Raw genomic sequence first — 576,716 nt, forward strand, 5'->3', positions numbered from 1 at the left:
TTTCCCATGCCTTTGATAGTTCTTGACTCTCTCATTTAAAGTAGTCTTTCCTTCCATACTTTACCCTCATTTAGAACCACTTCTAGGATATCCTGACATCAATTATTTATGAATAAGTTGCATTTGCTCTCCCAAGAGTGTTTGAATTCTCTCTCTCCATCTGGAATGGAAAGTTGGTTGTTTTTGTTTGTTTGTTTTTTATCTCATTAGAGATATTTTGGACACAAGCACATAGGCAATTAATGGCTGTTAGAGTGGGAAACTTCCACTTACAGAGGATTGATCAAAATTTGCCTATTATCAACCATCTCTAGATTTTCCTACAGCTGTATCTAGATTTTATTATAAAGATGTTAGCCTGTAGTTATTGAATTGTTTCTCTTAGGAAACACACTAAATATTAGTAAAAATAAAAGTGTTATGATTCATTTCTTTACTGTCAAATAAACTCAATTTGTGTTTAAAACTTATTTTCCCACAACTGTAGAGCTTTCTGAACAACAGTTTTTTTAAAAAAACACTGATGTGTGCTTGGGAGGGCAGAACTTAAAACATGTAAGATGAATTAACATGCATAAAGATCTGGGGAAACACATAGTTGGGAACTGTAAAACAGGATTAGTGGGAGTAATAGCATCTGTCAAACATCAGGGAGAACAATAACCAGGATCAGCCCAAGGCTGATTACTACAAGGTGGAGGTCAGGCATACCTCCACTCTCCAGCCTTTTAACCAATTCTGACACCAGCAGTCCCTTCCACGGCACTCTCTACCTCTTGTTCACTAATCCATTGCAATGGCCACGCAGAACTCACAGAGCATACTTACAGTTAAGTGGTTTTTAAGGAAGTAACAGGGTAAAACTCAGGATCAGGATCAGGATCAGGATCAGGATCAGAGTCAGGATCAGGATCAGGATCAGGATCAGGATCAGGATCAGGAAGCATTCAGGCAAAATCTCCCTTCTTCAGTGCAGGACAGCTCTCTCAGCTCCTCTCAGCCATGCAAGTCTCTCTCTCTCAGGACAAGTTTCCTCTCTGCCCACTGAGGATAGTCTCCTCTTGGCCCCCTGAGAATAGGCTCCTCTCAGCCCCCTCAGTACAGGCTTCCCTTGGCCCTGCTGTTTCACCACGGGAACACAAACTCCAAATCTTACTTTTGCACTTTCTAAACTAACAATTTATTATTGATCCTGTAAAATAAAGATGTTTTTCTTGCAACAGTTTCCAAAATAAGATACTTCACAGTGCTCAGAGCTGACATACCATGGTGGTCCCACCTAAAGGAAGACACGTGAAATCAAACATAGATGTCCTTGAGTCAGTGGATCTAGAAAATTAGGATATGCTACATAAGCAGCTACGACTGTATTCTGATAACTGACTTGATCATTCACTAAATGACAGTCTCAGTACATTTTAAAAAATAACCAATGGCACAGTTAAAAATATATTAAACACTCCCCTCCCAATGTGATAATTCCTAATCTCTTCAAGAATTTGGTGCCAACTGATTTCATTGGTAGTATAAGAAATTTGGAGCCCTGGTGGTGCAGTGGTTAAGAACTTGGCTGCTAACCAAAAGATCGGCAGTCCAAATCCACCAGCAGCTCCTTGGAAATCCTGTGGGGCAGTTCTACTCTGTCCTTTAGGGTCGCTGTGAGTCGGAATCGACTCGATGGCGCCGGGAGTGTGGGGATATATATATATGTATATATATATATATATAACTATTTCCAGAGGATGTGTTGATGTAATTTTGTAATTTTTATGTAAGTTAAAATTAGAAAATCATCAGAAACTACCAAGTCTGTGTTTGCCATAGCAACTTATTGTCTTCTCTCAGCCCAGAAGATGCCTAAGAAATCTTGAACTCAGATATCTTTGACTCTCTTAGCCTAGTTTGTTCTCAGTCTTTTTAGGGTAACTGAGGCAATTTACTAGCTCATGCTCTACTAAAAATACACTTAGGCAAAGAGCTCTCTAAATGTTAAGAAAAAGAGAGAGATCATTTTCTTCCTATTGCATGTAATTGCACCTTAGAGTTTTCTTTTTCATAGTTTCCTCCTTACTTCAAAATATGAATGTGAGAATCACTAAAATACATTTAGGACCAAATAATTGGTATTGTTATGCTCAGCGAGTCTTAAGTTCATTTTATGTTTTCTGTCTCAGTTATTGATTTCCTGTCAAACTCAGTTATAGTCTTTTTGGTCTGTGTGGAAATAATATTATGAATAAAAGATAGCTAGTCTAAGTTGATTTTTAAGAGAATTTGACCACTCATTGTTTACAGGATCTGAATTTTTAGACTCAGTGAACCAATCATGCTAGATTCCACCAGTGGATATGCTTTGTCTGAAATCAGACAAAGCATTTGGAGAACCTTCTTTCAAACAATGGGCCAAGAGGCCTATTGATGCAGGCTAAAATTTTTTTTTCTGCATGATTTTACTCACTTAACAACATAACACAGTATTTTGCAATGTTCTTCAATGAATGGTGGCATGGAAAGAAGAGTAGACAAACCGTGTTACGGGGTGAGCTAAAGTTAGAGATCTATTAGCAGAAATTCCACTGGGTAGTGAACTCAGTTTCTTAAGGTTATTTTTGTGGTCATTCACCAGAAGATGTGGAGAATAATATGAAGAAAAAATAATTTAATAAATGAAAAAAAGGGGAAACATTTATATAGTCTTAAAGAGCAGAAAGCAGAGATGACGAAAGGAAGAGGCAAAGTGAAAGGAGAGAGTTGTGTTTTATTTTATACAGATAAAGGATTCAATCCAGATCAAATATCTCGGGTAAACATTTAACATTGGGTAAAAAAAAAAAAAAAAAATTTTTTTTTTTTTGTTTTTAGTTAGGTGCACTTACGCTAGTGCTCCAGCCTATGCCATTTGTCCTTATAAAGGTTCTCTCTGACTGTGGGGATGGTATTTATTTTCCTCTTACTATCAGCTACAAATTTCCTCTTTCTTGGTAATGATCATTTTTTATCAGTTACAAATTTCCTCTTTCTCAGTAATGATCATTTTTTTTATGTTATTGTTAAGTGTGACTATCTCCATGATTAAATGCCAATATTCTTCCTTTGAGTATTAAGTGTTTGCAGGTGGCTTGTTGGCTGTGGCCGTTTTGTTCAGTTATACTTCTTTATGGTAATTGCATTGATATTTAAAGAGCTAGTGCAGCTGTTTTGTTCACCAAAGACGTACAGTGCCTTCCTGGCCTAATAGACGGAGAAGAAGCCTTGATCTATAGTTGTGGATTTGTAAAAACACTCCAGGGTAATTCAAGTCCTTGCTTTATGATTTAGATTTTGCTCTTCAAATATGGATCTATCTACATTTTACATGGCTAATACTATTTTTCTTCAGGCCATTCACTGATACAGGAATGTATAGGCAATTTTGACATGGTCTCACATTTTATAAACATCCACAGACAGGGAAAGAATATGCTGGTAAACATGGGGATGTATTTCTCATGTCTTTGCTCCCTGTTCCAACTTTCCATGTATTTAATTGAAAGACTAAGGGACTCCAGAGTAGCAGTCAGGAAGCCAAAAGCCATCCCATATATTAGGTAAACATTAATTTTATTTTCGTTCTATCAATTCTCCCTCTAATTTAATATTCCGAGTTCAACCAACCCTTGGTACCAAAATGCATACAAACCAGGTCTTACTTGTATGATCAGTGACGTGGAAATCTTTTTATTCTATATTCACCAATTTAATTTTCTCAAACCTGTCTAGACACCCAGGCTCAGAGATTAGTAGAAAACATGTAGTGTCTTCAATATGCCATAAAAATTGCAAAATGATTTTTTTTAAGTGAGAGAATAAACGGGCACAGGAAAATCTCTAGATAAATCAAGGGCCGTGGGCATATAATTAACAGTTCTATTTGAAACTGTATCTAATGAATCGACTGATAAGAAACTTGAACGCCACAAAAAAAAATCAAAGGTTTTTTTTTTTTGTTTTGGTTTTGTGTTTTTTTCCCCCGAAGCCCTAGTGATGATCAAAACAACACGATAGCAATGTGTAAAGTAAAAAATGTTGGGTTAAGATTTAAATAAGTATAAAGATACAAAATATAGCACTATTTTACTCCTTCAAAACATGTCAGTTTTTGGACTACATACTGATTTTAATTCTAGAGAGGTTCAACAGCAAACTAGGAGGCAAATTAATGATGAAAGTTCAAAATGAAGGTTACCCAAAAAGTGCCACTGTGGGTTGAGTGAACAAATATAGCTAAGAGGATAGAAGCACACACTTTGGAAACAAAAGGTCTCAGTTTGAATTCCTACTCTGCTAGGTAGTGGCTCTGTGAACTTTGACAAATAAATCAACCACTGTGCTTTAGTTTCCTCGTCTTTCAATGGGAGTAACTTAGTAGTTATCTCTTAACAGTGTTATGAGAATCAAGTGAGTCATTATATGTAAACAATTCATAGCAGTTTATGTGTCATGTGATTGCTTATTTTTATTATTATTATTATTTTTAATAACTTTTATTAAGCTTCAAGTGAACGTTTACAAATCCAATCAGTCTGTCACATATAAGTTTACATACATCTCACTCCCTACTCCCACTTGCTCTCCCCCTCTTGAGTCAGCCCTTTCAGTCTCTCCTTCCTTGACAATTTTGCCGGCTTCCCTCTCTCTCTATCCTCCCATCCCCCCTCCAGACAAGAGTTGCCAACACAATCTCGAGTGTCCACCTTATATCATTAACTCACTCTTCATCAGCGTCTCTCTCCCACCCGCTAACCAGTCCCTTTCATTTCTGATGAGTTGTCTTCGGGGATGGTTCCTGTCCTGTGTCAACTGAAGGTCTGGGGAGCATGGCCGCCGGGATTCCTCCAGTCTCAGTCAGACCATTAAGTTTGGTCTTTTTATGAGAATTTGGGGTCTGTATCCCACTCATCTCCTGCTCCCTCAGGGGTCCTCTGCTGTGCTCCCTGTCAGGGCAGTCATCGATTGTGGCCGGGCACCAACTAGTTCTTCTGGTCACAGAATGATGTAGGTCTCTGGTTCATGTGGCCCTTTCTGTCTCTTGGGCTCTTAGTTGTCGTGTGGCCTTGGTGTTCTTCCTTTTCCTTTGCTCCAGGTGGGTTGAGACCAATTGCTGCATCTTAGATGGCCGCTTGTTAGCATTTAAGACCCCAGACGCCACATTTCAAAGTGGGATGCAGAATGATTTCATAATAGAATTATTTTGCCAATTGACTTAGAAGTCCCCGCAAACCATGTTCCCCAGACCCCCGCACTTGCTCCGCTGACCTTTGAAGCATTCATTTTATCCCGGAAACTTCTTTGCTTTTGGTCCAGTCCAATTGAGCTGACCTTCCATGTATTGAGTGTTGTCTTTCCCTTCACCTAAAGCAGTTCTTATCTACTGATTAATCAATAAAAAACCCTCTCCCACCCTCCCTCCCTCCCCCCCTCGTAACCACAAAAGTATGTGTTCTTCTCAGGTTTACTATTTCTCAAGATCTTATAATAGTGGTCTTATACAATATTTGTCCTTTTGCCTCTGACTAATTTCGCTCAGCATAATGCCTTCCAGGTTCCTCCATGTTATGAAATGTTTCACAGATTCATCACTGTTCTTTATCGATGCGTAGTATTCCATTGTGTGAATATACCACAATTTATTTACCCATTCATCCGTAGATGGACACCTTGGTTGCTTCCAACTTTTTGCTATTGTAAACAGAGCTGCAATAAACATGGGTGTGCATATATCTGTTTGTATGAAGGCTCTTGTATCTCTAGGGTATATTCCTAGGAGTGGGATTTCTGGGTTGTATGGTAGTTCTATTTCTAACTGTTTAAGATAACGCCAGATGGATTTCCAAAGTGGTTGTACCATTTTACATTCCCACCAGCAGTGTATAAGAGTTCCAATCTCTCCACAGCCTCTCCAACATTTATTATTTTGTGTTTTTTGGATTAATGCCAGCCTTGCTGGTGTGAGATGGAATCTCATCGTAGTTTTAATTTGCATTTCTCTAATGGCTAATGATCGAGAGCATTTTCTCATGTATCTGTTGGCTGCCTGAATATCTTCTTTAGTGAAATGTGTGTTCATATCCTTTGCCCACTTCTTGATTGGGTTGTTTGTCTTTTTGTGGTTGAGTTTTGACAGAATCATGTAGATTTTAGAGATCAGGTGCTGGTCGGAGATGTCATAGCTGAAAATTCTTTCCCAGTCTGTAGGTGGTCTTTTTACTCTTTTGGTGAAGTCTTTAGATGAGCATAGGTGTTTGATTTTTAGGAGCTCCCAGTTATCGGGTTTCTCTTCATCATTTTTGGTAATGTTTTGTATTCTGTTTATACCTTGTATTAGGGCTCCTAGGGTTGTCCCAATTTTTTCTTCCATGATCTTTATCGTTTTAGTCTTTATGTTTAGGTCTTTGATCCACTTGGAGTGAGTTTTTGTGCATGGTGTGAGGTATGGGTCCTGTTTCATTTTTTTGCAAATGGATATCCAGTTATGCCAGCACCATTTGTTAAAAAGGCTATCTTTTCCCCAGTTAATTGACACTGGTCCTTTGTCAAATATCAGCTGCTCATACGTGGACGGATCTATGTCTGGGTTCTCAATTCTGTTCCATTGGTCTATGTGTCTGTTGTTGTACCAATACCAGGCTGTTTTGACTACTGTGGCTGTATAGTAGGTTCTGAAGTCAGGTAAGGTGAGGCCTCCCACTTTCTTCTTCTTTTTCAGTAGTGCTTTGCTTATCCGGGGCTTCTTTCCCTTCCATATGAAATTGGTGATTTGTTTCTCTATCCCCTTAAAATATGACATTGGAATTTGCATCGGAAGTGCGTTAAATGTATAGATGGCTTTTGGTAGAATAGACATTTTTACTATGTTAAGTCTTCCTATCCATGAGCAGGGTATGTTTTTCCACTTAAGTATGTCCTTTTGAATTTCTTGTAGTAGAGCTTTGTAGTTTTCTTTGTATAGGTCTTTTACATCCTTGGTAAGATTTATTCCTAAGTATCTTATCTTCTTGGGGGCTACTGTGAATGGTATTGATTTGGTTATTTCCTCTTCGGTGTTCTTTTTGTTGATGTAGAGGAATCCAAGTGATTTTTGTATGTTTATTTTATAACCTGAGACTCTGCCAAACTCTTCTATTAGTTTCAGTAGTTTTCTGGAGGATTCCTTAGGGTTTTCTGTGTATATAATCATGTCATCTGCAAATAGTGATAACTTTACTTCTTCCTTGCCAATCCGGATACCTTTTATTTCTTTGTCTAGCCTAATTGCCCTGGCTAAGACTTCCAACATGATGTTGAATAAGAGAGGTGATAAAGGGCATCCTTGTCTGGTTCCCGTTCTCAAGGGAAATGCTTTCAGTTTCTCTCCATTTAGAGTGATATTGGCTGTTGGCTTTGCATAGATGCCCTTTATTATGTTGAGGAATTTTCCTTCAATTCCTATTTTGGTAAGAGTTTTTATCATGAATGGGTGTTGGACTTTGTCAAATGCCTTTTCTGCATCAATTGATAAGATCATGTGGTTTTTGTCTTTTGTTTTATTTATGTGATGGATTACATTAATGGTTTTTCTGATATTAAACCAGGCTTGCATACCTGGTATAAATCCCACTTGATCAGGGTGAATTATTTTTTTGATGTGTTGTTGGATTCTATTGGCTAGAATTTTGTTGAGGATTTTTGCATCAATGTTCATGAGGGATATAGGTGTATAATTTTCTTTTTTTGTAATGTCTTTACCTGGTTTTGGTATCAGGGAGATGGTGGCTTCATAGAATGAGTTAGGTAGTATTCCGTCATTTTCTATGCTTTGGAATACCTTTAGTAGTAGTGGTGTTAACTCTTCTCTGAAAGTTTGGTAGAACTCTGCAGTGAAGCCGTCCAGGCCAGGGCTTTTTTTTGTTGGGAGTTTTTGATTACCGTTTCAATCTCTTTTTTTTGTTATGGGTCTATTTAGTTGTTCTACTTCTGAATGTGTTAGTTTAGGTAGGTAGTGTTTTTCTAGGAATTCATCCATTTCTTCTAGGTTTTCAAATTTGTTAGAGTACAATTTTTCATAATAATCTGAAATGATTCTTTTAATTTCATTTGGTTCTGTTGTGATGTGGTCCTTCTCGTTTCTTATTTGGGTTATTTCAGAAATATCAATATTGGACCCACTCAAACCTGTCTATTTTGTGACAAGTTTCAAATTTCCTATTTGGAGACAAGTTTCTGATTTTCATATGAGAAATCCAGAAGATATAGTATGTAACCCAGCCATTTGATCTCAGGTGAAATAATCTGGCTGCATAACCCTAAAGAGGATTTTGTCTGAAAGTGTCCCTGGGAACCAGAGGTGTATGAGTGGGAAAGAAGATACAGACATTTACTCAGTTTTGTTTTGTTTTTTAAATCCAATGAGGACAGAACTTTATATAAAAGATGAACAGTACTCTAGATCTGGGGAGAACTGACTATGAGAAAAAGAGCTTGCCCTGACTCTGCATTCACCTTTGGTAAGTCACCATTTCTCAGTTTTTCTGCTGATTCTCTACTCCCACCGCTGAGTGTCCAACCTGCTAACAGCAAAGACAAGTGCTGAGAACCCAGCATGGCACCATTGTGAAGGAGTGGACAATGAGTGGCCAGTGAGCAACCAGGTTGATTACAATTCATCCCGTACATCATTGACAGAGCAGAGATGTCCTCACAAGAATAGGCACTTACTCTGGTTATGGATTAGTCTTTCCTGTTCAAAATGTCCCACCAATAGCATTATCTATGGTCTTACAAAATCCCGCATTCGTCATCATGGTATCCATACACACATTGCAAAAACCTATTTTGTAGCACAGGAAGTAAGGGTATTTTATCTTGCTAATTCACTGCTTCTTACCATGTACCACACCACACAGAAATAAGCCAATTAAACAGTGAAATAGTCCACTGAGGATGCGGTTATGGTGCCTTTGGGTGGCAACACATTGTGAGTGAGGGGATCTGCCCTAAAAGGCACAATATATGCCCTGAACCAATGCTATTTGTTTCATGGTCAGAATACACAATGACCAAAGAAATGGAAATGGAAGTAACCCCTCCAATTATTACAAGTGTTAATTCCCAAGAAAAGGAATACTTTCACCAGGACAACAACGGTTCTTTCAATAAAGTGAAAGCTGAAATTGCCACCTGTCTCATTTAGGATTTAGCATGCCAGCTAATAAAAAGACAAAAAGAATATTGAACGTACGATGGAATGCCAAAAGAATGAACAAATCTGTCTTGGAAGAAGTACAGCCAGAATGCTCCTTAGAAGCCAGGATGGTGAGACTTTGTCTCATGTACTTTGGAGATGTTATCAGGAGGGACAAGTCCCTGGAGCAGGATATCATGCTTGGTGTCATGGATTGAATTGTGTCCCTCAAAAATATGTGTATCAGTTTGGCGAGGCCATGATTCCCAGTATTGTGTGATTGTCCACCATTTTGTCATCTAATGTGATTTCCCTATGTGTTGTAAATTTTACCTCTATAATATTAATGAGGTGGGATAGGCAGCAGTTATGTTAACAAGGCAGGACTCAATCTACAAGATTGGATTGTGTCTTGAGTCAATCTCTTTTGAGATATAAAAGAGTGAAGTCAACAGAGAGACGGGGGAACTCATACCACCAAGAAAGTGGTGCTGGGAGCAGAGCGCGTCCTATGGACTCTGGATTCCTGCGCAGAAAAACTCCTACTTCAGGTGAAGATTGATGACAAGGACCTTCCTCCAGAGCCAACAGAGAAAGCCTTTCCCTGGAGCTGACACCCTGAATTTGGACTTCTAGCCTACTAGACTGTGGGAGAAAAAACTTCTGTTCGTTAGAGTCATCCACTTGTGGTATTTCTGTTACAGCAGCACTAGATGACTAAGACACTTGGTCAGTGAAAAAGAGGAAGACCCTAAACGAGATAGAATGACACAGCGGCTGCAACAGTGGTCTTAAAAACATAGCAATGATTGTGAGGATGGGCCAGCATTTCCTTCTGTTGTACCTAGGGTTGCTATGAGTCAGAACCAATTCAACGGCACCTAACAACAACAGCAATTATTTAATCAATCCTGATTACTAAGAGGAACTAGGTTTGCTACTATATAGTGGGGTCCAGGTGGATGTGTATTGAGTGTGGTATTCAAGTGATTCTCTGTAGGAGTTCTTTGTACTTCTGGATGTAGTGGTAAAAGTTGATGGAAGACATAGTAACCCAAAGCAGGCATGAACACTAAGAAGTCTGGCCCTTTAAGAATAAAGCATCCGTGTCACATCAGGTAAACCATTATGAATAAGCTGAGAGCAAATGAAATATTGATTGGATATTGCTGGTATATTTGGGAACTGAACGCTGGCAAGAAAAGAAAGATAGTCTAGCCCTTGGATCAAAGCTGTGGGTTATTAACCACCTGGTGTCCAGAAACATGCTAATCATTCGAAAACTCTTAATAGGCAGTATCTCTATGTTTAGTAGTGTACTAGGCAGTAGGCTACCAATGGTCATGAAGATGCAGATGGTACAGGGCTGGGCAATGTTTTGTTCTGTTATACATAAGGTCACTGCTGGTTGGAGCCAACTCAATGGCAACTAACAACAGCTGCACCAGGAAGCAGGAGACTCAGGCTCTGGAGTTTGACTTTCTAGGTACAAATCAACCTCTTCCCTCTTACTAGCTGTGATATTGGTATGCTTTTTAATCTATTTAAGCCTAAACTTTCTTACCTGGGAAATGGGGAAAATAAAAATGATGTGTCTAGACTGCATTGAATTGCATGCTGGCTTCTCCACTTACTAATTTGGACTAGTTATATAACCTCTCTGGACCTCAGTTTTATCACCTTTGAAATAGTATCAACCTAGTAATATGTTGTGGGAACACAATGAGCTAACATAGGAAAGAACTTGGAAAAATGTCTGTCACATGTCAACCACTCAATAAATACTAGTTATTTTTTTTATTATTGCTATTACATCATAGGAATTTTTTAATACTAAATGGGAAAATGTAAAATGTTCAATAAGTTATTATTATCATTAATATTATTATTCAAATTAGGGAACATCATATTTTAGCTGAAACAGCTTTTTCTACTGGGTTTTTAAGATATAGCTTGCAAGGCCAGGGACTTTGATACTTGGAGATGCATTTAAGTCTTATTATACATTACTTCTCACCCTCACAACAACCCCCAAAGGTATATATCATTATCCAAATTTTACAGATGAGAAAACTGATGTTAGAGGGACTAATTCTTTTGACCAAAATCTCACAATTAAGTATAAGTGGCAACATAGACAAAACAGTGTGAGATCTTGGAAAAAACATGCCAGGCCTCAGCTAAAGATAGGTCTGGGTTTGAATCTTAGTTCTGTTCCTTACTAACCATCCTTCCTGTATAAGCTGACCATCCATCAATGGACCTAAGTTTTCTCATTGGTTAAATATGATGTTGTCAATAAATATAAATTTATATGAAGTACCTAGCCTATGAATGATAGTCAATCAGAGTTAGGTATTCATTAGCAACACTGTAGTTCCCAGATATTAAACAAGGATATGGAGGTAGTCAGTTATATTGGTTATCCCCAGTGAATTCACACCCTTGGTAGTCTCCTCTCATTGAGTCAGGACTAGGTCTGTTTGCTGTCTCAACCAATAGAATGGCAGAACTGATGCACCTGGCAGCTTCTGCTTTTGTGCTCGTGGATGCCCTGAGCTGGAGTCCTGCTGGAGAGATGATATGGAGAAACTATGTGGAGAAGCCTTTTGGAGAGGTAGAGGCCCTGGGATGAGAAACAGAGAGACAGACCCAGCCATCGTGGTTTCCCAGCTGAGCCTGGCCCTCCAGATATCTCCAAGAAGCCGGATATGTGAGCAAAACATCTTGAACATTCCAAGCCACCATCTGACTGAAAATGCATTAGTGGTCTCAGGTGATACCTAAAAAATAACTGTCCAGCTGAGCCCCAGTCAAGCTACAAAACTGAGAAATATTAAAAAATGATTTTTTAAGCCATTGAGTTTTGAACTGGTTTATAATGCTGCTATAGATAACCAGTACAGATATTAAAATACTATATTAAATTTTGCCTGTAGTCTATCTGACCTCAGTGTTTTTTCTGCAACAAGGAACACATTTAAGAGCATGATAGTCTTATTCATAATACTGTCCTCACAAATAAATGATATGTTGCTGTTTTTAGGTGCCGTCTAGTCGGTTCCAACTCATAGCGACCCTATGTACAACAGAACAAAACACTGCCCTGTCCTGCACCATCCTCACAATCTTTGTTATGCTTGAGCCCATCGTTGCAGCCATTGTGTCCATCCATCTCATTGAGGGGAGCATGATGTCCTTCTCCAGGTGCTGATCCCTCCTGATAACATGTCCAAAATATGTGAGATGTAGTCTCGCCATCCTTGCTTCTAAGGAGCATTCTGGTTGTACTTCTTTTAAGACAGATTTGTTCCTTCTTTTGGCAGTCCATGGTATATTCAATATTCTTCACCAACACCACAATTCAAAGGCATCAATTCTTTTTCGGTCTCCCTTATCCATAGTTCAGCTTTCGCATGCATATGAGGTGATTGAAAATACCACAGCTTGGGTCAGGCGCACCTTAGTCTTCAAGGTGACATCTTTGCTTTTTAACACTTTAAAGAGGTCTTTTGCTGCAGATTTGCTCAATGTAATACGTCATTTGATTTCTTGACTGTGGCTTCCATGGGTGTTGGTTGTGGATTCAAGTAAAATGAAATCTTTGACAACTTTAAACTTTTCTCCATTTATCATGATGTTGCTTATTGGTCTGGTTGTAAGGATTTTTGTTTTCTTTATGTTGAGGTGCAATCCATACTGAAGGCTGTGGTCTTTGATCTTTATTAGTAAGTGCTCCAAGACCTCTTCACTTTCAGCAAGCAAGGCTGTGACATCTGCATAACACAGGTTGTTAATAAATCTTCCTCTAATCCTGATGCCTGGTTCTGTCTCATATAGTCCAGCTTCTCAGATTATTTGCTCAGCATACAGATTGAATAGGTATGGTGAAAGGATGCAACCCTGACGCATACCTCTCCTGACTTTAAACCACCCAATATCCCCTGTTCTGTTTGAATGACTGCCTCTTGATCTACGTACAGGTTCCTCATGAGCACATTTAGGTGTTCTTGAATTCCCATTCTTTGAAATGTTATCCATAATTTTCTATGATCCACACAGTCAAATACCTTTGCATAGTCAATAAAACACAGGCAAACATCTTTCTGGCATTCTCTGCTTTCATCCGGGATCCATCTGACAGCAGCAATGATATACCTGGTTCTGTGTCCTCTTCTGAATTCAGCTTGACTTTTTGGCAGTTCCCTGCTGCAGCTGCTTTTGGATAATCTTCAGAAAAATTTTACTTGCATGTGATATTAATAATATTGTTTGATAATTTTCACATTTGGTTGGATCACCTTTTTTGGGAATGGCATAAATATGAGTCTCTTCCAATTGGTTGGCCAGGTAGCTGTCTTCCAAATTTCTTGGCATAGATGATTGAGCACTTCCAATGCTGCATCCATTTTGTTGAAACATCTCAATTGGTATTCCATCAATTCCTGGAGCCTTTTTTTCACCAGTGCCTTCAGTGTAGCTTGGACTTCTTCCTTCAATACCATTGGTTCCTGATCATATGCTACCTCCTGAAATGATTGAAGGTTGACCATTCTTTTTGGTACAGTGACTCTTTATCTGTACCTTCCGTCTTCTTTTGATGCTTCCTGCATCATTTAATATTTTCCTTGTAGAATACTTCAGTATTGCAACTCAGGGCTTGAATTTTTTCTTCAGTTCTTCTATCTTGAGGAGTGTTGAATGTGTTCTTTCCTTTTGGTCTTTGCACATGTCATTATAATACTTTACTTTCTCTTCTCGAGCCACTCTTTGAAATCTTCTGTTCAGCTCTTTTGCTTCATTTCTTCCTTCTGCTTTAGCTACTCGACATTCAAGAGCAAGTTTCAGAGTCTCCTCTGACATCCATTTTGGTCTTTTCTTTCTTCCCTGTAAATTTTTAATGACCTCTTGCTTTCTTCAATGATATCTTAGTGGGTAGTAAATGATATGTTATGTTACAAGGATAAATGATATGTTATAATGATATGTTAGTGTGTAGTAGAGTTTATCCTTACCCAAAAGGAGGTTTGGACTTTGCCCTTGGCTCCTGGGGGGTAATCAAACCCTTGGAATTTCATACTTGATAGGAGTGTCTTAAACGGAATCAACTCGATGGCAGTGGGTAGGAGTGTCTTTGTTTACCTGGGGGCCTTGTGCCAGCCAGGATGGGATGCCACCCACTATGGGATTGAGTGTGGGGGGTTGGACCAAATCCATAATGTGAATTAGGGTGGCAGCTTTCATTCTCTGGTATCAGTGGACCTCTGAAGGTACTGGAGGCAGAGGTGAGCCACATGTGCCACCAACTAGTTTATTTGATCAAGCCCCAGTAAAGACTCTGGTTGATAATAAAACCAAAAACCTAACCCCCTGCCATCAAATCCATTCCAACTCATAGTGATCCCATATGGTTTCCAAGGCTGTAAATCTGTAAGGAAGCTGACTGACACATCTTTCTCCCGAGAAGCCACTGGTAGTTTCAGACCTTTCAGTTCATAGTTGATCGCTTTAATTACTGTGTTACCAATGTACTGTCATGCTTTGATATTGAGAAAGTAACTCTGTCCTGACTCCATGGGGAAAGGCACCTGGAATCTCTGTGTTTGGTAATTTCCTGAATTCTGCCCTATGTGCTACTTCCCTTGCCTGATGTTAATCTATATCCTTTCCCTGTAATAAACCAAAATCAAAGGTCCCTGGGTAGTGCAAATTGTTTGCACTCAGCTGGTACCTGAAAGGTTGTCAGTTCAAACTCACCCATAGGCACTGTGGAAGAAACTGGCCGGCGATTCGCTTCTGTAAAGATTATAGCCAATTTGACACTGTAATACACAGGGCCTCTCCAAAGGCACACTTCAATAACAAAACAACAAAACAAAAACAACAATAAGTCGTAACCATGAGTATAACCGCTTTCAATGAGTACTGTAATTTCTTCTTGAGAATTACCAAATCTGAGGGTGGTTTGGGGAACTCCATGAGCTTACAACTTTTGTTAGAAGCAAGTATGGTCTTGTGTGGACTATCCCTTAATTTCACATTTGGTATAAAAAATTAGGGTGGTCTTCTGGACCACACACTCTAACTTTCAAAGTTATCACCCCCAATTTTCCCATTATGCATCTATGATTCACAATTTATTTAAACCATGCTTGAATGTATTTATATTTTCCATCTGCATAACTTTTGAGGGTAAATGCTACATACGTTTACAACTTATCATGCCAATTGTTCTTCCTACAATTTATTCTAAAATAAATTATTATAAATCCAAGGAATGACTCTCTTTTGCCTTTTAAGCCAATATTCTCCAAAGGAAAAGGGAGAGAGAATGAAAAAAAAATTAGTAACACATCTTTAACATTTTAGTAGAATACTCCATGGTATGTATATCTGAATTTGGCTCAATTCTTATTGATGTCCTAGAATTCACATAAATCATGCCGTGATAAAAGGGGGTTTGCCTAGTCTTTCACATACTTCTCAATTTGATAATTTAGCATGCTGCCATTGGCAATTTGCAGCTAAATTTATTTTAAGATATAAGCATTTAATCATCTCCTAATCTTCTGCCATCATTCCCTATCTTCAGGTAATAAAACATCTCCTCACTTACATGCATCCATAGTCATATCCCATGGATGCAGGTTTTTATCCTGTGATGTCTTTTACTCTATTTTTAAGCCTCTATAAATATGTGGCTGGAGATTGGGAGGACCAGGTGAAATGAAAGAGGAAAACGTTAGTAAAGATGGGGATTCTAACAGCAGTTGAGTTTCCTGAGTCTAACTAGGAATAACCTCTTCTGAGAAGTTAGGATGTGACACAGTGCGGGGCAGTTAGAAATGAAAGCTGGAGCACCTCTAGTCCAGACCCACAGGTGAACCAGACAGAAGACGAAGGAAGAGGAAGGAAGTCTGGCAGTGGGCGCAAGTGTCAGGTTAAGGGAGAAGACAAGCAGTGTGTCAAAGACCAAGATGCCAGGTGTTCGGGTGTCTGCTGGGTAGATGGTCACTGATGAAGGCAGTCAGGAAACTAGTGGGAGCCAAAAGAGTAAATAAAGCAAGATGAAATAAAATTAACTAAGGCAGATCAAGCAAGAAGAGCTACAGCTCCTCCCCTAACCCCCCTGACTCTCACCCGCTCTCTTTTGTTAGTTCTGCCCCCCCCCGCCCCCGCACAATTCCTGCTCTCAATGGACTGGCTTTATAAAGGGAGGGAGGTGTGACTCAGCGTCACACACACCTAGCTCAGCTCTCCTTGCAAGAGAAAGATGCAGAGAATTGGAATGCCTTGTCAAATATGCATTTTCAAAGGCAATAGCGAGCGCACTGCGGGTGAACGAAGAGGTGTCATGGCCTCACTTGCTCTCCCTGCTCAGAGCAAGGAACAATCTTTTGTTCTCCCAGCACAAGGAGAAATGATGTTTTGCAGTGGAAAGAAATTTAAAAAATTCATACTTCACATTCCACTCGAGGTGGAAATCAAATCACAACAGAAAGGTATTGCACCATCAGCTAGAGGTGTGATCTAAAATCCTGTCTCAAGACTTGCACTTTTTAATAAGTGGGAAAAACAACATTTTCTCTAGCTGTTACAGTCCCAGTGACCCAAGGATAACAAATGTGGGAGGCGAGGACATGACTTGGTCTTTAGCACGTGGCTTGGCCGAAAGCCTAGAATCCTCCAAGGTCCTGCACATGTAAAGGAAGAGACTGTGCATATGTGTCAGGTGCTTGGTGCTTGGAGTAATTTAGATGGTTACCATGACAACTCCGAATTGAGAATATTTGGTAGTAGAGGTACAGAAACCATTAAACACTACAAGATGGGGTCATGTTGGTTGTATGGCCAGTGGACCTAAAGCAACTCGTTCATTCATTCCCATTGTGAAACCCTTTATCTGAGTCTTGCAATAAATGTCAAAAGCAAAGGGCATAATGGCAGTTATTACACAAATGACTTTGCAGGCAATCTTATCTCATTCTTCTCCCTGCTGCAGAAAAATATGTCCAGTCTGCTTTTGCACCAGTCAGCATAATTAAGAAAAACACATAACTTACTAGTGCAAAACCATTTGTCATAGTCTCTCCCTTCAAAAGTGTTTTGCCTACCACTTCGTCATTTCCTTCCTCTTAAGGACACCTTTGAGAGTCATGTTTCAGTGAAGTTAACTTGCATGACAAAAGGTAAAAAGAGTTTTTCACATGTTGCTCCAGCTGTGGAAGAGAGGAGACAAAGAGAGAGAAAGAGAGAAACAGTGTGAATGACATTAAGATGCCCAATGATTTTATCAAAAGCCTTTGTGTCCCATCTCCAGAAGTTAGAATCCATACACAAAATATACCTGATTGAAATGAATTCTGAATGCTATATATAGAAATGCAAATCATGAGTGAATCACTGCCATTTTCCTTCAAGAATGCTATTTCTATCCGGCTCCCAAATCTCTAAATGCCTTTCTATTATAAGTTGCACTTTGGATTTTAGGACTCACAAGCCATTTTTTGAAAATGGCATCATCTATCTATCTATCCATCATTTTTTTCAATAAAATGTTCCCCAAGTTGCTCTTGGTTAATGCCCAGGCTCTGCTGGCTGAAAGAGTAACTAGGTCATGCTGTTAGGTGGATGGATCCCACAGGACCTGCAGCAACCCCACCCCACCCTCCCTTCCTCGTGTACCAGCCTCTGTCCACTTCACTACAGAATGCTAGGGTATTCCCTGGTCTGAGACATAGGGGGTAACCTTACATTAGTGTCCTATGTTTATGTCAGAGAAGAAGCTTTGTTGTAGAGGTACTGAAGGAGGAGTAGCGATCAGAGTGATGTCCCAGATGGGATGTTGGGAATCTCTGGGAGGGAGACTGGCTGAGAGGGCAGAACTGAGGCTTAGAAGAGAAGACAGAGAACTGGAATAGAGGAGCTTTTATGGGAATCAGTAATCAGCTGGCTAGAGTGGTGAAGATATTCAGAAGAGTATTTAGACACAGAGATGGGAGCTGGCTGGGGACTCACATGCCCAGGCCAGAGGAGAGGCTAGTTCAGGGATCTGCAAGCTGAGTGCAGGGGACAGAAACCTTTTAAAGAAAGGCCAAAATCAGAAGGCTGCAACCAACACAGAAAGGACCTTTCTTCTCACGTGACTGGGAAGGCTGAAGAACCCCTCCGTTTTGGACTGATTGAGATTGTGAAGGTAGAACCACCATCCTCAAAGGACTGGGTCACTGGCAGGGTGCTGCCCCTTCAGATGAAAGAGCCTGGAAAAGACAGGGCATTCCCTTCAATTAGTTATTTGAGTACTACGAGACAGCTACAGTTGTGTAGCCATTCTGTCTTTTCTGCTATGAATTATACATTTTAATCAGCTCTCTGCAATGCACTTCAGTGCACATTACAGGGAGCGAGAGCCCATGACAACAAATTGATTATGAAAGTGCGAGGCCCCACTGTTGCTTGACTATTATCTGTATCGTGTGACGGCCCAGGTGAAGTGACAACACCCATCGTCCTCATTGACCAGGGCCTGATTCCACCTTTCTGATTCCCCATTGTTTGCTCATGATGCTACCTCCTCTTAGCCTTGAAATGTCAGAGTGAATTTAGATGTTCCCATCTTCAATAACTAACTGCATGTCATGGCTACATAAAACCTTTTATTCAGAACAACTGAGCTCTTCATGATCTGACATCAGCCTCCCTTCACTGTAATCACGATTGTCATTATCATCATTATCATCGTAGTCATCATTTGTTTAACCTTTATTATTAACTTACTATGAACCAGATTCCTTTACATAAAATATCTTTTTATTTATCATTAACAACCCCAACGTAGGTTATATTATTTTCCTCATTTTTTGAATACAGGCTTTGTTGTTATTGGGTGCCGTCGAGTGGATTCTGACTCATAGTGACCCTATATGACAGAATAGAATTGCCCCATATGCTTTTCTTGGCTGTAATATTTATAGAAGCAGATCTCCAGGTCTTTCTCCCACATAGCTTCTGGGTAGGTTTGAACCACCAGCCTTTCCATTAGCATCCAAGTGCTTAACCATTCGTACCACCACCAAATCCAAATCCAACCCACTGCTGTTGAGTAAATTCCAACTCGCAGCGACTGTATAAGACAGGGTAGAACTGCGCCATATGGTTTCCAAAGCTGTAAATCTTTTCGGAAGCTGACTGCCGCATCTCTCTCCCATGGAACAGCTGGTGGGTTCAAACTGCCAATCTTTTGGTTAGCGGCTGAGCGCTTAACCAATGCACCACCAAGGCTCCCTTTTGCATCACCAGGGCTTCTTTACTGATGTTAGATATCTTCCCTATAATCACATAGACTGTGCATAGTGGAGCTGGAATTCAAACCCAGGTCAGAATGCTTTGAAAGCTAGAAGTCTTATGGGAAATGCATTAACAGCGCAAGGGTGATCTTTGCAACACTTTTATAAACCTAGCCAGTTTTTAAAGCAAGAGCTACTAAGGAGGGTCATAAAAAAAATTGATCTTAAAAAAAAAAGACATGTTTAATTTTGAATGTTCTGATATAAAATAATTTTGCACAAATAAGACAGGAGACTGGAAAAAGGAAAAGGGACTTGTCAGGGACTGTGGTTCCAAAAAGTTATGCTGTAGTGTATGTGATTCTAGCTGAAATTTTAAGAATCCTAATGATCTCTGACCAGGAAAATCCACTTTTGAGAAAATAAGTTTATTTTGGACTCTATTGACCCTTAAGCCATCATGACCGATTCTCTTCATCAGTCAATAGGCAGACTCAGTGCTTTCGGTCCCTCCTCTTCTCACCCTTTTTTCTGAGAAATCCTTTCACTTGGCTTCTCACCCTTTTTCTGAGAAATCCTTTCACTTGGCTGATTCCAGGAAGACACACATGTTGCTGAGCCTCGTCTCCATAGCATATGAGGAGAAAACAGAACCTGGAGTACAATCAGTGCTGTCTTACTGTAAACTAGAATTATTTACTTAGGTAATTTTGGTTGCCATTGCTTAGAGGTGGAGCCTCAGTGTCCTTTGTTCTTACATTCTTGAGATTTGTTTGGATTTACAGTAAAAGCTTTTTTTTTTTTAATTCATAAAAACAACTTATTTCACCCAGGAGATCTTGGAGCTCAGAGCATGGGGAGCAATCTTCTTGGTTATTTAAACCTAGCTCCACTGATATGCTGAAAATTCAAGATCTGAGTCTTGCTTGGTTAAGAGTCTATCTGGTTCCTTTCTCTGCACTAGGAATACTGCCAAAATGTAGTGCAGAATGTCTAGAAGTCAAATTCTAATCCCAATTCCTAGTTCTGCATGATCTACATTTTCTACTAATGTCAATAAGTGTCACAGGCTAGAAACCAGGGATAATTCGTTATAATAAATCAGTGTATTTCTTGGCCATGTATAGAGTTGTGAACAGTATGGATTGGTGCTATGGGGACGGAGAGCCTGGTATTCAAGAGCTAAGGTCTTAAAACCTGGTCTAGATTACAGTATCTGCAACCTAGAACAATGAGCATCAGAGTTGAAGAAGCAGCTGTGATTCAGGCTCTCTTTTCAGTCACAGCTGAGCACAAACATAATAAAACCTGTTTCCAGGGAGTTGATTCTGACTAATAGTGACCCTATAGTGTCCCATGTACTAAATGTAGGAAAACACAAGTAGAGTATTCTGAAAAAAGAAAAAATGGAATATAGAAATAAAAACTGACCTTAGCCAGATTTATCCCAGGAGATGGTCGGCTTACCACTGTTCTACCACATTGTCCTGGTAGCCTGGGAGCCAACCAACCCTAGAAGAACTGGCCTGAAGCAATGCCTTCAATGTGAAGAGTAAAAAACATGCTTTACTGCAAACTCAGTCTTTCTTTGTTCAGGGTGTATTTTACCTTTTTTTTCTTCTTCTTCTTCTTTGACAAACACTTTTGAAGCAAATGGATAGCTTGTTTCGACAGGAAATGGGATCATTACTCTGCCAGCTGATGGCAATTTTCAAGGTCAGTTTCTCTCTGAGTGAAAAAATGTCAGACCCTGAAGGTCTCTATGTGCTAGCTTCGACGGACTCATAAGTTGTGAAGGAATCACAGCCTTGCAAAGCAGACATGCAAAGTATGAAAGTGCACAGCTACATCATTATAGCAGTAGAATCTGGGTATACTATGTGGTGTTCAATTTTGCTTTCCACATAAGTGGCAGAAATAAAATTATTCAGTAATCTTATTTTAAAAAATCAGCATAAAGGGAACAAAAATCCTTACAGCTGGACCAATAAGCAATATCATGATAAACGGAGAAAATATTAACATTGTCAAGAATTTCATTTTACTTGGACCCACAATCAACACCCATGGAAGGAACAGTCAAGAAATTAAACAACATATTGCATTGGGGAAATCTGCACCAAAAGACCCCTTTAAAATATTCAAAAGCAAAGGTATCACTTTGGGGACTGAGGTGCACCTGATCCAAGCCATGGCATTTTCACCTGCCTCATATGCATGTGAAAGCCGGACAGTGAATAAGGAAGACTGAAGAAGAAATGATGCATTTGAATTATAGCAATGGCAAAGAATATTGACTATACATACCATGGACTGCCAAGAGAATGAACAAATCTGTCTTGGAGGAATTACAGCCAGAATGCTCCTTAGAAGCGGGGATGATGAGGCTTCGTCTCACTTACTTTGGACATGTTATCAGAAGGAACCAATCCCTGGAGAAGTACATCATGCTTGGTAGAGTAGAGGGTCAGTGAAAAAGAGGAAGACCTTCAACAAGATGGATTGACGCAACAACAAACTTATTAAGATATTCACTTGCAAAACCTAGAAAGGTACCCATTCTGATTATCCAAACACCCCATACAGCTTTTCTCATACTTTCTAATACTAACAGATAAAATCTTCTTCACGTGCTTGGGGTACAAATAAAGTCACAATGATTTTAAGAATCTAGTCAGCATTTCTATGAGTTCCCATTTCAGCACTGCAACACTATCCACCCCTTATCCATAGACACATCACCAGGAATATCCCACTCGGTATATGGATGGGAGGCCATTTCTCCTTACAGGAATTTTTTATTCTGTGAAAATTACTTCATTTTTGATGTTGAAACCCAACTAGAAGTTGAGGAATTCTGCACCCACCACCAGAATCAGGTGTCAGGTGGCTCACAATCAAGCCTAGGGCTTACACCCATTCGGAAAAATCTGGGGAGACTGTTCACAAACCTCTATTACCCTGTGTGATGATTAAAGTTATGTGTCAACTTGGCTAGGCCATGATTCTCAGTATTATATAATTATTGTCCATTTTGTGATCTGATGTAAGCGGCGTTTCCTTGGGAGTGTGGCCTGCATCTAATATCTATGCATGTTTTGGCAAAACTTTCTTTCTCTATCCTGTGTCTGTCTCTTCATCATCTGACCTACTGACATGAACCAGCAGCCAGCCACCTGACTTGAAGATTTTGGGATTCACCAGCTCTGCAGACCCATGAGCCAGCAGCCTGCTATCTGACCTACTGACTTTGGGTTCATCAGCCCCTGCAACCACGTAAGTCAGCAGAAATCTCCAGTCTGACACCTGACCCACGGTTTTAGGACTTGCCAGCCTCCAAAACTGTTTGAGCCATTTCCTTGAAATCTCTCCTTTAGAGGACCCAGGCTAAGACATTTGGTACCAAGAGTGGCTCTAGAGGAACAAAATCATAAAGATGAGTTTTCTGAATTTGCTCTCAACACTGGCTAGTCTTAAAGGCACTGATGACTCTGTCTCCAGTAGTAAAGAGGGCACTGCTAATCCATGGCATGAAGTGGCAATTGAAATACACAAAATATCACCACCGCTGGATCAAATATTTGTTAGAGGCAAGTCTCTGGGCAATCACATATTTGATACTTTTCTACAATTTTGTCAGAATAAGAAGTATATGAATGTTGAATGGCTGGTCCTAGTTTTGGTAGACAAAAGAGTGAAAGAAAGGGATAAGCTCAAAGCTTTAGAGTCACAGCTCAAACACCACGTACAAAACCTGAAAGTTGCCATTTGTGCCCTGACAGGAAGCCTTATTTCTTGTAGTAATAGAGCTGATATTGCCGAAAACCAAACCCAGAGTCTTATTGTAAGAGAGGCTGAATTACAGCACCAATTTAATTCCCTACCTTAAATGGTGTCTGAAGTTAAAGTGAGGGCATTGATTGGGAAGAAACAGGATCCTGAAACTTGGTATGGGAACATTTGGGCAGAAAATAAGGAAGCTGGGGACACTGAGCCCCTAAATTCCATTGACTCAGTCCTGCCAACAGAAACAGCCAACTTACTCCCATCTGTAAAGATTACTCCATCTTTGTCTGCTAAACCACCCACCCAGCCCAGTGAAACCATTATCCCTTCCACCTCCATCTGGTGAAATTAACCCACCTGTGGCTGAACTGTCTTTGAGATATTGCCTGGGGTGGCACCTGGGGCATCACCTGAGACAGTTTGCCATACAAGACTTTGCTGAATGTTCCCAGGAGCCACCCTGCCACCCCTTTTTGCTTCTAAACCTATAACTAGACTTAAATCTGGGCGAGCCACAAGAGACGAAGTACAGAGTGTGACCCAGGAGGAGGTTGTATATGCTCTAAACCAGCATCCAATGTATGGTGCTGTTTCTTCCATAGCCAAGATTCACAGGTCCAGGAATCCAGGGATGGAAATGGGAGTGGTACCACTCACTATTACCCCCTAGTGACCCATTCACAGAATGTTTGCTTCCTGTCCTGCAACCTTATGCTCTGAAGGTCTGAAAGTCTTATCTAAAAGGAGGAATGCTCCTACCTGGAGACACAACTCTGATTCCACTGAAATGGAAATTAAGAATGCCACTCAACCACTTTGGGCTCCTCATGTCTCTAGATCAACAGGCAAAAAAGTGAGTTACCGTATTGGCTGGTGTGATTGATCCTGATTACCAAGGGGAAATAGGAGTGATATTACATAATGTAGGTAAAGAAGAGTATGTCTGAAATACAGCCGATCTCTTAGGGCATCTCTTAGTACTGCCATGCCTTGTGATTAAAATCAGTGGAAAACTATAGCAACTCAATTCTGACATGACTACTAATGAAGGTTTGGGTCACTCCACCAGGAAAAGAACCACTATCAGCTGAGGTACTTGCTGAGGGCAAAGGGAATATGGAATGCGTGGCAGAAGTAGTTCTAAATACCAGTTATGACCAAGTGACCTGTTGCAGTAACGATGACTGCAGTTGTTATAAGTATTCCTTCCTTGTTTTATCATATGTGTATGTGTGCATATATATATGTGTGTGTTTGTGTGTGTGTGTGTGTGTGTATATATATATATATATATATAATATTTTTGTTTTCTTCTCTCCCTTATCCCATTACTTATAAAACAGAAGATGTAAGTGGAGCTACTGCATTTTCAGTTGCACGCATGTTAGTTGAATCATGTTAGGCACAAGTACGACTTTATAAATTGTTTTTACTTAGAGATTGTGTATGGTTTGAGGAGATACGTATAGGTGCCAAGCTGACAACAGGTAGATTGTGATGTCAACTTGGTTAGGCCATGATTCTCAGTATTATGTGATTATGTTCCAATTTGTGATCTGATGTAAGGGGAGTTTCCTAGGGGGGAGTGCCTGCATCCAAAATATATGGATGTTCTGGCGAAGCTCTCTCTCTCTCTCTGGATCCTGCACCCAACCCGTCATCACCTAGCCTCTGGTTCTTGGGACATAAGCCAGCAGCCTACCACCTGACCTGCAGATTTGGGATTCACTAACTCCTGCAGCTCCGTGAGTCAGCAGCCTGCAATCTGACTTGCTGATTTTGGGTTTGTTAGCCCCTGCATGCATGTGAGTCAGGAGAAGCTTCCAGCTTGATGCCTGACTCATGGATTTGGGACTTGCTAGCTTCCACAACTGCGTGACCCAAGTTTGTGAAATAAATCCCTCTCTCTCTCTTTATATAACCATACTAAACCCATTGCCATCGAGTTGATTCCAAATCATAGCGATCCTATAGCACAGAGTAGAACTGCCCCATAGGTTTTCAAGGAGCACCTGGTGGATTTGAACTGCCAACTTTTTGATTAGCAGCTGTAGCTCTTAACCACTATGCAACCAGGGTTTATATATATATATATATACCAACCAAAACCAAACCCACTGCCGTCGAGTCAATTCTGACTCATAGTGACCCTATAGGACAGAGTAGAACTGCCCCGTAGGGTTTCCAAGGAGTGCCTGGCGGATTCGAACTGCCGACCCCTTGGGATATATATATACATATATATGGTTTGTTAGTTTTGCTCCTCTATAGAGAACCCAGCCTAAGACACCTTGCCAAGGTGACTACCCAAAAGAGAACCCACGGGACAAGTTTTGACTCTATGCTGCCCTACCTCACAATGTCACTGTTGAAAACTAGGTGATTTCACATTGTCACTTATCATTCCTGTTTACTGATATAGTAACACCTTTGCTAGACCAGTTGAAACATCTCAGGCTTTGTTTTTATTGCTTATGTTGTTCTTATTTGGGGAGTGAGAGGTGAGAAGAGTATGATGAGTTTGGAGATAAAATGATCTCTCTCTTCACTGTCACAATCAACTGTGTCTACAACATGTCACCACAGGTCAGGTCACCCAAGGTTATAATCCAATTGTTTTACTATTAACATACAGCCATTAACCCCAAAGACATCCCACTGCATTTGAGTTGTTTAGTCACAGGAAGTTTCAGGTTCAGCCTGTTTTGCTTGGAACCCTATGCATCCAGACACTGGCTGGTTGTTTCCTTAACCAATTTTCATTTCCTCATAGGCATCTTTCCTGACTTCCATTTCAGCATATGGGGCCATGTGGATGAAGGGTCCAGGTTCAACCCATCAAATTATCTCTTGAACAATCCTCCACTTTTTCAAGGAGCCAGAAAGAGAAAATTCAGCAGGAGACCCTGAGACCTTAGGAAGTTGCAGTGCTACAAGAAGGAGTCTGGTACCTGCATCACTATGCAGCAAACACTCTCATTAAACTACTTCATGAGGCAGAAGTAGATTTATATTATATTAAGCCACTGAGATCTGGAAGTTGACAGTTACTGCAGTTAATCTTCCTGTTCTAATACATCATGATAAATTAGGACCCAATGTAGGCCTTAGTTATTACTCCAGAGCCCTCCTACTACTCTCTAACCCAGTTCTTCTGTAAAAGGTTTTCTAAAAATGTGGGACCCCAAAATGGAAAGTAGTCATATCCTATATAAATTATTTCTCAGGAGAATCTTTGATACCTTTGGTAATTTGCCTGCTACATCTTTCCTGACAAACTGCCTCTTCCTTCAATGAGTATGGAGGCTGGAATTCATGCAATCTCTGTGGCTGTACACATCACCAATTACCTGGTGGATGTAAATAAAATTCTCTCTGGAGGATTTTACTCTAAAGTCTAAAAATTACTCCAGTTGAAGTTCCAAGGTATATAAGATCACAATAAAACGTAGATACACACACAGAGAGAAGCAAAGCACTAAGAATGAAAGTTGACAAAAACAATCAACTTCAGTACCAGACCCACAAAGACTGTAGGTATTAAAAGTATCAGCACATGTTTAATATGTTTAAAGAAATAAAGGGAGTATGAAAAATATGACTATGGGAAATTTTATTATTGTTCAGCAAATATTTATTTTCCACTTCTGTTCTCATAAGAGGCATATACTTTCCTGTCCCCATCTCACTGATGATAGACTTGGCCATGTGGTTTCCTCAGACCAATTGAAAATAGGTGGAAGTGACAGTTTGTCAGTTTTAAACCTAAGTCTTGAGATGCATTGTCTGCTTCTGCCCACACCTCTAAAAATTTGCATTTCTGCTATAATAAGTATATGCACTAGTTAGCCACAGCCCCTTCAGCCTTAGTCCCAGAATGGGACACATGGGAAGACCTGAATTTGACACACAGCCTAAAGCAGAGCTGACCCTGAATATCTTTGAGTGGGAAATAAATGTATTACTGTATACCCTGAGATTCTTTGGTTGTTTGTTATACCACAAAAGCTGATTAATACAATGTCTAAGAGAAAAGCATTGTCAACACAGATTGGAAGAAATAGAACTTCTAAAAATGAAAAATATTACAATTGAAATTATTAACTCAATAGATGGCTGACCAGATCCAACTGAAGAATTAGACAACTGGTAGAAAAAGTCTAAAGAAATTGCCATATGCCCTATAGAATGAAAAAAAAAAAGAGAAAATACAACAAAAAGTTTAGAATTGTGTAGTTACAATGAAAAGACCTAAAACATTTTATTATCATTTGAGAAAGGGAGAATAGAGAAAATGGAGGAGGGGCAATATTCAATGTAAGGACATACAAAATTTGACAGCAAAAGGATGAGAAAATATATCAGCAAATATTAACTAAAAGAAAATTATCATAGCTGTATTATTAGGAGTCAAAATAGATTTTCAGTCACCAAAAAGCATTAGGAAAGTAGAAGAACACTGTATACCGATAAAAATTTGAAGTCACCAGGAAGATAAAACAATTCAAAACTTACATGCAACAGATAACATAGCCTGAACATTTGTGAGAAAAAAAAATTAATGGAATGGTAAGGTTAAATAAGTGATCTTCTATCATAGTAGGAAATTTTTATATTCATATCTCAGTAAATGATAGATCAAACAAACAGAATAAAAAAAGCATCAACAGCACAGCAACAAAATTATAGAGAGCTTTTTTTTTAAGAATAAATGCAACAAAATACAGGCAAGCCTTCAATGAATTGTTCAGTGATATGTCCATACAGGATAAACTGTAGAAGAAAGCCAATGAAAAATAAATATACAATTCAGATAGTGTGTTCTTTTGGAGGGAAAAGACGACAATATATTTTGGGAGGAGCACTCAGGTGTTTTCAAAGGTACTGTGGTCCCCTGATTCTTAAGGTTAGTGGCGAGCACATGTAGATCTCCTCATAATACCAAACAAAATCAAACCCATTGCCATTGAGTCAATTCCAACTCATAGCTACAATACGGGACAGAGTACAACTGCCCCATAGGGTTTCCAAGGAGTGGCTGGTGGATTCGAACTGTGACATTTTGGTTAGCAGTCAAGTGCTTAACCACTGCCCCACCAGGGCTCCAGGTCTGCTGATTCCATAGAGTAAACTGTGTACTTTACAAGGGCACCACAACCAAGGTGACATCATTTACATCATAGATATTTATGTTTATTATGACAATTTCCTAGCATGTGGTAGTAAATTGTTTTCAAACAGGTATAACATGATGCATTTTCAAATCATCTTGAAGGAGGGTCCTTTTTCTAATTAAACAAAGACATTGTATTGGCTAGGATTTGTCTTGTTCATTACTCTTGAATGCTTTATATATGGTATATATGCTATTTTATGTGTATAATATGATGATGATAATGATTATGATGATGACATCAATAAAAGCAAATGTCTTTATGTGTTTCAACAGCTTAATTGTCCATGTTCCTGCTTCAGTACATAGAATGTGAGGCATTTTAGGCTGACCACCTTGAAAAATCAGTCAATCTGGGATAGCAGCTATTTAACCTATAAGGGGAAAGAGGATCATTCTATTTCTGAGAGCTAGACACCATTAAGGACAAGATAAAAGTGATTATGATTACACAAGCACAAATCGCTCCTTTAAGAGTGAATATCACCTGTCCTGGAGCCCTGGTGGCACAGTGGATGAGAGCTCAGCTGCTAACCAAAAGGTTGGCAGTTTGAATCCACCAGCTGCTCCTTGGAAACCCTATGGGGCAGTTGTACTCTGTCCTATAGGGTCACTGTGAGTCAGAATCAACTTGATGGCAACAGGCTTTTTTTTTTTTTTTTTGGTATCATCTATCCTTTAGATGGAGCCCTGGTGGCGCAGTGGTTATGAGCTCAGCTGCTAACTAAAAGGCCAGTAGTTTCAATCCACCAGCCACTCCTTGGAAACCCTATGGAGCAGTTCGACTCTCTCCTATAGGTTGCTATGGGTCGGAATGGGCTCAATGGCAGTGGTTTTTTTTTTTTTTTTTAATCCTTTAGATGGGAGTATTTTAGCTAGTTGTGATTTTAGAGTGTAGAGTTCAAAAATAATGTACAGAAAGGGCTTGTGGCACTCCTGGGTCCCAGTGTTTTGATGATAAAAAAAAGTATTTCTATTAAAATAAATAGAATATATGTATATGTGTGTTTCTATGTGTATGCGAATATGTGTGTGGGTATGTGTTGCCTCTGAGCTGGCTACTAGAATATGGCTGAAAATGTTTACTGGGTCCTCCTTTAAACAGCTTCAGCTGAGTCTTGTTAGAAACTGTAGAATCAGGGTCACAGTGTGAAAATAAATATTCTTCTGGAACAACCTCATGAAAAGGAGGAATTTCGATGACTCAATTTTTGCTTACACAGTATTATGGGTTGTGACTTTTCCCTAAAAGTGCAAGTTAGCCAAACCCTAATTAGGGTCTCTGTGAGTTGGAATCCACTCGACGGCACTGGGTTTGGTTTTTTGCTTTTATCACACTGGGGGCTTCTGAGGGCCTGGATTTTATTTTTTCTCTTACCAGTTCTCTGACCAAACCAGAAACATATCTTCCTCTACTTCAAAGCTGATTTTCTTAACTCAATAAAGGGACAAGCATGTTCTAAGACTGACTTGAAAATCTAGGAAATAAGTGCCAACCAGGTTTATTCTGGAAAAACCAAACCCACTGCTGTCAAGTCAATTCCGACTCACAGCGACCCTATAGGGCAGGGTAGAACTGTCTCATAGGGTTTCCAAGGCTGTAAATCTTTACAAAAGCAGCCTGCCACATCTTTCTCCCATGAAGCAGCTGGTGGGTTTGAACTGCAAAACTTTCCGTTAGACACCGAGCACTTTAACCACTGTGCCACCACAGCAAACTACCAGTTTGTCGTACTGTGGGGGCTTGCCTGTTGCTGTGATGCTGGAAGGTATGACACCGGTATTCAGATACCAGCAAAGTCACCCATGGAGGACAGGTTTCAGCTGAGCTTCCAGACTAAGACAGACTAGGAAGAAGGACCCGGCAGTCTACTTCTGAAAAGCATTAGCCAGCGAAAACCTTATGAATGGCAGCAGAAAATTGTCTCATATAGTGTTGGAAGATGAGCTCCCCAGGTTGGAAGACACCGAAAAGAAGACTGGGGAAGAACTGCCTCCTCAAAGTAGAGTCAACCTTAACAACGTGGATGGAGTAAAGCATTTGGGATCTTCATTTTCTGATGTGGCATGACACAAAATGAGAAAAAAAAAAGATGCAAACATCCATTAATAATCGGAACCTAAAATGTACTAAGTATGAATCTAGGAAAATTGGAAATGGTCAAAAATGAAATGGAACACATTAACATCGATTCAGGCATTAGTGAGCTGAAATGGACTGGTATTTGCCATTTTGAATCAGACAATCATATAGTCTACTATGCTGGGAATGACAACTTGAAGAGGAATGGTGTTGCATTCGTCATCAAAAAGAACACTTCAAGATCTATCCTGAAGTGCCACGCTGTCCGTGATAGGACAATATCCATAAGCCTACAAGGAAGACCAGTTAACACGACTATTATTCAAATTTACGGACCAACCACTAAGGCCAAAGATGAAGAAATAGAAGACTTCCATCAGCTGCTGTAGTCTGAAATTGATCGAACGTGCAATCAGTATGCATTGATAATTACTGGTGATTGGAAAACGAAAGTTGGAATCAAAGAAGGATCTGTAGTTGGAAAATATGACTTTGGTGATAGAAAAAATGCTAGAGATCAAATGATAGAATTTTGTAAGACCAGCGACTTCTTCATTGCAAATACCTTCTTTCACCAACATAAGCAGCGACTATACACATGGACCTCCCCAGATGGAACACACAGGAATCAAATTGACTACATCTGTGGAAAGAGACAATGGAAAAGCTTAATATCATCAGTCAGAAAAGGCCAGGGGCCGACTGTGGGACAGACCATCAATTGCTCATATGCAAGTTCAAGCTGAAACTGAAGAAAATCAGAGGAAGTCCAGGACAGCCAAAATATGACCTTGGGTATATCCCACCTGAATTCAGAGACCATCTGAAGGATAGATTTGACACATTGAACACTAGTGACTGAAGACCAGACAAGTTGTGGAATGACATCAAGGACATCATACACGAAGAAAGCAAGAGGTCATTGAAAAGACAGGAAAGAAAGAAAAGATAAAGATGGATGTCAGAGGAGACTCTGAAACTTGCTCATGAACTTCAAGCAGCTAAAGCAAAAGGAAAAAATGATGAAGTAAAAGAACTGAACAGAAGATTTCAAAGGGCTGCTTGAGAAGACAAAGTAAAGAATTATAATGACATGCGCAAAGAGCTGGAGATAGAAAACCACAAGGGAAGACCATACTCCGCGTTTCTCAAGCTGAAAGAACTGAAAAAAAATTCAAGGCTCGGGTTGCAATAGTGAAGGATTCTATGGGGAAAATATTAAACGACACGGGAAGCATCAAAAGAAGATGGGAGGAATACACAGAGTCATTATACCAAAAAGAATTAGTTGACGTTCAACCATTTGAAGAGGTAGCATTTGATCAGGAACCGATGGTACTGAAGGAAGAAGTCCAAGCTGCTCTGAAGGCATTGGTGAAAAACAAGGCTCCAGGAATTGGCGGGATATCAATTGAGATGTTTCAACAAACAGATGCAGTGCTGGAGGTGCTCACTCGTCTATGGCAAGAAATATGGAAGACAGCTTCCTGGCCAACTGACTGGAAGACATCCATATTTATGCTTATTCGCAAGAAAGGTGATCTAACCAAATGCGGAAATTATAGAACAATATCATTAATATCACACTCAAGTAAAATTTTGCTGAAGATCATTCAAAAACAGCTGCACCAGTATATCAACAGGGAACTGCCGGAAATTCAGGCCAGTTTCAGAAGAGGACGTGGAACCAGGGATATCATTGCTGATGTCAGATGGATCCTGGCTTAGAGCAGAGAATACCAGAAGGATGTTTACCTGTGTTTTATTGATTATGCAAAGGCATTCAACTGTGTGGATCATAACAAATTATGGATAACATTGGGAAGAATGGGAATTCCAAAACAATTGTGCTCATGAGGAACCTTTCCATAGATCAAGAGGCAGTTGTTCAGACAGAACAGGGGGATACTGATTGGTTTAAAGACAGGAAAGGTGTGCTTCAGGGTTATATCATTTCATCTTACCTATTCAATCTGTATGCTGAGCAAATAATCCGAGAAGCTGGACTATATGAAGAAGAACAGGGCATCAGGATTGGAGGAAGATTCATTAACAACCTGTGTTACACAGATGACACAGCCTTGCTTGCTGAAAGTGAAGAGGACTTGAAGCACTTACTAATGAAGACCAGAGACCACAGTCTTCGGTGTGGATTGCACCTTAACATAAAGAAAACAAAAATCCTCACAACTGGACCAATGAGCGACATCATGATAAATGGAGAAAAGATTGAAGTTTTCAAGGATTTCATTTTACTTGAATCCACAATCAATACCCATGGAAGCTGCAGTCAAGAAATCAAAAGATGCATTGCATTGTGTAAATCTGCAAAGGACCTCTTTAAAGTGTTGAAGAGCAAAGATGTCACCTTGAAGACTAAGGTGCGCCTGACCCAAGCCATGGTATTTTCAATCGCATCATATGCATGTGAAAGCTGGAAAATGAATAAGGAAGACCGAAAAAGAGCTGACGCCTTTGAATTGTGGTGTTGGCAAAGAATATTGAATATACCATGGACTGCCAAAAGAACGAACAAATCTGTATTGGAAGAAGTACAACCAGAATGCTCCTTAGAAGCAAGGATGGCGAGACTGCATCTTACATACTTTGAACATGTTGTCAGGAGGGATCAGTCCCTGGAGAAGGACATCATGCTTGGCAGAGAACAGGGTCAGCAGAAAAGAGGAAGCCCTCAACGAGGTGGATTGACACAGTGGCTGCAACAATGAGCTCAAGCATAACAATGATTGTAAGTATGGCACAGGACCAGGCAGTGTTTCGTTCTGTTGTTCATAGGGTCGCTATGAGTCAGAACCCGACTCAGTGGCACCTAACAACAACAAAAACAACTGGTTTATTCTACAGGTCTCTGATAACACCGTATACAATATCATGACTTAACTTCGCACTTGACATCACCATGTTTGCCTTACCACCATCATTCTCTCTTCTCAGTGTGCACAGAGGTTACCCTTGCAATGGCCTCTGAATTTGTATACTCACAGGCACAGAGGTGCAAAGAGAGAAGGACTTAACTCTTCAAGAAGGAAAGTTAATGAGGATTGTACAATAAAAACTAGTTTACTGCATGATCCTGAAATCAGCAGGACAGGCTATAATTTGTCCACACATGGGAAGGCCTTGGAGACCTAGATCCTTTGTAACTTAAAAAAAAAAATCTTCTTTAGCATCTATTTGGATATAGTGCAGTTTTAAACATAGACTACTATCTCTTCCTTTCATGTATTTTAAAGCAAATCTGCAGTGTCAGTTTACACCAACTTTCATTGATTTGTAAAAAAGAAAATTTGGAAATATTTCCTTCTCTTCCACTGATTAGAAGTGAGAACAACAGAAATTAAACAGGATGGGTGGGATGGGGAAAGGGTCTGAGAGAAAATAGTAGAAGTTAGGGCAAGAGCAGTAGCAAGGCGGCTCCAGATTGTGTGGGATCTGAAGCATATACAGTGTTGGGGTGCTCTTTTAAGGAAATGAATACAAAATTGCACAGGAAATTGAATACTTATCTAAAGTGAGAAAAGATGACAAATTTCTGTAGTCTTGGAAATTGTGGTCCCTCTGTCTGAGAAACTTTAGGCAATTTGCCATTAGTGCTTGCATGGACAGGCTGCGTGATTATAATCAGGCTTCCTCACCCCACCTAAGACAATCTGCAGCTTTCAGCAACTCCCAGCATCCCCAGGGGCCCACATAAGTGAGGAGCCCTGATACTGAAGCATCGTTCTCATCCTGATGAATCCACTCTGGCCAGCAGTGTGCCGGGATACATATTCATCCCCCAAGTGGTGGCCTAGAGGAGCATGTCTTGGGAAAGAAGTAACAGGGTATCATTCATACCCTTGCTCTAGGACTGAAACTCAAAATATCTGTATTGGGTCTGTGTTTGATTCTTGCTTGACATGGACATAAACTGTAGCCTCATTATGCCAGGTGATGAACCGTAGGATTTGTTACATCAATTTGCCTTGAAAATCCTTGCTATGGAAGTTTGATTATTGAAAATTCCAGGACTTGATGACCACGCAGCCTCATCCATAGTCTCACCCCTAGAATCATATACCTCAAGACCGCCTGTGACGAATTTCCACGTTCTTAAAAGCTCTGCGTTGGGGTGTGTGTGTGACTCTTATTTAGGACTCTAATTTTATTTGCTTAAGAATACCACAAATTATGCATTAGTGTTTTTACAACCTCAGTAATATGATATATTTAGTAATAACAGCAAACTGATATTGTGGTAACTGAATGTCAAGTCATTTCTTCACTTGTATCAACTCATTTGATACTCACAATGGCCCTATGAGGTAAATTCTATTATTATTCCCCACTTTGCATATGAGGAAGCTGAGGTACAAAGAGGTTAATTAACTTTCCCAAGATAACCAAGTTAATAAGGTGTGTGTTGGCTCTGGAGACTGCGGGCCTAAGCGCTACGTTCTCCTGCCTCACCAGACTGCAACTATTGCTGATAGATGTGTGGTATTTACTTAGGACTTGGGGCTCTTTAACTATAAATGGTTATTCTTTCACTCCAGTGGAAAAACAATTATTTCACATCTTATCATGGCAGTCGTAAGAGCATGTGACTGGAAGCATATTTGTTTTTCGGTCTTTTGCTCATCTGTTTTCAGGGAAAAAGCCAGCTTGTGTGCTAAGATGCACCTCTGTCTTCTTCAGTTTCATTTGCTTTCCCAAATAGAGCTGTGCTTAATGAGGTCAGGAACTGCGTCTTCTATTTCCTCTGAGTCTTCCAGAATCGTGACATGGTGCTAGGCTCATAGGAAGAAAATAACAAATATTGGTTTATTTGTCGATATTTTTCTATCAACTAGACACTGCTACCAGTTAGTTATCAGTCACTTGTATAACAATATTACAGGAAGACTTATTAATAACCTGTGATATGCAGATGACATAACCTTGCCTGCTGAAAGTGAAGAGGGCTTGAAGGACTTCTTGATGAAGATCAAAGACTACAGCCTCCAGTATGGATTACACCTCAGCATAAACAAAACAAAAATCCTCACAACTGGACCAATAAGCAAGATCATGATAAACTGAGAAAATATCGAAGTTGTCAGGGGTTTCATTTTGCTTGGATCCACAACCAACACCCACGGAAGCAGCAGTCGAGAAATCAAATGACCTATTGTGTTGGGCAAATCTGCTGCAAAAGGCCTCTTTAAAGTGTTTCAAAAGCAAAGATGTCACTTCAAGGACTAAGGTGCGCCTGACCCAAGCCATGATGTTTTCAATCGCTTCATACGCATGCGAAAGCTGGACAATGAATAAGGAAGACAGAAGAAGAATTGATGCCTTTGATTTATGGTGTTGGTGAAGAATATTGAATATATCATGAATTGCCAAAGAATGAACAAATCTGTCTTGGAACAAGTACATCCAGAACGATCCTTAGTAGTGAGGATGGTGAGGCTATTTCTCACATACTTTGGACATGTTATTAGGAGGGACCAATCCCTGGCGAAGGACACCATGTTTGGTAAAGTAGAGGGTCAGCAGAAAAGAGGAAACCCCTCAACAAGATGGACTGACACAGTAGCTGCAACAATGGGCTTAAACAACTTTGGTAAAGGGTGAGAGAGTACACAATACTGGGGAAGGCAGCACAACTTATCCAAGGCAAGGTCGTGGAAGCTCCACAGACACATCCAAACTCCCTGAGGGACCAAATTGCTGGGCTGAAGGCTGTGGGGACCATCGTCTCAGGGAACATCTAGCTCAATTGGCATAACGTATTTTATAAAGAAAATGTTCTACATTCTACTTTGGTGAGTAGCATCAGAGATCTTAAAAGCTTATGAGCAGCCATCTAGACACTCCACTGGTTTCACCCTGTCTGGAGCAAGGGAGAATGAAAAAACCAGAGACACAAGGGAAAGATTAGTCCAAAGGACTAATGAACCACAACTACCACAGCCTACACTAGACTGAGTCCAGCAGATGGTGCCCGGCTACCTCTATCGACTGCTCTGACTGGGATCACAATAGAGGGTCCTGGACAGGGCTGGAGAAAAATATAGAACAAAATTCTAACTCACAAAAAAAAAAAAGACCAGATTTGCTGGTCTGACAGAGACTGGGGAAACCCTGAGAATATGGCCCCCGGACACACTTTTAGCTCAGTAATGAAGTCACTCTTGAAGTTCACCCTTCAGCCAAAGATTAGACAGGCCCATAAAACAAAACAAGACTAAAGGGACACACCAGTCCAGGGCCAAGGACAAGAAAGCAAGAGGGGACAGGAAAACTGGTAATGGGGAACCCAAGATCCAGAAGGGGAGAGAGTTGACATATCATAGGGTTGGCAACCATTGTCACAAAACCGTATGTATATTAATTGTTCAGTGAGACGCTAGTTTGCTCTGTAAAGCTTTGTCTAAAGTACAATCAATCAATCTATAAATAAATAAATAAAACAATGGGCACAAGCATAATAATGATTTCGAGGGTGGCACGGGACCGGGCGGTGTTTCCTTCTGTTATACATAGGGTTGCTATGAGTCTGAACTGCATAAACAGCACCTAACAACAACGAAAGCTGTCATCGAGGGTCTCAAGGTATAATGGGAAGAAACATGTAAATAAATAATGTAGTGACATGTGACAGAGACATTGTTAGGATGCAATAAATGTGCAATGAGTAAATAAATGAGCTTCAGTGAGCATGGAGTGGGGCTCTACTCCCATTCCTGGTAAGTTATAGCTGACTCATGCACTACTATAACTGGAAAGAACTTTTGGGATTATTTCATCCAAGCCTTCATTTTATAGGTAAAAAAACTGGAGTAATGGGATGTTGAGCAGGATTTTCCCTGTTGCTCCAGACTTGGCTATGAGAAAAAAACAGCTGGTAACAAAAAGCCTTACGTATTCACTTATTTTCAAGAGGGCCTTTGTATGAACACCATCTTCATGGGTTCATACATCTTCATGAGACAGGGAGAAAGGAGCGTTATGCTTGACAACTTTTGGAAAACGCAGAGTGCCCAAAGAAAGGTTCCTCTCCTAAATCTCAATTTCCTAAATCCCAGTGGTGGTAGTGATGGGCTGGATTTAAGAAAATTACTCATAAATTTTGGCTGAGCATACAAGATGAGGAGATTGGGATCTCTCTTTCTACTTTCTCATCTCAATGTCTTGATAACACAGCCCAAAGGTGTAGTTGAAGAGTTTTAGGAATAGTTGGACAGGCGTTCTCTGGAAATTGGTGAAACAGTGAATAGAAATAATGATGACTGCTTCTGATTTAATGATTTCCAAAGGTGGGAGTCCCACTGCTATGGTCCAAGTCACTAAGACTTCAGAAGATCGTGGTGTAGCAGGACTGGGAAAAAATAGGGAGTCAACTCCATTCTGGTTTTCCTTAGTCCTTGGAGAAGAAGACAGCAGCAGTTCTCATGGCTCCAAGAAGAGCTCCAGGGCTGCCCAAGCCACTGCTGACCCAGCATGTGGACACTTAACCCAGAGCAGGGATTCAAGGGACACTGAATGTTGGCAGGGGGCAGGAATAGAGATACTGCATTCCTGCTCTGTAGGGTCCTCTGTGATGGAGCCAGCCAGGGTAAACGTGTTTCCCACCAGAGTACCACCCACGCCACTAGTAGAATCACCAAATCAGAGTGAGACATGGGGCTACAACAGGAAGCCGCTGCATACCAGCATCCCTGTGTGCCCCAACTCTCCTCCCTGCCCCCAAACTTTAAGAAGCGACTTGTGTAGGAGGGAGGTAGAGGAGTAATCACAAACCCAGACACTAGCAATATATTACTCATACATAAAGTGCTGCATTGCTGGGAGGAGGAATGAGAAGGAGAACAGACTACACTCTTACTCTTCCAGTCCTCTCCAGAGAGGAACCCAGCCTTAACTATAAGATCTTTGGAATAGTAAATGTGACAGTGTTTTAAACAGGACTTGAGAAAAATTTCTAAATACAAAAATAAAGGATTTGTCCAATATTATATTCAGGGACCAGAAAAGAGAGGATCTGACATTCCATGGTTGAAAGCAGTTAAAAAGAAAACCATTTCACATTTATGATTTAACCAGTTCCCAGGGTGGGGTGGTAGGGGGATGGGAGCATTCCATCCTGACAGGGGAAATGATTTTATCACTGACATTGTCTAAAATTACTGTGTGCATGGTGATATTTACAAGGAAACAGACTTTTAGGTGGCTTTCTTATTGTTTTTAATTTCTACAGAGACAATGACTTCTTACTGCTTACACTTGGGCAGACTCCTACCAAGCCTCACCCTTGTCATAAGGCTGCCAGCTGAGACAACCTCCCCCTAAAAAGAATTCACATGGGCTTAGTGATTTGCCCAAAGGAATAAAACTTTTCTCTTTCTCCTCAGGAGAGACAATCTATTAAAAAAAAATCTATTAGGGGTGGAGAATTCTGCAGACTTTTTATGATCACCGGACTTGATTTAACATCATTTCTACTTTAGTTGCTGCTGGTGTAGACAGACACAGTGGGTCAGTGGGGTCCTCTGGGAAGCAGACAGGGAGACAGCATTATTAGTACAAGAAGTTTATTGTGGGATGATGCCTGTGAAAGACAAAATTGGGAGGGAGCAAGATTGGGCAGAGAGAGGCTTAGTCCACCCAGTAAACCCATGGCCGTTGAGTCGATTCTGACTTATAGTATTTCCAAGGAGCACCTGGTAGATTCGATGTGCCAACATTTTTTGGTTAGCAGCCATAGCTCTCAACCACTAGGCCACCAGGATTTCCAGTTCACCCAGTATGTCTGAGGAAGTTTCAGCTAACCAAGTAGGGAGTTGCGGGGCTGACTACTGGTTGGAGGATCCCTGCAGTGGGTGGAAATGGGCAGACCTTAGTAGCCCACTCTGCACACTCATTGGCTGGGGCATATCCAGGAAGAGTTTGGCGTCTATAGGAAAGCTAAGGTAGATCCCAAAGACCATGCAGCTGGAGGCTGGCAGCTGGAGGCTGGCAGCTGGCCTCTCTCCTTGCAGCTGAACAGCAAGTTCTTTCTTGAAGGCCGTGCACGCAGCGCACAGCCTTGGCCCCAAACATGATCTCAAGTTGAATGTCTGTGTCCACAGCTTTTCATCTCACTTTGAAAATGCACCTAGTGTTTTGTGGTGCCTCACTAGATGCTCATCAAGCACGTTTGCACAGCTGGATCATGTGGATCTCCAAATGTTCACCTGCCAAGAAGAGCTGATTTAGTAAACATGGAGGTGAAATCATTGTCTGACTCCATGGAAATGTTTGTCTCATCTCAGCTTCCTTTTGATCAAATAGTGTGTGCGTTCCCTGACCATTAGGACTATCTTTTATTCATATTTTTATCTTGCCATTCCTTTCTCACCTCATACAAAAATACAAGACCTAGCATAGTTCATGCCGCCCAGTAGGATCTCAGTAAATGTTGCATTTAATAGAGTGACTGATTGCTCAATGGTGTACCTTCTCCCTCTAGCTTCATGTCAGTACCAACAGCCTTTCTGTCACTTGCTCTTGCTGGTTGTTCTGACTCTGGCTTAGAGATCAATTATTTTCCTCTATTCTTTCCTTTATGAAAGAAAGAATAAAATCCTCAGTGGTAAGGGGTAATACAAATAAAACATTACTGAGAAGAAGAAATGCTATGTTAAAAAAAAAATGGCCAAAGAACCATTTTCTGGGCCTGGCACTCCAGTGACATCTCCAACAAGGTCACCTTCTTTAAAGCACATCACAGTGATGGCTGGGATCCAGATGTGTTACAGATGGAGGGAGCAAAGCATCTACATGTCAACAAAAATACAGGAAAGAAGGAAAGAAAGAAGGGGGGGAGGGAGGGAGGGAGGGAGGGAGGGAGGGAGAGAGGAAGGGAGGAAGGAAGGAAGGAAGGAAGGAAGGAAGGAAGGAAGGAAGGAAGGAAGGAAGGAAGGAAGGAAGGAAGGAAGGAAGGAAGGAAGGAAGGAAGGAAGGAAGGAAGGAAGGAAGACTATAGAAAGTAATTGCTCGCGAAACTATGAGGTTTGGGAGGCTCCTCTGAGTAAATTTAATAACGACTTTCATTTTGTCATCAGACTGAGAATAATTTAATGATTGTGGAAAGCTTGCTTCCAAGATTAGAGCATCTGAATTCAACAGGGAGGTGAGCTGATAGATCTGCTCTCTAAGTTCTGGAAAGAGTGATGCTTGGGAAGGACATAGAATGTCAGGAACCCTTAGCAGCTGCCAAGGGGGAGGGCCTGTCCTTTGCAAGCTTTGGAAAAGGGAGCAAATGGCTCTCTGTCAGTCTGTGGCATCTCCCAGTGGTCTGGTTGCCCTCAGTGTAAATCTGTGAAGTCAGGAGGCTGACATTAAGCCTTTGGGTGGGTAAGTGAGTAAAAACCAGGTCTTTCAAATGCTGTGGCTTCATTTGCAAAGGCATTCACTGGCCTTTCTATGCTAAGAGAGGCTCCACTCACTTCTGACTTCCCTGCAGACACCTCTGCAGAGCTGCACTCAGGAAGCTAAAGACAAAGCCACCTGGGGCTTCCTAGAAGGCTCTTTGATACAACCGATTATGATGTTCTGCTGGATAATTACCTTGTTTCAAGTGCATGACTAGTGGAATTATTATTCATGATTAGGGGATGCCCAGAGAGCACAGAACATAAACAGAGTTCTGACTGGCTGTCAGCAATTGTCAGGCTCACACTAATATTGCTCAGGAAATGAAAAGGCTCTGACATTTCCCTCTAATTGTATTTAGCAATGCCCCCCCCCAAAAAAAAGTTCTTTTTTTTTTCCTAACAGCAGTGGGGTGCTGTGGGCACTGTGTGTCCTGCGGATTATGTCATCCAAAGTGCCATTCCTCATGGCATCCCTTGCAGAGTACAGGAAGAGGCCTGACAGATATTATCGCTGAATTGTAGGAGCCTTTGTCAACAGCGCCCCCTCCTCTCTTCTAACTCCCCCTCCCCTCTGGAATTCGCACCTGCTGCTGGTCCCTTTGGAGGCACACCGCATTGGAGGAAGGGAATTCTGTTGGCTTCCAGCTTGGCCTCTAAAGAGAAAGCTTTATAAGGCCAGTCAACTCGGTTTTTAGGAAATAGCTTCTCTTCTTGTAGTCATGGGGGAAAAAATAGTCTTAGCAACTTTCTCCCTGCAGGAACTGCTCCATCCTTTTTGTTTTCTTTACTACAGCTAATCAAAACACTGTCACGCTCACCAGCACAGAGTACTGCAAACTGCAGTCAGCTGTAGAAAGACCCTGGACAGAGTGCAGGGCCATTGGCAGAGGCAGCAGCTGACTGCTCCAGTGGAATAGCTTCTGGACTATAACAATCAAAAAGCCCAGGCTCCCTGTGCAAATGTCTGAAGAAATTAAACTGGTATGAAGGGAAGGCCTCCTCAAACACATTTCACGGTTTTCTTCTCCTTTTGAGTGCATGCTGTTGGATTTTCAAAAGAATGTGTGGCCTGCTGGATGCAGATGCTTAAGTGCTTGCTGATCTGGGAGCAGGGAAAGGAGGAAGCAGACAGTGAAATAGTGAGGATGTGTTACTAGGTGGAAACCCCAGGTTTTTTTTTTATCTTACTTTAGATGAAGGTTTACAGAAAAAACTAGTTTCTCATTAAACAGTTAGTACACATATGACATTGGTTAACAACCCCATGACATGTCAACCCTCTCTCTTCTCGACTTTGGGTTCCCTATTATCAGTTTTCCTGTCCCCTCCTGCCTTCTAGTTCTTGCCTCTGGGCTGGTATGGCCATTTAGTCTTGTTTTGTTCTATGGGCCTGTTAAATCTTTGGCTGAGGGTGAGCTTCAGGAGTGACTTCATTACAGAGCTAAAAGGGTGTCCAGGGCCATACTCTCGGGGTTTCTCCAGTCTCTATCTGACCAGTAAAACTGTCTCTCTCCCTTTTTTTTTTTTTGTGAGATAGAATTTTGTTCCACATTTTTCTCCAACTCTGTCCCGGATCCTCTATTGTGATCCCTACCAGAGCAGTCAGTGGTGGTAGCCTGGAAACATCTAGCTGTACTGGACTCAGTCTGGTGGAGGCCACGGTAAAAAAAAAAAAAAAAAGTGGCCAATTAGTCCTTTGGACTAATCTTTCCCTTGTATCTTTAGTTTTCTTCATTCTCCCTTGTTCCCAAAGGGGTGAGGCCAGTGGAGTATCTTAGATGGCTGCTCACAGGCTTTTAAGACCCCAGATGCTAGTCACCAAAGTAGAATTTAGAACATTTTCTTTATAAACTATGTTATGCCAATTGAGCTAGATGGTCCCCGAGACCATGGTCCCCACAGCCCTCAGCCCAGTAATTCAGTCCCTGAGAGAGTTTGGATGTGTCTATGGAGCTTCTATGGAGCTTACATGTGTCCATTTTTGGGATGGTCTCTAAATTCATTTGGGATATACTCATGGTTGTACTTTGGCTCTTGTGGACTTTTTTTTTTACTTTCTTCAGCTTCGACTTGATCTTGTATATGAGTAATTGATGATATGTTCTCTAGTTGGACCTTGGCCTTGTTCTGACTGATGGATGATATTGAGCTTCTTCATCATTTCTTTCCACAGATGTACTCGATTTGATTCCTGTGTATTCCATCTGGTAAGGTCCACATGTATACCTAACATTTATGTTGTTTAAAAAAGATATTTCCAATGACTAGGCCATTGGTCTTGCAAAATTCTATCATTCAATCTTCAGTGTCGTTTCTACTTTCAAGGCCATATTTTCCAACCACTGCTCCTTCTTCTTTGTTTCCAACTTTCACATTCCAATCACTAGCAATTATCAATGCATCTTGATTGCATGTTTGATCAATTTCAGACTCCAGAAGTTGGTAAAAATCTTCAATTCCTTCACCTTTGAAATTAGTGGTGGTGCAAGCCACCACTGACCTGTCAGGTTGTTGTATTATGGTGACTTACATGTTGCTGTGATTCTGGAAGCTATGTTACGGGCATTTCAAATAACAGCAGCATCACCCACGGTGGACAGGTTTCAGTGGTGCTTCCAGACTAAGACAGACTAGGAAGAAGGACATGGAGATCTACTTCTGAAAAAATTGGCCAATGAAAACCTTATGAACAGCAGTAGAACACTGTGTGATATAGTGTTGAATGATGAGCCCCTCAGGTTGGAAGGCACTCAAAATAAAACTGGGGAAGTCCTCCCTCTTCAAAGTAGAGTTCATCCATGACATGGATGGAGCAAAGCTTTCAGGACCTTCATTTGCTGATGTGGTCAAATTAAAATGAGAAGAATCCATTGCAAACACCCATTAGTAACTAGAACAGGGAATGTGCAAAGTATGAATGCTGAAAAAATTGGAAGTTGTCAAAAATGAAATGGAACATTTAAAGATCAGTATCTTAGGTATTAGTGAGCTGAAATGGACTGGTATTGGCCATTTTGAATCAGACAATCATATGGTCTACTATACTAAGGTCTTGATTATGTAGTGCTAGTTTTACAGAAATACTACAAGTGGGTGGCTTTAAGAAACAGAAGGTTATTTTCTCACAGTTTAGGAGGCTTGAAATCCAAATTCATAGTGCCAGCTCTAGGGGATGGTTCTCTCCCTCTGTCTGTTCTGGACGAAGGCCCTGTCCCTTCTGAGCTTCTGCTCCTGGGTGATCTTCATGTGCTTTGGTATCTTTCTTCCCCCATCTCTGCTTCTCTTGCTTACTTGTTTAATCTCTTTTCATATCTCAGAAAAGATTGAGTCAAGATATACCCTACACTAATCCTGCCTTATTAGCATAACAAATACATCCCATTCTCAAATGGTATTATAACCACAGACACAGAGGTTAGGATTCACAACATGTATTTGGGGGGGACATAATTCAATCCATAACAGCTTGGAATGACAAATTGAAGAGGAACGGTATCGCATGCACTGTCGAAAAAGAACATTTCAAGATCCATCCTGAAGTACAATGCTGTCAGTGATAGGATAATATCCACAGGCCTACAAGAAGACCAGTTAATATGACTATTATTCAAATTTATGCACCAACCACTAATGCCAAAGATAAGAAAATTGAAGATTTTTACCAACTTTTTCAGTCTGAAACTGATCAAACATGCCATCAGGATGCACTGATAATTACTGGTGATTAGAATGCCAAAGTTGGAAACAAAGGAGAAGGATCAGTAGATGGAAAATACTGTCTTGGTGATAGAAATGACGCCAGAGATTGCAGGACAGAATTTTGCAAGACCAAAGACTTATTCATTGGAAATACCATTTTTCAACAACACAATAGACTATTCAATTTAAGATATACAATATCTTATTAATACTTTTGATTACATGTTAAAATAATATTTTGGATGTATTGGGTTAAATTTATTATACTGTCAAGATTAATTTCATTTGTTTCGTTTTTAATGTGGCCACTAGAAAATTTCAATTTACGTATGTGGCTCATGTTATATTTCTATTGGACAATGCTGGTCTAAAGCCAGCATCTGGCTAAAAGTTCAAACACAATTGTTATTACTATGCCGTGAGGAACAGTCCTATCATTGATTCTTCCAATGAAAGACTGCCTTTTCTTGTCTTATGTTATTCCAGAAGGTAATATATGGGATGACATTGATATGCTTGCGGAACGATTCTAACCCTAGTTTGCCAAAACACAGTTTCTATGGAGAGATTTGAATCTGAATGCAAATTAACTGTAATGGTGGTAGAGAATGCAGGAAAACATTCTTTCTTGCTTCCCTACTGTTCACTGCATGCATCTTCTGCAATAAGAAGTGTCTCAGTAAGGATTCTCCACAGAAACAGAACTAGTATCTATCTAGCATCTATCTAGCTATCTGTCTGTCTATCTATTTATCTATCATCTATCCATCCATCTATCTATCTGTCTGTCTGTCTATCTATCTTCTATCTACCTAGACTTTGAAATTGCCAGCTCTCCACAATCGCATGAGCCAATTCCTTAAAAAAAATCATTCTCTCTCTCTCCATCTACCTACCTACCCACCCAGCAACCTGACCTGCCTCCCTAACCTAACTACCTATTTATCTACTTATATTAGATTGGTAGGCAGATGAGTTAGGCAGGTAGATTAGAAGGGCAGGTAGATTACATAGGTGGGTAGATTAGCTAGAGGGGAAGATTAGCTAGGTGGGTAGATTAGCTAGGCGTGTTGATTCAATAGGTGGGTACGCTATAGAGGCAGGTAGATTAGCTACACGGTTTGATTAGCAAGGCCGGTGGATTAGCTAGGCTGGTAGAATAGCTAGGCGGGTAGATTAGATTGGTGCATAGATTAGATAGGGTTAGATTAGCTAGGTGGTTTGATTAGAAAGGCAGTTTGATTAGCTAGGCAGGTAGACTAGATAGGTGGGTAGATTAGATTGGCAGGTAGATTAGGTAGGGGTAGATTAGCTAGGTAGATAGATTAGCTATGCGGGTTGATTAGATAGGCCGGTAGATTAGATATGGGCATATTACCTAGGCAGCTGTATTAGATAGGCAGGAAGAATAGAGAGGTGGGTAGATCAGACAGGCAGGTAGATTAGTTAGTCAGGTAGATTAGCTAGGCGGGTAGATTAGGTAGGTGGGTTGATTGGATAGGTGGGTAGATTAGATAGGTAGGTTCATTAGATAGGTGGGTAGATTGGATAGGTGGGAAGATTAGATAGGTGGCTATATTAGATAGGCAGGTAGATTAGACAGGGGAAAATTAGAGAGTCGGGTAGATTAGGTAGGTTGGTAGATTAGACAGGTGCGTAGACTACATAAGCGGGTGGATTAGCTAGGTTTGTGGATTAGTTAGGCGGGTAGATTAGCTAGGCAGGCAGATTAGATAAGCAGGTAGATTAGATGGAGGGTTGACATAGATAGGCGGGTAGATTGGATAGACGGGTAGATTCGATAGGTGGGTAGATTACATAGGCAGGTTGATGAGATATGCAGGTAGATTAGCTAGTCAGGAAAATTAGATAGGCGGGTTGACTAGATAGGCAGATAGATTAGCTAGTTGGGTTGATTAGCTAGTCGGGTTGATCAGCTAGTCGGGTTGATTAGCTAGTCAGGTAGATTAGTTAGGCAGGGATATTAGGTAGGAGGGTAGATTACATAGACAGGTAGATTAAATAGGGGTCTATTAGCTAGGTGGGCAGTTTAGCTAGGAGGGTTGATTAGATAGGTGGGTAGATTAGATAGGAGGGTAGATTAGATGGGGTAGATCAGTTAGGTGTGTTGATTAGATAGGTGGGTCGATTAGATAGGCGGGTAGATTATCTAGGTGGGTAGATTAGGTAGGCGGGTAGATTAGCTAGGCAGGTAGATTAGATTAGCAGCAAGATTAGATGGGGAAGATTAGCTAGGTAGATAGATCAGCTAGGTGGGTTGATTAGATAGGCAGGTTGATTAGCTAGGTGGGTATATTAGGCAGGTAGATAAGATAGGCAAGTTGATTAGATAGATGGGTAGATTAGATAGTCAGGTAGATTAGATAGGCAGGTAGATTAGATAGGTGGGTGGATTAGCTAGGCGGGTGGATTAGCTAGGCGTGTGGATTAGTTAGGTAGGTAGATTAGCTAAAGGGATAGTTTAGCTATGTGGGTTCATCAGCTAGGCCGGTAGTTTAGTTAGGTGGGTAGATTAGATAGAGGGGTAGATTAGATAGGCACTTAGATTAGATTAGATAGGGGTACATTAGCTAGGTGGATAGATTACATAGGCAAGTTGATTTGATAGGTAGGTAGATTAGATAGGCAGGTAGATTAGATGGGCTGAAAGAATAGATAAGAGGGTTGATTAGAGAGGTGGATAGATTACCTAGGCTAGTAGATTAGACAGGTGGGAAGATTAGATAGGCAGGTAGATTAGATACGCAGTTTGATTAGCTATGGGTAGATTAGCTAGGCGGATAGATTACGTAGGCAGGTTGATTCATTAGGCCGGTAGATTAGACAGGCAGGTAGATTAGCTTGGCAGATAGATTAGGTTGGCAGGTAGTTCGATAGGGGTAGATTACCTAGACAGGTAGATTAGCTAGGTGGTTTGATTAGCTAGACAGTTTCATTAGCTAAGCAGATAGATTAGCTAGGTGGGTAGGTTAGCTAGGTGGGTAAATTAGCTAGACTGATAGATTAGCTAGGCAGGTAGATTAGGTAGGCAGGTAGATTAGATAGATGGGTAGATTAGGTAGGTGGGTGGATTAACTAGGCGTGTGGATTAGTTAGGCGGGTAGATTAGCTAGGCAGGTACATTAGCTAGGCAGGTAGATTGGATAGGCAGCTAGATTAGATAGGCAGGTTGATTAGGTAGGCAGGTAGATTAGATAGGCAGGAATATTCGATGGGGGGTAGATTAGCTAGGAGGACAGATTAGATAGGTGGGTAGATTAGATAGGTGGGGAGATTAGCTAGGCAGGTGGATTTGCTAGGGGTTTGTTTAGATAATCAGGTAAATTAGCTAGGCTGGTAGATTACTTAGGCATGTTGATTAGACAGGAGGTAGATTAGACAGGCGTGTATATTAGCTAGGCGGGTAGATGTGCTAGGCTGGTAGATTAGCTAGGCATTTAGATTAGCTAGCCAGGTTGATTAGCTAGGTAGGTAGAGTAGTTAGGTGGGTAGATTAGATAGGCAGGTAAATTAGAAAGGCAGGTAGATTACATAGGTGTAGATTAGCTAGGCACGTAGATTAGCTAGGTGGGTAGATAGGATAGGCGGGTTGATTAGATAGGTGGGTAGATTAGCTAGGCGGGTTGATTAAATAGGCGGGTAGATTTGATAGGTGGGTAGATTACATAGGCAGGTAGATTAGATAGATGTGTTGATTAAATAGGTGGGTAAATTTGATAGGCAGGTAGATTCGATAGGTGAGCAGATTAGATAGGCAGGTTGATAGGCAGGTAGATTAGGTAGGTGGGTAGATTAGATAGGTGCGTAGATTAGATAAGCGCATGGATTAGCACGGCGTGTGGATTAGTTAGGCTGGTAGATTAGCTAGGCTGGTAGATTAGATAGGCAGGTAGCTTAGATAGGTGGGTTGATTAGATAGGTGGACTGACTAGATAGGTGGACTGACTAGATAGGTGGACTGACTAGATAGGTGGACTGACTAGATAGGTGGGTAGATCAGGTAGTCGGGTTGATTAGCTGGTCGAGTTGATCAGCTTGTCAGGTTGATTAGCTAGGCAGGTAGATTACTTAGGCGAGTATATTAGCTAGGAGGGTAGCTTACATAGACAGGTAGATTAAATAGGGGTCAATTAGCTAGGTGGGTAGTTTAGCTAGGGGGTAGATTAGCTAGGCGGGTTGATTGGATAGGAGGGTTGATTAGCTTGACGGGTAGATTAGCTAGGCAGATAGATTAGATAGGCCCGTAAATTAGATAGGCAGGTAGATTAGGTAGGCGGGTAGATTAGATAGGTCTGTAGATGAGACAGGCGGGTAGATTAGATTGGCGGGTAGATTAGAGAGGCAGGAAGATTGGCTAGGTGGTTTGATTAGCTAGATGGCTTGATTAGCTAGGCAGACAGATTAGCTAGGCTGGAAGATAAGCTAGGCGGGCAGATTCGCTAGGCAAGTAGTTTAGTTAGGCGGGTAGATTAGCTAGGCGGTAGATTAGCTAGGCAGATAGATTATCTAGGAGGGTAGATTAGATAGGCAGGTTGATTAAATAGGACCGTAAATTAGATAGGCGGGTAGATTAGGTAGGCAGGTAGATTAGCTAGGTGGGTAGATTAGCTAGGCAGATAGATAGGCAGATAGGTACACAGATAGATGTTAGGTAGAGGATAGACAGACAGATGGATGGATCGATGACACAAATAGATTAGATATGTAGACAGATAGATGGACAGATAGGCAGAGAGGCAAACAGACATACAGACAGATAAACAGATGATAGGCAGAAAGAGAGACACAGATTGATAAACAGATAGATGGAGAGAGAGAGATTTATTTTAAGGAATTGGCTCATGCAATTGCCAGGAGCTGGCAATTTCCAAATCTGTAGGTCAGGTGATGGGCTGAAAATTACTGCAATCTTATGTCCCAAAACCTATAGGACAGGCTACAGAACAAAAAAGTGTGAAGAGTGAGTTCTAGCAAAATGTCTATTTATAGTCTGGAGGCAGAATAGACCCTATGGAAAACTCCCTTTTTTCTCTTAGGGCCTTCAACTGATTTCTGATGCCCATCTACATTATGGAAGGTAATCTGATTGACTTTAGGCCCGCTGATTTAAACACATGCATGTAGACAGGTGTTTGACCAAACAACCGAACACCATAGCGTAGCCAAGTTCATTTATTTATTAATGAACATTTAGTTAGTTTTCACCTTTGGCTATTGCAAATAGTGCTGCTATGAACATTCATGTACATGTGTTTGTTTGAATACCCGTTTTCAATTATTAGGGACATATACATAGGAGGGGGATTTCTGGGTCATATGGCAAGTCTGTGGATAAATCATTGAGGAGCTACCAAACTGGTTTTCACAGTAGTGAACCATTTTGCATTCCCATGAGCAATACCTGAAGGTACAAACGCACTTTTTGTTTTCTCGGGGTTTTTTGCTTTTATTATTATCCTATTAGGTGTGAAGTGGTATCTCATTGTGATTTTGATCTACGTTCATCTGAAGAATAATGATGTTCAGCACCATTTAATGTGTTTATTGACCATTTGTGTATCTTCTTTGAAGAAATGTCTATTTGACTCCTTTGTCCATTTTATAATTCAGTTGTTTGTCTTTTATTATTGAAATCCAAGACTTTGTTTTCTATTCTGGACACAAGGCCCTTATCAGATATATGATTCAGAGATATTTTCTTACATTCTCTGGGTAGTCTTTATTCACTACCTTGGTAGTGTCTTCTGATGCACAAAATATTTTATAACAAATCCAAAGTCATAAAAGGTCTCTTCTAAGAGTTTTCTAGTTTTAGCTCTTGCATTTAGGAACTTGATCCATTCTGAGTTTACGATTAGTTTATGATTATGGGTATATTGGAAAAGTAGGTAGATTAGTTAGGCAGGTGATTAGTTAGGAGGGTAGATCAGATAGGTGGGTAGATTAGACAGGTTGGCAGATTAGATAGGCGCCAGATAGACAGATAGAGAGATAGACAGATTAGATAAGATACATACATACATAGATAGACAGGCAGACAAGCAGGGAGACATATACATAGATAAACAGATAGATGATAGGCAGGAAGGGAGACACAGAGACAGATAGAGAGACTGACAGATGGAGAGAGGAATTGGCTCTTAAGGAACTGGCTCTTGCGATTGCTGGGAGCTGGCAATTTCCAAATCTGTAGGTCAGGTGATGGGCTGAAAATTACTGCAATCTTATGTCCCAAAATCTATAGGACAGGCAAGAGGACAAAAAAGCATGAAGAGTGAGAGATTTCTAGCAAAATTTGTATTTATACTCTGGAGGCAGAATACACCCTATGGAAAAATCCCTTTTTTCTCTTAGGGCCTTCAACTGATTTGATGAGGCCCATCTACATTATGGAAGGTAACCTGATTTACTTAAGCCAGCTGATTTAAACACATGCATGTAGACTAGTGTTTGGCCAAACAACCAAACACCATAGCCTAGCCAAGTTCATTTATTTGTTGATGAACACTTAGTTAGTTTTCACCTTTGGCTATTTCGAATAGTGCTGCTATGAACATTCATGTACAAGTGTTGTTTGAATATCTGTTTTCAATTATTAGGGACATATACATAGGAGGGGGATTTATGAGTCATATAGTAAGTCTATGGATAAATTTTTGAGGAGCTGCCAAACTGGTTTTCACAGTAGTGATCCATTTTGCATTCCCATGAGCAATGTATGAGGATTCAAATGCACATTTTGTTTTCTGGGTTTTTTTTCCTTTTATTATTATCCTAGTAGGTGTGAAGTGTTTTCTCATTGCGATTGTGATCTACGTTCATCTAAAGACTAATGATGTTCAGCATCATACCATGTGTTTATTGGCCATTTGTATATCTTCTTTGAAGAAATGTATATTCGACTCCTTTGACCATTTTAAAGTTCAGTTGTTTATCTTTTGTTGTTGAAATCTAAGACATTGTTTTCTATTCTGGACACAAGGCCCTTATCTGATATATGATTCAGAGATTTTTTCTTACATTCTAAGGGTAGTCTTTATTCACTCCTTTGATAGTGTGTTTTGATGCACAAAATATTTTATATCAAATCCAATGTCATGAAAGGTCTGTTTTAAGAATTTTCTAGTTTTAGCTCTTGCATTTAGGACCTTCATCCTTTCTCAGTTTATGTTTAGTTTATGATTATGGGTAAATTAGGTAGGTTGATTAGATAGGCGAGTAGATTAGATAAGTGGGTAGATGAGATAGGCGGGCAAACTAGATAGGCGGGCCGATTAGATAGGCTGGTAGATTAGATAGAGTGTAGATTACATGGGAAGGTAGATTAGATAGGCAGGTAGATTTGATAAATGGTCAGATTAGATAGGCGGGTAAATTAGATTGGCGGGTAGGTTAGATAGGTGGGTAGATTAGATAGGTGGTTAAATTAGATTGGCGGGTAGATTAGATAGGCAGGTAAAATGGATAGGCCTGTAGATTAGATTGGCGGGTAGATTAGACGGGCAGGCTGATTAGACAGGTGGACAGATTAGATAGGCGGTCAGATTAGATAGGCTGGCAGATAGTCAGAGAGATAGGCAGATAGATATGCAGATGGATACATAGACAGATTGGATAAATAGTTTAGATACATACATACATAGACAGACAGATACATAGAGAGATAAGGAGACAGGCAGAAACACATAAAAACAGATAAAGAGATAGATGATAGGCAGGAAAGGAGACACAGAGACAGACAGACAGATAGATGGATGAAAACGGAGAGAGAGGTTTGTTTTAAGGAACTGGCTCATGCAATTGCCAGAAGCTGGCAATTTCAAAATCTGTAGGTCAGGTGATAGGCTGAAAATTACTGCAGTCTTATGTCCCAAAATCTATAGGACAGGCTACAGGACAAAAAAGTATGAATAGTGAGAGAATTCTAGCAAAATGTCTATTTATACTCTGGAGGCAGATACACCCTATGGAAAGCTCCCATTTTCTCTTTGGGCCCTCACCTACATTATGGAAGGCAACCTGATTTACTTAAGGCCAGCTGATTTAAGCACATGCATGTAGACTAGTGTTTGACTAAACAACCAAACACCGTAGCCTAGCCAAGTTCATTTATTTGTTGCTGAACGTTTAGTTAGTGTTCACCTTTGGCTATTGCGAATAGTGCTGCTGTGAACATTCATGTAGAAGCGTTTGTTTGAATACCAGTTTTCAATTATTGGGGACATATACATAGGAGTGTGATTTCTGGGTCATATGCAAAGTCTATGGATAAATTTTTGAGGAGGTGCCAAACTGGTTTTCACAGTAGTGAACCATTTTGCATTCCCATGAGCAATGTATGAGGGTTCAAATGCACTTTTTGTTGTCTGGGTTTTTTTTTTTTTGCTTTTATTATTATCCTAGTAGGTGTGAAGTGGTATTTCATTTTGACTTTGACCTACGTTCATCTAAAGACTAATGACGTTCAGCATCATTTCATGTGTTTATTGGCCATTTGTATACCTGCTTTGAGGAAATGTGTATTCGACTCCTTGGGCCATTTTATATTTCAGTTGTTTATCTTTTGTGATTGAATTCCAAGACTTGGTTTTGTATTCTGGACACAAGGCCCTTATCAGATATGTGATTCAGAGACATTTTCTTACATTCTCTGGGTAGTCTTTATTCACTACCTTGATAGTGTCTTTTGATGCACAAAATATTTTATATCAAATCCAAAGTCATGGAAAGTCTGTTCTAAGAGTGTTCTAGTTTTAACTCTTGAATTTAGGACCTTGATTCATTCTGAGTTTCGGATTAGTTTATGATTATGGGTATATTAGATAGGCGGGTAGATTAGATAGGCCGGCAGATTAGAGAGGGGGGTTGATTAGGTAGGTGGATAGATTAGATAGGCGTAGATTAGATATGCGGGGGCATTAGGTAGGTGGGCAGATTAGATAGGCCGGCAGATTAGATAGGCAGGCAGATTAGATAGGCGGGCAGATTACATAGGCAGATAGATAGATAGATAGCCAGGTAGATAGGCAGAAAGTAGACAGTTTAGATAGATTAGATACATAGACAGACAGATAAACAGTCAGACAGGCAGAGAAACAGACAGATAAACAGATAGGTGATAGGTAGGAAACAAGACACAGAGACAGATAGACAGAAAAATAGACAGACGGAGAGAGAGAGGTTCTTAAGAATTGGCTTATGCGATTGTCAGGAGTTGTCAATTTCAAAATTTATAGGTCAGGTGATGGGCTGAAAATTACTGCAATTTTATGCTCCAAAATCTATAGGACAGGCTACAAGACAAAAATGTGTGAAGAGTGAGAGATTTCTAGCACAATGTCTATTTATACTCTGGAGGCAGAATACACTCTATGGAAAACTCCCTTTTTTCTCCTAGGGCCTTCATCTGATTTGTTGAAGCCCATCTACATTATGGAAAGTAATCTGATTTACTTAAGGCCAGCTGATTTAAACACATGCATGTAGACTAGTGTTTGACCAAACAACCAAACACCATAGCCTAGCCAAGTTCATTTATTTGTTGATGAACATTTAGTTAGTTTCACCTTTGGCTATCGTGAACAGAGCTGTTATGAACATTCATGTACAAGTGTTCCTTTGAATACCCGTTTTCAATTATTAGGGGCATATACATAGGAGGGGGATTTCTGGGTTATATGGTATGTCTATGGATAAATTTTTGAGGAGCTGCCAAACTGGTTTGCACAGTAGTGAACCATTTTGCATTCCTATGGCCAATGCAGGAGGGTTCAAATGCACTTTTTGTTTTCTGGGGTTTTTTTTGCTTTTATTATTATTCTAGTAGGTGTGAAGCGGTATCTCATTGTGATTTTGATCTACATTCATCTAAAGACTAATGATGTTCAGCGTCATTTCACGTGTTTGTTGGCCATTTGTATATCTTCTCTGAAGAAATGTCCATTCGACTCCTTTGCCTATTTTAAAATTCGGTTGTTTATCTTTTGTTATTGAAATCCAAGACGTTGTTTTCTATTCTGGACACAAGGCCCTTATCAGATATATGATTCAGAGATATTTTCTTACATTCTCTGGGTAGTCTTTATTCACTCCCTTGATAGTGTCTTTTGATGCAGAAAATATTTTATATCAAATCCAGACGTGAAAGGTCTAAGAGTTTTCTAATTTTAGGTCTTTCGTTTAGGACCTTGAACCATTCTGAGTTCATGAAAAGTTTATGATTATGGGTAGATTAGATAGGCAAGCAGATTAGATAGGCGGGTAAAATAGATAGGCAGGTAGATTACACAGGTGGGTAGATTAGATAGTCTGGCAGATTAGATAGGGTGTAGATTCGGTAGGAAGGTAGATTAGATAGGCAGGCAGATTAGATAGGTGGGCAGATTAGATAAGTGGTCACCTTAGATAGGTGGGCAGATAGGCATATAAACAGGCAGATAGATACATAGACAGAATGGATAAATACATTAGATACATAGATACTTAGACAGACAGATACATAGAGAGATAGGCAGACAGGCAGAGAGACATACAGACAAACAGGTAAATGATAGGCGGGAAAAGAGACACAGAGACAGACAGACAAATAGACAGACAGATGGATAGACAGAGAGAGGTTTATTTTAAGAAATTGGCTCATGCGATTGCCTGGAGCTGGCAATTTCAAAATCTGTAGGTCAGCTGATGGGCTGAAAATTACTGCATTTTTTTTATGTCCCAAAATCTATACGATAGTCTACAGGACAAAAAAGTGTGAGGCGTGAGAGAGTTCTAGCAAATTGTCTATTTCTAGACTGAAGGCAGAATACACCGTATGGAAAACTCTCTTTTTTGTCCTAGGGTCTTCAACTGATTTGTTGAGTCCCCTCTACGTTATGGAAGGTAATCTGATTGGCTTAAGGCCAGCTGATTAAAACACATGCATGTAGACTAGTGTTTGACCAAGCAACCGAACAACATAGCCTAGCCAAGTTCATTTATTTGTTGATGAACATTTAGTAAGTTTTTACCTTTGGCTATTGTGAATAGTGCGCCTATGAACATTCATATACAACTGTTTGTTTGAATACCCGTTTTCAATTATTAGGGACATATACATAGGAGGGGGATTTCTGGGTCATATGGTAAGTCTATGGATAAGTTTTTGAGGAGCTACCAAACTGGTTTTCACAGTAGTGAGCCATTTTGCATTCCCATGACCAATGCATGAGGGTTCAAATGCACTTTTTATTTTCTGGGTTTTTTTTTTGCTTGTATTATTGTCCTAGTAGGTTTGAAGTGTCTTCTCATTGTGATTTTGATCTACGTTTATCTAAAAACTAATGATGTTCAGCATCATTTCATGTGTTTATTGGCCATTTGTATATCTTCTATGAAGAAATGTCCATTCGACTCCTTTGCCCAATTTATATGTCGGTTGTTTATCTTTTGTTATTGAAATCCAAGACTTTCTTTTTTATTCTGGACACCAGGCCCTTATCAGATATATGATTCAGCAAAATTTTCTTACATTGTATGGGCAGTCTTTATTCACTCCCTTGATAGTGTCTTTTGATGCACAAAATATTTTATATCAAATCCAACATCATGAAAGATCTGTTCTAAGAGTTTTCTAGTTTTAGCTCTTGCATTTAGGACCTCGATCCATTCTGAGTTTATGTTTAGTTTATGATTATGGGTAGCTTAGATAGGTATATTTGACAAGCGGGTAGATTAGATAGGCAGGTAGATAGGATAGACGGGGAGATTAGGTAAGCAGGTAGATTAGATAGGTGGGTAGGCTACACTGGTGGGTAGATTTTAATGGGTGGGTAGATTAGATAAGCGGGTAGGTTAGAGAAGTGGACAGATTAGATAGGCGGGCAGATTAAATAGGCAGTAGATTAGATAGATGGGTAGATTAGATACGCGTTTAGATTAGATATGCAGGTAAACTAGATAGGGGGCCGATTAGATAGGTGGGTTGATTAGATAGGCGGTCAGATTAGATAGGTGGGCAGATAGGCAGATAGATACATAGATCGGATAAATAGATTAGACACATAGATATATAGACAGACAGATACATAGACAGACAGACAGGCAGATAGGCAGAGAGAAACACAGGTAGATAAACATATAGATGATAGGCAGGAAAAGAGACTCAGAGACAGATAAATGGGGAGGGAGAGAGGTTTATTTTAAGGAATTGGCTCATGCGATTATCGGGAGCTGGCAATTTCCAAATCTGTAGGCCAGGTGATGGGGTGAAAATTACTGCAATCTTATGTTCCAAAATCTACAGGACTGGGTACAGTAACAAAAAGTGTGAAGAGAGAGAGAGATCTGGCAAAATGTCTATTTCTAATCTAGAGGCAGAATACACCCTATGGAAAACTCCCTTTTTTCTCCATGGGCCTTCCACTGATTTGTTGAGGCCCATCTACATTATGGAAGGCAATCTGATTTACTTAAGGCCAGCTGATATAAACACATGCATGTAGACTAGTGTTTGACAAAAAACCGAAAAACATAGCCTAGCCAAGTTCCTTTATTTATTAATGAACATTTAGTTAGTTTTCACCTTTGGCTATTGCGAATAGTGCTGCTATGAACATTCATGTACAAGTGTTTGTTTGAATAACCGTTTTCCGTTATTAGGGACATATACATAGGAGGGGGATTTCTGGGTCATATGGTAAGTCTATGGATAAATTTTTGAGGAGCTGTCAAACTCGTTTTCACAGCAGTGAACGATTTTGCATTCCCATGAACTATGTATGAGGGTTGAAAAGCACTTTTTGTTTTCTGGGCTTTTTTTGCTTTTAATATTATCATAGTAGGTGTGAAGTGGTATCTGACTTTGTTTTTGATCTACATTCATCTAAAGACTAATGAAGTTCAGCATCATTTCATGTGTTTATTGGCCATTTTTATACCTGCTTTGAGGAAATGTATATTCGACTCCTTGTCCCAGTTTATATTTCAGTTGTTTATCTTTTGTGATTGAATTCCAAGACTTTGTTCTATTCTGGAGACAAGGCCCTTACCAGATATACGATTCACAAATATTTTCTTAACGTTCTATCTGTACTCTTTTTTCACTTTCTTGATAGTGACTTTTTTTGCACAAAATATTTTATATCAAATCAAAAGTCATGGAAAGTCTGTTCTAAGAGTGTTCTTGTTTTAGCTCTTGCATTTAGGACCTTGATTCATTCTAAGTTTATGATTAGTTTCTGATTATGGGCAGATTAGATAGGCGGGCAGACTAGATAGGCTGGTAGATTAGATAGGAGGGCAAATTAGATAGGCGGGCAGATTAGATAGGTGGGTAGATTAGGTAGGCGGGTAGAATAGGTAGGCAGGTAAATTAGATAGGCTGGTAGAGTAGATAAGTGGGTAGATTAGATTGGCGGACGGATTGGATAGGCAGGAAGATTGGATAGGCATATAGATAGATAGGCAGAAAGATAGTTTAGAATAGATACATAGATTCATAGACAGATGCATAGACAGATAGAAAAGCAGGCAGACAGGCAGAGAGACAGACAGATAAACAGATGATAGGTCAGAAAAGAGACAGAAAGACACTCAGACAGATAGATGGAGAGAGAGAGAGAGGCTTATCTTAAGGAATTGGCTCATGCGATTGCCGGAAGCTGGCAATTTCAAAATTTGTAGGTCCGGTGTTGGGCTGAAAATTATTGCAATCTTATGTTCCAAAATCTATAGGACAGGGTGTAAGAAAAAGAAGTGTGAAGAGAGATATTTATAATCTAGTGATCTATTGAAATCTCTTTTTTCTCTTAGGCCCTTCAACTTATTTGTTGAGGCCCGTCTACATTATGGAAGGTAATCTGATTTGCTTAAGGCCAGGTGATTAAAACACATGCATGGAGACTACTGTTTGACCAAACAACTGAACACCTTAGCCTAGCCAAGTTCATTTATTTGTTGATGAGCATTTAGTTAGTTTCACCTTTGGCTATTGTGAATAGTGCTGCTGTGAACATTGAGGTACAATTGTTTGTTTGAATACCTGTTTTCAATTATCAGGGACATATGCATAGGAGGGGGATTTCTGGGTCATATAGTTTTTTTTTTTTATAGTAAGTCTATGGATAAATCTTTGAGGAGCTGACAAACTGGTTTTCACAGTAGTGAACCATTTTGCATTCCCATGAGCAATGCATGAGGGTTCAAATGCACTTTTTGTTTTCTAGGGATTTTTGCTTTTATTATTATCTTAGTAGGTGTGAAGTGGTATCTCATTGTGATTTTGATCTACATTTATCTAAAAACTAATGATGTTCAGCATCATTTCATGTGTTTATTGGCCATTTGTATATATGCTTTGAGAAAATGTGTATTCGACTCCTTTGCCCAATTTATATGTCGGTTGTTTATCTTTTGTGATTGAAATCCAAGACTTTGTTTTCTATTCTGGACACAAGGCCCTTATCATATACATGATTCACAAATATTTTCTTACATCCTATGGGCAATCTTTTTTCACTTCCTTGATAGTGTCTTTTGATACACAAAATATTTTATATCAAATCCAAAGTCATGGAAAGTCTGCTGTAAGAGTGTTCTAGATTTAGCTCTTACATTTAGGACCTTGATTCATTCTGAGTTTATTATTAGTTTCTGATTATGGGTAGATTAGATAGGCCAGTAGATTAGAAGGGAGGGTAGATTAGGTAGGCGGGTAGACTGTATAGGCTGGTAGATTAAATAGGAAGGTAAATTAGATAGGCTGGTGGATAAGATAGGCAGGCAGATTGGATAGGCGGGCAGATTAGATAGGTGGACAGATTAGGTATGCGGGCATATTAGATAGGCAGATAGAGAGATAGCCAGATAGACAGGCAGAAAGATAGTTTAAATAGATTAGATACATAGGGGGAGTTCTGGGTCATATGGTAAATCTATGGATAAATTTTTGAGGAGCTGCCAAACTGGTTTTGACAGTAGTAAACCATTTTTTTAAAAATAATTTTCATTGTGCTTTCAGTGAAAGTTTACAAATACACCTTGCTACACACTCCAAATTACTCTCCCCCTAAATGAGACAGCCTACTCTCTCCCTCCACTCTCTCTTTTCGTGTCCATTTCACCAGCTTCTAACCCTCTCCACCCTCTCATCTCCCCTCCAGGAAGGAGATCTCAACATAGTCTCAAGTGTCCACCTGATCCAAGAAGCTCACTCCTCACCAGCATCCCTCTCCAACCCATTGTTCAGTCCAATCCATGTCTGAAGAGTTGGCTTCGGGAATGGTTCCTGTCCTGGGCCAACAGAAGGTCTGGGGCCCGTGACCACCGGGGTCCTTCCAGTCTCAGTCAGATCATTAAGTCTGGTCTTATGAGAATTTGGGGTCTGCATCCCACTGTTCTCCTGCTCCCTCAGGGGTTCTCTGTTGTGTTCCCTGTCAGGGAAGTCATCAGTTGTAGCCGGGCACCATCTAGTTCTTCTGGTCTCAGGATGATGTAGTCGCTGGTTCATGTGGCCCTTTCTGTCTCTTGGGCTCGTAATCACCTCGTGTCCTTGGTGTTCTTCATTCTCCTTTGATCCAGGTGGGTTGAGACAAATTGATGCATCTTATATGGCTGCTTGCTGGCGTTTAAGACCCCAGACGCCACTCTTCAAAGTGGGATGCAGAATATTTTCTTAATAGATTTTATTATGCCAATTGACTTAGATGTCCCCTGAAACCATGGTCCCCAGACAGCTGCCCCTGCTACACTGGCCTTCGAAGCATTCAGTTTATTCAGGAAACTTCTTTGCTTTTGGTTTAGTCCAATAATGCTGACCTCCCCTGTACTGTGTGCTGTCTTTCCCTTCACCTAAAGTAGTTCTTATCTACTATCTAATTAGTGAACACCCCCTCCCACCCTCCCTCCCTCCCCCGTCTCGCAACCACAAAAGAATGTTTTCTTCTGAGTTTAAACTATTTCTCAAGTTCTTATGCTAGTGGTCTTATACAATATTTGTCCTTTTGCAACTGACTAATTTCACTCAGCGTAATGCTTTCCAGGTTCCTCCATGTTATGAAATGTTCCACAGATTCCTCACTGTTCTTTATCGATGCGTAGTATTCCATTGTGTGAATATACCATAATTTATTTATCCATTCATCCATCGATGGGCACCTTGGTTGCTTCCATCTTTTTGCTATTGTAAACAGTGCTGCAATAAACATGGGTGTGCATGTATCTGTTCATGTAAAGGCTCTTATTTCTCTAGGATATATTTCAAGGAGTGGGATTGCTGGATCATATGGTAGTTCTATTTCTAACTTTTGAAGGAAGCGCCAAATCGATTTCCAAGGTGGTTGTACCATTTGACGTTCCCACCAGCAGTGCAGAAGTGTTCCAATCTCTCCACAGCCTCTCCAACATTTATTATTTTGTGTTTTTTGGATTAATGCCAGCCTTGTTGGAGTGAGATGAAATCTCATTGTAGTTTTGATCTGCATTTCTCTAATGGCTAATGATCATGAACATTTCCTCATGTATCTGTTAGCTACCTGAATGTCTTCTTTAGTGAAGTGTCTATTCATATCTTTTGCCCATTTTTTAATTGGGTTATTTGTCTTTTTTGCAGCTGAGTTTTCGCAGTATCATGTAGATTTTAGAGATCAAGCACTGATCAGAAATGTCATAGCTAAAAACTTTTTCCCAGTCTGTAGGTAGCCTTTTTTACTCTTTTGGTGAAGTCTTTGGATGAGCATAGGTGTTTGATTTTTAGGAGCTCCCAGTTATCTAGTTTTTCTTCTACATACTTTATAATATTTTGTATAATGTTTATGCCATGTATTAGGGCTCCTAACATTGTCCCTATTTTTTCTTCCATGATCTTTATCATTTTAGATTTTATATTTAGGTCTTTGATCCATTTTGTGTTAGTTTTTGTGCATGGAGTGAGGTATGGGTCTTGTTTCATTTTTTTTGCAGATGGATATCCAGTTATGCCAGCACCATTTGTTAAAAAGACTGTCTTTTCCCCATTTAACTGTTTTGGGGCCTTTGTCAAATATCAACTGCTCATATGTGGATGGATTTATGTCTGGATTCTCAATTCTGTTCCATTGGTCCATGCATCTGTTGTTGTACCAGTACCAGGCTGTTTTGACTACTGCGGCAGTATAATAGGTTCTAAAAAGAGGTAAAGTAAGGTCTCCCACTTTGTTCTTCTTTTTTCAGTAAGGCCTTGTTTATCCGGGGCCTCTTTCCCTTCCATGTGAAATTGGTGATTTGTTTCTCCATCTCATTAAAGAATGTCCTTGGGATTTGGATCGGAATTACATTAAAAGTATAGATCACTTTTGGTAGAATAGACATTTTTTTAATGTTGAGTCTTCCTATCCACAGGCAAGGTATCTTCTTCTACTTACGTCTCTTTTGGTTTCTTGCAGAAGTGTACTGTAGTTTTCTTTGTATAAGTCTTTTACATCTCTGGTAAGATTTATTCCTAGGCATTTTATCTTCTTGGGGGCTACTGTAAATGGCATTGATTTGGTGATTTCCTCTTCGGTGTTCTTTTTGTTGGTGTAGAGGAATCCAACTGATTTTTGTATGTTTATGTTGTATCCCGATACTCTGCTGAACTCTTCTATTAGTTTCAGTAGTTTTCTGGAGGATTCCTTAGGGTTTTCTGTGTATAAGATCATGTCATCTGCAAATAGAGATACTTTGACTTCTTCCTTGCCAATCTGGATGCTCTTTATTTCTTTATCTAGCCCGATTGCTCTGGCTAGGACTTCCAGCACAATGTTGAATAAGAGTAGTGATAAAGGGTATCCTTCTCTGGTTCCCGATCTCAATGGGAATGTTTTCAGGCTCTCTCTATTTAGGGTGATGTTGGCTGTTGGCTTTGTATAAATGCCCTTTATTATGTTGAGAAATTTTCCTTCTATTCCTATTTTGCTGAGAGTTTTTATCATGAATGAGTGTTGAACTTTGTCAAATGCCTTTTCTGCATCAATTGATAAAATCATGTGATTCTTTTCTTTTTTTTATTTTTGTGGTGGCTTACATTCATTGTTTTTCTAATGTGGAACCATCCCTGCATACCTGGTATGAATCCCACTTGGTCATGGTGAATTATTTTTTTGATATGTTGTTGAATTCTATTGGCTAGAATTTTGTTGAGGATTTTTGCATCTACATTCATGAGGGATATAGGTCTATAATTTTCTTTTCTTGTGGTGTCTTTACCTGGTTTTGGTATCAGGGATATGGTCTCTTCATAGAATGAATTTGGTAGTATTCCATCCTTTTCTATGCTCTGAAATACCTTTAGTAGTAGTGGTGTTAACTCTTTTCTGAAAGTTTGGTAGAACTCTGCAGTGAAGCCATCCGGACCAGGGCTTTTTTTTTGGGGGGGGGGGAGTTTTTTGATTACCTTTTCAATCTCTTCTTTTGTTATGGGTCTATTTAGTTGTTCTACCTCTGTTTGTATTAGTTTAGGTAGGTAGTGTGTTTCTAGGAATTCATCCATCTCTTCTAGGTTTTCAAATTTGTTTGAGTATAGTTTTTCATAGTAATCTGATATGATTCTTTTAATTTCAGTTGGGTTTGTTGTAATATCACCCAAATCATTTCTTATTTGGGTTATTTGCTTCCTCTCCTGTTTTTCTTTTGTCAGTTTGGCCAATGGTTTATCAATTTTATTGAGTTTTTCAAAAAACCAGCTTTTGGTCTTCTTAATTCTTTCAATTGTTTTTCTGTTTTCTATTTCATTTTGTTCAGCTCTGATTTTTATTATTTCTTTTCTTGTGGTGTCTGTGGGTTTCTTTTGTTGCTCTCTTTCTAATTGTTCAAGTTGTAGGGATAGTTCTTTGATTTTGGGCCTTTCTTCTTTTTGGATTTGTGCATTTATTGATATAAATTGGCCTCTGAGCAGGGCTTTTGCTGTTTCCCAAAAGTTCTGATAGGAAGTGTTTTCATTCTCATTGGCTTCTATGAATTTCTTTATTCCATTCTTAATGTCTTCTTTAATCCAGTCTTTTTTGAGCAGGGTATTGTTCAGTTTCCAAGTGTTTGATTTCTTTTCCCTGGTTTTTCTGTTATCGATTTCCACTTTTATGGCCTTATGGTCAGAGAAGATGCTTTGTAATATTTCAATGTTTTGGATTCTGCTAAGGATTGCTTTATGACATAATATGTGGTCTATTCTAGAGAATGTTCCACGTGCACTAGAAAACAGAGCATAGTTGGTTGCTGTTGGATGGAGTGTTCTGTATATGTCTACGAGGTTAAGTCGGTTGATTGTGGTATTTAGATCTTCCGTTTCTTTATTGAGCTTCTTTCTGGATGTCCTGTCCACCGAAAGTGGTGTGTTGAACTCTCCTGCTATTATTGTGGAGCTCTCTATCTCACTTTTCAATGCTGATAGAGTTTGTTTTATGTATCTTGCAGCCCTGTCACTGGTTGCATAAATATTTAATATGCTTATATCTTCTTGGTGTATTGTCCCTTTAATCATCATATAGTGTCCTTTCTTATCCTTTCTGATGGACTTAACTTGAAAGTCTATTTTGTCAGAAATTAATATTGCCACTCCTGCTCTTTTTTGATTGTTGTTTGCTTGATATATTTTTTTCCATCCTTTGAGTTTTAGTTTGTGTCTCTAAGCCTAAGGTGTGTCTCTTGTAGGCAGCATATAGACGGACCTTGTTTTTTAATCCATTCTGCCTCTCTCTGTCTCTTCATTGGTGCATTTAGTCTATTTATATTCAGGGTAATTACGGATAGGTATGAATTTAGTGCTATGATTTTGATGTCTTCTTTTGTGTGTTGACAGCTTATTTTTCTCACTTGATTTTATGTGCTGAGTAGATTTTCTTTATATATTGTCATTTCCTCATATTTGTTGCTGTTGATTTTGATTCTGCTGAGTCTGTATTTTTCCCTTGTATTTCATTTTGTTGAGTAGGATAGTTTGTCTCCTTTGTGGTTACAGTATTATTTACCCTTATTTTTCTGAATTTATAACTAACTTTTATTTCTTTGTATTGCCGTATCTTCTTCTCCATATGGAAGGTGTATGATTACATTTCTTAGTCCCTCTTTATTATTTTAGTGTTGTCTTCCTTTTTATAATAACATCGCCGTTACCCCGTGTTGGGCTTTTTTTAATATACATAATCTTGTTTTGTGTTTTTGGATTTCCCTGTCTGGGTTGACTTCTGGTTGCTCTGCCCAGTGTTCTAGTCTTGGGTTGATACCTGATATTATTGATTTTCTAGCCAAATTACACCCTTTAGTATTTCTTGCAGTTTTGGTTTGGTTTTTACGAATTCCCTCAACTTGTGGTTATCTGGAAATGTCTTAATTTCACCTTCATATTTAAGAGACAGTTTTGATGGCTATATGATTCTTGGCGGGCAATTTTTTTCCTTCAATTTTTTAAATATGTCATCCCATTACCTTCTTGCCTGCATGGTTTCTGCCAAGTAGTCCGAGCTTATTCTTATTGGCTCTCCCTTGTACGTGACTTTTCTTTTACCCCTCGCTGCTCTTATAATTGTCTCCTTATATTTGGTTTTCACAAGCTTGATTATAATATGTCTTGGTGATTTCTTTTAAGATCTACCTTATGTGGAGCTCGATGAGCATCTTGGATAGATAACTTCTCATCTTCCACAATATCAGGGAAGTTTTCTGCCAACAAATCTTCAGCAATTTTCTCTGTATTTTCTGTAATCCCTGCCTGTTCTGGTATTCCAGTCACTCCTAGGTTATTTCTCTTGATAGAGTCCCACATAATTCTTAAGGTTTCTTTATTTTTTTTAATTCTTTTATCTGAGTTTTCTTCAAATATATTAGTGCCAAGTGATTTATGTTCAAGTTCAGAAATTCTAGCTTTTGCTTGCTCAATTCTTCTCCTCTGACTTTCTATTGAGTTATCTAGTTCTGTCATTTTTTTTTAATCTTCTGAATTTCTGATTGCTGTCTGGCTATGGATTTTTCCAGCTTATTAAACTTTTCTTTATGTTCCTGAATAATCTTTCTAATTTCTTCAGTTGCTTCATCTGTGTGTTCCTTGGCTTATTCTGCATATTGCCTCGTTTCCTTCCTGATGTCTGGAAGGGTTCTGTATATTAAACTTCTGTATTCTGCATCTGGTAATTCCAGGAATGCACTTTCATCTAAAAGATCCCTGGATTCTTTGTTTTGAGAGCCTGTTAAGGTGGTCATGGCCTGTTTTTTTATGTGACTTGATATTGACTGTTGTCTCCGAGCCATCTATAAGTGATTGTATTATTTTATGATTCCTTACTGTGTCGTAGTTGCTTGCTTTGTTTTGTTTTGATATACCCCTATGGGTTGCTTGAGTGAGCTACCTTGATTATTTTCACCTTTGGAGCTCTGGTGTCCTTTCCCCAGGTAGCTAGAGCTGTTATCAAGTATATCCGTCCAGGAGTCCATTCAGTTTTCTTGTATGAATTCAGCTCAGGTTTCCAGGTAGCTGATATCAAGTGTGTGGTACAGGCTCTGCCCTACAGTCTTAGAGGGGCAGGGGTGACTGGTGTATATACCAGTATCTGATTGCAGAAGGGGGTCATGCTCTGAACAAGGCCAGGGGCTGAGAAACAACCTCCAAGTGTCTCTGAGGAAAATGCATCTCTGTTCCCTAGATTGTGGTGGTGGGTGGGCTCTGCAGAGGGACCATGGGCACCCAAGGATTTTGTTGTAAGGACTGGGAGGTACCAGTTTTCCCTGGACCCCTGTCGCGAGTGGCTGGGTGACCCAAGTGGAGCCACCAGTCCTTAGGTCCCTGTTGTGGGTAGGTGAGGACCTTGTTTAATAGGCAAAGCAATGTCAAACGTCAAACACCCACCTCTCCACCGCACAGCTAAAATGGTTGGAGTTTGCCAACAAGGGCCTATTCTCCCAAAATAGGCCCACACAGGTCCATGCAGAAGGGAAAGGTTCTCAAGGTCCATGGATGGTTTATGCCTGTACAGGAGCCACTTCTGTCCTGAGCTCCCCTGGTTAATGGAGCTAGCAAATTATCTTTTCCTCCCAGTTGCAAAGTTTTCCCTTCCTCAAGGCCGAGAGGATGGCTCCAGGTGCTCGCCAGGGTCTATCTCAGGCCTAGGGATTCAGCTGCTGAAGCTGGGTTGGGGTTGGGGGTGTGCGGTAAAGTATACGCAATTACTTAGCTTTTTCCGAGAGCGCCCTTCTGCTCAAGTTCCGGAGGTGTGAGTGGGCTTTGTGGCTGGCTGCTTCTCCCTGAGGAAACTGCTGCTGAATGCTAGGTCCAGCCCGCCGCCGCCGTTGCCACCGCCGTGGCCACTCTGGGAATGGTGCCTGAGGGCTCCCCACGATTCAGATCCGGCAACTCCTCTCTGCTTCTGAACGGTCTCTTCCTTCCCCTGCCCCTCAGTTCATTGTGTAAGCTTGCCTTTGATGCTCAGGGGTCGCAGCTTGTCACAAATATACTCGTTTCACTTGTTTTTGGGGGTCTTTGTTGTAAAGAGGGCTCGAAGGAAGCATCTGTCTATTCCGCCATCTTGGCTCCGCCTCATATTAACCATTTTTCATGCCCATGAGCAATGCATGAGGGCTCAAATGTACTTTTTGTTTTCTGGGTTTTTTTTTGCTTTTATTATTATCCTAGTAAGAGTGAAGTGTTTTCTCATTTTCATTTTGACCTACATTCATCTAAAGACTAATGAATGTTCAGCATCATTTCATATGTTTATTTGGCATTTGTATATCTTCTTTGAAGAAGTGTCTATTGGACTCCTATGCGCATTTTATAATTCTGTTGTTTATCTTTTGTTATTGAAATCCAAGAACTTTGTTTTCTATTCTGGACACAAGGCCCTTATCAGACATAAGATTCAGAGATATTTTCTTACATTCTATGGGTAGTCTTTATTCACTACCTTGATAGTAACTTTTGATGCACAAAATATTTTATATCAAATCCAAAGTTGTGAAAGGTCTGTTCTAAGAGCTTTCTAGCTTTAGTTCTTGCATTTAGGACTTTGAACCATTCTGAATTTATGAATTTTATGATTCTGGGTAAGTTAGATAGGCCGGTAGATTAGATAGGTTGGTATATTAGATAGGCGGGTAGATTAGATAGGCAGGTAAATTAGATAGACGGGTAGATTAGATAGGCGGGCAGATTACATAGGTTGTAGATTAGATAGGAAGGTAGATTAGAGGGGCTGGCAGGTTAGATAGGTGGTCAGATTAGATAGGCAGGCAGATAGGCAGATAGATACACAGAAAGATTGGATAAATAGATACATAGATACATAGACAGATACATAGAGAGACAGGCAGACAGGCAGAGAGACATACAGACAGATAAACGGAAAGATGATGGGCAGGAAAAGGGACACAGAGACAGACAGAGAGAGATTTATTTTAAGGAATTGGATTATGCAATTGCCGGAATCTGGCCATTTCAAAATCTGTAGGTCAGGTGATGGGCTGAAAATTACAGCAGTCTTATGTCCCAAAATCTATAGGACAGGCTACAGGACAAAAAAGTGTGAAGCATGAGAGAGTTCTAGCAAAATGTCTCTTTCTAGTATGGAGGCAGAATACACCCTATGGAAAACTCCCTTTTTTCTCCTAGGGCCTTCAGTTGATTTGTTGAGGACCCTCTACATTAGGGAAGGTAATCTGATTTGCTTAAGGCCAGCTGATTAAAACACATGCATGTAGACTAGTCTTTGACCAAAAAACCAAAGAGTATAGCGTAGCCAAGTTCATTTATTTGTTGATGAACATTTAGTTAGTTTTCACCTTTGGCTATTACAAACAGTGCTGCTGTGAACATTCATGTACGAGTGTTTGTTTGAATACCTGTTTTCAATTATTAGGGACATATATTCATAGGAGGGGGATTTCTGGGTCATATGGTAAGTCTATGGATAAATTTTTGAGGAGTTGCCATACTGGTTTTCACAGTAGTGAACCATTTTGCATTCCCATGAACAACGCATGAGGGTTCAAATGCACTTTTTGTTTTCTGGGTTTTTTTTGCTTTTATTATTATTCTAGTAGGTGTGAAGTGTTTTCTCATTGTGATTTTGACCTACGTTTATCTAAAGACTAACGATGTTCACCATCATTTCATGTATTTATTGGCCATTGGTATATCTTTTTTGAAGAAATGCCCATTTGACTCCTTTGCCAAATTTATATTTCAGTTGTTTATCTTTCGTTATTGAAATCCAAGACTTTGTTTTCTATTCTGGACGCAAGGCCCTTATCAGGTATATGATTCAAAGATATTTTCTTACATTCTATGGGAAGTCTTTATTCACTCCCTTGATAGTGTCTTTTGATGCACAAAATATTTTATGTCAAATCCAAAGTCATGGAAAGTCTGTTCTAAGAGTGTTCTTCTTTTAGCTCTTGCATTCAGGACCTTGATTCATTCTGAGTTTATGATTAGTTTATGATTATTTGCAGATTAGATTAGGTGGGTAGATTAGATAGGTAGGTAGATTAGGTAGGCAGGTAGATTAGATTGGCGGGTAGATTAGATAGGCTGGTAGACTAAATAGGCGGGTAGTTTAGATAGTTGGGTAGATCAGATAGGTGGGCAGATTAAGTAGGCAGGCAGAATAGATTGGCGGGTAGATTAGGTAGGCTGGTAGATTAGATAGGCAGGCAGATTAGATTGGCGGGTAGATTAGATAGGCTGGTAGAATAGGTAGGTGGGTAGATTAAATAGGCTGGTAGATTAGGTAGGCGGGTGGATTAGATAGGCAGGTAGATTAGATAGGCGGGTAGATTAGATAGGCAGGTAGATTAGATTGGCAGGTAGATTAGATAGGCGGGTAGATTAGGTAGGTGGGTAGATTAGATAGGCGGGTAGATTAGGTAGGTGGGTAGATTAGATAGGAGGGCAGATTAGATAGGTATATAGAGAGACAGCCAGAGAGGCAGAAAGATAGACAGTTTAGGTAGATTAGAGACATAAATACATAGATGCATAGACAGGCAGATAAATAAAGAGGCAGACAGGCAGAAAGACAAACAGATATAAACAGATAGATGATAGGTTGGAAAAGAGATACAGAGACAAGTAGACAGACAGACAGAGAGGTAGATGGAGAGAGAGAGAGAGGTTTATCTTAAGGAATTGGCTCATGCGATTGCCGGGAGCTGGCAATTTCAAAATTTGTAGGTCCGGTGATGGGTTGAAAATTGCTGCAATCTTATGTTCCAAAATCTATAGGACAGGGCATAAGATAAAGAAGTGTGAAGTGTGAGAGATATTTATAATCTAGAGGCAGAATACACTCTATGGAAAACTCTCTTTTTTCTCTTAGGGCCTTCAACTGATTTGTTGAGGCCTTTTTATGGAAGGTAATCTGGTTTACTTAAGCCCAGCTGATTTAAACACATGCATGTAGACTAGTGTTTGACCAAACAACTGAACACCATAGCCTAGCCAAGTTCATTTATTTGTTGATGACCTTTGGCTATTGCGAATAGTGCTGCTGTGAACATTCATGTACAAGTGTTTGTTTGAATACCCGTTTTCAATTATTAGGGACATATTCATAGGAGGGGGATTTCTGGGTCATATGGTAAGTGTATGGATAAATTTTTGAGGAGGTGCCAAACTGGTTTTCACAGTAGTGAACCAGTTTGCATTCCCATGAGCAATACATAAGTGTTCAAATGCAGTTTTTGTTTTCTGGGTTTTTTTTTTTGCTTTTATTATTATCCCAGTAGGTGTGAAGTATTTTCTCATTGTGATTTTGACATATGTTTATCTAAAGACTAATGATGTTCAGTACCATTTCATGTGTTTATTGGCCATTTGTATATCTTCTTTGAAGAAATGTCCATTCGACTCCTTTGCCGAATTTATATTTTGGTTGTTTATCTTTCGTTATTGAAATCCAAGACTTTGTTTTCTATTCTGGACACAAGGCCCTTATCAGATATATGACTCAGAGATATTTTCTTACACTCTATGGGAAGTCTTTAGTCACTCCCTTGATAGTGTCTGTTGATGCACAATGTATTTGATATCAAATCCAAAATCATGAAAGGTCTCTTCTAAGAGTTTTCTAGTTTTAGCTTTTGTATTTAGGACCTTGATCCATTCTGAGGTTATGTTTAGTTTATGATTATGGGTAGCTTAGATAGGTAGATTTGGTAAGTGGGTAGGTAAGATAGGCTGGGCGATTAGATAGGCGGGTATGCTAGACTGGTGGGTAGATTTTAATAGGCGGGTAGATTAGATAGGTGGGTAGATTTGATAGGCGGGTAGATTTGATAGGCGGGTAGATTTGATAGGTGGGTAGATTAGTTAGGCGGGTAGATTAGATAGGCGGGCAGATTAGATAGGAGGGAAGATTAGATAGGCAGTCAGATAGGCAGATAGAGAGATATATAGACAGATTGGATAAATAGATTAGATACAAAGATAGACAGACAGATACATAGAGAGACAAAGAGCAGACAGGCAGAGAGATACACAGACAAACAGACAGATGATAGACAGAAAAAGAGACACAGAGACAGACAGACAGACAAATAGATGAAGAGAGAGAGAGGTTTATTTTAAGGAGCTCACTCATGCGATTGCCGGGAGCTGGCAATTTCCAAATCTGTATGTCAGGTGTGATAGGCTGAAAATTAATGCAATGTTATGTCCCAAAATCTATAGGACAGGCTATAGGACAAAAAAGTGTGAAGAGTGAGAGATTTCTAGCAAAATGCCTGTTTATAGCATGGCGGCAGTATATACCCTATAGAAACCTCACTTTTTCTCTTAGGGCCTTCAACTGATTTGTTGAGTCCCCTCTACATTATGTAAGGTAACCTGATTTACTTAAGGCCCGCTGATTTAAACACATGCATGTAGACCAGTGTTTGACCAAAAAACCGAACACCATAGCCTAGCCAAGTTCATTTACTTGTTGATGAACATTTAGTTAGTTTTCACCTTTGGCTATTGTGAATAGTGCTGCTATGAACATTCATGTACAAGTGTTTGTTTAATACCTGTTTTCAATTATTAGGGACATACACATAGGAGGGGGATTTCTGGGTTATATAGTAAGTCTATGGAAAAATTTTTGAGGAGCCATCAAACTGGTTTTCACAGTAGTGAACCATTTTGCATTCTCATGAGCAATTTATGAGGGTTGAAATGTACTTTTTGTTTTCTGGGGTTTTTTTTGCTTTTATTATTATCCTATTAGGTGTGAAGTGGTATCTCATTGTGATTTTAATCTACATTCATCTAAAGACTAATGATGTTCAGGATCATTTCATGTGCTTTTTGGCCATTTGTATGCCTGCTTTGAGGAAATGTGTATTCGACTCCTTGGCCCATTTTATATTTCAGTTGTTTATCTTTTGTGATTGAATTCCAAGACTTGGTTTTCTATTCTGGACGCAAGGCCCTTATCAGATATATGATTCACAAATATTTTCTTACATTCTGTGTGTAGTCTTTTTTCACTTTCTTGATAGTTTCTTTTGATGCCCAAAATACTTTATAGCAAATCCAAAGTCATGGAAAGTCTATTCTAAGAATGTTCTAGTTTTAGCACTTGTATTTAGTAGCTAGATTCATTCTAAGTTTATGATTGTGGGTAGATTAGGTAGGCGTACAGATTAGATAGGCAGATAGATAGACTGTTTAGATAGATTAGATACATAGACAGATAAACAGGCAGACAGGCAGAGAGACAGACAGATAAACAGATCAATGATAGGTAGAAAAGAGACACAGAGATAGATACACAGACAGACAGACAGATTGATAGATTGAGAGAGAGAGAGGTTTATCTTACGGAATTGGCTCGTGCGATTGCTGGGAGCTGGCAATTTCAAACTTTGTTCGTCAGGTGATGAGCTGAAGATTAATGCAATCTTATGTCCCAAAATCTACAGGACAGGGTATAAGACAAAAAAGTGTGAAGAGTGAGAGAGCTCCAGCAAAATGTCTATTTATAGTCTGAAGGCAGAGTACACCCTATGTATGGAAAACTCTCTTTTGTCTCTTAGGGCTCCCAACTGATTTATTGAGGCCCACTTGCATCATGGAAGGTAATCTGGTTTACTTAAGGCCAGCTGATTTAAACGCATGCATGTAGACTAGTGTTTGACCAAACAACCGAACACCATAGCCTAGCCAAGTTCACTTATTTGTTGATGAACATTTAGTTAGTTTTCACCTTTCGTTATTGCAAATAGTGCTGCTATGAACATTCATGTGCAAGTGTTTGTTTGAATACCTGTTTTCAATTATTAGGGACATATACATAGGAGTGGGGTTTTTGGGTTATATGGCAAGTCTATGGATAAATTTTTGAGGAGCTGCCAAACTGGTTTTTACAGTAGTGAACCAATATGCATTCCCATGAAGAATGCATTAGGGTTCAAATGTACTTTTTGTTTTCTGGTTTTTTTTTTTATTATTATTATCCCAGTAGGTGTGAAGTGGTATCTCATTTTGACTTTGCTGTACGTTCATCTAAAGACTAATGATGCTCAGCATCATTTCATGTGTTTATTGGCCATATGTATATCTTCTTTGAAGAAATGTCCATTCAACTCCTTTGCCCATTTTAAAATTCCGTTGTTTATCTTTTCTGATTGAAATCCAAGGCGTTGTTTTCTATTCTGGACACAAGGACCTTATCAGATATGAAAACCGAAAAACCAAACCCAATGCTGTCGAGTTGATTCCGACTCAAAGCGACCCTATAGGACAGAGTAGAACAGCCCCATAGTTTCCAAGGAGTGCCTGGTGAATTTGAACTGCCGACCCTTTGGTTCGCAGCCATAGCACTTAACCACTATGCCACCAGGGTTTCCTATCAGATATATGATTCACAAATATTTTCTTACATTCTATGGGTAGTCTATATTCACTACCTTGATAGTGTCTTTTGATGCACAAAATATTTTATATCAAGTCCCACATCATGAAAGTTCTGTTCTAAGAGTTTTCTAGTTTTAGCTCTCACATTTAGGACCTTGATCCATTCTGAGTATATGTTTAGTTTATGATTATGAGTAGCTTAGATAGGTAGGTTTGATAAGCGGGCATTTTAGATAGGCAGGTTGATTGGATAGGTAGGTAGGTTAGATAGGCGGGTAGATTAGACAGGTGGGGAGATCAGGTAGGTGGGTTGATTAGGTAGGCGGGTAGGCTAGATACGTGGGTAGATTTTAATAGGCGTGTATATTAGATAGGCGGGTAGATTAGATAGGTGGGTAGATTAGATAGGCAGGTAGGTTAGAAAGGCAGAGAGATTAGATAGGTGGGCAGATTTAATAGGCTGGTAGATTAGATAGGTAGATTAGATAGGCGTTTAGATTAGCTATGCGGGTAGACTAGATAGGCGGGCCGATTAGATAGGCAGGTTCATTAGATAGGTGCTCAGATTAGATAGGCGGGCAGATAGGCAGATAGATACATAGACAGATTGGATAAATAGATTAGATACATAGATGCATAGACAGATACATAGACAGACAGATACATAGGCAGGCAGACAGGCAGAGAGACACACAGACAGATAAAAAGATAGATGATAGGCAGGAAAAGAGACACAGAGACAGATAAACAGACTGATAGATAGATGGAGAGAGAGAGAGAGGATTATTTTAAGGAACTGGCTAATGCGATTGCCAGGAGCTGGCAATTTCCAAATCTGTAGCTCAGGTGTTGGGCTGAAAATTACTGCAACCTTATGTCCCAAAATCTATAGGACTGGGTACAGGAAAAAAAGTGTGAAGAGAGAGAGAAAGATCTGGCAAAATGTCTATTTCTAGTCTGGAGGCAGAATACACCCTATGGAAAACTCCCTTTTTTCTCTTTGGGCCTTCCACTGATTTATTGAGGCCCATGTAATTATGAAAGGTAATCTGATTTACTTAAGGCCAGCTGATATAAACACATGCATGTAGACTAGTCTTTAACAAAAAAACTGAAAACCATAGCTTAGCCAAGTTCATTTATTTGTTGATGAAGTTTTAGTTAGTTTTCACCTTTGGCTATTGCGAATAGTGCTGCTATGAACATTCATGTACAAGTGTTTGTTTGAATACCCGTTTTCAATTATTAGAGACATATACATAGGAGGGGGATTTCTGGTTCATATGGTAAGTCTATGGATAAATTTTTGAGGAGCTGTCAAACTAGTTTTCACAGTAGTGAACGATTTTGCATTCCCATGAACAATGTATGAGGGTTCAAATGCACTTTTTGTTTTCTGGTTTTTTTTTTGCTTTTATTAATATCCTGGTATGTGTGAAGTGTTTCCTCATAGTGATTTTGATCTTACGTTCATCTAAACACTAATGATGTTCAGCATCATTTCATGTGTTTATTGGCCATTTGCATACCTGCTTTGAGGAAATATGTATTCCACTCCTTGGCCCGTTTTATATTTTGGTTGTTTATCTTTTGTGATTGAATTCCAAGACATTCTTTTCTATTCTGGACACAAGGCCCTTATCAGTTAAATGATTCACAAATATTTTCTTACATTCTATGTGTAGTCTTTTTTCACTTTCTTGATAGTGCCTTTTGATGCAAAAATATTTTATATCAAATGCATAGTCATGGAAAATCTATTCTAAGAGAGTTCAAGTTTTTGCTCTTGCATTTAGGGCCTTGATTCATTCTGAGTTTATGATTAGTATATGATTATGGGTAGATTAGATAGGCGGGGAGATTAGATAGGCTGGGAGATTAGATAGGCAGGCAGATTAGATAGGTGGGCAGATTAGATAGGCGGGCAGATTAGGTAGGCGGACAGATTAGATAGACAGATATATAGACAGATAGACAGATAGATAGGCAGAAAGATAGACAGTTTAGATAGATTAGATACATAGATACATAGACAGATACATAGACAGACAGATAAACGGGCAGACAGGCAGAGAGACAAACAGACAGATAAAGAGATAGATGATAGGTAAGAAACGAGAAACAGAGATAGATAGACAGACAAACATATACAGATAGATGGAGAGAGAGAGAGGTTTATCTTAGGGAATTGGCTCATGCGATTGCCGGGAGCTGGCAATTTCAAAATTTGTAGGTCCAGTGATGGGCTGAAAATTACTGCCATCTTATGTTCCCAAATCTATAGGACAGGCTACAGACAAAGAAGTGTGAAGGGTGAGAGATTTCTAGCAAAATGCGTATATATACTCTGGAAGCAGAATGCACCCTATGGAAAACTCTTTTTTGTCCTAGGGTCTTCAAATGATTTGCTGAGGCCCATCTCCATCACGGAAGGTAATCTGATTTACTTAAGGCCAGCTGATTTAAACACATGCGTGTAGACTAGTGTTTGACCAAACAACCAAACACCATAGCCTAGCCAAGTTCATTTATTTGTTGATGAACGTTTGGGTAGTTTTCACCTTTGGCTATTGCGAATAGTGTTGCTATGAATATTAACGTACAGGTGTTTGTTTGAATACCCGTTTTCAATTATTAGGGACATATACATAGGAAGGGGATTTCTGGGTCATATGGTAATGGGCTTTTGGGTATGGTAAGTCCATGGATAAATTTTTGAGGAGCTGCCAAACTGGTTTTCACAGTAGTGAACCATTTTGCATTCCCATGAGCGATGCATGAGGGTTCAAATGCACTTTTTGTTTTCTGGGGTGTTTTTTTGCTTTTATTGTTATCCTAGTAGGTGTGAAGTGTTTTCTCATCGTGATTTTGATCTACATTCATCTAAAGACTAATAACGTTCAGCATCATTTCATGTGTTCATTGGCCATTTGTATATCTTCTTTGAAGAAGTGTCTATTGGACTCCTTTTCCCATTTTATAATTCGGTTGTTTATCTTTTGTTATTGAAATCCAAGACGTTGTTTTCTATTCTGGACACAAGGCCCTTATCAGATATATGATTCACAAATATTTTCTTACATTCTATGGGTAGTCGTTATTCACTACCTTGATAGTGTCTTTCAATGCACAAAATAATATCAAACCCAACATCATGAAAGGACTCTTCTAAGAATTTTCTAGTTATAGCTCTTGCATTTAGGACCTTGATCCATTCTGAGTTTATGTTTAATTTATGATTATGGGTAGCTTATATAGGTAGATTTGATAGGTGGGTAGATTAGATAGGCAGGTAAATTAGATAGACAGGTAGATTAGATAGGCAGATAGATTAGAAATGTGGGGAGATTAGGTATGCGGGTACATTAAATAAGCGGGTAGATTAGATAGGTGGGTAGATTTGATGGGCAGGTAGATTAGATAAGCAGGTAGATGAGATAGGCAGGCAGATTAGATAGGCAAAAAGATTAGATAGGCAAATAGATTAGATAGTCACTCAGATTAGACAGGCGGGCAGATAGGCAGATAGATACATAGACAGATTAGATAAATAGATTGGATACATAGATACATAGACAGACAGATACGTAGAGAGATAAGCAGACAGGCAGAGAGAAATACAGATAAACAGATAGATGATAGGCAGGAAAAGAGACACAGAGACAGATAGAGAGATGAATGAAAAGGGAGAGAGAGGTTTATTTTAAGGAATAGGCTCATGCGATCGCCAGGAGCTGGCAATTTCTAAATCTGTAGGTCAGGTGATGGGCTGAAAATTAATGCAATGTTATGCCCCAAAATCTGTAGGACAGGCTACAGGACAAAAAGGTGTGAAGAATGGGAGAGTTCTAGCAAAATGTCTATTATACACTGGAGGAAGAATATACCCTATGGAAAAGTCCCTTTTTTTTCCTAGGGCCTTCAACTTGTTTGTTGAGGCCCCTCTACATTATGGAAGGTAATGTGAATTACTTAAGGCCAGGTGATTCAAACACATGCATATAGACTAGTGTTTGACCAAACAACCAAACACCATAGCCCAGCCAAGTTCCTTTATTTGCTGATGAACATTTAGTTAGTTTTCACCTTTGCTATTGCGAATAGTGCTGCTGTGAACATTCATGTACAAGTGTTTGTTTGAATACCCGTTTTCCATTATTAGGAACATATACATAGGAGGGAGATTCCTGGGTCATATGGTAAGTCTATGGATAAATCTTTGAGGAGCTGCCAAACTGGTTTTCACAGCAGTGAACGATTTTGCATTCCCATGAGCAATGCATGAGGGTTCAAATGCACTTTTTGTTTTCTGGGGTTTTTTACTTATATTATTACCCTAGTAGGTGTGAAGTGTTTTTTCATTGTGATTTTGATCTACATTCATCTAAAGACTAATGATGTTCAGCATCATTTCATGTGTTTATTGGCCATTTGTGTATCTTCTTTGAAGAAATGCCTATTCGACTCCCTTGCCCATTTTATAATTTGGTTGTTTATCTTTTGTTATTGAAATCCAAGACGTTGTTTTCTATTCTGGACACGAGTCCCTTATCAGATATATGATTCACAAATATTTTCTTACATTCTATAGGTAGTCTTTTTTCACTTTCTTGATAGTGTCTTTTGATGCACAAAATATTTTATATCAAATCCAAAGTCATGGACAGTCTGTTCTAAGAGTGTTCTACTTTTAGCTCTTGCATTTAGGACCTTGATCCATTCTGAGTTTATGATTAGTTTATGATTATGGGTAGATTAGTTTATGATTATGGGTAGATTAGTTAGGCAGGTAGATTAGATAGGTGGGCATATTAGATAGGCAGATAGATAGATAGTCAGATAGGCAGAAAGACAGTTTAGATAGTTTAGATAGATAGATACATAGACAGACAGATAGATAAACAGGCAGACAGGCAGACAGACAGATAAACTGATAGATTATGGGTAGGAAAAGAGACACAGGTACAGATAGACAGACAGACAGATAGATAGGTGGAGAGAGAGAGAGGTTTATCTTAAGGAATTGGCGCGTGCGATTGCCGGTGGCTGGCAATTTCAAAATGTGTAGGTCAGGTGATGGGCTGATTATTACTGCAATCTTATGTTACAAAATCTATAGGGCAAGCTACGGGACAAAAAAGTGTGAAGAGTGAGAGAGTTCTAGCAAAATGTCTATTTATAGTCTGGAGGCAGAATACACCCTAAGGAAAAAAAGGAATACTCCCTTTTTTTTCTTAGGGCCTTCAACTGATTTGCTGAGGCCCATCTGCATTATGGAAGGTAACCTGATTTACTTAAGGCCCGCTGATTTAAGCACATGCATGTAGACTAGTGTTTGACCAAACAACCGAACACCGTAGCCTAGCCAAGTTCATATACTTGTTGATGAACATTTAGTTAGTTTTCTCCTTTGGCTATCGTGAATAGTGCGCCTATGAACATTCATGTACAAGTGTTTGTTTGAATACTCGTTTTCAATTATTAGGGACATATACATAGGAGGGGGATTTCTGGGTCATATGCTAAGTCTGGAAACCCTGGTGCCGTAGTGGTTAAGTGCTATGGCTGCTAACCAAAGGGTCAGCAGTTCGAATCCACCAGGCGCTCCTTGGAAATTCTATGGGGCAGTTCTACTCTGTCCTATAGAGTTGCTATGAGTCAGAATCGACTCGATGGCACTGGGTTTGGTTTTTTTTAGTTTATGGTAAGTCTATGGATAAATCTTTGAGGAACTGCCAAACTGGTTTTCACAGTAGTGAACCATTTTGCGTTCCCATGAGCAATATATGAGTGTTCAAAAGCACTTTTGCTTTCCTTTTTTTTTTTTTTTTGCTTTTATTATAATCCTGGCAGCTCAAATCCACCAGGCGCTCCTTGGAAACTCTATGGGGGCAGTTCTAATCTGTCCTATAGGGTTGCTATGAGTCGGAATCGACTCGACGGCAGCGGGTTTGGTTTTGGTGGGTTATTATCCTAATGGTTGTGAAGTGGTATCTCATTGTGATTTTGATTTACATTCATCTAAAGACTAATGATGTTCAGCATCATTTCATGTGTTTATTGGCCATTTGTATATCTTCTTTGAAGAGATGTCTATTGGACTCCTTTGCCCATTTTATAATTCGGTTGTTTATCTTTTGTTATTGAAATCCAAGACTTTCTTTGCTATTCTGGACACAAGGCCCTTATCAGATATATGATTCAGAGATATTTTCTAACATTCTATGGGTAGTCTTTTTTCACTTTCTTGATAGTGTCTTTTGGTGCACAGAATATTTTATATCAAATCCAAAATCATGAAAGGTCTGTTCTAAGAGTTTTCTAGTTTTAGCTCTTGCATTTAGGACCTCGATCCATTCTGAGTTTATGATTGTATGTTACGGGAGGCAGCAGTCCCACTTCATGCTTTTGCATGTGTACATCTTGGGTTCAAAAGAGAATAAGATAGGAAGTGAGGACAGTAAATATTAAAATAGTCTTTGAAGCCATTTTTCTATGACGAGAGATCAGAAACATGGGATGGTGGCTGGCAGGGATAAGAGGTAAAGAGGGATGTGTCTCTTAAAATTGAGAACTCTTATAACATGTTTATGCTGACAGAAATAATCTAATAAATAGGAACAATCTTATTATAGACAAGACAGAAGGAAGAGCTCCTGGAGAGCTGCACGTAGTTGAGTAACTGTGGAATTCAGTGAAAAAGTGGGTGGCTGGTCATAACTGCACTGAGAGCTTTTCTGATGTAGTGAAAGGTAAGGCAGAGCATATGGATCCACATAAAATCAGGCTCATCAATGTAATGGAAGGACCAGACGATTTGACTCTGATTTGCCTCTGTATTCTTAGTCAAATAAGAAAGAAGAAAATCAACTGAGAGTGAGGAAGGTAGGGAGTGCTGGATGCCACTATAAGTGGTCTGGTTTCAATTCACTGTAGGAAATTTTAGTATAGCAAATTAAAAAGGAAATCCATATACTATTAAAAGGTCATAACTCACTCACAGTATTTCTTATTTCTTTATCTCTCTATCCACCTATCTATATATCCAGCTACCAAACTGTCTCCTGTAAAGGCCTGGCATTCTTTAACCTCCTAAGCAGATATTAGTCTTTTCACTGTTAACAATGTTTCTCTATATTTCTGAAGCTAAACGACTTGCATAAAATAACAGAAAAGAGAAATTGTACTGAGCCTTGGGTTCTATTTCACAAACCCGGACCCTTATAATCTATTTTTAGTAGATTCAATTTCTGTTCTCTTCATGGAAATATTCTAGTGGCATAACCTGTTGCCAGTGCGTCAATTCTGACTCAGAGCAACCCAGAGCAACATATGACAGAGTAGGACTGCCCCATAGGGTTTCCAATCAGTGGCTGGTGGATTTGAACTGCCAACCTTTTAGTTAGCAGCTGTAGATCTTAACCACTGTGCCACCAGGGTATAAGGGAGATGTAAATTTCAGGTTATAGGTTTTTCTGAAGGGCAGGCAGCCAGACACCTCTGCATAACAAAAGGTGGAGTATTGTTTTTTACAATAAAATCAGCAGCTTCATTGACTGGATATAAATCTACCTGCTTTATGCTATAATCATAATTACAAATCTATGTGATTACAACCTGAGCTCGTTTGGGTGGAAAATTGGGCATTAGACATAATGGAAAGGCATATTTTATTAAAAACATGAAACCATACTCAGCTACCAACAGAATTTAATCAGCTTTCATGAAAATTATCTGGAGACCTGAACTTGCTTTATGTCAGGCAGTAACATACATCATTAAATGTCACTAAACTCTGAATTCTTGAAGACATTTTCCAATTCATAAAAATAAAATAAAATAAAAACAGTTGCCGTGAAGTCAACTCTGACTCATGGCAACCCCATGTGTGTCAGAGCAGGACTGCGCTCCATTGGGTTTTTTAGCAGCTGACTTTTTTGGAAGTAGATCACCAGGCCATTCTTCTGAGGTGCCTCTGGGTGGGTTCAAACCCCAACCTTTCGATCAGCAGTGAGCACATTAACCGTTTGCACCACCCAAGGACTACCAATTCATAAGTAAGAATCAAACCTGTTGTCGTCAAGTCAATTCCAACTCATAGCGACCCTTTAGGACACGGTAGAACTGCCCCATAGAGTTTCCAAGGAGCGCCCGGTGGATTTGAACTGCCACCCTTTTGGTTAGCAGCCGAACTCTTAACCGCTATGCCACCAGGGTTTCCAATTTTTAAATAGCAACATTCAATTTTAAAAACATCTTATTTTTCCTAATATTACTTATGTCCTTGACTGTCAAAGTACATGATAATGTTAACTAAAGTCAACATTATGAGATATGCCAATTTTCTCTTATAAAGAAGAAAAATGTCTTTTTTTCTAAATGCTTACTAAAACACTGTAATTTTATGTTGGATTTTTTTTATCAGCAATTACATAAATAAAAAATGTTGAATATTTTATCATAAATTACAGAAATCATAGGGACCTTGACAAGACTAATCTGGTGAAGTGTGAAGAAGTATCCTGATTGAACAGGTTCAAGAGGAAAAGAGAAATGAGAAATTGGAGCTCTCAACTCTTGTGGTTGTTATAAAGGAGCTTTGTTATAAAGCAGGTGGGGTGTCAGAATAGAGGGGTATTTTGAAGGAGATGAAGTGGGAATAAAAGTTTCTTTTTAAGGTTGGGGAAATTGTAGCATTTTACATGCAAATGAAAATGATTCAAAAGAGAGGAAAAATTGATCACGCTAGTGCTAAAGGAGAATTTTTGGAACCAACAGGGATGGTACCTAGTGGACAAGTAGAGAGATTGGCCTGCACAAAATTCTGACAGTTCATCCACAGTAGCAGGAGGGGAAAAAGACCATATGGTCACAGGTACGAGTATCTAGGTCGGCAAGATGGTGGAGACTTTTGAAAGTTCTCATTTGATTGCCTTTATTTTCTCAGTGAATTGGAACTCTAGATTTTTAGCTGAGATTGAGCATGTGGGAGGTTTTGTTAGCATGAGGAGAAAAAGGAAAGGTGTAAAATGGTCAGAATGAAAGAGCTCAGGAAATGTGCTATGATTGCAAGGTGTCACTAAGGACCTGTATGAAGTTAGTTGTCATGTATGTAAGGTAAGACCCTTCAGCATGATTGTATGTTTTTCTCCAGCCACATTCATCTGAACGGAGGCAGACATAGATGGGCTCTCCATTCACAAGAACATCAACCAAGGTGTGTGGGGGCAAGCAATGAGGATGAGAGTATCTGCAAGAGAGTTATTGTAACGACCATGGAATTGATTCTGTGAAGTGAGGATATAAGGAGGAAAGATGTTTGAAGAATTTCTAGAATTGGGTATTACAGGGTAGTAGTAAAAGAATGGAATAATTGAAATGGAGATTATGAAGGGATTGCAGTCATTGGGCATAACCGGGGCCAAGGGTATGAACATAGGAGGGAATAGCTGTGGTTGGATGCAGAGCAAGATGGCTGGGGATCAGCTATCTGGATATTGAAATCCCCAAGGATCATAACCAGAGTAGTGTTGTTGCTGGAGCTAAAACTCCTTCACGGAATGAGAGAGAATGATTTAAAGTTGGTAAGGGAAGCAGATTTTGTTTGATGGCCTAAGGTTTAAGCTGTGGAGTTTTAAGGGAGATAGAAAGTGTGGGAGAGAAAAAAATCACATGAAAGGACTATACGGGGGAAGCAGTGTCTTGGACGGGTTTCAGGTAGAGGAAGAGTTAACAGAGAACATTCAAAGAAATTGATATAGTGGATATAGGGGATTTACCCAATGACAGATCACAGCTTCTAGAGAATGTCCTGCTAGGGTTTTAGGATTTGGAAAGGAATGAGAGCTGTCAGAATAGTTGATGTACATTGCCATGGGGATAGGAGTCCAGAGAATGAGGAATGACCTGGAAGAACTGGTGTTCTTCTGGTGATAGAAATAACAGAGATAGATGTATAATGAGGTACCTCCTCATGGAATAAAATCTCACAACACCCTACCTTTTGAGATGAGACTTAGGGAATGGGAAAGAATGGAGAGCTTTGAAAATATACACTATATGTAAGGACTTACAAATGGTCTGAAAACAATCCACCAATTATTTAACACTAATTCTCTAAACATACATACATATACATACACTTGATATTTCCTGTCCTCACTTCTTATTCTCTTTTGAAGGCAAGATGTACACATGCAAACACATGAAGTGGGACTGCTGCTTCACATAAAATACAATCATAAACTCCGAATGGATCAAGATCCTAAATGAAGAGCTAAAATTAGAAAACTCTTAGAACAGACCTTTCATGACTTTGGATTTGATATAAAATATTCTGTGCATCAAAAGACACTATCAAGAAAGTGAAAAGGACTACCCATAGAATGTAAGAAAATATTTGTGAATCATATAACTGATAGGGGCTTTGTTTCCAGAATAGAAAACAAAGTCTTGGAGTTCAATAACAAAAGATAAACAACCGAATTATAAAATGGGCTAAGGAGTCAAATGGACATTTCTTCAAAGAAGATATACAAATGGCCAATAAACACATGAAGTGATGCTGAACATCATTAGTCTTTAGATGAATGCAAATCAAAATCACAATGAGATACCACTTCACAACTATTAGGATAATAACACACCAAAACCAAACCCGCTGCCGTCGAGTCGATTCCGACTCATAGCAACCCTATAGAACAGATTAGAACTGCCCCCATAGAGTTTCCAAGGAGCGCCTGGTGGATTTGAGCTGTCAGGATAATCATAAAAGCAAAAAAAAAAAAAAAAAAAACCCAGAAAGCAGAAGTGCTTTTGAACACTCGTGTATTGCTCACGGGAATGCAAAATGGTTCACTACTGTGAAAACCAGTTTGGCAGCTCCTCAAAGATTTATCCATAGACTTACTATATGACCCAGAAATCCCACTCCTATGTATATGTCCCTAATAATTGAAAACGGGTAATCAAACAAACACTTGTACATGAATGTTCATAGCAGCACTATTCACAATAGCCAAAGGTGAAAACTAACTAAGTGTTCATCAACAAATAAATGAACTTGGGTAGGCTACGGTGTTCAGTTGTTTGGTCAAACACTAGTCTACATGCATGTGTTTAAATCAGCTGGGCTTAAGTAAACCAGATTATCTTCCATAATGCAGATGGGCCTCAACAAATCAGTTGAAGGCCCTAAGAGAAAAAAGGGAGTTTTCCATAGGGTGTATTCTGCCTCCAGACTATAAATAGACATTTTGCTAGAAATCTTTCACTCTTAAACACTTTTTTGTCCTGTAGCCTGTCCTATACATTTTGGAATATAAGATTGCAGTAATTTTCTGCCCATCACCTGACCTACAGATTTGGAAATTGCCAGCTCCCGGCAATCACATGAGCCAATTCATTAAGATAAACCTCTCTCTCTCTCTCCATCTATCTATCCGTCTACCTGTCTGTCTGTCTGTCTATCTGTCTCTGTGTCTCTTTTCCTACCTATCATCTGTTTATCTGTCTGTTTGTCTCTCTGCCTGTTTATCTATCTGTCTATGTATCTACCTATCTAAACTGTCTATCATTCTGCCTACCTATCTGGCTATCTATCTATCTGGCTATCTACCTATCTATCTACCTGCCTATCTACCTGCCTATCTACCTACCTATGTATCTGCCTATCTAATATGCCCGCCTATCTAATCTACCCACCTATCTAATCTACCTACCTACCTAATCAACCTGCCTATCTAATCTACCTGCCTATCTAATTTACCCATAATCATAAACTGATGATAAACTCGGAATGAATAAAAGTCCTAAATGCAAGAGCTAAAAGTAGAACACTCTTACAACAGACTTTCCATGACTTTGGATTTGACATAAAATATTTTGTGCATCAAAAGACACTATCAAGAAAGTGAAAAAAGACTACCCATAGACTGTAAGAAAATATCTGTGAGTCAGATATCTGATAAGGGCCTTGTGTCCAGAATAGAAAAAAAGTCTTGCAATTCAATCACAAAAGATAAACAACCAAAATATAAAATGGGCCAAGGAGTTGAATACACATTTCCTCAAAGCAGGTATGCAAATGGCCAATAAACACGTGAAATGATGCTGAACGTCATTAGTCTTTAGATGAACGTAGATCAAAATCACAATGAGAAAACACTTCACACCTACTAGGGTAATAATAAAAGCAAAAAACCCCAGAAAACAAAAAGTGCATTTGAACCCTCATGCATTGCTCACGGGAATGCAAAATGGTTCACTACTGCGAAAACCAGTTTGGCAGCTCCTCAAAAATTTATCAATAGACTTACCATATGACCCAGGAATCCCCCTCGTAGGTTTATGTTCCTAATAATGAAAACGGGTATTGAAACAAACACTTGTACATGAATGTTCACAGCAGCACTATTCCCAATAGCAAAGGTGAAAACTAACTAAATGTTCATCAGCAAATAAATGAACTTGGCTGGGCTATGGTGTTCGGTTGTTTGGTCAAACACTAGTCTACACGCATGTGTTTAAATCAGCTGGCCTTAAGTAAATCAGGTTACCTTCCATAATGTAGAGGGGACTCAACAAATCAATTGAAGGTTCTAGGAGAAAAAAGGGAGTTTTTTTGTGTGTGTGTGTATTCTGCCTCCAGAATATAAATAGACATTTTGGTAGAACTCTCTCACGATTCACATTTTCTAGTCCTGTAGCCTGTCCTATAGATTTTGGAACATAAGATTGCAGTAATTTTCAGCCCATCACCTGACCTACAGCTTTTGAAACTCCCAGCTCCTGGCAATCACATGAGCCAATTCCTTAAAATCTCTTTCTCTCCATGTGTCTGTCTGTATGTCTATCTGTCTCTGTCTCTGTCTCTCTTCCTGCCTGGAATCTGTTTATTTGTCTGTATGTCTCTCTGCCTGTCTCTCTATCTCTCTATTTATCTCTGTATCTAATCTATCAATCTGTCTACCTACCTACCTACCTATCATCTATCTGCCTATCTATCCACCTATCTAATCCACCTGACTATAATCCACATGCCTATCTAATCCACCCAGGTATCTAGTCCACCTGCCTATCTAATCTACCTGCCTAACTAATCTCCCCACCTTACTAACCTACCTACCTATCTAATCTACCCATAATAATAAATGAATCATAAATTCAGAATTGATCAACGTCCTAAATGAAAGAGCTAAAACAAGAAAACTCTTAGAACAGATCTTTCATGACTTTTGATTTGATATAAAATATTTTGCCCATCAAAAGACACTATCAAGAAAGTGAAAATGACTACCCATAGAATGTAAGAAAATATTTGTGAATCGTATATCTGATAAGGGCCTTGTGTCCAGAATAGAAAACAAAGTCTTGGAATTCAATAACAAAAGATAAAGAACTGAATTATAAAATGGGCAAAGGAGTCGAATAGACATTTCTTTAGAGAAGATATACTAATGGCCAATAAACACATGACATGATGCTGAACGTCATTAGTCTTTAAATGAACGTAGATCAAAATCACAATGAGATACCACTTCACACATACTAGGATAATAATAAAAGCAAAAAAATTCCCAGAAAACAAAAAGTGCATTTGAACCCTCATACATTGCTCATGGGAATGCAAAACAGTTTACTACTGTGGAAACCAGTTTGGCAGCTCTTCAAAAATTTATCCATAGACTTACCATATGACCCAGAAATCCCCCTGCTATGTATAAAAATATGTATATGTCCCTAATAATTGAAAACGAGTATTCAAACAAACCCTTGTACATGAATGTTCATAGCAGCGCTATACACAATAGCCAGAGGTGAAAACTAAGTGTTCATCAACAAATAAATGAACTTGGCTAGGCTACGGTGTTTGGTTGTTTGGTCAAACACTAGTCTACATAATAAAAAATACATGTGTTTAAATCAGCTGGGCTTAAGTAAACCAGATTATCTTCCATAATGTAGATGAGCCTCAACCAATCTATTGAAGGCCCTAAGAGAAAAAAGGGAGTTTTCCATAGGGTGTATTCTGCCTCCAGACTATAAACAGACATTTTGCTAGAACTCTCTCACTCTTCACACTTATTGGTCCTGTAGTCTGTCCTATAGATTTTTTTTTAACTTTTATTGAGCTTCAAGTGAACGTTTACAAATCAAGTCAGACTGTCACATATAAGTTTATATACACCTTACTCCGTACTCCCACTTGCTCTCCCCCTAATGAGTCAGCCCTTCCAGTCTCTCCTTTCGTGACAATTTTGCCAGCTTCCAACTCTCTCTATCCTCCCATCCCCCCTCCAGACAGGAGATGCCAACACAGTCTTAAGTGTCCACCTGATATAATTAGCTCACTCCTCATCAGCATCTCTCTCCTACCCACTGTCCAGTCCCTTTCATGTCTGATGAGTTGTCTTCGGGAATGGTTCCTGTCCTGGGCCAACAGAAGGTTTGGGGACCATGACCGCCGGGATTCCTCTAGTCTCAGTCAGACCATTAAGTGTGGTCTTTTTGTGAGAATTTGGGGTCTGCATCCCACTGATCTCCTGCTCCCTCAGAGGTTCTCTGTTGTGCTCCCTGTCAGGGCACTCATCGATTGTGGCCGGGCACCAACTAGTTCTTCTGGTCTCAGGATGATGTAGGTCTCTGGTTCATGTGGCCCTTTCTGTCTCTTGGGTTCATAGTTATCGTGTGACCTTGGTGTTCTTCATTCTCCTTTGATCCAGGTGGGTTGAGACCAATTGATGCATATTAGATGGCTGCTGGTTAGCATTTAAGACCCCAGATGCCACACTTCAAAGTGGGATGCAGAATGTTTTCTTAATAGAATTATTTTGCCAATTGACTTAGAAGTCCCCTTAAACCATGGTCCCCAAACCCCTGCCCTTGCTCCGCTGACCTTTGAAGCATTCAGTTTATCCTGGAAACTTCTTTGCTTTTGGTCCAGTCCAGTTGAGCTGACCTTCCATGTATTGAGTATTGTCCTTCCCTTCACCTAAAGCAGTTCTTATCTACTAATTAATCAGTAAAAAACCCTCTCCCACCCTCCCTCCCTCCCCTTCTCGTAACCACAAAAGTATGTGTTCTTCTCAGTTTATGCTATTTCTCCAGATCTTATAATAGTGGTCTTATACAATATTTGTCCTTTTGCTTCTGACTGATTTCGCTCAGCATAATGCCTTCCAGGTTCCTCCATGTTATGAAATGTTTCACAGATTCGTCACTGTTCTTTATCGATGCGTAGTATTCCATTGTGTGAATATACCACAATTTATTTACCCATTCATCCGTTGATGGACACCTTGGTTGCTTCCAGCTTTTTGCTATTGTAAACAGAGCTGCAATAAACATGGGTGTGCGTATATTGTCCTATAGATTTTGCAACATAAGATTGCAGTAATTTTCAGCCCATCACCTGACCTACAGATTTGGAAATTTTCAGCTCTCGGCAATCGCATGCTCCAATTCCTTAAAATAAACCTTTCTCTCTCTCTCTCTCCATCTATCTGTGTGTCTATCTCTCTCTGTGTCTCTCTTCCTGCCTATCATCTGTTTATCTGTCTGTATGTCTCAGTTTCTCTCTGCCTGTCTATCTGTCCATCTATCTATGTATCTAATCTATCTATCCAATCTATTTGTCTGTCTATCGATCTATCAATCTATCGATTTATCAATCTATCAATCATCTATCTACCTATCTTCCTATCTGTCTACCTATGTGTCTATATAATCTCCCCACCAATCCAATCTCCCTGCCTATCTAATCTCCCCACCTATCTAATCTACCCACCTAGCTAATCAACCTGCCTAGCTAATCTACCTGCCTATCTAATCTACCTACCTAGCTAATCTACCCATCTATTTAAGCTACCTGCCTATCTAATCTACCCCATCTAATCTACCCGCCTAACTAATGTACCTGCCTATTGAATCTACCCGCCTACCTAATTACCTGCCTAGCTAATCTACCTGCCAACTATGTCTACCCCATCTAATCTATCCACCTCTCTAATCACTCCAACTATCTAATCTACCTGCCTAGCTAATCAACCTCCCTAGCCAATCCACCCACCTATCTGATATACCTCTATCTAATCTACCCACCCATTTAATCTACCCGCCTAGCTGATCTTCCTGCCTATCTAATCTACTCACATGTCCAATCTATCTGCCTATCTAATCAACCTGCCTATCTAATCAACCCGCCTAGCTAATCTACCTGCCTAGCTAATCTACCCCATTTTATCTACCCACCTGTCTAATCTACCCGCCTATCTATTCTACCCACCTATCTCATCTATCTGCCTAGCTAATCAATCCGCCTGTCTAATCGACCTGCCTAACTAATCTATCTACCAATGTAATCTACCTATCTACCTACCTACCTACGTATATAGGTAGATAGGAAGATAAATAGGTAGTTAGGTTGGGTAGGCAGGTTAGGTGGGTGGGTGGGCAGGTAGGTAGATGGAGAGAGAGACTCATATTTATTTTAAGGAATTTGCTTATGTGATTGTCGGGAGCTGGCAATTTCAAAGCCTAGAGAGAGAGAGAGAGAGATAGATAGATAGATGATAGATAATTTAGACAGACAGATAGACAGATAGATAGATACTAGTTCTGTTTCTGTGGAGAATCCTTACTGAGACGCTTCTTATTGCAGAAGATGCATGCAGTGAACAGTAGGGAAGCAAGAAAGAATGTTTTCCTGCGTTCTTTACCACCATTACAGTTAATTTGCGTTCAGATTCAAATCTCTCCATAGAAACTGTGTTTTGGCAAAGTAGGGTTGGAATCGTTCTACAAGCATATCAATGTCATCCCATATATTACCTTCTGGAATAACATAAGACAAGAAAAGGCAGTCTTTCATTGGAAGAATCAATGATAGAACTGTTCCTCACGGCATAGTATTAGCAATTGTGTTTGAATTTTAGCCAGATGCTGGCTGTAGACCAGCATTGTCCAGTAGAAATATAACATGAGCCACATACATAAATTGAAATTTTCTAGTGGACACATTAAAAAAGTAAAAAAAGAAACAGATGAAATTAATCTTGACAATATAATAAATTTAACTCAATACATCCAAAATATTATTTTAACATGTAATCAAAATTATTAATAAGATATTATATATCTTAAATTGAATAGTCTATTGTGTTCAAAAATGGTATTTCCAATGAATAAGTCATTGGTCTTGCAAAATTCTATCCTGCGATCTCTGGTGTCATTGCTATTACCAAGGCCGTATTTTCCATCTATTGATCCTTCTTCTTTGTTTCCAGCTTTGGCATTCGAATCACCAGTAATTATCAATGCATCCTGATTGCATGTTTGATCAATTTCAGACTGAAAAAGTTGGTAAAAATCTTCAATTTTCTTATCTTTGGCATTAGTGGTCGGTGCATAAATTTGAATAACAGTCATATTAACCGGTCTTCCTTGTAGGCCTGTGGATATTGTCCTATCACTGACAGCATTGTACTTCAGGATGGATCTTGAAATGTTCTTTTTCGACAGTGCATGCGATACTGTTCCTCTTCAATTTGTCATTCCAAGCTGTTATGGATTGAATTACGTCCCCCCCAAATATGTGTTGTGAATCCTAACCTCTATGTCTGTGGTTATAATACCATTTGAGAATGGGATGTATTTGTTATGCTAATAAGGCAGGATTAGTGTAGGGTATATCTTGACTCAATCTTTTCTGAGCTATAAAAAGAGATTAAACAAGTAAGCAAGAGAAGCAGAGATGGGGAAAGAAAGATAGCAAGGCACATGAAGATCACCCAGGAGCAGAAGATCAGAAGGGACAAGGACCTTCATCCAGAGCAGACAGAGGGAGAGAAACTTCCCCTAGAGCTGGAACTCTGAATTTGGATTTCTAGCCTCCTAAACTGTGAGAAAATAACCTTCTGTTTCTTAAAGCCACCCACTTGTAGTATTTCTGTAAAACCAGCACTACATAACTAAGACCTCAGCATAGTAGACCACACAATTGTCTGATTCAAAATGGCCAACACCAGTCCATTTCAGCTCCCTAATGCATAAGATGCTGATCTTACAATGTTCCATTTCATTTTTTACAACTTCCAATTTTTCAGCATTCATACTTTGTACATTCTATGTTCCAATTTTTTATGTTCCAATTACTCATGCGTGTTTACCACTGATTCTTCTCATTTTAATTTGACCGCATCAGCAAATGAAGGTCCTGAAAGCTTTACTCCAACCATGTCATGGATGAACTCTACTTTGAAGAGGGAGGACTTCCCCAGTTTTATTTTGAGTGCCTTCCAACCTGAGGGGCTACTCATTCAACACTATATCACACAGTGTTCTACTGCTGTTCATAAGGTTTTCATTGGCCAATTTTTTCAGAAGTAGATCTCCAGGTCCTTCTTCCTAGTCTGTCTTAGTCTGTAAGCGCCACTGAAACCTGTCCACTGTGGGTGACCCTGCTGGTATTTGAAATGCCCGTAACATAGCTTCCAGAATCACAGCAACATGTAAGTCACCAGAGTACAAGAACCTAACAGATAACCTAATTTCAAAGGTGAAGAAATTGAAGATTTTTACCAACTTCTTCAGTCTGAAATTGATCAAACATGCAATCAAGATGCATTGATAATTGCTGGTGATTGGAATGACATACATAAAATCTTGAATGAAAAGAATTGCCAGCCAAGAATCAGATATCCAGTAAAGTTGTCTTTTAAAAATGATGGCGAAATTAGGACATTAACAGACAAGCAGAAATTAAGGAACTCTGTAAAAACCAGACCAGCCTTAAAGAAATATTAAAAGGAGTCCTTTGTACAGAAAACAAAACCATCAGACAAGAACCAAATTAAAGACACACGACAGCATCACCCGGATACCAACTGAAATAAAGACTTCACAAAAGTAAAATAAAGCTGCAAAACTGATGAAAGGGAATGAGAAATGTTAAGCTGTACACAACAACAACTTCAAAACAAAAAGGGGGGGATAAATGTTGTAGGTATAGAACTTTCATATGAAGAGAAAGTCAAGGTGATATCAAGATATAATAGACTGTTTAAAAAACTTAGAAAGAAAAAAGTAAATTTCAGAATAATCACAGAGATAGTTAATAAATTTACTCACCAAAATAAAGACCAAAAAAAAAAAAACTCAGTAAACACAAAAACAAAAATGAAGGATACGAAAAGAAAGTTCATATACAAAAATAACTCAGTACAGAAAATTAAGCAGAACAAAGAAGTCATTAACTCTGCAAAAAAAAAAAAAAGGCATAACAAAATGGCAGTGCTGAATTCATACCAATAGATAATCACATTGAATGTAAATGGATTAAATGCACTAATCAAGAGACAGAGAGTGGCAGAATGGATAAAAAAATAAAACAAAACATGACCCATCAATATGTTAGTTACAAGAGAGACACATTGGATACAAAGACATAAATAGGTTAAAAATCAAAGGATGGAAAAAATATTTCAAACAAATAGTGACCAAAAGAGAGCAGGAGTGGCAATATTAATCTCTGATTAAATAGGCTTTAAGTCAAAATCAATTATAAGAGACAAAGAAGGGCATTATATAATGATTAAAGGATCAATTCACGAAGAAGACATAACAATAATAAATATTTATGCACCCAATGACAGATACTCCAAAATATATAAAACAAACTCTACCAGAATTTAAAAGAGAAATACACTGTTCTGCAAAAATAGTAGAAGACTTTAACACACTGCTTTCGATGATGGACAGAACAACTAGAAAGAAACTCAACAAAGATACAGAAGACCTAATAACACAATCAGCCAATTCAACCTCATGGACATATACAGAACACATCAGCACAGTACACATTCTTCTCCAAGGCACATGGATCATTCTCCAGAATAGAGCATATTTAAGGCCACAAAGCAAGCCTCAATAAATTAAAAGACATCAAAATAATACAAAGCATTTTATCTGACCATAACACTATAAAATCAGAAATCAATAACAGAAAGAACAAAGAAAAAATTAAATAAATAGAAACTGATTAACACCTTACTTAAAAACTATTGGTTAATAAAAGAAGTTAAAAATGAAATAAAAAAATTCTTAGAATCAAATACGAATGAAAACACAGCATACCAAAACCTTTGGGACACAGCAAAAGCAGAGCTCAGAGGAAAATTTATAGCAATCAATGCACACATTAAAAAAGAAGAAAGGTTCAAAATCAGTAACTTCACCCTCAACTTGGACAAATAGAAAAGGAACAGTAAAAGACCACAGTTACCAGAAGAAAGGAAATAATACAGATCAGAGCAGAAATAAATGACTTAGAAAACAGAAAAAAACAATAGAAAGAATCAATAAGATTAGCAGTTGGTCCCTTTAGAGGATTAATAAAATTGAGAACCCACTGGCCAAAATGACAAAGGAAAAAAATGAGAAGATGCCAACAACCAAAACAAGAAATAAAATGTGTGACATTACTAAAGAACGAACTGAGATAAAGAGGACCATAACAGAATATTATGAAAAATTGTACTCCAACAAATTAAAAAAGCTAGGAGAAATGGAAAACTTTCTACAAGCACATTACCTACCTAAACTTACACAAAAAGAGGTAGAAAATCTTATCCAACACATAACAAAGAAAGAAACTGAAGATGTCGCTCTCTCTCTCTCTCTCTCTCTCACACACACACACACACATACACACACACACACACAAAATACCTCCCAACAAATAAATGCCCCTGCTAAGATGGCTTCACTGGAGAATTCTACCACACATTCAGAGAAGAATTGACACCAATTCTACTCAAATTATTCCAAACATGGAAAAGGAAGGAATGTTCCCTAACTCATTCAATGAAGCCACCATAAACCTGATACTAAAGCCAGGCAAAGACACCACAAAAAAAGAAAATTATAGACCAATATCCCTCATGAATATAGACGTAAAAATTCTTAACAAAATTCTAGCCAACAGAATTCAATAGCATATCAAAAAAATAAGACATCGTGATCAAATGGGATTCATACCAGGCACGCAAGGATGGTTCAACAGTAGAAAATCAATCAACATAATTCACCACATAAATAAAGGAAAAAGAATTACATATCATCTCAATTGATGCAGAAAAGGCATTTGATAAAATCTAACACCATTTCCTGATAAAACCTCTCAGCAAAAAAGCAATAGAAGGGAAATTCCTCAACATAATTAAGGGCATATCAACTCGAGGGCACTGGGTGTTTTGGGTATGCAAAACAAACAACCAACATTATTCTCAACAAAGATTGAGAGCATTCCCGTTGAGAATGGGCGTGAAACAAGAATGTCCATTATCAACACGCTTACTCAATGTTGTACTGAAAGTCCTAGCCGGAACAATAAGGCAAGAAAGGGAAATAAGAGAAAACAGGACATCTGGCTTCTGAGTGGTGACCTTCTTATCTCCTGGGATGAGGGAGTGATGTTGAGAAGGGCAGGAAGATTTTTGTTCAGAAATGTGCCCAGTGCCACACTGTGGAAAAGGTAGGCAAGCACAACACTGGGTCAAATCTGCATGGTTTTTTTGAGTGGAAGACCGGTCAAACTCCTGGATTTTCTTACACAATGCCAACAAAAACAAAGGCATAGCTTGAGGAGAGGACACATTGATGGAGTGTTATGGATTGAATTGTGTCCCCCCAAAATGTGTGTCAACTTGGCTTGGCCATGATTCTCAGTATTGTGAGACTGTCTGCCATTTTGCCATCTGATGTGACTTTTTCTAGGTGTTGTAAACCCTACCTTTATGATGTTAATGAGTCAGGATTAGAGGCAGTTGCGTTAATGAGGCAGGACTCATTCTACAAGATTAGTTTGTATCTTGAGTCAATCTTTTTTGAGATATAAAAAAGAAATGAACAGAGAGATGGGAGGCCTCATTACTACCAAGAAAAAAGTGCCAGGAGAAGAGCATTCTTTGGACCCGGGATCCCTTCACTGAGAAGCTCCTAGAACAGGGGAAGATTGATGACAAGGACCTTCCCCCAGAGCCAATAGAGACAGAGAACCCAGAAGTAAATCCATCCACCTATGGGCAACTGTCATTCACTGGGTTTTTGGGTTTATGGGCAACTGATCTTTGACAAAGTGTCAAAGTCCATTCCATGGTGAAGAAACACTCTCTTTAACAAATGGTGCTGGCAAAACTGGATATCCATATGCAGAAAAATGAAAAAGAATTCATACCTCACTCCATGCACAAAAACTAACTCAAAATTGATCAAATACCTAAATGTTAAATCTAAGCATATAAAGCTTCTGGAAAATAACGTAGGGACAAAAGTAGGGGACCTAATCTTCAGCATAAATAGCCTATCAAGCACAGCTAAAAATGCACGAACAAAAGCAGATAAATTAGATAGCTGGGACTTTCTAAAAACTAAATACTTATGCTCTTCAAAAGACTTTACCAAGAGAGTAAAAAGAGAACCTACAGAATGGGAAAAAAAACTTTAGCAATGACATATCTGACAAGGGTCTAATCTCTAAAATATATAGAAAACGTCAACACTCGACAACAAAAAGAAAAATAATTCAATCAAAAATGGGCAAAGGCCATGAACAGACACTTCACAAAAGAGGATGTTTAGGTGGTCAACAAATACCTGAAAAGATGCTTGCTATCATTAGCCATTAAAAAGAGATGCAAATTAAAACTACAATGAGATACCATCTCACCACTGCAAAAATTACAATGATCAAAAAAACAGAAAACGACAAATGCTGATAAGGTTGTAGGGAGATTAGAACTTTTATACACCACTGGTGGGAGTGTAAAATGGTGCAACCACGATGGAAAATGGTATGGCGCTTCCCCAAAAAGCTACAAATAACTTGTTGCTGTTCTTTGGTGCTACTGAGTCAGTTCTGACTCATAGCGACCCTATGTACACCAGAGTGAAACACTGCCTGGTCCTGTGCCATCTTCACAATCTTGTTATATTTGATCCCATTTTTGCAGCCACTGTGTCAATCCATCTAGTCCAGGGTCTTCTTTACCAAGCATGATGTCCTTCTCCAGGGACTAGTCCCTCCTGACAATATGTCCAAAGTTCATGAGATGAAGTCTCACCATCCTCGCTTCCAAGGAGCACTCTGGCTGTACTTCTTCCAAGATAGACTTGTTTGTTCTCCTGGCAGTCCATGATATGCTCAATATTCTTCACCAATACCATAATTCAAAGGCATCAATTCTTCTTTGGTCTTTCTTATTCATTATGCTACTTTTGTATGCATATGAAGTGATTGAAAATATCATGGCTCCAGTCATGTTATATGAAATACTTTATGATCCAGCAGTCCCACTCCTAGGTATATATCCAAAAGTTACAAGAGCAGTGACACAAACACAGATATCCCTCACTTTTCCAAAAAAAATTTTTACACCAGTTCACTCTTATGAAAGACCTACATTAATTAGTACCTGTTTTTTACTAACTGAAAGAAATCCAAAGAGGATTTTTGCTTTTATGAAAAAGGCAAAAAGCAAAATTAGCATTCAGCATTTGCATTGTAACTAGCTGTTAAAGAGGCACTGCGCGCTTCAAGCAATGAGAGTGACGGAGCCAATCTCCTTCCCCTGGAACTACACTTAGGATCTCAGCAGCAAGCAACCAAAGCTTTGAACTGTGTCTGTGAGCCTCTGTGCTTTATCTCAATTTATTTGGTGCATCCATTAGCAAGATGTGTCCTAAGGTATCAGAAAATTCTAAGAGAGCTAGTAAGAGTTTTGTAAGTTATTTGGTACAATTTGGTAGGTTATTTTGGGGTCTAAGAATGGTCAAAAAATTTTCCCGTATAAATTAATGGCAATTGCTTCTTTGCTCCATGCCATTTCGGCTTATGAATGGTTTCATAGGAACACTCTACTTTCAGGTAGTGGGGGAAACCTGTAGACATATGCACACTTATGCACATTGCAGCATTATTCACAATAGCAAAAAGCTGGAAACAATTTAAGTGCCCAACAACAGATGAATGGATAAACAAATTGTATATACACACCACGGAATACTACACAACTATAAAAAATAACGAGGAGTCTGCAAAACATCTTGTGACAGGGATGAATCCGGAGGACACTGTACTGAGTCAAATAAATCAATCACAAAAGCACAAATATTGTATGGTCCCACTATTACAAAAAGTTAAGAATAGATAAACACATGGAAAGCAACATTCTTTTGATGGTTACCAGAAGGAGAAGGAAGGGGTAGACACTTGTTAATTCTGGTGATGAGAAAGGTAATACCAAATATGGATGTAGTTCATACAACTTGACCAAGGTAAATGAAGATGCTAAGTATACAAGAAAAAGGGACAATTTTGGTAAATGCTGTAACATATATGATTTTGCAATTACAGTAATAACAACCAAAATTATATATATAGTTACATGGGTAGATGTTGTTGTTGTTATTAGGTGTCGTCGAGTCAGTTCTGACTCATAGCAACCCTATGCACAACAGAACGAAACACTGCCCTGTCCTGCGCCATCCTTACAATCGTTGTTATGCTTGAGCTCATTGTTGCAGCCACTGTGTCAATCCACCTCATCGAGGGTCTTCTCCTCTTCCACTGACCCTGTACTCTGCCAAGCATGATGTCCTTCTTCAGGGACTGATCCCTCCTGACAACACGTACAAAGTATGTAAAACGCAGTCTCGCCACCCTTGCCTCTAAGGAGCATTCTGGCTGTACTTCTTCCAAGACAGATTTGTTCGTTCTTTTGGCAGTCCATGGTATATTCAATATTCTTCGCCAACGCCACAACTCAATGGTGTCAATTCTTCTTTGGTCTTCCTTATTCATTGTCCAGCTTTCACATGCATATAATGCGATCAAAAATACCACGGCTTGGGTCAGGTGCACCTTAGTCTTCAGGGTGACATCTTTGCTCTTCAACACTTTGAAGAGGTCCTTTGCAGCAGATTTGCCCAATGCAATGCATCTCTTGATTTCTTGACTGCTGCTTCCATGGCTGTTGATTGTGGATCCAAGTAAAATGAAATCCTTGACAACTTCAATCTTTTCTCTGTTTATCACGATGTTGCTTATTGGTCCAGTTGTGAGGATTTTTGTTTTCTTTATGTTGAGGTGCAATCCATACTGAAGGCTGTGGTCTTTGATCTTCATCAGTAAGTGCTTCGAGTCCACTTCACTTTCAGCAAGCAAGGTTGTGTCATCTGCATAACACAGGTTGTTAATGAGTCTCCCTCAAATCCTGATGCCCCGTTCTTCTTCATATAGTCCAGCTTCTCGTATTATTTGCTCAGCATACAGATTGAATAGGTATGGTGAAAGAGTACAACCCTGACACACACCTTTCCTGACTTTAAACCATGCAGTATCCCCTTGTTCTGTCCGAACAAGTGCCTCTTGATCTATGTAAAGGTTCCTCATGAGCACAATTAAGTGTTCTGGAATTCCCATTCTACATAGGTAGATACGTAGGCATATATGTGTATAGGAAGGGATATGTGAATAAATGCATATGCATGTATTGGTTTCTCTGTTGTTGTTGTTAGGTGCCGTCAAGTTGGTTCTGACCCATAGCGATATTATGTCCAACAGAATGTAACACCGCCCAGTCCTGCACCATCCTCACAATCTTTGTTATAATCGTTATGTTTGAGCCCACCGTTGCAGCCACTGTGTCAGTCCATCTCATTGAGGGTTTTCCTCTTTTTCGATGACCCTCTACAAGGTTTATCTGAGGGCATATGTATACACATATTTGTGTGTGCTGCATATATATCCATACATATGATAAAACACATAGGGGGAACAGTTACATAGCCTTCCTAGACACATCCAAACAACTTCCAGGATTTACTGGGTTAAAAGACTTAAGACCGTAGTCTTGTGAGACAACTTAGTCAATTGGCATAACACAGTTCATAAAGATAATGTTCTACATCCTAGTTTGGTGAGCAGTGTCTAGGGTCTTAAAAACTTTTGAGCAGCCATCTAAGATACAGCTATTGGTCTCTATCCTTCTGGAGCAAAAGAGAATGAAGGAAACCAAAAACTCAAAGAAGAAATTAATTCACATGAACCACAGCTTCTTTTAACCCGAGACCAGAAGAACTCAATGGTGCCTAGCTACCACTACTCACCATTCTGACCAGAGACACTATAGAAGGTCTTGGACAGAATGGGGGAAAAATGTAGGACAAAATTTAAAATCTTAAAAAAGGCCAGACTACTGGACCTATAAAGACTAGATGTACCCCTGAGACTATCACCCTAAAATGCTCATTGAATTTGTAACTGAAGCTATCTCTGGAGGTCACCTTTCCGCCAAATAATAGATTGGCTTATAACACCCGTAAGTAATGAGTTCCCTTAAACAATCAACTCTATGAGATCAAATGGTCAACATTTACCCACAAGCAAAAATGAGAAGGCAAGAAGAGGAAGCGAAGCTAGATCAATGGAAACAGGACAAATGGAATGAAAATAATGAGAATACTGACATATTGTGAAAATTGTAACTAATGCCACAGGACAATTTGTATAAAAATTGTTAAATGGGAACCTAATTGGCTGTGTAAACTCTCACTGGAAACATATGAATGTTCTTGGCAGCTTTATACATAATTGCCCAACACTGGGAACAAAGCAAATGCCCAATAAGAGGTGAAAGGACAAATACATGTGATATATTTATACAACGGCATGTAACTCAGCAATAAACAATAAACTACTGACATATGCAAATATATGGATGAATCTCACAGCCATAATATTGTGCTAAAGAAAGCCAGATGGAAAAAAGGAAAAAATTTGTATGATTCCATTCATATGAAGTTCATAAACAGCCAAAATTACTCCCTAATGGTAGAGTTTGAAATTGTGGTTACCTTTTGGGGAGTATTAGTTAGAAGAGGGCACAGGGAATTCTTCAGGAGTAGTGGATATGTTTTGTATCTTGATCTCATTAGTGGTTTCATATGTAAACATTCATTGAGTTGTACATTTATGATTTGTTTACCTACTAAAATATCTTTTCAAACATAGAAATAAGAAGACTATATATAAAGCTGTGGGAATTCCCTGTTGAAGTGACATTTTTGAGCTGGCTGATTTCAGAATGTCCAGCCTTGATCCCAGAGATTAAAAGCTTTTCTGAGACACCAGGTTATATTTCTGGGGGTTCTACGTGGGCAATACAGTTTTAATGCTGCGCTCAGGAGCAAGTGATGATGAAATGTAGGTTATGAAAGGCCACAGGGAAGTGGCAGCATCTCATAACCCACTATCTCTATTTTCTTTTTAATTTTTGGTGAAAATATACACAAAACATGCTCCCATTTAACAACATTAGTTATATTTTTCACATTGCCTTACAAATTAACAACTTAAAAACACTTCACAACTTACATGTATCGTAGCCACCAAAAATTACACAAATCCTTGAAAACAATTGTTTAACTCCTAGATGCACCCGTTCTTGGAGGATTGTGTTATAAATCTAGGAGAAGAGTTTTGCTTAATAAAATATTCATCATTATTTTCTGAGAGTTAAAAAAATAAATATCTTATAAATGTTTTACTTCATTTGTTAGAGATGTCTTCTTTTCAGATAGACTATCATTGTTTCAAAGAAAGGTAAATCATATGCAGACCTGGAGTAAAGGGACAGCCCACATTTCCAAACCATGCTCTGGGTGGGGTTATTTTTCACCTGGGCTGGACTATCCTACACCATTATGCAAGGCGGGAAGGTAGTCTAGATCTCAAGGAGGTTCAGGCCACCAAGGCATCTGCTGAGGTGTTGAGTTTTGCTTTTGCTATAGTTTTGCACAATAGCAATTGTCCCAGATACCAAATCACACAGGGAATTAATTCCTAGGGGAAAGCTGAAGTCACAGGTCTTGTCATTGGAAACCTCAGAATGCTTTTTCAGCACTGCCTTTCTGAGCTTTTGATGGAGAAAATCTTAGTTCCCTGAGGACGATTTTTACACCAAAGGACATCCTTGAATATCAATTTTCTCCTGGGGAGTGCTTGTCCCTCAAATGGTAACCGTGACACATCATTCAATGTGCCGCCTCTCCCGATTAAAGGATACCGTTACAACCAGCTGCCACAGTCAGCTTTGCAATGGCTGAAACGAGGTGGGCCATGGAAGACTTTCACATCAGTGGAAGCAGTAGAGTCAGGAAATGAATCAGATTCCTTTCAGACAAACCTTTTATGGATCAGCAGATTTATTCAGAGTTATTTAAAAGGCAGTTAACATTCCATTAGCAGCAAACTGTGATCTGTGTCAGCAGTAACACACTCTTCAGTCGTTTATGTCAGTGCAAGAAGTCACTGCAGAAGAGATGCAATTTTTTTTTTTAAGAGGGAGATAAATGCTGAGGCAAAACTAGGATTCTTTTTTTTTTTTTTTTTTTTTTACAGACTTATGGACAGTAACCTTGATTCTTAGCTTCACTTAATCAAAGAATTTGGCTGTTTTATTTTGGCCGGAAATTTTTTGATCAAGAAAGACGAAATGATTTTTTTTTAAGAACACAAACTTTTTTTTTTTACAAAGTTCATAACAATAATTTAAGTACCAATTCGTTGGTGCTACTCTACAAAGATAAGAGACACTGGTTGGGGTGTCTTGAGCCCCTGTGTGAGACATGGACAGGATCAGACATGAAGAGAGGCATGCCCACAAATGCTGGGCATCTTTGGGAGGCAGCATTCAGAGGCCCGTCACTGCACAGAGTGCTCTTCACCTTGACTGCGTTGGGCTTAGCCTCAGGCACTTACACTGTATAATTGCTCTTAGGTATTCACAGGTAGGAGGCAGACAGAAGAAAAATTTCAGAGGTGTCTGTGAATCATGCTCAAAGTTGACCTCCCATAATGTAGAGTAGAGAAGTTAATAGCACCCAGCCTCTTTTGACTTCTGAAAAAAAATGAACACCAAAGATACTGGAGGAAACCAAAAGTACTCATCCATGCTACTTTTTCTCTGAGTTAATTAAATAAATATGAAGACAGACTTCTTTATTCCTTCCTGCCACCAAGTACAACTAAATTCCCTGGAAAAAAAATGTATATATGTGTGTGTGTATCCACCACCTGTCAGTTTGTCATACTTTGGTGACTTGTATGTTGCTATGATGCTTGAAGCCATGCCACCAATATTTGAAATACCAGCAGGTTCACCCATGGTGGATAGGTTTCAGTGGCGTTTCCAGACTACAACAGACTACAAAGAAAGGCCTCTTGATCTACTTCTAAAAATCAGTCAGTGAAAACCCTGTGTATCACAAGTGAATATTTTCCAACTCTCTTGCTTTGGGCATGTCATCAGGAAAGGCCAGTTGCTGGAGGAGGATATCATGTTTGGTAGAGAGCCAGCGAGGATGAGAACAGCCCTTGATGAGAAGGATTGACAGAGTGGTTGCAGCAATGGACTTGAACATATTGATGATTGCAGAGAAGATTCAGGAGCAGGCAATGTTTTGTTCTGTTATATATAAGGTCACCATGAGTTGGAGTTGATGGCCATTAGCAATAAATATATATATTATATATATAACTCTGAAAGATGGAGAGAAGAAAACTGACTGGCTAAGGACCCCAGAACCCAAGGGACAACATGGTGGTGATGTTACAGGAGAATGGCCTCAGTTCTTGTCTTTGGTGTAGGAAAGAATGCAAACACTGAGACAAATAGTGCCAAGTGAGCAGAGGTTTATTAGCAAGCAGAAGGTTAGCAGTAAAAATATACTTGACTAGGAAGTGTCAAGCGGACTACTAAGGTAGAGAAAGAATCTGAGTGCCTGGAATAGTCCTTTTCTTAGAGTTTTATACCCTTTTTGTCTCTTTATCTGTCTCTATTAACATTTAAAAGCCAGGATGAGACCCCCCCCCATGAAGACTATTTCCTTGGCTTAAGGTTTAATTACCAAGGTAGAGATCTTATCAAGTTAGGGACTTTATCAAATCAAATAGATAAATAATAATTTATTATCAAAGACCCGGGTAAAGATAATTTCCTTGGCTTAAAGTTTAACTATGTAGGGACCATTTTATTGAGGAATGTCACCACTCCCTGCCTCTTCCTTTGTAGGGATTGTCTTATTGAGGAATGTCACCACCCCCTGCCTCTTCCACTTCCGGAGTGTAAGCTCTCCACCTCCCCCTTACAGTGAGTTCTCCAAGTTTGCTTTTTGCCTCATATACTACAGACTTGGAGAAGCAAAAACCAGTAACCAGGAAACATCAATGGGTGCAGACAAAATCAACCCCCCAAAAAGCCTGATTTCTTAGGAAAGGATCAACCTAGAAGACAGAACACTTTTAGACAATACTTGCTCTACTCTACTCTACACATGTGGAGAACCCATACACCACAGAAAAACCATAGCCACAGACTCAGCTTCACTAACAAAGACCTAGTGGAGAGCCTAGACTTTCATACTGGCCAGGCTGTAATGAGGCACTACACACCTTCCACTGGGGTGATGTCAGAGAAGGCCAAGTAGGAAGCTGAGGCTTTTATATTCATCCCTGCTGGATGGTAATAGGAAACCCTAGTAGAGCAGTGGTTAAGAGCTATGGCTGCTAACCAAAATGTCAGGAGTTCAAATCTACCAGATGCTCTTTGGAAACCCTATGGGACAGCTCTACTCTGTCTTACAGGGTCACTATGAGTTGGCATCAGTTCAATGGCAACGGGTTTGGTTTTGGTTTGGGTGGTAACAAGGCCATGCTCACACTCACAGTATTAGGAGAGGCCACGTGGAAGACCTGGACTTGCACTCACACCTAGCGGTAATAGGGCATCTCTGCCCCTCCCAACGGGTATAGTATCATAGGAGGGCTAGTGGAAAGTCAGGAGTTTCACCACTGCCCAGTAGTGATGAGCACAGCCAACTCTGGTGGAATTACTACAGGCCATATGGGGAGTAGTAACCAGGCACACCTATCCCTCCTAACCAGAAATGTGTCAGTAGAGGCGAAGAGGGGAGCCATAACTCCTTCCCATATCCAGCAGTAATGAGAACCCCCTTCTGAGTGTCAACAGAGGCCAAGTAGGGAACCTGGACCTTTATGCCCACCTGGCATTAACAAGATGATGACTACTTCCTTTCATAACATAATACCCAAAATATTCAGGTTTCAATTTTTAATGTTTTTCCTGCTGCATAATTGTCATTCCACAGCTTCCAAGTTTATCTCACTGAATAGTTGAGACCAGAATAGAATCTCTAGTCTCAATGCCAAATTCCTAGAATCTCACTGTTTTTAACCAGGTCAGTTCCCTGCCCTTTATCCAAATGACTGTGGGGTCGTGTGGGAGGATGAACATGGGTATTGAGGACTCTCACCTAGAGTCCAGAAATATTTACTTTTTGAGAGAGAAGATGAGCAATTTTAGCAAATTGGTAAGGAAAGAATTATAGGCATGAATGAAGTAGATAACTTTGGATGAATTCTTTCTGGGTGTGTCACAAATGCCACGGCTTGGATAGCCTATACATGAAGTGGAGATGGCTTCATATCTCTGTTACATAGATGTCAAAAGTATTAGGGGGTGGGAGTGGCTCATCAGCAGTTATTACTATTTCCCCCATTCTCCCTCAGCACTCTGTTCCAATACCTGACAACCCAGCCTGCTATGAATTTTTGCCTAAGGGCTTCCTTTCACCTTTGTGTGAGTTAGTGCTCAAGGAATGTAAACACCCCTGGGAAACAGCTCTTCAAGCATTGACAAATGGGAACTGGAGAATGAATATTGGCCCCAACTTGACCCTGGAAAAGGAGGGGGATAACTCTAAAGCATGCTCTACTCTGACTTCCAGAGATTCCCAGCAGAATTGGGCCCCAGGTGTCAATAGCACTAACCTCCTAATAACATGCCCTTTTTTTTGCTTCCTCCCCTCCCTTGTCTCACATTCTCACTCTCTACTGTTGCTTCCAAGGAGCTCTGGTGGTGCAGTGATTAAGCGCTCAGCTGCTAACTGAAAGGTTGGGGAGTTCTACCAGCTAACTGCTTCAAAGGAGAAAGATGTGGCAGTCTGTTTCTGTAAAGATTACAGCCTTGGAAAACCTGTAGGGCACTTGTACTCTGTCCTATAGAGTCACTATGAGTCAGAATCACTCCATGGCAACCAGTTTGGTTTAATGTTTCTTCCTGTGATCGCTCCCCAAAAAACTGCCTGCCCTCAAATTCCCATTTAAGGGTTTTCTTCTTTGGGAACACAATCTAAGATAGCACAAAGGACATAAATTACCAAAAGACCTTTCTTCAGGGATGGCATGGTGGAGGGAAACAGGAGAGGCCATAGTTGGCAAAGGTAAAAGAGATAAGCAGGAACCATGAGAAAGCTTCCTGTCTAAACTGGACCCAGCTGAGCCAGTGTCCACAAAGTGAGTACAGCTTGAGCACTGGAAGAAGATCTGATCTGTGCAGAGTAGGAGAGAGGCATAGTTGGAAAACAGGGATCAAAATCCTGAGCCAGGTCATGGTGTGAGATCAGTAAGAGGTAAGCTGAGTAAGATGCAGCTCCTTGGAATCTCAGTAGATGAGAATGCAAAGGGATCCTACTTTGCTAGCAGACTTGAAAAATAAGAGGTGTTTGAGCCGAGCTCATAGCAACTGGTTAATCCATACTGACTCAGGGAGGGTGAGGAGAGGGGAGGCAGAACTGCAGCTGCTCTTGGAAAGAATGCTTTTGCACAAACTGTCCTGTCCTTGAAAGATAAGCAGAACCATTTTCACAAAGTGCTTGCACAGGCTGGCTCCAGATGTCTATAGATTAATCAGTGTATGACTTGAGGTTACTGATACACGATTAATGGTTACTGTGTCCCTAAACTTCTGCTGTAGAAACAGCCCTTCTCATTTTTCTGTACTTCGGAGCCTTTAGCATTTTCCCTTTATGCTGCCTAACTGCAGTTGCTTTATTCCTCGGTAAAACTCTTTTCTTTCACTTCTAACAGAGTAAGAATTTTGTTCTTCCACACTACCCAGCTGAGGTTCAGGGGAGTGAATTAATCCATCCATATTGTCTTAATTCTCTTGAATAATTGCTAACCCCTCATGCATGAGGCTGCAGCCTTACTCACCAATAAGATCATTGGCTAATGTTTCACTGCAGATGAAGTTTCTTACAGGAGTAAGGAAATGTCTTCTTGAAGATACAATTCAATAATGGGGGCTTCCTTTTAAACCTCTATAAAACACGATATTTTAAGGCTTCAAAAGAGAGAGTATGTCAGACTTTTACTCTGGAACATGTTAATTTATGAGCAAAGATATAAAGATCCAACAATCTGATATTCAGTGAGAATTTGGTAACTCTGACAGTAAAAGACATAAATTACTTAACTAGCTCTGAAATTTAGAGGCCAAGGCTCTTCTCAGTGATAGCTGATGAGGAGGAATCAGTTCCAATATTCTAAACCGGTTGATTGAATTGCAGATTTTTACGTAATTCTTCAAATTCTAAACATCTATTGAAGCAAAATAAAAACAACTTTAGTAACTGAATGTAATCTGTGTTTTTAAATCTCTATAACTGGAAACTGCATAGCCATTTCCACTTGAAAGTTGTTGGTTTTCCTTTAACAACTAAATTGGTAAAACTGTAATGGAGAATGTAGGCAAAAGTTAACCCAGAGACACTAGTAAAAATGGCAAACTATGTTCCTTCTCTGATGTACCCATTCTGCTTGAACAGCATAGCCAAAAACCCAAAAAACCTGTTGCTGTGGCATTGATTAGGATTCATAGTGACCCTATAGGACAGAGTAGAACTGCCCCGTAGGGTTTCCAAGGCTGTAAATCTTTATGGAAGCAAACTGCCACATCTTTCTCCCATGGAGGAGCTGGTGAGTTTGAACTGCTGACCTTTTAGTTAGCACCTAATTGCTTAACCACTGTGAAACCAGGACTCCTTAAAAGCATAGCTGTGATGGATAAAATATTAAAAAAAAAAAAGTCAGAGACTTAGCTAGACAAGATAAACATGTCTATAGAACAGAGACAAAATAGAAAGCTGGGGGTGATTAGTGGGGCTGAAGTTCCCTATTCCAAAGCAGGCAGAGGGAGCTGCAAAATCACCTGTTATAGGGTAAGAAGGGCTAGAGGTCATCCATCTTAAATATGGAAATGGAGTCTCCCGCACTGCTTAAATCCAGGCACAAGATTCATAAAAGTAGGTGGAATAACAACATCAACAAAAAATTATGACAACTGCTGCTTGGGGCAATAACTTAGATGGAGCTGCCAGGTAAGGCAACCCCGAGGATATTGAACCAGACCGGGGCTACCTGAGGCTTAGTAACCATATCTGCGTATTTCTTCTCCTCCCTTCCAGGGAGGAGGCCCAAGCCTTCTTCCTAAGAGTTGCTCCTCAGCCAAGGGCCGGCCTCAGGACATTGATGTAAGAAGCTTCATGACTTTTTGTCAAGGAGAAAAGAGCCCAGAAAGTGAAAGAAAGACAATGCAAAGTAAAAAAATATGTCCTGCTTAATTAAGACTGTGATCCAAGATTCTAAAATGCATGAAGAAATCTAATGCTAAAAAAGACAGCCAACAAAGTAAACGACAGAACAAGAATTATCTAATCATGTTAATTTTATGTTATAGTTCGCTCATCGGGGACAGTACCCCTGACAGGTGTACCCAACCTCAGGAGCAGGGTGGGTCTAGATGTTTCTCTCTCTAACCAGTTTCATCTAAGTTTACACCACTGCCTCTTCTCTCTGCCCTATGCTTTTTTTTTAACATTTCTGTTGAGAGTAGCTATGAGTCAGAATCGACTCAATAGCAACAGGTTTGTTTTGGTTGACAGTTGGCTCAGTGCCCCTCTTCTTACTCAGTGTGTGATGCTTGGAATCACCTGGAGTGTTTGTTAAGCTGTAGATTCTTCCATTTAGCTCCAAATGTACTGAATCAGAAAGGGGAGAGAGAGGCCAATAAATCTGCATTTTTAGTAATCACCTCAGATCATTCTAATGCACATTAGAGTTTGAGAACCACTGCTTTGATAAGCTTCTCTAATCAGTGCCATGTATACATTTGTTTTTGATTGACAACAATTCACCAATGAGTCACACAATTTATCTCAAAATTAAACCCCTGTTCTAAGTTCCATATGAATCTATCCACCTGCTAACTGGCTGTTTCCATATAAATGTCCTATGGTCACCTAAGTTAGTGCATCCAAGTTTGCACCATCTTCTTCGCCCTTTATTCCAGTGGTCTCTGGGTTAAGAATGACAGTTACCTTAAGTTCCTCTGTTTCCACCTTTCCTCCCCTCCAGTTCTTCTCCAAGTCCTTAGTCCATCGCTCCTCTTCATCCCGCTGTAACTTCCTGAATACAAATCATTATTGTCTCCCATCAGCCCTCTCAGGTTGGCCTAACTAAGCAGTTGTCCTGGGGAAATTTTCAAATCCTTATGACTGGGCTGTACTAGTTAAATCAGAATGTTTGAAGGTGGGGTCTGGGCATTAATGTTTACAAAAATATTCCCAGATGCTTCTAAAGGTGGAAACCTGCTGGAAGTTATCTTTCTAAAATCCAATCTCCTAGGATCATTTCCCAACTTAAAGCCTTCCTTGCAGGGAAACTAGAGTGCTGGAAACAGAACAGCCAGAGCACAATTAATGAGAATGTTGACACGTTGTGAAAAACTTAACTACTAATGTCACTGAAAAACTTGTGTAGAAATTGTCATATTTCTAATTTACTGTGTAAAGTTTACTGTGTAAACCTAATTTACTGTGTAAACTTTCACTGAATATACAATATTATTAAAAAAAAAACAAAAAACACTTTCCTTTCTTCCCCATCGGCAAAAGGATAAAGTGTTCATTCTTACCAAAATACAGCCGACTTTTCCTCACTGTGACCCCTGCCTCCCTTTCCAGCCACATTTTCTGCCACTCCCCAGTGCATCCACTCTGAGGGCCAGCCACTGCTCACGGGTCCCTAGACATGCCACGTTCCGTCCCATTTCTGTGCTTTTGCACATCTCCTTCCACTCAGTCTCCTTCTACACCTGGAAGACATTTAATAACTTGGTCAAACGTAACCTCCTCCTTGGAGCTTTTTTTCATTCCTCAGCAAGCACCTTTACCTCTGTAACCTGCCCTCCGCACCCCGCCCCCAGAAGTTCTAAGTAAAACCCCTTGATGTCCTCTGATATTAAGAACCCTTAATATTGACGAATATTAGACTAAGAAATAGTCAAAAGCGTAACAATGTATCAGTTTCCTATCCCTGAATTCTTTCCCAACACCTTTGGCTTCTTGAAGTAAAATAAAACAAAGATTGGTCTCGCTTACAGAATCTTGGGAAGTTTTATTGATTTTCTGTACCTCCATAGACCAGGACTTCGAACTGGCTCGATCCTGGCCAATGAAGTGAAAACGGAATAGTCCTGAAATTTTACAATTCAGGTGCTCCGGAATGGTAACTGGAACGGGGAAAATTACAGGTCAAAGCCCTGGTATGGGAAACTTGGAAGAGACATAGTCCTTTCAGAAGCCTGATGCGTGAGATTGGATTATTGGCAGGACTAATCCTGGTGGCGTAGTGGTTAAGAGCTACGGCCTCTAACCAAAAGGTCGACAGTTCAAATCCACCAGGTGCTCCGGAAACCCTATGGCATAGTTCTGCTCTGTCCTATAGGGTCGCTATGAGTCGGAATGGACTTGACAGCAACAGGTTTATGGAGAGCAACACACGTTCAAAGTGGCTCGGTCGGCCCCCATCTCTGAGTGGGCCACCACTGTTTTTGACTCTGCTGGAAATCTGACAGGCAAGAGATTTGGTTGCTATGCAATGTGTATGCTGTCCTTGCTTTCTAAGAGAGAGATTAGGTTTCTTGCAGGGCTTCAACCGGTAATTTTTCCTTTCTGGTTATCTTTCAAATTCACTCAAATTTTTAAAAAAGTAGGTCTGTTCTGCCGTCACTTCCTTGGCCATGACTGAACTGGGAAGAACAAGTTTCCAAGCCCTGCCATAGACTATTATAAGAGCTAGTATCATAGCTGTTTCTACCCTATCTGTAAAGGTTGACATTCTGGACAATGCTTTTAAAATAAATTGAAAAGAAAAATTGCCACAGGAACATTTTAAACTCCTAACCTGATTTCAAACCTCTGCAGATATTAAACTACAACTGATGGAGGGAGAGGGTTTGGCTCTATGACATTTCCCCTTGAATTGGCAACATTTGTCCCTTATATTTTCTTGACAGCTTCATTTGACAGAAGTCTGTAAGCCCTGAGGGTCCAGGTATTTCTTGATACCCAGGTCCATGTGGGTCCATTTCTGGCAAATAAATATCAAAATTATAAATTAGAGAAAATATAAAGCCCAGATACTTAAAAAAAAAAAAAAAGATCGTGAGTTAGTACTACATGGTTCTGATAACGAACAGGACCTTGTGAGACCATCTGAAAATAAATATTAATTAGAATAACTTGTACATCACATCTCTGCTGGTGAAGAGAGAAATCCAGACTCATACACCAAGTCCAATAAAAGTTCCTATCATTTTGGAATTATGGTGTTAGTGTACATTTTCTCTCTCTTACTGTTGTTTCTGCTATTACTAGCAATTGTTTTGCTGCATTTGGGTGCCATGATGCACTTACAGGAATAGTTTCAAAAGAAAACGAAACAGAGAGATAATGCTACAACACTCAAGAGACAAGAGATACAAAAAATTCCGTGCCACTGTCTGAGTCGAAGTATACGTTGTTATAAGTTAAATTTTTTATTTGTAACTAGGGAAAGTTCACATTAAAATAATGATAGAAAGTACAGTACAGCACATACATAAGCCAGTAACACAGGCGATTATTATGACTATCAAGACATATGTGTTATGGGTTATGTATATATTGTACCATTTTATGCCTGGCAGTGCAAACCTTTGTATACAAGTGACATGAGATACACATGTTGCCTGCAGGGAAGCTGTTGGTGTTTGCTTCATCTGGTAACGTCCGTGATGTCCCGTTGTTCTGCGATCGGGATTTCTGAACTCTATTATACCTTATGGGATCACAGACATATATGCGACTGGACTTTGCCTGAATGGACATTATGCGGGGCATGACTATTCTTCTCGGTGTATATATAACCTAACCTAACCTAACCTAACCTAACCCATTGCCGTCAAGTTGATTCTGACTCACAGTTTCTCAACAGGACAGAGTAAAACTGCCTCATAGGGTTTCCAAGGAGCCGCTGGTGGGTTCAAACTGCCAGCAGTTTCGTTAACAGCCATAGCTCTTAACCACTGCGCCATCAGAGCTACTGGTGTATGCATAGAAGGGTTCATTTGTGTCAGATCAAAATGCAAAGACCACTGGGGATGAAAAATCAAGCAGAATTCATTGTTCTCAAGGCAAGGGAGAGCGAGGCAGGTCACTCAAAACAAGTTCAGACCACCTCATCAAATTAAAAGCAGAAGGACTAAAATTAAAACCCTCAAACCAAACCCATTGCCCTTGAGTCAATTCCAACTCATAGTGACCCTATAGGACAGAGTAGAACTGCACCATGGGGTTTCCAAGGAACAGCTGATGGATTCGAACTGCTGACCTTTTGGTTAGCAGACAAATGCTTAACCACTGTACCACCAGGACCCCAGAAGGACTAGGTATAGGGTTAAAAGAGAAAGATGTGCCCAAATTAAGATTCTGAAGTGCATGATGTAAATGGATAAGGAGAGAATTGCATCACAAAAGCCCAGAGCTCATACATTTAAATTATCAGAGGTAATCATTTTACACTTGCAGGGGCAAAACCCAAGCTCATGGACCAGGACTTTGTTTCAATTGGTTCAATACACCATACCCCTTGTGCCATGCCAGGGCACATAATGGTTGTCAAAAATAATTTTCAAATAAAGGAATGCCCACAGCTCATGCAGAATAACAAAATAGCCACAATTTTGCATGATCCCCAGAAGTCTTTGCTTCCATGAATGATTATTTCCATGCTCAGCACAGTGCAGTGATTTTCCGTGTCAATGCTCTACACTATAGCTTTCTCGCTAGGGAATTTTCTACTTTGCTATGGATCTTTTCGTAGTTTATAACTGATCTTTTGTCTTCAATTTATTTTCACACTTTGTTCTCTTTGGACCCTTGTATAAATCCAGTACAGAAAGGCCTTTTAAATGAAAATGATGTCAAATACTGAGACAGTGCCCCTGAGGGCACACCTTCTAGTCCACCAGATTAAGGCTAGAATTTCCCTTTTATTTATCTCCTTGTCTCAATTCCCGCTTGTTTCTGTTATAGTCAAGGATGTTAAAGCTTACTTACTTTTCTGTGCCATCTTCGTATACAGACTCAAACTAAATACCCACGAGGCTGAATATTTTGCCACTATTCATCCTTTTCTGTAGGCATTTTCTTTGTCAAAGAGCTGTTTAAGCAGCCCAACAAATACTTTTAGGATGCAGGTGATAAGTACAGGTATGATTTATACTCTTTGGCTTAATAAACAGTTCTGATAGACCAAGACTGGTTACCTAGGTCTCTAAATAATATCATCATCCCAGTGTATGAAAAAGAGTTAGGGTGCTCCCCTCTTGTTAAAGCGTCATCTCTCTCCTAAAGGAGCAACAGTGAAACCTGGGGCATGGTATCAGAAGGAGAAATAAAAATCAAAAGCCTCGTGGAATATCTAGGTGTCACTTGGAAGATGCTATGCAGAGGGCAGAATGGAGGTGCCCGGCAGCAATAAAGGCATCAGAGTCCGGACAAGAGGGGCTATTTGAATTCCATGCATGTGTCGGAATTAAATCGATGGTAACAGGTTTTGGTGGGTATCTGAGTGGCTGGAAGTTGGACGGAAGGGGCGATTCTGAGAAAATAGCCTGAGTCACTAAGGTAGACCTATGAACTCTTGTAGCCCAACTTGGAAAAAGCTGGGAAGGAAAAAGCATCCAAACTAGGTAGAATGTCATCCCAAGCCTACTTTAGTTGTGGTGTATTTAAGTTTAAATTTAAATAAATGTATTTAAATTTGGAGTAAGGTCCTGGCAATTGCTTTTATTGTTTCCCTCTGAAAGTATGGTAGGTAGAAAGAGCACTGAACTAGTAAGAGGGACCCAAGTCCTAGGCCTACCTCTGCTACTAGCTTGGGGATTTTGGTGAATATTCTAAGTTCATCAAATGAACCAAGTTCATCAAATAAATCTTCAAATACAAAGATACTTAATGAAAGCTACATATAAAGAACAGCACTTAGTAATGTGGCAGATGAAAGGATGATTAAATCCCTGTCTTCTAAAAGTGAAGGAGTCCTGGTGGCGCAGTGGTTAAAGCAGTGAGCTGCTAACTGCAAGGCTGGTGGTTGAAACCCACCAGCCACTCTACAGATATGGCAGTTTGCTTCCATAAACATTTACAGCCTAGGAAACCCTGTGGGGCAGTTCTACTCTGTCTGTCCTGTAGTGTTGCTATGAGTCAGAATTGACTTGATGGCAACCAGTCAGTTCTAAGAATTCAGAAATCTAGTAAGGGAAACATTTATTCCCCCATAATGATGAGGCTTAGTGTGCCAAGAACTATAATAGTATACAGGACGGAGTGAAAGAGCTCAGAAAAAAATAAGTTAATCCATACAGAGAACATCCCACTTCTAAAACATCTGACATGGAAAAAACATTAAATCTTTCTGCTGAGAGATTAATATGAGGAGAATTTTAAAAGACAGAAAATATTTTGCTGAAGCAGGTATGAGAGAAAAGTGTACTTTAGACAAACTGAACTCCACACCAAAGGGACACAGCAATAGTTTGTGTGACTTAAACTCAGGGTGTTGAGGCAGATGAGGGTGCAACGGAGTGGAAAAAAGATGGTGAATTAAAGGGGGATTGTTTAGCACTGGATTTCAAGCTGAAGAAGATGATCTATTTTTCAAGCAATGAGAAACCGTTGCAAGCTTGGTATTTTGATTGGAGAGTAAGATTCTATAGCAATCTAGAGACATTGTCTAAATAGGACATGTGCAATGGGCCTAGAAAGGAAGGGATGGTTAGCAGCGACTCTATCCATACAGGATGAATCAATAGGATTTGGCAAAAAAAAAAAAGGAAGAATTGGAAGAGAGAAACGGAAGGTTTTTGGACAATGTAGTAAGTCTGTGGCTTTTAAACCATCTGTGGAGGGCTGGGGTCCATCACGTCTCAAGGATCAAGTTGAATTGGAGGCTCATGAGGGGGTCTTTACACTTCACTCTGTATATTAGGTATCTGTGGGCAATTTTCTTTGATAGAAGCTTCTTATTTGATCTGATACTATAGCAACCAAACTTTGAATAAACAGAAGTGATAAGACATTGGGAAGCTGGGAAATAAAGGATAAGTCCTTAATTTTAATGATGTTTTCCACAGGAAAAAATACCATCATCAATAACAACAAATATTTATTTACCATCTGTTACACTGAATGTAGCTACAAAAGGAATAAAATGATTTTGAGTGCCTTAGGGTTTTTTTGGGGGGAAATTTGGACAAAGTACAACTAGACATTGGTTTGACCTTCCTGAAAGTGTTTTAAAAGATTATTATTATACCTCATATCACCACAATTTACTCTTCTTTTTTGGATGTGGAGTATGATTTTACTAATTTCAATTATTATAAACCAAAAAAACCAAACTTGTTGCCGTCAAGTCTATTCCATAGTTTCCAAGGAGTGGCTGGTGGATTTGAACTGCTAACCTTTTGGTCAGCAGCCAAACTCTTAACCACTGCACCACCTGGGCTCCATAAACCAAAGCAAACGAAACCAAACCCATTGCCATCGAGTCGATTCTGACTCATAGCAACCTTACAGGACAGTGTAGAATTGCCACATACAGTTTCCAAGGAGTGCCTGGTGGATTTGAACTGCTAACCTTTTGGTTAGTAGCCATAGCTCTTAACCATTTCGCCACCAGGGTTTCCAGGGCTCCATGGTGATTCATGATTGTTGTTTTTATTTTTATTAAATACTTCTTTTCATTTCTTGATTCAGTCTTTAGGTTCAGTGCAAACTCCTTTAGGATCTAGGGACAAAATGGAATGGAATGTGAGGATTATTCCAAATGAACTGAGATCCAGAACCCATCTTGTCCATTGGTTTTGTGGGAGGGAGGGCTGTTGACAGTGCTTTTGAATGGCATGATTCAAGAGTGTCTTAGGTTGGTTTCCTCCAACTCACACTGTCTTAGTCATCTAGTGCTGCTATAACAGAAATACCACAAACGGGTGGCTTTAACAAAGAGAAATTTATTCTCTCACAGTCTAGGAGGCTAGAAGTCCGAATTCAGGGTGCCAGCTCCAGGGGAAGGCTTTCTCTCTCTGTCAGCTCTAGGGGAAGGTCCTTATCAACAATCTTCCCCTGGTCTGGGAGCTTCTCGGCCCAGGGACCTCAGGTACAAAGGACACGCTCTGCTCCCGGCACTGCTTTCTTGGTGGTATCAGGTCCCCATGTCTCTCTGTTCACTATTCTCTTTTCTATCTCAAGAGATTGATTTAGGACACAACCTAATCTGTAGATTGAGCCCTGCCTCATTAACATAACTGCCTCTAATCCTGCCTCATTAATATCATAGAGGCAGGATTTACAATGCTTAGGAAAATCACATCAGATGACAAAATAGTGGATAATCACATAATAGTGGGAATCATGGACTAGCCAAGCTGACAGATATTTTGGGGTGACACAATTCAATCCATAACACACAGCATGAGACATGAAAAGGGAACGGGGAAATGAGACAGGGAAGGAAAAAAAAGCTCATCCGAGATGTGTTAATGAGAGGTTTATTACTGCAGGCAACTGGAGTTCAGATCTGCTGGAGATCTTGGGGAGAAGAGGGAGAAAACACTTCATAGTTGCCCCACCCAAGAGGCATGAATGAGGGGATATTATTAACCAGGGGTGTCACTAGGGTTGGTGTCACCCAGTGAGGTAACTCATGGTGTCACCGTCCCATGCTAATTACCACAATGTTGTAGCTAAAATACCAGAAAACTTGACAAATTTTAAAACCCCAACAGCAACAAAAACAACAGCACGTGCTTATAGTATGTGCAGATATTAGGTAAGAATCACAGCTCTGATATGAGTACATTAGAAGATTCGAAAAGCAAATTAGCTAGAGTTTTAGCCTTGTAGGTATACCGATACATGTAAGCTGGGCTTATGAAAATTTTTTTGTTGTTATAGCTAACTACAGGTATATTTTAATAAAAAATAATGAATTTCTGCTGAAATACTGCACAAAAATTTTAGATAGTCATTTTGGTATCAACCCCCTCTGACAGTGTTACCTTGTACAATCGGCACCCCCCCCACACCCTGCTAGTGACACCACTGTTATTAACCTATTCTTGTTCACTATTGATCTGTTATTGATCAAGAGCTGCTCCCAGGAGCATTAACTTCCTTGTACTTCTCTCCTGCCCCCGCCCCTCCAGGCCAAGCATGCACCTGTGGCCAGAGAAAGCCCTGAAGCAGAGAGTAGAAGGTGCCTACGACAGAAAGCCTGTGGTCCTTCTGGAAACAGCGGCTACCACAGGGAATGGGCAGGGCGCCTCCTTGAGTCCTCCTGTGACTCCAAGGCAGATTTGAGCAAAGTTATATCATTCTCTCCTGGGCCAGAGAATTTTATTCATTTTCAATTTTGTCTACTTGAGTTAACCCCCTTATTTTCTTTGAACAAATAATAGTTTGCACTGGCATGGCAAATAATCCCCCCTAAGAATGTATCATCCAGGGTAAAATTTGAAACATGACAATCTAGCATCACAATTTTGAGTGTTTTTGAAATACTGACAACGTGAAATAGCTAAGAGCATATCCCCTAGAGTCGCATCCACACTTTCCTCTGATAGAAAATCCAAATGCATTCCATTCCGGACCCTTTAAATTATTGGAGTGTCTGAATCGTGATTCTCAGCAGGCTTAATATAAAGAGGTTTAAGATTATTTAAATATCATGCATTACCGTAAGCATCAAAATCTAAAAGCAATTAGATCCCTAAGTACATTCACAGCAAAGGCGATTTTACTTTCTTCAGGAATTTGAGAGAGAAGTTTTATGAAGGCTTCATGAGGAATATGCTCAGGCACTGACCCACCCGCCCCCCACACTCACACACGCAGGACAGCAGAGGAAAGGACAGACAAATGATGTTGTCTCCGTCCTCAAAGCAACATCTTCAGGGAGCCACAGAGGGAGAAGGCCTTTTAGAGATTCACAGAATGTTAGCTCTTGCCCAGTCTAGGGAAGGCAAATCCAGAGCATGTGGGCCTCCACCTCCCTCTACTTTATAATCATTGTTGAAATTACTAATTCTTCCCACAGATGCATCCCCAGGATTCTGCTTCACACCATGTGAGGAAATAACCATCAATCGACCCACAGTGCTTCCTACAGGTCATTCTTGGCCCAGTACAAAAACCCATTGGCATCAAATCAGTTCTGACTCATGGAGACCCGATGTGTGTCAGAATAGAACTGTGTTTTCAATGGCTGTAGCCTTTTTGGAAGTAGATTACCAGGCCTTTCTTCTTCTGGCCTCTTTCTTCTAGGCCTCTGGGTGGAATAGAACCGCCAACCATTCAGTTAGTAGCCGAGCACTTAACTGTTTGTGCCATCTAAGGCCTAGTACAAGGGTTGCCAAACTTTTTCTGCAAAGAAAAATATTTTAGACTTTGGGGGCTATATGGTCACTGTCACAACTGCTTAACTTTCTGGTGTAGCATGAAAACGGCCATAGAAGACACATAAACGAATGACTGCAGTTGTGTTCAAATAAAGCTTTATTTATGGAAACTGAAATTTCAATTTTATATAATTGTCATGTGTCACTGAATATTATTTGTCTTTTGACTTTTTTCAACCATTTAAGTGTAAAAATCCTTCTTAGCTAGCAGGCCATATGAAGCAGGCGGCAGGCTAGATTTGTCCCCTGGGCCATAGCTTGCCAACCCCTGCCCCAGCACAGCTCCTTCATTTTGCACATGAGAAAACAGGGCACAGAAAGTGTAAGAGACCTGTGCCAGATCACACAAATGATTTGTGGCAGAGCTAGTTGTTATGTGTCAAAAACATCTGAAAGCTGGTCCGTATTGACAGCTGATTATTATTATATTTCCGCTCAGTGATAGGTCCTAAGGAACATGTTCTCCTTTACTTCAAGGACTCACTCCCAAGGATGAGACAAGTATCAAAATGAACTTTCTACTGGATCATTTCTACAGATGGAAATACAGGATTATATGGACCACATACACATATGTACATGGATCTTTATATCAATTGCTTATTTAAAAAAAAAACATTGCCATCGAGTCAATTCAGACTCATATCTACGCTACGTGACAGAGTAGATCTCCCCCATAGGGTTTCCAAGGGGCACCTGGTAGACTGGAACTGCTGACCTTTTTGTTAGCAGCTGAGCTCTTAACCACTGGGCCAGAAGGGCTCTGCTTATTAAATAGCTCATAATATTTCAAATAATAGATATAACAAAAGATGAAACCTTCAGTCTTGTGATAATTTTATCATTAATGTTTTAAAAACTCATAAGCAACATCACCATGAGAAACTGAATTTTAATTACAACACTGGTATTTGAAATAGTATTTTCATTGAAAGCGTTTTTCAGTTTCATTACAAATGTACTCCTGTACTTTAATATATATATATTTTTTAATATTTGTAGCCAGGTTTATTTTAAAACACACACATAACTCAGAAATGAGCTATAGCATATTCAGGTAATAGATTTAGTTAGAGTTAACCTTTTAAAAGACAGGCAATATAGAAGGCCTATTGTGATGGAGTTCTGGTGGCACAGTGGTTAAGAACTCAGCTGCTAATCAACAGGTCGGCAGTTCAAACCCACCAGCCACTCCTTGGAAACCTTATGGGATGGATCTACTCTGTCATATAGGGTCACTATGAGTTGGAATCTACTCGATGGCATTGGGTTTAGTTTTTTGGTTTTTTATTGTAATTAAACTATTATTCCTCAGAAATATTCCCAAAAGATAAAATAACAATCATGAAAATATTTTTATGTATACTTAAAACCAAGACAATTTTTGAAAAAAGGTACTCTTTTATTTATGCTTCAACATCAAAGGAGCACCCTTGATGGTAGAGGATACCCCTGTCCTTTTGAGTTTGGCATTTTCACGGATAAAATCACGCCTACGAATTGGCCTGCAGTCAAACTTTGTGTTAGAAGAATCGATTTTGGCCTGTGCATTCTTCGGTGGTGTCGTACTTTGAGGTAACCCATTGATATCATACATCCAGTACATATCTTCGGTCTGGAAACAAAGAGAGGAAGAGGTTTTATTCGATGTCTCCAGGGTCTGAGAGAAAAGTAGGAAAAAATTTACCCTAGTTAACATCTTCTCTTATCCATGGACGGTATGGGAAAGGTACAAAACTCAAAGTATGCGTATCCCAGTACGGGGCACTGAGTGACATAAAATTAATGTGGAAAAGAAATTAAGGAAAGCATTTGGCTTTATGAGCTAAGCATCCATCTCATAAGAGGAGAAGCAATCTCTTTGGTTTGCATGAAACTATTGCACAGTATGAAATATAGCTACTGAAAACAATACTCTGCATTTTTTTCTGTATATGTGCACAAGAAGGAAATGTTGAATTAGGCAGTCTAGTGTTTTCTGTATGTTTATGTTCATACTTAAATCTCATTGCTCTTGTGGAATTCCTGAAGCCACCCGTGTTGACCTAAATCGTTTTATCAAGATTTGTACCATGTGTGCTCAGAAAACTCATTCGGAATAAGTCCAGTCCAAGTGAATATTGCAGTGCACCATCTGTCAATGAATATTAAGTCTATGAATTTCTTGCACATCTGGCCTGGCCATATTTTAATCATGTCTGGCCTTTCTATCTGGGGTTTGTAGTAATTCTGAATTCTGGTTCAATGAATCAAAAGAGGACCAAGCCAAGAACCACACTGAACCTGGGTTAGATAACATTTTATTTTACATTATGATGTTCATTTTGAAAAAACAAAGCTACATTTTAGTGACTGTATTTCATTGTAAATTTTTCATCACAACTGACCCACTTCATGGGTACAAATGAGTGAGCTAAATAAAGGGACTTGCACCAACACCTAACACTTAGTGGGTACCACTAAGTGAGGTACATAGAGGGACCTGCACCAGCCTCCATAATTTAGTGGGTACAACTGGAAGAGCTACTTGAAGAGGCCTGCACCCACACCTGGCACCTAATGTGTAGAAATAAGTGAGCTACATGAAGGGACCTACATCCATGCCTGGCACCTATTGAGTACAGATGAGTAAGCTACAATAAAGGATCTTCGCCAAGCCTTGCACTTGGGGTACAACTGAGTAAACTACAAGAAGGGGCCTGTACCCATACCCGGTACCTAGTGTGTACAAGTAAGGGAGCTATGAGAAAGGGTTATACGCAGGCATGGAAATTATTGGGTACAAATGAGTGAACTACAGTAAGGCACCTGCACCCATGCCCAGCACATCGTTGGCATAAATGAGTGAGCTGTATGAAGGGACCCGTACCTATGCCTGGCTATAGTGGATACAGATGGGGAGCTACATGTAGGGACTTGGAAATTTTGTATCTTTGCCTGGCACTTATCTCCAAGGACCCTCTATAAAAAATGATCTACAAAGACACTATTTTTAAAGTCCTAATTTTTATTGCATGTATTTCAATTAATCTTCAAATAATTTTGCACTGTGATACAAAATTACATGTAATTTTTTTTTCCCTGAAACCCCAGAAGGCTTTTCTGCTGGTGCCAGGGAATTAATAAATCTTGGGAACACTCCTCAATTGAGGATTGAATGGCTACAGTTGGTGTATAAATATCCCAACTCCCTCAACCCCTCAGGTGGGATGATTTTTTTTTTGAAAATTTTCTTGTGTTTTACGTGAAGGTTTACACCTATTCAACGATTCATATACAAATTGTCCCATGACATTGATTACATCCCTGCAATGTGTCAGCACTCTCACCATTTCCACCTTGCCTGCCCATCCATCCAACTTCCCTGCCCCTCCTTGCCATCTTGTCTTTGCTTTTGGGTAAATGTTGACCTTTTGGTGTCATATAGTTGATTGTTTAAAGGAGCACATTCCTCATGGGTGTTATTGTTTATTTTATAGGCCAATCTATTATTTCGCTGAAAGGCGACCTCTGGAAGTGGCCTCAGTTTCAGGTTAAAAAGGTATAAGGGTATATGAGGGCATTAGTCTTGGGGGTTCCTCTAGTCTCTCTCAGTCTAGTAAGTCTGGTCTTTTTTTACGAATTTGAGTTTTGTGTTACATTTTTCTCATTCTAACCAGGACCTTCTACTGTGTCCCTGGTCAGAATGGTTGGTAGTGGTAGCCAGGCACTATCTAATTCTTCTGGTCTCAAAGTCAGGTGGAATGATTCTGAAGTATGTGTTCAATACCATTTCTCAGAAATTCCCCATGGGACTAAACTCCAGTCGTCTGCTCTGGCAGTTGCCTTGATAAAGCATCCTTTATTGCCAACTTTTCCTTCTCTGTCTCACGTCCCGGTTTCCCTACTGTGTTTCCTGAAATCACACAGCAAACAGGCTACCTGGACTTGAATCCTTACTTGAGGAATCACGAGTCAAGGCATATATTTACAGTGCCATTTCCCACAATTTCATGGTTATGATTAACTCTGTTAAAAGCAATACATTTATAGACATACACACTTAATGGGTCTAATCATAATGGGCATGTATGCATAAATACTACTTTTACAGAAGTATCAAAAGTTTTCTCTTGGGTAATCCTTATAGTTCTTATATTTTTATAAACTATTTAAGATTTATCATGTCCATCATAGAAAGTTGAACCTATTAACCACTGTCTCCGAGTATCACTATTTTTTGTACCAGTCTGAATGAGTTATATTTAGTCCCTTAAAGCTAGGGCTATTTGCCTGGTTTAATGGTGGGAAAAAAAAAAACAGTTTAGAATTATTCTAAAATTGGTTTAATTGAAAGGGAAATTATGGAGCTTGCTAACATGATTGTTAACATTTAATTAAACCATTTAAAAAAAAAAATCATCATTTTATTTCCAAGTAAAGCACAATTACCATCATATATATCTTTCTAGCTATTGCAAATATTAATTGACTTAATACTTAAAATGAACAATTTTTAAAATATGACAATAATGCAAACAATAATATTTATTTAGGTCATGGTTTATATTTTGTCAGCGTCTTCACATTTATCATGTGAAGTAGCATCGTGTTGTCATTGAGAGTAGGGCTTTGGAGTTAGACAGACAAAGTTTGAAACGTGATTTCAAGATCATTGGTTTTGATACATACGATAACTTGGAAAAAGCTCAAGGGCATTATACTTTGTGTAAAAAGCCAATTTCAAAAGGTTATGTAGTATGCAATTCCATTAATATAACATCCCAGAAATGACAAAACTATAGAGATGGAAAACAGATTAGTCATTGCCAGGGACAGGGGCAGGAGTAAGAGTTGGGTTAGACTATAAGGGGTAGCATGAAGGAGTTCCTCTGTGGTAATGGAACAGTTCTGTATCTAAACTATGGCTGTAGTTAAATGAATCTATACATGGATCCAGACTGCCTAGAACTAAACACACACACACACATGCATTTGTAAATTGTGAAAACAGAGTAAGATCTGTCGTTTGGTTAACAGTATTTTACCAATGTATATTTCCTTGCTTTGATATTTTACTATATCTATGTCAGATGTTATCATGCCTCCAAAAATGTCAACTGTACACTAGATAAAATAAGCATCATTTTAATTTATAAATCTATTTATAAACTTGTCATTTAATCCCCCTAGGGCCAAAGTATGTGGTCCTTTCTTAATAAGCAAATATAACAACAGGATCATTTTACATCAAGTATCAATTCAGGCAAAGGGGTATGTGCAGCAAGACCCCAAAGACTTTATACTTTCACTATCTGAGTTTTTTTTCCAGAAAGATGAAAAATATAATTGTCTCAAATAATACTCAAACTCATCTCTCTTTTCATTAAAACAACAACAACCATTTCTGTCCATGACACTGCCTAATTAGTGTCTGATTTTGAAGTCTAATAATCACTTTGTAACTAAGAGATGTGTGTTATAACACGATTACTCAACCTTTTTGCCTCTGCTACTGAAAACACACTGTTTATTAATAGATAACTTTTCACAAACAATTTGTAAGTTCTCTTTAGCTGAAAAGTTCTTAGTATACACACTATGTGTGAAATTTTATAGAGACATTTTGCTTACCAGGGATATTTTCAAAATTGTGCTTACCCTGTTAATAAAATGATCATTTTAACAAACTTTTATATTAATGATTCATTTTAAATTTTTTTAATTAAAAATATTTTTATCTACTATTTTATATTCTTCATTTTAGACTTCAACCTTTTTTTTTGGTATGCAAAGCTTTTTTTATTGTACTTTAGGTGAAGGTCTACGGAACAAACTATTTTCTCATTAAACAGTACACATGCTGTTTTATGACACTGGTTAACAACCCTATGACATGTCAACACTCTCCCTTCACAACCTTGGGTTCCCTATTGCCAGCTTTCCCGTCCCCTTCTGCCTTCTAGTCCTTCCCCTGGACTGGTGTGCCTGTTTAGTTTTGTTTTATGGGCCTGTTGAATCTTTGGCTGAAGGGTGAACCACAGGAGTGACTTCAGTACTGAGCTAAAAGGGTGTCCCGGGGCCATACTCTCAGGGTTTCTCCAATCTCTGTCAGGCCAGGAAGTCTGGTCTTTTTTGTGAGTTAGAATTTTGTTCTACATTTTTCTCCAGCTCTGTCCTGGACCCTCTATTGTAATCCCTGTCAGAGCAGTCAATGGTGGTAGCCGGGCACCATCTAGTTGTACTGGACTCAGTCTGGTGGAGGCTTTGGTAGATGTGGTCCTTCAGTCTTTTGGACTAATCTTTCCCTTGTATCTTTAGTTTTCTTCATTTTCCCTTGCTCCCGAAGGGGTGAGACTGACCAGTGGAGTATCTTAGATAGCTGCTCACAGGCTTAAGACCCCAGATGCTACTCACCAAAGTGGAGTGTAGAAGATTTTCTCTATAAAGTATGTTATACGAATTGAGCTAGATGTTCCCCGAGACCATTGTCCCCATGCCCTCAGCCCAGCAATTCGGTCCCTCACGGAGCTTGGATGTGTCTATGGAGCTTCTATGACCTTGCCTTGTACAAGCTGTGCTGGCTTCCCTGGTATAGGCTTCAACATTTTGATACCATAAGCCTTAATCAAAGACTCCACAAACTTTATCTCGTATCACATAAACTCAATAAAGTCTTTGAACAGGTTCATTATAGAAAATAATATATAAACATCGAAATCACTTTATGGTCATTATTTGTATCTTCCACATTTCCTTAATGTGGAAAAGAAGTAATTCCTTACTTTCTTCTGGTGTTGACAACCTTTTTGCTATATTTCATTTTTCAAAGCTCTTTGCTGGATAAAATAAAAAAGTTAAATAAGATGTAAAAATTGAAATAAGTTGACTTTTGAAAGGTAATACTGTTATTCTTTATTTGTGATGAATGGGTGATACCTTTACTCCCTAGTTCATTCAGTGCCTTTAGTAACATCAAATATCCTCAACTGCTGTCTTTCTTGAACTCACCTGTATTACTAATGTTGCTTTGTATTTCCTGCTGTACATCCGGGGTCTAAATATCACACTAATGAGGGCTCCAGCAGTGTCATACGGTGGAAGTTCTCCACATTCGGGTTTTACAGAAAACTCTGGATCACTGCCAGGTAGGAAGTATGCAGTGAACGGCTCAGTATTGCTGGAAAAAAGTGTAAAATTCAACCTATTAAAGCAAATCATTACGCCATTCTCTTTGCTGCATTAGGCCTACAGTTAAACATTAATGTGGCTGGGAGCCTGATACTTGTTATTCTATGGAATGCTTACAGAATGATAATGAGGAAATATTTTTTAAATTACTGAAAAGTATCCTTCTTTATAGCATGATAAAATGGAGTCCTAAAGACTTTTCAATCACATATTTATAGTGTACAATGAAAAAATGCCATGCCTATAAAAATTGGAAAAAACTCAATGTCCCACATGAAAATTCAGTCATTAGTAAATAAATTCGTATGTAAAACGACCAACCACAACAATATCATAAAGCCTTTTGTTTATACCATTCCATTTTGATAACGTGCTTACTCTCCATCAACCCATTGCCATTGAGTCAATTGGAAACCCTGGTGGCATAGCGGTTAAGAGGCTGCTAACCAAAAGGCTGGCAGTTCCAATCCACCAGGTGCTCTTGGAAACCCTATGGGGCAGTTGTACTCTGTTCTATAGGGTCGTTATGAATTGGAATTGACTCGATGGCAACGGGTTTTTCTCCATTAGTTTTCCAGGCTCAGTAATGATTCTTGGGCCTAAAGATGGGTAACTATGATCTGAAGTGAAATTGAGTGACATTTAGGACTCAAATGACCATCTTCATGCCAAGGTTGATTACATTTGAGATAAAGACTGTGAAAGAAGTTGAGGAACTTTCTGGCAGAATAAAGCAAGAGGAGAGATGCATATGACCGAGGTTTTAAGTGAGGAATTTAAAATTCAAACTGAAAGGGTGAGATATAGATAGAAGGTAAAGCACAGTGTGTGAGAACAAGTCCAACAGTGAAACACAGAGAAAGAGATGGGGGGATTCACACTGGAACTCAATGATCCATTCAGCAAAATTTTTTGAGTATTATAACAGAGGGTTAAAGAGCGCAGACTCTGAAGGCGGACTGCCTGGATTGGAATCCTAGCTCTACCTAGATGCATAAATTCAGGCAATTTAGTCAACCTTTCTGTATCTCATAATTTAAACAAAGTTACTAACTCCTGTAAAGCCATTAGATCAACACCTGATAGGTGCTCAATAAGCATTAACCAATGTTACTACAGTTATCATTATCATTGTTCTTTTAAAACATTTTATCACTACATTATTCAATAGATAAGACATGAATAATGTAGAGTGCTAATTCTCAATAAAGTCAAACTAGATAGAGCAGTGTTTTGAAATGATCAGTTTAAAGGCAGCTGACCATTAAAAAAAATGCCATAATACATTTTCAAAACATAAAAGCCAATATAAGTTACATAAAATATAAACAAATTGCTGCGGTTGAAGTTGGGGTGGGGAACCAACCAGGATATATTGTGTTGCTATACGTTTGTTCTTTAACTTGTAATGATCTAGTCAGTAAGAATTGAGCTTGTTGCCTGGGGTAGCCCAATGCCTCCAAGTATGTTGCTAGGATGTTTTCATACATCATCATGTAGGGGGTTCCCTGTCCCTGAATCGACCTCATTGTCTTTTATTTCCGAACAAAAAAAAACAAACCCAGTGCCGTCGAGTCGATTCTGACTCATAGCAACCCTACAGGACAGAGTAGAACTGCCCCATAGAGTTTCTAAGGAGTGTCTGGCAGATTCGAACTGCTGACCCTTTGGTTAGCGGCCATAGCACTTAACCTGTATGCTACCAGGGTTTCCATCCTTTCTAAAATCCCATAGAAAAATAAGCAAAATACCCAAGAAGCTTAAAGAAAAAAAAAATCTTAACTACAAAAATTTAAGAGTTGAAAATCCCATCGATCCAGAGCTTAATTATTAGTGACAGAAAATTATAGACATTGGTGCTATATCCAGATACCGATGGGGCTGATAGTTGGTGAATTTGTGTTGTTACAAGCACATCTCCACGCTCGATTCCTGACATAACAAGGCCCCTTTATGAATGTTTGAAAAATTCACATGTTAATTAGAAAGGTCTGTGTTATTTATAGCAGAAGTTTAATATTTGGTACCATTTTCAGAAGCAGCAGCTTTTAGAAAACTATGACCTCTGCATTTCTAATTTGGGGCACAGGAACCAACCTGGGGTCTTCTGGGACAAATGTTAATACCCAGCAGTGAGCAACACAATTTGGTCTTTTAAATATTTTGGCATATTTCTTTTAAACAAAACCGAAATATAACATTAAGGCTACCACTGGAAATGAAAAAAAAAGAAACATTGATAAGGGCCTTTATGCACGGATAGTGAAAATAAACGCAAAAACCAAACCCATTGCTGTCAAGTTGATTCCCACTCATAGCAACCCTATAGGACACAGTAGAACTGCCACATAGGGTTTCCAAGGACCGGCTGGTGGATTCGTACTGCCAACTTTTTGGTTAGTGGCCGAACTATTAACACTGCACTACCAGGGCTCCAGTAAAAATAATAACTATCATTTATTAAACTTCTGTCACACAGGATTTCAAACAAATCTCTTAAATGAGCTTGGGGAAGATGACAATCAGAAGTGGGAAGGTTCAGACCGGTTTGCAAGAGGGAGCAGGGCAGACAGGAGCCTGGGGCCCAGCAACTGCATTCCCAGGGGGATGAGGCAAAGGGATCCTCAAAGGAGGAAGAAGCTGCTCTCTTGATGTGAGTGAGAGGGGCTGACTTATCAGGTGATTTAGCCCAGGCCTGAAGCGGTGGCCAGCTGCCCTTGACACACAGCTGTAGCTACTGGATTTGAATGTGGGCATCACTACATGGGGGAAGTCACTACCTAAGAGAGACTCTCCTCTGTGATAACCCATATATGCCAGCTTCTCCAGGATCCACTGGAAGCCTAGGCCCCTGTCCCAGGAGGAGTAAGCCTGGGCAGAAGGTGGCAGTGGCCTTGAGGAAGGGGAAACATTAGCCATCAAAGGACTCTCCCTGAAAAACGGGCGTGTTATAAATATATATCTGGCCTGTGATCTTAAGTAGGGAGCCCTGGTGGTACAGTGGTTAAGCACTTGGCTGCTAACTGAAAGTTCGGTGGTTCAAACCCACCAGCCACTCTGTGGGGAAAAGACATGGCAATCTGCTTCCATAAAGATTTAAAAAACCAAAAAAAACCAAGCCCATTGCTGTCTGGTTGATTCTGACTCATAGCAACCTTATAGGACAGAGTAGGAAACCTTATGGGGTAGTTCTACTCTGTGGTATAGGGTCACTGTAAGTCAGAATCGACTCGATGGTGACAGATTTGGTTTGGTTTTTTTTTTTTGGTGGGGGGTGATCTTAAATTCATGTCCTGGACAAATCCCTGTCACACAGATGACAACCAGTCACAAGTTATTCTCATAGTTTTGCCACTAGGATATTCAGATTCTATTGCTTAATAATACACCATCTAGATTTTCCTTGTGAGAGATATTTTAAATGCCACCTCTTAAACTGACATCCCAATTACACACCCTTGCTTCCCGGTATTGGCAGAAGTGGCTTGTGTAGTCTCATGTATTCAAGAGAGGCACTGACAGTGCACTATCAGATTTGTAATTTCGCTGAGGTGTGGATTTGAATTATACAAACTGGGGGTAAAGTAACAAGTCACTGAGCCTCGCCTACCCCTTAGTATGCCCATCTAAATGTTTTTCTGTCTGTAATCCCATATATAATTCAAACACAGGGTTCCCTTTAGAAAACTACGTCAAAAACTTTAAGATGTCTCCTACTGCTGATGATAAAAAAAGATGATGGGAGAGGCTAAAAATTGAAGCAATTAGTAAAACTTATGGTTTTTTAGAAGGAAAAAAAAATGTTGGAAACTCTATCGGGCAGTTCTACTCTGTCCTGTGGGGTCGCTATGAGTCGGAATCAACTCGACAGCACTGGGTTTTGGGGTTTACATTAGAGAATGCAGCGTTAAAGCAGTAAGTTCAACCTGTGATTTTAGAATGTGAATGAGCCTACTATAGGTTATACAAGGAAACGAAAAAGATTGTGCTGAAATGACTTTAGTGGATTCTCTGGGCTGTGCAAAATACGTTCATCCAATAATATTTTTTTTTAAAAAAAGCTTTTTTTGAAAATTGAAGTCATCTTACTTGAGGTCCAGGACATATGTAACTTTCAAGAGAGATACAGTTCAAGAGATGGCCGGCAGGTCGTCATCACTTCTGTTTTATCAGAATCAATTAAGTTCATCTTTAACCTTGCTCAAGTTACAATGTTCTATATGGCTGGATATGGTATAGCAGCAAAATTTATTTCAATAGCTTTGTAAAAGATTTATCCTGTATTTATAGAATCATCGAGGGCTTTAAGAGGTTAATTTTAATTTATTTTATGTTGCAGAAATAGAGGAAATGATATGTTAGAGCTGTATTCAAACACTTGGAAATCCAAGGACTTAAGACATTCCATCTGGAACATCAAGAGCATATTCTAGTTCCAGCTCTTTCATTTATCCAGCAATTTTTTTCTGAGCTCCTATGTGTGTTACAAATTCTTAGATGCATGGTGCGGGGGATGAAAAAATATAAAACAAATGACTCCTGTATTCAAGTAGCTTATAATGTACTTTGAAAAAGGAGCCATATAGGTAAATACCTGTAAAAAACAATTAAAATTTAAAAAGACAGCATATATCATTAACTAGATAGTTTGTAGAAACTCACAGGGGAAAGGAGTCTATGAGGAGGCATGGTCAAATAAATGCTGGAAACTTATACACTAAAAGGGTCACTCTGGCCGTGCTGAGAATAGGCTGTGGGAAGAAAAGGTGGAAAGACGGAGACCAGAAGAGACGCTTAGCAGTAATTCCGACTAAAAAAGCATTGGTGGGTTAGGTCAAGGTGGCAGTAGTAGTAATGGTGAGAAATGGCTGGATTTTGTTTACATTTTGTAGATTTTATTGACAGGTTTGCTAAAGAGATCCGCTATGGAATACCACAGAAAAAGAAGAATCAAAGTTTGTTCCAAGCTTCTTGACCTGAGCAAATGCAAGAATGGAACTGCTGAGATTAGAAGACTTTTAAAAGGTGAGGAGTGAGCATTGACCTTTAGATAGAAAAATGCGGAGAGAGTTCAACAACCCAAGAGGTTATGGTCCTCAGTGAGTCATCTGAGTGGATACTGAAGTCATCAGGAATTATGTCAGGGGTGGTACAGGAGAGGCCAGCACTGAAACAGGTACTGAGGCAGAGTTACCAAAGTATCTTTAAGTGACAAATCAAGGAAGAATAAGGGCGCAAGATTCTGATCAAATGGGCATCAAGGCTGGAGTTAGGGGCAGTAAGGGAAGTGAATGATGTAGAGTGGTAATAGTGAGGAGGCACCTGCCCAACCACCAGGCCTACTGGGATGGCAGCAGGCTCAGGATCCCCGCCTAGGGCTCTAAATGTCTTTGGACTCAATCACTGAGTAAACCAAAACTCCCCCACATATTTTCATATACCACTTGGACCTAGTTCCCAAGCTCGTTTTCTTGCTAGTTATTGACTGCCTCACCTATGTAACCCTAACTTGTAAAGTTCTATATAAATCTACAGTATGCTTATTGTTATAGAGCCTCAAGAGTCCCATTTTAATGGGTGTTGGTGTGGCTTCCTGGAGGTCCTCCTTCATCACCTAGTGATTTGTGAGACTTCTATCTATCATCCATCCATTCATCCACCCATTCGTCCATCCACCCATCCACCCATCCACCCATCCACCCATCCATCCATCCATCCATCCATCATCTATCAGCTACCTACCTACCTACCTACCTACCATGCAGCCATGGGCCCCTTCGCTCAAATAACTTACAAAAAAGCACAGATGAAAATAGAGTTTCTCTGCCTCAGTCCTAAGGGTTTGTGTGTGTACTGGGTGGAGGGAGGTTGAGAGAGGATGAAACAGCTTGAAATGGTTTGAAAAAAAAAAACCTTAACCCAAAAGGATGAGACTCTGATAAGAGAAATTCAGAGCCCAATGTGTGATGACAGGCATTTACAGAAATGATCTCTTCCTGTACGTGACATTCCTTAAATTATATTGCCCCAATAGGATGCCTATTCTACCTACATATGAGAAAGTTAGTGGTGAAGATAATTCTCTAAACCAACAGGATAAGTAGCCTTATCAGGGCTATAACCTGTTGCTGTTGAGTTGATTCCAATTCATAGCAAACCTATAGGACAGGGTAGAATTGCCTCATAGGGTTTCCAAGGAGTGGCTGGTAGATTCGAACTACCAACCTTTTGGTTAGCAGCCGAATGCTTAACCACTGCACCACCAGGGCTCCTATCAGGGTTGTAAGTTATTGAAAATACAGGTGGGTAGCTCTACAGTGTTTAGCTGGGTAGGTCTGCAGAGCTTTTAACCTACCACAGTTCAGAATGGCCCGAGTCTGATGTTCACAGAACACTAAGCTCGGGTAAGGATGTGAGCGGAAGCGTCTCTGTTGGAATGGGGCCAGAGGGAAGGGAGGCAAGAGCTGAAGCACCCTACCTAAAAGGACACCTGCCCACTATGCACTGCCAAGTCTGCTAACTTACTTTATTCTCCATTATGACTGTGTAAACATGTGTGCTTGTACGTGTGTGTGTGCTCAGATAAACCAGAGATAATAATACATACTTTGTAATATCATTGCAAAGAAATAAGCTCAACAGTAGGTACGCAACAAAGATTTGCTATTATTGTTGTGTTGTTAATAGGTGGTGCAGACAAGAGAATAAGAGAAAGTATGGTGATCATGAATAATCTCTTAAGTGGGCTCATACTGCCCTAAATTGGACACAGCTTTAAATTCTACTAGAAATAAATTCTTTTCAGTCCTTTTTTACTTTTTTTGGATAATATCATTAAGAATAGTAAATGAGCTGTTTTGATACCCTGAACTGCATTATGTGTTTTATCCTAAATCTTCAGAACACTTCAGAGCCCTGAATCATCATGCCTAAAATTATCGCTTGACAGATTTTGGCCATTTTTCATAATAAATGCATATGAAAGTGAAATGTATTCCTTGCAATAGTCTTCCTCTGTCTTTCTCCCTCCTCCTTTCCTGGGAACACTGATGTTCTAGCAATTGTTCAATTTAGGAGACAGAGTTTTAGAGATCATTCAATTTAGGAAACAGAGACAATTTAGGAGACAGATACAGTTTCTCACATGGCTTGCTGTAAATTTTTTTTTCCTCCTCCTTCCCTCTCCTTCCATCCCCAGTAAAGAACAAAAACACATAGTCATCAGGGAGCAGGGGTCATTACTCATCAGAATTTACTCTTGATCCCTGCGTAAAAGGGAGCTGCACTGTTCATGGGGAAGCTGGTAAAATCCTGAATATGATTAGGACATCCTTTGTTCCCATAACATCCTGTTTCTTTCCCATAACCCCTGCCCCATTAGTTTTCAAAATCTCTGGAGTGATCTGAGATTTCTAATACCTACCAAGCTACAGGCTCCCCAGGGCTAGAAAATAAGATGGATATATATAGTAGCTTATTTACATTACTGAGTATTCTAAGATAAATTTAAAGAATGAGTTGATATGGGGTAGCAGATAGTTTCCAACTGGCCCAGAAAATTGACCAATGAGGAGAAAAAAAATCACCTGTTCTACAGCTTGTTATGTTAACCACCGTGATCTGAGCCTTGTCACTCAAAGACTGCCAGGTGGTGACAATATCCAACTGGTGACAGTATCCAGGAGGAATGTGGAGACAGTTTATTGACTTAGAAGCAGCTTAAAGTACTAAACTAAGCAGATTCCACTGTGACAGTTTTAAAAAATGTTTGCACATTCTTTGACACTTTTCCCATCAAAAGGAGGGAACCATGTTCCCTTTCTTAAATTCGGTCCAATCTAGTGACTCTTATAACCAACAAAATGCAGCAGCAGAAGCGACTTCTGTGTCTAGGTCAGAGAATTACATGCAGCTTCCACTTGGTTCTCTTGGGACACACACTCTGTGGGAAATCAGTCACCGTGTAAAAAATCCAATACCTGAGAAACCCATGAAAAGAACACAGGTAGGCATCACCATTGAAAGGTCCAGATAAGCGACCAGCCAACAACCAACATCAACTGCCAGTAATGAGAGTTAGCCATTTTGAACATCCAGCTCAGTCAAGCCTTCTGACGACTGTGGCCACAGCCAACATGTGATTGCAACCTTCATGAAAGACTGTCAATAATTAAAATTCACCAAAATGCATTCCACATTTGCATACCAAATGCAGTTAATGAGGATAATTCCATTTGTTGTTGAATCTTTCTTAAAATCTGCCAGTGTCAATACTGTAAGGGGTGCAAGAGCACATCTTCAGAGCCAAAGCTGAACAAAGTCAAAGCCTATACATTATAAAATATTCAATTGGCATTTCTGACTTACTTGGCAATTCTAAGTAATTCAGTCAGTGCAAGAGGGCCCTCAGAGTTCAGGACAGAAGAATCAAACTTCATTTCATATTTTGAATGCATTTGACATATACGGCTGCATGTCTTAGAATTTCTGATAAATGCATTTATCCCCTATGAAAATGTTTATTGGAAAGCTAATGAAGTAGGTCTATTTCATATTTCTTGTATGGCTTTCCTTGAACTTAATGCTTGCAGAAACACACCAGAATAAAAGATAAAAGCTGCTTCTAATTTTAAACAAAACACCTAACAGAATTTAGTAATATTAATTAAAAATGAACTTAGGATGATAGTGATTGTAACAAAACAGAATGATTGTTTCTTTTTTGCTTCTTCCACAAAAATGTATTGCTCTTCTTGCCTCTTTTTCTCTTTTTAAAAAATACCAGGGCATAAGGAAGCAGATCTTATTGCATCAGAGACCAAATCACGTATCATATATTTTCTGGTAGTACCCATAACAAATTTCCACAAAGACATTAAAAAATCAAATACCCAGTGAAAATACAAAATTAAACCGAATGGCAGTCTGAAGAAATTTTGTAATTATCTTATTTTTCTCCAAAGTCATAGTGAATGTAGAAATGTATGTTCCAAATAAACTTTGCAGTGGGTTGAGAAGAAATGAATGAATGTAGGGTAGTCAAAAAAAGCAGGAATTGAGCTCTGAATTTATTACTCTGAGAAGGCTGAGTGTGACACAGATTCAATCTTGTGCTTTTTATCATAGGAAATAGCAGTTTCAGCACATCTGTAAAATATTAACATGGCATTATTATGGCCAGAGCCGACACAAATTAAGGTATTTCCCAAGACACTGGAAGAATAAGTCATATTGACATCCGAATCATAATGGATATTCAGTAGTATGTAACATCACTCTGTTCTTCCTTACTCTTTCTGACACTAAATATGGGCCTGTGCTCTATGCCTCTACTTAACTGCGTGCATAGTTTCCAATTAACTTTAGAGATAAACTAAAAACCCATTGCCATCGAGTCGATTCTAACTCATAGCGACCCTATAGGACAGAATGGAACTGCCCCCATAGGGTTTCCAAGGAGTGGCTGGTGGATTTGAACTGCAGAACTTTTTGGTTAGCAGTCGTAGCTCTTAACCACTGCACCACCAGAGCTCCCAGAGATAAACTAAAGTAGGGAAGATATATATATATATATTTCAACTTAGACAAAAATAATGATGATGGTATTCTTCCAGAAAACTCGTACATTTCATTGTACATCCCTGAGAATTTTCCTTTGTGAGTGTCATCCAAAATTTTGAGACTTTTTTGTTGATTGTAATCTCTTATAACAGATAATTGAATTTAATTGTGTCTGTCAAAAGCAATCACAAGTGAGACAATGAAGGATGGAACTTGTGTTATTTTCAATTCAAATGATTTGGTTCACATGTTTTCATTAAATTAAATGTGGGATAATATTATAGCGTAATTAGCAAGAATACAATATAATAACTGAATCACTCTGAACTCTGTGGATGGTTTATTTTCTACAACGAAGAGAGAATAAAGATAATTCTAATTGTTAAAGGCCTATGCAAGTTATGATATCAGATCAATTTACCATATTTTAGGCAAAACATGTCTGATATCTATTTAGTTAATTTTCACCCACACCAGAAACTTGTGTTACAGAATATCTAAAACAGAATCCTAGTAGCAAAGACTCTGAACAAAACGCAAGTGTTACATAGGCTGAATACACATACAGAACTGGAAAAAGGAAAATTGATTTCCTGCCCCAGAGGCAAATTTATCAGAGTAATTTAAACAAGTATGAGATTACCATCTACTGCCTAACAAGTGAGTAGAAATCCGTTCTTGCACTCCTGATTGCAAAGGGAATATTTTAAACCTGACCAAACTAGAAAAGTTATGAAGGGATAACAATAAAGAACATTTAATAAATCAATGGAAGAAAGCACAGCTTTCATTCATGCTTATAACTATGTTTCTTTGGAGCTGATCATCATGGATTGAATTATGTCCCTCCAAAAAATATGAGTATCAATTGGGCTGGGCCATGATTTCTGGTATCCTGTGATTTTCCTATATGTTGTAAATCCTGCCTCTATGATGTTAATGAGGGAGGATGGGCGGCAGTTGTGTTAGTGAGACAGGACTCAACCTACTAGATGGGATTGTATCTTGAGGCAATCTCTTGAGATATAAAAGAAAGAAGTGAGCAGAGAGACAGGGGGACCTCATATCACCAAGAAAGAAGCACCGGGAGCAGAGAAGCTCCCATTGCAGGGGAAGGTTGACGAGAAAGACCTTCCTCCAGAGCCGACAGACAGACAAAGCCTTCCCCTGAAGCTGGCTCCCTAAATGTGGACTTTTAGTCTACCGTGAGGAAGTAAATTCCTCTTTGTTAAAGCCATCTACTTGTGGCATTTGTTACAGCAGCACTAGGTGACTAAGACACTGATTAAGCCATTTAAAAAGCCCTGTTGACTATAATAAACAATTTACTTTGAAACAACTCCACACACATACACACACACACACACAATGGTTTTCTATAGTAAATAAAAATACAAATTGCCACATCACATAAAACCAAATGACTGCTCTGACAACAATGAAAAAAAAAAAAAAGACTAGCTTTGAGATGGCTTATATACCACCAAACACATCATGGGATTTGGTTCCTTGGTTTGGAGGTTTAAGGTCATGGTTTCACGGGACATCCCAGTTAATAGGCCTAATAACATGTTTAGTGCTTCTGTTCTACCTCCTAGTTCTTTGTGTAGTACTTGGGATCTTAGAAGCTTGGAAGCATTCATCCAAGGCATAACAATTGACCTCTATTCACCTGGAGTAACAGAGGAAGAAGAATCAGAAATAGGAGGAGGTTATGGAATGTGTGACTAATTGCCTCCATGAACAACTCCCTCCTTTGGCCTTAGACCAGAAGAACTGGATGGTGCTTGGCTACTATTACTGAACATTTTGATCAACGATTTCATAGGAGAATCTTGATCAAAAAGGGGAAAATAAGGCATAGAATTTCAAATTCTCATAGTGCCAGACTTTCTGGAGCCATGGAGGGCAGATGGACCTCTGAAACTATTGCCCTAAGATAATCTTTAAACCTTAAATCAAAAATACCCCCTGAAGTCATCTTAAAAACAATAGTTTAGTTTAACTGGTAAAAAATGTCTTCCTTGAGCATTATGCTCTTTTAAGAACTATCTATCATCTATCTATCTGTCTGTCTGTCTATCTATCTGTCATCTGTCTGTCATCTGTTGTCTGTCTGTCTATCTATCTATCTATAACTATTTATATCTATATCTATCTTGGATCAAATTGGATCAACCTGAGAACAGGAACCTTAGGGGCACTGAGTTTATGTCATTGAGAGAAGAACAACTCAGAAAAGGAGGATGAGAATGGATGTGCAATTTGAAGAAGGTAATCAATGTCACTAAATTGTACACGTAAAACTGGTGAATTGGTGTGCTTTTGCTGTGTATATTCTCAGCAACAACAAAATAAATAAAATTTAGAAAAAATTGTTTTTAAAAAGATTTACAAGATATCAGAATATAAATAGTATTTATCAGAAACCTAAGAACTATACCAAGCTTCTATTTCATCCCTGAATGTACTTCAAACCAAACCACAAACCCATTGCTTTTGAGTTGATTCCAACTCATAGCGACCCTATAGGACAGAGTAGAACTGCCCTGAAGGGTTTCCAAGGAGATGCCGGTGGATTCGAATTGCTGACCTTTTGGTTACTACCTGAGTTCTTAATCACTGCACCACCAGGGCTCCAAGTGTACTTCAAGGCACATTTATAGTCATAATCACGAAAGACATCACTGTTCTGTTGGTTACTCATTACGGAAACCAAAGTACTTGGGGCTTTTCATTCTTTCAGAGCATACTTATTAAGGAAGTGTCATGGATTGAATTGTGTCCTCCAAAAATATCTGTCAAAATGGCTAGTCCATGATTCCCAGTATTGTGTGATTATCCACCATTTTGTCATCTGATATGATTTTCCTATGAGTTGTAAATCCTCTCTACGGTGTTGATGAGATGGGATTAATGGGAGTTATGTTAATGAGGCAGGACTCAATCTACAGGATTAGGTCATGTCTTGAGCCAATCTCTTTTGAGATATAAACAGAGAGGCAAACAGGAAAACGTGGGAACGTCATATCACCAACAAAGTAACACTGGGGGCAGAGTGTATCCTTCGAACCCAGGGTTCCTGCAATGAGAAGCTCCTAGACCAAGGGAAGATTGATGACAAGAACCTTCCTCCAGAGATGACAGAAATAGAAAGCCTTTCCTTGGAGCTGGTGCCCTGAATTTGGACTTCTAGCCTGTTAGACTGTGAAAGAATAAATTTCTGTTTCTTAAAGCCATCTACTTGTGGCATTTCTGTTATAGCAGCCCAAGATAACTACGACAGGAAGCATTCCTTACATGCCTGGAACTGTATCTGGTCTTGGAGATACAAGACGGTCACGGTCTCTGCCCTCCTTGAACTCAAGTTCAATGTCATCAGCAGCTATTACATGTCAAGGCGTATCATGATAAAACTTACAAAAGCTAAAATCAAAGAAAACATCTTGGAAAAGACTAGAGAGAGATGAAACATCAGCTATAGGGCATCAACTTTTCAAATGACAGCAAATTTCTCAGAAACCATGTGAGCCAGAAGGAAGTGGCATGGCATTCAACTCTGAATTCTGTATCAGGCTAAAATACACTACAATAATATAGAAGAAATAAAGATAATTTCGGATGAAGGAAAACTAAGAAAATTTGTCACCAGTACACCTAACCTTGAAGATTAACTAATGTTCTATGAACAAAAAGAATATGAGAACAGAGGGAGTCTAGGATCTCAGGAAAGAAGAAAAGCAATTAAATGAGTAAAAATAGGAGTATAATGAACTATATATCCTTCTCATGAGTTTTTTAAAATTATATTTGACAACTGAAGCAAAACTTAAAATGTTATTGGACATGGTGCTCAATGTATGTAATAGAAATAATACATTTAGATTTAAAAAGTGGGAGGGTAGACACATGAGACTATGTGGGCAGCTCCTGTATGGAGGCGAGATGAGGAGACAGAGAGGGACCAGAAGCTGGTTGAACGGACACAGGAAATACAGGGTGGAAAGGAGTGTGCTGTCACATGGTAGGGAGAGCAACCAGGGTCACATAACAATGTGTGTATAAGTTTTTGTATGAGAAACGGACTTGAGTTGTAAACTTTCACTTAAAGCACAAATAAAAAAAAAAAAGAAAAGGAAAAGTGGGGAGGGTAAAGGGAATGAAATGGAAGTGAGATTTCCATACTTCCCTTGAGGTAGCAATAGACAATGTGATGATGTCTTCTACCTGATAAGTGTTCCTCTGGCTTCTGACTGAATAAACTATAACAGGAACATCCTGATCCTCAAATTCATCACTAAATTCAGTCAACTCTCTGCTTCCCCCTCCAAAAAAAAAAAAAAAAAAAAAAACTCCAAGTGCTAACTTATTCCCTGGGCAACAGAACTAACCAACTAACTACCTGGCCTACATGTATTTGCTCTTGTTCTTATCTCATGTTTTATTATTTTATTGTGCTTTAGGTGAAAGTTTACAGTGCAAATTAGTTTCTCATTCAAAAATTTATATACAAATTGTTTTGTGACCTTGGTTGCCATCCCCGTAATGTGTCAGCACTCTCCCTTTCTATCCCAGTTCTCCGTGTCCACTCGTCTAGTTTTCCTGTCCCTTCTGCCTTCTCCTTTCTGATTTGGGCAGGTGTTGCCCATTTGGTCTCCTATACTTGATTGAACTAAGAAGCATGTTCCTCATGCATGTTGTTTGTTTTAAAGGCCTGTCTAATCTTTGGCTGACTTTGGTGGACTTCAGGGGTGGCTTTGGTTTTGAGTTAGCAGGGTGTCCAGGGGCCATAGTCTTGGGGGTTCCTCCAGTCTGTCAGACCAGTAAGTCTGGTCTTTTTTTGTGAATCTGAATTTTGTTCAACATGTTTCTCCTGCTCTGTCTGGAATCCTGTATTGTGATCCCTGTCAGAGTGGTTGTTGGTGGTAGCTGGGCACCATTTAGTTTTTCTGGGCTCAGGCTGGTGGAAGCTCTGGTTCATGTGGTCCATTAGTCCCGTGGACTAATATATCTCTTGTGTCTTTGGTTTTCTTCATTCTCCTTTGTTCTGAATGTGATGGGACCAATAGATCTATTTTAGATGACTGCTTGTAAGCTTTTAAGACCCTAGACACTACTCACCAAAGTAGGATGTAGAACCATTTTCTTTATGAACTATGTTATGCCAGTTGACCTAAATGTCCCCCCGGGCACCATAGTCCCCAGCCCTCAGTTCCAGAAGCTCAGTCTCTCAAAGTATTTGGATGTGTCTAGGAAGCTTCTATAGCTTTCCCTTGGTCAAGTTGTGCTGACTTCCCCTATATTGCGTATTGTTTTTCCCATCACCAAAGTTAACACTTGTCTTCTGTCCAGATAGTGATTTCCCCTCCAAACCCCTCCCACCCTGATAAAAATTCACAAGAAACTGTGAGTAGAATAGAACTCGCTCAATCTGAAAAACCTACAGCTAACATCTATTGAATGATGAATGACTGAATGCTTTCCTCCTAAGGTCAGAAGCAAGGCAAGGATATATGCTCATCACTTCTGTTCTACATGGTATAAAAGGTTCTAGCCAAGTGCACTGAAGCAAAAATGAATGAATGGATAATTAGATAAATGAATGAATGAAGAAAGATATCCAGATTAGAAAGGAGATAGTAAGACTATCTTTATTCTCAGATGACACAATCCTTAATGTAAAAATTTCCAATAAAAAACTACTGTAATAAAACGTTTAGTAATATAACAGGATTAATGACCTATATATAAAAGCCAATATTTCTATATACCAGCAATTAACAATCAAAATACGAAAATAAAAACAACTACAGTATTATAAAATTAAATGCTTTTTGGAAAAATTTTAACAAAAGAAGTATAACATTTGTACATTGCAAGAAACAATATATCACTGGAAAAAAATTAAAGATCTAAGTAAATGGAGAGATATTTTATGTTCATGAATTGGAAGACTCAATACTGTTAAGATGCCAATTCTTCCATATTAATCTATAAATTGGATATAATCCTTTTCAAAATCCTAGCAGTCTTTTTTGAATAAATTAGCAAGCTGATCCTCAAATTTATATGAGAATGTAAAAACACTAGAATAGTAAAAGTAGTTCTGAGAAAGAATACACAAGTGGGAAGGTTTACACTAATTTCAAAACTTATTATAAAGCTAAAAGAATCAGAAGTACGATTTGAGCATAAGGATAGACATATAGATCAATGGGAAAAAATTGACAGTATACAAATAAACCCTTAGATTTATGTTTTTTTTTTTTTTAACATGCCAAGACAATTCAATGGTGAAATGATAATCTTTTTAACAAATAATTCTGGGAAAATTGGATCTTCATAAATCAAAAAAATTAAGTTAGACTCTATCTCACACCAAATACAAAAAAAAAATAACTTAAAATGGAACATTAACTTAAGATGCAAGATCTAAAACTATAAAACCTCTCAAACAAAGCACAGGGAAAAAAACCCCTGTAACCTCAGGTTATGCAAAATGTTTTTAGATAACATTAAAAGTACAATCTTGAAGTTAAATTTCATCAGAATTAAAATATTTTGTGCTTCAAACAAGACTTAGGGACATGAAAACAGAAGCCAAAGGCTGGGAGAATATATTTGCAGTCATATATTCTACAACAAAATGAAGCAAACTATTGCTACATATAACAACATGTATGAACCTCACAATCATTACACTAAGTAAAAGAAGTCACATGCAATAAGTAACATATTGTGTGATTTTATTTGTATGAACTATCCAGAAAAGGCAAAGTTAAGGAGATAGTAGGAAAATCATTGTGTTTGCCTGAGACTGGGGGTAGGAGAGGGGACTGGCTGGAAAGAGGCTTAAGGGAAAATTTTGGGGTGATAAAAAAAATCCAAACCTGGATTGTGGTTATAATTGTAAACTCTATAAATTTTCTAAAAAATATTGAAATGTACACTTATAATGGGTGAATTTTATGGTACATATGTTATTTTATATATATATATTTTTATGTTATACCTCAATAAAGTTGTAAAAACATATTTTATATGTGAGAGTGGTTAAAGTATTATTGTCATGCTCCCTATGTTATCACAAGTACAAGTAGTCCCCGACTTCGGACATATTTAAGTTAGACAAACCACATTTAAGACCATCTGTTTTTTTTTCTGTACAACTTTTTATCATTAGTAATATGTTGCAGTACGTAATTTTCTGATGTTATTATTCTCAGATGTTCACTCGTGGATGTTCAATTTTATGATTTACTCTTCAAAACACTGCCAGATTTATAAAGATACTGATAATAAAAGGCAATAGTACTGAAAACTAAAAAAATGAGGTATTTGACTTATGTCAGAACGTACTTACAAGGGAGTTGTCAGGACTCCGTCGTAAGTCAGGGACTACCTGTATAACAAAGGCAACTATGGCTGAGCAGAAAAATAAGGCAGAAGGTGGAATAAATATAGGTTACCCAATCATCTCTAATATGTCATAATAGAATTTTCTATCTTAAATTTTCTTCCACAGTTCACCACAAATTACATTCACAAAACTGAGCCACATACTTTTGCTTAATATATTACCTTGTCTGACTTGTCAGCCTGAAGTCAACAACAGAATCTTTAAATAAGCCAACCCCTTCTATGTCAATGACATCGTCCACATCTGGCTCAGTAGCAAGCAACGTTAAGGGAAACTTCCAGATCCCATCTCTTGTGCACTCTATTTTCAGTATAATTTGAGACCTTGAATAGAAAAAGATCTTAAAAGATACTCATAGGAAAATAGGCAAGGCGAATATTAACAGTAAATCGACATTTAAGGTGGAAATTTAAGCAAACGTTGTTTCACCAAAACCAGTGGAATTTTCATTAAGACAAATTGTAGGTGACTGTTACATTTCAGAAATCATTTTTAGGTCATAGTTTATATTATCGTTCTCTCTTTTGTAGGGCATCTTATCTACTCTCTACTTATTTACTAATAACCAATAGCATTTGCAGAATAGACTTGCAAATTTCCTGTAACCAGCATGAAATATCATAGTATTTAAGAACCTAATGTAGATTTGGCAAATGGACCCAGTGTTAGGCTAACAGGTAACTTATTTAGGGATTTTCTGTTTGACAGGAAACACTATGAGAGAGTCTTTTCAACTCTCAGTTCACACAGAAAAAATTGTTTTCTGAACACCTGCTAAGTCCCATAAAATTGACTGAAATTGAAACTTTTAAAAAATGAAATTGCAATCAATAATGACCACGAACACCTCACAGAATGACTTATCATTGAGTGGAGGGTGAGTTAAGATAATTAGTAGAGACACCCTTTCAAAACCTTTGGCTGTGAAGAAGAAGAGAGAAATAAGAGAGTATCTACATTTGAGAAACAGTTATCTGTTTGCATGTTTATGGTGGACATGACTCAAATATGTAATAGTGTGGTTGTAATATCAGCAGGCGGGGCTAGACAAAGAGATCACAAGCCTTTCACAGAAAGAAAAATTCTAGGAGCTCATCTTCTCTCTAGGTAGGACTGCAAAATTAGTCAAGCATTTGAGGAGCAATGGACAGTGATTTACCAAATCTGAAAGCTACACATGCCAACCCAGCAATTTCACTATTTGTAATTTCCCCTAGAGATAGGGCGCCAAGATTTCAAGAAGTGGTGTATATAAGGGTATTCACTGCTGTATGGCTTATACTATCAAAAAATTGAGAACAAAATTTTTTAAATGTTCTTTCCATAGGGTGCTGGTAAAAATAAAATGTGTTTCATCCTGACAATGGAATACTATGCAGTATTCCCCTTACATCTTACTAGGGGATGAACAATGTCACGGTGTTGAGTGGTGGAAGGATAATCAAGGAAGTTGCAACGTAGAACATAATGTATGCACTTTCATAATTTGAACCGATCCATTATGACTGACATAGCATCTAAACGTAAAACATCCCAAATGTAAACCCTTAACCTATACTTTTCTCACACTCAGTCCTGTTTTAGTAAATTGATCTATATTCCTCTGTTTGTACTATTTCAAGAGCATCCTAACTGGTCTTCCAGATTCTACTCTTGTCATCTTCTATGGAGTTATAATTTTGAGTTATTGTTCTATGTCGGTTTTTCTTATTTAACACTGTCTCTTCCTATTAACAGTGTTAAATAAGACGGCGAGTCTCTTCCTATTAGCCATCCCAAATACATTTGGAATATATATCCTTTAACCAAAACATGATTTTTTTTTTGTTCCATTTACCCTGTCAGTCAGAAAGAGAAGAATTGAATACATGCTTAATTCAATTATCTAGGATAAGAATGGTTTGGGTATAATTATTTTCTTGTTCTTCCATTCATACTTTAGAGATATTGTTTTTATTTTGGTTTTTCTTATTTAATTCTGTCGTTTTCAGTCAACCCTCTCAAATATATATGAAACAAAGAACGGCAGAACTAAATGAATATGTACATGTATGTGCAAAATAGAATTGTCAATATATATCAGAACATCACACATCATTTACAGAAATCTATGAATCATGCACAAAAGTTGCCTTAAACAGTTTCCCAAATATTCACTAACAAGCTTTAAATGCACAAAAGTCTGAATGAGTAAAAAAAATTACATATTCACCAATATTATCCTCCCATGCCCTTTTTACTAAAAAATAAACATAGAAAATTATGAAAATCAAAGGAAAGACAAAAGGGGTAATGTCAATGTTTATAACTTACTTTCCTTTCATAGCTTGATTTTATAACTGCTTCCTGAAGATGACCCTGGTATATTTTAGTTATTGGTCTACAAATTCTTACACATTTTAAATATATGCATGGCTACGTCAAATACATAGTCAACTACAGAAATTATTAAAAGCACAATTAATACTTTTTTTAAATTTGTGTACAATTTATTGAATGAGAAACTAATTTGTTCTGTAAACTTTTCACTAAAACACAATAAAATATTATTAAAAAATACTGATAAGTAAAGCAACTTTTCAGAAAAAAAATACATGCCCTTCCCTATTCAAGGGAGATGGATTATTGTGGAGATTTCTAAGAACAGACAATGTGGAGCATTTGTTCAGATTATTAGGCAATCACTCAAGCATCTTTCTTAAATTCTTCCATGTATAATTTTTTTTTTTGCAGGTTAACTTTTTTTTTTTAATAATTTTTATTGTGCTTTAAGTGAAAGTTTACAAATCAAGTCAGTCTCTCACATAAAAACTTATATACACCTTGCTACATACTCCCAATTACTCTCCCCCTAATGAGACAGCCTGCTCCCTCCCTCCACTCTCTCTTTTCGTGTCCACTTCGCCAGCTTCTAATTGCTTTTTTATTGCTTACTATGTTTCAGGCTGTATTTTGTACTTTATGTATATTGTGGTTTTGATCGGTATGTCTGCATTAAGATACAAATAAAGCCCTATTTCAGATGATGTGGCCTATCATATTGTATTTGCAGGTGCTAAGTATCAGTTGCCCAAAAGTAAGTAAAAAAGACACTGGATGAGATTTCCCAGAGAACAGACATCCAAAGTCCACGATTCTCACAGATTCCAAGGTGGCCCACTTACATCTTACTAGGGAATGTACACTGTCATGGTGTTGAGTAGTGGAAGGATAATGAAAGAAGTTACGATGTAGAACATAATTTATTTGCTTTCATCATTTGAACTCGTTCTGAAAAGTAACATCAAGAATCATTATGTTGCTCATGTACAGCACCAAGTCAGCATTTTTTTTGGGTGAAAATTCTACCAATTAGACTGTTCTAATTCTTCAATATGATGCCCTAAAGATCTTAGGAAAGTCACTTAGATTTCTAACAATTTGGATTTTTTTTTTCTCATCAGAATATTTTTCACAGCTTGATAGCCAGAAATAATCTAGCCCAAAACATTTACCTCAACAGTATCAAAGAATTAATACAATCATAATATAGATTTTTTTTAATATAGATAGAAAAAAGAATCAAAGTTCATTAGTTTAAGAGTAATGATATTGTTTAAAGAAAAAGGGGAGGGAGAGTAGATTTACCTTAATGGTTTCTTTGGTGCAAATATCACATTGAAAACCATTGTTATCGTTTCAGCCTTGATATGATAACTTGTTTCGATCAAATATAAAGCCAAGCAGGATTCCAAGTTAGACTGCATAGCTTCAGACTCAAATTCAAGTTCATACTGGAATTCACGTACTCCTTCTAGGAAAATCAAATTTAAAAAACATTTCAATTTTATTAAATGTGTATAGATCGAAATTCAATTATATCAATACTAATTATGCACAGGTATTTCGAGGAAGGGGGAGGATGTTTTATTTAGTTTTGTGTTCCTAGTGCCTAGTGCATTACCAGGTACATAGTATTTTTGTTAATGGATAAATAAATAAATGAATCACACACACACACACACACACACACACACACACACACACAGAAGACAATTCCTACCACCCTGGCATCTTTAAAATTCCAATTTAGGACATAAGAAAAAGTCTACTGGAAATTGATAATCAATGTTTACTATGAAATATGAATAATATGACATATGGCCTATATAATAAATATATTAAAACCTAGACTTGTAATTTATAAAGAAATAGGTTTAAATTTTTAATTAGTATTAAGTGTAAACAATATTGAAACAGATAGCATTCCAATCTGTTTAAAAAACCCAACCCAGTGCTGTTGAGTTGATTCCGACTCATAGCGACCCTATAGGATAGAGTAGAACTGCCCCATAGAGTTTCCAAGGAGCGCCTGGTGGATTCGAACTGCCGACCCTTATGGTTAGCAGCCGTAGCACTTAACCACTACGCCACCAGGGTTTCCAATCTGTTAGGGCTGGATTTTCAAGTTCTGGTATATTTTGATAACAGAAAGTGCTCGTAATGTTTCAATCCTGGGGTATTATTACACATCATATTTTCTTATTCATTAGGTTACCAGAGTCACAGCAGAGTTTAGTCAGCTGCACAAGAAAAATATCTTAAACTCAGGACTGGCATGTAGAAGAGAGACACCAGAACCCAAAATCAAACCCATTGCTGTCGGCTCGTTTCCGACTGAGATACAGCATGTATTAAGCTTACTCTCCACTTAACATTTAAGGAGCCCTATTTTTTTTTTTTAACAATGAATTGAGAAGTATGTCGTAGATCCTAGAAGAGAGGTCCAAGAATTATGACTTGACCTGGCCCACAGCTAAGCTAATTTCCAAAGTCTGTCCCTAGTATATAAAGGTAAAGGAGATACTTGGATTCCATCCTTTTAATTCAGAACAGGTAGTACCTTTCGCTAAGCAATTCTAACAGAAATACCTTTCACCTTTTAGAAGTAGTTGGGTCTAATTACTGCTACTGAACTTTGAAAAAACAGCTTAGCTGTAACAAGCTCCAATCAGATTGAATAATTACTCACCAAACGTTATTAATGTAAAATGTAACAGACTGACACACACTCAATCTAATAGGTTCTAGGAAAACCACATTTAAGAATTTTAGGGTGTTGGATGGGAGAAGAAATTTCCATTGCATTCAAATAACTTCTTTTTTTTTAAGCAAATACTGTACACAGTTGATCTCCACATGTTTCGGCTTAATTACCAAAGCCTTTACGGGAAAGGCGGTGTCAGAACAAAGCTAGGGAATGAGAAGCTAATTACAGTTTCAGATGCATTGAATTCCCTCCCCCCCCTTTTTTTTTTAATCTGTAAGTGTGGTTGTCAAAATTCAAATCATAAGAATATCCACTGGTACAAAATAAAGATGTGAATATCAGCTAAGAGGCAGGGAGCCAGGCAGGGAGCAAGGCAGGTAGGAATCACTTTATATCTTTCCAACTACATATATATTGATATGAGTGCCTAAGGGAAAGGGCCAAAGTCAGGTTAGACAAAAATCATAATAAACTGACATTCTACATTGTGTTATAAAGCTATCTGTGAAATTCTCTGTGTTTTATTTGAAAAGTCACATGCCAAGTGAGAAATATGCCTTTTGCTATGTTCCTAAATTGGACAGAATCTATACAGTCCTTTTATGTACATTGGGTTGATAAGAGCTAAGTTCAGTGAGACCACTGTGAGTTAATTATCATGTGGTTGTTGAATAAAGCATTCTCTTATGATAAACATGGCTGACATCTTTAAGAGAATAAATACAGGTTGCTAAAAAAAGTATTGGAGTGAATATAAAAAAAATACCCGTTGCTGTCAAGTTGATTCCAACTCACAGCGACACTATAGGACAGAGTAGAACTGCCCCATAGAGTTTCCAAGGAGTGCCTGGTGGATTCGAACTGCCTATCTTTTGGTTAGCAGCCATAGCTCTTAACCACTATGCCACCGGGGTTTCCGAAGTAAACACAGTTTCTCGTAACACACACCGCAACTTCAAAGTTACAGGAGAACAGTTCTTGGGACCACTGTAACAAATCTTTCAACAATCTCTGTCCTTTTTCAGCAAACCCATAGAAGGACACTAGATTTCATGAAACCAATATTCAGGATACATATGTATTTAACTTCAACTGTGTTTTAACAGTTATGCAGATATGTACTAATTTCTTTTTTACATTAAAATATATCATGGTTAGCACGGGCTTGCCTTCTCAAAGCACCTGAGTCAATTCTCTCCCACTCTCTGAAGATTTTCACGAACCACCAACTAAGACCTATAAACTCCACTCTGGATAAACTTCCTCTTCTATGGCTAAATTCATGAACATGGGGCCCATAATTTTGTTTCCACAGACAAAATCTCAATGTCCTTTAAAAACATAACTTTTTCTTATCAGGTGTATTTATATTTTCATTGCTTTATTCATTCAGCAAATATCGAGGGCTTTCATTGAAATGAAACGTACCATTCTTGTTCCCATGGAGCTTACGGTCTAACGGCAAGAACTGACAATAAGCTCCAATCACACAGCTAATGTTAAAATTGTTACTGGGGTAACCTCTGCCATGGAGAAGTAAAGGAGGCTAAGAGAGCAGAGGAACAGAGCCCTGACTGCTGTGAGCCTCTGCAGAGGATTCCCCAAGGAGGGGAGCAACACACCAAAACTGAAGGCTAGTAAGAGTTAGCGGGATGCAAGAGGGAGAAAAATCCTTCAAACCATGGAGCAGCGGTGGAATTTGGCCATGGTGGGAAAAGCTGGGCCTCTTTGAGGAACAGCCTTTGTGACTGGAGTAGAGGAAGTGGGAGGAACTTGTCAAGAGATGAAACAGCAGGCAAGGTTGTCAAGGTGAGACCACGTGGGGCTCAGTAGGGCAAGGTAAGGATCTCGGACTTCTAAGAATAGGGGAGGCTGCTGAAGGTCATAAGTATGGAAGTAACCTCATCTTCTAATGTAAACAGGTAAATCGTATATTCATGGAGAGAAGGTAATGAAGTATCTGCAGTAATTCGGGCCAGGTGGTAGCTTGCACAAGGATGAGGGAAAGATAGAGATTTAGACAAAGAAATGTCCTGCTATGTGTAAAGTGGGAAGTGATGTATGAGCAGTCATGACTGGCAAATAGAATTACTGAGCTTATCACTTCAGTATTGTACTAATACCCCTAACAAATATACGAAATATTTAAATCAATTTAGAAAATTACAGTGTGACATAATAATCTAATCTAATGAAGCATTAATCATAATTCTTATTTGGGTGTAGCAGCAAAGTCATTATACTGAACAGAAGAGGTATGGTACTTCTTCCATCTGGAGATTGTCCCTGAATTGTTGCTACCTAACCTAATTCCTCTAAGACAGTGACAAAAAATCATCCAACAGAAACTATGTCAGCTGATGACTCATATTACTTGAAATAATTTCTCAAGACTATGATTGAATTTTGGAGCCCTGTTAGCACAGTGGTTAAGAGCTACAGCTGCTAACCAAAAGGTCAGCAGTTTGAATCCACTAGCCACTCCTTGGAAACCCTATGGTGCAGTTCTACTCTGCCCTACAGGGTTGCTATGAGTCAGAATCAACTTGAAGGCAACGGGTTTGGTTTTTGGTTATGATCGAATTTTCATCAATAAGGCAGAATATCAGTAATTTTAAAAAAGTACTTGATTAAATGTAAAAAATCATTAAAAACGCTTGCATTATAACAAATTTATTCACAAAACCAATTTTAAAAACATGTATAGTTATAGGATATAGTTATAGACATTTTAATCTGTAAGAAATACAATTTATAGCACACTCAACAAAATATCTCCATGATGGAGAAGTGAATATCAATGTATAAAGAACTTTGTTATTCATGTTCTTTCCCTAAATTTCTGTAGTTCTCTCTGCATTAATAATAGGCATACACATTTGTTTGATAGGAAAACATAATAAGCATAAAAGAAATGAATGGAGTCACTAAAGACATCTGGAATAGGATAAAGATTACAAGGTACTCAAAGAAAATAGAGGATGATGGATAAACCACCAGAAGCTATTTTCTTTGAACATATCATTAAGAATGTGCCATCTGCACACTCTTATTATTTTTATAAAATTGCATATCTTTTTGAAGTCTTACTTCATTTACATGTGTTCACTTTGATTTCATAAGGTTATTTAATAGGCCAAACAATTTGAATAACTTAAAATAACTTCATTTTCCTGATAAGACTGCAAGACCAGTAAGCAACTAAATGAAAATTGAGGGAGGAAAAGTGGTCACACATCTGATGCTCTGATTCTTATCTCCTACTTACCATGTTTACACAAACCCAAAAAATCCACCGCTTTTAAGTTGATTCCAACTCATGGCAACCACACGTGTTACAGAGTAAAACTGTATCATAGGGTTTTCTTGGCTGTAATCTTTTTGGAAGCAGACAGCGAGACCTTGCTTCCACGGTGTCACTGGGTGGGTTCAAACCACCAGCCTTTAGATTAGTAGTTGAGCACAAACCCTCTGTGCCACGTAGGGATCTTGTGTTTGCACGTTGTTGCTGTGTGCTGTTAAGTCCGTTCTGACTCATAGCAGCCCTATAGGAAGTGTAGAGCTGCCCCATAGGGCTTCCTAGGCTGTAATCTGTACAGGAACAGATCACCAGGTCTTTTCTCCCACAGAGCTGCTGGTGGGTTCAAACTGCCAACCTTTTGGTTAGCAGCTGGGCACTTAACTATTGTGCCATCAAGGCCTATTTGCCCACAAGGGAAAAGTATGGGAGAAAAAAAAAAAAGTCCCACTTTCAATCTTCCTCCTTTCTCCTGGCTTGCCATGGGAGGAAGAACAGCATGTCTGATTAATGGGTTGGGAATAAGAAATGGAACATGAGCAGATGAACAGGCCCTTTGTCTCTTTATTTCCCAGTATCTTGAATTCAGGATGCAAACTTTCATTTTCTCCCTCATGTGTAGGTTGTTTGTCCCTGCGGGGAGTCTACAGCTGGCCAGTTTGGGGTGAATACATTCAATTTGGGGGAAGGTATTAGTAGTCCCTTAATGGTGCAAACTGTTAACTGCTCAACTTCTAAGTAAAAGGTTAGTGGTTCGAATTCACTCAGAGATGCCTCGGAAGAAAGACCTGACAATCTACTTCCAAAAGATCACAGCCATTGAAAACCCCATAGAGCACAGTTCTACTCTGACACGCATGGGGTTGCCATGAGTCAAAATCAACTTAATGGCAACTGGTTTGGTTTTTCTAATTATTAGGCCCAATTGTGTCCATAGTTCCAAGCCACTTCCCAATTCATCTTTACAAATAGTAAAGCTGACATTTTGATCTCCATCTGCCTTATTTATGAATCTACCTCACTTCTGCATCTATTTTCCAGTCGGTTTTAAATTCAGATGAGGGAAGACAGGGATGTGATTAGTTATCACTCCTAAAACCCCATCAGAGTCCAAACCACAGATTGAAGTGCTTTAATTTCCAGCATAACGGATTTAAGTAAGAGACAACAGGAAGTATAAGATGGCGTGGACCACACTAGTTTTTTGGAAGTTACTTAATGTACCAAATAAACTATAATTAAATTACATACAAGGGGAGAAAATTTCTGTCTTCCCTTTGCATATATTAAAGGCTAAAATAGTATTCAGAGTTATTGTTAGACATGTCCCTTCATATATAATTAGATGGAAGGGAAGGACAAACTGACTTAGGTTGAGAGAGAGTGCAGGGGAGTTGTTTACATTCTTGGAATAAAGACAGGAGAAGAAACCAAGTTATTCCCAGGTGACCGGAAAAAGACTGAATAAGGGAGAAGTCAGCTGTCTTCACCAAATAGTCAGGTACCATAAAGACAGAGAAATAATACTAAAGTTGAGAGGGGACTGATCTAATCCACTTCTGTATAGCAGTGCATACTTCAGAAGAACAAAGAAGATTCACAAACTAAATGTCTTTAACCAAAAAGGAAAAAGAGAGATAAGCTTTTTGATATTGGTGGTATTGAGTAGTACAAAAAGTATTTTAGAGGCAATGATGGGTGCAGACAAGCCTGTAAACCTTACATATAGTTATTTTCAATTTTAAATACTATTTTTAATCATGGAAAATAAAATAAGAGCCATATCAAAAGGTTTATTTTTGAGCATTATTTGAGAGAAACTGCTTTCCTCATATGCCTTTCAAACTTCCCAAATGTAGTTGGCAGCTTCCACACAGACCCAGCTTACTACGGCGAAATTGATTTTTTCAGGTAGTAAGTTTTAATCAATTTCTATTATCAGACTTATTATTTCTTTAGTTTTTAGTTTTCAACCTGACAAGACTACAATTTAAAGTAGCGTGAACATATTGTAATGATTCCTATATACAAGCATTTCATTCCACCTTCTTTTACACTTAGTGCAATAGAAGCACCAACATTATGCCTTCAACAGGATGTATTTCAAATAGAAATCAAAGTTTGAACACTTAACCATTAAACTTAAGTATAGTAGGAAAAAAAAAAAAACTATGGAACTAGTTTTTTTTTTTTTATAGTAGGAAAATACATAAAACAGTCATTTCACATCAGAAGGAGATTGCCCACTCCCTGAGGTATGATTACCGTGTTTTTACGCAAATAACTGCGCCTTCTGCAATTGTGTCAACCACGCCCTTCCCCTATAGAAGTATTTTTGTAAACGCTACTATGCTAATTTCTTTACAGCAACGTGTAAAAAAAATTGGTGTGCTTGTGAAAATACCTGGGGGGGGGAGGGTGCAGATGGCAAACATAGAAGGCACGCATTATTTGCATAAAAATACGGTACCATATGTAGGCTGCTTATTAAAATTTTGTTCCATTTTCATCATAAAATACTTAAGAAATCTATTTTATCCCCGGAAACTGGTAGATAAATGTTATACATTTGAACTCTGAGGTTAATCTGGTCTAATATCTTTATTCCTGATCCATAAAACAAAAAGAATTCTTTTTCAATATTGGGTGTTGGTAGAAGAAAAGAAAGCCTACAGCACTTCATTTACTTAAGGATTACACTTTCTACATTTCTTTAGCACTACTACATGATCCACTAAAGCAAAATCTATATTCAGCTTATAATAATATTCTTGAGATAAATGGAAACGGTTTGCTTCAGTATAACTTCTTTATCAGATAGTTCTTTAAAAAGTAATTGAACAGGTTTGCTATGTGAAGTTATTTGATTATATTTCATATACTTAAACCCTCTATGATTAAGTTGGCATTCTGTGCAATTACAAAACTGAAATTCACTCAAACAGAAAAAACTAAATAGAAAGCTAATAAATTAACATAATTAAAAATGAAATGCCTCATTGCACAACCTAATAATACTATGATCTCTTCATCTCACATAGTTGATGCTATTAAAAACTGGCCAGTAAATAATAACATAATTATGTGAACTAAATTTTTTTTAATTCCTGAAAAAAAACATTACTGTCGAGTTGATTCCAACTTATAGCGACCCTATAGGGCAGAGTAGAACTGCCCCACAGGGTTCCCAAGGAGCACCTGGTGGGTTTGAACTGCCAACCTTTTGGTTAGCAGCCATAGCTCTTAATCACTACACCACCAGGGTTTCCTTTAAACCAAAAAACCAAATCCATTGCCCTCAAGTTGATTGCGACCCACAGCGACCCTATTTAGATCCTATGAAATACACAGGGTGCGTGTAACAGATAAACATTTCATAATTCTTTATCTGTGTTTAAGAAAAAAAGTTACCTTCCACATCTTGTAGTAAGAGTATGTGGGAGCAATTATTCTGATATTTTTGTACTTCATTCATTTCAGAGATATTTAATATTTCTGGATTCCCTTCTACGTGTACTCTTAGAATGCTTGTTTGCAATAACAGGAACCAGTTTGAATTATCTTTATTAGAAGACATTGAGGATTTCAACAAGTAAATGGAAGGGCTGATTGATCATGACTGAGTCAAGTCTATAAGTTGATGAGTGGGCAGAGAGTAGGCCTGCAAAGGGAAGAGAAAAGCAGGCATGCAGAGAAAACCTGAGATAAGACAGCCCCGGGCTTTGCATTTTGCAGCCTCAGCCCTCTTGACAACATGTCCAAAGTATGTTTCTTCACCTTTGGCCTTGGTGGTTGGTGGGTAAGTTTGAATAAGAGTCATATTAACTGGTCTTCCTTGTAGGTGTATGGATATTATCCTATCACTGACAGCATTGTACTTCAGGATAGATCTTGAAATGTTCTTTTTGATGAAGAATACAATGCCATTCCTCTTCAAGTTGTCATTCCCAACATAGTAGGCCATATGATTGTCCGATTTGAAATGGCCAATACCAGTCAATTTCAGCTCACTAATGCCTAGGATATCAATGTTTATGTGTTCCATTTCCTTTTTGATGATTTCCAATTTTCATACTTCATATATTCCATGTTCCAGTTATTAACGGATGTTTGCAGCTGTTTCTTCTCATTTTGAGTTGTGCCACATCAGCAAATGAAGGTCTTAAAGCTTGACTCTATCCACATCATTATGGATGACTCTACTTTGAGGAGGCAGTTTTTCCCCAGTCGTCTTTTGAGTGCCTTCTAACCTGAGGGGCTCATCTTCCGGCACTATATCAAACAATGTTCCGGTGCTATTCATAAGGTTTTCACTGGCTAATGCTTTTCAGAAGTAGACTGCTGAGTCCTTCCTAGTCTGTCTTAGTCTGGAAGCTCAGCTGAAACCTGTCTACCATGGGTGATCCTGATGGTATTTTAATACTGTTGGCATAGCTTCCAGCATCAGAGCAACACACAAGCCCCCACAGTACGACAAACTGACAGGCAAGTGGAGGACTTGCTGAATAGGGTTTCTTATTATAGGTCAAAATCCTATAATAATGTAATGATTACAAAACATAAAGCACTTAGAATAGTTCTTGGAAGGCAGTAAGTGCTCAATAAATAAATTGGCATGGATACCTATGAGGTTCTAATCTGGGGTTGGGACATGTAAGAAGGCATCAAGAGGGAGCAGTAATATTTTATGTCAGATAGGTGGCAGAGGAAAACTAGAGAAAGGGAGACAGTACTCAGTCCATGATCAAGGAGCCATGCAGAGGGCTGGCCAGTTAAATTTGGTTCCTAGTGTCAGTACAGAAACGCTGGTGGCGTAGTGGTTAAGTGCTACGGCTGCTAATCAAAGAGTCGGCAGTTCGAATCCACCAGGCACTCCTTGGAAAATCTATGGGGCAGTTTTACTCTGTCCTATAGAGTCGCTATGAGTCAGAATTGACTCAACGGCACTGGGTGGGTGTGGTGTGTGGGTAGTGTCAGTACATGCTGACCAGGAACTGACCAGGGCTCTATCCTAAAAAGTGGGACACCAGTCTGATGGTAGAAGAGGGATGAAGAGTATCACAGCAAGAGCCTCCTCACCATTGCTCTTCCAGGCTCAGAAAAAAAAATTTGATGGATAGTATTTTTGGATGGGGGTCCCTGGGTTCCTGGATGATCTTAAGGGTCACAAGTACTACACTCCCTGGACCAGCTATGAGCCCAGGCTTTCTAGTGAAAGAGAAATAAACTCGTCTATGTCACTATTATTTGGTCTCTGTTAAAACAGCTTAAGTAAATTCCTAACTGACATTGACAATGATTCTACTTAGTTTTCTGTTTAAGGTAGACAAGGAATTATGCACTTAATTTTGTGGTCAATTTACTGTTAAAACAGTACATAAATATAGATTCCTTCCTTGATTTTAATGAAATAATGCTATGGAATTTCACTTTTGATGTGGACTAGGAGTGTTCTACTTTAGTTCATCTAGAAGGCAGTTGAAAAATAAAGTTTGAATCATTGGGACTTTGCCAAAATCATCATGTTACCTTTGTGAGAAGTCTTGTTTAAGAACGCAAATGTCAGTAATATTTTGGGAGCCGAAGTTCACCGTCTAAAATTCAAATCAAGACAGTTCTGTCCTTCTGTACATAAGGGAGGTTTCAGAGAAAGTTCACTTTAGGGCAAGTTTCACCACAATTTTTGAATTCTAAACTTACAGCTATTTAAATCATATGTTGCTCAAATTACTGTTGGCATCTGTATGAAGAAGCAAAAAAGGAAGGAAAGAAGAAAGAAACAGAGAAAGACAGAAAAAGAAAGAAAGATAGAAAAAGAAAGGAAATACTGTTTGCTGAGATTATATAGATCTTAGAAGAGACACCATCTTAGATAAAATAGAACTGGAGGCTAGAGTTCCTGAGTGGTACAGATGATTCAGTGCTGGGCTACTGTCTTAGTCATCTGGTGCTGCTACAACAGAAATACCATAAGTGGATGGCTTTAACAAACAGAAGTTTATTCTCTCATAACTTTGTAGGCTAGAAGTCCAAATTCAGGGTGTCAGCTCCAGGGGAAGGCTTTCTCTCTCTGTCGGCTCTGGGGAAAGGTCCTTGTTATCAACCTTCCCCTGGTGGAGGAGCTTCTCAGTGCTATTCTCCTGGCTCTTGTTTCTTGGTGGTATAAGGTCCCCCATGTCTCTGCTCGCTTTTCTTTTTTATATTGCAAAAGAGATTGGCTCAAGACACAATCTAATCTTGTAGATCTCATCAACATAACTGCTACTAATCTATCTCATTAACATCATAGTGGTAGGATTTACAAAACATAGGAAAATCACGTCAGATGACAAAATGGTGGACAATCACACAATACTGGGAATCATAAGGCCTAGCCAAATTGATACACATATTTTTGGATGACACAATTCAATCCATGACATTCCACCCTTTGGCCCCCCCCCAAATTCTTGTCCTTGCCACATGTAAAACAATTCACCCCGTCATATCGTAGTAAAAGTCTTAAATCAACTCCAAGTCCAAAATCCAAAAATTCTTCCTCATCTGTGAAATCTGGAATACAAGTTATCTGCTTCGAAATTACAACGGCAGAACAGGCACAAGCTAGACATTTCTATTACAAGTGGGAGAAATTGGAGGGCAAGAAGGCATAATAGGCACGAAGCAAGTCAGCAGAACACATTATATTAGCCCTCAAGGCTTTGCAAATAATCCTCTGTTAGACCATTTACACAATGGCCCTGCCCTCCAGACTCTAAGTATTGGCCACACTGTCCAGATTCTGAAAGGAGGCCCCTGGGCACTGAGCTTCAGCTCCGCCTTCCAGGCCCACTGGAAAGGCAACTCTGCTTCCTTGGATTTAGGCACACCATTCTCCTAGTCCCTCTGAGTGGGAACTCCACCCTTAGAAACATCGGAGGAAACATCTTGGAAACGTCAGAGGTCGTGGCCATACCTTTGAGACTCAGGCAGCTCAGCTTCCTGTGTTCCTTGTCTCTTCAGCTTCGGATTCCTAGTTCCTTGGCCTCTCAGCCCTTTGGGCCTCTCAGCCTGCGTTACTGTACTGGGGCAAGTGCTCCAAAGCTCTGCAGCTCTCCTGAGAGTGTCTGGAGGCATCCCACTCTGCCCGTAAACTTTAGCCACAAGGCACTCAGCTCTCTCCCTCCTTGGGTTGGCTCCAGTGCTGTCTTGGGCTGGTTTCCTGGTTCTGCCGCTGCCAGTTCTCTGCCACTGCCTCTTGCTGTCTGCACCATCTCCAGTGTAATGGCTCTCCTATTTCCTTCAGAGTCCTCTATTCATTCACAGTTTCAGAATCACTTCCACATTTTAGATATCTGTTAGAGCAGCACCCCACTTCCAGTACCAAATTCTGTCTTAGCCCTAGTGTTGCTATAACAGAAATACCACAAGCGGATGGCTTTAACAAACAGAAGTTTATTCTCTCACAGTCTAGTAGGCTAGAAGTCCAATTTCAGGGCTCAGCTCCAGGGGAAGGCTTTCTTTCTGTCAGCTCTGGAGGAAGCTCCTTGTCATCAATCTTCCCTTGGTCGAGAAGCTTGTCAGCATAGGGAACCTGAGTCCAAAGGACACGCTATGCTCCTGGCTCTTGTTTCTTGGTGGCATGAGGTCCCCATGTCTCTCTGCTCCCTTCTCCCTTTTATATCTCAAAAGAGATTGGCTTAAGACACAATCTAATCTTGTAGATCTCATCAACGTAACTGCCACTAATCCATCCCATTAACATCATAGTGATAGGATTTAAAACACATAAGAAAATTGCATCAGATGACAAAATGGTAGACAATCACACAATACTTGAATTGTGGCCTAGCCAAATCAATACACATATTTTTGGAGGACACAATTCAATCCATGACAGCTACCAACCAAAAGACTGGCAGTTGAAACCCACTGAGAAGCACCTTGGAATTAAGGCCTGGGGAACTGCTTCAGTAAGTAGGAATCAAGGACAACAGAAGGAGGCAGAAGGGAGGAAGGGACTGGGAGTGAGAGAGAGAGAGCAAGAGATATCTTGCCTTGTTGTTATCTTAGTACTTAATTAACAATTTTATTTACATTATTATTAGTATTGCACAAAACAAGAAAGTACTGGTATTAAATATGACTTCTTAACAGACATAGAATACATCTGAATATAATGATTGACACAAACATAAATAATCCTAATACTACTGGGGTCATAGTATTTCATTATTAAAAGGTTTACCTAAAAGCATGACAGGTCTTAAATCAGTATACTGACATATATTCAAAATTCAGAGTTAATAAAGGTTAAATATTATCCCCAGGTACAAAACATATATGAATAATCAATGAATTGTTAAATATGTTGTTTCCATTTGATAGTGGCATATTATTTATTTCAAGTGATACAATACATATTTGGAGAATGTGATAAAATATTTTAAATTATTTTGATTTCAAAACTGAGATACCAAATTTATAGATGAAAAGGTGAAATTTGCATGCAAAGCATGCCATAAACTTCATTATACAAAATTTATTTGGGCATCATATCTGATTTATGTTAATTTTTTATTTCCTTCAATCAGAAATATTATTCACAGTTGTGTTCTAAAATTAAAGCTGTAAAAACATGGCTAATTCATAGTCCTTAAGGCAGAAAGGACTAAGAAGGAAATTAAAGTTGAGGGGAAGTAGAAATTACAGTTATTACATTCTGTTCTTTTAACACTGTTGACAGAATCATAACCTATGTCCTAAAGTCCATTAACTACAATTTTTGTCATTGAACAGTACTCAAATGATAAATTTTAAAATAATAAATGGGTATAGGTCTTTATGTAACTGCAACTCAAGGAAACTGAGTTTTATTTATTATTATTTAATACTCACGGCTGTGGTTCTCTTACCGTAGACATCATCATAATAATTATTATTTGGACTCCTTTTTGGTGACACTATAAATTCTGTCATTTCTGCAGTAGGATTTTGTCCAAAAAATTCACCATTCAGTGTGATTTCCACTGCCTCTTCTATCCGCTTCTTGGCTTGACATTTTATGACAACTACAGGAAAGAAATATTTTCAGTTAATTTGAATATTAGTTTATATGATCATACTTGAGATAGAAGAAAATGACAACATCTTGAAAAATAAAACTTGCTTAGTTACATTTCAACTTGTCATTGCATCTGGCATTAACATATACACAAGTGCCAAACAAGTGTGGTATCTACATACATTGACATTTTTGGAAGCAAAATATGAATATTAAAGAATATTTAAAAGTAGTATGACAAAAGACAAATCTGGAAGCTATATACTAGAATATTAAAGATTATATTAAGATTTAGAAATTTAATTCAGGAAATGACATAGTTATGTCAATAATTTAACTGGTAGGTATAGACACTTGAGTTTCTCAGCTTTTAGAATCTGTATGTTCATTGTGGTAATACAAAGCTCTGCTTATACAATAATACTGTAACTATTAGGATATGATAGCAAAGACATTAAAATAATTAAAAAAATAAGTTCTAACATTTAATTTGTAATAAATAACATTTTAAAAATGTTTCCTGTTAGATTAATTACTTATTTTTTCATATGTACCTTAAATGCAGAATTAAATTTTTAAGTAAAATATTTTACATTTTTATTTGTGAGTTGATTTTAAATATATAAACTGCACCTTTCTAACTGTTAAAATAAAATTATACTTTATTATTTAAAATTAAATTTAAAATTGAATTTAAAATATAACTTCATATTAATTTAATGTGCAGCATTAAATGTATAGATATAGGTATTTCTAGTATTTTCTTATATCAAGAGTCCAGGAAAAGTCAGTGATCTTGTGAGAAATCAAAATATTATTTTTATGTACCCAAAACTAAACCAAACCCATCACCATTCAGTAGATTCCAGCTCACAGCAACCCTACAGGACAGAGTAGAACTGCCCCATCAGATTTCCAAGGCTATAAATCTTTACAGAAGTAGACTCCCACATCTTTCTCCCGTGGAGTGTCTGGTGCGTTGAATCAGCCAAGCACTTTAACCACAGTGCCAACAGGGCTCCTAATTTATAAAGAAAGAATATTAATGTACACCCCCTAGTGGCATAGTGGTTAAGAACTTGGCTGCTAACCAAAAGGTTGGAAGTTCAGATCCACCAGCCACTCCTAAGAAACCCTACGGGGCAGTTCTACTCTGTTATATAGCATCACTATGAGTTGGAATCAACTTGACAGCAACGGGTTTTCTATTTTTACTTCTCACATATTGACTATCCCGTTATCAGACATTTCACATTTATGACAACAGTAAAAAATCTATCAGCTGCCTATATTGCACATTAACGGTGTAAGTCTGGCAGTAATGAATGCTGAGGTGTGAGGCAAGAGTAAACTGGCTGTGATGGTTAACGTTATGTGTCAACTTGGCTGGGCCATGATTCTCAGTGGTTGGCAGTTATGTAATGATGTAATCTGGCAGTTATGTAATAATACAGTCATCCTCCATTTTGCGATCTGATATGGTCATCCCCCATTTTTGCATAAAACCGATTTCATATAACAACCTGGTCTTTGGAACTTAACCATGTCAATAAGTGAGGAGTGTGTGTATTCCTTTGGCATTGGCTCTATGATATTCTGGAGCCATGTGTACTAGTGTCTGCATAAATAAGAATATGATATTTCCCAAATATATTAAATGTTATACTTTTATCGAATCAGATGCATATACAATATAAACTGAATGAAAAAAGGGAAGTCATAATACAGAAAAAGATTTTTAAATATATTATGCTATACTTTTATGGCATCAATAATAATATGTTTATTTACACTGCAAAACTGGTTGGTATCCTCAGACTTATGTGTTTTTGCAATACATATCACATTTATAGTATAAAATATTTAAAATTAATTAATTTTTTCATTCTAAATTTCATTCGTATTGAACACTCTGGAATTATAATAAGCATGTGAAATGTATAATATGGAAACAAAGTTATATGTAAGTTAAAAAGATTAAAATGGTTGGGAAAATGTGCAAGCTTTTCTGGTTATAATTAGCTTTAGTCTTAAAGCATTAAATTGGAAATTAGTGTGATGAAAGTTGCAATTAGTACCATGTCATTGTTCTTGTGCTTAGGAAATGAGTGCCTTGGCAATCCAAGTGTCACTCAATCACAATGGATTTACTCTCCATTGTATTTACACTGTGACAGGCAATGAGGTCCATTTCCAATTATCTGCCCCAGTGGACAGGCACAGATAAAAACGTACAAAGAGAAAAGGTGGCTCACAAAACACCAAAACATACCCTGAGTTTGAGAATAACCTGGGAAATAGATGCATAAAAATGGAAAAAAGAAAAAAAAAAACAGCAGTGATAGTTAAGAAGGAAGAACAATACGTCATTTCTGATGAGTGAAGTATGGAATGATGAATGGACTGCAGAGAATGTGAATGATATATATTTGTAAAGTTATACCGATTTGCTTCACAAGATTGTAGATTTAAAAAACTACTAACGTAAGTTTGAGACCCGTGGTAAAACGATTTACTACCTAGTACACAATCTATTTCAGAACACTGACATTACTACTGGGTTGTGCTTATCTAATATAACACAGGCTATTTACAGATTTTAAATTTAACTTAAAAATTGAGTAATTATCAAGAGAAGTGACTCAAAGGAAAACACCTATATGTTTCTAGAGCATGTTTAGTTTTCTGTGAAGAGAGATGTGCAAGAAATCTGTTTTTGTTTTCATAGTTTTTAGACTGAAAATTCTGCTTTAAAAGTTTTAATCTGGGAAAAACAAAACTGTATGTGCAGTAGATAAGTGCAACTTTACTGTTAGAATTTCAACAGAGCAATGTCTAGGCTTTATTATATCACTTTGATCAGATTACTGTGTATTATAAATTACAAACTGTTCAGCTCTATGAAGAGTATTCAATGAATCACCTTCCAAAAGGAAATAAAAGAAACATTCTGATGAGTTTCTGAAGCATTCTGAAGATAATTTAGTAAATTTGAAATATTTATACATATGTTGATTTTTTTTTTTAACTCAAGAGTAAAAACATTTCAATTAAAACAAATGATGTTTATTGTTAAAGGTACGGCTAGAAGGGTAAATTTTTATTCCAGCTAAAATTAAAAGTATATAAGGAAGTATGTAGTTGTGGCCTTTTTTATAACCAGTGTATCTGGGGAAATGATGCCATTTACAAGCAAAACTGACTAGTTTTTCTAAGTGTGGTGACATAATTTATGTCTGTGAAAGACTAACTCCTTTTTACTTGCAGAGATTGGTATTGAAGGGAGAAGGAAAATAAAAAATTTCAAGGCTTCTTCCAGTGCATCAATTTTACTCAAGGGTGACAGCCAAAATAGATACCCCTTTGCTCAGCAGAGAAATTCAGCTCAGGTTGCTAACTAAAAGTTCGGCCGTTCGAATCCACCAACTGCTTCTTGGAAATTCTATGGGGCAGGTCTACTCTGTCCTATAGAGTCGCCATGAGTTAAAATCAACTCAATGGCTTTTTTTTTTTTTAAGTAGAAGAACTACACCAGAATCAGGTAAGGGGCTAGGATTCTAAATTTCCTTGTATGGTTGTCTAAGAGGAATTGTGTTTCGTAGGTTGATCCTGGGAAGGAATGGGAACATCAAGGAATGAGGAAGAAGTGAGAAGAGTACTGAGGAAAGAGGACATCCACAAACCTGACAGAAACCTGGGGTCGGTGGAGAACAGGTGTCATTGAGAAAAATAAAGGCATTTTACAAGAGCAGGGATTTCACGTTGTGTGCCTGGTGGCAAAGTGAAACTCCCCAAAACTTCAGTACATTCTGACTGGTTTTAGAGAACATTGTAAAGGTTTTGTGTCTGAGACAACTGAGAACAGTGGGACCAGCACCCACATAGGATAATTCTTGGATGAGATTGAGAGCTGCACAGAAGTGGGCACATGATGATCAAAAGTGACCTGAGGATGAAAGTCCTTAGGAATGTTATAGATCTAGGGCAGGGTTCTGAGCACCTCACAGAATATGGGATAAAAAAAAAAAAACCAAACCCATTGCCATCGAGTTGGTTCTGACTCATAGTGACCCCACAGGACAGAGTAGAACTGCCCCATAGAGTTTCCCAGGAGCACCTGGCGGATTCAAACTGCCAACTTTTTGGTTAGCAGCCATAGCACTTAACCACTACGCCATCAGGGTTTCCTCTTCTGGACTTCAATTTTCTTATCTGTACAAAGAAGAGATGAGATTAGAGGTGCTCTAAGGTCCCTTAGAATCCTGATGTTCTCTGACTCTAAAATTTACATACCTGGAGGGCCGTCAGGAAGTGGTGCCTGTGGGAGTCCAAGGATAGGGTATATCCAGTGTATTGCTCTTACTTCTCCACAGTTTATTTTCATAATTCTAATGAGAAATTAAAAATGTTAAAAGTGCACCAAAAAACCAATAGAAATATGTTCAATATTAGCACATAAGTGCATATTCTTTATCAACCTAATAGTGTTTTACTAAAACTTGTAAATTTAAACTTTGGCACAGAAAACCAAAGTATGAAATAGAAAACATTTTCAGCAAATGTTGCTTTTATAAACATTTAAAGCAAACCCTGGGAATTTATCATAAACAAAAATGTAATACTACTTCTATGAAATGTAAGTTAAAGTGGAAGAACTTTTATCCTACTCTTAAAGGTTGGTATTGCTATTTATTGATGTAACAAATCTGTGATTGATCAGAGATATTACACTCTCCACCAGTTCTATTCTAAGCTGGATATACAATCCAGAAAACATAAAAAAATGCCATGAAAGTACAGGACTTCAAAAAGTGATGTGGAATTTACTTTTGGGGGATGAAAAAAAAAAAAAAAACCCGGTTGCTGTCGAGTTGATTCCAACTCATAGCAACACTATAGGTCAGGGTAGAACTGCCCCATAGGGTTTCCAAGGAGAGGCTGCTGGATTCAAACTGCCAACCTTTTGGCTAGCAGTGAAATGTTTAACCACTACATCACCAGGGTTCCTCAAGGGATGACAGTAAAAAGAAATCAGGCATTTGTCCAAATATTCCAGGTTTACCATATACCATCCAGAGGACAACAATCCTAAAAAAAAGAATCTGATCATTGCCGAAGACAAGCTTTTCTTGTTAAAAATGAAACACACAATGTTGCAGGCGAGACCAGCTTTGAGCATGCACCCTGTACAATCACATAAGATTCTCCATTTAGAAGGGCCCCAGGCTTTTTTAACGCACTACTATCACTGTCTTGAAGGAGCCCTGGTGGCAGCAGTGGTTAAGTGCTTGGCTGCTAACCAAAAGGCTAGCGATTCGAACCCACCAGGGAGAAAGATGCAACAGTCTTCGGCTCCACAGCAATGGGTTTATCACCAACTTGATTTTCTTAATAATTCTTGAACAGGAGGCCTCTCATTTTCTTTTTGTACTGGGACCTACACATTATGTAGCCAGTCCTGACTGCTAGAATGGTAAAAAGCATGGCAGAATGATACCACTGGGCCCACAGGAAAGGATAAAAAAAAATGTGGGGAAGTAATATGCACATCTGGAACACAAAAAGCATTTCCTTCTAGTTACATTTTCTAGACTATTATTTAATGAAATGTAAGAGCAGAGAAAACATTTAAATCTTGCAGCATGATTGGAGTTTGCTTAAATTTCAGCTAAGCAAAGAGGGTACAAGTAATTGACATTCTGGCAATGACACAGCATCCCCTAGTCATGTCACATCCACTTGGCACAGTGCCATCACTCATTGACTGCCAGCATCACGAGTCCTCTACAGGTAGTCCCCAACTTATGATGTATTCAAGTTATGATGAACCACACTTAGGACAATCTCTAGTTTTTTTTTTGTACATCTTATCGTTAGCAATATGTACTACATACAACATTGCAGCATGTAATTTGCTCATGTTATCATTCTCAGATGTTCACTTGCAGATGCTCAAAGATTGGCTTTATAAAGATGCGGATAATAAAAGGCAATAACAATGAAACCTAAAAAAAAGTGGAGGTATTTGACATATGTCAGAACAAAGTTATGACGGAGTGATGGGAAAGGATGAGGACTAAGTGTACTTCGTCCAGACAACCTGTTTCAGGATGTACTCTGGGTACTGGTTATTTATTGTCTTAGTCACTATTATCACAGTCTAAAAGGAGTCCCCTTGCCTATCTCTCACTCTGATTCATTCTTACAATTGATATCGTTCATCACTTTGAACTGCAAATCAGAAATGATATATACTATATCCACTTTTTTTTAATGAATATAGTTTCCTCCTCTGAGCAGAAACATTTCAACACTTCAAAGAATATAAAATCATGAACTTTAAATTATATATGCATAACATGTATAAGAAGCCCATTAGATCAGTGTCAGTTAAAATAAAATAATTTCCCTTCAACGCTCTTATTTAAATGTTACCTTTTCGTCCGTGTATCCAATTCATCAAAATTGTCAATAGGCCAATTTTGTCCGTTTGCCCTCAACATCTGAATAACAGCCATTGTTTTATATAATTTCATACTGTCAGGGATAAATGACACTGGGATTTCCATACTTCCTTTAGGTGGCAATGCAACTTCTGTAAAACACACAAAAAAATTTAATGTGGTAAATATTTGTAAAAGATAATTTTAGCAGCAGAAAGTAATCACTTAAAAAAATTCCTTTAGTGATTATCAATTCTTCAAAAATCACTTCAAAACCCAAATTACATTATGCTAAAATGTAAGTACACTTCATTATTTTACCTCAAGTGTCATCAACTACATTAAAAAACACATTTTAAAATGAGGCAAGAAGGTTCTCCTGAAGAGACTGAAAAATCTGAAACCAGATCAGTTGCCTTTGAGTTGATTCTGACTCATGGCGACTCCATGCATGCAGAAAGGCCGTGACCTTCTCGAGAGCAAATACCCAAACCTTTCTTCCAAGGGGAAACCCTGGTGGCGTAGTGGTTAAGTGCTATAGCTACTAACCGAAGGGTCGGCAGTTTGAATCCTCCAGGTGCTCCTTGGAAACTCTATGGGGCAGTTCTACTCTGTCCTATAGGGTCACTATGAATCAGAATTGACTCGATGGCACTGGGTTTGGGTTTTTTTTGTTGTTGTTTTCTTCCAATGTGACTCTGGGTGGATTCAAATCTCCAACCTTTAGGTTAGTAGTTGAGCACTGAACCATTTGCACCAGAAAGGGCTTAGGAAATGTTGAAAGGGATTCTTGGGTTTTACCATGGAGATAATGATTCATAAAACCCATGAGTCTTTTCAAGTCTTACACATTTTACAGAGGAGGGAAGTGCAAGATTTTTGACCCTGTTTTCCCAGACCATAACAGACCCAGGTCTCTGCTTGGAGCCCCACAATCTCTGCCAGTAAAAACTGTTCCTTTATTTAACTTTTGGGGATAATCAAAGCTTATTTGTGAAAGAAAGGGGCATCTGCTCCTTGTCGTGAAAACCTGAAGACAGAACAACTGATAGCATTTTCTTGTATTCTAACGGATTCAACTTTTTTCAGCCTTTACTTGGCGTAAGAATAACCTGAGAAAACTTGTTAGATGTGGAGCCTGCTTAGCCACAACTCCAGAGAGTGATTTTTTTCAGTCTAAGCTGGGCTTGTGAAGCTGCATGTTTAATACAAAGTGGCCTGGGACGGCCTCTCTGATAAGGTGACACTTAAGCAGAGCACCTAATGAAGTTTGAGAAGCTCAAAGACCTTCATGGGGGAATACTGAAATAGCAGATGGATATATGAATCAGGATTCAGAAGAGAGGCCAATGCCGGGACTATCTATCTATATGTAACTGTATGAAATTCCATCAGAAATGAGTGTTGATTGAAAAGAGAAAGGAGAAAAGGCTGAACCATGGGCCTCTGGAAACCCTGGTGGCATAATGGTTAAGTGCTACAGCTGCTAAACAAAGGGCCAGCAGTTCGAATCCGGCAGGTGCTCCTTGGAAACTCTATGGGGCAGTTCTACTCTGTCCTGTAGGGTTGCTATGAGTCGGAATCGACTCAATGGCACTGGGGTTTTTTTTTTTTTTTTGGTTTTGTGGGCCTCTAGAAAGTCAAAGAACAGGAATAAGGGTAGGAATACCCAACAGAGATTGAGAAGAGCTTGCTAGAGAAACAGTAGGAGAATCAAAGGAGAATTGAGTCCTAGAGACCAAAGGTTTCCAAAGCAGTGACAGATCAACTGTGTTAAACAGAGCTCATGGACTGAGCATGAAGCACTGAATATAGATTTAAAAACAACAACAACAACAAACAAAAAACAAACCCGTTGTCATCGAGTCAATTCCAACTCACAGCGACCCTATAGGATAGAGTAGAACTGCCCCATAGAGTTTCCAAGGTTCGCCTGGTTGATGTGGATTCAAATTGCTGACCTTTTTGGTAAGCAGCTGTAGCATTTAACCACTATGCCACCAGGGTTTCTGTAATGATATAAGTAGGTCTAAATTTCAGGTTACAGAGATTTTCTGAAGAGCTGGCATTAGGCATCTTTGCATACCAAGAGCTGTGGATTTGTGTTTTACAATAAAATCAGCAACTTCACTGAGCAGGCAGGAAATCCACCTGCTTTATGCTATAAATCATAATTATAAATCTCTAAGATTGCAATCTGAGCTCATTTGGGTGGAAAATTGGTCATTAGACAAAATAGAAAGGCTATTTTTATAAAAAATGTGAAACCCTGTTCAGCTGCCAACAGAATTTAATAAACTTTCAAGATAATCTGGAGACCTGAATGTACCTCATGTCAGGCAGCAACACACATCATGAAATGAGTTCTTGAAAATATTTTCCAATTCATAAATTGTTGTTGTTGTTAACAGCTGTCAAGTCAGAAATAGTAACATTGAATTTCAAAAACATCTTATTTTCCAAAAATTATTTTTCTTATTGTTTGTCAAACTATATTTTATATGTTAACTAAAATCAATATTATGACACATGGTTATTAACTCTCATAACCTACACAAACCCATTGCCTTGAGTTGCTTCTGACTCATAGCGACCCTATAGGGCCAAGTAGAACTGCCCCATAGGGTTTCCAAGGCTGTAAATTTTTACAGGAGCCAATTGCCACATCTTTCTCCTGTGGAGCAGTTGGTGGGTTTGAACTGCGGACTTTTTGGTTAGTAGCTGAGCACTTTAATCACTGTGCCACCAAGGATCCTTAATTCTCTCTCATAAAAGAAACTCAAATGTCTCTTTTCTAAATCCTAAGCTAGAAATCTGCTAATTTAACTCTGATTATTAGCAACCATATAGACATAAATGATACGTATTTTATCTTTTAAAAATTAAGGTATTACAAATGCCAAACGTATGTTTTTATCCTTTCTTATCATTATATAATTAATTACTCTAAATATCAAAATATTTGAGGTGATTATAGATTCACAAGCAAGTTCCTTGTACCCTTTACCCAGTTATTTTCAATGGTAACACACTGCAAAACTATAACACAATATCATAACCAAAATATTTACATTCATATAGTCAACATATAGAAAAGTTTTATCACAAGGATCCCTCCTGTTGACTTTTTATAGCCACGTCCACTAACCTCCCCAACACCTCTCCCTGAACTATTGCAATGACTTATCTGTTCGCCATTTCTACAATTTTGTCATTTCAAAAATGTTACCTAAATGGAATCACACAGTTTGTGACCTTTTGTGGCTTTTTTTTTTCCCCCCTCACAAAACCAATGTCCTAAGTGGAGTGTTTGCTAATATATCCAGGAATTGAGTGCTTGGTTGTAAGATAAATATCTTGCCATTTGCGTTTTCCCTCCTATCAGTGTTCTTCCTGATAGAAGTTGTGCTAAGTTATCACAGCATCATTTACATGTGATAAGATGAACAGCACTCAGTGATGGCCCCTTCTGGTCCTATCAAGGGGACAGGAGTCCCAGTATATGTCCAGTTGCTATAAGAAAGGAAATCCATTTGGGTCTGTTACGGACTGAATTGCATCCCCCCAAAATATGTGTTGTTTTTTATGCCTAGGGTCCCCGGAAACACCGGTGGCATAGTGGTTAAGAGCTACAGCTGCTAACTAAAAGGTCAGCAGTTTGAACTCACCAAGCACGCCTTGGAAACAGTATGGGGCAGTTCTACTCTGTCCTACAGGGTCACTATGAGTCAGAATCGACGCGAGGGCAGGTCGCTATGAGTCAGAATCGACTTGAGGGCAACCAGTTTAGTTTTTGAAAAAACTAAACCCATTGTTGTAATCCCATTTGGGAATGGGTTGTCTTTGCTATGTTAATGAGGCAGGATTAGCATAGTATGCGTCTTGAATCAATCTCTTGAGATATAAAAGGAATTAAATAAGTGAGCAGAGGAGAGATGGGGTAAGATAGATGGCAAGCCACATGGAGATCTCCAAGGAACCAGGAAGCAGAAGCTGAAGAGACCAGGGCCTTCCTCCAGAGCCGACAAAAAGAGAAAGTCTTCCCCTAGAGTCAGCGCTCTGAATTCAGACTTCTAACCTCCTAAACTGTGTGAAAATAAATTTCTGTTTGTTAAAGTCAAAAAAAAAAGAAAGGAAATCCATTATCGCTCCCAGAATTCACGAAAAATAAATCATAACAAAAGGTAACGTGTTATATAAATAAATAAAAGAAATATAAATACATACACAAATAATAAATGGTATTGAGTAGTTGTGCCTAGTGAAAATATGAAAATTCTGGAATGGATGTTTTCATAAAATGCATTCATCATTTCTCTTCTATGAGGTAACTGAAAAAATGTAAATCGAATCCCTTCTGCAAGATTAAATTTTGACTTGCCCACAGAGCTGGTGACAGTAGAGAGTTTAATTTGTGTGCTTATTTCCTACACATGACAACTTGTATTCATTTGATCTTATTTTAGACTTAAATATACACAGGGATATCAGCTAAAGGAAAAAAAGATAACAATTCCAGTTTAGGTGTAATTGGATTTTTGACATATTAGATAGAGCTCTGATTACATTTGACAGATGAATTTTTATTTTAAACTCTTCTTATACAACGTATTTGTTATTGCTGGAATTTTTTTCTTTAAGTTGTTAAAGGTTTCAAGCTACAGAAGACTTTAATTAACCTTACTGACAATGTAATAGCTGTGCTGGAATTGGAGTCTGATATTATTTTTAAAACAAAAACAAACCTAATGAGAGATTTCATATTTGTATAGCATAATACAGCAATTTTGTTTTTTAGAATGTACTACACAGGCCAAAAGGCATGGCATAGAATATCTCTTAGCTTATCAGAGTCTAACGATTAAAAAAAAAAAAGCTAAGTCTACAAAATTACCGTAAGTTTCTAAAAAATGACTCAGATGTGTTAAAGTTGTTACCACCGTTCTCTCTCCAAACTTTCTCATACAGCTTCTATCTCTCTGCTGAAATTATGTATCTGTAAGAATGACATGGAGGTGGCATCATCCCTCCACTAACTTCACCAGGGGGAAGGAAAATCAACAGCCCAAGGCTGATTCCTATGAGGTGGAGGTCAGACATGCCTCCTCTCTCCGCCATCTTTACCAATTCTGACACCAACCATCCCTCCCATGGCACTCCTCTGCTGGGTTTGATAATTCATTGCAATGGCCACACAGAACTCACAGATAATACTCAAGATTACGGGGTTTATTAAGGAAGTAACAGGTAACAACACTTCCTTAATCTTTTACGGGTCCATCTTTTCCATTCAAAGCTTAACCATATTAACCTGTTGCTGTTGAGTCGATTCCAACTCATAGCGACCCTATAGGACAGAGTAGAACTGCCCCATAGAGTTTCCAAGGAGCGCCTGGCGGATTTGAACTGCCGACCTTTAGGTTAGCAGCTGTAGCACTTAACCACTACACCACCAGGGTTTCCCTTAACCATATTAGTCATAGTTATTTTAAATTTCCTACCAGATAGTTCCAACAAATGTGTCTTGTCAGAATTTGGTTTTGATGATTGATTTTTTTTTTCTCTTGAGAGAGTTATTTTTTTCTCTTGCCTTTTGTACACCTCATAATTTGTTGTTTTTGTTATTGAGAATGATACATTTTGTTTAGTGTCAGGCTGGTTTGTCAATAAGTTTTTCTCAATGTCTGCTCCACTCTCATCGTTAGGTCTTCCCCTCCCACTGTACCTCACAGAGAGGCAGCCTGTTGCAACTCTTTCAGTTTTACTTGTTATTTGATGCTTGTTAACCTGGCAGTGGGATTAGTGATAGCAGTGTTCTCTGTTGTTCTGATTAACCCTTATTGTTATGCAGGTGCCATGTCCCCTGGTCTCTGGGATGTTGCCTTCTCATTTTTATTGTTCCTCCAGTAGCTCTAGTCCTGTGCTTTACCTGTACTCCTGTCCCTATGCAGCAATAGTTTTTTCTCTTTCCTTTCCCCAGCTGAAATGAGTTTTCAGTGCCCTAAAAAAAAAAAATTTTTTTTTAAGAACTACAATATTTGTTGTTCTTCCTTCCTTCCTTCCTTCCGTTGTTGTTGTTAGATGCCATCAAGTGGATTCGAAATCATGGCAATGCCAAGTGTGCAGACTGTGCAGAGGTTAAGGTATTTATTCCATAAGGAATATAAGGGAGAAGGGTTGTCATGGATTGAATTGTGTCCCCCCAAAATATCTGTCAACTTAGCTGGGCCGTGAGTCCCAGTACTGTGTGACTGTCCACCATTTTATGTGATTTTCTTATATGTTGTAAATCCTATCACTGTTTTGTAATAAGATGGATTAGTGGCAATTATATTGATGACGTCTACAAAATTAGGTAGTGTCTTAAGCCAATTTTTGAGATATAAAAGAGAGAAGCGAGCAGAGAGACATGGGAACCTCATACCACCAAGAAAGCAGCACTGGGAGAAGAGTGTGTCCTTTGAACCTAAGGTTCCTGCACCGAGATGCTCCCAGACCAAGTGGAGACTGCTGCATCACAAGCACCTTCCTCCAGAACCGACACAGAGAGAAGGCCTTCCCCTGGAACTGGTGCCCTGAATTTGGACTTCTAGCCTACCGGACTGTGAGAGAATAAACTCCTTGTTGAAGCCATCCACTTGTCGTATTTCTGTTATAGCAAGACTAGATAGCTAAGACAGGGGTCCAGGAAGAATTTCATGCCTCTTTTCAGAGACGCTGCTTTTCTTCTCCTCCAAATCTTCACAGCAAGTGATACTTTCTGAGGAGCTTCTCCAGTCTTTTCTGTAAGTGCCAGTGGAATTTATGTGGGAGCAACTTCTAAGAGGGCACCAAGAGGCTGCCACTCCCCCTACACCTTCAACCTTCAGGGACTTTCCACTGTCTTGCCACGTCACATTCAGTGTCACCATTCTCCAACCTCCCTAGCTGAGCTCTTCTTTAAAAGTATCCAATTGCATCTACCCAGTAAATTCGTGCTTACATGTAGTCTCTCTCTGCAGGCACCAGTCTTTGCTTAGATTTTGGGCCAGCTGGTATTCCTGCAACTTCAATTCTCTGATGATTTTTTAAAAAATCATGAACTTGCCATTTGTCCCTCTTTTTATTTTTCTTATGAGGATTGGAGCAATGTCTTTTCCCAGGATTCTCATCGTTGAAGAGAAACTGGAAGTTCTAAGTTTCATATTTTTAAAATAAGAAAACTTAAAGGTCCAGAGAGGGTGAATTTTTGTCTAAAGTTATATCAATTGGCAGAGGGTAAGTTTCACTATAACCATAAAAGCTAAACACTCTGTAAACCATTTACAGGATCATGAAATATGTTATTACAAAGAAACTTTCTCTGAAACACATTTCTCTTAAATGGTGTTTATGATAATGGTATTTTGTTTATGCAGTGACACCTAAAGATGTCATAATTCTTAATCTGCTTGTGGTTATTTCTATTCTGGAGATAAGTCTTTTATTTTTTTGAAGCCATATTAATCTTACATCTAGCAGTTTATATTTCTGGATGAAATGGGTTTTTACAGGCAAGAACTTATTTATATGTCCTTTAAAAATGCTGATATTTTATACTTTACTAAATATCCAGTGATTAATAACTGAGAAAACATGGCTGTTGCCTTTGAAGTTACTAAATTCTAAAATACATATCCTTGATTATTGATTATTGCTATTGCTTATTTCAACAATTCCAAAACTAGAACATTAGTATTAATAAAGGAAACAGCAGCAACAATAATAAATACAACATTATTATCAAATACATATGTATATCCCTCTACCATGTCTACGTTTTGCAATAAAGTTTTGATATCACATTTATCATCTTAATGGTGAATTAGAACACTGTCTCAGTGAGTCATCATTGGCATAGCTCGTATTACTTCCAAATATACTTTCTGGTTTTGAGGGTTATGCAGAAAACGATTTAAAAATGTAACAACATAAAAATAAAGAAAAAATTGTATCATTTTCTCTTGGAGAAAGATTTTGGCTTTGATTCACTGGCAGTAATATAGCTGAGTTGTAACTCTGGCATCCTTTCTTGAGAATTTAATCGTTTTATGAAAGTAAGTGTTTAAGTCAAGTAATATGTATAACTATTTTAATATTATAGGCAGGCAAATAAGTAAAACAGAAATTAAATGACTTATCAACAGGCACATGTAAAACTGTAAGAATTACAGCCTTAAGAGGGAATAAGGTAGTCACTGGTTGAATACTGTCTTTTCCCAAGGACCCTATGCTAATGATAGGCTACTTTCTTGACACAAACACGAATTTAATAATTTATATCCCTAGTTTTTCGTGTGTTACATCAGCAGAAGTGGAAGGGACTAACCATACTAACACATAAAGGCTCAATTAAAAAAAATAAGGTACTGGCTAGTTAAATAAATTAGTGGAACAATATATAGAGTGATCAGAAATAGACCCTGAAGTATGTGTATGACTATATTATAGTATTGACATATCAATTATTACATTAATTATATAACATTAATTATGTACTAGATATATATTAACATAAATCTTATTTATTTATAATATGGTGTTTATTAATTACAATAAATTACTTTATAATATAATATAATTTTAAATATCAATAACTATTGATATATTAACCATATAAAATATATGTTGTGTGTGTGTGTATCCCACTAATGTTTTCATTCAGTGGAAAAGGAAAGATGGACCTTTTTGCAAACCAGATTTCAAAGATACATACATTCCAGAAGAATTACATAATTTTTTTTAAACTATAAAAAATCTTAGAAGAAATTTTAGTAGTGAAAATTTTTAAAAGAGAAAACTTTTCTAAACAAGACGGATGACCCAAAGGTTATCAAATACAGAAACACTTTCCCATTTAACATTACAAATACAGTAAGGGAAGAATTCTATCAACAAACACAATAAACAAAAAACTGGAAGAAATATTTCTAATGACAATATTAGAAAATGTTTTTTAATGGATAATATGAAAATGTTTTACAAATGAATAAAATAAATAAAAACATCCTAATAGTAAAATGGGCAAATTATATGAAAATGCAGTTTACAAAAAAAAAATTCACGCAGCAACATTAGAAACTGCCAGTTCTATCTAGCTCAATAAGCATAACATAGTTTATAAAGAAAACATTGTATATCCTACTTTGGTGGGTAGTGTCTGGGGTCTTAAAAGCTTGTGGCCATCCATCTAAGATACACACCCCATCTGGAGCAAGGAAGAATGAAGAAAATCTAAGACATAAGCAGAAGATTGATCCATAGGACTAATGGACCACAGCCTCCACCAGACTGAGTCCAGCACAACTAGATAGTGCCTGGCTACCGCCACCAGCTGCTCTGACAGGAATCACAGAGCTGGAGAAAAAATGTAGAACAAAATTCTAACTCAAAATGAAAGACCAGAATTGCTGGGCTGACAGAAACTGGAGACACCCTGAGGGTATGGCCCCCAGACACCCTCTCAACTCAGTACTGAAGTCACTCCTAAGGTTCATTCTTCAGCCAAAGATTAGACGGGCCCATAAAACAAACAATAATAGGAGGCGGAGCCAAGATGGCGGAATAGACAGACGCTTCCGTTGAGCCCTCTGTACAACAAAGACCCGAGAAAACAACTGAAAGGAGTATGTTTGTGACAAGCTGGGAGCCCTGATCATCAAAGGCAAGCTTAGACAATGAACTGAGGGGCAAGGGGAGGAAGAGGCCGTTCCAAAGCGGAGAGGAGTTGCCGGACCTGAATTGCGGGGACCCCTCAGGCACCATTCCCGGAGCGGCAGCAGCAGCGACGGGGGCTGGTCCTAGCGTTTGGCCGCAGTTTCCGCAGGGAGAAGCAGACAGCCACACAGCCCACTTATACCTCCGGAACCTGAGCAGAAGGGCACTCTCGGCAAAAGCTAAGTACTTGCATATATTTTACCGCACCCCCGGCTAAATCCCTAGGCCTGAGATAGACCCTGGTGAGCACCTGGAGCCGTCCTCCCAGACTTGGGGAAGGAAAAAATTTGCAACTGCGGGAAAAGATAATTTGCTAGCTCCATTAACCAGGGGAGCTCAGGACAGAAGTGGCTCCTGTCCAGACATAAACCGTCCGTGGACCTTGAGCACTTTTCCCTTCTGCATGGACCTGTGTGGGCCTATTTTGGGAGAATAGGACCTTGTTGGCAAACTCCAACCATTTCAGCAGTGTGGTAGAGAGGTGGGTGTTTGACATTTGACATTGCTTTGCCTATTAAACAATGTCTTCACCTACCCACATCAGGGACCTAAGGACTGGTAGCTCCACTCTGGTCACCTTGCCACCCATGACAGGGGTCCAAAGATAACTGGTACCTCCTAGTCCTTACAATCAAAAACTTTGGGGGCCCATGGTCCCTCTGCACAACCCACCCACCAGCATGTTCTAGGGAACAGAGACATATTTTCCTCAGAGACACTTGGGGGTCGGTTCTCAGCCCCGTGCCTTGTTCAGAGCGTGACCCCCTGCTGCAATCTAAAACCGGTATATACACCAATCACCCCTGCCCCTCTAAGACTGTAGGACAGAGCCTGTACCACACACTTGATATCAGCTACCTGGAAACCTGAGCTGAATTCATACAAGAAAACTGAATGGACTCCTAGACTGATATACTTGATAACAGCTTTAGCCAGCTGGGGAAAGGACACCAGAGCTCCAAAGGCAAAAATAATCAAGCTAGTTCACTCAAGCAACCCACAGGGGTATATCAAAACAAAACAAAACAAGCAACTACGACACAGTCAGCAAGCATAAACTAATACAATAACTTATAGATGGCTCGGAGACAGCAGTCAATATCAAGTCAATAAAGAAACAGACCATGATCACCTTAACAGGCTCTCAAAACAAAGAATCCAGGGATCTTCTAGATGAAAGTGCATTCCTGGAATTACCAGATGCAGAGTACAAAAGTTTAATATACAGAACCCTTCAAGACATCAGGAAGGAAATGAGGCAATACGCAGAACAAGCCAAGGAATACAAAGATAAAGCAACTGAAGAAATTAGAAAGATTGTTCAGGAACATAATGAAAAGTTTAATAAGCTGGAAAAATCCATAGACAGACAGCAATCAGAAATTCAGAAGATTAACCATAAAATTACAGAATTAGATAAATCAATAGAAATTCAGAGGAGCAGAATTAAGTAGAAGCTAGAATCTCTGAACTCGAAGATAAATCACTTGGCACTAATATATTTGAAGAAAAATCAGATAAAAGAAATGAAAAAAAGAAGAAACCTTAAAAATCACGTGGGACTCTATCAAGAGAAATAACCTACAAGTGATTAGAGTACCAGAACAGGGAGGGATAACAGAAAATACAGAGAAAATTGTTGAGGATTTGTTGGCAGAAAACTTCCCTGATATTGTGAAAGATGAGAAGATATCTATCTATCCAAGATGCTCATCGAACTCCACAGAAGGTAGACCTTAAAAGAAAGTCACCAAGACATATTACAATCAAGCTTGCCAAAACCAAAGATAAAGAGACAATTATAAGAGCAGCAAGGGATAACAGAAAAGTCACCTACAAGGGAGAGCCAATAAGAATAAGCTCAGACTACTCGGCAGAAACGATGCAGGCAAGAAGGCAATGGGATGACATATTTTAAAAATTGAAGGAAAAAAATTGCCTGCCAAGAATCATATATCCAACAAAACTGTCTCTTAAATATGAAGGTGAAATTAAGACATTTCCAGATAAACACAAGTTGAGGGAATTTTAAACACCAAACCAAAACTACAAGAAAGTAAAGGGAGTTCTTTCGTGAGAAAATCAATAATATCAGGTTTCAACCCAAGACTAGAACACTGGGCAGAGCAACCAGAAGTCAACCCAGACAGGGAAATCCAAAAAAAACAAAGCAAGATTACAAAACAAAACAAAAAAAGGCCCAACACAGGGTAACGGCGATGTTACTACATAAAAGAAGACAACATTAAATAATAAAGAGGGACTAAGAAATGTAATCATACACCTTCCATATGGAGAGGAAGATACGGCGATACAAAGAAATAAAAGTTAGTTTTAAATTTAGAATAATAGGGGTAAATAATAAGGAAACCACAAAGGAGACAAACTATCCTACTCATCAAAATAAAATACAAGGGAAAAATACAGACTCAGCAGAAACAAAATTAACAACAACAAATATGAGGAAAGGCCAATATATAAAGACAATCTACTCAGCACATAAAATCAAGTGGGAAAAAGAAACTGTCAACAAACAAAAAAAGACATCAAATTGATAGAACTAAATTCATACCTATCCATAATTACCCTGAATGTAAATAGCCTAAATGCACCAATAAAGAGACAGAGAGTGGCAGCATGGATTAAAAAACAAGATCCATCTATATGCTGCCTAAAAGAGACACACCTTAGACTTAGAGACACAAACATACTAAAACTCAAAGGATGGAAAAAAATATATCAAGCAAAAAACAATAAAAAAAGAGCAGGAGTGGCAATATTAATTTCTGACAAAATAGACTTTCAAGTTAAATCCATCAGAAAGGATAAGGAAGGATACTATATAATGATTAAAGGGACACTACACCAAGAAGACATAACCATATTAAATATTTATGCACCCAATGACAGGGCTGCAAGATACATAAAACTACTCTATCAGCATTGAAGAGTGAGATAGACAGCTCCATATAATAGTAGGAGACGTCAACACATCACTTTCGGTGAAGGACAGAACATCCAGAAAGAAGCTCAATAAAGACACGGAAGATCTAAATGCGACAATCAACCAACATATACAGAACACTCCACCCAACAGCAACCAAGTATACTTTCTTTTCTAGTGCACATGGAACATTCTCTAGAATAGACCACATATTAGGGCATAAAGCAAGCCTTAGCAGAATCCAAAACACTGAACTATTACAAAGCATCTTCTCTGACCATAAGGCCATAAAAGTGGAAATCAATAACAGAAAAAAGCAGGGAAAGGAAATCAAACACTTGGAAACTGAACACTACCCTGCTCAAAAAAGACTGGATTATAGAAGACATTAAGGATGGAATAAAGAAATTCAGAGAATACAATGAGTATGAAAACACTTCCTATCAGAACCTTTCGGAAACAGCAAAAGCACTGCTCAGAGGTCAATTTATATCAATAAATACACACATCCAATAAGAAGAAAGGGCCAAAAATCAAAGAATTTTCCCTACAACCTGAACAAATACAAAGAGAGCAACAAAAGAAACCCTCAGGCACTAGAAGAAAACAAATAATAAAAATTAGAGCTGAACTAAATGAAATAGAAAACAGAAAAACAATTGAAAGAATTAAAAAGACCAAAGCTGATTTTTAGAAAAAATCAACAAAATTGATAAACCACTGGCCAAACTGAGAAAAGAAAAACATGAGAGGAAGCAAATAACCCGAATAAGAAATGAGAGGGGCGATATTACAACAGGCCCAGCTGAAATGAAAAGAATCATATCAGATTACTAGGAAAAGCTATACTCAAACAAATTTGAAAACCTAGTAGAAATGGATGAATTCCTACAAACACACTACCTACCTAAACTAACACAAACAGAGGTAGAACAACTAAAGAGACCCATAACAAAAGAAGAGATTGAAAAGGTAATCAAAAAACTCCCAACAAAAAAAAAGCCCTGCTCCTGATGGCTTCACTACAGAGTTATACCAAACTTTCAGAGAAGAGTTAACACCACTACTACTAAAGGTTTTTCAGAGGATAGAAAAGGACGGAATACTACCAAACTCATTCTATGAAGCCACCATCTCCCTGATACCAAAACCAGGTAAAGACACCACAAGAAAAGAAAATTATAGACCCACATCCCTCATGAATGTAGATGAAAAAATCCTCAACAAAATTTTAGCCAATAGAATTCAACAACATATCAAAAAAATAACTCACCATGACCAAGTGGGATTCATACCAGGTATGCAGGGATGGTTCAACATTAGAAAAACAATTAATGTAATCCACCACATAAAACAAAAGACAAGAATCACATGATTTTATCAGTTGATGCAGAAAAGGCATTTGACAAAGTTCAACACTCATTCACGATAAAAACTCTCAGCAAAATAGGAATAGAAGGAAAATTTCTCAACATAATAAAGGGCATTTATACAAAGCCAACAGCCAACATCACCCTAAATGGAGAGAGCCTGAAAACATTCCCACTGAGATCGGGAGCCAGACAAGGAAGCCCTTTATCACTACTCTTATTCAACATTGTGCTGGAAGTTCTAGCCAGAGCAATTAGGCTAGATAAAGAAATAAAGGGCATCCAGATTGGCAAGGAAGAAGTCAAAGTATCTCTATTTGCAGATGACATGATCTTATACACAGACAGAAAACCCTAAGGAATCCTCCAGAAAAGTACTGAAACTAATAGAAGAGTTCAGCAGAGTATTGGGATACAAGATAAACATACAAAAATCAGTTGGATTCCTCTACACCAACAAAAAGAACACCGAAGAGGAAATCACCAAATCAATGCCATTTACAGTAGCCCCCAAGAAGATAAAATACCTAGGAATAAATCTTACCAGAGATGTAAAAGGCTTATACAAAGAAAACTACAGTACACTTCTGCAAGAAACCGAAAGAGATGTAAGTGGAAGAAGATACCTTGCCTGTGGATAGGAAGACTCAACATTAAAAAAATGTCTATTCTACCAAAAGTGATCTATACTTTTAATGTAATTCCGATCCAAATCCCAAGGACATTCTTTAATGAGATGGAGAAACAAAATCACCAATTTCACATGGAAGGGAAAGAGGCCCCGGATAAACAAGGCCTTACTGAAAAAAGAAGAACAAAGTGGGAGGCCTTACTTTACCTCTTTTTAGAACCTATTATACTGCCGCAGTAGTCAAAACAGCCTGGTACTGGTACAACAACAGATGCATGGACCAATGGAACAGAATTGAGAATCCAGACATAAATCCATCCACATAAGAGCAGTTGATATTTGACAAAGGCCCCAAAACAGTTAAATGGGGAAAGGACTGTCTTTTTAACAAATGGTGCTGGCATAACTGGATATCCATCTGCAAAAAAAATGAAACAAGACCCATACCTCACTCCATGCACAAAAACTAACACAAAATGGATCAAAGACCTAAATACAAAATCTAAAATGATAAAGATCATGGAAGAAAAAATAGGGACAATGTTAGGAGCCCTAATACATGGCATAAACATTATACAAAATATTATAAAGTATGTAGAAGAAAAACTAGATAACTGGGAGCTCCTAAAAATCAAACACCTATGCTCATCCAAAGACTTCACCAAAAGAGTAAAAAAGGCTACCTACAGACTGGGAAAAAGTTTTTAGCTATGACATTTCTGATCAGTGCTTGATCTCTAAAATCTACATGATACTGCGAAAACTCAGCTGCAAAAAAGACAAATAACCCAATTAAAAAATGGGCAAAAGATATGAATAGACACTTCACTAAAGAAGACATTCAGGTAGCTAACAGATACATGAGGAAATGTTCACGATCATTAGCCATTAGAGAAATGCAGAACAAAACTACAATGAGATTTCATCTCACTTCAACAAGGCTGGCATTAATCCAAAAAACACAAAATAATAAATGTTGGAGAGGCTATGGAGAGATTGGAACACTTATACACTGCTGGTGGGAATGTCAAATGGTATACACACTTTGGAAATTGATTTGGCGCTTCCTTTTTAAAAGCTAGAAATAGAACTACCATACGATTCAACAATCCCACTCCTCGGAATATATCCTAGAGAAATAAGAGCCTTTACATGAACAGATATATGCACACCCATGTTTATTGCAGCACTGTTTACAATAGCAAAAAGATGGAAGCAAGCAAGGTGTCCATCAATGGATGAATGGATAAATAAATTATGGTATATTCACACAATGGAATACTACACATCGATAAAGAACGGTGAGGAATCTATGAAACATTTCATAACGTGGAGGAATCTGGAAGGCATTATGCTGAGTGAAATTAGTCAGTTGTAAAAGGACAAATATTGTATAAGAGCACTATTATAAGAACTTGAGAAATAGTTTAAACTGAGAAGAAAACATGTTTTTGTGGTTACAAGGTGGGAGGGAGGCAGGGTGGGAGAAGGGTATTCACTAATTAGATAGTAGATAAGAACTGCTTTAGGTGAAGGGAAAGACAGCACACAATACAGGGGAGGTCAGCACAATTGGACTAAACCAAAAGCAAAGACGTTTCCTGAATAAACTGAATGCTTCGAAGGCCAGCGTAGCAGGGGCAGCTGTCTGGGGACCATGGTTTCAGGGGACATCTAAGTCAATTGGCATAATAAAATCTATTAACAAAACATTCTGCATCTCACTTTGAAGTGTGGCGTCTGGGGTCTTAAAAGTTAGCAAGCAGCCATCTAAGATGCATCAATTGGTCTCAACCCACCTGGATCAAAGGACAATGAAGAACACCAAGGACACAAGGCGATTATGAGCCCAAGAGACAGAAAGGGGCACATGAACTAGAGACTACATCATCCTGAGACCAGAACAACTAGATGGTGCCCGGCCACAACCGATGACTGCCCTGACAGGGAACACAACAGAGAACTCCTGAGGGAGCAGGAGAGCAGTGGGATGCAGACCCCATATTCCCATAAGACCAGACTTAATGTCTGACAGAGACTAGAAGGACTCTGGTGGTCATGGGCCTCAGACCTGTTGGCCCAGGACAGGAACCATTCCCAAAGCCAACTCTTCAGACAAGGATTGGACTGGACAATAGGTTGGAGAGGGATGCTGGTGAGGAGTGAGCTTCTTGGATCAGGTGGACACTTGAGACTGTTGGCATCTCCTGCCTGGAGGGGAGATGAGAGGGTGGAGGGGGTTAGAAGCTGGCGAAATGGACATGAAAAGACAGAGTGGAGGGAGAGAGCAGGCTGTCTCATTATGGGGAGAGTAATTGGGAGTGTGTAGCAACGTGTATATGGGTTTTTGTGTGAGAGACTGACTTGATTTGTAAACTTTCACTTAATGTTGAATAAAAATTATAAAAACAAACAAAAAAACAACAATACATGTAGCTCAACCAAGTATGTGAGAGTAAATGGGCACAACAACCCAGGGGCAAGGATGAGAAAGCAGGAGGGGATAGGAAAGCTGGACGAATAGAAATGGGGAACGCAAGGTTGAGAAGGAAGAGTGTTAACACATTACGAGGGTGGCAACCAATGTCACAAAACACTATGTGTATTAATTGTTTAATGAGAAATTAATTTGCTCTATAAACCTTCATCTAAAAAGCACTATTTAAAAGAAAGAAACTGCCAGTCCTGTTTTCTGGAACCTAAAGGGCTTCCTGTATTGGCCAATTAAATGACTTTATTTTGACAACAGAGGCATTGATTCTCAAAAAACAAAAGGACTAGTACCCAACATTTATCTCTGTATCTGTATTTAAATAAAGCTAAAATAAGATACTGCACGTTTTAAAAGCTGTATGAAAATGACACTACTTAAAAATCATACCTAGTTAGTTTTAATTATACATATATCTGTAGAAAATTACTGGGAAAAATAAAGGCCTTCGTCTTCTAATGTGGAGAGTAAATTTAAATGAAATAGAGCAACATGGTTAAATATGTATTCAAAATGTGCTTTTCCACTAGTACTCTTTATCTAACCAGAACTAAGATTCCCTAGTATTGTGATTACCCTTGATGACCACAACCTAAATCTGGGCTCTAAACTTTTTTTATTTTAAATTAAAGATATAATTTAATGAACACTTAGAGAAATTATTAACATTTTGTAAAATATTTTGAATACTGTACTAATTCTTTTACCACTGTGTCATGGAATATCAACAGAAAAGTACGAAGGTGCTCTGTCAGTATATGATGATACTTCTAATGATACTACTCTTCTCCTAAGAATTATTAGTTTTTCTGTCCTTAAGCAGAAAAAAACAGTGTTATCATCATTTGAAGTAAAATCTTATTGTTATATAGGAAGCAATAAGAAAAATATAATAGTGAGCTCCTGCTTTTAAAATCAGTAATAAAATATTAAGTACAAATAATCATAAAAGTAGCTTGTATTATGTGACACCAAATTATATATTTTCTTTTCTTCTCATGTCATGAAAAAGAATGACATATAATGCAAATATTATCACTAATTTCTAGAGTGATCTAAAAAGCACTTAAGAATAATTTTTCCTTAAAAACAAATGCAAAAAATATAAAAGAAAATTTTAAACATTTCCGAAGACATAAATTTCATGAAAAAATGAAAATACATACCATGCATATTGATACAAAGACTCAATATCACACAGATGCCATTTCTTCGTATATTTATAAATTTAGAACTTAAATTATAAATCTAAAATAATCCCAATAAAAATTCCATCAGTTTTTCTCTAGAGGCAGTCAAGATTATTACAAAGTTCATACAGATAAATAAAGAGGAAAGACTATCCAGTAAAACCCTCAAAAGGAAAAGTACTGTGCAAGAGCTATCAGGAAGGCTCTCGAATTAAAATAGTGTAATTTTGGCTCTTGAAGACAGATCAGTGAAATTGAAGGGAAAACACAAAAGTAGGACCAAGTATAGAAAGCAGTGTATTACATAATAATGGTGCCTTATCAAAATCAGTGGTGATAAAACGAGATTTTAAATAAATATTATAGAATGAATGGACAGCCATTTGGATAAATAGATGGAGGGAAATACCATGTTCAAGGACTGGAGGACAATAACTCAATGTTTCTAAAATAAGATGACGCCAAATCAACATATGGTTTCAATGCAATCCAAATCAAAATCCCAGCAGAGAAGGGTGTGTGTGTGTGTGTGTGTGTGTGTGTGTGTAGAAACTGATGAGCTGATTCTAAAATTCTTGTGCAAATGCAAAGGATCTAGAGTAACTAAGATAATAAGATAATCTTGAAGAAGACAAAAAATTGAAAGATTTATGTTATCAAACATCTAGATTTACCATATAGCTACAATAATTAAGACAGTATGGTTCTGGTGCAAGGATAGATGAATAGAAGATAGGAACTGAATAGAGTCCAGAAACAAGCCCACATATATACCATCACTTGATTTGGGAAAAGGTGTCACTGCAATTTAATGAAGATAATAGCGGCCTTTTCCATAAATGGTACTAGGAAAATTTGATACCTATATTGAATAAAATGGACTTTGACTCCTACATCTCACCATATTTTAAATTATTTAGGTATGTGTCAGGAATAGCAAAATAATTAAGCTTCCAGAAAAAAAAGGAGGGTTATGTCTTTATAACTTTATGCCCTGAGGTATTGAGATTACTGCCAGAACATAACACTTAAATTTCAGCCCTCTGGGAGAACTGACTTCAGTTGAGAAGAGTCACCTGCCCAAGGCCAAACTCTTTCCCCAGGAGCAGACTGGGGGAATGATGGATTGATGCAGGGTTATAAAATATTGATCCTCACACTCCAAATCAGGATAACTTTAAAGAGCCATCCTAGCTTCAGATCTCAGCATAGGGTCATCTGAGACCCTTATTGTGACTGCATTTCAGCATCCCTTCTCCCTTTGCTCAATCCTGCTTCATTCTCTTCCCCCTGTGGTGTTGATGCTGACTTAAAAAAAATTAAAAAAAAAAGTTGCAGTTGAGTCAATTCCAACTCATGACAACCCTATGTGTTGCCAGAGAGAACTACACTCCATAGGGTTTTCAAGGCCCTGACCTTTCAGAAGCAGATCACCAGGCCTTTCTTCTGAGGCACCTCTGGGTGGGTCCAAACCACCAACCTTTCAGTTTGTTGTGCGCTTATAAAAACCAAAAACCAAACCCGTTGCCATCAGGTCAATTCCGACTATAGGACACAGTACAACTGCCCCATAGGGTTTCCAAAGAGCACCTGGTGGATTCGAACTGCTGACCTTTTGGTTTGCAGCTGACCTTTTGGTTAGCAGCTGAACTCTTGACCACTGTGCCACCAGGGCTCTTGTGCACTTATAGCACTCCCTAATAAACTTCTTGGACACTAACTTTTTTTTTTTCCAGAGCGTTTTCCAGGAAAACCAATCTGTAACAGTGATACTTAAGCTACTTCTGGGTAAAACTTGGACAAATATTTTAAATATATTATTTCATTAGTAATTCATTGGTGTTTTACAGTTCTCTTCCACTTATAACAATATTGTGGAATGGGTAAGAGCCTAAGCCCTAAAGCCAGATGGCCTGCATTCAAACCCCAGTTCCAGTATGTGCTATCTTTGTGTTTGGGCATAACTCCTGCATGTTTCAGTATATGCATCTCTAAAATAGGAATACTAATAGAATCTGCCTCATAGGGTTGTTGTAAGGACTAAATGAATTAATATGTGTAAAGAGCTTAAAATATTTCCTGGCACAGAGTATATTGCTATGGCTCATGGCAAGTGACACATTTTTCCATTTTAGTGTTTTCTTTTGTTAAATAAATGTTTTTTTAAAGTTAAAAAGTCTGTTAAAATATATTAATTAAATTATATAGGTGATATGAAGGGATGCCAAAAATTGTGAAAGTAGTACATGAATAAATGAAATTTGGATAAATGTTTTTTAATGAAAATGTTGAGGAAGAGTAGAATATATAAAAGATTAGTGATAGCAAAAGGAAGAACAGGGTTGAATAAGGAAGACTGAAGAGGAATTGATGCCTTTGAATTATGGTGTTGGCGAAGAATGATGAATATACGATGGACTGCCAGAAGAACGAACAAATCTGTCTTGTAAGTAGTATAGCCAGAATGCTCGTTAGAAGTGAGGATGGCGATACCTCGTCACATATGCTTTGGACATGTTATCAGGAGGGACCAGTCCCTGGAGAAGGACATCATGCTTGGTAGAGGCTCATCAAAAAAAAGGAAGACCCCCAACGAGATGGATTGACACAGTGGCTGCAACAATGGCTTTAAACATAACAATGACTGTGAGGATTGCACAGGACCAGGCAGTGTTTCACTCTGTTGTACATAGGGTCTCTATGAGTAGGAACCGCCTCTATGGCGCCTAACAGCATTATGGTTATATCTTCTGCAATTTAAAAAGCATTAGTGCTTTTAAGAAAATTCACAATTTTTGAGCTTTAGGTTTTCAGAAACTTCATTATTTCTTATGCCTTAAAATGTCTCCTATTTATCAATATGTAGTGGGGTGGTTAATATATAGAAGAAATAGATGTACATCCTGTAATAAATTGCAAGGAATCACTAGCTTTGCAAAGATATTTTTTGTAAGTGTGAGTAGCTTGAGCACACTAGTTATTTATAATTTTCTAAAATCTTCCTTTCACTCACACTCCCATGTGTTAACTGGTATGACATTCAACTATTCAACATCTCAAGCATAAAATATTTTGGAAGTCATACTTACATAATATGGAGTGAGAAATAAAAAATATGTAATGAATATATAATAAGGTTATACTATCTCTGTTTTTCTATCAACTTACTAAAATTTGTTTCAGTTTTAAAATTATATTTTAATTTCTATTAAATATGTATTAAGACAACAAACACGTATTTCATCATCTCTGAAATGCAAAAACATGTAGAATGACAGAATATAAGGTAGAAATCCTGTACCTTCTACAGTACTCAGAGGATTAAACATGAAGGCAGAATGCTCAACAAGGAAGCTATCCCAGCAATGGTCAAGGAAGAGATCCATGAGCGGTTCCTGACCTGATTAAAAAAATAAATAAAGAGATATTACACTTTAAGGTCACATTCAAGGCACTAGTGGAGGCTGAAATAGAATCAAAGATCTCCTGTAACAGGAAACTTCTTAGATGAATATTTTTTAAAATACATTTTGAAATGAGATATCACTGGCATTTACTTTGAAGAACATATAGAACATTATAAATGGTTTTGTCTATAATTTGAACTCATAAGTTCTTGGAATTTTTAAACTACTTAAAATTAACCAAATAATTCTGAGACCTCCTTTAGTTCACTATCTAAAAATAGATTGTAGTGCTTAATAAACACCTATGCATAGATAAACGGTCATGCAACTTTATGCATAAATTAACATTCATGCAACTTTAACAATAAATTTAAACTAATAAGTACAAAATCAATCAATTGCCCAAACATACTTGCTGGGTATCTATTATATAACAAGTACTTGCTTTTAGTGATACCACCATACATAAAAGATAAACACCTCTGTGAACAAAGATATGTGTCATTTTAAGTACAATATACTAGATATCAGCTGAAAATATCCTTGGAAAGGAATGGGGATTTGGTAACATATAACAACATTTTACATGTATTTACCATTTTGCCCATCAATCCAACTTCTAGAAGTATACTTTAAGCATATACCTCCTCCAACGTGAAAAAATATGCACTTAAGGTCATTCACTGAGGCATTATTTGTACAGTAAAATATTAGAAATAATAAAACGCCCATGTATTGGAAGACTGTGGTTGTATATAAACAATGGTGAAGCAACAAAATGTGGTACTAAAAAGTTATAAAAATGGATGAGAAAATATCCATTAACTGCTGTTGGTTAAGTGCTATGGCTGCTAACTAAAAGGTCGGCAGTTCGAATCCACCAGGCGCTCCTTGGAAACTCTATGGGGCAGTTCTACTCTGTCCTATACAGTCACTATGAATCAGAATCTACTCGATGGTACCGAGGGAGGGGGTTGTACAGGGAATCCAGAAGTATTGTTAGGTGAAGTAAGCAAGTTGTAAAAGAGATTATATAGTATCCTACCTTTGTTTGGGAAAGGGGATGGAAAAAGTCTTTGTGTACATGAATTTACTCACATACATGTATTTTTTTTACAAAAAGAAACACAGTATGGATAAATTAGAATCAAATGGAGATAGTTACCTATACCATGGGTTGAAATGCAGTGGAAGGCATAGGTATGGGAAGAGGTCATTCACGTTATCTCAAATTATCACCACCCCCCAAATTACTTATTAATTATAAATGGATGTAGAAATTGGTGAATTGGTGTATGTTCTGCTGTATATATCTTCAACAACAATAAAAATAAAACACATTTAAAAAATTATAAATGAAAAAGTATACCTTTACAAGGTAAAGATTTGACAAACAGAACCTTAACCAAGTGACCAAACTTCGCATCCCGATAACAAGACTAACATTACGTGACTCCTGGTGTGTTCTAATGAGAAGTCCACAATATCTCCTATATGATATTCTTATCAAAATGTTTAATCTGAATTGAATAATGAGGAAACAATCAGAGAAATACTTACTGTATAATAATCTACGAGACAACTAATCTGGACTCTCCAAAATGCCAATATCATGAAAGACAGAACACAGTGGGAAAGGAGTTTTTAGATTAAAGGAGACAAAAGAGACGTTATAATGCAACGAATAGATTTGATGAAAAGATGATTTAAAAAAAAGTTATAAAGAACATTTTTGGGAGAATTGGAGAAATTTTTTAATACAGGCTGCATATTAAATAATACTATTGTATCCATGTTAAATCTTTGTGTGTGATAATGACTTTGAGGTTGTGTTGAAGAAAGTTCTTGTTCTAAGGCCATATGCGCTTTAGAGATTAAATAAAATAATATGTTGATAGATAAGAGATAGGATATAAAGAAAATTTCTTCACAAGATAAATGATGAAATTGATGAATCCATCCGAAAAGTATACCATTATTCATTGTACCGTGCTTTTGCAGGAAACCCTAGTGGCGTAGTGGTTAAGAGCTACAGCTGCTAACCAAAAGGTCTGCAGTTTGAATCCACCAGGTGCTCCTTGGAAACTCTAAGGGCGGTTCTACTCTGTCCTATAGGGTCACTATGAGTCGGAATCGACTCAAAGGCAACGGGTTTGGTTTTTGGTGCTTTTGCAAGGTTGTGAAATTTTTCATAATAAAAAGTTGTCATTGGGGCTTGACTCCATATGGATTAAGGATTTAAATGGCAAAGTAAATCAATAAATAGATCTTTTAAATTAAAAATACATTCCTGTAGTTTTAAATGGAAGCATATTTTGTCATTTTTAAAATGAGATTTGTGTAACACGATTCATTGGATTGTGGCAAAAAGATATTATAAATTATATTAAATTCTCTATAAAAGGGAGATAAGCTGTATTAACATTAAATATATGAGTTGATGGTAGTACATATATATACTTCACAAATAAATATGCAAATATAGAGGGAATGCTGAAAAGTATTTGCTGATAGAGGTGTGTGAAAAAAAATTTTTTTTGAGACCATCAAGAATCAGGTTTATATAGTAAAAAGAGTTCCAAATATTAAGGCTCCCAAATACTACCTAAAACATTAAATTACTTTCAAGCAAGCTGAATCTTTGCTTACTTGTTTGAAAAGCGATAACAGTAATTGCACATTTACTTTTCCTTAGTACAAAAATGTTAGCTATTTGTTATGAACAAACAAAACTAAGACACATAGTCAAACCAAAGAAGAGAAACTGTTAATATATTTGACACACCAACTTTCCTGACTTCCAATCACAAATTTTTATTTATTTATTAATTCAAGGTAATTAAATAGCTGAATATCTGGATGTGGGAGAGATTTTGAGAATAATTGGAGTAAATGTTAATTGATGGAAGGACATTGGGGAAATACATTATAAGTGAAAGATGAACACAGATAACCCATTTAAAATTAAATAAAAATTTTATAGTTCGATATGCAGGTTCTTGGGTTTTCCATTTATTTGGAAGATGGATATAAACTGGTATTTGTTTTAGTCTATAATTTTTTTTTTTGTTATAGCAAACATATATCGTGAATTTTATGGAATAATCCTTTAGTTTTTTTTTTTATTCTGTATGACTTTTTTCTTCTCATAGTTCAGTAGATACCATGTACTGGCCGTGGACCCCATGATGAAAAATTTAGTCAGCATATTTTTAATTCAATGTTGAATGCATTTTATAAGCTAAGGTTACTACACTGAGTAATTATTAGAGATGTCAGCAGCAAATGGCTTCAGATTCTAGCTCCACTACTTACTATCCTATGACCCTAAATAAAACATTTAATCTTCTCTGACTCAATGTCTTCATCTGTTAAAGTAGGGAAATAGGGTCTCAGAAGATGTTATTAGCTAAGTTAACATGATATCATACTAGAGTAGGGTGGGTCCTAAGTCAATATGACTGGAATCCTTATAAAAGAGAATAGAGACAGAGACACACAGGGAAGGTGGCCATGTGAGGGTGGAGGAAGGGTTTGGAGCTTCAAGCCAAGGAATGCCATGGACCACTGACTGCCACCAGAAGCTACAAACAAGACATGAAACAGATTCTCCCTCAAAGCCTCAGAAGAAATCAACCTTGCTGACATCCTGATTTCAGAGTCCTAGCTCCAGAACTGCAAGACAATAAATTTCTGTTCTTATGAGCCACCTAATTTGTGGTACTGTGTTATGACAGTTCTAGGAAACAAATACAATATATGAAAGAAGAGATGTGATTCATGAAGTAAATCCCAGGAGTTTGTGAAGCCAGGGACTTCTTTGGCTTCACTCAAAGAATTAAAGGTGGGCACAGGGAGGGTGACCACCAATGATAAAGGCCTGAACTGAAACTTTAGAAATTAAGGGATTAATTTATTTATATTCCAAGATGAGCAGGGTGGAAACTGGAGACCAGAGGAATGGGGTGGAAAGCACAATTACTGATGAGAGAGGACTGTGGGAATTAAGTCCCTGGATACCAGTCACTAAGTAAGCGCCAGAAAAGGAGACCAAGACAAGAAGCCCAAACATGCCTGGATCAGGCAGAGCTAATATCTGATGGCAGAGTGAAAATGAGAAAGGAAAGGTTTGAGGAAATGAGAAAATGCTAAAGAAGTAGAGGTAAGGGGCATTTCTTGAAGGCTTTTGATAGTGTCTTAGTTATCTAGTGCTGCTATAACAAAAATACCACAAGTAGATGGTTTTAACAGAAATTTATTCTCTCATAGTCTAGGAGGTTAGAAGTCTGAATTCAGTGTGACAGACCCAGGTTAAGGCTTTCTCTATCAGCTCTGTGGTAAGGTTCTTGACATCAATCTCACCCTGGTCTAGGAGCTTCTCAGCGCAGGGACCCTGTGTCCAAAAGATGTGTTGCACTCCTGGCTCTTCTTGCTTGGTGGTTATAAAGTCCCTCTCCTCTCTGCTTGCTTCTCTCTTTTATATCTCAAAACAGATTGACTCAAGATACAACCTAATCCTGTAGATTGTGTCCTGCCTCATTAACATCATAGAGGTTACGATTTACAACACATGGGATAATTAGATCACAAAAGGGAGGACAACCACACAATACTGGGAATCATGGCCTAGGTAAAAAACCAAACCAAACCCAGTGCCGTCGAGTCGATTCCAACTCATAGCAACCCTATAAGACAGAGTAGAACTGCCCCACAGAGTTTCCAAGGAGTGCCTGGCGGATTCGAACTGCCGGCCCTTTGGTTAGCAGCCATAGCACTTAACCACTACGCCACCAGGGTTTCTGGCCTAGGTAAGGTGATACACATTTGGGGGGGACACGATTTAGTCCATAACAGATAGAAAGAAGAAGATTTATTCCCATGAGCTCCAGGGGGAAAAAAGCAAAGAGAGGAGCAGGTACCATTCTTGAGAGCCTTATAAACAGGACTTTACGAACATCACCTAGGAGAGGACGGAACTTACATGGTACTGGAGAAGACAGCCAGATGTGATGAGTTCAAGACGGTGTCCTACCACTTACTAATTTTATGACTTTGAGTGATTTCCAGGCCTCAGGTTCCACATCTGAAATGCAGTGATACTGACCTCCAAGAGTTGTTTTGAAGACTGGGTGCACTCACCTTTATAGAACTTGAACATGGTATATAGTGGTTACTTAACAAATTCTAGTTTTCCAGGATATTTGAAAGCTTTTCTGTAGCATTCTGCCCCTCATGGGACTCATAATGGACTGCTTTTGAGACCTCTCTACTATCCTCTATGTTTAGGCCATCTCCTCCCCACAGCCATCTTTTCATGCTAATAAAGGGGAGTGAGGAATTTCCCTTGTTATTTCTCTCCATGTCACATTAATTCATGTAATCAGGAGCTGCCTGTTGTTACTTGGTGGCAACACTGAAATAATAACAACCGCATTCTACAAGGAGTACCTACACCTCTCTTTTGTCACAGGGACCATTTCATAATACTCCCAACTCCTAAGCCTCTCATAAACCAAGAACAAAAGAGGGAAGAAAATGGCATGAATAGAAAATAAGGTTGGTGTCTTAGTTATCTAGTACTGCTATAACAGAAACACCAAGAGTGGATAGCTTTAACCAACACAAATTTATTCTCTCAGTTTAGGAGGCTAGAAGTCCAAATTCAGGGTGCCAACTCCAGAGGAATGCTCTCTCCCTCTCTGTCAGCTCTGTGGGAAGGTCCTTGTCATCAATCTCCCCCTGGTCTAGAAGCTTCTCAGCCCAAGGACTCCAGGCCCAAAGGACACACTCTATTCCCGACTCTTCTTTTTTGGTGGTATGAGGTCCCCTATATCTCTGCTCACTTCTCTCTGTTTTTTCTCTTGTAAGATAAAAGGTGAAACTCCCCTTACATCCAATCAAGGCTGTGACCTGAGTAAAGGTGTTGCATCCCACCCAAATCCTCTTTAACATAACCTAATCTTGCATCATTAACCACAGGTAAATCACAAAATGGAGAACAACTACACAATATGGAAATCATCGCCTAGCCAAGCTGACACACATTTTGGGGGGACACAATTCAATCCATAACATTTGGTATTGCTCAGAAGTCTTCCCACCAAGTCACCTTCTGAACTTATGGCTTCCCAAGTTGTTATGTGTACATAGGGAATGCAGTACATTTCATAACTACCACCTTTTTTGTTTTATTATTTGTCTACCTCAAAATTCCAGGCCTATGCCTTCAGATTGAAGGGAAGGCTAGAGTAAATACATTTAAGGTTGCAAATCTTGAGGAAAATCCATGGAATTTAAGGAATCTGTTTACTAAATTTAGTCCAATGTTGTCAGTAGCAAAATTTAGTTTCTGAAAGCACATCTCATCTATCACAAGAAACACTGCTTTCACCCAGCTTCACACAACATATGGTTTTTAGGAATATGCTACTGTAACTCTTACCAGCAGCTTCCAATTTTATATTTTAGTTTAAAATAGAGAGTTGGGAGATCATCACTGGAATTAAGTATCAACCTGCCAACTCTATGTGATTACTCAACACAGAACATTACTAATTACTAAGGAAAAGTATATATCTACTTTACTAAACAAACAAAAAAAGCCCTAAAAACCAAAAACAAACCTATTGCTGTCAAGTCAATTCTGACTTACAGTGATTCTATAGGACAGAGTAGAACTGCCCCAGGGGGTTTCCAAGGAGCGGCTGGTGGATTCAAACTGCCGACCTTTTGGTTAGCAGCCGAGCTCTTAACCACTGTGCCACCAGGGCTCCATCTGCTTTACTAGCCAGGTTAAAAAATCTGGGGAACACAATGACAAAACTATGGTTACTAGTGCTGTTGGAATTCTGAAGATGCACAGAACTAAGTTGGGGGATGGGTAGTGCTATATTATGCTTTTAATTGAAGACCACGTCTTGACTTCATTCAGCTCCAGGTTATTTCTATAGGCCCTAGAATTAGCTGTGAATTAGCATGATTAGCATGCCATATTTCAGCAAAAATAAGTGCCATTAATCTTTACAAAAATTATTTTCCTGCATACTACTGACCTCGTAAAAGAGAATACAATGAAGCACCCAGTACAGTAATTATGGAGAAACATAAAATGATAAAGCTGCGATGGAAGTAAGAGCTAGTTTAAAAGAAGTATGCCTATACTCTGATTGGCACTCTGTATAAGATCAGACTGACAGATAAAATTTAGGGTAACAGGTTTGAAACCATAGCCGAATGATGACCTACTGCATAGATTACTCAGTTTCTAACTTCCTGGCATTTTTCTAATTGCTGAGGTTAATAAAGCACATCAGTGAGTAAATAAATAATATAATTATAAATAATTCATTTTAAGCACTTACAGCTAGCTAGATTGTCAAAAATTATTGGACAGTTATTTTAAACAAAAGTCTGTGCCATCTATCCAGTCTTCTATTTTCAGGCCTGCAAATGAAGATACATATATCACTTGATCAATCCACCCTTCCTTGCTGAGGACATACTCAAATAGCTTAAGATAAGAGATGACTACATCTAGCTGGGAATCGACAGCAATGGGTTTATATATATGTATATATATATATAGAGAGAGAGATTTATCTCAAAGAAATGGTTCATGCGTTTGTATAGACCGGCAAGTCCCAAGTCTGTGGGTCAGATGTCAGGCATCAGGCTGGAGTCTCCTCCTGACTCACGTAGCTGCACAGGCTGATGAACCCAAGATCCACAGCTCAGACAGCAGGCTGCTTGTTTAAGGCTGCAAAGGCTGATGAATCCATGATCGGTAGGTAAGACAGCAGGCTGCTCTCCCAAGCCCCAAGAACTGGAGGTCAGATGCTGATTAGCTGAATGCAGGATCCAGGGCACAGTAAAATCCAGTGAGCTTTGTCAGAAAGTCCACATATATCGGATACAGGCCACACCCCCAAGCACACTTCCTTTCAACTGACTGGCTACTCATAGCAGATCTCATTGTGGAGGTGATTACATTATAACAGATATCATTATGTAGGTGATTATATCATTATATGACTTCCAAAGTACATTATAACTTACAAACCACTGAGAATCATGGCCCAGCCAAGTTGACACACAGCCTTAAGGATCACATCACCCAAGAGCCACACCCAGTACACAGGTGAGATTCCCCAAATAGATGACAGGGGGTAAGTATATACTGTAAAAGTTTATAGGCACATCCTTGCTGTATGGGCCACGCCATCTCATTCACTTTTTGCAGTTGTCAGGCACTGGAGATATATGAACCCCTGTAATATAATCTTCTCTATACCTTGACTTATGTAATGCTGAGTTGAAAGCTCCTTCAAGGGTTCACTGTGTTCCTATTGTTATAGTTTGTACATCCTGCCTGGAGTCTTCTGTTCCTAAACTGTGTAAGACAGTAGAAGTCTAAGAGAAGTTGAGAGCTAGAGTCTAATCTTATGGGTTTATCATCTTATCAGTGGGGTATTCCTACAACAATTGAAAGCTTTGAAAGATGACAAACTCTTGTGCTTGTTGGTTCATATATGTATTTATTTATGGCCTCATCAGCTATAAAAACTTTCAAATGTATCACAAAGATATAAAACACTAGAAAATATGAATTAGAAGTAATTTTTTAGAAAGTTAAAACAAGATTAAGGACATAACCTGCAGACAGGGATGAGATGTAACATGGTCATGTCACTTGCTCTGGATAAGCCAAAATGTCTTTCTAGCAGACAATTCATGAAGGATAAATGAAGAGTGACACAATCAGTATCTATGTGATAAAAATCAACTAACTGCACAAGAGGCAACCGCTGTTCCTGACACTAAGACCTGAAAGAAATTTCTCCCAAAGATTTCTTAAAAAGACTAAGCAAAGTAACAAGAATGTCCTCGATAACATTCTTATTGAGACATGATGATAAATCTCTTATAATATTTCTTATGTCATCTGTCACTGCGGGCACAGTGAAATTCACTGAACAGAATTCTTAGTGTGGTCAGGGGAATATGTAATAGATTTCAGGTACATTTTTTTTGGCTTATTCAATTAAATCTATGAGATCATACAGCACCTAAAGGAAAGATAGGTTGGAAATCTTTCCTTTAATCCTTTAATAATATTATTTCTTCAATGAAGATTTTTGATTCTGTATATACCTAGGTGAGCTGATAGTGAGAAACTGCTCTGTCAGCTTACCAAGAGGCCATGTGCAAAGTGCTTCAGACTCCCAGCTTTGCAGTCGTGGGTTTTAATCCCAGTTCCTTCAGATAAGAGCTTTGTGATCTTGAGAAAGTTGCTAAATCTCTCTATGCCTCAATTTTCTCATATTTAAAAATGGAGATAATGCCTATCTTAGAGCGTTCCTGTCTTAGTTGGGGTTGTCTCAGAAGCAGTTATTTGGGAAGTGATCCTCGAAAACACCAGTGGAGGAGTGGGGATGTGAGACAGATAGAGGAGGAAACCAAAAAAGAATTATCAAGGAAGTTGCAATCCCTGGGTGGTACAAATGGTTAAAATGCTTGATTGCTAACCACCAAAAGGTTGAAGGTTCAAGTCCACCCAGAGGTACCTTGGAAGAAAGACCCAGTGATCTATTTCTGAAAAATCAGCTACTGAAAATGCTATGGAGCAGTTATGCCCTATTTCATTTGTAATGGCAGATTCATTTAAAATAAATATTTTAATTTGTTACTGGCCACATGACAGATAAGGATGTAATTGGTGATAACATTAATGGAGGTGGGGTAGGGTGAAAGTGTGGTATAGGGATGAGTTTTTGTATGTTACTGGAGTTTTGTATCAATTTAAACTAGGTTGTTATAAATTAAAGATGTTAGATGTAACCCTCATGGTAACTACAAAGAAAATATCTAAAAAATATACACAGAAAAAAGGAGAAGGTAATCAAAGTAATTCAATACGAAAACTAAACTAAAAGCAAATAATGGTAGTATCGGAGGAAATGAGAGAAAAAGAAGATATAAGCAAATAACAAACAAATAGCAAAACAGCAGAAGTAAGTCCTTCCTTATTAGTAATTACCTTAAATGCAAATACATTAAACTCTCCAATCAAAAGGTAGAGAGTGACAGAATGGATTAAAAAAAAAAAGATCCACCTATATAGGGTTGTTATGAGCCAAAACTGATGGCAATGGGTTTTGTTTTGTTTTTTATATGTGTCTACAAGAGACACATCTTAGGCCAAATGACACAAAAAGTTTGAAAGTGAAAAAATAGAAAAAATTATTCTTTGCAAATAGTAACCAAAAGAGAACTAGAGTGACTATTAAGCCAAAATCCGTCATAAGAGGAAAAAAAGGGAATTTAATAATGATTTAAAAAAAAAAAAAAACAACTCATTAAGAAGATATAACAGCTCTATGGGGCAATTCTATTCTATCCTATACGGTTGCTATGAGTCAGAATCAACTTGATGGCAGTGGGTGGGTATATATATACCTAACATCAGAACTCCCAAAATATATGAAGCAAACACTGGCAGAATTGAAGGGAGAAATAGTTCTACAATAATAGTTGGAGACTTTAATACACTAGTTTCAATAGTAGACAGGACATCTAGAAAGAAGATCAATAAGAAAATAGAGGATTTGAATGACACTATAAACCAACTAGAGCCCTGGTGGCACAGTGGTTAAGAGCTTGGCTGCTAACCAAAAGGTTAGCAGTTCAAATCTGCCAGACGCTCCTTGGAAACCCTATGGGGCAGTTCTACTCTATCCTATTGGGTTGCTGTGAGTTGGAACCAACTCAATGGCACCTAACAATAACAACAAAAACCAACTAGACCTCACAAACATATACAGAACACTTCACCCAACATCAGAATAACACACATTGTTCTCCAGTGCACACAGATCATTTTCTAGAATAGACCATATGCTAGGTCACAAAACAAATTCTAAAAGGTTGAAACCATATAAAGTATGCTCTCTCACCACAACGGAATGAAACTAGAAATGAATAACAGAAGGAAACTAGAAATTAAACAAATATTTGCAAATTAAATAACATTCTTAAACAACCAATGGGTCAAGGAAGAAAGATCAGAGTAAATATAAATGAAATAGAGAATAGAAAATTAATGGAGACAATCAACAAAACCAGAAGTTGGTTCTCTGAAAAGATTGACAAAATTGACAAACCTTTAGCTAGAATGACAAAGAAAAAAAGAAGATGTAAATAACTAAAATCAGAAATGGAAGTCTGGATATTACAACTGATCCTACTAAAATAAAAAGAACCATAATAGTATGAATAGTGTATAGCAACAAATGAGATAACCTTGAAGAAACAGACAAAATCCTAGAACCGTATAAGCTACCTATATTGTCTCGACTAAATAGAAGATCTCAGCAGACCCATAACAAGTGAAGAGAATGAATCAATAATCAAAATTTCCCAACAACAACAACGATAAAAAGTACTGGACTAGACAAGACTTCACTGGAGAATTCTACCAAATATTTAAAGAACAATTTAAGCCAATCCTTCATAAACTCTTCCAAAAATATGGAAGAGAAGGAATCACTTTCTATCTCATTATCTCATTCTAGGAGGCAAGTATTACCATGATACCAAACCCAGAAAAAGATAGTACAAGAAAAGAAAACTACAGACCAATAGCCCTTATTAATATAGGTATAAAAATCCTCAATGAAGTAGTAGCAAACAGAATCTAATAGCCTAGTAAAGTGATTATACATCACAGCCCGTGGGATTTAATTCCAGGTATGCAAGGGTGGTTCAACATTAGAAAGTCAAGCAATGTAATAAAAAAACCAAAACCAAACCAAAACAAAACAAACCAATTGCCGTCGAGTCGATTCCGACTCACAGCGACCCTATAGGACAGAGTAGAACTGCCCCATAGAGTTTCCAAGGAGCGCCTGGAGGATTTGAACTGCCGACCTGTTGGGTAGCAGCCGTAGCACTTAATCACTATGCTACCAGGGTTTCTAGCAATGTAATATACCACATTAATACAACTAATGAAAAGAACCACATGATCATCTCAATCAACACAGAAAAGGCATTTGACAAAATCGAATACCTGTTTGTTTTTTTTGGGTTCATTATAAAGACACTCAACAAACTAGGAATAGAAGGGAAGTTCCTCAATATGATAAAGAGCATTTATGAAAAACCCATAGCTAACATAACACTTAATGGAGAATGAGCGAGACTTTCCCATAAGATCAGAAACAAGGCACGGATACCCACTCTCATCACCACTATTTTGCACATTGTACTGGAATGCCTAGCCAGAGCCATCAGGCAAGAAAAGATATAAAAGATATGCAAATCAGAAAGGAAGAAGTAAAACTACTGCTATTCACAGATGATATGGTTCTGTATATAGAAAGTCTCAAAGAGTCTACAACAAAATTACTTGAGTTAATAAATGAATGTGACAAAATTGTAGGGTACAAGGTCCACATGCAAAAATCGGTTGGGTTTCTATACACCAACAATGAGCAATCTGAAAAGAAAATGAAAACAATTCCATTTACAACAGTATCTAAAAGAATAAAATATATAGAAATAAATATAACCAAGGAGGTAAAAGACATGTACACTGAAAACTATAAAACATTGCTGACAGAAATTAAAGAAGTTCTATAATAAATGGAAAGATAATCTGTGTTCATGGATTGGAAGACTTAATATTGTTAAAATGTTAATATTACCGCAAGTGATCTCTAGATTCAATGCAATGCCTATCAAAATTCCAACAGCCTTCTTTGCAGAAATGGAAAAGTCAATCCTCAAATTTATATGGAATTGCAAGGGGCCCGGAATAGCTAAAGCAAACTTGGAAAAGAAGAACAAACTAGGAGTCACACCTCCTGACTTAAAAACATACTATAAAGCTGCAGTAATCAGTCTAATACTGGTACAGTAATATATATTCCAACGGAATAGAGAGTCCAGAAATAAACCCATGCATCTATGGTTAATTTATTTTTGACAAGGGTGCTAAATCCATCCAATGGGAAAAGAATAATTTATTCAATAAACTGTGCTGGGACAATTGGATCTCCACAAACAAAAGAACGAAGCTGGAACTATATTTTATACAATATATGGAAATTAGCTCAAAATGGATCAAAGAACTAAGTGTAAGAATATACATCTCTTAGAACAAAACATAGGAGTAATCCTTTGAAACCTAGTTTTTGATTCATGGATAAAGACAAATAGCAACAAAACAGAAAAACTGGACTTCATCAAAAGGAAAAACATTTGTGCATCAAAGGGTTTTTTCAAAAAAAAATGAAGAGAAAGCCTACAGATTGTCAAAAAATATTTAGGAAACATATATCCAGTAAGAGCTCAATATCCAGTATATATTTTTAAAAACTCCCACAACTCAACAACAAAAAGACAAAGAACCCAATTAAAAAATGGGCAAAGGAGTTGAGAAGAGACATTTCACCAAAGAAATACAAATGGCCAAGAAACATATGAAAAGATGTGCAACATTGTTAGTCATTGTTGTTGTCGCTAGGTGCATTAGTCATTAGGAAAATGTAAATCAAAACCACAATGACATACCAGTTTACCCATACTAGGATGTCTATTTTCAGAAAATAATAAGTATTGGTAGGGATGTGGAGAAGTTAGAACCCTCATCCATTCCTGGGGGGATTGTTAAATGGTGTAGCCACTGTGGAAAACAGTTTAGAGGTACATCAAAAGGTTAAACAGAACTACATATGACCCAGCAATTCCACTCCTAGGTACATACCCCCAAAAATTAAAGAAGGGACTTAAAAAGATGCTGCAACCCCAATGTTCACTGCAATACTATTCACAATAGCCAAAAGGTGGAAATACCTTTTTGTTAAACATGATGAAAAAATCTGGGACTGGAAGAGGTGATTGTTTGCACAACATGGTGAATGTAATTCATGTCACTGAATTGAACATGTAAAAATGGTTGAATGGCAAATGTTTTTTTACATATATTTCACCACAATAAAAATCAAATAAGAAAAAGAAAACTCATGACAAGTTGATTTTTTATTTCAGACCCATACCATTTGATCATTTAATACAAAGTGATTGAGAACTTCATGCAATCTAATTAAAAAATATGTACCTAAAATATGATATGGAAAAGGGGCAAGCCTGGTAGGAGCCAATGTTTAACCCAAATATGCTGTCCACTTATAAAAAAAAGAGGAGGAACAGACAAAATCACAACACTAGAATTTCTATAATTTGAGGAATACACATTAGAATAATTGAGTAACAGCATAGTTATAAGCCCTGGTGGCACAGTGGTTAAGCGCTCAGCTGCTAACCTCAAAGTCTGTGGTTCAAAACCACCAGCTGCTGCACGGGAGAAAGATGTGGTAATCTGCTTCCGTAAAGATTACAGCCTTGGAAAGCCTAAGTGGCAGTTCTACTCTGTCCTGTAGGGTTGCTATGACTCAGAATTAACTTGATGGCAATGGGTTTGGTTTTATCATGATTATCTTTAACATCTACTAACTCACCTATATCAGTTTACAGATAAAATTGAAAGAACTTGATGTGGTACACAGACACCTCATTTCTGAACCTGGCTCTACCATTTACAAGCTGTGATTTAAGAAAAGTTACTTCATCCCTCATACCTTTCGCTTTCTCTTTTGTAAAATGATGCTATTAAGCTAAAGTGTCTACTGCTGTTGCCAATGAGTTGATTTTGAGTCATACTAACCCCATGTGTTACACAATAGAACTGCTCAATAGGGTTTTCTTGGCTGTAATCTTAATGGAAGCAGGTTGCCAAGCCTTTTCTTCCTCACTAAGTACTGCTAGGTGTGTTCCCACGGTACTGTTGGGTGGGTTTGAACCATCAACCTTTAGGTTAGCAATAGAGTGCAACTTGTTTGTGTCACCTAGGGACCTCTAAAGTATCTACCAGCTCTAAAATGTTTTGAGTCTATGAAAAAATAAGTTTGATTAATAGCTATAAAATAACATCTATAAAATAAAATATAAGAAAATAACTTACTTGTTAGCCTGAGATTGATTAAAACATCTTCCTTGGTGGGATTAATGAAAGGTATAACGATAGGTGCATGAAGATTGAGAAATGTGGTTACTTTTTGTGTTTCTAGAGGCTCGGGGAACAGTCCTACTCCAAAGAGGAGGAATCTCCATTCTTCAAACTGTTAAAAGAAAAACATGATACTTGCATAGCATATTTATCCTAATGCACACATTTTATTTGTAACACTTAATACATGTAATACACATAAAAATTTTAGAAGATAAGTTTTGTTTTTCACATTTAACATGGATGGTTTAATTTTTTCTTTCTTTTCCAAATTATTTATTTGTATTGAATAATTAATTGATACGTTTCTATACTGAAAAAAGAGGGCAAGACACCAATATTCAAATAGCAAACTTATTTCAGTGCATAAAAGGTTATTTACAGCAGTGTAGAATGAAAAACCTTAATGGAAAATCTTACCTTTCTGCAAGGCTTTTAAGAAAATTAATTTGTGTAACAAATTGGATACTAAATCCTGTGTGAAGTTTCCACTGTTTTAGGATGAATTTCAAATGAAATTCAGATAGTCGGCACATGAAGGCAAAAAAGATGAGGCACAGATTGAAGTCTCCTTAAAAGTAAGTGTGTACAACCTCACGCCAAATTATTTATTCCGATCATGTAGTATAACGTATGTTGTTTGTTCAAACCATATGGAAGTGTGGCTTGAAAATTATGTGAAGGAGATTGAATATGGCTATTGTTCTTACTTGGGTTTCATAACCCTGCAAAGCTCTGTTTGAAAATGTTCTTTTTGTATTTGTTTAGAATAAAAGCCCCTTGAGATTACAGGAGACTGTGACTCAGCTCTAGGTATCTCATACTTCTGCGCTGAACACTTTACTTTTGTAGATAAATGGAGAGGTCACTGATGTCACCGAATTGTACATGTGAAAAATGGTGAATTGGCAAATGTTATATTACCTGTATTTTTACAAAAATAAAAAAGTCACACAAAAAAACTAATAAACAATGACCTAGTTTAAATCTCCCAAACTACAGATGTTTCTAAACCTAACTCCAACAAAAAGAGGGAAACTTGCTTTAAGATTGTTCCAGAGTAGGACAGATAGTGCTAGAAAATCCATACAATGTTTCTCTGAGTAGGGAGGCTTGCAGGCAAGTTTTACCTCTATCTATCTACGTATCTATGTGTCTATTTATTTATGTACCTATCTATGTATCTATATATATCTATGTATCTATCAATCATCGATCATCTAAATCTCTATCATCTATTTGTCTATAACTATATATGCATTTGTACATTATAAATGTTTTAATGACTAATAGTTTTAGAGACTCTACTAGCATAAGTTCACTATATTTTCAATTATGATTTCCTAACTTGATTTTACATCATTGACTGACTGAAATCAAGCACAACTGGTTTAAGTCAATTGTTACTTTTTTGTTACTTTATAAAATAATTTTTGGGTAACAGAAATCAGTTGACTTGAAATCACTGGGAATGAGCCAAACTACAAAACAAACAAACAAAAATGAATGCCATGTATCTATGTTTCTCCAAGTGGCCTAAAATAATGTAACTCTACTGTGCTTCTAAGCGAAACTACACTCCACCACTACCGAACACTAATACCCAACAGATGTCCTAGCATTTTTAAAATTGTCCATTTGGTTGCAGAGAGAGAAATTAATAAAGCAACCCAATAAGTATGTGAATTTAAAATAAAATATGTAAGCGTTCTAGTCCATCTTAATCTCAAATTCTTATAGAGGAGGAAAATTAAAACCTGTAAAGATTCAGCTGCAATGTTTCTGAATGATAAAACCAAACCAATTGCCATTGAGTCAATTTCGGCTCATAGTGACCCTATAGGACAGAGTAGAACTGCCCCGTAGGGTTTCCAAGGAGCACCTGGTGGATTCGAACTGCTGACCTTCTGGTTAGCAGCCATAGCTCTTAACCACTGTGCCACCACGGTTCCCAATGATAAAACAAGTAGTGATTAAAGAATGAATCTGGTTGCCTGTTGAGTAGGGCTTTAGAGCATCAGCGCTTGCTGGAAATCAACAGGACTTTCCACAGATATAGGCTTCAAGTATCATAGACTCATGCTGGGTTATAAAACTGCTTTAATTTTATATCTTCTTCCTTCATTTTTGCTATTCTGACCTTTAGGTAAAGCAAGCCACATAATCAAGTAAGAATAAAATAAGCAATGCCAACTGTTTGCAAATAAAAATAGGACATCTGAAACTGAACAAAGAAAGCCTCTGAACAAAACGTTTGAAACCAAAGAAAGCCTCCCCCTTCCCTCTGCCCCCCATTTCCCATACTGTCTACCCCTCACTGTTCCTCTTATTCTGTTATACAGTAACACCGTCTCATTCAGAGCCTCTGGTGGCATAACATGAATTCACAGTATCTGCAGTTGTGATGTTCTACCCAAAGTAATTTCAGGATGCAAAGTCTACACAAACCAACTCTGGCCTACCGTTTGCATTTTACAATGCAGAGCTCTTCATATGGAACAAAACCAAAAACAAATGAAGTGAATAATAATCCATAGTTGTTTTCCTCAGTTTAGCAAAGAGGCACAATCAGATATAGTTAAAGCTTATCCTATAAGCACCACCATTAGCTGATTTTAGATGAGTTAGCTACTCAGTTGTGTGTGTCAGCTCAGGCACATTTAACAAGTGAAATCGAGAGAAGAAAAAAAAATCTGTGTGTTTTTCCCCCAATGGTGAAAAGTTATTACAAACTATTAGAGCTAGAAAAATAAACCCTAAAATTTCAGTTAAAAAAAATGAAAACAAAAACCTTCCTTAGACATGGGCATATATATACGACATAAACTATATTTTCCAAAGTTCATTCAATTAATACTTTACAATGAACTGGTTTTTGTTTGCAAAGGATGTTGACATGATAAATTAAAGAGAAAGACCTGAATGACTCAGGGGTGAAAAGAACAAGAAAAATAGAAAGGTCAGAGAAATACATTGAATAGTTTGAAGGGATCTGGGCCCAGCGGCTGAAAGGATGAGTTATTGATTCAAGTCCAGCCGCAGAGGACTGCTGGGAGATTGTCTACAACATGGAAGGAGATGCTCAGAATGACTGAGATGAAGCATCAATGCTCAACTGGTCCACACAAGGCGTGAGTCGATTATTTTACTTGTTTGATTTTTTGTGTGTTTGATAAAGAATTTCACTTTGAATTCTAGGCTTGGACTTTTCTAAAGCTGTTAAGATACAGAACTGATCATCGCCCTGCTGACTTGCCCAGCTATCCCTGAAGAGATATAATTTCCATAGAAACGCAAGGAATAAAAGTTTCCCCAATAATTAAGCAAGATGAAGGGGCTCTAACCCTGCCATGAAGTATTTAAAGATTGCCTTATTAAAATTATTTGTGTAAAATAAAATAATGACCACTATACTTTCTGCTATGTATTGAGGATTACTGATTTTTTGTTAATATTTTTGAGAATCAAACCTATGTCCAGTGTTTGTTTCAAGTCATGTATATGTCAGTTATACTTGAGAAAATTTAACAGTCTCAAAATAATTTTTCTAAAGATAAATATCACAGTTTTCATAAAGGACAACACTTTAGTCATCCATAGGCCCGCACTGACATTGGGACCCTGCATTATATTTGATTCCACTGCCCCTCAGACGGCAGAATTTTTTATTTCCTTGTGTCCCCAAGATATAAAATACATACCTCCATTAAGACTTGAAGAAGTAAAACAATAATAATAAAAGTAAAAAGTTATCTATAATTTTCGTTGACAGTAAGAGAGTTACAATCACTTGGCAAATGGTAGGTAGGTGTGAAAGGCAGTCACAAAAATGAGCTAAAGGCAACAGACATCCTGGATTCAGCTCCCAGCTCAACCTCTTACTAGTTGCCTGATCCTAACTTCCCTGTCTCAGTTTCCTGATCTGTGTAATGGGCTTGATCACAATACGTCCATTACAGGCCTGTGTGAGAATGGACTGAAGCAACTCTTAGAACGGCATGTGGGGCATTATGATTACTGTGTTTTTTTAATCCTTACTATTCAGGCACACTGTGCAGATGAAATGGAGTGAAAAAATAATACAATTATTTGTATCATACTCTCTACATTTTTATAATTAAGTTCATGAAAAGTCGAGTAGTAAAACCGAAGTCAGAAGATCAACATAAATGTCAGTGATGTGGCAATAGCACTAAAATACCAGTATTTTAAAACTGGGTGTAGGTTTTCCTCATTCAAGCAATTTAAGAAGACAACAAACATTTAGTGATTTTGAAAATTAATTAATTTGACTTGGTTCAAGAACATCCTACCTGAGCACAGTGGAAGATGACTGAAGCTTGGTGAGCAGCCCTCCCAAGTGCCGAAGGTTGGAAGTAAACAATAACTTCTTTAGTGGAGTAAGGATGGACAATCAGCTGTGCAAATCCACAAAGAAGCAAAAGAGAAACAACAATCAATCCTTTGGTGAGTCAGCATCTTTGTGTGCGGGCTACAGGCAGGGCTGACGTTTGTGTGATGGCCCTGTTGCCTTGCACACGTTCTCTGTTCTGTCAGCACGCCTGCTCGGCTGCACTGGTAAACCCATCTGTGAGAAGCAGTGTTTGCTAATGCTCACTGCAAGTTCTTCCCCAGACACTGACCACACGAAGTTACTTGCCGTGTGAAAGGAAGTTGGGCTTAATATTGTACGTTGAGTTAAAACCCCCAATACAAGAAATATGCCTTTTATTCTGAACCCCATAGCTCATCATCCATGCCATGGTCCATGTCAAACCACCAGGAACCTGAACTGTAGACTTGGTGGCGTCAAAAGAAATGTACTGACTCTAAGCACAGATGTAAGACATGCCTCTTAGTGTGCGATGAAGTTTTCTTCATCTTCCTACCACACACACTCAGGGTGTGACTGTGGTCTGCCACAACAATGTGAGTCTGTCAGTATGAGTTTGAATGAACTCTTTAGGGACAGTGAAAGAAGGAGCAATTCTATCAAATATAATGGGGGTGTGAGTACCTAATGTAATCAAAATGCTAGACTGGGAATAATATAATATTTACTATCAATACTTAGAGAATGAGTGATAAAACCAAACCCACTGCCATCGAATCGATTCCGACTCAGCGAGACTACAGGACAGAGTGGAACTGCCCCATAGGGTTTTCAAGAAGTGACTGGAATCCAACTGCCGACCTTTTCGTTAGCAGCCGAGCTCTTAACCCCTGCACCACGAGGGCTCCAGCATGAGTGATACGTGTCTCAAAAGTAAGTCAATTATTTTCACTAATGTGTTTTGCCAGTTAACCTTTGAAAAAATAAAGCTGCAATTTAGCAGGGCCATTCTATTTTTGTAAAATATAGCATTGTTGATCAATGAACTCTGACAATGATCATGAAATAAAAATGTAAACTTAATTACATATTTGTAACAGGGTTATCTCCTCATTACATATGCTTAGTTAAACTACAGCATATATTTTTATCTCAGGCTGGCTCTCCCTCTGACATCTCGAAAATTTCAGGGTTATCAGTTAGCATATACTTCATGAATGTAAATTAATTTCAGTATAAGTTTCATCAAAAAGTAAATAAGAAAATTTGCAACTTAGAAAATATGAGAAAAGCTGATTGTCTTTATCTGGGAAAAATGGTTAAGCACTCGGCAGCTAACCAAAGGTTGTTGGTTCAGTCCCACCCAAAGGGACCTCAGAAGACTGTGAAAGATTACAGCCGTGAAAACCCTATAGAGCACAATTCTAGTCTGCACACATGGAGTCGCCATGAGTCAGCTGGAATTGACTCTAGGGCAATCTATCTATATATCTATATCTACATATATGTATAGAGAGAGCACTCTGGTGGTACAATGGTTAAGTGCTTGACTGCTAATCGAAAGGCTGGAGGTTAGCTGGCAGTTCAAACCCTGCCAGTTGCTCTGCAGGAGAAAGACCTGGAGATCTGCTTCCGTAAAGATTACAGCAAGAAAACCCTATAGGGCAGTTCTACTCTGCCACATGGGGTTGCTATCAATAGGAATCACCTCAATGGTACCCAACGACATAGTAATGCAATAAAAAACTCCTTTATTTCCTCTGAAAATTCACTGAAAAATCCATCTCCCATAGTTTCAAGAAGTGAAAAATAAACACGATTTGCAGGAATTTAACTGCAGAAAACACACTGGTTTTGCGTAATTGAAAATATTTAATATGCTAAATGCAGGAAAATTTTTAACCTAAAAAACATTTCATTAAAAGCAAGTGTCATCAAGATAACCAATCCCAATGTGTGAACTTACACTGGATGCTAGTTCAAGAAGGATGGATATTCTTGTGAAAGTTAGGTAAATTGAATATAGACTGACTACTAAGTGATGTAGGAAATTTATATGGTTTTAAGAAATATAATCTGAAGTAAATAATCTGAAGTATTAGTGTTGAAATGGCATGCTGCCTACAATTTACTTTCAAATTGGAGAGTAAGCAACATAAGAGAGAAGAAAGAGACAGTGAGACAAATGTGGCAAATTGTTAGTAATTCATGAACCTGTGTGGAGGTATAGGGTTGCTCATTGTATAAATCTTTCAACTTTTGTATCTTTTTGAAATTTTACATAATAAATTTTTTAGGCAAGCAAGCATTTCTACCATATTTGCTTTGATAATCCCCTATACTTACTTGTCAGTCTATTTCTAAATTTTAAATAAAAAAATTTTTGTTTTAAATTTTAATTTTTAAAAAATACTTAAAAATCCTTACTTATGTAAACACAAACACCATACAACAAAAGCAAAGAATAAAGTGAAATATAAATATATATTTCTTCATTTATTACCATTACCATTATGTTAATGTGCTCCTGTTTGTTCTATAATACATAATAGTATCTTCTCATCTATATATTTTAGGTTATTTCCTAATATTAAAGTACTTTGCATAAATTAGGTGTTGAATAATGTTTGATGACTGCATAATAGAATGAACAAACTAGAAAGCCATGACTGAAAATATTAAAACAGAGTCCATATTCTTAATTATTTAATGTAAGGTGGCTTCTGCAGAATATTGTATTGGTTTCCTCTCTGATTACAGTGTAAACTCTAGTCTAAAAGTAAGGATATAAAGGATATGGAAACTTCAATTTCTTACGTGGAATTTGAGTTATAAGTAAACTATAACCTGAACATCATGCTCCATATAATTTATGGAAACGTGTCTACATTTTAATATAATTTTTCTAAAATTAGACTATATCCGCCAATGTTAGCAATATAATATTTAGTGATTTCTAATTTGACACATTATAGTAGCTGAGAATTAATTTCATATCATGATATTATTAGCTGGCAACCGTGATTGACAAGACAGGTGTTAAGAAGATATGAAGAAAGAAATTACATTGCAGATTTGTTAATCATTAAGGAGAAAATGGTAAAAAGCCTTTATTTAAATACCATATCTGCATAGGAGAGCTTCATGATTAATATGAGGCCCTTTCTTAAAAACAGTCTATTGCAATTAAAATTCTGAAGTTTACCCTAAAGTATACAGTTTTGTGCATTCACTGAAAATGTTTGGTATCATATATTTTGGAAACACAGTCATGCCAAAACTTCAGATCATGTTATATAACTTGGGTGAAAGAGTGAAGTGATTGAGGCCCATTGACTGGCCTCAGTCTCTGCCCCGGACCCAGGACTGAGAAAATCGGACAGAAGGAGGAGAGAAGGGCAGAGTCTGGAAGTGGGAGGGGGTGTGGGCAGGAACTCAGGAAGGGCTACAAAAGAACCAGTTTCTTGGGACTCTGGACACACATCATGACTGTTGAGTCAAAATCATATCACTAGGAGACTATTGCATAAACCAATTCCTGAAATGGTCACAAATAAAACACATCCAATTTATTTAGAACTTAGTCATCACAAGCATGGCTCTAGTATATATACTTTCAAAAATCTATATGAACATGCCATTATTTTTTTGATAAATCAAAATTTGGGATATATATATGATAAAAAATCAATTTATTTTTAAATTTTAGAAATTTTTGACCGTATTAATAATTCAGATGATAATATTCCCAGGTGTTCCTAAATCAGAATTGTCAAATACTCTAGTAACAATAGGTTACCTGGCTTTCTGAATGTACTTACTGGTAATCTTCTGTTAATATCCAGGATAAAATTACTAGGATTACTGTTTGTTGTTTCCAATTCTAAGGTTTCATGTGTAGGATTATTTAAGAGAATAATCTGAGTCACATACCTGGGAGAAAAACCAAAGCTAGTTAAGTTGCTGGTATTCAAAAATTTACTTAATGATATTTCTATAAACTTGGTGCTATGGGTTGAATTGCGTCCCCCCAAAATGTGTGCCAACTTGGCTAGTATTGTGTGATTGTCCACCATTCTGTCATCTGATATGATTTTCCTATGTGTTGTATATCCCATCTCTATGATGTCAATGAGGCAGGATTAGAGGTAGTTATGTTAATGAGGCAGGACTCAATCTACAAGATCAGGTTGTATCTTGACTCAATCTCTTTTGAGATATAAAAGAGAGATACAGTAGACAGACGGGATCTCATGCCACCAAGAATGAAGAACCAGGATGGGGACATGTCCTTTGGATCCAAGGTCCCTGTGCTGAGAAGCTCCTAGACCAGAGGAAGATCGAGGACAAGGACCTTCCTCTAAAGCCGACAGAGAGAGAAAGCCTTCCCCTGGAGCTGACGCCATGAATTTAGACTTCTAGCCTCCCAGACTGTAAGAGAATAAATTTCTCTTTGTTAAAGCCATCCACTTGTGGTATTTCTTTTATAGCAGCACTAGATAACTAAGGCACTTGATAACTTTTGGGTGTTTCAAACTAAGAATAATCATGTATGAACTAATAACATTTTGCTAAAAATGTGTAATCCCTGACTCTATTTTTGAGACCAAATGTTATTACATATTGTATGCTGGAAAATATTCCAGTTTCAGGAGCAGTGTTTACCCATTCTTTTACAACTGTTAAATCTAGCCAAAAAAGCTAACATAGTCTAGAGATAGTAACAGAGTAAGAAACCCTAAAGTTCTCACCCATAACGATAACAAGGTCCAAATTAATGATAAGTAAATGGCAAATATGTGGCTGATGGTTATGCTTACAGCAAAGCATAGTGAAGAGGGTTCCTAACACTCAGTCAACGGGAACTTCTAATGCTTTCCGTGTACAGCATCTGCATTATCTTCCCATAACCTTGAACTATAACACCATAATACGGTAATTTTATCTATGTACAGTTTTGCTTATCTCTCTCTTCACTGTCTCTTGATCATAACCCCAAAAAGATCAAGATTAAAATCTAAAAGTTATCAAAGCTGTAAAAATATAAATGCCATTACCACCACACATTCATCATTCATTTTTGCAACATCATGGTTGTCTGAAAGGAGAAAATTAGCAATATGTGCTGAGCAGAATTCAGTTCCTTAATTAAAATTGTATAATTCAAACTAATGGTCATTTTTCTGCTTGTGTATAGTGATTCACCTCAGAATAAAGAGAGAATTATACATCAGTGTTTTGATTCTAGACTACAAAATTAACAACTCTCTGTAAATCAAGAATTTATTGTTTTACCAGGCACGCAATATATTTTACTGAAATACTTGATGAAAATAACCAAATTTTCATTAATTGTATTAAAAAAATATTCAACATCATGACAGATTTCCCATTATTACTTTTTGTTGTTGTTAAGCATATGCTTGGTATGTTTTGCAGAAAGCCAATGTCCCAAATTTTCTCATATACACTGCCATAGAAAAGTAGGAATGAAATATTGCCAAACTAGATTTCTATGCTACGGTGAGGGAAAATGTTCAAAAATTATTGAGAAGCAAATTTACTGTTCATATTTAATGCAAAACTGCGAGTTTTAACTGCGTTTAGTAGTTTTTATTTCAATTCAACACCCCAAGATTTCAACTTATTCCCTTGTCAAGGTCAATTTTAAACACAGCTTGTGATTTATTGAAATTGCAAACTGTTTATAGCTGAATCTTTCCATTTATTTAAATAATAAAGTTGCAGATACATGCTTTGGATTTGGTTGTAAGTAAATAACACAGAAAATGTAGTAACATAGAGACCATCCATTCCCCTATTTCTATTTATTGAGATGACATGTGGCTTACCTTATCACTGTCAGTATAAAAAATTAAGTAAAGAGAAAAAGGAAGTTGGTCATGATTTCCTAAATTGTATTCGATCATCTCTCTAAAATTTTATGCACATCCATGAAATTGGCTTCTTCAAATGTAATCAGCATTTAAATCTCAGGCCGAGGCAGGTTAATTATTTCACATGGTGTGGTACTAACTCCATTTATGAGTTTGTTTGCACCAAGTTTTTCAGATATTTGTGATTTGGCATATTGCCTTTTAGACAAAGTCTCTATCTCTCTTGATTAAGCATCAAAATCCAATTGTTATATAAAAATAACATTAAAATAGTTTTTAGGTGACAAGAAAACATGAATTGAGAAAATTAAGCCTATGTCCTTAGTGCACTCATGATTAGAACTTAAAATAAATAGAACATGTCTTCTTTTAAAATTGCTTAGAAAAACTAGAAAGAAATTAGAATCGAAGATTTGTCACGACATTTCGCAATTGTGAAATAAAATAAGCCGTATTTCAGAAATTCAATAACAAGGTAAGTAAAAAGGAAATATGTTTTCAAGGGATTAAAGTAAATATTATTGCTAAGAATTACTGTAACATGATAGTATTTAAAGTGTCTTTACATAGATACAATTTCTTTTTGTGATGTGAGATACAAGCTTTATAATACCGGATTTCTGCTCCTGACAATAACAGATTAGGCTATTTCAAATCAACCCTCCCAATGAGAAAAGATAGATAAAATATAGATATAAAACTCTTTTTGAGGGCAGTAAGAGGTTATAGGGTCAAAATTTCCTTAAATGGGAGAAACCTAGATAATTGATCCCAGCCATTTTAAGCTACTTTTCTAGACGTTTGGTGGTTCCAAAAGTGGCATCTAGTAGCCTGAGGGGCTGAGCAAAATTTTCAACAGATTCATGAGTTTATGGTTGTGTTAATAATAACTGGCACAAGGGTAGTTTCCAAAATGCAAAGATAACTTATATCCCCACTTTCCCACTTTTCCATTATCCTGACATCAGCCAATCACATGGCACTTTCTCTCTCTGACCCTAAACACTTAGAGCTGGGTCTACACAAGTTAGGACTCTGTCCTTCCAGCTCCCGCCAAATAGGCAAACGCCAACCTCTTTGCTGGCTCTTACTACCCCCCCCCTTTTTTTTTTACTATCCCTGGTGGGTTCAATAATTTGCTAGAATGACTAACAAAACTCATGGGGACTACCTATATTTACAATTACCCATTTATTATAACAAGAAAGGATACAAGCAAAGAGACACATCAGGCAAGGTCTGAGAGGAGGTGCCAGCACAAAGCTTTTACTGTCCCCAGGGACGTTCCACCCTCTCCTGTGCATGGATGTTCTCACTAATCCAGAAAACCTCACTGCTTTCGTGTCCATGGACTCATAACAATGTATATGCATGATTAGGGCCACAATTCATATACATCATTGATGGAATCAATGAATATGCATGACTGCATCATGCCCCCCCACCCTTCCTGAAGTCAGTTGCCAGGTGTGGTTTAGGGGATCCCACTATATTTGTATATGTTTAAATGCTGCCTGGCTGTTTTAGAAAAACAAAGGCACCTTGATTGCTCAAGAATTGCAAGGGCTATTTTAAAGAACTAGAAATAAAAAGTCAAATAGAGTTCTCTGTCCTACGATGGTTTAAAAAAAAAAAAGGGAATTCAGGCCTGGTCAAGCAAGTTGGGGGTCATGAAAACACCCCTGGCTTTTAGTTTAAAACATGAAAGGCTGCACTCTGAGAGTAAAGGCGCAAAAGGAATAAACAAGCTTGGTGAAGGAAGAATGCCAGCCTCAAAATATATCAATTCTTGGTTAAATTATTATAATTTGGGGTCTTTGGCTCCCCTATTCTAGCTGTGTGCTAGAAACAAAAGTAAAATATCTCAAGACTCATCCAGACCCTTCAGATATCCAAATGAGATTGACAATTTTTGATAGAAATGTTCATCACTTAATCAACATTCAGCAGGCACATGAGGAGACAAGATGCAGTGAAAAGATAAAAAAATAAGTGCATTTTGGGTCCTATAAGGAGAAAGACTATTTAGGCAGAAGCAATTTTTGAAAAAATTAAGCTGCAGACTTTTCCAAAATGGATAAAGGTATCAACCTGCAGATTCAAAAGTTCAGTGAACCTCAAGAAATACAAAGAGAATAAAATCTGGAAATATCAAACTGCTAAAATCCAAAGAGAAAGAGAAAATTTTAAAACAGCCAGAAAAAAAGACATATTACTTAAAAAGGAGAATAAGGCTGACAGTTTGAATTTTCATCAGAAATGATAAAAAAAAAAAAAAAGAAAATAGACTGATATTATTAAGGAAAGAAACAAAATAATACCCACCTAAAAATTTTTGTCATGTGTGAGGTCACTCTAAAACTGAGGTACTTGGCATGATTAAAAGTGACTGACCCAAATCTGAATCAAAACATCATTTTTTGAATTAAGTTTTAGCTTGTCCTAAGTCATCCTTTCTGCTTTCCTAAAAATATAACCTGTGATTTAGAGTCTAGTGACATGTAACTTCAACCACTCTCAGCAAACAGTGAAGGGAGCAAGAATTTGATTTGTGAAGAAATATTCATCAGGGAACGTTGATTAAGATGATCTCAGGAGAATGCTTGCAGAGCATGCCCCAGGAATTATGTATATGTATACATTTTAGAAAATCATTTGCTAAGTTGGTTCCAGGAAGTCTGTGTTAGAAAACAGATCAGCTAAACTTATAAAATTTTAACTTCCAATTGTCTTGTAGATATATGTAATCCTAAATTCCCGTGATTATGGTCACGTACTCCCTTCCCCATTTTTCTGTATTAAAGGCTCACCTCTCCCTCATTCCTCAGAATACTGGAACACTTTGTGACTCCACACTGTCACACTGTGTTGCCCAGCTATAGCTGTTATATTCCTCAATAAATTTCTTTTGCTTTTACTCCCTACAGAGTTGTATCCTTTCACCATAGTTATTCAATCTGTATGCTGAGCAAATAATCTGAGAAGCTGGACTATAGGAAGAAGAATGTGGCATCAGGATTGGAGGAAGACTCATTAACAACCTGAAATATGCAGATGATACAATCTTGCTTGCTGAAAGTGAAGGGGACTTGAAGCACTTACTGATGAAGATCAAAGGCTATGGCCTTCAGGATGGATAACACCTCAGTATAAAGAAAACAAAAATCCTCATAACTGAACCAATAAGCAACATCATGATAAATGGAGAAAAGACTGAAGTTGTCAAGGATTTCATTTTACTTGGATCCACAATCAATGCCCATGGAAGTAGCAGTCAAGAAATCAAAACATGCATTGCATTGGGCAAAACTGCTGCAAAAGAACTCTTTAAAGTACTGAAAAGCAAAGAATGTCACTTTGAGGACTAAGGTGCTCCTGACCCATCCCATGGTATTTTCAATCCTAAAGCTATATTTTAGGGTGTTATTATGTAAACATTATTCTGACCTGTTTCTATGGCAATGTATAATTACTAATAATAAGATGGGGCATAAGAATCTTTGGAAGTTTTTTCTTCTTTGGAACATTTTGAATCTCTAGTAGAAATGCTGCCCCAATTTGCAAATTATATATTAAATAAACGTCAATCAATTTCTATTACTGGCTCAATATGATTTTTGTTTTAACAATATCCAGTAGAAATGAGCACAAATATGCAACAAAAGACATATACAAAAATGTTAAAAAAAACAATAATTTCATAATATACCAAAGAAACAACCCAAAATCCCATCAACAATAGAATGGCATATATTTTACAGCAATGAAAATATATGAAGAACAAAACACAGAACAACATGAGTGGGTCAATAAGGTCCATGCATGGTGCAGGAATTCCTGACTACCATTTTAAAGTCACATACTTAAATATGAACCAAACAAACATCTGAAAAAAAATTTAATAGTAAAGAAAGAGAACAAAACATTCTTACCCATAAAAACAGAGACATAATCTTTTAAAATAACCATTAATATGTTAAGAGATATACAAGGAGATATTGTGAATGTGGAATAAGAACAACAAATATATATGTGTATATACCAAAACCAAAACCAAACCCAATTCCGACTCAAAGCGACACTATAGGACAGCAACCCTATAGGACAGAGTAGAACTGCCCCATAGAGTTGCCAAGGAGCGCGTCTGGCAGATTCGAACTGCCGACCCTTTGGTTAGCAGCCGTAGCACTTAACCACTACGCCACCAGGGTTTCCGTATATATATATATTCCAAAGAACAACAACCAAAAAATGGTCTTGGATGTTGATACCCAACATGAAAAACTCTATATAAGGATTTGAAGATAAAATTGAGGAAATCTCCCTGAATGCAAAAAGACAAATTTGGGAAAGAGACAAAAAAGATAAAACAATTGTCAAATCAGCTCCTGAATTCTAATATCCAAAAAATCAATGTCTTAGGAAGAGAGAAGAGAGATGGCTTAATTCAAGATTTCCAGAAACTGAAAGTCTCCAATTTCCATATTCAAAGAGTCTCCAACTATCCAGAAAAACATATGAAATAGAGTCACACCGAGGCATATCATTAAGAATTTTCAGGACGACGGGTACAACTAAAGATCTTACAAACTTCCGAAGAAGAAAAAAAAATCCAGGACAAGGTTGATTAAAATAATCACTATCAAACATCTTTTAGTATTATATGACTTCCAAATTATACACATGTATTTATTCCTATAGGGTCACTATGAGTCGAAATTGATTCGACAGCACTGGGTTTTTTGGGATTACCTAAATAAAACAAATTAAATTTTAGGAAAACATGTTCATAAAAGTAAGAAAACTTAAAAAGAAAGAGAAAAGGCTAGCACCTTTATAGTGGAATAAAAAAAAAAAAAGAAACGATAATCATAAAACTATGGTTGGGCCCAAAAAATTCACATATCTTACACTTATTAATAATTTTAAGTATATAAAAATTTTTTTTAAGTATACGGAATATTGTTTTCATTCTAACGTTTTAAAACAAGAAAAAAATAAAACTAGTAATAAGTTTGTAAACAACTTTTTATAGCAGATGTTGCTGGCGCCCCACCCACTTACCCTAGAATATTTTTACCAGCTCTCTGCCTCCATCCCCCAACATTTGCATGCTTGCTGTTAATTTCTCTCATCTGGAACCTTCAGATGAACGCCCTTGGGTACTGGAGTTTCCTCTCTTTCTACAGAGAGCAGAGTGCCTGAGAGTTCATGCTCCATCCCAAAGCAGTTTACAGTGACTAGTGTGGTAGTTCAAAAGCCCAGCTCCTTTAAGCCAAGAAAGGGTAGTCTCTGAGAAGTGATTTATGTTCCAGAGCTCTGCAGGATCAAGAAACGTCTGGGACTGTACCTGCAATCATACCCTTGCTTAATTTCTTGCCTTTTGTTACCCTCCTTCCCCTATTCTGGTACTGATTTCTCTGGGATCACTTTCTTAATAAATCACTTGCAGCCAATATTTTGGCTCAAGATCTGGTACCAGAATTCAACATTCCTTTGGCGTGGTAAAAACAAACAAACAAACCAAACCCATTGCTGTGTAGTCAACTCCGACTCATAGTGACCCTACAGGACAGAGTAGAACTGCCTCATAGGGTTTCCAAGGAGCAGCTGGTGGATTTGACCTGCCAACCTCTTAGTTAGCAGCTGATTGCTTAACCACTGTGCCACCAGGACTCCTGTGGTGTGGTACCAAAACCAAACCAAACCCGTTGCCATCAAGTCAATTCTGACTCATAGCAACCATATAGGATAGGGTAGAACTGCCCCATAGGGTTTCCCAGGAGCAGCTGGTGGATTGGATTCGAACTGTTGACCTCTTGGTTAGCAGCTATAGCTCTTAACCACCAGGGTTACTTTGGTGTGGTACGGGAGAGAAATTAAGAAAAGGTTTGGATTTTCCCACTAAAGTAAATACTCTTTGAAGTATTTTTCGTTAAAAAAAAAATCCTATTGTGACTTGTTTATTCTTATTTACCAGCACGAAACTTGGTACTAGATATGTAATAGGAACTCAACCACCTAAATGAAGAAATACTGTTAAATGTTCAAGGCATTAAATTTAGCTAACCCCACAGCAACTTCAAGTATTTTCTAAGGGCTGTATTTCAAAGCACCATCAAATTTATGCTAGGTGTCCTGGATAAAGTCAGACTTCTCACAGGAGATAGCACGCCCTTAAACTGTGGAAAACACTCAAAAAGCCTGGCTTATATCAGCCTGTCAATTAGGATCTCTCTGACTCAGTCAACCGAAGCCAAACCAATCGTAAGTGAAGAATTTCTCAAAATGCTCAGTGAATTCTCTTTCTCTGCCTTTACAATACCTTCTCAAAAATTAAAGACTTCTCACGTAACCAATCACCCAGAATTTCTGGTTAGAAGCTTTTTCTCCCTTTCCTTTCTAAGTGAGAACTTTATACCAAATTTAGGCGGACTGCTCCTCTGTTAGCAGATTTAGCTACGTAATAAACATTTGTTTAAAGGACTCCATTTTTGTTTTGTTGGTTTGACAATATGAATGGTCATATCACAAGGGAAAATGGCATTAACCAAGTTTTCCACAGGGTAGTCTACATAGCAAACCTACTCTGGAAAAAAAAAATTACTCAAAATATTTTTATTTCTTATTCAAATACTAAATGCATTCTAAAATACTTTTAGATTATCTATTTTTCTTGCATGAAATAATTTTATCTATTAAACACAACTTACTTTCCAAGGTCACATTGTACTTCTGGCATCGTGGTTGGTTTTGGTAATTCAGTCGTTAATTTAAGTAAATACCAGAACTCTAGAGCTGCATCAGGCTGAAAAATAACACTGGTGGGGAGAAATATACAAAATCTTGTCAGTGATTTTAATTTGTATAATAAATCTGGCAGAAAAAATATTCCGAATTGGTAGAAACCAAACAACCAAACCCACTGCCTTCAAGTCAATTCCGACTCATAGCCTATAGTATAGAGTAGAACTGCCCCATAGCGTTTCCCAGGAGCGGCTGGTGGATTCAAACTGCCAACCTTTTGGTTAGCAGCCAAGCTCTTTACCACTGCACCACCAGGGCTCCTTTGGTAGAAATAGGTGGTTTCAAACACATTAACTGACAACTGCTCCATCACACATTCTACTCTCATTGTGGATACATTTTTAAATTTCTCATTTTGTGGTGAGAAAATCATGTCATCATTTGTTACCCAAGTAAAACAGGGTCATGGGCATTAATATTTGTTTAATAAATGCCTACTGAATCAATGAAAAATGCTTAAACTAAGTAATTTAAATGCCTTGCAGGAGCTATAATAGGAAAAGATCTGATTTCTAACTGTGATTAAATCAATTTTAGTTTGTTGAATTGAACATATGTATATCTCCACATGAAGATTATCAGGTAACCAGCAGCTCTGGAAGGCATCCTTTATAATCAGCATGTGCTGAGCTCTGGGGGAGACAGAGCTTGGGATAATTTAAAAGTGTAACTGGGCTGCTATATCAGCTCTGTCATCCATTATTTGCGCAGCCTTGGACAAGTCACTTAATTTCTTTGAACTTCAATTTTATCATTTATAAAATAGAAGGAATCATTCCTACCTCTTATGGAAATTTTATGTGTTTATGTGTGTAAAATACAGGGCCCAGCGGCAATAATAGAGTTGGCAGTGAAGGAGTACTAGCTAAGATTTTATCTTTTAATGTATGCTGATAAAGAAAATCCAAAACTCCGTTTATGCTCACAAAGCCCATACAATCACAATAGGGAGACGAGATCAGCGCACATTTCTAACGGTAATCTATCAAAATAGCGGCTGTTACAATATGGTTATATTCCTATATTCATGCTTCACATTGTATAAAAAAATTATCCTGAAAAATTTCACAAATGTATTCATTTCTTTATCCATTTATTAAAATAACAATTGATAGGATACTGTGCTAGAAGTACCAATAAGAATTATCATTACTCGAAAAAAAGACAAATTGGTAAAAGGCAGTTTCATGTAGAATAATAACGCAATGTGTTGCACGCATAAATGCTAAGTCAATTATAGTCCTGAAAATAAGTTGAATATTACTTTTTAAACAAATAAAGTTGATTATTTTACTACACTGAGTTAATCATGAATATAGAGGTTATGTGTTTGTGTATTTATTTTTTTTATATATATATACCCAGTGCAAAGAGCTTTTCACAGTTAACATGCTATAAGAACACTTGTAATTACACTGCTAATACACATGTGTGTGGATATCCATATATATATTGAGAGAGATAAATACACATATATATGTATATAGGTGTGGACACACACACACATACATGGGTTTTCAGCATAGTGTAACATTCTTAATTTAATTTTTTTATGTTCTCCAAGTGGACAATTTCTCTTTAATGGAGAATATAGAAATTAATTTTCATCAAGGAAATCAAAAGTTTAATTCTTAGGCCTTGTGAAATCATTTTCATTTGGTTCAGATTTAAACCTAGAAAGACTTAGGTCACACAAAGTGAAGTGAAAGAGAGGGGTATAGGAGAAATTTAGGAATTATTTACTTAATGTGATATTTCAGGAAATAATAATATTCTTGCACTGAAGAAAAGGAAAGGTAATTTTAAAAGTAGAGCATTTTATCAAGGAATGGAATTTCACAAAGTTAAAACTATGGGCAAGTGTAATCTTAATGATTATAGCATACAGAGAAATAATGATGATTTTAAAAGCCTATTTCAAGGGATTAACAATGAAATGTATATGCAACATGCAAACCATACCTTTCCTCACTATGGCCTGCAGTCGCTGGAGAACACCTGGCAACATAATTGACAACTTCTTGTGGGTTCAGTGTAAGTCTCTTGAGTCCACTAAGGGCCGGATTCGTTAATTGTACATCTAAGTGAATAACTTTGTCTTTTGGATTTGAGAGAGGTATTTCAATGCACTTGCTTTCCTAGAATTACAGAATAAATATATAAGCGCCTCTTAAGAGTCAGCAGAGTCATTGTTCTATGGAAGCAAATGTGAAGAATGCTGTTATACAAAATAAGGCCATTTGTTCTTTCTTTTTTTTTTTCTTGATCCACTTGATCTACTATTGATCTACTATTTAATCTATTATATGTTTTCCTTGATTAGTCTTGGTAAAGGGTAACATTTTGGTGACAGTTTTTCAACAGCAAATACTGCAAAGAAATCCAAAAGGCTAAGGAAACTTTTGGTAAATACATTAAAAAATATTTTTCTCCAGTACCATTATTACTAAGGTCCATTTTTCACTGTTTACTTTAACACTTGTGCATAAGAATCACCCGAAGAGTTTGTTAAAACACAGACTGCTGGCCCCTGCACCTACTTCTGATTCAGTAGGTCTGGTATAAAAGAAAAACCTATTGCCGTCATGTTGATTTCAACTCATAGTAACCCTATAGGACAGAGCAGAACTGCCCCATAGGGCTTCCATGGAGCACCTGGTGGATTCAAACTGCCGACCTTTTGGTTAGCAGCCATAGCTCTTAACCACTACACCACCAGGGTTTCCAGTATGGGAACTGAGAATTTATACTTCTAAAAAGCTCCATGTAATGCTGCTGGTGATCCAGACAAAACACTTTAAGTAACACTTTACATTAGCATCAAGTAGCAGAGACAGTCTTAACTAAGAAGTCAAATTATGCCGATGATGCAAATTATGATGGTTGAGCTTCTCTAGTTGACCTTCTAAATTCCTTCTCTCTTCCTCTTTCTTGCATTATCCCACATAGACTCCTCCTTATCTTGAAGTTTTCTCCTCCTCGCAGACTGTATTCTTGGGCCAAGTCCTTTCAAAACTGCCAAAGCTCAGCCTCCTTCCAGAGTAGAATTCACTCTGACCCAGGAGGTGCTATCTTGTGTCAGTGGAAGCACAGCTTGCTCCCTCTACAGTCAACCCCCCCTGCCCCGCCCATGATCTAACGTGATGTCAGGAGCTCAGCATAAGCCAGTAGGCATTAAACCATCAGCTTCCTCTCCTTATAGAAGATACCTCCCTCACTGTCTTTGTGTAGTTCTACTGAAGCCAGCCAAACTCACTTGGATTGTGGTAGGTGGAAAGGGAAGGGAGAAAGTGCTCATGACTATGTTGTCACTTTCCTTCTAAGGAACTACCTTGTTCTTCCTAATCAGTCTCTGGCCATCCCATATATAGGCTATAAGTGGGTGATAGGCTAAAGGTTTCTGGCTTCCCTTGATGTGGCAGAAACATGTATCATCCACCAAAAATTTGTGATTCCCCTTCACAGTATAAAGATGTCATTGGGAAGTAGCTGTCCAACCAGAGACTATATTTCTTAGACCTCCTTGCACCCAGGCACAGTCATGTGACTAGTTCTCACCAATGGTATGTGAATAGACTTGACAAGTGTCACCTCCATGCAGGGAGATTAAGAACCTACTGGAAATTCACCTCTTTCTCCTTCCTCTTCCTCCAACTATCTGCAGAGGCCTCTTTGTCCCTAAAGGATGATGGGACCACATGATGAAGGATGCTGGCTCCCTGATCACAATGTGGACGACACCACGCACCAGCCAGTAACTAATGCATCAAATTATCACAATTATTGTGTTTTATTGTATTAAGCCATTGAAAATCTGAGGTTTATTTCCTATAGCAGCTATAGTAGTACCCTAACTAATACATTGAGCAAGTCCTAAGTAGATGATACAGCACCCCTTTCATAAGTTAGAGATAGAATTACCTATGGTTCTCTGGTTTGTGAGTTTATTTGAAAATCCAAGACAACAGAAAAACTTCCCATTAAATATCTCATTTTGATTATTTGCTTGTTTTCTAACTCCATTAGAATGTTAGCTCCATGGGAACAGGAACCTCGTTTTTGTTTTTTTTTGTCCATTTCTCTTTCTCAGCATGTAGAACAGTGCCAGAGATACTCAGAAATCCCTGAATAATATTTGTTGAAAGAATAAAATGATACACTTTATAAACAGCTTTAGTACGACTCAAGGGCACTGGGTTTGGGGTTTTTTTTTAGTGTTTCTATATAAATCTGACTAAGTCTAGTATTCTGGATAATCACAACTTTTGACTAAATAACGAGGCAGCCATGTGACAATATGACTCTGGAAGAGTTTAAAAATCTTGAGTTAACCCAGCTGCCCTCCTGCTTGAAAGTTATGGGCAAAGAACAGCCTCAGATGGAAAGAAGGTAGTGGGTTCAAAGGGACTTTATCACTTGGTTGCCGGTTCCTATCGTCTCCTGTGCAGGAAACGTTTAATTCACTGAGTGTGTCAGGTGAAAAGTTTATCACTTGCTGCTCTCAGTGGGTCAGAGTAAAAAAAGATTAGGTATTTGTCCATAAGGAACTTAACTGAGTCAATGGCAATCTGACTCAAGTGGAAATGTTTTTCATCATATCCTCTTCTGGAAGATAAACATTAGTTAATTACAGATGGATTATTTCTGAGTTCCAAAACACACAATCATGTTAATTTAAGGCCCATTGTTCGGGAAATCTTCAGTTTTAATTTTATTCAAATTGAAAATACTACTACACCAATAAACAAACTGTACTGAATGGTATTTTGAAAAAACAGCATGTAATTCAGAGAAAGTGATAACTATAATCTGTCTCAGTAATTTTCCTAAATTGAAAAGTCAATGCCAGTAGTTAGCACTCAGAGGAAGCAGGTAGGCAGCTGTAATTAGAAACACCATGGCCATTTTCTCTGCCACTGCCATTTGCATGTCACTGTATCTACTGATGTATCAACTTACACCCCCTATCCCCAGTCCACCACCATCCAACACGAGGCATACAGAATGCAGAGGGGTGATCAAGGTGGGTTGCTGATGGAGTATGGGGTGATGGATGTAAACATGCATTAATAGGCACCTGGGACTTGTGAGAAAGCCAAACCTCCCGAAGAGGCTCTGGGTTTATTCGTGTGTACTCAACCATTTCTATAACATTGAGAAAAAGAAAATTATGAAAAGCAATGACAAGCAGAAAGATACTTAAATGCAGAGACACATCCCTGAGAAGTACCCTCCTGCTTAAGTGCTAAAGAAAAAAGAATATATATACGTATACATAAACTAGTTGTGTGTAGAACTGGGCTCCCTAAGGTTTTCGGTGGCTGATTTTTCAGAAGCAGATCACCAGGCCCCTTCTCCCAAGGCACCCCTGGGTGGACTCGAACCTCCAACCTTTTGGTTAGCAGTGTAGTTCATTTGTACCACCAAGGGAAGAGTAACCAGCTGAATCCCTGGTTTTGTGTCATTTCTGCAGGTCATGTTGGTTAACACCATATCTAATCAGCACAACAGTATCAGTAATTATGAGCAAGGCATGTCAAAAGGGTTGACTGTGACTGCCTGGCTATTCTATAAACACAGGACACATTCTTGCTATAACTTGCAGTGCAAATATCCTAATGAGCTTTATTTGTTGAAATTCTATGCTTGAAAGGTATTCGTGTGCAAATTTGAAAAAGAAGCAGCCTTCTGAGCACATGGCTTGGTCAGCCAACCTGACCTTGGTGCACGAATAAATAAAACGAGTGATAGATTAGATAGACAGATTGATAGATAGATGGACAGGCTGACAGACATATGAACAGAATAAAGACATCCTTCCTCCTGGCTTGGCTGCTAACCAAAAGGCCAGCAGTTCTAATCCTCTAGCCACTCAAGCTCTACTCTGTCCTATAGGATCCCTATGAGTTGGAATCAACTCGATGGTAATGGGTTTTGTTTTTCTGCTTTCCTCTTTTTTTTTTTTTTTCCTAGCAGGACACATAATTTGGAGAGCAGAGCGCCCTCTTCTGGTAGTCTCTTTGAAGTACAGACAGATTCACCCTCAGGCATGGCCTTGATTCCATTTGTCATTTGAAGAATAAACCCTGCTGCTATCAAATTGATTCTGACTCATAGTGACCCTACAGTACAGAACAGAATTGTCCCATAGGGATTCCAAGGAGTGGCTGGTGGATTCGAACTGCCAATGTTTTTGTTAGTAGCCTGAGCTGAGCTTTTAACCCCTGCACCACACCCGGTAACTGCTAAAAAGGTTTGGTCTCTATACACTTGCCCACTCTAGATATTCATATAAGTGGGATCATACAATATTTGTCCCTTTGTGCCTAACTTATTTCACTCAACATAATGTTTTCAAGATTCATCCATGTTGTAGCATGTATCAGGACTTCTCTTTATGGCTGAGTAATATTTCATTGTAGGTATGTACCATATTTTGTTTATCATTCTTCTGTTGATGGACATGTAGGTCATATTTTTTGCTGGTAAGGGCAGACATCTTAGCTAGGGCCTTGGTTGAGAACACGAACGAAGACCCTGGCTGGGATGTCTATGCTCACGTGCAAAAAATTACAATGGGCTCTACTAATTCACAGTTGTAACTATATTCAAATATCAGTTCCGTTAAAATTAAGCAATAAGAACTAAATTATCTCTTAGCAGGGCTAAGCAACAACATCCATTTTCTCTTCTTTATGTACATAGTAGAAAAGAAATTTCAGAAAAAATACTTTCTAATCCCCAAATGGATTATTATCAGAATTCTATGTTGAGGAATATTCATGTTCATTTATAAAGAACGAGTTCAAATTGTTTTTCCTAAAATACATACTCTATTAGGTCATTGAAAAACCCCTGATCATTGAGAAAAAAAATCCATTGCCTTCGAGTTGATTCACGGAGGGGAGATATTCACAAAATATTCAAGGAGTACAAATGAAAGGCGGAATAGTGGCATGCATGAACTAAATTAGTATCATTCTCATCACTTAATACCCTATGCGTGTTCTCTAGCTGCATATTTGAAAATTAAAATAACATATATTTGATGTTTTCAATTAAAATATTTTGGTATTAGCAATGAGAAAATTAAATCTAATTAATATATTATTCACAGCAATTAAATTTATCCTCAAATTTCATTTAAATCAAGATTATCAATATCTCCCTTTATTAAATAATCTAGACACAGATTTAGTGACACTGCAATAATTTATCTAAGACTATCCTATTCTTTGTTCCTGTTATTAAAACCGAAAATCTAAGCGAAAACCCAAAAGAACAAATCCATTGCCGTCAAGTCGATTCCGATTCATAGCAAGCCTATAGGACAGAGTAGAACTGCTCCATACAGTTTCCAAGGAGCGCCTGGTAGATTGGAACTGCCAACCTTTTGGTTAGCAGCCGTAACTCTTAACCACTACACCACCAGGGTGTTTCTGAGTTAAAGGCCTGCTGCAGACACCAGGAACAATCTATACTGAAAAGAGTCTACAGAGCTTAACTTTTATGATAGGTGTGAGGCCAAGGATTTAGGATAAGGTTAGGTTTGTAACAGTAGAATAAAGTCTTGAAACATGCAGACAGAATGCTAATCAATACAGTCTATATATCATATAACTAAAAGATTTTTGCAAGAAACACTTAAGGTCCATATTACTGATTTTAAAAATAAACTTGTTATATTTGAATACCTTATTATCCCACTATGTCATTTAATATGGACATTTTTTAAGGAACAGCAAGGGTACAAAAGAGCTTTAACTGTGTGCAAAAAGACAGTCTATGAACATTTCATGGGCTCTTACCAAGGCAACACAGTTCATTATAATAATTTTTACAGGTGGTGCAGGAGAGCTGCGGATCTCAAGAGAATACCAGACTTTTACACTGTTAACGCCACCATCTGAAAAAAAGAAAAAAAAAAACTTTTTAATGCAGTGTAGGTTTCTGAATACCACACCTAACAAACATTTGCGAAACATGAACAAATACCATTTTCACGCTCTACTCAAGGGACTTGTTCGTCAAGAAAGCTGAGGGGACAGGCTGCTTTCGTTACTTGTGCCCAACAAGAAGCCCCATCCTGCATGGCCAGGAGAACGTCCTGTAAAAGCCCGTAAAGCTCCCAAACCCCTGCCCACCCTAGTAACTTACAAGTTCCCCACTAAAATAAACTTAAGAATGCTTTATTTTTAAGTGAAGGATTCATGTTTCAAAAGAAATAATCAATTTTTTTTTCTTTTCCTACTTGCCAAAACAGTCATATACTTGTGGATAAAAAAAAAAAAAAAAAAAAAACACCGTGGATGGAAACGTCCAAATCAGGTTTTCCTATATAACACGGTACAGTTCCAGTGCCATAAGAATCTAGTCTAAGGGCAAAGTCAGGAATTAAAAAAAGAAAAATAACCACTGCCATCGAGTTGATTTTGACTCATAGAGGCCCTATGGTACAGAGTAGAACTGCCCAATATAGTTTCCAAGGCTGTAATCTTTATGGGAGCAGAACGCCATATCTTTCTCTCGAGGAGCAGCTGGTGGGTTTGAACTGCCCACCTTTCAGTTAGCAGCCGAGCGCTTTAACCACTCCACCGCCAAGGCTCATGTCAGAAATTTATTTTTTTTTTCTAGTACCACGTCAGGAATAGTTCGTGATATTTCAGGTTCAAAAGGATAGCAGTTTAAGCTAAGGGAATTCGGGACTGGATATGCACTAAAGAGTGAGAAAATACTATTTACTTCTGGATGCCCAATATTAAAAAATATATATATATATATATATATATATATATCTCTATCTCAGGTGTTTTTGCCCCTGGTGACGTCCACAGCCACATTCCCCACTCTGAAACCTGAACCCTGGACAACCACCACGTTTCTGGGGGAGGGAGGGTTATACTACCATCAAACGTAGGTCCTTTCTCTCCAGTTTTTTCTCATTTGTTCAGCTTCTCACTTTGATATTCTTTTATTCTGTAGTGTTGAACTAGTTCATGGTTTAAGATGTCCTCCAGTTTCACTAATTCACATGCATATTCATATTAGTGTCATGTTCAATAGATTTCAAGGACTGCTATGTTTAATTAGCTTGCTTAGGTAAATCACTAACCTCTCTGGATCTCAGGTTCCTCAACAACAAAATGAGGGGCCCAGGACAGTAGACATCTCAGTGTCTCCCTCTTCTGAAAGGCTTTCCTATGAGTGTATCATTTTACCTTGCATTGTGTTGAATCTTACTGCACTGCCCTGCATTCTTCTGTTCCATATTGTATGTAATACACTGCATTGTGTTCCATCCTATTCTAATACATTCGCTAACAAGAAACATTTATAAGGTTGGCAGACCTGAGAACAGTTCAGACCTTTAGAAAATCAGCTAGTCAGAGGGAGAGAGAGGAGGTCTAGGCGAGTTCTTATTCCAAATACCTGGGAGTAGTTCTTGATGGCAAACTTATCTGCACATTTTTAATTGCCTCTGTGCTTGTTTATTTTACAAACACCAGCTAATTCCCTTAAAATTATCAATGAGCAGAAAACAATGTGACCAAATTGACACAGAAGTTAAGATTACTGAGACAAATTTTGCTCACATTTGTATCAGTTGCTCCTTCAATTCTATGAAACACTTCAAATGCTTTTATGCCTTTAAAATACGACTTCTCCAAAAAGAAACCAAAGTTCTTAAAGTGAACAATGTTTCCCCTATAAGTTAGCTCATGCAAATGTTAACTGGGCCTTTCCAGTGGTTTAACCCATATTTTGCTCCCAGAGAAATAATTCTGGACAGAAAGGGTCTCAGTGACTAAGGAGACTGACTGCTCCATGACTCTGGTCTGTACAAAGAGTAGCAGAATGTCTCGGGGTCAGGAGGCCAGAGTTCAAATGCAACCTAATCACTGTTACCTTGTGAATGCCGGCAAAGTAACTCAACAATTGGCCCATCTGTGAAACGGGGGCAAAACCTTACTACTGTAATTGTTCTAGCACATAAGGCAGTGATTGTGATGCAGCTAACCTAACTACCACAATGCTAAAAAAATACTGCACACTGACCATGAATTTACGGGTTAGCGTGGGGTTAGTGAATGGTTTAATGACTGGTGTTGTTGTGTGCCATCTTCTGACTCATGGGCCCTAGAGGACAGAGTAGAACTGCCCTGTAGGGTTTCCTAGGCTGTAATCATTATGCAATCCTTGACAACATCAATATTTCCTCCCTTTATCATGATGTTGCTTTTTGGTCCAGTTGTGAGGATTTTTGTTTTCTTTATGTTGAGGTGTAATCTATACCGAAGGCTGTGGTCTTTGATCTTCCATCAGTAAGTGCTTCAAGTCCTCTTCACTTTCAGCAAGCAAGGTTGTGTTATCTGTATAATGCAGGTTGTTAATGAGTCTTCCTCCAGTCCTGATGCCATGTCCTTCTTCATATAGTCCAGCTTCTCAGATTATTTGCTCAGCATACAGATTGAATAGGTATGGTGAAAGGATACAACCCTGATGCACACCCTTCCTGACTTTAAACCAATCATTATTCCCTTGTTCTGTCTGAACAACTGCCTCTTGATCTGTGGAAAGGTTCCTCACGAGCACAATTAAGTGTTCTGGAATTCCTATTCTTTGCAATGTTATCCATAAATTGTTATGATCCACATAGTTGAATTCCTTTGCATAGTCAATAGAACACAGGTAAACATCTTTCTGGTATTCTCTGCTTTCAGTATGGATTACACCTCCACATAAAGAAAACAAAAATCCTCACAACTGGACCAATAAGCAACATCTTGATAAATGGAGAAAGCACTGAAGTTGTCAAGGATTTCATTTTACTTGGATCCACAATCAATGCCCACAGAAGCAGCAGTCAAGAAATCAAACAGCATATCGCATTGGGCAAATCTGCTGCCAAACACCTCTTTGAAGTATTCAAAAACAAAGATGTCACTTTGAGGACTAAGGTGTGCCTGACCCAAATCATTATATTTTCAATTGCTTCATATGCATGCAAAAGCTGGACAGTAAATAAGTAAAGAATTGATGTCTTTGAATTACAGTGTTGGTGAAGAATATTGACTATAGCATAGACTGCCAGAAGAATGAACAAATCTGTCTTGGAAGAAGTACAGCCAGAATGCTCCTTAGAAGCAAGGATGGCGAGACTTCATCTCACCTACTTTGGACATGTTCTCAGGAGGGAGCATCTCGCCTACTTTGGACATGCATGGTAAAGTACAGTGTCAGCAAAAGAGGGGAAGATCCTCAATGAGATGGTTTGACACAGTGGCTGCAACAATGGGCGCAAGCATAGCAACAACTGTGTGAATGACACACAACTGGGCAGTATTTTGTTCTGCTGTATATAGGGTTGCTACAGGTCGGAATGGACTCGATGGCACCTAACAACAACAACAATCTTTACAGAATCAGACTGCCACATTTTCGCCCATGGATCTGCTGGTGGGTTTAAGCTGCTTACCTTTTGGTTTGCAGCCTACTGTTCAACCATTGTGCCACCAGGGCTACCATATTTATTAATTAGAAAACAATAAAACTCAATATAATGTTAACATGTAACTTTATTTCTTAACTATAAGCCTTAAAATGTCCCTGGGTGGCACAAACAGTTTGCACTTGGCTGGTAACCAGAAAATATTTGCTATTAAAATTTTCATTCCAATTATTCAACATACTAGATCAATAGATAACAATCATATCTGAAAGTAAATTCTTAGATTGAAATCACTGGCTCAATTTTTAAAAGCTTTAAACATATTCACTGTTCTTCAAAAATATATTAATTCAAATTCCCATTACATACATGAGATTACCTCTTTTGACGTGACCCTCATTACAACTGGATATTATCACTGTTTTCATATTTCCCTATTTGGCAGGTTAAAAAAAATTTTATTTAGTTGTTTTAATTTCTTTGATGAAAGGAAAGTTAGAAGTTTTCTTATTGTTTTATTTTCAGTTCATCATCTTTGTTCAATTTTCTCTGGGGCTAATTGTCTTGCATGGATTTGAAAGAAAAAAAAAGCTTCATAGATTGAGATTGTAACCATTTGGCTATCACAAAAAAAATCAACCAAACCTGTTGCCACTGAGTCAATCCCGACTCACGGCGACCCTATAGGACAGAGTAGAACTACCCCCATAGAGTTCCCAAGGAGCACCTGGTGGATTTGAACTGCTGAACTTTTGGTTAGCAGCTGTAGGACTTAACCACTATGCCACCAGGGTTTCCACGGTTGTCTATCATACAGATTGCATATTTGTCCTATTTATATTCTTCATAATATTATGATTTTTAAATTCGCTTTTAAAATTTTAATGTAGTAAGCACTATTCAATCTTTTACTTCATGCTTTGTTTCTTTTAGTTTTCTCAGAGAAAGGCCTTCATGGGGCAAATAAACATTTACATGTGTATTTTTCTATTACTCTTATTTTTTCATTTTGTATATTTAGTTATTTAATCCATCTAGAATTTATTAATACATGGTATGGCATTATATACCTTCATTTTTTTTTAATCCAGTAGTCAATGAATTGGGTCAGCACATTTACTGGATAACTTGTTCTTCTCCCATTAATTTCAAAAACCACTTTTATTCAGTATTTTTTATTATTGTATTTCTTTCCAGGCTTTCAGTCTGCTCCATTGACCTGGCTTTTAGATATCTGCAATAATACACTTGCTCCTTGAACAGAAATCCTACTTTTGGAAATACAGAAATTTTGGATTTTAAATTTAAATTTTAGAGTTTTATAGAAATAAAAGCACCACCATGTAATGAGGTTTATTGTAATTAGTCTGTAAGGATAGAAAATTGAAAAATAATGTCCATCAGAATCGGAATGGTTGAATAACTGAATATAATCACATTATGAAATACTATGTGACTTTTTATAAAGAATGAGTTATCACTCTGTATAGAAATCTATTTGTTTTTAAATATGCATCTATTTTTATTAATCTATAGGAATGACTCAAAACTGCAGACCACAATTTTATTTTGCTTATTTCTGAACCCAAAGACCTGACCCTGTCTGCCATACATAAGCTGTCTCCTACAATTCCAGCTTGTTGATACTGTGTCCCCGGCTACCACCCTCTGTGTCGCCTCATCAAGATGGGCTATGGTTTCCTCTCTGGAACCTATGAGTAATGAATTCAATTTGTTTTCTGGCCTTCCTGTATGAGTCTCACTTTTTTTGCCTCACTTGACACACCATCCAAGATACCTACAGATCCCTTTGGGTCAAAATTAATACATATATTGATGTTTACAGCAGTAGAAACCCAGCAAGTAAGCTACCTAATGTTAATCCTGAAATGATACAATAAAAATTTTACAAATTTGTGCAAGCGACATTTGGATATGTATTACACATGTAAAGTGCCCAGTTCATTTAAAAGTGAATGATGAGGGTTTACGCAGATTAATCATGAAACTCCCCATAATGATAAACTTACCTGAGTCTTCCTCATCAAAATTTTGGGATATTTCTGATGATGATTTCTGAATGGATTGTTCTCGATCTGTCTCTTCCTGAAAATCATTATCTTGTCTGCTTTTAACACTAAATGAAACTGCACCTATAACACATAGGGGTGTGAGATGTCAGATTAACCAGGCATTAGTTTTCTAAAATGAAACATTAGTCTCAGTTATTAAAGTCACTCTGGTGTTATGGACTGAATCATGCCCCCCACTCGTCCCGTGTTAATTTCCTTGCCCTTGTACCTGTGGCTGTGATCCTATTTGGAAACAGGGGTTTCCTTTGTTCTGTTAATGAGGTCATACCAGTGTAGGTTGGATCCTAAACCTAATCACCTCTGAGTTATAAAAAGACCAGAAATAGACACAGAGACACACACACAGGGGAAAACAGATACCATGTGAGAGTGTCTACAAGAAGCTAAGGACAGCCATGGAACCAAGAAACTCCGGATATACTGAGAAGGAAGGAATCGACACGGCCAAGACTGGGATTTGAACTTTCAGTCTCTAAAACTGTGAGAAAATAAATGCCCATTCTTTAAAGCCACCCCCTTGGAACATTTTGTGTTACAGTACCACTAGGAAACTAAGACATCTGGGTTGGACTAATAAATATCAAGCCAAACACAAACTCTAAGTGTTAATTTTGGAATTAAACTTGATGGCCGTACAGAACACTTTAACAGAAAATTCAAGGAAATATTTTCAAAATTTCCATTAAAATGGTAATATTTCAACAATTTACCTGCAACAATTAAGAAAAAAGGGCAAGGAATAGAACTGCATCAGCTTTCATAAAACTTATTGGTCTTAGGTAACTGTTGATACTTTTTTTTTCCAATGTGATGTTTAATGCTCTATTTACTTATTAAAAATATAATATTTATTTTGTTTTCTATAATACCCTAATATCCCAGTCATAAATTTTCCTCTAAACATTTAATATGGAAGATACTAAAAAATTTGGAAATTGTTAGTGTCAAAAATTGGCACACTTTATCTGTAATTTTTACTGTATTAGTTTTATAAAAGATAGGTATTAATTTTTAAAACGAAGCTTAATACACTTAAAATAATTCAGAGGTTTGCCAAGCTCTCAGTACCAGGCTGCCATTATTGCACACAAAACTACATCTCCCTAGCTATGCAACGTAATCAAATAGCTTATATTAAGGCCTACCCATACTTTGCAATTGAATTAGGGTAATCTCCATATTTTATTCATTCCAAAGACAATTAGAACTGAAATTAAACATGAAGATTTTCTTAATTCCCACTTAACAGCAAACATCCCCTTCTGGAAAAGAAATTGAAGAATGTATGTAATTTAAGGAAATAGAATTTTAGGTACACAGTCTCCTCGGAGAGAGATCTTAAAGTAAAACCATCTTGAAATAAAACATAATAATCCACATAAAGCACTTAGCCAAAAGCATAAAGCAAGTACTCAATAAATGGCACCTTACTGGTATGCTTATCAATCACGTTTAGGGATGGCCTCAAAGAGAAAGATGTCGGTCACATTGCTCATGGGAGGACAGCTTTCTAAGAGAAAGAAACCCCTAACCTGGAAACAGTATTTTCATTGGTGTGTTTCCTGTGTTTACAGGTGGTTCCACGCTTCTCGCAGATGTGTAACAAAGGTTCCTGAAAGATCTAACTCTGTCCAGTATGATAGCCACTAGGCAAATGTGACTATTAAGCACTTAAAATGGTACTTGTGTGACTTGGGAGCCCTAGTGGTGCAGTGGTTAAGAGCTTGGCTGCTAATCAAAATCTACCAGCTACTCCTTGGTAAATCCCATGGGGCAGCTCTACCCTGTCCCACAGGGTCACTATGAGTCAGAATTGACTTGACGGCAATGAGTTGTTATTTTTTTTGGTGAATATGAATTGAGATGTGCTCTAAGTGTGAAATATGTACCGTATTTCAAAGACTGAGTACAAAAAATAAACTATTAATAATTTTATATTCATTATATATTGCAGTGATGTATTTTATTTAGATAAAATATATTATTAAAATTAATTTTATCTGATTCTTTTTAATTGTTCTTAATATAAAAAAAAAACCAGTGCATATGGCCACTAGAAAATTTAAAATTACATATGCGGCTTGCATTTCATTTTTATTGAAGTGTTGTTACAGACAAATCAGTTTTGATCATTGCATTTTGTATCCATGCAAATATTTTATGGTGACTCTATCAATCTGAAACAGTCTCAATGAGTATTTCACTATGTGAAGATATTTAAACGAATAGTTCCCGAGCTGACTCTATTTTAAAATTTGAACTTCGATTTTTAACTCACTGGTGGGTCATAAAATAATTCTAGTAATTATTGCAAGCATTTTTATAGAATAGAATAAGGGAGAACAGAGCAGAATCGACTAGAATAGAGCTCAGGCTGTCCAACAGAACTTTCTGCAATGATGAAATTTTTAAATATTTCCACCATTCAACATAGTAGTCACTAGCCACATGTGGCAATTTAAATTTTTTAATGTTACTCAATTTTAGTTAATTTAAATTTGAATAGCCACTCATAGCTAGTGGCTATAATACTGGATAATATAGGCAGTGAACTCTCAGAGCATATCCCATATAGTAAAGATAAGTACTATTTCATAAAATTTTTCTGTCAGTTTTATTTGTATCTCTGTGTGTGTGTGTTTACTGAGTCACAATGTAAAATCAATAGTTATTATTTTTTGACCCCTGGATCCTGGTCAAAAAACTTGGAAATCTATTTCTTTTTTTTAATGTATCTTGTCCTTGGAGCCGATATAGTGATATCAAGCCACAGGGACAGGCCATCAATTCCTTTAGGGAAGAGATTATGCCTTCTCTGAGTTTTGTAGTCTTTAGACATAAAGTTTTACTGCTACTAATAAAACATCTGTTGTTTCTTCCATTTTATAAGCTAGAGGGTAGAGAATTGACAAGAAAATGTGACAACTCGTATTTACCACCACCTCCATTCTTTTTTAAAAAAAAAAAATTTTTTTTTTCCATTCTTTAAATTGTCGTAACTACATATCCTCGCTGTTGGATCACTTGTTTGTTTACATGGGGTATTAAAAAAAAAAACAAAAAAAACCCGTTGCCGTCGAGTTGATTCCGACTCATAGTGACCCTACAGGCCAGGGTAGAACTGCCCCCTAGGGTTTCCAAGGAGCGGCTGGGTGGATTTGAACTGCTGACCTTTCTGGTTAGCAGCCAAAGCTCATAACCACTGCACCACCAGGGCTTCATTATGGAGTATAACTACTATTATTAAAATGAATACCAATAATTTACTGCATTAATCCACAATTTAAAATAATCTATTCTAGATTACTAAAACAAATGAAATCAGATTAATAATATACTAATAGAAATTCTCTCCAAAGAAGCCATGGGAAGGTTTGCCCTACAGTCCTCTAAATATCTCACAGGGCATGGAGGTCAGGGAACTATTCTTGTTCCTCTTTACTGCCTCCAAACCATTTCTCCTCCCATCTCCCTCCAAATCCCAGGCTTCTTTGAAGAGCATGACGTTAGTGCCTATTATCATTCTTGGCATATTCATCTAAGGGTCTCCAGATCACCACCAATATCTGATTGAATAATTTTGTACTTGTTTTACTGTTGTTTTCTTCTCAAATACCCCTGTTATTAATCTAGGTATTGAACATTCATGTAAATCTTTATTTTCAGAGCCTAGGATTTCAGCTTCTTGACTTCACTTTAATAATAATCTTGTACTCTATTTCACCTCAGCCAAGGTCAAAACCACCCATACTCCAAAATTTCAACTACATACTTTCCACTCTCTAAACACCACCTCCTGTTACATAGCTCTTTTCTCCCATATCACTCCTTTAATAACCCTTCTATCAAACAGGACGTCCAGTCCATTGACACTATCATTTTTCCACTGTTCATCATTACCCCTAGACGTCTTCGCTGTCCTCCCAACCCAGCTCCAATTCCACGACCCATCACCATCATCCATCCCATAGAGACTCCCTTAAACTCTTGTATTTCTTGCCCTCCTTTGTTTACAGGTGCCAGAATGAAAATCCTACGCTTATACTACAGCAGCAAAATGAGACTGGAGAAAAACACACAACTCTGTTGACTAGAGTTATTTTCAATGTATTACCACACTTCTAATCCTGGCACTCTGATATATTATTTTAATGAATTCTTCCTGCCATCCTCTGAGATGACAATTTAACACCTTTGCCTTTCCCCTCAAACTTCCAGTACCTCTTTTTCCTTCTTCATTCCAAGCTGATCATCTTGTTTCTATTTCGCTATAAAAATTAAAACCAACTTCCCTCTATATCAATAATATAATAGGTCATGATTACACCACCATCAACATGAAAAAAAATTATCTCTTAATCTACATTGCCCATATTTAGAGCTCTTATTTCCTTAAGATAAATGCCAAAAGTGGCATTATTGAATCAGTGTATTCAAATATTTTATGGCCATACATAACCAATCACTAAATTTTGAAAGGGAGTTGTAAACAGTGGCAATATTAAGTTGCCTTCATTTTAAAATTATATCATATGTTTTTCCTCCTTTTTAACTTTCGGTTTTTTGAAAATGCAATACTTAAACAAAAATAGAACAATAGTAGAATCATCTTTTTCTTTCTTCTTCCCCACTCATCTGAAAACAGTTATAGGTAGGCCTGATATTTCCCAGTGCTCTCAAATATTTTTTCTTAATTTACCATCTGGTTTTTTGGGGATAAAGCACAATAACTTAAAAGGGAATACTTATACTATGCGTACTATAATAAATATATGCCCATTCTATATGTACATACATGCAAATTTACATCTGTGTGTATCCATTTATGAAAAGATGGAGAACATGGACCTCTAGAAAGAGTATGAATTTTAATTACTTACTACCTGTAGACAGTCTTCCAAAAGATTAAGAAGAGGTATTTCAAAGACCACTTGATGACTGAAGTTTATGAAAATACACTGCATTTAAAGCAAGATATTTAGAAAATTATTTCTAAAGAAACAAAATATTTTCTAAAAACAGCTGCTCCTGAAGGAAAGGTATCTGGACTTTCAACTGTCATTTATGAAATATTCAAACAAAAGTTTAATCAGTAATCCTAGGGGCAAAATCAAACATAAAGCAAAATGCCCAGCTCTCCCTTCATGTTTGATATCAGGACCTAGTAGGCAATACTCTAGCTATTTATTTGCAAAGGGTGGTGGCTTATGTTAAAAAGTAGGGAGAATAGATGGTGTAGCTTGGCTCAGTCACTGTTAGCAGCAGCAGCAGCATCAACAACTGAGCTGTCTTTAAGGAGTATATGAGATATAAACTTAAAAAAATAAATAAAAGCACCAATGCAGGCAATGTGTGAAAGGTGACAAACGAGAGGTGCTAAAAAAAAAAAAGTTGTCGAGTCAATTCTGATTCATCTCACCTCATGTGTGTCACAGTAGAACTGCTTCATAGGATTTTCAGTGGTTTTTTTTTTTTTTTTTGAAAGTAGGACACCAGGCTTTTCTTCCAAGGAACCCCTGGGTGAACTTGAACCTCCAACCTTTCCATTAGCAGCAAGCGCATTAACCATTAACCATTTGCACCACCCAGGTACAGGTTGTGGGTAATACAGCTCAAGGGAGAAAGATAAAGAACTCAGCTGTGAAGACTTTACTAAGAAACTGAGACTGGAATCTCTCATCTTCAGGTGAGAGTTTACTAACCTATTCTATTCGTTGGTAAGTTGTGTCATAATATAATTTTTTAAAATGTAAATCATATGTGATGATTTATTTTCATAATTAAAAAAAAAATACACACCAGATAGATAAAACTAATACTTGGATAAACCTACACTTGTCACACAATGTGTGTGAACTGAACAAAAAGGAAGTCTAATCAGTATTTCAAATACTGTGAAATGGTCTCAAGAATTAAAAGTACACATTCTCCATTTTTTCCTCCATTATATTCTAAATATAATTAGTCATTATTTCCCTCCTCCTACTCACCCATTTGGAAACCCTGGTGGTGTAGTGGTTAAGTGCTACAGGCTGCTAACCAAGAGGTCAGCAGTTCGAATCTGCCAGGTGCTCCTTGGAAACTCTATGGGGCAGTTCTACTCTGTTCTATAGGGTCGCTATGAGTTGGATTCGACTCGATGGCAGTGGGTTTGGTTTTTTTGGTTTACTCACCCATTAATGTGTATTGCACTTTTATCATCCCTGACAAATACAAATTGGGCAATCATTTGTAAAACAATTCGAAAGCTCTATATGAATATAACAAGACCATATACTGTAGGCCTGAATGAGAAATTAAGTGACGCATTTATCTTAAAAATAGAAATGGGTTAAGAGAACTATGGAAGCCATTATAAGCCTATTCAGTAGCTTATGTCTCAATCAAAAGAACATTTTTAAACAATGCATCTTGGTCAGAATTATGTCACTAATTTATACACGATTTTTTTTCCAATGAAAAATATTTTTCTAGTCAACACCGTTTTATTTCTACACAATTGTCTTTTTAAACTGGACCTTTACTTTTGGTTATCAATTAGCTAGTGCGGAAAAGATAACCAAATTCTAATATACTTATCACAAAGGAAACTTTAGATCCAGCAACCTGACTGTCAGCAATAAACCTTCAAACCAAGCTCTGTAAATAATAATTACAAGAGGAAAAAGTGTTTCTGAAAAATGATCATTTATTTTTCTTCATAGTATTACCCATTGCTGTCAATTCCTTTAGGACAGAGTAGAACTGTCCCTTAGGGTTTCTAAGGCTGTAATCTTTATCAAAGTTGACTGCCACATCTTCCTCATTGTGGAGTGGCTGGTGGGTTGGAACTGCCAACCCTTCCGTTGGTGGCTCAGCACTTAACCATTGTGCCACCAGGGTTCATTCTTCACAGTATATGTAAATACAATTCCTTTCTTCCCTAAGGCTAAGAACAACCGATCCAAAAGATCCGAAAGGAAACAGAAATAAATAAAACTTTATTTTGGTGCTTGAATTTGTCAGAAGGAGCACTGGTGGCACAGTGGTTAAAGCAACTGACTGCTACTGAGAGGTACTGAAAAGTTGGCAGTTGGAAACCACCAGCAGCTTCACAGGAGAAATATGTGGCAGTCTGCTTCTGTAGAGATTTATACCTTAGAAACCTTATGGGGTCTCTACGAGTCAGAATCAACTTGATGGCAGTGTGAGGGGAGAGTTTGTCAGTGTGATAGGAAAATTCTTGAACTGGTTTGAAAAAGCTATAACAGAAATGATCATAATGAGTAATAGCAACTCTCTAAGAGTTGCTATTATTGACTTAATAGAGTTGCTATAATTGACTTAATAGAGATTTTCAGTTTATCTGAAGAAAGTGTTAGGAAAAAGTCTAACAGGAATATTAACAATCAGTAAAACAAATGTCCCCTAGTAAATGAGTCTTTTTTTTTTTTCAAATTAGGAATTGTTTTTCTCTAATTTTATACTATCCTATAAAATCTAAATATCGAGATTCGAGTTTAAAGGCTGGGCAATAAGTTTTTATTAATATTATGCTTTGGAAAATACATTAATTTAACACTTACTCTGTGCTGTTGTTGTGTGCCGTCAATTATGACTCATAGCGACCCTATAGGACAGAGTGGAACTGCCCCATAGGGTTTCCTAGGCTGTAATCTTTACGGGAGCATGTCAACAGGTCTTTTCTCCCGCAGAGCCACTGGTAGGTTCAAACCACTGACCTTTTGGTTAGCAGCTGAATGCTTAACCATTGCTCCACCAGGGGTCCTTTTACTCTGTGCTAGGTATATGCAAAATGCTTCCTATTTATTATCTTACTTAATACTTGCAATAAATATATGAGTTAATTATTCATTGGATGCATTTTAAAGCTGGGCAACCTAGGGCTTAGAGGCGGTTGGATAATTTATCTCAGGTTGCACAGGTAGTAAGTGATAAAGACATATATCTTACCCTGGCATAGAATATGAACCTGTGCATGGATCAAGAGGCAGTCGTTCAAACAGAACAAGGGTCAAAATTGGAAATTTTGCATGGTTCAAAATTGGAAAATGCATGCAAACCAAAAGAACCAAACCTATTGCCCTCGAGTTGATTCCGACTTGTAGTGGCTAGTGGGTTCAAACCACTGGCCTTTTGGTTAACCACTGCACCACCAGGGCGCCTTTGCAAATGCATGCTGCAGGATTGTATTCTTTTCCCTCACTTATTTAATTTGTATGCTGAAAAAATAATCAGAGAAGTCAGACTATGTAAAGAATGCGGCATCAGGGTTGGAGGAAGATTTATTTAACAACCCGAGATAGGCAGATGACACAGCCTTGCTTGCCAAAAATAAAGATGACTTGAAGCACTTATTAATGAAGTTCAAAGACTATAGCTTTCAGTATGGATTACACCTGAACATGAAGAAAACAAAAATCCTCACAACTGGACCTGTGAACATCATCATGATAAAAGGAGAAGAAATTAAAGTTGTTAACAATTTCCTTCTACTTGGATCAAAAATCAATGTACATGGAAGCAAAGAAATAAAACAACATATTGCATATGGAAAGTCTGCTACAAAAGACTTCTTTAAAATTTGAAAAAATAAACATATCATTTTGATTAAATTTTGATGACTAAGGTGTATCTGACTCGAACCACAGTCTTTTCAGTTGCCTCGTACAAATACAAAAGTTGGATAATGAAAAAGGAAACAGAGGAACTGATGCATTCAAACTGTGGTGTAGGCGAAGAATATTGAATAGAGCATTACAATCAAAAGAAAAAACAAATCGGTCTTAAAAGAAATGAAACTAGAATGTTTCTTAGAAGTGAGGATGACAAGTCTTCAGCTCACTTACTTTGGACATGTCATCAGAAAGGAAAGAACAAACACTAGAAAAGGACATCATGCTTGACAAAGTAGAGGGCCAGCAAAAACGAGGGAGATGTTCAGTGAGATGGACTGAAACACACAATGAACACACAACAATGAACTCAAACATTCCAAGGATCATGAAGATGGCCCAGGACTGGGCAACGTTGTGTTGTTATACATATGGTTGCCAGGAATTGGAGCCGACTCAATGGCAATTAAGAGGAAGATACAGAAATTCAAACTCAAATAGTCTTTATAAAATAATTCTCAATTGTTACAATATTATTGCTTGAATCCCTGAAATAGATGCAAGTCACTTAAATGGTAAAAATCAAAGGCTGTCTTACTCAGGATATAAAAAGTATCTTGGCTTGTATTTAAGAAGAAAGATATATAAATCTCAAAGAGCTCTCATTAAAAAGGAAATCCTTTCTTGATATTTTGGAAAGTAATATTAAAAATTATTTTATATAAGTAACAAAAAATAGAATAAGGCCTCTTATGTATGTGTTTTGTATTTTAAAGAAACTACACCCTTCTTTCTCAAGTCAAATATTTTGGTTATGAGATCTCATCTTAATAAAAGAACTAACGTTAAAAATATACAATCTTGGATTGCTTTTGAAATGTTTCCAATGGGATATATTAAGAAAACATTGAAAACCAAACTGTTAGATTTCTCAATGTGTTCCTTCGCAACACAGTAACAGTTATACAGAAAGACCAAAGCAGTAGACGTACAGTAGATGTAATGGTATATTGATTAATAGGGAGGAATTGTGAGAAATGATGGATTTGGAATTTGTGCAGTGACCTACGATCAAGCTCTAGGTGTGCCTGTGGTAGGTTTGTATTTGAATGCCTATTTGTCCGTGGAACAAAAGCTAAGTGGCCATTCTAAATGAGAGTTAAGGGCAGACTGAACTAGGCCAGGAATTGTGGTTTAAGAAACACAGGGGGCAGTTTAAAGAGAACTGGAAAGGAAGAATGATACTATAGTAGCCTGAGTTTCTTGAGAACCAAACTTTGGGACGGGAGATAAGCAAGCAAGATATTTATTACGGAGTGTGTGGTAATCAGTACTTGAGGAAGGAAAGAGAAAAAACTGAATTGGACAGAGGGAGAAGTTGAGATTTGATGAGGGCCCCACAAAAGCTTCAGCCAACTCGGCAGGGACTGTGAAGCTGGGATGGCCCTCCAGAGTTGTCCCATGTTGGAATAAGGGGGTTGAGCCTTTATACTGCTGAGTTGATCAGTTACTGAAAGTAGTCTACAAGTGGAAGGAGCTGTGTCCTTGAGATGACTTTTTTTTTTCAAGCAAAGCAATGCCCAAAGAGGGTTGATATCATGGCCATCTTCCAGCATCATTCATAGTAGCTACAGTAACAACTCTTTCATTCCTGAAAGGGGACAAGGTTGGTGCATCGCAGTGTCCATCACAACTATAGTTGATGAAAACTGGATGTGGAGAGATGAGAGAGAAAGAAGAGTCAAGCGACGCTAAGGAAAGTGATACTATTAACTGTGAGAGGAAAGCAATCAGAGAGATAGGTTTACTGGTTAGGAAGGGAAACCTCAGTTCTATCTTGACTTCTGTCATGGACCGAATTGCGTCCCCCACAAAATGTGTGTATCAATTTGGCTGGGCTATGATTCTGGGTATTGTGTGATTGTCCACCATTTTGTCATCTGATGCGATTTTCCTATGTGTTGTAAATCCTGCCTCTATGACATTAATGTGGTGGGATGGGTAGCAGTTGTGTTATGAGGCAGGACTCAATCTATGGGATTGGACTGTGTCTTGAGCTGGTTCCTTTCGGTACATAAAAAAGAGAAGTGAGCAGAGAAACAGGCGGACCTCGTACCACCAAGAAAGCAGCGCTGGGAGCAGAGTGCATCCTTTAGACCCAGGGTTCTTGCACAGAGCAACTCTTAGTCTTGGGCAAGATTGAGGAGAATGACCTTCCTCCAGAGCTGACAGAGAGATAAAGCCTTCCCCTGGAGGTGACACCCTGAATTTGGACTTCTAGCCTACTCTACTGTGAGGAAAAAAATTTCTTTTTGTTAGAGCCATCCACTTGTGGTATTTCTGTTACAGCAGCACTACTGCCCCATAAGGTTTCTAAGAAGCACCTGGTGGATTCAAACTGCCGACCTTTTGGTTAGCAGCTGTAGCTCTTAACCATTACGCCTCCAGGGTTTCCAGATAACTAAGACAACTTCAAAATTATATTTTTATGTCAATAAATTTCAGAAAATGGAAACATATTGAATCAGTCAACCTAAATGTGAAAACATGGAACCTTAAGTACTATCTTAAGGAGAAAAAAGCAAAACAAAACAAAAAAACCAAGCAAATCAAAATGCCACCTGTGAAGTCAAAGCCAAAATAATGAGTTAATAACTTCATTCATTAAAACGTGATGGTTTAATTTCCTCCTTAATAACTATCAAATGATCTTACTGGTCTGGATTAAAATTAGAACCTGAAAAGCTAATCTTACTGTCCTTTATTACAGGATTAATGAGTGACAAACTGTAGAAACACAGTACTATGGCCCACTGCTTATCTATAGTAGTGAAATATACAACTACATTTCCATTTTTCTCAGGAAGAACTTTTGTTTTGCATAAGACTAATACCCATTGCTGTCAAGCCGATTCCGACTCATAGCGACCCTATAGAACAGAGTAAAGCTGCCGCATAGAGTTTCCAAGGAGCACCTGGTGGATCTGAACTGCCGACCTTTTGGTTAGCAGCCATGGCTCTTAACCACAATACCAGCAGAGTTTCCATAGGACTAATAGGTGAAAACAACTGGACCTTAGTGGTTAGCTTGTACTTTAGTAACTGTAATCCTTGAATTTATTTTCATTGCAATAACATAATTCATAAATATAATTTAGAGACAGATTTTTTTTTATATGTGCAAAAATTTGGAGATTCCAGTATACCCAGAGACTCTGCAGAAGAAAGCCCTGGTGTTCTAATTCTGAAAAATCAGGTATTGAAAACCCTAGAGAGACATACACGGGGTTGCCATGAGGTGGCGTCAACTCCAGGGCAATTGATTACTGGTTTTAAACATGCAAGCTCACAACATAGAGAAACTCTTAAATTAATTACTGTATTAAGAAAATTAACTTGGACATGTAAGAATTAAAGGTTATATAATATGGTACAACCTGCACATCAATTTTCTAAGAATTTGCTCTAGTTGCTCTTTAATAACCTACAGACAGCCCATATGTCTGAGGGTGAGTCTCTAGTATGACAGATCTGAGGATGTCATACTAATAACCCCTAAATGCAAGACTCCAGGCTACCACACAGTAGCACGTATCCCAGAGCAAATGCCATCTCCAGTGATAACTTAGCACTGTGCATTCATGCTTTCTTAGTTTGTATGTGTGTTTAACTTTCTAGTTGGAAGAGGATTATTTGAATATCTTTTCAAACATAATATAGTAATGGCATCCCTAAATGTTTTTAAACAAACTTTACCTCACTGTGAACTAGTACAGTTGATTTTTTTATCTAAGTTTTTTGTTTTGTTTTTTTTGCGTTTGAGTGCATCCCGACTCATAGTGACACCATGTGACAGAGTAGACCTGCCCCATAGAGTTTTCTTGGCTGTAATCTTTGTGGAAGGGGATCATAAAGTCTTTCTCCTGCAGAGTCACTGGGTGGGTTCAAACCACCAACCTGTATGTTAGCAGCCAAGTGTTTAACCATTGCACCACCAGGGCTCCTTAAGCCTAAGTATAAAAAACCAAAAACCAAACCCATTGCCATCGAGTCAATTCTGACTCCGAGTAACCCTACAGGACAGAGTAGAACTGCCCCATAGGGTGTCCAAGGCTGTAATCTTCACAGAAGCAGATTACCACGCCTTTCTCCCACAAAGCAGCTGGTGGGTTAAAACTAGAGCCTCGAACTGTTCAGTCATGGCCGTAGTAAACAAGGGCAGATATGCACTGCATAGCAACTAAATCTGTTGTCTGTTGGATTTTGACCTGAGTAGGAAACAAACCTTCTACCCTGTCCTGTAGGGTCGTTATGAGTTGGAATCCCCTCAACAGCAACAGATTTTTAGAAACCCTGGTGGTGTAGTGGTTAAGCACTATGGCTGCTAACCAAGAGGTTGGCAGTTCGAATCCACCAGGTGCAGTGGGTTTGGGTTTTTTTTGGTTTTATGAAACAAACAGTGGTGCCCTGTTTAAAGATAGTGGCCATCTGTGCAGCTTGGAATGTTTCAGGGGCCTGATGCGGGAGATTGGATTATTGTCAGGATCGTGGACAATGATACACATTCAAAGCATTGCAGTCCATTGCCATCTTTGAGTGGGGCACCACTTTGTTCCCTATCAAAATCCCATGGGGAATAGATTTGGTTGCTATGCAACGCATATGCTGCTTTTGTTTACAATGGCCATGACTGAACTGTTTGATCTGGGTTCGAAGCCCTGGTTTAAACTGCAGACCTTCTGGTTAGCAGACAAATGCTTTAACCATTGTACAACTAGGCTTCTTAAGCCTAAGTATAGAACTTCATAATTAACTCTTAGGAACTATTACTTGGGAGCAACAAACATCTTTCATGTCTAAGGAAAAAGCCTTTAGAAATTCTTACAATCACCAGTGACATGTTATTTGTGGTCAAAAAAGGGGAAAAATAGGTAGCTGAATATTTTCCCTTTGCCCACAGAGTTGAAGGAAGTGCAACAGGGAAAGACTATAAACAAGGATCATTTATTAAATTATGATTCATTTAAATGTATGAGCAAAATTCAGGCTGTTAGAATTTAATATATTGTTCATGGTCTGGGGGCCTAAAATTATTTCCAAACATTACACAACAAGAATATTTTCATGTAGCATTTACTTATAGTGCCAAGTCTTTAGATGTTATAGAGCATTAAAGTGCTTTCACTCTGTTTATTCCACATTAGGATGACAGGTTTTCCAGAAAGATACTTACTGCCAGTTGCTACCTTTAAAATGAAAAAAATCAATTCAAAATTTGATCTCTAAATATTATGTGTTATGAGAGGCACTGCTTGCCATGTGTATTTTCAGAATGTGGTGCTCAGCAAAAGTAGTGCCATTTAAATCTGCAGTTTTCATTTAAAACTTGGGCAGCGTATTCATGCTATCCACCACAATGCAATTGCAAAATTGCACTTCTAGTACTTTGCTATTTCGTATTTAACTGTTATTGTGTTGCAAAGGAACACATTCACAAGTCAAACAGTTCAATGCACACACACATATGTATATATGTATATAAATATACATATGAAATATATATGTGTGTGCATATACATATAAAAATACTAATATATCCCACCAGAAACATTTTAAGATCAAGCCAAAATTATACATTTTTAATTTTAGCTCTTAAGATAGGATCTCATCACCAAAATAGTCAGCTTGAGAAAGAAGAGTGTGCGTGTGTGTGTGTGTTATAACACAAAATATTCACAATAGGCTTATTCTATTGTTTTTTACTTACACAAAATAATTTTTTATTTATAAAATAAAAAGTTATATAAAATAATTCAAGCTCTGACCAATCTGAAATGACCCTGGTCATGGTCCTGGGGTACTCAGATACATGATGTGTTAACCCTTTAGTTGCTGCTGGATTGTTGGGACATCCGAGTATCCTGGGGGAGGTGCTACGGTGCCTAGTGTGGCAGGGGTTGTGCTACAGTAGAGCTAAAACAATATTTTAAGAAGCAGAACACAACTGGTTGAATGTCAGCCTTGTTTATAACTACAATGTTTATCAAAAAAAAAAAACAAACCCTTGCCATGAGGCGATTCTGACTCACAGCAACCCTACAGGGCGGGGTAAAAACTGTCCTATATAATTTCCAAGTGTGTAAATCTTTACAGGAGCAGACTGTCACATCTTTTTCGCGGAGTGGCTGGTAGGTTCAAACTGCCGGCCTTTTGGTTAGCAGCCAAGGGCTTTACCACTGCGCCATTAGGGTTCTCTTCCTCAGTAAATAATTATTGTATACTTAAAAACAGAATTGAAAATGAGCACATACATACACACGCAAAAACATTTTAAAGACCACTCATACACACACAGACACACACACTCCAATTCTGATACACATTCTTTTACCAACACAAATAGGGAAATTCTCACATATATGTGAAAATTTTATAGTTTAGTTTTTTTTATATGACTTCAAATTAGTTAACAGATGTTCAGGGACAATGAAATTTACACTGTTTAAAAATATTGCAAAAGTCTTCCAATAATAGTATCAATAAAAATGGAATTAGCCTTCCTTGCAGGCTCAATTTTTCCAACACACAATGGTAATATGAATTCAACTATAAAGGACTACCCTGGGAAGAGCTATCATGATCATGACTTGCAAATATTTTTCAAAATTATAAAGCCTGCGAAACATCTTCTGTAGCCAGCAACATTTACCTAATTCATCCTCACTTAAGCAGGCTCCCCTGAGTTGCCTTGGAGTTCCTCAAATTCCTTCTAAAGTCCTTCAAACATGTAAAAGGAGCCCACACCTGATTTGTGCAATTATGTATTGAAATTTTATGGCCCCACACATGCTGACAAACCAACAATAACAACAAAAACAATAATCTACTTCATTACTCTCATGTCCATCTCAATAACTTTAAGAGTCCGATTCATTGACCAGAGACTTCCTTTAAGGTGCTCATTAGCATTCCTAATTCAGAAATGTTCCACAGTTCATACCTTTTATGTTCCTTCTCCTAAGTAGAACTTTCTGCCTTCTACAGAACAGGAAACAGAGTTTTATTATTAAAAAAAAAAATTATGACAATTCCGGATGAACTGTTTCCCTTTACAAGAGACAAGTTAAAACTCTGAAACTAAGGAAAATCCACCAACTAGTAGTATTGTCACTGATGATGAAAATGAAAACTGAAATTTAAATTAATTTCAATCAACTCACACCGTCTGGATTATATACAAAAATGGTGAAAGGTACTATTTTATTGAAATATTTGGAAAAGGTTCACCTTAGTTCAAAACCTGCCTATCGCATGAGAAATCCTCAATGGTCTCTGCAAAGTCAAAAGTCTGAACAGTGAAGGAAAGATTTCAGAAGATAGAAACAACTATTGCTGTGGTGAAATTTAAGGGCAAGCACAATGGTAATAATTGGGTTATTGAGGTCTAGTAGAGAACTAACGTTATGCATCCCACCCTAATCCTCTTTAACATAACCTAATCTTGCCTCAGAAGCCCTGGTAGGTCAGTGGTTAAGTGCTTGGCTGCTAACTGAAAGGTGGGCCATTCAAACCCACAACCTATTCCATGGGGAAGAGATTTGGTAGACTACTTCTATAAAGATTTACAGCCTTGAAAACGCGCTGGGGCAGTTCTACTCTGTCCTATAGGGTCACTATGAGTTGGAATCAACTTAATGGCAAAGGGTTTGGTTTTCTGGAAGTTGTATCCAGCTACGTGCATTATAATCATTTCCTTAGCAGAGTTCAAATACCAATGGGGTATTTAGTTCTCTCTCAAATAAGACAACTTATTTCGTTTATGACTCACAGGCCTTGAATTCTAGTTCTTACTATTCTATCATCAGAGCTTCATCCCTTCAAAAACTTGGAGGAACATCCCTACACCACATTATCAAACAAGCAATTCTGTTCAGGGACCATCATGACAATTTGTACAAATGAATGCTTTATTAGAGACAAAGGAAGCAAACAAACTTCACTCATACCAGTGTTTTTAAACTATTTTTCATACATCAGATGGGTACATATAAATGGCCATCAACAGATGAATGGATAAACAAACTATGGTACATACATACAATGGGAATACTATGCAATGATACAGAATGATAATCTGCGAAGCATCTCACAACATGGATGAATCTGGAGGGCATTATGCTGAGTAAAATAAGTCAATCACAAAAGGACAAATGTTATATGAGATCACTATTACAAAAACCCAAGAAGAGGTTTGCACACAGAAAAAAACAATCTTTGACGGTTAAGAGGGAGGAGGGGGTGGGGGAGTAATCACTAATTAGATAGTAACCCGTTGCAGTGAAGTTGATTCCGACTCGTAGTGACACTACAGGACAGAGTAGAACTGTCCCATAGGGTTTCCAAGGAGCAGCTGGTAGATTCGAACTGCCAAACTTCTGGTTAGCAGCTGAGATCTTGACTACTGCGCCACCAGGGCTCCAACCAGATAGTAGACAAATGTTAACTTCGGTGAAGGGAAAGAAAACACACGATACAGGGGAAGTCAGCACAACTTAACCAAGATAAAGTCATAGAAGCTTCCTAGACACATCCAAATACCTTGAAGGACCAAGTTACCGGGCTTGAGGACTGGGGACCAAGGTCTCGGGGGACATATAGGTCAGTTGGCATAACATAGTTCATAAAGAAAATGTTCTACATTCTACTTAGGTGAGTGGTGTCTGGGATCTTAAAAGCTTTTGTGGCCATCTAAGATATATCTATTGGATCCAGTATATTCAGAACAAAGAAGGATGAAGAAAACCAAAGACACAAGGAAAATATTAGTCCAAAGGACTAATGGACCATATGAACCACTGCCTCCACCAACTAGAGCCCAGAAGAATTAGATGGTACCCAGGTACCATCACCAACTGCTCTGATAGGGATCACAATAGAGGGTCCCCAGGCAGAGTGGAAGAAAAATGCAGGACAAAATTCAAATTCACAAAAAAAGACCAGACTTACTGGTCTGACAGTGACCAGAGGAACCCCTGAGACTATGGGCCCTGGACACCCTGCTAACTCAGAAATGAAGCCACTCCTGACGTCCACCTTTCAGCCAAAGATTAGACAGACCTATAAAACAAACAACAACACACATGAGGAACCTGGTTCTTAGTTCAATCAAGTATAGGAGACCAAACTGGCAACACCCGCCCAAAAGCAAAGACGAGAAGGCAGGAAGGGACAGAATATCTGGATGAATCGACATGGAGAACCCAGAGTGGAGAGGGAAATGGGGAGAGTGCTGACACATTGTAGGAATTGCAACTAATGTCACAAAACAATTTGTGTTTAAATTTTTTGAAAGAGAAACTAATTTGTGCTGTAAACTTTCATCTAAAATACAATAAAATTAAATAATAGATGAATGGTTTTTTATAATATCCATTCCTGTAAACAAATATTCTCATAGAAAGCTGCTGAGATCCTAAACTGGTAAAACTATTTGAAAGTATCACAATTTTAAATGTAAATACTCTTAATTAAATATTTCCACTTCTAGGAACTTATCCCCAAAATAAATTTGTATAAATGGTCAAGAGAGTATAGCACTAGACATAAAATGGATGCCTCAAAGTTCTGATTATTTAAAGAAAACTCATGGCTGAAAGCCGAACTGAGTTTTCCTCTGGGTCAATGATTAGAAAAGGAAAATGTAAATTACACTTATATTTCTTCTCATCATATTTCAGTCCTAGTGTGGTAGTTGTTAACCCTGGTGGCGTAGTGGTTAAGTGCTACAGCTGTTAACCAAAAGGTCGGCAGTTTGAATCCACCAGGTGCTCCTTGGAAACTCTATGGAGCAGTTCTACTCTGTCCTATAGGGTCGCTTTGAGTCAGAATTGACTTGACAGCAATGAGTTTTATGGGAGTGTGGTAGTTAATAATAGTACTTTATTAATGGCTGTGATACCTTTGAATATGCCACGCTTCCAAGGAGATATGTGTAGAACATACGGAACTACACTATCAGCATCTATGGTAATGTCTGGAGATCCCCACACTATTGGAAGATCTGAAGTTACCTAAAAAAATAATAATAATAATAATTCAATAACAAGAATTACAGTCAACATTTACATGAAATTAGCCAAATTATATTATAATCTGAAATTTAATTTAAATATTTCCATTAAAACTATTCACTTTTAGATGACTAGAAAGGCAGAAAAACGCTATATACAGTAGGAAACAATCTGAGTAAAGACCTATGAAAAAATAGAATAAGACAAATGATTTTTACAAAAAGAAACAACGTTTATTTAATGTTTCTACTTATGGCAAGATCATTGATACTCAGAAAATCTGAAAAATTTTTAGACACAATATACAATATTATTTATAAGAATTTGATTTATAAAAGAAATGAACCATTTCAATACATTTCTACATGAATATTAAAATAGCATATAAAAAACATATAACCAGCATTTGAACCCACCCAGCAAACCGAGGAAAAAAGGCCCGGCGATCTGCTTCTGTAAAGATTGCAGCCAAGAAAATGCTCTGGAGCTCAGTTCCACTCTGTAACACAGGGTGTCGCTACGAGTCCATTTGACCACACACACAAAAAGAAAAAACCAAAACAAAACCCTTTGCCTTCCAGTCGATTTGGACTCATAGCAACCCTACAGGATGGAGTAGAACTGCCCCCATAGGGTATCCAAGGAGTGGCTGGTGGATTCCAGCTGTCAGCCTTTTGGTTAGCAGCCAAACACTCAATGTGCCACTAGCCCTGGTCAAATCTAGTTTTCTGCTTACGAGGTGGTTAATTCTTTCACTTCCCTCCAGGAAAACAATAATCTGTGACTCTATACATTGGCCTATTTTGGACATTTCCTAGAAACAAACTCATACAGTAGGTGGATCTTTTATGCCTAACTTCTTTTACTTAGTATAATGTGTTCAAGGCTCATTCATGTTGTATTATGTATCAACACATTATTCCTCTTTATTGCTAAATAATATTCCTTTGTATGATATCCCACATTTTGTGTATCCATTCATAAGTGACGGATATTTGGGTTGTTTCCACATTTGAGTCTTATTGAATAAGGCTGCTATGAAAATTCCTGTACAAGGTTTTGTGTAAACATAGGTTTTTATTTCTCTTAGGCATACCTTGGAGTGAAATTGCTGGGTCATGTGGTACCTTGACGTTTAACGTTTTGAGGAACTGTCACGATGTTTTTGAAAATGTCTACACCATTTTTATTCCCCACCAGCAATATATGTGGGTTTCTATAACACCATAAACATATATATATATATATATATCTTCCCCCAAAGTTTTATTTTAGCCATCTTAGTGGGTGTGTGAGAAGCCCTGATAGCACAGTGGTTAAGAGCTTGGCTGCTAACCAAGAGGTCAGCAGTTCAAATCCACCAGCTGCTCCTTAGAAACCATATGGGGAAGTTCTATCCTGTCCTATAGGGTTGCTATGAGTTGGAATCGACTTGTTGGCAATGGGTTTGGTTTTTATTTTTGGTTTTAGTGGGTGTGAAGTGGTATCTCATTACGATTTTGATTTGTATTTCCCTACTGACTAGGGATGTTGCCTGGGCATGTACACAACCCTTCACATGCATGCAGCCTGGTTGACACCCAGGGACACGTCAGAGCTTTTCAAAGCTCCCTAAGGACACCCCATTCCCCAGATCTTTCTTTCAGGTTTTTGGCAAAACGCTTATTGGCCCTGTTTGTGCAACCTCAGGCAACTCTGGTGTTTAAACAATTCTTGTTGAATATTTTTTACAAATATCCTGAATATAGTGCTTTTTACCATAAAATGGAGCCCTGGTGGTACAGTGGTTATCCGCTTGGCTGCAAACCAAAATGTTGGTGGTTGGAATCCACCAGCCGCTCCACGGGAGAAAGATGTGGCTGTCTGCTTCCATAAAGATTACAGCCTTGGAAGCCTTACAGGGGAGTTCTACTCTGTCCTATAGGGTCCCTATAAGTAGGAATCAACTTGACAGCAATGGGTGGGTACCACTGCCATGAGTCTGAATAGACTCCATGGCAACTCACAGCAATAACAAGCTCTGATACAAGTCAAATAATGACATTGTTGTTGTGTGCCCTCAAGTCAATTCCAGCTCCTACGGATCCTCTAGGACAGAGTAGAACTGCCTCATAGAGTTTCCTAGGGTATAATCCTTATGGGAGCAGATCTCCAGGTCTTTTCTTCTGTGGAACGTCTAGTGGGTTTGAACCGCCAGCCTTTAGCAGCCAAGTGCTTAACCACAGATCACTATGAGTCAGAATCGACTCGATGGCACACAATAACACAACATTTTGTACTACTTTGTTGCTGTGATAAAATCCATAGCATTTTACATATATCTCAATGACGCTTTCTGATTTTTTATTTCATCTTTCATATTAAGGAATTTCTAACCTCCTATTTCAAACGAATCTTGTAATAGTCACAATCTACGTTAACAGGCTGTTTAAAATACAAAATATAAAAGTGGCTACTTGCAGCAATGAATAATACCCATTGCTGCCGACCGAGTCAATTCCGACTCATAGCGACCCTATAGGTCAGAGCAGAACTGCCCCAGAGAGTTTCCAAGGAGCACCTGGTGGATTTGAACTGCCGATCTTTTGGTTAGCAGCTGTAGCACTTAACCACTAAGCCTCCAGGGTTTCCAATGAATAATAGAAGGAAAATATCTGAGGATACATTGAGCTTGAGTTGGTCAGAATATCAAAGTGGAGACGTATAGCAAGCAGTTGAAAATGAGGGACTGGAGCTTACAGATACATTTGGAGTAAACATATGGATTTGGGATTTGAGCCTAGATGATACTTTGAAGCCGGGGAACTGCCAAGTGGGATAATGTACAGACGTAAGAATGCTTTTTAATGTGGTAACTTGAAAAGCTATCAGATGGCTAGAGACAGAAAAGGAGCAGAGAAAGAATGGTCAAGAAATGACAGGGAGACAAGGACTATAGAATGTAATATACTGAAGGGTGAAGAGTGTTAAGATGGCAGGTCAACAGTAAACTAGAGGGGTTGTGAGGCAGTTAATTTGGGAAAAGAATGGATATTTCTTGACTAAAAAGTCATGGTGATCTTTGAGTCAGCAGTTTCAATAGAGTCCAAAACCCAAGCCAAACCCGTTGCCATTGAGTCGATTCCAACTCCTAAGTGACCCCACAGGACACAGCAGGACTGCCCCATAGGGTTTCAAAGGAGCAGCTAGTAGATTCTAACTGCCAACCTTTCGGTTAGCAGTGGCACTCTTAACCACTGTGCCACCAGCACTCCTTCAACAACGTAGGGGAGCTAAAAACACACTACCATGAGATAAGTGACCGTGTGGATATTGCTTTTTCAAGAAGCTTAGCAATCATACGAAATAAAGAGGTTAATAGCTGAAGAGAGAACATAGTCAAAGTTCTCCTTTTGTGATGGAAAAATTTGAAAATATTTATAGGCTAAGGGAAATAATCTAATGAAGATTAATAATATTGTTATTAACGGCATTCCACTTCTTCATTAAATTGGATAAATATAATTAGAATATATAATTATTCTTTTTTAAAGACTTACATTCAAAAAATATATTCATTCTGAAGAGTGAAGTAACAAAAGACCATAGGCATCATCTTCGTCATTTGGCAACAAAATGAAATAATGCCATGAAATTAGGAGTTCCTCTGTGGTGCAAATGGTTAAGTGCTCAACTATTAACTGAAAGGTTGGCAGTTTGAACCCACTCAGAGGCACCTGGGAAGAAAGGCTCCATGATCTACTTCCAGAAAGTCACAGCCTTGAAAACTCTATGGAGAACAGTTCTACTCTGACACACACATGGGGACGCCATGAGTCAGAATGGACTCAACAGCAACTGGTTTGATTTTGTTTTTTTATGAAGTTATAGATTTTACTTTCACCAGTTTGCATTGAACTCATAAGACAAGTTTTTTTTCCTTGCTCACCAGTAAATTCTGGAAGATGAAAGGGAGTGGTAAAGATTTGTTTTCTCCTTACTTGTGGCACATCTGAGCAATCATGAATTTTCTCTACCCTTTCTGTCTTTTAAAATGCTACCCATTATGCTTTTATCTTTTCATTAAACAAATTTTCCTTCAAAAAATATTGTGTGTCCAGTACTCTGATATATGCCAGGTATAAAAAAGTAGATACGAGAGGTATACCCCTGTTCTCACAGTTTATCATCTTGTGGGGAGATAATAAACAGGTAATAGCACTGTGACATAGTAGGTACAATGGTGGGACAGGTTAAAAAAAATGCTGTGGAAGCACATGAAAAGCATCTAATCCAGGTTTATGGTGACAGGGCAGTATTCTTGGAGAAAGTGGCATCAAACCTTGCCCTAAAAGATGAACAAGAGTTAGACAGACACAGAGAGATAGAAGGCTGGGGCTTGGAGCAGAGAAGTCCAAGTAGCAGGAAAAGTAAATACTCTATAGAAAGGCCTAAGTATTGCTGGACCCAGGAGTGGCAAGAGATAAAGCAGAAGAAATAAGCAATAAAAACAACAACAAAAAAACAAAAACCAAACCCGTCACTGTTGAGTCGATTCTGATTCATAGCGACCCTACAGGACAGAGAAGAACTGCCCCATAGGGTTTTCAAGGAGTGCCTGGTGGATTCGAACTGCTGATCTCTTGGTTAGCAGCTGTATACCACCAGGGTTTCCAAACAAGAATAAGCTATTGTAAACTACTTCAGTGGGTGTGGACTTGATTCTGAAGGTGAAGAGATAACTTTGAAATGTTTTAGCAGGAGAGTGACAAGATGCAATTTGTCTTTAGAATATTCATTCCATTTGCAATCTAATAAGGAAAGAAGAAAATTTTGGCATATATTTCTCAAGATTACAAAAAAAAAAAAAAAAAAGAAAGAAAGAAAACAGAGAGCAAACCCAGTAAGTTTTCAAATGTCTGCAGTCCCTTCTAAAAACTGAATTCAGGCACCTAAGACGTATAGATACTAAGCTTTGTCCAAGGAACCTAATGGGCACACAACAATTTTAGATAAAGACGGAGGGGGGAGTAAAAAAAAAAAAAGCCAGGATTTGCTTAAACAAAAGGTGAGTAATGCCAAGTACAAAACTTCATAAAGACAAAGATGCAAATAAGTATGCATTTCTTCACATTCCCACTATTATTCATACTGGTAAATGACAGCATAGGCTTTTGAAATTTTGTTGTGCCAATACATCCATTTCACAGTAAAATATTTAAAGCGCTTTTAAGTTTCTTAAAAAAGCCTTTTATAATTATGTAAAAGTTCTTCAAGTGAAAATGCACATGACTCAAGTGGGTGGATTTTAGTCTGTTTTAGTACTTAGATGTGAAACTTGGTTGGTACTAACTCAATTTTGTAACTGAAATGAAATATAATAGCTACTTGGTTAATCAACAGAATTATAGACATCATCTTCTGTGACACTGCTTCCCCTAATTGAGTAAAATTAGATGTCTTCAGAATTTCATATAATTTGATATACTCCTTCTGAAAACACTTTGATACTAAGACAAAACAAAAGCTTACCTTATATGTTACAATAGTCTTTGTATAATTGGGCACCATTATGGGTTTATTAACCATGTCTCCCACTTGGCAGTTTACAACAACGTTTTCAAAGGCCAGAGGTGTCCTTCCAATCCCTTTTATGTCAAAGACGTGCTTCACACCATCTGCTTCATTTTGTAGAGTAAGTTTGCCCTGTGAAAAAGTAGCCAAATTTCAGCTCTACAGAAGTCTTTAGTTGGATGCCAAACAACTCCTCCTATCCTATTAATCTTGAGTCTGGTTAATAAAATGAGCTTGCAAGGAGGTGTTAGCCCTTGACTTTTCCAGTTCATGTATAAATGCTTTTATTAACTTAATAGAGATAAACTTCTGGTGAAAAGATATTTTTTTAATTCCTCTAAATTATAGAGTTTATGTAGGCATTCTCATACATAACCAAAAAATCAAACCCGTTGTTGAGTTGATTCCGAATCATAGCGACCCTATAGGACGGAGTAGAACTGCCCCATAGGGTTTCCAAGGAATGCCTGGTAGATTGGAACTGCTGACCTTTTGGTTAGCAGCCGGAGCTCTTAACCACTATGTCACCAGGGTATGTGTTTACTTCTTTGGCAAAGAAGTATGCCTTCCAAGAAATATTTTCTGATATACCATGTTCTTCAATGAATAGGACAAAAGGAGAAATGATTTTACTTTGTTTTGCACACTGTGTAAAAATAAGATGGATATAAGTATTGATAGCTAATGGCATTGCAACTTTCAGAATTTTTACCCCTAAAGTTAAAACATTTATGAAATTGCAAGCAAATTCTTAATATTTAAATTCGTGGAAAACATAACTTTTTTGCAAACAATGTTTTATCATCGATTAAACATAGGTTAATATCCGGCATTGCATTATTAACATATTAACAATGGTAAAAATATCAATGAGTTCATACCGTAACCTCACACTCCAAAATAGGTTTGAATGTGAGAGGATATTGTGCAGTTTCTCCTGGTGCGATGTATAAAACAGAAGGTCCATAAAACCATTCTCCTTCTATAGTAACTTGACATCTCCATTCATTCTTTGTTTTATTACTCTAAAGCAGGGAAAAAGATAGTAGAAAAGCATCATATAGAAAGTGAATTACATATTAATTCTTGCTACTTTTAACAAAATTACATATTTTTATTTTACTTCTTAAGAATCACCATTTGAAAGTCACATTTTTTAAGAAACACTATCAATAACTTGAACATAAGGCAAAAGGATGACTGTGTGTCCTTTCAGTGTCATACATGAGCACTGACTAAAATCTAGGGGAATGTCGCTTTGTTTGGCTTACTAATTACTGTTAAAATGACAAAATGGTCTTGGAGTACTCATTTTGCTCCTAATAAGAGGTAATATGAAGTGTTCTACCTGTGTAGACAGTTCAGATAACAAAGATACCATATCTCATCAGAACGACTTTCTATGTTTTTAGCTGAGTTTGTTATATCCTTAATAACTAAAACAAACAAATAAGAACAAACAGGTTCTCACTCTAAAACATCTAAAGTTCCTTACAATTAGGTTAGCTTTTTCTATGCTGTATTGTCACTTTGACTAACAGGTAGGCAAGCTACAGCCAGTCATTGTTCTCAGTGCCTATGATACCATCTTCATCAAGTGATAAGGTCGGAACAGACTTTGGAGCAAAACGATCTAAAAATTGATAATTCTACTTGGTGGGGCCAGAAGGATATGGTTTTTTGACTAGGAAATGGATGATGGGTTAAGGAAGTCGAAGTTGACGTTTTAAGCAAAGAGAGCCAGCAGAAGTGGCTAATCAGGTGAGTAACATGACATTATTTATATTCAGGAAGAAAGCCCTGACATCAGTTGAGAGAAGCAATTGGTGGCAGGTAATCAATTAGATATCTGTGATAGTTCAAGATGAGAAATTTGGAGAGCTTTAAATTGAGACAGTGGTAATGGGAATGAAGAGAATACACCAAAAAAAAATTCACTTACTATTGGAATATTCTGGGTAATGGCTTTAAACGCTGGTGTCTCAAACTGTAGTTTGGCTTCTGCGTTTTCTTCATTCACCACCCCTTCAATACAATAGACACGGACATCATACCTTGATGTCAGCAAAATTTTACAAGGGTAACGTCCAGGACTGAGAGGAACAAATCGTAAAGGAAATGGAACATACTCATCTAGAGCTATCAAAATTAAAAAAAAAAAAGGTTAATTGTTTTTTAATATCATAAAATCTAAAATTTGTTGCTAAAACACTACTTAATGCTATTGTATTCTTTACAATAGGCTAGTTTATACTGATGTAACACACCATCCCCAATTTTCCAGGGCTTATTGATACACAAATTTATTTCTCAATCAGAGTACTTATCCTGCATAGGTCAGACAATTATCTCCTCCATAAAGTCACTCAGGGACCCAGGATATGAAAGATGCTGCTATCTTGAAGTGGCATCATCAGCAACACTCTTGGTTGAAAAGTCAGGGAAAGAGGAGTGGCTTGAAGGTAGCTCAAAGACTTGACCCAAAGGTGAAACACATTGCATTTAATTGGCCAGAAACAGCCACATGGCTCTACCTAACTGAAAGGTGGCTGAGAAATGAGGGGATATATGAAATACCGACAGCACTGGCGTTTTGGATGAAATACTTGGTAAGCATTACTGTCTGTCATTTTTCTATGACTTAGGGGTGGGCTTTCTCCATATTGGAGCCCTGGTGGTGTAGGGGTTAAGAGCTAACCAAAACGTCAGCAGTTTGAATCCACCAGCTGCTCCTTGGAAACCCTACATGGCAGTTCTACTCTTTCCTACAGGGTTGCTATGAGTCAGAATCGACCCGACGGCAGTGGGTTTGGTTTTGGTTTTGTCTCCGTATCAATCAAAATAATTTGTAACTTGCCTACCAGAAAGAAATAATTTTAGTTATGGTTAATAAATAAGAGAAGCAGAAAGAGGCATGCCCAATTAATTCTTCTCACCTACCCAGACCCAAACCCAGTGCCGTCAAGTCAATTCCAACTCATAGCAACCCTATAGGACACAGTAGAACTGCCCCTAGCTTTTAGCTTAAGGTAAATGCAATAAGGTTATTGCATTTACCTTAAGCTAAAAGCTAGTATTTTTATGCTGGACTGGCTAGCTGCTATTTTGGTTCTCTGTGCTAGTCCTTTCCTTTCAAACAACGCCATTTTTTCTGAAAGTCACCATTTTTTTTACCCTTATACTGCTCCTATTCACCATTGTACAAAATGTCTCAGGTAATTCAGTAAAATAAGAAATATAATTAAAAGGTATAAGAATTATAAAGGAAGTGAAAAAAATCATTGTTTGAAGACAATATAATGGACTACATACAATATATCTTTGACTATACAAAGAATTTGTTAGACTTTATAAGAGCCTTTAGCAGCACTGCAGAAATACTATTACTGTAAAAATTAACAACCTTTCTACATGTTAAAACCAAAACCAAACCAAACCGGTTGCCATTGAATGGATTTCGACTCACAGCAACCCTATAGACAGAGTAGAACCGCCCCATAGCGTTTCCAAGGAGCGGCTGGTGGATTCAAACTGTAGACCTTTTGGTTAGCCGCCGAGCTCTTAACCACTGTGACACCAGGGCTCCTTCTATATGTTAGCAACATTAAAATAAAACGTAATGGTAGAATACAATTTCTATTAAAATATTTAAAATTCTGTAAGATACCTAGTAATAAGCCTACCATATTTATGTTTCTATTTTTTTATCTATGCAGAAAATATGAAAAGCTATCGAATGACCTAAAACATATCTAGTGACACAGAAAGTTTTACGATATTAATGAATAGCAAGACTTAGATATTGAAACAATGTAAATTCTTTACAAGTTAAAATTGCTCAATAAAAATCACAACAAGATTTGGTGCTCTTTCTTTTTTTCTTTTACATTCTAAGTGATCATCAATGTCTGTAGAAGAATAAATGCTGAAGAATAGCTAAGGCAAATCTGATAAAAAAGGAACAAAGGACGGCTTTCCTTACCAGATTTTGCTTCTTACTATGGAACCCTGGTGGTGCAGTGGAGTAAGCATTCAGCTGCTAACCAAAAGGTCTGCAGTTTGAATCCCCCAGCTGCTCCTTGGAAATACTATGGGTCAGTTCTACTCTGCCTTATAGAGTTGCTATGAGTTGGAATCAACTCGACAGCAATCTTTTTTTTTTTTTTGGTTATTCAACTGTAGTAATTAAAATAGTATGTTGTTAGAGACAAGAAGATTATTGCAACTGAATAAAGAGCCCACAAGCAGACCCAGACATTTTTAAAAGCACGACATAGTTATATATGGTTTATAGATAGGTATTTATATAGTCATGTAGAAACGTGGGCTGGAAGTAGTCATACTATACACAAGAGTATTTTGTGTCTGGGAAGCCAGGAAGTGGTGTTTGCAGATGGGAACAGAGTTAATAAACTTTTATTTATTTAAGGGGGAAAAAACTGAAACATGTTAACATTAATTAATTCTGCTGGAAATGTATGGTGTTTATGTTTCTAATATTAAAAGATGGTGATTCTTCATGAACTAATTTCAAACAAAATACAACAAGATTTCTTTCACTTAGCAAAGTCATTCTTCTGGAATAATAAATAAGCTACAAAGTCAAGTGCACATTAAAAAAATGAACTAACTGTAGCAATGTGTATTACATACATTGCTATTTTAAATCAGGTATTTTTCTCATATTTAAAAGTGTTTTTTATTAGTTCAAAGGACTTTTATATAATGCTCTTAAATCCAGCTATTTTATGAAATGTGCTCCTTTTTTTCCTTGAATCTTCTAGATAGCTAATCAAATAATTTAAAAAAAGTAATTTTTATTCTTCTTTTCTATTAGTAATTCCTCTTACTTTCCATTTGCATTTTTCCATCACCTCATATGCATGCGAAAGCTGGACAACAAATAAGGAAGACTGAAGAAGAAATGATGCCTTTGAATTTGGGTGCTGGCAAAGAATATTGAATGTACCACAGACTGCCAGAAGAACAAACAAATCTGTCTTGGAAGAAGTACAGCCAGAATGCACCTCAGAAGTGAGGATGGCAAGACCTCATCTCACCTACTTCAGACATGTTATCAGGAGGGACCAGTCCCTGGAGAAGGACATCACACTTAGTGAAGTAGAGGGTCAGAGAAAAAGAGGAAGACTCTCAATGAGATGAATTGACACAGTGACTGCAACAGTGGACTCAAACATAGCAAAGATTGTGAGGATGGCGCAAGACCTGTCAGCATTGAGCTCTGTTGTACGTAGGGTCGCTATGAGTCTGAACCGACTCAATGACACCTAACAACAAAAACATGTGTCTAAAGCTTCCAGAACAATAACAAATTCCCCCACGAAACACTCAGACCACATCAAATCATATACTTCCATAGATCCCTGGGCTTCAGTCCCTAAAAATATTTAACACTGTGTATTTTATCTACTTGGTTCAACAATTGATCATGGAAGAAGCAGTCAAGAAATCAAATGATATGTTGCATTTAGAAAATCTGCAAAAGACCTCTTTAAAGTTTCAAAAGGCAAAGATGTCACTTTGATGACTAGGGTGGGCCTGATTCAAGCCATGGTCTTTTTAGTCGCCTCATATGCACGTGAAAGCTGGACAATGAAAAAGGGAGGCAGAAGAACTGATGCATTCAAACTGTGGTGTTAGTGAAGAATATTGAATGTACCCTGGACCACCAGAAGAGTGAACACATTGGTCTTAGAAAAAAATATAACCAGAACGCTCCTTAGAAGCAAGGATGGTGAGACTTCAGCTTGCTTACTTTGGATAAAACCAAACCAAACCAAACTCAGTGCTGTTGAGTCGATTCCTACTCATAGTGACCCTACAGGACAGAGTAGAACTACCCCATAGAGTCTCCAAGGAGCGCCTGGCGGATTTGAACTGCTGACCCTTTGGTTAGCAGCCATAGCACTTAACCACTGAGCCACCAGGGTTTCCTACTTTGGACAAGTCATCAGGAAAGACTTATCGCTAGAAAAGGACATCATCTTTGGTAAAGTGGAAGGTCAACAAAAATGAGGGAAACTATGAGATGAACTGACGTGGTGGCTGAAAGAATGTACTCAATGGTCATGAAGATGGTGCAGGACTAGGCAATGTATCGTTCTGTTATACATACAAGCCAACTGGAGGGCAACTAACAACAGGTACATTGTATTTATCTAATTGTCTTTCTCCCCCACCGGCCTAAAAGTTTCTTAAAGCCTGAAACTCTGACTTGTTTACCACTGTCCTCTAATATATTATCTGCCATAGCATAGACATTCAGTTAGTATATTCTGGCTGAACAATGTTGAAATAAAAATAAGACCTCCTTGTTAAAATAGTCTCTTAAATTTTTGAGTTATGACTTTGCCTCTTGAGTTGAGGAGGATTACATGGAAGGTTATGTTTTTTTGTTCCCTTGCATTTCCAAAAATATATTTCTGCTACCTTCACATACCAACAATCTACTGGGCTATGTATAACATAATTTTTGAGCCATGGTCTGTTTCTTCCAAAGCTCTTTAGATGTCACTTCACTGTCTTCTAGCATTTTTTTTAATATTTTTTATTTTCCTAACTGCTTCTAGAAATAGAAAAGATTATTCTTTGCCAGGTGGTCACATGTACAGATTCTCATTGCCCTTTCACTTTGCAGTGATCACTTAGATCTACATATGGTGGTAACTTAATTCAAAGCCCTTAGGTCAATTTCCTGTATCAAACGATCATTCATCTGTTAGATGTAGGGGGATATTTTCTTGCATTCAATAATCTAGAGAAAAAATTGGGTCCTAGACAATCTGTTCTTGTTAATGAGTAAACTCTCACTCTACCAGTAACATGCACAACTCCCTTCAAGTTTTCCCATCTCTGCCACCACCACCAGATCTATATGAGAGATTCTATACACTATTGATAGAATGATGTTCCTGGACATTTCTTCCTATAGTTAGTCAATTTAAGTCCAGAGGGTTTATTTTCTTAGGATAAGTACAGACAATAAAGAGTTAATAGAGTGCAAGGGTGACAAGAGAAACAGGATCTTGGCCACCTTGGAAATAATTTCCTATACATTCATTCATTTGAAAAATATTTGTGAACACTTAACTATGTGCCAGGCTGTATGCAATGGGGAGACAGCTCTCTGGTTTTCTGGTTGACACAGACAGCACATTTCTACATATAGGGCAAATAACCGTTTCCTTTTTTTTTTTTTTTTTTAAACCTAAGTGATGTTTTATTTGGGCATGTGCCAACATAAACTACTACTTGTGGTTTTCAATCTAGACACTTCAGTTCAGTAATCAGTGGGAATTCCTCCTAGGGTTCATGTAAATGGCTGGCTGTTATATTTCATTTCCATTGCTGTTAACTTTGAATTTCTGTGTGTCTTCATGAATCATTTAATGAAAAATTAAGAAAGGACTTATCAAGAAGCCCAAGCTTGCCAGCGTTTTAACTAGGAAGTTGTATTTTTTTTTTGAAATAAAATTGTTTAAGAAGACAAAGTTTCCAAAAGAAAAGAACTGAAGTAAGATTTCATTTTCTAATTAACTCCTCCACAGGGAAGGGAAGCCAGGAAATGCTGACAGGAAATTAACTTTTTGTTTTGCATTTTCAATTCTGAACATCATAAAGTTTTTCTAATTGTCTTGTATTAAAAATAAAATCTGTTCTGAACAGAGCTGATTTTTAAGTTCTTGCAGATTGATTTACTAAGAGTCTAATTAGTTTGAATGAGTTGTTGGGAAGCCAATGAACAGCATGTTCTCCAGGACTTAAACTAGGGGAAAAGGCTGATACAATTTCTGATTAAATGCCTTTCTAAATTGCTACTGAACACCTAATAGAAAGACTAAGAAACTTTCTAAAAGCTTAAAATATTTTTTTTTATTGCAGGCTCTGTATCCATAGATATAAAACAATAAAGGGCAGGATGAGCCATTTACGGAACTGTAAATATCTTAAGTACATAAAGAAGAATGAAGTCCTGATGCATGCCACAGCATGGATGAATCTTGAACACATCAACCTGAAGGAAATAAGTTAGTCACAAAAGGACAAATATTGTATGATTATATGAAATAAGCAAATACACAGAAACCAAAAAATTATTAGTGGTTACAATGGGTGGAAGGGAGGGGAAAAGGGATTTTTTGCTTAGGGGACATTGAGTTTACGTTCATGGTGGTAAAATAATTTGGAAAAGGATAGTGAGAATGGCTTCACAACTTAAAGCACGTAAACAATGCCACTGAATTATACATTAGGAATTATTGAATTGATGTATGTTTTGTTGTATATATTTCACCACAATAATAACTACGAAAGAATCGTCAGAATCACTAAATATGCTGGTAAAGATTCATATATTATTCTGCAACATTAATAGCAAAAAAATCATAATGCTAATCATAAGTCTAAATTATCTCTTGCTGACTGATCATCAGGGTTGTCGCCTAGAAATAAAGTGAAAGGCAAAACATGACATTTCCAGAAGTTTATACAGAAGAGAAAAATTCAGTGTACTGAACAGGTTCTTTGGGGCAAAGAAAAGAAATGGAGACAAACTACTTTAAAGTGGAAAGACATGGGAGTGAACATTTCTAGCAGCTCAATCATTTGCCAACCATAGACGTTGTTCGTACAGTGGCAAGCTCACAAAACACACCACCCAATCCTTTGACTCTGTTGGACTGAGGACAGGAATACTTGGCCCAAATGGACTAAGTCATGCACACAGAAATGAAACCAGGAAACTCAGTTACTGCCCTTGAACACACTCTCCAAATGTGATGCCATTCAATGATTCAAACTAGGATAAACCATTACAGGAAGCAATTAAACAAAAGTATCTAAAAAAAAAAAAAATTTTTTTTTTTTTTATCAGAGATCAGGCCTTGAAATTCATAAAGGTGTTCCCTGGTTTAATCTATTTGAGTACCAGTTCTCCCATCAACCAAAGAAACTAATATCATTTCTTCTTCCTATTCATTACCAGATCCCCCTTTCCCTGATGGTAGATCCCAGTTGCGCTTCTGCCTGATACAAGATGGTTAGGTGCACCTAGGGAAAACCTCCATATCCCAGAGGTGATCACGAGGCACCTCCCAGGAAAGACAAGATTATTCTTCCCTTCCACCATACTGCCATCACAATCTCAGTCATATTTATTAAAACACTAAATACAAATATTTAAACATATTAAGGATTAAAGACAAAAACACTGTAACCTTCTATATTTAATGGTAAAAGAAAAAAATTGTGAAAGGTAGGCATGCCAAACAACCAAAGACATAATTCTGGAAAGAAGCTAACAGTGAAACTTCAATTATGTTTTAATTACACATATGTATAATAGTGCAGTGAAATGTGCCATTGGTTAATATTCATTGCATTCAAATGAGTACTATAATTGCCCACAGCCAAGCTTCAGAACAAAAGTCCATGTTTCAGATGCTAGTTTTCAACTGACTTTTATTTTTAAAAAGTGAAAAGGGGTTTTAAATGCTCTACTTACCAAAAAATAAAATGTTATAGCAATGATAGGCAAAACCAGCAGATTTTCTACAATTACCGAATTACTTTCCTGATTCCTAAGGTCCACTATAGTAAGGTTCCTTGGATTAAATTGAATACAGATTAAAATCCCTCCCAAATCTCCATGTGTGAAAATATAAAATGGATTTATAAAATAAAAATTGTAACTTCAATTTGCTTTTTTTTAGATAAAAATGAGAGTGAATGTTATGCCAAAACCTTCAAGTGTTAGAACAAAACTTGATCAAAGAGGAGAAGAATATCATATTTTTATGTGCAATCAGAAATTATGTGGGTGGACAAAAAAGAGCAGACTTACTGGCCTGACAGAGACTGGAGAAACCCTGAGAGTATGGCCCCTGGATACCCTTGTATCTCAGTAATGAAGTCACTCCTGAGGTTCACCCTTCAGCCAAAGATAAGACAAAACGAGACTAAATGGGCACACTAGCCCAGGGGCAAGGACTAGAAGGCAGAAGGGGACAGGTAAGCTGGTAATAGGGAACCCAAGGTTGAGAAGGGAGAGTGTTGACATGTCATGGGGTTGTTAACCAACGTCAAAAAACAGTATGTGTACTGTTTAGTTGGAAGCTAGTTTGTTCTGTAAACCTTCATCTAAAAAGTACAATAAAAAAAGAAATATGGGTGGAAATGATTGGTTTACAATATATGTGCCTGAAAGTTATGAACAGAAATGACAAATATATACATCTAACAAGTCCATCTAGTCACTAACAATTGATAGATCATTTCGACTTGACAACCAGAGATCGAGGCCTCTCTTTATGGAAGCAATATTGTTCTTGTTAGGTATCAACAAGTCAGTTTCGACTCACAGCAACCCTAGGTACAAGAGAACGAAACACCGCCCAGTCCTGCACCATCCTCACAATCGTTGCTGTGTTTGAACCCATTTTTGCAGTCACTGTGTCAGTCGATCTCATTCAGGGGCTTCCTCTTTTTCTCGGACCCTCTACTTTGCCAAGCATGATGTCCTTCTACAGGGAATAGTCCCTCCTGATAACATGTCCAAAATATATGAGATGAAGTCTCACCATCCTCACTTCTAAGGAACATGCTGGTTGTACTTCTTCTGGCAGTCTATGGTATACTCAATATTCTTTGCCAACACCATAATTCAAAGGCATCAATTCTTCTTTGGTCTTCCTTATTCATTGGCCAGCTTTCACGTGCATATGAAGGGAATGAAAATGCCATGGCTTGGGCCAGGCGCACCTTAGTCTTCAAGGTGACATCTTAGCTTTTCAATACTTTAAAGAGGTCTTTTGCAGCCAATTTGCTCAACACAATACATGTTTTGATTTCTTGACTGCTGCTTCCGTGGGCCTTGATTGTGAATTCAAGTAAAATGAAATCCTTGACAACTTCAGTATTTTCTTTGTTTATTATGATGTTGCTTATTGGTCCAGATGTGAGGATTTTTGTTTTCTTTTTTTTTTTTAATTAACTTTTATTGAGCTTTAAGTGAACGTTTACAAATCAAGTCAAATTGTCACATATAAGTTTATATACACCTTGCTCCGTACTCCCACTTGCTCTCCCCCTAACGAGGCAGCCCTTCCAGTCTCTCCTTTTGTGACAATTTTGCCAGCTTCCAACTCTCTCTATCCTCCCATCCCCCCTCCAGACAGGAGATGCCGACACAGTCTCCAAGTGTCCACCTGATACAAGTAGCTCACTCTTCATCAGCATCTCTCTCCTACTCACTGTCCAGTCCCTTTCATGTCTGATGAGTTGTCTTCGGGAATGGTTCCTGTCCTGGGCCAACAGAAGGTTTGGGGACCATGACCACCGGGATTCCTCTGGTCTCAGTCAGACCATTAAGTATGGTCTTTTTGTGATAATTTGGGGTCTGTATCCCACTGATCTCCTGCTCCCTCAGGGGTTCTCTGTTGTGCTACCTGTCAGGGCAGTCATCGGTTGTGGCCGGGCACCAACTAGTTCTTCTGGTCTCAGGATGATGTAGGTCTCTGGTTCATGTGGCCCTTTCTGTCTCTTGGGCTCTTAGTTATCATGTGACCTTGGTGTTCTTCATTCTCCTTTGATCCAGGTGGGTTGAGACCAATTGATGCATCTTAGATGGCCGCTTGTTAGCATTTAAGACCCCAGACGCCACAATTCAAAGTGGGATGCAGAATGTTTTCTTAATAGAATTATTTTGCCAATTGACTTAGAAGTCCCCTCAAACCATGGTCCCCAAACCCCCGCCCTTGCTCCACTGACCTTTGAAGCATTCAGTTTATCCCGGAAACTTCTTTGCTTTTGGTCCAGTCCAGTTGAGCTGACCTTCCATGTATTGAGTATTGTCCTTCCCTTTACCTAAAGCAGTTCTTACCTACTAATTAATCAGTAAAAAACCCTCTCCCACCCTCCCTCCCTCCCCCCCTCGTAACCACAAAAGGATGTGTTCTTCTCAGTTTATACTATTTCTCAAGATCTTATAATAGTGGTCTCATACAATATTTGTCCTTTTGCCTCTGACTAATTTCGCTCAGCATAATGTCTTCCAGGTTCCTCCATGTTATGAAATGTTTCACAGATTCATCACTGTTCTTTATCGATGCGTAGTATTCCATTGTGCGAATATACCACAATTTATTTATCCATTCATCTGTTGATGGACACCTTGGTTGCTTCCAGCTTTTTGCTATTGTAAACAGAGCTGCAATAAACATGGGTGTGCATATATCTGTTTGTGTGAGGGCTCTTATTTCTCTAGGGTATATTCTGAGGAGTGGGATTTCTGGGTTGTATGGTAGTTCTATTTCTAACTGTTTAAGATAACGCCAGATAGAAGGATTTTTGTTTTCTTTATGTTGAAGTGTAATCCAAACTGAAGGCTATAGCTTTTATCTTCATCAGTAAGAGTTTCAAGTCTTTTTCACTTTCAGCAAACAAGGTTGTATCATCTGCATATTGCAGGTCGTTAATGAGTCTTCCACCAATTCTGATGCCCTGTTCTTCTTCACATACTCCAGCTTCTTGGATTATTTGCTCAGCATACAAATTGAATGAGTATGGTGAAACGATAGAACCCTCACATGTACCTTTCCTGACTTTAAACCACACAGCATCCCCTTGTTCTGTTCAAAAGACTGACTTTTGGTCTAGGCACAGGTTCCACACGACCATAGTTAAGTGTTTTAGAATTCCGATTCTTCACGTTATCCATAGTTCCTTATGACTCACACAGTCAAAAACCTTTGCATAGTCAATAAAACACAGGTAAACATCTTCCTCGTATTCTCTACTTTCAGCCAAGATCCATCTGACATCAGCAATGATACACCTGCTCCACATCCTCTTCTGAATTCAGCTTGCATTTCTGGTACTTCACTGCTGACGTGCTGCTGCAACTGCTTTTGAATTATCTTTAGCAAAATATTACTTGTGTGTAATAGTAATGATATCATTCAATAATTCCATGTTCTGTTCCACATTAATGAAGTCAAAATTTGAGTTCAATTATACTGTGGATAGTCACAATTCTCTATGTGATGGCCACTGTCAGTATACCTAACTGGCTAGTTATCCAGCAATGTAGTGTGCTAAGCCACAAGAATGAATGAAAGAATGAACCACAGAACAATGGGAACCAATACTGAAAATGGCATTCAAATCATATGCCCCAAGGATGGCAAACATTAGTGACATTTCCCAAAACCAAGTTTCTCTGAAGGCAGGGACCTTTTCGGTTGTATTCACCATGTATCTTGGGTGCCTAAACACTGCCTGCACACAGTAATCTCTCAATAAGTACTTGTTGAATGAAGCGTAGCATCATCCAGCATCTTTGGATAAGAGTCTGAAGTATAGAAATTCTGCCATTAGCTATTTTGAAGATACAGGAATTCTGCCATTAGCTATTTGATTCTAAATTGTTTAATCTTTCTGTGTTTCAATTTCCTCATCTATAAAATGTAGATGTTGGGATCGATCAGTGGCTTTCAAACTGTTTTCATCAGAGCCTCGGCCTTATGAGAACCTGCTTCACAAACCACTGCTGGGGATGTACTGGTGGGGGGGTGGCAAACAGAGCAATGGAGCATCTTTTCCAGTTTTGACCAGAGAAGCTTTACATTTATCTGATTTATATATTGGATGTTTCGTATTTCACCCTGACATCAAAATCATCTATTGCACCCTACCAATATACAATGTGCATACACACACACATATACACACACACACTGGGCAAGATGATAGTCGAGGGCCTGTAAATGACTTCATAAACTCTATGACTTAGAATTTCTAATGTTTATGACTTCACACATAATTCCAGGTGAATGCATGGGAACAATCCTTTGAATTTCCAGTGAAACTATGGTATGCTGTCTTCAGCCAACTTACACAGGGAAAATGTTAAATTGCATAAACATTAATATTACTGAATATCTTTTACGGTTATTAAACTCCTCACAATTTTAGCCTTTAGATGGCTATCAATAAATAGAATTACAGGAGCATTTTAAATCCTTCTACAAAAAATAACAAAAAAATTCCATATGCTGCCTCTGAGGAAATCACACTGATTATAAAAGTTGTAGGAAAAATTAAATATAAAAGTTCTACTTCCAACATGACACCATTAGGAGTTCTGCAGATCTGTTATCCAGAAAAAGTGGTGAAAAAAAAGTTTTTTGTTTTTTTTTTTTAAATTGAGTCTCTGGAAATTGTCCTAGGGGCATGCAGCGAATGAAGAAACATTCATTCCAGAAAACCTACAAAACTTGGTAAGAACAGTGAAAGTCTGTGATATTTAGACCAAGACCCACTTTCTTCCTTCTCCCTCCCAGCTCGGCAAGAGAGAAACTCTAATCCAGACAGGGGCAGCCAAGAACACAGGGCTTCCTATCCACCCAGCTTCCAGTCAAAGGCTGTTTTCTGGGGACAGGCAGGATGTCCGCATTCCTCTTCATGGCCCCAGCTAACTGTTTTTGAGGCTAAATTCTAGGCTAGTCCAGCCTAGTGGTGGGGGTTCCTTTCTGCTGCCCAGCTTCCACTCTGGCTTTAAAATACACAGGGATTTATCCAGTTATCTCAAAAAGATTAAAAAGCTATCTAAAAAAAATTGTTCACTTAAGATTTTAATAGGACATTGAAAGGGAATAAGGATCCAATAAACAAACAAAAAAGACAACTCAAGATAAAGCGTCTCAAACTGGCAGCTGGTGAGCCAAAATGCCCCATACTTGTTTGGATCAGGCTTTTCATTTTTTTCTTTTGAAATTGACTGTTGAGGCAGAGTAACTGTTCTCCACTTTTCCACAGGCTCCATCTAATTCTTACATCATTGTTACCTGCATGGGTGCTTAGCATTACAATCTGTGATCCCAGCTCTCCTGGGAATGTCAAGTGAACAGATTATCCCATAATTTATAATGTGCAGCCATTTTTTCAGACTTAGAAATATCATTTACACAGAACCATAGGAAAATAACAAGTACAAAAATTAACAAAACCAAATTGAGCAAAAACATAACTCAGAATTCATGACACTGGATTTCCTGTACGTTCTAGGAATAGCCCTAAGGGAAGAACTTATATTCCTCTTATTATCTAGGAGCTTGGAATGAAGTCAAAGAAAAGAGAAAATTAACTTTGAATATTTAAAATTATATAGTCACATTATTTACATCTTATCACTTGTACTTAATAATGTTAGCGATCAATATTCATGTTAAATCTGGCTTATTCATTCCTGATCACAATAGCATAATAAACGGGCACCAGGACAAAGCTAAGTGTTCAACTAATAAAGACCCTAGTTCAAATCAAAGATAAATTACTTATAAATGATACATTGCTCTCATATAATGTGCTCTTGTCATTAACCTCCCACCTATCCTTTGGAGGCAACATAAGCTTCAACTCCAGTACTACTTGTTGCCAAGTACACTCTTAAACCAACAGCTCACCTCTCTCAAAGTGCACGTATTGTCATTATCAGATTACTGCTCTTTAATACACACAGGCCTGCAAATTTCAGTCCAATAACTCAGCACTCAAATTCAGGACATAATTTAGATTATTGAGTTGTAATATGATGATGATTATTTATAATGCAAACCATTATTCAATAATTGGTATTCATGTAGCTGAACCATCACTTCAATTATATTATGAACAGGTTGTGAGCAGGGATAATTTCCCAGTGCTTGGAACTGTGCTAGATATTGTGGTCCACACATTACTGATTACCTTTTTTACTTGCAGGTTTAATTCTTTTAGATTTATCTTGACTTTCTGGAACCTGAGGGATGCAGATTTTCTGGGGGATAAGGAAATGTTGTGGAAGACTCGCTTCTGTCTCGTATACAACAGACTTAGGCTTCTTTAACTTTGAGATATTAAAGAGCTTGCAAGACTGCAAATAAACAGAGAGTAAAATTGGAATGTTGATTCTCTTAACATTTACTTCCAAAACACAAAAGATAGCATTATGCATTTAGATTCCATATATGTTTTATAATTGTCCAAATTGATGAAGGGGCTGGATTTGTTCATTTCTTTAGCCACATTATTATTTAATTGGAGAAAGGTAATACTAACAGGTTTCACAGAACCAATGGAGCCATTCTTTACTAAGGGATACACAATGTCCCCTGTGTCATTGCATTGCATACTGAAAAATTCTTGGCCACTGGAAGAAACCATTCCACTCGTGAACTGCGTTAAGAAAGTGCTTCCTTCCGTGAGTGAAGACCAGCCCTCCTTAACATCTACCCATCAGCTCTAGTTCTTACTAGCAGTACAGAGTGAGTCCCTTCTCTTTTGCTAATGACAATTCTGTGAATATATAAAAGCAGCTAAGTCCCACCCCTTGACAAATCTCTAAAAATCCTTTTATATACAGGTTTGATTTTGATATTTTTAGTTCCTTCAATCGTCACGCATATAATGTGAGTTACAACTCAACCCCGTGCAAACAGTCCCTTAGACACAGTCTAGTTCAATATTCTCTGGGATACTACACATAAAGCCAGCCCTCCAAGTATGAGTAAGTATGAGTAAAGCAGGTTAAAAATGCGTCTTGTTTGTTCAGGCAAGTGTTCCACTCAATTAAACAAGGACAAACCAAAAACCAAACCCATTGCTGTCAAGTTGATTCCAACTCATTTCTACCCAACAGGACAGAGTAGAACTCCCCCATAGGGTTTCCAAGGAGTGGCTGGTGGATTCAAACTGCCGACCTTTTAGTTAGCAACCGAACTTTTAACCACGGCTCCACCAGGGCTCCAAACAAGGACAGAGCACCTATTATGCACAAGACATGGAGTGTAGACAAAAATATATGATTAAAGTTCTTTAGATTTCCAGAAATTCATAATCTAGTGGGAGAAACAGGTCAATATAAAACAAAATCTAATAAAAAATGAAATTTGATCAATGCAATAATAAACGCTGAAAGTGTACTGGGAATCCAGGGAGAGAGCCAGAGGCAGAGGGAGAAAGATATACACTACATATGTGCATACATCACAGAGAGTTCATCCATGAATAAAATCTACCTTCCTAAACCATTTTTCTTTTAAACAAAATCTCTCAGTAAACGGTAAGAATGAAGAAAATGATTTTCAAGAATAAAAAGAGAGAGAGAAATATGATAGGTGTGATGGATGGAATTGCATCCCCCAAAAATGTGTATATCAATTTGGCTGGGCCATGATTCCCAGTATTGTATCATTGTCCACCATTTTGACATCTGATGTGATTTTCCTATGCGTTGTAAATCCTGCCTCTATGATGTCAATGAGGGGGGGATGGGTGGCAGTTGTGTTGATGAGGCAGGACTCAATCTATGGATTAGATTGTGTCTTGAGCCAGTTTCTTTTGGGGTATAAAAGAAAGAAGTGAGCAGAGAGACAGGGGGACCTCATACCACCAAGTGAGCAGTGCTGGGAGCAGAGCATAACCTTTGGACCTGGGGTCCCTGCATGGAGAAGCTCCTAGTCCAGGGGAAGATTGATGAGAAGGCCCACAGAGAAGGAAAGCCTTCCCCCAGAGCTGGCACCTTGAATTTGGACTTCTAGCCTACTTTACTGTGGGAAAATAAATTTCTCTTTGTTAAAGCCATCCACTTGTGCTACTTCTGTTATAGCAACACTAGGTAACTAAGACAATAGGCTTAAAGTCTGAAATGGCCACTCACTGAAAATTAGTATTATAAAAGTGTGCTGAGCGTTGAACATAAATAAGCCTTCCCACATTCACTGTCCTGGAGAAGTTTTGGTCTGAGCTGAGGAGAGCCCTCAGATCCTTGAGAGGCACAGCGTGGGATGGGCAGTGAAGAGGGCTTCAGAGCTTCGGGCCCTGATGTTTTTGAGCCTAGAGACCCTATAGGACAGAGACCCTATAGGACAGAGGAGAATTACCCTATAGGGTTTCCTAGGCTGTAATCTTGATGGTAGCTGATTGCCAGGTCTTTTCTCCCACAGAGTAGCTGGTGGGTTCAAACTGCTGATCTTTTGGTTAGCACGGCATGATATATACACATATACTATATAAAGCAGAACCTCAGTGATAGCAGTTCAGCATAGACTTGAAGTGATTGAGCGATGCAGCCCTGTAAAAGCACTAAGACCATGGGGAGCATGCCTGGACTGTCTGAAGAACAGCAAGAAGGCTACATGAGCAGGCTTACATTTTAGAAGAACAGTTCTACCTACTCTGTGGAGAATAGACCGTACCATATTTTGATTGATTATGAGGTTATATAAAATAGAGTCTATAGTAATAATAGTAACAGGAACAATATTATACATATACAAAGCACTTATATCTATCAGAGAAACGCTGATGGTGTAGTAGTTAAAGAGCTACGGCTGCTAACCAAGAGGTCGGCATTTAGAGTCCACCAGGTGCTCCTTGGAAACTGTATGGGGCTGTTCTACTCTGTCCTATAGGGTGGCTATGAGTTGGAATCGACTTGGCAGGGATGAGTTTGGTTTTGGTTTTATATCTATCAGATAATACACTAAGAATTTGACATAATTCTCACTAAGTTTTTCTAAGACAGCCAACATCTCCATATTCCAAATGTATGAACTGAAGCTTGACGAGCTTTCAATAACCAGTCCACAGACAAACAGCTGGACAGTGTTTGAATCTGGGTTCTCAGCCTGGTAATCTGAACCCAGAGACGATCCTTTCTGGATCACATGGGCAAATTTTAAAACACCCACCCGTTTAAGAGATTCTTATTTAATTGTTCTGCAGTGGGGCCTCGTCACTGGTATTATTTTAAGTTCTCCCGGCAATTCTTATGTGCAGCTAGAACTGAAAACTGTGAATTTAATGGTTATACTGTAGTGCACACAATTACACAGCAGAATGATTTGTTTCAATTTTTTTATGTAATGAGGTAAAAGAAAAAAAGCTACTGATATGTCTTCTGGAGGAAAAAAAAGAAAATCCAGCATTCAGTGCAAACCTATCATTTTTCTATATAAACAAAATGTTACTGATTAAGTAATAACAGCTCTGTATATTTTTAACAAGAGAGTAACTTAAGTTCGTCATCTGTCTTCCATTCCCACCTCAACCATGGTGAGCCCCAGGATGGCGATGGCCACGCGGATACTGCTGCTCTCCAGAGTGCCTGTGATAAATCTTCGCTCGTACTCAAGATCGGATATCTGTTGCTGCGCTGCAAAAGCCAAAGCCTTTTCCTTGGCTTCATTCGTCAGTGGCAATTTAAGTTCCAAGTCCAGGACTTGCTGGAGATTGCAGTTCAAATACAGAACTGGATCTTCTTTATAAAACTCTGTAGAAAACAAAAATATGGTGAATGGGATGAACAGTTCTGCTCTCAATACTGTTACCCAGGATGGACTGGGGAGGTTTGAAATATAAAACTGTATTTATGACCTTTATTAAACAGAGTAAACATAAGTAACACATTTGTGGTAATTCTAATTCAGTGGTTCAAACAGAAACTAGAGGAAATACATTTTGCTAACATTCTCTATGAAAAGTTCTAGTCAAAGGGTTCTTTCATAGGCATATCATTGACATGCTCAAAAGTTTCAATTCCCATTGCGCTCCATTCGGAGGTTCGAAGTCGGGGGAGTAGAGATATAGGTAAAGATATCAAGACAAGGACAGGCAAGATCTGCCATTTTCTTTTACTAACAATCTTCTGCTTTAAAGCTTAATTCTTTAAGGGTTAGTGGCTGAAGAACAAGAGAGCAGGGCAGAATTCCAGATCCTATGAAGACATACAGATTTTGAGAGCACGGTGGATTCCAAATTATTTGAAAAATAGAAAGTTTTGCTGAGAAAATATGTTGTTTGACAAATTTCAATATTTATCTCAAGATTAAAAAATAAAGCTTTAAAAAAGAATCACTATTGACATCCTTTTCTTGAATTGATAAAGTGGTACTCTCTTACATGGATACTGATATAATAAAGTTAAAAGGGAGCCTTCTGAAATCTAATTAAACACTGGAAAAGCCAGCTATGAGGATGGTTAGGATAAGATATGAGAAGTAGTCCTACCCTTCAACACTATAAGTGAAATAAAACAAACTTATACCCTACCTTCATCTGGAGAAGTGTTGTAATCAAGTGGAGGTGAATAATTCAATGGAATAAACTTGGAAGGCAGGGGCATCAAACCTTTACCTTCCACCATGTATATTAATTCTCCAATCTAAAACACAACCACACAATAACAATAAATCTTAAACGCTCAGAAAAATTGTGATAAATCTTTATAAAATAAAACTATTTTGATATTAGAAGCTGAACTAAAGAGTTTCCAGGAATGACTCAGCATACCACAAGGACATCCATGCATTTTATTTTTACAAGCAATGTAGGCTCTGAATGGGAGGAGAAAGATAAGACATAAATATAGCCCTATCAGAGTGTGGCAGAAACCTGGCATTCCTCTAGAACACAGGGTCCATTCAGAAGGTCCCAGGAAGATATTGATAGTAGTTGATCTTTACTACAAATATCTGCGGGATATCTAGCTTAAAACAAACAAGGGAGTAGGCAAGGAAAAAAAACAAAAACTTTTTCCTCCCATTATTCTGTAACTTATCGTTGGAGGGCTGACATCACTTTGGGTGTTATCTCAGTCCCCAAGAGTCTAGATTTTAAAATGCGGAGTTTCAAAACGGACATGTGTGAATCTGAATATTTCTTAGAATGAATAAGCAGACAAGAATTCAGAGAGATAAACAGAGTGAAGAAATAAAACTGGGGACAGTGCAAGGGCAGCAACATGATATAGGAAAGGGGCGATGTGTGTCAGAGTGGAACTGTACTCCAGAGGGTTTTCTATGGCTGTGACCTTTCAGAAGTAGATAACCAGGCCTTTCTTTTATGTAACTATTTATGGTTAAAATTATATCATGATTGGGATTTGCTTCAAAAGAATTATGAAACAAATTTGGCCATGCATTAATAATTGTTGAAGCTGAGTAGAGCTTGCGTGGGGGGGGTTATTATAGTTCTATCTCTACAATTGTATATATTTGTATTTTTCATATATATTTTTTTAATTGGCATGGCGGTAAAGAGCTTAGCTGCTAACCAAAAGATCGGCCATAGGAATCCACCAGGCACTCCCTGGAAACCTATGAGGCAGTTCTATTCTGTCCTACAGGGTCGCTATGAGTCAGAATTGACGATGACAATGTTTTTGTTTTTAAGATGGGGAGTGATAATAAGTGCGCTATGAGGACTAAATGAGATAACATATATTAGGAACATAACCCTTTCCCAGGGTCACTGGGTGGTCCAAATGGTTACTGTGCTCAGCAGCTAACTGAAAGGTTGGGCATTCAGGTCCACACAGAGGTCTCTTGGAAGAAAGGCCTGGCGATCTACTTCAGAAAGATCACAGGCATTGTAAACCCTATGGAGAACAATTCTACTCTGACACACATGGGGTTGCCATGAGACTGAATTTCAGTTGAGTGGAAGGCAACAGGTTTAAACCATTTGCCTGGCACTTACAGGTATTTAAGAAATCCATTTACATGGTATGGATTAATTATTTGAAAACAGAACTTCCCAAATTCAACATGTATGAAAATTAACTGGGGGTATTGTGGAAATGCAGATCCTGACTCAAGGAACAATGAAAATTAAGGCTGACAAATTAGGTTTCTGCCACACCTGAATGGGCTTGTAACAGGGATGCAAACAACTACCAGAAAATCAAAGGTTTCAATCTTCCCTCTGCAGTTGAGATTGTAACTAGTTTCAAGTGTTCCATGATTTTAAAACAGTATTAACTGTGTGCCTGGGTGATTATTTCACGGATATATTTGAACAGGCAATACGTATTAAAATGAGACAAAAGTAAATTGATCACATAATATATCTCAGAGAACAAGTGAAATGGCAGAAAGTGAAAATTAAGTATGAACAATTTCCAAATGTGAGATCAATTTCTTTATAGCTTCATTATACCCAGCCCCCAATTGAGACTTGTTTATAACTCATTTGGTATGAGTTATATGGCAATGTTCCCTAGAATTTCATCAGTTAAGAGCCAAACTTATCTTCAGTTTGTACTGAAAAAAAAAAAAAGGAATATCAAAAACTTTTTGAATGTTCCAAATTGTTTAGCATTTAAATCCATACACTTCTGATAACAAATAGTGCCTAAACAAACAAACAAACCAAACCCATTGCTGTCCAGGCGATTCTGACTCATAGTGATCCTACGGGACAGAGTAGAACTGCCCCATAGGGCTTCCAAGGAGCAGCTGGTGGATTTGAACTACCGACCTTTTGGTTAGCAACCAAGCTAATTAACCTCTGTGCCACCAGGGTTCCCAAATAAATAGTACACTATATATATTTTTCATATAGTACTTTTTCCTAAGCAGCCATTTACTTTGCAAACAAAAACCCAAGCTAACAATCCCAAATGTTTTTTCCCCCTTTGTGTGTATGTGTGTTTTTTACTACAAATACAATTGAGTGATCAGTACTAAAGATGGTAAATTATTCAATATTACTTTGAGTAGCAGGCAAATGTATCAGTTCAACTAAGCAACAGCTTGAGTAAGCAAGATACTACGTTCTATAGTTTTATTTGAACCATTCTGACCTCCTTATTTTTTCGACATCAGTTGTTTCCCCCGAAATATAGGATTCATAAGCAATTAAAGTCAGTAAGTACAAACCCATTGCCGTCAAGTCGATTTCGACTCATAGCGGCCCTATAGGACAGAGTAGAACTGCCCCATACGGTTTCCAAGGAGCGCCTGGTGGATTCAAACTGCCAACCTTTTGGTTAGCAACTGTAGCTCTTAACCACTATGCTACCAGTGTTTCCAGTAAGTATAGAACTATTATAACTTCCTCTTTTTAAAAATGTGTGCCTGAATGAAATCTGAACTACATCTTGTCTGCCCAGTGCAAATGAATGCCAACCTATGGGAGTTGATTTAAAAAGAGCAAACTGCTGTTTGCCAGGTTTTTTTTTTAATATAATTTTTAAAAATATAAATTATAAACAGCTTCCCAGTAATTAGCCAAATTTTATTAATATATCAGTAACGAATTCTCCACTTAATTCCACATTTTACACAATGTATTAACATTTCTCAAAAACTTATTTTGTACAGTGTTTTGTTCAAAATGTTCTTTTTTATTTAAAAATAAACAAAGCAACATAAATGAAAACCAGGCCTGTTGTCTATGTTGGAGCCCTGGTGGTGCAACGGTTAAGAGCTACGGCGAGCTACTGCTGCTAACCAAAAGGTTGACAGTTCCAATCCACCAGCTACTCCTTGGAAACTCTATGCGGCAGTTCCACTCTGTCTTATAGGGTTGCTATGAGTTGGAATTGACTCGACGGCAATGGGTTTGGTTTTTTAGGTTATCTATGTTAGAAAATTATTCTGGAAAGCCATAATCTCATCTAATTATACCCTCCCCTCATTTCTTAGAATAAAATCAGACCATGTAAGCAATACAAATGCAATAAAAAAAAAAAACTGTTGTAGAGAAGCCCCTCACGTGCCAAGTCTAGAGGCTGTGGTGAAAAAAAAAAATTTTTTTTTTTTTTTTTGGTGAGGGAAATAAAATTCTCTGACCCATAGCAGACACTTGTCATCGTGGTCTCTTTTAACACCCAACTGCACTAATTCCTTCCTGTTCTTAATTTCACATTTTTCAGTGGGCATGTTTAATTGGAATTATATTTTTCAGAGAGATGTCAAAGCTGTTATCAATTCTAAGAAACTCTCACAAAAAATATTTTTTCCTTCTGCGTATTTATTTGCAATCTCCAAATAGCACAGTTGCATGCAACTTTGCAAGAAGACCTGCTGTTAATGACCCAGCAAGAGAGACATAGACACTAAATCGACAGGAAAATTCTACCCCAAACTCTGCCCCTAATTAGCCCCTAATTTGCTTATCTAAATGTAAAGGTACATAAAGATTTCAGCATATATAAAGTTTTTTTTTAATCTTCACATCTAACAAAATTAAGCAAAAATGAGTATTTTTAATGTCATGCATTTCTTTTGATTGAAAGAGTTACATATTGATTGTAGTATGTTTCAAATTGCACTCAAGAGATTGCAAGCAGAATCTCTGCAGCAGCAGAAACATGAAGACACAAAGGACAGAGAGATTGAAAACAGGGACAGTGCAAAGAGTCAATTGAGTGGCACTGGGTATCTATGCAATAGTAGTGGATAGGCCAGAGTGACATTCACAATATTTAATAACCGGCATGACACAGCCTTTGACCAAACTGTTGCAGGAAATAAACCACCAAGAAGGTCTTGCAGTTCTACCTGGGAGTAGGCCCTCTTGCCCTGTGGATTTTCTGTTTGACTTGGCAAGGCTGAAACTCTCTTTGGCATGTGGAGCCCTGGTGTGGGACTGAACCAATTTGCTTAAACTGTCCAGGGATGCTGGCTCTCACCCTTGTTCCTCATAGTCAGCAATACTTAGACTTTGGTCTCCATTGGTTCTGACCAAGGTTTGCAGACCGAAAAGGACAACAGAAGCCTGGAAGAGAAATCTACCTGCCCGATGGGGGTGTCTAGGTCGATTTAATAAAATGGACCAAGGGCTGCTAGAAAGGGGGCTGGTTAAGCCACAGCAAGTCGCTGCAGCTAAAAGCCACTCCTAACCCCGCCCCCAGGTCAAGGATCTCTGCTTGATGCTCCCGCCTTCCTGATACAGCTGAGCCTAGCACTGCCAGTTCCTACTTGATGTGGTGGCCCTGGAAACCTAGGACTTCACAGAGCAGACACTGACATGCTGGGGCATCCCCCCGCCGTGAAGACAGAGCCCCGGGCTTGTGTCACTACACTGCTGTGTGCTGTGCAGTGTTTTTGTGCTTTGTGTGGGGGTCTGTCAGCCCCTCCTCCAGAAGGTGCAATTCCTCAGGGGCTGGGCCATCGTCCTGTTTGAGGTTCCTCCATTCAGTCTGTCCCCATGTGCACAAGACATGACATTTCTTTGGATTTCTGCCATTTGGATGACATGAACTTTTTTTTTTTTTCTTCCAGCTTCCTTTTTTTTTTTTTTTAATTTTTATTAAGCTTCAAGTGAACATTTACAATTCCAATCAGTCTGTCACATGTAGGTTTACATACATCTTACTCCCTTCTCCCACTTGCTCTCCCCCTATTGAGTCAGCCCTTACAGTCTCTCGTTTCGTGCCAATTTTACCTTCTTCCCTCTCTCTCTATCTTCCCATCCCCCCTCCAGTCAAGAGTTGCCAACACACTCTCCTGTGTCCACCTGATTTAATTAGCTCACTCTTCATCAGTATCTCTCTCCCCACCACTGACCAGTCCTTTTCATGCCTGATGATTTGTCTTCGGGGATGGTTCCTGTCCTGTGCCATCAGAAGTTCTGGGGAGCATTGTCTCTGGGATTCCTCTAGTCGCAATCATACCATTAGGTGTGGTCTTTTAATGAGAATTTGGGGTCTGCACCCCATTGGTCTCCTGCTCCCTCAGGAGTTGTCTGTTGTGTTCCCTGACAGGGCAGACATCAATTGTGGCCGGGCACCAACTAGTTCTTCTGGTCTCAGGATATTGTAGGTCTCTGGTTCAAATGGCCCTTTCTGTCTCTTGGGTTCTTAGTTGTCGTGTGACCTTGGTGTTCTTCCTTTGCCTTTGCTCCCGGTGGGTTGAGACCAATTAATGTATTTTAGATGGCTGCTTGTTGGCATTTAGGACCCCAGGTGCCACAATTCAAAGTGGGATGCAGAGTGTTTTCATAATAGAATTGTTTTGCCCATTGATTTAGAAGTCCTCTCAAACCAAGTTCCCCAGACCTCAGCCCCTGCTTCGCTATCCTTTGAAGCTTTCTGGATGACATGAACTTTTAGGGCTTCTGTAGGTTTTTCCTCTACCCCTAGAATTTCTATAAACTGTAGTAGAAACCCTGGTGGTGTAGTGGTTAAGAACTTGGCTGCTAACCAAAAGGTGAGCAGTTCAAATCCACCAGGTCCTCCCTGGAAACTCTCTGAGGCAGTCCTACTCTGACCTATAGGGTCACTATGAGTCGGAATCCACTCGGAGGCAACGGTTTTTTTTTTTTTTTTTTAGTGGTGGAAATTTTGTAGAACTATTTCTCCTTTGATTTCATTTTTATTTGAAAGTTTAAATGAACAGCCAAAATGAAACAAATGACCTTTTCTTGACAGTAGTGCTAGTAGAAATGTTTCTGTTTTACACATGGAAATAGAGCAAATAGAAGCCTAATTACTATATAGGTTTCAACAGGTGGTTCCTAATGGCAAAGCAATTATCCCACATTTAATAAGAACAGGAACCAACTAGGTGGACTTGGGTGTTTGATTATCTATTTAAGCGTGTAATTGCATTTTGCAATATAATTGGCAATGTAATTGAATATGTAAATTAATAGATGTCCTTCCTCACATAAGTAATTATAATTCAATCCAATCCTTTAGACTGAGGGCATTAATTCTCACTTGACAGTAATATAATTTCATAAATGTTGTTTTATTCTAATATTTTCTCTGACAGGACAAAGCATATGCAATCAAAAGTCATGCTTTAATAAGGTGAGATGCCAACTTAAGTGTGATTAGATTTTGATTAATTGATGTAAATTTATGGAGGCAAATAATATTCCAATAGTTTAATTCGAACAGTAAAATCAACTAACTTACTATATATGCTATTGAGAATTAACCTTGGCATTTTCTAGGGTTATAGTGTAAATATATGAAAGCAATTGTGACACATTTGATCAAACTACTGATCACACTGTAGTTCCTATTTTTCACGAATTTTGATGCACAGGAATTCAGTTAAACAAATTCCTTTAAAGAAAATTAAAAAAATAAGATTTAATATTACTATAAAACTGCAATTTTCTTCCTAAGTTGTAATTTTAAGTGTAAAATTCAACTCTATTTTACATATTTAATAAGTTATATTATTTTCATGTATAAATGATCCTGTGGAAACTAGGTAAGTACAATTCCTCTTTACAATAACTGTTACTTCATTGCATAGACATTCAACATAGTATACACATAACTGATGGATTTTGGGCTATATCCTGAGTGCTGTAAACTGCCTTCTTAGATTGACTCATGGCAGTGTCTGGGAGAGGGTAACGCTATAAAACCTTCTCCCTAGAGTTAGCCTCTCTCTCTCTTTTTCTCTTTCTCTCTTCTTTGAAGACAAAAGTTTCATGGATCTCATAGCCACAAGAGAGTGCATTCTTCCAACAACCTCAGGAAGCTTGAAAGTAGATCTTTGCATAGTCATGCCTCTGGAGAACCTAGTTGTGGGTGATCCCTGAAGACTTGTGAGACATTGAGCAAGAGAACCTATCCAGGTCGTTCCTGGACTCCTGACCCACAGAAACTGAGAAAATAAATGTATGTAGGTTTAAGCCGATACATTTGTAGTAATTTGTTACACAGCTATAGATAGCTAATACAGATAAGAGCCACAATAAGGTCTGGCACGCCTCCACTCTGCATCCATGGGGCTTCTCTCTGCAATCATTTAGAATTTACTCACAACTAGTGTTACTTTTTGCTTGTCCTTGAGAATAAATTCCTTGTTTAGCAACTTTGAAGACTGAGATTATTATCTGCACTTCTAGAGCCCTGCATAGTGCCTGGTATATAGTAGGTGCTCAGTAAGTATTTGTTTGCAGATATTAACCTCTATATGTGACAAATTGGGCTTTCTAATGAGACCATCATGACAGTGAATTGATAGAAAGGTCTTAGGAAAAGCTGTCTATAAAAGAGGACTAGTTTGAGTTCTAAAAGCATGGTTTAGTCACTATTCTTTATCTACCCTAAAATTTCAGGCCTAATTTTTCAGGCTGGTTTAATTAAGACAATGTGCTAGATATGACTACAAAATAATGAGAATACCATATAAGGACAACTAAAAATTAACTTCATTGCTTCACAGGCAAGTTTCCAAAATGCCACTGGAAGAATAATAAAGGAAGAACCCAACAGATCTTCCGAATAAACCATGAAGTACATACAACTGCGTCAGACTACTTTTTTTTTTTTTTTGAGAGAGGGGAATAACTGACTAATACCTACAGAAACACATCTTATCAGAAACGAATTAAAATAATCTGGGGAAAGTTTTTAATAGGGAAGTGGAATAATATGAGTTGGAGATTTAGAAGCATATATTATGGGTGAAGAAAAGGAAGAGGGTAAGAAAAGTATATGGAATCTGGGATCAGAAAATCCAGCCGTGAGGCTTGGTCCAGCCACTTACCAGCAGCAGGCCCTAGTATAGTTCTTATGCTATTTCCAAGCCTCAGTTTTCCCACCTGCAAAGTGACAATACTGCTATACCAAATAAAATGATTTACTTTTTTTTTTTTTTAACATACACTCTTGGAGCTGCTCTTCTTGAATTGGGGGCTATACGAACTATATAAAAACTAAATTTCAGGCTATAGCTTACAACCTTTGAATAACTGGGAGACTTGAGAAGTAAAGCAACTTTAGCTCTCAGGGATTTTCATATAAACATAGGGCACTTTCAATGAATGTCCTTGTGTCTATGGGTGGAAGGAGCCTGGTCATGTTATGCCATAAGGGAGTGCGAAAGAAATCAGAGTAGAGGATTGTTGTAAAAGATGATTTTTTTTTTAAAGAAGGGAGAAACAGGTATAGATAATGTGATGAAGCAAAGGAGGACTTGAAGCTTGTCAATCAGTGATGTCTCAGTGTCACTTTCTTCTCTCATTTGTTAACTCTCATAAACGTACCTGAGCCAAGTAGGGACAATAAAGACTGGACTACTCATTTCTTGGCTCTTATAACTCCTGTGTATTAGTTCCCTAGGGCTGCCATAGCAAATTACCACAAATTGGGGGGCTTAGAACAACAGGAATTTATTTCTCACAGTTCTGGAGGCCAGAAGTTCAAAGTCAAGGTATCACCAGGGTCAATTCCTTCTGGGAGCTCTGAGGAAGAATCTGTTCTGTGGCTCTCTCCTAGTTTCAAGTGGTCACTGGCAATCCTTGGCATTCCTTGGCTTGTAGACACATCATTCCAATCTCTGCCTCTGCCTTCACATGGCCTTCTCCTTGCGAGTGTCTGTGTCCAAGTTTCCTTCCTCTTATAAGGACACCAGTCATCGCATTAGAGCCCACCCTATTCCAGTAGGACCTCATCTTAACATGAGTATATATGCAAAGACTTTATTTCTATAAACAGTTGCATTCACGGGTACCAGGGTAAGGACTATATCTTTGGGGGAGGGGCACAATTCAGCCCACAATATCCTGGAAATGGAAACATCAATGTTTTGTCTCAGTTATGGCTATGATCTGAGAGTTTGCAAGAAGGGTTGCTGAGGGAGGGGACTGTTGGTCACAGAGCAGAACCCCAGCCTTCCCAAGACCTCCAGCTGCCTTTAAGGTACCTATGCTTGTTACTCCATTAAGGTGAATGTCCATGCTGAAAGCACAGATCACAATTCTGTCCTCACCTTTGGGTTGCTCAGGATGATGACACAGTAGCGCGTTTGCATGTCAAAGGGAAGAAAGAAGATTTCCAGGCTTGAAGACCCTTTCACTCCCAGATAAATAGTACGGGCGGAGCAGAAGAACTCTTTGATGAAACTGGATCTAATTGCTGCCAGGATATAAAACAGAACATGTTTTCATATCATTTCATAAGTGCTGTTCAAAGAAAGTAGTTTTTTCTATTAGGGATTAAAGTTTTGGGATCAATTAAAACATTTCAAAGGATTAGCGCTTGAGATTAGAAGATGAGACATTTGTTAATGAAAGTACGGGTAGCCCCAGGTCAGACTTGATTTACTAAAAAACACAATTACTATCCTCTATTAAAAGATTCCCTAATAAACAACTTCATTACAAGGGAACTTCACTACAGTTTAAAATTAGCCTAGATATATGTAGCAAAGGAGTTACCCAGGAATCTCCAACTTTGTGTTTTTTTTTTATTAAAGATTCCCTAATAAACAATTTCATTACAAGGGAACTTCACTACAGTTTAAAATTAGCCTAGATATATGTAGCAAAGGAGTTACCCAGGAATCTCCAACTTTGTGTTTTTTTTTATTAAAGATTCCCTAATAAACAATTTCATTACAAGGGAACTTCACTACAGTTTAAAATTAGCCTAGATATATGTAGCAAAGGAGTCACCCAGGAATCTCCAACTTTGTGTGGACTCTGTAATGAATGGTTCACATTATAGAGTGTAATGGACACCCTGAACAAGAAAAAAAGATTGTTTTATATGCTTGGCATACACACACACCTTTTTGTGATTTTAAAATATATTTACAAATTATTTGATACTGCCTTGAATATGGGCCAGCCTTAAAGATTTGATTCTAACAAATTAAATGCTAGAATGCAGCAGAAGTGATGTGGTGTGACTTCTGACACTAGACCAGGAGATGTAACAACATCTGTTTGTGAAGGATTTCAGGCCACATGGAGAGGCCATGTGTAAGTGTCCAGGCCAACAGTCCCAGCTGAAGTTCCAGCCGACAGGCAGCATTAACCATCAGACATGTGACCGAGGAAGCCTTTGAGATGACTGAAGCACCAGTCACCATCTGACCGTAACTATATAACAGGCCCTGAACAAGAGTTACCTAGCTAAGCCCAGTCACTTCAGCAGTGGGACAGATAATATTGACCAACATTTTTTGTTGTTTTATGCCACCACATCTGGGGCAGTTTGTTCCGCAGCTATAGATAACCAGAACATTCCTATACCCATGGTCCTATTCATCATTCTATTCATCATTTCTAGACTTGCAGTTATTTTACATAAGAGGGCAAACCTTTGCTCTTTTTACCATCCTAAACCTGGTGATATTTATCACCTAAATAGGTTTAAACAATTCAAAAGAAGCCAAAAGAGACATAAAGGCCATGTAACCAAACATGTTCATTGTGCAGGTGAGGAAACTCAAGCTCTGCAGTGAAAGGGGCGTGGGCAAAGTGCTCCAAAGGGAGGAGCACTTCCGCCTCCTATCCAGTCAGCAATTCCCACAGCGCATCATTCGCCTACTTCATAACACACCCTCTGTTGACTATTTCATTCCACATTATGCTCTGCACATAAAAATCACACATGAAAACACAGAAAAGCTTCTCTTTGAGTTACTCACAGGTTTTGAAGGCATTTTGGTAATGAGAATAAGTCCCAGGAGTTTTATATTCACTGCTACTCACAGTATCACTGTCAAAAGTAAAAAGGAAAACAACACCACAAACAAAACTCAAAAACAATTCTCTACTTAATTTTATAGAGCCTTAAAAATTATGGCTGCCTGTAATATGGCAAGCAAGACCACTAATGTATTTCAAAAATCATTCAATTTTTATATTGTTTTTAGAAATTTTAAAAATAATACAAAAAAATAAACTAACTTATCCATATTTATAACAACTTTTTTTTTTGTAAAAATGATGCACTTTTCAAATACTGAAGAGAAGTACAAATTTGAAGATGATAAAAATAACAAATATCTAAATCCAATGACTCAAAAGTAAGTGGTTTCAACTTAGGACTAAATAGGTACTCTCTTCAAAAGTGGTTTTAACATTTGCTTTCTTGAAAAATTCTCTTCTCTCGGTTCATTGGTTCCACATTTACTTCTTTCTCATAAGCGTAGAAGGAGACTCTGGTTGTGTTTCTGAAAATTAATTAACATATCACCGTCTGAAGCAACTGCCTCCCTTGAAAGGTTCTATATCTTCCAGAACCCATCAAGTTTTGCCAAATTTCTCAAGGTCAGTTCAGGCAAAATCTAGAATCACAAAGCAGCCACTTAAGCAGCAAGGGACTAAAGAGAGAAAAAAATCTAGAACCGCTTACCGGAGTGGTTAGCAATACCAGCATTTTACATCTACAAAGAAATTAACATCAAATACCTAACATTTCCTATTCTTATGGTATCTATAATGCCACCTTATACCTCCATGTATTAATTCATGCTTTAATTTTCACTATAGCTAAATGTGAAAGCAATGCTTTGAATGTCTTAAGCATGAAATGAGCTTTCAATAATACAAATGCAGTGAAAGAAAACTGTTACCTTCTTTAACACCTTTTCTCACAGAACAACCAATAGAGATGCCAAATGTCTTATAATAGAGGCAAGTCTTATATTCTCCAAAAAACACTGCCTTGAATACAATTAACATCTGGAAAATATACATACTTTAATCTTAGCAAGATCTGTACAAGCACCCTAATGGTTCCTGATGCACTGGAAATTCCTATGTTATCAAAATTGTCCAGTCCCTGCCTGCTGAGACTTTTTTGCATCCAGAAGGGTGACACTGATGCTGTCAAGCCTTAAAAAAAAAAAAGTGCTTTCGAGTCGATTCTGACTCAAATCAATCCTATAGGTCAGAGCAGAACCGTCCCATAGAGTTTCCAAGGAGCACCTGGTGGATTCGGACTGCTGACCTTTTGATTAGCAGCCATGGCACTTAACCACTATTTCCACCAGGGTTTCCTGTCAAGCCCTAAAAAAAAAAACCATAGGAGGTGATAAACAAAGGTGTAAACTAAACAAAACAACAGGGAAGTAATGGTCAACCTAAGCATGCATTTAATTAAGAGACATTTGCATTATTTTCTTTCTGCCTGAATTTCTTTAACCTTGGCAATATCGCTTTCTATCCTACTTCCCCTTGAAGAGCTATTCTATAGTTTAAAACAGATGAGAAATATAAAGCCATATCTCTGCTTCTCCATCCAAAAGTCAGGGTCCTTTCTAAACCAAATTCAGACCTCACAAAGTAGGTGAAATAACCTTAAGTATTTATCAAGTGGAGATTTACTCAGTTTTCACGCACATGAACCTAGTATCACATAAACATATTTGTATAAAAGCGTGAGGAATATAAATAAAACATTTTGAATAAATGAGAATTATGCAGATGTAAAGAAAATTTACTTAAATACAAATTTTGCAGAACTTTCCCTCAGATAATTAGGAGTATAAAAAACATAAACATTTACCCATGGTTCATGTGGCTAGTGAGCTGTCCAGATTCATTTAATTGTGATGGTGAAGTTACAAATGTTGAGGACTCCACCAATATGATACTGAAATAAATAAAGCAAGAATTATTTAAAATTCTACAGTACCAAAATTCAGATGGCCACAAAACACTCTTCCTTTAAATTTTCTCATCATTCAGAAAAAACAGAGTCGGAGTAAATTATGCAGTTTAATAAGTCCAAATGTTCTCCAACTCAAAACACATATGTTAGAAAGGAGGGAAAGATTTGGAATGGAAATATGTGAAATATAATATTTTTTATATGCAGTGACAACACTGAATTCTCACAGCAGGGAAATTTAGAACAGAAACGCCTGCTCTAATTATATTCCAGAGACTAAGAGGAAATCACACTCCGGTCTAATGCATTGCTGGAGTTGTACACATTTCATAATTTCTAATCCTACTTCCAAAAAAAGAAGTGTTTCTATCAGGAGTGGATATGAGATGTAGGTAGCTTGTTAATCAGTGCATCAATAATTATGCCAATCTTCTGAAATCACAGGGTAATGCAGTCCCTCCTCTATGACAACACTCATTCATTCAAAAGTTATAGAGACTCCCATATTGCAGTGGGAAAATAGTGTGGAAGTGACAATCCAGCAATAGATATAAGATGTAATGATGAGTCATGGAGGAATGCCTACTTCTACCTGCAGAGGTGAACCTGTTAAACCAATTACCATTGAGCCTGTTCTGACTCAGGACAACCCCGTGTGTTACAGCATACGATTGCTCCACAGGGTTTTCTTGGCTGTAATCTTTACAGAAACAGTCAGGACTTTCTTCTGTGGTGCTGCTGGGTGCATTTGAACTGCCAACCTTTAGGTTAGAAATTCAGCAAAAACCATTTGCTCCACCCAGGGTCTTAACACGTTTCCAAACTGTATTTGTAAAAGAAACCATTATTAAGGTCCCACAATATTAGCTTTAAAATAAAAAAGCAGACCAGTAATAAAATTAACCAAATATGATTTAGTCTTGATAACACATACAAACACACAACCATACACACACACGAAAATGTTATCACTTTCACATAAATCCTAAGACTTGAATGTTAACATGAGATTTGGTCCTTTAGTTTTAACTTGATATGTCTGATGCTTTCCTATTAAAGTTGAAAGAAATTGTACGAATACTATCTACTAAAAACGTTTCAATAGGCAAAATTGACTGTAGTAAAAGGGTTGTTATGAGTTGGAATCAACTCAATGGCAACGGGTTTGGTTTTGGTTTTGTTTATGAACTGTGCAACACATGTGACAGTCTACCACATGCGCCTATATTATCATTGTAAAGTTACACTTAGGCAAATACGTAAGGAAGAATTCATCTCCATAGAGTAATTTAAAATCAGGCACTAAATTCTCATTTAAGTGTCATAAACTTATAAGGTAGAAAAAATCCAATGTTTCTTTATATTTCTATAACTCCAAGGTGAATTGGAGCAATTTATTTTGGTGATAATTGGTTCTGGCTGAAAAACAGTCACAAAGATAATGCAATTGGACACACAAATCAAAAGACTAAGCCAATATAATAAATATTAGATCATTCGTACACTGCATGTATATAAATGAGATAAAATATCAGTCCATGTGTTTCTATTTGATTAGTCCCTGCTTAATTACAATGAGGAAACCCTGGTGGCGTAGTGGTTAAGAGCTACGGCTGCTAACCAAAAGGTTGGTGGTTGGAATCCACCAGGTGCTCCTTGGACACTCTACAGGGGCACTTCTACTCTGTCCTACAGGGTCGCTACTAGTCGGAATCGACCCAAATGGCAATGGGTTTGGTTTTGGTTAATTACAATGAACATGGTTTCCTTAAAACAGATCGAAATATTAATTGTATAATTGAAATACAAACTATTAAAATGAAAAAAAAAATCCTATTTGATTACTACAATTTCACTTTCAGTAGTTCTCAAACTTGAATGTTCATCATAATTATCTGGGGCACTTGTTCAAAATGGAGATTCCCAAGATTCTGTATATGTGAACTCTGATTCATTAGGTCTGGCATGGGTCTCATGGCTCTCCATTTAATCCAAGCTCTCCAAATGATATATGGATACACCACTGAGTAATTCTGATCTAGACCAGCATTCCTCTAACATTAATGTACACACAAATCCTCTGGGGCTGTCATTAAATGCAGATTCTGATTCAGTAAAATTATAGTAGGCCTGAGATTCTGTGTTTCTAATAAGTTCCCAGGCAATGTCAATGCTGCTAGTTCAAAGATCACAATTTTATCCAGAGAATAATCAATAAAGCAAAGGCAGGGAATGGCAGAGTGAGAACCACCATAAATCTGCCCCTCCATAGAAAGGCAACAAAAACACAGGAGAAAATTTTCAAAATCAACTTTTTCAGAACTCTGAGAATTAGCCAAAGGTTTGCAACATTCTGAATAGCGTTTATTCAAGAAAAAAACTGCCTAACCTCAGTAAAAGCACCAGGATTTATGGTGTTGTAACTTGACCAATTTCCATATTCCTCTCTGCAGATTTGTAGTAGCCTTGAAAACCAGGAGCATTGCAACCAAACCAAAAACAAACCCATTGCCATCAAATTGATTCTAACTCATAGTGCCCCTATAGGACAGAGCAGAACTGCCCCATAAGGTTTCCAAGGAGCAGCTGGTGGATTTGAACTGCCAACCTTTTGGTTAGCAGATGAGCTCTTAACCACTGCATCACCAGGGCTATCTATGAAAACCCTCAGTTTTGCAGCCACCAGATGGTCAGACTAAGGTTGAACTCTAAAAAGTCCCATCCTCCCATCACTGTCACCAATTATCCTGTCTGGAATTTCCTTGGAAAACCGCAATTTGCAGGATGCTGTCTTCACTTGATGTGGCTCTAGGGAAAACACCTATTGCCAGGCCCTTTGTTGAAAACAATCAGTGGCAAACTTGCCTGAGGTTGCTGTGCCAGTTTAAGCCTAGCCAAAACTTCAAAAAATCTGGAGAACAAGTTGCATATGGGGAGGGGAGTGGAAGATCTCCGACATATTTTGGGAGTATAGAAAGCTGTATAAGGAACCCTACTGGTGCAGTGGTTAAGTGCTCAGCTGCTAACCGAAAGGTCAGCAGCTCAAACCCACTAGCCGTTCTGTGGAAAAAAGATGCGGCAGTCTACTTCCATAGAGATTACAGCCTTGGGAACCCTAGGAGGCAGTTCTACTCTGTCCTATAGGGTCTCTATGAGTCAGAATCAACTCAACAGCAATGGGTTTTTGTTTTTTTAAAAGGCTGTACACATGTGCAGTGCTCTGCCCATACCCAGGAAAGTCCTCAGAGGACTCCAATACTTTACTACTGATTGACCTTGAGGTCATATGCAAGTAAGAAGTGAAGGCTAAGACAGGGTCTTTATCTGCTGGAGCATGGAAGATGTGCCCCAATAAAAACATACCCCTAGGCAAAGAATTGAAGATTTACTGGCTCACGGTATTTAAGGATATCTCTGACCAGTCATTAGTTGACCAGAAAACAAACCAAGCAAGATTTCAGTGGCTCTACTCTATAGGGAATATATTGTTGTTGTTAGGTTCCATGGAATCGATTCCGACTCACAGCGAGCCTGTATAGAACTGAATGAGACACTGCCCTGTTCTGTGCCATCCTCATAGTTGTTATTATACTTGAGCCCACAGTTGCAACCATAGTGTCAATCCATCTTGTTGAGGGTCTTCCTCAATATAGGGAATACAGATTTTACCAAATTAGTCCTGTAAAGTTATCAAATAAGCAGACAGCAGAAACAACAATCACAACAATATCAAACAGTAAAACCAACAAATCCTGTGGAGTACTGATTCCCAGAGGTGCTCTATTATCTGCAATACACAGTATCTAAAATACCCAGTTTTAACAACAACAAAAATATATATGAGCCATATAAAGGAAATGGGATATGCTCCATATACAGAAAAAAAGCAGCTAATAGGAACTGTTCCTGAGTGATTCCAGATATTGGACTTACCAGACAAAGACTTTAAATCAGCTACTATAAATGTGTTGTAATAACTAATAGAAATCATTTCTAAAGAGATAAAGGAAAGTATAAGGATGATATCTCAACAAATAAAGAATATCAATAAAGGGAATTTATGCAAAAGAATCAATTACAAATTCTGGATTGGAAAAGTATAATAAATGAAATAAATAAATCACTAGAAGGCCTCAACAAAAGATTTGAGATGACAAGAGAAAGAACTGGTGCACTTGAAAATAGGTCAGTTCAGATTATCCATTCTGAGTAGCAGAAAGAAAGAAAAAAAATGAACAGGAGACACACATTAGATTTCAAGATACAAATAGTTTGAAAGGATGGAAAAAAGTATATTGTACAAAAATCAAACACGAGAAGCTTGAATGGCTATACTAATCTCAGACATAATAGACTTTAACACAAAAAAGTTCCTAAAGATAAAAAGGGACATATAATGATGAAAGTGCCAATCCTGCATGAAGATATAGGAATTATAAACATATCTGCATCTAATAACAAAGCACAAAAATACATGAAGCAAAAACCGACATAAAAGAAGGGAGAAATACACAATTCAATAATAATAGTTGGAGACTTCAATATCACACTTCAGTCATGTACAGAACAACTAGGTAGAAGATCAACAAGGAAAACAGAAGACTTAATATTATAAACCAACTAGATCTAACAGACACCTATAGAACATGCCACCCAGCATCAGCAGAATACACATTTTTTTTCTCATGAACATACAGGATAGACCACATGCTAGGCCATAAAACCGACTTCCTAAAAGTAACCTTCAAATCAAACAATATCCAAAAAACCAAACCCACTGCCATCGAGTCCATTTTGACTCATAACAACCCCATATGGTTTCCAAGGCTGTAAATCTCTACAAAAGCAGACTGCCACAAGTTTCCCCTGCAGAGCCGCCGCCGCCGACCTTTCGGTTAGCAGTTGATTGCTTTAACCACTATGCCAATTAGTAAAAAACGTATGCCTTAGACATTGTACTCTTTTAAAAAATTATCTATGTGCAGTTTCGACAACAGAAACTCCAAAGCTCAGACTACAGCTATGTTTTTGGGTAAATTAGTAATTATCTGAATTGTTCTTCAAGAGAATGCTGCATGTCCACAAGTTATTCTGGCCCTGTTTCCATGGCAATGTATGACTACTAGTGATATGCTAGAGTATAAGAATCTGCAAAAGATTTTTCTTTTTGGGAACTTTTTTGGCTCTCTAGTTGGAAATGCTGTTCTGATTGGTAAATCATATATTAAATAAACTTCAATCAACTTCTATTATTGACTTAATATGATTTTTGTTTTAATACTTTTTAAAAAATAGAAGAGAACATCTCTCACCTCATTTTATGAGGCCAGTAATACCCTGAGGCCAAAACCACACAAAGACATCACAAGAAAGGAAAATTTTGAGGATGTTATCAGTTAAGTCAACATGAGGTCATTCTGAAGTAGGGAGGGTCCATCCAATAATATTGGTGTTCTTATAAAAGGGATTCGAACTGCTTGTTCTTTTGGTTTATAAAAGGGAAGATACACAAAGAGGGAAGATGGTCATGTGACCATGGAGGCAGAAATCGAACCTGTAAACCAAGGAATACCATGGAATGCCAAGGATTTCCCGCCATTATCAGAAGCTAGGAGAGAGACATGGAACAGATTCTCCCTCAGGGCCTTCACAAGGAATGTATACCACTAACACCCTGATTTTAGACTCATATCCTATACAATTGGGAGACAATAAGTTTCTCTTCTTGTAAACCACTGAATTTCTGATATTTTCTTATGGCAACCCTAAAAAGGTAACACAATGATGGACTGGGATTTCCCCCAGGAATTCAAGGCTAGTTTAATCAACTAATCAACTAATGTAATGTATTAATAGAATAAAAAACAAAGATCACATGATAATCTCAACAAACACAAAAATTTATTTGAAAGAATCCAACATACTCGAATTACAAAAAGCCCTCAACAACTTTGAAATGGAAGGAAAATAACTCAAATTGATAAAGAGCATCTTTGAAGAGCACACAGCTAACATCGCACTCAAAATGGTGAGAAAAAGGATCCTTTCTATCCTAAGATCAAGAACAAGATAAAGATGGCCAATGTTGCCGCTTCTACTCAACATTCAACTGGAGGTTCTAATCAGGCAAATCAGGCAGGAAACATAAGTAAAATGTATCCAGATTGGAAAGGAAGAAGTAAAATTATCTCTATTTGCAGATGACATGATCTTGTATATAGAAAATCTTAAGGAATCCACTCTAAAACTATTAAAACTAATAAATGAGTTGAGCAATGTTGTAAGATAAAAGATAAAAATATAAAAATCAATAGTATTTCAATACTCTTGCAATGAATAGTCTGAAAATGAAATTAAGGAAATAATTCCATTTATAATACAATAAAACGAATAAAATACTTGGGGATAAATGCTTCAACTGCTTTGGAAATGTTTGGAGGTTCCTCAAAAACTTAAACTAGAACTACCATATGACCCAGCAATTTCACTAGTAGTTTTATATACAAAAGACTTGAAAGCAGGGACTCAGGCTTGAACACTAATGGTCACTGCAGCATTATTCACAAAAGCCATAAGCTGGAAACAATGTTTTTATGTGCTCATCAACCCGTAACAACCCTGTTCATGTGTTCATAAACAGGTGAATGGATAAACAAAATGTGGTATATCCATACAATAGAATATTATTTAGCCATAAAACCAAACCTGTTGCTGTCGAGTCGATTCTGACTTATAGCAACCCTATAGGACAGAGTAGAACTGCCCCATAGAGTTTCCAAGGAGTGCCTGGTGGATTCGAACTGCTGACCTTTTGGTTAGCAGCCATAACTCTTAACCACTACGCCACCAGGGTTTCCTATTTAGCCATAGGAGAAATGAATTTCTGATATATACTACAACATGGATAAGCCTTGAAAACAACATACTGAGCAAAATAAGTCAGACAGAAAAGGACAAAATGTTGTGAGAAATATCTAGAATAGGCAAATGCATAGAGACAAAAGTTCATTAGTGATTACCACAGGCCGAGGTGAGCCGGAAATCAGGAGTTATTTAAGTTTCTGTGTTCAGTTGTGAAAAACATTTGAAAATGAATAGTGGTTATGGTTATATAACATGGTCAATATAATTAATGCCACTGAATTGTAAAATTAAAAATAGTTAAAATGGCAAATATTTTGTTACATATATTTTACCACAATATATTCTTTTTAAATGTTTCTGGGATAACTGGAGAGCCACATGCAAGGAAGGAAGTTGGACCTTTACCTCACACTATGCCAACTAACTTATCCTGTACTCTACCAAACACCACTTCCCCTCACAAGGAGTTATGAATTCAAGGGCACCGGGTTAAGATAAATTATCAAAAAATAAGATATTACCAAATTTGGGGGAAATATATAACTACGATATTCTCCCAACTCTTGGAACTTTGAGATTTTTCTTCTGCTTTTTTTTTTTTTTTTAACACTAGAATGCAAAGCTAAGCACGTTTGACCTTATTTTTCTCTGGAGAACTGCAGTCAGACGCTTGGTTCTGACTTCAAAAAGCATATGTCAATACCGGATTAATGCTACACATTCGGGTATTTTTTGTTCCTTATACTCCGATGTAACCCTTTGCCAAAATTACAGTTCTCCCTCACATGAACATGGAAAACATAAAGTCATAAATGATACTCTCAACAAAAGAATTTCTGTTTTCTCCACAATGATTCATATTGCCAATAAGAAAATATAAAAAGTCTATGCATATAATACTTAAAAGAACTGGAAAATTTCAAAAGTTAAAACACAATCATGTATGTAACTTCCAGGTCTCAACTTAGATATTGTTATGGGGATTTGATTTCTAAAGCTGGGGCAAGAATAGGTCGTAATTTAAGCAGTATATAAGGTATCATCATCCATCTTCTCCCTCCACATACAAAATTGTAGGAATTTTAACAAATTCATTTAGTACAAGTTATTTGTCTTGTATGTCCTTAAATAATATTTAAGTATTTTATTGTCTTTTCATCTCCAATCTTTTCCTTTTTTTTAATCTCAAGATGGACACATGTACATTGAACGTGCAGTATTAATTAACCATGATGCCATAAGTAAAAGTGCATTTTCTGTCGAATCAATAGTTTGGTTGTGGATTTTAACAGATGGAATCACATTAGAAATACAAAAAGGCTATTATAAATTTAAATTAATGAAAGAGCACTGAATCTTAGCAAACAAAAAGTTTGTAGACAAAATTTATAAATTCGAAGGGATCAGTCAGCTTTATATAGATCAAATAGCATTTCAAGGAAAATTGTCTTACCTTCATTATTCGCTCATTTTTATGTGATGATGCTTATAAGTTTCTAAGAATATAAATACATATCATCTCTCCTTAGAATTGTTCAGGTTGAAGAGATGAAGAAAATTACATATTTAAGTTAAGACTGGAGGTGGCTAACCGCAGTTAATTTACACCCAAACAATCACTTACTTGAATTCCCCAGCAGTTTGGAAATGGCTTTTAACTTTAACAGTGATTTCTTTCCATTGGTAACACGGAGTTTTGCATTTTATAACATCCTAAAGTAAAGGAAAAAAAACTCAATCATAATAAGAAAAATGAATATCCTGAAGTATAAAACAGAAACTTAAAGTACAAAGTGTTCCATTTAAATATTAAACTGATATAAATTTATAGAATTCCCCTCTTCCCACAAATATTGTACTGTTAAAATCTGGGAGGGAAAGGATAAAAAATATGTTTTACCTGATCACACATCCACAGTACTGTGCTTGTTAACTACTTGTCAAAATATTTTTCTTACAAATTAATTTCCGTAAAATCAATTTTGTTTACAACTGAACATGATCTTGCATTTGAAAATTAATCAATCATATACCTAATATGTATGGCATAAGAAAGAGGCAGCAGAGAGAGAGAATATCCGTGTTTGTAAGTGTGCAAGAACGTGGACTCCCTGTCCTTACAATTACCCAGTGGACTTCTGAGGCAGGCAGCCTCAGAGCCCAATCCTTCTAACACCTACTCTGGCTTCTCCTCCTACACTGAGCAGAATAAGCTGCACTTGCACTTTCTTCTGAAATTGTCCTTGACAAGATAACCACAGAATGGGCCATAGACGGCCTCAACCCACATCTGGGTGGAGCCTTAACATGCTAATGAAGGCAAATCAACTTCTTCCTCCATCCTGCAGGATGGACGCTTTGTCTAAAGAAAGTGCATAGTCATCCCCAAGCTCTGAGTGCCTGCATCACTCCTGAATATTCATGATGAATTTACATTCCCTTGCCTGCTCTCTGTAAAGCCCACCTCCCCAGGCTGCCTGCAAGCAGTCTTGGAGGCAACAGCCCCAACTGCTCCTTTCCTTGCATTATGAAATAAAGGTGTCTTTCTGATCTCCCACCCCGGCCTTTTGTTTATGGGCTATAACAAGTCACGCCAAGCCGAACTTGAGGTTTCCTCCCGGCAACACTTCCATGAGGAAAAAATTACAAGAACTTCTACATTTTTAGACTGATCATATTCTTGCCTTACTTCTCCATTATTATCCAATCCACCTCCTCTGACTTAACATCATGAGCGGCCAGATGGGGGAAATAAACAGGGACCACATGAGCTTTAGAAGTCAGTTTTTCTTTTTCAGAACCAGGTTAATGAAAGGCTTAATTCAGGCATTTCTCTTAGCCACATGTAGCAAAGCTGTGTCTTGTTTCAAAGCATTTGTGCCAGAAGGTTAAGAAGTTTAAGTGTTAATGAACACTCAAACTTCTCAACCTTTTCACACAAATTATTCAGGAGACAATCAGGAGATCCTAACATACAACTCAATGACAATGGAATTCCCACTTCCTGTCCTGGATGTCATTTCTAATAAGCCCCTCAGTTGATGTGAGCATCGTAATACACTTCTCACTCATCTGCCCACCAATCAGCCCTCCCACCATCACTCTTATCCCTGTCCATCTAAAATTCTTTATAATCCATAGGGGAATCTGGCAACATAACAAATTTACTTGTTCTTTACCATATATCCATGGTAGAAAAAAATATGTAGGCATGGTAATGTCTACTAAACACCAGCTATAATAATAACACAATCATTTGACACAGATTTCAAAAGTCTTCTTGTCACCCTTTGAGATATAAACACTTAGAACTCTGTCTGGAACATCATCACCTCTCAATAAATGCCAAGCTTGACATTATCTTTATAATGGCTTTGCTCCACGGGACATCCAAGATAAATTGATAAATGTTCCTGTCAGAAACACAAACATCTTCTTTGCTGCACAAGCCAACAACCTTTAATCCAAATAAAACACTGTAAGACACAGGCCCAGGGACTCCTTTAACTTAAGCCACAGACCCCATGGCAGAAGGGCATTTGAGCTTCTATGTGTAGAGTGAATGGTCCCTTCATGAAAAGAATAAATATAATTTTAACACAGTGACCATAACTAACACTCCATACAATTTCTTTCAACTTCTGTTATAAAAGTAGAGACTTATTTCCAAGAAAGCATATTAGAGCAACATTGTTGAAGACACAGAAGCCGAGAATCGTGTGCATGTAAATATGTGTCTTTCTGGTGTCTACACACACACGATTTCAAGGAACCAGAGCTACCTAGGGATATAACTCAGACTATAACCGAGTTTGCAACACTCCATGGCCTGAGAAGAGCAGAAAATTCATACAAATAGGTAACATTTACTTACCATAGCTTGAAAATTGCGGACTTCTGCCCTCAGAGCAAAAGTCATCGTAGCACCTCCAACTGTATTCTTAGGTTTTGAAATTAATAGCAGTGAAGCTTCAGCTGGATGGAGAAAGCGGCTGATGAATTTCACAGTGACATTAATTTGGTTCCTATTTAATAAAAGATAAAAGAGAACACATTTCAGTTTGAAAATGTAATCAACAAGCATTTACATGTAGACCCTGTGCCCAGTGTCTACATCATGTAATTAGTTCACTTCTACAAAATAAAATTAAAGGGTTTTGCAGATCTCAGGATGCCTACCATCTAGTTATTGTTGCTAGTTAAGACATATTGATCCATCCTGTAAAATATGAAGTTAACTTCCAAATGTACACATAATCTACCAAACACTGGATTTTCTAACAGCTAGTCACAGAAAATCACATGTGTATTTTTTGTGTGAAATTCATACGACATCTTGTGCTGTTCTTTAGGCAAATTCTTAGTCATGTCACTGGTTTTTGCTCACAGGGAGAAAAAGGTAAGAAAGAATAATTATTCAAAAAATCTGTAAAGCATTGTTGAAAATAACATTCAAAGCTCAAAATTCAAATAATGGTAGATTAGTAGCATGTTTTTATTAAAAACAAACTATAATTAAAAGAAGGAATAAAGAAAACATGTTTATCTTGCTTCATCTTTAACCCAGTAGTCTAAAACACAGTGTAATGGCAAAGAATTCACGGGCTTGGAGGAAATCTACTTAGCGGCTTGCAGTGGAATAGCTATTCTATGGTACCCTGGCAACCTTGCATGACTCCACATAGGCTTCATATACAAGGCTTAACTGCAGCTGATAAAAATCTTGGCAGAAAGTGATCTTCCCTTAACAGAAGAGAATGGAGGCTCATGAAGAGCAACCAAAAGGCCATTTCTCATTTGCCTCACTTCTCATTATCTCTCCTGAGAGACTGTCAGAAGACAGTTTCACACTGCCTCCTGCTTTCTGATGAGGTATGAAGTTTGCTGCCTCACCCTCTTCAGGGTACTGCTGTTCTTGCTGTTGCTAGTTGCCATCAAGTGGATTCCAACTTGTAGCGGCCCCATGTGTGCAAAATGGAATGGCTCCATAGGGTTTTCAAAGCCATGACCTCTCAGAAGCAGATTTCCAGGCCTATCTTCTGAAGACACCTCTGGGTGAGTTTGAACCACCAACCTTTCATTTAGTAGTGATTAACTGTGCCACCCAGGGACATCTTAGGGTACAGCTACAGGCTATAAAATGGCTTAGTTGCAGCATTAAATTGGCTCCTCAGCAACAGAGCGTCTTACTACCCACGTTGTAGTCATCAAACCCCTTTCGTTTCAGTGTTGTCCTGTGCAAAGGACATGGGGATCTGGCACCTTTGACTACTCTTGCTCTCACTGTTTATATATAAAATGGCTTCACTGGCTGAAACTTTCGGCCTTGCCTTGCCTTAACGCAGCTGTGGGTGCTAGATCTCAGGGAAATTTTACCTTTATTTTTACTCTGGGTTTTTACCATAGTCAGCATTATATGCCATATCACAGTTATTTTCCTGTGCAGACAATCAACTATTGTCCTCTCTTAAACAAAAAAAACTTAGGATGCATATATTTGAGAATTGAGATGGTAAGGGATTCCCTTGATGCCAGTCCTTTGCTTAACTTTTCCAGAACTGTTGTGTAATTGTTGTTGAATGGATGGAACTAGGGAGCTTCAAGAAGTAAAGCCAATAAGGGACTTTCAAAATCAGTAGAAATGATCTCAAAATTAAATGGTAGAGAGAACTACAACTCACATCCAACAGGTGGGGTGATTTTTATTCAGATATGTGTCATCATCACTCTCCTCAATTTGCATGAAAGGACATTATCTTGGACATTATGAAAAACTCATGGGCTTGAATTTAATTGCAAACAAAGGACATTTGACCTTAAGGTATTGTTGGGGTTTTTTTTGGGGGGGAGTGAGGGGTATATACACTCAAACTCTGTGCTAGGATACCCGTGACTGATATAGAATTTCACTAGATAATCTAAAATTTACTAGGAAATAAAGCCACTAATTCATGCATTCAAACTGATATTTATAGATAATTTATGATGTTCCAGATGCTGTTTTAAGTTTTTGAGATGCAACAATTAGAAACAACACACTATTCCTGATCTCCTGTATCTTAGATTCTATAAGACATGGGAAACCTTAACTAAGTCATCACAAAATAAATGGGAAAATTACAAATTATACAAATGTTATTAGGTGGTATGAGAAGATATAATGGAGAATGTGACACAGTCTAAGGGGTCAGAGGAAGTGATGTTAGGTGGATACAAGGATGAGGATGAGTTAGCCAGACTAAACAGAGGAGGAAAGAAAGACTCTGGTATGAGTAACTATGGTGTGTTTGAAGAACTGATCAAAGGCCAGTGGTGTTGAAGCTTAGAGAGCAAGTGGGTCAGTGATCCAAGAAACAACCAGGAGGCAGCCATGAAGGGCCATGTGAACCATACTGCAAATTTCGGTCTGTATCTTAATTGTGATAGGAAGCTATCTGAAGATTTTATGCAGAAGAATAATACGATAAATTTGCATTTGAAAAATCTAATACAGAGGATGGATTGCAGGGAAGCCTTTTAGGAGTCTCTTGTAGCAGTCCCATTTAAAGATGATGGTATATTAAATTATGATGTGAGAGATGGAGAAGGGGAAAAGATGCCAAATTTGAGATATATGTAGTAAAATGGACCTAGTAATGGATTAGATCACCATGGAAGTTGATGAAAAAAGAAGTGTTCAAATATGACCATCATCTAAATAAATTCTCGTCAGAAATTCTTTTATAGATCTATAGTTAAATCCTATAAAAACATTATATCATACAATGAACTTTCTATTAGGCCAGTGGCTAGTTTTAGAACCAGGAAGAGCTGATATCCTCTTGAGTATAGAGATTAAAAAAAATTTTTTTTGTACTCATATTAAATCATAGAAACGACCAGGTTTTCCTTCTTGATGGTGTTAGAAGGTTCAGAATCAAATACGTGGTCCACTTCAGGGAAGTATCCTAGGTCTGCAGGAATGTGAGTCATAATTGTAGTCTTCTTGACATTTTGACTTTTCTTTTGGCTACAGTTGCCTCGAACCCATTACCATTGCCGTGGAGTCGATTCCGACTCATAGCGACCCTATAGGAAAGAGTAGAACTGCCCGTAGCATTCCCAAGGCTGTAAATATTTATGGAAGCAGATTGCCACACCTTTCTCTGTGGAGCAGCTGGTAGGTTTGAACCACCGACCTTTCAGTTAGCAGCCATGCATTTAACCACTACATCACAGTTGTCTCTACCTCATTTAAAAAAGTCTCTTTGATATTTACATGTACTTTATAAGCTACTTCGAGTTGGCTGCTAGAAAAGATACAGAATAAATACATAACATATCCATGTCAGTGCCCATGTGGCTCAATGAGAATAATGAGGAAAAAAAGAAAAGAAACATGATGGTTTTCTAAGGTTATCCTTTCACTTTTAGGACAGTCACTACACAGTTATAGCTAAATTTAGGCACCGAGTTATACACAGACATAAACATGCTTATATGCTGGTGTACCTGTTACTCTTATTTATATAAATGATATCTCTGGGAATTTAAATTCACAGCTGGCAGAAAGCCTCTATTAATTGCAGTTCTGACAAAATCTATGGCAGTACATGGTACACAATATCTGATAACGACAAAGCTCAGGATTGTTTTTTTGTTAAAGAAAACAAAGTATTTTCCAAATCCAACTTGTAAAAGGAGCCCTGGTGGTGCAGTGGTTAAGAGCTTGGCAGCTAAAAAAAGGTCAGCAGTTTGAATTCACCAGCTGCTCCCTGGAAACCCTACGGGGGAAGTTCTGCTCTATCCTATAGGGTCGCTATCACTTGGAATCCACTTGACGGCAACAGATTTGGTTTTTGGTTTACTTGTAAAAACCAAAGAACATGAAAGTATTTCGCCTAGCTAAAGAGACACTTAAAAAAAAAGAGAGACACTTAAGGAACCACCTAATAATAATATTCAAGTCTATAAAGTAGAATGCATATAGAAAAGTGAATAATTGTTTTCCATATATATTGAGAATTAAGCAGCCTATTCTGTGAACCCTTCTCTGGTTTCACCAAGAACATTCAGGAGCTTATTTTTCCATGTCCTTCAAGTTGTATGCACATATTACATTGAAACAATCGCTAAATCATATCCTTATGTCTTTGCTTGTCTGGCATATATATGTATGTGTGTGTGTGTTTGTACATACGTGTGTGTGTGTGTGTGTGTATATATATATAAAATGAAGAACAAACTGGTTCCAATTTTCTGCTAAAGAGAACCATAAGAGACAAACTAATAACTCATTTTTTTTTTAAATCTCTATGGCCTACCTGCATGCAAAGAAATTAAAATTAAATCCATACATAAAAAGCAGCAGTTTTGTATTGTTTGAATTGCTTTAAGAGAATGGGTGAAGTACCTCAGGAAAACATGAATACTTTACCTATATCTGAATGGTGGTCTTTTCATTACATATCTATCAGCTAAAAATGCCCAAGTTACTCTTTTATAGGAATAATACACATTAAATTTCTAGGGTTTATATGTTTGAGAAAGTAAAATTGAAAAAAAAATCACTTACTTTGGAGAAATTGTCACAACATTCCCTGTTTGGGAGAGAGAGAAGTCAGCGGCATCTCTTCCAACAATCGTAGCATTATAGACTAAGTTTTTCACGCTTGAGTTTTTCAGTAGAATCTATGGAAGAGGGTATGAAACGGGATCATGAATGTAAAAATTATACAATCATAACAATTCTTATTTTTATCAAAGACAGCTTCCAGCAAGGAGATGGCAGATGAAAAAGCACATGACTACCAAAGGTTTGAAGGCCAAAATTAGCAATTTTGGTTTTATTCTTATTGCAAAGGGAAACCACTGGAGGGTTTTAAACAGAGAACTTATAAAATCCAATTTACAGAAAGGATACTATCATAGATATTCTGTGGAGAAAGTATTATAAGGAGTGTAGGTTTAAAAACAGAGGTCCAGGGTGGGGATGATGGTGGCCAGGTCTAGAAGCAGTCGTTTTGCTAGCAGTTGGCTGTCCCATCCCTTGTTCCTTCCATCCTGAGAAAGAGATATAGAGAGTATTGGAGAATAGGCCATTTCATTTCTAGTGAGAGTTTCTTGAAGAATTTGAGAATACAGGTGTGTGTGTAAAATATAATGGAGACTAAAACACACACAACAGGAAAAATTCCAGGGTATCATGGAAAGTACTGAGCCAGAGGAGGGAAAAGACCTGAAGAGGGAAGATTGGATGATGTAGAGTGAGGAAAAGGTGCCTGGAATTTAAAAGTCTAGCAACTGTACTCATGGATATGTGATAACTAAAAAACTAGTGCTATGTGGTTAGGAAACCCTGATGGCATAGTGGTTAAGTGGCTGCTAACCAAAAGGTCAGCAGTTCGAATCTACCAGCCGCTCCTTGGAAACCCTATGGGGAAGTTCTTCTCTGTGCTATACGATCACTATGAGTCGAAATCAACTCAATGGCAATTTTTTTTTAAATGTGTGGTTATAGTGAATCATGGGCAATATGGCAGAGATGTACTGAGAGATTAAATTAACTACTTTCATAGTTCAATGACAATTCTGGCAACTACCAGAACAAGTATTTTGTTGCCGATGAGTTCCTGCCTTCAGCTTCCCCAAAGATTTGGGAGTCTCAGGCTGCTCACCTACTACAGGTATCAGTTATGATGGAAGCAAGATCACCCTAGTAGGTTTTCTTTTTCTTTAAATTTATGTATGTATGGATGTATTCCTGGTGTTCATTAAGAAAAACTACTTGCTGTCAAGTTGATTCCAACTCATGGTGGTCTCACATGTGTCAGAGTAGAACTGTGCTAGATACAATTTTCAATGGCTGATTCTTTTGGAAGTAAATTGCCAGGCTTTTCTTCTGAGGTGCTGCTGGGTGAACTCAAACCTCCAACCTTTTGGTTAGCAGCTGAGTACACTAACCATTCGTACCACCCAAATCTGGTGATTTTAAGTCCCAGAGAGTGAATTTCCATTTTATGGATGGAAATCATAGTAGACTCACTACAAACTGTTACTGGTTAATAGTCTTGGAACTCCCACAACCGTAACAAGCCCTGAGACCTTAGGGAAGCCACTCAGTTTCATTACATCTATGACACAAAGGTGCCGAATTCATCTATGGTCAACTGTAAATTTTGTTTCAAACATAATAAAAAGAAAGTTCAGTTGCTTCAAAAAAAAGTGTCAGAAAAAAGTCACTACACCATTTGATTGCTGTTTTCTGCTGGTTCCAACATTTTATGTATCTTAGTGATAGTGCAGTGATTAAGAGCTCAGCTGCTAACCAAAAGTTTGCAGTTCGAATCCACCAGAGGCTCCTTGGAAACCCTAGAGGGCAGTTCTACTCTGTCCTAGAGAGTTGATATGAGACTCCATGGCAACCGGTTTACTAATAAAAACAGAAAGATATAAAATTAAATAATAGGGATGATACCTCAATATTTTCTAATAAAAAATCATACGGAGATGCTTTCCTTTCTTTAAACTGAGCCCTTTTACTTAGAGACAAGAACCTCAGTTTTTCCCAATTTGTAACTGAATCTTTATCCACCATTACTCACACTGTCACAGAGGCTACAAAGTTATTTTCTCAAAGAGGTTAAAATTACCAATTAGAGATTACCAAAACATAATTTTTTGAAGACCAAATATGGACAAGCTTTGCACTGAAAGCATAAACGTATCCACCCCTCCCCCCCAAAAAATATGAGCAGGACTATATAACAACAGTCTGAGGAAAAGGAACAAACATTAATCTGACCAAACTGTAAATTACCAATTACACAGATACGATTATGTCGATTTCTGGTGTTGAGAAAGAAGCATGGAAAGACCTATAAATGCAGTTGAAGGCTATGAAAACTAGCAGAAGGAATGGTCTTGTCTAAATATAAGCAATTTAAAATGGTGTGCTAGAAAATATTTCACAAATATTAACAAGAAACAAATGGTTTGAAAAACAAACTGAAGTCAATGTACCTGACAAGATATTTCCCCACCAGAAATAAAACTTACAAACATGGACATACACAGAAATGCTATTTGAAACAGGGCTCAGAAATTTAATTTTCAATTTTTTCTGAAAAGTAAAAAACACAGTGTTACACGTTCAGTGGCTTTAGGACATAAAAACATTTTGTAGGAATCAGGTGGATCCGGAGCATTTTCATTATTACCTCCCTTTCTATGACCTCATTTGAACAAATCCATCTGGGTGTGGAAACTGCTACCTAAAGGAAAGCTGAGAACATTTGGATAACAGTTTCCAGTTACAGTGCCAGTCCTTTCACGCATGAAATTGATCTCAAGTGGCCTGGCAGGACGGGGCCTTCAAAAGTGCTTAACTTTCACTCTCCACCTTCCCAAATCCCATTAATTTCATGAATGTGAAAGAAGGGGGGGGTAATCATTTCATTGCAGGTGATGATTATTATTAACCAAAAACTGTTTCTTTCACTTTTCTAGACCTTGGGCTTAGAAGTAATAACCTTTGCTAAGGCTTATTGGACAGACAGACAGACAGATAGATAGAGAAACTGATAGACAGATGTTGTTTTATGCCGTCAAGTCGATTCGAACTCATAGTGACCCTACAGGACAGAGTAGAATTGCCCAACAGGGTTTCCAAGGCTGTAATCTTTATAGAAGCAGATTGCCACGTCTTCCTCCCACAGAGCGGCTGGTGGGTTCAAACTGCCAACCTTTCAGTTAATAGCCCAGTGCTTAACCTGTCCCAGCAGGGCTTGATAGACAGATAGATACTGTTAGTTGTCCTTAAGTTGGCTTTGACACGGTGACCTTATGCATAACAGAAAAAAACATTGCCTGGTCCTGTGCCATCTTCATGATCGTTGGTATGGTTGAACCCATTATTGTGGCTACACAAGTATCATATTGCTCAAATCAAAAACCAAAGCAGTTGCTATCAAGTAGATTCTGACTCATGGTGACCCTATGTGCTTCAGAGTAGAACTCTGCTCCACAGGGTTTTCAATGGCCATAACCTTTGGAAGTAGATTGCCAGGCCTTTCTTCTGAGGTGCCTCTGCATGGATTCGAACTGCCAACCTTTCAGTTGGTAGCTGGGTGCTTAACTGTTTGTGCCACTTAGGGTCTGTCAATTTCGGGTTGTGAAAGAAATATCTAAAACTTCTCTTAATTGCTTAACTCCATGTATATGTTGACCCCAAAGGTTTCCATACCTCTCTCAGCACAGTGTCATGTAGAGTACAATTAAAGGGCACCACCTTCTTGGGAAGGTATGTAGGAAGCCTTTCATACATGTAGACACAAAGCATGAGCATCAGAATTGGGTTTGGGTCAAAGATGTCTGTAGCCTAGTTTCAAAGAACAGAAATCCAAATTAGAGCATATAATAATAAATTAAAATACATAAAAAGAGGTAAAACATAGTATATCAATTATTGAGTTATTTTAAAATGTTACTGATTGACAATGACACTGAAACAGAAATAACAAACAGCATATTGAGGTGAATCAGAAGATATTGGCCTAAGAGTTAAAAATTAGTTAGATGTGTTTTAAGTAGACCACTGATCTCACAACCTCAAAGATTCCATAAAAGTTAGTCAGAGCTCAGAGAAAATACTACACACATCATCCCCGCCTTAAAGCAGCATATAAAGCAGTAGAAGAAAAACCATAGCAGGTGGCACTTGAGATGTGCTATAAAGAATGCTAGGATTTTAAACAGTGTGTTTTGGGTGAGGAAAAGGATGTATTCTTTCAGAAAGGCAAAGCACTATAAGGCAAGGAAATGAATATGAATAGTGTTTATTCAGGAAAGAAGTGAAATTTGTATTTTCCATAAGATAAAGGGAGGCAAGTAGTACGCGATAAGACTGAGCAGTTCTGGGGCCACGTGTGGAGGAGTTGGATGCCAGAGCGAGAGACTTGGTTTCTGAACAAGGAATACATGACAGGGGCAACAATTTAGGCAGAGCAGGCAAGGATGGTAGGGAGGAGTACTTTTCCCAGGAAAGACAAATTATAAGAAGTAAGAAAATATAATTTTACTGATAAACAAGATAAATTACTGATGGTGGTTGGAAGAGATTTGAGATAAAATCGAAAATTATAAAAGAATAACAGCAGAGAAAATAAATATAACTGAAATGTAATTTGGAGTCAAAAATAGAGCCAAGAGCAGAAAAGGGAAGAGTTCTTTCTATCAGTTGATGTTGTACCTAAGATCTCTTAGAAAAGGATGGAAGTACTGGGGGAGAGGGGATTCACATTAAAAAAGTACTGGGATTTCTGTGAGGCAGGGATCGAAAGACGCACAGACCACCACTAATAATCCAGCAACTCCATCATTATCAATGTACAGGGGGCTCTCTGCACTTCCATGAAATGAATATCCACCCGTCTTAATGGTACAGACTCAAGCTAGCAACTGAGAATGATCTGGGTTTAGCCTCGAAACACAAATAGTGTGAGAGCAAAGGAGATCTAATATGTTATGTGGAATTAATGCACTTAACTGTGAAATTTGGCAGCAGTTACCAGGGAATAATGACAGCCCCTTTGATAATTCACTAATCCACACTTCCTCATACCCTCTTCTCCTTCTTTGGAAGAAGGGAAGGGTTTATTCTTTGCTTTTTTCTTGCTTGGGCAATCAGGCTTACCAATGACAGTACCTAGGGAGAGGTTGTTGTCAAGAATATGGGAGCTGGCTTGCCTCAGCAGGGTAGAAAGCTGCATGCAAGTAAAATTGCAAGAAAATTGTGAAACGTACCTGACTCCCAAAGTTTCTCATTAGTATGCTCTTATCTCCCATTTCTTGAATAGAGGAAATATTAGGCATAGTGACATAGTGAAGTTATTTTAGAGAAGAACAAAATCGAAATGAATTACAGAGTTTGATTCTCAGATTTACTTTTTAACCCTAGGCAAGTAAATCTCAAAGTGAAGAATCTGCGCCTGCTGGTCCCTGTGTGATGCAACAGCCTATGGGTGTGAACTGAAGAGGGTAGTCTCAGGTGATGGGAGATATGTTTGTTGGGTGAAAGGGAAGCACTAGGAAAAGAACATTCTGGACTTAAGTCTGGGGTCAATAAAAGTATTTTTGAGCCTTTTCTTTTTTAGTGGATACGAATTAAAATAATGTAGGTAACAACATTAAAATTATTTCAAAAACTATTCTTTGAAAAACATAATAGGATAACAATGCAGTAATTTGGTAAATTAAAAAAATGTTTATCCCAAAGGAAAATATATTTGATATTTATGACAATTCAGTAAGAAACCAGAAAAAAACTCTTCAAGTAAAGAGTATTCAGAACTTTCCATGCCACATTTCAATGAAAATAAAATAAATTACACTGTGTCACTCCTTAGTTTAAAAAGCTAAATGTTAAAGTCAGTCAGGTGTCTTTAAAAAAGTGTTTCATGTGAAGCATCTTTCAACAACATAATCATTCTCAATATACATCCAACCAAAAAGAAAGAAGACTTTGATTTATTGGGCTTTTTTTTTTTTTTAAAGTTAGTGTTTTCCTACTGGACCAGTAGAAGACGGGGAATTAAACAACAACAAAATAAGAATAAAAATTCCATAATAAATGGAATACTGGGGTAGAAATCTGGTAAACTAGATTCATGTTCTGCTACTTACAGAACTAAATGAATTGAGCTCCCTAGGTCTCAATTTCTGCATCAGTGACAAGAGAAGGTGAGATGATCCTGCACTTCATGATGAATTTAATATGCTCTGACTTTATATATCACTACTATAATTAGCAGTATCCACTGACAAAAAAAAAAAAATTTTTTTTTTTTTTTTTTACTGACATACTATAATCCTAGAGAGAATGAGGTTGATTGCCTTCCCAACCGCCATTTTCTCCTTTATTCTTTACTAAGAACTTCACTTTTGTGGGTGTTTCATTCCCTTTACCAAAGACTGGTTTAGCCAAAAGCGTGAGATACAATTTTGGTCAATAAGCTGCAAATGGAAATCTGCTGTGGGGCTATTGGGAAAGGTTTTCTTCCTGGGAAAAGAGAAATACAAGGAGGGATGACGCTAAACTAGCCCCAGGAATAGCTGTATGAAGGTGTTATGTGAGAACTTAAGCAGCCATTTTGGGGCTGTGAGTGCACATGCCTAAAATAAAGCCACCAGGCTAAGAATGGCTGAGCAAACATGAAACTCTGATAACTTTGTTGAGAAACTGAATAACTATTCCTAGAATGTTCTACTGCCTGATTTTGTCTATGTAAAATATTAAATTTCCTTAATTTTAAACCACTTTTACTCAAGTATTCTGTTATTTAAGGCTAAAAGAATTCTAGGTGACAAATGCAAAAACAAACAAAAAAGTAAGGGTAAATATTTTTTTTATTCACCCTTAGCTCTCTTCACTACTCAGCCTATTATATATAGTACCAAAACCAAACCAAACCAAACCCATTGCCATCGAGTCGATTCCGACTCATCCATAAATATTCATTACATTTATTTTTATATCTGTTTCACTGCATGAGCGAATAAAACACACATTATAGACTGAGTCAAGAAAAGTCTCACAATTTTTTGCTTTAAATAAAAAGCATGCCATGAAAGGAATATGTATTAACTATATATTCCAGAGGCTAGGATTCTACAACAGGACATAACATTGGTACAGCAATTGTTCCAGCTTATTCTCCAGTTGCAATGGAGGACATAATATAGAAGAAACTTAAACATTAATAAACATTAATTATTAGTAATTAATACTTACTGAATTGTCAAGTATACTGCTATATTGCACAGTATATACATGTAGGCCAACATTAAGCATCATTATTAATTAATCCTGCAGAAGTTAATTTAAGGGTGTCATTTTCAAAATCACCCTACCATTTAATGTCATTAGTAAATTTTTGATAATAAAAAAGTAGGGCATTGCAAATGGCTGGTCGAAGTTTGGTAATTATCTGCTAAGTTAACTGTCAGTTTGTCCATGGATCTGATCTTGGGACATAGTCTTTACATTTTTACTAAAAAATATATATATTTTTTGGCTATACAATAAAATAAAAATATTTTAAGTTAATATCTGAGGAAGAAAGCCTGGTGGCGAAGTGGTTAAGAAATATGCCTGCTAACCAAAAGGTCAGCAGTTCAAATCCACCAGGTGCTCTTTGGAAACCCTATGGGGAAGTTCTACTCTGTCCTGAAGGGTCGCTATGAGTTGGAACAGACTCGACGGCAACAGGTTTAATGGGTATATCTGAGGAAATGAAAAAGCAAAGGAAAAAATCACAATGCATGATAAATTATATTTTTTAAACAAAGATATTTTAGTTTTCTTGTGAACACCTACCAATCTCTCAACATCCGACTTAAACACTAACTGGACCATGCAATGTTTCCTGGTTCCTTTATCAGAGCGACTTCTTTCTTGTTCCTTTGCATCCCATAATTCATTGTTTCTATGTCTATCGTGGCATTCACCATTTGCCTTGCATCAGCCCTTTTCATGTACTTGACATTATTAGTTTGTAAGATTTTTGAAGGCATGAGTGTGGGTTGATCATATATGTTACCCTTTCAGGATCTATCCAGTGTCTTCCACAGAGAAAGGTCAATAATTTGTGGAATTAATGGGAATTGCAATGTGGCTATTTTTCCAAACCAAAATCTTTTATTATTGTTTCTCTTGAGATCTCTACTACTATAAAGTAATACTCTGGCCAAAATTGTTAATTAAAGTTACTCTTCAACTCGACCATTATGAAGAATGTAAATTCTAGACCTGGGACAAAGTGATTTCAACATGGAAGTGAGTTTAATGCAAGAAAAAAAGTAAACAATTATGAACCATCATTTCTTCAGCAAGTAGAAGGAACCATTTTATACCAAGTCATATTTGAGCACTATCACTGTAAATCTCTCTGGATAACAGGCTGAAAAACCTCGAATTAGTTTTAATGGCCCTTCTCCTGTGTCTTTCTTTTATAACTGGTCACCAGGTCCCAGTAAATGTCATGATTTTTTCCTACATCAGCCCATTACTTTCAGTCCCCACTGCAATGATCTGAGTGGAGATAGATATTACTTGCCTCCTAGACCAACTGAAATAACATTCTGATTAGTCTGCCACTGTCTCCACTCCCTTTCATCCCAATCTTCCTGACCATTGTTTTAAGAGTAAACACCTTTCTTCCCGAAATGCCCACATGGTAAACCGCTGACTTTTTATGGTGATATTCAAGAACCCAATATACGCCTATTCTATTTTTTCTAACCCTGAACTTCAACTAGGGCAACCTATGCTCACAATTTCCTAAACATGCTTCATTTTTCAACCTACATTAAATTTGTATCATTTCTTCCAAGCAAACACCTTCTTCTCTTTCCACTACTAATCCAAATCCAATTCACCCTTCAAGAACCCAAGTAAATCCTACCTCCTCCACAAAGTCTCTGGTGGATCACTGTAGATCACATTGATCTCTACCCTCATCTGAATTCTACACTTGTCTTTTGTATACATTCCTATTTGACGCTTAAATGAGTAGACTTATTATTTATCTTTTAATATGCATGTCTTGATAATTCAATAAGTTTGTATATTCTTAAAGATCAGCAATCATTTATTAAATCATCCATTACCCCCAAGTAAAAATGGGCTCAAAAATAGTAAACATGCACAATATTTTTGATGATTGCTATTGAGGACTTGGTGTCAAAGGAGAAACAGAATTATAACTGGGAGTTTCAAATATAATAAAAATTCATATTGCCATTATATATACACTCATTTTAAAACCACAGTGAAAAATATTCTTTTTTTGCTACTAAATTAGAAAATGAAAATACAACATCTATATGTATATAATTCTGCTTCTTCAATTCTTTCTTAGAACTCAGGTAACGTTGATAATGCATTCAAACTTCATTTTTCTTTGACGCCCAAACCTCTCACTAGAATTACTTTCTTATTATGCACTTTCTTATTACACGTTTTTTAAAAATCCAGTAGATTTCTACATTTTCAATTTCTACACTTTAGCAATACCCCATGAAAAGTCTGTTTCAAATCACACTTAAAATTTGTGAAGAAAGCACTATTATGAAGAAGTAAACTAATAGAAGAAACATATAAAATGTTTATAGGATGCATGATATAAAGGTACCCACTTGTATGTCCGTGTAAAAGCCAATTTCATGAAAAGCATTCACGACAATCAGGCAATTGTGCAGATATTGTTCAGGGCTCTTTGGTTGTGTGTACATATTTGCAAAATAAGAATCAATCTGGAAAAGAAGAATAATCAAACCTTTTATGAATGGAAGAAAAATTGCTCTGTGTGTGCATATGTTCTTTGTAGTTCAGCAAAAGAATTTTAAATATTAATGTTTGGTAGTATTAGATCATTGCACCCAAAATGCAAGAATAAACAAAAGGCAATACTAATCATTCAGGTTCAGGTATTAGACTTAATATTAAGAAATTTAAAATAAGCAGTTTACAGAAAATCTACTTCAAATTTTACAGCAGAAGACGATTTTGTATAAAAGCGGCTCTTACCAAAAATGGGCAATAGGCTGCCACCTGTGTCGCAAAAACAAGCCCATCTGAAAGATCTTTGTCAAAATTTATTATCCACCTCTCAGGGGGAGTAACACCTGTTCCAAAAAAGAAAGCGGGTAAATGTAACATGTTTGTTTGTTTTTTCCCTAAAAAGACAAGGAAATTTGAGTAATACTCAAAGAGAAATTGTACCTGAGCTTGGAAAACTAAAAGAATATTTGTTTGGAAATGAAAACAAAATTTAAATAGTGTAAAACTATAAAACCTCAGAAAGGTAATACCGTGAAAATTATCTCCAAGGTTCTATAGGCAACTAACTGAGAACCATTGCCTTTGTTTCTATTTGAAACACTGAAAAAAGCACTTCCACGTGATCATGGAAGAGACATTCAATATTTAAAAATGGCTCATTCTGTTGAATACCTTGTAATTAAAATGTTTCATCAGTGATCATCAACATTAATAAGGAGCTCAAAAGACGGTTACTTGGAACTCTAAAATCTTAGGGTCAGTTCCTTCTTTGTTGCAGAAATTTCCCCACATAGAAAATAAATATGTAGAAGGGTTGGAAATTTATGGCTTATGGAAAACAGGATTATTTGACCTATAAAACACAATACAAAGTGGAAAAAATAATAAAAGGAATTCTCAATTACAGAAGTGATTACTACCTTGAGACTGGAACAAAAAGTGAAAATTTCTGTGTTTTTATTGCTGAGTAAAAAAAAAATTACTTTTTATTTTATTTTATTTTTTTGTATGAATGTCTCACAGAATATCCATTCACTGGTTGAAGGGCGTTTGAGTTGTTCTCAGTTTTGGTCAATTATAAATAAAGCTGCTCTAAAACATTTCCATACATGTCTTACTACAACTGTTAAAAAAAATCTTGGGTAAACAGCCAGGAATGGGATTGCTGGATCATATAGTAACTGAATTGAGCAACCTTTCATATGCTTATTTGCTATCCATCTTCTTTGATGAAGTATGTGTTCGGATCTTTTGACCACTTTTCTAAATTGGGTTTTTTTTTTTTCTTGTTGAATTTTGAGAGTTCTTTATGTATTTTGCATACAAGGAATTTATAGGACATGTGATTTACATGACATATATGTAAATCATTTTTTGTGATTTACATGACATATCTATTTAGTTTTTCTTCATCATTGGTTTGCAATTTTTAGCACATATATCTTGAACATACTTTGTTAGGTTTATACTTAAGTATTTCATTTTTTGGTGCTATTGTTTAATTTTTTTTTTAATTTTAACTACTACTGTTTACTGCTAGTATATAGAAGTAGAATGCGCTTTCGTATACTGCTCATACATTCTACGACCTTGATAAACTCATGTACTAGTTCTAGAAGTTTTTTTTGTAGATTCTTTGGAATTTTCTACTTGATAATCATGTCCTATTCCAGCCCCTCCCCCAGGGATAGAAGTGGTTTGTTGTACACACACACACACACACACACACAATCGTACCAGGCTTCAAGGTTGCCAACAGAAGACATAAACCACTCACTCAACTACTAGCGCATGGGGTAACGGTTTACTTACAAAAGAGGAGACAGAGCCAGCAAGTCATTCCTCACAGCTGGTGCCAGACAATCGCTCTGTGCACACTCCTCCTGTGACACAGACCGAGAGACCCCATTCCCTCCCCTCCGGGAACAGATATAGAAGTGGAGTTGGCCAGGTGCCATATACTGCCCACACATGTGAAAGAGATGGAGAAAGTTACTGTGTACCCAGAACAGAGGGCAAGGCTTCTCTGTTAAGGAAAAGGAACTGGGAGAGAGAGACTCAATTCCAAGCCTCCTTAGCAGAGAATGTTCTAGGCCTCTGCTTAGGCAGATGTGATGGGAGGCCTAGAGACAGACTGTCCTCCTGACAATACTGCTAGCATATAGGAGTAGATTTTAGCTTTGTTTTTTTTATGCTGATCATATATTCTGCGACTTCGATAAACTCATGCACTAGTTCTAGGCTTTTTAACACTTTAAAGAGGACTTTTGCAGCAGATTTGCCCAGTGCAATACGTCATTTGATTTCCTGACTGTTGCTTCCATGGGCGTTGATTGCGGATCTAAGTAAAATGAAATCCTTGACAACATCAATCTTTTCTCCATTTATCATGATGTTGCCCATTTAAATTATCCAATTCGTTTAGTATATTTACAGAGTTGTGCAACTATCACCACTACCTAATTTTAGAATATTTTCACCACCACAAAAATAAACCATATACCCTTTTAGTTATCACTCCCAATTTCACCCTCCCCGAAGTCCCTGGAAAACACTAATCTTTCTGTCATTATGGATTTGTCTATTCTGGGCATTTTGTAGAAAAGAAATCATGCAATATGTGGCCTTTTATGACTGGCTTCTTTTACGTAGCATAGTATTCCAAGGTTCATCCGTGTAGTAGCATGTATCAGTAACATCATTATTTTTATTGCCAAATTAAAATATTCCATTGTATAGATACACCACATTTTGTTTATCCATTCATTAGCTGATGGACATTTGGGATGCTTCCACTTTTTGTCTACTATGAATAATGCTGCTATGAACATCTTTGTATAAGTTTTTGTGCAGATGTATATTTTCAATGATCTTGGATATAAAAAAATGAGTGAAACTGCTGAATCATATGGAAAATCTATTTTTAACATTTAGAGGAACTGTCAACTGTTTTCCAAAGTGATTGCACCATTTTACAATTCCAGCAATGCTTGAGGGTTCTACTTTCTACATATTATTGTCAACACATGTTATAGTCTGTGTTGTTTATAATTTAATTATCCAACTCAGTGTGGTTTTGTTTTGCATTTATTGTGGTTTTGTTTTGCATTTCCATAATAACTAATTATGTTGAGCATCTTTTCATGTGCTTATCGGCCATTTGCTTATCTTATTTGTAGAAATGTCTTTTCAAACTTTTCAGTTGGATTATTTGATCTTGCTATTGCCATGTTCATCGAAAGAAACCCTGGTAGTGCAGTGGTTAAGCACTTAGCTGCCAATCAGAAGGTCAGTGTTGGAACCCATCAGCTGCTCTGCAGGAGAAAAGACCTGGTGATCTGTTCCTGTAAAGATTATAGTCTAGGAACCCAATGGGGCAGTTCTACTCTGTCCTATAGGGTCGCTATGAATCAGAATCCACTCAACAGCACACAAGAACAACACGTTCATTTAAAAAAGTTATTCTATTAATATGGTAGATCACATTGATTAATATTTGCATATTCAACCAACCTTGCATGCCTGGGATAAATCTCACTTGGTCATTGTGCATAATCCTTTTTATATATTGCTAGACTGTATTAGCTACTATTTTTTTTAGAATTTTTATACCTATTTTTATATATTGCTAGATTGTATTAGCTAGTATTTTTTTAGAATTTTTATACCTATATTCATAAAAGATAGCATAGTAAATTTTTGAATTGCATTTTAAAACACTTTTGAGATTCAATATAATATATACTTTAATTCAGAGATCATCTTGTTTCTAAGGTTAATTGAATCATGAAAATATGCGAGACTATCTGTAATATCAACCACATGATGTTGAAGTTACATATATAATACTTGGTAGAATTTCTATATATGTTACAGCGCAGTAGGTATGGTATTCTTTTTTAATCCTGAGATTCTTTTCAGTTATGAAATGACTTCTTAGCCATATGTCTACCCCAAAGCTCCCTTTATTTTGTGCTTTCAAATCGCTGATTCTAAGTAATAGTATGACATATTGTCCGGTCCTGAGCCACTCCCATAATCAGTTTCAGATCAGACCATTGTTATCCACAGGGTTTTCGCTCGCTGATTTCTGGAAGTAGACTGATAGGCTTTTGTTCCTAGCCCATTTTAGTGGAAGCTCCGCTGAAACCCGTTCAGCATCATAGCATCATAGCAACACACAAGCCTATAATAACAGATGAGTGGTAACTGCACATGTGGTGTATTGGCTGGGAATCAAACCAGGATCTCCCACAAGGAAGGTGAGCATTCTACCACTGAATCACCACTACCCTCGATTTTTAGTTGTTAAAAAACAACAACAAAAAATCTTGTTGCTGTGGACCTGATTCTGACTCATAGTGATCCTATATAGGACAGAGTAGAACTGCCCCATAGGGTTTCCAAGGAACGGCTGGGGGATTTGAACTGCCAACCTTTTTCGCTGGCAGCCGTACACTTAACCACTGTGCCACCAGGGCTCCTAACAGTCGTTAAAAAAACAAAAACAAGCCCATTGCTGTCAAGTCTATCCTGACTCATAGCGACCCTACAGGACAGAGTAGAACTGCCCCATATGGTTTCCAAGGAGCACCTAGTAGATTGGAACCGCCGACCTTTTGGTTAGCAGCCGTAGCTCTTAAACACTATGTCACCAGGCTTAGTCATTAGGGAAATGCAAATGAAACCAAAGTGAGATACCACTTCATATCCACCAGAATGACTATAATCAAAAGGACAGACAATAACGAGTGTTGGTGAGGGTGTGTAGAAATTGGTACATTTATAAATTGATGGTGGGAATGTAAAATGGTACAGCCACTTTGGAAAGCAATATGAAAGTCCCTTAAAATCCAGTGAAACATGCAGTTATGTGACTTAGCAATTATATTTCTATGGAATACTAAAGAAAAATGAAAGTATATGTCTAAAAACATTTATATTAATGTTCACAGCAACATTATTTATAATAGCCAAAAACTGAAAACAATCCAACTTCCCATCAAATAAACAAATGTGGTATAGCCATACAATGGAATATTATTTGGCAATGATAAAGAATGGAATACTGATAGGTGCTACAGCATGAATGAACCTTGAAAAAATTATGCTAAGTGAAAGAAGCTTAGCACACAAAAGATCATGAATTGTATAATTTTATTCATATGTAATGTCCAGAATAGGTAAATCCACAGTGACCAAATGTAGATTAGTGTTTTCCTAAAGCTGGGGGAATGGAAAGTGCCTGCTAATGGATATACCCCATACCCATTAGGAGGTGATGAAAATGTTCTAAAATTAGATGAATTCAAAACTCTATCAACATACTGACAACTATTAAGTGGTACATATTAAATGGGTGACTTTTATGGGACAGTAATTATAACTCAATAAAGCTGTTAAAAAACAACACTTAACTGTATGACTCAGCAATTCCGTTCTTATTTACCTCAGAAAAAGGAAACACTTGTCCATAAAAAGATTTGTATGCAAATGTTCATAGCAGTTTTATTTATAGTAGCCTCCAAATGGGAACAACACAAATATCTATCAGTTAAGGGAAAAAGACATTTTAGGCTATAAATACTATGGAATAGCCAGCAATAAAAGGCACACACTATTATTAAATTGAAGAGCATTCAACAAAGTCAACTAATTCAAGACTAATATCTCTCCTCTCTCTAAAAAGAAAAAAAGTTCTCCCCCTGCATCAGCCTTTTATATCTTTAAGGAAATTGGCACTGATTTCTTGATACTTACCTTTAAGACCTCAGTCAATACCGAGTGAGTTAATACTGACTCAACACTGCGTCACATCAGTCAATACCTGACTACCTTATCACCCTATTGTTTTCATAGGGAAAGAATTAAGTTGTAAATTATTAGTAGACAGAATTTAATATTGATCATTAAGTCTTGGTAAATGTTAAAGGATAATGACTGTTAATCGCTGCTCTTAAAAATATATGCGCTCATCTATTTACAAATGTTAGTAGTAATTAGAAGTAATTTTCCATTTCTTTCAAGTCCTAATGATTCATGCAGATAAAATCATATTTTAAGCATAATTATTAATGTATTATATTTGGTGATTTTGGTGAGAAAGAGAAAAAACAGTTGTTGAAATCTGGGAGATTGCCTGGTACTAAGCAGTTAGGTTTTTGTGTTAATAGGAGTCCCCGGGCAATGAAAATGGTTAAGCTCTGGGCCACTAATTGAAAAGCTGATGGTTTGAATCCACCCGGAGACACCTTAGAAGGAAGACCTGGTGAACTGCTTCCACAAAACCATATGGAGTACAGTTCTACTCTGAAACACATGGGGTCACCATGGGTTGGAATCAACTAGCTGGCAATGTTTTTTATTTTCCTAAATTTTTTATTTTTTGGTGTTGATAGGAGCTGGCCTATCTCACAGCTGGCCTAGATACTCAGAGCTAGGCCATTTTATATTCTCTCATTGGATGTAAACAATCTCATAGTACACCAACATCATACAAGGACATCCTGCCACTGTGATGAAGTGAGACAAAACAAGACCACTTCCTAATTGTGTTTAAGCACAGATAAAAAACAATCTCACTGTGTAAATTGCAAAATACAACATCTCCTTCTCCTGGCTAGTGTAAATGACTGCTGCTTCTTTAACAATTATAGATTTAGCCTCACTGTAGTCTTCCCAGAAACCCTGGTGGTGTAGTGGTTAATTGTTACAGCTGCTAACCAAAGGGCTGGCAGTTCAAATCCACTGGGTGCTCCCTGGAAACTCTATGGGGCAGTTCTACTCTGTCCTATAGGGTTGCTATGAGTCAGAATAGACTCAATGGCAATGGGCTTGTTTTTTTGGTAGTCTTCCCACCCTCTAGATAAGATTTATTAAGATATGTAATCATAGAATTACAGCTGTTTCTGACAGCATCGAATCAAGGCAAACTTCCGCTACCCTGAACTGTTCATCAAATCACCCAACAAATACCCAAATCCTATAATAAATCTTTTCTAACACCCTTTTATTGTGAGAAGCCCTATGGTTTCCCACAGTATGTGGCCTTCCTCCTCGCAATGAGAATTAAATCTAACTTGTTCAAACACAGGTATGTTTCTGGTGGGCATTGGCACTAGGTAGGTATGAATATAGGGGGAGAATGTGGTTTGGCTCTTGGTCAATTTTTATACCCTCCATTTCCCAGGGCATATGGTTATGGCCTTGGTTTCTCACAGTTTATTGAACTGCTAAACTATTGGGAATGATTTGCCTTTCTGTTCTCAAATTTGTTTTGCCTGCTTGGCATTTCTCTAAATTCAGTGCTTCACTTCACACTAATCACAACTTCCACATATTGACTGAAAGTCACATTCTTGAAATGACACAGCCTAGAGATAATATAAAAATGTCAGATTATGCCATTTCTATTGTCCATGTGCATTCCAATCTTGCAAAACGAATGATCGATATTTAATGCCAAACTAACTTGAAATCTCTGAAAAAAAATACAAATTCTTTATTAAATAATTACTACTTTCTGGCTCAATGAAATTGAAAACTGCACACATCTGAAAGAACTCAACTGCATACAAATTTAAGACATTAACACCATATTAGTTTTAAGACTACTAAAAGGCCATCACAATCTTCTAAACGTGTACTGAATGTAATTTAACAAACTATTATAAAATGAACATTTTGAATTTCACTCAGAAATCAGAGATATCCTTAGATGATAGATGAAATAAAAGATAAAATAGCATACAAACAGTAATATCCCTTCATAATAACTACATCAAATAATGTTGAAATAAGCATAAGTAAAGTGGTAAAGATATTTATAGAACAGTGGTTCTTTGAAAAGACAGTTCAAAATGCCCCAATTCCTGGATTTTTTAAGAGTGAAGTCAACTGAAAGTATTCCACCCTTTCAAAATTCCACTTCACATTACAAAATGTTCTGCTGATACTCTCAGAATCACCAGGTGATTACAGGATGATGAAATTTCCATTAGCAGTCCAATGTAGCAATTGAAACAAAAGATCCAAAGGGATGACACAAAAGACATTTTATCATAGTCATGATCTACTGAAGAAGACACTGTCACTTGTTGTGAAAAAGTGTCCATCAGTGAAAAACATTAACTATAATATTACTGCTGGAAGGCTTAAGCATATACAATGCAAATAAGCTGTTGGGAACAGAAGGGTGAGTGTATAAGAACAAATGTACTGCCCCATAGACACTACAAACCAAAAAAGCAAACCAGTTGCTGTCAAGTAGATTCCGACTCTTAGTGATGCTATAGGACAGAGTAGAACTGCCCCATAGGGTTTCCAAGGAACGGCTGGTGGATTTGAACTGCCAACCTTCTGGTTAGCAGCCAAGCTCTTTACTGCTACGCCACCAGGGCTCCCCCTTATTAACAGGAGACAAGTGTCCATTTATTAAATGGGAAATGTTTTTAACTTTCACAACACTTAGAACAAATCACTATATGTTATGAGTTTTCAAACAATGTTTTTTTTTTTTTAACTGTGGATCCTAGCAACAATCTGTAGTTAGGAAAGGAAAGTTCTCCAAACTGTGAATGATTGCCTGGCACCTTGTGCTCTTGGACAAGTCCATAGAAGGCCAAAGGCTAAGATAATTCAGTCTGCTTTCAGTGCTGAATTCAGGTGTGCTAGCTGAAGAATGTCTGATCTCTGTCCATTCCAATCAGTGGATGTGCTGTTGCCAGAGCAAATGCTGATTTTATTATAGAAGGCTCCAGCGCAGCCATCCCCCAAGACTTGCTGAGGCCAACAGAATAAAGTCCTGAAATATCTGCTTGGCATTCACAGCCTGGATGGCTGAGCTCCTCAGCCAAATGTTTCAACTTTTGGCTACTTTCCAACATGGGCTCCCTGAGTCACACAAATGGTTAAGAGCTTGACTACTAGCCAAAAGGTTGGCGGTTGAAATCCACCCAGAGGCTTCTCAGGAGACAGGCCTGGTGATCTGCTTCTGAAAGGTCACAGCCTTGAAAACCCTAGGAGCAGTTCTACTCTGTTCCCATGTGTCACCTCATGGGGTCCCCACCAGTCGTAATCAACTCCACAGCAGCTAACAATAATAAAACTCTCCAACGTGTCTTCGTCTATCAAGCTACAGTCTCACTGTCAAGCCCTTCCTTAATCCATCTTTGCTAAGAAATTCTAATGAGAAAATTGTAACGGATCTGGCCTAACGGATAAAGGGACCTAATCAGATGTCATACAGGAACAACTTGTTAGTTCCACTGCTAAACTCTCAAGGATTTCTGGAAGATTCATAAACAATGTAAAATGTTCTATCTGGTGGCCAGTTGGCCTGCTCAGGGACAGAATGTACAGAAAGAAGGCTCTTCTTGCTGCCAACTAATCAGTTTACCTGGCTGCTAAGAGACTACTCTTTCATTCTCTTTCTGCTTTGATTGCTTTTTTTTTTTTTTTAAACTCCTTCACAGAATTATCCTCTCCAACTATCCCACTGTGATTCTTTATATTCAACCCTGAATCTTTTCTTGGTCTTTATCAAATGACTCTCAAACACATCTCAGTAACTTTAACCTCAATTTTGCCTTTCTAAATGTCTCTGTGTGGCTGTATATTCCGCTAACATCTTTAATGCAACATGGCCAAAATGGAGCTCATCATCTTTAGCCCAGGTCAACTTCTTTCTTTCACTCCTTCCAGTGACTCAGATCAGAAACTGCAAATGGATCTTTGATTCTCCCTAATACTCTGCACTTAATCAGTAGTCAAGGTCCATAGATTCTAGACTTATAATTGTGTCCATACTGATTTTCTCTTTTCTATCCCCGGTGCCACCATGAGCAGCATGTCAAAATATGCTCATATATTTATTAATTGTTGAGCTTCTTGCCACAATCCCCCTCCAGGCCACCCTTAATTCTGCCAGTGGGCTGGTTACCCTACCCTTGGACTCTGATTCTATGCCTTCATAATGAGTGAGGGAAAAAAATCTTTGGCAATCTGGTTTTAACTTACCTTTCAAGCCTTATCTCATACTACTTCCTATACTTGTGAAATGGCTTAACCAATCTGTCTTCTGAGCTGCCCCTTAATGGAATTCAAGCCCACTTCAGATATTTCCACCACCAGCAGCCCTTTAATAATATAGCTCTTTTTCTTCTATCCTTACAGCATTCACTGTGTTTTTTATTATACTTTACGGGTAAACATTTCCTCTAGGTTTTGATCTCACATAGGGGGTTTGGGGACAGAGACCAACCTACTCATTGCCTATATCCTGCAAGGTCTTGCATAGTTTCTCTTATATAGAGGGTTTCACAGTGTTGAAAGAGAATATGCTAAATAAATATTTGAAGAATATATTATAAATACCCTGTACTTCAAAAGGAAGAGGAAAGACTTTTTGTCAGAAGAAAAAGAATTGGAGGAGAAAATTAGATGGTATAAGGACATAAAGTTGGAAACATTTCTTTGCCCAACAAACTAGAGATGTAGCTGAAACAATTACACCAATAGATTTAAGTGAGTGAGAAATAGTGAGAGAATGAAGTATCAACAGTAGGTTTGTTAGATGTAGGTAGCGCTTGGTTCCTTAGAATGCACTTATGACCAAGAGTTCCTGAGTTTTCTGTCATTAAAATAGGTCTTTCTAAGCAGTCCTACCTTGGCATGTAGCTCTAACCCAGCTGCTTCTATACAAAGATACATCCGATTTCTCAAAATTTCTGCTGAAAAAGATGTCTCTATAGTGTTTTGCCCTCTATGGTCCTTACAGAATTACAGCAGTGGCTTCAAGCATCCACTTTTCTCACTTTTCTCTCCAGAGTACTGAATGGCCTCAGTTCATTTAACAAGAATACAAATGAGCATCTTTATTTCAAAGGTAGTTATTTTAAACCTTTTTCTCCAAACTTCTCCTTCTTATAAGGAAAAAAAGAATCGCTCTCCTGCCTTGAAATGTGGAACATGAGCACAGGGTAAGGGAGATTATCCTCAGTGAAACCACTAGGGATATTAGTGTCTGAATGAACATAAGGACGGGAAGAGAGAGAATCTGCCACATCCAAGGCATAATGTGCACAAGAATCCAATCGTAAACTTGTTAAAATGGAGATTACCAGGCAGTTATGCCAGCAATTGATTTAGGTTATCGTGGCTAGACACTGACGATATGCATTTTAACAAGCATCCTCAGCACCGTATGCCTTACACTTGTAGTGCACATTTTGAATTAAATTACTACAGATTCTGGCTCGCATTAATTCTCACATTGCCACCTATTAAGGCAAGAAGCATATCTAAATAACTGAAACCATTCTATTTGCATGCAGGCATACCACATGTTTATTTTTTAAGCTGGCCTCTAGTAATTATTCTAATAACATACATCAACAAGCCCCTTCATTTACGTACTCCAAATCACCTTCACCTTCAACAATTTTTCAAAAGATTCTTTGTGGTTATGCTCTAAAATATTCAAGAGACTACAAGAGAGAATTTTTTACTGAAACTTGGACCAAAATAAAAATGACTGAACTAACCCAGACCCCTTGCTAAATTCAGCAAAATTAAACTGAACTTTTAACAATGCCTGATCTTTGGCTCCTTATCTGGCTAGCAACCATGGGTAGTTAGGGAAATGCTTGATCTCTGTGGTCATGTCAGAATGTGGAAAGAACGTACCTAAGGAGGGAGCCTTGGAGCCAGCCTTATCGCAACCCACAGACATCGCTTAGCAATGTTCTACCTCAAGCAAGATGTTTTTATTATCTATTCTGAAAAATACATGTTGTAAGCAACTTGTGATCATTACAGATTTAGATAATGCAGTTATGCTTTGCACCCAATCAAATAATGCTTCCAAGTCTTTCTAGAACTGTTGCTGCTGAGTCAATTTCAACTCAAAGCGACCGTACAGGACAGAGTAGAACTGCCCATAGTGTTTCCAAGGGGCAGCCACAGTTCTTAACCACTGCATCACCAGGGCTCCCTCCTATAATAAATTCTCTTTAAAACTTTCTCTTAAAAAGTTTGGAGTTTTTACACTGGAACAAGATAAAGCTGATGTTGGCTGTAGACCCGATTTGGGGCAGTTATTTTATGTCATTGAAACTATATTGAGTTTTGGCCAAGCAGAAATTTTCACACAGAACTAATTTTAATGCTCTTTCATAAGCCTTTAAAATGTCCACCGAATAAAAATTCTGAGCTTGCTAATCATTTTAATGTGTAATGCAATTCATTGTGTCTCCAAGTGGCATCCCATTAACACACCTATGCCCCTTAATTAGCACATATTTAAATATGTTTTAATGAAACATGCATTGAAATTGATGTGATAAAAAATGGAATGCAGTAGCTCTGGCTGTGAACAAATATTTACTTAATATATGGTCTATGTCAGAATAAAATATTTGACAAGAAAGAGAGCTAGCGAGACCGAGGATAGTTCCAACTATAAAGAAAGTTTACACAGTTAACAGTTATTTGGTCTTAATCTCCAGGAAATGACAGATTTATCTGTTATTATATGCAGTTAATCTTCTGAAAAATCTGTGATGAATCAATTATTTTATTTTTTTGTGAAGAGAGTCATATTTTTACGGCACAGGGATGCTACAGAAATGACTCCAGTAAAGGTAGTACTCATCCCAATTTTACATCTCTTAGCTCTTTTTACATATAAATCCATATTTTAAATATCAGCTCTTTTTTTTAACAGCTAACCATGCCTGTAATTTTATTCTGTCTCTTTTCCATATATAGATAATCTCAACAATGATGAATCACAAATTTCATCATGGTGATGCCACCTGCCGAATTCACCTGTGTAAATCTGTTAATGATCCTCTGACTTTTCAGTACAGGACAGGGCATGGCAAGTTCTAATCCAATACCTACTCATCCCAGATACTGCTCTGATGTTGTACCGTGATGAAATATCAAAATATATTGACTTGTTCTTTTTTTTTAATTCTTTAACGCTAGAGATAAAAATTTCCCTACAGATGTTTATTTGAAAAGAATGTTCCAGCAGTTGTGATAAAGAATATATGTGAAGAGCTTACCACAGATCCAAACACTTAGTAAATAAATCTGTTGCCGCTTAGTCGATTCCAACTCATAATGACCCTACAGGACAGAGTAGAACTGCCCCATAGGGTTTCCAAGGAGTGTCTGATGGATTCGAGCTGCCGACCTTTTGGTTAGCAGAAGAGCTGTTAACCACAGTGCCACCAGGGCTCCTGTAAATAGTCAATGCTTTTTTTTTTTTTACCATTATGTTTGTATTTTTTTTTTATTGTTGCTAATGGGAAACTCAACGGCAGTGGGTTAATGGAAAACTAAAGAAGTCACTGAGATAAAGGATTTAGATTCTCATGGGGAAACAAGTAGAAAACATCTCAGAATCATATGACAAACAATGGAATAGGCTTACATAAAGTGTATTATGGCAAAAGAGAGGCACCTCATCTAATCCTGTAGTCTTGTAGAAAGGCTTCCCAGAAGAGATGACATTTAAGATGAAACCTGAATTTAGTCAGGATGAAGTGACAGGAAAAGAAAAGATTCCAGCTAAAGAAAAAAAAAGCATTGCAAAATTTAGATGAGAGAAAGAAGCAGGGCTCCTTGAATAGTTCATAAAGCTGAAGCTTAATGTGTAAACGTGAGCGTATAGAGGCACGGAGGTGAGGGGTGGCAGATAATAAGGCTACTAAATGATTTTAAGCAGGGATCTTAAATGATCAAATTTGCATTTTAGAAAGAATTATGCACGGCTCTGTGTGAAATGGATGAGCAAATAGCAAGACTAAAATTGCTAAATATCATGGCAGGGCTACAGAGTTGGTGGTTATCTAAACTAGAGGAGTAGAAGTGAGGCTCAAGAAAAGTAAACAGATTCAAAAGATAATTTGAAGATAAGATAAAAAAGAATTTGTGAGTTAGATGCAAGGATAGGGGATAGCCAGGTTTTTAGCCAGTTAAATGTGAGGTGCTTATGAGACACTCAGGAGTCTCTGGTAGCGTGGGTTAAGCTCTCAGCTGCTAACCAAAAGGCTGTGGGTTCAAATCCACCCAGAGGTGCCACTGAAGAGAGGCTTGGTGATCTATTTCTGAAAGATCATGGGGTCACCGTTAGTAGGAATCAACTCAATGGCAACTTTTAATTTTTTTTCTTTATGAGACATTTACATGGAAGTGCCCAGTAAGGAGTAGGATATACGCCTGGAGCTGAAGAGATAAGTTTAAGGAGAAGTATGGATCTAGGAGTCATTGAAAGAATATCTGAAACCACAAGAGGAGGTAAAGTGGCTAACATGATGAGAGCTTGGACCAAAAACTGGAAAAGGGAAGAAACCCTCAACAGATAATGCTGAGGAATGGCCAGAGAGCTAGAAAAAACCCCAGAAGATCCTTCAGCTAGTGTACAAAGGTAAGTGAGAAAATTTGAAAATAAAGGGAGTTAGTGTATTAGAAGCCCAGGTAGTGCAACATTTAAGCGCTTCACTGCAAAACAATATGGTCAGTGGTTCAAACCCACCAGCATCTCCAGGGGAGAAAGAACATGGCTTCAGAGGACGTCTAAGTCAATTGGCATAATAAAATCTATTAAGAAAACATCCTGCATCCCACTTTGGAGAGTGGCCTCTGGGGTCTTAAACGCTACCACGCAGCCATCTGAGATACATCAATTGGTCTCAACCCACCTAGACCAAAGGAAAATGAAGAACACCAAGGACACAAGGTAACTACGAGCCCAAGAGACAGAAAGGGCCACATAAACCAGAGACTACATCAGCCTGAGACCAGAAGAGCTAGATGGTGCCCAGCTACAATTGATGACTGCCCTGACAGGGAACACAACAGAGAACCCCTGAGGAAGCAGAACAGTGGGATACAGACCCCAAATTCTCATAAAAAGACCAGACTTAATGGTCTGAGTGAGACTGGAAGGACCCTGGAGGTCACTGTCCCCAGACCTTCTGTTAGTCCAAGACAGGAACCATTCCCAAAGCCAACTCTTCAGACAGGGGTTGGACTGGAATATAAGGTAGAAAATGATAACCGGTGAGGAGTGAGTTTCTTGGATCAAGTAGGCACATGAGACTACGCTGGCATCTCCTGTCTAGAGGGCAGATGAGAGGGCAGAGGGGACCAGAAGCTGACCTAATGGACAGGAAAATAGAGAGTGGAGGGAAGGAGTGTGCTATCTCATTTTGGGGGGAGCAATTACGAGTATATAGCAAGGTGTATATAAATTTTTGTGTGAGAGACTGACTTGATTTGTAAACATTCACTTAAAAAAATTCACTTAAAGCACAATAAAAATTAATAATATTAAAAAAATGCAAAAAAAAAAAGTACTATGGAAAAAAACTAGAGCAGAAAAGAAAAAGATTGAAGGCATGCTATTTTAGAGAAGGTATTGGGAAAGCTTCTCAGATAAGGTGACATTTGAGAGGGGACCTGAATGAAGTGAGAAACAGAACCATGAAGATACCGGAAGTAATAATGCTTCTGGCCAGGAGAATAGGAAGGAGCCCTGGTGGCAAAATGGTGAAGCTCTCCGTTGCTAACTGAAAGGTTGGCAGTTTGAACCTACCAACTGCTGCGTGCAAGAAAGATGTGGCAGTCTGCTTCCATAAAGATTATGACCTTGAAAACCCTATGGGGCAGTTACTCTGTCCCACAGAGTTACTATGAGTCAGAATAGCCTTGATGGCACACAACAACAGAGGGGATAGGAAGTGCAAAAGCTTTACAAAGGCTGAGGGGCTCAGCTTGTTAAAAAACAGCTAAGAGGCCAGTGCTTATAATGCATTATCCTAAAAAATGCAGCCAACTCTTTGAGATTAACTTGCACAGACCATCCTACTGGTAAAATATAACTGTAATAATTTTATAACCAATGAATACATTAATTTATATGTACATATTTCATAACGCTCTGATTAAAGTGTGACTCCACAGTAATCAAACTAGTTTTATGTGTATTTGTGTAGGCCACGTTATTTACTATATAGTCACACCTTGCTATCTATGTACTTGAATGGGCCAAATACATTTTTACGAATATGATTCTTATTAAATTGTTGTTTCAAGTCAAATTATGTTTGATATTATCATTACTAATTACAAGGTAATCGAATACTCTATGTTTACTGATCTCAAATACAAATATGTCAATATATCTCTTTTAATCTGTATTCCACTATGTTTTCTAAAGTGATGGCTTCAAGTTAGGAGCAGCTGTAATTCAAATTATCATTTTAAATTGCACCATCAACTTCCCTGTACTTCTATAGTTTGTATTAAACTTAGGGTTAGGTGTAAAAAACAAAAAACCTAATTATTATACGTTAAAACAAAATCTAATCTGAACACAACAGACTTGTATGTCCTTAGAAGTTGTCGCTATGTGCTGTTAAGTCACTTTCAACTCATACCCATCCCACATGACAGAGTAGAACTGCCCCACATGGTTTTCGGTAATCTTTACAGGAGCAGATCACCAGGTCTTTCTCTCACAGAGCCACTGTGTGGGTTCGCACCACCACCCTTCCAGTTAGCAGATGAGCGCTGAACTGGTGTGCCACCAGGTTTCCTTGTACTTAGAAGAGGGACTTTTGATTAAAGCTAAAGGAATAACCAACATACACACAGTCCTTCTTGTCACTACACTCAATGCTTACAAGGAAGAAAATATACACAGCTGCATTTGCAAATTGAAACTATTCTCAAAAAAAAATTCAAGGTTCTTAGGGTAGAGTCTCATCCCTCAAGGGAAGAATAAGGCAGAGTTACTTAAATACTGGAGCTGGTCTACCTGTGGTCACTTATTTTTCTTAGTGTATGGACCTAACATAACATGCCTCCCCCCAAAAAAATTTCATAAGCACATATAGGATACATTTTAGTCAAGTTTCAACTTGATCTCGAATAATTAAGTACAGAAAGTTTGAACCAAACCAAAACTAAACCCGTTGCTGTCTAATCGAGTCCGACTCACAGTGACTTTTTAGAACAGAGTAGAACTGCCCTATAGGGTTTCCAAGGAGGCGCTTGGTGGATTTGAACTGCAGACTTTTTGGTTAGCAGCCAAACTCCTAACCACTACGCCACCAAGTTTCCAAGGTTTCAGAACGGTTATCTAAACTAGTAATTTATACAGTTGAAAATGCCACCAATGATATTAAGGCTATCTTTCAACTCTAGAGCATATCCACATGCTATTTATCATGTACTCTTGATAAACTGATCTTGAAGATGTTAAGGGAGCGAGTTTCTTTTTCCAGAACAGAGAACAATTGCTGGAGTTAGGTGTAGAATCTATGGATTTTGAGTACTGTCCCATGACTCCTTCTGTATTGTCATACTACCATTCTTAATGATTTATTAAAATAAAAAAAATAACCTCTCACCCATGCGACAGTTTTTCCATATAATATGTCGGGTATTCTCATAATTTGTGTTCATCCAACTGAGCAGAATCCTTTCAGAAGTAGAATATATGTTGCTAGATGCAAAAGAAGGATTGATTTTTGGTGTATTCTGTACACGTAAGGGAGGTACATTATTGCCACAATATGGTGCAACCCGGGATAAAACCAACACCTGAAATTGAAAGAGAGAGAAACAGAGATTTTACTAGACCTGAATGACAAAATAACAAATTAATATTTGAAGAGTAATTGAAAAATATGAAAGCTGGATAAATAAATGAAGACACCAATATTTTCTGATTACAAGAATCCACTCAGGAACTATAAGAACAGATAAGATGACCCCTTAACGCTCATTTTAAAATCCAGAATTTTTGCTTTTACATTTAGTCTATTTATAAGGCACTATTATATAATTTACAGAAAGAAAGAAAAGCAAAAAAAAGTTGTTGCTATTGAGTGGATTCTGACTCATGGTGACCCATGTGTTACAGAGTACAACTGCTCCATAGGGTTCTCTGGGCTGTAATCTTTATGGATGCTGATCACCAGGTCTTTCTTCCATGTACTGCTGGGTGGGTTTGAACTGTCAACTTATAGGTTAGCAGTCTAATGCCTAACTGTTTGTGCCACTCAGAGACCTTATGTCATTTACAACACTAAAAAAAAAGTCAGGCCTGTTGCCATCGAGTCAATGTTGACTCATACTGAGGGGCTTATTGCCCAATTAAAAAAATAATAGCTGCATATGCGGACAGGTCTATTAGATGCCAATTCATTTAAAACATAAGAATTAGGATATTACCTTCTTATTTCATTGTCAGTTAATGCAGTTTGTGGAAGTAAAATTTTAAAACTCAAAGTAATAAGGTATCAAGCCAAAAATTATTAGAAACATTAATATTTCTTAAAGAGGTCTTTATTTAGGATGACAAAAATGTAGAGAATTTTGTAACTTGGCAAAATTTGATATATTTATTTATATCAAATTCCAGAACACTTAATTGTGCTTATGACGAACCTTTACATAGATCAAGAGGCAGTTGTTCGGACAGAACAAGGGAATACTGATTGGTTTAGTCAGGAAAGGTGTGTGTCAGGGTTGCATCCTTTCACCATACCTATTCAATCTGTATGCTGAGCAAATAATCCGAGAAGGTGGACTATATGAAGAAGAATGGGGCATCAGGACTGGAGGAAGACTCATTAACAACCTGCAATATGCAGATGACACAACCTTGCTTGCTGAAAGTGAAGAGGACTTGAAACACTTACTGATGAAGATCAAAGACCACAGCCTTCGGTATGGATTGCACCTCAACATAAAGAAAACAAAAATCCTCACAACTGGACCAATGAGCAACATCATGATAAATGGAGAAAAGATTGAAGTTGTCAAGGGTTTCATTTTACTTGGATCCACAATCAACAGCCATGGAAGCCACAGTCAAGAGATCAAAGGACGCATTGCATTGGGTAAATCTGCTGCAAAGGGCCTCTTTTTTTTTTTTTTTTTTGGATTCATTTGTTTATTTCTTTCAAAAAAATTTTTTAATAATTTTTATTGTGCTTTAAGTGAAAGTTTACAAATCAAGTCACTCTCTCACGTATAAACTTCTATACACCTTACTACATACTCCCATTTACTCTCCCCCTAATGAGTCAGCCCGCTCCCTCCTTCCAGTCTCTCCTTTCGTGACCATTTTGCCAGTTTCTAACCCTCTCTACCCTCCCATCTCCCCTCCAGACAGGAGATGCCAACACAGTCTCAAGTGTCCACCTGATACAAGTAGCTCACTCTTCATCAGCATCTCTCTCCTACCCATTGTCCAGTCCCTTCCATGTCTGATGAGTTGCCTTCGGGAATGGTTCCTGTCCTGGGCCAACAGAAGGTTTGGGGACCATGACCGCCGGGATTCCTCTAGTCTCAGCCAGACCATTAAGTCTGGTCTTTTTATGAGAATTTGGGGTCTGCATCCCACTGTTCTGCTGCTCCCTCAGGGGTTCTCTGTTGTGCTCCCTGTCAGGGCAGTCATCAGTTGTGGCCGGGCACCATCTAGTTCTTCTGGTCTCAGGATGATGTAAGTCTCTAGTTCATGTGGCCCTTTCTGTCTCTTGGGCTCATAGTTATCGTGTGAGCTTGATGTTCTTCATTCTCCTTTGATTCAGGTGGGTTGAGACCAATTGATGCATCTTAGATGGCTGCTTGTTAGCATTTAAGACCCCAGATGCCACACTTCAAAGTGGGATGCAGAATGTTTTCTTAATAGAATTTATTTTATTCTATTCTTAATAGAATTTATTTTATTCTATTCTTAATAGAATTTATTTTATTCTATTCTTAATAGAATTTATTTTATTCTATTCTTAATAGAATTTATTTTATTCTATTCTTAATAGAATTTATTTTATTCTATTCTTAATAGAATTTATTTTATTCTATTCTTAATAGAATTTATTTTATTCTATTCTTAATAGAATTTATTTTATTCTATTCTTAATAGAATTTATTTTATTCTATTCTTAATAGAATTTATTTTATTCTATTCTTAATAGAATTTATTTCGATCCTCTTAAGCCATAGTCCCCAAACCCCCGCCCTTGCTCCGCTGACCTTTGAAGCATTCAGTTTATTCAGGAAACTTCTTTGCTTTTGGTCCAGTCCAGTTGAGCTGACCTTCCCTGTATTGAGTATTGTCCTTCCCTTCACCTAAAGTAGTTCTTATCTACTATCTAATCAGTAAATAACCCTCTCCCACTCTCCCTCCCTCCTCCCTCTCATAACCACAAAAGAATGTGTTCTTCTCAGTTTATACTATTTCTCAAGATCTTATAATAGTGGTCTTATACAATATTTGTCCTTTTGCATCTGATTAATTGTACTCAGCATAATGCCTTCCAGGTTCCTCCATGTTATGAAATGTTTCACACATTCGTCACTGTTCTTTATCGATGCGTAGTATTCCATTGTGTGAATATACCACAATTTATTTAACCATTCATCCGTTGATGGACACTTTGGTTGCTTCCAGCTTTTTGTTATTGTAAACAGAGCTGCAATAAACATGGGTGTGCATATATCTGTTCCTGTAAAGGCTCTTATTTCTCTAGGGTATATTCCGAGGAGTGGGATTTCTGGGTTGTATGGTAGTTCTATTTCTAACTTTTTAAGAAAACACCAGATAGCTTCCCAAAGTGGTTGTACCATTTTACATTCTCACCAGCAGTGTATAAGAGCTCCAATCTCTCCGCAGCCTCTCCAACATTTATTATTTTGTGTTTTTTGGATTAATGCCAGCCTTGTTGAAGATGGAATCTCATTGTAGTTTTAATTTGCATTTCTCTAATGGCTAATGATCAAGAGCATTTTCTCATGTATCTGTTAGCTGCCTGAATATCTTCTTTAGAGAAGTGCGTGTTCATATCCTTTGCCCAATTTTTGATTCGGTTGTTTGTCTTTTTGTAGTTGAGTTTTAACAGAAGCATTTTAGAGATCATTTTAGAGATCAGGCGCTGGTCAGAGATGTCATAGCTGAAAATTTTTTCCCAATCTGTAGGTGGTCTTTTTACTCTTTCGCTGAAGTCTTTAGATGAGGATACGTGTTTGATTTTTAGGAGCTCCCAGTTATCTGGTTTTTCTTTGTCATTTTTGGTAATGTTTTGTATTCTGTTTATGCCTTGTATTAGGGCTTCTAACGTTGTCCCTATTTTTTCTTCCATGATCTTTATCGTTTTAGTCTTTACGTTTAGGTCTTTGATCCACTTGGAGTTAGTTCTTGTGCATGGTGTGAGGCATGGGTCCTGTTTCATTTTTTTGCAAATGGATATCCAGTTATGCCAGCACCATTTGTTAAAAAGACTATCTTTTCCCCAATTAACTGACACTGGGCCTTTGTTAAGTATCAGCTGCTCATATATATGTGGATGGATTTATATCTGGGTTCTCAATTCTGTTCCATTGGTCTATGTGCTGTTGTTGTACCAGTACCAGGCTGTTTTGACTACTGTGGTGTATAATATGTTCTAAAATCAGGTAGAGTGAGGCCTCCCACTTTCTTCTTCTTTTTCAGTAATGCTTTGCTTATCCGGGGCTTCTTTCCCTTCCATATGAAGTTGGTGATTTGTTTCTCCATCACATTAAAAAATGTCATTGGATTTTGGATCGGAAGTGCATTATATGTATAGATGGCTTTTGGTAGAATAGACATTTTTACTATGTTAATTCTTCCTATCCATGAGCAAGGTATGTTTTTCCATTTACGTAGGTCCCTTTTAGCTTCTTGCACTAGTACTTTGTAGTTTCTATAGGTTTTTTACATCTTTGGTAAGATTTATTCCTAAGTATTTTATCTTCTTGGGGGCTACTGTGAATGGTATTGATTTGGTGATTTCCTCTTCGATGTTCTTTTTGTTGATGTAGAGGAATCCAAGTGATTTTTGTATGTTTATCTTGTAACCTGAGACTCTGCCAAACTCTTCTATTAGTTTAATAGTTTTCTGGAGGATTCCTTAGGGTTTTCTGTATATAAGATCATGTCATCTGCAAATAGAGATAATTTTACTTCTTCCTTGCCAATCCGGATGCCCTTTATTTCTTTGTCTAGCCTAATTGCTCTGGCTAGGACCTCTAGCACAATGTTGAATAAGAGCAGTGATAAAGGGCATCCTTGTCTGGTTCCTGTTCTCAAGGGAAATGCTTTCAGGCTCTCTCCATTTAGAATGATGTTGGCTATTGGCTTTGTATAAAAATGCCCTTTATTATGTTGAGGAATTTCCCTTCAATTCCTATTTTGCTCAGAGTTTTTATCATGAATGGGTGTTGGACTTTTTCAAATGCCTTTTCTGCATCAATTGATAAGATCATGTGGTTTTTGTCTTTTGTTTTATTTATATGGTGGATTACATTAATGGTTTTTCTAATATTAAACTAACCTTGCAAAAAAAAAAAAAAAACCTTGCATACCTGGTATAAATCCCACTTGGTTGTGGTGGATTATTTTTTTGATATGTTGTTGAGTTCTACTGGCTAGAATTTTGTTGAGGATTTTTGCATCTATGTTCATGCAGGATATAGGTCTGTAATTTTCTTTTTTTGTGGTGTCTTTACCTGGTTTTGGTATAAGAGATATGCTGGCTTCATAGAATGAGTTAGGGAGTATTCCATCATTTTTTATGCTTTGAAATACCTTTAGTAGTATGGTGTTAACTCTTCTCTGAAAGTTTGGTAGAACTCTGCAGTGAAGCCATCTGGGCCAGGGCTTTTTTTTGTTGGGAGTTTTTTGATTACCGTTTCAATCTCTTTTTTTGTTATGGGTCTATTTAGTTGTTCTACTTCTGATTGTGTTAGTTTAGGTAGGTAGTGTTTTTCTAGGAATTCATCCATTTCTTCTAGGTTTGCAATTTTGTTGAGTACAATTTTTCGTAATAATCTGATATGATTGTTTTAATTTCAGTTGGGTCTGTTGTCATATGGCCCATCTCGTTTCTTATTCGGGTTATTTGTTTCCTTTCGTGTATTTCTTTAGTCAGTCTGGCCAATGGTTTATCAATTTTGTTAATTTTTTCAAAGAACCAGCTTTTGGCTTTGTTAATTCTTTCAATTGTTTTTCTGTTCTCTAATTCATTTAGTTCAGCTCTGATTTTTATTATTTGTTTTCTTCCGGTACCTGATGGATTCTTTTGTTGCTCGCTTTCTATTTGTTCAAGTTGTAAGGACAGTTTTCTGATTTTGGCTCTTTCTTCTTTATGTATGTGTGCGTTTATCAATATAAATTGACCTCTGAGCACTGCTTTTGCTGTGTCCCAGAGGTGTTGATACGAAGTGTTTTCATTCTCATTGCATTCTATGAATTTCTTTATTCCCTCCTTAATGTCTTCTATAACCCAGTCTTTTTTGAACAGGATATTGTTCAGTTTCTGAGTATTTCTTTTCCCTAATTTTTCTGTTATTGATTTCCACTTTTATGGCCTTAGGGTCTGAGAAGATGGTTTGTAATATTTCAGTGTTTTAGATTCTGCAAAGGTTTGTTTTATGACCTAATATGTGATCTATTCTAGAGAATGTTCCATGTGCACTGGGAAAAAAAGTATACTTTGCAGCTGTTGGGTGGAGAGTTCTGTATAGGTCTATGAGGTCAAGTTGGTTGATTGTAGCAATTAGGTCTTCCGTGTCTCTATTGCGCTTCTTATTGGAAGTCCTATCCTTCTCCGAAAGTGGTGTGTTGAAGTCTCCTACTATAATTGTGGAGGTGTCTATCTCACTTTTCAGTTCTGTTAAAGTTTGTTTTATGTATCTTGCAGCCCTGTCACTGGGTACATAAATATTTAATATGGTTATATCTTCCTGGTAAATTGTCCCTTTAACCATCATGTAGTGAAGGGACCTCTTTAAAGTGTTGAAGAGCAAAGATGTCATCCTGAACACTAAGGTGCAACTGACCCACGCCATGGTATTTTCAATCGCATCTTATGCATGTGAAAGCTGTACGATGAATAAGGAAGACCAAAGGAGAATCGTCGCCTTTGAATTGTGGTGTTGGTGAGGAATATTGAATACACCCTGGACTGCCAAAAGAACGAACAAATCTGTCTTAGAAGAAGTACAACCAGAATGCTCCTTAGAAGCAAGGAGGGCGAGACTGTGTCTTATATACTTTGGACTTGTTGTCAGGAGGGATCAGTCCCTGGAGAAGGACATCATGCTTGGCAGAGTACAGGGTCAGCGGAAAAGAGGAAGACCCTCAACGAAGTGGATCGACACAGTGGCTGCAACGCAACAATGAGCTCAAGCTTTACAACGATTTTAAGGATGGGTCAGGACCGGGCAGTGTTTTCGTTGTGTTGAGCATAGGGTCGCTATGAGTCGGAACTGACTTGACGGCACCTAACAACAAGAACAACATATATACATATACACACTTATATATATATATGGAAAGCCTGGTGGCCTAGTGGTTAAGTGCTACAGCTGGTAACTAAAAGATCAGCAGTTTGAATCCACCAGGCACTCCTGTGGGGCAGTTCTACTCTGTCCTGTAGGGTCTCTATGAGTCAGAATTGACTTGAAGACAATGTGTTTTTATATAAAAAGAATTTTTCTTTTTATATCTATATATGTATGTATGTGTATATATGTATGTATTTATATGTACATATATATGTATTTATATATGTATGTATGTGTGTGTATATATATAAATGTATGTATGTATATATATGTGTGTGTGTATATATATATTAGGTATCATATATATTTTTTATATATATAATATATAAGCTATGTGTGTGTGTATATATACACACACACACAGACACATACACACATATATATGGAAACCCTGGTTGCATAGTGGTTAAGAGCCATGGCTGCTAACCAAAAAGTCAGCAGTTTGAATCTACCAGGTGCTCCTTGGAAACTCTATGGGGCAGTTCTACCCTGTCCTATAGAGTCACTATGAGTCAAAATTGACTCAACAGCAGTGGGTTTGGTTTTGTATTTTTTTTTATATACATACATATATCACACCTTTTTGACAAGCTATCAAGTTATGCATTTGGATCTGAAAATAAATGAAACAAAGGTGGAATAAGATGATGAAGTGAATGGATGCTCCCATTGACTCTTCCAGCAACTAACACCGAACAGCAAATGAAAACAAACACAGACTGAAGTCTCAGAACTCTGGACAGTAGCTGAGATATTGGAGGGTCAGGGTGAATCTGGAAGCAGGGGAAAGGAGGAATGGGGTCAGCACAGAAGCTGAGAGATGCTATTCACTAACATCGTGAGTATTCACTCATTGCAGCCATTTTGGGATGGGGCTAGGTAACACCCCAAATAGAGAACACAGAAAAGGAGCTAATTTGAAGAAACTCTAGCCTGAATTTTTTTTAAGGTGGCACAAATTGGCCATGGGAGTTTGCAGGCCACGTGCTTGGGATGGGGCGAAGGGAGATCATGGCACTGCATGACAGTGTTGTTGAATCTCACTGAGGCTGAGACAAATGGTCACTAGTTAGTACCGGGAAGAACTGCAAGGGCAGTAAGGTAAGGGGAATACTTGGATTCACAATCAACACCCATGGAAGCAGCAGTCAAGAAATCAAAATGTGCATTGCTTTAGGCAAGTCTGCTGCAAAAGACCTCTTTAAAGTGTTGAAAAGCAAATATATCACCTTGAAGACTAAGGTGCTCTTGACTCAAGCCATGGTATTTTCAGTTACCTCATATGCATGTGAAAGCTGGATGATGAATAAGGAAGACTGAAGGAGAAATGATGCCTTTAAATTGAGGTGTTGGCAAAGAATACTGAATATATCATGAAGTGCCAAAAGAAGAACAAATCTGTCTTAGGAGAAGTATACCCATAATGTTGCTTAAAAGCAAGGACGGTGAGACTATGTCTCTCACACTTTGGACATGTTGTTAGGAGCGATCAGTCCCTAGAGAAGGACTCATGCTTAGTAAGGCAGAGCATCAGTGGAAAAGAGGAAGACCCTCAATGAGGTGGACTGACACAGTGGCTGCAACAATGGGCTCAAGCATAACAATGATTGTGAAGATGGTGGAGAACTGGACAGTGTTTCAGTCTATTGTACGTAGGGTTGCTATAAGTCAGAACTGACTTGATGGCACGTAGCAACAACGACAAATAACACAATAAAAAAAATTTTTTTTATTACTACTTAAAAAAAAAACAACTATTGGTTCCTTGAAGAAATCAAAACTGAAATTAAAAAAAATTCCTAGAATCAAATAAAAATGGAAACACAGCATATCAAAATTTGGGGGATGCAGTATAAACAGTACTCAGAGGGAAATTTATAAAAATAAATGCCCACAGTTTAAAAGAGGAAAAATCTAAAATCATAACTTAAACTGACAACTTGAACAAATGGAAAAGGAAGAGAAAAAGAAGCCAAAAGCTACCAGGAAAAAAGAAATATAAAAATCAGGGGAGAAATAAACACAATTTAAAATAGAAAAACAATTCAAAGAATTAATAAAACCAGAAATTGGTTCTTTGAAAGTGTCAATAAAATAGACAAACCATTGGCTAGACTGGCAAATAGACCACATTTTATGCCACAAAAAACCCCTCAATAAAATCCAAAATATCAAAATAATACAAAGCATTCTCTCTGATAACAATGCCATAAAAGTATATATCAAAAACAGAAAGAGGAAGAAAAAAAAATCAAACACATGTAAACTGAACAATACATTGCTTAAGAACAACTGAGTAATAGAAGAATCAAAGAGGGGATCAAAAAATTACTCGAATCGAATGAGAATGAAAACATATTATACCAAAACCTTTGGAACACAGCAAAGACAGTGCTCAACAGTCAATTTATAGCAATAAAAGCACATATCAAAAAAGAAGAATGGGCCCAAATCAAAATGTTATCCCTACAACTTGAACAAATAGAAAGAGAACAGCCAAAGAAGCCCACAGGTACCAGATGAAAGGAAATAATAAAGATTAGAGTAGAAATAAAGAAAAAGAGAACAGAAAAACCATAGAAAGAATCACTAAGACCAAAAGTCGGTTCTTTGAAAGGAGAACCCCTGAGGGAGCAGGATAGCAGTGAGATGCAGACTTCAAATTCTCATAAAAAGACCAGACTTAATGGCCTTGGAGAGGGAACAAATTAACAGATAGTGAAAAAATACTCTGCTGGTTCCCCTAAACTGGGAACTCAGGGCAGAAACTGCTCCTTTGCCTAGGCATGGGCATAAGGGGTCCATGGACTTTGAACACCTTTCACCCCTGCCTAGACCTATGTGGGCCCGTTTCAACAGCATAGGCCGTCATTAGCACAGTACAAGAGAAGTTTAACTTCAACTGTTTCAGCTACATGGTGGAGAGGCAAGTTCGTGTTATTTGACACTGCTCTACCTATTAAGCAGGGTTCTTACCTACCCACATCAGGTCTGAGGACTGGTGGCTCCACCCATGACACCTAGCCACCTGTGACAGGGGTCCAAGAATAAGTGGCGCCTCCCAGTCCTTACAGCCAACAACACTGGGTGCCCACAGTCTGGCTGCAAAACCTACCCACGTACATGCTCTAGGGAACAGGGAAACGCTTTCTTCCCAGACACTTAGGGGCAGCTGTCAGCCCCCTGGCTTGCTCAGCACATGACCCCCTACTGCACCCAGATATCCGTGCCTACACCAATCACCCCTGCTTGTCTGGGACTGCAGGTGAGAGCTTGCACCACATGCTTGGTGACTGACTATCTGGACACCTGAGCTGAATCCATGCAAGAAAAGTGAACGAACTCCTGGGCTCACATACCTACTAACAGCTCTAACCACCTGGTGACAGGACACGAGAGCTTCAAATACATCAGTATTAAAACGAGATCACTTGAGCAGCCTATTTGGGTATATCAAAACAAAACAAGAAACTAGGACACAGTAAGCAAACATAAAATAAATAAATACAGTAACTTATTGATGGCTCGGAGACAACAGTCAATATCAAATCACATAAAGAAGCAGACCACAATGGCTTCAGCAAGCTCCCAAAGCAAAGAATCAAGAAATCTTCCAGATGACGAGAATTTCCTGGAATTACCAGATGTAGAATACAAAAGATTAATATACAGAACTCTTCAAGAGATCAGGAAGGAGATCAAGCAAAATGGAGAACAATCCAAGGAACGCACAGACAAAGCATTAGAGGAACTTAAGCAGGTTAGACAAGAACATAATGACAAATTTAACAGGCTGCAAGAATCCATAGAGAGAAAACAAACAAATTCAGAAGACTGACAATAAAATTTCAGAATTACACAATTCAATAGAAAGCCATAAGAGCAGAGTTGAGGCACTGGAAGTCAGAATTAGTGCGACTGAAGATAAAGCACTTGGCACCAACACACCCAGAAACAAACCCAGTGCCGTCGAGTCGATTCCGACTCATAGCGCCCCTACAGGACAGAGTAGAACTGTCCCATAGAGTTTCCAAGGAGCACCTGGCGGATCCGAACTGCTGACCCTTTAGTTAGCAGCTGTAGTACTTAACCACTATGCCACCAGGGTTTCCGGCACCAACATATTTGAGGAAAAATCAGATAAAAGAATTCAAAAAAATGAAGAAACCCTAAGAATTACACGAGACTCTATCAAGAGGAATAACCTATGAGCGACTGGAGTACCAGAACCGGGGGCAGATAACAGAAAATGCAGAGAATTGCTGAAGATTTGTTGGCAGAAAACTTCTCTGATATTTCAAAAGATGAGAAGATATCTATCCAAGCTCATCAAACCCCACACAAGGTAGATTCCAAAAGAAAGTCACCAAGACGTATTGTCATCAAACTTGCCAAAACCAAAGATAAAGGGAGAATTTTAAGAGGAGCAAGGGATAAATGAAAAGTCACCTACAAAAGGGAGTCAATAGGACTAAGCTCGGACTACTCAGCAGAAACCATGCAGGCAAGGCAATGGGATGACATATATAGCACCTTGAAGGAAAAAAAATTGCCAGCCAAGAATTATATATTCAGCAGAACTGTCTCTTTCAAATATGATGGCAACATTAGGACATTTCCAGACAAACAGAAGTTTAGGGAATTTTCAAAAACTAAACCAAAATTATAAGAAATACTAAAGGGAGTTCTCTGGTTAGAAAGTCAATAACATCAGATAACAACCCAAAAGTAGAACACAGGACAGAGCAACCAGATATCAACCCAGATAGGGAAATCACACAAAAAAAATCAAAACTAAAATGCTCAAAACAGGGCAACAGAGACCTCATTATGTAAAAGATGACAATATTAAAACAAAAAAGAGGGGCTAAAAAATGTAGTCATAGATCTTTCATACAGAGAGGAAGTCAAGGTGATATAAAGAAATAAAAGATTGGTTTAAACTTAGAAAAATAGGGGTAAATATTAAGGTAAACACAAAGGAAACTAACAATCCTACACATCAAAATAAAAAAATAAGAAAAACATAAAGACTCAACAAATACAAAATCAACAACAATGAAAAAGAGGAAAATAAAATATATAAAGAAGAGTGGAAAGGTTACCTTGTATGTCTGAAGGAGTACATCTGTCCATGCCCGTGTACTCAAGGCTTCAAATTCATCCATATCTATAATAAGAGGATTCTTATCCTCAGGTGTACGAGAATTCGCAGGCATGGTATCACTGGAAGACTTTAAGAAATAAATGTTATAACATTAGTTAAAATGCAAGTCAAACATAAGTCTAAAATTTAACTATTTAGTTAATACATTTTTTGTTTTTTTTCTTATTATAAAACCCTTGCATGCCTTTTTTATACATTTCTCCAAAGCTCTAATTTTCTATGTTGCCAGTACTAGGAGTCATCAGTATAGATAAATTTGTGGAGCACAGAGTCCTTTACTGAGGTCATAAATTAATTCTTTCACTGTATCTACCAGCTCACTCTGTGGCAGAGTGGCAGAAGCAGATACAAAGTTCTTCTGAACTCTGACCCTAGACAGAGCCCCACCCTTTGGATTGGTTCATAGGAACTAACCATAGCACCAACAATAGGCACTGGGCCAGCGGCATCACTAGGGCTCATGTCACTCAGTGCAGTAAATCATGGTATGACCCACCAGCTTTCTCAGGGTGGGTGGGGCTCACTGGCAAATCCCCACTGGTGGGCTGAGTGGCCCGACCCCATCCTTCCTGGCCTGCCCTTGTGGCTCCCCCCAGCTGCCCCACTCTCCCATCGGCCAAGGCGGAGACCCTCCCCTCCGTCCAATGGCAGGTGCCGCAGCTTGGCCACCCTCACCCTGACTGGTGGGTGATGGGTGGGTGACGCGCTACCACACTGGGTGACAGGTGACACCAACCCCAGTGACGTCACTGCCTTGGCGGCCCCTACTCTGGCATGGCTGGCCCCCACCACTACCACTGCTGTCACCATCATGGACCCTGGGGTCATTTTGGTATCACCCCCTCTGACAGTATCCCCCCTAGCGACACCACTGCATGTGGCACTCCTACTCATGGCACATGATAAACTTAGTAACAATTGAAGCAGAGTTGCCTCAAAGCCTATAGGCTTCTCAAAAACAATTCCCCTTATCAATAGGTTTTCATAAAATGAATGGTATACTTGGAGGAAACACTATGCATTTCTTGTGTAATTTCTCTCTATTCTCCCCTAAAACTGAAGAATTGAAATGGCAAGTAGTAGTGAAATTAAGATAGTATTTTCTTTGGACGACATATATTCTAAACATTTATTTTAAGAAAAAAATTACATAAGTACATACCATTCTTCATTTCGTAATCTCCAATAGAGGCAATTTCTTATACATTTAAGAAGGTCATGTAATCATACTTGCATAAAAACTCCAAAGTATTTATAAACAAAGAGAGAAAAATGTGTGCTGTCCAGAGAGGCTTAAGTCTTTTATCATTACAAAAATCAAGGGCTCTAAATTAGAATGTTCTAACAAAGGTTGACTACCACTAAATTTAATAATAATTGTGCAGAATTTTTTCCTAAAAATTCTATTCACTTACTGTAATTTCAATCCACTTCGTATAATCTTCTGGTTCAAACAGAAATTCTGGCAGTACATGAGCAATGCATGCTCCTTGATTGCTATAATTAAAAAAAATGAAATTATGATAGTATTCTGTTCACAATACATATATAATTTATATTCAAATAACTGAATTTTATGTTTTGAATTTAAAATATATAATTAACTTTTTAAAAATCTCCTCTATGAATGAAATGTGCATATGATGTTTCTTTTAGAGAATTTCATTAGTTATACAATATTCATTTAATGTCTATCATCACTTATATCTGGATGTACCCAGCAAAAAAACCAAACCTACTGCCATCGAGTTGATTCCAACTCATAGCGACCCTATAGGACAGAGCAGAACTGCCTCATAGGGTTTCCAAGGAGTGCCTGTAGCTTATAATAAGTTTTGAGATCAGGTAGCTTAAGTGCTCTAAAATAATTGTTTTTAAAGTTATTTTGGATGGTCTAGGTCTTTTGCATTTCTATACGAAGTTTAGAATCCGATTATTACTTTCTACCAAAAAAAAGAGCCTGCTCGGGCTTTGATTGGGATTACATCGTATCTGTAGATCAATTTAGGGAAAATTCATATCTTAACCATATTAAGTCTTCTAACGCATGAACAAGGTATACCCAAACCCACTGCCATCAAGTTGATGAACTGCCCCATAGGTTTTCTAAGGCTGTTAATCTTTACAGAAGTAGCCTGACACATCTTTGTCCCAAGGCTGTAGATCTTTACAGAAGCAGGCTGACACAACTTTGTCTCGTGGAATGGCTGCTAAGTTTGAACTGCCGACCTTTTGGTTAATAGCCAATCACTTTAACCATGCACCACTAGGGCTCCTACCTGAATATAAAACCCGTTGCCATCAAGTCGATTCCGACTCATAGCAATCCTGTAGGACAGAGTAGAACTGCCCCATAGAGTTTCCAAGGAGCACCTGGTGGATTCGAACTGCCGACCTCTTGGTTAGCAATGGTAGCACTTAACCACTATGTCACCAGGGTTTCCAACCTGAGTGTAGAAAACCCCAAATATAAGGCAATCTATCACTTATTTTTCCAAAGAGAATATCCAAAAATTGTGGTCTCTTTTGTTATATAAACTTGTACTAGTATAGAAAAAGAAGAAAGGACTCTTAAGATAATTCTGAATATTCAAAACTTGAATGTAACACAAATAAATTAGAAAAAAGAAATGAAGAAAGGAACACTTAAGTTGGAAGCTGTGCACATAGTTCTAGAGTTTCAAGAGGCCCTGGATCAGCCCAAGCTAGTGGCAGAAATCTTATGGCCTACATATGGCTCCTTTGTTTGGAAGTGAAACATTATCCCTTTCTCTTTGTTTTCCATACATTTTCTATCTACATCTATATTATGCCTATGAGTCCTCATTATATTTGAATTACTAGAGGTTTAAATAAAATCTAATTTTAATGTAACACCACTCCTTTGCAGGAATAGTCTACCTAAAGCCTATGTAAGAGCTTAATGAGATAATGTTCCCATTAAGTTGGAACAAACTCATGGAGAAGGAAGCAAAGACTGACATCACAGATGTAAAATCAAGATATTGTACCCAAAGTCAAGCCAGGGTTTCAGTAGGAAACAATCCGAATCTATCAAATGCTACTGAGAATTTAAGGACAACTATCAGGGCACCGTTAATGTGGGAGCTTCTTCAGAAGGAGTTCCTAGGTGGTGCAAATGGTTAAGCACTTGGCTACTAACTGAAAGGTTCTCAGTTTATATATACCCAGAGGTGCCTCAGGAAAAAAGCCTGGTGATCTACTTCTAAAATATTACAGCCAATGAAAATGTTATGGAGTTTACAGTTCTACTCTGAAACACACAGGGTCACCATGAGTAGAAATAGACTTGATGGCAGCTGGTTTTGAGGAGGGTAACCACATGTTATCATCTCAATATTCCACAGCGTCCAGCATAAAGTAAAAGCTGAGGATGAAGAATGCGTATGTGTCTTTTACAGTCTGACACTACTATCCAGACCTGTTGTACTATTTTCATTATGAATCTATTTCAAGGCCTAACTTCATCTGTCCATAAGAAAGTATTTACTTCTATGTCTTGTCAACAGATTTCATGTCTCAGGAAGTATTAACTTTCATAAATGAATTGGTTATACTTGTACATATAAGTTTTCTATTTTATCATTTTTCCCAAGTTCACACTGAGTAGAAAAAAAGTAAAATTGGATGTAATGACTTATTAAATTCTGAACTTAACCTCTGAAAACCACTGTTTTTTTTTTAGTAGACTGAATAGGTATAACACTTGTACAAAAATCCTCATTCACTGTGTCATCAAATTTTAACAGGGAAACAAATAATATTTATTATTATTTTGAATTTTAATACATTTATTTCCATGTGACGCATATGCACATAACTTGGATTAATGAACCAATTTTATTAACCATACCGGCACTTTGTAAATGTTAAGGAGTTTTATCAAAACCAACATATCCTGAAAGGCATGCATTTACTGATCAAAGAGCAAATAAACCTGGATATCTTAGCTTTAGTGCCAAAATCATTCTTCCATACCTGCATCCTTATACCATAAAACATCAAAACAGAAACCACCCATGTTAATGTCAACACTACTGGGATTGATGCCAATAAAAATGCTACAAGAATAACAAGGCAATCACAAATCCTATAGAGGTTAATGACGGTATCGCAAAATTTATTTTATTTCAGTGGTGACCAAACAATAAGTACCCAAACATCCTTCTTTTCCTCACAGTTAATATTTAAAAGTACAACTAACTTTATAAAATAAAAAAATACATTAGAATGTTTATTTTATTTAATTAGATATTTACCTTATCAAATCAATCAGCCAGGGCCAAGAGTAGAAAGTGTTAAAAGATCACATGCATTCCATTTTAAAATTGTAAAAGTTAAGATAAAATTCCCATTTGATGTAATAAAAATGACATCATAATTGATAAATACTGGCATTCTGTATTTCAACAAGATGCCCATTTCTAATAGAAGAGATTGTTTTTAATACACATTCGAGTTCAGTGATAGTGCTGTCACCAGAGTCAATTTTCTGCATGTCGCTAATGGTTACCATGTTGGAATAATTTAAGAAAGTATCTTAGCACATGGAAGCCATAGACCATAATTTCTTGCTTTTACATTAATAATAATAATAATTTACTATGTGTCATGGAATGCACATTTTATTATTTGTAATTCTTTTATCAACGAAGTCTGGGAATTATCCATAATTTTACAGATATTGAAACTAGAGCTTAAACAGGGTAAGTAACTTGTGTAAGGTTTCCAGTGTAGAAAAGAGCTAGATTTTAAGCCTATGACTACTTGATTCAAAGAGCCATGCTCTTCTCCCCAGTTCAGGGCTCTGCTCCAGAATCACTTCTTAGTTTGTTGCTTTGAAATATTTTCCTTCTTAGATGCAACTCCATGAAATAAGACAACATAATGGCCATGCATATGTAAGAAGGATACGAGGTTTTAAAAGATAAAAATAAGTGAAACTACAAGTAGAACTAAATGTACATAATTTAGTCTAAGCAGTGCTCTTACTTGAGAAAGGTGAGGACTGAAGAATGTTGCAAATGAAGTTGCTTCAGTCGTGCAGTGTCATCCACAGGTAAAGACTGGCTTAAACTAATTCCAGGTGGCATTTTTCCACTCAAGTGGAGCAGCACATCATAAATAGTTTTATTATATTTAGAAAAGTCATTCTGTCTGCAAAATTTTTTGGATGATGAATTTGATGGGTACAATTGTATTTTACACACATCCCTATGGGACCAAAAAAAAAAAAAAACATTAAATACATTCTCAAAATTTTATATTATGAAAACAAAAACATGTTGAATGACTAAATAAGATTCTATTCCGAGTCAATAAAGTATGAAATTACAAAATGAACTGTATTCAACTACCAAATGTCAGTTAAAATTAGAATTTTTTTTTAATATTCCCAGAGCTTTCCAACATCTTGTTTTAAACATACATACTATCTAGGGTTGCAACTGTCAGGCCTGAGAGATTTGTTTGTTAATGGAAAGTGTAAGCACTTTGAAGAATCAGAACAAGGATTAAATCCTGGACCCATCTCCTACCAGTTTTGTGAACATGGCAACTTACCTAAACTCACTGAGCTCAATTTTGCAATTCATAAATTGGAGATAATAATGCCTATTATTTTCCAAGGTAGGTTTTAAACAGTTATCATACATGAATATACCAAGACAGATTTACATACATTTTCTTGGACTTTGCATTTTAATTCTTAGAAAGGCATATTTTGCTCATTTGCCTTGTGAGTGAAGATTTTCATTTTAAAGATAAAGTCCAGAAAGCTACTGTTTCCATAAATTCCTCTGTGCTTTAAATGAGACAATGTAATCTCTACACCCTGGTACCTCCCATACCAGTTTATGATAAATGCTAGCTTTTGAATGAAGTAAAAAATCTCAACCTATCCTTGCTCTCTACAATTTATCCAATACCGAATAGTCTACTGGAGCCCTGGTGGCGCAGTTGTTAAGCACTCAGCTGCTAACCAAAAGGTCGGCAGTTTGAATCCACCAGCTGCTCCTTGGAAACCCTATAGAGCAGTTCTATTCTGTTGTATATGGTAATTAAGGTTTTCATAATGAACAGATAATGTCATAACCCAATAAAAGGTATCTATAAAAAGGCATAGGAGCCCTGGTGGTGCACTGATTAAAGCACTCAGCTGCCAACCTAAGGTTGACGGTGTGAACCCATCAGCTGCTCCATGGGAGAAATATGTAGCAGACTGCTTCCATAAAGATTTCACCCTTGGAAACCCTATGGGGCAGTACTACTCTGTCCTATAAGTTCTCTCTGAGTTGGAATCAACTTGCCCGGCAATGGGTTTGGGTTTTTGTTTGTTTTTATGAAAAGCATAAAGTGAACCTCACACATAACGGTAAAACATTGACAGCTTTTGCTTGTAAGACTGAGTTTAAGTGGAGGATACCCACTATTCAATATTTAGCTAGAAATTCTAGCCAGCGTATTAAGGAAAGAAAATCATACATAGAAGGATTGGAAAGGGGGTCGGGAGGACCGCCATTATTTGTAGTTGATGTATTATAGAAAATCCAAAAGAATCGACACATAAAGAATTAGAATTTGTACGCTGCCGTAACAAGGTAGTTGAAAAATGTCAACAAGTGATAATCAACTTTATTTCTATATTGCAGAGAGAAAAATATTAGAAAATAGAATGGAGATAAAAATGCCATTTACCATAGCTTCAAAAATATTAAGTTACCCACTGATAAATCTACCAAAATATGTGTAAAAATTCCACAAATAAAACTATAAATCATAATTCAGAGAAAATTTAAAAGACCTAAATAAAGGGAGAAATGAGCTCTGTTGACTAAGGCAACATTGCAAAGATGTCACCTCTTTCTAAATTGATCATAGCTAAAGTTCAATCAGAAACCCTGGCGGCGTAGTGGTTACGAGCTACGGCTCCTAACTAAAAGGTCAGTGGTTCGAATCCACCAGAAGCTTCTTGGAAACCCTACAGGGCAGTTCTGCTCTGTCCTATAGTGTCACTATGAGTTGGAATCGACTTGACGGCAACGGGTCTGGGTTTTTTTGGTTTAAAGTTCAGTCACAATCACAATACCAGCAGAGGGTTTTGCTTGCTTATTTTGTTTTGTGGAAAATTTATAAATTGATTTTATTATTTATATAGAAATGCAAATGGCATAAATCACTAAAAAGACTGAAGAACAACAACAAAGGTTAAGTACTTACACTACTAAATATCAAGAAATATTTAAAAAATGGGACTTAAGACAATTTTGTATTGATGCAACTTCCTATGTACAATCTAGAAATATCTGCCAAAATTTAGAAATATATGTACCTATGCATTAGTTATATTAAGGAAAAAAATGTAACAAAATAACACAAGCAAATGCCCAACAAATAATGTAAATAGAAAGTAAATAATGATATATGTATGTAATAACAGAAAACAAATTAGCAATTTTTCTTATAATAAAAAGCACATAGAAAATGAAAACTAAAATTTTAACTTTTAAAAAAACAACAAGAATGAGAGCAGTTATTCCAAACTCCTGGGATGTAGCCCAAGTGGAATAAAGAGATAGATTTATAGCCCTGAAAATAATTAAGCATCCAATTCACAGTTTTTTTTTTAAGTAAATTATAAAGAAAAAAATCAGCAATAAATGCTATAGGAAACATAGAAATGGATGAATTAATCAAAGAACTTATTCTTTATATGAGACATGAAAATAAATTGCTAATTTACATAACCAAGAAAAAACTATAAAAACAATCAATAAATGAGACAAAGGCTTCAACTACATAAAAGGGATTAAAAATAATAAAAACCCTAGTCACAACTGTTGAATAATGATTTTAATAAAAATAACTGAAATGGCTCAATCAATTATTTTCCTCAAAATGAAAATAAATTACTGAAATTTACTCAAAATAGGTAAAATTTTCAGAACACCAAAGCAGAAAACTGAAAAGGTGTAACAGAAAAACTTTCCTAAACACCAGAAAAGAAACTAGGTAACTGGGAGCTCCTAAAAATTAAACACTTATGCTCATCAAAAGACCTCACCAAAAGAGTAAAAACAGAACTTACAGACTGGGAAAAAAAAATTGGCTACAACATATCCGATAAGGGTCTAATCTCTAAAATCTACAAAATACCATAACATTTTAACAACAAAAAGATAAATAATTCAATTAAAAAAATGGGCAAAGGACATGAACAGGTACTTCCCCAAAGAAGACAAACAGGCGGCTAACAGAAACATGACAAATGCTCTTGATCATTAACCATTAGAGAAATCCAAATCAAAACTACATTAAGATACCATCTCACCCTGACAATACTGGCACTAATTCAAACAACACAAAATAACAAACGTTGATGAGGTTGTGGGGAGGCTGGAACTCTTATTCACTGCTGCTGGGAATGTAAAATGGTACAATTACTTTGGAAAACAATACGGCGCTTCCTTAAAAAGCTAGAAATAGAAATACCATGTGATCCAGCAATCTCACTCCTAGTAATACAACCTGGAGAAAAAAGGGCCATCACATGAATAGACATATGCACACTCATGTTCATTGCAGCACTATTCACAATAGCAAAAAGATGGAAACCACCTAAATGTCCATCAACAGATGAATAGATAAACACATACATACACACAATGGAACACTATGCAAAAATAAAGTACAATGATGAATCCATGAAACATCCCACAATTTGGATGAATCTGGAGGGCATTATGTTGAGTGAAATAAGTCAGTCACAAAAGGACAAATGTTGTATGAGACCACTATTATAAGAACTCAATGTTTACACACAGAAAAAAAAATTCTTTGATGGTTAGGAGACTGGGGAGGAAGGGAGAGGGGAAATCACTAACTAGATAGTAGACAAATGTCAACTTTGGTGAAGGGAAGGACAACACACAATATAGGGGAAGTCAGCACAGTTGGACCAATGCAAAAGCATACAACTTTCCTAGACACATCCAGACACTCTGAGGGACTGAATAGCTGGGGTTGGGGACCACAGTCTCAGGGGACCATAGTCTCAGGGGACATCTAGGTCAATTGGAGTAACACTGATTATAAAGAAAATGTTCCACATCCCACTTTGGTGAGTAGTGTCTGGGGTCTTAAGAGCTTGTGAGCAGCCATCTGAGATACATTTATTGGTCCCATCCATCCGGAGCAAAGAAGAACGAAGAAAACCAAAGACTCAAGGAAAATATGAGCCCAAAGGGCTAAAAGATCACAGGAACCCCAGCCTCCACCAGCCTGAGCCCAAGAACTAGATAGTGCCTGGCTACCACCAACAACCACTCTGAGAGGGATCACAGCAGAGAGTTCCAGACAGAACAGGGGAAAAATGTAGAACAAAATTCAAATTCACAAAAAAAGATCAGACTTACTGGTCTAACAGAGACTGGAGGAACCCCCCCAGACTATGGTCCCCGACACTCTGCTAACTCAGAACTGAAACCATTCCTGAAGCCCACTTTTCAAGCAAAGACTAGACAGGCCTATAAAACAAAAACTAACACACATGAGAAACGTGCTTCTTAGTTCAATAAGATACACGAGACCAAACGGCCACTCCTGGCCAAAAGCAGGACGAGAAGGCAGGAAGGGACAGGAACTGGACGAATGGACCCTGGGAACCCAAGGTGCAAACAGGGAGCATGCTGTCACATTGTGGGGATTGCAACCAATGTCACAAAGCAATGTGTATAAATTTTTGAAGGAACCCAAGGCAGAAAGGGGGAGCAAGCTGTCATGTTGCGGGGATTGCAACCAATGTCACAAAACAATATGTGTATAAATTTTTGAATGAGGAATTAACTTGAGTTGTAAACTTTCACCTAAAGGAAATAAAATTAAAAAAAAAAACTTTCCTAGACACACATGATTTTATGATCAAGCCTGTAAATTTTCAGGGTATCTGCTGAATTAATTTTCCTACAGCACAGACAAAGATGAAATATTAATGAATTTATTCTATGAAGGTAACACTGTCCTAAAAAAAAATAACATAGAAAAACTATAGACCTAGTTCAACCTAGCTCATGCTTGAATATGGCTGTGAAAATTCTAAATAGTCTTTCCAGCTACAGAGATCAGAATTCTCCCTTAAGGTGCCAGTAAATGGCTCCCCAGTGCTGAAAGAGAAAGTAGAGAAGCTCTGTGGATCCACCACTCCAACAACATTGTAACTGTTACCGTTGTTGTCGTGTGCAGTGGAGTCAACTCTGACTGATATCGACCCCATGTGACAGAGTAGAATTGCCCCATATGGTTTCCTAGACTGTCTGCTGTATGGGAGCAGATTACTAGGTCTTTTCTCCCGTGAAGCAGCTGAACTAGGAAGGGGCAAAAATTCCTGTTTAAATTAAGAACAGAATTAAGCGGCTTGCTATAATTAACGCAATTGCACAAGAAAGAAGTGAGGCAAATGTACTGGTAAAGGGGAATTAATGACAAAGAAAATGAGCCCCTCCTGTTCACTAATACCATACATAGTCTACTTGACTGTACTCTCCATCTAGGACTCATATTTTATTCATGTAGAAATGTGGTTGCCAAATGTTTCAATATTTTCCCCTTCTCATTTCACAGATGAGGACACTGAGGTACAGAAATATTCAGTTTGTCTAAAAATCATCAGATGTTTAGAAGAAATTAAAAATGACATCTATACTAAAGAAAGTATATTCGCATCTTTTTACTCTGCTTAACAATTCCCTCATAAAGTATTAGTTTAGAATAAATTATTTAATATTGCATTTTGGTTAAAATCATCCCAACGAATAGATTCTATTTTGTTATATTACACAAAGCAAAGGATTTGGAGAAACATGTAACCATCACCTTCTTATAGTCTCTGGGATAGATAGACAATGAGGTCCTTCAGGCCACCCAAAGAGACTGAACCAGGTCTGAGTTGCATTCACAACCTTCTGAAAGAAGTCACACGCCTTTGTTCCGTCTTCAGGAGGAAAGAACTGCGTATTTTGCTCCTCTTTTTCCACAGGTGTATCATCTTGTTTCTTTGATGTTTCATTTTCGTCCAATATCATATTTTCATATGAGATTTCCATTTCTAAAATTCACATTTGTTAGTAAATATGGGTTACTTGACAATAGAGTACAATATTCTCTCAGCTATTGCCATTTGTATGTAGACAAAGAAATCCCAGTCTACTAATTATTCTATGCACCAGAGAACAAATTTGGAATCAATTTACTGTATCTTAGTAAATGAAGAAAACGTATTTATTTTCAAATACCCAAAAGAAATGCTTTTAAAAAAGATACATTTCAACAAAGAAAACAGTTAAATTTCTTTGTTCCAAAATAGTATGTGAAAACATTCTACAAAATGGAAGCTTTCATTTTCAGTAACATATGCAAACTATCTTGACAATTCCTGATTTTACTTATTAGACAGTATTACGCCTCAACTAAAAGCCTGATACGAATTTAAAAATGGGCTTCAGATTCAAAATGGCTTTCTATCCATATAAAGCACTTCAAGTAAAACACAAAGCACTCAGAGTTAGTGAAATTTTCGATAATATAAAATAATTTTATCACATTTTTTGGAAAAAAAGATCTGCCTATGTAATGACATGAGTACGCACTCATTGAAAACCTCACAACGTTTAAGGTGGTTTGGTCCATTCGACAAAAAGGAAAAATGGCAAATTAACCATATTCAGAAAAAAAAATTTAAACAGTTAATTGAAAATAATATGAAACTCACATATTTATCTATGCTCCCTCTTTCTAAAATAGGCATTTTTGGATCCAGTTAGATAATGAGGAGACAAATCTCTAGGCCTGTGCTACACCAACTGTGTACAGAGAGCACCTGAGGTCACAGCAAATTTAGGGGGATATGGCAGAATATTTAACATAATAAATGTTTGACATAGATCAATATCACTGCAATATCTGTCAGATAGTACATGAACTACTATTATTACATTTTTGGACCAAACCATGTACTTCACAAATTGTTTGGTACTTCCTTTGGCCAAGGGTAAAATTACCAAGGCACTAATGATGTCATGAACCAAGAACATTAGAGAGCCTCTGCTCTAGGTCATTGGAGAGGATCCCTAAAGAAGATGACCCACTTAAGACTAACAACAAACTCACTTTTTTTTTTTTTTAATTTTTTGGTACCTGTAAAAGCCAAATTTTTAAAAATAAATAATATTCAACAGATCATATTATGGGCTGGGTTTTGTAGGTTCACTATACATATGCCACATACAAGTAAAGAATTTTCTCTTTAGGGGCTCAGAATCGTTACAGTTAGTAGTTAATGATGCCATTTTATCTGAAGTAGAAGGAAGCGGAAAATTGTTTCTAGTCTCCGTAAGACTTCCATCTTTATCTACAAAAGACACATTGGGTCACAGTAAATCAGAAAAGTGTTCCTGGAATTCATTACCAAATTATTTAATCTGAATGTAATATATTTTAATACATATGTGAATTGTATAAAGTAGAACAAAAAAAGCTTAAATGTCCATTATAAATGAATATGTCAAGTAAGAAAAAATAACATAATGGGCATATGGTTTTCTTAATTGAATTTTATTTGATAAGGCAATTGCTATGGTATGTCAAAGTTGTTGGAGAATGAACAATATTCAAATTTATCTGAAACTAAAATAGATAAAACATTTGAAATGTTTCTATAAAAAAATTCTTTGTAGTTATTTTATGTCATATTCAAAATCTGATATAAGAGTATGCTGTCTCATTAGGAGGAGAGCAGCTAGGAGTACATAGCAAGGTGTGTATAAGTTTTTGTATGAGAGACTGACTTGATTTGTAAACTTTCACTTAAAGCAAAATAAATTTTTAAAAAATCTGATATAAGAGAGTCACCAACAAACTAAATTTCTTCCCAGTGAATTCTCTGATATGAAATCATTGTTTAGTTATGAGCTAATGTCATTTTGAACTGCTGCTGATCTCTATTCCAGTTAGAGTTGTTGAATATACACTAGAGTTGCCACCATGGGAATCCAAACCTAACCAAAGGCAGTGCTGACCAAGAAAAGCCAGTAGATGTGACCAAAGGCCAGATATCAAAAGAAAAATCTCCATAATGTCATTCTTTCAGAAAAGCATGACCTGTGCAATAAAAAAAATGGGATTTGAAAGCTTGGCACCACTACTCCCAAGCAGTTATATCTTGGGTATGTTGTGCAAGTTCTCTGAAACTTGTGATTTTTTTAATCCATAAAATGAAACCAAAAGTTTGTTGTGAAGATTAATTAAAAAGCAATAACATATACTAATAAGCTGGTATACAGTAAATATCTTCTACTGTTCCAGTATAAAGCCATTCAGAATTTGCCAGGGAACCTCTACCCAGTAGGCTGTTCAAATCCCTACAATGCTAGAACTTTATAGGCTTCAAAGACGTATGCTTTATGAAATTCAATGACAGAACAATTCATTATGGATGCATTAGGCAATATGCTTTTAATTTACTAACGACAAAAAGTGCCTAGTTGGGTTAAAAACCACACCTGTACCATTTCAGTGAAAGTCAGTGTCACGTGTAGTTTTTTGTTTAGCATGTGAGCTATATCTAATTAATCATACTGCCTTATTGTTGCATATACTTAATATATTTTACGATTTCACTTTTAATGGACACATCATACTCTAGAGCACAGTAGCTATAAGTGTGTATACTCTGAGGCCTCATAAACTTGGTTAAAATTTCCTAGGGCCAGCTGCTCAAACTCTCTGTGACTCAGTTTCCTAATCCGTAAAGCAGGTTATTAAGGGTATCTAACTTAGTTGTTAGAAGGATGAAATGAAATAATAGATGTAAGGCATTCAGCAGAACACCCTACACCTGAAAGCACTGAATATATATTACACTTATTTCTAAAGATATTCTAGAATATTTGAGAATCATGACGTTTCTCTTTAGAAATATTTCCCCAAATGGATGCATTATTTTTAACTCCTAGATTTCTTGTTCAAACAATCATCTAAGAAACGTAAAGACTTGATTCATTTTTCCTTTTAAAAGGATTGGAATATTACTTATTGTAGTGAAATTTCTCACTATTCCCTGGAAGTATATTAAGAAAAAATATAAAACACAAATAAAGCAATAATAATCACAGTTGTAACAATAAGGATAATAATGATAATACCTTTCAGGGTACAGTCTATGATTTCTCACAAAAGCCCTTCTAAATAGATAAAACAGGTATAGTTAATATCCAGCTACTCTCTCCACCCCCACATTTTGTTTTTATAACAGACCGGAAATTTGAGGATGTGAGAGACAAAGATAAAATCATATGGCGAAAGGGTGACTCTTCATCTACTGTTCTTTCTATTATGTTATGCCCGCTAAAACCTCTTCCCCTAGTATATTAGAAGAATATAAGACTAGGATTAGTCAGTAAATCTTTTTAATTTTGCCAATGTATGTCAAAATTGTGAAATATGTGAGATATATATGTATATGTGTGTAATATATATATACCCCATACTGTTAATAGATTTGTTCTATAAATTGCTTTAAAATCAGTTTCTTGGTGCTCAGAATACACTATTTCACATTCCCTTATGAACATGTATTGCTAAGAGATGCCTTCCTAATTGGTCCAAAATTCAGGCAATCCATTCTATGTTCATTAAATACATTTATTATGCCAGGCACTGTGCTAGGCACTGTGGACACATGGGTGAAAAGGAGAGGTATGATTCTTGCCCTTAAAAACAAACAAAAAAAAATCAACATTAGAAAGGGATATAGATAAAAGGCAGGTTTCATCTCACTGTGACAGTGGACTTGCACAGTCTCCCTATATCCAAGGGCAACAATCTTGTGTAGGATAAGTACGGGCTACCTTGGCAAAATAATGTGATGGGGGAAAAAAATGCTCCAGTTCCAAGTATGACCATCAGCACAGATCAACGGTCTGAAAGAACTCAAAAAGTTTAGTGTGGCCTGGGCAGACAGGGCAAGATGAGAATAAAGACAGAAAGAAGTTACTGGCTGAGGCAATATCACATGGGGCATTTGTAGGCTCCATCCTAGCAGCAATGAGATTTCACGGACATATTTTATGCCTTGGAATGAAATGATTGGATTTTTGGTTTAGAAACATCCTTCTGGCTTAAGTGTAAAGGATGGATTGGGAAAGGAGAAAACATTGTAGGAGGCAGGAAAACAATTTAGAAACCTTTGGGGTAATCCTGGAAAGACAGAATGGCAGCCTGGGTGTGGAAACTAACAAAGGAAAGGGAGAGAAGTGAATGGATTCAAGAGATATTTAGGAGGCAGAAGGATAGGGATTGGTGGACTTGAAGTAGAATGTGAGAGACAAGGCATTATCAAGGATGTACTAAGGTTTCCAGATTGGGCACTGAAATAAATGAGTTAGACGGTAGGTACATCTACAAATACGGGCATACAGAAGGAGGATATTTCAGAAAAGGGGTTCAGTATGGGCTATTTTGTTTCCTGGTGTCTGTGGGAATCCAAGGAAAGATGTCCAGAAGGTAGGTGAATATACAGTCCTGATTCTCTGGAGCAGATACTGGGCTAGGGATAAACCCCAATGATTATCATTAAAGTCATGGAAGGGATAAGAAAAAAGGGGTCAAGGGAGAACACCCACTGACATAAAACATTTAAAAGGACAGGTAGAGGAGGAAGTAGAACCCACAAAGTTTGCTCAGAAAGAACAACCAGAGAGGTGAGAAGAGACCCAGAGAAGTATCCACTTCATGACACATGGGACATATAGTATCCACCTACATTTTCTGCCTCTGGTATTTCTTGGGAAGCTGCTTTCCCACTGACAGAAAGTGCGCCTGGCAGGGAGGGACCTGCAGGGACGGATTACCAAATAAGCACGGTATGCATGTGTTTACTCATGCAGAGACTGCAGCACTAAAAAGATGGAGACTCGAATCACAATTATCTGCAGTCATTGCAAGGTGCTTTTATGTGTTACCCCATGTTTTGAAAAGCTTCATGAAATAAAATAAAATTGCTAAGATAAATTGATTTTTTTTCTTGCCTCATCCCACCAATCTTATTCCCAGAGTCCAGAGGGACATATATACCCCACATATTACCCACAATACCTGCCAAACATTCAGACACGCTCAATGATTCAGCATGCATTCCATTAATAAAAAAACATTACATCAAAAAAAAAATTAAAAGCAGAAAATTTGGTCATGAAAGGGGTATTATATGTGAAGCCCAGAGAGAACTGAAAGAAAGAGAATAGTTAACTGTGTCAAATGCTGCTAAAAAGTCAAGTAGGATTATGCTTGATATTACCTAGATGGTCAAGGGAGGTACGCTAAGTGCTTGCTTTCCTCAGCTCCTTTCCTCCCTCTCCCTGGGAAATCCAGTGGCTCATCTGATCGGTAAATTTGGGGGAAATGAATTGGGTATACATGGCCTGAGTCCTCCCTTCTTCCTCTTTGGGAATGAGTCTATCTCCCCTCTCCTCCCTGCTGTCTTAACTGGAAAATCCCCCAAAGCAGCTAAGAGGCAGGCAGAAGTTGAAGTGCAAGAGAAAGCAAGGTTGGTTGAAAAGTGAAGTCCCTGGGTAATGGCATTCGGAGAAAGAAATGATCTAAGGCAGGAGAGACCTCTGGCTCCTAGCTTTGTGAAAGGAGTGAAAGGAGACAGAGGTTTCCAATGCATGCTTGGAAACTCTGGTAGTGTAGTGGTTAAGCGCTATGGCTGGTAACCAAAAGGTCAGCAGTTCGAATTCACCAGGCGTTCCTTGGAAACTCTATGGGGCAGCTCTACTCTGTCCTGTAGGGTCACTATGAGTCGGAATCGACTCGACGGCAACGGGTTTTTTTTAATGCATGCTTGGTATTTGGAAGTTCCGAGTGTTCCTGCCTGGTGGTCTCTAGTTCTTTGGAAAAGGTAGAAAAATATTTATATTGAGGTAGAACATGACTGAATAGATTTCATAAGAGTGGTAAAGATTTGAAGAAGCAAGTGCAGAGAATTGGAGAAAACTTGATTAAATATAAGAGAAGACTTCTCAATCAGCACTGAAAGTTAAGCCTTTGACAGTCTGCATGGAGGGGATTTTTCTCCCATTCTCTATCATTTCTTATCCTCTGGGATTTACTCCATCCAATTATATTCCCCTCTGTTTTATATTTCAAATATCTCCCTCATTACTAGCTTGTCTTCTATTGTTTTTAGATCCTCTCACTATTTCCCCTACATCACCTTCCAACTGGTCTACTGACCACTCGCTGTCCCACTTTAAACCATCTCACACCCCACCAACTCTTGTCTTTCTAAATCACTGATACTTGAAAACCACACAAGGTTTCCCACTATGTTCAAAATAAAGTGCCCAGTGATATGGCCCCTAAGTACACTGCCTGTCTTATACCCCCCATCACACTCCAACACCTTTGCTACATTGTCTTTTTCCCAAATCATTCTGTTCAAGGTCCTCACTTGTCAAGCTCTACCAAATATGTCAGTTTTTCTATAAATTCATCCCAGGCCACGAACATCAGCATTAATTTCTGCACAATCCCCACATGTGCAACACTTCAAAGGGGACTCATATAGACAGCTCTTGATTCGATCTTCTTTGTATTAATTGTATTTGTGGGTACTTCACTAAATTGCCTACTTTTGGAATTGAGATACTTTCGTATTCTATTCTCAATGGTAAGCACAGCTCCTAGCAATTGCAGATGTTTAATAAACGTATGTTAGTTTTAACTTCACTTTATTTTTAGGTGTCCGCCCTAGATAACAAGAATGCATACCGTGAGAGTTAGAAAAGACTCATATGTAACTTACCATTCTTTAGAACAATTTTTCGGTTATGAAGATGAATTGCCATATATGGGTAAATAGTAAGAATGCAGTTTTCTGCTGTTGCAGAAACCGGGAGAGAAAACCTAAAAGTGCAAATATTAATTTCAATAAAAAATTTCCAGGTACATTAAGTACAATTAAATATTTTAAAGTATATCACATGCCCTTAATGATCAAGGCATGAATTATGCATCATTTATACTTTAAAATGCATTTGTAACCACCTACTATATGTATCTGAGTGGTTTAAAAAATTGTTATTTTGAAAGCTTTTGAACAGGGATTGTAAATTTCACTGTCATGTTTACTCTAGAACACAGCTTGTAATTGTTCAAGTTACAAACATAGATGGAGGCAATTTTAGAGTTAAAGGTGCCTCAGAGGTAATCTACTTATATTCCTCTTCCATAGATTCCCAGATAAATGGTCTCTAGCCTTAGGTAACACTACCAGGGAGAAAGCACTCAGGCCTCAGAGACAGCCCATTCCATAAATGGAGAGCTTTAACTTCAGGAGTTCTGTCCAGAGCATCACAGAACAAATCTACAATCTGACCCCATTAGAGTCCTTCTAGTATTTAAACAGTCATATAGTCTCTATGGTTTATCTTCTTCGGATTCCAAACATTTAGAACATAAAAGGGTTCTTTTCACTGCACACTCTCCAAATCTTTCATATACTAGTCTAACTTCTTTAGTTGACCTCCTTTGTGTTTGTCCTTCTTTACATGTGTCTGAGAACTGAAATCAATGCTGCAAAAGTTATTCAACCAGTAGAGAGAACTATTACCTTCTGTAACTTGTATATTTTATCCAAAGAAAGCACTGCTAAAAACACACACATACACACAGTTGCCATCAAGTTGAGTCCCCACATGTGTTACAGTAGAACTGTACTCCATAGGATTTTCAATGGCTGATTTTTGGAGGAGACTGCCAGACCTTTCTTCCTAGGCACCTCTGGGTGGACAAACAGCTAACCTTTCAGTTAGCAGGGACTCTTAAGAGAGCACTGTATGGCAGCACTATTATTTTTGCCAGCCACAAAACACTTTAAGATTATATTGGGTCTCTACCTTCTGCGGCAATTCTGTCCTTGTGCAACTGTTTTTTTCTCTTGTAAATAGAAGTGTTAATTTTATATTAATGGTTTTGGTTCTGCATTATAATGTGTCAAGAAAATTTTATTCTCGAATTAGTCATCTTTCATATGAGTTTTTCCATCTATTTTATGGTCACTGGCCAAAGTGAAATTCTGGAATTCCATGTTTTAATCAAAGTATAAAAAAAAACATTGCTGTCAAGTCAATGCTGACTCATGGCAACCCTATAGAACAGAGTAGAACTGTCCCATAGGGTTTCCAAGGAGCGGCTGGTGGATTCGAACTGTGGACCTTTTGGTTAGCAGCCATAGCTCTTAACCACTGCACCACTAGGGCTGCAATCCAAGTTACTGCAAATAAAATTTAGAACTGGTCATAACTGAAATATAGTAAGTTATCAAAGACTTTAAATCTCAAGATATGTTACATGTAACTGAATCATTTCCAACTCAGTTCTGCATATGATATTTTCCATGGGGAATACAACTTTTTCTCCTGATCATTTTATATTTATTAAAATTTTAGGCGAAATACACATACTGAAGATTGTATTCCTTAACCAATCCTTATCATTCCATCCTAAACACCTGCATCAGACTGCTATGTACAGTACTAAATTTCACCTGTATATGATTTTTTCTTCTTGTTTTCATGTGTTACCCTTCTTAAAATAAAATTTAAAATTGTTTTAGAGCACTAATTACTATTTTTACTTATTGTGTATTTACGCCAAACATAGTGATCAATCAAAATTCTACTAACTGACCAGCTATGTTTACCCAATAATTATCTAGATTAAATAACGTAATTTATCAACAGACACCATCATCATTACTTTCACAGAATGGAAAATTTTATTTTGGTTTTAACAGTGATTTGAGAAGCAGATAAAAAAGAAAACAAAGGAATAAACAAAAATTCAACACTCGAGTGAATGCTGTCAGTGCTCTTGGATCCAGATTCCCCTGGATCCAGTTTACCTGTGCTATGCTTCCATCTCCTAGGTTGGGATGGTGGGGTAACTACAGTCTTCTTCAGAAAACTACCCTTGGGCTACTGCAGCTCAATATCAAAAGTTCCTGGAAGTTTATGTCCCCTGGGGCAGGCCCATAGCCAATGCCTAGTTATGTGGGAGTTTGAAAGCCCAGCTCCCTTACCTCAAACAGAACAAAAATTCTGTGGTATAATTTCAGCTCCGGAGGACTACACGAGATCAAGCTAAGGTTGAGACTTTGACTAAATCCCACACTTACTTGGGGTGACTGATTCCCTTTACTGCTTCCCTACTCTCTTACTGCTTTTTCCTAGGAGAACTTCCTTAATAGATCACATCCCCATGAATCCTCTTCTAAAGGTCTGCCTATGGACAAGACTACCGAAGACAACTACCTAATAATCAAACTGAAAAAGCACTCTCAAGCATTTGCAAAATGGTAAGGGATTAAGGAAACTAAGGTTGAAAATAATACTTTATTCCAAGGATCAAATCAGAATAAAGGTACTAATATTTTTTTTCACAAAGCCAGTTGAAGATGAGAACATTTGATTTCAGATGCACTCAGAGTAAACATTAACCAACATATGCGAAACTGACTTGATCTAGTTCTGTGCAGCACATGATACAGAAACTGTACAAGTTATATAGGTACTTCATATATTGGTATCATTATGATGAAAAATATTTTAAAACCAAAAAGGGACTTGCAGTCGGTAATACTATATGTTAATATATTTCCTGGAAAATGGGACTATTTATGGTGCTTTTCAGGAAACATTTGCTTCTTCCATTTGTTCATTAGTGTTATGGATTCAACTGTGTCCCCAAAAAATGTATGCCAACTTGGCTAGGCCATGGTTCCCAGTATTGTGTGGCTGTCCACCATTTTGCCATCTGATGTGATTTTCCTATGTTTTCTAAATCCTATCTCTATGATGTTAATGAGGCAGGATTGGAGGTAGTTACATTAATGAGGCAGGACTCAATCTATAAGACTAGGTTGTATCTTGAGAAAATCTCTTTTGAGATATAAAAGAGAGAAGCGAGCAGAGAGACAGGGGTACCTCATACCATAAACAAAGTAGCCACCAGCAGCACAGCGTGTCCTTTGGACCTGGGATCCCTGCGCTGAGAAGCTCCCAGATCAGGGCAAGATTGGTAACAAGGACCTTCACCCAGAACTGACAGAGAGTAAAACCCTTTCCCTAGAGCTGGCATGCTGAATTCAGACTTCTAGCCTCCTAGACTGTGAAAGAATAAATCTCTTTATTAACACCATCCACTTGTGATATTTCTGTTGGTAGCAGCACTAGGTAACTAAGACAATTAGGCAGCACTGTCTACAAGCAGATCTTTAGGTGAGGACTCATGGATATGGATTTCCTTTGCCAATCTATACCCAAACCCAACCAAAACCACTGCTGTCGAGTCGATACCAACTCATAGCAACCCTATAGGACAGAGTAGAACTCCACCATACAGTTTCCAAAGAGCACCTGGAGGATTCCAACTGTGGACTTCTTGGTTAGCAGCCGTAGCACTTAACCACTACGCCACTAGGGTTTCAAATATAGATCAGAAAAATTAGCAGTAGGGGATTTACTCTAAAAATACTCAACGTAAGAGTTATGGTGAAAACAAAAAGCTGCTCTAACACTAGGGATTTCAAATCCATTCTAGTATTTAAATAACAATGTTCAGGCATTAATGATTTAGATTGGTTCCACTGGACATTCTTGGTGACAACAGGGATAATTATATGATGAGGATGTTGATGAAGGTGATTGTAATGGGTTTGTACTATTTGTGCCAAGTACTGTGCTGAGCACTTAACAACATGCATTATTTCATTTCCATAAATTCTCTGAAGAGTCTTAAAGAATATATATTATTATCTTTTCCAGCGTTCCTTGGTTATGATACCAAGAGTCTGAAAAAGTCAATGATTATTTCAAGTCACACAATTAAAAAATACAGGGGTCAGGTTTAAGTTCAACCTGCCTAAAACACAGCTTTCTTTTTACTCACTGCATGGGAATGTTTAGTTTCTAGATCTGCCTTGCTGTATATAAACTCAAATTTAGGGGCACTGGATAAAAACCATTAAGATGATGATGACTGTAAGCATTTACAACATTTTCTACTAACTTCTAAATTATCTAATTAAACAACATATATTTTAATAATGTATGCTTGTTCTAATAATGTTCAATTACATAACTTACTATCAGAAACCAGTTTAAATAAAAGGCTATTTTTCTTTTTTCAGATGCTTTAAATATTCTCCTAGTTTTTTAGGAAGAAACACATCTCTTAGAAGAAAACATAGGAGTTAGACAATGAGTTCTTCGATATGACACCAATAACACAAACACTTAATGAAAGAAAAGCAACAATTATGTGGACTTTGTAAAACTGAAAATATTTTGTACTTCAAATGGTACCATCAATAAAGTGAAAAGACAGCCCACATACTAGGACAAAATATTCAGAGTTCATTTTCGCGATAAGGCACTTGCACCGAGAATATATAAAGAATATGAGAAATTATGTTCGACACCTTTAGTCATTAAAAAACCAAAAACCAAACCTGTTGCCATCGAGTCGATTCTGACTCATAGTGACCCTAAAGGACACAGTAGAACTGCCCCACAGAGTTTTCAAGGAGCACCTGGTGTACTCAAACTAACAACCTTTTGGTTAGCAGCTGCAGCACTTAGCCACTACACTACCAGGGTTTCCCATTAGTTATTACGGAAATGCAAATCAAAACCACAATGAGATATCACTGCACATGCATCCCAGTGGCCGTAATTAAAAAGTCAGACAGTAAGAAGTGTTTGCAAAGGTGTGAAGAAACTGGGACCTTTATACATTGCTGTTGGGACTGTAAAATGGTGTAGTCACTTTGGAAAACACCAGTTTCTCGAAATATCAAAAAAGAGGTTATTATATGACTCTGGGATTACACACCTAGGTATCTGCCCAAGAGAAGTGAAAACATGTGCCCACAGAAAGACAAACACAAACGGGCATAGCACCATTATTCATAATAGCCCCAAACTGGAATCAATCAAAATGTCTGTGGGCATCATAAGAATCTCTAAGTATTACCATGTTGAACCAAATGAAATTGCCACCATTCAACTTTTTTAACCTACTGTATTGACAGTTTATAAGGTTTGGCCTAATATACTTGTCAGCTTCAATTTGATGAACACACACACACCATCTACCTCTCTCCAGGCTCAAGCAGCCATTACTGCCTTAATCTTATTTGATTGTTCCCCATACTACTGAATTCTAGGAAGGAAGCTACTCCATTCTAAATGTAAAACCAACAAAAAATCAAAATGAAAAAAGAAATTAAGCCAAAGAAGAATTTTTTTTATCTACAGTAGATAATAACCAATAAAATGGAAACTATATTTTTATGAACCACAACTTTGAATTTGAATAACATGATAACCACAAATATTGCATTAAATAAAGTGTGAAAAGTCTCATCATTCACCTCCCTGGTCATTAGCTGCTGAATAATTAACACTCTAATCACACATTTCTCTTTCCACATCATTAGTGTAGATAAGAGACTCTTACGCTTGTCTGCCCAGATTATTTTAGAGATGAAACTTTGAAGCTTCATGTTAGCTATCTGTGATAAATGGCCCGGTAATTACAGTATGTTATCACTTTCTACCGGCATATGAAGTACTGTGATGGCCTGTCAACAATATGTCAAGCACCATGAGAAATGTTACATTATTTATACATTTTTGCTCTTAACTAAAGTTGTGCTCCTATCTTCACTATTTAAAGACAGACCTGGCATGCTAAAAGCAGCCCTATTGTATATGATTTTAATTTATAGACAGAGAGACAGAGCAAGAGGAAGGGGCAGAGCTCTGGGGTGTAGTTTCTAGTAACAAGTCTCTCTAGTCTTAATATGGTTGTCTGCCCAAACCATTCTCCGCAAAACAAAAAAAATCAGTTACTGTCAAGTCAACTTTAACTCTTGGTAACCCCATGTGCTACAGAGAAGAACTACTCCACAGGGTTTTCTTGTTTGTAGTCTTTATAGAAGCAGATTGCCAGGCTTTTCTTCCACGACACTGCTGGATGGGTTTGAACTGCCAAACTTTTGGTTAGTGGTTGAGGCAAACCATTTGCGCCACCCAGGGACATTCTCCACAAGGCAGTTAGATCAAAATTATATTTTGGCAAAATCGGCAGTGATAAGAGCTTGACCCCTAGCTGAAAGGGTGGCAGTTCAAACTCACCCAGAGGCTCCCTGAGAGACAGGCCTGGCAATCTGCTTCCGAACGGTCACGGCCTTGAAAACCCTATGGAGCAGTCCTACTCTGCACATATTGGGTCACCGTGAATCAGAATCGACTCAACAGCAACCAAAAATAACAAAACATGAAGGGTTCTAAGAAGAGTTTACTGCTAAAACCGCTTTGGATTAATGCCTTCTATTTCCATTTATAGGGCTGGCTAGACTGAGAAATAGGAGAAGAAGAAGAAAGGATGCTGGGTCAGGCCTTTGAAAATGCTTTTTATCATGAAAACCACTACCACCAACACCAACATCCAAAAGAAGTACTTATTACTATACATCTAGTATTTAAGTTAAACACTTAATATCAATGGAATGCTTCTGAATGACAGTACTCGCTTCAGAGGAATTTACTACATAACAGACTTCCCTGAACAACCTTTTTAAAGCAGCTTATATACATCTATCCAAAATGTTTCTCGATTCAATAACTGGCAGCAAAATTATTCACATGCAACTTTACTCACACACAAAAAGGATTATTTAGTATTTTTATTTAAATACTTAATGTTTACTATAACTAGTACATTTATCTTAGGTAAAACTATGGGACAAGTGAATTTGAATTCTGAGTGGGAATTGACTCGCCGGCAATAGGTTTGGTTTTTTGTTTAACATATATTCATAATGGTAGAACTCATCCATTATGCTGCGACACACAAGAATGTCTTTCACAAGTGAGGGCAACATATGTCATTTTGTTAATCAGTGACAAAGTTTCAGAGTTTATATTTATTTATTTTTAATACATAAAAAAAGATTCATGATCATGATATAACTCTTACTCATTTGCTTTTCAATATTCTTTCTTGGGTGGGACAAAAAGGATTACAATTAGACCTACTCTTCTGGTCACTGCAATAATCTACAATATATGTTATCTGCAGCTCATATAAAAAAAACTTTTTTTTCTATAGTCACTCTTATTTATGAACATTAGTAATTCTAAAAACTACATGCTAAATCAGTGCCCTAAAATAGATTTTAGGTTTGATCTAAATGTGCCTATGTCCATGGAAGCGGGTTGCATATGTGAATTTCTTCCTTTAATTTGCATCATAGCAAAATAAAGGCTGAAATATTCATCAAGAATAGAAGTATACAATCATTTAGCAATACTTTAAACTTATATAAATTTTTGACACATGAATCAACTCATTTGTAGTATACCAGAGAATTTGTAAAAAATCTTGTAATTTATGTGAACCATTTTTTAAATCTGAAATTTTTCTTTGGAGCCCTTTTTCACAAATTTAAATCATTACCAAACCAAAAAAACCAAACCTGTTGCTGTTGAGTCGATTCCGACTCACAGCGACCCTATAGGACAGTGTAGAACTGCCCCATAGGGTTTCCAAGAAGTGCCTGGTAGATTCGAACTGCTGACCTTTTGGTTACCAGCCGTAGCACTTAACCACTATACCACCAGGGTTTCCACATACATATATACATGTTAAGTTAATACATATAATCAAATTATTTTAATATTAATTTATATATATTTTATTTCAATTATGTATGCATATAATTAATATAGATAATTCATAACAATGATTTACATATATAATCATAATTATGATGTTTTCTTTTTAATATAGTATTCCTATGCCAATGTACTATAATTGTATCATTAATACAGTTTAAAATGGGGTTTCCACTAAGGAAGAGTGATAGAAAGTAAAATTTACCACCTCCTAGATATGTTATGTTTGGAAAAATCATATACATAAACACATATATATATGCATATACATGTATATACTTATATGTAAAAAAGATATTTGTATATATATATATACATATGTATACTATGCATAAACCACGCGTTTGTTTCTTTTAGGTCTTTATGAATTTATATAAATTCCTATGATTCCAAAAATACACTCAGGAGAAATATAAACTTTAACTACTCAGAAAGAAATAAAGATTACTTTAACACAGTACATGGCATTGCCTTAGGCCCCAAAGATTAGAACCGCTAAATAAGGTAGCTTTCTCTAACATGATCAGCCTTATAATGCCTAGTAAAGCTGAGCTGAAAGTGTATTTCTAAGCCATAGGAACCATTAGCTGTACTGCTGTGTGTATACTTACATCTTTTCTGGTTAATTCCAAAGAACTTAGAGCAGAGGCATGAGCTATTAAATACATTATATGAGTCAACATTCTCAACCTGCTGGAACCAAATCTAAAACTCCTGGGATGACATGAACTAATACAAAACAGTAAGCTCATGTTCATTAAACCACTCTTCAGAATTTTGCAACGTGCTTTACTTTAGGAGATAGTTAGGATCTAGCTAAAACATAGATTAGGTAATTTATATAGGTTATTTTCATTTTATCACTTAGAAGATTCCAGTATTTTTCTGAACGAACATAACAAAAGAAGCCATACTTATGCTTACACTTACAGCTGGAATCACTCTACTCTAATGCAGGAGATGTTATAAAGAGATATCAGCATAGAGTGAGACCAGGGTTGGCCCTACAAGTTAGCAGAGGGGGCCATCAGCTCTGTGACTTTCTCTGATAGAAACCTTTGTTCAAAATTATTTCTTCTAAAAAAAAATTATTTCTTCTGCCATCTTGCCAAAGGCCTGGAACACCACCGTGAAATATGTGTTCTCCAGAAGAATAGATTTTATTATAAATTAGTAGCTTGGTCATTACTACTAAGGCCTAAGCAAAGAAACAGTTATTAGTGATCAACCAGGTCACGATCAAAGGACCACAGGGGCTTGGGCTGGCATCAATTTGAGAGGGAATATGGTTGCAGAGGGTGGAGTCGCCTGGGGCCTCCTGGCATTAGAAAAGTGTCTCAAAAGGGAAGGAAAAAGAAAATTAACCAGGAAATATGATGTCACAAGTACAGGATAAGGCATCCTTATCTCATCTAATATTCCAAAAATAGATAATCTCTTTCAGGGTATTCCCATTAAATGTAAGTCCAATGAGGGGAAAATGGTGAGTTTATTCATATGGCATTGTTTTGTTTCTTTCCAATAAGAGGTCAAGGAAACCCAACCAAGGCATCTCTCCTCAGTGTCAATAAAAGACTTGGAGTGGTGAAAGTACCTACAGGTGTCCACCACCTAGGAAAATGGTTCCCAAACTTTGGACTGCAGACACCTACAGGGCAGCTGAAACCTAGGAAGCAGCAGAGGTTCTGCATGCCCTTATGCACAACCATCAGTCTAATAAATAATTTGCTTAACATATGTTTTTAAACATAAATTTACAGATGTCAGTGCATGCCCTAATAGGAAAATGAAAATTTCCTTTAACGTGCTGCTGAATTTAGAGTAACTTTCGGTCATATGGAGCCCTGGTGGCGCAGTGATTAAGAGCTACAGCTGTTAATCAAAAAGGTCAGCAGTTCAAATCCACCAGCTGCTTGTTAGAAACTCTATGGGGCAGTTCTACTCTGTCCTATAGGGTCGTATACAACAGATAGTAAAATATAAGTACTCTCATGTAAAAGGTCTAGTAAATAGTTTGAAGTTAAAAGAGTTCGCAGTACGTGAAAAAGATGAAATAACCACTCTTTGGCTTGAATATAGCCTGGAATTGAGCACACCAGGATCCCACCAGGTTATGCAACAGTGAGATGAAGACCATTTTGAATGGAAAGAAGCCTGGTGATACTTTGAAATCAAAAGTAGAATTCTAAACTACCTATTGCATTTCACCAGGGGAGAAATGAATTCAACTTCTTTTGTCGAGTCTTCCTTCTATAGATTTTTAAGGAAAGCACTATGCTATCAAGGCCCTGGAAAATGTCAGACTTCAATGTCTACAAACACTTGTGAGCTGGCTACAGAATGCGGTTGGAGACTGACTCTCACCATTACCTGGAATATGTCACTATGATCACGGAGCTAACATTTGCTGCTGGAGTCTAATTTGGAAAACAAAACCCTTAAAATATGATAAGCCTTGAGTTTAACAGTTGTCAAGAGAATAATAGAAAGCCAGTGTGGGAGGAAAGACAGGCATGAATGAATACAAAACAGAATCGATTTGCATGGCCGTGTCAATAAACTCACTGAAAAGGTTTGGAATTTTAGTAACCACTACAAGAGTTGTATCTGGAAGTTTAGTGATATGGAAACTATTTTATTAACAAGTAATAGATAAATACTCAATTATACTTCAAACAAACGATTAAAGAAACCTCATATTAGCTAGAAATAAAATACGACTTTCATTATCACGGCAACATTTTTTTTAAACAACTTTTAAGATGTTTGGAACAAGGTACATAGATTGATCTGTGAATGAGTGGCACTTTATTTACATGCATATATAATTTTTAATTCTCTTTCATTTCAAAGGATGGCAAATGTCCCACATTGCAATCAATCACTATGTCCTCTTATTTATTCCCATTAGAATCACTCCTTCTTTCCCACCTACACCCCTACATCTGCTCTCCGGAGGGTAAGCACAACCCCCGGGGACATGGAAGCTCTGTACAGAGATTCCTCCTGGACCATGCCCTATGTGTTTGTATCTTTTTTTCTGCTAGATTAAAGATAGTCCTTTCTCTGGAGTCTGTGAATTCTTTCATGTGGCTAGAGGAAGAGAGGGGCTGTCTGGTTTGAAGTGCAGGGAGTTCCGCAGACTCCTGAGCCTATGGCTGGTACCCGATGACCTGGCTCTGTCCTATAGGGTCACTATGAGTTGGAATTGCCTAAACAGCAACGAGAACAGGCATGCCTGGGAGATATTGCGGGTTTGGTTCCAGACCACCGCAATAAAGCAAATATCACAATAAAGCAAGTCACACAAATTTTTTTTTTGTTTCCCAGTGCATATAAAAATTATGTTTACACTATACTGTAGTCTATTAGGAAACCCTGGTGGGGTAGTGGTTAAGTGCTACAGCTGCTAACCAAAAGGTCAGCAGTTCGAATCCACCAGGCACTCCTTGGAAACTCTATGGGGCAGTTCTACTCTGTCCTATGGGTCGCTATGAGTTGGAGTCGACTACATGGCAACGGGTTTTGGGTAGCCTATTAAGTTTGAAATAGTATTATATCTAAAAAACAATGTACACACCTTAATTTTTTAAAAAATTTCATTGCTAAAAAATGCTAACCATCATCTCAGCCTTCAGCAAGTCGTAATCTTTTTGCTGATGGAGGGTCTTGCCTACATGTTGATGGCCACCGACCGATCAGGGTGGTGGTTGCTGAAGGCTGGAGTGGCTGTGGCAATTCCTTAAAATAAGACAACAATGAAGTTTGCTGCATTGATTGACTCTTCCTCTCACAAAAGATTTTTCTGTAGCATACAATGCTGTTTGATAGCATTTTACTCGTGGTAGAACTTCTTTCAATACTCTCAAACCCTGATGCTGCTTTATCAAATAAGTTTAGGTACTACTCTAAATCTTTTGTTCTCATTTCAACATTGTTCACAGCATCTTCACCAGGAGTAGATTCCATCTCAAGAAGCCACTTTCTTTGTTCATCCATAAGAAGTAAGTCCTCATCCATTAAAATTTTATCATGAGATTGTAGCAATTCAGTCACATCTTCGGGCTCTACTTCTAATTCTAGTTCTCTTGTTTTTTCCACCACATCTACAGTTACTCTTCGTCCACTGAAGTCTTGAACCCCTCAAACTCATCCATGAGGGTTGGAATCAACTTCTTCCAAACTCCTGTTAATGCTGATATTTTGACCTAGTCCCTTGAATCATGTATGTTCTTAATGGCATCTTGAATGGTGAATCCTTTCCAGAAGGTTTCAATTTACTTGGCCCTGATCCCTCAGAGGAATCACTATCTGTGGCAACTATAGCCTTATGAAATGTATTTCTTAAATAATAAGACTTGAAAGGACAAATTACTCCTTGATCCATGGGCTGCAGAATGGGTGTCATGTTAGCAGGCATGAAAACAACATTAATCTCCTTGTACATCTCCATCAGAGCTCTTGGGTGACCAGGTGCACTGTCAATGAGCAGTAATATTTGGAAAGGAATCTTTTTTCTGAGCAGTAGGTCTCAAAACTTAAAATATTCAGTAAACCATGTTGTAAACAGATGTGCTGTCCTCCAGCCTTTGTTGTTCCATTTATAGAGCACAGGCAGAGTGGATTTAGCATAATTCTGAAGGGCCCTGGGATTTTTTGGAGTGGTAAATGAGCATTGGCTTCAATTTGAAGCCACCAGCTGCATTAGCCCCCAACAAGAGAGTCAGCCTGTCCCTTGAAGCTCTGAGGCCAGGCCTTGACTCCTCCTCTCGAGCCGTGAAAGCCCCAGACGGCAGCTCTTCTGGCAGAAGGCTGTCCCGTCCACACCGCCAGCCTGCGGCTCAGTGCGGCCCCTTCACCAATTCTCTCAGCTGGACCTTCCGGAGAACTCGCTGCGGCTTCCACGGCAGCACCTGCTGCTTCACCTGGCACTTTTACGTTACGGAGACGGCTGCTTTCCTTGAACCTCAGGAATCAACCTCTGCCAGCTTCACACTTTCCTTCTGCAGCTTCCTCACCTCTCTCAGCCTTCACAGAATTGAAGAGAATTAGGGCCTTGCTCTATATTAGGGTTTGGCTTAAGAGAATGTTGTGGCTGGTTTGATCTTCTATCCAGACCACTAAAACTTTCTCCTTACCAGCAATAAGGCTGTTTCACTTTCTTATCATTTGTGGTCACTGGAGGAGCACTTGTAATTTCCTTCAAGAGCTTTCCTTTGCATTCACAACTTGGCTAACTGTTTGGCGCAAGAGGCCTAGCTTTCGGCCCGTCTCTGCTTTTGACATGTCTTCTTCGCTAAGCTTAATCATTTCTGGCTTTTGATTTAAAGCGAGAGATGTGCGACTCTTCCTTTCACTTGAACACTTAGAGGCCATTGTAAGGTTATTAATTGGCCTAATTTCAATATTGTCATGTCTCAGAGAATAGGGAGGCCCGAGGACAGGGAGAGAGACAGGGAACAGCCGGTTCGTGGAGCAGTCAGAACACACACAACATTTATCAATTAAGTTCACCGTCTTATATGAGTGCAGTTCATGTTGCCCCAAAACAATTACAATAGCAACTTCAAGGATTACTGATTGCAGAATACCAGAAGATATAATAATAATGAAAAAGTTTGAAATATTGCAAGAATTATCAAAGTGTAACACAGGGACATGAAGTGCGCATGTGTTGTTGGACAAATGGCACCGACAGGCTTGCTCAACACAGGGTTTCCTCAAACCTTCAATTTGTAAAAAGAAAAAAAAAAAGTCACAATAAAGCAGATCACACTAAAGCAAAGCACAATAAAATGAAGTATGCCTGTATGTGCACGTAAATGTCCTTAGGTGGCACAAAACGGTTAGTGATCAACTGGTAACCTAAAGGTGTGGGTTTGAATCCACCCAGCGGTTATCATAGAAAATAGGCCTGGCGATCTGCTTCCATCAAGATTCCAGCCAAGAAAATCCTATGGAGCAGTCCTACTCTGTAATACATGGGGTCACTGTGAATCGAAATCTATTCCACTGCAACTAACACCAATAACAACGTACCAGGTAGAGCACCTGTGTGGTCAAATGGTTAACATGCTTGGCTGCTAACCAAAAGGCTGGAGGTTCACGTCCAGCCAGAGGTACCTAGGAAGAAAGGCCTGGCAATCTACTTACAAAAAACTCAGCCAAAGAAAACCCTATAAAGCACATTTATACCCTGACATGCATGGGGTCACCATGAGTTGGAGTTGACATGATAGCAAATGAAATGTGCCAGGTCATGTCCAATTACTCAGTAATTATGAACTCAATTTCTCATAACCATGGAAGAAAGAGGTTTTGTTACCATTTCATTTTCAGATGAAGAAACTAAAGATCAGGAGATTAAATAACTTCACCAAAGTTAACAGAGCCCGGATTCAAACCCAGGCAACCTAGCTCCAGAGAACATGTTGATAACCACTATTACGCTGTGTTTCATATGAGCAAACGTACATTTTGCACCTGTAAGAAAATCTATGTCCCAAGTCATTATATATTTTTTCTTTCGATATTTTACAATGATGTAGAATAAAAACCTTGGTTCTTCACTGTTACATCCAAAGAATATGCATGTAAATATCTTACCGGTTACTTTGGTCATCATAGAAAACTACATTGGTTAAAAACGACATCGGTTTAGATGATTTGAAGCTGAGTTGGCTGGTGAGTCTAGGATTAACTCCACAGCCAGAGCCTGTAATGCTTTTGCCATTTGGAAACTTCACAGAAAGAGGGAAAATCTTATCATCATCAAGAGGAATCTCTGTGGCAATCTGGATACTTAGCATTGAAGCTCTGTGGAAAATTAAAAAAAAAATTCTTTAGCTCAAAATATCTGCAATTAAATGGATTTAAATGTGTATTCCTTTTTTTAATCAGAAAAAGTGAAGAACAAATTATTAAAATAATATTCCCAATTTTAAAATATTTAAAGATCATCTCCTATTTTCCAAAAACCACACGAGATGATCAAAAGTCCCTTTTGTTTTCTAAGGATAAAAGAGGAAAGATAAAACACCTGGCCTAAATATGCTGTTTTTTAACCACAGCCATGATCTAAATATTATTGTCCTTAAATATATTCTGACAAGGATGTACCTCAAAATTACAACTTTAATAGATAAAGCTTTAACGTATATAGGCTAAATAATAGTAACACATACATATACACATAAAATTTTTAAAATATGAATGCTGTATAAGCACTTGCATACATAAAACATACCATGGAGTTTTTCAATCATTACTTTTTTAAAAAATGTCACTTAATGTTTACATGGTACTTCATGATATATCCATAATTTATTTAGCAAATCTAAAATACTTCTGATTTTAAATAATGTAACATGCAGTACTTAAGTTTTAAATCTAATTATTACTCAATAATTTTTAATTTAGTTCTCAATATTTCATCACATTATTTTATTTATTATATATGTAATCTCCTGTAGGAGCACTGGTGGTGCAGTGGTTAAGTGCTATGGCTGTTAACCGAAAGGTTGGCAGTTCAAATCCACCAGGCACTCCTTGGAACTCTGTCCTACAGGATTTCTGTGAGTAGGAATCGACTCAACAGCAACAGGTTTTTTTAGTTTTCCATGGCAAAAAGTATTATAAACAAGGAATCATATTTTCCTAATATCAGTTTAATCTGAATGAAGAATATTCAGCTAATTGACCAGAAAAAAAAAGTAAATAAAAATTTCAACTTGTTTTAGTTAAACCAATATGGTAAACTGGATAAAATATGAAAAAGTAATTCTAAGAATCAGATTTGAATCCAAGCCTGTTGCTAAATACCTAAGTGTCATTAGATAAATCAGTAATGCCATAGATTCTATCGGATATATAATGAAGATATTGGGTTACATCATCTCTATAGTCCTTTTTACATCTAAATTTCATTGCCATATTTTGCAAGACAACTTTTGACTAGCCAGAAGTAGTTTTTAAAACCTTTATACATTAATTCAAAAGTTTAAAGGTTAAAATACTAATTCACATTTTACACAAGATTGCCTGACCAAAAAAAAAAAGACGCCAACATTTTTTAACAAAACTATTTTATTTTTAAATTCAAGCCATTACCATTTCTTGTTTAAGTAACAGAGGTTAGTATCTACTCGTAAGATAACTAACCAGTTGCCTTGGAGTCAGCTTTGACTAACTGTGACACCATGTGTGTCAGAGTAGAACTGTGCTCCACCGGGTTTTCAATGGCTAATGTTTTGGAAGTAGATCACCAGGCCTTTCTTCCAAGGCACCTCTCAGTAGATTCAAACCTCCAAACTCTTTTGGCAGGTGAGTTCATTAACTGTTGGAACCACACAGGTTCATATATAGAAAAAAAAAGGAACCTTAAATTTCATTCAGCACCAATTTCCTCATTTTGGAGATAAATAAACTGAGGCTGAGAAAAAGTTAAAAGTTTTACCCAGTGTCACACATTCAGTGTAATCAAGTAAGGTTCATTTACCAAATCGCAAATTATCAGGAATGCCTGCAGTCCTATCCTTACTTTGAAATACTTTGTTGATGTGATTAAGGTCCCTAATCAGTTGAATTTGACAAAACAAAAGGGAGCTAATCATGAGTCAGTCTAACCTAATTAAGTGAGATCTTAAAAGAAGGTTTGGAGGTCAGAGACAGAGAAATCGGAAAGACACTCTGCTGCTGTGCTGGCTTTGGAAGTAAGATGCCAGTTGTGATGAGGGGAACAAATGACTAGAATCTGAGAGTGACCTCTAGGAATTCAGAGTGTCCCAGACAATAGACAACAAGAAAATGGGAACTTATTCCTACAATTACAAGGAAATTAATTCTGCCAACAACCTGAGAGCTTGGAGGACCCTGAGCTTCAAATGAGACCAGAGTTCCAGCCAACACCTTGATTTCTACCAGTTTAGAGCCTGATCAAGGACATAGCTGATCCAACCTGGATTTCTGGCCCACAGAAAGTGTGAGATAACAATTTTGCATTGTTTTAAGGTGCAATGTTTGTAGTAATGTGTCACATATCAATAGAAATAAAATACATTGCATTTTTAAGTTTGAGTTTCATACAACAAAGATAGACACACCAAAAATTTTATAAGAAAATTTAATGGCTAACCATGAGATTAAAAACTAAGTGGTTTTTTAAAAATATTTTTTATTTAAATATAACTCCAATATTTTAATAGCTCTCTCTAAGTATAGAAGCAAATCAGACATTAATCATGACTCATACAACACAGGCACAAACAAAGCAAAACAAAAGCACAATAAGAAAAATGTGACAAATTCATATTGCTATTTACCTGAAATAGTTTTGAGGTGTAATAGTGATATCCATCGTAGTTGTTACACCCAAAGGAACAGGAGTGAAAAATATAAATGGTGGATCAAACAATAACTTGGGTGATTTTACCTCTCCAGTAAGATGTAACATTTGATAGCAAAGTGGATTATCATTTAAAAGTACAGGAATATTCACTGCATATTTTCCAGGATTATCTAATGAAAAGGAAGGAAAGAGAGAAAGGAAGGAAGTAAGAAAAGAAAGAAGGAAAAAAGTATTTGATTAATTCACACAAAAGTTCACATAATTTAAATGTTATTACGTATTAAAATGTACTAGGAAATTACAGATCCGTGAAGCAGAATAGATTACCCAGAAACTGGGTATAGGCTGCTGAGAACTTAACATGTGCAATGAGGTGTTATTGAAATAAAAATATTTTAGAGTGCAAACATGTCTAAAGATAGAGCAAGTCACCTCAAAGTAGATTTTCATTATTATAGGAAAAATAAATATATCTTTGGGAAGTAGTACAACTGTACTTCTACTTTTTTATTTTTTGGTCGTTTTCTGTACTTTAACAGAAACTGTTCACCCCTTTAGTGTATTTAGTATGAAGATGAGATCAGACAATTACTATAAGGAGCCCCAGAAACTTCTGAGAAAGCAATGTGCTGAGTTGAAAGGAATTTGTGTTCACCCAGATTTTTAAGTTTAGAAAAGACTACCAGGGTTGACTGGACAATTTTACCTGGTAAGAAAAGACAAGAAATTCCCATGTGGCAACTCACTGAGAGGGAAAAAACAGTTTGTGTTGGAGAACGTGGTTTAACATAGGAGGCAGAAGATTGGTCTTGGAGGACAGGTAAGTGGCCAATGTCCCTTCAGATTCAAGTCCCCAAGCATGGTATCCCAGAGGGAGAAAAATGTGAGCTGGTAAATGTAAATTCAAGGTGAAATCTTAGAAACCGAAGACAGAACACAAATGTGGCCTGGCAGAGGTCAGGGCCATCAAAGTCACTAGCCCAGAAGAAGATGAGAGTGTACTGGATGATGTAGGGCCATGTTCAAAAGTGACATTGTGAGCCAGAAACAAAAGCAATGGACGTACTGAACTCATCAAGCCCCCTAGTTTTCTCTATAAGTAATGCTTTACTTGATCAAATAAGCCCTGAGATCTTTGGAAAATGGAAGGTGACTGGAGAAAGAAGGGAGAGGACGAAAAGGGAAATAATGAACCTCCTGCTAATAATTGCAAGTAAGTACTGGAGAAAATATATACATGAAAATATAAGAGATTATGCTTACATCTCGATCTTATAAAATGAGTCATAGAGGACCTTATAAAAGATATTATGAATCTATAGAATGTCCTCTCTCACTACTTGTGCTATAGGCAATAAAATCAGGCAATAAAAGCAAACAAAAGGCATCCAGATCGGAAAGAAAGAAGTAAAACTATCTCTGTTCACAGAAATCTTGCATTTAGAAAATTCTAAGGAACTTATCAAAAAATTATCAAAACTAATAAATGAGATCAGCAATGTTACATATATAAGAACAATATACAAGAATCTATTTTATTTCTATTTGGTAATAATGAAAAATCAAAAAGTAAAATTAAGAAAACAATTTTAGTTGCAATAGCATAAAAAAGAATACAGTACTAGGAAAAAATTAAAAGAGTTGCAAGACTTGTACACTAAAATCTAAAAAATTTAATTGGAAGTTATTTTAAAATATCTAAATAAATGGAAAGATATCCCATATACAGTGATTGGAATACTCAGAATTGTAACTTTCAGATTTCAAAACCTACTACTAAACTATATATTATTTAAGACAGTGTGGTCTTGGCATAAGGATTGACGTACCAATGGAATAGAACAGTGTGTCCAAAAATAAACTTTTACTTTTATGGACAGTCAATTTTCAACAAGGGTGCCAAGACATTTCAGTAGGGAAGAAATAGTTTTTTTCAATAAATAGTACTGGGACAACTGGACACGCCCATGTAAAAGAACGAAGTGAGAGCCCTATCTCACACCATATACAAAAATTAACTCAAAATGGATGATAGACTTAAATGCGAGAGTTAAAATTACATTTTGGCTAGAGGAATGTTTAGGAATACATGTTTTTTAATTTAAGAATAAATTTTCATGACCTTGGGTTATGTAATGTTTTATTAGATATTAAGAAAAAAGTAAATTCATTAGAGTTCATCAAAATTAAAAACATTTTTGCTTCAGTGGACATCATTAAAAACTGAAAATACAAATCACAGAACAGAAGAAATACTTTCAAATCACATATCTGATAAAGGACTTGTGTCCAGGATATATAGAGAACACTTACATTTCAACACCAAAAAGACAATCCAATTTAAAAATGGACAAAGGATTTGAATAGACATTTCTCCAAAGACAATACACAAATGAATAAGCACATGAGATCATACTCAACACCCACAGTTATTAGAGAAATGAAGATAATAACTACAATGAGATACTACTTCACACTCACCAGGATAGGTAAAATTAAAAAAGACACAAAATAAGAAGGGCTAGTGAGGATCTGGAGAAATTGGAATCTTCATTCCTTGGTGGACTCTCCTAGTTCCGTCACTAACAAACCATGGGTTCATAGCGGTTTCTTTCCTCTGTAGCCACAGTTCCTGTCTGGTCTCTCCTACAGCTGCAGCTCACTATCCACATTTTGGTAGTTATCCCCTCCTTCGACCTAGGAGTAGTAATGGTTTCCCTCTGATACTAGAATCAAGGTGCTTCAGCATAATTGTTGATATCCCTTAGCCTTATATGACATATTATAAATAGTCTCTTAATTAAATTCTTCTCAATTATTCACTTTAAAGTGTGTCATCTGTTTTCCCAGCTGATGAAGTCATTCTGAAATACTATAAGCATTTCTTAGGATCAGGAACAAGTTAAGGATGCCTAATATCATGACAAGAAATCAACATTATTTTGGATACTGTACTAAATGCAATGAGACAAGGAGGAGAGAAAGAGAAATAGATATGGAGGAGGAAGACAAGGAAGTAGAGGAGGAGAAAAGGCACAAACATTGGAAATGAGACAAATTTATTACTTATTATGACTTTAGGTTGATAAACTGCTTAGAAAACACTGCAGAATAATACTCGGCGGGGGGAACTGCTAGAACTATCAGAGAAGTTCAGTTAGGCGCCAAAGAGCAATAGCTAGTTCAAAAGAATAATAAAAAAATCCCATTCACTAATATTAATGCATACCAAATAAAACTTTAATGACTGGAGAAACATGCAATTCTTTGAAGGGAAAACTCAATGTATTCCTTTGTCTGGAAACAAAAAAAAGTAATCTACAGTTCATCTAGAAAAGTAATGTGTTAGAATTGCTAAGAAAATTTTTGTAATAGATGTTTAATGGGAGACAACCTGTCATACGAATTATAAAGAAGTACTATAAAGTTGTTGTAATTTTTTAAAATGCCAGAATAAAAAGGGACAGACAGATCAATAGACAGGCTGGTCAGCTTCCCCCAGAACAAGCAATCCAAGAGTACAAGCCAGAAACTGCAATGCCTTTTATGACCTAGTCTTGGAAGTCAAACATTATCACATCGACAATATCCCACAGATCATATATCAGCCCTATTCAGTGTGGGAAAAGGCTACACAAGGGCATAAATACCCTTGTGTAAGTGAGGGTCATTGGGAGTCATTTTTGAGAATCGTTACAACAAAATTCCATTAAGGAACGTCTTAACCCAACCCAGTGCCATCGAGTCGATTCCGACTCATAGTGACCCTATAGGACAGAGTAGAACTGCGCCTTAGAGTTTGCAAGGAGCGCCTGGCGGACTTGAACTGCCGACCCTTTGGTTAGCAGCCGTGGCACTTAACCACTACACCACCAGGGTTTCCAAGAAACGTCTTAAAACTGTTTAAATAATCTATAATTGATAATTCAAGCTTTTATATAAATTACAAAAAATATAAGGAGAAATTGAAATTTTAACAACAAATATAGATAGAAAAAATGTATTTACTTGGACAGAAAAATATGGAAATACTATATTTTTCTTTTGGTTGCAGATGTCCAGTCTGTGCACTAAACTTGAACGTGCCATTTGTGAAAAGTCTGCCGGTGTCACTAATATCCAAAGTCCACTGGATATGTCGTTTTGAAATATTATGAAAGAGAAGTTCCTGCTCACACAAAAATATAAAAGAAGAAATTTATAAAAAAAAATTATAACACAGAACATACTTGTTCATAATACCATAGCAACTTGGTGGGTTTATGTACCAACTAAAAATATTAAACATGGTAATAACAGATAAAATGTCTTAAAAATGATGTTAGGCAAATGACAAAGTATTCAAATATGTACATAGCCTATTACCAACTATGAAAAACACACAGAGGATAGAGACTGAGGTAAAAAGAAATAAAAATATCTATGCTTGCCAGTGAGATTGCAGAGTAACAGGAATCCTCACTCATTGATGGAGAGAAAGCAAAATTGTGCAGCCACTTACTTTGGAAGACTGTTTGGCAGTTTATTATAAATATAGACCATATTTTTACACAAATAACGCACACCTTCTACGTTTGCCAATTACTCCCCTCCATCGTGAGGTATTTTTGTAAATTAGCATCGCGAGATTAAGAAAATACCTCATAGAGGAGGGAGCAGCTGGCAAACAAACACACAAGGCACGCATTATTTGTGTAAAACTACGGTACCTTCTGTATGACTCAGCAATCACATTCTCAGGTATTTACCTAAATGAATGGAAAAGTTATGTTTACACAAAAACCTATATTTGTATGTAAATGTTTATAAGAGCTTTGTTCATAATTACCAAAAACTGGAAGGAAGAAAAAAAGATTTCTTTTGACTAATAAATAGATAAACAAACTGTGGTACATTCATACAATGAAATATAATTCATTGATAAAATAAGTGAAGTTATTAATTCACATAAACACATGGAGGAATCTTAAATATATATTGCTAAGTGAATAATGTCAGACCCCAAAGGCTACATATTGTATTATTAAATTTGGCTGTCATTCTAGAAAAGCAAAATTATAGTGATGGGAAAAAAAAAAATCAGTCGCTCCCAGGGATTGGTGGAAAGAGTAATTGACTACAAAAAGGTTGCACAAGCGCAAATCAAAACTACAATGAGATACCACCTCACCACCACCAGAATGGCTATGATAACAAATAAATAAATAAATGGAAAACGAACAGATATTGGAGAGCATGTGGAAAAATTCAAACCCTCATCCACTGCTGGCAGGAATGCAAAATGGTACAGCTGCTATGGAAACCAGTTTGATGGTTTCTTAGGGAAAAAAAAAGTCGAATATAGAACAACCAAATGACCCAGTGTGGTGAAATGAGTTCCTTTTTTTTTTTTTTTTTTTTGCCTTGGTTCTTCGGAAAAACTGTTGGAGAGACTTTTTTCCCCCTAAGTCTTGTCTTGGAAGAGTTACCTTTGCCCTAGTTTTCTATTCCAGAAGGTTTATTACTTTTTTCCAGGTTGACTGGTATTTCCTGGTTAAGCTGTAAGCAACTTAAAACAAAAATATGCTTTATATATACATACATATTTTAATTTTCATAACAAAGGAATAAAAAGATCTGCATTCTTCAAGTCCTAATTAGAAGTTTTATTGAATTTTTATGCTCTGAGCAGTTATATTTTAGTTTCGAAGAGATTTTTTTTTTTACACTATAATTTTATATAGTACTCCCCTACTGTTTTATGGATGTAACGTTAAATATCTTTGCTTATAATTTTTTTCAAGGAGCCTTGGTGGCGCAGTGGTTAATCACTCAGCTGAGAACTGAAAGGTCAGCGGTCTGAACTCACCAGCTGCTCCACAGGAGAAAGATGTGGCAGTCTGCTTCCATAAAGATTACAGCCTTAGAAACCCTATGGGGCAGTTCTACTCTGCCCTACAGGGTCACCATGGGTCAGAATCGACTCAACAGCAATGAGGTATTTTTTTTTTCAAAGCTACAGAGGTTCAAAATTGATTTCGGGAATAGCATCATATAAGACAAAAAGTGACAGTTCAAACAAAAATTCCTACAGTGCATACATGTGTTTCCTTCTTTTGCACATCTCCCGTTTTTCTTCTAGATAGATTCCTGATTAGAAGAGAGGTAGAGATATCCAGTTTAAAAAAAATTTAATTAACATATATTACTTTATTATAAAAACAAAAGAAAAACCAAACTCATTGCTGTCGAGTTGATTTCGAATCATGGTGACCCATGTGTATCAGAGTAGAGCAACTCCGTAGGGTTTTCTTGTTTATAATCTTTATGGAAATAGATCAGCAGGATTTTCTTCTATGGTGATGCTGGGTGGGTTTGAACAATCAACCTTAAGTTTAATCAAGCGCAAACTGTTTGTGCCACCCAAGAACCTACTTTATTATATAGCTGGATAATTTTTGTTTTTTATTATTGCTTCTTACTGTATTTCTTTACGTGTATGGCATATATTTCACATTAATTTAAATCATAGTTTCCATTTGTATAAGGAGGGATAATTTAATTACATCCAAAATATTTTAAATATTCTTATTAATCTATATATATACATGCATGTATAAAACAAAAATTTTATGTGTGCTTTTGTTCCTTGAAAATTATGTCTGAGAATATATTTTCTAAAACCAAAAAAACTGAACCTATTGCTGTCAAGTCAATCCCGACTCACAGCAAAAGATGCCAGCGTTCTTGCTCCAATTACCATATATTTAAATGTTTGAGGAGAAATTAATCACAGGAGATAGTTGAAACCACACATACTTTGGAAAAATCAACTCAGTAAACTAAAAACCATTATCGGGAAACAGCTACAATGCGTAACATTTCTCTATACATACCTGAACTCTTGTGACTTTCTTATTCTGCTCCAGATTATGTAAAGGAACTTCAAACACAAACTCAGTACTGGATAATTTCAATGGTGCCTGCAATACTATGAGAGTAAAGGAAATATGCTGGTAAATACTCATTGATATCAATTCACGGATATTTCTTAGTATGCTTTTCAATCCGAAACAGTAAAAAATAAGATTTGTTTCTATTTTGATATCTTCAACCAGCCAATAAAATTACTTTTTAAAATATTTTCAGAATATCTAGGTTCACCACATCTGCAAAGCTCCAAGTTTGTGGGATTTTTATCGTTAGTTACAAGTAAAACAGAAAAATTACTCTTGAGATGATAAAATAGATAAATATATTTAATATTGATATAAAAAAAAGTCAGAATGATCTCCACACTAGGTCTTCTCAAAATAATGTCATGTTCGTGGAATTTTAGTTTCACCAATCTAGAAGAATAGAAGTGAGCAGTAATACAGAAGAACAAATTATGAGAATAAAGGGAAAATGTATCATACGAAATTGACAGTATATCATAGAAAATTTCCTACAGAAACAAGAAAGCTGTAGGAGGGAAACAGCTACTCTATGGAGGATTAGGAATAGGGGTTACTCTAAAATTGCATGCTGCCTTGGAGCAGATATTATTATCTACCAGAGAAGCTGATAGTGTTTAAAACTTAACTGTGAGATACATGTAATACTTAAGGGTCTCATAAACCTCTGGGATTATGACAAGTCCATGAAAAGAAACCAATTTCTAATCTGAAAAAAAATCACATCTTAAAAGTGCATTTACTGTGTCACTGGAATTATGGATGATTTGGCAGGGGGTGAGGAATGTGGCATAGAAGGAAGGTGTGGATGGTGTTCATCATTGTGTCTCTCCCTACATCTCTCATGAGAGAAATACTAGAAAAGATAACGTTATGGCACATATACAGAAGGTGACACTTATAAAATGGCCTGCACATTTACAAATTGTCAACTGGGAAATAACCAGTAAAAATAATAGTGTGGTTACATCTTTCATAACGGAAGCTTTGTTTTGGCATTTACTTCACTATTTAGATAGCCTTATTTCATTTAAACAAAAATATTATTTCTCCGTAAAACAGGATATTGGAGAATAATTTTCTGGAAAAGTGAATTACCTTAGATTATGGAGCCATAGACTAACATTTGGGAGCCCCCTTCCCCACTAAAAAATCCAAGGCATCCCACTTTCCTAGCAGTGAGACAAAGTTAGTACTGAAGCCAGTTTTTTGAGATAGCATAATTAGAGAAAGTGAAGTAAACAGAAAAAAAATTTAGAGAAATGATTATAATGTAATTAGAGATACAGAGTATTGCTTTCATTAAAGAAAAAAAGGTTATACGTAAAGAAAGGGGTCCCTGGGTGGTGTGAATGGTTAAATAATTGAGCACTAGCCAAAAGGTTGGTGGTTTGACCCCACCCAGAGGTGCCTCAGAAGACAGTCCTGGCAATCTGCTTCCAAAAGGTCATAACCCTAAAAACCCTATGGAGAAGTTCTACTCTGCACATGTGGGGTTGCCATGAGTTGGCGTCAACTTGATGGCACCCAACAACAACAACAACAAGCTTCCAAAGGGGAATAGTATGTCACAAATAATGGATGGGGAAAAAGAATGACATCAGATATCTCAATGCAACAACATTGAGAAGAAGTTAGAACTTCTAACAGAAGTTAGAAGATAATGCCTTCAAAACATTGAGGGAAAATTATTTTCAGTCTAGAATTTTATACCCAGTCATACTATTATTCAAATGTGGGAGGAAAGCAAAGATGTCTGCAGATAGGTCAATGCTCAAAAAAACTGACTCCCATGCACCCTTTCTTAGGAAGCTCCTCAAAGTTACACTCTACCTAAACAGTGAAGTAAATCAAGAAATATAAAAACAAGGGATTCAAGAAACAGGTAATCCAAGAGAGATCAGAGTCAAAAGTAATATCCACAAGGATAATCTCAGACAAAAGTTCTGCAGCAGGGAAAGGAGACATTCAATCCAATTTGGAACAGGAGGTTGATGGACTCCATGAGGGTTACTTGCAGAAAACAAGAATAAATAAAATTATCTGACAGGCTAGACTATGTGGAACATTGTACTGACAAGCATATTACAGAGCTTTGTGGCATGGGACAGTTTAGTCAAATATTCAAATAAAACTAAGCAATTGTCAACTTCACGAAAAACAAAAATGTCTTTAAAAAAAAGGAAATACAAGAACGATGCATGATATACCGCTTGGCTCAGCCGTGAACAATATGTAGTCATACTAGTTATAACTCTGGATAAAAATTTAATTGAAAATAAAGCTATAACTAAATACTGAGCAAAGTCGTCTCTGGGAAAGCAGGCTAAGCAGTGAGGAGAAGAGGGATAATGGATAGCTGTTTTGGGTTTTAAGCCTAGTCAGCATTATTTTAATGTTAAAATGAATGCATGCAACTTGGAAGGAAAGAGGTAACAGCAGACTTGTGATTCACTCCCTCCTACTGAGGTGATAGCTAAGGGAATAATGAGCTTTGACCAGACCTTCTTGTATATATAAAAATGATACATATTTGTGTCTGTTTTCTATTCACTGGACTTCTACACAGTGGACATCTACAAGGAAAGCCCTTAGCACACCTTTTCTCTATATATGGTTTATTTAAAAATATATATATGTATATACATAATGGAAACCCTGGTGGCATAGTGGTTAAGTGCTATGGCTGCTAACCAAAGGGTCGGCAGTTTGAATCTGCCAGGTGCTCCTTGGAAACTCTATGGGGCAGTTCTACTCTGTCCTATAGGGTTGCTATGAGTCAGAATTGACTTGACGGCACTGGGTTTGTTTGTTTGTTTTTATATATATAATGGAGTTTATAGATTTATGTGCCATAGATGACAAGAGAAAGAGATTTAATCATATAGGCATTTCCTATCTTTATAACTGTTAGAGTACAAAAATGTGGTGTTCCAAAAAAAAAAAAAAAACCAGCTTTCTTTGTGAACATTATTTCTGCAAACATCATTCAAAACTCCTCTGTTAATTCAAAACTAAAAGTAATTTTAAGGAGACAGGGATAATTCTGGAAGCTATATTTGACAGATCCCAGCTCCTCCAGGAAGAAATATTACATGCATATCTGATTTTACTTGTATCATTTGAATCATTAGTAAGCTTTGGTGTTGGTAAGTTTTATGATTTAATTAATTCTGCTTTGACATGTCTACCCTTCGTGGAAATACAATAATATTTGTAAAAAAAATTAATAACTACACTTAGTTTTCCAGTTTGACATGGAAAGAACTTGGAAGTTGCCATTTCTGTTCTCACAACAAGGAAAAAATCTCAACAAACTGAAAACAACTTTTCCTGGAAAAAAAAAAACCATTGCCGTCGGGTTGACTCCGACTCATAAAAAAAACCCTATATGACGGAGTAGAATTGCCCCACAGCCATAAGGAATTGCGGTCACAGGGAAAACTGCTGCACTGAAAAGTGGCGAGACAGACAAAATGGTAAAGGCAATTCAATGGAAAAATGACAGTCTTTTCAACAAATAGTGCTGGAGCAATTGGACATCCAGATTAAAAAAAAAAAAGATTCTAGACTCAGAGCTATAGATTACTTATAGTTCATAGAAACTTTTTTAAGATAGCATAGGAGAAAATCTAGGTGACCTTGGGTTTGACATTTGAGGTTTTAGATATAACACCATTCGATTCAGATATCACACTTCTGGGCATTTACCCAAAAGAGTTGAAAATTTATGTCCATACAAAAACCTGCACGGAGATGTTTATAGCAGTTTTATTAATAATTGCCCCAAATTGGAAGCAACCAAGATGTCCTTCAATAAGTGAATGAATCAACGAACTGTGTTCCATTGCATAATGGGATGCTATTTAGTGATAAAAAGGAAATGAGTTATCAAGCCCCAAAAAGACATGGAGGAACCTTAAATTCATATTGTTAAGGGAAGGAAGCCTCTCCGAAAAGGCTACCTAATGTATGATTCCAATGATATGATATTCTGGATAAGGCAAAACCGTAGAGACAATAAAAAGATTAGTGGTGGCCCAGGGTGTGGAAGAGGGGATGGGGTGGGAGGAGGAATGACTAGATGGAACACAAGAGATTTTTAGGGCAGTGAAGCTATCCTGTCTGCTACTGTAATGGTGAGCACATGACATTATGCATTTGTCAAAACCCACAGAACTATACAACACAAAGAGTGAAACCCCATGTAAATTAAGGATGTTAGTTAGTGATAAGGTATCAGTATTGATTCATCAATTGTAAGAAATATACCACACCAATGCAAGACGTTAATAGCAAGAGAAACTGTGGCCAGGGGGAGAGGAACTATATGGGAACTTTCTGTATTTTCTCCTCAATTTTTTTGTACACCTAAAAAGGAAAGTCTATTGCTTAAAAAAGACATAGTGGAAAAAAAAAAAACCAGAAGTACATATTTACCAAACTTCTAGATGGGGAAGGCAATCTGATCTTTGAAGCAAGGTTAGAAATCACAGAGGAAAAGATGGCTAGATTTCACCACAAAACTATTAAAAATACATCTATTAAAAAATGAATAAAACTAAAGGAAATTGACAAATCATAAAAACCATTCATAGCAAATATGAAAAAAATATATAAATAAATATGGAGGACACTTAAATCTATTGGACAAATACAAAAACCTCAGTGAAAAAGGCAAAGCACATAATTTACATAAGCAACATATAACCAATAGCAACAAATGAAAATATTCATCCTTATTAGCAATCAAAGAAATGTAAATTGAATGATGCACTTTTAATCACATAGAAAGATATCAATTAATTTAATTCAGTACAGGTAAGAGTTTAGACTGCAGGATGGTATAAAACAGTACAACTCTTTAGAAAAACCCTTTAACAATATGCATCGAGAGCCTTAAAAATGTAGGTACTTTAGAACTAATGGAGTGCTGATGGAGCAGTGGTTAAGAGCTGCAGCTGCTAATCAAAAGGTCAGCAGTTTGAATCCACCAGCCGCTCCTTGGAAACCCTACAGGGCAGTTCCACTCTTACAGAGGGTCACTATGAGTCGGAATTAACTTGACAGCAACGGGTTTGGTTTGGTATTTAGAACTAATACAGCCAATTCTGAGACTCTCACCTTCAAAAAAATCCTAAATAGGGAAAAAGCATTATACATAAAATGTTCACTACTACAATGTTTACATTAACAAGAAAATAAAAGAAGGAAAAAAACTAAATGCTTATGATGATACTTAAGTAACCAAGAAGAGACACTTACTGGATGAAATATTCTACATTAGATATCAATGTTAATATAATTATCAAAGGTGTATAATATCCAAAGAAAAATTTATAATGAGTGAACAGAGCTGGTTTCAACTTGGCATAAGCAGAAATATTCCAACTACATTAAAAAATAAATTGATAAAAGTAATGTATACGCCCAGTCCAAAATTGGTCAAAGGACTTGAACAGATATTTCACCAAAGAGAACATTCAAATGGCCAAAAAGCACATGAAAAGATGTTCAACCTCATTAGCCATTGTTGTTTTGTGCCACTGAGTCAATTCTGACTCGTAAAGACCCTATAGCACAAAGTAGAACTGCCCCCATAGGGTTTCCTAGAATGAAAATCTTTACAGAAGACTGCCAGGTCTTTCTTTTCTCCCATGGAGCCGCTGGTGGGTTCAAACCTCTGACCTTTCTGTTAGCATCCAAGTGCATAACCATTATGCAACCAGGGCTCCTTCATCAATCATTAGGGAGATGCATATCAAAATCACAATGTGGTACCACCTTGCCTCCATTAGAATGACAAAGATTAAAAAAAAAAGAAAAACAATAGGTGTTAGTGAAGTTGTGGAGAAACTGAAACTCTCATCCATTGCTATTGCAAATGTAAAATGGTATACAGCCACTGTGGAAAGTAGTTTGGCAGTTTCTCAAAAAGTTGAATATAGAACTACCATATGACCCAGCAATCCAATTGTAGGTATGTACCCAAAAAATTGAAAGCAGGAACACAAACAGAAACCTGTACACCAATGTTCACTATAGCATTTTTCACAACAGCCAAAAGCTGGAAACATCATAAAGGTCCATCAACAGATGAATGGATAAACAAAATGTGGTACATACATACAATGTAATATTAAAACAAACAAAACAAAACCAAATCTATTGCCGTCAAGTCGATTCCAACTCACAGTCTGAATACTGACCCTATAGGACAGAGTAGAACTGCCCCATAGGGTTCCCAAGGAGCCAGCTGGTGGATTTGAACTGCTGACCTTTTGGTTAGCAGACAAGCTTTTAACTCCTGTGCCACCAGGGCTCAACATGATAATACTCAGCCATAAAGAAGAATGAAGTCCTGATGCATGCCACGAGATGGATGAACCTTAAAAACATTATGCTAATAGAAATAAGTCAATTGCGAAAGGATCTCACATGAAATAAGCAAATATACAGAAACCAAAAGTGGGTGGGTGGGGGAGGAATGAGGGAATTTTTGCTTAGAGGGCACTGAGTTTATGTTAATTGTGGAACAATCTGAAAAAGGACAGAGCAAATGGTTGCACAACTTGAAGAATGTAATCTCTGCTACTAAATTATACAAGAAGAAATTGTTGAATTGGTGTATGATTTCTTGTGTATATTTTTATCACAGCAAAAAATAACGTATAGAGTAAAAAAAGGTAAAATATCAAAATATTAAGAAAACTTTACATATTGTCATTCACGATGATTTTTTGTTTTCTACATTTTCCAATATTCCTGAATGATGATATATTCAGTTTTAATTGTCAAATAAGAAAATTTTAATTTGCTTCACATAAAAGATCATCTACCTAATTCGGAAAACAAAATTCGACTGATTACTTTCCCTCCCAAAAAGATAACTTAAAACAAGGGAAAAAAAACTTTAACTTCATAGAGCCTCACCTTTAGCTGTGCAATCTCTAACTCTGGATTTTATATGATAGTGAAATAAACTATCTTACTGACTGCCAAATGCAATTATTAATTGATATGATGCACATCTCTATTTTATTATTAAAGACAATTTAACTTAATACCAGAATAAAAACAAAATAGTATAAAATCCCCATTGCCGTTGAGTAGATTCTGACTCATAGTGACCCTACGGGACAGAGGAGAACTGCCCCATAGGGTTTCCAAGAAATAGCTGGTGGATTTGAACTGCTGGCCTTTTGGTTGGCAGCCATAGCTCTTAACTATTGTACCACCAGGGCTCCAGATTAGACTTTTTGTCTTCTCATGAAAAATACTTAAGTATGTATGATTTAAAAAAAGCAATGTCAAAACATGTCAAAAGTATAATTTGCAGAGTTCATCAGTTTTACCCTTGAATATTTGGAGAAGTGAGTAAATATCCAACAAATAATCAAAACTTTTAATGTGATCATTCCTCTTTACAAGTCCTTAGTCCTTTAATAATTTATCCTTTTGGAATAAAAGTATTTTCTTAATAAAATTTTCATCATTTTATTTTTATTCAATGTGTCTTATTTTAATAATCTATATTTTGCTTCAATTATTGAAAATTTGCCCACAAAATAAGTGAAGTACTAAACTGCCCTTCATTTTTAATTCTATACTACTTTTTTTTTTAGCAAGAGCCACTCACCTGAGAATATATCTGTTATTGGTCAAAATTCAATCTCAGAGACTCATAATTTAAGTTTCACACAAAGAATATGATAATTTTACTTTCTAGTATTTCTATTTCTGAAGAATACATATCATATTCTGACTTTTAAAAAATTTAGTTGCTAAAGTATAAGTATTTGCCTATCCCCAGCAATATGAATGTTTCACATACATACCAGTCGCTTGAATATAACATGTGGAAATAAGTGGCCCTGTCTTTGGGCTTGGTGTAGAGCTTGACAAATGAGCTTTACGGTAATCTTCTGAAGCACCCATGAAATTAACTCGAACTTGAAAGGTAAAGTTCAATGTTGCCACCTGAGAGACAAAAAATACATCATACTTGTGACTGTTTTCTCTGTGAGAGATAGATACCAATAATTCAGCAAATCAGGAGTTAAAAGAAAAAGCTCTCAAAAAAGAAAATAGTCTTGTGATAATTAAAAGGTACATTTAAAACAATTCATTTATTTTTCATGAATCAAAAATTAATTCTTAAATTTAATTAAGTAATCAAATAATCAATTTAATTGATTAAAATAATTCCTATTGACTCAAAATGGACCAAAGACCTAAATATAAAACTTGAAACTATAAAACTGGTAGAAGAAAATTTAGGAGAAAATCCTTGTGATCCTGGGTTAGACAAAGATTTCTAAATGAAATAACAAAAGCACCATGTATAAAAGAAAAACTGATTAAATTGAATTTTACCAAATTTTAAAATGTCTGGCCAGTGAAAGACAGAGTTAAAAGAATAAAATTATAAGCCACAGACACAATACTGACAAAACTAAACAAAATTTGTATCCAAGGTACATAATGAACACTGAAAGCTCGAAAAAAAAAGCAAACTACCTAATAATAAAATAGTCAAAAGATACAAAAAATACTTAAGAAGAAAGAAATAACACATTAACATATGCAAAGATGCTCAACATTATTAGACATTAGAGAAATGCAAATTGAAGCCACGTGAGATACCACTTCACACCTATCACAATGGCTTAAAACAACAAAGTACAAAACCAAGAGCTGGTGAAGACGTGGGAATGCAAAATTCCACGGCCACTTTGGAAACAGTATGCAAATTGTTCAGAAAGTAAAATATTTACTTAACATAAACCTGCTGCTGTCGAGTCAATTCTGACTTATAGCCACCCTATAGGACACAGTGGTGGTGTAGTGGTTAAGTGCTATGGCTGCTAACCCAGAGGTCGGCAGTTCGAATCCGCCAGGTGCTCCTTGGAAACTCTATCGGGCAGGTCTACTCTGTCCTATAGGGTGGCTATGAGTTGGAATCGACTCAACAGCAGTAGGTTTGGTTTTTTTGGTTTATAGGATGCAGTAGAACTGCCCCATTGGGTTTCCAAGGAGCAGCTGGTAGATTCAAACCACCAACCTTTTGGTGAGCAGCCCAGCTCTTAATCACTGTGCCACCAGGGCTCCAAGACATTGCTAGACAAGCAGAAGTTAAGGGAATTTGTAACCACCAGATGTTATCATTCAAGGAGAGGAGCATCTTAGGTTGAAAACGGATATTCTAGAGAAGGAAGGATTTCAGGGCCCAGGCCAAGATTGGTAAACAAAACTGCTTATGAATAAAAAGGGCTCAAATGTCCTTTCCTCTAAACCTTGAGGAATTTGTTCATAGCTTCCTTTAAGAATGACTGTAAAGTCAGAATAACCTTTGTGAAAGGTTTACCTAAAAGTTGCATTCCATTAAAGGGCAGACAAAAGATAAAAGGTAAAAAGATAAAAGTTGGCAAAAGAAAAATTCTCTTCCATATTCAAGAGCTTCAGGGCAAATATAGAGCTTCAAAGAAGAAAGCTGTAGACAGCCGCAGAGAAACTGAGCCACAGCATAATAACAACCCTCTGCCATGGGGCAGAACTTGGGCAAGGTTAGTAACAGGGAAAGATCTATTCAAAGTGTTGGTCAATAGAACTTTCCGTGACGACAGAAATGCTGTGCATTGTCCAGAATGGTAGCCATTAGCCATGTGGATATTGATATGTGGATATTGAGCCCTTGAAAAGTGACTGGTTGCTATTCTGAATGAGGAAATACATTTTGAATTTTATGTAAATTTTAATTAATTCAAGGTTTAATTTAAATATCCACATGTGGCCTGTGGTTACTATAGGAAAGTGCAACTCTAAAAAACGTGTGAGTGGTACACAAAGAAAAGAGGGACTTGAATGACTTAGAGTAAACAAACCAGTCCAGTCAAACATGCCAAATGCAACTGCAATTGCCCACCAGAACTTTTGACTGCACCAAAACCTGGTGCAGTGTGAGAAAGGAAGGGTTACAACTACAAATCAGACCTTTATCATTGATTTCATAATTTTCTGCTACACTGGTCAACCAAAAGAGCTCCCATTGGCTATTAACATTTCTAGAAGAAAAAAAAAAAACAGGACTTACAGCTAGCTGTAAATAAAGGACATTTGAAACAACTGGAAACCAGATAATCAATCCACCTCGCTGACACACATTTATGGAGCAATTTTCATAAAGTGTGCTATCTCTGTAGAATTTTATATGTCCTTTTCATTGTTGGAATGAGCAGGACATGGCAGTCTGCTTCAGTAAAGATTACAATCTTGGAAACCCTATGCAGCAGTTCTACGCTGCACTTGGGGTCACTATGAGTCGAATCAACTCGATGGCAAAGAATATTTTTTTCTATTACACTAAGTCACTATCTCCTTAAAATACCCAGAAAGTGTAGAACAATTCAAAATTTTAAGCAAAAGTTCGGCAGTCCAGATATTTGCAAATATATACACTATATGTTAGTTTTAAAATCATTTTCTAGAATACTAGAAGTCACAATCTAAATATTAAGAAATAGGTTTACAAGTTTTTAATTGATGACAGCGTTAAATAGTAAATTGAAGTCCACAAAATAAAAGTATCAAATTGCATATGCATCCTCCCAAAAAATCATGTAATGGATTTAAATTAGCATACAGATTATTCTAATTTTCAGCAATCATTTAAATTAAATGCCTTTGTGGGTAAACAAAGACAACGAAAACATATTTCTATTGTATAAAAATATATGATGACAATATAGATCTATTAAGAAAACATATAACTTGGTCTTGATACACTTAAAAAATACATAAATGCATATATATACATATAGTGTGTGTATATATATATATATATACTGCAAAAACCTTATTAGTTTTTTTCCCCTTATTGAAGATTGTGTGTGTATGCATGTGTACAATTCTGTGCACATGCATGTACAAGATGCAGGTGTGGGGCAGTATAATGATTTACTTCAATGCTCCAAAATATTATCTTGTCATCTAAGGATTATTTTCCTTTTTTAAATTAAGAAATTGTTTTTATCAAAATTGTAAGAATACATGTTGGAAAAAACTCAAAAAATCTTAGAAAGTTTATTTTGAAAATTAGTATCCCCTTCCCTTCATCAACTCACACGCATGTGCACACACACACACATCCAGATACAATCATTTCCACCTGTTTTAGCTGTTTCTTCTAGCTTCACCTCAATGTAGTTACATTTGGTGATCTGATGTAATTTTCCTGGATGTTGTAAATCCTAACCTCTGCCTGTGGTTTAATGAGGCAAGATTAGGTTATGTTAAAGAGGATTAGGGTGGGATGCAACACCCTTACTCAGGTCACAGCCCTGATCTGATGTAAGGGGAGTTTCCCTGAGGCATGGCCTGCATCACCTTTTATCTTACAAGAGATAAAAGGGGAGAGAAGTGAACAGAGAGATAGGGGCCTCATATCACCAAGAAAGAAGAGCTAGGAGAATAGCACATCCTTTGGAGCTGAAAAGCTCCTACACAAGGGGAAGATTGATGACAAGGACCTTCCCCCAGAATCCACAAAGAGAGAAAGCCTTCCATTGGAATTGGCACCCTGAATTTGAACTTCTAGCCTTCTAGACTGTGAGAGAATAAATTTCTGTTTGTTAAAGCCATCCACTTGTGGTATTTCAGTTATAGCATCATTGGGTAACTAAGACACCTCCTAAGGTCAGGAAGAAGATAAAGATGTTCGTTCTCATCACTTTTATTCAACATTATACTAGAAGTTCTAGAAATTAGGCACTAAACACAAATAAAAGGCACGTAGATTGGAAAGAAAGAAGTAAACATATGTCTATTTGCAGATGATATGCTCTTATATTCAGAAAATCATAAGGAATCTGTTAACAAATTATTAGAACTAATAAACGATTGCAAGACACAAGCTCGATGATGAAAATCACTTGTTTTCCTATAGACTTGCAAATAACAATCCACAGTGAAATTCAGAAAACTTTTCCATTTACAACAGGATCACAAGAATTCATTTCTCAGGAATAAATTTAACAAAAGAAATAGAAAAGTTGTACACTGGAAATTATAAAATATTTTTGAAAGAAATTAAAGACCTAAGTAAATGGAAAAACACCTTGTACTCATGGATGGGAAGACTTAATATTGCTAAGACAGCACTACTCCCCAAGCTGGTGGACAAATTCTTCATAACCCTTATCAAAGTCCCAGACGAATTTTTACATAAATTGGCAAGCTGAACCTAAAATTCATATGAAAACACAAGATACCCAAATTAGAAAAAAAATATTGAAATAGAACAAAATCGGAGAACTCACATTTCCAATTTCTAAAATTACTAGAAAGCTACAGTAATCAAGACATTGTGGTACTGAGATAAAGACAGACATAGAGATAAATGGAATAGAATTGAGATACCAGAAATAAACCCCTACATTTAAAGTCCATTGATTTTTGACAAGGATGGCAATACAATTCGACGGGATAAAATGATCTTTTCAAAATATGGTTCAGGAACATTCATATGCAAAAGAATGACGCTTGACCCTTACCTTACACCACAGACAAAAATTAACTCAAAATGGTTAATAGGCCTAAATGTAAGAACTATAAAACTCGTTGAAGCAAACAAAGAATCAATCTTTATGACTTGCATTAGACAACAGATTCTTACATACGACACCAAACGCATAAGTGAGAAAAGAAAAATAGATACATTGGACTTTTGTCACATTTGTCTATTACATTGGCAATGATAATACCCAGTGTGAAGAAGATAGAAAGAAAGAACAGCATGGTACCACACAAGATTGTAAACTCTCTACTATAACCCTCACCAAAACAAAACCTACTGCCGTAGAATAAATTTAGACTCATAGCGACTCTGTAGGACAATGTAGAACGGCCCCATAGGGTTTCCAAGGCTGTAATCTTTACAGAAGACTGCCACATTTTCTCCTGTCCCGATATTAATTCTGGATACTGTGCTCAATAAGTATTAACTGAATGATGACTATTTATGAAAGTATAAACTGACACAAGATTTGTGGTGGCAATTTGACTATGTTGTTGGTGTTACGTGCCAACAAGTCAGTTATATCTTATTTGAGTATATATACCAATAATTAAAATGCTTATACCATTTGCTTCATTGATTACAGTTCTAATTATCCAAAAGCAATAATAGAACAAATGACCAGAAATGAATGCTCAGGGATACTTCAATTTCATTTATTCATTGAATAGATATTTATTGATTTACTGATTGATGTGTATCAAAAATGTACTACCAATTCTAATATAATGGTGAACTATGTTATACTGTTTTCATCATTCGACAAATAATATAATTGATGGCATAATGGTATTTGAGCAGATAAAACTTCATACCTATTCCTGATAAAAAGTTGTGGTAAATTAGAAATAGCAAGATACTTCCCAACATGAGTTTAAAACATTAAATTCTTTCACAGGAAATCAGGCATAAGATAAGACTAATAAAATAATTTGACATGGTTCTGGGAATTCTAAACAATGTAATATAATAAGAAAAATGGAAAAGACAAACAGCAACATTTGCGGCCTATTAGACTATTCCTGTAAGATGAGGATAATTAGAATTAATCAAAGTTTAAAGTAAGAGAGTTTTAGCTCTTTAGCAACATTAATAGGTTTCAAAATATAATAGTATCAAAACACATAAAATCCAAATATTTACACTGAACAAAACCAAAACCAAAACCAAACCTGTTGCTGTTGAGTCGATTCTGACTCATAGCAACCCTGTAGAACAGAGTAGAACTGCCCCATAGGGTTTCCAAGGCTGTAATCTTTATAGCAGACTGTTGCATCTTTCTCCTACAGAGTGTCTGGTGGGTTCGAACCACTGACCTTTCAGTTAGTAGCCAAGCACTTTAACCACTGTGCCACAGGTTCCTTACTTAACAAAATAACACAGGAAAATTACTACTTCAAGATATTTCACAATTTAGCTGAGGGGCAGACGATACTTTAGTAAAATGAAAGACATATTTTATTTCTGAATAGGAAGCCTCAATATAATAATCACTTCTCTCCAATTTTTTTTTAGTAATTTAATGTAACACAAATCAAAATCCTCACAGAATGTTTAGCTATAAACTTGATAAAATGATTCTAAAATTTATAAACATGTAAAGATGGCAAATATTATTTTTAAAAAGATTCTGACTCACGGCGACTCCATGTGTACAGAGTAGAACTGCATTCCTTAGGGTTTTCAACACCATGACCTTTCGGAAGCAGACTGCCAGGCCTGTCTTCTGAGGCACCTCTGGGTGGGTTCAAAGCACCAATCTTTTGGCTTGTGGTTGAGAGCTTAACTGTTTGTACCACACAGAGCTAACACCTGAAATTTTGCCCTTCCTTCTGGATGCATTCCAGGCAAGTTTTTTTCCTTTGATTGTGTTTGTTTATTTTTTGTTCTTTTTGTTTTGATTGTTGTTGTTTTCGAATCACTAACCATCAAGGGGACACTATAAAAATAATCAGTACCATAGCAGATACTGATTATTTATATCTTCACAGCATCTCCTTGGTAATTTCAGGTGGTGATTACAAGAGCATCAGGCACATCCCCCTAAAATAATACGTAGTAAGCACATCCTGGCTCGAATAGAAGCGATTTTTGTGTTAGCTTCAATTTTCCTCTTTCACAACGTGTCATATCCTGAATTGTCTAGAATGCATAACGGAGACCACAGGCCGTAGGTTCATTGTGAGTGCCCTCTTCACCTCTTGAGGCACTTCAGAAGCATGGGCCAGACACCTCTAGCAATAATTTCAATGAATTAAAGAGTATATACTCAGGCAAACTCACAAGCTAGGACCTGATCCACTACAAACAGAATTTAGGGGATATTTGATAACTTCTTGGTTGGAATTATCTAAAACTCTACTGCTCCCCAGTATTACATATTAGTATCAGAAAGCTGAACTTACTTCTTTGGGAGAAAATGCTAGGCCGCATTCCAGAGATGTATTTTCCTCTACCTCAAAAGAATATATGAATGGAAATTCAGGATTTGCAAACTCCGCTATAAAACAGAAAAAAAAATGTTCATAACAATCAAAAAGTAATTATTACTGAGTATCTGTGCAGAACTGTAAAAGGTCACTGGATAAAGAATAGCTCTTAATAGCAAGATGTTAACCAGTAAAACAGGTATCCAAACCTGGAACAAACATACATTCCATCAGCAACACTGGAAAGGTAAACTTATTAACAAAAACTCAAAAGTTCAAGAAACATATCACAGTCAAATTTAAGTGAATGTGAGAAGGAATAAAGGCCAAGAGCAATTAAATGACTGAATCTTAGGTCCAAGAACAGCTGGGAGACTCCCCCTCTAACGAAGATTGAAAAGGGAAGATCCAGACCTCCTCCGATGAATCAAGGAGTCTGCAAAGAAGACAACCACAATTTGTATGAGGAAACTTATTAATAAAATGGGATCATTCCAGGTACAAGGTCATATGGTAAGGATACAGAAATAACTGTCCCACAGTAATTAAATTTCAGGTTCAAAAATTGTAACCAATTATACGAACTTTGAAAAGGAACTACCGAAAGATCAAATATTATTTACAACAGAGCCAGAATCTTTGCTCTCACCTAAACAATTTTAAAGATCCTATTTTCTCCCTAAAATTTTTTACTAATTCATGGAATATTAACAGTTCCCATTGCCCCTGTCTGGAAACAAACTTAAATAACTCATATCAGTCTCCATCAACCCACTCAATTTTACTCACCCTTGGTGTGATGTAAAAACCATTAAACAACAAAAAAATCCATTAAGTGTATAGCATTAAAAGCATTGTTTGTGATGCAGGAAAAGATACACATATTATAAAGCAAAGAATGCCCACTTAGAATGGATATACAGAGAATATATAGAAAACATAAGAAAATAGATGAATAAATAAACAAAAGAAATATATTCATAAATATATTTGGAGTATAAATTTATAATTTATAAAATCTAAAATCCAAGCTAGCTTTAATAAATATTTCTTGAGTGCTTATTATATGCACAACACTATATTGAACAAGTCTAAAAAAAAACAGTACAAGTCTAGTAGAGCACAAAAATTTTAAGTGCAATCCTTGTCCTCATGGAGCACTTGCAATCGAGTAGGGGAGACAAAAATGTACAGAGCTTCCTTTGATACAAGGCATAATTTGGTTAGTGCTATAATAAAACTTAAACAAAACTGTAAGGGAGCAAAGAGAAAAAACGATGAATTTCAGCCTACTGGACTGGGGTAGGGATGGGGCTAATGACTCAAGACTCAAGACATTGGTGCTAGTTTGTGAAGGAGGATGGAATCTTAGACAGCAGAAATAGAAGGGCAGAAGCCATCCTTTGAGAAGGGAGGCCGAGTGCAATTGAAGGGAAATGAGTAATACAATATGGCTGCAGCAGAGAGGTGGAGAGGTGACTGGAAAGATAAGATGAGATTATACCAAGTGGACTCAACATTTTCTATTACATCACTGTATCAAGGAATCCTGAAACACTCAATCCTTTGGTCAAAAACCAAAGTCTAATTTGTCAATGAAGGATATTATTACAAATATTTTAACACCTAAATGTCCCCAAGGCACAATTAGTCTCCCTTCACCTGGAAGGAAAGCCAGGAATAGGAGGAGGCTATGGAATGTGTAGCTAACTGCCTTCGTGAACAACTGCCTCCTTTGCCATGAGATCAGAAGAACTGAATAGTGGCTGGCTAGCAATACTTAACATTTTGACCAAATACTCTACAGAAGAATTCTGATCAAAAGGGGGGAAATGTACACAGAATTTCAAATTCTCATGGACTCCAGATTTTCTGGAGCCATGAAGGCTGGATGAACCCCTGAAACTAGTGCCCTGAGATAATCTTTAAACTTTAAACCAAAAATAAAGCAGAGAGGTGGAAACAAAGGCATTCTGCAGAGTAGCTCCATTGAACAAGGGAGGTGAGAGTAAAAGAGGCAGTGAGGGAAAATAAAGTGTTAAAATAACTAAAGTTCCTAATCCCTGAACTAAATAAATGAAATGCACTTATAGAAATTCATATCTTGTTTAAATCTAATTTAACATAAAGACTCCTAATACATGAATGAACATATACAGAGAGCTCTCCAAAGACGCTTACCTGAAATTCTTGAGCAATTTAACCAACAATTAATGACTGTATTTTCATTTATAGTAAATACTTATATTTAACTTACTATATCAAGTCAAATAATAAGCAAAGTTATAGTCAAGTATTACCAAAGTCTTCTAATATTAATATTGACATATTTCTAGAGATAAAATCATATTGGCTTTACATAGTTTCACAAACAGGTATTTGTACACCATTGTTCATTAAAGCACTATTCACAATCGTCAAAAGTAGAAACAGCCTAAATGTCCAGCAACAGGTGAATGGATAAACCAAATGTGGCATATCCATACAATGGAATATTACTGAAATACAAATAAAAATGAAATCTAATTCATGCCGTAATGTGAATGAACCTTGGAAACACTATGCTGATGGAAATAAGTCCGTCACAAAAGGAATATATTGTATGATCCCACTTGTATGAAATATCTAGAATAGGCAAGCGTATAGAGACGACCAAAGTTTATTAGTGCTTACTGGGAATGGGTGGGAGGGAGGTGATAGGGTGCTTAGGGGGTGCTGAGCTTCTATTAAGCGTGACAAAAAAACTTGAGTACAGATAAGGCTGATGGTTGAACAATACGATGAACATAAGTTAATGTCACTCAAATGTGAAGAATGTCAAAATGTACAAATACCTTGTTGCATATATATTTACACATTAAAAAAATGCACTTAGTTATTAAAAGTATTAAAGAATGATTGCCCTTGACTTTTAATATTTTTTTCCAGTTATACCTTGTTGTTGTTGTTGTTGTTAGGTGACATCCAGTTGGTTCTGATTCATAGTGACCCTATGTACCAGAGAATCTTATACCTTAGGGCAACTTAAAACTGCTTTACTTTTATATTAATACTATTACAGAATAAAATACATACACGCCTTGTCTTTTAAATCCATAGCAAAATCTTCATATTCTTCTAGATCAAACTCCACCCTGGCACGTGTTATACCTCTGTTTTTTATTACAAATGGAATAACCTCAGTAGAGCCGACATAAGTGCCACAGAAATGAAAGACATTCTAGAATAAAAAAATAATAATAATCAGAGAGTTAATAATATATGAAAGAATGTAAACTGAAAATTATACTGTTATGTTTATTTACAGCAAAAAACTATATAAATCAGTCATTTTTTTTCTTCTTCTCCCAACCCCCTATGTGCAATCATTTACCAAATCCTGTTAATTTTACCACCTTCTTTACCTCTTATCCTTACTGTAACTGTATGGAATCAGTAACTTATCACTTTTCATTTAGTCTTCAAATTTTTCCCTTTCTCCAATTATCCCTCTTCACAAATAAGCCACAACTGAACTAACTGAGAATCTGATCACATCACTTCCCTTCTTAAAACCTTGATGGTTCCCCACCATCTACAGGCCAATGCCCACATTCCTCCTGAAGCTCACCATGACCTTCTCCTGCCTCATGCTCCAGCCTCAGTTAACTCTGCTCTCACCCTATCACTTAACACCTCAGACAAGCTGTATGACTGGTCAGTTATGACCCACACCTTGGTGTTCTACTTCTCTGTGTTTTTATCTTGTTCCTTCTGACAGGAAGGTCCTTCCCTAATTTGTAATTGCCTGACAATACCTTACATGTCCTTCAAACCCCAGTAAGAGAAACCAGAGTTACTTGCTCTGTATTCAGGACTACTTCTATCCCTTATATTTACTTACATTATTGCATCAGATAGTCCATTTATTTGTTTCTTTATCTTTCTCTCCTACTGGATATTAAGTCTGATTCATCTTTACATCCCTAGCACCTACTTGACACCTACCTTAAATACACAAGGAATGTTTGTTTAATGTGCCTGAACTCTACTCATATGCCTGGCATGTGCCTATACCACAAAACTCTATAGGATTCCTCCTTCTGGTACAGTTAATATAGATACCCTACAGTTCCTTAGTAAAACAGTCACATCTAACATTAAAAGGAAAATGAAATAATAGTGTTTTTTAATGTTGAGGCAGATACTGCATTAAGGTCAACTGGCCACAATGTGTTCCACTTAAAATAGCAACTCAGTTCTATAGATAAACTTTGTAAAGTCCAAAAAGGATAACGGCAGTTTGATTCTTTGTACATGTCAAAAAATCACTCCTTTTCTTCCATTCTGTGGAGCAATGGAATGTGGAAAAATAAAAACTCGAGATGACAATTTGGACATTATCTTGTGAAGTCAAACATGCACATACTCTTTCTCAGAAGCTTCGCTCCTTACAGAACCTCTAACACATGAGCTCAGAAAATATGTATATTAATATTCACAGCCTATGGTGCTTGTAATACCAAAGAGCAGAAACAAGAGAATGAGTATGTATAGTATAGCCACATAATGGGCTATTATAGAGTAGTGAAAATGAATAAAACACAGCTACATACAACTTAGATGAACTTTGGAAACACAATGTTTAGTTAAAATTAACTCACCAAAGACTACAAATATTATACCTTTGTTATAAAGCTCAACAACAACAAACAAAACTAAACAATGAATAATTAAGAGATTCATACATAAGTAGCGGCACTATAAGAAAAAGTAAAAGCATATTAATCACAAAATTCAGGAAAGTGGTTATCTTTTTGTAAGGTATAGAATCATGATAAAGTCTACATCGAGTCAATTCCGACTCATAGTGACCCTATAGGACAGACCAGAACTGCCCCATAGGGTTTCTAAGGGGTGGTTGGTGGATTTGAACTGATGACCTTTTGGTTAGCAGCTGAGCTCTTAACCACTGCACCACCAGGGCTCCGCTGAGGTCTATGGAAGGTTTTAAGGGTATTGGTAGTGTTCTGATACTTAAGTTCAGTGATAGTTCACAAATCTTCATTTCATATCATGCTTTATCTCAACTTATTTATTACATATATTCATTTATATCTGTCAAATTACTATATAATAAAATATGCTTAATCATAATATGCTCATTAGGGATATACAGCAAATAAAAATCACCACACTTAATAAGGTGATTACACAAATATGTAACACACTCACCGGGCTGACTTCAACATCGGCAACCTCAATAGATCCACCAATCCTAAGGTCTAAGATATTTGCATGGCGAATAGCAACCTTATTTAGGAGAAATAGAAAACTTTGTAGAAACCACATCAAAATATAATTATAAATTGCTGAAATACTACCTGGTATTTTTATAACTTTTTTTTAATTTAAATAATCAGAACATTTATAAATACCACAAGATTTATTCTAGTAGTTATCATCACATTTCTTGTTATGCTCAATTGATACTTCTAGGAAGCCTCCAACACACATGGCATCAGCTAAAGGCTTGTGAACTTTACTGCAGAGCTCTATCCATCCAAATAGATCTCAATGCCACTCTATATAGCCACTTTTTTCTTCCCTAATTTCAATGGATTATTCAAAATCAAAACAAACAGGAAACTGAGTGCAACAGACTTCTCCCCATAGAAAGACACTAATATCATCATCATCATCATCAATAATAATAAAAAATAGCAGATACAAATTGCTGATTTTATGGGCCAAGTACAGTGCTAAATACATTATCTCCATTTTATTCCTCAGTATTTTTTTTTTATATCCTATGAAGTTGCTATTGTTAATAGCCCTAATTTACAAGTGAGGACAACTGAGGCTTAGAGAGGCCAAGTAATCTGTCTTTTTCTTGAGGTCATACAACTTGAAAGCATCAACAGCTAAACTTGAACCAATGGCTGTCTAAAGTCAAAGATCATGTTCTTATCACTTACACTCAACTGTCTTATAGAAACTTAAGATAGTGACATAAGAATTTAGTTGTATAATTCCTACAAAATAGGAAACTACAGATTATTTGAACATATAAACATTTAAGGAAACCCTGGCGGCGTAGTGGTTAAATGCTACGGCCACTAACCAAAGGGTCAGCAGTTCGAATCCACCAGATGCTCCTTGGAAACTCTATGGGGCAGTTCTACGCTGTCCTATAGGGTCGCCATGAGTCAGAATCGACTCAACAGCACTGGGTTTGGTTTGGTTTTGGTATAATCATTTAAGCAAAAATCTCAGATGCATAAAAATAGCATTCCCTAAGAGACCCTATCTATACAAGCAAAGCAAACAAAGAAGTCAGATCTAGATTTAAGTCTAAATGTATATTACACTCAAGAAACCAATATGAGAGTATTTCACTTTTTTCCTCAGAATCACTGACATTATTTACAGGCAAAGATATCACAAAATAGCATTTATTCGGAATTATTAGGGAAAGTAGTATGCCAGTTAAATTGTTTTATTAACCAAGTTGCCATATTCATAATACTATATGATTTCCACAATTTATTTAAAGGTTATATAGTACATAATAAGACATTTGACTAAAATCATAAGAAACACAATTTAATGATTCAGAGGAAATAGTGAATTGGCATGTTCTTCATCTGATGAACCATTTATACAAGTCTTGACTCCCCATACCTGCGTTTTATTCCCCTGCCCATCGTTTTTTCATTCACCAAAGACTCCTGGCTAAAATAACTCATTCACTATCTAGTCCATTGGTCCCTTGACCTTTTCATCGCTAGAGACTTAAACTACACCCTGACACTCTCATCCCTCATAACTGCATGATCTCTGAAATAGTACATACATTCATCCTTCTCTTTCCCACAACATCCTTTCATTCCTGAATTTTCACTCATTTTCAAAGACATTCCTGGACATCATGGGGACTTCTAAGCCCGTGTTGTGTGATGTTCTCGCAATTAGTCCCAATTTACCCTTCTATATTTCGTTCTTATTCAACTTCAATTCCAAAGTTTATTATTCTAGTCTCTCACTTACCAATATCTTTGATACACTTACACTCACCTAGGTTTCACAGGAGCAATGGAAAATTTGTTCATCATCTCTAAGATTAATCCTTAACCTTCAGACCCGAATGTATATGCAACTGTCTCTTTACTAGATCTCTCCGCATGGAGACCCAAAAGGTGCCTCAAACTCAACATGTCCTTCCAGATCTGATACTCATCCTCTGATCTCTTTCTCACTGTAATGGTGCCACCATTCTCCTCACTCTTGTCTTACCCCTCTCATAGATATGTAACCATTTTCAATCACCAAGCCCTAAGTATTCATCTGCTAAATGGATCTAGTATCCTACTTCCTGAAAGAGAATACCGTCTTCGCTAGCCTGGACTAATCACTCTGAAGTCAATCTTGCTGACCCCAGTTCACTGCTCTATAACTAAAGTGATGTCTGAAAAATGCAAATCTGCTTTTGAAACCCCTGTGCTTAAAACCTCTAGCTCTTAATATGAAGCCCAACATTGTTAACATTGTTGATAAGGCTTTAAAAAAAAAAAAAAGGCTTTACATGAACTAAAATTTACCTAGGTCTCTAAGTGCTTCCTTCCCCATTATCCATGCAGTATATAATCTGGTCATGCTAAATTTTAAGTCCCTCATATCTGCCTTGCAGCTGTCTCTCTATCCCACATCACATGCTATGTGTACTTCTTAAAATACTCTTTCTCTCTCACCTCCTCCACCCCACCAACAACCCCTTCATCTGGCTGATTCCTAACATTTAGGTGTCTTAGATGTATCCTCACCAACAAGCTTTCCCTGACACTTTAACCGTGGGCTGTGTACCTCTCTTGTATATTCCCTTAACCTGCTGTATTTCTCCATCACAGTACTTATTACACAATACTGTTATTTTCTATAGAGCTGTTTATATTTCCCATCAGATTGTAAGCTCATTAAAGATCAAGGACCCTTGTTATCTTGTTCCTTTTGCATACCTAGCATTTACAATGGAGTCACATAATATGTCCCCAATAAATATGTGTTGGATGAATGAATAAATGAACCTCACTGTATTATACTGCTAAGAAAGGTCAGCTTTATAAAAACAGCATAATCCTTTAAAATACAGTGGAAGGTACTTTTTTAGAAAAATTTACATTTTGGTGACCATATTTTTGGCATTTTTCTAGAAAAACACTGTGCTTTTTAAAAAATACAGGCTTACTCTCAGACTATAAACCACAGTATTTAATTTAAAACCATTACATATTTCTTCATGAAAGTAAGATACAATTCTTAGGTCATTTATTCGGGGACCAGGCAAATCAGTGCCTATTACATTAGACTACATATTATTTTATCATTAATTGTTATGGAAAACTGATGAACAAAATGGGAGATATTTAAATATCATAACATTTAAATCCATTCCCCATAGGAAAAAAAAATTTGAAACAAGTTCTCTAAGAAAAAAAGGTGTACATCATTTAAAATTGCTTTACCTCCAACTGTAAACATCTTAAACAACCAAATGAACCCCATAAACATAAGATGGAAATGCACATACGTATAGATATACCTTTGCTTTTGTATCAAATTTTTCTGCCACAGTAGGTGTGCAGCCAATATTGAGAACAGTTAGTCCCCCCAGTGGAACTATTCCTTCCGATGGAACAATATTAATGATTGGCAGAAGATTCTGGTCACAAACCTGTAAGTGAAAATGTGCAGAAATGCTGCATTATTCTTTAAAGTTGCTATTTCAAAGTATTTAGAAGAAAGCTTTCAAACTACAACCTAGAGTGAGAACGCCAGGGCCCAGGCCATGAGATGATTTTGTAATAAATTATCAAACGCCAGACACACAAATCATTTGTACGTCAACAAGCAATTGCAATCCTAGCCCAGCTAACAGAACCTTCAGTGGTGGCACCTTCCAATTCTAATAGGATAATACTGTCTATTATCTGGAGTGCTCTTTAAGACTCTGCAAAACTTACAAAGAACAGGTATATCCATCAGAGAAGATGTCAAAATTCTAGATACTACTTTGGCAGTTTACCTTTTCCCTGATCTTTAAAATTTTTTAAAAAAATTGAAAGCAAAATTCGTGGAGAGGTGGGACAATGAACTGATTTCCTTTTCTTTACTATCACCATGACAGAAAGCATAATGTCTAGGATGTCATTTTAACCTTCAAAAAAGTGTAAGTAACTTACTTACCAAGGATTTATGATGTAGTTTGTCAAAGGCCAATTCAGGCCTACCTACCGTATTTTGAGCCAGTATAATTTAAAGAGAAATTGGTCAATATATTTTTTGGGGTGAAGGGACAAACTAACAAGGTAAGAATACTGAAGTAACAAAGTAGAAAAGGGTATCCCCATTTGTTTATTTAGACCAAAGAGCTAATTTGGGCAGAAGCCAACATATAAAAGTAAAACATGAATGAAAGATCTCAAATGCTAACTTCTATTGCCACCATTGGGGGGTTCTTAATATATTTTTCAGTAAAACAAAACAAAAAACAAGACTCTATCCCCGCTCCCCCCCTACCATTTAAATCACAAATAACAACTATCAATAGAATATCTTCAGAATGGCCTTGATCTAGATCCAAGTTTCTACCATAACCATCCTGATTTCAGAGTGAAAATAAGGGAAATAGGAGAATCGTTTAACGAAATATGGAGTGTAACATTAATAACGAATGCATATATTTTTAAGATTTCATTTGACTATAAATTATCTCTTTTTTTTCAAGTAAACTAAAAGGCAGAAAGAAAAAAAGGGGGAGAGGAGAGAAAGAGAGAGACTAAAGAAAGAAAGGAGAGAGAGCTTTCTTATGAAAAATGAAAAGGACAAACTAGAAGAACTGTACTCAGATAAATCTCATGGGAAATATCTAAAAAATTAGCCTAAGTCTATTTATAAGGACTATGGTATTAACTTCATAGTCCTGTGGCAAAAAAAGTTAATTCATAATATGATTAGATTGAAATAAGAAATGACCAGCATTCTTTATTACCTTGAAAAAAGCATGGTTTTGTCCCACGTTACGAAGAACGGCCTTCCTCCAACTTGTTAAACCTTGAGGACTATTACTGAAGAGTATTCTTGATTCCAATAATATAACCTTGGTGTGACCAATCTAATAATAAGAGGACAAAAGGGGAAAGAAAATGCAGTAGGAAAAATGATAAGTCAAATACTTGTTTTGTTCACAAAATGAAGTATTTTAATTGTAAATATACGTTAACCAAATTTTGATTACTGGAAGAAAAATTTATAATCTGGATGTATTACTTATTCAATGTGTTCTAAGATGCAAAATGAACACAACTATAGGTTTTTATATTTTATTTTTGATGAAAAATACTCAGGGCATTATAATATTTTCCTAAATTTAAACTAAATGTGTGGCAATCTAGTTACAATGGAGTGATAATGTCATATGAGATATTTTCTTTAGAGATCAGATCATCTACCAGCCTTCCTCAACTATGTACAGAGTGTTACTACGTGTTATGTAGAAGGAAAGTGTTCAAACGTCACCCAAGTATGGAAAACAAGATTCCAAGTTAAATTATCCAGGCATGTATCTACTACAAGTCTCATAGTAGTTAATATGTTGAAAATGTGCACTTTGCTTATCTAAGAATAGGAAAGTAGTTCACTGTGATTCACTGAAGCACAGGACTCTCCTCATCCCATGCAAAGAACCTCACAGAACTAGTATAACATAGAACACATTTTGAAAAATATTGGGATTATCCTTTGCTCCCTTACGGAAAATAGTAGTCAAAGAGATCCAGAACCCAAGGTTTCCAACTCCTCATTCAGTATTCTTTACACTCAACCCTACTGCCTTTTTCTATGAATTATTATTTATTTTTTAGACTTTTATAACTTCTTATAGTTATTTTGAAAACCCTGGTGGTTATTTGAATAAAATGATTGGAATAATCGGAATAAAGCTTTTCAAGCAAAGCTAACAGAAAAGAGAATAGTTGAGTAAGTTATTCATAAATCAATGGCAAACCTTAAATGAGCATTTTACTTAATCACTTAATGTTCCTCCATCTTTACTTTTTTAACAGTGACACTTCACAGTTCATTTCACTGTAAGGGCTTCAAAAATAATTTACCTAACGGGTTTTAACAATAATTGAATTCATTACTCTGATATCTCAGAGTATAATTCTCATTCAGTCCCAGTGTGGGAAAAGCAAAAAGCAAATTATCATAGAAGGTAGAAGCAAAGGCTGTGGAGGACTACAGATTTGAACAGAAATTCCAACTAGGGTGCTTACTGCCCTTGTGAACTTGTATTGGTTACTTAACTACCTAAGCCTCCATTTCTTCATCCATAAATTGAGGATAACAATACCTGCCTTATAGGGTTGTTGTAAGGCTTAAATTAGATAATATATGAACAGTATTTACCATGGTACCTGACACATAGTAACTACTCAATAAAAGGCGCTTATTTTTAACACTAGATCTAAATTACTAAATTACCTACCCTTTCATCTGTTAGAAAAAAATACACATTGGGTGAGTATGAGGACAAATTTATATTCATGAACTTTTCAAAGACAAAGTAAATAACAGTTGAAAAACAGAAACGCATACATATGTTCACCATATGTATGCATACACGTTATGAGAAATTTCATAGAAACACTATTTTAATAGCTAATACTTTGAAACACCCCAAATGCCCACCAGCTGAGTAATGGATAAATGACGGTATAGGCATAAAATGGAATACTGTTCAGGACTAAGAATGAATAGTCTACAACCACATGCATGAGCACAGATGAATCTCACAAATCTAACGATGAACATGAGAAGCCAAATATAAAAAAGACCACATGGCTTGATTAATTTATATAAAGTTAAAAAATTAATCTATGCTCTTGAAAGTAAGAATGGTGATGATCTTGGGAAAGACACATAGTGACTGGAAGTTTGCTTGAGGGGGTGTCTTTTGGGGTGTTAGTCATGTTCTGTTTCTTGAGTTGGTTGATCTGGGTACTTGTTACAAAGGTGATGTCAGTTTGTGAAAATTAATTCCAGTGACATATAATTTAAAATATAAATTCAGTGACATATAATTTAAAATATGTACCTTTCTGTATATACATTTTTACGCAAATAACTCACGCCTTCTATATTTGTTTGCCTGCCACCCCCTTCTCCCACTAGGTACCCTCACAAGCACTACCATGCCAATCCTCTTCCACAGGTTGCTGTAAAAAAAACAGCATAGTGCATTTAAGGAAATACCTCACTTAGAGAGGGCATGGATGGCAAACAAACGTAGAAGGCTGGCATTATTTGTGTGAAAACATGGTTTGTATTATATCTCAATAGAAAGTTAAAAAAAAAAAAAGAAAAGAATCTAGAGTCATTTGCACATAGTGAAAAGCTGTAGGATCCAGCTTATTTCAAGCCTGGAGAAGAGGAAAGTTTCTACTGAGTTCTGACTGCCATTTATCTCTCATTTTTTAAGGTTACAATGTCCTTAACTGCTTAAAATATATAACAGCACGGACGTGGCTTGAAGAGGAAATTTAGTAAAATAACATTTGGCTTTTGTTAAATTTCTAAGAATACTGGAAAAGCAATTTGGTAGACAAGTAAGGTGCATTCTTGGTGTTTAAGAGGCACGAAATTAAGGCCTTCAGGGCTGTTACCACAGAAAAAGGTTTAAATTACATATCACAACTTTCACTTTACTCATATTTTCATTAAAAGAAATATATTCTACAAAAACAAGAGTTTCATCCATTTCCTTGCTATGAAAATTACATGAGCCATTTCATACTGAATTACTAATTATCATTAGAATATTAACAATGTAATACATTAGGGAAAACTATATTTTTCTCTATTTTTCTTTGGCTTCTAACAATGAAATAATTTAATTTCAAGTGCCCTCCCTCCCGCCAACAGTATTACATACATAGAGATGATCTAACAACAAAGTGTTTTCTTGGCATAAGTCTTGGATTTCTGAGGTCATTCTAGATAATACAACACATTTTCGAGTAAAATCTTCATTTATGTTAAAGAGGTGGCTTCACAAAGGTATGAAGACAACTTAATTATTGCATGCAAAAGCAGATTTGACAAACACTATACGTGTGTATATGTATGTATGCGTATGTGTGTGTATATATATATATATGTATTTATACCAACCATATACAAGTATGTATACTCAACCAATTTATAGCCCTTAAAATAAAAATCATATGTAAGGGATATAATTACATGTGCAACACATTTCAGTGTCAATGCGTTTCCTTTATAGACCTGAAGAATAAATTCTCCCCTTTCTGGAGAACTGAAACCTGGTTGCCATGTTACTTCACATTCCAGTGATGAGTATGCTTCGACAACGCCTACACAGAGGATAGAGAGAGGACAGGACATTTATCACATTTGCATTTTATTTCTTTATCTATTAATATTCAAAATAAGAGCTGATACAAAAGTGTAATGATGTTGTATGATAATTAAAACCAAACACCAAAAATAGGAAAATGCTAAAAGGGGGATCAATAAGTAGTCTTACAGGTTTGATTATAAATCCAAAATGCATACCTTATATTCCAATTTTAATAGGCAATAGAAAATTTATCAAGGAGGCCAACACTCCACAATTAGAGCTGACCTTACATAAAATTTTTTTTTTATGTTATAGACAGTAAAACACCATTTGTGATCCCTGACCAAAATGATTCCCTCCATGTGTTTCTCGGCATTCTGAAATACTGACCAACGTAAGACACTCATGCAAGCTTTCTGAGGGAGATATTACCCTCACCAGAGACTCTTTTGGAATGTATACATCATCCCTAGAGATATAACTTCTGATGTAGCTATCAATAATTAATACATTTCTAGAATTCAAACGTATTGAGAACTAGTAGGTATCAGACACATTTGATGTGAGCTGTTTTATCTGGTAAATTCATCCTCTCCTTTGGAGTAAGGAAAACAATACTTGATGGAAAGAATGACTTAGAAGTTCTTTCTTCAGAAAGAAGAACACCTGAGATTCAAGGGCAACAGATATTGAATGTAGAGGTGAGTGATTATCACAAACAAACCCCACCTCGGGTCAAGCTGATGCTCCTATGAGAAGGGAAGCAGAATTGTAGCTTTTGTTGGGAAAAAAAGCTCTAGAGTCTGAGTGATCTGGATCAAAGTCCTGGCTCTACTATTTACAAGCTGTATGACCTTGGCAAGTTGCTCAAATTATGTACGTGGCAGTTCCTCAATCTTGATAAAAGATAAGAGTACCTCCCTCCTAAGTTTGCAATGACCATGTAGAGAGATAACACCAACCTATGAAGTGATTAATTTAGTGTGTGAGGCCCCAAAAGCACTCAGTGTCGGATATTATTAATACCACCCTTGAATGCCAACACTGTGCTGGTCATGGGAGTGCTAACAGTGTAGTGGGGGGGTCCATCAGGATTACATTTGGCTCTAAATGACAAAAAGCCCTGCTACACTGGCTTAAGTAGATAACAGGGGTGTATTTATCTCAAGCAATCACAAGCCCAGGGATAGATATTCCAGGACTGGCTCAGTAGGTTGACCAATGCTTCTCCCAGCTTCCTACACCACTCTTTCTTACTGCAGCCATCCTCAATGTGGAAAGGCATTGTGACATAGTGATTAAAAGAGTATGGGTCCTAGGGTCAGACTTTCTGTTCAAATTTCATCTCTGCCACTTATTGGCCGAGAGCTTGGACAAATTTACTTAATCTCTATGTAACTCAGTTTAGTCATCTGTAAAATTGGAATAACGATTGTATCTAATCCAGGAAGTCCTTGTGGGAATTAAGTAAACTATCTGAAACAGTGCTTGGCACACAGAAGGAGGATGGGGCTCAAAGAAAATTCTGTCCATATCTAACTGGCAAGGGAGGCTGGGGAAAAGAGTCTTCTAGCTAAGAACATTGCTGCCCCAAACAAAATTGGGTTTCTGTTAGCAAGAAAGGGGGATGAATATCAGATATGTATTTAGCAGCATTCACTGCAACAGAAAAAGGTCCCTGGGTGGTGCAAACGGTTGGTGGTTTCAACACACACAACAGTGCTGCAGAAGAAAGGCCTGGTGATCTGCTTCCCTAAAGATTATAGCCAAGAAAACCCTATGGAGCAGCTCTATTCTGTCACATGGAGTCGCTATGAGTTGAAATGGACTCAGCAACAATTGGTTTGGTTTGGTTTTTAAGGCAATCGGAAACAGATATAAACAAATAATTGTAGATGGCATAATAAAGGCACAATAAACCAAAAAAAAAAAAAAACCCCATTGCCATTGAGTTGATTCCGACTCATACCGACCCTATAGGAACAGAAAAGAGAATGAGGGGGAATTAAATCAGCCCAAGGGAACAGAGGAAATGTCATAAGGAGGTGGCATTGGGCTACAACATGAAGGACAAGTAGGAACTCTGGGAGAGGAAGGAGGAGGATAAGGCCTGAGGGAACTGTAAAAGCTGTGTTACAGCAGAGGATGAGAGTAGGGTGTGGAGAAGGCTGTGATGGGAAGCAACTTTGACAATGATTTAATACCACACATTATGAAATCTCGGCTGCTAACACAAAGGTTGGCAGTTCAAACCCACCCAATGAGTCCATGGAAGAAAGTCCTGGCAAATTGCTTCTGTAAAAATTACAGCTAAGAAAACTCCATGCTCTATTACACACGGGGTCACCGTGAGTCAGAAATGACTTGACGGCAAGGGGTTTTTTGGGTTTTATTATGAAATCCGAGTCCCCTAAAAAGAGTTTAGAGCTGTACGAGGACTGAATATATGCCACTGTTGAGGATTCAGCTTTGGTGGAAAAATAACAGTTTTAATTTTTCCCCTCCAGTTAGGATAGCTATGTATTTTTCTCCAAGAATATTATGTATATCAGGGAGCAGGGAAGAGAAACTGGATGGCTGGATTGACCCAAGGCCAAGATTTATAGGGCAGGTACTGCAAATGTCCAAGGAGTGAGAGAACTGAGAAAGAAGGTGAGAGTGAGCTGATTAAAGACAGCTTGAGGACAGAGTGACTCATGTTTCAGTAAGGTCAAAGAAAACCAGGATGCCTGTTTTGTTTTGAACAATACCTAGTGGAAAAATCAATTTAGAAGCCAATTCTATCTCAAAAAACATCAATCATTGTTATGTTCTCCCCTTACAATATCCATTGTTTGAGTACAAATTCAAAATACACTACATCTTAGGGAGAAAGAACAGACACAATATAAAATTTGATTTAGAGATATTCAGATTAGCTTAAAAATTTTAGAGAGAGCGCTATATGATCAAATGTATTATCCAGGACACAAAACCAATATACCAAAATGGATATAAAAAAAAGAGCCTGAGAAAAAAAGTCGCTTTCTCTTTATATAAACAGGTAAAAGTGTGTAATTATTGTGTCAATATTCTAAGCACCAAAAAATGACATAAGCAAATCCATGTAAATAATATAAATTATACAAAATTTCTTCAATGCTATATGAAATGGATTTGACTACTGTTATCATTCATATTCTAAATAAAAATTCAAAAGTACTTGAAGATTAATGGCATTTTTCATACAAGCATTTTATTTGGAATTAAATGTCTGTTTCTTCATGCTTTGATCACTAATTCTTTGATTTAAAAAAAAAAAGTAAGAGTTATGGTGAGCAACCCAAAGAAAATAAAATAAAAGCTAAAATTGCCTTTGTAAGAGTTCTAAAGATATTAAGAAACATAGCTGGTCCTCTGGTTTACAATAATGTAATTTCAGTTTTATTTTGTACCATTTAAGCATCTTTACTGCCTTTCCACAGCCTCTGCAAGGGAAGTCCAGCCCATTCAGGCTGGCTAGGATGGAGAAATCCAACAAAAAGTAGCGGTGCGCTGTGCTTTTCAGATACCTTGGTGCACTACCACATGACTGATTAGAACCTATACCTGGAATGTAGGGAACATAGCTACCGCCCTTTGATATCTACCTAAACAAACTGGAGGTGGTTTATACAGAATCTCTGAAATGCACAGAAATTCTTTCTCTTTCTTCTCTGATCATTGTCTCAGCATTTCTCCAGATTGGGCAGGACCCAATATTACCAATAATAATAATGGAAAAAAAAGCTTTTTCAAATGAATATGCTAAATATTGATGACCTTGGATGCTCAAAAATTTGTGATTTGGTATTGCACTATATCAATACGGGTTAATAAAGAGATTACATACGGCTATGCCAGTGATCTCTAACTCTAATAAATGGATATTCTTGCTCTTCCACTTGCTGAATTTGTCAGCATCTCCACTTATGCAGCCACACTAAAAATTAAGTGAACTTAAATTAATAATTAAGATTGTTTATAAAGCTCCCTGTTACAAACACTTGTAGAGTTACATAAAAATCCTGATTTGGAAATGACTGATATTCACAAGAAAATACACCTAAGGCAAGATGTCTATAAAGCAAGACTTCTCTGTGACTGGAATTATAGTCTATTTATATCTCAAATAATGACTACTCCTAAATTAGAGATAAAGAGGTCAGGACACCAGGGGATGGAGGGAAAGAGAGAGGGTGGAGGAGGGGGCAAGGAATTGATAATGGGGATAAATGACAAGATGAATGTCAGGTTGTTATTCTGAGGACACTTTCAGGATAAAAAAAATCAAAATAGAATTAGAAAAATTTCATAATCAAATAGCTATCCATGCATTTGGCACCTATACCTTGCCAGGCATTATAGAAGGAGTTTTCCATATATTTAATTTTCACACCCACCACCACCACTACCAATTGCCATTGAGTCAATTCCGGCTCATGGCAACCCCATCCATGTGTGTCAGAGTAGAACTGCACTCCGCAGGGTTTTCAATGACTGATTTTTCAGAAGTGGATCACCTGGCCTTTCTTCTGAGGCACTTCTCAATGGACTCAAACACCAACCTTTCAGTTAGCAGCTGAGCACATTAACTGTTTCTACCACCCAGGCACTCTAATCTTCACAGCACCCTTATAAAATATATTATTCTCTCCATGTTACAAGATGATGAAACTAATGCTTATAAAGTACTTTGCTCAAAATCAGAAAGCTACTGAGAAGCTAAGATGAATTTTGGAATTAGATCTAACTGATTCCAGAGTTGCTTTCTTCCCACTCATACACAATTGGACTTCAGCTGATTTTAAAGCATCACATGAGTCACTGCAGATACAAAGACCCAGATCTTTCCATCTATCTGGAAAGACATGATATTCACATAAAGCGAAAGTGCCATATTGATGATTCAGCCTCTAACTTGCCATTTAAACTTTTAAAAATGATTGCAAGTGTCCTCATGAAGTCCTCAGAGCACATCACATTGATGTTTCCTGAATTTGAACTAAAGGAGTCACAGTTGAGCAGTTACTAGGGCTTAGTTTTAGAATGCATACAGTATGTTGGATTATAGATTCCACGGAATAACAGAAGCAAGGTTAAGAGGATCGGAACAAATAACAGACTATCAAAAACAGTAAATCTGATATTGTTTTATGTTAATTAAATTTTTCTTATTTAAATGAAAGTTTTAAATTCAGATTTTGATTTTTTAATAATTGTATTGAGTATAAGGAATTTGTCGATTGTCCTAGAAGAATTCAAAATATAATGAAATATAAACCATTCTGAATCACATCTTATTGTCATTCTTGAACCAAAACTAAACAAAAAATCACTTTGTCCATGAGGATCCATATTTTCAAATCATATATATGTACATAAAAATATATATTCCTGATGACTGTATATGATTTACTTCAATGTTCTTAGCACCTTTACACAGTTCACACTTTATTAATAAATGATTAATGCCTGAATGAATAAGTGAATAAATGAATGTCTAAATCAAATAGAATAAACCATTACCTTTAGAAGGACGAATGGAAAACACCATCCGTCTTTCTTTCCTCACCGGTAGCCATTTAAATTGGGCAAAATAATTCTGACGATTATACAACCTAACTGTTCCCCTAAAACATGCTTTCATCGCAAAACCATGTGGTCTCAATACTATCTCATTAGAAGACAGCTCAAGCTTTGCTAACTGGACAACTGCCATCACTAGGATGTGCCCGCCAGGTGTGTTGTTCACAGTAAACGTGAAAGACCTGTAACATAACAAAAGCATCCAAAATTAACTGATTAAAACAATTTTGCAATTATACAATTTTTATAGGCAAAAAAGTCATATTGATTAACATCTGCAAGTTGTTGTTAGTATGCAATACTTCAAAAATTAATTATGAAATGTAATTAGACTACCACCAAAACACGAATCCATAAATACACGCACATATAGTTTCTACATTTTGGTATCAAATATCATACACACTACAATAATTTGGGTACCAATAAATACATATGCTACTAAAGGACAACTGAGTCTAGCAAACAGAAATTGGAAAATAAATCCTACTTCCAAAATTTTCCAATGGTGGGTGATTCAAATATCATTGAAATGTAGGTACTGGTTGTAGGTGGAATCACATATGAAAGCTGTTTGGTCTTCTGAAGTTCTTCCAAATCAATATCTAACTGGATCAAAATATGCATAGGTAGCATATTAATAACATGCAGTGGATGAGTATTTGTGGAGTTTACACAAACATCACCAAAGTTAAGGACTGAGGGCCCTGAAAGAATGAAAAATGATTTATTAAGTTTAATGTACGCAAATGTAACCATTTATTTTCAAGCTTTCAGACTATATCTTGATCAAGTTGTAAAACAAATGATACTTCAAAAAATATTTACCTTAATATCAGAAGGTACTAACAAGACTTTTTTAATTTAAATGACCATAATTGATACTTAGAGATTTACTAAAATTCAATACAAATGTATTTGAATTGTATAGATAATTATGTGGCCAAATTATGAATATTCATTATAACTCATCTTAGTAGATGAATTTGCATACTCTAAAGTTCCCCCTCCCCATTCACAACAATTATTATGTCTCAAAAACAAACAAAGAAACTCGCTGCCGTGGAATTGACTCATGGTGACCATATGTGTTACAAATTAGAACTGAGCTCCACAGGGTTTTCTCACCAGGCCTTTCTCCGGTGGCAACGCTGAGTGGGTTCAAACAGTCAACCTTTGGGTTAGTAGTCGAACGCAAACTGTTTGTGCCACCCAGGGACCTTGTAAACTCGGACAGGGGCCCTGTCCCCATAGGGCCATTAGTGAAACACATAGGATACTAGGTAAAGAAAGGAGGGGAGTTGTGGAAGAGTCCTGGGAGAGGCACTGGGCATTGCCTTCTGACTTTGCTCTTTTTGCATTTGTATGTAACTATGCTGCTAAACAAAAGGTCGGCAGTTCAAATCCACCAGGCGCTCCTTGGAAACCTATGGGGCAGTTACACTCTGTCCTTGAGGGTTGCTATGAGTCAGAATTGACTCAACAGCAACGGGTTTGGTCGGGTTTTGGTTTATCTGATTAGTCAGTCACCTTGGAAGGCACAGAGCATTTACAACCTAACAGTGAATGGTAAATTCTTGGGGCTGTAAAGGCCAGCACCTGACATATACCTGGTAGAAAACAGATGTACAATAAATGTTTTACCTAAAATGATCTGCAGACACAACCCCAGACAGACAATGAACTAATGAGTACCCTGACTGTGATGCCCAAGTGCCTCATTGCCACTGTGTGGCAGGGAGAATGAGTTTCAGAGCTCTTAGGGCATTGGGTCCTATTTCCCGTTCAGAATCAGTGGCTGGGGGACCCTGACTCCCTCTGCCAGCCCATCTCAACCCTTTCACTCAGAGTCAGACTAAACTTTTGGCATTTCCCATAGTCCTTACTGACCTACAATTTGACCACCAACTAGCTACCTCAAATGACTGCCACCCAGGTATTTAATCAGCTCCCCCTGCTTGACCTCTGGATTTGCACCTCTATGGGCCTCTCCTCTAGTCTAGATAACATCATAGTTGGTATTTAGAGTTTTGTGTGTTGGATTCTCCCTGGAGAGGGTCAGTCCATTCATTCCATTATTCATCCTTGCCCACATCTCCCTCGTGGTCACCCCAATTCTGCCTAGAATAAAAAGGAAACTTCTTCAGACCAGTGTAGCCACTATTTCTTTAACCCTAAACATCCTTTGGGAGTCCCTGGGTGGTACAAATGGTTAACATGCTCGGCTGCTAACCAAAAGGTGGGAGGTCTGAGTCCACCCAGAGGTACCCTGGAAGAAAGGCCTGGAAATGTACTTCTAAGAAATCAACATTGAAAACCCTAACAAGCACAGTTCTACTCTAACACAGGTGGGGTCATCATGAGTTGGAGTCAATACGCCAACTGGTAATCATTCTTTAAGAGTTTTGGTGAAAATGACCTAAAGAAGGATATTGTGCAACACCTTTTCAAGGGTAAGGAGCAACTGTTGTTTTCCTAACCCATGGTCAGCCCAGATGCCTCATGCGTTCACTTTACACAAGTACCTGTCTCTGTTTAAATATATCTCCAGAGACCTAACCATATGGTATAAAATAGACCTGCCACAAGATACCCCATTATTCCCTATTCCCTTAACCAGCTTTATTTTTCTTCATACTATATATTCCAATGATACGTACAAACAGACAGGTTTGTCGCCCCCAACCCCACTCCAGCTAAACATAATTTCTATGAAAGCAGGGATTTGGACTGTTCACTGCTGTATCCCCAGCACCTAAAACTGAGCCTGGTACATGGTGGGCATTCTATTAACACTTGTTGAATGACTGAATGGATAAAGGAATGAAAAAGTCAGACGTTAAGCATTTTCTAATGTAACACACTCACCGTATGGACAAAAAGTTTTTACACTTTCTAAGCAATGGCTATGTGTGAGACACTGGTTTAAGTGCTTTACCTGCATTATCCCACTCAGTTCTCAAAACTAACCTAAATCCCCAAACCAAACCAGTTGCTGTGGAGTCGATTCCAACTCATGGAGACCGAATGTGTTTCAGAGTAGAACTGTTCCATAGAGTTAGGTAATATTACCATTACCCATCTTACAAATGAAACAACTAATGTCATAGAGCTAGTAGGCTGCAGAATCAAAGACTCAAAAACAGAGCCTTTCTACTCTGTTATATGTACTGCATTTCTAAAACAAACATGCAAGTGTGCACATACTCACGTGTACACGTTTGCTCATGCATGTGCGCACACGCACACATATATAAACCCGGAGGCCCACATCTCAAATCTCCACATTATGCTACACACAAACTGAATTTTAACAGAGATTAAGTGAGATTAGTATCTGTCAGTGTAGCATGTATGAAACTGAAGCAAAATCAGCAGAGGATCTTATAAAATTCAACTTAAAATGCACAATTTTTTCTCTCCTAAACTCTTTTATATTTTAAAAGACCATGGGGTGGGAATTCCATAATGGCTGAGTGAGAAACTCTGCAAATCTTCCCCTCAAAAAGCAAAATATAAAATTTGATAAAATTGTCAAAAACTACAATTTAAAGATTGGAAATTAACTAAAAGTATGTGACAAATGGAGAAGCATTTATTTAAGAATATCTACTAACTCTCCATAAGAACAGTGGAAGTCTGTAGAGTTTTAGCCTAATGCTATTCCCATTGCCCACACCCACCTCGTGGTGCAGAAGTGCTGGACAGGGGGTTACTTTAATTGGAGCAGAGGATGGAAAATTCCATTCCCAGGGGCACTGCAAAAAAATAAGTAAACTGAGTGGCAAACACTCAGGGAAGGCCAGCATCATGATCTGAGGCCTCAATACTGGTTGGGGCAAGTAATACATTGGCAGAGGAGCCAGAAATTTAACAAGGAGATTTGGAGAGCCATTCAGCCAAAGTAGGCTTTGATAAGATCATACCTATTTATATGGAATGGTAAAGGACCCAGAATAGTTAAGCAATCACGAAAAAGAAGAGAAAATTTGGAGGACTTACATTTACCAATCTCAAAACTTATTCTAAGGCTACAATAATCACCTAAGGTGATCCAACCAAATGTGGAAATTATACAACAATATCATTAATATCACATGCAAGCAAAATTTCACTGAAGATCATTCAAAAATGGCTGCAGCAGTATATCGACAGGGAATTGCCAGAAATCCAGGCCGGTTTCAGAAGAGGAAGTGGAACCACGGATATCATTGCTGATGTCAGATGGATCCTGGCTGAAAGCAGAGATTACCAGAAGGATGTTTACCTGTGTTTTATTGACTATGCAAAGGCATTGGACTGTGTGGATCATAACAAATTATGGATAACACTGCAAAGAATGGGAATTCCAGAACACTTAATTGTGCTCATGAGGAACCTTTACATAGGTCAAGAGGCAGTTATTTGGACAGAACAAAGGGATACTGATTGGTTTAAAGTCAGGAAGGGTGTGTGTCAGGGTTGTATTCTTTCACCATACCTATTTAATCTGTATGCTGAACAAATAATACGAGAAGCTGGACTATATGAAGAAGAAAGGGGCATCAGGATTGGAGGAACACTCATTAACAACCTGCGTTATGCAGATGACACAACCTTGCTAGCTGAAAGTGAAGAAGACTTGAAGCACTTACTGATGAAGATCAAAGACCACAGCCTTCAGTATGGATTACACCTCAACATAAAGAAAACAAAAATCCTCACAACTGGACCAATGAGCAACATCATGATAAATGGAGAAAAGATTGAAGTTGTCAAGGATTTCATTTTACTTGGATCCACCATCAATAGCCATGGAAGCAGCAGTCAAGAAATCAAAAGACGCATTGCATTGGGCAAATCTGCTGCAAAGGACCTCTTCAAAATGCTGAAGAGCAAAGATGGCACCCTGAAGACTAAGGTGCGCCTGACCCAAGCCATGGTATTTTCAATCACATCATATGCATGTGAAAGCTGGACAATGAATAAGGAAGACCGAAGAAGAGTTGATGCCTTTGAATTGTGGTGTTGGTGAAGAATATTGAATATACCATGGACTGGCAAAAGAACGAACAAATCTCTTAGAAGAAGTACAACCAGAATGCTCCTTAGAAGCAAGGATGGCGAGACTGCGTCTTACATACTTTGGACATGTTGTCAGGAGGGATCAGTCCCCGGAGAAGGACATCATGCTTGGCAGAGTACAGGGTCAGCGGAAAAGAACAAGACCCTCAATGAGGTGGATTGACACAGTGGCTGCAGCAAAGAGCTCAAATATAACAGCGTCTTGTAAGGATGGCTCAGGACCAGGCAGTGTTTCTTTCTGTTGTGCATAGGATCGCTATGAGTCAGAACTGACTCGACGGCACCTAACAACAACAATAATCAAGACAGTGTAGAACTGTCATAAAGATAGACATACAGATCAATGCAACAGAATTGAGCATCCAGAAATAAATACTGATGTATACTGCCATTTGATTTTTGACAACAATGCTAAGGCAATTCAAGTGGGTTCAGATTCATGGAGAACCACTAGCATGGCTGTAGTCATAAAGACAGGCAATTATAAGTGTCAGTTAAAATGTGGAGAAATCGGAACCCTTATATATTGCTGGTGGGATTTTAACTTGGCACAGCCACTCTGGAAACATTTGGCAGTTTCTTACTCTGGAAACATTTGGCAGTTTCTTTCAAAGTTAAACATACACTTAATATTACAAACCAGCAATTCTGCACCTAGGAATCCAACAAAAAGAAATGAAAACATATGTTCACTCAAAGATTTTTATGTGAATGTTCGTAGCAGCATTGCTCATAGTAATAGCCCATAACTGGATGTCCATCAACTGGTGAATGGATAAACAAAATGTGGTATATCAATAAAGTGGGATTCTATTCAGATATGAAGAGAAACACAGTATTGATAAATGCTCCTACATGACTGAACTTCAAAAACATTATGCTAGGTGAAAGAAGCAATATACCAGAGACCACGTAATTATGGTTCCATTTATACAAAATGTCCATAATAAGCAAACTGATGAAGACAGAAAGTTGATTAATGGTTGTCTGGGGCTGAGTCTGAGATTAGAGAGTGACTGTATGCAGGCATGTGGTTGATGACACTGTTCTAAAATGATTAATATGATAATGGTTACACAACTCTAAAATTCATTCACCTGTATATTTTAAACTGATGAAATTTATGAAATATTAAATTATATCTCAATAAAAAGTTGTAGTAGGTTTTTGTAGATTCTTACCAACAATTACTTGATGAATTTGCTTTGATGTCAAAATTAAGCTACAATCTTGTTTTTCTTGGGGCGTGGATGGTTCTGATTTAAGTCCTTTGAGAACCTGTGAAAAAACAATTTTTCCCCAACATTAATTGTTGAATATTAGCAAAAGCTGTTTTAAGAATTCTCGTGGCATGAACCAAACCCAAAATTTGTTGCCATTGAGTCAATTCCAACTGATAGCGACCCTATACGACAGAGTGGAACTGCCCCATAGGGTTTCCAAGGCTGTAATCTTTGCAGAAGCAGACTACTACATCTTTCTCCTGAGGAGCGGCTGGTAGGTTTGAACCACTGACCTTTCGGTTAGCAGCACAGTGCAAACGTAAAATAGTGCACTTGCCTTTTTTTTCAGGGACTCTGCTTCCTTGGATGCTATATTCCTGGTACATAGCATTTTATCATTTTTGATCTGACACTCTGCTGAAGATGTCTCATCTTCTATGTCTGATTCTGACAGTGAAGGTGACTTGAGACCCGATCCTGGCTGTAACCCTATGTTTAGTTCATCGTATGAATACCTGGATTCCCTATCAAAATAATAATAATAATAAACTGAGTTTAAACCTTTTAGAAAACATGTCCAAAAATCTAAATATTCTCTGTAGCTTATGCTGTTGGTGCCCCACTCAGATCCAGTTAACCACACTGGTGCACTTATCTGCAGAAAATTCTTCTCTGCTCAGGGAAGCCCCTTCTCAAATATCTGATTAAGGAAGTTATGCCCACCCAGTGGTTTCCAACAGTCAGTGACAGATGCGGAACACAAAAGACAGACCACTTTGGCTCAAGGCAAGAATAAGAACTACGGTAGTATAATTTTTGATCCAGAGAACCTGGGGACCAGCCTGAAGGTAAACTTTATTTGAAACATATTCTTCCTTGGCTCCTTCCCCTGCTTCTCTTATCCTGTACTCATTTCTCCTGAGAACACACTCTACATAAATCTCATGCACTGGAATTCTTGTCTAGGATCTGTGTCTGGGAAAACCCACCTAAGACATGCCGAAATCAGAACATAACAAAATTATTGTGGTTAAAGTAGTTCAATGTTCTGCTTATTTTACATTATTAAAATGCTCCTTAAATTGCTAAAAATTAAGAAGAAAAAAATACTGGCTCTGTAGGCACAATCAGTCTCAGAAGGCAGGATGGCGAGACTTCACTAGGCTTACTTTGGACACGTTATCAGGAAAGACAAATCACTAAAAAAGGACATCATATTTGGTAAAGTAGAAGTTCAGCAAAAATGAAAACCCTCCATGAGATGGACTGACACAATAGCCCCAATAATGGGCTCAAACAGACCAATGATCATGGAATTGGCACAGGACCAGACAATGTCTTGTTGCGTTATACATAAGGTTGCCTTGAGTCTAAGCCAACTGGATAACAACTAAGAACAAAAGGCACAATGATCTGTTTTCATTGTTTGAAGAAGTGAACTTTACCTCTCTGCTTGTTTCTGCAGGCGTACAGATCTTAAACATTTTATATATTTTTCATAGTAGTTTTGATGTACTCTCTTTTCTAATTCTTCAATTTTAGTATATGCAAAATCAGGATCCACGTAATTGTATCTTGGTATCTTTGTGAAAATTGTTCTAAAATATGAGCAAGCCATGTTAATAGGTATATAGATATATGCTTTTGTTCAATCAATATTTATTGCATGCCCTCTAGCAAGGTTCTATGCCAGGTGTTGGTCAGAGAATGGTGAACAGGGCAAACTCTAGTCCTTGTCTTTATATCCTACACTATCATGACATTTTTGAGTCTATAATTAGGGTGAGACCTAAATTTTGTCTTAACCTAAGCTGGGAAAAGGAGTCCCTGGGTGGCATAAATATTTAAGTGTTTGGCTACTAGCTGAAAGGTTGGTGGGTGGAAACCACTCAGAGGCGCCTAGGAAGACAGGCCTGGTGATCTGCTTCTGAAAGGTCACAACCTTGAAACCCTATAGAGCAGTTCTACTCTGCACACATGGTGCTGAAATAGACTCCTTGGCAAATAACAACATCAAAGCAGAGAAAAAATTCCTTCTTCCTAAGGCCATGGAGAAAGAATGACACCTACCCTAAACCTACCCTTGGGGAATCAGTCAAATAAGTAACTTGGAGAATTATAGATGAGAGATGGAACTTCAGAGAATTAGATGTGAATTTGATTCATGTTTCCTAAAAATTAACTGCTTTTAGATCATTGTGATCAAAATTACAACAAAAAAAAAAACATAGAACAGTGAATCCCTTTGTTACAAAAGTTTGTGAAATAACCATCGACAATAAATGTTACAGGGAAATCAATCTATAAAGTAACTGCAAATGACTTTATATCTCATATTCACTCATCTGTGTTCATCCCTTCCTTTCTACCCACCATATATTTTCAATAAGAAAAAGTACAATTAGCCAAACATTCTGGCCTTGGTCTACTTCCATCTTCAGCAAATTCAGATAATCATTGAGATTCTCGCCCTCCGTAATTCACTCATATGTATGAACTTATTAGTCTCAGAGTCAAATGAAATTTAATCTAGTATTTCTCTCTTTAACAGTTCCTCAATGCTTACAGTAAAACTGTTTTAACTAAGTCTTTAAAAGAGTCAGACAGTAAAAAAGAAACAAATGCTTTGTTATTCTAAAATAGTTGTTGATATTTAAATTTTCCTTCATTCTCCTGGAGCCTTGACCACCTTTAGAATCTAGGAATATCTAAAGTTTATAATAAAGAAGTAGTAAATTCCTTAAGTGACAAACAGCTGGCTATTTATACATTTAAATTCTTATGGGCTCTTTAAAGAATAAACATTAATAAATAGCTTTGCAGCTTAGAGTTGTTCATTTTTTAAAAAATACGCCAAGTATGAATTACAAAATTTTCTATGTAAATAAAACATTGTTTCTTCGTTTATTTATTCAATAAACATTTACCGAGTGCCTGCTATATGCCTGACACTGTTCTATGCAAAGAGCATGCTGAAGTAAGCATAAACTAGATAAAACTTTCTACCTTATTTTCTTCTCCAAAAATTAAAAAGGTAAAAGGCATTAAAAATAAAATAACAATTACAATTACCAATGATCTGACATGCTCTAAAATTTCATTAATTAAAGTTACTAATTGGTAGCTTAAAAAATACTGGATTAAACATTGCCTTTTTATTTTTATGGAAAAGAGTTCATTGAAATAAATTTGTAATGCTCGGCCTTCTTCAAAAAAAAATTCTGGCATTTTTTAGGCCATGTAATTAGACAGAGACAAAATGTTAATATTAAATTAATATATTATCCCCATAGAGACGTATTTGTATAAGCCTAGCAAAGAGTTGAAGAAGATAAAAAAAATTGTTTTCAGTAGTTATCTCTGCAGGGTGGGATGAGGTACAATGAGCCAGGTGGAGGAATGGGTTTTCCATTCCTATGCTATACAATTATTTAAACTGTAGTCTGGGTAATTTTTACATTTGTGCATTTTATTTTGTTTTTGATACTTGTCAAATAAAAGTGAGACAGAGAGAGAAAGCAAGCCTGTTGTGGATGGAATTGTAAATAAAATAATAAGATTGACCAAAAAAAAAAATCCAGAATTTTTCCATTGTGAATAATAAACAATTATGGCTTAAAAATCAAATGGTATTGTAAGAAAATGATTCGCCAAAAGGGAAAGAGGCAAGTGGAGAAAAGCAGAGAAAGCCTCGGGCCATTACCAAATTTAGATAGTCTACTGAGTGGGAGCCTACAAAATGTCAGCCAATCGAATCTACCAGCCACTCTGAGGGGGAAAAGACCTGGTGATCTGCTCCCCTGGAGATTACAACGTAGGAAAACCTACTCTGTCCTAGAGAGTCACTATGAGTCAGAATCGACTCTACTGGCACACAACAACAACTAGTAGCATACAACCAGGCAGAAAAGAAATTCATTTCCATTTCTGATGTGTAAGAATCATCCCTGGAAAACTGGTGGCCTAGTGGTTAAGAGCTACGGCTGCTAACCAAAAGGTCAGCAGTTCGAATCTACCAGGTGCTCCCTGGAAACCCTGTGGGGCAGTTCTATTCTGTCCTAGAGGGTCGCTGTGAGTTGGAATCAACTCGACAGCAACGGGTACTAGTAGGTAAGAACTATCCCTGGCATTTAGACCCAGATAAAAATGTCAGGATGCCTAGGTCACTTCTCCCTAACCACTAGCAATGTAGTCATTTCTTTGAGATTTGGATAAATTTAAATGAAGTTTAACAGCACTTATGGCTCTTTTTTGGGGAAGGGTAGTTAGTTCAATTTGGGAAAAGTGATTGGAAATGCATCTTTGCAAAGGGTGGAACAAAGATGACAATGACAATGATTGGCTTTTCACAATTTTAAATGTGTGTGTGTGTGTTTTAGAAAGATAAATCCATCCTTAAAGAACACATCTACAGTAAGGATTTGCTATATTTTCAAAAGTAGTATTTTCATCATTCTTCTATACTTGTCTACAGCATGTTTTAAAAAGCATTTGGTAAAATAGTCACTTCCTGGCAAGTACTCAATATAGATGACAAGAGGTTAGATAAAGCAAATAAAAGACCTTCAAAAATCATCTCTCTTCATTTAAAAATTTGAGAAAAGAAACCTTTATTATTATTATCACCATCATTAGTTTGCTAAAGCAGATCTGATGAGACTTCTACATATCACGTCAGTCATTATGTCTTTGGAAATTTTGGATTTTTAACTACTGACTATTGTATGTTACCTGAAATGTTTGCCCTGTTCCCCAGGCCTGATACTTGCAGCTCGATCATTGGGGAAGGCTATCAGTGCATCCTTCACTGTGTCTTTACTTGCTTCATGACTGTGAATGCGTGCCTTGGCTGACTGAAGCATTGCTACAGGTGCATAATCTTTGCACTTTGCGAAATCTTTGACCACAAACTGTCCCGTTGGATTACTGACCAATGGGGATATACCTTTTATAGAATAGAATATTAAGTTTATATAAAGCTTTGTGAAGTTCAGTTTCCAACCAATATTCACGAATTAATTAGTACAGCAGACCATTGGTTCTAACTTAAATGCTTAGCTCCAAAACAAGCACATACATTGATAAACTACAAAGGCTTCATTTAATAAATGGCTCTACATAAAACAGAAGTTCTTATAACTTAGCTACATAATGCATGCATATATAAATTACACAGTAAACTTGAAGAATTAGGTTGGCCATGTGAAACTGAGATGTTTGCAGATTAAAAATAGATGAATTTCAGCAATTTCGTATGGCTCAATGTGTAAAAAAAATTGAGGATGAGATGAAACAGCAAAAGCAAGAAAAAGGAAATAATGAGTTTCTGTTTATAGGGATGGAAAATCCGGCAACGCATATTGGTGATGGCTACACAATGTGACCAATGTAACTGGTGTCACAGATTTGTACACGTGAAAAATGTTGAATTGGCAAATGTGTTACCTATATATTTACAACAATTTTTAAAAAGTGGCACATTAAAAAAATCTATAGACACAAACAAAAAATAGAATAAAACAAAAAAATTACAGTATTTCATTACTTTTATAGTTAACTAGACCAATGCAGAGGAGCCCTGGTGGCACAACGGCTAAGAGCGTGGCTGCTAACCAAAAAGTCGGTGGTTTGAGCCCACCAGCAGCTCTGCAGGAGAAAAGACCTGGCAATCTGCTCCCATAAAGATTACAACCTAGGAAACTTTATAGGACAGTTCTACCCTGTCATGTGGGGTTGCTATCAGTCAGAATTAGCTCCACAGCACACAACAGACCAATGCTATTCAAAGTGTGATACTTAGAATGCCAACGTCAGCTTCTTCAGGAAACTTGTTAGAAATGTCATGGGGCTCCACCACAGACCTACTTAATCACCAATGCTGAGATGTGAGCCAATAATCTGTATTTTAACAGGTTTTCCAGGTGATTTTAATGTGAGAACCACTGGATGAGACTGCATTTACTGTATTAACATATATTGATATTAATCATATTAATTAATATATTAAGGCAACCCTATATTAACAAAACTGGTGAGCATCTACAATAGCATACCAGGATTAATTTTCATCACAACTTCCTTGGTGAAAGGTTTGCAGACGCTGTTGAAATCTAAATGTATATGATGAAATGGTTTCATCGATAAAGACTGCAAGTTTTCATCTGCTACTAAGCCAATAATCTCAATTACTTGCTTCACTTTAAAAGTTCCAACTTGACGTGGAATAAATGAACACATCACAATCTAAAAGAAGAAGAAGAAAAGTAACCAATATAATATCGTTAGGAAAAACAAAAAAAATTCAAAATAGTTGCTTATAAAATTCCATGGAAAGCTACGTTATCACAGAGACCAGAAAGTATTTTAGAAAACAGTACATACGGCACTGACAAACTTTTAAAATACTCAGAATTATTTAAGAAAAATTAAGAACAATGGTACTAACGTATTTCCAGGAAGGTGGAGTAAGGAACTCCAAAAATCTACTTCTCTATAACAGGAAAGATAACGTTGGCAAAAACTGTCAAAATCAACTTTCTCAGATATCTATAAACTAACTAAAGGCTCGCAAAAATCTGAGGAATATTTATATAAGAAAAATTGACTGAATCTCTATAAGAACAGCAAGCTTCGTGGTGTTTTAATTTGCCCTAATCCCATCTAAAGGTGCCTTGGTTAAGTACCTGGCTGCTAACAGAAAGACTGGCAGTTCAAACCCACCCAGCAACTTCTCAGGGAAAGGCCTGGTGATAGGCTCCTATAAAGATTATTACCACCTAGAAAACCCTACAGGGCAGTTTTACTCTGTCACATGGGACCACTATGAGACAGAATCGGCTCAACTGTACCTAACAACAATCCCATCTTCTTCTCCCCAGCCCCGCAATACCTTAGAAAAACAAGTCTTCCAATTATGGCAGCTGTGAAAACCATTACTCTAGCAGCCAATGGAGGAGGCAGAATAGGTTTAGAGTTCTCCGCAAACCCAATCCCCAGAGCATTATTCCCCTTTGTGCTGTCTGGTAACTAGCTAAAAAACTCATTTTAAAGGCTTGTTTTTATCTGACCTGGTTCAGAGCTCACTCTGTGAACAGCCCTCTCTCTAGAGTTTTATTAAAAAAAAACAGTAATTGTTGAACATCACAGCAAACTGAGGCAGAATTACCAGTTGAGGCTAGCAAGAAGTCAACAACAGCAACAACAACAAAAAAAAAAAAAAACCCTGGGGAACAAGATATCCATAGGGTAACCTGAAAAAGTCTGGCATATTCCCAGGAATCCAGATGGCCACACACATGTGCAGGACAGTATACATGCCCAAGAAAAACCTGAGAAGGCTGTAATCTATCACCCCTGGCTGACACTGAGGTTCTGTGCCAAGAGGAACTGAAGGCTAGGCAGAGTTATAAGGCCTGGTGATCTCCTCCCGTAAGATTACAACCAAGAAAATCCTGTGGACCTCAGTTTTACCCTGTAACACATGGGATCACCAGAGTCACAATTGAGGGCAACGGGTTTGGTTTAATACCCTCATTACTGAGATGTTCCATCATTCCCCATGGTATATGCTTCCTTCTCTTTAATAAATAATAAACACAATTTATTCAGCTGCAGGTGTGTTCCTGGTAGTCTTAGGCGGAGGCCATTAACAGGAGGAAGGCAGAAACTTATGACTAAAGAGAGAATCAGATATAATTTGTCAGTTATGGGACACTCAATATACTGTGTGTCATAAAGAAAGTTGTCTTCTCAGGGACTGAACTGGACAATGGGATGGAGAGGGATGCTGGTGAGGAGTGAGCTTCTTGGATCAGGTGGACGCTTGAGACTATGTTGGCATCTCCTGCCTGGAGGGGAGATGAAAGGGTAGAGGGGGTTAAAAGGTGGCGGAATGGACATGAAAAGAGAGAGTGGAGGGAGGGAGTGGGCTGCCTCATTGGGGGAGAGCAATTGGGAGTATGTAGCAAGGTGTATGTAAGTTTTCGTGTGAGAGACTGACTCGATTTGTAAACTTTCACTTAAAGCACAATAAAAATTAAAAAAAAGAAAGTTGTCTTCTTTTACTTCTACAAAATTATGAGGATTTAGAAGCTATGGTAAAATGGATTCTTTTTCCCAATTATTTAATCCCTTCCTATTATGCAAATATACGTATCCCTGTCCCTTACCATATGAATTTATATACCTCCACTAGAGTAAGTGAAGTATATTTCCCTTCCCAATTGATGCTGGGCTTGGCTGTGCAACTTTCTCTGGCCTGTGAAATGTCAGCAGACATTATTAATATGAGCAGAGGCTAAATGTGTTCCTGTGATTTGTATAAGATCTTTGTCCTCCAGTGATTCACCATGAGAAGTATATGCTTTGGGTAGCAGCTAGGTCTAGAATAAGACAATTGGAGATGACCTGAATGCAAACTAGAGACAAGATTTACTGATCCCAGCCAAGTGCAGCAGAGCCATAGCTAATCTGTATATTCACAAGAAAAATAAAAAAGTTTGTTTTAAGCAACTGAGATTTTTGAGGTTGTTGTCAGGCAAAATTAGTATAGCAATCACTGACTAATTTAGTCATGTCTTATAGTCCAGACATTTTTTAAAAAATAAATAGCTTTTTGGTTTAATGTCCTCCTCCCTCCCTTTACCAAAACTTCTGTCTGACTTTCCCATCCCCTTCAATGTCTACAACATGTGCATCATAACCGAAGTTCAAAACATTCAAGTCTCCTTGGCTCATCTCTTTCTCTCTTTTCCCAGCCAACAAGATGGCAAATACTAAGTATATTGTAGGATTCTGTTTCCAAGACCTTCGTCTCAATATTCAAGTCCCTTTTCTGGATTCAATAGAGAATACAAAGTACGTAAGACATGATCTCTCCTCTCCAAAATAACATACTGGTGAGAACTAATAATTGTGCCAAAGAACACTAATCCCTTTTTATGTTCTCCCCCCAAAAAATAAGTAGAAAAGGGGTAAAGACATTTAAAAATTCTTTACATCCCTCGGTTGGAGGTTTACAATGCATATTAGCATATGAAGGGTTCTGAGAAGTCCTGTGATTAAAAAAAAAAAAACCTTTTTCTAGTTTTGTTTAATTACATATTTCTCAAACCTATTGAAACATTGCACTTCTAGCACAGAATACTCATTGGGATCATGACTAATTACTACTGTAGCAGCCAATTGTGGTGCTCCACTCAGATATCCTCAGATCTTTTTTCTTTTTGTGCCCTTTGCTCTCTCTGTGTACTTTCGCTTCTAACACCTAACACTGGTAGCTCTTTTGAGGACAGCCCTTGGGCAACTGGAGCCATTTCTATCTACATAAGCAGATACTCAGAAGTGCCTGGGAGTTTTTATCTCCTGCTTTCCAGTGTCATTAACCAATAACTCTCAGGTAAACCACTCTAGTCATCATCTCATCAAACCACACAAACAAAACACAAACCCGTTCCCATCAAGTGGATTTCAACTCATGGCAACAGCATGTGTTACAGAGTAGAAATGCTCTATAGGGTTTTCTGGGCTGTAATCTTTATGGAAGCAGATCTCCAGGCCATTCTTCCGCAGTGCTACTGGGTGGGTTTGAGCTGCCAATCCTGAAGTTAGTGGATGAGCAAAAATCATTTGTGTTGCCAAGGGACCTTAGACTCTCAGGTAAGAGAGTATGAAAGACCAACTTTCCTTTGCCTCAGGTCTGAACACCTCTGAGCTGTAACTCCTATGCCATAGTTTTCTTGCAAGATCCAGATGAAATATAGCCCTCTGTGGGCCTTTTGTCTGAGAATGCACACTTCTTTGGTTTCTTCCTCTGCCCTTCCCTGTTTATCTCACTCCCTTACTAATATCCCCTGGTAGCATTTCCTTACTAAATAACTTACACATGAATAATCATCTCAGGTTTGAACCTGAGAAACCCAACCTAAAACAGCAACCCTCACTGAAATTCTTCAATCCATCTCAGACGTTTCTGTCAATTATTTTTTTATTCCCTGCTGAGGCCCTTTCAGGATGGTAAATGACTGTAGTCTAAGAGAAAAAATTGCACTATGAAAGAGCTCTTATTATTAATACATTTTCCACATTTTTCTTAAACTGAGTCAACTTTCTTCTTCCTACAACTTTTATTGGTATGGATCATTTTATTCTTCCTTTTCATTTGACTGCTACCACTTTATTCCAGGCCTTTTTTTTTTTTAAGTTTTCCTAGGTGTTATAGTAGCCTCTTAGAATTGCCTAAAGTGCCACCCACAAAACTTCAGTGGATTCCCTAGGATTACTAAACACAGTCCAAACTCTTTGACCCAGCTTCCAAGACCCTCTACAATATGATTCAGACCATATAACCTTCCAACTCTATTTCCAACTGCATTCCTGCATGTTCAGTAGACTGAGATCAAACTAGACTTTGACTTAACCCTGTATATTTCATAGTCTCTCTCCAACCATAATTTTGGTTTTCTCTTGACTCTTTCTGTAATATTACTCCTCAATATTTCATTTCTTGTACCTTATTAATCATTCTATCAAAATCCTTATGTCCAATACAAAATAGTATTTTAGATAGACAGATGACAGATAGCTAGACAGAAAGAATAAGAAAAAAATATTTACTGTTTTCTGGACATCAAAATTGCAGTAGTATTTAGGCTAGCCAATTTTATTAAGAATTCTTATGTGCCAGTAAGAGTTCAGAGCTGCAAACAATGGAAACTCCCTCTAGTTATCCTAAGCTGAAAATGAATTTATTGGAAGGATTACGGAGAACTGACACAATTGTTGGAAACTGTAGAACAAAGGAAACCCTGGTGGCGTAGTGGTTAAGAGCTTTGGCTGCTAACCAAAAGGTCAGCAGTTCAAATCCACCAGGCACTCCCTGGAAACCATATGCAGCAGTTCTACTATGTCCTACAGGGTTGCTATGAGTCAGAATTGACTCGAAGGCAACGAGTTCAGTTTTGGTTTTTACAGAACAAAAATTGGAAAATGGGTGAAAACCAGGGAAACCTGGGCCACGACATTAGTGGTCCACTGTTGCACCACCATCACTGAATACTGCAGCTCCCAGGAGAAATCCTGCACACCCTGCTTCAGCACTTTCTTCACTTCAGATTCAAATTTCTTGATTTCTGTCCTCTGCATTTCGATATCATTTTGTTTGTAGTTCTCTTTTAACACATTTTACATTCTTAAAACCCACCTATTACATTGAAAAAAAAATGTAAGCAGGATCTATGTTTTTCACTTATTCACAAAACTATGTTTTGCACTTATCTCATGTTATTATTAAATACTTTCGCTCACACATGGTGGGCACTTAATAATTATGGATTCTGTACAAATGTCAATAGAAAGGTACGGATAATTAGACCATAGAAGAGACACAATGTATAAACATTGGTGAAACAGATGTAGTTTTTATCTTCTGAATAGCATTTTAGCAGACCTTAAAATGTTTAAAGCAATGTGAAAGCAAGGAACAAATATCTTACCTGCATACATCCTTCATTAATCTTGCCCCTTTCAGGGTCAATTTTAAAATGTGCTGTTTTTCGGAAGTGATATATCACAGGGAGTGATTTGGTTCGATTTTGCATAATACACAGAACCTCTGAATGCTCACCCATGACACAAGGTGCAAAATTAAGGACCATCCCTGGATCAAACTGTAATGCGACAGGAAGTCCTGAGCCTGTCAATGCTAATTCCACTTTCTGAAATCTATCATCTGTAAAAACAAGAATAACTGCTGAATATTATAGAGAGAGAGAATCCAGAATACATTTTCTCAGATCAAACAGTATCACCTGAAAGACGTAATAAGGCTTGGGTAGCTCATCCAATCTTTCATTCAACAAATATTGAGTGCCTTCTTTGTGCCAGATACTCTACTATGCCTTGGGTATACAACAGTGAATAAAACAATGTCCCTGTTCTCATGGACTTTACAACAAATAAATAAGGAAATATGTTGCATTTCAGAGTGAATAAGTGCTAGGGGGAAAGTAAAGTAGGGTAAGACAGATTGAACCCAAGGTCATGGGGCTGCTATTTTATATACAAAAAAAAAAAAAACCACTACCATCGAGTTGATTCCGACTCATAGCAATCCTACAGGATAGTCCAAAAAGGCCTCTCTGATAGGAAGCCATTTGAGCACAGATATAAAGGAAGAAAGTCATGTGAAAATCTAGGGAAAGAGTATTCCATTCACAGAAAACAGGGAGTGCAAAGACTCTAAGGTAGGAACTTGCCTAACAAGTTTGAGAAACACTAAGGAACCCAAAATGCCTGGGGGAGAGTAGTAAAAGAATGAATTCAGAGTGGCCAGATTATGTAGGACCTTGAAGTCCCTTGAAAAGGTTCTAACTCTGAGTGAGATAGGAAACCACTGGAAGCTTTTGAGGGGGTAGGGGTAGGGGGGCAGATGGGATATCATCAAACTTATATTTAAAAAAAATCACTCTGGCTGCTGAGTTGAAATTAGACTACAGTGGGACAAGGGCAGAAACAGATAAGCTAGTTTAGAGACTACCAAATTAAATCAGGAAAAATAATACGGAGGTTTGGACTGGGGTGATAGAAAGAAAGATGGTGAGAAATGGTTAGATTAGTTTTTCTTTGTTTGTTTATTTTAAGTAGAGTTAACAAAATATGCCGAGAGACTGAATGTGGGATATAAATGCAAGTAAGGGATAGAGGATGACCTTAAGGCTTTTAGAATGAGCACCTGAAAGGACGAAATTGCCACTCCTTGAGACAGGAAAGATTTCAGGAGGAACAGATTGTAGAGAAACCATGAGCTCTAAATCTCAACTAGTAAAAATATTGTGTAAATTATTCTGAGGTTGGCTCTTTTGTGACATGCCACAAATGACATTTTAAGATCTCTTATGAAAATGTTTGCATCTGCATTCTATTCAATCATCACTTATTTTGGTTAAATTGCCTCTATAATATTAATGTTCAAATTTTAGACAATTTTCACTGCTATACGTTTGATTATTATGTTCATTTCACACTTACTTTTGTTGATGGTATTGTCATCATCTCTCAAAAATCCATCTTTACTTCCTACAGACTCAAACCTCAAAAAGAGAGCATAGTCTTGCCTGTGTGAAGGATCAACATCCTTTTTGCTATCATAGATCAGTCTGTAAAAATTCACAATCAGTTATTTTTACAGCAAAGGTGATACATTTTATCACCTGTCAGAAGATAATAAGCAGCCTAATCTTTAAATCTATGCAAGCAGATAGATAAAAGTTAGTGAATAAAAATACAACTGTCACCCATTTTCCAAAACTACTGCACAGATGGAAAGACTTGCAAAAAAAAAAAGTCATAGAAAATAAAGCTTAGAAAAATGAGTTCATGGCAATATCTGCAAGGCAAGAGTAACTGAAATATATTAATTCTTCAAGGTCCAACTCAAATGCCACTTTCTCTGTGAAGGATTTTTTTTCCAGGCACAGTTCATTGCTGTCTAAAGACTTTGTTCAAACCTCCACGATAGTCTTTCTGACTTCCGGTGTAATGGAAAACTTCTGTTACATATTCCTCTTCCACAGTGGACTAAGCACATATTACCAGCCATGTTCTGACACACAAATCTTTTTAGAGGAGGAAAGGATGGAAAGAAGAGAAGTAGGACCAAACATCTAGATGGGTTACATCCCAGGCCTGCTCATTGCCTAACTTGACCTGTCTTACCTAGAGGTTAGCTTTTATCTTTGGTGGGTACTTAAATGACTTCACAAAAGGCTGATATGTAACATCAGATACGACTGAAAATACCACGTTCAAAAAACATTTAACTTACGAGTGTCTATGTTAGAATCTCAAATGAAGTTAATGTGCTGTCACGAAAAAGGATACTGGAAAGTTCAAAGACTTGTGTACTAAACAGAATCTCACAAGTTCACTGATGCCCACTGAATATTATCAGAGAAAGTAAAAATGTATAATGCATCTTGACATGTGGCTTGCATTAGAGTATCATTAATAGCACAATTGTAAATTGTACAAATAGAACAATTGCTTGATTTATTACCCTCCTTAAGTTAAGACACAACTTAGTTATCAACAGGTAATTGATATCATCAAGTGACCCTGCCGACACAGAGAAAAGTATATTAAACATAAGCCTCTCACAACCAAAGGTAAACAGACTTGCAAATGGATCATATACTGGAAACACTATAACCCACAAAGGTATAGCTGCAACACCTATCATATATTTAAAAGAGCATTTCCAAATATACTTTCAAACTAAGTAACCCAACCAAGTACACGAAAGTGTGAACAATAAATGTTTGCATAAGTCCTAAAAGTCCATATGAATTTCAGCAAGCAAGTGTGGTTCATCCCAGCAGCTGACACTCAATCAGTAAGCATTCTTCCTTGGCAGGGACCCTGTACCTCTTTGGAGGCATCTGGAACACACAGCATGCCACTGACCATCTCCAGACCATCCTTGAGAGGAAAACCAGGTCTTGGCTGTACAAACTCAGTTTTGGCCACAACCCAAAATTTCTATTTCCACCACCTGATATCTATGAAGTCTGGAGAGAGTTTTAATCTAACCCAAAATATTTAGAACCATATTTAGAAATTTGCAAGTAATATTAACTATGTTAGAAGTACTGAGAGCAGTAACAAGAAAAACCTTATTTATGCCCTCTAACAAGTTTTTTTTTAACAAGTTTTACTGAAAGAGTATTGAAATTGATTTGATAAATGTGTAGTTAGTATACTTTCCATCAATAATTAGCATTAAAATTGAATTAATTTCTGCTTACTTTGGACTAAAACAAAATGTAATTGCTGTCTTTTGATAAGGTGATAAAGTTCCTTCATTAGGGACACAGGAGATAAAAGAGGTGACATCTATGTCTCTTATTTTGCTTAAGTAGGTAAGATTGTTTAAAGCAACATCTGTTCTTTGTTGAATATTTGTACCCTGTAATATAAAACCGGAAATAAAAAAGGATTAAGGCAAAACATCAATAACACATTTTAAGAGGAGGTCATACAATCATTACTGAATTTTCTTTTTTTAGTTAGATAATAGAGAAAATCTACAGGTCTCTAAAGTAACACTTAGAGAAGTGACCAAGGCATATCATCAAATTTAAAGAACTATTTAAAAAACTGATGAGGACAGAAATCCCCATTAACCATTGATCTACAAGAAGGACTTGTCTGTTTTACTTCAGATATAGATTACAATCAGTGTTATTTTAATTTACTGGACTTTTTGAGGTTACTCTTGGAGACATATGGAATAAAATCAACCTATTTTAAAACATATGTAGACTAATTAAATAACTTGTTGGTTATTAACCCAAGCCAGTTGGTTATTAAATTAGTAGGTTTAAAATAATATGTTTCAAACCATAACACCTGATTTTCTCCTATTTCACCATTTACTTACCAGTTCTTCTCCAACTGAATCGTCTTGCACTATGGCCACCCAATTTATGGGTTCTGGGCTCTTATTGTGTATAAGTGCACGTTCAATTTTTGATGTCCCGAAGAAAACAGAACCAAAACGTATGCACTTCAACTTTTTATCACCAGTCATGTTTAACAGTTCAATAATCTGCTCAACGACATGAACTTTGATAGTCAAAAGTACGTCTGGACGACCTTGCAAACTGACTCTACAAGAAAATGAAATAGATATATATATATGAATATGTTTTAATTAGAAGTCTATATACTTTATTTTTCTGCTGAACACCTGGATGAACACATACATTATAAAACCATGTCATACAGTAAACCCTGAGAAAGCCAGAACATGTGTAAGGCAGGAACCTGCCAAAGAAGGAAAACTCAAATACTTCACACTAATAGAAAGTAATAGAAATGTGGTAAGACTACACCCTGTCAAAGGTGGAAAACTTGTGAGACCTGGAAAAACAAGGCAGTTTCATCCAGTTCAGGTTCTTACAGGTTTCACTGTAATTAAAATTCAACAGTGTAAGAGCAGTTCCCTTCACCTGCCTGCCAGAGGCTATCGTTTCCTTTTGTCTGTTTGATTCTACACAATGAAAAGGCACTTGTGCGGTCTAATTTGTAGACTCCAGAAAACAGCAATGTTTGAAATCAGTCTCATGAATTGACCCCACATAGAACTCAATCTCATGCACATATCACCAATTATTTCATAAATAGTAAAGTTAGACGAAAGGATTTATATGGTTACTTCTGGTTCAAGAATTTTGAAATTCTTTACAACTCATCCCACCCTAACAGCCAACCTCTTCCTCCTCCTAATAACCCAGTTCCCTAAAAACTAAAGTTGTTGTTGTTGTGTGCAGTCAAGTTGATTTTGACTCACAGCGATCCTATGGGACAGAGGAGAAGTGTCCCATGGGTTTTCTAGACTGTAATCTTTATGAGAGCAGATCACCAGGTCTTTTCTCCCGTGGAGCAGCCGATGGGTTCAAACCACCAACCTTTTAGTCAGCAGCCAACTGCTTAACCTTTGAGCCAACAGGGCTCCTGACAAACTAAAGTATCAGCAAAAATCTACATCTTTGCTGAAATGAATGTCTCCCCCATACAACTTTATTTTCCAGAATAATTTCAATCCTCTTTTGGAACTGCTCTGCCACATTTATCCCTCTCTGGCACAAAAACAATCATTTTTAGTCTCGCTCCTTCAGATACCACAAATAACTAACCACTGCACACCTATCAACAAAGTCCTTATCTCACACTATTATCTCTGTAACATTGGTTATCACTGATCTCATCTCCTTTCATATCTTTCCTCCCTTAATTTCCTTGACTCATTATTTTCCTACTAACTCATTCAGGCTCTTCCTTTTCATTCTTCTAGGGTTTAGGTCTTCTGTAAACTCCATGAACGCTGACGTTTCTCTCCTACTCTCCTCACACTCTAACCTTCATCTCAGAGTTAATCTAATCACTTCCATGCTTCATCCATCACTTATATACTGATGACTCCCTACCTAATATGTCTAGACCAAATTTCTTTCTGGGGCTGAAGACATGGAAAACTAATAGGCCCTAACCGGTTCTACCAGGATTCTGAAAGGTAAATCAATTCCAACATGTCAAAACTTACAGATCTTCTCCCACAGAGGAGTCCTCCCTCTTTCCTTCCTTTTCTACAATTTATCAGCAAATCTAGTGAAATCTGCCTCTATTACATTGATCCAATTTGCTCACTTCTATCTACCCTCTGAACTTTTTACTTAGGTCAGGTCTTCATCATTTCTCTCTTGCTTCTTGCAATTACCATTACAGCTTCTAGTCAGGCTTCTCACACCACACCTGTACTTCCTGATATGTTTTGCATACTGCTACTAGCTTTTTTTTTACTAGCAGGACCTTTCTAAAATGTAAACTAATCAAGACAGGTCCATCTTAAAATCATCCTGAGACTCCACTCTCTTTACAATAAAACCTAAGCTACTATCGGGCTCACAACTGTTTCTCAAACGCTACTCAGTTGTCACCAAAACTCAATTCAGTCAACAACACTCACCTCCTCCTACACACACACACCACCGCCACCACCACCACCACCACCACCACTCTCCTTTGCCTGGCTAATCCTTCTTGCCAGTGAGTGTTTGGTTCAACCATCATTTCTTTAGTGGAGTCCTTGCCAAGTCCACTCCTTCACCCCTGCAAAATCCAAACTAGGAGTCCCTCTTATGTGTATCCATATGCCATCTTTTACTACTTACCATTTTTTAGTCCCTAATGCTTGGCAAATAGCAAGACTCAATGAATCAATGCTGAATGAAAGAACAAAGTATCTAACATACAATCAAAAACAAAAGGCACATCTGAACAGTGAACAAGAAAGAATTAAAAAACATGATATATATAGTATGCACTCACTTTGCCGTGTCATTGACAATTCTGGGCTGGTCTGCACAGAAATCTACTTTGATGGTCATTGATGACTTAGCATCTACAATACCACTAGTTGGAAAAATGAGAATGGGTAATCCACCACAGTATTCTGTGGTAAATATACCTAAATGGAACGAGAGCAGATGGTTTACACTTAGATGATTATAATGTTGTATTCACACTCTTGGCGGGGGACAGATGTACATTACAGGGTAGACAGTCTACTGTGAAGCAAGAATCACAACTCTGATTGTTAAGTCCAGTATCTTTGGTCATTTAACAACCCTGAGTCTTGTGTTAGGACTCAATGCAAATCAAAAGCTAAAATACATTGTCTGCTTACTGTGTTCAAGCATTTACGCTAAGAGCTTTGCATACTTTATTCTATTTAATCCTCATAACAATTCTATTAGATAGGTTCAGTCATTTAACTCAGTTTTATAAGTAATGAAATCAAAGTTTAGAAAGATTGAGCAACTTACCAAAGTCACACTGCTTGTGTGGTAAATTACATTGTTGACACAAATTCTTGACCCATCTCTGTATCCACACACTGACCTCTCACTTAGTGCGTTTCCCTACCTCTTGACTTTGAGCTTGATCACGTGATCTTCTTTAGCTAACAGCATGTGGGTGGAAATAATAGGATGCCAATTCCAAACCCAGATATTCTCCTTAAATTCTACCACAGGAAGTGTTTCTCCTGGGTAGCTGTTGTCCCTTTTGCCTTGGCCCCGGAATGACCACGAGTGGGACAGAGAAATCCCAGCTGACCCACACACATACAGTAAAAAACAGCGCCCCTAGTTGCCTCAGTTTAGCCTAGCCTAGATCAATCAAGCGCCAACCAGCCTGCATCCAAAAACCCAAACCCACTGCCATCAAGTCGATTCCGACTCATACACATGAACAATTAAAAATGATTGCTGTTTTAAGACACTGAATTTCAGGATGGTTTGTTACACAGCAAGAGTTAGCTGCTACAGCTGGTAATTAACAGAGCTGGAATTTTTCACTTGGATATTTCTGATCCTAGGACTCACACTTTTAGCCAATATCACTTCTGTATAGACAAATTAATCCAACTCATGCAGGGTTAGGACAGTGGAAAGGCAATTCTGGAATCAAAGAGCATATAACAAGGCTACAGAGATACGTTATTTTGGAAACAAAAACAGTTAAAAATTTATGGTAATGTTTGGTGTCTACATTAAAGAATGAGATCGGTTAACATCTCTTTTAAATCTCTGTGGTCCTTGTACCACATACAGTGCCTAGCACCAAGTAGTGCTCAAAATATGTTCAACAAATGGATGTAGTCAATCATGAATCTCTTTAATATCACTTCCCAAAGTATTAACACAAATGAGCATGCTGTCAACCTGAACAACTTTGCAAATTCCCAATTCACCACTCTGAAATGGTATTTGATGACATTTTTCCAAAAATATTCATTTAACTTAGGAGAATCAAATATTACCATATTAGAAGTGTTGAAAACATAAAAAGACAACACAAGTTTGTTTGTTTTTTTCTTTTTTTAATACAGAGATGACCTGAAGGCAAGGCAAACAAACTCACAGTAACAAAAATGGTTAATCCAGTCATTTTGAAGAAGTGCTAATGAGTTAACATTTAAGTTTCATTTTGTTGTCCTAAAACAAAGCAAAAATCTGTAAAATTATACATATTTCAGATGAACAGGTATTACTGACTTAACTGTCTAGAAAAACAAGGAAACTGAATTCAGTTAAATAGTTACACTGTACTCAGTTAAATGCAATTTGACCAAAGAGTTTAAGAGAATGTTTTAAAGGTTTATTAAGGAACCACTCAAAAGCCAAAAGAATATTGTTCAATCTTCTAAATATATTAAAAGATTTGATATATGAAATTTACTGTAAGCCTTATATAACTTTAATACCATTAATAACGATGAACTATTTGTCTATGTGTTTTTAATTATTAATAACAGGTGTGAGAACTTCATCTTAAGAGCAGAGTGACATTGAAAGGATGGTACAAATGGAACATTCATGATCAGATTTTCATTTTCTTCAGATATGACACTGGCTGCCTGGTGATCTGCTACCATAAGCTTATAGCTTAGAAAACTCTATGGGGGATTTCTACTCTGTCACATGGGGTCACTATGAGTCAAAATTGACTCCACAGCACCTAACAACAACAAGGTGTGAAGAATGAACTAGAAGGAGAAAAGAAGAGACTTCAGGAAAATCATTAGTTAGTGTGGTCACTAGACAAGAGAAAATGATGGCCTGTCGTAGAGAAGTGGCAGTGGGACAGAGAGAGGTAGGATTTCTGACATATTTAAGAAGTGAACAGATTGGACTTAATAATTGACTGAGTAAGATGGTAGGAGGTGAAAAAGAGAGACATGATTAGAATTTTGCCAAGTTTCTGACTTGCCCAAGAACATGGTGGTATCATTCGGCATAAAAGAGGAAATGAAAAGTTTCAGGGGAAGCTGAGTTCAGTTTTAGATGGATCAAGTTTGAGACACCTGAAGAAGACCCAGAGAACAGTAGCATAGTAGTTAGCATAGAGGATAGTTAGTGAAGGAATAGGAATGGAAGTGATTGCCCAGAGAATGTCTGTTGCCTTAAGAAACACGAAGGTCCATGGAAACCCCTAAGGGATACTCACATTTAATAAAACAAATAAAGGAACAATGGTCCACAAAAAAGGACTGAGGATGGAAGAGGTATTCAGTGTAATGATAACAATAATAATATATGCTTATTGAACACCTAATGTATGTCAGAAGAGCCCTGGTGGTGCAGTAGTTAAGAGGGCGGCAGCAAACCAAAAGGTCAGCAGTTTGAATCTACCAGCCACTCCTTGGAACCCCTATGGGGCAGTTGTACTCTGTCTGATAGGGTCACTATGAGCTGGAATCAACTTGACAACAATGGTTTAATATATGTCAGAGAGTGTATGAAACATCTTAATAATCATCACCACAATCACAGGAGGCAGGCACTATGTTTATGTCATTGTACAGACGATGCTACAGATGCTTGGGAAGAGTGAATTCCTTGCTCAGCGTTTCCAAGAAAACAAAACTGAAGAAGAAGAAGAACAACAAAGTGTTGAGAATAAGTTGTAGATGCTTCTCTAGGTGGTAAGGAGGATCTCAAGGACCTTTCCTGGCTTTGGTCCAATCGAACACATTACCTGGTTTACACACGATGCCAGGCTTTTCTAGGCGGTGAAGCAGGAAGATGATGTTGGTGATCAGGTGGAGGAGGGGGTGGGCATTAAGAGCAGGAGAAACTTCATCATATATTTAGGGCCAAGTAGACCAAAAAACCCTAAAGTATGATGAGTTCTGAGAGAGTTGTTTAAGCCCAGAAGTGTGTAAAGTTCACCCCAGAGACTCTGGAGACTGTTACACCATCATAACACTGCAGTAGAAAATGTCTACTCAAATAATCTAGGGTACTCAGGGGAAAGATGGTCCCTGGATGACGCAAACAGTGTGCTTGGCTGCTAACTGAAAAGCTGGAGGTTTGAGTCCACCCAGAAGGCACCTTGGAAGAAAGGCCTGGTAATGTACTCCTGAAAACTCAGCCATTGAAAACCCTACGGGGCACAGTTCTGCTCTGAGATACATGGAATTGACTCCATGGCAACCCCCTCAGGGGCAGGAGGATAAGATTACAATTCAAGGCATGCCAGAATAATTATATTTTTTCAATCTTCAAATATAAAAGCTAAGGGATGATATGAATATTATACCATAAAATCATAAAATATTTCACCAGTTCACAAAATACTAATATTAAAGACATTTTAAAGACTGAATCCTGTCTTTCAAAGAAGAAAAGACAAGTGATACAATGCCAAGTCAGGAGTACACTTAAAAAAAAAAGGAGTACACTTAGGAACCATTTAAAGTCTGAGTAAAGAAAAAAGATTTTAAAACTATTGGTTAAATTCATGGATGATTACTCCATAATGGGCTATTAAAAGGCCATCAAGAAACTGTTATATAACTTAACTTTGGGGTCTACATAACCAAAGATAATAACCTCAGTGACACTACCACAGAGAGAAAACTAAGTTGTACAAATCATGAATCTGCTGAGTGTGGAATGTTTTACGTCCTCTTAAGTATATACATATAAATTTATATTTGATTTTGAGTCTAACACGATAAAATATTTGTTACATAAAATCCTTTTTCCAAGTTTCATTAAAATCATTTCTGGTTGCTGAATCTATTTTCTGCATAAGTGGTTTTTTTTCCTTCATGAATATGCATTGTTATATTCATGAATATTCATATATCATTGTATATATTATTATACTTGCAGATAGTAAAGGCTTTATGATGCTTTACAGGCACTCACTACTGTGAATACATACCATCAATTTAGGTAAAGGTAGAAAAAGAAATAATGTGATCCACTCCAAGAATGAGGGCAAAATCAAGACGAGGAAAATGTCATTCATTGTTAACAACTTGATTCAGTTTGTAAGGTAAAAGTAATTAACATTTCACAGTACTCAATTATAATAAACCAAAAAACCCAAACCCGTTGCCATCAAGTAGATTCCAACTCACAGGGACTCTACAGGACAGAGTAGAACTGCCCCATAGGGTTTCTATGGAGCGGCTGGTGGATTTGAGCTGCTGACCTTTTGGTCAGCAGCTGAGCTCTTAACCACTGAACCACCAGGGCTCCTTGATTATAATAAACCTAACCAAATTAACACAATACAAAAGGCCAATGTGGATCATTTTTCCCATAAGATACGGATTCAGGTCTGCAGCTTAATTTTATTTATCTTATTGAATAAACTAGTATTAAATTACAATCATATTTCCTATTACTTAAAGAGAGATTTCTTATGTAATAAAACCACGCAGTTTGATAAGATTTTAGAATAAAATGAGTATATACCATTTTGATCAAAATACTGAAGGATTTTGAATGGCCAATAGTTAAGTTACAGTTTTAGAAAGTAAAATAATACAAATAAAATTCTCTAATTATGCATCACTGCTCGAAAATATAGCCAGGGAGTCTCAAGACCGTATAGCCCATAATCACTCACCTTAAGAGACTCCACCCTAAACATAAGAATCAGACGACATGTTGTTGTTAAATGCCGTGAAGTTGATTCTGACTCATGGCGACCCTATGTGACAGAGTACAACTTCCCCATAGGGTTTTCTAGGCTGTAATCTTTACGGGGGCAGACTGCCAGGTCTTTCTCCCATGGAACTGATGGGTGAGTTCGAACCACCAACCTTTCAGTTAGCAGCTGAGTGCTTAACCATTGCACCACGTGACCCTAATGTTCTACAATTTCGCAGATATCAGAAATTCAATTCTTTAAAAACCAAATCATGGAAAGCAAATTGAACAACATTCAGTGAGGAACAATGATCAATTTTATTTGGTTATGCCCCAGGAAAAATCAATAAAATGACAGACTGCTTTAATCACTCCCAATGCTCAATCGGGTGGTCCTAGAGGACATCCTCAGTTAGTGGGAAAGGGGTTGGGATTTGAGAGTTACCCTCCTTCTCCTGAGGCAGTCCTTATCTCATCATGGCACACAGGGTAGCACTGCCACCCCAGATGCTGACCATTCCAAGAGACTCGGGATAAGCGATTACATGTGTTTTGTGTACTGTCAATGAAGAGCACACGTGCGAATGCGTGCATGCGCACACACACACACACAAATTTATGGAAACTGTTAGACCCCATAAGAATCCCTAGTAATAATCAAGTCTGGGGAAGAGAGAAGCATTTATTCTTTCAACAAGCAATTAGTAAGAGTCTTCTAGGGACCACACTGTGAATTCAAAGATGAATATGATAGAGAAAGAGGATAAATATTGGCTGAGTGTCTATGATGAGCCAGGCACCATACTAGGACTTTCATGTGTTCCCAGCCAAACCTCATCATTTTAAGTACATACATACTTCACACAGCCTATTTTATTAGTCCCAGTTTATAAATGAGCCAACTTGTTTCCTTATTTAACTTTATTGAAGACACTTGCCTCAGATCATAGTGAGGCACAGTGCCATAATTCTACCTCTGGATGGCTCTAAGGACCATGTCACTTTCACGATGCCACCCTGTCTCCTATTCTTTGGGAGATCAACAAGCCTCTGAGAGTCAGGCTGTGTTCGTCAGAATCATAAGGAGGCAGGTTCATTTTTCCAGAAATATTACTTGTCAGTCTTTTATAGTCATGCTATTCATCATCTTTAAAGTCTGAGTTACTTCAAATGATAGACATCTTTTTTCTTTTTTTGATGAATCAGGAAAGCTATTAATCACACTAGGCAAACATTTCAAATGATACCAACTATCTTATAAAATTGTAAGCTAATTTATAGGACAGAAAATATTTACCTGGAGCTTTGCCATGGTTAACGATACTAATCTCTTTACAATATACTTTACTATTGGCAACCAGTGTACCAAAATCAACTTCTGACTCAATTTCCAATTGGCAGCATGGAATCAACCTAGGGGAGGGAAAAAGAGGGCATTTTGTTAATTTTTAACAATCAGAACCTAATAGTAAAATCTATACCTGTTGCCACTGAGTAGATTCTGACTCATAAATCTATACCCATTAAAAAAAAAAACGTTGCCATCGAGTCGATTCTGACTCATAGCAACAGTATAGGACAGAGTAGAACTGCCCCATATGGTTTCCAAGGAGTGCCTGGCGGATTCAAACTGCCGACCTTTGGTTAGCAGCTGTAGTGTTTAACCACTACGCCACCAGGGTTTCCCATAAATCTATAGAGAACATATATAAACAATTTTATCTGATGTCCTTCAAAAGACATTCTGATATCCTTAAAAAAAAATTTACCAGTCCACTAATAGCATACTTGTCAACAGAAGAAATTGTGAAATAAAGATATGTAAACAACATAAGACATTTTTAACAAATCAGATTTTATGCATCTAAGTACAAGATATACCCTCCCAAATACTCACTTTGGGAGGGTATCCATTTATTTCAATGGTATTATCATTGCTCAAAACCTATTTGGGACTCCTTTTTAGAATCTCTACATAAGCCCATATTTTTTGTCCCACCTCGAAAAAGGTGGAACTTATCTTAACAAAGTAAAGCAGTTTGGATGATGTGAAATCTGATGAAATAAGTCAGCGATCCTGCAAAATATCATTTGGGGTCTAAAAGAAGGTCTAAAGTACAAAATGATCAATTTATTTTTCATACGTGTCTCTAATTTAAAGGGTTTACTGTAGCATATCCATAGCATGTGCTTTCATACATGTTTTAAAAACCAATTATCATCCTATATATTCATCTTATAAGGACACTTACATTTTATATTTGGATAATAATTTATAGTTTATAAAGCACTCTTAAGTATGTTTTAAGTATGTTATTATGATTGACGCTCACAAAATTTCTGAAAGGTAGGTAAATATTATGGCACCTATGTTACCCATGAAAAGTCAGACTCAAAAAGTTTACATGATTTATCTAAGGAATTATCTGGATCATATTAGAGCTCCTAGCTTAGAATTATAAACACTTATAAACTTAAGAATGGTAACAGCAGCACCAATAATAATCGTAACAGCTGATATTTATTGAATCCTTAAGTTATGTGCCAGCCACACGTATTAAGTCATTTACTTTACATTGGGTACAGTCTTCTAAATAAAAATAAATAAATGTTTACATACATACATATGTATATACTTAAATGCATAAATACATACATAAGAAACTCTGAACAAAGCATTCACAAACACTGCTTTATGCACTAGTGGTCTGGGTCTTTTTTTCTGGGTTGTGTGTGTATATGTGAGTGTGACACAGAGAGAGAGAGAGAGCGTGTGTGTGTATGCTATTGGATAAAAAAAAAGAGAGACAGAGTGTGTGTGTGTGTGTGTGTGTGTGTATGCTATTGGATAAAAAAAAGAGACAGAGTGTGTGTGTGTGTGTGTGTGTGTGTGTGTGTGTGTGTGTGTATGCTATTGGATAGGTACAGAAAATCCAGGGGTCAGCCAGGACTGTTCTAGGTATTCCTTTCAAGACCCAACTATTTTCTGCTTTTTAAGTTTTTGTTGATACCATGTGTTTTCGTTAATGGAAACATACTGAATCACTGAGTGTTGCTGAATTTTTGTAGGTAGTATGGGTTCTTTTTCTCACCCCCTCCCACAAGCCAACCCTTAAGTGCACAGAAGGACATACATTGTCCCACTAATTCTACCCCTAGAGCCACCCTGAGTCTACTGGAGCATACATGTCCCAAAAAATATTTCAAAATTTCTATTTTTCTTCCAAAAATGCACACAGATCATACAATACCCTGTAGAAACAGTAATTTGCAGCACATGCCCTTTTTTTTGGGGGGAGGGTGTTTCAAACAGTCATAAAGGCCCCTGCCTTGCAGCAGCGTGCACTATCAGTGGGAAAGCAGCTTCCCGATGAACCTGAGAGCCAGAAAATATTGGTGGGCAGCCAATATATCCCACCGGTCATGAAAAGGATATGCCGCATCTTCAAAGGAATACTCATGCTCTTCTCAGAAACAGATTGTATTTTCACAACTAGAAAAGGGAAGATCAATGACTTTAGAATATAGATTGCATTAATAAGATGTTTTCAGGATCTAAAAGAGGAACCCATTACATACACAATATAAGATGGGAAGTCAAGCATTTTTGCAAAATATTCACCTAGCTACAAGTAGAAAAGGGTCTTAAGAACAATTTCTTAAGAATCTTCTCATAGATATTATATATGGTCTTCCTCAGTAGCAAATGTTTGGTAACATATAACAATTCCTCTGGCTTTCCTACTGGTTTCCCTTCATCTTGTATTGAAACAAAAACAAAAATGTGATCTGGCCCCACTCACACTACAACACAATAAAACAGCTGACCTCTGAAGACAATAAAGTGTCTAGCCAGCTATGAGGGTATGCCCTATTGACCCCACATGTTCTCTGGATGAGAAGATGCCAGTTGGGCTCTATCAGAGTTGAAGGAATCTCTCAAGAACAAGAGAAGATCAACATCCCAATGTCACGTACCGGAGGCCTTCAAATTCAGTAATAACTGGATGGGTAAATAAAGATCTTCCAAAGGTACATCTTCTAATTTTGCTCTTTATATAGTCCTGCAGACTCTTTTTCCCATGCTCTTATTCATAATTTCTTTTCTGTCACTTTATAAAACAAAAGGGTGGCTAGATCCTACCTTTTCTTAATCTTACTCTGATGCATTGCTTTGAGGTAGAAATACCTCTGGGGCCCCAAACAAGGGGATTTTTAGAAATAACAGTGTTGATGTTGGGAAAGTGAATGGCTAAAATGACTAGGTTATAAATCTATTTGCATTAAGGTGGTCTACAATTTTCTTTATCAACGCTGAAACAGGAAGATACAGTGAAACTTAAGAGAGCTGGAATGCAACAGGACTGCCTTGTTTTTCCAGGTCTCACAAGTTTTCTGCCTTTGACGGGGGAAGTCTTACCACTTTTCTATTGCTCATTTTAGTGGAAAATATTTGAGTTTTCCTTCTCTGACCAGGTACTACATTCAGCTTACACAGGTTCAGGGTTTTGCAGGTTTTACTGTATAACTGAGACAGCTGATAAATTTTTAAAAATAATGCTTGATAATAATCAGTTGTGACTTTAGCATACAACTTTAAAGGAGTTAAAAATTGAGCGACATTGCTATAATAAAGCACCTTTCATTACCATCTACTTATTATGAAGACAATTTTTTTTCTCAGCATTTACATCAAAAAAACAAAAAATGGCAATAAAAATTTATGTGGAACCCTTTCTCAGTTAAGCAGTAAGTAACCATCATTCAGGAACATGCTAACTAAATGAAAGTTTAACAGCTCTATCAATCTGATTCAGAAAAGCATTTCCAATAATATTTTGCTCTTTATGTTAAAAAATATCAAACTTTGTCATATATAGAGCGTGAAGCAATTTTATATTAATATTATAATCCATGAGAAACTAAAAAAAAACACGTATTTATGATCCTAGGAAATATATTTATATACACATTTGTATACAAACTGAATATACATATATAACTCAAATCAAACCATTGCTATAGAGTTTATTCCAAACCCCGGCAACCCCGTGTGCTTCAGAGTAGAACTGCACTCTGCAGAGTTTTCTTGGCTGTAATCTTATGGAAGCAGATTGCCAGGCCTTTCTTCCTGGGGAAGAGGTGCAATGGTGGAAGATCCCACCATATTCCTCCCCCACCAAGAGACATCTGGCAGCCTGGCCTGGAAAAACACCTTCCACCCCTTAGGCCGCAACCGCAAAGAAAAGTGGGAGCACTAAACCAAAAAAAAACCAAACCCAGTGCCGTCGAGTCGATTCCGACTCATAGCGACCCTATAGGACAGAGTAAAACTGCCCCATAGAGTTTCCAAGGAGCACCTGGCGGATCTGAACTGCTGACTCTCTGGTTAGCAGGCGTAGCACTTAACCACTACGCCACCAGGGTTTCCAATAAAATAAAGCAAGTAGACAAAAATAATACCACACCCCAGACACCCTAAGCCAGAACTGAAGCCACTCCCGAATCCACTTTTCAGCCAAAGATTAGACAATGGCTTAAGAGCTTGGCTGCTAACCAAAAGGTGGGCAGTTTGAATCCTAACAGAGGGACCAAGGAAAGGGTGTCTGCTCTCATCACTCATATTCAACGTGTTGTTGTTGTTAGGTGCCATTGAGTTGGTCCAGACTCATAGTGATCCCATGTACAACAGAACAAAATGCTACCCAGTCCTATGCCATCCTCACAATCGTTGCTATGTTTGAGTCCACTGTTGCAGACATTGTGTCAATCCACCTTGTTGAGGGTCTTCCTCTTTTTTGCTGACCCTCTGTTTTACCAAGCATGATGTCATTCTTTAGGTACTGACAATTCTAGCCACAGAAATAAGTCAGGAAAAAGAAATACATTTTGGAAAGGAAGAGAAAAATCTACCACTATATCCAGATGACATGGTTATCTATGTAGAAAATCCCAAGAAATCTAAACAACAAATAAACAAAAACTAGGAAGTGAGTTCAACAAGGTCACAAGATACAATGTCAACACCAACTGCGTTTCTATACGCTGAGAATGACATACAGAAATCAAAATTTAAAACATAATAGAATTCAGAACTGATCTAAAGAAAACAAAATGCTTAGGTATACACTTGACAAAATGTGTACAAGATCTTTATACTGAAAATTACAAACTGCCAATGAAAAGAATTCAAAGAAGACCTGAATAAATGGAGAGACATAACACATTCATGTATCTGAGGACTTGACAGAATAAAAATGTCAATTCTCCCCAAATGGGTCTATAGGTTTAACATGATTCATATCAAAATCCCGGCAGTGTTTCTGGTAGACACAGAAAATACTATTCTAAAATTTTTATGTAAAGGCACAGGTCCCAGGATAGCTAATCTTACATGATATTGGCAGAGGGATTAACATATAGACCAACAGAACAAAATACAGGACCCAGAAATACGCAGATATGCTCAAGTGATTTTTAACAACGGTTCAGAATCAATTCAATGAAGGTAGGATAGACTTTTCCACAAATGGGGCTGGAACAAGTAGACATCGATAGGGGGAAAAGAAAAAATGAACCTCAACCAAAACCTTATGCTTCATTCAAAAAATAGCTGAAAATAGATAATAAATATAAAATGTAAAACTATAAAAGTTTTTTTTTTTTAAGAAGATTGGAGAACATTTTTTTAGGGTTCTTATATTTGACACTAAAAGTACAGTCTCTAAAAGGAAAATTGATAAATTGGACCTTATCAAAATCAAAAATGTTTCCTCTACAAACATTATTGTTAGGGGCCATTGAGTTGGCCCCAGACTCATGGTGACCCCATGTATAAGGGAACAAAACACTTCTGGCTCCTGTGCCATCCCCAGACCTTTCTTCCCAATCTGTCTTGGTCTGGAAGCTCCACTGAAACCTGTTTAGTGTCATAGCAACAGGCAAGCCTCCACTGCAGATGGGTGGTGGCTGCAAGAGAGGTGCATTGGTCGGAATGGAACCCACATTTCCCAAATGGAACGTGAGAATCCTACTACTGAACCACCAGTGCCCCCATTCTCTACAAAACCAAAACCAAACCCGTTGCTGTCGAGTAGATTTTGACTCATAGCCACCTTATAGGACACAGTAAAACTGCCCCATAGGGTTTCCTAGGCTATAATCTTTCTGGGAGCAGATCACCAGGTCTTTTCTCTCATGGAGCAGCTGGTGGGTTCGAACCACCAACCTTTCGGTTAGCAGCTGAGCACTGAAACTCTGTACCACCAGGGCTCCTTGTTGTCTGCAAAAGACCCTGTTAAAAAGATGAAAAGTCAAGTTACAGGCTGGGAGAAAATATCTGCAAACCACATACCCATCAAAGGACTTATATCCAGAATATATAAAGGACTCTCAAAAGTCAACAGTTAAAAAAAAATCCAATCAGAAAATGGGCAAAAGACATGAACAAGCATTTCACCAAAGAGGGTATACAGGTAAGTGGCAAATAAGCACATGGAAAGATATTCAACACCATTAGCTATGAAGGAAATTCAAATTAAAACCACAATAAGACTTCATAATACACCTATCACAATGGTTAAAAGAGTGACATCACCAAATGTTGGCAAAGATGTAGAAAAAGTGGATTACTCATACATTGCTTGTCTGAATGTAAAATGGTACAGTCACTCTGGAAAACAACTTGGGATTTTCTTATTAAACTAAACACGTAACTACATACGACTCAGCAATTTCACTCACGAGCATTCATCACAATAAAAACACCCATTCACACAACACTTGTATAAGAATGTGCCTAGCAGCATTATTTATAACAGCCAAACACTGGAATTATCCCGGATGTCCTTCAAGAGGTAAATGGTTAAATAAACCGTGGTATATGCATACCACAAAATACCACCCAGCTTAAAAAGGAACAAAGTATTAATATGTGCAACAACTTGGCTGAATCTTTAGGGAATTTTGCTGAGGGGAAAAAAAAAAGCCAATCCCAAAAGGTTATATACTGCATGATTCCATTTATATATAACATATTTGAAATGACAAAATTATAGGGGAGGACAGAGTAGCAGTTTTCAAGTTTATGGATGGAGGGCATGTGGCAGAAAGGAGGTGAACGTGGTTATAAAAGACAATGGACACGATTCCTGTGATATTAGAATACTGTTCAGTATCTTGACTATGGTGGTGGATGCACAAACCCATGGAAGGTGATAAAATACTTAACAACACACACATGCATATACAGAGTTCAAATAAAACTGTGGAAGTCTGAGTAAGATTGGTGGATTATAACAATATCCTGGTTGTGGTATTATCCTATAATTTTGCAAAATGTTACGACTGGGAGAAACCGTACAAGGTGTTTTATCTATTTTATTTCTTACGACTGTTTTACCTCTCTGTTTTATTTATTACAACTGCATGTGAATCTGCAATCATCTGAATTAAATATATATATATAAGCAAAGTCTCTTTTTCTGTCTCTCTCTCTCTCTCACACACACACACACACACAGATCTTACCGCAATCTTGTGCATCACACTTAAAGGAACAGTGCTGGCTTTATGCTGCAACTGTGGTGAGGAGTGAGTAGGCTTCTGATAAGAGAGGGTATACATTGTGGGGACAAGAAAAAATTCCTACTTTTCAAGGACAGGACCATCTTCACCCCTTCTCTCCATACAGAGCACAGACTAGAGAATTTGAGTATCAGTCACAGGCATACCGATGTACAAACAAACCAAAAATGGTCCTACTTAAAATAAGTTACAAAGAGTAAATTGAATATTTGATTAGGCTAAATAGCATGTTCCTTTCCTACCATGTGTCAACTGTTCGGTTCCCATATAAAACAGGATGATGTGCTAAATCAGAACTTCACAACAATATGGAGGAACAAAATAATTTCAGATCCAAATTTAGTTTATATAAATGAAAAAACATAAGGGGAATCATAAAAAGGTGTTATGTCTATTACAATGTAATAAGCAGAAAATATTCCAATGTTAATACTTCTGGTGGTCGACAGATAGAGAAAAATAACACCTGTAGAACATTTTGCTGGGGAAAAGGAGAAGGACCACATGGAAGATGCTTTGAAAATTTTAACACTAGTTTTATAGGAAATTTTACAATGAATAGAAGTATACATTTTTCACTGTAAAATTAAAACAACAAACACCTGGTCGAATAAACACTTTGTTTTTATCAAGTTTAATCTCTAAATTAGCACTTAGTTTTGTGTAATACTCCTTATATCTGTCCACATTCTCCAATCAATCTCAAAATGACACCATTTCTATTTTTTTCCAATCCAAACATCTGTATTATTTAAAATTTAGTGAAGTGAATTTCACATTTTAATTAAATTATAATATGAATGGGTTCACAAAAATTCAATTAATAGCACATTCAATTAGCGAGTATTTTTAGGTTATTTCATGAAAAGTTCCAGAGATCTAGGCTTCCATTTGTTTGAAACAGCACAATTTTTAAAAAATTCTTCCTTTAAGTTCAGCTATAGGAAAATTAAAGCCTTATTGGTCAGAGAAAATATACAATATTCCTTTGACTCAATTTGAAGGTTGTTCAAAATGTCAGTATGAGATATGAAAATAACATACCCAACTAGAGGGATTTCTATTGTTTTACTTCCTGCTGAAATAAGTAGTTGGTCAAAAGTGTCTTCATCTTTATCAGGATGATATTCCACCATAGCCGTCATCTGGAGGCCAGAAGCAAGCTCTTTATCAAGGCTGTTCAAAAGCAGTTTGAACTGCAGTGGGAGAAAAGCAAACAAACAAAAACCAAATGTCAAAACGGACATCTTAACTCCTTACAAGGAAATAAGGTGAGCAACTGTAGTTTTAGGAGTGCATATTATTATAAAAGACATCTCGAGACATAGGCCTTAGTATTTCTGCCCTAAAGGCAAACATTCAAAGACCATTATTTATATCTATCAGCTTCTAGATCCTTAAGTCATGCTTTTAACAGTACACTAAAAGAAACTTATACTCAGTTAGAATAAAACATGTAAATGCTCATGGGCTACTTTAAAAATCTGAGATCCTTACAGAACTGATATGGCCTTCATTCCAAGAAGCTTAAAATCTAATGCAAAGGAAGAGGAACACAATAAATGTTTCTCAATCATATATACATATACACATATATAACCCAGTACATATATATACACATATATATATAACCCAGTACATATATATATACACATATATATACATATACGTATATACAAGTGTACAATATTTTGTATATTTTGACCTTTTGGTTAGCAGCCAAGCTCTTAACCACTGCACTACCAGGGCTCCATCATCAGGAATAGTCCCTTAAAAATCAGTTATTTATCACTTACGTATCCCAAATTCTAATCATCTTTTCACTATATCAAAAGTCTCCCTGGAAACAGATAAGAGTAGTAAACTAATATCCATCCAGTCACATACATGATCTAAAATAACATAGTGAGATAAAAAAAAAAAAGCCTAAACTTTTGCCGTCGAGTCAATTCCGACCCCTAGCCACCCTATAGGACAGAGCAGAACTGCCCCATAGCGTTTCCAAGGAATGGCTGGTGGATTCGAATTGCCGACATTTCTGTTAGCAGCCCTACCTCTTAAGCACTGCGCCGTCAAGGCTCCAACACTGTGAGACAGAGCACAGGAAATGTTGCTGACTTTTAAATCAGAAGATCGGGCAGCCTCTCAAAGCATTGATTCTGCTGATAGCTAGACCTCCCTGGTGGTGCAGTGGTTAAGAGCTCGGCTGCTAACCAAAAAATCGGCAGTACGAAGCCACTAGCGGCAGTTTTAGACCTCTATGAAGACTTCCCCCTTAGTCTCTAAGCCCTATGAGGGCAGGGCTGTGTCCGTGTTGTATTCCTCACAACACTGCCTGTTGCGTAGTAAAAAAACCAAAACAAACCAAACCCATTGCGGTCAAGTCAATTCTGACTCATAGCGATCCTACAGGACGGAGTAGAACTGTCTCACAGGGTTTCCACGGAGCGCCTGGTGGATTCGAACTGCGCACCTTTTAGCAGCCATAGCACTTAAGCACTACGCCACCAAGGTTTCCTGTTACATAGTAGGTGCTCAATAAAGGCTTCTTCATGTAGTGAAATAACATTCCCACTAATTCTACAGTATAGGGACTAATCAGGCACTTCACTATTCAAAAGGTAGTTAACATAGAATTTTGATTAAAGATCACATAATGCTTAAGATACTACAGTATCATGAGCAAAGATTTGGGTTGGTTAAGGGGAGACAGTCATGGAGTCCTCTTCCCTTCTCTACAAATTTTGAAGAAATAGGGAGGTTCTAGATCAGTTTTCCCCCGCTCTGTCCTCCCCATCTCCCAGCCTCAAGGAAAAAGAAAAAAAATCATATCGAACCCAAATCAAACTAATAGGCGAGCACAAGCGCGCACACACACACACCAAGATAGGAAAAGTCAGCGCTCCCTGGAAAAAGTTCAATCCTCCCCTCGCCTTCCTGCCCCAGCAGGAGTCATACATCTACTCCCGAGGCAAAAAAAGGCATCCAGATGGATAGGCGTTCTCAGAGCCCCCGCCCGCCGCAGCTCCTACTGCGGCACCCCTTGGGCTGTCACCTGTGGTTTCAGTGGCTCCTGAAACCGGATCTTCTGGTTCCAGCGACCTAAATTGTGTACAGTAAATGGAAGGCGATACACCTTCCCTGCTGACGTGTCCAAAAACTTCAGCTCCGACGGGATCACCCGCAGGTGCACCTCCTTCCTTGGGATCTCTGAGTCCCGGCGGATGAAAGAGCCCCTCTCCGTGTCCATGGCTGCCCTCTTGGTCGCCGCCAAAATGGTTACGGAACCAAGCTGAAGACTAGCATGGACGGTCGTCGCTAGGCAACCATTCGACGCCGCGCTCGCCTCGAGGCTGCCTGCAGCAGTCTCGCGAGAAAACTTCAGAGTTGCAGCTGTCTCCAGAGTAGATAGAAAAGACTATACGGTATCGCAAACCCCAGAGGCATCTTATTAAGGCCAAGCTTAAGAACAGAGGGAAGTGATGTGGCCAGGGGGCCTATTAAAGCAGCAGGATGTACCAGAAACGAAGGAATTCGAGAGAAACAGTCACCCCTCCCCCCTCAACAGCTGTCCTGCTCAGTGGTCTTTAGATCAACGCTTCTCAAGATGCAATAGGAATCCCCTAGGTATTTTGTTAAAATGCAAATTATGATCAGGGGCAGGGCCTGAGAATCTGCATTTCTAACAAGATGTCAGGTGATTCCAATGCTGCTGGTCCAGGGCCCACAAGTTAAATATAGAGGCTTTAGGCATTTTGTTAACTACTGTAGGTTTGAGTTTCTTCATTTGTGAAATGAAGGTGTTGCTCAGGAGATTGAGGTTAAACACCTTCATAGCTAGTTTTCCAACAGGCCCCAGTTCACACTCCTCAGTCCCTACTCTCTCCTCATCCTTCACCTACTGTGATCTTCTCAGGGTTCTAGAACATATCAGGGGCTTCCATTTCCTACTTACCACTCTGAGGGGAATGGCCTCTCCATCTATCTGCCGGCCAAACAATTACTCATCCTTTAAAACCTAAATATCTTTGTAAAACTTTTCCCATAGCTACCAAGATGATAAATAAGGAACTACTTTACTTTCCACAAAGAGGTGGCGATCAGTCAGTAGTCCTAAATATAAAAGGCAAGCTGTTAAGTTTCCTGGAATTGTTATGCCAATAGTTCAAAACAGTGGAGGTGGTGGTGGTGATTATTATTTTCAAATTCTTAGGAATTGATAGATGAGGAGACTGGCCTGAGGCTGGACTTCTGGATAGGCTCTAAAGATACAATAATGAAAATCAAATGGAGAACAATTTTATTTCCCTGCTCCGCTGGTATTCACATTAGCTAAGGGAGAATGTCACATAGCTCTCCAAATTCACCAAGCCTAAAGCTCAATCTGTTGTCCTTAGTACCTATCATTAAGCCATCTTGATTTTTTGTCTATTCTTTTACACTCCAGATGAAGTATTCTAACATTTACTTCATATTTTTATCTCCAAACTCTCCAGTCAAATTTCTATTGTCAACCAACCAACCAGTTGCTATGGAGTCGATTCTGACTCATAATGACGCCATGTGTTTCAGGGCTCCACTGGGTTTTCACTGGCTGTGATCTTTTGAAAGTAGATGGTCAGACCTTTCTTCTGAGGTGCCTCTGGGTGGATTCGAACCACCACCCTTTTAGTAGCTGATGGCCAAACCATTTCTATTGTCAACTATTGTAAAGGCATATTTCGGTGAATTATAAGCTGTTTTAGTGAAAATTTTCAACCAAACATGATTATGTACTTACTTTTAGGTTGGGTAGGTAACATATAATGCCAAGAAATTTTAGGTAATAATAACAAGCTCCCAGGTAATCTTGATGCTGCTGGTTAAAAAGATAAACAGTATCTTATAAATGTCATTTTTAGTCCTCTGAAAGCATCCCAAAGAATAATGTTGATATTATATATGAAATATATGCATTCATCTTTGTTCAGATTTCAAAGGCAGCGTAGTTGATAGGACTTGCATATAAAAATCAAAGGCACCATCTTGACAAAATATTTTAAATAAGGTTAAATTGTTTTCCTTGTATTAATGAATGATGAACTGTTACAAAGACTCTGAGGTGAGGGAGTGAGATGCTAAGAGTCCAATAAAGAATTGCTGTTCTTCTCCTCTGAATTCATTTAAAAGTAAAATATAATTCCTATCTATTGATCATAAACTGTGACATGGGAACTAGAGATCGGAAGTCCTACCTCATAATTAGCTAATGGAAACTGTAATTATGGGTGGAGTTTTTGAACACCAAGGAAGTAAGCAAAATAATCCCTAGTGGAATTTTTGGATATTTAATATGATGACAATGAGTTAATCTGCTTTTGGTTAGTAGAAGGCTTAACCACTGTACCACCAGGGCTCCTCTCTAGCAGTTTAACTAGAGAGCCCTGGTGGTACAGTGGTTAAGCCTTCTACTAACCAAAAGCTCAGCAGTTTGAACCCACCAGCTGCTCTGCAGGAGAAAGATGTGGCAGTCTGCTCCTGTAAAGATTACATACAGCCTGGGAAACCCCACGGGGCTGTTCTACTCCATCCTATACAGTCACCATAGGTCAGAATTGACACAATGACAACAGGTTTGCTTTGGTCTTTTGGTTTAATCTGCTAGACCTGTTAAAAGGATTCAAAAAGTTGGTGAAAAAGGAAAAACAGTAGGTATTATTTTGACTATTTTAAATATTTAAAAAGTCAAATAATTTCTTTAGAAAAGGATTCCTTATGCAATCCAGGAAAATCTTTTACAGTGGTTAGTATACTGACTTAGAAACGGGAGATAAACGGGCCCTTCTCTAGACACAAGAGTATTGAAAATGAAATAATCAGTGTATTTATAAAATAATTTGAATGTGGGTAGTGTACAACAAAATTCATTAAGATTGCATATGATTACGAGTTCTCCCAGATAGTAAAAATCCATGCCAATAAGAATAAATTGACTGATGTCTGGGTAGAGTATATTAGCAGAAACTAGGTGGCATTAAGAAAACAAACTAAAACAGAAAACAACAGAAAGAACCAACAAGACTAGAAGTTGGTTCTTTCAGAGGATAAGTAAGATTGACCAACCACTGGCCAAATCAACAAAAGAAAAAAAAAGGAAAATATGCAAATAACCAAAACGAGATGGGTGACATTACAACAGAACCAACTGAGATAAAAAGGATCATAAAAAAATATTATGAAAAATTATACTCTAACAAATTTGAAAACCTAAAAGAAATGGACAAATTTCTAGAAACACATTACCTAACATAAACAGAGGTAGAAAATTTGAACAGACATAAGAAAAGAAGAAATTGAAGAAGTCATTAAAAAAAAAAAAACTCCCAACAAAAAAAGCCCTAGGCCAGAGGGATTCACTGGAGAATTCTACCAAACATTTAGAGGAGAGTTGACACCAATTCTACTCAAACTATTCCAAAACATAGCAAAGGAAGGAATAGTCCCTAATTCATTCTATGAAGCCATTGTAACCCTGATACCAAAGCCAGGCAAAGATACCACTAAAAAAGAAAATTGCAAACCAATATCCCTCATGAATATAGATGTAAAAATTCTCAGTGAAATTCTAGCCAACAGAATTCAACAGCATATAAAAACATAATACATCATGACCAAGTGGGATTCATACCAGGGATTCATAAATAAAACACAGGAAAAGAATGATCATCTCTATTGACACAGAGAAGGCATTTGGTAAAATCAAACCCCCTTTCCTGATAAAACCTCTCAGTAAAATGGGAATAGAAGGGAAATCCTTCAACATAATTAAGGGCATATACGCAAAACCAACAGCGAACATTATTCTCAATGGAGAAAGACTGAGAGAGTCCCCCTTGAGAACAGGAACAAGACAAGGATATCCTTTACCACCACTCTTATTCAATATTGTACTGGAAGTCCTACCTAGAACAATAAGGCAAGAAAGGGAAATAAAGTGTATCCAAATTGGAAAGGAAGAAGTAAAGCTATTCTTATTCTCAGATGACATGATCCTATACATAGAAAATCCCAGAAACTCCACAACAAAGTTACTAAAACTAACAAAAAGATTCAGCAAAATGGCAGGTTACCAGATCAACACACAAAAATCAGTTGGGTTCCTCTACACTAACAAGGAAGACTCTATAAAGGAAATTAAACAAAAAATACCATTTACAGTAACCCCCAAAAGGGTAAAATACCTAGGAATAAACCTAACCAGGGATGTAAAATACTTATACAAGGAAAACTACAAAACTACTACAAGAAACTAAAAGAGATCTATGTAAGTGGAAAAGCATTCTGTGCTCACGGATTGGAAGACTTAACATTGTGAAAATGTCAATACTACCCAAAGCAATCTATACCTGTAATGAAATCCTGATGCAAATCCCAACAACATTCTTTAAAGAAATGGAAGAAATGAATTTCTACTTTATGTGGAAAAGAAGGAGGCTCTCAATAGTTAAATCAATACTGAAGAAGACGAACAAAGTAGGAGGCCTCATACTTTCCAATCTCAAAACTTACTATACAGCCACGGTAATCAAAATATCCTGGTACTGGTTCAGTGACAGACACATAGACCAATGGAATAGAACTGAGAACCCAGAAGCAAATCCATCCATGTACAGGCAGCGGATCTTTGACAAAGGGTCAATGTCCATTCAGTGGGGGAAGAAACAGTCTCTTTAACAAATGCTGCTGGCAAAACTGGATATCCATATGCAAAAAGATGAATAAGTATCCATACCTCACATCATGCACAAAAAAAACCGCAAAATGGATCAAAGACCTAAATATGAAGGCTAAAACTATAAAGTTCCTGGAAGAGAACATAGGCTCAAAACTAGGTGACCTAATTTTCAGCATAAATAGGCTATCAAACAAAACTAAAAATACACGAATGACAGAAGATAAATTAGATAACTGGGACCTCCTAAAATTTAAATGCTTGTACTCATCAAAAGACTTTACCAAGAGAGGAAAAACAGAAACTACAGACTGGGAAAAAATCTTTGGCAACAACATATCTGATAAGGCTCTAATCTCTAAAATATATGGAAAACTTCAACAATTCAACAACAAAAGGACAAACTAAAAAGTGAGCAAAGGACATGAACAGACACTTCACCAAAGAGGACATTCAGGTGGTCAACAAATACATGAGAAGATGATCAGTAGTCATTAAAAAAAAAAAGTCATTAGAGAGATGCAAATCAAAATTACAATGAGATACCATCTCACCCCTACAAAAAATGCAATCATCAAAAAACAGAAAACAATAAATGCTGGCGAGGTTGTGGGGGGATTGGAACGCTTAGACATTGCTGATAAGATTGTAAAATGGTACTAACACTATGGGAAACAGTATGACACTTCCTCAAAAAGCTAGAAATAGAAATACCAATACCTTATGATCCAGCAATCACACTCCTAGAGATATAAGAGCAGTGATGTGAACAGACATATGCAGACCTATGTTCATTACTGCATTACTCACAATAGGAAAAAGATAGAAACAACCTAATTGCCCACCAATAGATGAATGGACAAATTGTGGTACATACATACAATGGAATACTACACAACTATAAAGAATAATGAGGAATTCATGAAACATGAATAAATCTGGAGGACATTATGCTGAGTGCAATAAGTCAATCACAAAAAGACAGATATTGTATGGTCCCACTATTATAAAAGGTCAAGAACAGCTATACACACAGAAAGCAAAGTTCTTTGATGGTTACCAGGGATGGGAGGGAGAGTGAAGAGAATCACTTTCTACATAGTAGACACTTGTTACTTTTGGTGATGGGAAAGACAAAGCCAAATATGGATGAAGTCAGCACAATTTGACCAACGTAAATAAAGACACTAAGAAGTACATGAGAAAAAGATATAATTTTGGTAAATGTTATAACATATACAATTTTGTGACAACAGTAAAAACCAAAAATATGTGTGTGGTTACACAGGTAGATATGGATGCATATATGTGTATAAGATATGTGCAAGTAAATGCACGTGCATATATAGGTTATTGGTAGGCATATGTATACACACGTTTGTGTGTGCTGCATATATATCTACATATGTAACAAACCACACAAGAAGCACAGTTACGGAGGCTTCCTAAAACCCCCAAAAAACCAAATCCGTTGCCATCGACTTGATTCCGACTCATAGCAACCCTATAGGACAGAGCGGAACTGCCCCATAGAGATTCCAAGGAGCACCTGGTGGATTCGAACTGCCAAACTTGTGGTTAACAGCCGCAGCACTTAACCACCACGCCACCAGGTTTTCCGGAAGCTTCCTAGACATGTCCAAACAACCTGTGGGATGGGTTACAGGGTTAGAAGGCTTGGGATCATATTCTTGGGGAACAACTTAGTCAATTGGCATAATTAACAACTTAGTTCACAAAGATAATAGTCTACATCAGAGTTTGGTAAACAGCATCTGGGGTCTTAAAAGCTTGCGAACAGCCATCTAAGATACAAATATTGGTCTCTACTCATATGGAGCAAAAGAGAATGAAGGAAATCAAAGCCTCAAAGAAGAAACTAGTCCACGGGACTAATAGCCCACGGGAACCACAACCTCTTCTAATCCGAGACCAGTAGAACTAGATGGTGCCTGGCTACCACTACTCACCATTCCGACCAGGGACACAATAGAAGGTCCTGGATAGGATGGGAAAAAATGTAGAACAAAAGTAAAATTCCTAAAAAAAAAAAAAGGCCAAACCTACTGGACTGATAGAGACTAGAGAAAATCCTGAGACTATTGCCGTAAGATAGCCTTTGAGTTTGGAACTAAAGCTTTTTCTGCAGGTTACTTTTCAGACAAATTGGCTTATAAAATAAACAATTATCACCTGTCAGTAATGTACACCTTAAACAATTAACTATGTAATACCAAATGGTCAACAGTTATCCAAAATCAAAGATGAGCAGGCAAAGAAGGGAAGCAAGATCAGTGGAAACAGAACAAACAGAATGGAAATAATGAGAATACTGACGCATTGCAAAAATTGCAACTAATGGTATGGAACAATTTGTATAAAAATTGTTACAGGGGAGCCTAATTTACCACATAAACTTTTACCTAAAACACAATAAAATATTATTTTTATAAAAGGTAAAAAACTAAGAGAAAAAGAATCAATTGTTTTCACAAGGGTGATGATGAATGACAGAAAAGGACCAACTGATCAAGGCCAAAGCACAAAAGTCGCTCTACTTCAAGTCGTGGGTGCATCTTACTACATCAAACACCATTTCAGAGACTGTTAGCTGTGCCCAATATCCATTTCCCCCTTCTTTCATGGTAGAAATTTTGGGCATGCATATGGATATACAGATTAAAACTACATTTTCTGCTTTCCTGACTGCTAGATGTGGCCAAGCAAATAAGTTGTGGGCAGTAGGGTGTTAGTGGAACTGATGTGTGCCACTTCTGAGTTGCACCCTTAAATTGGTGCCTTAAAGTAGCTGGAGATTCCCCACCCCCCTTCCTCTTATTCTGCTTCCCAGTGGCTCCTTGGAGTGGACCTTCTGAGCAGTAAGAAGGTTGAAGGAGCCTGGGCCCTGACAAAATTGCATAGTAAAACCACCAACCTAGCTGGAACTTTTATTTGAGAGAGAATTTAATCTAAATCTTGTTTAATCCACTATTGAGTCCCTTTAGAACATCTTAAAGTAACAAATAGAGACAGTAGCACAGAGCAAGAACTTGGAGGGGCATGTGATCATGAACGTGACCAGCTGCAATGATACCACCCTATTAAAATGAGCATCATAAATTTTGAAGAACCTTGATTTGCCATATAGAACTGCCAATCTCTTCCACCTCCCAACTGCTGTGGCGACTCTGGCTTTGCCCCTGATGCTCACCAAGTGAAAATATCTCGTGGCGAATCATCCTGTAAATGCCTGAATGACTGCAGTGAAACAAGATTAATTAAAAGTCGATTACCTCATATAATATCTCTCATCAGGACAGCCTCATAGGACAGGAGCAGGACAGTCACCTCTGCATCACCTTACCCTCCTACAGGACCACTGCACCTCCTGCCTGAAATGATGCTGTCACTTACAGTCACTGCATCGCCAGAAAGACGTAAGAGAGTTGGAGAAGGACATCTAAAGGAATCAATCCAAAATTTAGGTCCCCCTTTTTTTTTTATCATGACTCTTCTGTATGGAAAGATGAAGGATTAGGAAGAAGTAGGTTGAATTACATAACAAATAAGTGACAAGAATGAAGACTAACTTTTTCATAAAACCCTAAAACCAAGGAGACCCTGGAAATTTGTAAAAAGTAGTTTTAGAACAGACTTTCTCAACCTCAGTACTAATGACATTTTGGTCAAGGTATTTATTTGTTGTGGGGAGCTACCCTGTGCATTGTAGGATGTTTAACAGCATTCCTGGCCTCTACCTACTAGATCGCCCAACTGTAAGAACCAAAAATTTCTCCAGATATCTTCATGTGTCCCCTGGAGGGCAAAATTATTATTTTCCCTTTTTTTATACCATTGATTGCATACTATCACATCATTCATCTTCTATTTATTTCACACAACAATACATTGGAAATCACATCAGTACATAAACAGTGCCATCAATTTTTATAGCAGTGTACTATTTCAATCTACGGATGTACAATAATTTATTTAACCAGTTCACCTCTCATACACCTTTCCAGTCTATTGGAGCTATGGTGGTGCAGTGATTAAGAGCTGACTGCTAACGAAAAGGTCAACAGTTCAAATTCACCAGCTGCTCCTTGGAAACCTTTTGGGGCAGTTCTACTCTGTCCTATAGGGTCACTATGAGTCGCGATGCACTTAACGGCAATGGTTGTTTTTTGTTTTTGTTTTTTTTTATCTATTCTACTGCTGTTACAAACAAGGCTGTGATGAAACACATTGTACATCTTTTTTCACAGGTGTGAGCTTATCTGTAGAAGAAATTGTTTTAAACAGAATTGCTCAGTCACAGGACTGTGCACATATCATTTCAATAGATGCTGTCAAATTACCCTTCATACAACTTGTACTAATCAGAATCTGACTAGCAATGAATGAGAGTACAAGCTAAGTGTAAAAAAAACAAAAACCAAACCCACTGCCCTCCAGTCAACTCCAACTCATAGCGACCCTACAGGAAAAAACAGAACTGCCCCACAGGGTTTCCAAGGAGTGTCTGGGGAATTTGAACTGCCAACCTTTTGGTTAGCAGTCATAGCTCTTAACCACAACGCCACCAGGGTGCAGAATTTCTAAAATGGTCCCCCTAAAGATATCCTGCTAATCCCCCGAACATGTGAATGTGATGATCTCTCACCCCTGTGATTATGTCAAGTTATATGGCATAGCTGATCTTAAGATAGGGAGAATATCCAGCTGGGCCTGATCTAACTACATGAGCCCTTTTTAGCAGAGCGAGAAGTCAGAAACATTTGAAACATGAGAAGAACACAGTGCACCATCACTGGCTTGAAGATGGAGGGGTACACATGAGATGTAAAGGGGCAGCCTTAAGGAGCCATGAGAGAGGGCCCTGACCAACAGTCAGTGAGGAAAGAGGACCTCAGTTCTACTGAATTCTGCCAACAACCTAAATGAGTTTGGAAATGGGTTTTTCTGCAGGGCCTCTAGAACAGAATGTAGCAGTGCTGACACCTTGATTTCACTCATGTGAGTTCCTGAGAAGAGAATCTAGCCGTGCAATCCCCAGACTACTGACCCACGGAAGCTTAGAGATAATAAATTTGTGTTGTGTGAAACCCTCAAACGTGATAATTTGTCATGCAGCAACAGAAAACGAATAGAGTAGGTTATTAATGTTTTGATTTTTTGTTACTCTCTTAGGTAAGAAATGATATTTCCATGCAGTTTAATTTGCATGTCTATTATTATAACAGAAATAAACATCTTTTCTTTCATTTAAAAGTCAGTTATATTTCCTTTCTATATATACTGTCTACTCATAATTTATCTTGAAATGTTGAGCTATTATCAATTGTAGAAGTGCTTTATATTAAGGAAATCAGATTCAGCTGTAATAGGGTCTGCAAATATTTGTGTGTCTATACTTACATCTGGATCCCTGGTGGTGCAGTGGTTCAAAGCTTGGCTGCTAACCAAAAGGCTGGTGGCTCAATCCACCAGCCACTCCTTGGAATCCCTATGGGGCCATTCTATTCTGTCGTATAGGATCACTATAAGTCGCAATTGACTCCACGGCAACAGTTTTTTTTTTTTTAAATACATATATCTGTATCTTTACTTCTCTAGTGATTGTTTTAGTCAAATGTATCAGTATTTTATTTCATGGCTTCAGGATTTTTTTAAATTTTTAATTGTTCTTAGAAAGACCTTCCTCATGCCAAGAATATTCAAACATTCTCTCACGGTTTCTTCTGGTGCTTTTACTGTTTGTTTTTAACATTTAAATCTTTCAAACATATGAAATCTATCCTCGCATAAAATGAAGTATCAACCCAAACTCCCCCAGGATCATTTATTTAATAACTTGCATTAAGGATCTCAAAATATAGTCCCTCAAAAGTTTTATTTAGTTCTCGGAGAGATGCGTTTAACTACTGAGCTTTAATTCTCCTGATAACACTTTCCCTTATTTTTTTCTAGGAATTTCTTGTTGAGAAAACAAGTGAGACATTTAAAAACCCATTCTGGAACAAAAAACTTCTGTCAAATGCATTATCAATTTTGCCTCTTGAATTACCTATTTTTTCTTTTCCATTTAGATTCATAATCATATTTCTATGTTATCATTTAAACAGCCCTGGTAGCACAAAGGATTAAGTGCTTGTCTGCTACTCAAAAGGTTGGTGGTTTGAACCCACCCAGCAGCTCCACGAGAGAAAGACCTGGCAATCTGTCTGCTTCCATAAAGATTATAGGCTAGAAAACCCTATGGGTAGTTCTACTCTGTCACATGGGATCGCTATGGGTTGGAATTGACTCAACTGAATCTAACAACAACATGTTATGATCTAATATATCTAGGTAATTGTTCCAATGTTTTGTTATTATTTCACTCTGATTTTCTTTCACAGTTTCAGCATTCCCTGCACTGTTGCCCTTTTGTCCTACATTTTCAGTTTCATTTTCCTCCTTCCTCCCTTTCACTTTATGATTTTGCTGAAGCAAAAATTGCCACATCTTTCTGTCCTTCATTTAAGAGTTCAGTATTTGATTGGTGAACCACATAAATAACATGACTGTTTTAGACAGGGCTACTTTGTGAGTGGGACTTTTGTAGGACAGCCTTTTGTACCAGATTATATTGGGCTATGTTTTATGTCTACTGAGTTATAAAATGCAACCACCATCAAATCAGAACCTGATAAATGTGAGTAGCTGACAGCTAAAATCAATGTGAAAAAGTCCCTAAATGATGATTCTGAACGCTATTGTTCATAAAATGATTCAAGAATCTTTCATTCCTCAATTCATTTCTGTCTATGAACTTTATTTCCTATTTGACCCCAGTACATCCCAGAACCTCTCTGGAATTACTTATCTGAAATAGAATAAAAAATCTGTTTCCAAAGGTCTTGTGATATTGGCAAAATAAATGAGACAATTTAAAAACTCATTCCATAACCAAAGGGGAGGAAAAAAATCTGTGAAACAGGTAATGAAAAAAGTCTTCTCAATTACAAATTCTAAAAGTTACAGCCATATATATACCAAACTCAGTGCCATCAAGTTGATTCTGACTCATAGCAATCCTACAGGACAGAGTAGAACTGCCCCCACAGAGTTTCCAAGGAGCACCTGGCGGATTCGAACTGCTGACCTTTTGGTTAGCAGCCATAGCTCTTAACCACTATGCCACCAGGGTTTCCATATATATATATGATGTATATATATATATACGTATGTGTACATATATAAAAATACCCAGAAAACCCAGTGCCGTCGAGTTGATTCTGACTCATAGCGACCCTATAGGACAGAGTAGAACTACCCCATAGAGTTTTCAAGGAGCGCCTGGTGGATTCGAACTGCTGACCCTTTGGTTAGCAGCCGTAGCACTTAACCACTACACCACCGTACATATATATACACATATATGTATAACTTGATTATTCATCTTCAGCATGCTTTCCCTATCTATAAGTACATAAGCAGCTGATTCTTCATAATAAAAACCAAGTCTTTAAAAGGATGCTTTGAAACTAAAGTGTGCCAGGAAACCCAGCAAGGAGTGGAGGGGTGGGGAGATGGGGGCTATAATAGGAAAGTTTTGTTCTTGTTTAATGTTTGGAGAAAATAAAACTTGTTGTTGTTGTTAGTTGCTGTCAAGTTGGTTCCAACTCACGGCAACCCCACGTGTGCAGAGTAGAACAGCAACTCCAATTTCATTGTATTATTCAGTGTTGGAGAAACTAATGACCTTTCTTATCCCTGCTAGCATATAGCAGAAACTCCTCTGCCGCCCCCAGGATTGAGATCTTGAAAGTTTTCTTATTTTTCCTCTTCTCCCTCCCTCCCATCACTCTCCTCATTATTCCTCTTTTTCGTGTTTATTTCCAGCTTAACCCTCAATTAGTTCTCTTGCAACCAGATTTACATGAAGTTTACACAAACGACAGGGAATGAGACACTCCTTTTATATCAATGAAATATAAAAAGAAATTCTGATACCTAGGAATTTCTTGCTCTAGTTTTGAAGGGATGCTATGATATATTTGAAGGAGAATAAATTTTAAACTTCTGATAAGAAAAGGAAGATTAATGGGTTCACAGGGTCAAAACTTAGCTCCTCACTCAGTTTGTAATGTCCAACAGAAATGTATATCACGTATATGTATGCACACACACACAAACACACAACACAGACACAGAGAAAGGACTGAATATTAAATGAAAGGTCAGTGTTCCAAACCCACTAGACACTCCATGGCAGAAAGATGTGGCAGTCTGCTTCCGTAAAGATTTATAGCCTTAGAAATCCTATGGGGCAGTTCTACTCTATCCTATATTGCTATAGATAGGCATCAACTCAATGGCAGTGGGTGTGATTTTTCAGTTTTTGGTTTTACCCTCTCTGCCCCCTTATGGGAAACCCTGGTGGCACAGTGGTTAAGTGCTAAGACTGCTAACCAAAAGGTCGGCAGTTGGAATCCATCAGGAGATCCTTGGAAACTCTATGGGGCAGTTCTACTCTGTCCTGTAGGGTCGCTATGAGTCGGAATCGACTCGACGACAACTGTTTGGTTTTTTTTTGGTTATTTTCTTAGGGATTTTTAGCCACAAAGATAAAGAGTCTTCTCAGACTCTGAGTTCGCATCTTCGTAATAAGGTGATTATCCACAAAAGTTTAATAAGTGTGATTACAATGTACTGGAAGACTTAAATCTACTTAAATACCCATTGTAGTAACAGGGCATGGAGGAGAGTTCCCTATATTCTTTAATTTTTATCTAATGAGATGCTGCAGATGAAAGTAATCAGTTGACGAAAATAGAGCTCCTGGTAATTCAATTACAAATGTATGCCAATGGTATAAAAATACAATTTCACATATGCAATCTACATAAAAACCAATATCAAACCCATTGCTGTCGAGTCAATTCCAACTCATAGTGACCCTATAGGACAAAGTAGAACTGCCCCATAGGGTTTCCAAGGAGAGGCTGGTGGATTTGAACTGTAGGCCTTTTGGTTAGCAGCCAAGCTCTTAACCAATGTGCCACCAGGGCTCCAAACTACATAAAAGAGAGATATATAATATCTCTTATTAAGGCTAGCACCCTATGAAAACCAGCTTTTTCATTTGGGATTTGACCCCAATTTGCAGGTGAGAATAGGAGCCTGGGAGGTACAAGTGGTTTGTGATCAGCTGCTAGCCTAAAGTTGACAGTCTGATCCCACCCAGTGGCTCCATGGAAGAAAGGCCTGGAGATCTGTTTTCTTAAAGATTATAGCCAAGAAAACTCTATAGAGCCATTCTATTCTGTAACAAATGGGGTTGCCATGAGTTGTGGGCTGACTTGACAGCAGCTAACAACAACAATGGGACAAGCATTCAACTGGGAGATCCCATTAACTAAATATGTTACCTTGATGATAACTACCATTTCTTGTGTGTTCTTTTTCATTTTACAAATACTTATGTGGTGCTTACTGTGTGTCAAGCCATTTATTTAAAACTGTTTCATCATCACTGGTATATACAGTTGCCCATCCAATGTTTCCACCTCTCAGGTTCATTGGGAAGCTACCTTCCCACAGACAGTGCATGCTGCCACAAGGCAGGAGTATTTATGACTGTTTGAAATGAAAATAGGCTTGTGCCGCAAATAACTGTTTCCACAGGGTGTTGTACGAGGTGTGTGCATTTTTGGTAGGAAATATAAATTTTGAAAATTTTTCTTTGGGACACGGTATGTCCCTCTGAACTCCATGGGGCATCTGGGGGTAGAATTAGTGGAACAATGTATGTCCCTCAGGACTTGGTGCAAAAAAAAAGTCCATACTACCTACCAAAATTTAAAAATTCAATAACACTCAATGATACAGCTTGCTTCCATTAATGAAAACACATGGTATCAACAAAAATTTAAAGCAGAAAATAACTGGGGCTTGAAAGGATTATTAAGTGATTTACTAAAAATAATTCTAATCTTCCAAGAAACCCTATGGAGGTAGTGCTATTATTCCTATTTTACAGATGAATAAACTGAGGCATGAAGAGGTTAAATGAGTTGCCCCAGATCACACAGCTAGTAAGTAGCAAAGCCAGGATTTGTAGATGGACAGTCTGGCTCAAGACTTTGTGTTCCATAATCACTATGTTATATTACCTTCCATAGGATAACCACTATGCCAGAGTACAGAAAGAGCATCCTATTTGGATCTTATAAATCATGCTATGTAGGTAGCTAGCCACTTAGCCTATGAATAAAACCAGTTGCAGTAGTCAATATATTTTTATACATTATAAATATATGTACTAAAATATACATTCATATGTATGTTCTTCAGTATATTCTCAATACACACATACACATGTATTCTTTATATATTCTTTATATATTATAATGGTAGTCCCTGGGTGGTACAAACAGATAACATGCTTGGTTGCTAATGGAAAGCTTGGCAGTTTGAGTCTACCTTGAGGCACATTGGAAGAAAGGCCTGGAGATCTACTTCCAAAAAATCAGTCATGAAAACCCTATGGAAACCAGTTCTACTCTGACACACACGGAGTTGCCATGAGTTCTGGCTGACTCAATGGCAATGAGTATGCATTAAAATATATGTTCTACTACTCTTGAGCATTTAATATGCCTATGACAGTCTTTGTTTAGTGAGTATCTACTTAGATATTTTAAGGTTTTAATCTACTAAAGCTCAAACCCAGCAAACTATGGTCAGAGGTAATGTTCAAATCTTACTGACCTTTTTCAACACTGCCCTGTCCTGTTTTACATGTTATGGATATGTAAAATCTTATTAAACTAGACAGAGACCATAAAATATAATACCTGTAATTTCTGACCAGTGTTCATACAGTAATCTCCCCCATCTTTGCAGATATGTTCCAAGCCCCCCCCATGGATGCCTGAAACCTTGGATAGTACTGAACCCTATATACACTGTTTTATCCTATACATACATACATACATACCTATGATAAAGTTTAATTTATAAATTAGGCACAGTAAGAGATTAACAACAATAACTAATAATAAGAGAACAAATATAACAATATACTGTACTAAAAGTTATGGGACTGTGGTCCCCTGGTGGGACAGAGCGAGACGGTGCGAGATTCCATCATGCTAGTCATTTAACATTTTTGGGTAACTGAAATCACGAAAAGTGAAACTGTGGATAAGGGTGGACTACTATAATATGCAACAGGCTTACTTGATGCTTGTTAAGGTAACATATTGGCGTAATGATAGATATGCAAGCTATGCATATAAAGTTACTTCTTAACATGAGTAACCTAACCTGTTCCCTTATTTTATACACACAAATCTAGGTTAAGTACTGTCTACGTTTGTTTGCCAACCATGCCCTCCCCTAACAAGGTCTTTTCGTAAGCATGCTATGCTAATTTTCTTTTACAGCTACAGGAATTGACGAATACCAGGTGAGATGTTTCAACAAAAGTATGCAACGCTGGAAGCACCAAGAAATCTGGAGACAGAATCTGGCCAACCGAATGGAAGTGATCCAAAGAAACGTGATCCAACAGAATGTGGAAATTATTGAACAAAATTTTTGCTAAGATAATTCAAAAACAGTTGCAGCAGTACATTGATAGGGAATTGTCAGAAATTTAAGCCAGATTCAGAAGAGGACATGGAACAAGGGATATCATTAAGTGATGTCAGATGGATCTTGGCTGAAAGCAAACAATACCAGAAAGATGTTTACCCATGTTTTATTTACTATGCAAAGGCATTTGACTGTGTGGATCATAACAAATTCTGGATAACGCTGTGAAGAAGGGGAATTCCAGAACACTTAATTGTGCTCATGAGGAACCTGTACATAGACCAAGAGACAGTCAGTCATTTGAACAGAACAAGGGGATAATGAGTGTTTTAAAATCAGAAAAGGTGTGCATCAGGGTTGTATACTTTCACCGTAATTATTCAATCCATATGCTGTGCAAACAATTCGAGAAGCCAAACTGTATGAAGAAGAACACAGCATCAGAATTGGAAGAAGACTCATTAACAACCTGCAATATGCAGATGACACAACCTTCCTTGCTAAAAGCAAAGAGGACTTGAAGCACTTACTGATGAATATCAAACACTACAGCCTTCAGTGTGGATTAGACCTCAACACGCACACAAAAAACAAAACAAACAAAAATCCTCAAAACTGGACCAAAACGCATCATCCTGGTAAGCAGAGAAAATATTGAAATTGTTAAGGATTTCATTTTACTTGGATCCACAATCAATGCCCATGAAAGCAGCAGTCAAGAAATTAAACGATATATTACATTGGGCAAATCTTCTGCAAAAGAACTCTTTGAAGTGTTAAAAAGCAAAGATGCACTTTGAGGACTAAGGTGTGCCTGACCCAAGCCATGGAATTTTCAATCTCCTCATATGCATGCAAAATCTGCACGATGAATAAGGAAAACCAAAGAAGAATTTACACCTTTGAATTGTGGTGTTGGCAAAGAATACTGAATATACCATGGACTGCTAGAAGAACGAACAAATCCGTTTTGGAAGAAGTACAGCCAGAATTCTCCTTAGAAGTGAGGATGACAAGACTTCATCTCACATACTTTGGACATGTTACCAGGAGGGACCAGTCCCTGGAGAAGGACATTGTGCTTGGTAAAGGGTCAGTGAAAAAGAAAAACACCCTCAACAATATGAATTGACAAAAATGGCTGCAACAATAGGCTCAAACACAGCAAAGTCTGTGAGGATGGCGCAGGACCAGGGGGGTGTTTTGTTCTGCTGTATGTAGGGTCTCTATGAGTCAGAACCAACTCAAAGGCACCTAACAACAACGACGACAGTGCTGCCATCAGCAACTTATCATTCATTAATTCAAGAGTATATATTTATTGAGTGCTACATCAAAGTGGAAAAAAATGTATAGAAGCAGGCCAGCAACATCCACACTCTTACATAACTTAAAGGAGAAAATGAGAGAAAGACACTAACAATATAATTATAAAATAAATGCATTTGGTGCAAACGTAATGAGGAAGAGGTACATGGCATTAGAAAGCATAAATTAAGAAGATTTAACTAGTCAAAGAAGTCAGCACAGGCTTTCCTGAAGACGTGATTTTTTTTTTTCCTTCTGAACACTAAGGAATGAAAACAAAAAACCAAACCCACTGCCATCAAGTCGATTCCAACTCATAGCGACCTTATAGGACAGAGTAGAACTGCCCCATAGAATTTCCAAGGAGTGCCTGGTGGATTCAAACTGCAGACCTTTTGGTCTTAACCACTACGCCACCAGGGTTTCCACTAAGGAATGAGTAGGAACTAATACAAAGATGAAAAGGAAGACCATTCAGGGTAGTGGAAACAGCATAAACAGTTAAGAATTTCTGCATATATGTTCATGAGAAATACTGGCCTGTAATTTTATATCTTTGTCTGGGTTGGGTACCAGGTTAATGCTAACCTCGATAAAATAAGTTGGAAAGTATTCCCTCCCCTTCAGTTTTCTTGATGAAAGATTTTGTAGATTTGGTATTGTTTTTTCCTTAAATATTTGGTAGAATTCACCAGTGAAGCCATTTTGGCCTGAAGTTTTCATTGTGGGAAGGCTTTCAACTGCAAATTCAATTTTTAAAAATAGATATAGGGTTATTAAGGTTATCTTTTCCTTGTGTGAGCTTTGGTAGTTTGTGTCTTTCAAGAATGTATCCATTTCATCTAAGTTATTTAATGTATTGGCATGAAATTATCATTTTAATATTTGTAGAGCCAGTTGTGATGTCACCTCTCTCATTCTTTTTTTTTTTTTTTGAACATTTTATTGTGGTTTAGGTGACAGAGCAAATTAGTTTCTCATTCAGTACTTCATGCACAGCTTGTTTCATGGTGTTGGTTGCAATCCCCTCAATGTGTTAACATTCTTCCCCCTTCCTCCATAGGTTCCCCTTTTCCGTTCACCCAGTTTTCGTGCTCCTTCCTATCTTCTGAACTTGGCTTTTGGGCAAAAACTGCCCTATCTGTCTCATATTGTTGATTGTTTTGAGGAACACTTCATGGGCATTATTGTTCACGTTATAGGCCCATATATTGTTTGGCTGAAAGGTGACCTCCAGGAGTGGGTTCAGTTCCAAGTTTGAAAGGTCTTTAAGGGCCATAGTCTCAGGGGTTCCTACAGTCTTTATCAGACCAGTAAGTCTGGTCTTTTTTTTTTTTTTTTCAAATTCTGTTCTACATTAGTCTCCCACTCTGTATAGAACCTCCTATCATGATCTCGGTCAGAGCTGTTAGTAGTGGTAGCTGGGCACCATCTAATTCTTCTGGTCTCAGGCTAGTAGAGGGTATGGTTCATGTGCTCCATTAGTCCTCTGGACCAATTGTTTCCTTGAATCTTTGGATTCCTTCATTCTTTTTTGCTCCGGATGGGAAGAGGCCAACAGACCTGTCTCATTCTTGATATTGGAACTTTATGTCTTCTTGCTTTGTTTTTCTGATCAACCTGACTAAAAATTTATCAATTCTATTGAGCTTCTCAAATAATCAACTTTTAGTTACAATAATTTTCTCTATCATTTTTATATTCTAAATTTCGTTGATTTCGGTTCTGGTATTTATATTTTGATTTCTTCTTTGACCCTTGGTTTATATAGAGAAAGTGTATTGCTTAGTTTTCAAATATTTGGAGATTTTCAAGACATCTTTCTCTTATTGATTTGTAATTTAACTTTGTTGTGATCAAAGGACGTCTTTTGTATGACTGAAATCCTTCAAATTGATTGAAACTTTTTTATGACCATAATTGGGCCTATTTTTGTAAATATTCCATGTGCACATCAAAATATGAGTATTTTGCTGCTGTTGGGCAGAGTGCTCTATAAATGTCACTTAGTTCAAGTTGGGAGATAACATCATTCAAGTCTTCTTTATCATTACTAATTTTTTGTCTACTTGTTCTATCAATTATTAAAGAGAAAAACCAAACCAAACCCTTTGCTGTCGAGCTGATTCTGACTCATAGTGACCCTATAAGACAGAGTAGAGCTACCCCACAAAATTTTCAAGAAGCAGGTGGTGGATTCCAACTGCTGACCTTTTGGTTAGCAGCCGTAGCTCTTAGCCACTTCACCACCAGGGCTCCATTATTTAGAGAGTTGTATTAAAAGTTTACTTATAATTGTTAATTTGTCTATTTTTCCATGCAGCTTTATCAATTATTTGTTTTTTTGAGCTCTGTTTTTAGGTGCATAGATATTTAGGGGAGTCCTAGTGGCACAGTGGTTATCGTGTTTCCCTCACACGCAAAAGGTCTCCAGTTTGAAACTGGACAGGAACAGCTTTCTTTGGGGCCCTGACAGCACAGTGGTTAAGTGTCTGGCTGCTAACCAAAAGTTCAGTAGTTCAAATCCACCGGCTGCTCCTTGGAAACCCTATGGGGCAGTTCTACTCTGTCATATAGGGTGGCTATGAGCCAGAATCGACTCGTTGGCAAAGGGCTTGTTGTTTTGGGGTTTTTTTTTTTTTTTAGATATTTAGGATTGTTATGTCTTCTTTATGAATGAACCCCTTTATTATTATAAAATGAACATTTTTATCTACGGTAACAATTTTTACTCTGAAATTTACTTCGTCTGATATGAATATAGATACTTCAGATTTCTTTTGATTAGTTTTAGCTAGGTAAAAGCTTTTAAATAACAACCACTTTCAGATATCATTAATATTTATTCTTTTATATTCTGGGATAGCTGTGTTATAGCCAACTGTTTGGTTCTTTTTTAAGTAATGTGTTTATTTTCTGAATTTTCCTAGGGCTTTAACTCAAAATGGAATACATGCTTAAATGTAAAATGCAAAACCATAAAAGTTTTAGCAAAAAAAAGGTGCAACTCTTTAGGAACTAGGGCTAGGAAAAGAGTTCTTAAACTTTATAAAAGGAAAAACTTATAAACTGAATCTTATCAAATTAAAAATTTTTGCTCTGCAAAAAAAACCCTATTAAAAGGATAAACGTCAAGCTACAGAATAGAATATCTTCAAACCACATATTCAACAAAGGACTTGTATCCAGAATATATAACATAAATCTCAAAATTCAAACGTAACAAAACTAAAAACTAACAACCCAATTAAAAAATGAGCAAAAGAGGTGAACAGATATTTTGCCAAAGACGAAATACGGTTAGCAAACAAGCACAAGAAAAGTTACTCAACATCTTTAGCCATCAGGAAAATACAAAAGAAAACTACAATGAGATTTCACTACATACCCATTGGAATAGATAAAATAAAAAAGATCATGAAAACACCAAATGCTAGTAAGGATGTGGAACAACCAGATCACTCATAAATTGCTGGTGTGAACGCAAAATACTACAGCCACTCTGGAAAAGAGTTTGGCATTTTCTTATTAAACTAAGCATGTAACTACCATTTGACCCACAAATTGTACTTATAGGCATTCATTCCAGAGAAACAAAACCTTACATTCACACAAAAACTGAATATTCATAACAGCTTTATTCATAATGGCCCCAACCTATAAAAATCCCTGATGTCCTTCAACAGAATAGTTAAAATAAATGGCAATACATCTATACCGTGGAATACGACTAAGCAATAAAAAAGAACAGACTATTGATACAGGCAACAACTTGGGTGACTACCCAGAGAATTATGGTGAATGGGAAAAAAATCCCCCAATATAAGATATTATATAATTCCTTTATATAGCATTTTAAAAATAATGACATTTTAGAAATGTTGGGCATATTAGTGGTTGACGTGGGGTGGGTGGGGTGGGGTAGGATGGAGGCGGGTCTGGCTATAAAAGGGAAGCAGGAAGACTCTTTATGGTGTTGGAACTGTTGGTATCTTGACTGTAGTGGTGGATGCAGGAATCTACACGGAAGTTAAAATTATGTAAGTACTTACCAACTTAACACACACATACACAGGAATTCAAGTAAAACTGTGGAAATCTGAATAATATCAATAGGTTGTATCAATGTAAGTATCCTAGTTGTGACATTAACTCTAGTTTTGCCAACTGCTGTCATTGGGGGAAACTGAGGAAAGTATGAACCTATATCATTTCTTAAAGTGCAAAAGAATCTACAATTATCTTAATAAATTTAAAATAAAATGAAATTTTAAATAAATTAAATTTATACACATCCCTGACCCTCAAAAATGTTACCATTGAGATTTTCTGGCCAAAGTGTACATGGGATCTAAAGAAAGACAAAAAAAAAACAAACTTATTGCATTTGTTCACAATATTCTGGATGGTGGGTTACACTTTTGCTCAAAATTCTAAATCATTTCACTTTTGTTGGGCATTTAAAGGGAGATTTACTTAATGTACAGGAGTGTAATTCAACCAGTGAGAAGAACATATAAAATCCTGCAGAGACAGTGCACCCTGTGAGAATTTGTTCCATAAATATGTGCCAGGGAGGCAGATTGATTGTCTAGTTTCCAGTCTGTTCAAATGCCCTCGACTATATTTATAGCTAGCTGTAAGCTGTCTTTTTTTTTTTCCTTGTCTTGTGGAAATGTAAATAGTCACTGGGTGCTCTCTTGGTTGACCTGTGTAGCAGAAAATTGTGAAGTCAGCAATAAAAGGCCTGATTTATCTCTTGCTGTAACCCTTCCTTTCCCATACTGCACCAGGTTTGGGTACAATCACAAATGCGTGTGGGTAACTGCCATGTATTTGGCATCGTTGGCTTGACTGGTTTGTTTACTCTAAATCACTCAAGCTCCTTTTATCTTTGCGGGCTACTCATAAGTCTTGGACAATGTATAGTCTTACGCTGTTCTATATGGTAGCCACCTGCTACGGGTGACTAATTAAAGTTTAAATTAATCACAATTAAATAATATAAACCCTGTAGCCATATTTCTAGTGCTCAATAACCAGTAACACATGTGCTAATATTTTATAATTCTGTAATGCCTCTAGGAGTCTCTGGGTGGTACAACCTTTCTAGCCGAAAGGTCGGTGGTTCAAACCCACCCGGAGGTGCCTCAAAAGACAGACCTGGCAATCTCCTTACAAAAGGTCACAGCCATGAAAACCCTATGGAGCAGTTCTACTCTGCACACATGGGGTGGCTATGAATTGGAATCGACTGGACGGCTGGCTACTAACGAAAACAACATAATGGTGCTATGAGAACAGAAAATTTACAAAAGATTCTATGACGGGAGATGAAATTGGCAGTGGTACAGCCAGCTCATGTTAAGTAAAAACTAAATGAAAATCCAAGTGTTTTGCCAATGCGCTGCTAAAGCTGAAAGTATTCCCTTTATATGTTTTGACTCATTTTATTTAAAAAGTTTTCAGGCTTGGTGCATGAGTTTTATGAGTATAGCACAGCACTAGGTATGTGTGCCTCTGAAACCATCTATGCTTATTGTCATGATCTTGTCAGTGATATTATTCTTGCCATTCCTACTCTTGAAACATTTGTTATTTTTGCCTATTTTCTTCCTTCCACTTCTAGGCTCTGAGCAAGGAACCATGGAGAACAGTTACAGGGCTGAGTCTTTTAAAATTATTCTTAAAATAACCTAACACTGTTAGGTTTAAATTAAAAAATTAAGATGTACATAATAACATTCAGTTGATCATTAGAAAAGTAGGTCAAATGATTAATATGTACTTTCCAAAGTCAAGATTTGGGGCTGGAGCCCCTTTTTAGTCCCGCAGTGTCTTCACATAGGATTCAGCAAATGGGGAAGGATGTTCACCTTTGTCTTTGTTCCCAAGTCTAGGCAGAGTAGTAGACACTTTTACTCCCACTACCCAATTCAACTATTAATACTTCTTGGAGGAACTTGGAGTGAGGAAAGAAATGAACAGTTAGAATTTGTGGGTTGAGACAACCTCATATTTCAAATAAGCTATTGGTCTGTCAGAGATGAATCTTACTGAAAGATAGGAGAATATAAGAATGAATAGTTAACCTGTTTAATCTCAATATACAGAATATTCCCTTGATATCATATTTTTTTTATCATATATTCACCGACAATATAATTCAAAGGTTCTCAATTCATTCTTCAAGAAGTATTTGTTACTGTTCTTATTTCTCTAGTGCCTCGAGGTCACCAAATTGTGGGTGTCTGGGACATGCCTGGCAACTCAGCTCAGCTCTAAAACTCATTCCTCCATGATTCTTCACCTAGGTGAAGAACTCTATTGTCAGTCTGTTTTGTGTCTTGAAGCTCTGTTGTTGTTGTTGTTAGCTGCCATCAAGTTGCCTCCAATTCATGGCAACCTTATATATAACAGAACAAAACACTGCCCGGTTCTATGCCATCTTCATTGATGGTATGTTTGAGCCCAAGAGTTGGACCGTGGTAGTTCTGAGGCAGCAGAATCTTTTTTTGTTCCAGGTATGATGTCCTTAGACCAGTGATATCAACAAGTCACTCCATGACTCTTTATGCTCCATTTCTGCAGAGTACTGCTTAGACTCAGCCTGGCAGTAGATGCCCGGAATAATTAATTCTAACATGGGTGCTACTGTTACTGACTGAAGATCCTTTGCAAAGCAGGGCTGGTTTATTAGTTTCCTGCTGAGAGAATAATTTGCTTATTCTTGTTTCTGCTTTGTGTCTGAAGTCTCCTTGCCCCCATAGGGATCAACTTCCCTGCTTTTTTCCCACCTTTATATTCATCCTCTAAGTCTAGATCAAGTACAACCCTTCCTAGCCTACAGTAATCATGTCCTTTCATGAATTTTTATACTTGTATCTGAATCATTCATATGGCATTTGATTTAGAGAATGGCTTATATTATTTAATTTTGAAGGAGTGTGTATCTTGCTTCATTTGAGAGATTACACATTTTTTGAGGAGCAGTACCCTTTCCATTTGGGGGAAAAGAGCTTAAGTTTCAGAGTCAGATACATCTGTATTTTGAATTCTCCCTGCCTGAGTTATTATTGACATGAATTACATTCTACAATCCTTAGTTTCCTTCCTCATCTATGTGCTGGGAGCCCTAATATCTGCCTCAAAGAACTGTAGAAGTGTGTTAATTGACATAATAGATACAGAATGCCTGACATAAGTGTTCAACAAATATCAGTTCTCCTTTTCTTTCTCCTTTCATATTTCTTCTGGAGTCAAGCAAAAGTTTTACTAGAGCATAAGCAGTTTCTCCTCTTTGGTCTAATTTTCTTTTACATGTCCTACAAGTTATGAAGCCTTTGTCCTCATGAAGGAAATATACAAAATACTATACACGTGTATGTATGTATGCATGTATGTACGTATATATGTGTATATGGTTGTGCCACATTTTATTATGTTTTTCTTCCTTTGCGTTAGATTTTAAGTTTCCTAGAATGGAGGCCATGTCAGTTCTGTAAGCATCTCATATTTTTAAAGCAGCCCATGAGTATTTACATGTTTTATGCTAACTGAATTGTAAGTTTCAATTACTGTACTGCCGAAAGCATATTTTAAGAATCTAAAATCTGACAGATATAAATATGGTCACTAAATGTCTTTAGGGCAGAAATACTAAACCCATTAGGTGCTAGAAGCCATGAGCAGCAAGAACCTCTAGTTAAAGAGTGGGAGAACAGTGTTGATATTCGGTATCTACAGGATAAACCAGGAATTAGTCAACAGTGGCAGCAAGGGATACCTTCTCTTCGGAGAGGACAAAAAAACCAAACCAAACCCACTGTCGTCGAGTCGATTCCAACTCATAGTGACCCTACAGGACAGAGGAGAACTGCCCGATAGAGTTTCCAAGGTACGCCTGGCAGATTCGAACTGCCGACTTCTTCGTTAGCAGCCGCAGCACTTAACTACTATGCCACCAGGGAGGACAGGACAGCTGAATTACTAGAGCTGTGTTGCATTATGAATGACAATACAATTGCACTATGTGGTTGTGTGGCTGTTGTTCCTTTCTTCTGTGTTTATCCTTAAAGCAAACCCTTATTACATGAAGAAACTGAGCACGTATCTTGCAACCTGAAAGGGCCTAACATATGTACAGCAAACAGTGTTACAAAATGGAGAAAACTGAATCTTTTATAACACCAACTTTCTTGGGTTTGGTTTTCATTTCATAATATATGAAAATTAAAAACTCTACTCAGTTTTAGAATATTTTTTCCTGATCCTTCCTTTCCCTTTTTATGTAGCAGACCATGCCCTTATTTATGCCAGACTTGACAATGTAAGATTTATCATATTGTATTGTAATTGTTTGCTTTCACTACTACTAGATTATGGGTACCTGGAAGGTGAGGGCAGTGTTTAATTAAATCCAGTAACAAACACCGAATTCTATGCCTAACACAGAAAACAAATGTTCCATAGATGTTTTTTGATTGAGTGTATGAATGTGTCATGACAATTTGGCAACAGTTCGCATTGCCTTCTAACACATTCATTCATGTGTCCAAATTTAATGCTCCACCCAGATTTAATGCTCAGTGTCCCTTAAATTTTACAGAAGCAGAGTCACTACTGAATTTTTCATATGTATCACTGGAAACCCTGGTGGCGTAGTGCTTAAGTGTTACGGCTGCTAACCAAAGGGTCGACAGTTTGAATCCGCCTAAGCGCTCCTTGGAAACTCTATGGGGCAGTTCTACTCTGTCCTATAGGGTCGCTATGAGTCGGAATCGACTCGACGGCACTGGGTTTGGGTTATCACTGTTGTGTTTGCTCTTTCATGTTCATGAGATTTTCTTATAAATGAGACATGATACTGATTTCTAGTCTTTGTAATTTTTTTTCATTTTGGCAGTATTTTGAATTAAATATCTATTGTTTAATGATAGAGTAACTGAATTAATATACAGTGACTTAAGATCTAGTATAATATTGATTAATTTTCTGTTTAAAACCCGTCTCTTGCTAAAAACAAAACAAAAAAAAAACAAGTAGTGCAACATTAAAGGAAATCAAATAAGGAAAATATTTACCTAGCCATAATCCTATCCTCTAACATAACTACTTTAATTTTTTCATTTTACCTCAGTCTTTAGCCACTGTTCACTTCAAGTAGTAGTTAACAGCCTATATGGGTATTTTTATGCATCTTTGTTCACCTAATATTTGTTTTAAAACATTTTTCCTAAAATTATCACTTTTAATAATTTCAGCTGATACATAAGGTCTACTCATTTGCTATGCTAATATAACATATTCTAGTGTAACTTATGATTTTTACAAACTTATTATTATTTTTTCCTTCACAGAATTATGTTAGGCAGCCTCTAAGATGGCCCCCCCAGGAGCCCTGGTGGTGCAGTGGTTAAGCACTTAGCTGCTAACCAGCAGGTCAGTGGCTCGAACCCACCAGATGCTCTGCAGGAGAAATATATGGCAGTCTGCTTCTGTAAAGATTTACAGCCACGGAAACCCTATGGGGCAGTTCTACTCTGTCCTTTAGGGTTGCTATGAGAAGGAATTGACTCAGCGTCTTTCAATGGGTAAGATGGCCCCCAATGATCACCTGTGCCAAGAGTTCCAGCCCAATGGAGAGGCTCAAAAGGAGAGGAGCTGTAGATTTTGTTAGAAGGCAGCAACATCTTCCCAGTCATGTGAGTGAGTCATCTTGGAATCTGAGCTTTCAGTCATACTCAAGCCTGCAGATGGCTGCAGCTCTGGCTGACAACTAACACCTCATGGGTAACCCAAAGCCAGACCATCCAAGCCACTCCCAAATTTCTGACCCACATAAACTGTAACAGATAGTAAGTGATTGCTATTTTAAGCCATTACATTTTGGGATGATTTGTTACGCAGCAATAACTAACTAATACAACCATTTCCATCTTAATTACATGGTTGAGTGGTAGAAATCTTGCCTTCCATGCAGGAGACCCACGTTAGATTCCCAGCCAATGTACCTCATACATAGCCACCACCTACCTGTCTGTCAGTGGAGACTTGTGTATTGCTACAGTGCTGAACAGGTTTCAGTGCAACTTCCAGACTAAGACGGACTGGGAGTCTACTTCCCAAAACCACCCATGAAAACCCTATGGATCACACTGGTTCGATCCACAACAGATCATGGGGATGGCTCAGGACTAGGCAGCATTTCGTTCCATTGTGCATGGGGTCACCGTGAGTCTGGGGCCAACTAGATGGCAATTAACAACAATCTGAAATGCAACATTTGTTAATGGACAAAGATGGTTTCTACACAATGTATTACTGAAATTTATAAAATAGATTTGTTATTTCATCTGAATATAACATTATGTCAGAAAATACAGAAAAAATAAAGGAAAAAGCAAACAAATCACACAGGTATTACATTTCATACCTGAATATAATCACTATCAGAAATCCAAAATTTTTCTAAATACACTTTCATATACACATTTTTACAAAAATGTATACATACTCTAACGCTGCTTTTAAATACTTTTTTCTTAACAACACAGTGGTCATCTTTAGAGTATATTATTCAGTGTTACAGATACCCCCATCTATTCAGTGTTATAACCAGTGCCACCATCAGTACCTTTTTATTGTCATTTGTTTTCATACACGTCTACATGTTTTTGTTACGATAAAGTTATTGGAGATTGTGGAGAAAGCATATACACTGATATTGATAATGGGGAGAATCACTGAAATTAATTCTTACGAAGCATGTGGGTAAGAATGCAGCAGTATTTGTTCCCTAAATTTCCCAAGATGTCTGAACACTATTGTTGAGTAACATTCATTATCTGCAGTGATTTAAAATGATTCCTTTGTTTTTGTTTAGTGAGTGTTTGTGGTGATGGGAAATTTAGCAATGATTACGGGTGGTTGCATAATATGATCAATGTAATTGATACCACTAAACTGTACATGTGAAAACTGCTGAATTAGCAAATGTTGTGTTATATATTTTTTACAATAAAAAAAAACTTCAGAGTATACATACCAGTAACATACTTCTAAGAATTTATTTTAAGGAAATAATCACTGATGTGAACAATGACTTATACAAAAGGATCATTCATCTTAGCTATGAATTAATTGGGAAAAACTGGTAACAACCCCCAGTGGAACATTTAGAATGATATGGAACACTTAATGTTATGGAAGATTTTCATGATAATGTTAAGTGGGAAAAAATATACCCAATGGTTCCATTTTTTGCCTTAAAAAGTATGTGTGTGTGTGTATATATATATATAAAAACAGAAATATAGGAACTAAAATAAATTATAGTACATTTATTTAATGGAAAAAAAATAAAATGACTCCTTCATGATACCCTAAATTCTCATATATTCTTATCGTATTTTTACACAAATAACGTGTGTGTTACACATTTTTGTATCAACTGCTCCCTTCCCCCCCCGCACCCAGGTATTTTCCTAAGTGTGCTATGCAAATTTTTTTACAGCAACGTGTAAAAAAATAGCATAGTGCACTTACGAAAATACCTCACGGGGGAGGGTGCGGTTGGCAAAAAAAACTATAACACACGTTATTTGTGTAAAAACACAGTAGGTCTGCTCCTAGAATCAGAATTAACTATGTGCTTTTTATCTATCTGTCCATTTCAAACTGGTGTTTTAATTTTTTTTTTTTAATTACAAGTTTATACTACCCTTTACTCTCTGGTACAAAAAGTCCTACCTCAAAGGAAGGATTTCTTGGATCTTCTCACCCGTGTACTTTTCTAAGTGAAATAGATGAACTCAAGAATAATTTTGTCCTGTTACAAGAAAAAAAGGCTCTTTGTAATTTTCAGTAAGGATGACCTCATTGCATACTTTTGGAAGAACTAATATCTTTAAGATATTGAGTTTTCCCATTCAAGAAATAGCATGTTTTTCCATTTATTTTTTTTTTTTCAATTATTCTTCTTAGTTATTTCTGATATAAAAGAAAGTTTAATTTAATTTTTTTCTATTTCAACTTGCATCTCACTCCCTTATTGAACTTCTCTGATTAGTTCTAGTATATTTTCAGTTATTTTTCAAGGTTTTCTAAGTAAATAGTTTATCAGTCTCATATAATGGTAATTGATAACTGTTTATCTTCATGTCAAATATTTATGCATCTCCATCATCATCATCTTCTTTTTTAAAATGGTATCATCATATGGATTAGAATATCCACAATGATGCTGAATCCTTGTGGTGATGTTAGGCATCCTTACCTGTTGCTGCCTGTAAAAAAAAAAAAATGCTTATAGTATTTCAGATTTACTGGGTTAACTGAGGAAACATATGACAAACTCAGCAGGAGTGATTCACTACAGCTCTGTTAATTTTCTATAATCTGTGTCCCTACCCCACCTCCCATTCACTCTTCCATCCCTTATTCCACTCTACTCAAACCACTTTTACAAAAGTCACCAAGAGCAAATCCACTGCTGCAGGATTTGACACCATTTACCCTTTCTGTGATTTACAAATACCTTCACCCAGGCTTCCCTAACATCCCACTCTCCTACATCTTCCTATTTCTCTGAATCCTCTTCACAGCCCTTCCTCAATTCAACCTTCAGAGAACAGGCCTCTTTTGTATTCATAATATTCTCTCCCTGAGGGTTTTCTTACCCCACTGACAGATTTCTGGAACTGATCCTAGAAAGGTGATGGTTTTCACATCTGAACAAGCTCAAGAGCACTATAGGTAAAAATAAAATCTGTAGCCTGTGGTCCCTTTCATCACATCCACCCTCAAGCCTGGTTTGTTGGCTCTTGCCCGCAGTTTTTGTGATGAAATATCTGGGAAAGAATGACCCTGAGGTCAAGATTGTTAATTTTATCAGGATCCACCCTCTGTCCCCATTCCAAGTTTCAGTATTCCAATCTTTGCCAACCAATGACCTAACCTTCAAGAGAAATTTGGCAAGCCCATGTCATTGTAATTGAGCATTCCACACACTTAAATTTTGTGTTTGGCTTTCAGCAACATCGGCCCTGCAAATATAAGAAATATGAGCTTATTTTAGTGCTGTCATGGAAGCTCTCTGATTTTTGGCCCATAATTTAAGCTAAGAGTTAAAAATCTTGAGCTTGTCATTTTCTCTTTGTAAACGTTCAAGTGAAGTCAAAAAAGTTCATCCCACACTGCAGTCCTTAAAGTCATCATTACTGCATAATAGTCAAGTACGTCAGTCACTTGGGTTCCCAAGACTTCATCACGATCGATCAAAAGTGATAACTTCATTACGGGGCCATCACAAGCTGTATTTTACTAGTATCTATTTCCCACTAACAAGGAGCTCAGCACTGTTCCAAGCCCAAAGGTATGACCAAACAAATTCCATCTTTGTGAGTCTATCTCCAGGGACCACTCATGATACTAACTGTGTATCAGTCTGGGCCCAACCAGGAGAGAGAAACCACACAGAAAGCTGAACAGACAAAGTTTTAAATAAAGGTTAACTGTAATGAGATTGGCATAATGAGGGATTGGGTAGTAATTAGGGAAGATAATTTCAAAGAATATAGAAATGGCATATATAAGGAGAAGCCACTGTGTTAGAAGACCCTCCACCACCCCTGCCACCCCCACCCTCCTTCCCACTGGCGCTGAGACCCAGACCTTGTTGGAGAGGGCACAGACATGGCTCACTGAATGGCAGGGAAGTCGTAGTTGTGCTGCACTGGCAGAACATGCTGGAAATCTAACCTCTAGGGTGCAGAAAAAGTTGTTCACAGGGAAGTATGTCACCAGAGACACTGCTACAAAACTGCTTGATGGAGGGTTCCAGGGGAAGCTACTGACTCCTGGATGCCGCTGGCCAGTGTATACTGCAGGATCTGGGCACTTGAGAAACTGCTTGTACAGCAGAAGCCTGGTGCCGGAGAAAACCGTGACGCAGCCGGAGCCGCTGAGCCAGCAAACTGGAACCAGGAAGCAAAACCCTTTCTTCCTGCAATGTATTTCAGCGCCCTCTACTGACAAATATTCAGTGTCAGGCGGCAAAGGAAAATATTTAAAGAGCCCAGATCTCTTTTCACAAAACAACCAACAACAACAACAAAAAAAACCCAAACCCGTTGCCGTCGAGTCAATTCCGACTCATAGCGACCCTATAGGACAGGGTAGAACTGCCCCAAAGAGTTTCCAAGGAGCGCCTGGTGGATTCGAACCGCGACCCTTCTGTCAGCAGCGGTAGCACCTAACCACTAAAAAACCACTACGCCGCCAAAATTTCCCTCTTTTCACAGAGCAGCCTAAAATGGTGCATTTGGAGCTGAAAGGCAAGGATATATATAACAGAAAAAATTAAGAATGCAAATAATTTTTTCCAGTGTGTTGCTTGTCTTTAAGTGCTGTTTATAGTGCTTTTCACCTTGAAAAGGTTTTTAATTTGTAGACTGTCAGATTTACAGGCTTTTTCTTTATAATTTATGGAAAGTTTTATTGTCTAGACAGGCCTTATAAAATTACTCTCCCAAACGTCTATAAACCTTAAGCTTAATTATACTGATGATTGATACACTTACCCGTTGCGTTGAATCGATTCGGACTCACAGTGACCCTATAGCGTAGCAGAACTTCCCCAGAGTTTCTTTGGCTAAAATCATTACAGAAGCAGACTACCACGTCTTTCCCTTGAAAAGCAGCTGGAGAGTTCCAGCCGCCATTTTGGTTAGCAGCCAAGCGCTTAACAACTCGGGTACCACACCGCTTGATTGTTACACTGACTCTAACCCTAACCTAATCCGTAAAAGCTATTTAAACACTTGGAGTTTCAATTCCCTCATCTGCAATAAGTGCGGGGGGGGGGGTGGAGAGTGATAATACTTAACAGGGTCCTTGGAAACCCTGGTGTCTTAATGGTTAAGAGCTACCGCTGCTGAACAAGATGGCGGCAGTTTGAATCCACTAGGCTCTCGTTAGAAACTATGGGGCAGTTTTACTCCGTGCTGTTGAGTTGTTTTGAGTCCGGACTGATTTGACGGCAATCGGTTTGGGTTTTTTTGTTCAATAGGGCGGTTATGAGAATATATATATATGAGATATACTTTATGAAGAACACTTACTACAGTGCCTGGCTCATACTAAAAAAAAAACTAAACTGGTTCGTCAAGCCGATTCCGACTCATACTAGGGGGCTAACATATAGTACTGACTTATAACATTTTTAACCCTAGATATTGTCATTATTATTACTATTGGCATTGAATTTATAACGTTTTTTTGTGTGTGTGTGTATGTAAATATATATATAATATGTATATGTATACACCTATAGGGTTGCTATGAGTCCGAATCGACTCTACGGCAGTGGGTTTAAGTTTATAGTCCTGATGGCGTAGTGGTTAAGAGCTTGTCTGTTAACCAAAAGATTGGCAGTTTGAATCCAACTGCTCCTTGGAAACCCTGGGGGGTTAGTTCTGCTGTGTCCTGTAGGGTCACTGTGAGTCAGAATCAACTCCACCCCAAAGGGTCTGGTTTTTTTTGTTTATATATATATATATATATATATATATATATATATATATATATAAAGCACTGGTGGTGCAGTGGTTAAAGCACCTAGCTGCTAATCAGAAGGTCAGCAGTTGGAACCAGCCAGCCCCTATGTGGGAGAAAGACGTGACAGTCGGCCTCCTAAAGATTTGCAGCCTTGGAAACTGTATGGGGCAGTTCTACTCTGTCCAATAGGGTCACTATGAGTTGGAATCGACTCAATGGCAGTTGTTTTTTTGTTTTTTTTTTTTGAGGAGGGGGAATATATATATATAATTTTGCATTTTTGTGTATTTCACTAAAAATAACAACATATTATAAAAGCATTTTCTAGTTGTAATTTTGTTTTATTTAGCTGTTTTAAAATTTATTTAATATTGAATTTCAAAGATCTGGGAATATGTCTGTATTAACTGTTGTTGTTGTTAGCTACTATTGAGTCGGCCCCCAACTCATAACAACACCATGTGTTACACAGTAGAGCTGCTTCACAGTGTTTTCTTGGGTGTAATCTTTGGAAGCAGATCTTCAGGCCTCTTCTTTCTTGGATTGGCTAGGTAGATTAGGGCTGCAGCTGTCTCTTGTCTGACCGCTGGTTCTTGGGACTTGAGCTAGCAGCTTGCCTGTCCATCTTGGGTTTCGCTGATCTTCACAGCCTGTGAGCAAGAGTCCTGCTCCCCGAACTGCCTATCTTGGGTTCGCCAGCCCCTGCAGCCAAGTGACTCAGGAGAAACCTTGCAGTTTTGTCTGCCGACCTTGGGGATTCTTCGACTGTCACAACCTGTGAGCAGGATCCTTGCTCCTCAACCTACTCATCTTGGGTTCACCAACTTCTGTGGCTCCGTGAATTGGGAAAGGCCTCTATCCTGATCCAAGGACTTGGGATGTTCCAACACCTACAATCAGGTGAGCTGTTGCCTTGATATAAATCTCTTTCTATATATATTTATACGCTTTATTGGTTTTGCCTCTCTAGAGAACCCAGCCTAAGACACATGGTGATGGCAAGAGGAGGATAAATCCTAGTAGGGATGGGGTGAATTTTTGCCCCTTTTTCTCACCATTCTCAGTGTTATTTCCACACATTAAAGACCTGGACATCAATTTTATATTGAACATATACTTGTAACTCACTTCAGGTTTTCGAGTAATTGATCTTTATCTTCCATGTTATAAACTGGAACAATCATTTCTATCTAAAATTTTTTTTTTTAATAAAACTTGGGCACCAGAGATATTTCTGTGCATCTGAGCACTTCATAAAGTTCCAAATCGCTCCAGCTGTTTGTTTTTAGAAACAGAACCAAAACTGTTACATTGGATCAGTTTGCTACTTAACAACCTTCAATGGTGTCATTTTGCTTTTTGGAATTAAAAATCTGGTTTTCTAGTCTCCCCACTAGGTTTTCTTAAATATGATCCATCCTTAACCTCTTCATATGACCTTCCACTTATGCTCAAACCATGGTTGCACTAATTTTATAAACATAACTTTGTCTTCTCATCCCCAGGTCACAAGAGCCTAGGGGTAAAAATAGGGTCATAAGTAGCACAGAAAGCAGCTTGTTGACTTTGTCTACTTCTCTTGCAATTGGAGAAAGTGGGTCTCTGAGTAATTCCTTCCAATTACACCTAGTAAGTAGTGTCTTGGCCTTGTTCTTTGGGCTATCCCATAGCATCTGCCATTTTCTTCTGGTGTGAACACTGACAGATTATAGTTCAGTTCCACCACTTTCTAATCTTATAATCTGGCTGTGGTTTGAGCTCTCTGTTCTACCCCATGGTCAAGGCCTGATGTCCCTCCCTATTTTCCTTTGTTTTGTAGATGTAATCCTTGCCATCACTATTACTCTAAGTTGGGGGGGGTAGGCCTGTTTTCTCCCTACGTGGGCTGGTCCATAGAGGAGGGCTGAATTAAAGTCTCAGGGCTTTTGTGTGTTTTAGTGAGGTGGTTTTTATTTTCTACTCTTTTTTTGTTGTCCCTTCCTTGGAATCCCACAGGGCCCAGAAGGCTGAAGCTGGGATAGTATCTGTGACCCACACTGAGCTCTATGCAAATTTCCATCCTGTTCCAAATCTGAGCCATCATTCTTGAATCTAATATGTGTGGCTGGATTCTCACTCCCCTTGGATAAACTTCCTGTCAAAACTTCTTAGTTCTTATGTAAACAAACCCAATGTTAGACAGGCATGACACCAGAATGAACATAGGAAATTCTCAGGCTGAGAACCTCTGTTACGTAAAGATTTATAAATTGTCTAGTAACGAGCTTCAAGGAGGGAGAGCATTGACAATTAGCTTCTTTAAGCGTGCCGGATCAAAAAAGCAGCAGGAAGGCGATGGAAACAGAAAATATCTAGAAAGGTTTTTTTTTTTCTCTTTTTGAGAAAGTCTGCATAAATATTCATCTTTGATTTAAAGCACCTGCCTCAGTCCGTTACTAGTTCATAGCCCATATCCAAGTAAGCATACTGGATGCCATTTTCAGACTTTTTTTTTTCCATTTTGAAGAGTTTATAATAACCTATTTGTTATTAGTCGCAGTCAGGCTTAGCTATAAGGCAACAATAAGATTGCCACATCTTGCATATGCTGTTGGGGACCTCCCAGATTTCCACTGCCAGGCTTCTCCATCCATTTCTCAGTTGTGCATGTAGGCTCCTATCAGGTTACACCTGGCCCCTTCTCCACAGAATTGCCTTTGGCTAAAGGAAGCAGCTTCATCCAGAGATGCCAAGGAGGTTAAATCTTACCACCACCACTGTCTCAAGATCACTGCTTTACACTATGCAATAAAAAGCCATTATTGATGGATTAAATAGTAGGGAAAGATTTCTTAAACCTTCCATATAAGTGGTAAAGATAAAATAATTGACTGATATGAAATAATCAGAAAGAATATTCAAGCAACTCTATAGAAAAGTTGAGAAATACATCGACAAGTATTTAACAGAAGAGAAACCACAAATGTAAAATAAACATATTGAAATATTTGTAATTGATTTTTGTTTTGTAAACTTGGAAATAAATCTTTAGAGTGACATACTATTTTGCCTGCCCCATATAGGCAAAGGAGCCCTGGTGGCACATTGCTTAAGAGCTCAGGCTGATAAACAAAAGGTCGGTACTTGGAATCCAACAGCCTCCGCTCCTTGGAAACCCTAGGGGCAGTTCTACTTTGTCCTGTGGTCACTATGAGTCGGAATCAACTTGCAGGCAATGGGATTTTTTATATAGGCGAAGGGGCCCTGTTCGCACAGTGGTTAATAGCTATGGCTGCTAATTGGCAGTTCAAATCCACCAGCTGCTCCTTGGAAACCCTATGGGGCCATTCTATTCTGTCCTATAGGGTTGCTATGAGTCTGAATAGACTCAATGGCAACAGATTTTTTTTTTTTAATAGGTAAAAATTAAGCCTCGTTGTTGTTGTTAGATGCTGTCTTGTCGGTTCGGACTCATAGCGACCCTATATAACAGAGTAAAACTGCCCCCATAAGGTTTCCAAGGAGCGGCTGGTGGATTTGAACTGCCGACCTTTTGTTTACCAGACAAATTCTTAACCATTACACTACCAGGGCTCCCAAAATTAAGCCTTGTGATACCAGAAGTTGGTGACTGTTGGTCACACGGTCAATGGATACAACTACATGGAATAATACTATGCAAAGTGTAATATTTGCATATCCCACAGACCAGCAATTTCACTTCTCAGTATATCCTAGAAAAATTTGCACATATGTACAACAAGGGTGTGTTCAATTTTATTTATTTAGCATTATTCAGAATAGCAAAATCTGGAACCTCAAACATCCTTTGACAGTAGATGGGATAAATAATTTACAATATATGTGTACATCTGAATATTATATAGCTGTGAAAGTGAATGAACTTCAGTTAATGAAACAACTGTGTCATGAACCTTAGAAACATAATATTCAGTTAAAAAATTCAGAGAAGACTACATATATTGTGAATATGATAACAGCATTTTATAAAACAAAAGATTCAAAACCAATCATATTGTATATAGAGATATACACAGACATAAAAGTATAAAGAAATAAAAATAAAGGCAAATAATGAAATAAAATAAAGCAGAGGCATAATTAAGCCAAAATTATGGCTAGTGGTTACTATGGACTAAAGGAATACTAAGGACTGTGAAGGTATGGAGATTGGGCAACAGTACCCAAGGAGATGCATTAAAGAACTGGAAATGTCCTTAAAATCAAGGGAACAGTGAGTTAATGGATACTTATTTTATTATTATGCCTTTTAACTCACATATACATTGTATGTACTCTTTTGTATATTTAAATGTTTAAATAATAAAGTTTTTAGAATCATGACCAGTATGGGGAAAAACTATGAATTTTTAAATTAAATTTGAAAGTTCGAGTCTTCTAAATTGAGTTGTTAAAAATTATCTGTTTAAATAATTAACACTTAAATAGAGTGGGGAATGGGTAGCTGACGGGTTAAAATTATATAGATTTTGAGGATTCACATGCCGATTTGAATTGCCTATAACCATCATTGTTTTCATAGACAACTACTTGTTCTCTCCTCAGAACTTCTGTAGTTCAGTCACTTATTTTACTGGTAACCACTATGCGATCCAGAGAAGAGAAGTTCCGAGTATAATGTAATGCTTGAAATTAAGTCAAATTATCCAAGTTGAAGAGCATAGTACCACTCTTTAGTGTCTAACTTTTGGCCTGCAAGATATGATGGGTACTTACTTATGCCATGAAGCTTGCTCTAAATGCCACTCGGTATGTGAGGAAGTGTAGTTCTTCAACATTAACTTAACTTTCGAATTTGTAGTCCTTTCAAGTCCTTGTCTTATAAGTAGACATTAACCTCTCTTGCTTAAACAGGAAATTGTAGTGGCTTAAATTATATTGTACCAGATAGATTTTATTTTTAAATCAAGGAAAACTGTCTAATATATAAATTAATATTTTGATCCTTCAACTTTTGAATTAGTGTATAAAGTCCAAGTTTCTTTTTTTCTTTTTTGTAATGTTATTTTTTTGAAACTGCATTTGATCTCCTAACCGTCACCTTGTTTAAACAAAAATATAAAATAAAAAGTCAAATGAAAACAGCTTGCAAAGCAGAAGTGTAGTATAAATCTGGGATAATTAAATGTTATATTTTAAAATAATAAATAGAAGGTAATCATTCTGGTTCTTGGGTTAAATGTAAACCGAAAAAGGTGATGATCGATTCTGCTAATGTGGACTAACATTAGGGAGAATTTGTGGTTAATAAAAATGTGAGGGATAAAAGTTGCAAAAAAATACGTTGAATGTATTTGGGTGAATGTCAAATCAAGTAAGCGTTTGCCAAATGAGTAAATCTATTTTTTACTTAGATATTTTGGACAATAGCTATTTTCAGTGTGTCTTTATCTACATATATGTAAATCTAAATGGAAAATAACGTGAAGACTGTAAAACCAAAGTAGTTTCAAAACATCTTGTTTTTGTCAGAAGTATGCTGAAAATCTTGCAACCACTGTCCAGCCCTCCCCTCTGTTATTTTATTATTACATGATGATGTGCTTTAGGAAAGATTTAGTTAATAGTTTTGAATTTCAACAAAATATAGTTTCTATTATATTTGCATTTTAAAAATGATTGTAGGCATTAACTATGCTTAATTCAATCAGTACAATTTTAAGGATTTTTTTTCTTTAAATGACAAGAAGCTGATATTCAGAGCAATAAACTTTGTTCAAAAAACTTACAATGAGGTGTAACATTAGAGTGGATTTTACACTAAAAAACAGCATCAGAGTAGGTTCTCTGTGTGCTAATTTATCAGGTTTTAATTGGGTCATTGCTATTCATTATAGTCAGTCAATTAATTGATTTCTGTGTTTGGAATTAGAAGGGAGACACAGTACCAAGCACGTTGCATTTCATGGTGTGGAAGTAATTTAGAAACTTTGGAAAACATAGGTGGGCAAAAATGGCTTTTCCATGTGCCCAGATGTACAAAACAAAAAAAACCAAACCCAGTGCCGTCAAGTCGATTCTGACTCATAGCGACCCTATAGGACAGAGTAGAACTGCCCCATAGAGTTTCCAAGGAGTGCCTGGCAGATCCAAACTGCCGATCCTTTGGTCAGCAGCCGTAGCACTTAACCACTACGCCAGCAGGGTTTCCACCCAGAGGTACAGGGAACCAAAATCACGGGCACATCTTGTAACCTTAATATTGGAAAACCGTTATACTGATGCCTTCCTAACTCTTTATCTGGGTCCCCAGGATGACTCTGAACAGATTTTCCTTCTCTCTTCAACTCTCCAAAGCTGTCTTTGCCTGCCTCTGTTTAGGCTGAGCATTCCATTTCTGGGCTTATAAATGAAGTCTTCTAGGAAGAAATACTGCAGTAGTTTCTTTTTCACCTCATAATTTCTCTGTAAAATAAATTCATTTGTTTTTCATCTATTAATTTATATCTATTGTAGGGAATCGCTGTGTATACTCTGCCCTCAATTTGGATTAACAAAGATGAATTAGAAAGAAACTCTTTCTAATGGAGGTCAGTGTAGTAGGGAAGGTAGCCCTGTGAACAAATGTTTTTTATATGCTCTGTTTGGCACCATTAACCAAAAACAAACAAACAAACAAAAACAAATCCAGTTGCCATTGAGTCAATTCCCACTCATAGCAACCCTGTAGGACAGAGTAGAACTGCCCTGTAGAGTTTCCAGGGAGTGGCTGGTGCATTCGAACTGCCAACCTTTTGGTTAGCAGCCATAACTCTTAACCACTGCACCATCAGGGCTCCTTGGTGCCAACAGTGGTAGATAAAAAAGGCAGCAAAGAAGGAGCAACTAAGAATGCCCAGTGGTAGGGATTATCAGAAAAGGCTGCCTAGGCATCTGAGTAAAACCTTGAAGGAGAAATAACACTTGCCAGTGTTTGCCCCCAGCCAAAGCTTTTATTTGCACGTTGTTCGTCCATATTGAAGCCCATAGATCCAATAAAAAATAAAGCACCCATTTCTTTATGTTTTCCTTTCTTTCACTTGTGTAGTCGATTTCATACTGTGGCTCCCCTTGACAGCTAACATGCTTGGCTTTTTATTTTGTTTCCTTCTTTCGATTTTATCACACTTGAATTGGCTCAACTGGCCTAGACCTAGAAATGATAGCTGCTAATCATTTCTGCTATTATGTCTGCTACCTCTTATCATTATCCCCTCCAGGCCGATATGGTCCCAGCTCAGAGGTAGCATATCCTGCCTGCTGCTCCCCCAAATCCCCAAAGCATCTGGGAATGAAATTTCCATATTTCTTTTGGAGGGGTGGTGATGTGGACCAAGAGTATTTGGAGGAGTAAAGCACAGGGCATGAAAGATTGAAACAGCCTCGTGATTGGGGGTTATTTTGGGTGTTTTCGATTTGGGGGATACTGGCAAGGCAGAGCTGAGAGTTGAAGCTTTAAGGACAGCAAGACCAGTTTGGAGGGTGTTGAATGCTGTGCTTTGGTATCCATGAGTGAGAGGTGGGAGGAGAGCCAGGAGAGAATGATGCTACAGAAGTCAAGGCTTGGAGAGATACAGGTTGTGCACTGCCGATAGCTATTAATTCATATGGGCCAGGTCCTGAACCATGACCTTCAAGGGCTAGATTTCATGGAATCCACACAACAGCCTTGGGAGCTGGGTGTTATTAGATTATCATTTCTGCTCTAAAACCCAGTGCCATCGAGTCAATTCCGACTGGAGAGGAATCTAAGGCCCATAGGGTCATGTAACTTGTCCAAGGTCACATGAAGGCTAAGTGCAGGAGTCAGGAATTGGAGCCAAATTTCTCCGTTTTCAGATTATGAACTTAGCCACTCTGTTATTGCACCACTTAAGTTGTATAGGATCATACTGAATTTTTTATTACAGGCATGCTTTTTTGAGAGTAGCATTGTCTGTCATATGTCCTCTTCAGACTTTCCAAAGAATAGGAAAAAATAAGAAAAAGAGATGATATAGTTTCTTTCCTGCTCTTTAGCCTGTGTGTTCTCCCTCTCTCTCTGTTTCTCTTTCTCTCTCTGACACACATTAATGAAGATTCTGACTCTGACATGTAGTAATAATAGCAATTATTGTCTGCTCAATAACAAATGGGATATTACTTGTTACTTTTTAATTGATAATTTAATTTATTGATGAGGCAAAACTCATAAATTCTCTGAATGGTTATGACATAAGTTAATTGAATCTTTATGGTTTTATTGAAAAACCTGTGTTATAACTGCCATTAGCAACTCTACAAACGAAAAAAAAAAAACCCTTTGCCAGTGAATCAATTTCAACTCCTAGTGACCCTATAGGACAGAGTAGAACTGCCCTATGTGTTTTCCAAGGAGCAGGTGCTGGATTCAAATTGCTGACCTTTCGGTAAGCAGCTGAGCTCTTAACCACTAAGCCACCAGGGCTCCAGCAACTTTAAAAGAGGATTTTTACTTTTAAAATGACTTCATTATATATATGGATATCGATAAAATATCGTAATTCTTTTCAATATTTCAAATTAATAATGCTTGCAAAAGACTTCAAATCAATGTATTAAAATCCAGTATCAGAACAACTGCAAAAGTACTCTTTTGACATTGTACATTTCACATCAATAAAATCTGAAGATGAATAAAAAAATCCTTTGATAAAATTAAAAGAATTCTTCCCTTCAGGGGGAAAAAAATCCTAAACAAGAATATCATTATTATTTGAAAAAAACCTGTATCTTCACTTATAATTTTAAAGCATGATTCTGTTTTTTCAAGTGGCACTAATGTGTCTGTTAAAAAAATAAAATAAAAGGAAGTAAATTACACACTTTTAATGAGACATGATAACAAGTCTGATTTGTTAAATGTGTAATACGTGGAGGGCTAATATTAAGAGTTACTAAAAACAGTATCTACTCCCAATCCAGAAAACTTCTCAACAAAAATAGAAGAGAAAGAAAAGTTTTATCACTGAATAAGCATTAAACCAGAATGTTATACATCACAGGCAATCAGCTGAAGAGATTACAAAGACAGAAAGGGATCTTAACCTTCATAGCTAAGTGGATACATACAACCCATTACAATCATGTTTTCAAGAAAATATTGCTAAGGTAGATTTGCAATTTGGAATTTAGCCACCTTCCAGGAAAATGGAAGGAGAGAAGGATTACCTGGTTTCAAGGAGGTTGCGGCCAGATCCTTGAGAAGACATCTTAGATTTACATACTTTTCAAAAGAGATGAAAAATTTACATTTGCAAGTTATCTAAAGTGAATTCTGAAAAGAACAGGGGAAAAGAGGAGCCTTTTCCCTTATTTTCAATAGAAAGAATTAAAACCTATTATTTTCAATTTGTATTTGGCCACAAAACTTCAAAATTGCATGCTTTTTGAAACCCTTGTTTTATATTGCCCTAGATGACAGTCTCTGCTGCAGATCAGTCTCTATGAGGTCTTTGGCTTCTACAGAAAGTCCGTGTCATGAGACAGGCGAAGTGAAGATGTTCTTGATCTTCATTTCATGGTTCATGATCTTTCAATATGTATCCACCTGTGGTTATGTTTAGAGCAGTATTTCTATACATAACATCTCACACATGTAGACACCCTGAGATCATCAGTCACGGTCTGGGCTGTATTCTCCCAGGCCATCTTCTATTGCTTGTAGAACCTCAAGTGAGATAGATTCAGGTGTGTCCACATCCATAAAGGACTGAACAGTTCCTTCATCGTTTATCTTCTAACCCGTCTCAGAGTCATCCAGGTGAATACGACCTTGCAAAAAAGTATGGCCAGTTTTAATGTCTCCGTGCATATAATAAAGTTCATAGATGTAATTTATGGTTAACATCATTTCGCTAATGTAGAATCCTGCCATAGCTTCTGGAAGGTTGTCTAGAAATTTACTAAATCATGATGTACATAGTAATGCATTACTAAGCACAAGTGATTTTCATTTTGAAGGGCATAGTGTAACCTAGTGTTAAAACAAAATCTTTCACAAAGTTAATTTGCAGAACTCAAAAACTTTACTTAGAGATAAGCAAATTGGGAAGCATCTGGCCTGAAAGTCAAACTGGAGCTCCCAGGGAGAAAGAAGAGAGTCATGATTTTATAGTAACAAACATATAGAAAACTTCAGCTACTTGAGTGGCAGATGAAGATTGGTTGATTTGAGTTTAAACAACTTCTATAATGGTCCAACTGCTCCTTGTTAAAAACAGAAAATTGTTGGGGTCGTTGTGAAAAACAGCAAATTGGTGAAGTCTTGACTAACAGGTATCCGACAGGCCTTATCTGGTTTTGGCTGGTTTGCTGATATGGGCCCAGCATGAGTGACTCTCTGTTGCCATCGAGTCAATTCCAACTCATAACGACCCAATAGGACAGAGTAGAACTGCCCCGTAGGGTTTCCAAGTAGTGGCTAGTGGATTCGAACCGCCAACCTTTTGGTTAGCAGCCATAGCTCTTAACCAATGCACCACCAGGGCTCCCTATGAGTGACGCTAGATTGGGTTAATTATCTAGATTATCAGTAGTGATCCGCTGGTGGTCACCATTCACCAAGACATCAAATTCTCAGAAATGAGCAGTCTCTGCTTTTTAAAACATTTTTCCACTTGCTGAGGATTTTCATTGTATAAATTTGTTCAGTGTTCTTCATTTATAAAACAGAGGCCTCACCGAGCTCACCTCTTCCGATTAGTTTGATATGTCAAAGTCTTCTTGATAAGCTGGAGTTTCTTTACCAGTTGTGTAAATGGCTTAGCCCACTCGAGAAACTGCAAGACATGCTTGTCGCTGCCCAGGGACAGTTGGCTACAGTAGGTGCTGTAAAAGTAAAATAATATTAAGCCAGTAATATAAATTGCTTTGAAATTTATTTAATATGTTGTTGTTAGGTGCTGTCAAGTCGGTTCCAACTCATAGCGACCTATGCACAACAGAACGAAACACTCACTGCCCAGTCCTGCGCCATCCTTACAATCGTTGTTATGCTTGAGTTCATTGTTGCAGCCACTGTGTCAATCCACCTCCTTGAGGGTCTTCCTTTTTTCCACTGACCCTGTACTCGGCCAAGAATGATGTCCTTCTCCAGGGACTCACCCCTCCTGACAACATGTCCAAAGTATATAAGACGCAGTCTCGCCATCCTTGCCTGTAAGGAGCACCCTGGCCGGACTTCTTCCAAGACAGATTTGTTCATTCTTTTGGCAATCCGTGGTATATTCAATATTCTTAACCAACACCGCAATTCAAAGGTGTCAACTCTTCTTTGGTCTTCCTTATTCATTATCCAGCTTTCACATGCATATGATGTGATTGAAAATACCATGGCTTGGGTCAGGCGCATCTTAGTCTTCAGGGTGCCATCTTTGCTCTTCAGCATTTTGAAGAGGTCCTTTGCAGCAGATTTGCCCAGTGCAATGCGTCTTTTGATTTCTTGACTGCTGCTTCCATGGCTGTTGATTGTGGATCCAAGTAAAATGAAATCCTTGATAACTTCAATCTCTTCTCCGTTTATCATGATGTTGCTCATTGGTCCACTTGTGAGGATTTTTGTTTCCTTTATGTTGAGGTGTAATCCATACTGAAGGCTGTGGTCTTTGATCTTCATTAGTAAGTGCTTCAAGTCCTCTTCACTTTCAGCAAGCAAGGTTGTGTCATCTGCATAACGCAGGTTGTTAATGAGTCTTCCTCCAATCCTGATGCTCCGTTCTTCTTCATATAGTCCAGCTTCTCGGATTATTTGTTCAGCATACAGATTAAATAGGTATGGTGAAAGAATACAGCCCTGATGTACACCTTTCCTGACTTTAAACTAATCAGTATCCCCTTGTTCTGTCTGAACAACTGCCTCTTGATCTATGGAAAGGTTCCTCAGGAGCACAATTAAGTGTTCTGGAATTCCCATTCTTCTCAATGTTATCCATAATTTGTTATGATCCACACAGTCGAATGCCTTTGCATAGTCAATAAAACACAGGTAAACATCCTTCTAGTATTCTCTGCTTTCAGCCATGATCCATCTGACATCAGCAATGGCATCCCTGGATCCACGTCCTCTTCTAAAACCAGCCTGAATTTCTGGCAGTTCCCTGTCAACGTGCTGCTGCAGCCGTTTTTGAATGATCTTCAGCAAAATTTTGCTTGTGTGTGATATTCATGATATTGTTCTATAATTTCCACATTCAGTTGGATCACCTTTCTTGGGAATAGACATAAATATGGATCTCTTCCGGTCAGTTGGCCAGGAAGCTGTCTTCCATATTTCTTGGCATAGACGAGTAAGCACCTCCAGCGCTACATCTGTTTGTTGAAACATCTCAATTGATATTCCATCAATTCCTGGAGCTTTGTTTTTCGCCAATGCCTTCAGAGCAGCTTGGACTTCTTCCTTCAGTACCATTGGTTCCTGATCATATGCCACCTCTTGAAATGGTTGAATATCAACTAATTCTTTTTGGTATAATGACTACGTGTATTCCCTCCATCTTCTTTTGATGCTTCCTGCGTCGTTTAATATTTTCCCCATAGAATCCTTCACTATTGCAACTCGAGGCTTGAATTTTTTCTTCAGTTCTTTCAGTTTGAGAAACACCGAGCGTGTTCTTCCCTTTTGGTTTTCCATCTCCAGCTCTTTGCACATGTCATTATAATACTTTACTTTGTCTTCTCGAAAGGCCCTTTGAAATCTTCTGTTCAGTAGTTTTACTTCATCAATTCTTCCTTTTGCTTTAGCTGGTCGATGCTCGAGAGCAAGTTTCAGAGTCTCCTTTGACATCCATCTTGGTCTTTTCTTTCTTTCCTGTCTTTTCAGTGACCTCTTGCTTTCTTCATGGATGATGTCCTTGATGTCATTCCACAATTCATCTGGTCTTCAGTCACTAGTGTTCAATGTGTCAAATGTATTCTTGAGATGGACTCTAAATTCAGGTGAGATATACTCAAGGTGATATTTTGGCTCTCGTGGAGTTGCTCTGATTTTCTTCAGTTTCAGCTTGAACTCACATATGAGCAATTGATGGTCTTTTCCATAGTCAGCCCCTGGCCTTGTTCTGACTGATGATATTGAGGTTTTCCATCGTCTCTTTCCACAGATGTAGTCAATTTGATTTCTGTGTGTTCCATCTGTCAAGGTCCATGTGTATAGTCACTGTTTATGTTGGTGAAAGAAGGTATTTCCAATGAAGAAGTTGTTGGTCTTGTAAAATTCTATCATTTGATGTCCGGCATTGTTTCTATCACCGAGGCCATATTTTCCAACTACTGATCCTTCTTCTTTGTTTCCAACTTTCGCATTCCAATCGCCAGTGATTATCAATGCATCTTGATTGTATGTTCGATCAATTTCAGACTGCAGCAGCTGATAAAAATCTTCTATTTCTTCATCTTTGGCCCTAGTGGTTGGTGCGTAAATTTGAATAATAGTCGTATTAACTGGTCTTCCTTGTAGGCATATGGATATTATCCTATCACTGACAGCGTTGTACTTCAGGATAGATCTTGAAACGTTCTTTTTGACGATGAATGCAACACCATTCCTCTTCAAGTTGTCATTCCCAGCATAATAGACTGTATGATTGTCCGATTCAAAATGGCCAATACCAGTCCATTTCAGCTCACTAATGTGTTCCTTTTCATTTTTGACATTTTCCCATTTTCCTAGATTCATACTTCGTACATTCTAGGTTCCGATTATTAATGGATGTTTGCAGCTGTTTCTTCTCATTTTGAGTCATGCCACATCAGCAAATGAAGGTCCTGAAAGCTTTACTCCATCCAAGTCATTAAGGTCGACTCTACTCTGAGGAGACAGCTCTTCCCCAGTCATCTTTTGAGTGCCTTCCAACCTGGGTGCTCATCTTCCAGCACTATATCAGACAGTGTTCCGCTGCTATTCATGAGGTTTTCACTGGCTAATGCTTTTCAGAAGTAGACTGCTGGGTCCTTCTTCCTAGTCTGTCCTAGTCTGGAAGCTCAGCTGAAACCGGTCCTCCACGGGTGACCCTGCTGGTATCTGAATACCGTTGGCATAGCTTCCAGCTTCACAGCAACACACGAGCCCCCACAGTACGACAAACTGACAGACACGTGGGGGTTATTTATACACAATTTGCAAATCAGGCAACACTTAAGACTAGAAAGTCAAAGTGTTTAAAAGATGGGAGAACTTCCAAAGATTGTTATACCCCATTTTATTGACATTGCATGCAAATGGGGCCAGAACAGTGTTTTCATAATAACAGTTTGCCCTAAAACACAGCTTCTAGTTTGACCTTTGGAGTTTCTGTTTCTGGAAACTGAATGCACATAGATAATTCTTCAAAAGAGTCAATGCCTAAAGCAAAACAGTCTTTACTAATTAGCTAGACTATCGTTTTATTCTGAGTAAGAGATCAAAATATAAGGCATTTAGTCTGTGGAAAGCTGCAACTTACAGCTGGGGCCCTGACTCTGCTTTAAGATTTGATATAAAATCCTGACTGCACTTTGACTGCTTGACCATTTATCGGAAACCAACTTCTGCTTGCTACACTCAGAAAGTGTGATTACAAGGTTATTGCAAATTGTTCCAAGGAAACTGACTGAAACTTGTAGTTCTCTATAAAGGTATCAACCAGTTAGAAATATATGTTAACTAACTCGTCGTTCCATCTCACTAGCTACTTAACATGTTTTAGTATACTCATAGTCTTTCCTGTAATTCCTATTAATATGAATGGATTTTATTATAACTACTTAACATAGATCCAATCAGAGTGTGATTATTATAATATCCACTAATTTTACAGTAACTGTTTAAAATACAGTTAGTTCCTCACTTGCTGTACTTAAAAAAAAAATTTTTTTTTTTCTTTGTTAATCACCCCTTGTGGGACTGCTTGGTTTCGTTTTGGTGGTAACCGATTCCAATTGCCTCAAGCCTTAATAAATCTCTTGACTTTGAATTTCAGACAAGTGTCAGAATTTTTCTGCTCATTCACAGTTTAAAGGTAACTTTCGGAGAATTAAAAACGCTGTTTCTCAGTGCATAGGCAGACCATCACATCAAGCAGAGTCTCTATGCTTAAGGAGATTTCTGTGTTGTGGGACCTTTTAGGAGCAGCTGCTCCAGCCTCTTCAGCCGCACCTGGGCCAATTCGGTGTGGTGCGGCATGTACCCTCTCCAGTGACTCCTTGTCCCTTTCAATAGAGCAAGGCTTTGTGGGCCTGACAGCCCCGAACATGAGCAGCAGTAGTGCCGAATCACTGCCACTTCCACTTCCTCAAGTCCAGCCTAGGAGACAGCTTGGGTTTGTTGCCAGCAGTGCCAGGCCAGGAGGCTTGCAGGGCTGTTCTCTTCCCCTTGATATCAACGCCCTCACTGCCCCACCAGGGCCCATGATCCACCCTCTCCCTGGCTATCACTGCACACCCTTCGGCCTCTCACTACTGCGTACCCACTAAAGTAGCGAGGTGCTAAGCACTGAGCAAGCCTGTCCAGCGCCTTAGCCAGCCACTGCTTTGTTAAAAAAAAACGTGGCTGTCGAGTCGATTCTGACTCATAGCAACCTGATAGTGGCAAATAAGGCTAGCCACAGTTGCTTCATACCACCAAAAACTAGTGTTTTCAGTAGGTCTTGATCCTTTGTTTCCACAACACTTCTTGGCCCACAAGTGAATTTTATTTCATTTTCCCTCCCTCCCTCCCTCCTTCCTTCCTTCCTTCCTTCCATCCTTCCATATTTAGTGAATTAGGCCTAGGAGTCTCTGGGTGGTGCAAACTATTGGTGGTTGGAATATACCCAGAGGCACCCTGAAGAAAGGCCTGGCCATCTACGTCTAAAAAATCAGCCACTGAAAACTCTATGGAGCACAGTTCTATTCTGAAACACACCATGGGGTTTCCATCATGAGTCTGGGTCTACTGGATGACAACTGTTTTTTTGTTTGCTTGTCTGTTTTTTACTGTAGGTCTGGCTTGTTTACGGCATTGAGTACAGATCAGTAAACAAGATACAGAAGCTCCTGTCCTCATGGAGCTTCTATTCCAGTGGTAAAGACAGAAAAAAATACACTATCAGAGTCTAACAAAGAGAATAAAAGAGTTTAATGAGATAGAGAGTAATGGATACCTCCACGTGTCAGGTAGATGAGGCATCTCCGAGGATATGATATTCAAGCAGGAAGTTATTTTGAGAATTTAATGAGAAATCTCTGCAAACTGGTTAGACCAGTCCCTGGCAAGTTGTAATAACTAAGTAAATGTTCTATTATTGGTATTACTATTAGAATAAATATTCCAGTTTTCCAGAATGGCCCCAAAACCTACAATAGAGATGGGCTTTCCACTATTAAGAGAGTGGTTGAGTTCACCCCAGGGCATAGGAGATATCTTCAAACAGACAGAGAGTTTGGGGGCACAAAAGGGAAGAAGGGGCAAGGGCAGGAATGCAGTTGTCATGGAGTGAGGAGTGCTTTGGATAATCTCCAGATCATTTACATTGTGTTTCAGAATTGATATTTGTTCTTATGCTTGAAAATGTGTCTGATCTGGGAATTCACACAGAGATCACATGGTTTAAGAAGTGCTAGACTGTGAAAATTCCCTACTTTTCATCATAGTTTCCACTTCAGGCCAAGGAGAGAAAAATTACCTCCGTAAGGAACTTGTAATCCTTAGAATGAAGTCTTATTGCTGCTTCTTGCTTTGGAAGTTTACCAATTGACTGATACTTTTATCTAGACCTTGCAAAGGATTAAAGTTATGGCTCTAGGTGATTAAGTTCACAGGAAATATAAAAATGCCAAAGAAAGCTTCATTCATTAATTGTTAATTTCAGCTTACATGAATATAAGTTTTGGAATTATTAACCCATATCCTCTTAGATTATGGATTTTATGCTGTTTATAAGAAAATTTAATAAAATTATTTTAAAGTTGTTAAATATGCTAGTTAACACCCATTGCCGTCAAGTCGATTACAACTCACAGCGACCCCATTAGGACATAGTAGAACTGCCCCCGTAGGGTTTCCAGGGAGCAGCTGGTGGATTCAAACTGCCGACCTTTTGGTTAGCAGCTGTAGCACTTAACCACTGTGCCACCAGGGCTCCATGCAAATTAATAGGGAGTTTAAATGATAAACAGTTGGATTATAATTCATATCTAACTCATTGATATTTGTTTATTAATCATTCTATTCTAACATGAAAACTAAAGCAATAGTCAGAGTCACAGATATACTATACACTTTACTGATGATGAATATGTTTTAAAATGTGTAGATCTAATGTTAAAACTGAGAAGGTAAAACTCTTAGTTATATTAACTATTTTCTTATGCTGTAGGAAGATTTTGTTAATCTTTTTATAGAATTATAAAATTTTCGATGCCTAATAAACCTTTTTTTATGCTTCCTCTCATTAGGAAGATAAGGCATTGCTACTCACTTAAATATAATTTTCATGATTAAAAATAACTTTAAATAAAATGAACTGGAAATTAGTCAACATGAAAGCTAATCCTGACTTTACTCAATGCGTACTTCAGTATTTGTGCAGGGTGCACCTAGACTTTCTAGGTCAGGTTCTGGTATTTTTATAAGTATTTTATGCATGCCTTTCCAGACACTTTACTGCTTTCGAAGGGATGGGAACCTGTATATCAGAGAGGAGGCCAATAGAGAGTGAATCAGACCAAGAATTAAACCACTTGAGGTGTTAGTACACTCATCTTGGCCACAGTTTAGTAATGTAACATAGATAAATTAAGGAAACCCTGGTGGCCTAGTGGTTAAGTGCTATGGCTGCTAACCAAAGGGTCAGCAGTTCGAATCCTCTAGGTGCTCCTTGGAAACTCTATGGGGCAGTTCTACTGTTTAATAGGGTCGCTGTGAGTTGGAATCGACTCGACAGCACTGGGTTTGGTCTGTATGTGCCTTTCTGGGATGTTCGTATTAAATATATGTTTAAAATAAGCACGTGAAATGACTCAGGTACCTCTAGGGACACTACCAGATAACTAGAAGCAAGTTTTGAGGTACGTCGATGCTCCTTTTTGGGTTCAAAAGCTAAGTTCCTAAGGACGTTTTTATCTTTCAGAGCACAATGATCCGTTTAGAATATCAGCATCGTGGTTACTGAAAGGCAGACAATGGGAAATCTGAGGATTTAAAAAACTGTCAAATTTATCATACCTGAAGGCAGTATTGAAACATTGCTCTGAAACATGACCTGTCATATTTTGGGGGCTGGGGGCTGGGTTATGCATAATACTATGTACTTGTCCACTTTTCCTGCCCTTGTGTGTGTAGATAGACTTTTCAGTGACAGGGAGTAGAGTTCATTAAGTGCCAAGGTATATTCTAATATAATCATCTGCTCCTTATTCCTTGACTGGCCCTGTGGAAGGCAGATTGTAACGGCACCTTCATTCTTTGAAGAACATTTTATTCATAGTAGATCTGTTAAACCAAGCCACAGGATTATTGCGTAATCTGTATTATACAGTGGAACAATTAACTTAACACCAAAAAAATAGAATACCAATATATCATAATAAACTACAAACATAAAAAGGTTTCTGATTATAATTCCATTACCATTCACTGATAGCAAAATGGTGGTATTTAGAATCTGTACAGAAATTTCAAAAGCCCAGAAACTTCCAAGGTAATATTTACCATTACTTCTCAGATTATTGATAACAGTGTTATAGGGTCGCTATGAGTCACAATCAACTCAACGGCAGTAGGTTTAGTTTGGTTTGGTTTGGTGTTAACATTGGGTGGCAGAATAAAAGTGTTAACCATAGATATCATGGTTTTTGTTTTCCTCCTTTCTTCTCTCCACCCTCATCCTCTTTGAGGCAATGAGAATTGATTAGAGAGCCTCTGCCCTACTAAGATTTTTTTCTTTTTAAGGGCAGTTCCAGTTTCTTGCCATGCGTCTCTCCCTTGGTAGTTGTGAGCACCTGAGTGCTGGTCTTCACAGAGATCCTAGAAGTTGGATGCTCATGCAGTCAGCCCTCTCCATCGCCCTTCCTCACACTCTGCCTGGCTCTGCAGTCCCGCAACCATCTATAAATAAGACTTGATTGATCATATTATCTCAGCATGGTTATAGTGTTTGATTGCAATACTTGCCTTTTGCTTTGAAAATCAGAGATTGAAATAATAAAACAAAAAATAAAATATTAATGGAATAGAAAGGTTTCTAAAATACCATTAACAGTTACCTTCTCCACCCCTCATCCCCTCATTCCCATGTCCATGATGTACTAAAGATGTTGTATCCTTTTTTTTACTATCCCTTATATAACCGTATACAATAAAAATTATATTTATGTTTGTATGTGTATATATACACATGCATATACACGCACACACATACCCTACTTCTTTTGATAAGTCATAAACCCAAGCTTAGACACATGGACACACCTAGGCACAAATGTGTGTAGTTGCATGGCCACATTTCCCACTGACATTTGGGAAGGGATTCTAGTTCTAAAAGGAAGAAGAGGATGGCTTCTGGGAGATAGCAGTCTCTACCCTGAGTAGCAGTGACAACTCTTTCTCCTTTTCAGTTTTTCCAGTATCGTATTTTTAAGCAAATAATATGTGACTTCCTCATTTGTTTGCCAACTGTGCCCTCCCCCCGTGAAGTATTTTTGTAAGCCAGCTATGCTAATTTATTTTACAGCAACATGTAAAAAATGCTATAGCAGTGCTTATGAAAATACCTAGCCGAGGGGAAGTGTACGGTTGACAAACATAGATGAGTGCTATTCGCATAAAAATATGGTATATGTGTGTGTGTGTGTGTGTATTATATTGCTCTAACCAATGAGAACACACATTTTCTGGCAAGATTTCAGGCACTTGACCAGGTGGTTAAGGAAATAATTTTTAACAAAGGGTTTTATCAGAGAGAGGTCCATCATTACATTGAGTTGATGGCCCCCTTTACTAACTTGTAGGGTCAGCCTTGGCCTTAGGCTGTGTTAATAACTCTTTATAACAACCTCTGTATTAGAATAAAGTGATTGCAAGTATGTCACAGCATGACTATGCCTCCTTTTTGTTATACTCATTAAAAAACATCCTAAAATCTTCTAAGCAATAAAATGAAAATAATCACTAAAAATTACCTAGTCTGTTTTAGCTAGATTATGGCTGTCTTCTAAAATGCAATACATTACACATTTCTAAGGAATGGTTTAACGAAAATGAGCTTGCTGTGTTTATATGAGTTCATGTCATCACAGTGGGAGTTTTAGCTTTGGGTTACCAGCAGGTTGCGGATGTTGATACACATAATGTATTTAATGGCAATTGCCTGTGCTCAGAGTTCTTTGGGATTAACCATTAGAGATGTAAGGATGCAAACAGCAGAACAGCTAATGGTTTATATGGTTTACAGATAATTTTTTGACCTAGCTTTATTAGGCATTATTGGGCTGGTTGAATTACCAAAGCAATCTACCACATATAGCATTTAGTTTTTTTACTCTTTGGGTGCTAAAAAAGGCAGTACAATTGACTGTATATCTGTGTATCTTTATGAACACTTAAAGTTTAAGTATTTCCCTTGTATATTTTTGTAACCATAAATATTTGTTGTTGTTGTTAAGTGCCATCGAGTTGATTTTGATTCATAGCAACCCCATCCGACAGAGTAGAACTGCCCCATAGGGTTTCCTAGGCTGTAATCTTTATAAGAGTAGATTGCCAGGTCTTTCTCCTGCTCTCTCTCTCTCTCTCTCTCTATATATATATATAAACACACAGACACATATACCAAAAACCAAACCAAACCCATTGCTATCAAGTCGATTCCGACTCATAGTGACCCTATAGCACAGACTAGAACTGCCCCACGGAGTATCCAAGGAGTGGCTGGTGGATTTGAATGGCTGACCTTTAGGTTAGCAGGCATAGCTCTTAACCTCTGTGCCACCAGGGCTCCATATAACATACAGATGTGTTATGGATTGAATTGTGCCCCCCAAAATGTGTGTCAACTTGGCTGGTCCGTGATTCCCAGTATTGTGTGATTGTCCACCATTTTGTCATCTGATGTCATTTTCCTGTGTGTTATAAATCCTACCTCTATGATGTTGATTAGGCAGGATTAGCCACAGTTATATTAATGAGGCAGAACTTAATCTACAAGATTAGGTTGATGTCTTAATTCAATCTCTTTTGAGATATAAAAGAGAGAAGGGAGCAGAGATACATGGGGACCTCATGCCACCAAGAAATAAAAACCAGGAGAAGAGCACATCCTTTAGATGGGGGTACCTGCGCTGAGAATCTCCTTGACCAGGAGAAGATTGATGACAAGGACCTTTCCCCAGAGCCAACAGAGAGAGAAAGCCTTCCCCTGGAGCTGGCACCCTGAATTTGGACTTCTAGCCTCCTAGACTGTGAGAGAATAAATTTCTCTGTTAATACCATCCCCTTCTGTTGTAGCAGCACTAGATGACTAAGACAGTGAGTGATCCCCATTTGGACCTTGACATTATTGGGGTTGTTGAATATGAACTACATATTAGATTGTATTCTTGTATCGGCGTTAAATGTCATGGTTGTGATGTGATGATAGAATTGTGATTATATAGGAAAATGATCTTGTTCCTAGAAGATACATGCTGAATATTTAGAGATAAATTTATATATATATGCACACAATACTGTAAGAAAATTAATTGCAAACAAAAGAGAAAACAAATGTGGCAAAATGGTAATTGGCGAACTAGGTAAAGGGTACATCTTTCAACTCTTCTGTGAGTTTGGGAAACTTTAAAGTACATATTTGGGTATTAAAGGAATAAATTGTTAATCAGTAGTATTGGGTGTGCCTGAACTGGCAAATGATAAAAATAAATACCACATTACATATAAGACTTTCTATAATCATGGTATTTATTGTTTGATTTATTATACTAAACTATCAGTAATTTGTGCATGACAGTCATATCAGAAACAGTGGGAGACAGGGAGTAGGCATACAATCATTCCTCGGTATTCGTGAGAGATTGGTTCCAAGACCCCCATGGATACCAAAATCTGGGGATGCTCAAGTCCTTCATGTAAAATGGCATAGTATTTGCCATAACCTATGCACAAATTTTTTTTTATGCACATCCTCCTGTATACTTTAAATCCTCCTGTATACTTTAAATTAGCTCTAGATTTCTTGCAATACCTAATACGATGTAAATGGTGTGTAAATAGTTTTATACAGTACTGTATTGTTTAGGGAATAAAGACAAGACTCAAGGTGAACAATGCTCAAACTAGTGCTAGGGCGAGACTGAGTACCTGTGAAATGGCAGGAGGCTACAGCAGGGGATGCAACACATCACTTCATTCGCGTAGATTCAACTTAGTGCTTGGTGCACAACAAATTCAAATTCTGCTTTTTAGAATTTCGCTTTTTTTTTTTCTGAATATTTTCAATCCCCAGTTGGTTGAATCCGCGGGTGTGGAACCCACAGATACATAGGGCTGACTGTACCTTCTCTTTTACCATCACATTTTGCAGTGTTCTTTAGGGTTCAGGACTAACTTTTGTTTCTATATACAACTTTAAAACTTCCCACCTTTATAAAAATTTTCATGTGTCTCATGGGAGAATTTGGTCATGCCAGTTTTGTAAATGGTGGCCAACGTTTACTCTAGGGAACACGTGAAATCAAATATGTTCCTCCTGAGAACCTAGGAGAATATCTATAGCTCCCCCACCCACCCCACAAATAAAACAAGCTTTTATGGGAACTTTAATGGTGGCCAACATTTACTCTAGGGAACATGTGAAATCAAATATATTCCTCCTGAGAACCTAGGAGACTATCCATAGCTCCCCCACCCACCCCCCCGCAAAAAAACAAGCTTTTATAGGAACTTACGTGAGTGAACATTCTAATAAGAGCTAATATGGTTGAACATTATTAGAACAGGTGTACATTATTAGGAAGCCCTGGTGGTGTAGTGCTTAAGAGCTATGGCTGCTAACGAGGTCGGCCTTTCGAATCTACCAGGTGCTCCTTGGAAACTCTATGGGGCAGTTCTACTCTGTCCTAATAGGGTCGCTATGAGTCAGAAGTGACTCTATGGCAACGGGTTTTGGCTTTTTTTTTACATTATTAAAACGTATGCTCTTTAATGAGACAATTGAAAAAAAAGCTACTGAACGAAAATAGTTTGTAGATGCCTGCATTCATCATTGTCTACATGGTTTTATCCAGAGTACATTCATTTGAGAACATATGCAGCAAGACAGATCTGGAAACGAGCTATTCCTCTGCAGCGGTTAAGAATACAGTTCTCTTTCAGGCAGGTTTGATTTGAATCTAGACCCTTTATTTTTTAATTAAAAAATTATGTAATTTTAAACAATTACTGACTTTTTCAAGACCTCAGTATCATAATCGAAGATTAAGACAGATAAAAATACATACCCACTAAGATTGTTGAGAGGATTTATGGAAATGAGATAAAGCATGTTAAGTGCTTAGCACAGTACCTTACACAAATGGTACGTGCCAGTTACCATCACCTTCATCAACATCCCCATCATATCATCATCCTTGTTGTCACTAAGAATGTCCATCCTGATTTATGCACAGTGGAACCATTCTAAATCATTAATGCCTAAAGGTTGCTATTTAAATCCCAGAATGGAATTGAAATCCATAGTGTTTGGGTGGCTTTCCGTTTCACTGGCACTCTTAAATTGAGTGTTTTTAGAGTAAATTTCTTACTGCTAACCATTCTGGTCTGTATAGAGTGGAATAGGAAATCCATAAATACTACCATTTTTCCTGATGAGGTACCATAAATTGGTCCATTTTTGAGGAATTATAAGTATTAAAATATAGTGGATTAGTATTACCCACTAGAAGTTACTTTTCTGTATTAATATATATTTTTAATAATAATGATACTAATGCAAGAAGTGCCCATATACCCATGCTGTATAGCTTGTACCATTTCTGTATTATGTGCTCCACAGAAGAATTAGATCAGTTCAATTTTGTATATGTCAGTTACTGTTTAGTCTGGGAGCATCTGAAATAATTATTTTTGATAAACTTTGTAAAAAGAGAGAGAGAGGGAGAGAGGTTGAGAGAGAGAGAGAGAGAGCCCTGGTGGAGCAGTGGTTAAGAGCTTGACTGCTAACCAAAATGTTGGCAGTTAGAATCCACCATCTGCTCCTCAGAAACTCTATGGAGCAGTTCTACTCTGTCCTGTAGGGTCAATTGTGAGTTGGAATTGACTCAACAGCAATAGTTTTTTTTTTTTTTTAAACAAGTCTGTATAAAACAGACAAGGTTAGTTGAAAAAATCTGATATTTAAAATACAAATTTATATATAAAGAGAGCTAACATATAAAATTGAGACGACTTTTACCTTTACTGGAGCCATTTCCATAGCATCTCTGTGCACTAAAAATATGACTCTCCTCACAAAAATTGATTCATCACAGACTTTTCAGAACAATAACTATGTGTAATAAGAGATAAATCTGTAGTTTTTCACTTGGAAAGAGACCAGATCACTCTGAACTTTTCTTTACAGTTGGAACAAATTCTCAGTCAATCTCTCCTGTCAGATGCCTTATTTTGAAATAGGCCACGTAATATCGGTTAGGTTAACATTTGTTCACAGCCAGAATTGTTGCAGTTTATTTTTACCACATCAGTTTCAAGCTACATTTCATTCATAGATGTAAGCGCGTATTAATTAAAAAGCAAAGGAGTTGGTGAGATGCTTGTTGGCAACACCATGGGTTGCATTACAAAATAGTGGTTAGCTAGATCAGAATTTCTGTTCAGTGGACGTTTTAAAACATGAAATGGTATTAACATTGGTTCTGTATAAAAACCTCTGCTAGCCCAAAATACAAATATAGTTCTAGTGTCATGAAGTAAAAACCTCAAAATCAGGTCTGTGGCCCAAACCAGGTTTACCTCTTGCTTATTTTAAAGTATAACCATATAGAACCTTTAGAAAAAATACTGAAAGTGATTTACAGTACACAAATGAAGGGTTTGTTAATAGGTACATTAATATAATTACTAGAGGCCGGATTAAGATAAATAAGCCTGTGGTGCACCTGCATGTAAATAGAAGGGTATCTATTATTTAAATGTTTGCTTCCCTTAGTAGGTGCTAATGTGAGCATTAGTGTAAGGCCAGCTCTGCAGTAATTTAATTAAAATTGTGCACCAGAGGCCTCAAGGATAGAGTCACCTGGGGGTGCTCATTAAAATACATATTCTCAGGCTCCACCCATGATGCACTAAATTAGAATTCCCAAGGTTATTATCTGATAAACTCCTCTTTAACAAACTTACCATGGGTTTTTGCACATAAAAATTGAAGATCCCCTTATCTCCCGGATATGGCAGCTTGTTGTCCTCCATACCCCCACAGCCTGCCCTTATCCTCAGTCAGCTACTGATGGTTTCACTGCTAATAGTGTTCCACATTTCATGGTGGGAAAGGAAAGAATTATTATTTACAAGGAGATATGTGGGGGAAAGGGCTAATTTGTGTCCTTGTTTTAAATGAAGGTGCTCATTAGTACCCTTATTAAATGAACTGAGGCCACACAGTATTCTGGAGACAAAAGTGGGTGCTTAAAGCAACTTCCATAATTCCTTCAAGGCCACAGGGGACAAAACACTATAAAGATATCCTTTTCAGCAAAAATTGTGAGGACTTGTATGTATCTCTGCTTAGAAGCAGCTGGAGTTAGAAGGACCTGTTCTGATGATAGAAAACTCGGGAACTCTTGGTCATAAGAGCATTCTAAGGAACCAGGTGCTATCTACATCTAACGAGCTTACTGCTATTACATCATTCCGTCATCATCTCTCTACTTAAATTCACTGATATAATTCTTCTAGTCACACTTCTGATTTCGCAGACCAAGAGATGCTAGCCAATTTTATGTCACTATGCCTTCTAGTTTTTCCCTCCTCTTCTTTCTTCTGACAGAAAAACCTTTTATCTTCCTTTTAAAGTATAGGCCATTTGTCATTCATTCTTCTGGTGTTTAGTTAGCACCAATATATTGAAATCGTCCATACGTGAGGAACCATGAAAGGTCCTGCAGAATCTAGAAAAATCTGTAAGTTGGCCTCTGTCCTCAAATACCCATTTCTGAAAAATAAAAATCTAAGATGAAACAATGACCCGTATAATATATATTAAAAATGCAATGAATGCTGCAAGGGTAGAGACAAAGAACTATAGGATCAAAGAAGAGCTGCCCAGAGGTAGAAATATCTGAGCTGGACCTTGGTGGAATTTTGACATATAGGAATTACATGGAAATCATTTGAGGCAGAAAAATCAGTATAAGCAAAGAGCCAGAGGTGAGTAAGCTTGGATCCCATTCAAGGGACAGCTCATAATACAGACTGATTAAGTGATTTCACAAACAAGGGAAGTAGTGAGAGGTAAGACACAAAAGGTCACTTCAAACCACATAATGGAGATTTCCAAAGAATTTTTCTCTAACTCACTAGGATGGCACAGGTTCATGGTCATGATTTAGAGAAATTAGTTCACTAGCAGTAAGAAGGAGGGGTTGGAAGGAGATTGTGGTGAGCAGCTCAACAATTATTGAATAAACCAAAACCAAACCCATTGCTGTTGAGTCCATACCGACTCATAGCGAGCCTAAAGCACAGAGTGCAATTGCTCCATAGGGTTTCCAAGGAGCAGCTGGTGGATTCAAACTACCAACCTTTTGGTTAGCAGCCTGAGCTTTTAACCACTGTGCCACCAGGGCTCCCAAATATTGAATAGGTGAACATATATTTACATAGGCTCATGGTGGCACTGGGAATAGAAAAGAGAAAATCAATGTGGACACAGTTATAAGGCCAGAATCCATGAACCTTGGCTACTGATTAAATACAGAGTATGAGGGGGAGTAAAAAAAAAAATGTGCTTGAGATTGCTGGCCTGAGTCACTGGAAGGAGTGAAGAAAGAAGCTGACTTGGAGCTGAAGATGATGAGCTCCATTTTGACCATGCTAAATTGGAGATGCCAGTGGACATAGAGCCACACAGAGACATTCAGAAAGGCATAAATGAGGTTGAAGTCACCGAAATGTGTTTGGGAGTCATTTGATAAAGGCCAAGGAAAGATTCTAAGATGAATATAAAGAATGATAGTGGGATAGTTGGAGAGGATAATTCTCTGAAGGAGAAAAAAAGAGTGGCAGAAGTTGGGAGAGAACAGAAATGTAGTCTCCCAAGAAGCCAAATAAAGAGTGAAGGTCATAAATGAAGAGTTCCACTTGAGGAGGTGGGACTTAAAACAGCAATAACTACAGCAAAGGCCCTGCTCTTGTATTAATTTTGGATAACACTATGATTTGAGATGGATAGCTAAGTGATTTAAGAAATGTTCTCTGATGTTATGCGATCCAGTCAAGAAATTAGCCGTGCATAGGAAACTGCTAAGTGGTCATTCAAGGCTATGTATTTTTTAAGTCCCCAAAGCAACTGGTAGAAATGAAAAATGCCAAAGAAAGCCAGAGAATGGAAGCGGTCACTATAGATGGGAAAGTTTGGAGGATGTCTCATGAAGAGGATATTTTGGGAGTAAATCTGAAAAACAAACAAACCAGGATGTGGAATGTCAAAAAATAACTCAGAGACCTACAATTTATTATGAGCACACTGTTTACTTGTATACAAGGAAAATCAATAAATTGGTTGACTTCATCTAATTTAGGCAGAAACATGGATTACATAAAACAGGAAAGTCGAGAGAAAGCTCTGCAGAGAAAAGAGTGAGCATCGCTTATACATATTTTTTGTGTAAACTGATTAGTTGGCAGCTGACAGGGCCATCTTTCTGGATAGTCTGACCTTGAGCAGCCTGACTGGGGTATCAAGTAAAGCAATTTATATTTGTTTATGGGTTTTCCAGAAACCCTGGAGACAAAATGACAAGTTGTTTCTATAGAAGATCTGCTAGGGTCCCTTTATCAGTACCTTCGTTAGGCCAGGTCAGCTCCAATTCCCTCACTAGAATTTCTTAGCAACCATGAATGAGGAAAGGCTTGACAGATGAGGGATTAGTTTGGCAAAGGAAGGCATGTTGGAGAATAGTGAATAGCAAAGCTGAATCAGTCAGTTGGCTGGGAAGCTCATTGTGAATGACTGTGGTTAATTTAGGACTTCATCTGTCAGCTTTAGAGAGTCACGAATCTGGCAGCTGCTATGATAAAATCAGCATTTGATCTGGTAGTATCAAGTCCATTGACTGGAGTGGACAGAGGTCAGATGCGCTTCAACTAGCACACTTGAATTTACCACTGAGAGCAGACTAAGATGTCTTAGCCTTGGGCCTTCTATGGACTTGCCCAACAGCACAAAGTGCCAGGCAGTCAATCACAGTTTGAGGAACTTTCCTTTCCTAACTACAGAAAATTGCTGGGAGCCACTATCAAAAAAAAAAAAAAAAAGATATCCATCCTGTGTTTGAAAGTCCATAACGTGGTGATTTTTTTCTAAGTGTGGTGAAAGCCAAAAGGCATTTTCCATTTAATAAATGGTCACCTGAATCGTGTGAATAAAGACCTTTGTAGTATTTGCCAGGAGGTACACTTACACACTCAGCTCTCTATTCCCAGTAGTTCATTGCACTGTCTGTGTATAAGTTCTATTAGCATTAACACTATAGTTAACATTTTTCACTGATGAACATATTTGCCACCCCTTAGTGACAGTTTCTTCTTCAGTAGATCATGTCTATGATAAAGTGTCTTCTATGCCATTCCTTTGAACCCTTTGCTTCAATTGGTGCATTAGATTGCTAATGGAAATTTTATCATCCTGTAATCACCTGGTGATTTTGTAATGTTAAGTGGAATTTCTGACAGGAGAAGGTACTTACATTTGACTACTCGTTTAAAAAAATCCAGAAATTGGGTCATGTTGAACTGTCTGTTCAAAGAAACACTGTTCTATAAAATAGTCTTACCATTGAAATTATGCTTATTTCAATATTTTGATGAAGTAATAGCTAGTTCTTATGAATAAAAATTATTGTTTTATGCTATTTTCTTTAGGGGAGGAAAGCTGTATGTTTGGCAACATTCATCTTTTATTTTATGTACCATCTAAAGATGCTCCTGAATTTCTAAGTGAAATTTAAAGGGTCCATTCTATAATTGTTTGTTAAAGTAAATAATGTTCAGCACATGTTTGGGGGATTGTGATGGCCTTTTGGTAGTTCAGCGTATTCTTAAAACTAACGTTGTGTTGAGGTCTTAAATTGGCATGCACTGAGTTCTTTCAAATGAGTCTAATTTCCAATTTCATTGAACCAGAAAGCAGTAACTACTTAAAAGAAGTTTGTGTTTCTTCCAGAGCTTCCAAATTATTCCTTTAAACTTCAGCATTAAATATTTATCATTTCTGTTGCAAGATTCGAATGTACATGGACAATAGGAATGGGATAATCTGAAATTCTGAAATTGTTGCATTATGTTTACACTGTTTTATTTGAGGAGTGTGACCGGTGAATGGCATTATTAGTGTGAAGCTCAGCACTAAATTCAGAGACATTCCAAGGGCAGAAAATAGATTGGAGAAGAGAAAGATAAGCCATCTCCAAGGGACTTGTGATATGGTTCAGTAAGCCTTGATGAACAAGGCAATAACCATGTGTCCTGAGGAATGGGTGGTATAAATATAAACAAATTGTCAGATCCTATTATCTCTCTTGTATTCATACCTAACCAAAATCACCAAATAGGATACATTGAGGATTCAATATGTGACTCCACCTTTCTGAATTTTTAGGATCTGCAAGCAATAACAAATAACTGTAAGAACTGGTGACACCATTTGTAAAATAGTTGAGAGCTTCTATTGCTGTTAAAAAACCAATATCAATATTATTTCTTTAAGATTAAATGACCAACTATACAATTTTTCAATCGTAAGTGTTTGCATCTTAACTCTTTTCCCATTGAAACAGTGGAAGAATTGGACAGTAGTATAATGATAAAGCACCAGATACAGAAATAGGGTGATTTCTGACTCTATTTTGACTGAGGTCCCAAAGGTCCAAAACCAAGTATTTGCGCCAGATACCTTAAGAGTATACAAAGGTTGAAAATGAGGAGTGGGGGATAACTGTTTCTTTGGAATAAGTTATTCATATGCTGTTGTGAAGGGAGAGGGTGCAAAATCACCTCACCTTAAACAGAATGAGAGAAGGGGCCTTAAGAGACCAAAGGGGCTTTAAGAGACCATATAAGGAACTTTACATGTGACATCAGCCAGAGCCTGGGAAAAATAAACACTGATATGAGAATCAATGGTTATATGGTCTGAGAGGGCATAGTAAAGGGAGAGCCGTAGGGCTGCTTTGAGAGCCAACAAATTTTCACTAATGGTAGGACCAGGATGCCTGAGTATTTCTCAGATGTAGAAAATGTGGGAGGAAAACTAGTCTGGGCCTGCTTTGGATCCCTCCCAAGAGAACAGCCTGGAAGAGCAACAGGTCACAAATTTAGAGTCTGTGTGGGATAGATCACCAAATGTGCAGGGGTTAGAGACTAAGAGATCAGGTGGAGGATAAGCATTACCCACATTTTGAGAAATACAACTAAAATCTTCTAGTGGCTGTATCACTGGGGAATCTACAAAACTCTATATAAGACAACAAATTTATCGCTAGAAAACAGCCGTGCTCAAAGGTGACCTTCCTGGAATTATCTCTGGACCACTCAAATAAAACATTTGCTTGATATATTTTTTCCATCCTTTGATTTTTAATAAATTTACGTCGTTGTTTCTAAGGTGTGTCTCTCGTAGACAGCATATTGATGGATCCTGTTTTTTTTTTTTTAATCCATTCTGTCAGGTGGGCGTGTGGTGAGGGAGGAATAAAAAAGTAGAGAAAGACAAAGGGGGCTTCCTGCCAGATTGCACGCTTGAGAGGTCTAGGTCAAATTGAGCTGGAGAATGATATTTCGATTGGATAAGAAAATGGTGTTATGTATTTATAACACTAGAGTGGACATTTAATTACTGAAGTGAGATTTTCTAGGAGCTGAAAGTGCTTGGAAAACTTTTTATTATTTGAGAATTACCAAAAAATATATGGGACTTTTTGAGTTTTTATCCAAGGGCAGTAAAAGAGCCAGCTCACAGAGTGGGTTTGAAGGAATAGTGAGGTGAAAAATGTTTTCTGATTGCACCCAGTAAGTAACATATTCAGTATAACTTATGATGATGACGATGATGAAGAAAGGTGAGTGGGGGCACCACTGACAAATGTTATTGTCTGAGATCTTTTCTGTGTTTTCTAGTTTTTAAATCCCAAAAACTTAATGATGAATGATGAAACATACTATCGCAAGTAGCAGCGCTGGTCACTATGCAAGCAAGTATTTTAGATATTAATCGGAAAAGAGAGGCTTTTTTTTTTACTTCAGAAATAATAGCAATATAATTGAATTTCATTAATACATATTTAGTATCTGTAGTATACCTGCCATATTATTAGAGGTTGATATTGAATCTATAGGATATATACAGCAACGTAGAGATTTTAGGTTTTCTCTTATTTTATAATTTTAAGTAGAATGACCCAAAAATGCAAATTTGCATATCTGGCTATATAAGTGGTCCTCAAAAGGGTATATTTTAATATTTTAAAATAGAAAAATGTTTAAAATATATTTTAGATTATTTCAAATACTTAAAATTTAAGAATTAATATGGATAAATAAAGGAAAAATAAGCCAAAATCATAAAGACTTACACATTACATGCTTGTTTACCTGGGAAACCCAGATGTAGCAAATGAAAATCCATAAGCACTTAAAAAAAACTTTAGTGAAGTTGTCATTTATTGAACAAACTGATACAAATCAAAAGCTCTCCAATACATCAGCAATAAATAATTAGGCAATTTAATTTAGAAAACACTTTTAATAGCAAAAAAGATATAAAGATAACTAGAACAAGTGTAATAATAAATGGGCAAGCACTAAATGAAGAACACAAACAAAAATAACTTTGACATGGAAGAAAACTTAAATAAATGGAATGACAATCAATATTGTGGAAAACTCAAATTTATAAATGTTAGTCGTCTCCAAATTAATTTCTAAAATTTAAATCAATGAGAATTTTAAGGAACTGTCAAATAACAAACAAGTCTGGACATAGTAAAGGAGACTTTATTCAAAAGTATAACTGTAATAGGGAGACTATTGCAATAGGGAGAACACTCCTATGAAAGAACAGGGTGTGGGGATGTAGGATAAAAGGGTGTTGTGATCAGATAGTAAATCAGAGAATGTTTTAGGCTGAAGCCACCTATTTTCCAAGAGGGGCCCTTTAGGAGGGGCTGTATGCTGGCTCAGGCTGAGATGGTCAGAAGATGAGGGACTTGCAGGAAGGAGAGAAGTTCAACTAAAACTCAGTAAATGATCATGTTTAGGAAAGTGAAAGTGTAGAAAATCATTTGTGATATTTATCAAAAGTGAAGATTCTCATGACACTATCCAAGATTTTGGTATGGGCAGATTTTTGCAATTTTTTTCAATGGTAATCTAGGCGATTCTGATATAGGCTCTCTTCAGATCACACAACATGAATCTCAAGGAAGCAGAGAAATAGCACTGGTTAGCAAAAAGAATGCGACACTTCCCAATCGTATTCGAGATTGGTATGGGGAAGATGGCAGAGAGCTCGATTTCAATTAAGACTAGGTGATTAAAAGAATGTTTTCTGGGTTTCAACCAGAAACTTGAATTTTAGTAATTCAGAATCTTACCTTCGAAGTTTTGTTGACTTCTTTGTGTGTTTGTCTCTCTCCCTTTCCATCAAGGTCAGTGACATCCTTGGTGGAGATAAGGGCGGGATGTCCATTCTGAAAAGACCATCTCCAAGATCAAAGCAGTAGAGCTCATCATCCTCCTGGTGCTGAGGTTCTTTCCTGTCCCAATTAGATCACCAGAAATATTGAGTATAATTTACCTCAAATTTACACATCTCCTTTTAAGATACACGGTTTTCATCTAATTGCAGTTTCATGTCATTTTGTTCTTTCTTTAGTTTGTGCATCCCATAAGTAGCGATGGAGTGCCTGGGTGGCGCAAATGGTTAAGCACTCAACTACTAGCTCAAAGGTTGGTGGTTTGAACCCACCCAGAGGTACCTTGAAAGAGAGGCCTGATGATCTGCTTCCGAAAACTCACAGCCTCTTTTTTTTTTCATTGCGCTTCAAGTGAAAGTTCACAAATCAAGTCAGTCTCTCATACAAAAATTTATATACACCTTACTATATACTCCTTTTTTTTTTTTACTATATACTCCTAGTTGCCCTCCCCCTAATGAGACAGCACACTCCTCTCCACCGTGTATTCCCAAGTCCATTCAGCCAGCTTCTGTCTCCCTCTGCCTTCTCATCTCCCCTCCAGACAGGAGCTGCCCACATAGTCTCTCTCGTGTGTCTACTTGAGCTAAGAAACTCACTCCTCACCAGTATCATTTTTTATCCTATAGTCCAGTCCAATCCCTGTCTAAAGAGTTGGCTTTGGGAATGATTCCTGTCTTGGGCTAACAGAAGGTCTGGGGACCATGACCTCTGGGGTCCTTCTAGTCTCAGTCAGACCATTAAGTCTGCTCTTCTTATGAGAATTTGAGGTCTGCATCCTAGGGTCGCTATGAGTCGGAATTGACTCGACGGCATTGTGTTTCTGGTTTTATCCTACTGCTGTCCTGCTCCCTCAGGGGTTCTCTGTTGTGTTCCCTGTCAGGGCAGTCATCAGTTGTAGCCAGGTACCATGTAGTCTCGGGCTGATGTAGTCTCAGATTTATGTGGCCTTTTCTGTCTCTTGGGCTCATAATTACCTTGTGTCTTTGGTGTTCTTCATTCTCCTTTGCTCCAGGTGGGTTGAGACCATTTGATGCATCTTAGATGGCCACTTGCTAGCATTTAAGACCCCAGATGCCACTCTCCAAAGTGGGATGCTGAATGTTTTCTTAATAGATTTTATTATGCCAATTGGCCTAGATATCCCCTGAAACTATGGTCCCCAAGCCCCTGCCCCTGCTACTCTGGCCTTCAAAGCGTTCAGTTTATTCAGGAAACTTCTTTGCTTTTGGTTTAGTCCAGTTGTGCTGACCTCTCTTGTATTGTGTGTTGTCTTTCCCTTCACCTAGAATAGTTCTCTTCTACTATCTAATTAGTGAATACCCCTTTCCCTCCCTCCCTCCCCACTCTCGTAACCATCAAAGAATATTTTCTTCTCTGTTTTAAACTATTTCTTGAGTTCTTATAATAGTGGTCTCATACAATATTTGTCCTTTTGCAACTGACTAATTTCACTCAGCATAATGCCTTCTAGATTCCTCCATGTAACATGTTTCACAGATTCATCATGGCTGTTTATTGATGCATAGTATTCTGTTGTGCTCACAGCCTCTCGAAAACTCTATAGAGCAGTTCTATTCTGTACACGTGGGGTGGCCATGAGTCAGAATTGATTTGAAGGCAACTAACAACAACAAAGTAGAGAATGGAGAGAAAATATTTTTGTGTTTGTGTTTATGGAGAGTTGGAACTTTATGAAAATTTTTTGCTGACACTTGCGATCCTGGGCAGAGAGCAAGCGCTGGAAAGTTGATTTGCAACTGTATAGATAGGAGGAGAACTTCAGAGAGATTTACCTAAATCCTAAAGGGCCCCTCTTGAAGAATAGGCTGGCCTCAGCATAAAACATTCTCTGATTTATTTTTTTTAATTTTTTGAAGGTTTACAGAGCAAAAAATTTCTCGTTAAATGATTAATACACATATTGTTTTGTGATATTAGTTGTCAGTCCCACGACACATCAACTCTCCCCTTCTCTACCTTGGGTTCCCCATTACCAGCTTTCCTGTCTCCTCCTGCCTTCTCGTCCTTGCCCTTGGGCTGGTATACCCATTTAGTCTCCTACCTAGTCTTTGGCTGAAGGGTGAACCTCAGGAGTGACTACATTACTGAGCTGTAAGAATGTCCGGGGCCCATACTCTCGGAGTTTCTCCAGTCTCTGTCTGTCCAGTAAGTCTGGTCTTTTTTTTTTTTTTTTGAGTTAGAATTTTGTTCTACATTTTTCTTCAGCTCTGTCTGGGACCCTCTATTGTGATCCCTGTCAGAGTCGTTGGTGGTGGTAGGCAGGCACCATCTGGTTGTGCTGGATTCAGTCTGGTGGAGGCCATGGTAGTTGTCGTCCCTTAGTCCTTTGGACTAATCTTTCCCTTGTGTCTTTAGTTTTCTTCATTATCCCTTGCTCCCTAAGGGATGAGACCAGTGAAGTATCTTAGATGGCCACTCGGGCTTTTAAGACCCCAGATGCTACTCACCAAAGTAGAATGTAGAACATTTCCTTTATAAGCTATGTCATGCCAATTGAGCTAGATGTTTCCAGAGACCATGGTTCCCACATCCCTCAACCCAGTAATTCGGCCCCTCAGGGAGTTTGGGTGTGCCTATGGAGCTTCCATGACCTTGCCTTGTACAAGTTGTGCTGGCTTCCCCAGCATTGTATACTGTCTTAGCCTTCACCAAAGTTACTACTTATCTATTGTCTATTTAGTGTTTTTCCATCCCCACGCCTGTCCTCCCTCATAACCATCAAAGACTGTTTCTTTTTGTGTGTAAACTTTTTCATGGGTTTTTATAGCAGTGGTCTCATACAATATTTGTCCTTTCGTGACTGACTTATTTTGCTCAGCATAATGCCCTCCAGATTCATCCATGTTGTGAGATGCTTTGCAGATTCATCATTGTTCTTTATCATTATGTAGTATTCCATTGTGTGTATGTACCATAGTTTGTTTATCCATTCATCTGTTGATGAATCCTTTCATCCTTCTTCCCCACAACTTGTTTTTTCTAGCCTTGTTTACTTTCTTCTCCATAAAAGAGAAAGACATTTTTGTCTCTTATTTATATTTCAAGGAGTCCTGGCAGTGCAGTGGTTAAAGCAACGAACTACTAACGAAAAGGTTGGCAGTTCGAAACCACCAGCAGCTCCACAGGAGAAAGACTTGGCAGTCTGCTTCTGTAGAGATATATAGCCTTGGAAATCCTATGGGGTCACTGTGAGTCAGAATCGACTTGATGGCAGTGGGTGGTGGTGGTGGTATTTCTGTTTCAAGGGAAAATGAGGCATGGTAGCTCGGAGACATCTCTAGGTCATAAAGCCTAGGGACACCAGGGTTTATGTGGCCCTTGGAAATATGTATTCATATGCTAAAGGTTAGAGTGAGAATCCAGGATCCTTTCATCCCATCTCCAAAGGGCAAACGTTTTTCTCTCTCCTTTTAGAAAGGGTTGTGGGTGCAGCTGCCACTTGTTCCTGCATATAAACAGAGAAAATCCACTTTTCTCTGTTTCTAGCCTATGATACAGACTTCCAAGTATGTAGGCATAGAGCATTTGACCTGGCTTTCATCTTATTGCCCTGGGAGCAAAAAATAGTGTGTGAGGAGTGATGTGGCCATTATTTACATTTTAAGTGAATAATGACAATCTGTGTCTGATCTAGAACACCTCGTGTGAGCATTCAGGGTAAAATTAAAGAAGATGAATAATAAAACACAGCAGTGGGTTTGACTCTCATTTTATAGATATCAGTTCATGACTCAACAGTTGTGAATAATGTCTGCACAGTTTTCTGATTATTGTTCGAGTTCTTTTTGAAATTGGCTTGGACACGGACGTACCAGTGAGTGCCTTCATAACATGCATCCTATAAACATTTTATGAGTATTCTTTGTAACTTTCCTCCTTGTATTATTGCTTTGTTCATAAATTTTTAAATTCTGAATTGAAGAAGACTTTTCATGGGATATTGTTATAGTGTGGAAATTGAAGTATGATTCCATATAAATCTACTGCATTTTAAAAAACATGTATAATTATGTACACCCCACTGTGCATAATAAGAAAGGAGTTCTAGTGAGAGACCCAGCTGTCATAAACCACAAGAATAAAGCTTGAGCATTTTATTAATATTACCCACATGATAAGAATGAATTAAAGAAGCAAGTGGCATGCATATAGATGTTGTATTATCATTTTCTAATTTAGTAGCAAAAAAGGTTTTTATTTTTTTACTTTGGTTTTAAATTAAGTATATGTGTGGAAGTCCCAATAGTAAGAGAACATTTCATTCCATTCGGGCCTCCTACTTAGAATTCCATCTGGCCTCTCACGTCAAGTCCACAATAAACCCAAAACCCACAATAGCAATTATTAAACATAGTGACATCCTTAGTATTTTTTGAGCCATTTGTTATTTGGGGGGAATATGGTGATGTAATAAATGGTTCCTACATTTAAAGAATATGCAAGCTCACTGAATTAGCAAGATATATGCACATTAAAAGATAAATAATATTATACTTATGTCAAATAAGGAGGTATGCAGAGACAAGAGTAGAATTCGGATGTGGGAGGAGTCACTGTGATCTAGATTTATCAACCAAAGAATTTGTGAGGATACAAGATTTCTTTGGGTTTTTGAAAGGTAGATTGAATTTGTATCAGTAGTGGAAAGAGGAAGGTCTTTGCTAGGAGGAAATGGCATAAACAGAATGTAGAATATATATATATAAAAAAAAAAAGACATACAGTTAAGAAATAGTGTGTATAGGTTATGAGATCTCTGGGTGGCACAAGCAGTTTGCAACAGGCTGCTAACCTAAAGGCTGGCAATTCGAACTCACCCAATGGTGCTACAAATGAAAGGCCTGGTGATCTGTTTCTGTAAAGATTACAGCCAAGAAAACCCTGAACTCAGTTCTACTCTGTGTATAGTTTGTGCTGGCTGATGTTTGGAATTAGAAAAGTAGATGTAGACATATAGCTGGGATCTTTGGTATTAGCATAAAAAGTTAAAAGCTTACCTTGTGGGCATTATGCAAAGAAAGGGGTTTACTCTTAGAACAATAGTCAAGATGGATTAGAAGGAGAGGGACTGGAAACAGGAAGCACAGATAATTCAGAAGGCTCTTTCAATTGGTCAAGGAGGAAAGTTATAACTACCTCTACTCAGATCATTGCAGTGGGGACTGAAAGTAATGGGCTGATGTAGAAGAAATCATAAAGTTTTGTGGGACCTGGTGACCAGTTGATAAAAGAAGGCCCAGGAAAAAGGCCATTACAACTAACTCTGGGTTTTCCAGGCTGTGATTCAGAGAGATTGACAATAATAGTGACAAGATATGGCTTAATATAATGTAGTCCCTTATACCTGCTAGAGAAAAGATGGTTCATGAGTGTTTACTTTTCTTCTTGTAATGTAAGCATTTTGTTCCAGGCTTGATATTTGCATCATTTGGTATTGCTATATTTGTAAAGATAAACTACAGTGAAAGATTTTGGTTTGGAATAATGATGACATTATAATTCCCTTCAATACAACCACGTTTTGACTCTTCTTTGTAAGAGGCAATGAATAAAATTTGTAAGGGGCATGGATATGTTTCGGCCACATGCATGCCTTCGAAGATCTTACAGACTAATAGTGACAAGAAATAGTACACGAAAAAGACTGATGCAAGGGTGACAGTAAATGCCACAATAGACTAGAAACAATAGGTTACAGGACTCAAAGCATCTACAGGCCACGTTGATAAGGAAACAAGAAAAGTAGCATCGTCCAGTTGGTACTTAACGGTGGTCCTTGAGTGTTTGGTAGGTATTTACAACAAACTTAAAATAACTCCGTTTAAAAAATATGTCATTATATGTTGTGATTCTCTCCTTTGCTTTTTAATTTCCTTGGGTATGTGGAGTCCGAATGTTTATTTTATTGTAAAGCCAAAAACTATTTTTAAAAGTTGAGTATCTACCAGGTAAAAATGTAGAGAAGATTTGATGAATGGAGAAATTGATAGCTAATTTACCAGATAATGACCAAGCTTCTGTCAATCAGTTCCTACTATGTCCTAACTTTTTATCAGCCTAGATTTACCAGCCACATTAAATGGTAGTTGTTGTTGTTAGGTGCTGTTGAGTCAGTTCTGACGCATAGTGACTATATGTACAACAGAACCAAATTGCCTGGTCTCGTGCCATCCTCACAATCATTGTTATGCTTGAGCCCATTGTTGCAGCCACTATGTCAATCCATCTCATTAAGGTAATTTTATAATGACACCCTTAAATTAACTTCTCCATGGTGAATTAATAATGTTCAGCACAGTTAGTCCACATTTGTATACAGTGCAATTCAGCAGTGCACTTGTTTATTAATGTTTAAGTTTCTTCTTCCTTATGTCCTCCATTGCAAATGGAGGACCAGGTAGATGAGTTGCTGTGCCAATGCTAAGTACTATTGTAGAATCCTGCTTTACAGAATCTACAGTTATTATACATTCTGCATTTCATGGCATGCTTTTTAATTAAAACGGAAAATCACAGGAGTACTTTCTATTCAGCATAGAGTAATTCAGCATAGAAGATATGTTTTATTCCTTTGTGCTGAGAGATTGATATCAAAAAATGAAATTAATAAACAGTTATGTGGTTTCTACTACACACAATATGCTGAGTTGTGAGGGGAACTAAGAGTGAATAGATAATCTAACTTTGTACATTAAAGTTTTTTGTTTGTTTTTAGGATGCTTCCAGCCACAAATAATCTAACAGATGAACAAATATATTTTAAAAATAATGAAATTCAATATTCTACATAACACGAAGTCAGGTAGCAGAAGGTTATGGGGTGGTTATTTAGTTTCTCAACAGAACTATCAGAGACTCATTTTTGTTCAACCATTCCCGGCCTGCTGGAATTCTCATATAATACCTTCATATAGCTACTTATGGATTAGGCCAAGTGGTATCTCTTCTTGTGCTTCTCTTTTTCACAGGAGGTAAACCTTTCCCACATCAGAGTTCTTGCATCTCATTGATCAGAATTGCATCCCATGCTTGTGGTAAAGGAGATGAAATACCCACGGAAGTGGTATTCTCAGGAAAGGAGAAATGGCTGTTGGGAAGGCGATCAACAATGTATTCTCTGGGATAACAGTATGTCAATGGATAGTGCTAGTTATATTTGGAGTTGAGTGTGAAAGCTGGTGATGTCATGAAATGATAGCATTAAATACCTAACATGGAGCTCTTCTTGTTACTGATGAGGAAATTGAGGCCTATGGAATCCATGTTATTTTGTTAAGATCATGTCACTGCGTAGCAGGACTCGAATCTACTAAATTTCTATTCCTACATTCTTTCATTTATGAGTTTTTTCCTCCTTATTTTTAGGTTTAATTCCCTGTTTTTTTGCTAGTCCAGTAGCAAAACGTTATCTTCCCAGGGAGGGGGGACTATAAAATTGAAGTTGTTTTTGATTAGGTCTACATTTTATATATGGAGAGGAGCCCTGGTGGCGCAATTGTTAAAGCATTTGTCTGCTAACCAGAAGGTTGGCAGTTCAAATCCACCAGCCGCTCCTTGGAAACCCTGTGGGGCAGTTCTACTCTGTCCTATAGGGTCACTGTGACTCGGAACCAACTCAGCAGCAACTGTTTTATATATATGTATGTGTGTGTATATATATATATATATATATAATTGTGTTTTGAAAGATATTTCACATAAAATTCTTGTTTTAAAGAAACCTAGTAGTGACTAAAGTGTAATTGCTTTTGTTTATTTGCTTTGAAATTCATCATGAAGAACGTTATATATGCTCTTTCACTTTAAGGGTAGTATCTGGTTTCTCAATGCATTGTTTTAGTTATCGAATATATTTTCTTTTGAAATAAATAGATGTTTTTATTTACCAAATTACTGCATTGTTATCCTATTATGTATTTAGTCAAAGATGTGTTTTTAAAATAAGTTTTTTATTGTTACCTATATTATTTTAAGTTATAGTCACTGAAATGGAGTTTGAGAGACTTATCAACACCAGACTTAAGCTCAGTGTGTTCTCCTCTAGTCCTACTCCTTATCCTCACTAACAAATTTCCCATCACCCTAGACTGTTCTCTTTGATTAACATCCTAGGCTGGTCCATAACACAGGGCCCAGCGGGCCACATTTCTCACTTTGAGATTTATGTTCTCTTGAGGCTTTAAAAATAAATCTGAGAAGCTATGTAATACATTTTTAATTTTGTTCTTCTCTGAAATAATTGCCCTATGTTTATTGTCTAATACCATCTCTGTTGAAGAAATGTGAGGCAGCAGAATACTGAGGAGACACTTTGGGATCAGGTGTATCTCTCAGTTCAGTTTTCCTCGAGTCATAAATCCAGACAGCTTTCTATCCTGCTGAAAGAGGCCACCACCCCTATTCCATGCAAAAAAAATTCCCTTCTCCCTCCTCAGGTCCCTTCATTTGTAAGCTTTACTGCTTATTGACAAAAAAGAATATTCCCCTCACTTCTTCCACAGATGAAGAATGTATAGGAAGTGTGGACTAGTGGATCATCAGAGTGGCCAGTGTTATTCTCCACTAAATGCTGTCAAATATCAGAGTTGAGCATCTTATTTCCATATGACACATTAGGCCTTTGCTGCTCTTCCAACTATTTGCATTTTCAAGGCTAGGCCTAGACCATTATCAGTTGCTAGCTTAAGTATATGCCGTTAAGACATAGCAGATCACCATTTCAAGGAAGTGCAGAGAGCTCCCTATACATTGGCAATGATGGAGTTGATGGCTAACTTGGTGGTGATGTGTATATTTTTGAATCCCTGCCTCTCGGCAATCGCTACCTTCACCCTTTTCTAAGAGATCCTGGGCACTACATCCACTGATAGAAAGAACCCTTTAGTCTTCTGCTCCTGGTTCTACATTTTTACTCCAGTTTACAATCTGACTATATTTATTGTCCCTGATGTTATTCCTCTGTAATTTTGGATTTTATCTCCAAAATCTTTATCTTACCAGTATAATTATATTTTTGACTTCTTATAATTTGTCTGTCCTGGAAAAGTAACCTGCTACCATCCCTACTTGATGTTCCTAAATTGTTCTTGTCATGTTATTCCTTCTTCGAAAACCAGGCTCATCACCCCAGCATTGAACCTCTACAATGTGACCCTAGAACTTCTTAGTCTTATGACCTGCTACTGGTCTCAGCTTACGAACAATACTAATTTTACTATTTCTTTCCTAAACAAGGACTATGCTTACCCATCTCTTGGCCTTATAGTGCTTTTCCTTTCTGATAGAATACACCCATTTCCTTGCCCCAAACACAACCTATTCAAAACCCTAGCATTCTTCAAGGTCCATGTCGAATGCCACTTTCTCACTTGGGTGCTTGCTTGAATACCTTGCCATCTTTTACCTCATAGCATAGCAGTTTGTCTACTTTTCATTATTCTTTAACTAAATAATATGTTTATTTAAAGCAGAGATGATGTCTTAGTCACTTTTATCAGTATTTATAGTGTATAGAAGGAGACCTTGGGGGCAAAACATTTAAGCACTCAGCTGCTAACCAAAAGGCTGGAGGTTCAAACCTACCCACTTGCTCTGCAGGAGGACGCCTGGTGATCTGCTTCTGTAAAAGTTGTAGCCTAGAAACCCTATGGGGCAGTTCTACTCTGTCAAATGGGGTCACTATTAGTCGGAATCAACTCAACGGCACCCGACAACAACAACATGGAGTACAGTATTCTCTCTGAGCTTGAACTGGATTTTATGGAGTCTTTGAGGCTATGAGGTCAGTGTTATTTTTAGAACACTCTAATTCCTCTTTTAATTTGACACAGTGGCTGCAACAACAGGCTCAAGCATAACAACGATTGTGAGGATGGTGCAGGGCTGGGCAACGTTTTGTTCTGTTGTACATACTGTCGCTGTGAATTGGAACTGACTCAATGGCACCTAACAACAACAACAATTTGTCTTTTTAACCCTTAGAACAAGTTCTTCTGATTCATCTCAATATACTCTTTGCAGTGTCTACATTCCATGAAAAGCCATGATTGTGGTACTGTGTCTTAACTCTTCAGTATATTTATATATTTTCTTAGTTTATATTTTTCTTCTTTGAAACTAGGCCACTAACATCCATGGCCCAAATCCAATCCTGATGCTCATGCTTTTTGTCTCCGTGTGTGAGACCTCCCTAAGAAGGTGGTGCTGACACAGGTATGAATATTTTGGGGCCAAAATATACATGGAATTAAGCACATAAGGAGGCTTTTAGAGATTTATGCATATCTTTCATAAGCCCAAATTCACAACAAGTATCTATAGGTTGCTCTTTCTAGGCAAAAGGTCTAGAAGAATGAAAGGAAGATTTTTTTTTACTTAATAATCATCATCATCATCTGCAATGAAATGATAGTCCCTTAGTTTCCATTAGTGAAATAAATGGGACTTGGGGAGGTGGAAAAGGAAAGTTAAGTACTTTTAAAGGTCCAGTCCTCACAGACCACTTGAGATCTATTTCACACACCAAAAGACTGACACTGTAATTGCAAACTCTTATCTGAATGTGTTCAGCTTTCCCTTAGGTACCAGTTTACACACACAGATGGATTTTTTTCAAATGAGGATATAGAAAGGTAATAGTAGAAGTGCTCCTGACCAGGGCTGCCTAGTTATCACTAAAGATTTTTATATATGCTGGACCTGCTAAAAGTATTTGCTATTGTTAGTTGCTGTTGAGTCAGTTCTGACTCATGGCAACCCCGTGTGTGCAGAGTAGAACTGCTGTATAGGGTTTTCACGGTGATGAACTTTTGGAAGCAGATGACCAGGCCTATCTTCCAAGGCACCTCTAGGTGTGTTCTAACAGCCAGCCTTTCAGCTAGTTGTCAAGTGCTTAACCTTTGGCACCACCCAGAGACTCCTGCTAAAAGTACAGCAATATATTTTTTCAATTCACAGAAGAAATTGAAAATAAAATTTGAGTCCAGTGCCAATTATATTTCTATATAAATATGCCCATGTTTTATATATATTTTTATTATATACATATATTTATTGAATGTTAATATATATTTATAACTTACTTATTTGTAAGTATATATTTATATTTATTAAATATTAAAAGATATTTACATTTAAATTTGCATATACTTATTTAAATAAAAATATTTTTATTTTTCTGAATAGGCCAAAACCTAATCCATTGCCATCAAGTCAATTCCGACTCATAACGACCCTATAGGACAGAGTAGAACTGCCCCATAAGGTTTCCAAGGAATGCCTGGTGGATCTGAACTGCCAACCTTTTGGTTAGCAGCTGTAGCTCTTAACCACTATGCCACCTGGGTAGACAATGTATTTTCTATATAATAACATTGCTATATATAAATATGCCATGGCTGAAAGCAGAGAATGCCAGAAAGATGTTTACTTGTGTTTTATTGACTATGCAAAGGTATTCAACTGTGTGGATCATAACAAATTATGGATAACACTGCAAAGAATGGGAATTCCAGAACACTTAATTGTGCTCATGGAGAACCTGTGCGTAGACCAAGACGCAGTTGTTCAAGCAGAACGAGGGGATATTTCATGGTTTAAAATCAGGAAAGGTGTGCATCAGGGTTGTATCCTTTCACCGTACTTATTCAGTCTGTATGCTGAGCAAATAATCCGAGAAGCTGGACTATATGAAGAAGAACATGGTATAAGGTTTGTAGGAAGCCTGTGATATGCGGATGACACAACCTTGCTTCCAGAAAGGGAAGAGGACTTGAAGCACTTACTGATGAAGATCAAAGACTACAGCCTCCAGTATGGATTACACCTTAACATGAAGAAAATAAATATCCTCACAGCTGGACCAATAAGCAACATGATAAACGGAAAAAAGATTGAGGTTGTCAAGGATTTCATTTTGCTTGGATCCACAATCAACACCCATGGAAGCAGCAGTCAAGAAATCAAAAGGCACATTGCATTGGGCAAATCTGCTGCAAAGGACCTCTTTAAAGTGTTGAAAAGCAAAGACATCACCTTGAAGTCTAAGGTGTGCATGACCCAAGCCATGGTCTTTTCAATCGCATCATATGCATGCAAAACCTGGACAATGAATAATAAGGAAGACCGAAGAAGAATTGACGCCTTTGAATTGTGGTGTTGGCGAAGAATATTGAATATACCACGGACTATTGGAAGAACAAACAAATCTGTCTTGGAAGAAGTACATCCAGAATGCTCCTTAGAAGCAAGAATGGTGGAACTTTGGCTCACGTGTTTTGGACATGTTATCAGGAAGGACCAGTCTCTGAAGAAAGACGTCATGCTTGGTCAAGTAGAGGGTCAGCAAGAAATAGAAAGACCCTCAACAAGATGGATTGACACAGTGGCTGCAACAACAGGCTCAAGCATAACGATTGTGACGATGGTACAGGACCGGGCAGTGTTTTGTTCTGTTTTACATAGGGTCACTATGAGTCGGGACCAACTGGACTGCACCTGACACAACAATGTTTACAAGTGTCCTCATTTGTGGGAAAATATTTGTCAGGGTACATTGACCTCATTTTTTTTGTAATCATTTGTTTCTTATTAGCACTTGGGAAGTATTTTCTAGCATACAATCTTTAATTGCTTATATTTATTTGAGACTTTCCCTTCTACCAATTTTTTTTTTAATTTCAACTAGAATTTTAGGACTTTTTATGCTTCTTTATCAGAACATTATGGGCTGATATAATTTTATTCTGTGTAATAGTTATTTTACCACTTTAGTCAGATTCATGTTTATTCTTTTTCCTCAGGCTGGTCAATGTATTCTTACTCATATTTTGGGGGAGGAAAATAACTTTATATTTTTGTTGCAAAACTTGTCGGAATTTGTTGTGGTGATCTTTGATTTGTAATTGTCAACCCAATCTCCTTGAAAAATAATTGTACAGCCCCTGGAAAGGTATGAATGGTGGCTGACAATGTTTAAGTTATAAATTGGGAAAAACCACATACTTGTCACCAAAAGTAAAGGGCTCAGTTTAGGGCAAAGGAAACAACCCCTTTCTGATTTATTGCTTGCAAAATTGTGATAGGTTTTTCTGTATGTAATTTTATTTCTTCATTTTTTTGTCAGAAAAAGATATATAACATTTATTAGAAAAAAATTTCAGCAGCATTTCCTAGGATAATTCTCGAACTGAAAATGATATTTAACGGCTTTGGATGCCAACCGGCCTAGAGATGAAATTAAATTTCAGAGGAATTTTGACTTCAAGGTAAGTTTCAGGAGAGTTAGAAATATTCTGCTTAAGCCTGTGAGTGGTTGGAGAAGACTGGTTAGATTAAGCAATTAAGGATTATCACAGTTAAATATTTAACTGTCATAATTCATTAGCATTAAGTATTATTTATTACAGTTAAATCATTACAAGTTCTCTATTGCTGTCCACATTTGCGTATTTCTTTATATCATTTATTTTTCAAGTAATAAATATTTAAACTTAAATTTTAATTATGTTAAAAATTAAATCATAGCATATTTAAATTGAAAATGCTGTTTTCCCTTATTTGGTTTTTTACTAGAAATAATGTTCAGACTAAAATTAAAGGAAATTATACAGATACAGCTTTTATTTTTCATAAATATGAGTTTCCTTCAAGGGAAATATTAAAAAAAGAAAATACAGTATAACATACCAATGACAACCAAGTTTGATTTTAAATTTCTTTTTTAAAAAATCACTGATTTGGAATTGCTGACTGAGAATCTTTGCCCCTGTGAGCCAATATCATGAACTGGTGGTGCCTATGTCATAGAGTATCATTTTTACCAACCCTTCCAACCCTCCAGAATATAGAAAAATCAACAGAAATAGCTATTATAATTGCTTCTGTAGGTATGTGTCACTAATAGGGATACAGAATATTGGCCTGAGAAAAAATCGTAGTGATGATGTAGTGCAGTAGTTTTCTGATATTGTTTCTTTACAGCAATTCGAACTCTTTTATTTTGAAAACAAAAAATCACACAAAATCCCATAAGTTACTAAAATAAGAATGACTCTCATTGAAGAGGAATGGAAACTCGAAAGTTTCCTCTTCTTCCCTCAAACAATTTTTCCATCTCCCCATCACTTCCCATTATTGCTCCATGAAATTCTAAAGTTTTGTGGTACAGTTTGGTGACAGATGAGTTCAGTGTCTTTGTGTCATAGATGTAAGGAGACTGAGTGGCTTCCTTAAGATCTCAGAGCTGATTATGGGAGTTCTAGAACTATTAACCAATAATGGCTCACATGGAGTCTACTATGATTTCCAAAATTTCTTTCCCCAAAATGGAAATTAGCGACTTAAATTATGCTGCAGGTAAATATCTGAAAACTAAAATGATCTGATATCTTAATGAACACCAGAAATCAAAAAAATGATTAAAAGAAAAAAATTACTAGGGTAGCTGTGTCTTCATTATAACTGATATCTGTCAGTTAGGCAAGATGCCCAAATCCTCAGGGAAGCCAAAGGCAGAAACTCTAGCAACAACACAGTATTTTTCTTTTTTAATAATTACAAAGTTCACAATAAACTATGAAAGGAGTTAATTTCATCTTCAACACATCCCAGCTATATGCCCCATGATTCACCCTCAGCATATGTTCAGTAAATTTTTTGCTGGATGAGTGAATGAAGGAATGGATGAGTAAATCAAAGTATTGATTCAGAATGCGGAACTTGCCCCTTGGCAGGTTCTTATGGCACTTGAGAATTCCTTTTGGAAACTACCCTGAAAATATCATTGTAGTCCCTCCTTTCTCAGCCCAAACACCATCTTGGAGTTGGAGATGCTCACAACAGGATGGTATATGATATTTCCTGCAGAGGATCCCACATATTCCCATCACCTCCAGTCAGTTCAAAAGAATAAGAGTACAATCTCCACAGGTTCTCCACCAAGCCTGTAGTCCAGGAATCATAGCCACAGGATAACTGCTTTCTGGTATACCACTAACTCAGGAAACATGGGAGGCAGTGTGAGTTGGGGACACCATCTGGACTGTTTTTAGAGTATGTGTCCACACCTAGCCCTTTATCTGCAGAACTATGGGATAAATGGTATCAGGACATTGCTTCTCTAAGTTCCTCCTGATTCAGTTGCACACCACCTTCCACAGCTCATCGCAGTTGTCTGTCATCACTCATTAAGGATACACTGGACCCCCAGGATAATCAAGAGATGTAGCTCCCCCCAAATCCACCAGAAACATCATTGGGTGATGCAAAGGAACCAGCTATACTTGACATTAGATTGGGGGGTGTTCTAAAGGATGCTGGGCTGTCCTGCATGCCTCTGGTCCTTTTGTCCAGTAGACCTGCCCATACAGATGACCCTACAACTTCCCCCTAGTAGTTGTGATTCAGAGATTCCTCAAGTCTATTCATGTAAGATGTCTGGCCCTCTACCCAGTTTCCATACCTTCTCTCCTTCTGCTCTTTTCTCCATGCTACACTGAACATGATCCAGAACTCTGCCAGTCAGCTCTGGGCTCTCTGGGCTTGGTTTTGCATGTGGTTTCTCTCATGGATCCTAGAAATTGCCTTCCTTATGGACCCTCACCCCTCACTAGGAGTGAGTGTCCTATTTGGCCCCATTCCCTGGCAGACAGTCATTCTGACTAGATTCTGGCTTCTTAAAGCACATTTTTTAAAAAATAGACTTTAATCTTTAGAGTAGTTTTAGGTATAGAGAAAAACTGTACAGAAAATATAGAGGGTTCCCATCTAACCTCCTCTTCCTACACACTGTTTCTTCTGCTATTAACATCTTGTATTCCTGTGGTACACTTGTTAAAATTGATGAAACCATATTGACCCAACATTACTATGAGTTGGAATCTATTGTTTTTTTTTTTTTAAGGGTTCACTCTTTGTGTTGTACAGACCTATGAGTTTTAACAGACACATAATGTCATGTGTCCACCATTACAGTATCATTCTGAATAGTTTCACCTTCATAAAAATGCCATGCTCCACCTATTCATCCCTCCCCCTTCCTCCTGAACCCCTGACAACCACTAAACTTTTTGTTTCTATAGTTTCGCCTTTTTGAGAATGTCATATAGTTGGAATAACACAGTATGTAGTTTTTCCGACTGCCTTCTTTCACTTAACAATATAAATTTAAGGTTTCTCTATGCTCAAAGCACTTTTGACTGATAAAATAAAGGTCTGTGAGTGTTTAGGGTATTCACTGCATTAATTTGTGAGAATATGAATTGGTAGAACATTTTGGGATGAAATCGTGGCAATATTAATAAAAACTTAAAATCTCCACACACTCTCTCTTGTTAAAAAAAAAAAAAATTGTTAGCTGCTATCAAGTCAGTTCAGACTTATGGCAATCTTATGTATAATACTACCCTAGCCCAATTTCCACTTTGGTACATCTTTCTGTTATGGATTTCATCTTGTCCCCCCAAAAGATATGTTAAAGTCTTAACCCCTGTGCCTATGAATGTGACCTTGCTTGGGGAAATAAGGTCTGTCTTTGAAGATATTATCAGTTAATGGAGTAGAGTGAGTCCTAGTCCTAATCCCTTCTGAGTGGTGTCTTATGAAAGAGGAGAACAGACATGGAAACAGAGACACACCCCGGGGAAGACAAACACCATGTGACAACAGAGGCAGATGCATCTAGAAGCAGCAAAGGAATGCCAAGGATTGTTGGCAGCCACCAGAAACTAGAAGCATGAAACCAATTCCTCTCTGAAATTTCCCAGAAGGTATTGTCATGGCCAATATCCTGATTTAGATTTCTATCCTTCAGAACTATGAAAAAATAAGTATCTGTTATTTAAAGCCACCCATTTCGTGGTATTTTGTTATGGCAGCCTAGGAAACGAAGACACTTTCCTATCAGAAACCATACATTTTAGCCCAGTAATTCATGTTCAAAATGTTGATTTCAGTTCTATATATCATAGCAACAAATGGAAAACAGCTTATGTGTCCATCAGGAGGAGGCTGTTTAAATTAGTCATGGTACATTCATGCTATGGGAGTAGTTAAGGAAGTGAAGTAGATATATATGTGTTGTCATGGGGAAATCCTGCACTTATTAAGCGGCAAAGGGGAGTGGAAGAATATGTCCATCACTACTCATGATATTTAAAAATCACAATATATTTTTATAGCACATCTATGTATGAAAAAGCTTAGAATGAACTAATGGATGCAACAGACAGCACCTGAAATTTGAATGGTTTAACACAACAAAAAGTTCTTGTGCACATAAATTTTGATGTGATTTGGCAGGGGATCTTTGTTACCAGCTGACCCTGAGATCAAGACTGCTTCCATATTGTAGTTCCATTTCTCAATATGAGGTCTCCGTGTTTGCTGCTGAATGGAAGAGAAGCATGGTGATGGCATACTGACTCTCAAATGTCTTATCCCGTAAGTGACAAACATTGCTTCTGCTTATATTTGAGAGGCAAGGGTTAGTCACATGAACCTTCCTAACTACAAGTGAACGGGTCAAAGTAGTCTTCCCATGTGCTCAGGAAGGAGAGAAAGACATGAGTCAGCATTTGGAGTCTCTCTCATAAAATGTTACATAGTGGATTCTCAATAAATAAAGATTATTATATTGGTTGTGACAACAACCCTCTTTGTTTCTTGGAGGGGTTTCTGAGAACACCAGTTTTACCTTGAAATTTGCCAACATTTTCAAGAACCTACTGTGTAACAGATGCTTTCTGATACAAGGTCACATCTATTTTTCAAAAAAAAAATTTTTTTTGGAGTGGTTTGCTCTATTTTACTCAATACCACTTTTCTTCATTTCCCTTTTCAGTAACCTCTATAATCACAGTATATTGAGAATTTTCAACTTCTGCTTGGTGTATCATCACAATCTTAACATGAGAGTCTCTGCCACCCACCACCTGATTCCAAATGCCTAAACATCTGAACAGCTCCAATTAGGTGTACTGATTTTCCCGAGGCAGGTAAACAGGCAAAAGTCAAATAAAGGATGGTGAACTATTTATTATTATTATTAAATGGTAGCATGTCTACCAAGGAACCACTTCTACACTTTCTAAAGGACTCCAGAATTTACAGAAATTCAAATTATATAGATGTTTACTTACTGTTATTTCAATAGTATTTCCTCATCTGCTACTTATGGGGTAGGCTTTGGTTTTTGAGGACCTAGGCAAGTTCACTCATCAGCATATGTGTTCAGTGGTCAGTTTCAAGGGAGATGCCCCATTAAAATTGTACTGCAAATAACAGGGTGTTTTTTTTTTTAAACCCCCCTCTATAACTTCACACTTATAAACCAGGAACCAGCAGACTCTCGCCCAGATCAGGCTCCACTCACCAATCCATGTGGAAAACACTTGCAAGTGGGGTAAAATGACCCAGGAGGATGACCAGATTCTAAACTTCACTATGCAAAGTGAACACTTAACGGAAGGGGCTGCTGCTATCAAATGGGAATCACGGGGAGGGACCTAAAGGGACATCTGCAGGGAGTAGGAATTCTTGAAGGGAGGGCAGGTGATTCTGGGTTGTCTTCTCCACTAGAGACAGGTGCAGCCTTCGGAGGAGGCAGTGAAGAGCTGGTCAATGGGTCAGGTTTCAGTTTGGACAGAAGGTCACACTAGGGAAGGCCTAGGGGGAAAGATGCGGTAATGCAGGAATGAGTGGAGCTGGATAAAAATGCCAGGCCAAGGGCAGATTCAGCCCTCAAGGGACCCTGGAGCTAGGGGCAGCAGGAGCCTAGATAAATGAAGCCCACAGTCAATCCCCAAATTGTGCTTGATCCCCATTTTCACCTTCCTTTTTTTTTTTTTTCTTTAGGCTGGAATATAATACTTTAGACACAGGGTCCTTCTTTTTATCTGAGAGACATTATGAAATAGTGAGAAGAGAAATGAATTGAGATAGAAAATCAGTCTAAAGTTGGGAGGAGTAGAACAGAGTGGCTCTAGGCAAATTCAGACCAGGGGTCTAGTCCCAGCTCTGTCACATACTAGCCCTGTGAACTAGGGCACAGTCTCATGTTCTCTGAATCGTGGAGTGGGTTTGGTAAGCCCTGTGTTGGGGACTGCTGGAAAGTGTGTGATGTATGTAATGTACCTGGCACAGTGCTTAGCATGTAATAGGTCTTTAACGAAGTTATGATTATTCTGACCTCAGACTCTACCACCCTCATATATATAAATATATAATTCCAAGATGTCTCAGAGAACATGAAGTTCTAGAGGACATGAAATAATCAAATCAATGAAATATCAGATAAAAGTGCTGCTTAGCACATAAACCTCGGTAAATTTTTCCCCTCAGATTGTTATTTAATTTGGGCTCGAGGGATATTCCCCAAATGGCTGCAACTCAAAGTTCCTAGAATTTGTGCCAAAGACCAGTTGCATATCTCCCTGCCAGCTGCCCTTGCATCCAATCCACCCCTATTTTCATTCATTTCACCCCATCAGAAATCTATGCCTTGCTTAGTTTCCCAAATTACATTCAAGATAGCCTATTTAAAATATCCTTTCAATGGAATGGACTCTGACTCCCCCAGGCCAGGGTAAAGAATGCAAGCCCATCTCACCTCAATAAAGTGTAACTTAATTAACTCCCATTGAAGGAACTGCAATTTCCCAAAGCCCTGAATTTCCTTGCTTCAGGGTATTTATACTTGCCATTCTCATTTGGACCTACCACCCCTACCCACTAATTCCTTCTTTTACTTGTCCTTTAGGTATTAGATAATATTTCACCATCATCCTTATTGCTCCTATATGTTAAAATTCTATGGGCAGGTACTGAGTCTTGTTTATTGTAACACCCCTAGAACTAACATAGTGCTTTCCAATGAATATATGCTCATTTAAGGTTTGCGGAATAAAAGAGAGAGTGAGCAGGGATTTTTATTAACAGTTATTTATTAACAGTTATTTATTAACAGTTATTTATCACGCATTCTTGAATAAGCTAAGCACACATGTCAGTATCATTTAATTTTGCAGAACAACACACTAAAAGGTACAAGAAAAGCCAAGATTTGACGATCTTTTACTTTTTTCTCTAATTCTTGATCCTAACTATTTTAAAGCTGAGTTCTTTCACATTTACAAAGAAATGACAATCACAATACCACATTATCTTATTCTGGATCACAAATACGATGGATGCTTTCCCAGTTTGTTCTTACAAAATAGCAAAGATTTTACTCTTAAATCTCATAAACAGCAATAAATGTGTAACCAATCTCTTTCATAAACTTATATATTTTGAAGACAATTAAACCTCTTGGAATAGATTCGACGGCAACGGGTTTTGGCTTTTATTAAGTAACATTTAAGTAATACACCCCTCTCCCCAAATAAAAGATAAACTGTCAAGCTACCGATATAGAACAGGGCACACAAAGATAACAGACACTGTGTCCCCTCAATATTTAGAATGTTAACGGCCCTCTTCAAACACTCTGTGAAAAATCTACTCCAGTCTTCACTAGGGGTTGGAATAGGTGCTGGCCATGGCAGTAGCACCAGGGCTGGCTGCAGCTTCGGCTTGGGCTTTTTCTTCCTCATCTTTCAAAGCCTCCTCGTACTGGGATGGGAAAGAACTTGGGTCAGTCCCATGGACCTTGGCCACAAACTCTAGGACTTTCATCTTGGTGGTTTCAGCATAGGCTCTTGGACCCCACAGGAATTCATATTGTGCGGGATCACTGTTGGGCACCTGCTGGTACTTGAGGTATTTCTCCTGCACCAACTCTTTGGTGATGAGCTTCGTGGGATTCCCAAAGATGAAATGCTTCTGCCCAGAATATATCCCCGTCACATTCAGGACTTCCCAGACTTCCTCTTCAGTGGCACGGTTGCCCTTCATGAAGATCACACCCAAGATAAGTATCAGGATGCCGGTCTTCGGCATGCCGTCTTCACCACTTAGCATCCCATCGTAGGTGAGACCCAATTTGATGAGAAGGGCATACTTGTGGCTGATGGGATCCACTTCCTTCAGATCAAGGCCAAAGATCATCTCCATGCGTTCAGAGGCTTTCAGGATGATCTCAGGGAAGTGATCTTCATACTCTCCGATGACAGCATTCAGCATGTCTGCCTTTGTAATTGGCTCTTTCATTTGATACTTGAGCAGCAGGAAATTCACCAACAAAGCTGCTTTCTCATCTAGAGGATCTCTGGGCACATTCTCGGTGTCTGATGGAGACTGTGAGGAGCTTGAACTATCCTCCTCTTCTTGGCTACTGGAGCTTTCATCAGATTTGCTCAATGAGATTGCTGAGATAATACTGCAGAGGGTATGCTCACTTTGAGGACCCTGGGGAGTATTCACTACTCCAGCAGCAGAAGCCGCCTGCGGGTTACCAAGCATTACAGGATGGGAGGAAGGGAGACAGGTCTCCTTCATAGACTCTAAGACCTGTGCAATATCCAGATCTTGGGTTTCACTATAAGTGTGAGGGCATTGCTTACGTGTGCAGCATGGTTTCTCCTGTTTCCGAGGCATGATGACTCTCGTGGATAACAGCAGGCAGGAGTGTGGGTATTAATTAACGGAGGCCAGAGCCTAAGGGAGAGGAGGAGAATGTGAGTGGCTTAAGTTGGTAAATTAAACAGTGACGGTTCTGATGAAAGCCACCTACAATGGTCTTCCCCTGACAACAGTGCTCTAGAACCTCATCAATCCCCTGTCCTCCTGAGTGCTGTGTCCCCTAAGAACCTGAAAGAGGAAGTGAGAATGCTCCACAGGTTGCAGCCAGCTAACCCAGCCAGAGAATTCCCGCATCTGACTGTAGGCAGGTGGGGTTAGGCTCTGTTGAGCAACCTCTCTTCTGGGTGGATGGAGCCTTCAGTTCTACTTCTGGTCGTCATTCAGGGCCTGCATCATGGTTCCTGACACTGTGTGAGACTTATTCCCTCTGCTCACCTAATGTCAGACTCACATTCCTGTGATCACTGAGGAGGGGGTGAGGGGGCACTTTATCCAGACATCCATGCCCAGGGCCACCCACGACTGACAGCAGAATTGGGGCTTTGTGGGACCTCTATTCTGGGATGAGTGGTCTTCTCAATCCTCATTCAAATCCTTAGTTTGACTCCTGAAAGGACCTGGGACTCTTCCTTCTGCTGAGCTGACTTTGCTCCCTCAGACCAAGGCTAACAAAGGATGAGGTGAAGCTGTGTGACATGGGGGCCTCACAGGGTTGGCCACTGCTGACTCCCTTCAGTTTTGAAGTGGGCGGTCTCTAGAGTCCTCATTCAGTTTCCTTGACTCCTGACAGGGCCTGGGACTCCTCCCTCTGCTGACCTGAGGTTGCCCACTCACAATAAAGCCTTACTCCCCTATAACCACAAAGGAGAAGTAAGAGGGTATCTCATCTGGCTATCTCTGCTTGGGGTCTCCTAGGTCAGCCCATGGTCTGTGGAACCAGACTTTCCCCCTCGGAAGTATCTCAGAGACATTACTTTGACACCTGCCAGGGTCTGAGACTCCTCTGTCTGCTGACCTGAAGTCACCTACTTAAAACAAAGCTGTCGCTTTCCTGAGACCCTGAGGAGGAAGAGACGGGTCACCTCAGTCTGACAACCCTTCCCTGGGCCTCCCAGGGCTGACACAAGGGGAAATGCTCTATGAGATCCCCTTTGTCATAGGCTGGGCATTGCCACAATCTTCAGAGTCCTCATATTGGATACTGATTGGTAACGTGCCCCCTCCTGTGATTAACTGAGGTCACCACCTTCCGACGAAGGTCACTCCTTTCTGAGATACCCGAGAAGAAAGTGAGGAGAAACCTCATCCATCCACATCTTCAAGTGGCTAGACCTGTTATGGGATTTATTAAAAATTCACACATGGGGTTCACCCTTCAGCCAAAGATTGGACAGGCCCATAAAACAAAACGAGATTAAAGGGGCACACCAGCCCAGGACAAGGACTAGAAGGCAAGAGGGAACAGGAAAGCTGGTAATAGGGAACCCAAGGTTGAGAAGGTAGAGTGTTGACATATCGTAGAGTTGTTAACCAAACTCATAAGACAATATGTGTACTATATAATGAAAAACTAGTTTGTTCTGTAAACCTTTATCTAAAACCCCAAAAAACAAACCCACTGCCATCGAGTCGATTCCGACTCGTAGCGACCCTAGTGGGCAGAGTAGAACTGACCCACAGAGTTTCCAAGGAGCCCCTGGTGGGTTTGAACTGCTGACCTCTTGGCTAGCAGCCACAGTACTTAACCACTACGCCACGAGGGTTTCCGCCTTCATCTAAAGTACAGTAAAAAATAAATAAATTCACTCAGGTCCTTACTTGGACTCCTGCAGGGCTGGGGACTCCTCACGCTACTGATTCGATGTTGCCTACCTCAGTCCGAGGCTTCACTTTCCTCAGACTCCTAAAGCCGATTTCGGTCAGCACCACTTCCGGCTAATCATGCCCGCGGCTTCTCCGAGCTAAAAGCCGAGATCTGGCTCTGTTAGTCCTTTATAGCTCTTGGGTGGGTAGTCCCCTCAGGCCTCACTCAGGGTCATTATCTTAATTCCTAGCAGGTTCCGGTACTCCTACTCCTGCGCAGAAACGCCCTCATCTCAATCTTTGTCGCCCGCGGGGCGAGGGAATCCCTTCGGCCTGATAATTCCGCCCGGGGCCTCCCAAAACTGATAGCAGGGGCGGGGCTCTTATCTGTGGACCTCCTTCTGTTCTGCGGTAGTGGTACCCTCAAGCCTCACTTAGATTCTTACCTTGAAACCTGGACGGGTTCTCGACCGTGTGCAGACCTGAAGCTGCCGCCTCAGACCAACACCCTCGCGGCCCTCAGACGCCGGAACAGGAAGCTGGGTGGCGTCACATCCGGTTACTCCTGCCTGGGGCTTCCCAGGGCTGACAGCAGGGGCGGAGCGCTCTACCTACCGCTAGGTTTTGCGGCGGGAGCTGCTATTACTCCTTACATAAGGGTCCTCACGTACATTTCTGCCGGGTCCTGGAATTCCTCCCTTTGCCGAGCCGAGTTTCCACCCCTCATACCAAGGTTTGCATGTCCCTTAGAACCGTGAAGAGTAAGTGAAGGGACATTTCAGCCTGACAGCCCAACTTGAAGTCTTTTGGGGCTAAGAGAAGCCGTAGGGTCCTTCTTTGTTTGACTTCATCTATTCCACGGTGTTGGTCTCTTTAGACTTAATTCAAACGGGTCCTTGTCTTGATTCTTGTCTCTTTAAATAAAGGCTTCCTGGGAAATTCCGCATCTCAGCAAACTCTTGATTAGTTGTGTTGTTTTTTTTTTTTACCTTATCCCTTGCAGAGATTGCGTCTGTTGTCGCAGCCTTGTTGTGAGATGGGGAAGTTGTACCACAAGGCTGGAAACCTTGGTGGGCTGTCAGAGAAAAATCACGCCGATCTATTCCTTCTCTTCACCAGCCAGACTTAGATTCGTATTAACTTCTTTTCTAAAAGCCTGACTGTCTACAGGGAAGGGTCTGAGCCGAATGATTTTGTGAGTGTCTGATCTTTTGAGGCTATCTGACATTGCATATATAGATGATCATTTTGCCACCGAATATTACATTGTCTCTTTCTTTTTGTTATTCATACCTCTCATTTATCTTGATAGTCTTATTGCCCTGTCTGTGTTTTCCAGTCCAGTTTTGTGTGTGTGTGTTTGTGTGCTTTAGGTGAAAGTTTACAGCTCAAGTCAATCTTTCATACAAAAATTTATACACATATTGTTATGTGACACTAGTTGCAGCCACTATAATGTGACAGCACACTCCCCCTTTCCACCCCACGTTTCCCTTGTCTGTCCAACCACATCCTGTCCATTCCTGCCTTCTTATCCTGCCTCCGGACAGAAGTCATCCATTTGGTCTTAGGTAACCTGTTTGAACTAAGAAGCACACTCTTCACGAGTATTATTTTATGTTTTATAGTTCCAGTCCAGTTCTGAACGGTGGAGGTGGTAGTGTTGTTTCTGACTTTAATGGAAATTTTATTATTTCACATTTATGTATATTTTTATAGATTTTATAATGTAAATACCTTCTAGTGTTTCCTAAAAGTTTTACCATGAATTTGCATTGGTTTTTTGCTTGAAGGTTTTTTTCTGCACCCCTGGATATGATCAAATGTGTTTTCTCCTCTAATTTGTTAATGCAAAAACTACTATTTTTATATCATCTTTGCATTCCTGTACTAAGCCTATTTTTTCATTTAATTTACTGCTACGTTGGATATACTATGAATTTATTTAGGATATTTGCCTCCATGTGAGTAAGCTTGGCTTAAGTGTTCTCTTCTTGGGGGCGTCCTCATCTGTTGTTTTTGTTTTAATCAAGGAGAGCTAGCTTGTTAAAATGTGAAGACTGATTTTAAATCTTTTTATGTGGTTTTGAAAAGTTTACGTAAGATGCTGATTAGGTTTTTTTTTTTTCCTGATTATATGGTACAACTGACCTCTGAACCTGCCTGATCTAGAAACATGTTAAAGGTGGCTTCAGACTACAGTTTCTACAGTTTCAGTTTGTATTTTTCAATTAAAGTTCTCTTTTTCTTTATGGAACTATTTAGTCACTTGTATTTTGCTAAAGTTTGTCAATTTCACTTGGGTCCTCAGTTTTAAGGTATGATATTTAAAATATTTTACCATAGAACTTATCAAACATATACAATAGAACACAGAGTAGTATATTCAATGTACCTGACACTCAGTGTTTAAAGAGGGGGGGGGAAGCATAGGAGGAAAAAGAAAACAGCATTGAAGCTTTGTTTGATTAAAATTTTTATTTGCTTATTGGTTTGCTTTTGGGCTACATCACTCCAGAGGTGACGCTGTGTACTTCCATTAGGAGATATGTAATGTCAGTGTATCTCCCTTTTTGGTGATATTGGCAAAAGTGAGGATTATGATAGGATTTTTGTATCTGTGTGAGTGAGCTAGGCTCAAAATTTCTTTTCTTGGGGTGTCTTCATCAGGTTTTCATCTCAAAGAGAGCTAGCCTGGGAAAATGAGTTTAACAATTCCCCATCTTTTGGTATGTTTTGGAAGATTTTGAGTAATAGTTAATTTTTCCCTCACCATTTGGTAGATCTGGCTCCCAACTACCTGGTCCTGGAACTTTGACAACAGTTTCGGTTTGCATTCTTTGTTTGCAGTGCTCTATTTCTGTGTGGATCTATTGGTCATTTATATTTTGTAAAAATGAGTCTGTTTTACTGGAGATTTGAAATGTATGGTATTTATGATAAGAATTTATTATAGAAATTCTCAAACATACACAACAGACAAGAAAATAGTATAATGAACACACAGTATACCGACGCTCAACATCAACATTCATCAAATGACCAGTCATTTTTCACATTTATCTTCCTGCCTTGTACTTTTTTTATGTTTGTTTCTTAGAATGAATGTCCAAATAAGATTTATACACTATGATTGATTTTATGTCCTTTAAGTGTTTTTTTTTTCTTTTTTAAAAAAATCTATGGATTGCCCTTCACATATCACTTCTTTTCCCTGCAATTTTTTTGTTGTTGAAAAGAACAAAAACAGTGCTTATTTTCTGTCCAGATTTCCATGGTTTGAATTTTGCTCATTGCAACAAAAGGAAAAATAGAAGTTAGGAAGTAAAAGTTTCTCTTCTAATCTTAGTTTGCTAAAATTGTGTGCCATGAGCTGCGTTACTTCTTTTTTCCAAATGTTTTTACCAAAGGAATTTGGTGTCCTTTAACATGTTTTTCTGTTCCCTGTATTTCTTTTAACTGATGTTAGAGGTAGAAGCTCACCCAAAATAAAGTTTATTTTATGTATGTATATGTGCATGTATTTTTGGTAAGACCACTCCATAGGTGATGCTGTGTGTTTCTATTGTTCTTAGCTGTCGTCAAGTCAGCCCCTGACTTATGGTGACCCCATGCACAATTGCATTGGACTGTTGTGATCCATAGGGTTTTCATTGACTGATTTTCAGAAGTAGGTCACCAGGTCTTTCTTCCTAGTCTGTCTTAGAAAACCCTGCTGAAACCTGTTTAGCATCATAGTAACACGAAAGCCTTCACTGATAGGCAAGTGGTGGCTGTACTTGAGGTGCATTGGTCAGAAATCAAACCTGAGTCTCCTGTATGGAAGGTGAGAATTCTTCTAGTGAACCATCACTGCCTTCTGCATTTCCTCTAGAAAACATATAATATCGGGTTGTCGCCCTTTGTCTCAGTGTTGGTAGTCATTGATGATCATCATCTTTATCCATTAATTCGCCAAGGAAGGAAGAATGATGATTATCTAACTCTATAAATTCTTCTGAGTTTGTTAGCTGAAATACTTCTACGTGAAGAAACCTTTCTGTCTACCATCTGGTTATTCTGAAATCAACATGGATGACTATTATAAAAAAATCATATCCTAGAAAAATATGTTGAGAAATAAGTTGAGAAACATGTAAAGTACTATTTACTCATTTTGTACATATTCATATATAGTAAAAGTATAGAAATACAATGACAATATTTAACACAAAATTTAGGACAAAGCTTTTCTTTGAAGTTGTGACCAGGGAAGTGGGTATAATTGAAGAGAGGTACAGAGGACACTTAAAAAATATTAGGAATGTTTTATTTCTTAATTTCGGTGTGGGATACACATGTGTTTATTAAATTAATATGTATGCATATTTGTGCGCCTGAAATATTTGCTAATAAGTTAAAGCAAAAGAGCAAACATATCTATATGCAAAATTTATACTCTTAAACTAAAAAAAAAAAGTAAAGTATGCATAAGAAGCCCAGGGAAATGTCTTTGGAAAGTAAATATGAGCATAATGTATGACTCTTCCCATATCTACAAATCCCAAATGATATACCAATTGGTGCTAAAAATGGAAAGTATTCTTGTTAAATAATACAAAGATTATATGAGTACAGCAGTATCAGTACCAGAGAAAGTTGACAAATTTGGTTCGACCCCACCCAGCAGTACCACAGAAGAAAGGCCTGGCAATCTACATTCGTAAAGATTATAACCAAGAAAACCTTATGGAGCAGTCTACTCTATAACGCATGGGGTTACCATGAGTTGGAATTATCTTGATGGCAATGGGTTTGGTTTTCAGTTTAAGGGACTTTGATGGTCCTTGAGTGGCGCAAACAGTTTGCACTCAACTGCTAACCTAAAGGTGGCATTTTGAACCCACTCAAAGGCACTGTGGAAGAAAAGGCTGGCAATCTAATTCCATAAGATTACAGCCATTGAAAACCCTATGAAGCAGTTCTACTCTGTAACACATGGTGTCACCATGAATCAAGACCAACTCAATGCAGTGTCAGCGGGTTTGGAACTACTAAAAGCACTTTTCCTGGTTCTCTCTGGGTTTTAACTATATATTAAAATCGAAGCAAAACACAATTGCTGTTGAGTTGATTCCGACTCTTGGTAACCCTGTGTGTGTCAGAATAGAACTGTGCTCCACAGTGTTTTCAAGGGCAGATTTTCCAGAAGTAGATTGCCAGGTCTTTTTTCCGAGGTGCCTCTGAGTGGAGTTGAACCTCCAACTTTTTCTTGGCAGCTGAGCACATTAACCTTTTGCACCACCCAGCACTCTATAGCTATGTCCTAATTAACCTGTGTTACTTTTCAAATTGAAATATTTACTGCGTATAGTAGATCAAATGCAGAAATAGTTGGATTGGGGTTTGGCTTAAATTTTATTTAAAATACTGTAGAACCCAGTTGCAATAGTGTCCTTGGTTTGTGTTTTTAGCTTGTGGTTGTTTTCCTCAGTGAATACAACTTTCTAAAAGGGCATATATTTGTTCAAATCTGAATATTCGTGGTTGGAAGTATATCCAAACTGAATTAAATCTGAGGGAAAAAAAATGCTCATGTACTTCTATATAATCATATCCCAGAATAAGTCTTGTAAAAACAACCCAGCAATTTTCCAGGTACATAAATAATTATGCTTCTTACATGTCAATTATAAAACATAACTTGAGTAATAGGAGTTAATTTGGATATTATTGTAGAACAATTGGGTTTATTGTCAGGGCTTTTTAAAATTTGAGGTCTATAGATTTAACGGTCTGACTGAGACTGGAGGAACTCTTGAAGCCATGGCCCTCAGTCACTCTCTTAACCCAAAACTAACACCATTCCCGAAGCCAACTCTTCAGACAAAGATTAGATTGGACTATAAAACATAAAATAATATTCGTGAAGAGTGTGCTTCTTAGTTCAGGCAGATACATGAGACCAAATAGGTGGTTCCTGTCTGGAGGCAGGATAAGAACGCAGAAAGGGACAGGAGCTGGTTGGAGGCACAGGGGAAACTCGAGGTGGAAAGGGGGAGTATGCTGTTAAATTACAGGGATTGCAACTAGGGTCATATAACAATGTGTGTATAAATTTTTATATGAGAAATTACCTTGAGCTGTAAACTTTCACCTAAAGCACTATGAAAAAAAAATCTTGTATCAGAACATAAAGCAAACTCTGAAAAAAGGTAAATATTCATGTTCTTGGATAAGAGGATTAATATAAAATAGTTCTTCCAAAACTGGTGTATTAATTTAATGAAATTCTAATTAGTACTCTAATGGGGTGGGGGTAGGGTTGGAATTAAATAAAATGCCTTTAAAGATTATATGGAAACATAAATGACTGGGGTTAGTAAAATAAACAGTGAAGGGAGACTTATCAGAAAAAAAACAATTTGAGGTGTATTTTCTACCCTTGAATAGGGTTAAACAAGTGAAAAGCTTTAAGATTTTCAAAAAATGAAATTACGTAAACCTAGTAGCTCTTTTTTTTTAGTAGCCTAGTCCACTATTTAAGAGCTCTCATTATGAGGAACTTCTCATAATGATACGTCAAATCTAAGACCATTTGTGTTTTCCAATTGAATCAATATTTATCACTTATTTTTTTCTGATTATAAAGGTAAAACCTGCATTGTTGAAAATTTGAAATTTGCAGTAAAATACAACCCCCCATTAGGTAAACACAGCTAAACATATTGGTTAATTTCTTTCTGATCTTTTTACATGCACGTGTTTGTGTTTATTGCATATACGTATATTCATATATACAGATGTTATTGTTGGTAGCCATTGAGTCAATTCCAACCCATGACTCCACATGACAGAGTAGAACTGCCCCATAGGGTTTTCTAGGCTATAATCTTTATGGGAGCAGATCACTGGGTCTTTCCTCCTGCAGAGTCTCTGTGTGGGTTCAAACCACTAATCTTTCAATTAGCAGCAGAGTGCTTAACCGTTTCACCACCAGGGCTCTCTCTCTGTCTCTCTCTATATAAACACACACTCATAAAACACATATATAAATGGAAATAATACGCATTATTTATTGAATCCAACTATGAATGGGAATCGACTTGACGGCACTGGGTTGGGTTATTTATTGAATACCTACTATTGCCCGAATGTACACTTCATGCACATTTTTTAATTTAACCTGCATTATAAACTTATTCGCATTCTCACGTTTAAATAAAAACTGAAGTACAGAAACATTTTTAAAAATTGCACAATATTCCTGTTTACTAAGTAAATAAATGTTGGAGTAGAGATTCAAGTTAGCATTCTTATCGCCTTGCCTCCCATACAGTAGAACTATAACTCTCACATGCATATATCACAGAAGCCTTTGGTATTCATTTATTTAACAAAATAATTGTTTTGACTGCTGGTAAACAAACCTGAAGTTCCATGATATGTAATTTATTAAAGCAAAACTTAATAGCATCATTTGGTTTGCGAAACCTGTTTTGTGAGAATACATCACTTGAGTGAGCCTTACAGACTGCCTCCCATTAGTGTGCCTTAGTCATAGAGGGAAATGTGTCCAGAAGTGAGAATGAAGCGATGACCTGGAGACTTGTAGGTTTCCTCTTAATATCAGTGGAAATCCATGAGAATATGTTATGCCTGAGAATGACAAGACTGATTTTCAGTTTAGAAAAGCCATTCTGGTCACAGAATAGAAGATAGATTGGGGAAGAGGGGGAAAAAATCATAGGGGTTAAGGTAAGAGTTTAGAAACCTTTGCAGTGATTCTGGAAAGATATTATGGTGGCCTGAGTGTGAGAAGTGACAGTGGAGAGGGATAGAAATGGAGGGATATGGGAGAGATTTAGAAGGCAAAAGGGATAGGAATTAGTGGACTGGAAGTAGAGTGTTAAAGAGAATACATTGTCAAGAATGTACTCAGTTTCTGGATTGAACACTAGGTTAGAGGTGTACAGATTTACAGAGGTACAGCATACAGAAGGAGGAGGTTTTAGAGTGGGGGGTTCAGTTGGAATCATAATGTTGGGGTTCCTGTGGGAATTCAATTAACGTTATCCAGTGAGCAGTTGAATATACAGTCCTGAATCTCTGTGGAGGGAACTGGGATGGAAATACTGCCCATGGATTATAATTGAAGCTATGGAAGGGAGGAGAGAAGAGAGATCAGGAGAGAACTCTCATAGATATAAAAAATTAAAAAGGACAGGTAGAGGAAGTGGAATCTACCATGGATGCTTAGAAGGAATAGTCATAGAGAGACCCAGACAAGTGTGGTATGTGAAAGCCCAGAGAGAGTTTGAAGAGAGAATAGTTAACTGTGTCAAATGCTGCTCAGAATTCAACTAAACTTATTCACCCTTATTTTACTCTTTCTTTCAATTGTTTTAGGGACCCATATGTATGAGAACTTTAGTTTATGTTTTATGAAATATTATGATTTGCTTGGGTCAATTTAATTAAGCTGATGAGTCACAGAAACAGAGACTTACCATGACAGATCAAAACAGTTAATTCTTTTCTACGGCCTTTTCTTCCTTTAACAACCTAACTCCAAGTCTATGTCTTTACAGAAATTCTCACAGTTCCTCTTGGATTCCTGATTAACTATTTTCCTCTAATCTCCTCCAACTAACTACTACCAGTCCATTTAATTTTACTGTTATTAGTCAATTAACTAATTTACCTTAGGACACAGAAGTACACATTAGCCAGATTTCTTGCCATCATAATTATTTGAAAGAAGCTATTCACTGTGGTTTTACTGATTTCATTACCCTCTAAATCATTGATGGTTGCTTCCCCTGCCATTTGCTTGTCCTTAATTTGGAGGCTGATTCTATTCCATTCTTCACACTTCTTTGGTTGATAGCTGATACTTTCTTTTCTGAAGAAAGCATCAATGAGTTTGCAAATATTTTTAAAAATATCAATGCTACCGTGACAAAAAAAATTCAAATTCTGTTCACATTGCTCCTTTAGAACATGTCCTTGATTCCTGTCTTGCTTCTCTCTCCTCACATGAGCATTATTTATTTCTCCTGTTCTAGATTGTGTCAGCCACTGTTTGGGATACGCTGTACACGAGCAGAGAATGGATGTATTTAGTAAAATGGTTCACTGAATGATTCTGCAACTGGGTGCCTTCCTGTAGCGATGTAATGAATGGGCTAATACATTTATTTTGTGTTTGTTAATGTATTTGTGCGTGTGTGTGTGCAGACCAAAAACCAAACTCATTGCCGTCAAATTTATTCCGACTCATAGCGACTCTATAGGACAGAGTAGAACTGCCCCGTAGGGTTTTGGAGTCTGTAAACTTCACGGAAGCAGACTGCCACAGTTTTCTCCCAAGGAACGGCTGGTGGGTTCAAACTGCTGACCTTTTTTTTGGTTAGCAGCCTAGCACTTAACCACTGTGCCACCAGGGCTCCTTGTATGTGTGTGCATGTACACATATGTATACATTTATGTGCACAGTGCACATATTTGGTGTATGTGTGTAGGAAAGAGAGGAGAAAGGTCTGTACGTATATTGCAGAAGTAATTTAAACTCATTTGATTAAATTTAAGACTAAATTAACCTCGCCAACCTTCTACCACTACATTAACTCATATAAGGAGTTGTCAGGGATGTTAGGGCTACAAATATGTCCCATGTAACTAACTGAATTGTTATTTCCTTATTGCTCTTACATCTGATGTTTCTTCTCTATAGAATTCTTATCCCCTTATTTTTTTTTTTTACCTCTAGTATTTCAGATTCTTCAACATTTTGTGCAAAATCCGCAAACTCAACCTTGTCTCTTAAAATCGTTTCTATCTAAACCCAATCATTCTGTTCTCTGAATCCTAATAGCAGATTGCCTTGTTCAGTTCTAATTTGCATTTGTATACTGATAGGCGGAATTCTAAAGAGGGCCCCCCAAGATTTCTACTCCCTAGTTATTCAATATATCTGATCTAGGTCTTGCTCTGAAGAGATTTTTCAGATGTTATTAAAGTCCCACGTCAGTTGACCTTAACATATGGAGTTTATCCAGGTGGGTTTGGCTCTATCATCTGAGACCCCAAATAACAGTTTGTCTGGCTGTGTGATGTGGGAGTTTGGCAGCCTTGCTTCAAATAGGGCAAAAAGTATGGTATAATTTTAGCTCCAGAGAACTTCAGGGGATCAAGCTGAGGTTGGGACCTTGAGTAAATCCCATTCTTATTTGGGATCACTGACCACCTGTCCTGCTCCTCTCACTCTCTCACTGTTTTTCCTGGAGAGCCACTACCACCCATTGCCATCGAGTCGATTCCGACTCATAGCAACCCAGTAATAAATCATGTACCAATGAATCCTCATCTGAAGTTCTGCTCATGTACAGCACTACCCAAGAGAACTATCTAATGAACAAATGGAAGAAGCAGTGTCAAGCACTTAGAAAATAGTAAGAGACTAAGGAAAATAAAGTTGAAAATAAAACTTTATCCCAGGATCAAGTGGGAATATATTCATTTTTTTTCACAAAGACAGTTTGTTAAAGATTATAATTTTTTTTTAAATTTCAAATGCTCCCCAGAGTAAACAATAACTGACATATGCAGTATCGACTTGACCTAGTTCTTCTATGGAGCTCATGATACAGAAATCATACAAGTTATATACATCATGGATATATGGGAGCTTCATACACTGTTATCATTATTAAAAATAAAAAAACAAATGCATATATAATATTTTATTGTCTTTTTAGTGAAAGTATACACAGAAAGATAGGTTCCCATTCAACAATTTCTCCATATATTGTTCAGTGACATTGGTTACATTCCTCACACTGTGTCAACATTCTTATTATTTCCATTCTAGTTGTTCCATTCCCATTAACTTAGTCTCACTGCCCTCAACCTTCTCATTCATGCTTTAGAGTAACTGTTGACTGTTTGGTCTCATATAGTTAATTTTTTAAAAGAGCGTAGTACTCAAGGGTGACATTTTTTTATTTTTTGAGCTAACCTGCTATTAAAAGGTGACTTCGGCGATTTTTTTTTTTCAGGGAATAGTTTCGGTTCAAGATTTAAAAAATATCTTGGGCGATAATCTCAGGGATTCCTCCAGCCTCAAAGGGCCCAGTAAGTCTGGATTCTTTGATAATTTGAAGTAAAAATACATACATTTTAATAGAAAATACTTCATGGAAAATGGATACCTCATCAGGAAAACTGGTAATATTTACAGATTTCCTATGCCAATCCATACAGATCAGAACAGTTAGCAGTAGGAGTTTTACTATAAAAATACGCAATATACGAGTAATAATGAAATTAAAAGCCACTCTGACACTATGGATTTCAATTCCATTGTGGGATTTAAATAACAACCTTCAGGTATTACTGATTTAGAATGGTTCCAGTGCGCATAAATCAGGATGGACATTCGTAGTGAGAACAGGGATGATATTATGATTGGGATGTTGATGAAGGTGATGGTAAGATGATAATGGACTTATTGCTATTCATGCCAGGTACTGTGCGGAGCACCTAACAAGCATTATCTCATTTACATAAGTCTATTCAATAGTCTTAGAACGTATGTATCATTATCTTTCTCAGTCTTTGGTTATGATACTGAGGTTCTGAAAAAGTCAATAATTGTTTAAAGTCACACAATTAAAATATAGAACAGCCAGGTTCAAGTTCAACCTGCCTGGAACAAAGCCATGTTCTTAGCCACTGCATGGAGATGGTTAGTTTCCAGATCTGCTTTGCTGCGTATGTACACAAATTTAGGGACTCTGGATAAATATACAAAGATGATGATTGTAAGCACTTACAAACTTTTTTCAATAATCTCATTAAGAACATATATTTTAATAATGTATAGCTGTTCTAATAATGTAAAATTTTATCAGTTCATATTAGAAAGGACTTCTTAAAATTTTTATTGTGCTTTAAGTGAAAGTTTACAACTCAAGTCGGTCTCTCATACAATAATTTATATATACCTTGGTATATAGTCTTAGTTGCTCTCCCCATAAGGAGACAACACACTCCTTCTCTCCATTCTGTATTTTCGTGTCTATTCGGCCAGCTTCTGGAACCCTCTGCCCTCTCATCTCTCCTCCAGACAGGAGCTGCCTGTATAGTGTCATGTGTCTACTTGATCCAAAAAGCTCACTCCTCACCAGTATCATTTTCCATCCCACAGTCCAGTCCAGTCCCTGTCTGAAGAGTTGGCTTTGGGAATGGTTCCTGTCTTGGGCTAACAGAAGGTCTGGGGACCATGACCTCCAGGGTCCTTCTAGTCTCAGTCAGACCCTTAAGTCTGGTCTTTTTACGAGAATTTGAGGTCTGCATCCCGCTGCTCTACTGCTCCCTAAGGGGTTCTCTGTTGTCAGGGCAGTCATCAGTTGTAGCCAGGCACCATCTAGTTCTTCTGGTCTCAGGCTGATGTAGTCTCTGGTTTATGTGGCCCTTTCTGTCCCTTGGGCTCATAATTACCTTATGTCTTTGGCGTTCTTCATTCTCGATTTCCAAAGTGGTTGTACTATTTTACATTCCCAACAGTAGTGTATAAGTGTTCCAGTCTCTCCACAACCTCTCCAACATTTATTGTTTTGTGTTTTTTGGATTAATGCCAGCTTTGTTGGGGTGAGATGGAATCTCATTATAGTCTTGATTTGCATTTCTCTAATGGCTGATGATTGTGAGCATTTCCTCAAGTATCTGTTAGCTGCCTGGATTGTCTTCTTTAGTGAAGTGCCTGGTCATATCCTTTGCCCATTTTTTGATTGGGTTATTTGTCTTTTTGTAGTTGAGTTTTTGCAGTATCATGTAGATTTTAGAGATCGGACACTGATTGGAAATGTCATAGCTAAAAACTTTTTCCCAGTCTGTAGGTAGTCTTTTTACTCTTTTGATGAAGTCTTTGGATGAGAATTACTGTTTGATTTTTAGGAGCTCCCAATTATCTACTTTCTCTTCTGGTGTTTGTGCATTGTTGTAATGTTTTGTATACTGTTTAGGCCATGTATTAGGGCTCCTAACGTTGTCCCTATTTTTTCTTCCATGATCTTTATCATTTTAGATTTTGTATTTAGGTCTTTGATCCATTTTGAGTTAGTTTTTGTGCATGGTGCAAGGTATGGGTCTTGTTTCATCTTTTTGCAGATGGATATCCAGTTATGCCAACACCATTTGTTTAACAGACAATCATTTCCCCATTTAACTGACTTTGGGCCTTTGTCAAATATCAGTTGATCATATGTGGATGGATTTATGTCTGGATTCTCAATTCTGTTCCATTGGTCTATGTATCTGTTGTACCAGTACCAGGCTGTTTTGACTACTCTGGCGGTATAATAGGTTCTAAAATCAGGTAGAGTGAGGCCTCCCATTTTGTTCTTCTGTTTCAGTAATGCTTTATTTATCCAGGGCCTCTTTCCCTTCCATATAAAGTTGGTGATTTGTTTCTCTATCTCATTAGAAAATGTCATTGGAATTTGGATCAGAATTGCATTGTATCTATAGATCGCTTTTGGTGGAACAGACATTTTTACAATGTTAGGTCTTCCTATCCATGAGCAAGGTATGTTTTTCCACTTGTATTTTTATAGGTCTAGAAAGGAGTTTAAATTAAAAATTTTTTGAAGTTATATTCAACTAGGTCCTAAGGAAGAAACACATTTGATTTCAGATGTTGTTCCATGGTAAATAATAACTGACATATAAAAATTTGACTTGACCAAATACTTCTATGGAGCAAATAATAAATTCTTATAGAGGTAGAACATTTCAGTTTTATACACAATAAAAGGTACTCCTGAACCTTAAGGAAAACTGTAAAATGTGACAATAGGAAAGAAATTCTGGCCAATTCCTGTCTCACAGTGTTTCAGATATGATTCTGAAGAACAGACTGCTGATATATCAGTGCATTAAATCAAACAAAAATACTATGTTGTATAGAAAGACATATATAGAAGTGTGCTAATTTTTTATCTTTTGCCATTTTAAGCTTGCCCAATACTTTTTATTAATGATTTCTTCCCTCTACCCCAACTTCGTAGCTTTCAAATAAATATCCCCAAATTAGAGGGGAGTCAGAACACTTGTACAATAAAGACACCTACCTCCTCCATGTTGTTTACCAATTAACATTTTGCCACATCTGTTTTCTCTCTTCCTCCCTGTCTCTTCTCTTTTATTTGCAATTTAATTTCTTTGTGTATATGCATGTGTACGTGTACACACACACAAACACACACACCCATGCATGCGCACACACCCCCCACACACACACACAAATTTGCCTGTAAATATCCAGTATGTATCCTCTAAGAACAAGGACATTCTCCTATATAATGACAATTCCATCATCACAACCAAAAAAAAATTAAACAATGCAACAACATTATCTAATTAATAGTCTATTTTTTTTTTTACACAACACTCCTAATAACATCAAGGTCCAAATTGTGATCACTACTGAATTTAGTCTTTTTTAATCCAGGACAGCCCTCCAGCCTTGTTTGGTCTTTTATGGCATTGACATTTTTGAAGAGTTGGGGATAGTTGCCTGAATTGTTCTGAGTATCTTCTCATGACTGAATAACTAAACCATGTTTAAATACTTCTGGCAAAAAAAAAAAACACTTTCATATGTGCTGTGGTATAGTTGTCTTTGTGTCCCATCATAAAGGACAGCAAACCAATGTGCCCTGTTGTAAGTGATGCTGAGCTTGGTCATTTAGTTAGGGCAGTGTCCACCAGGTATATTCATGCTAAAGGTGTTTTTCCCCTTTGGTTTTTAATAAGTAATCTGTGAATGAAACTTTTAGACCATGTGAACATCCCTTTCCGCATCAACCTTTTATCCAATGTCCCTGCATATAAAGTACACACTATGTGATTGATTTGTGTAAGGACTCCTCCAAGCAGCAAAGTTAGCGGCTCTCAGGGTCGAGAACTACTGAGCCAGGATCCAAAACAGCAGGGCAGCAGTAGCACAAGAAGAAAATGAAACCAGATGCCTTTTGCAGCATTATGAGGAAGTGAATGTATAAATTGCATAAATAGGTTGCATATCCTATAAATATATATTTTCAGAAGCAGTGTATCTTTTTCAAATAAAACAGGAATTATTATTGCTCTTTTCTACAAACTTTGGGCCCTGCATGCAGTCCTCTGAATGAGAACCACAGGATTTCAACTACCCTAACTTTCCACAAAGGATTGTCTAAGAAAAGCAATTTTTCAGAACCATATAAAGCTGAGAATTATGAAGTGATCTATTTCAATACAAATCCATTATCCTTATATTAGCAGTTATTATATGAGGCATCCTTTTTGTATAACTTCACTTTCAAATATATTGTATTAGTCTTTTACTGGTTTATATTTTATAGGATTTGAATTAGTTCATCCAGCTAAATCATTTGATTAACTTCTGCTGAGAATCCTATGATAAGAGTCTGTTAATCTCTGGTATAAATCAATAGACAACAAATATCATTGACTTATGCTGGAATAATAGTTCTAATATCATTATTCTAAAAATATACTTTTATCATGACTATATTTTCACAGCATGGATGCTCTCAATCTTCTATTAAACTCAGAAAGCAAGGATTATGGAACACCGTATTTAGAACTCCCATTAAAAAAAAACATAAGAAGAAATTAAAGTATGATAATTCAACTCAGTTTCAGATTATTTCAGTAATACCTAGATTCTTAATCAAATTCAAGAACTACAGGAATTATTAAAACATTTTACATAGCTATAATGAAATTCTGATTCATTTATTTCATTTTTATGTGTACCATTTATCAATTACTTAATATATGTTTCTAATGTCTGTGTAAATTTTAACCAAAACCAGTGTATACAAATGCCAACATTTTCATTCAATGAGTTTATTGAGTAATCCTACATAGATCATTTTATTTTATTTTCATTGTACTTTAGATGAAGGTTTACAGAACAAACTAGCTTCTCATTAAACAATTAGTACACATTGTTTTACGACATTGGTTACCAACCCCACGACATGTCAACACTCTCCCTTCTCAACCTTGGGTTCCCTATTATCAGCTTTCCTGTCCCCTTCTGCCTTCCAGTCCTTGCCCCTGGGCTGGTGTTTCCCTTTAGAATCGTTTTGTTTTATAGACTTGTCTAATCTTTGGCTGAAGGGTGAACCTCAGGAGTGACTTCATTACTGAGCTAAAAGGGTTTCCAGGGACCATGCTCTTGGGGTTTCTCCAGTCTCTGTCAGGACAGTAAATTTGGTCTTTTTTTGTGAGTTAGAATTTCATTCTACATTTTTCTCCAGCTCTGTCCGGGATCCTCTATTGTGATTCCGGTCAGGGCAGTCAGTGGCGGTAGCTGGGCCCCATCTAGTTATACTGGACTTAGTCTGGTGGAGTCCTGGTAGTTGTGGTTCATTAGTCCTTTGGACTAATCTCTCCCTTGTGTCTTTGTTTTTCTTCATTCTCCCTTGCTCCCAAAAGGATGAGACCAATAGTGTATCTTAGATGGCCACTCACAGGCTTTTGAGACCCCAGATGCTACTCACCAAAGTAGAGTGTAGAACATTTTCTTTATTATCTATGTTATGCCAATTGAGCTAGATGTTCCCCGAGACCATGGTCCCCACAGCCCTCAGCCCAGTAATTCGGTTACTCAGGGAACTTGGAATTTGTCTACAGAGCTTCCACGACCTTGCCTTCGACAAATTGTGCTGGCTTCCCCAATATTGTGTACTGTCTTACTTACCCTTACCAAAGTTACCACTTATCTATTGTCTATTTAGTATTTTTCCACCCCACTCCTCCTCTCCCTTGTAACCATCATAGACTGTTTCTTTTTTGTGTGTAAACCTTTTCATGAGTTTTTATAGTAGTGGTCTCATTCAGTATTTGTCCTTTTGTGATTGACTTATTTCACTCAGCATAATGCCCTCCAGATTGATCCATGTTGTGAGATGCTTCACGGATTCATCACTGTTCTTTATCATTGCATAGTGCCCTATTGTGTGTATGTACCATAGTTTGTTTATCCATTCATCTGTTGATGGGCATCTAGGTTGTTTCCATCCTCTTGCTATTGTGAACACTGCTGCAATGAACATGGATGTGCATATGTCTATTAGCGTGAGGGCTCTTATTTCTCTAGGATATGTTCCAAGGAGTGGAATTGCTGGATCATATGGTATTTCTATTTCTAGCTTTCTGAGGAAACACTGTATTGTTTTCCAAAATGGTTGTACCATTTTGCGTTCCCACCAGTAGTGCATAAGAGTTTCAATCTCCCCGCAGCCTCTCCAGCATTAGTTATTTTCTGGTTTTTGATTCATGCCAGTAATGCCGGGATGAGATGGTATCTCATTGTAGTTTTGATTTGCATTTCTCTGCTTTCCCATACTTCCTGTCTGCCAGTCTCTGACAGGAGTCCAAGATGGTGAATCTGTGCTACATTAGCTGATAAGGGACCTCTGCTCCGTGTCTCTCCTATCTCTCTATTCTCTGTCAGTTTCTTATTCCATTTGTACTGGTTGAGTTTTTATCTCTTCGTTTGATGGTTTGGGTTCCAGGATTGATGTTTGTCTCTGTTTTACTTAGTTTTTTGGGTCTTTTGTATGGAGGGATGGTGTGTTGCTTCTGTCTATAGTGCCATGTTGGCTCCACCACCCCCATAAATCATTTTTGATGTTGCATGACACAAGAATGTCTCAATCTTTGTAAGAGAATCAATTCATTTTTTTTTAGTCAGTAATGAAACAAAGCTCCAGAGTTCTTAAAGGATATATTTATTTTTAATGAATCAGAGCAAACTCAAAATTTCATTATAATGGTTTAACTCTCACTCACTTGTATTTAATATCCTCATGATGCTGTGTTGGGCTTACCTCTATTTCCTGTTATTAAAAAAAGATGCTTCTGGGTGCTAAAAGTTTAATTATGGTATATACTAGAAGGAGGATCTCTATATATTAGGTTAACCCATATGAAATTGCCAACTGCGTTTATCTATCGAGCACACACATAGACCCACATGTACACACATATCCCTCTCCCCAGGCCTAAACATCTATTATAGTCTTATTTCTATTTTCCATTTATTCCACTTATGGACTGTAGGAAAGAAATACCTGTCTGCTATAATAGGGGAAGCAAACAAACAAAAATATCTAAATTCAAAAAATATATACCGTAAGTCAATTGAGAATTTTTAAGTTCACAGCAGAGAATAGCCAATAAGATGTAAGTGATAGCAGTAAGAACCATAATTTTAAAATTGAATGACATGATGACCATATATAACACATTCCAGAATGTGTGTAAAGTCTCAACATTCATCACCCCAGTTATTAACTGGGGGATAATAACACTCTAATTATATATCTCTAGGCCTTTCCCCATCATTACTGAAGACTCCTATCCACATTTTAGAGTTGAAAATTTGAAACTTGATATTAAATACCTGTGATAAATGATGTCTTAGTTATCCAGTGCTGCTATAACAGAAATACCACAAGTAGATGGCTTTAACAAACGTAAGTTTATTCTCTCAGAGTCCAAGAGGCTAGAAGTCCAAATTCTGGCTGCCAGCTCCAGGAGAAGGTTTTCTCTCTCTGTTGGCTCTGAGGGAAGGTCCTTGTAATCAGTCTTCCCCAGTCTAGGAACTTCTCAGTGCGGGGATCCTGGGTCCAAAGGACATTGCTCTAATTCTGGCTCTTATTTCTTGGTGGTAGAAGGTCCCTCTCCTCTCTGCTCGATCCTGACTTTTATATCTCGAAAGAGATTGACTCAAGATACAACCTAATCCTATAGATTGAGTCTTGCTTCATTAACATCATAGACGATAGAATTTACAACACACAGGAAAATCACATCAGATCACAAAATGGTGGACAACCACACAATACTGGGAATCATGACCTAGCCAAGTTGACACACATTTTGAGGGGACACAATTCATATGGCTTTGTAATTACATTATTTTGTCGTTTTCCAATGGAATACAAAGTACTGTGATGGCCTCTCAACAATATGTCATGTACTCTGAGTTATTGTTGTTTTTGTTTTTAGTTGCCATCAAGTTGCTTTTTAACTCATAGTGACCTATGTGAGAGAATAGAACTGCTTCATAGGGTTTTCTTGGCTGTAATCTTTATATAAACAGATTTCCAGATCTTTCTTCAGTGGAGCTGCTGGATGGGTTTGAACAGCCAACCTTTCAGTTAGTTGAGCACTTAACTGGAGCTCCTTGTACTTTGAGTAAGACTGTGGTATTACTTATATGTTTCTGCACTAAATTAAGATACTGCTCCTATATGCATTAGTGAAAGACCTTGTGTTCAAAAAATAGTTCTGTGTTGAACAAGGCTTTAATTCAGTCAGAGGGACAGAGCAAGATAAAGGGGCAAGACTCCTGGGTGTGATTTCTGGGGGCAGGTTTCCTGGTTTTAATATGGTTGCTTGTCCAAATATTTCTATACAAAGCTGCAGGATCAAAAACTACATGCTGAGATTAGTCCAAGTGGAGGTAGGGAGCCTAGTGATTGTGCGATCGCACCTTGGAGACTGATAGTGCTTGCAACATGGCTGACCAACTGACCAAAGGGCAGATTGCAGAATTCAAAGAAGTTTTTTCATTATTTGACAAGGATGGTAATAGAAATACAACAACAAAGGAATTAGGAACTGTAATGAGGTCTCTTAGGCAGAATCCCACAGAAGCAGAATTACAGGACATGATTAATGAAGTAGATGCTGATGGCAATGGTACGATTGACTTCCTGTAATTTCTGATAATGATGGCAAGAAAAGTGAAAGACACAGTGAAGAAAAAATTAAAGAAGCATTCTGTGTGTTCAATAAGGATAAAAAAAAAATAAAGACAAAAACCCATTGCTGTTAAGTGGATTCTGACTCATAGTGATCCTATAGGACAGAGTAGAACTGCCTCCTAGGGTTTCCAAGGAGCGGCTGGTGGATTTGAACTGCTGACCTTTTGGTTAGCAGCCGAACCACCACAGCTCCTCGATAAGGATGGCAATGGCTATGTTAGTGACTCAGAACTTCGCCACGTGATGACTAACCTAGGAGAGAAGTTACCAGATGAAGAGGTTGATGAAATTATCAGAGAAGCAGATATTGATGGTGATGGTCAAGTAAATTATGAAGAGTTTGTACAAATGACAGCAAAGTGAAGACATTGTACAGAATGTGTTAAATCTCTTGTACAAAATTGTTTATTTGCCTTTTCTTTGTAGCTTATCTGTAAAAAGTTTCCCCCTGCTGTCAAAAAAAAAAAATATGCTATCAAAAAAATGTGCATGTATAGTAATTAGGGCTTCGTTCCTCCATGTTTTTTTCCCTTATCTTACTGTTGTTGTCCTGATACCTTATTTTAGAAATTGATCAAGTAACATGTTGCCTGTGGCTTATTCTGGGTATATCTAGCCCTTCTGCACACCTAACGTTAGATGGAGTTGGTTAAATGAGGGAGCATCTATCTGGGTTATGTCTTTTCTTAAGTAGTTCTCTTTAGGGACTGTCAGCATGTTGTTGTTGAAGTGTGGAGTTGTAGCTCTGCATGGACTATGGACAGTCAACAATATGTGCTTAAAGTTGCACTATTGAAAAATGGCTGGATTACCCAGGCACTCTGCACTATTTTGTGTGTGTGTGTGTGTGTGCTGCTGATCCTTTACCAGAAAAACTTTCTTTTATTGTTACTTGCTTTTTAACTTTGTTCAGCCACTTAAAGAAAATCTGCTTCTGGTACAATTTGCCTCAAATCCATTTCAAGTTGTGTATTTGTTTTCCAATTAAAAAATTACAATTTAACTCCTCCCAAAAATTACATGTTGGCAAAATTGGCACTGGCTATGAAGGGTTAAAAGAATATTTCACTGCTAACATTGGATTGGTACTCTCCAAGTCTGTTTATAGGGTAGAATAAATTGAGAAATAGGAGGAGAAGAAAAGATGCTGGAGAAACCCACAGAATATGTTTTTCATTGTGAAACGCACTACCACCAACACCACCATCCAAAACAAGTGCTTACTACTATTATTAAAGACTTATTAGCAATGAAATGATTTTGAATGGCTGTACTTACTTCAGAGAATGTTATTACAGAAATTATCTGTCAGTTTTTTCTACTGTAGTGGCTTGTGTCTTGCAGTGATGCTAGAAGCCATGCCACCGATGTTCAAATACCAGCAGGTGACCTTATGGTGGACAGGTTTCAGCTGAGCTTCCAGACCAAGGTGGACTAGGAAGAAGGACCTGGCAATCTACTTCTTTAAAAATTGGCCAGTGAAAACCTTATTAATAGCAGTGGAACACTGTCTGATACAGTGCCAAAAGATGAGCCCCCTTGAGTTGAAAGATACTTAAAATAAGATTGGGGAAGAGTTGCCTCCCCAAAATAGAGTTGACCTTAATGACGTGGATATAATAAAGTTTTGGGGACCTTTGTTTGCTGATGTGGCATGACTCAAAATGAGAAGAAACCACTGCAAACATCCATTAATAATTGGTGCATGGAATGTACAAAGTATGAATCTAGGAAAATTGAAAGTTTTCAAAAATGAAATGGAACATGTAAAGATCGATATCATAGGCATTAGTAAGCTGAAATGGGCTGGTGTTGGTCGTTTTAAATTGGATAATCATATAGTCTACTATGCTGGGAATGACAAATTGAAGAAGAATGGTGTCACATTCACTGTCAAAAAAGAACACTTCAAGATCTGTCCTGAAGTACAACACTGTCAATAATAGGATAATATCCGTACACCTACAAGGAAGACAAGTTAATACGATTATTATTCAAATTTACACACCAACCACTAATACCAAAGATGAAGAAATTGAAGATATTTACCAACTTCTGTAGTCTGAAATTGATCAAACATGCAATCAAGATGCATTGATAATTACTGGTGATTAAAATATGAAAGTTAGAAACAAAAAAGAAAAATTGGTAGTTGGAAAATGTGGTTTTGGTGATAGAAATGATGCCTGAGAGAGCATAATAGAATTTTGTAAGACTAATGAGTTATTCACTGTAAATATTTTTTCAAAAACATGAATGGCGACTATGCATGTGGACCACTGGAATCAAATTGTGGAAAAAGATGATGGAGAAGTTCAATATCACCAGTCAGAACAAGGCCAGGGGCCAACAGCAGAACAGATCATCAGTTGCTCCTAGGCAAGTTCAAGTTGAAGCTGAAGACAACTAAAACAAGACCATGAGAGCCAAAGTGCGACCTTGAGTATATCCCACCTGAATTTAGAAACTATCTCAAGAATAGATTTGATGCATTGAATGCTAATGACCAAAGAACAGATGAGTTGTGAGATTACATCAAGGATGTCATATATGAAGAAAACAAAATGTCATTTAAAAGGCAGGAAAGAAAGAAAAGACCAAAATGGATGTCAGGATAGACTCTGAAACTTGTTCTTTAACATTGCATAGCTAATGTGAATAAAAGAAATGATGAAGTAAAAGAGCTGAAAAGAAGATTTCAAAGGGTGGCTCGAGAAGACAAGTAAAGTATTACAACAGAATGTGCGAAGACCTGGAGTTAGAAAACCAAAAGGGAACAACATACTTGGCATTTCTCAAGCTGAAAGAACTGAAGAAGAAATTCAAGCCTCAGGTTGCTGTATTGAAGGATTTTACAGGCAAAATATTGAATGAGCTGGGAAGCACCAAAAGAAGATGGAAGGAGTACACAGAGTCACTGTACCAAAAAGAATTAGGTGACGTTCAGACATTTCAGGAGGTAGCATGTGATCAAGAGGCGATGGTACTGAAGGAAGAAGTCCAAATGCACTGAAGGCATTGGCAAAAACAAGGCTCCGGGAACTGACAGAATATCAGTTGAGATGTTTCAACAAATCAGTGCAACATTGGAAGTGCTCACTCATCTGTGCCAAGAAATCTGGAAGACAACTACCTGTCCAACTGACTGGAAGAGGTCCATATTCATGCCCGTTTCAAAGAAAGGTGATCCAACAGAATGCAGAAATTATTGAACAATGTCATTAATATCACATGCCAATACAATTTTGCTGAAGATAATTCAAAAACAGTTGTAGCAGTACATCAACAGGGAACTGTAAAAAATTCAAGCCAGATTCAGAAAAGGACGTCAGATGAGGGATATCATTGCTGATGTAAGGTGCATCCTAGCTGAAAGCAGAGAATACCAGAAAGATGTTTACCTGTGTTTTATTGCCTATGCAAAGGCATTCGACTGTGTGGATCACAACAAGTTATGGATAACATTGTGAATAATGGGAATTACAAAACATCTAATCGTGCTCATAGAGAACATGTCCATAGGCCAAGAGGCAGTTGTTCAAACACAGCAAGGGCATATTGCATGGTTTAAAATCAGGAAAGATGGATGTCAGGGCTGTATCCTCTCACCATACTTACTCAATCTGTATGGTGAGCAAATAATCCGAGAAGCTGGACTATATGAAGAAGAACAAGAACACGAATAGGACTTGAAGCACGTACTGATGAAGATCAAAGACCACACCTTCAGTATGGATTACACCTCAACATAAAGAAAACAAAAATCTTCACAACTGGACCAACAAGCAACATCATAATAGACGTGGAATATATTGAAGTTGTTCAGAATGTCATTTTACTCTATCCATAGTCAATGCCCATGAAAGCAGCAGTCAGGAAATCAAACGACATATTGCATTGGGCAAATCTGCTGCAAAAGACCTCTTTAAATTGTTAAAAAGCAAAGTTGTCACTTTGAGGACTTAGGTGCACCTGACCCAAGCCATGGTATTCTTAATTGCCTCATATGCATGCAAAAGCTGGACAATGAATCAGGAAGACGTAAGAAGAATTGGTGCCTTCGAATTATGGTGTTGGAGAAGAATATTGAATATACCATGGACTGCCAGAAGAACAAACAAATCTGTCTTGGAAGAAGTACAGCCAGAATGCTCCTTAGAAGCAAGGATGGCAAGACTTCATCTCACGCAGTTTGGATATGTTATCAAGAGGGATCAGTCCCTGGAGAAGGACATCACGCTTGGTGAGATAGAGGGTTAGTGAAAAAGAAGAAAACCCTCAATGAGATGGATTGATAACAGCGGCTGCAACAATGATTGTGAGGATGGTGCAGGGCGCAGCAATGTTTTGTTCTGTTGTACATAGGATTGCTATAAGTCAGAACCAGCTTGATGGCACTTGACAACAGCAAGTTATTAATGTTTACTGTTTTTATGGCTAGTCCCTGGGTGGTGCAAATACTTCAGTACTGGATTACCAGCAGAAAGGTTGGTGGTTAAAACCCACCTAAAGGTGTCTTGGAAGACAGACCTGGTAATCTGCTTCCTAAAGGTCCATCTTGAAACTCTGTTCTACTCTGCACACGTGGGTATCTACTCGATGGCATCTAATAGCAACAACAACAGTGGCTAATACATTTTCTATTTATTAGGTCAGTCTGTGGGACAAGAGAATTTCAGTTTTGCTGCCATAA

General features: G+C 37.7%; 2 protein-coding genes and 1 pseudogene across 2 annotated transcripts; 1 reads left to right on the top strand and 2 right to left on the bottom strand.

Moving 5' to 3' along the window:
- Positions 1-119,605: 119,605 nt before the first annotated feature.
- On the bottom strand, positions 119,606-463,073 carry CFAP47 (cilia and flagella associated protein 47). Its single transcript, XM_064278419.1, is given in 65 exon segments — positions 119,606-119,843; positions 125,219-125,387; positions 142,541-142,702; positions 146,007-146,169; positions 155,695-155,710; positions 159,608-159,756; positions 164,043-164,137; positions 166,185-166,344; positions 187,855-187,953; positions 202,983-203,139; positions 207,341-207,445; positions 211,182-211,293; positions 219,971-220,078; positions 222,027-222,202; positions 227,873-227,970; positions 233,544-233,666; positions 252,180-252,291; positions 257,803-257,976; positions 258,726-258,869; positions 259,787-259,983; positions 273,610-273,775; positions 276,948-277,159; positions 277,939-278,065; positions 287,370-287,515; positions 289,035-289,105; positions 290,900-290,986; positions 299,493-299,581; positions 301,743-301,893; positions 306,423-306,538; positions 310,092-310,226; positions 316,043-316,159; positions 316,434-316,531; positions 333,614-333,806; positions 345,686-345,814; positions 347,163-347,244; positions 350,761-350,982; positions 356,638-356,869; positions 363,626-363,726; positions 376,424-376,430; positions 378,178-378,380; positions 380,885-381,080; positions 384,919-385,078; positions 387,786-387,880; positions 395,684-395,825; positions 402,825-402,919; positions 405,924-406,068; positions 408,063-408,140; positions 411,427-411,558; positions 412,876-412,998; positions 416,130-416,260; positions 421,795-422,036; positions 422,345-422,561; positions 428,100-428,196; positions 428,479-428,665; positions 429,587-429,739; positions 432,873-433,086; positions 434,195-434,384; positions 439,634-439,869; positions 441,168-441,295; positions 442,943-443,103; positions 443,578-443,806; positions 446,028-446,166; positions 452,448-452,563; positions 460,781-460,932; positions 462,792-463,073. Coding segments are annotated over 65 exon segments (9,369 nt in total). The 5' UTR covers positions 462,987-463,073; the 3' UTR covers positions 119,606-119,630.
- An 85,625-nt stretch (positions 463,074-548,698) lies between these two features.
- Positions 548,699-551,013, bottom strand: LOC100677398 (melanoma-associated antigen B16-like). The gene has a single exon (XM_003420192.4). It carries the CDS (start codon positions 550,398-550,400, stop codon positions 549,378-549,380), a length of 1,023 nt encoding a protein of 340 aa, XP_003420240.2. The 5' UTR covers positions 550,401-551,013; the 3' UTR covers positions 548,699-549,377.
- Positions 551,014-571,522: 20,509 nt separating this feature from the next.
- Positions 571,523-572,502, top strand: LOC111747702 (calmodulin-like; annotated as a pseudogene).
- Positions 572,503-576,716: the final 4,214 nt, after the last annotated feature.

Source organism: Loxodonta africana, chromosome X (assembly GCF_030014295.1).
Source record: "Loxodonta africana isolate mLoxAfr1 chromosome X, mLoxAfr1.hap2, whole genome shotgun sequence".
Lineage (NCBI taxonomy): Eukaryota > Metazoa > Chordata > Mammalia > Proboscidea > Elephantidae > Loxodonta > Loxodonta africana.

What these genes read in the sequence shown, in the direction of transcription:
- LOC100677398 (XM_003420192.4), bottom strand. Translation starts at nt 550,400, where the DNA reads ATGCCTCGGAAACAGGAGAAACCATGCTGCACACGTAAGCAATGCCCT.